At 41.1% G+C, this 562,654-nt stretch overlaps 44 protein-coding genes across 71 annotated transcripts in view; 24 read left to right on the forward strand and 20 right to left on the reverse strand.

Annotated features, from left to right (window-relative positions):
* Positions 1 to 5,104: 5,104 nt before the first annotated feature.
* Positions 5,105 to 16,342, reverse strand: mvk (mevalonate kinase). The gene is made up of 10 exons (XM_033618907.2): positions 15,964 to 16,342; positions 15,520 to 15,667; positions 14,973 to 15,117; positions 12,706 to 12,861; positions 10,672 to 10,775; positions 10,481 to 10,526; positions 10,211 to 10,301; positions 9,656 to 9,775; positions 8,810 to 8,963; positions 5,105 to 6,262 (listed from the first exon to the last, which is right to left on the reverse strand). The coding sequence occupies exons 1-10, from the start codon at positions 16,039 to 16,041 to the stop codon at positions 6,111 to 6,113; spliced, it is 1,194 nt and encodes a 397-aa protein (XP_033474798.1). The 5' UTR covers positions 16,042 to 16,342; the 3' UTR covers positions 5,105 to 6,110.
* A 160-nt stretch (positions 16,343 to 16,502) lies between these two features.
* On the forward strand, positions 16,503 to 18,948 carry mmab (metabolism of cobalamin associated B). 2 transcript variants are annotated; one of them, XM_033619517.2, is made up of 9 exons: positions 16,505 to 16,671; positions 16,975 to 17,033; positions 17,760 to 17,853; positions 17,949 to 18,006; positions 18,100 to 18,172; positions 18,271 to 18,368; positions 18,459 to 18,523; positions 18,627 to 18,686; positions 18,769 to 18,948. In XM_033619517.2, exons 1-9 carry the CDS (start codon positions 16,568 to 16,570, stop codon positions 18,851 to 18,853), a joined length of 696 nt encoding a protein of 231 aa, XP_033475408.1. In that variant the 5' UTR covers positions 16,505 to 16,567; the 3' UTR covers positions 18,854 to 18,948. The 2 variants fall into 2 exon arrangements, with proteins under 2 accessions (XP_033475409.1, XP_033475408.1); XM_033619518.2 differs by lacking the exon at positions 18,271 to 18,368 and having other exon boundaries at positions 16,503 to 16,671; positions 18,418 to 18,523.
* A 276-nt stretch (positions 18,949 to 19,224) lies between these two features.
* Positions 19,225 to 24,566, reverse strand: aldh3b4 (aldehyde dehydrogenase 3 family, member B4). Of its 2 annotated transcripts, none has more exons than XM_033619516.2 (10): positions 24,272 to 24,566; positions 22,832 to 23,027; positions 22,633 to 22,743; positions 22,212 to 22,332; positions 22,034 to 22,119; positions 20,605 to 20,686; positions 20,138 to 20,527; positions 19,875 to 20,041; positions 19,675 to 19,774; positions 19,225 to 19,579 (listed from the first exon to the last, which is right to left on the reverse strand). In XM_033619516.2, exons 1-10 carry the CDS (start codon positions 24,322 to 24,324, stop codon positions 19,380 to 19,382), a joined length of 1,506 nt encoding a protein of 501 aa, XP_033475407.1. In that variant the 5' UTR covers positions 24,325 to 24,566; the 3' UTR covers positions 19,225 to 19,379. The 2 variants fall into 2 exon arrangements, with proteins under 2 accessions (XP_033475407.1, XP_078026878.1); XM_078170752.1 differs by lacking the exon at positions 24,272 to 24,566 and adding an exon at positions 23,112 to 23,220.
* Positions 24,567 to 24,837: 271 nt separating this feature from the next.
* Positions 24,838 to 36,926, reverse strand: ube3b (ubiquitin protein ligase E3B). The gene is made up of 27 exons (XM_033619515.2): positions 36,392 to 36,926; positions 36,060 to 36,228; positions 34,710 to 34,827; positions 34,117 to 34,176; positions 33,921 to 34,025; positions 33,738 to 33,834; positions 33,545 to 33,627; positions 33,339 to 33,421; positions 33,071 to 33,176; positions 32,847 to 32,967; positions 32,542 to 32,719; positions 31,477 to 31,643; positions 31,208 to 31,375; positions 30,932 to 31,103; positions 30,721 to 30,839; positions 30,517 to 30,631; positions 30,306 to 30,405; positions 29,591 to 29,710; positions 29,319 to 29,495; positions 29,112 to 29,222; positions 28,876 to 29,013; positions 28,714 to 28,779; positions 28,572 to 28,630; positions 28,270 to 28,452; positions 27,929 to 28,040; positions 27,724 to 27,816; positions 24,838 to 27,099 (listed from the first exon to the last, which is right to left on the reverse strand). Exons 2-27 carry the CDS (start codon positions 36,218 to 36,220, stop codon positions 26,908 to 26,910), a joined length of 3,204 nt encoding a protein of 1,067 aa, XP_033475406.1. The 5' UTR covers positions 36,221 to 36,228; positions 36,392 to 36,926; the 3' UTR covers positions 24,838 to 26,907.
* A 277-nt stretch (positions 36,927 to 37,203) lies between these two features.
* Positions 37,204 to 41,610, forward strand: kctd10 (potassium channel tetramerization domain containing 10). Its single transcript, XM_033618719.2, has 7 exons — positions 37,204 to 37,280; positions 38,480 to 38,693; positions 38,797 to 38,966; positions 39,640 to 39,726; positions 39,852 to 39,904; positions 40,011 to 40,206; positions 40,327 to 41,610. Exons 1-7 carry the CDS (start codon positions 37,278 to 37,280, stop codon positions 40,543 to 40,545), a joined length of 942 nt encoding a protein of 313 aa, XP_033474610.1. The 5' UTR covers positions 37,204 to 37,277; the 3' UTR covers positions 40,546 to 41,610.
* A 2-nt stretch (positions 41,611 to 41,612) lies between these two features.
* On the reverse strand, positions 41,613 to 56,720 carry myo1ha (myosin IHa). The gene is made up of 32 exons (XM_033619959.2): positions 56,401 to 56,720; positions 52,315 to 52,449; positions 52,107 to 52,222; positions 51,821 to 52,019; positions 51,643 to 51,723; positions 50,962 to 51,141; positions 50,771 to 50,869; positions 50,576 to 50,692; positions 50,418 to 50,489; positions 50,186 to 50,305; positions 50,045 to 50,112; positions 49,745 to 49,850; positions 49,561 to 49,641; positions 49,389 to 49,480; positions 48,898 to 48,992; positions 48,758 to 48,804; positions 47,434 to 47,514; positions 46,942 to 47,047; positions 46,734 to 46,851; positions 46,507 to 46,620; positions 46,344 to 46,420; positions 46,196 to 46,264; positions 46,031 to 46,115; positions 45,783 to 45,945; positions 45,610 to 45,693; positions 44,452 to 44,545; positions 43,638 to 43,693; positions 43,418 to 43,553; positions 43,263 to 43,333; positions 42,375 to 42,472; positions 42,192 to 42,291; positions 41,613 to 42,088 (listed from the first exon to the last, which is right to left on the reverse strand). Exons 1-32 carry the CDS (start codon positions 56,404 to 56,406, stop codon positions 42,062 to 42,064), a joined length of 3,093 nt encoding a protein of 1,030 aa, XP_033475850.1. The 5' UTR covers positions 56,407 to 56,720; the 3' UTR covers positions 41,613 to 42,061.
* A 9,155-nt stretch (positions 56,721 to 65,875) lies between these two features.
* Positions 65,876 to 74,383, forward strand: foxn4 (forkhead box N4). Its single transcript, XM_033620102.2, has 10 exons — positions 65,876 to 66,716; positions 67,294 to 67,394; positions 69,692 to 69,858; positions 71,258 to 71,373; positions 71,469 to 71,579; positions 71,733 to 71,860; positions 71,992 to 72,088; positions 72,185 to 72,392; positions 72,507 to 72,899; positions 73,435 to 74,383. The coding sequence occupies exons 2-10, from the start codon at positions 67,315 to 67,317 to the stop codon at positions 73,683 to 73,685; spliced, it is 1,551 nt and encodes a 516-aa protein (XP_033475993.1). The 5' UTR covers positions 65,876 to 66,716; positions 67,294 to 67,314; the 3' UTR covers positions 73,686 to 74,383.
* A 4-nt stretch (positions 74,384 to 74,387) lies between these two features.
* On the reverse strand, positions 74,388 to 104,342 carry acacb (acetyl-CoA carboxylase beta). 4 transcript variants are annotated; one of them, XM_033620096.2, is made up of 54 exons: positions 104,070 to 104,342; positions 101,501 to 102,071; positions 98,229 to 98,361; positions 96,219 to 96,357; positions 95,960 to 96,069; positions 95,750 to 95,831; positions 95,569 to 95,667; positions 94,702 to 94,811; positions 94,467 to 94,577; positions 93,380 to 93,589; positions 93,113 to 93,283; positions 92,867 to 93,028; positions 92,608 to 92,771; positions 91,633 to 91,783; positions 91,078 to 91,181; positions 90,903 to 90,984; positions 90,675 to 90,820; positions 90,441 to 90,591; positions 89,893 to 90,027; positions 88,383 to 88,529; positions 88,113 to 88,301; positions 87,913 to 88,013; positions 87,727 to 87,815; positions 87,503 to 87,627; positions 87,299 to 87,412; positions 86,220 to 86,333; positions 86,044 to 86,133; positions 85,839 to 85,957; positions 85,286 to 85,309; positions 83,542 to 83,682; positions 83,325 to 83,424; positions 83,118 to 83,225; positions 82,963 to 83,019; positions 82,320 to 82,361; positions 81,991 to 82,206; positions 81,701 to 81,856; positions 81,394 to 81,597; positions 80,839 to 80,994; positions 80,636 to 80,758; positions 80,280 to 80,549; positions 80,072 to 80,169; positions 79,825 to 79,945; positions 79,632 to 79,742; positions 78,593 to 78,736; positions 78,374 to 78,494; positions 78,185 to 78,281; positions 77,999 to 78,095; positions 77,775 to 77,910; positions 77,506 to 77,683; positions 77,272 to 77,384; positions 76,986 to 77,140; positions 76,696 to 76,866; positions 75,745 to 75,881; positions 74,388 to 75,572 (listed from the first exon to the last, which is right to left on the reverse strand). In XM_033620096.2, exons 2-54 carry the CDS (start codon positions 102,049 to 102,051, stop codon positions 75,446 to 75,448), a joined length of 7,302 nt encoding a protein of 2,433 aa, XP_033475987.2. In that variant the 5' UTR covers positions 102,052 to 102,071; positions 104,070 to 104,342; the 3' UTR covers positions 74,388 to 75,445. The 4 variants fall into 4 exon arrangements, with proteins under 4 accessions (XP_033475987.2, XP_033475988.2, XP_033475989.2 ...); XM_033620097.2 differs by lacking the exon at positions 85,286 to 85,309; XM_033620098.2 differs by lacking the exons at positions 101,501 to 102,071; positions 104,070 to 104,342 and adding an exon at positions 100,402 to 100,522.
* Positions 104,343 to 106,715: 2,373 nt separating this feature from the next.
* pole (polymerase (DNA directed), epsilon) lies at positions 106,716 to 127,335 on the forward strand. The gene is made up of 48 exons (XM_033618450.2): positions 106,716 to 106,955; positions 107,080 to 107,215; positions 107,304 to 107,384; positions 107,481 to 107,525; positions 107,608 to 107,700; positions 108,248 to 108,402; positions 108,476 to 108,620; positions 108,703 to 108,783; positions 108,887 to 108,994; positions 109,391 to 109,501; positions 109,640 to 109,725; positions 109,828 to 109,947; positions 110,556 to 110,688; positions 110,789 to 110,902; positions 110,993 to 111,205; positions 111,295 to 111,402; positions 111,485 to 111,613; positions 111,698 to 111,800; positions 111,918 to 112,064; positions 112,172 to 112,317; positions 113,684 to 113,832; positions 113,959 to 114,051; positions 114,420 to 114,722; positions 114,865 to 115,060; positions 115,216 to 115,430; positions 116,035 to 116,137; positions 116,238 to 116,318; positions 116,405 to 116,527; positions 117,897 to 118,106; positions 118,287 to 118,499; positions 118,610 to 118,753; positions 118,853 to 118,993; positions 119,095 to 119,248; positions 120,228 to 120,334; positions 120,523 to 120,699; positions 120,807 to 121,030; positions 121,146 to 121,366; positions 121,470 to 121,674; positions 121,796 to 121,969; positions 122,321 to 122,446; positions 123,610 to 123,742; positions 124,486 to 124,693; positions 124,853 to 124,984; positions 125,177 to 125,370; positions 125,465 to 125,665; positions 126,158 to 126,283; positions 126,751 to 126,840; positions 126,952 to 127,335. Exons 1-48 carry the CDS (start codon positions 106,888 to 106,890, stop codon positions 127,072 to 127,074), a joined length of 6,888 nt encoding a protein of 2,295 aa, XP_033474341.2. The 5' UTR covers positions 106,716 to 106,887; the 3' UTR covers positions 127,075 to 127,335.
* Positions 127,336 to 129,338: 2,003 nt separating this feature from the next.
* p2rx2 (purinergic receptor P2X, ligand-gated ion channel, 2) lies at positions 129,339 to 135,636 on the reverse strand. Its single transcript, XM_033620354.2, has 12 exons — positions 135,363 to 135,636; positions 134,606 to 134,741; positions 134,401 to 134,472; positions 134,241 to 134,316; positions 134,059 to 134,155; positions 133,036 to 133,116; positions 132,771 to 132,924; positions 132,534 to 132,664; positions 132,328 to 132,418; positions 132,184 to 132,249; positions 132,009 to 132,086; positions 129,339 to 129,917 (listed from the first exon to the last, which is right to left on the reverse strand). Exons 1-12 carry the CDS (start codon positions 135,527 to 135,529, stop codon positions 129,819 to 129,821), a joined length of 1,248 nt encoding a protein of 415 aa, XP_033476245.1. The 5' UTR covers positions 135,530 to 135,636; the 3' UTR covers positions 129,339 to 129,818.
* A 535-nt stretch (positions 135,637 to 136,171) lies between these two features.
* On the forward strand, positions 136,172 to 147,317 carry pes (pescadillo). The gene is made up of 15 exons (XM_033618803.2): positions 136,172 to 136,330; positions 136,562 to 136,641; positions 139,562 to 139,715; positions 139,958 to 140,067; positions 140,334 to 140,505; positions 140,641 to 140,730; positions 141,015 to 141,131; positions 141,512 to 141,589; positions 142,703 to 142,792; positions 143,419 to 143,549; positions 143,680 to 143,805; positions 144,202 to 144,386; positions 146,265 to 146,419; positions 146,518 to 146,685; positions 146,921 to 147,317. The coding sequence occupies exons 1-15, from the start codon at positions 136,307 to 136,309 to the stop codon at positions 146,993 to 146,995; spliced, it is 1,755 nt and encodes a 584-aa protein (XP_033474694.1). The 5' UTR covers positions 136,172 to 136,306; the 3' UTR covers positions 146,996 to 147,317.
* A 2,589-nt stretch (positions 147,318 to 149,906) lies between these two features.
* Positions 149,907 to 155,533, forward strand: gal3st1a (galactose-3-O-sulfotransferase 1a). The gene is made up of 3 exons (XM_033618965.2): positions 149,907 to 150,333; positions 153,372 to 153,522; positions 154,059 to 155,533. The coding sequence occupies exons 2-3, from the start codon at positions 153,395 to 153,397 to the stop codon at positions 155,206 to 155,208; spliced, it is 1,278 nt and encodes a 425-aa protein (XP_033474856.1). The 5' UTR covers positions 149,907 to 150,333; positions 153,372 to 153,394; the 3' UTR covers positions 155,209 to 155,533.
* A 3,558-nt stretch (positions 155,534 to 159,091) lies between these two features.
* On the forward strand, positions 159,092 to 168,201 carry lztr1 (leucine zipper like post translational regulator 1). 3 transcript variants are annotated; one of them, XM_033620516.2, is made up of 20 exons: positions 159,098 to 159,438; positions 159,548 to 159,743; positions 159,828 to 159,890; positions 159,979 to 160,035; positions 160,134 to 160,213; positions 160,320 to 160,428; positions 160,793 to 160,876; positions 160,963 to 161,020; positions 161,130 to 161,269; positions 161,360 to 161,561; positions 161,826 to 161,936; positions 162,100 to 162,192; positions 162,299 to 162,394; positions 163,039 to 163,213; positions 163,321 to 163,490; positions 164,473 to 164,756; positions 165,036 to 165,185; positions 166,533 to 166,638; positions 166,762 to 166,842; positions 167,272 to 168,201. In XM_033620516.2, exons 2-20 carry the CDS (start codon positions 159,592 to 159,594, stop codon positions 167,386 to 167,388), a joined length of 2,328 nt encoding a protein of 775 aa, XP_033476407.1. In that variant the 5' UTR covers positions 159,098 to 159,438; positions 159,548 to 159,591; the 3' UTR covers positions 167,389 to 168,201. The 3 variants fall into 3 exon arrangements, with proteins under 3 accessions (XP_078026879.1, XP_033476407.1, XP_078026880.1); XM_078170754.1 differs by having other exon boundaries at positions 163,042 to 163,213; XM_078170753.1 differs by having other exon boundaries at positions 159,092 to 159,743.
* Positions 168,202 to 171,719: 3,518 nt separating this feature from the next.
* On the forward strand, positions 171,720 to 173,439 carry cldn26 (claudin 26). The gene has a single exon (XM_033620498.2). It carries the CDS (start codon positions 171,744 to 171,746, stop codon positions 172,398 to 172,400), a length of 657 nt encoding a protein of 218 aa, XP_033476389.2. The 5' UTR covers positions 171,720 to 171,743; the 3' UTR covers positions 172,401 to 173,439.
* A 3,537-nt stretch (positions 173,440 to 176,976) lies between these two features.
* On the forward strand, positions 176,977 to 204,896 carry aifm3 (AIF family member 3). Of its 2 annotated transcripts, XM_078170755.1 has the most exons (21): positions 176,977 to 177,542; positions 183,762 to 183,971; positions 191,112 to 191,325; positions 192,610 to 192,719; positions 192,797 to 192,906; positions 193,010 to 193,054; positions 193,145 to 193,241; positions 193,345 to 193,457; positions 193,805 to 193,891; positions 194,015 to 194,106; positions 194,206 to 194,336; positions 196,012 to 196,127; positions 196,314 to 196,385; positions 197,439 to 197,502; positions 199,088 to 199,164; positions 199,238 to 199,355; positions 199,454 to 199,552; positions 199,765 to 199,840; positions 199,986 to 200,090; positions 202,567 to 202,587; positions 202,723 to 204,896. In XM_078170755.1, exons 2-21 carry the CDS (start codon positions 183,941 to 183,943, stop codon positions 202,763 to 202,765), a joined length of 1,821 nt encoding a protein of 606 aa, XP_078026881.1. In that variant the 5' UTR covers positions 176,977 to 177,542; positions 183,762 to 183,940; the 3' UTR covers positions 202,766 to 204,896. The 2 variants fall into 2 exon arrangements, with proteins under 2 accessions (XP_078026881.1, XP_033475027.2); XM_033619136.2 differs by lacking the exon at positions 202,567 to 202,587.
* A 99-nt stretch (positions 204,897 to 204,995) lies between these two features.
* LOC117252932 (uncharacterized) lies at positions 204,996 to 222,973 on the reverse strand. Its single transcript, XM_033620217.2, has 12 exons — positions 222,809 to 222,973; positions 221,493 to 221,604; positions 218,472 to 218,565; positions 217,629 to 217,683; positions 214,351 to 214,491; positions 214,100 to 214,260; positions 213,911 to 214,009; positions 211,771 to 211,916; positions 211,418 to 211,589; positions 211,171 to 211,283; positions 208,098 to 208,185; positions 204,996 to 206,615 (listed from the first exon to the last, which is right to left on the reverse strand). Exons 1-12 carry the CDS (start codon positions 222,918 to 222,920, stop codon positions 206,562 to 206,564), a joined length of 1,347 nt encoding a protein of 448 aa, XP_033476108.1. The 5' UTR covers positions 222,921 to 222,973; the 3' UTR covers positions 204,996 to 206,561.
* Positions 222,974 to 225,404: 2,431 nt separating this feature from the next.
* slc2a11b (solute carrier family 2 member 11b) lies at positions 225,405 to 232,483 on the forward strand. 3 transcript variants are annotated; one of them, XM_078171092.1, is made up of 13 exons: positions 225,447 to 225,539; positions 227,387 to 227,553; positions 227,675 to 227,773; positions 227,966 to 228,126; positions 228,228 to 228,352; positions 228,458 to 228,587; positions 228,919 to 229,067; positions 229,379 to 229,566; positions 230,485 to 230,595; positions 231,407 to 231,508; positions 231,608 to 231,683; positions 231,787 to 231,914; positions 232,033 to 232,483. In XM_078171092.1, exons 2-13 carry the CDS (start codon positions 227,482 to 227,484, stop codon positions 232,225 to 232,227), a joined length of 1,536 nt encoding a protein of 511 aa, XP_078027218.1. In that variant the 5' UTR covers positions 225,447 to 225,539; positions 227,387 to 227,481; the 3' UTR covers positions 232,228 to 232,483. The 3 variants fall into 3 exon arrangements, with proteins under 3 accessions (XP_033476131.1, XP_078027218.1, XP_078027217.1); XM_033620240.2 differs by lacking the exon at positions 227,387 to 227,553 and having other exon boundaries at positions 225,405 to 225,539; XM_078171091.1 differs by lacking the exon at positions 225,447 to 225,539 and having other exon boundaries at positions 227,245 to 227,553.
* A 1,835-nt stretch (positions 232,484 to 234,318) lies between these two features.
* Positions 234,319 to 241,982, forward strand: rbm19 (RNA binding motif protein 19). Its single transcript, XM_033619784.2, has 24 exons — positions 234,319 to 234,466; positions 234,557 to 234,739; positions 234,823 to 234,936; positions 235,166 to 235,207; positions 235,682 to 235,925; positions 236,534 to 236,799; positions 236,893 to 236,952; positions 237,061 to 237,139; positions 237,252 to 237,323; positions 237,485 to 237,694; positions 237,777 to 237,907; positions 238,045 to 238,172; positions 238,318 to 238,414; positions 239,288 to 239,398; positions 239,528 to 239,728; positions 239,819 to 239,888; positions 239,997 to 240,142; positions 240,241 to 240,301; positions 240,535 to 240,614; positions 240,713 to 240,768; positions 240,984 to 241,100; positions 241,202 to 241,307; positions 241,424 to 241,544; positions 241,640 to 241,982. The coding sequence occupies exons 1-24, from the start codon at positions 234,431 to 234,433 to the stop codon at positions 241,720 to 241,722; spliced, it is 2,814 nt and encodes a 937-aa protein (XP_033475675.1). The 5' UTR covers positions 234,319 to 234,430; the 3' UTR covers positions 241,723 to 241,982.
* A 110-nt stretch (positions 241,983 to 242,092) lies between these two features.
* Positions 242,093 to 250,800, forward strand: plbd2 (phospholipase B domain containing 2). Its single transcript, XM_033619785.2, has 12 exons — positions 242,093 to 242,340; positions 244,125 to 244,218; positions 244,326 to 244,484; positions 244,580 to 244,680; positions 244,787 to 245,001; positions 246,160 to 246,254; positions 246,400 to 246,560; positions 246,903 to 246,998; positions 247,104 to 247,175; positions 249,696 to 249,848; positions 249,934 to 250,096; positions 250,231 to 250,800. The coding sequence occupies exons 1-12, from the start codon at positions 242,120 to 242,122 to the stop codon at positions 250,399 to 250,401; spliced, it is 1,701 nt and encodes a 566-aa protein (XP_033475676.1). The 5' UTR covers positions 242,093 to 242,119; the 3' UTR covers positions 250,402 to 250,800.
* Positions 250,801 to 252,490: 1,690 nt separating this feature from the next.
* On the forward strand, positions 252,491 to 256,207 carry LOC117253081 (THAP domain-containing protein 6-like). The gene is made up of 4 exons (XM_033620428.2): positions 252,491 to 252,915; positions 253,269 to 253,461; positions 253,596 to 253,694; positions 253,815 to 256,207. Exons 1-4 carry the CDS (start codon positions 252,836 to 252,838, stop codon positions 254,163 to 254,165), a joined length of 723 nt encoding a protein of 240 aa, XP_033476319.2. The 5' UTR covers positions 252,491 to 252,835; the 3' UTR covers positions 254,166 to 256,207.
* A 232-nt stretch (positions 256,208 to 256,439) lies between these two features.
* LOC117253225 (transmembrane protein 248) lies at positions 256,440 to 261,597 on the forward strand. 2 transcript variants are annotated; one of them, XM_033620622.2, is made up of 7 exons: positions 256,440 to 256,580; positions 257,129 to 257,316; positions 257,490 to 257,745; positions 257,841 to 257,940; positions 259,317 to 259,458; positions 259,553 to 259,693; positions 259,842 to 261,597. In XM_033620622.2, the coding sequence occupies exons 2-7, from the start codon at positions 257,143 to 257,145 to the stop codon at positions 259,860 to 259,862; spliced, it is 834 nt and encodes a 277-aa protein (XP_033476513.1). In that variant the 5' UTR covers positions 256,440 to 256,580; positions 257,129 to 257,142; the 3' UTR covers positions 259,863 to 261,597. The 2 variants fall into 2 exon arrangements, with proteins under 2 accessions (XP_033476513.1, XP_033476514.1); XM_033620623.2 differs by having other exon boundaries at positions 256,502 to 256,672.
* A 177-nt stretch (positions 261,598 to 261,774) lies between these two features.
* On the forward strand, positions 261,775 to 276,730 carry morc2 (MORC family CW-type zinc finger 2). Of its 2 annotated transcripts, XM_033620046.2 has the most exons (28): positions 261,775 to 261,895; positions 262,503 to 262,661; positions 264,496 to 264,549; positions 264,675 to 264,709; positions 264,815 to 264,883; positions 265,291 to 265,381; positions 265,484 to 265,592; positions 267,132 to 267,291; positions 267,569 to 267,680; positions 267,825 to 267,950; positions 268,032 to 268,111; positions 268,209 to 268,291; positions 268,486 to 268,571; positions 269,139 to 269,279; positions 269,359 to 269,513; positions 269,953 to 270,081; positions 270,180 to 270,285; positions 270,412 to 270,544; positions 270,631 to 270,714; positions 271,078 to 271,338; positions 271,486 to 271,737; positions 272,837 to 272,944; positions 273,285 to 273,342; positions 273,439 to 273,577; positions 273,675 to 273,842; positions 275,110 to 275,203; positions 275,448 to 275,636; positions 275,775 to 276,730. In XM_033620046.2, the coding sequence occupies exons 2-28, from the start codon at positions 262,594 to 262,596 to the stop codon at positions 275,841 to 275,843; spliced, it is 3,159 nt and encodes a 1,052-aa protein (XP_033475937.1). In that variant the 5' UTR covers positions 261,775 to 261,895; positions 262,503 to 262,593; the 3' UTR covers positions 275,844 to 276,730. The 2 variants fall into 2 exon arrangements, with proteins under 2 accessions (XP_033475937.1, XP_033475938.1); XM_033620047.2 differs by lacking the exon at positions 272,837 to 272,944.
* A 432-nt stretch (positions 276,731 to 277,162) lies between these two features.
* LOC117251993 (acyl-CoA dehydrogenase family member 11) lies at positions 277,163 to 284,115 on the forward strand. 2 transcript variants are annotated; one of them, XM_033618611.2, is made up of 15 exons: positions 277,163 to 277,229; positions 278,333 to 278,669; positions 279,833 to 280,056; positions 280,193 to 280,292; positions 280,734 to 280,851; positions 281,229 to 281,371; positions 281,469 to 281,621; positions 282,126 to 282,220; positions 282,363 to 282,462; positions 282,551 to 282,691; positions 282,772 to 282,864; positions 282,943 to 283,050; positions 283,151 to 283,322; positions 283,657 to 283,723; positions 283,805 to 284,115. In XM_033618611.2, exons 2-15 carry the CDS (start codon positions 278,391 to 278,393, stop codon positions 283,917 to 283,919), a joined length of 1,908 nt encoding a protein of 635 aa, XP_033474502.2. In that variant the 5' UTR covers positions 277,163 to 277,229; positions 278,333 to 278,390; the 3' UTR covers positions 283,920 to 284,115. The 2 variants fall into 2 exon arrangements, with proteins under 2 accessions (XP_033474502.2, XP_033474503.2); XM_033618612.2 differs by lacking the exon at positions 277,163 to 277,229 and adding an exon at positions 277,406 to 277,506.
* A 2,679-nt stretch (positions 284,116 to 286,794) lies between these two features.
* On the forward strand, positions 286,795 to 294,598 carry slc8b1 (solute carrier family 8 member B1). Of its 2 annotated transcripts, none has more exons than XM_033619545.2 (15): positions 286,795 to 287,210; positions 288,259 to 288,411; positions 288,941 to 288,993; positions 289,416 to 289,473; positions 289,668 to 289,773; positions 289,882 to 290,049; positions 290,734 to 290,847; positions 290,938 to 291,012; positions 291,104 to 291,234; positions 291,357 to 291,498; positions 291,616 to 291,737; positions 292,981 to 293,134; positions 293,870 to 293,950; positions 294,039 to 294,103; positions 294,225 to 294,598. In XM_033619545.2, exons 1-15 carry the CDS (start codon positions 287,052 to 287,054, stop codon positions 294,414 to 294,416), a joined length of 1,773 nt encoding a protein of 590 aa, XP_033475436.1. In that variant the 5' UTR covers positions 286,795 to 287,051; the 3' UTR covers positions 294,417 to 294,598. The 2 variants fall into 2 exon arrangements, with proteins under 2 accessions (XP_033475436.1, XP_033475437.1); XM_033619546.2 differs by having other exon boundaries at positions 290,941 to 291,012.
* On the reverse strand, positions 294,591 to 311,543 carry tpcn1 (two pore segment channel 1). 2 transcript variants are annotated; one of them, XM_033619543.2, is made up of 26 exons: positions 310,847 to 311,543; positions 307,186 to 307,322; positions 304,767 to 304,943; positions 304,571 to 304,684; positions 304,254 to 304,384; positions 303,164 to 303,252; positions 302,719 to 302,753; positions 302,551 to 302,609; positions 302,268 to 302,367; positions 302,041 to 302,157; positions 301,802 to 301,926; positions 301,445 to 301,493; positions 301,288 to 301,351; positions 301,011 to 301,055; positions 300,857 to 300,913; positions 300,718 to 300,771; positions 300,536 to 300,608; positions 299,126 to 299,233; positions 298,867 to 299,028; positions 298,203 to 298,318; positions 297,596 to 297,642; positions 297,429 to 297,497; positions 297,236 to 297,332; positions 296,876 to 297,015; positions 295,738 to 295,818; positions 294,591 to 295,651 (listed from the first exon to the last, which is right to left on the reverse strand). In XM_033619543.2, exons 1-26 carry the CDS (start codon positions 310,935 to 310,937, stop codon positions 295,505 to 295,507), a joined length of 2,484 nt encoding a protein of 827 aa, XP_033475434.2. In that variant the 5' UTR covers positions 310,938 to 311,543; the 3' UTR covers positions 294,591 to 295,504. The 2 variants fall into 2 exon arrangements, with proteins under 2 accessions (XP_033475434.2, XP_033475433.2); XM_033619542.2 differs by lacking the exon at positions 310,847 to 311,543 and adding an exon at positions 307,502 to 309,022.
* On the forward strand, positions 309,043 to 316,583 carry drc10 (dynein regulatory complex subunit 10). Of its 2 annotated transcripts, none has more exons than XM_078170757.1 (5): positions 309,043 to 309,495; positions 314,821 to 315,463; positions 315,611 to 315,832; positions 315,930 to 316,001; positions 316,301 to 316,583. In XM_078170757.1, the coding sequence occupies exons 1-5, from the start codon at positions 309,323 to 309,325 to the stop codon at positions 316,580 to 316,582; spliced, it is 1,392 nt and encodes a 463-aa protein (XP_078026883.1). In that variant the 5' UTR covers positions 309,043 to 309,322; the 3' UTR covers position 316,583. The 2 variants fall into 2 exon arrangements, with proteins under 2 accessions (XP_078026883.1, XP_033475438.2); XM_033619547.2 differs by lacking the exon at positions 309,043 to 309,495 and adding an exon at positions 314,239 to 314,325.
* Positions 316,584 to 318,886: 2,303 nt separating this feature from the next.
* On the forward strand, positions 318,887 to 326,105 carry cfap73 (cilia and flagella associated protein 73). The gene is made up of 7 exons (XM_033620384.2): positions 318,887 to 319,012; positions 319,122 to 319,260; positions 323,624 to 323,716; positions 323,830 to 324,012; positions 325,219 to 325,440; positions 325,560 to 325,718; positions 325,808 to 326,105. The coding sequence occupies exons 1-7, from the start codon at positions 318,975 to 318,977 to the stop codon at positions 325,919 to 325,921; spliced, it is 948 nt and encodes a 315-aa protein (XP_033476275.2). The 5' UTR covers positions 318,887 to 318,974; the 3' UTR covers positions 325,922 to 326,105.
* Positions 326,106 to 338,425: 12,320 nt separating this feature from the next.
* Positions 338,426 to 351,487, reverse strand: tbx5b (T-box transcription factor 5b). The gene is made up of 9 exons (XM_033618650.2): positions 351,041 to 351,487; positions 350,041 to 350,214; positions 349,623 to 349,717; positions 349,193 to 349,312; positions 347,364 to 347,511; positions 345,684 to 345,836; positions 343,753 to 343,844; positions 342,546 to 342,799; positions 338,426 to 340,683 (listed from the first exon to the last, which is right to left on the reverse strand). The coding sequence occupies exons 2-9, from the start codon at positions 350,206 to 350,208 to the stop codon at positions 340,106 to 340,108; spliced, it is 1,608 nt and encodes a 535-aa protein (XP_033474541.1). The 5' UTR covers positions 350,209 to 350,214; positions 351,041 to 351,487; the 3' UTR covers positions 338,426 to 340,105.
* Positions 351,488 to 359,141: 7,654 nt separating this feature from the next.
* On the reverse strand, positions 359,142 to 381,836 carry plekha2 (pleckstrin homology domain containing A2). Its single transcript, XM_033620621.2, has 12 exons — positions 381,697 to 381,836; positions 374,289 to 374,449; positions 374,103 to 374,159; positions 373,009 to 373,057; positions 372,772 to 372,869; positions 367,446 to 367,577; positions 367,099 to 367,188; positions 366,937 to 367,005; positions 366,764 to 366,834; positions 364,211 to 364,274; positions 362,551 to 362,628; positions 359,142 to 361,676 (listed from the first exon to the last, which is right to left on the reverse strand). The coding sequence occupies exons 2-12, from the start codon at positions 374,427 to 374,429 to the stop codon at positions 361,224 to 361,226; spliced, it is 1,302 nt and encodes a 433-aa protein (XP_033476512.1). The 5' UTR covers positions 374,430 to 374,449; positions 381,697 to 381,836; the 3' UTR covers positions 359,142 to 361,223.
* A 5,299-nt stretch (positions 381,837 to 387,135) lies between these two features.
* On the reverse strand, positions 387,136 to 388,749 carry LOC117252054 (uncharacterized). Its single transcript, XM_033618717.2, has 3 exons — positions 388,681 to 388,749; positions 388,172 to 388,285; positions 387,136 to 387,522 (listed from the first exon to the last, which is right to left on the reverse strand). The coding sequence occupies exons 1-3, from the start codon at positions 388,727 to 388,729 to the stop codon at positions 387,308 to 387,310; spliced, it is 378 nt and encodes a 125-aa protein (XP_033474608.1). The 5' UTR covers positions 388,730 to 388,749; the 3' UTR covers positions 387,136 to 387,307.
* A 788-nt stretch (positions 388,750 to 389,537) lies between these two features.
* LOC117252949 (transforming acidic coiled-coil-containing protein 1-like) lies at positions 389,538 to 416,446 on the reverse strand. Of its 5 annotated transcripts, none has more exons than XM_033620250.2 (13): positions 416,260 to 416,446; positions 403,935 to 404,020; positions 398,843 to 399,272; positions 397,169 to 397,223; positions 396,986 to 397,067; positions 395,562 to 395,614; positions 393,947 to 394,081; positions 393,738 to 393,814; positions 393,560 to 393,603; positions 393,068 to 393,228; positions 392,617 to 392,723; positions 392,417 to 392,537; positions 389,538 to 391,430 (listed from the first exon to the last, which is right to left on the reverse strand). In XM_033620250.2, the coding sequence occupies exons 1-13, from the start codon at positions 416,322 to 416,324 to the stop codon at positions 391,362 to 391,364; spliced, it is 1,485 nt and encodes a 494-aa protein (XP_033476141.1). In that variant the 5' UTR covers positions 416,325 to 416,446; the 3' UTR covers positions 389,538 to 391,361. The 5 variants fall into 5 exon arrangements, with proteins under 5 accessions (XP_033476141.1, XP_033476140.1, XP_078026885.1 ...); XM_033620249.2 differs by lacking the exon at positions 416,260 to 416,446 and adding an exon at positions 405,697 to 406,173 and having other exon boundaries at positions 393,947 to 394,078; XM_078170759.1 differs by lacking the exon at positions 416,260 to 416,446 and adding an exon at positions 405,697 to 406,170 and having other exon boundaries at positions 393,947 to 394,078; positions 395,562 to 395,608.
* A 4,071-nt stretch (positions 416,447 to 420,517) lies between these two features.
* Positions 420,518 to 433,659, reverse strand: ddhd2 (DDHD domain containing 2). Of its 5 annotated transcripts, XM_033620125.2 has the most exons (20): positions 433,524 to 433,659; positions 432,767 to 432,955; positions 430,044 to 430,236; positions 428,340 to 428,536; positions 428,122 to 428,211; positions 427,871 to 427,991; positions 427,198 to 427,287; positions 426,966 to 427,107; positions 426,635 to 426,843; positions 426,485 to 426,546; positions 426,248 to 426,367; positions 426,062 to 426,157; positions 425,675 to 425,851; positions 425,538 to 425,564; positions 424,900 to 425,055; positions 424,636 to 424,738; positions 424,369 to 424,530; positions 424,060 to 424,164; positions 421,379 to 421,547; positions 420,518 to 421,221 (listed from the first exon to the last, which is right to left on the reverse strand). In XM_033620125.2, exons 2-20 carry the CDS (start codon positions 432,884 to 432,886, stop codon positions 421,140 to 421,142), a joined length of 2,421 nt encoding a protein of 806 aa, XP_033476016.1. In that variant the 5' UTR covers positions 432,887 to 432,955; positions 433,524 to 433,659; the 3' UTR covers positions 420,518 to 421,139. The 5 variants fall into 5 exon arrangements, with proteins under 5 accessions (XP_033476016.1, XP_033476017.1, XP_033476019.1 ...); XM_033620126.2 differs by lacking the exon at positions 425,538 to 425,564; XM_033620128.2 differs by lacking the exon at positions 424,060 to 424,164 and having other exon boundaries at positions 421,379 to 421,544.
* On the forward strand, positions 432,485 to 450,513 carry LOC117253104 (clustered mitochondria protein homolog). The gene is made up of 29 exons (XM_033620450.2): positions 432,485 to 432,622; positions 435,150 to 435,293; positions 436,807 to 436,916; positions 437,080 to 437,251; positions 438,646 to 438,783; positions 438,883 to 439,037; positions 439,131 to 439,285; positions 440,085 to 440,207; positions 440,545 to 440,677; positions 440,772 to 440,864; positions 440,993 to 441,159; positions 442,425 to 442,604; positions 442,718 to 443,155; positions 443,242 to 443,315; positions 443,411 to 443,515; positions 443,797 to 443,897; positions 443,992 to 444,144; positions 445,052 to 445,114; positions 445,254 to 445,486; positions 445,586 to 445,670; positions 445,802 to 445,955; positions 446,053 to 446,192; positions 446,493 to 446,573; positions 447,463 to 447,588; positions 447,701 to 447,810; positions 447,928 to 448,021; positions 448,105 to 448,230; positions 448,336 to 448,409; positions 449,626 to 450,513. The coding sequence occupies exons 2-29, from the start codon at positions 435,245 to 435,247 to the stop codon at positions 450,290 to 450,292; spliced, it is 4,299 nt and encodes a 1,432-aa protein (XP_033476341.2). The 5' UTR covers positions 432,485 to 432,622; positions 435,150 to 435,244; the 3' UTR covers positions 450,293 to 450,513.
* Positions 450,514 to 452,329: 1,816 nt separating this feature from the next.
* On the reverse strand, positions 452,330 to 453,953 carry srrd (SRR1 domain containing). The gene is made up of 6 exons (XM_033620306.2): positions 453,666 to 453,953; positions 453,537 to 453,577; positions 453,242 to 453,450; positions 453,065 to 453,163; positions 452,746 to 452,897; positions 452,330 to 452,657 (listed from the first exon to the last, which is right to left on the reverse strand). The coding sequence occupies exons 1-6, from the start codon at positions 453,812 to 453,814 to the stop codon at positions 452,417 to 452,419; spliced, it is 891 nt and encodes a 296-aa protein (XP_033476197.1). The 5' UTR covers positions 453,815 to 453,953; the 3' UTR covers positions 452,330 to 452,416.
* A 602-nt stretch (positions 453,954 to 454,555) lies between these two features.
* On the forward strand, positions 454,556 to 460,177 carry tfip11 (tuftelin interacting protein 11). Its single transcript, XM_033620305.2, has 15 exons — positions 454,556 to 454,695; positions 455,241 to 455,448; positions 455,733 to 455,904; positions 455,992 to 456,148; positions 456,264 to 456,391; positions 456,519 to 456,680; positions 456,888 to 457,079; positions 457,217 to 457,396; positions 457,522 to 457,656; positions 457,757 to 457,860; positions 458,000 to 458,168; positions 458,305 to 458,548; positions 458,676 to 458,818; positions 458,948 to 459,113; positions 459,253 to 460,177. Exons 2-15 carry the CDS (start codon positions 455,243 to 455,245, stop codon positions 459,597 to 459,599), a joined length of 2,505 nt encoding a protein of 834 aa, XP_033476196.1. The 5' UTR covers positions 454,556 to 454,695; positions 455,241 to 455,242; the 3' UTR covers positions 459,600 to 460,177.
* Positions 460,178 to 460,282: 105 nt separating this feature from the next.
* thoc5 (THO complex 5) lies at positions 460,283 to 469,800 on the forward strand. The gene is made up of 20 exons (XM_033618664.2): positions 460,283 to 460,418; positions 460,673 to 460,777; positions 461,395 to 461,538; positions 461,801 to 461,914; positions 462,311 to 462,408; positions 462,932 to 463,078; positions 463,164 to 463,278; positions 463,963 to 464,095; positions 464,194 to 464,271; positions 464,424 to 464,467; positions 465,675 to 465,774; positions 466,525 to 466,633; positions 467,368 to 467,469; positions 467,572 to 467,668; positions 467,759 to 467,870; positions 467,960 to 468,063; positions 468,160 to 468,247; positions 468,348 to 468,463; positions 469,312 to 469,502; positions 469,599 to 469,800. Exons 2-20 carry the CDS (start codon positions 460,679 to 460,681, stop codon positions 469,660 to 469,662), a joined length of 2,055 nt encoding a protein of 684 aa, XP_033474555.2. The 5' UTR covers positions 460,283 to 460,418; positions 460,673 to 460,678; the 3' UTR covers positions 469,663 to 469,800.
* Positions 469,801 to 471,424: 1,624 nt separating this feature from the next.
* On the reverse strand, positions 471,425 to 476,049 carry LOC117252092 (neurofilament medium polypeptide-like). The gene is made up of 4 exons (XM_033618773.2): positions 475,264 to 476,049; positions 473,627 to 473,826; positions 473,390 to 473,514; positions 471,425 to 473,292 (listed from the first exon to the last, which is right to left on the reverse strand). Exons 1-4 carry the CDS (start codon positions 476,012 to 476,014, stop codon positions 472,083 to 472,085), a joined length of 2,286 nt encoding a protein of 761 aa, XP_033474664.2. The 5' UTR covers positions 476,015 to 476,049; the 3' UTR covers positions 471,425 to 472,082.
* A 3,394-nt stretch (positions 476,050 to 479,443) lies between these two features.
* Positions 479,444 to 489,017, forward strand: fancg (FA complementation group G). Of its 3 annotated transcripts, none has more exons than XM_033619265.2 (14): positions 479,448 to 479,690; positions 481,861 to 481,957; positions 482,073 to 482,198; positions 482,876 to 483,048; positions 483,665 to 483,818; positions 484,492 to 484,622; positions 484,727 to 484,873; positions 485,116 to 485,273; positions 485,412 to 485,478; positions 485,650 to 485,933; positions 486,018 to 486,058; positions 486,162 to 486,335; positions 487,910 to 488,024; positions 488,479 to 489,017. In XM_033619265.2, exons 1-14 carry the CDS (start codon positions 479,622 to 479,624, stop codon positions 488,573 to 488,575), a joined length of 1,833 nt encoding a protein of 610 aa, XP_033475156.2. In that variant the 5' UTR covers positions 479,448 to 479,621; the 3' UTR covers positions 488,576 to 489,017. The 3 variants fall into 3 exon arrangements, with proteins under 3 accessions (XP_033475158.2, XP_033475156.2, XP_033475155.2); XM_033619264.2 differs by having other exon boundaries at positions 479,453 to 479,690; positions 481,858 to 481,957; XM_033619267.2 differs by lacking the exon at positions 487,910 to 488,024 and having other exon boundaries at positions 479,444 to 479,690; positions 481,858 to 481,957.
* A 283-nt stretch (positions 489,018 to 489,300) lies between these two features.
* On the forward strand, positions 489,301 to 499,462 carry vcp (valosin containing protein). Its single transcript, XM_033619262.2, has 17 exons — positions 489,301 to 489,472; positions 491,250 to 491,361; positions 491,477 to 491,649; positions 491,744 to 491,886; positions 492,066 to 492,196; positions 492,284 to 492,415; positions 492,878 to 492,980; positions 493,745 to 493,878; positions 494,136 to 494,271; positions 495,760 to 495,872; positions 496,341 to 496,505; positions 496,613 to 496,735; positions 496,841 to 497,053; positions 497,194 to 497,502; positions 498,218 to 498,373; positions 498,494 to 498,648; positions 498,902 to 499,462. Exons 1-17 carry the CDS (start codon positions 489,456 to 489,458, stop codon positions 499,005 to 499,007), a joined length of 2,421 nt encoding a protein of 806 aa, XP_033475153.1. The 5' UTR covers positions 489,301 to 489,455; the 3' UTR covers positions 499,008 to 499,462.
* akr1a1a (aldo-keto reductase family 1, member A1a (aldehyde reductase)) lies at positions 499,460 to 505,137 on the reverse strand. The gene is made up of 9 exons (XM_033619268.2): positions 505,065 to 505,137; positions 503,003 to 503,100; positions 502,785 to 502,904; positions 502,302 to 502,453; positions 501,992 to 502,187; positions 501,820 to 501,869; positions 501,546 to 501,695; positions 501,282 to 501,441; positions 499,460 to 500,974 (listed from the first exon to the last, which is right to left on the reverse strand). Exons 1-9 carry the CDS (start codon positions 505,114 to 505,116, stop codon positions 500,909 to 500,911), a joined length of 1,044 nt encoding a protein of 347 aa, XP_033475159.2. The 5' UTR covers positions 505,117 to 505,137; the 3' UTR covers positions 499,460 to 500,908.
* A 1,840-nt stretch (positions 505,138 to 506,977) lies between these two features.
* On the reverse strand, positions 506,978 to 517,183 carry dnajb5 (DnaJ heat shock protein family (Hsp40) member B5). 2 transcript variants are annotated; one of them, XM_033620505.2, is made up of 5 exons: positions 516,709 to 517,183; positions 516,210 to 516,362; positions 515,122 to 515,400; positions 513,705 to 514,360; positions 506,978 to 509,099 (listed from the first exon to the last, which is right to left on the reverse strand). In XM_033620505.2, the coding sequence occupies exons 3-5, from the start codon at positions 515,330 to 515,332 to the stop codon at positions 508,866 to 508,868; spliced, it is 1,101 nt and encodes a 366-aa protein (XP_033476396.2). In that variant the 5' UTR covers positions 515,333 to 515,400; positions 516,210 to 516,362; positions 516,709 to 517,183; the 3' UTR covers positions 506,978 to 508,865. The 2 variants fall into 2 exon arrangements, with proteins under 2 accessions (XP_033476396.2, XP_078026886.1); XM_078170760.1 differs by having other exon boundaries at positions 516,210 to 516,468.
* Positions 517,184 to 522,165: 4,982 nt separating this feature from the next.
* Positions 522,166 to 548,834, reverse strand: epg5 (ectopic P-granules autophagy protein 5 homolog (C. elegans)). Its single transcript, XM_033619466.2, has 45 exons — positions 548,198 to 548,834; positions 547,193 to 547,843; positions 545,788 to 546,048; positions 545,489 to 545,687; positions 545,253 to 545,389; positions 545,043 to 545,150; positions 544,882 to 544,955; positions 544,644 to 544,752; positions 542,835 to 542,949; positions 542,602 to 542,752; positions 542,354 to 542,509; positions 542,106 to 542,263; positions 541,668 to 541,819; positions 541,231 to 541,371; positions 540,605 to 540,766; positions 540,398 to 540,520; positions 540,045 to 540,307; positions 539,404 to 539,544; positions 539,142 to 539,286; positions 538,507 to 538,704; positions 537,972 to 538,079; positions 537,754 to 537,876; positions 536,224 to 536,390; positions 535,884 to 536,120; positions 535,659 to 535,782; positions 535,388 to 535,532; positions 533,782 to 533,953; positions 533,186 to 533,348; positions 532,940 to 533,082; positions 532,662 to 532,818; positions 532,188 to 532,382; positions 531,884 to 532,097; positions 531,059 to 531,246; positions 530,602 to 530,809; positions 530,418 to 530,493; positions 529,140 to 529,243; positions 528,873 to 529,048; positions 528,193 to 528,411; positions 527,885 to 528,094; positions 526,338 to 526,482; positions 525,994 to 526,236; positions 524,715 to 524,928; positions 524,406 to 524,624; positions 524,173 to 524,287; positions 522,166 to 524,076 (listed from the first exon to the last, which is right to left on the reverse strand). The coding sequence occupies exons 1-45, from the start codon at positions 548,249 to 548,251 to the stop codon at positions 523,894 to 523,896; spliced, it is 7,746 nt and encodes a 2,581-aa protein (XP_033475357.2). The 5' UTR covers positions 548,252 to 548,834; the 3' UTR covers positions 522,166 to 523,893.
* A 1,483-nt stretch (positions 548,835 to 550,317) lies between these two features.
* LOC117252305 (protein limb expression 1-like) lies at positions 550,318 to 558,458 on the reverse strand. The gene is made up of 6 exons (XM_033619090.2): positions 558,216 to 558,458; positions 557,448 to 557,653; positions 555,733 to 555,873; positions 553,914 to 554,009; positions 552,791 to 552,868; positions 550,318 to 552,677 (listed from the first exon to the last, which is right to left on the reverse strand). Exons 1-6 carry the CDS (start codon positions 558,295 to 558,297, stop codon positions 552,267 to 552,269), a joined length of 1,014 nt encoding a protein of 337 aa, XP_033474981.1. The 5' UTR covers positions 558,298 to 558,458; the 3' UTR covers positions 550,318 to 552,266.
* Positions 558,459 to 559,537: 1,079 nt separating this feature from the next.
* riok2 (RIO kinase 2 (yeast)) overlaps positions 559,538 to 562,654 on the reverse strand; it is a 7,185-nt gene continuing 4,068 nt past the window's right edge. The window contains exons 5-10 of the mRNA XM_033618895.2: positions 562,528 to 562,616; positions 562,215 to 562,406; positions 562,018 to 562,110; positions 561,285 to 561,707; positions 560,856 to 560,955; positions 559,538 to 560,046 (exon numbers count right to left, since the gene is read on the reverse strand). Of these exons, the coding sequence (XP_033474786.2) occupies positions 559,885 to 560,046; positions 560,856 to 560,955; positions 561,285 to 561,707; positions 562,018 to 562,110; positions 562,215 to 562,406; positions 562,528 to 562,616 (1,059 nt within the window). The 3' untranslated portion in view covers positions 559,538 to 559,884. The remainder of the gene's footprint in view (positions 560,047 to 560,855; positions 560,956 to 561,284; positions 561,708 to 562,017; positions 562,111 to 562,214; positions 562,407 to 562,527; positions 562,617 to 562,654) is intronic.

The following is a 562,654-nucleotide window of genomic DNA, read 5'->3' on the forward strand; positions in this document are numbered from 1 at the left end:
AAGAGCGCTCCTGGCACTGAGGGATGACAGAGTATGTTGCAGGTGCCCTCGACTTTACAGAATCAATTACAGGATCAATACAATGACATGATACAATTCCATGATGGAAAATGGGACATGGACTGGGAGTCGCTCTGCGTCATGTGTTTCAGATGTTTACAATAATACAGCTCGAGCAAGTCTATACACTGTGGGCCCACTACATAAACATGAGTAAAGCCCAGTTCTAGCCCAAACAGATCCTGCGGGTGGAAACTTCAGTTGAAATATTTTGTCTAAGGGAAAGAGTTAAGGTGAGGTTCCCAATCTGGAGGTCAGGAGCCCCACAAAGGGTCACAAAAAAACAAATTGAAGGGTCATAAGATACCTAACAGGACAGGAAAGTAGAAGAAATGAACATGTCACAAAATCAGGCTTATTTTTTGAACCCTCTCTAATATTTGTTTAATTGGTCCAGACTGAAATATCTCAACAACCATTTGTTGGGTAACTGTGAAATGTTCCCAGAGGATGGAACTAAAGTACAGTACAGGCCAAAAGTCTGGACACACCTTCTCATTCAATGCGTTTTCTTTATTTTCATGACTATTTACATTGTAGATTCTCACTGAAGGCATCAAAACTATGAATGAACACATGTGGAGTTATGTACTTAACAAAAAAAGGTGAAATAACTGAAAACATGTTTTATATTCTAGTTTCTTCAAAATAGCCACCCTTTGCTCTGATTACTGCTTTGCACACTCTTGGCATTCTCTCGATGAGCTTCAAGAGGTAGTCACCTGAAATGGTTTCCACTTCACAGGTGTGCCTTATCAGGGTTAATTAGTGGAATTTCTTGCTTTATCAATGGGGTTGGGACCATCAGTTGTGTTGTGCAGAAGTCAGGTTAATACACAGCCGACAGCCCTATTGGACAACTGTTAAAATTCATATTATGGCAAGAACCAATCAGCTAACTAAAGAAAAACGAGTGGCCATCATTACTTTAAGAAATGAAGGTCAGTCAGTCCGGAAAATTGCAAAAACTTTAAATGTGTCCCCAAGTGGAGTCGCAAAAACCATCAAGCGCTACAACGAAACTGGCACACATGAGGACCGACCCAGGAAAGGAAGACCAAGAGTCACCTCTGCTTCTGAGGATAAGTTCATCCGAGTCACCACCCTCAGAAATCGCAAGTTAACAGCAGCTCAGATCAGAGACCAGATGAATGCCACACAGAGTTCTAGCAGCAGACCCATCTCTAGAACAACTGTTAAGAGGAGACTGCGCGAATCAGGCCTTCATGGTCAAATAGCTGCTAGGAAACCACTGCTAAGGAGAGGCAACAAGCAGAAGAGATTTGTTTGGACCAAGAAACACAAGGAATGGACATTAGACCAGTGGAAATCTGTGCTTTGGTCTGATGAGTCCAAATTTGAGATCTTTGGTTCCAACCGCCGTGTCTTTGTGAGACGCAGAAAAGGTGAACGGATGGATTCCATATGCCTGGTTCCCACTGTGAAGCATGGAGGAGGAGGTGTGATGGTGTGGGGGTGTTTTGCTGGTGACACTGTTGGGGATTTATTCAAAATTGAAGGCACACTGAACCAGCATGGCTACCACAGCATCCTGCAGCGACATGCCATCCCATCCGGTTTGCGTTTAGTTGGACGATCATTTATTTTTCAACAGGACAATGACCCCAAACACACCTCCAGGCTGTGTAAGGGCTATTTGACCAAGAAGGAGAGTGATGGAGTGCTGCGGCAGATGACCTGGCCTCCACAGTCACCGGACCTGAACCCAATCGAGATGGTTTGGGGTGAGCTGGACCGCAGAGTGAAGGCAAAGGGGCCAACAAGTGCTAAACACCTCTGGGAACCCCTCCAAGACTGTTGGAAAACCATTTCAGGTGACTACCTCTTGAAGCTCATCGAGAGAATGCCAAGAGTGTGCAAAGCAGTAATCAGAGCAAAGGGTGGCTATTTTGAAGAAACTAGAATATAAAACATGTTTTCAGTTATTTCACCTTTTTTGTTAAGTACATAACTCCACATGTGTTCATTCATAGTTTTGATGCCTTCAGTGAGAATCTACAATGTAAATAGTCATGAAAATAAAGAAAAAGCACTGAATGAGAAGGTGTGTCCAAACTTTTGGCCTGTACTGTACCTCCCCTGACTTTTCTTTTTAGCACCCCCTAGGGTTCAGCATTTCTGGTTTGAGTGAAATGTCTCAACAACTATTGCCATAAAATTTTGCACAGACATAGATGTGCTCCTCAGGGTGAACTGTGATCGTTTTTTTTTTTTTAACTTTTCCTCTACGACAATCCTCAGGTTAAAACACTTTAATTTAATACCTAAAAGACCAAGCAGCACCCTCCAGGGCTGAAACATTAAGTCAATTCACACGTGCCGAAAACTGCAGTTCTCTGAATGGCCACTTGAGGCTGGCTCCAGTAGCGAGCCAATCCCCATAGACCCCCATGTTAAAATGCCAAACTTTACAGCTGAAATAAACATGTTTACGGCCTGGTACCATAAATGTTTTTGATCTCTATAGCTTATTTTCTCAATCCTGAGAACTGTACATGAGTGAATTTTTCATAAACTCCCCCGTTTACATTTTATCAAGGCTTAAATTTGCACAGGTGGGTTTGCTTTGCGGAAGACCTGTCTACGCAGCATCAGATCAGGCTCTCCGTCAAATCCATCCCTCGTTCCACCACAACTCCACCCTCTCATCCAAATATGGTCACCTCTGGCTCCAAAAAATCCAAGATGGCGACAGCCAAAATGCCAAATTTGAGGCTTCAAAACAGTCCACAAACCAATGGAAGACATCACAGTGGCTACAGTCATTATTTTATACAGTGTATGTTTAAAACTTTAAAACATTCCCATCAGCCTCAGCTGTACTTTGTGTTTTGTGCTAATTAGCAAATGTTAGCATGCTAACATGCTAAACTAACATGGAAGACATTATACCTTCTACATCAGCATTCTAATTGTGAGCACTGGCATTTAGCTGAAAGGACAGCCTGACAAATACACTAGTTTGTCTTGTGAATACATGAATTTCTGCATAATTTCACCATTTTCTTCACAACTGGTAACTATACAAATCTAATAATGGAAAGGTTCCAATTAGACAATGCTTTGTTTTAGGGTCCAGATGCTAAAACCTGCGTATTTTAAGGAGAGCTTATCCTTTACATTGGATAAAAAAAATGAATTATAAGGAGCTGAGACTAAAGGAACAATTCAATGTTCCTCCCTAAAACCACATCCTCAGAGTTCTTTGGCCGTGCCCTTGTACCGTGCTGTCTTAATTGGACCCCTGCTACTAACACCGTCCGCCTCCCCCCACTTACCGAAAGGGCAAACACCCCCAGGAGGATCATACAGCCCATCATGACTGAGAGGAGCTCATGATGTTGATGTTGCCTCTGTCAGCATGCCGATATGAATGCTGGGAGAGGACGGTCACACAAATCTTCCCCGCTGTGGCCAAATGCACATCCCCTTTCGACACAAATATCATGACATAAATTATAATATACGCACAAGTAACAACCGACACCATACTGTGATCCAGAGGCCTCTATATGTTAATGCAAATGCTCACTATAGGAAGTCATGCACTGACTCCCTGTTAGTAAAACCAGTGGCCAGCAGCAACATGATATCTTGTCAGTCAGGTCTAATTCTGTGTTCAAACTTAATGGCTCCTGACAAGCATTTCACCAGTCGACTGAGGGACCAGAGGGAACGTGCCACAGTGAGCATGACCACTCAGCAAATTCACATTTAACATTTCATTCCTCCTGCTTGGACAAAATGAATTATACATCCTTGATTCTCCCACATTGATCCATCCAGACAAAACTCCCTAAACGTTAAATGTTAAATGATTTGTTCGTCTCCTTCCTCGCTGCTGGGACAGCATCTCTCTCATTCTGACATTCTCCCTCTATCCTTGACCCCCTTTCCTCACTCCCTCTGTTATCTGAAATAATCTCAGGGCCTCTTTAGATTCTATTCATCAGAGCAGAAAGAAGCAGGCGCTGACATTGATAAAAAAAATACCATCTGTGCCTTGCAGGGGTAAAAGGAGTGAGAGAGAATGAGACAGAAAAGAAAGAGAGGGGCTTCAAATGAAACAGGCTCTGTTGTCTCCCTCTTGTCCCCCCTCGTCAATGCCATTTCAATTGAAAAGCGCAGTGGTAATTAAATTCCAGCAGGGGTTAGGGGCAACTGTGCAGCGCACTGACGGGGGGCTGCCCTGACATAAAGATGACACAATTCAAGAGGACAGAGGGGGCGCCAGGCGGAAAAGGAGGGAGGGTGACAAATGTTGTGTATTCACGTACGCTGCCAGATTCATACTGCTCAATCTTCATGACATTTAAAAAATGGAATATGAAATGGATATTCAAACTCAACTGAATCCCACTATGACCTTTTCTCCAAATCAGGGATATTCTAAACAGATCCTTCCTCTGTATCTGCAGCATTTGCAGAATATTTCGTAATGCTTAGGAGGATGAGCAATTAGGTGGAGGAGAATTTGGGAAAGCTGGTGTCTGTGTGTGTGTGTGCATATGTGTCAGCACAAATGTGTGACTCACAGAAGGACGCTGGTTGTTGTTGATTCACATTATAGTGGCGCTAATCCAGAGGCTCCAGAGAGGCCACACACTCCTGCTGTCCCCCTCTCCCCATCCTCTATTAGCAAAACAAAACAGCCAGTCGGTCTGTGACTGCAGAAACGAACAGCATGTGGCATGCATTTTTTGAAATAATTTTTTTTTTACCAAACCGTAACAGATATTTCATATTACATATTATCTTCTTTGAGAGATTTTGATTAAATAAACCACAGAACATTCTTTGGTTTCAGCATTATTTTGCATTTAAACACTATGTTGAAAGCAGAACATAATAAAAAACGTTGGTTGGATCACCATCCAACCAACGTTTTTTTATTATGTTCTGCTTAATATTAGGGCTACAACTAGTGATTACTTTCATTGTTGGTTAATCTGTCAGTTATTTCCTTGATTAATCGATTAGTTGCTCGGTCTATAGAATATCACAAAATGGTGAAAAATGACAATCAGTTTTTTTTTTTTAATGTCCAAGATGACGTCCTCAAATGTCTTGCTTTGTCCACAATCCAAAGATATTCAGTTTAGTGTCATAGAGGAGTAAAGAAACAAGAAAATATTCACATTTCAGAAGCTGGAATCACAAAATTCTGACATTTGTTGCTTAAAAAAATTATTCAAACCGATTCACTGATTATTAAACTCACTGGCAATTAATTTAATAATTGACAACTATTCGATTAATCGTTGCAGCTCTATTCAGCATACATCTGTCTTTGTAATAATTTAAGTTTTAGTTTTATATTATATGCAGACAGTCCTCAGAACATATTTATGACATTTATTTTTTCCTGGTCTCAATATTGTAGTGATAGAGAAATATCCAAGCATGATCACTTTGATAAAACTGTTTGTAGAACTGTGGAGACTAAAGAAAACAGTCTCTGGATTTTGTTAAAGAACCAAAAACAATTTCATTTCTCAAACTTGCTCTTCATCATCTTCTGTAAAATGACCACCTTCATTCTAGCAGTTATACAACATCATTACATGTTACAGTGCCAAGAGTGAGCAATTAATTACTACAAACGTCTAATCCCATAAGATGTGTTGACCCTTCTGCATTTAGATGAAACTATAAATTAATTCTGCTAGCGCTTCACTTACACATTAATCAATTTATCAAAGCCTCTCACCATAAATCCTGCTTCATAAAAAGCATTTGTGCAACTCTGCTGCCATCTAGTGGACAAAGCCTTCAGAACATGTAATTGCACCCTTGAGGCTCAGTTATTTTTCCCACAGTCCAACATGAATATCAGTAATTTGTTAGATACACAGTTGCCTTGTTGTTAGTTTCAAAACAATAAGATTGTTTTTTAGTCGGTCCAGCTCCGCACAGTGGGAAATTTTCCTTGGTCCATTCGTCTCACTTCATTAGCTGACCATACCTCAGGTCTTGAGGTACAAACAAGAAGACAATCAAGTCGTTTTTCCTCTTGTTCAGCCAGAGTTTCAGTAACGGTTTAAAATCTCCAGAACTTCCTCCTTAACAGAGAGATGAGAGTGCTGCTGGACACCCGGCCCACCAATACTTGTTTCCCAGCAGTCAAAGCCACAGTCTTTCAAGTCTTGCACTGTCGTCTGGACAACGAAGGAGTCCGTTTCTACAAAAAAAAACAAAAAAAACAAAAAAGGTCATATTAAAGTCATGTCAAAAAAAATTATGTCAGGGCGGGTTCAAATAAAAGGAAATGGATTACAAGCTAACCAGACAGCTGCTGTTGAATGTTAAGACTATAATTTAGCTACAGTGGTGCTTCCACAGATGAACCTGCAAAGGGTCTGTCACTGACAGCAAGCGGACAACACTGGAGCCACACAAAAACCACGTCACTTCAATCAGTGGTCTAACAGATGCAGAAAAATAAGGACTCTGTAATTGGTGGGATCCCACCAAATGGCTGACACTTCCCTGCGGTTAGTTGCAAAGGACATGGTCTAAAGCCCACTTCAGCTGCAGCTGCACAGTAATACTAATGCTAACCACATGTGCAGCTTTATTTTAAAGCTTCAAAAACAAGAGCAGCTTTTAATGCAATCATATAATAACTTAATGCTCGCTTGCTTCCTTCATTCACTCAAAGAGCTTTAATACAAGGACAGACAAGAGAAGACACACAGCAGACGATCTATTTGAAAAATAGCTGTGATGCACACAGATGGAAATGCTTGCAAGGAAAACAAATAAAGATCATTTGGAAGTTTTGGAGGATTTTAACCATATGAAATTTCAGTATGCTGCAGGCTGCAGGCGTAAACAGAGACTGAACTCGCAGGTTTTGTGATTGTTTGTTTTGTCAAAGAGAGGATGATACAAAGTTTCCTTATAACAAATTTCACAGTAGTACCCACACACCGAAAGACCCTTCTTATGCAGCCGTCTCATCATTTCCTGCCACTCAAATCTCTGTTTCAGAGAGGAAGAGTGAGGGGAAAACACAACATTTGTTGTCAGCAGGAGTCTGACAGTTTGGCTCATCAAACTTCCCTCATCAAATACAATTCATTATAAGACAAATCCATCCGAGGATGCAGTTTAGCCTCGACAAAATGAACAATTAATTTCTATCGAGTGCATCGTTTAAACTACACAGGTTATTACAAAATCAGGAAAAGTAGGGCTTTACATTTAATTAAAACATCACAGCCAAAGTGTTTCGGCCCAAGGCATGAACAGTGTTAACAGCAAATACCTCATACAAAAGACAATCAGGGCAGTCACATAATTCAATACAGGTGTACAGCACACCACACCACACCCAAAGGGGGTGTTGACACTCAGTAGTATAGTGAACAGGAATATAAGAATACAACTGTGGTATCATGCATCAAAGAATCCAAAGTAAGACAAACACTGAAGCCTCAAACCACAGTGTTTTCGACTATGACTACCTCTGATGAGGCTCGTCATTTTAAGGCCAATGAACCACAGAGAGGATGGTCTATGTGAAAAAGTATTTTTGTGCCACATGGCATCACATGCCGGTCGTAACTGGCCACCGTTTGGCCACTACAAAATCTGGCTTCAAAGCCTGGTGCACTTCCTGGGGCCTGGTTAATGGATGTTTTAAGCTCTTACAATTGCAACTAATATTGCATTGTGCACCATGTCCACATCTAGAGTTATGTTTCAGACCATCTATAACAGAACAGAGGAGGCTGTATAGAGATCTCCTGATGCACAGACTCAGCGCACAGGATGTGCCAAAGCTTCCTGATAATGTGTCTAATTTCTGCAGAGCGGTGATTAATGTCAGTGACAAAACATTCCTGCGGTTCATTTTGTGTCTTTGTGTTTTGCATGGAGCAAATCTCCTCTTACGTTATCTTGGCACACTGAAAGGGATCAATCACCTTCCAGGTGTACCCACTATTTGTTATCTGTTCACACAAATCATCTGTTTAGACATTAATAATAATATTAAGTCAGGAGAAGATGAGAAATTTGATGTAATCTCAAAAACCGGCCTGTGGGAAAATTGTTCTTTGTGTGTTTTGGATGATTACTGGTTGCATGTAGATGGGTATTAAGGTCAGTTGATATACAATAGAAGTGTGTCTCGTGTTATCATCTCGCTTAAAAATAGTCGTGATTTGCTGTTAACTCTATTCAGGCTCTGAGGCGATGATATTTTCAGAAAATGTAAAGCTCTTCTGGCATTGTTTGCTGTGATGGTGTGCCATTTTTCCTACTTTTCAGCAGATAAAGTATGTTCCTTTGAAAATAAAAGACAAACATTTGACCTGACCCTTTATATAAAAATGTAAAATGCACACTGTTGTGCTATTATATGTGAGCGACAGAAATGTGATAGGAAACGGCGATTCTTGAAGGATACGTTACTAACATTATGACATATAATTGATAACTGTATGATGATGATGATGATGATGTTTGCTCAATAAGGTGTTTTCGGTATCAGGGATGGTTACACTTATTTACATATTAGGGGTAGCAATGTAATGTGATGTTTGCCCTATGTGTCATTACTACTGGATATGTGAATAGTAGCTATGATGAGTAGTACTGGCCGTGGTTGTTACTATCATTGCAATACAGGAGTAATTATTATATTTACCATGTGTATTATTGTTACAGTGGTACGTGAGTGATAGCAGTATGATGGATAGGAACATTTGGCCTACAGTACCTGGTCTCAGCAGGGTGATGCCGCAGCCTCCTCCCCCTGCACCGGTTAGCTTGCTGTGGAGCCCTTTGGTCATCGTGACCTGGCACAGTGTGTCCAGGGCAGGGTGTCCCACACCCATCACATTCAGGTGGTGCTGGTTGATGTCAATGAGCTCCTATAAATGATATGATGCAGCTGCTGTTAAAACCTGATGCTACTGGCAGTTCCATTAGTCATGTGGATGTGAATATGGGCTCTCTGGTTTAGGACATTTTACCTTAAAAAAGGAACATGCTATTGTATTTTAAAGCCCCTTCATCACATGCACGGCAAACCTGAAACTATTGAGACATTATCCGGAGGAGCTTTTTGTGAGAACGCAAATGTCCAAATCAGTTAGCCCGCACTTTATACAGACTTTAAGCTGCTAGCTCCCGACAAAGTCTGTGTGGCCATGTGTGAATAGAACTAGGTGTGTTAATAATGTTTCTGTCTTGCCGCTTGTGCAAAACCAGAAGAAAACAAACATCCAAGGGTGAAGAAGAGGGGTCATTTACGCAGATAGGGAAACGGTAATGTCTAACTGGAGAGAGGACAAGATTCAGAAACTTCTGTTGGTAAGGGCCGACGCTGCAATTGTCAAAGTTGTCTCAAATTAGACAAATTATGAACCAGCTACATGACCGGGTGTAATTCGCATCATGTCCTGCCTCCTGCACACTCTACCTGGACGCCACCCTTCGCCAAAACGTCAATGTCTGGACCTTATTCTCCAGACATTGTTCATATGACAAAATGGCTAAAGTGTTGCAAAAATTTGGTGTAACGTCTCAATGTTTTGATGCAACAACCTACAATATTTTGTACCTCTAGAATATTGTAGTGCTCTCCAGTGATGGGCTCACAGGTCATCTCTGAGAGGACTCTCTCACAAGTGCAGGAAATGGCATCAACTGAGTCAAGCACTGGGGTCATGATAGAGGGAAACTACAGCAGAGGGAAACAAAAACAAAGGAAATCAACATCTCCAACATCACTTGTGCACAGCATTTCAACACAAAAGCCTCACTACGGTTTAAATGAAAAAAACAACAAGTGTCTTTGTGCCTATGTTTTAAAAAACAGTTTGATACAAATACAGATTGTAAAATGGCAGGTTTGATTTTTGGTTGTGCCCCAGCCCGATCACAACACTTCCACAACACCATTCAGACCGATCCGTGTCTGAGGTAGAGAACTGCACACCTGCTGGTGTCACCAGGGCAACAGCACACAGGGGCGCTCGCTAAGAGTTTAATTTCAATATTTTATGAAGGCACTCAACGGCAGGCTCTGGAGTATCTGCCATGCAAAAGCACCGCCTATTATATTAATTACAGTGTCGGCAAGTAACACACGGGGGAGGAAGAAACCATTTAGTACCTTGTTAATCTTGTCCTTCACCCTGGCAACAAGTACCTTGGTGCTACGTGGTACTTTGGTGTTAGTGAGGAGGATTCTTAATAACGGCACCCTGGAAGTAAAACAGACAGATCAGAGAGTTCATGCAGACGTATTATTCTGGTGCTTTCATTTCACTATATTAATATTTTTTTTCTGTAAGAAAAAAAAAAGCCACTATGATTTCTATTAATTCACTGTGTACTATTTTTAAATGAAATCAAATTAAAAATTGCTAATCAGTGTCATTACCTGCTCAGTGGTATTATCTTCCCGGCCAGGAATCTCAGCATGCCACCTAGAAAGAGGGAAATTAAAATCATTAAATAGATAATCATCAAACGATAATGAACAGTAGTGGTTCCATTAAAGTGTCCACGGAGACAAGGGAGATATTAACACCATATGCACGGCACCGTATGCCAGATAATATCAGGCCTCACCCCATGTTCCTACAGCGTTGTCTACTCCTGAAGGATTACCATGGATGATCATCTCCCCTTGGAAAGCCCAGCTGTTGATCCGCTCCAGGTCCTCCTGACACCACCTGCAATTATTTGTAAATTAAGGAGAACTTTGTATCCCAGCAGACCCTTACAGACCTAAACTACTTCTTCATCTCTAAAGCAAACACTGGTATGTACAGTAGGTGTGGATGTTCAACGAATCATTATAAAGATGCTATTTGTGATGAATGTACCGACGGGCCCTGACACACCAAGCTGTCGATGAGTGTCTGTTGCCCAAGTTTTGTGGGTGTGTCCCGCACCATCGGCCCTTGTCAGCTTTTTTTTTTGTTGATTCAGTATGTTGAATCGGTGTCAGACCTAGTGGAGCCTGTCAGTGAGTGTAATCGCTCTGATTGGCAGTTCAACTCAGCGCAACGGAAGTGAGAAAAGTGGGGAAACAACTTAAGTCAAGAGGTCATGAGATCATAACAAATTTGTTATATTAGATGAAATTATATTTTTTAGCCAGTGAGCTCTTTAGCAGAAACAATTTGTAATTGTTTGTTTTACTGTTCATAACACACACAAAAAAATATAATTTGTGCTTTAAAAAAAATGGTATGCTGTTAATGTACAACCTGGCTAACTTGCGTCTTGAATCTGTCCTGTTGGTCTTCCACTTTCCTTTTTCAAATGACGAATACAAACTGCACACAATGTACGTGGTAGTTGGCCATTGGCTGTAGTCTCTGCAGCGTAAACATATGCAAATTTTGGCAGAGACACAGGCAAGGTAAGACAATGCGACACTCGGCCTCTGTCGCCACTAGTTCTTTGAAGCTGGTTTGTCGTGTTTGGGCCTTAACATTGAACATTTGGGTAGGTTCAAAACACTATCTACACCTTAGGCAGTCTCACATAAAAGCACCACAAACTATGAACTCAAAAATTACAAACAGTTTAGATACTACTGCTGTCAGGACTCCCCTCTCTCGTCAGTTTCTGCAACTGTCTTTTGAAATGACAACTAGTAAATTAAATTGTATGCCATGGCCTTTGAGACTACATCCACGCATGCGCAGACCTTTGAAGTCCCAAGAAGATGAATCCACGAGGCTCAGATAACCTCCTGACTTTTAATCTAGCACCATGTTAAAATATACTTGCAGCTGATCACAGGACTCCTCTAACTGTATTAACCAAACTGCATGCATTGTCAGGTCCTCTATTAGTGGCACTGTTCCACTCTCAATGTTAGCATTCATCAAAAACTACCGTCCATACTTGAGTTGCATTGTGGATAATGTAGGTGTCAGATTTTGAAAAGGAAGAAGAATTTTTGGGGTATAAAAGACTAAATTTCTGATTGTGCTGCATCGATTTTTATACTTTTTTCCCCTTCATTAAAGAGCATTCACGTGGACGGCTCCATGTACTTGAAATCAGCTCCAAAAAATGTATTTCAAGTGAACACTATATTATGGACAGTTTAAGGATTGAAATTTGAAGGTGCAGTATTTTAGTATAAATTTAATATTTCTAAGAATTGTTTTGCGTCTAATTTTTCTGTAGGTTGTTTTGTGTGGCATAATGTTGCAGTCATTTGGCCACAACAGTTGAAAAACCAATCTAGTTCAAATAAAGGCAAATTTATGAAAAAGAGTTAACACATTCAGCAAAAATATAACATCATGAGCTTCTCAAAAAATGTATTCATTGCATTGCAGGGTACTGTTTTAGACTGCATTATTCTCCACAGGCATTCATGCTATAGTGCTGACCCCAAAGCATGTTTTTCTATTTAAGAAGTATAACTTTGTGATTTAAGGTCTTTTTTCTAAACTTCCAACCACATAACTTTTGGTGAGACTGGACAGTGTGAGACATGAAAGACATAAAACCACCTCTGTGTTCCGTTTTAGTGCACATTCATCAGGCCTAGAATTCTGTCTATGCACACCAGTGGTGTACACAACCTGTACACACACAGCTCATAAAAGAGACATTTCTTTAACATGATGTCGTTACCTGGCAGTGTGATCCCACTCCCTGAGAGGAGCGGGGATGGCTCCGCTTGCACAGAGCAGAGCTGCAGCTAAACACACAGAGTAGGCGGCACTTGACCCCAGCCCTGCTCCAGTCGGCAGCTCCGACCACACAGACACAGTCAAGCTGGGCAGCTCACTGCGGAAATAAACAGTAAATCTGAGATTCTGATTGTAAAGAAAACTTTTAAATATTGTATCTTTGATTTACTTTTTGTTACCAAAAAATCAAGTAGTAGGTAAATAATGTACCATATCCCCATATAAACTTTACTTAACCCTATTACTGGTACAGTTATAGTATAGACATAACTATAAGGGGTGTGTAATGTTAAGTAATCCATACACTACGATATGCAACAGAGACTTGTTTGACATTGCTGTCAGTGTCTGTCAGAGAAGCTGCTTTTGGGCAGACAGGAGAATACTCTAAACTAATTGTCCAGCTCTTCTCTCGAGGGAAAAACACATCCAGACTTGTTAGGCTGTAGTGTGGCCCAGTGCCAGACTCTCATTAGTGGCCATCCTGTCAGAACCCATCACCTCTCTCAGACACGGCAGCACCGTGTCAGCACCGATTAAACCTCTCAACAACCTGCAGCTCTAATGTTCCTGAGCATCTTCCGTGCTCGCAGGTGCTGGAGTCGCTAAAACTAACATTCGGCCTTTCTGTCTGTCTCTCTTTACTATCTTCATTTGAAGGTGGAGGTAATTTTTTCAGCTGCAGGGAAAATTACCCTTAACTCCCTGAACAACCTGTCATATTGTGCCAGTTTTGTTTACAGCATTTAGCTGAGAGAGAGCTGAACATCATTTCATTTCAACAAAAGCATCAAAACGTATGCATGTGCCATAGTCACAACGCAACATGTAATAAGCAAGTTAGACAAACAATGATTTAGGGATGCACGATAATATCGGCACACCATCGGTATCGGCCGATATCAGCTTTAAGATGATCAGAATCGGCCAACATGCACAATAAATGAATATCATATGCATTGAAAAGCACTTTATTTCATGTCTCCATCTGCTGGTGGGCCATCACGATAAGAGTATGCATTCATAATACAATGTTAATTCCACTACATAATAGATTTGATGACAACGTAAAATTAGGTGGGGAAAAAAGTGGATATATCAGATATATCGGCCAAAAAAGTTGATATATACCAGCATATCTAATAACAGTAAAAAATTCAATGTTGTGCATCCCTACAATGATACACTACAGGACATGATACATAACATAATGCAGGCCAATTTAATTGAATTTGAACGGCTATGTGTTTCATACACATACTCACAAACTCAGGTGCAGCTGGCTGTAAATATTCCACAATGCAGGTGCCATTATAGGATTAGTTACAGGATTAGTTTTCGACTTTGCCACTGCAATTTTAACAGTTGCGTCACCCCAGGGCAATAAGTGTTACAGCTGCAGTTTTTTGCCTTTTATTACAACTTTATTTTTTAGTGTGTATTTCTGAGGTTTAACATTTAACACTTGCGCCACCTATTAGCTAAAATAAAATAATGAATATTAATACATCATTATGTAGAGCTATCCCTTAGAAAACATTTAATACTAACAAAAACATTGTTCAGTTTCTGTTTGTAAAACACCAAATGTAAGCTGGTGAAGTTGTAAATCTATTTCTTCATTACTTCCCTTCCGAAACAAAGTTTTTTTCCTGGGACTTAATCATTGGATAAGTGAGTCTCAAATCTGGTGAGGAGCCCATCCCCCCATTCCCAAAGCACACAATCCTGGAGAGCAGAGGACTCATGATGACATGAGCTGAGTGCACACTTCCAAGTATTCAGCAGAAAATGCTGCTCCTCAAAGTCTATCTCTCTCTCCATCTCTCCTTCTACTCTCTCCCCCTCACATACACACAATCAGTAGCTATTAAAAAAGAGATGCAGCTGCAACACTCATCGCCTACAGGTGAAAAGTGCCAAATCTGCAAGTCCAGATTTGGGCTGACACGATTGTTTTCAATATTGATTTCGATCTACATCTGCGGTTTTTAGCGGTTGCTGCTGTTACTTTTCTTGCCAAAGGTGCCCTAGATTGGCCTAAAACAACTGGTGCTATAGCTCTGCAATTGGATATTTGCTGAGCCCAGTCTCAGGTTTTCCATCATATCAAAAATATCTGTAAGATGTAATGTGATTTCTGTGGCCATATGAGCCAACTAGCTAGAATGATAAAATGAAAGAAAATGCAGAGAATTTCTGTCTCACCCTGATCCAAACAGTGAGAGGTAGATGTAGAGGAAGGCTAGGGTGGCCATGTTGCAAGTATCCAAGTTTCCATTGGTGACACCAACGAATTCACGCAGTCTCCTCACAAGTTCAGCATCCAGAAGTTTCACCTCCTCCCTCGTATCTGTTAACATGAGTTACAGAGCACAGCAATCATCAGCATCACTTGAGTAATATCACAACAACACACACTTTAATCTGTGGGTGTATGAAAAACATACATAAAAGATAGTGTCTATAATGAGAAATACTAACTGCAGTAAAGCACACAATATTCATCTGGCCAAAGGTAAGTTATCCAAGTTAACAGTATGTCCAAAGATGGACACCATAACAAACTAATCTGATAATTAGATGTCATTGGTGTTAATGTTTATCAATAGAAACTGTTTTGGACACTGGAAAAAGTCTCAGTACTAAAATGTCCTGGCGTGTACTGGAGTATGAGATGCATGACACAGGTCCAACAGTAATAATTACAGTGTATGTGGGTGTAAATGGTCCCCAGTGCTGCACCACTCCTTACCACGGGAATAAGAAATAAGCCGCTTCAGCTCAGACAGGTCCCAGCAGAGGAATGTGTCAATATTTGGGAGGTTGATGCAAACTTTGCCAGATGTGGTGGCTTTCAGCCGTAAGTATGTTCTCAGATTTAAACTCACAGCAAGAGCTACCTGGAACAGAGCAGAGAACGCAGGGTGATTAACTTGTCAGACTTTTAGCCCATTTAATGCACATCATTTCAAGTGATATCCAAAACTAAACCACAGTTTGCTGTCTGCTGGATCTGTTTTTTTCTACCTTCCGGGTAATTACTGGTTTCCCTTTCTTTAGGGAACAGTAGGAAAATCAGCTTGCAAAGATGTACTTGTATCATATCACATTTAAAAATGCATGTACTTAAGTTTTCGTTCAAGACTGGCTAGACACGCAACTTATAAAAACTCTGTTAGCTGTACTTTCAGGTTACCTTTCCGTGCACCACCGCATGCTCTCCGTGGAGGATCGCCTTCCCTGGAGCAGACACGAACAATTCCCTGACTTGCATTTCTGTCACAGTTTCCAGAGAGCAAATATCTCACCAGAACTGGGAAGCTTCAAGTTCAACTTGTCACCGACACTGATATTATAAGCTAGCTTAGCCACCTTTAGCTAATGTTAATCCTCTGAAGCCCCGACAAGCAACTGACAACTCTGTCTCACAGCTCTGCGTTTTTCATGAAGACTCGACGAATATAGGAAGTTTAACAAAACATTTTTCTTTTTGGTCAAAGTACTGCAAGTTGCTCTGACCACAGACCCTCTTCAAGGTAGCGTGACAAAACCATGTTAAAAACACTACTGACACACAGGAGGAGGGACCAAGATAGGTTTGGCTTCTATTATCCAATCAGTGCCGCAGATAGTCGGACACATATTACTATATCCAATCAGCGTCCCGCGCTCTACCACCACACGGTGAGTTGACCAATCGTGCGATGAAAACGAAACGCCCATGAACTACGGACATCACAGAGGGTCAAAATACGTTTCCCAACATTGTTAACCTTTAGCAGTCAGCTTCTAACTCTAACATGGCATCGTTTATTATCAAACCTGCTCACCTCCGGTGTGTTGTAAGGACAGCGAGGCTCGTAAGCGAGCATCGGAATAGGAGCGCATTGTGTTCATACAGAAGGTGAAGGCAAAGTGTGGAGCTCCTGTTTATGTCGCTGATGTAATGTTAACTCTATGTAACATAGCAAAGTGCTAGCTAGGTAGCTACTACACAGTGTACTCTCTGAAATGAAGGCAATTTTAGCACATTAGCTAAAGTTTATCTGTCAAACTGGAGCATTGTTTGAATATTTTAAGACCAAGTGAAACAAAAATGCATTTTCATAATGTGTTCACGCGTTATTTGTTGTGTTATCTATTAGTATTTATCAAATAAGTCAAAAATAATTGTTTTTCTCTGTCATCTTTCTTTTTTTCCAAACAGTTATGCCACTGAAGGAGACAGCAGAGTACCCAAAATATACACCAAAACTGGAGACAAAGGTTGTGTTTCAAAATACCTAGGCTTGTGGTTTCCAACCTTATTTCTTAAAGTGACCCACTGTTTTATGTTATTGAGCAAACTGATGGCCCTTGACTAAGTGGCATATTTTATGGATATTTCATAATATATTCAACTCATAACAACAGTATAGAACAACTCATTAACTACAATTAACCCAAATAGTGAATGCAAACTGTGTAAAAGGAGATTTGGATACATTTTGAGCAGATTTTATCCTGTGAGTTTTGCACTAGAGATGAGTTTTCCTGATATTGTTAGGGACTTTTATTAGATTCTCTGTCACTATCATACATACCTATCACACTTTTCTGTTTTTTACAAATTCATTGTGCATTTGTTTGTCTTCCTGACGTGTAGCCATTGTTCTACAAGCTCTTTGGTTTTTAACTTTGCACCTTTCTAATAGGCATAAAGCTTGCTGTGAGATTTTTTTTTTTTAAGTTTATATCTTGAATTATAATGTACACTTAAATATTAAATTCATTTCTTTTTCTCCACATAAATTAATGAAATGCTGAAATATAGGCCTACTGTATATTTAAAAAACTAAAAAGATCTTATGCTCCTTAATATCAAGAAGGCCTTGCAACCCCTAATGGGTCAGGACCCCCAGGTTGGGAACCAGTGACCGAACATGTTACAGCACTGTTACCATAGGTGGTGCTTACAAAGGCTGACTCAGTTCTTTCTGTGTCTCCTAAAAGGTTTTTCAAGCACATTTACAGGAGAAAGGAGGCCAAAGGAAGATCATATTTTTGAAGCCTTGGGAAATACAGATGAGCTGTCGTCAGCTATAGGGTAAAATTTTCATGACTCAACCATCACAGTTCACTTTAAAACTTTATCTATAATCTGCCTCACTTTAAGTGACCGTGTTGAATTGTACTTTACAGGTTGGCCAGAGAATTTTGCCTTGACAAAGGTCACACATTCACATATCAGCTGGACAAGGTTTGTTTTTCATATTGTATTTATTATCGTTCTTCAATGCAGATCTATATATGCATGTATGTTTCTGACAGTATTTTGCTTTTTACATTTCAGATACAGTGCATTTTACAAGACGTGGGCTCCAATATTGCCACCCCTCGATCATCTGCAAGAGAAAGTCACATAAGTATGCACTTGCTGGCTTGGTCTAATGCAGTCAAATATTGAGTCTTGTGTGCTTGTTGATCTGTTGGATTCATTTTTTTTCTGTCGTGTTTTTTTAAGAGAGAACAAAATTTACTGCACAGCCAATTGCAGACCTGGAAACTTGGATTGATACATTTACAGAAGAACTCCCTCCACTGACCAACTTCATTTTACCAGTAAGCACATTTGTGGATCTGTAAGACAAAATTTCTTTTGACATTTCAGGTTTTGCTTTTGCACTGATACATATGCTTGGTGCTCCACAGTCTGGAGGGAAGGGCAGCGCGGCTTTGCACTTGGCTCGGACAGTGTGCCGGAGAGCTGAACGCAGGTCAGTTGCAGCATGTTCCTCGCCATCTATGACGTAGAATTCACCCCCTTTGTGTTGCTTTTCCAGCTCAGTAGGTCCTGACAGATCTTTGTTCTTGTTACAGTGTTGCTCCAATTGTGCGGTCAGGCGAGGCAGATCCAGATGTTGCCAAGTATTTGAACAGGTCAGTCCAGTGTTTTGAAATTAATATGAGAACATGGTTCCTCTGTTACACATCTGATAAAAGTCCCAACATTTTCATTCAGATTGAGCGACTACCTGTTCACTGCAGCCAGATATGCAGCCATGAAAGAAGGGAACGAGGAGAAAATCTACACAAGACCTGAATGACCAGATTCTCACATGAGGAATAAGACAAAGAGTGGTTGATGTTGCAGAGATTTCACTTTTATTTTAAATATATCAATAAATATGAATGAGGACTAGAATTATTGTCTTATTTTGATGCAACTTTCTTCTTAGCATAATGTGAGAATATCGGTGGTAATATACTTCAGTGTTGCTAAATCTTAAACCATTCAGCCGATAAATGTACATCCTGGTTATTTAATTTTGCACAACTAATGTTTCATTGAACACATATGTAGTTGAGGTGGTATACAGTTATTGTGCTGCAGCAGAGAAATTTAAAATACTGAAGAGTATCTCTTGTTCTTGTTGGTTTTACAGTTGTCATCACCCAGGGTTGATATATACCCCCCCCCCCCCCCCCCTTTAATTAGATGTGGCTGTACCCCAGTTGTTTTTGTTCTCATCTATTTTTAATACACGAACAATACATCTGCATGTCACAACTATTCAGGACTTAGGGTGCACCCGGCTTTCTTCCAACATGGCTCCGTTGACCCTCCCACCGTCACAGGATCTGGCACCAGCCCTGGCTCCTCTGGGACAGGGTACTGGCCCATGTCATTAGAGACAGATTGCGGTCCTCATAGGGCGGATAACGGAGATAAGTTACACACTCAAAACGTGTGCCTCTTAGCAGGCATGATTTCCTGTGAGAGAAGGTATCAAAGCTGTAGCGTCCATGGTAGGAGCCCATTCCACTGGCACCTGTAAAAAAAGTGTCAAGAGAATTTATATATCATAGTTAAAATTATCCCTCCACTATGTTCAGTTTAATTTGCGCACTGCTGCCACTGACTTACCAACTCCTCCAAAAGGCAGAGCCACCATCAGACTTTGCAAGACGCTGTCATTGGAGCAAAAGCTTCCACTAGAGGTCTCACTCATTAGCCTTGAGATGACCTGCATTGTCAGAAAGGCCAACACATGATCAGAATGCACATCAGCTGCACCAGGCTTGTATAATGAATACAGAGTGTCTTAACTTGAGCCTGTCACATACTTTGCTGTTGCTGGAATATGCATACACACAGAGGGGTTTCTCTTGCTTATTAATGAAGGCAATTGCTTCATCCACATTGTTCACAGTCAGAACAGGAAGGACTGGGCCAGAAATGTCCTGTTGCATAATGGGATCTGATTCTACTACCTCTGTCAAGATTGTTGGAGCTTCAGACATAATAAAGAAGTTAATAACAATATAAAACTTAATGCATATGACACAGTTAGCTTTCTTTCATTGAATCCCACACAGAAGATGCTTACCAATATATTTTTCTGCTTCAATCACTTGCCCACCCACAGCCACCTTGCCTGATCTCCACAGCATTTCTCTCGTACGGTTGAAGACTTCTAGATTGACCATGCGGCCGTAACTGCGGGATTCTCTGGGATCCGAACCGTAGAACTGCATCAGGCAGCACTTCAGGGCCTGCACCAGCCGTACTTGGACATCAGTGTGGCAAAGGATGTAGTCAGGAGCCACCAAGCTCTGTCCAACATTGTGAAAACGTGCCCAGGTGATGCGCTGTGCGGTGGTGGCAATGTCACAGTGTTGGTCCACATAACATGGGTTCTTGCCTCCCAAAATCAGTGTGATGGGTGTGAGTGTGCGAGCTGCAGCCTGAGCAATTCTGCTTCCCTCCTCCCTGTTGCCTACGGATTGAAAGACATCTTTAAGAATAATTCAATAAATAATCACAAAATGGTTTTATAGCCGAGGTTATCTTTACCTGTAAAGAAGACATGGTCAAATTTAAGTTCCACAACTTCAGGCAAGTCATGTGTGCCTGCAAGAATCACATGGAAGCATTCCTTGAGGAAAACAAGAATTTTAGATCATTACATTTTAATGTAGCACTGTAGGTCCTTACTGTCAATCAATACACAGAATACAACTGCGGAGTCATAGTCTGTGAGCAAACATTTGAGTTGGTCTTGGGATAACAACAGATTATATTTCATACTCACAGACTTGACCCAGTCTAACCTCTTTAAAGTTCCCATGTGTAGGATTTAGGGAGATCTATTGGTAGAAACTTAATATAATAGCCATAATTTTCCTTTCATGTATGTATAATTACCTGAAAGTAAGAATCATTGTGGTTTCATTAGCTTAGAATGAGCACTTAATGTCTGCATAGGGACCAGAGTCCTGCATCCAGTTGGGCAACTTAGGTACCTTTTTTGCGGGGTACTTGGTGGGTGCGTTGCAAAAAAGGTGATTTGCGGTTGGTATTTTGTCTCAATTTTATTTTGCCGGCTCAGTTCTGGTACAAATAATAACACAGGCCAGATCACTGGTGTCAGATGATGTATTAAAATAAAATGAGAAGAAGAATAAATTTATATTTTAACACTTTAATCCTGCTGCTGACGTGTGTCGGCTCGGTCTTTTGCGCCAACCAGAATATGAAAGCATCTTACCTTCATTTTAAAATATCTTAGTTTCACATATATTTTTTGGGGATTTGCACTTTCTGGTCAGGCTGAAGATCTTCTGTCATCAAGTTAGGTTGGGTTGCGGAATTAATTGGTAATTTGTGATGATGGTGAAGTGGTGTGTTATTGGTCTTTGCATTTCTAGGTTAGCAGTGGGTCTTGAAAATTTGAACCACTGTCCTCTTCCACAGAGCCCATCTCCTGGGAGAAGTTTGCAGAAGGGCTTTCTTTGTTAAGGTTAAATAAATATATATCTTTGTTTGGATTAGAATGAATAATTATCTGGCTGAAAGGCCTCCAGGCAAACCTCTCCCATATGCTCATGTGCCAAAGCCCACCATGTTGCACCACCATGTTTCAAGTAGTCCTGATTGGACAAACCAAACACTTGTTCTAGGGAAGAATTTTCAAGGGTTGTTTTTTTTTTTTTTTACATCATCTAAAGGCCACAGTATTCTCTCTACACGTCCAGAAATGGAGAATCGAGGGAAGGGGTATTCAGTTGGTTGCAATCTGCAACCTCTCCACTAGATGCCACACTTCGTCGAGAGCAGTTTCATACAAATGAGTCATTAAGGCCCGAAATGAGTAGATATAGCAATTAGTCAACCTCTCAATATTTGAGTGAAAAAAAGTCAGCTTTTGTGATACTTCTATACTGAAAAGGTTTGTTGAAACAAAATGATAATCATCTATCCTCACTGCTGTGTAATTACTCACATTGTCCAAGTAAAAGGGGATGAGACGATGAAGAAGCTCTGCTGTGTGAGTGGTGTACTCATGGGGGCTGATGATTGCACAGTTTCCTATCCAAAGTAATGACATAATCAGTAAGCTTGTGTGAGGATAAATAAGACCAGAATTAAATTGATTAAATGAGTGTCTTGAGTCTCTGCACCTGCTGCGATGACCCCTACCAGCGGCACCAGACATGTTTGGACAGGACTGCACCAGGTCGCCATGATGAACACCACCCCCAGTGGCTCACTGACCATCAGACACTCATCCAACGTGGTGGACTAAACCAGTCAGATGAGCTCAAAAATAGGTTACAAGTGACACAGAACCATTATGAGTGAAAAAGGGCAGAGTTTATTAGTGTGCAGGTTGACTAACAGAAAGAAATGGACCTTGGCTGAATTCATTCTTACAAAAAGGGCAAGGCAACATAAGTTTTAATCTGCTTTGGTGGGTCCGGCACAATACTTTTCTTTGTTGCAGTGAGACAGAATAAGCTCTCCAGAAAGGTTGTGTAAACCCTGAATAATCCCATTATTATTATGAAGATGTTATTGAATAACAGGGGACAATTGTCTCACCAGGTTTCTTTCCACATGCTGAGGCTGCATCCACTTCTTAAGGTTGTTGATAGCATGAAGTGCCTCATTCTTGACAAGAATCAGTTCTGACACAACTGTCTCAAACCTTGGCTGGTTAAAACAGAGAGAAATCACCAATCAGATTATGTCAGTTCTCATTACAAGCACAGCCATTGTAGGTGACCACTTCACTCCTCACCATATGAAGGTCCCTTCCAAGAGTATCCACAAAGTCACACTCATGTTCCTCCAGCATCCGCACCACAGCCTCCAGCTGAGCCAGTCTGAAGCCCTCCTTGAGGGTGCGTCCAGCTTGAAAAGCAACTCTTGCCCTCTTCAGCAGATCCTCATACTCCAGAGGGTATGTCCTCAAACAGGGCTCCCCCAGCCTGGTCCTGAAACAGCAGCCATGTCACCAGTTTTTAACACCATAAGACAATAAAAAGACATCCTTGATCCATAGCTTAAACCGTCTGTACCTTCTGCATGTTAAGCGGCCATTCCTTTGACAAGCATAGCATGCCCTTATTTTTCCACTCATGTTTATTCTCCACTGCTGGACCTTTTCTGAGTGGCGTTAGTGTGCAGTTAAGCCAATGCACCAGCTATGTAAAAGCCCCACTGGCAGGGAGAATAGTGAAAATCCTAACAAATCCAGCCAATCAGGTGATGTAGGCTACACAAACTAAGGCTAGAGTCACTGCAGCCATTCCAAGGCACTGGTGGCGGGGTGGGGGGTTTCTCTCAAATGCCCCTAATAGTTTAGGTTTTTCACCTAAAGAAATTTAATATATTTAGGTAAGTGTTTTTTTCTTCTGTCAGTGTTGGAGATCCTGGATTTACAGTTAGAGCACCCCAAATGATTATGGCATAGATTCAAATGCAGCAGATCTGTCAGCTAAACATTCATTCTGTGAACTTTACACTCGAGAACAGTATCACAAAAATAGGTTTCAAGATTAGTGATGCTGTTCAAATGCCCAATCCCCTACCCTACTATGTTATGTAACATTTTGAATCATGCTTTTTATTGTGTTCTTAAGAACAATATGTCAAAACCATGGCAATCAGAGTAACTTGTTCATATAATAACACAAGAAAATAGTTAGATATATTAAATGAATTGATGAAAAACAAGGAAGAAAGAATATATGATTAAATACATACATTTCCAGGCATGTCATGTCATGTAATTTAAAAATGGTAGCCTTACAGAAGACAATTTTTGCCTCTTTTTAGGAGGCAGGTGTGAATCCTCAGCATAAATATATGTAGTGATATAGTTTCAGAATGATGAAGACAGTTGGAGAACAATTAACTACAAAACAAGATATAAGCTCTACAGGAGGATTTATTTCCCTTGGCAGCTGTAATGTTTTTTCCAAATGATGTGCAGATTTTTAGGCATGCTATCATCTCAAACGGCTTGAAAAAAGTGTGCCCTAAATGGGGGGAAAAATCTGCAAGGGGGAGCATGACCCCGGCCCCCTTAGGTTTGGGCTGAGCCCTGAATATTTACAGGCTCAGCTCCTGAGAGGTATGTCATCAATGGACAGAACTTACACACATTAAAACATTAAGATCGCATGTTGTCTTATCACCAAACATGTACATAGTGTAAATTAAAATATAACATTACCTTCGCAGCGCTTTGAACCATCGGGCTGGAGAAGGGCTTGGCGGACTGTTCATGGTTATTGTGCAGGTTCCTCCTGTTCACCTTTCATGAAGAGACGCGCAGTGCAGGGACGGAGCACAACGAGACTTGTGCATTTACACCATAATCCGCCATGCACACTATTCAGGAAAACAAGAAACTGCGGTGTAATGAAATCCCACAGCCTGCTGTTAATGTTTAAAACAAAGCTTGCTGTCAATCATCAGCCTGTCACTGCTTCAGTCCCATGCTCAGATCCACTGTGGTGTTGCTCCAGACTCAGCAGGTGTTTGCAATAAACCAATTAATTCAATGTAAAGAGCTGAAACACTGTCAGTCAGTGCTTTAAGAAGGAAAAACACTGATTTGAAGAGATGATTTAAAGAAATGATTTATATTATACTGGTGTACATGAGTTAACATTACAGGGGGAAAAGTATCTTACACATGGACAAATCTTACATCTGTTTTAACAACAACACGCTCCATACTGTAGTGCAGCCAGTCTCAAAGACACTTTAAAAAGAGATGAAAACTTTCACAGGAATGGTGGAAACATTTCCAGAATCGTTTTTATTTTATTTTTTTTTTTGTACTAAAAGAGCGGATAGTCAAAGGTCAGCATCAGCAGTCCACTGGTACACTTTAAGTCTAGCCTACTCTTGACATCATTTTTAAACAGATGAGTGACCTCATCACGAGACAGACAAGCTTGTGAGGTATCTTTCATCTCTCTCGCACACCAACACAGACTTGGGTGTAAAGCATGTCGTGCGCATCCATTTGCAGTGTTTCCACTTGTTGCTGGAACAGATTAAAAGGTGGAGAATGGAGCAAGATCCTCATGACTGATTTGTCAGATCTGAAAATATTTTAATCTCATTAGTTTACTGCGAGTAAATTTAGTACAACCGGTGTTATATATAATTATAATCACTTTTTTTTGTTGTTTTCACACAAGTTAACGGCCATGACGATACTAGTTAGAAACATGGCAATAATGACCAGTATTTTCTATAGCTTGTGTTACTTATTAACAAGTATCCATACTCATTCATGACAAGAAAACATTTTTTGCATAATAAAGAACTTAGTAAAGATTTGATAGTTTCTTTGAAAGCTGCAGTCCTCTTTCTGGTAAACTTCCTTAACTTTATGATGTAATGAAACCCTGTGTAAAGTTAGGCTGATAAGGTGACATTCACCCTCATGTCCCTTCTCCCTCCACCAACAGCCACAAACAGCAGAAAGGTGTGCAACATTTCCATCCAAGGGAACATCAAATCAAGCACAGTCACATTTGGTTGACGAACCAGTCCATGACATCATGTTGAGAGGTTTTCAAACCTCTAATTCTTTTTCGACATGGCTTAAAACGTCCACAGAGCTCAGAGGGCATTGCAGTGAAACCCTCCTCGGTCGTTGCTGTTGTTGTAGTAGAGTGTTTGGATTTCAGATTTTTTTTTGTTAGTCGGAGCAGAGAATAAGTCCAGGTACGTAGCCCCCATATCTATGGCTTGTTTCCGATACACGTGGTTACTGGTTACTATTGGAGTACTGTCAGACATATGAGAGCGGGGGGGTGGTGTTATATGAGGCACTGAGCGTTATTCAAAGGTGTAGTGAGAAATCTTCAGTTTCACTAGTATTAAGTACAAAGACTTACACCATCATTAGCTTTACTCGTTTTTTCAGAGTGGAGGTCAAGCACAGATGTGTGAACAGCGGTGTCTCCTTTACTAGACGGATATAAATAGTGCCCAAACAATTTCAGCTTCTTTTTTACTCAAAAGGTAAATGTTACAGCACGGACATCTTTTCTAAATCAAACAGCAGGATTCTGCTGCTTCACCAAAACTGAAGCAGGAGTTCCATTTTCAATGCTAAAAATCAGAGGGCCAACATCTCTCTCAGGTGACTGCAGTGTCTTGTAGTGGGGACACATGTAGTGCGGTCAAAAGATTTTCCTTGAAATGGGACGTAATGTAATCAACACAGGATCGCTGCTGTGAGCTGCTCCTTCTCCACGAAGGTTGAACACAGACATTGATTTGACTTCCATTTATAAAAGATGCATTATGTTCAGCAAAACATTTTAAGACTCATCCAATATCAGCTAAAAGTTGCTTGGGTAATGGAGTCCAAGCTTGTACGTGTATTAACAATGCTTGGTTCCACTTGAGTGAGTCGACCACGTGTCTAATGGCTTGCATTGCATCTGTATTGCTTTCCAGTTCGTTTAAAATGGGAGCGTTAGATCTGAGCGTGATTCTGTTAAGCCTGAGAAACAGAGATCTAGCCACTGTGTATCCGTCTTTCATCAAGTTAAATACATGACATATTGAATTTTGAGAGTGGCAAAGGGAGATGCTAAAAATTGGATTGTGCTGCAGAGACAGCATCCCCTTTGATGTGAGGGAGTGGACTGAAGTAGAGCAGAGCTCATCCAGTTTGAAAAAGAGACAAAAGGAGAGTTTGTAGGTCCTTCATGACACCCCCTTTTGTTTATGTGATGGCCTGTTGACTTGACAGGCTCCAGTCCATGTAAGCCGAACCTCTTGCTCGGCTCAGGCTGCTTAACACAACCCCCTTGTGAAGATTGTCTTGGTGCAACACAGTTAGGAGAGCTCAAAGCCTGTGTTCATACTGATAGCATAGCGCAGCTTGTCGCGCAAGATGCTCTTCTTGCTGTAATTGGGCAACTTGAGCAGGTTGAAGCACGTTGACGAAGTGGGAAGTCGACCACCAGGCTCCTTCTTGCGGATAGTGAAAAAGCCCCTAAGAACACTGCCGAGGGTGTCTCCGGTGTCCTGGACAAAGGAAATACTCTGTTAGTACAAACAGACCCACACTAGCACTCGTCAGCCCCTGTCTGCTTTTTGTCAGCCGATTTACCACGTTGAATCCCTTTGATAAACAGTTTAGCTGCACGACAAAGTTTAAGTGCACAAGAAAAGAAACAGAAGTGAGGAAAGCAAACAAACAGCCAAAGTCAAGAGATGAGACCGAAATAAACTTGTTGTAGAAGGTAAAATTATTTTTTTAAGCAATTAAGCTCTTTCTCAGAAACGACTCAGAATTATTTGTGTTATTTTCCCTAGTGTTCAGTAGATATCCTTTGTTCTTTAACAAAGTGCTAATGTGTTAACTAGCGTCTTGAATACGTCCTGTTGGTCTTTCGGATTCCCTTTTTCAATGAAGAGTACAGACTACCACTCTCTGCTGTTGGAGAGTTATATCCTCACATACAGGTGCAGAACATACGTGAGAGTTGGCCATTGGCTGTCGTCTTTGTGGTGTGTTCAACTTTTTGGCTGAGACACAGTTGACATGAGGTGACGCAACTATCGGCCTTTGTCGCCACTATTTCTTTGATGTCAGTTTGGCGTGTCTGGGCCTTTAGATGCATCATTATTCTCATTTTTTATTCTTACCTGATCATCTGAAACTTCCACACAACGGATGGAGAAAGGTGGTTTGAGGTAGGCAAAACCTAGAAGAGGCGGCCTGGAGCAGCTGGTAACAAACTGTGGAAACAAACACAAAGAATACACGAGATGACAGAAAACCATTTGGTGTAAAAATTAGCTACTTTTGGCTGTGACAGTTAAAGTAGACAGAACCAAAATAACAATTTACTTTAAGGAACATAGCCCTCTCTTCAGCAGTGAAGTCACTGGACAGGATGTCCCACAGCCAGATGATAACACGATGGCTGCTGTGAAAACCTCCATAGTAGACCGTGTGTTTCCTGAGAAAGAGAAGAAGACAAGGATGAGCATCTCTGTGCACAGGGAGCATAGATGAAGGAAAAGGGCTGTTGCATCTCTAATTGAGTGTTTTGGTTGAGGGGAAAATTCCTGCTAGATTTGGGACACATTTACTGAAGAAGCATTACAGTGAGTAAAACTGTTGCAGTGGCACAGCAAGAATAGAAGAAGAATTGTCTGCTAATTAAACATGTCTGAAATGTCACATACTTGAGGTCATCGAGATCAATCTCAGCATTATCTCCCGAGACAAGACGCTGAACCTCAGGCGTGGAAAACATGTGCAACCACTCTGGGTTAATGATGCTGCGGAAGCCCCGAATGAAAGCCGCCGTTTGCTCCTTAATCTGCGTGTGCATCCGGAAGTGAGCCATGAGGTGGATGTAGCTGATCCTGCGGGACATCGTGTTAGGTCACAGTTAGAAAATGATTTCTGTTAAGTAGACAACCATCAGAAAAAGGACATTTTGCATTTAAAGAGGGTCAGTGCCATTGAATATGAATTTACATACTTGTTTTCATTGGTGACTGGCATGGTTTTGCCCCCGGGTATCAACTCATGACAGACAAGCTATACGGAAAGGGAAAAAGTAGCTTTGAATTTGTGAATTTCATGTATTTAACTATTATATCTTTCACACTTTCCGTTCTTACCTGCCCCATAACATCCTCATCATAGGATAACGTCAGTCCTAGATCTCCTACATCTCCATCATAGCGCTGAAAAAATAAAAAACAAAATGAAAGATGTGAGATGGAGAATAAAATGGGATAAATTACTGAAAAACAAACTGTCCAAGTGTAATCCCAGCCGACCTTGATGGAAGTGAGGTTCTTATAAAACTCAGAGTCCAGCGAGGGCAGCTCATCAATGGAGCTGTAGAAAGTGCTGTGGTGGTGACCCAAGACTTGACTGAGGAAGAACGAGGCAAAAGGGACATCCACAACAATGCCCTGAGCATACAGAAATCATAATTACACATTCACTGAAATCACCTAAAACATTATTCAGAGGGAGATTAACAATAAGGGCATGTTTTCAGAAGGCATACCTCATATATGGCTTTCCCGAGCATCTTCCCCACAAACTCAAACAGCTGCAGATGGTTCTCATGGATGTAAGACGTGGGTGAAGGATACAGCCTTTCGTTTCCACTTGTAGTCTACAGAAAATAAAAATTATATCACACAAAATCGTAAAATCAATATCAGCGGCAGTGTTGTGAAGAAAAAAATGGCTTTCTATCTGCCCGACTTACTTTGAACAGGTTGAGAGCAGGATTGAACACTTTCTTAATGATCTCCTCTAGAAACTCTTTGAACACACCATCCTGATCAATACCAGCCTCGTCTACTCCCAGATCATTGACAAACTTCACACGAATTACGCCTTTTATGGAATTTGCCGGCAATCTGCGGAGCTGGTCGTATCCATCCTTAGGACAGGGAAACGGGTTATTATGAACAACTGACATATACATTTGTGCTCTCTTTAAAAAAAAAAGATCTATCAGATCTGTTGACTCCTTACCTCCAGCATCCGTGAGCGACGAATGGTTATGTGGGTGACATGAGGTGAAGCTGAGCTTGTTTCCACCAGTCCTAAACTTTCTTTTTCTTTTGTAACAATGTTTCTGAACAGCAGCACCCTCTGAAATGAGAGGGAAAGAAATTACACAACTGAAAATGAAATGACACTGTCTTAAAGGGACAATTCACCCCAAAATCAAGAACACATATTTTTCCTCTTACCTATAGTGCTATTTATCAATCTAGATTGTTTTGGTGTGAGTTGCAGAGTGTTGGAGATATCAGCTGTAGAGATGTCTGCCTTCTCTTGAATGTAATGGAGCTAGATGGCACTCAGCTTGTGGCATTCAAAGCGCCAAATCATGACCCAGTTACTCAAGATAATCCACAGCACTTGTTGTGAGCAGTTTCATGTCAGAACTATTTTCTGTCTACAGAACTACACCTGCCAAACCTATCAATGTGCATAGGGCAGTGCACATCTACTCATGGACAAGAGACTCATGCTCATGACAGTGTCAGATGAAACATTAATGGCATCCTCCTTGGCTGAGCTGTAATGCTGTAATACTCAGCAGTGCTAGGTGAGCTAGCAATCGATATCTTCAATACTTGGAAATTCACACCAAAACCATCTTGATTCATAAATAGCACTACAGGTAAGAGGAAAGTGAAATATGTATCCTTTATCCTTCATATGGATCCTTCTTACTCACATTTTTATGTGGGATGACATGTGGGATGTACTGCAGTAAAAGCTGAGCTCTTTTCTTGCCTTTCTCCAGCTCTTGAAACAACAGGCTGGGCTTCAGGTCCCTGAACGCAACACACAAAGATGTAAAGATGAACTTTAAAATGAAATCACAAAGCAGAAACAGAGGGCCGATGTGTTTAGGATATTAACAGCAATTAAGTGTTTGTATTTACTTGCGAAGCCAGTGGTCATCAGGGGTGAATCTTCGCCTGCAGTCGCGCTCATAAAGCACCATCAACCAGCCATGAACACTGTGGAACAACTCCAGTTTCTCTCCTTTAGCGTTTTCTATGAAATACAAAACAGCTTTATCAGTAAAAGTGTATCTGTTCAATCAGGTCATCATCATTTGTGTCAAGTTTCAGTCACACACGCACCTAATATGCCATCCCATATCATCTTGTACACAAATGTGTTCAGAAATGAGGAGATAGTGATGAGTTCCTCTATCTTGAAAGATGTTTGTTCTTCATAGACTTCAATGTCATCTAAAATTCTGTAACACATAAACAGTGTGTCATAATATGTTGCTGCTACATTGGGCATCCTATGCACATGAAGGTAACGAAAAAATTTCAGTAAAATTACGTGATGAGGTGCCGTGAGCAGTCACAAAAGAGCATGAGCATAGCCAGGAGCTGCTTGGACTCTTCAGTGTCATTGTTTAGACATTCCATGAAGAGTTTGAGGCCTCCCTGTGGACCGAGCTCACAGATAAAGGCCCAGAGTTTAGGCAAAAGGTCATCAAGATGTGTCAGACCTGCAGATAATGCACAGTGAAATACTCAGTGGTAAACTTTTCAGTATGTTTCCAAAATACTGTGTGTTTGTATGACATTAAAAAAGTAAGATTCTGGTACTGACCGGTGAGTATCTGGAGTCGTATCTGTGTTAGCGTAGACAGAGCAGTCTGGTAGAGCACACAGATGCTGCACACCTTCTGAACTTCAGCTGAGTCGACTCGCTTCCCTCCGACAGGTTTCAGGATGTTCCGCACTGAAGCCGACTTCTGAAATGCCCGCTTGAAAAGGTCTGTCAAAAACACAGACACAACACCAGGGATGCAGAGAAGAACCTTTAAGGACAGAGTGTGCTTATCTTGAAAGGTTGGAATAGCTTTGTTTATAACTCACTCTTAACTGGTAGATTGTTTTGTGATGTGCTAGGCTGCGGGGGCGGGGGAGTGGGCTCCTGACTCTCCAGCTTTTTAGACAGGACATCACTGAAGAGCGTCCGAATGACAGAAACACCCCACAGGTACTGAAGCTGTTTAGTGACCAGCGGCATTGACTCATTTAGACTGCAGGAAACAGGAAAGAGGAGGAGGCAGAGGCGAGATGAAGTCAAGTCACATATCTGGCATTCGCTTTTTAACAAAGTAAAAGTGAGACACTACTTAAAGGAATACTTCCCAACATATCAGTGTATATCAATGTCTCACCGCATGTTACGTTGAATTTGGAGAGAAAATTTGGGTCTTCTCACATGCTTCCAGTGAATAAGAAATCCAAAAAGGAGAATTTCTTGATGAACTAACAACAACAAAACTATATCAAACAAGTTGTGTGAGAGTTTACAAACTCTCACACAACTCAAGCAGTATAAATTAAGTCTCATTTATCCAATCATATACCCGGTATTTCCCAAACACCTGCATTGTTGCTAAAACCTTTCTATTCAAAACCCACATAAACTCACACAAGGACCAGTAGTGCGCCTCAGCAACTCAATGGATTGCACAAGCAGAGTTCAAACTTGTGCACTTACCCATGCACCTGAGTTTTCCTCATAGATTTAACGTAACACGTGGAAAGTAATTGATATTCAAATGGTCGTTTTGTGGTTTGAGTATTCCTTTAAATAAAAGTCAATCTGTAATTTGCAGAAAGTACAAACACAGTTATGCTTTAAACACGTACAACACATGATGTCTTGACAGACCACCAAAAAAGCACTTTCCCAGGAGAAAGCAGGCAGCCTGAGTATGTCTATCAAGGGATCTCTGTGTGTTCTTTGTCTTTACAGCACAACTGTCTTTTTTGTGCTATATAACACATTAAAATGTTAACTTTTGCATTTAAAGAGCCTCACACCTTTCCTCTCTTTATATATTCTGGGTCTCCTGGAAACCCATTTTCTGTGCAGTTTTCTTGTGAATATTTGGATCCATTCAAGCGAATATAAAGTATTTCACTGACCCGTAATCTACAGTCTGGGAGAACCAGCCCAGGACAGGATGCCAGTGGGTAAGGTTGGACTTCTTTTGGGACACATATCTCTGGCAATAGGACAGCATGTCTGTCAGGTCCTTCACAAAATGGTTGGCCTCCTCTTCAAGGACTTTCTCATTCAGGTAGCCCAAATGAATCAGGTTGCCTATCAAACATGAGAAAAATGCAGTCACAGCAGTACAATCAATAGTCCACAGAACACAAAATAATTCTCTCATCCATCCACAACCAGATTGCATCAGTGAAGCACATATTTATCTGTAATACTATACCAAGTAAGCAGAGAGTGTGGCTCCCCTCGAGACACACACAGATGTCCAAACACTGTTCTTCTCGGCTGAGAAACAGAATGAACTTCCGAAGCAGGTCATGCGTCTGGATGGATGCCATACACTGTTAAGACATTAGGAGATTTTATAACCTACTCTCTTATTGTTCAAATTATGACATACAGTACCGCTTTGCAACAACATGTGATATGTGACAGGGCCTTTACCTCTGGGGTAAGCACACTGAGGTGAGATACGACAGCTGGGACTGACATGATGTGAAGGAGGAAGGATCTTAGCAGGTTATCCGAAAAGTGAGCAGCAACGACTGGCCTGAAAAATATTTGATTTAGTCAAAAGGACAGCCTGCAAATAAAACCACAAAACACAAAGCTAACTGGATATAACATGTCTCCACCACTTGTATTAAAACTGGAGTATTATCTTATTTTTGAACAGCAGTTACATCCATCAAATAAGCAGCACACAGCTCACCGTAATGACAAAGAGAAGATAGCTGTTAGAGTGCCTTTGGAGAGAGACGGTTTAGAACGAGCCAAGCCATTGGTCAGCAAGATCTATACAAGAGAAGTGATGTACAATGTGCATTTATATTACTGGCACTGAGGAAGAAAATATGTGTCACACTACTTCACTGAATCTCATGGTAAGACTGAAAAGTACGAGCTGTAATACTGAACCTGAAGTATTGAATAGAATCCCTTTTGATTCAGATGGCCCATTATATTTTCACAAATCCTTGTCAAAGCAGGTCTGAGAGCTTCTGTTAAAATAATGAGAGGAAGGTGTTGTGTTTTTTGGCAAAAAGCATGTCCTGCAAAAACAAATTGGATGTTTATAATAATAACAATGCCACCTTGGCCAGAGACTCACCCTTCCCTCTGACTATCCGCCAGGTTGAAGTGTCCGTGAAGGTCACCAGCATGGTGAGGTACAGCGTTACCAATTTATTGTCCTGAAGTATGTCAGGCTGCATATGACAAAACAGTGATACATACAATTAAAGTCATACAATGAATATCAAAACACATTTCCCAGCGTCAAATCAAGACTAACCTTTAAATTTTTAAGTAGTTGACAGCAAGTCCATAGCACGTCTTTTATCTGTTTGAGCCAGGGGATGGTGAGGTCTTTGGAGAGAGCCAAGGAAACATACCAGACCTGAGGGCCAAATGTGAGAACAGTCACTCAGACAAAAATCCCATTTAAAAATTGTTTGATACGTGGATGGTCTAAGCATATGCACACTCACTTTAGAGTCATTTTCAACCTCCATGCTGGCAAGGATTGCACGACAGAGCTTCTCGAACCTCTGTGTAATGTACAAAATTACAGTCATTTGAGTCACAAAGTAAGCATTAACAGGTTCTTATCACTGATCCACCATAACGTTATGCTGTTACTTGTTTTGCCCACTCACTTATTTCTGTACATACTCCTCATTAATGCACATTTGTGTCTACGTGTACGTGTATATGTATACATGTGTGTCAGTATGTGTTTGCTTGTTTTATGTATTGCATCATTTGTGTGGATGTGTATGGATGTGTGTATGTATTGTATGTGTGTTTATGTTATGGTACTTGTTTGGGGGACTTAGCACGCCAATAATGAGTCTGGTTTGGTGGCCAGGGGAAGTTTTACCCATGACTACTTGACCCCCAGATATGTATCTGCAGGGTGTTGTCATATGTTGTGTATGTTATTTGTCTTAATTAAAAAAAGGATTAACAGGTAACCGAAACAACATTATTATGATGACAGTGAACTAACTTATGCTACTTAAAGATGCTCACTAAAGATTGCTATTACATATTTGCCTAAACAGCATAGCTGGCAACTCACCATCTTATCCTCTGGGCGATATACAAATAGTAATTTCCGAGCTATTTTGAAAATTGAAAGTGCATTTCTTTTTGTTGTCCCAGTTTCAGAGGCTTGAAAATAGTCATCAACCTCTTTCCTGATGAGACACAGACAAAAATTATTGACATAAGGATACGTGAACATGAAACCAAATATTTGCTATTTTACTAACAATGTTCTTTTTTTTAAAAAAATAGTTTGTTTACTTAGTTTTCGGTTTTATAATGCCAAAATATATTGAAAGGACAAACAAAACAATACAAAGGAAAATGGAACACAAAGAGAACAAAATGAAAAGGGTGCCAGACAGTATACAAAAATATGTAAATCATCTTCCAAAGATGTTGTCAAAATAGTATCATCTCAGGAGAAAGGTAAAGTAACACTCATGTAGCCAAGCAGGGTCCTTGTGGATGCCACTGTGCAAAGAAAGGCCCCCAAATCCATTCAGATCTATGCAGTCTTTCCACTTGTATAATACATAACATGTCCTTGAGCCAATGTGCATAGCAGAATAGAGCAGTAGACTTACGCATGAGGAGAATAAGTCTTTTAGCAACCACCATTCTTAAGTGTAGAGTAAACTGCATGTTGTACAGCAGCTCAAAAGCCTCCGCAGAGCAACCAAAGATGGCAATGTCGTGGTTGGGCTGAATGTCTCTGGAATAAGCTTTTAAAAGCCACTGAAACTGCAGTCCAAAAGCTGTGCTAGTGATCCTTCAGCAGAGCTGCACTTGTCGCATTTGAAAGACACTGATGGGAAGATGTGGCTCAGTTTTGTCTTGGGGTAATGCAGCCTATGCATCAGCTTGTAAAGGATTAATCAAAATTGACAACATAAACATCATAAATGGGTATTTCCTGATTGAAATACAAGGAACCTATAAATATGGGAACCTTAAATTCTTGTTGGGATGTTTTGCAGTGTATGTAAATGACATCAGCTGACAGGAAGTAAAGAAGGATTGCCTTGCAATGCCATAACAGTACAAAGTTCGTGAGTTAAGTGAACAACAATGAAACCAAGACACTGAATCTTCCCAGAACTCTGCCAATATCTCTGAATTCAAGTCACTGGCCCAGACTTCCCTAACAAGATCTAAAGAAACTGAAGTAGTACAACAGTTCACAAACTTTGATACTCGCTTCATGGAATCTGGAAGGAGCAAGAGATTTTCAAGAAAGGGATGGATCTTGAAGTGTGGGCACCTTTCCTTAAGGTAGTTCCTAACATGATTATTAATGATGTTGGTGGCACACACATTAAGCTCAATGCTCTTCAAATTACAGGTGACTAGTAAATCTGCAATAAATAAAAGTGGAGACTACCGTATTTGCTTCTGGAGTCGGCAGCGACAGAGAAATCTTCTAACCAGGGCTTGGATGTGGATTGCTGCTTTCTCCTTGTCCTTCTGTCCTTTCCTTTCCTCCCTGGCCTGCCTGGCTTTATCCAGGAACTCGGACTTGGAGCTTTGAGGTACACTAAACATCGTGCACCCTGGAAAAGAAGACTCACTTATATTTTGATCATCCGCATGCTTGTATCGAGTACATTTTGACAATGGGTGCAGATCACATATCTGCGCTTTATGAACACTGTGACTGTGATAACACAGCATTCCGACAACTGCACATTATCACACTGTTGTGAGTGAACTCACCTGTGATATTGCTCAAACGAAGATTTTGTCTGGCCTTCAGGCTCACCTGGCGCTATACCTCCTCAGTCATTTGGGTGTCCTTGAGATCCGAGCGGGAGGAAAGCCAAACAAAAGGTGAAGACTAACTTGCCATCTCTGGAGCAGCGGGCGACACAGGAAAGATGGAGCTGGGATAGTTAGCACACAGGGCTAGTTCGCCGCTGGTCGACTTGTACTGTCTCACGGATAATCTTTTCACACTCATTTAGCTATATTTGTCTTCATTGCGGGGTTAGGTTTGATCCTGTGTCAGTGACTGCCTCAAAAACACCAACAACATACCGTTTCGAAATGTAAACAATGAGAGGAGATCCGTACATTGACTGCAGCCATTAATCCCCTGTGTCGCACTAAATGATTCCGGGTAGTGTTTGTCCAAATGTATAATTTGTTTTATGAGAGTTTTTTATCGACAGCAGGCCCCATATATGCCAAACTGTCTTCAGTCTGTTGTAACAACAGCGACTTTTTATTTCTGCTGGCGGATAAAGCTGTCGTCCTGTGTGTAGGGTGGGTGGCGAGGGGGGGACTGTTATCACTGTTACTCCTTCAGCAGCGGAAATGTGCAGGGGGCTAATGAAATTAAAGCTATGTTCTTCAATATGTGAAATAAAAGTAGTAGGACAAAAAGCTGGTTGAAGTGAAGAGCTGAATTATCACTCATGTCTCATTTCACCCCATCTTGGACACTCAGCAACGTTTAACAAACTCATGTTATCTGTCTCTTTAAACAGAGCAGGGCAACGTTGACGTCATTTTTCTATCTGCGCAGCGTTGCACCGGAAGGAAGTGGGTGTTAGCTGACTGACGTTAGCAAGCTACAATTAAAAAGTCTGCTGCGGGTTCTATGGTAAATATATTTATGTTTTATCAAAAACCAGTTACAAAGACGCTAATAACGTCATGTAGAGAAAGTTGTTTTAATAGTCAACGTCATAATATGTGTATCTTTTGCCAAATTTGTGACAGTATAGGTAACTTTAAGTAATGCTAACTAGCTAGCTCATTAGCGGTGCTGGCTAAAATCAAATTACTATGAAACGTAACTGGATTGAGGGATGCGGTGCGGTGTTTCACCCTACACAGAGTTAAAACAAATACTGTGATCAATCGTAATAACATAAAAACGCTTATTTTTAGTGTTAGGAAAACGTAAAGCAGTCCCACAGTAACGTTAAAAGCCCGTAGTACTGTCTTTGAATTGTCTCTGCCATGTTAGAGCTTTGTCGTAGCTCTGTCATGACAGTCTCATCATGACTAATGGAAAGAGCTATTTCTTCTAAAATGTTTTTAATACTTTGTAAGACTCCAGGCCATAGACAGTTCATTTTGTTTCTCATATTGCGAATACAATTCTGTGAGCGGAGAATATAAGTTTTACTATAGCTCTTATGTAGAAAACTCGTTATTTTATTATATAACACAATTTCCTTCGCTTTAATGATTTTTATGGCTTTGTGCAGTATCGGGAATGTTTTTGTAAAGCCCTACAGTATCAGAGTCCAACATCAGAAATAAATCGCAAGGGTCACTACATTTATTGTAGTCATTTTGCACATTTAAAAGATTAGGATGGTTATATTCTATACTTTTCCTTTTTGTCAACAAATCTTGTAACAATACTAACAATGAATTCATTTTAATAACTGTGTAGCAAAAGCCTGCTATAGCTTATTGTCAATACATATACCCAACATCTTCCTTTGTCACAATGAACATGGACACATTTATTCTGAGTTGATCCCACATACACTGTCCTGCTGCCATTATAGATTGCACCATTTCAAATGAAACTATATTTGTGGCCTGATTAAAAGTCATTCTTTCGTCAGCTTTAGTTACAACAAAGGGGCTTGGGGCGGAGTGCCACAGTTGGGTGGGTGGATTGCCGGATATTGTCATTGTTTAAAAAAAAGAGCTATCTGCATAAACATAGACCTTTGTGGTAATAATGTATTTTTTTCCACCCAGTGCCCTAAACAAAAGTAATCCACTGACATACCAGCCTGGATCCAGGTGTCATGCTATGTTTTACCTTTTCTCCTCCAGGAAGAGATGTCAGGAGAGAGTGTGGTGAGCTCGGCAGTGCCAGCAGCTACAACCCGGACTACATCCTTCAAGGGTTCCAGCCCCAGCTCTAAATATGTGAAGTTAAATGTGGGTGGGGCACTGTACTACACTACAATGCAGACACTAACCAAACAGGACACAATGCTCAAAGCCATGTTCAGTGGCAGGATGGAGGTCCTCACAGACAGTGAAGGTGAGCTGTCGGTGAAAATGTTTAAATTATGTGCAGAGTTTATCAGCCCTGCACTGGCCATGATCTTTCACTTACTAATGTCTCACCATTTTCATATCCATAGGTTGGATCTTGATTGATCGTTGTGGAAAACATTTTGGAACAATCCTTAACTACCTTAGAGACGGGGCAGTGCCACTCCCAGACAGCCGACGGGAGACTGAGGAACTGCTCGCTGAGGCCAAGTATTACCTTGTCCAAGGCCTCGCTGATGAATGCACAGCTGCCTTGCAGGTACCGTCACAGTAGAGGGCTGTCAGATTGCAGGGCAATATATTAATACTTCAGCTGTTATCAAATCATCTGAATTTTTGTTAAATGAACTCCACAAAAGTCATATTCCTTGGAATCATTTCTTAAATTCATCAGCATTCCACCTAAAATTAGAGTTTTAAATTAAGTTCTGATTAAATGATAACGTTTCAAAGTTTTATTTTCAGTGGACTTTGTTGTATATCAGACCAATGTGGTCTTGTTTTTTTTTATAACCATACTATATTTCCCACCCTACCACTCATAATGAATAGGTCTCATTTTTTTTACTTTTTCTGTTAATTTGCTTTCTTAAAAACATTTAAAAATCCAACATATCTGTTCATTTTGAATAAAAAAAAATGATTCATGGGTAAGAAAATCAAATGTATAAAAATTCAGGTAAAAATCTCGCTCAAACTTTTTTTTTATTTTCAACTACTATTAGGGGCATAAAATCTGATTGAAAATAATTTGAAACCAATCCACTTAAAAAGTCTAAAGATTAATGAGCTATTTTGGGGTAGGGTTGCATATCCTTTACCCTCCTTGCTTCTGTGTTCCACCAGGTGGCATCCTTCCCATAATAATTTGAATGTTTCAGTTTTGTAGGTGGAACTTTTTTAATAGAAAACTTTTTTTTTTTCTCATCCAGAACAAAGAAACTTATGAACCCCTTTGTAAAGTGCCTCTGATGACATCATCCAAGGAAGAGCAGAAGCTTATTGCAACCTCAAATAAGGTGGGTTATGTTGGATTTTTTTTAATTTTTTTTTTTTTTTACATATTTACCTGGATTTCTAATGTTCAATATCAAATTGTTGTTTAGATTTTTGTTTTAAAGTACAAACTTATGTGTCTTCACAGCCTACTGTCAAACTGCTGTATAACCGAAGCAACAACAAATATTCATATACCAGGTGAGTCCTCTTCAACTGAAGTAAAGAAGGAACATAATGTGGTAAAATCATAAAAATTGCCTTAATAAATGAAATGACTGTCCTGTAACTCTTTTTTTAACTCCAGCAATTCTGATGACAACATGCTGAAAAATATTGAGCTGTTTGACAAGCTGTCATTGCGGTTCAATGGTCGGGTACTCTTCATCAAAGATGTGATTGGGGATGAGATCTGTTGTTGGTCATTTTATGGCCAGGGGCGTAAGATTGCTGAAGTGTGCTGCACCTCCATTGTTTATGCCACAGAAAAGAAGCAGACAAAGGTAAATGCGCATTTGTAATATGCCCACTCTGAAGAGTTCTTTGCTCTTTTGTAAGCATAGAGCTACAATATGTTGTTTAATGTCTCTAATCTGTTGTGTAACACTCTACTTCTCTGCTAGGTTGAATTCCCTGAGGCACGAATCTATGAGGAGACCCTCAACATCCTCCTGTATGAGTCCCATGATGGGAGGGGTCCAGACAACGCCCTGCTGGAGGCTACTGGGGGCGCTGCAGGACGATCTCATCATCTGGATGAGGACGAGGAGCGAGAACGAATTGAGCGAGTTCGTAGGATTCATATCAAACGACCCGATGACCGCACACACCACCACCAGTGACCTTTTCTCCTTCGACCCGTCGGCCTGTGTCTCTGACCCTGGACAGTCTTAGCACCACGCTTGTGCCTTACATCACCCAGCGCCTCTCTCTCACCTCCACTCTTAGTTTACCAGCTTTTTCTCCAGGAGACTACTACGAGATGAGTGTTATACAACAGTGTGTAGTGGTGAAGTGATTTTGTGTTTTTTGTGCGTCATCTTTGTTGTGCGTTTTGACAGGCTGTTGTGTTTTGTTCTTTGTGTGTTTGTGATATAACTTCTATCACTGTTCTCTAGCCCATAGACATGGGTGTTTGCATTGAGCACTGCAGGTGACCACAGTTTCACCTGTGTGTGTGAAAACAAAAAAAAAAAAGTATTGTTGGTATACATCTGTTATTTGAGGTCCTATCTGCATTACATGCAGGAGAACAAAAATTATATCATGCAAGCAGCTAAAGATTAATGTACATAATTTTTGCTTCTCCTTAATGGTTCTGACGGGTCCACTGTAAGGCCATCAGTGGATTAACCAGGTGTTGTACACAATGGGGCCACATGGTGGCACTATTTTCCTCTTAGAAGATGTTACCAAGGCTATTTTGTAGCCTGTGGTTAATAGCAATTAAACCTTTTTAAATTTTATTAATTTTTGATACATTTAAGATATGACAGGCGGATGCAACATTTCACTGTAGTGCTTCTGCCATATTTAGTTTTAACATTTACGCATTTTCCCTTCACTCCACTTAACAATCATTATTTTCAGTGGAGGGAACTTGAGCTGTGACCTGAGGTGTTAAATGTACTGGGGTGATTGAATGATGGATGCTGAGGTTGAAGTGAATGACTGTAACCAGAGATCTCCCTGGCAGGAAGGGAATCCTGTCTACAAGCTTTTAACAGGGAGAGAAATTAGACCTATCCTTCATCGCCACATTCATCGGAGAATGTACTGTTTGCACACGATAGGTTTTAGTTGAAATATGTCTAACAATCACAGTACTTGTAGGTCTGTTGTACAGAACATATATGTATGTTTTATATTTATACATACTTTATCACAAATAAATTTCTACAAACACTCTTCCGTTCTTTTTTTAATTTGCATATTCCCATCATCAGTGAACATACAAAATTATCATACATATGGCTTCATTTTGAGAATCAGAATTACATATTATTTGAAGCAGTTTATGAGTGTTTTCTACATTAATAGTTTTGTAGATTTAAAAGTGGGAGTCACAGTCCAGTGTCAGGATTTTGCTTTGAATTTAAATGCTCAAAACAGCAGAAACAAAAACTTAAAGCACAGAATGATGTTAAAATTTTAACCTCATGTGAGTTTAATATTCTTTGGAAATTAATCATCGACTAATGTGTATAGATGAGAACCGTGTCACTGTATAACAAAGCCAGCTCATCAAGTGATTCTAAAGTGCTCAGGTGTGTTTCTCCAGACATGTTGATCTCCCCTCAGGGGTCTCCTGATGAAATATGCAGGGGCTTCTTGTGTGTCGTCTCAACCCCACACACACTACCGTGTCCTAGCCCGAGTGGCAACCTGCGGTGACAAACAGCTTGATTCGTGTTGTGTCCTTTAGTTTGCAGATTCATTTCAGAGCAGAGAATCATATAACACTTCATCATAACAGCACGCATCTCACCACCATGAGGTGTCCGTTCTTGGCCTTGTACACCATGGGTTCCTGTCCAGTGCTGAAGTCCACCCCACTCTCTTTACCTGCCTGGATTTCAATCTTGATGCTGAGAATCAATACATAAGTGTTTTAGATTGAAGCACAAATTAAATTCAACCTCTCTTGATTGTTTCATAAACACAGACTCACCTGCCCTGAACCACTTTGATTGCATTCTCTTTTTTAGCAATGACACTGAGTTTGGTCAGAAACTCAAACAAGTGGTCACACTGCATTACAAGGTCCCCCTGAAGCAATCACAAAACATTACACAATCAGACGAGTGGAACCTACATTACATAATGTTATTTTTTAATGTGTCAAGAAACTTCTACCTGACAATCTTCTGTGTAAATGAGCTGCATGATTCAACAGTTTACTCAGCATCTTCTTTTATAAGGAGTGGCTTCCTTTCAATAATATTAGGGAGAGTAAAGCTGCTTTAAAAGAACACCCCCCACCCCTCTGTTTTTCTTGAATTCCTCCATGATGAACTAAGAATATATAAAAGGCAAACTTTCTTTCTGCAATTACTACATTTAACAACAGCAAAACTGTATCAAAACATCCAGTTACAAAGTCTAACACAACTCGTGCAGTAAAATCCAGGTCTCATTTATCCAGTGTTTGTCCATATTTATGGCCCAAGTGAAAAGGAGGCAGTGTTGACAAGCTCAAATATCTCCTACCTGCTACATCTTTTTAATCATTATTTCCTGTTAGCCAATACCTTGGGCCATCATAAGCTGATAACAAGCAACCCCATCTCAATGCCGTTTGGTCATTTCCCGGGGCTTGCTGCCATTCTACTTTAAAATATTGCCTGCGACATCCCAAAAAAGGCCAAAAAATACTGTCTGCTAGATACACTCTCATTAGCTTAATGCTAAATGTCACTTCCTCACTTGTATATAGAAAACCCAAGTTCATAAGCTTCAAGTTGAGCCCTCTATCTTGAAAATTACACTTTCTGTGGCCTAAATACTTCACTGTAACTCAAATCAGATAAAACAGAACTTTAAGCCTTGAGCCACGTACCTTCTGTTTGGGGTCCTCACACGTTATGTGGAGCACAATGATGCTATCACTCAAGTTACTGACCGAAATACCTGCAATGAGTAAATGAAAGACCCTTTTAGCCCAACATAAAAACATCCCTAATGGTAAAATATGTATTATCAGATTGTTCTGACCTTTCAGAGAGGTGTAGAGCACTCTCTGTTTGATCTTGGCGTCCTCTATCACATAGGCAGCTGTCTGGGTGAGGATGAGCTGTCGTGGTCTCGGTTTGAAACCATTCCTATCATATTTGATCACAGGGACGCTGTACTACAGAAACACAGAACACACCACAGTGAGCTGTGCTTGATGTGAGGCTGTATGTCCTCTGGGTCTATAATGGCAGTTTATTACCTTAATGCGCTCATTGTGAATCATCTGGAGAACCCTCGTGTTTATGTCCTGTTCACCTAAAGATACAAAATTATGTTAATATGATCAAAAGAATGCATGTGAAATTATTGGCTACTTACCAAAGGTGGGATCAAGTCATTGTTTTCCAAGTCCCAATAAGTCCCAGGTCAAGACAGTTAAGTCTAGAGTCTAGTACCAAATCCTAAACGTGCGAAAAAGTTGTAGTGCACTCTCCACCAAATGTAATGCCATTTTAAGAACAGAGTAATAATACATTCAATTTACAAAAAAAAAAATCAGAAATGATTTTCAGATTTCTAGCTATTTGTTAAAAGAAGTTTGTTGAGATTTGTCTCCGTCTGCATATTTTGCATTCTGCAATTTGTTTTTTTGTTGATCACAGCATAGTTTTTGTGCGTGAATGTCATTATGTTTGGTATCATTTTTTTCCAACTGATGCTCAGTAACGTAACATTGTTCGCAGTTTCAGGTTCAAACTAGGTGGATCTGGGAAATCAAGTGTCAATTTACTGGAAGTGAATTGCGATGGATGAAGAAATGAAGGGAAATTAACTGATTCATGGCTCACTTTTTAAATAACTTTTCAGTCTTTGGGCATTGGGGAAGGCATCAAGTATTTTAAAGTCAAAAGGCTCAAGTTCAATTAAAGTCACCAGTCACTGGTGTTAAAGTCCAAGTCAAGTTGCGAGTCTTCTTTAATTCTGTCAAGTTCAGTCTAACGTAATTGAATTTTTGACTCAAGTCTGGCTCAAGTCCAAGTCATGTGACTCGATTCCACACCTCTGATACTTACTGATTCTGGTGTCCACAAAAGGCGGAGCAACACTCTGTGGATAACTGTCCTTTTTGCCCTTGAAGATGGAGCTGGTAATTAGCTTTAGTTGAAGCTAAAGAGGGACAAAAGTATGAAGTTGATCACTGCAAAAAGAACATATGAAGATTCAGCCTTTCATAATGAGTGGGTCAGCATTGCTCACGAAATCAAGACAATCATTCATTTTGTCATGAAAGCACCAAATTCAATACATACATAGCTTAACATATCTAGAGGACATCTGAATATCGGGGCACCACAGATTGGTATTCTGATGACCATGGTGGCAAAATCCAATGAGGCCACTATAGCTTTTGAACCAGATGAGCTACAAATGCAAGCTTGGTGTCTATTTTATGTTTTTTGACCATAAGAAACACATTGGAGTGCTTATTTTTATGACTGGATGCATCTGGACCCCTAAGTCGCAAATTTACAAGATGGTTGCCACCTAAAATAAGTTTGTCTTTTTTAACTCTTTTGGAAAACTTGGTGTCTGTTTCATATTTTTAAGAATTATAATCACACTGGAAAACTCACATTTAAGATTTATTTTTAAATCATTTCATATTTTATTAATGCTCTCTAATTGGCATATTACCAATATGGCCGTTGTCCCAAAAATGTAGTTTACACACACATTTTCACCCAGATTGAGAGTTGTAGGAATGAGCTTTTTCCATGTTGTGATTCCATGTCCAGAGTGATATTGTATGCCCACTTCATCCACAATCAAGTTCATATGAATTATGAATCCTGGGTAATACTCCTCTAACCATGAGCACACATTCACACACAAGCATAAACGTAGCATAAACGTAGCATAAACGTAGCCGGCCAATCAGAACATGCCTACCCGGATACGTGCAGACCCCACAGTATATTAGGAGGCAGATTCCCATGTCCAACATCCTATACTCTTTTCATTGAGCGGCATAGGAGCAACGGGGCCCCTAGTGAGAGAGCTCCACCTGTGCTAATACAGCTAGGGTTACAATACTGTAACCTTCAATCTATCTCACACAGGCTCCGCCCTGTACTGGACTCCTTGGCTACAGTGGGTGGAGCCCAATGTCGTGACATAACATCAACCAAGCCACACTGACCCTGACCTAAATGTACTGACAAGTGTGTTACCTGAGCTTTTTTCTGGGGTGTGATTCCTCTCACGTACTTCCGCACCATCAGACGGTAGTGAAGCTTACGCAGCAACTCTGATGTCTGACAGGAGCAAAAACATGCACAGAATCACAACAAAAGCTAAGTTTGTATTTAATCTGTTTTACAATGAAGTTGGTTAATCACTGCACCTCTTCCAGCACAACTGGTGGAGTCTGCCAGGTGGTTTTATCCAAAACTGTCTTTGGCAGATTGGCTTTGAGTCTGTTCAAGTAATTCTGTCTCACAAAGGCCAGGTACTCTGAGTTATCTGTGCTTTTTGCCTGCCCTCTGGTCATGTAACCTTTGATGAATCTAAAAATGTCAAATAATGTATCAGTGAAAATGTGATAGTAAGCTTGAGAGGAGCTGTGTAACGACACTTCATCTTCTCTCTCACTTCTTGATGACTTTTACAGCCCAGGCCCTCTTCTCTCTCTCCTTCCTGGCCTGCACTCCTCTCCAGCAGGTTTCAATCTTCGTGGCTGAGGATACAAAAAAGTAATTGATGGCGTGTCATTTTCCTTTACTCACATACCAGAACATCATACACTGTGGCATTTACCAGCTTCTTTCTGTTTTTTGAATTCTCCCTTTGCTCTGTAGCCTTTGTATTTGGCCTGGAGCCTCGTTGCTGCAAATTCAGAGCATAACAATAAATCACTGTGCAACTAGTAATGACTGAAAATGAATCATAGTAGATCTGCACTCACCCAGTTCATGTTTACATTTCTCATAAGCATCCTCTGTGGCATAAAGTGTCCTCGGATGACGGATGAATATTTTGGTACTATAACAAAAGGAAAGCATATAAATGTTTTTTGTTACCCCTTAAATTGTGTTCCCTCTGTTGTATTTAGGGAATGCTGTCCTCACCGGCCCATTTTGTACTCATTTGGCAGGTAGCCCAGATGTTGAACCAGCACTTCCACTCCATCAGCTGGCATTCCTCTCCAGTGAGGCCAGGTGGCTGGGCACAGGGGTTTATATCTGCAAGATGCAGCCAACAACCCTCTCAGCATGTTTTAAATGCACTGGAAAGGAACGAAGGGTTTTAATTGATAAAATCAAGCATGAGCTCCATGCTCTTTGGTCCTTCATACCTCTTTAAGAAGACCTCATATCTGCGTCTGTATGCAAATCCAGCTCGTCTGACTCTGAGGTGCTCCATCAGGCCCAGGTACTTCACCTGGTGCCTGATCAGCGCTTCGTCAAACTGACCTGTGTTTGTGCGGAGAGTCAAGAATCACATCCAAACATCTCCATGTTGTTAACAAAATAGATTCACGTGCCTTCTATTAATTAAATTACCTGGCTGCTTGGACTCATTGGATTTTAGGCAGCGTATGTACCAGGCCTCTTTAGCCATCAGGATCTCTGTCAGCTTCAGCAGGCTGCTCTTAAACTGGGTTGCCACCTACAGACACGACAGGAGGGTCATAATCCTTAACAGTTCACCTGTCACATACATATGGCTTAATGATGACACAGTCAGACTGCCACTGACAGAGAAATGATGACCTGTCTTTGTCTCGGCGGCCACCCTAATGAGACCGCTTACTCATTTGTTTCCTCTCATTGTTTATGTTTGCAAAAAAATTACAATTGTGTATATTATATGCCCTGTATGGACTACAATCCTTTTGTAATTCCAGTTTTTTTATGTGCAAAGTAAAAAGAAAATATATGTGATTCTTGTGGTATATATGACTTGTAGTACTGAGGATAGTACCACTGATATTATATAGCTTCATTAGTGATACAGTTAAATAATGTGGAGGGTCCATCATGGTTAGCACTCACTGTTTCTGGTCTTCGCCTGCTGTCTGAATCCATTGTGGAGAAGCACTCTCTGACTATGGCATTTTTAGACTGACAAATCAGCTATGAGAAGGAGGGATAACACACACAGATTATAATATAACGCACCAATTTACCATAATGTTCGGTACTTAAACATTGTCTGCCAAATAGCCTGCATTGCTCGCTGATATGATTTTCTCAACAGACATTTTTACTTGTCAAATGCAGGTGTAACTAATAACACTGTTAACTGCTGCACTGTAATAACTGAGGGAATGTTGTCATCATTAAAGCTGGGGTATGCAGTTTTCTGGGAAGGGGAAAAAACAGAATTTGAAAATACACCCTTTTTTTTCAGTTCCCCCTTCGCTGTCCTAAGACCCAGGCATACACACCTGCTTCACATAGTTTAGTCTTATTTCATCGTAGAGCTCAGGGCAGGCAGCAACTCCAGGGACACAACTTCACTCGGCTGTAGCAACTCAAGTTCAGCAGTAAAAGCAGAGTGGTGGCCAGCGGCAGCACTGAGTCTACACTCTAGACCTGGCTGAGTTTGAGTTGCTGCAGCTGCTAGCTGGGATCAGTCTCCAGGGCTGCTGCCTGCTCTTGTCACAACGAGGTGGTCTGTAGCATAGGGGAGTGGAGCAGAGGACACACTGTTATTTGAGGCTTTAGCTAGCTACATAAATATAAACTTGAATTAGCCACTGCTGTGAGGCTTTGGCTCAGGTTAGCAGAGGGCTATTAGCATCCTTTTTTCTCAGTTTCTTAAATGCTTCACAGATACTTACATTTTTTTATTTTATTTACTATCAGACTCCCTTTTATGGGTTGCTTTGCAGTGTACACAGTTGTTTCCAATGCCAGAATTGCAACTTTTTTTAATCAGGATTTCCCCATCTAAAGGGACGTGCACGTGCATCTGCAGTTGCAGAACAGCCAATAGGCACGCCCTCTCTCTGAAATGACCTGTGGCTGGTCAAAAGTTTCCCATCATGAGGTAGATTTTTTAAAGCTGACAAACAGAGCCAAGACTAGCGTGACGCCAAAATAAAACTGCCTACACTAGCTTTAATGTGATTAGGTACACCTGTGCAGTTTCTACTTTGACAGGTCAAAATATCTGCTGTTAAAAGGTCTATGAATATGATTTATTTGAGAACAAGAGAGAAACAAGAGTGAACTGATCTTCGGAAAGCAAGTTTGGGAACCACTGATTTACCATAGAGCTACATTATTGTTAATATCTGAGGTATTAATAAAAAGACTTCTGTAGCACCACTTCTTGTCGCACACAATATAAAAAGTTAATTTGCAGACTTACATCTTTTATGTTCCTATATAAAAGGTCATTGTTTTTGTCCAGGAAACCTAAAATGTGATGAAAAAAAAGAAGGTGTTAGTCAGCTGATAAAAAGGTTCAGATGTTTGAGTAACAGGGCCTGACATTCTGGTTTCTTTTACCCACAACGCAGTAGGTGACCTCCCCGGCATAATGCAAGAGACGGAAATCTCCCCTCTCCAGAGTCTTACGTGTCATTTTGTCAGCCAGTTTGTGTCTGCAGTCAAAGAGGTGGAGAGAGACAGAGGAATGAAGAGTGAGAGGCTTTACGGACCAATCCTAATCCTCCATCTCTATCGGCTCACTGTCGGCTCGCTCACAGGACACCGGTCAGCAGAATCTTTGATGAATGGGGTTAGACTTTAGTGTTGAGGAGAAGCTTTGAATCACACAATACCGTTTAGATGGAGTTCATATTTAATTGAAACAAATGGTTATTTAATCAAACGTGCAACTCCAAAACACTGATCATGTAAACCTCCCTACTTGTAAAACATCATGTAGGTGTGTGTGCTATGTTAAGGTTATGTTTTAAAGAAATTCAATGTAACACGGCATGACTAATTGATTTACAAATGTTCATATAGGAGGGTGAAGTATTGCTTTAACTCACGTGACAAAGTGGGGATGATTTCCCATCTTGTCCTCCAGTCTCTCCAGGAAAGTGAGATCTGTGGCATCTCCTGGCCTGAGACACTCCTCATCCTGCAGGATTATCATCAACACAATATGTCACCTTCAGTGTTGATGGCTCAGTAAATTATTCTTTTCTAGTAAATACACACCAATATTGATATGATCCCTCTGTGTTTCTCCTCAACCAGATCACAGATAATCTTGTTGTTGAAGAATTGAACTGGCTCCCACTGGAGGAAATGTTAAAAACAGACTGTGAAATCTATTCAACACCAGTCACTGTAAATACACTCTAGTCACTGGTTCATTAGTGCACATTGGTTTCAGGTTTACCTCAATATCCTCTGCTTCATATTCCTCCTGCTCAGCCTTGAGTGTCAGCTGGATAAAAAGCTGCTGCAGCTTCTCGTTGCAGTAGTTTATACAGAACTGCTCAAAACTGAGGACATAGATCATGATAAACAGGTCACACTCAGTAAGAAATCATCATCACAGAATCACTTGTGAAAGTGCAGTTTTCCAATTGCACTTCATGAAGTTTTCCATGCACATTTGAGCTGTTTCTAGTATAGTAAGGTTGGCACATAATCAAAGCAGTGCCACAATATTAGAAAAGCAAAGATTTTTGCCTACCTGTTTACATAGAAAACTTCAAATCCGTAAATGTCCAAAAGCCCTATTACAGTCTTCCTTGAAGGGTCCTGGCAAAAACAAAGAAAACATAAAGTTAGTAAATAAGTCTAGGATCTGTCATTCACACACCCTTCTCCTCACCTTGTTCTCCATGGACTCATTGATCCTGTTGACCAGCCAGGTGAAGGTCTGTCCATAGATGGCTTTGGCCAGAGCATCTCTGGCATAGATGGCATGATCAGTTGTGAATGGGCTGAGGACCTTTTCAGTGAGACAAAATCATGGCTAGATTTCAAACACTGGTGGGATTAGTTTAAATAGGAACACAACTTTATCATAAATAAAACTAAAGGACATTTTAACATGCGTGCACCTGATCTTTACTGGCTTCAATCTTCCTGTATGTGAGTGCCTCCTGGAGACGGTGGGCATCAACTCCTAGTAGCTGCAGGTAAAAATAACAAGTTAGTTTATTCTTTTTTATTCACTTTTTGTGACAATCCTATATATCTCAAGACATTTCTTTCTTACATTGGAGACCCAGCGCAGCTCTGCTTTGTTGTTGTTCAGGAGGGCATGGCCTTTACTGTCAGAGTCAAACTGAACATTCCCCAAGTGGAGGACGCTCGCAACGATCCCAAACAAGTGCTGCACAAAATGAAAATTTGTAAGTCAATGCAAAACCAGCAGGGAAATGTGAGAGGTTTAAATCAGCGTCCAACTTACACTAGTGTTAATGTCATCAATGTTGATGATCTGTAGTGCATTTTTGACCGTTTTCCAGTCATTTCTGTCATTAATGGAAGACACAATGGCACACTCTCCCTGTCAGAAACAGCAACAGATTGCCACAGTCACAATCTAGCATTGTCTTATGAATCTGTTTAATTAAACCAGGTTCACCGACTTATACATACTTGGGTCAGGTAGTTGTAATGCTGGCAGTCTCTCTCCAGGCCCAGCTGGTGCAGTAGGTTGTCCTCTCCTCCCTCCACTAGCTGGTAGAAGATGTGGAAGTTTCTCTCCCCATGATTCTGATGCACGACCCTCGACTTCTCCAGCAGGTAGTTCAGGATATGGCCTCCAACAGCATCCCCCTATGGCAATCATGATCCTAAAGACAGCAGCTCTACAACTTTCAGAAAAAACAGAGCCTATGGTCCAGTGGACAGATTTTTAAAAATCCTTGTAGGATAAAGTATCTTCTTCTCGAGAGTTTTTTTTTGTTTTTTTCAGTCTTATGAAAGGGATGTTGACTTTTTAATGTACTTTCATGTTTTTGGATGAACACTCTTTTTGGGCTTCTAATCTATTTTACAATTTAATAAAGCATTTAAACAAAACACTTTATGGTTAAAATTAGATCGTCATATTTATTTCATATATTTTATACACCTTGTATATGCACCTTGAGCATTTTTTCCCCCTAATTGTTGGATGATAGTGCAATAGGTTGCATTGGAGTAATGCTGATAATAAAATAAGGGAACTAAGCTTACAGGACTTCTCATACACTTCCTGATTTTTTTCTTTCTTTATTATAATTTATTAATATATTTCTTGGAAGCCCTTATGTGAATCTGTCCCTTGATTCTTACCTCACTGTTAAACTGAATGTCCATATACTTCCCGAAGCGACTTGAGTTGTCATTTTTCAGTGTTTTGGCATTGCCGAAAGCCTGTAGGGAAACACCACACCACAAGGAATAATTAACTTTAGCATGGCTTGCTGTTTGGTATACAATTAGCATGAAATATCACATGTAGCCATCAGACCTCCAGGACAGGGTTGGACATGAGCATTTTGTCCCTGACAGTGTTTAGCAGAGTGGTGCTCGGACAGCTGACAGCATAATACTGCAGAATCTTCTTGGAGGCCTCCGTCTTCCCTGCTCCGCTCTCTCCAGAGATGAGTATGAAGTGATTGTTATACTCTGTCAGCATGGTATGATAGGCATTGTCTGCCAAGGCGTAGCTGTAGGGATGCAGAGCGATCAGGACATTGCACAGACACACATATATATGCAAATATTTACAGTTCCCGTGCAGATTATACACTCACATGTGCGGTGGGAGCTCAAAAAAGTTGACACCCATGTAGAGATCCATCTGTTTACTATTGTACAGGTCCAGGTCTTTGTAGGGATTCACAGACACTAGCAGTGTGCCAATGTAGGTCTACAAGATTGAGTTTGAAAATGATCATATTAATTGTTAATATGCATACATGCTTGACAGCAGGCTTTTAAAAAGTCCTTTTCAAGACTCACATAGATGAGATCTTTGCTGAAGCGTTTCTTGAGGTTGCTGAGGAAGGCCGCCTCTGTGGTTTCATCCAGGAGGACAAAATCCTGGATTCCAACCCGATCCCTGGCAGTCAGGGCGCCCTCCATGTCCAGCTGACCCTGTGCAACAAGTTGGATCAACCATAAGGCAGCCAAATGCACAGTGGGAATGACTTTGAAAAGCCAAATTTCTGGTGTTAAGCATCATACGCTGAGGATTTCTCTATTTCTAAAACATATTACACATTCAGTGCTTCACAGTACTTAATGAACAACTTTATGAATTATTCTCTTTATTAGTTAAATTAATTCTAAACTTTAGCGGACACAAACTCTGCCAAAATAACAATAACAAGTGTAACACATTTTACATGCATAACAATGATATTCAAAATTCTCAGCCATGTATTTTGACAAATGCGGCTGGATGAATGCATGTTTGTATAAATGGCTCCACAGGGGAGGATGGAGCTGAAAAAAAAGCACCAGAAAAAAGCACAAACATGGTCCCTGTTAGTTCTATTGAAATAAGAGGTCTAGAGGTCCTATGTGTCTTTGAAGCAAAGCTCTGTGATTGTGCAGACGAACAGACAGAAGCTAATGATCGCTACACAGCACACAGGGACCTTGGCTGGCAGCCCGTAGTTCACTAGAGCTGACACACACCAACCAAACACAACACACTGTGCAAATGGAGTTGGGGAGCCCAAAACAGCGGCACATTTAAGAGGCATAGTGGGAAAAATTCCACCAATCTGTTTTGCATTCTCAGCACCAACACTTAGACCAAAGGTTTTCACAGCTTTTGTTGGTTTTGTATTTTTTCTCTCTCTCCTTTGGAAGCAGAAGTCCTTTGATTCTCAACTCTCTCTGTAAAAACATTAAAAAAGATAATCCATTGGATCTAATTGACACAAAGCCCTCCGTCCCCCCTCCTCCCCCCTGCCTCTATCCTCCGCCTATGGCCCTCATTTCTTCTGAGAAAGGCCAAGTGTTTTTGTCCTGTAAATACCACGGAGCAGAGACAAAAAAGACGTCTTTAAAATGCAGTCTACAATCCATTACACATATTCCCCCTGCATATCCATTCAGTAATTATTCATTAGAAAACATTTAACGTCACAGTGAATTTCACACTAGGCAGTCGAAACACAATGGAGGAGATTTGGCCTATTTTGGGGTGAGGAGTTGGGGAGGGGTTGGCTGTACAGAGGAAGGGTGAAGGCGAAGGAGGGGGGAGGAGGGGAGCAGTATTTGTCTGATCTGAGAACCTCTGAAACGGGGCCGTCTTGAGACAACGGGACAGACTAAATAGTGCAGTAACGGTCTGTGCCCCGCTGCTTGCTGTGACACTCATTTAGTGTGCCCTGAGGGCGAACAATAGAGGCTTGTTCTTAGCAATCCTATGCTGTAATTTGGACTTCATTACTTTGCTCACACGGGGCCCCATAGAAGGATAGAGGAGGCTAGTCAAATGAGAGTGTTTTTTTCCACCTGTCAGCCCTGCACCCCCAAATGCTCTCACCCCTCTCCTCAACAATACCCCTCACCCCGTGTCCCCACCAATAACCCTCACCCGACCCCCTTCCCATAGCCTCCCCCCACCAGCCACCCACTTTAAGCCAATGAGACAGGTGAACAATATCATTGAAGGAGCCCTTTTTTGGACGTCAGAATCAATCTGGCGATGTGATGGTAGTGGTGCTGGTGTGGGGTATCTGTGACACCCCCTTTCTTCATGGGAACAAACTTCTCTCAGGGCAGCACAAGCAGACAATATGCTGGGACAGCGTGACTTAGGGATCTGCCATACAGTATTACAAGTAATAACATGAACAGATAAGCTCCTGTCAAGAGGAGGATTAATGAATTCAGGCGGTGATGATAATGCTAATGTTTTAGGCTTTCATTCAGAGCACTGACAAAATCTAAAGGCTTGTTGTTTTCCATTCAGGTTTCCTTTGGTGTCCTGCAGGTATTTCTTTTTAAGAAAGCTGTCTGCAGCATGCACAAGTGTTTCTAATGGCACTGTGCTAGAAAGGCTGAACATTTAATGGGCGTTCTCAGTGCAGGAGGACAAGAAAGAAAGGGTTGAAGAAAGCACCTGACCAAAGAAAAAAAGTTCTCCTCTTGCATGTGTTATTTGTAGCTTTATATAATACAAAGTGCACTGGGTTGTAGCTATAATTAAACAACTGACGGCCCAATCACGTGCACGGCGGAAAGAATGATTATGTAATGAATCCACTAAGCCATTGTCAGATCAGGTGAATTGCCTTGCTACCTCAGAGCACAACCAATTGTATTTTAATTAAGAGATGGTCCCTCATCTTGGTCTAGAGTGTCAGTGTTGCCTGAGACAGAGTGACCTCATCTAAGTGAGAAGTAGCTTTAGACGAGAGAGGGAGGGAGGGTGGAGGGAGTTGCTGCTTAGACACAGCAATTACCAACTAAGTAACAGGAAAGTTTATCTTCCTCTTAAAGAGGATTCTGTCTAAGTGTCTCATGCGTTTGTATTTTTTTTTCACTAAAGAGAAAGAGACTAAAAGACTGTATTTAGTATTCTTCAGCTCAGGTTACACTGATCAGAGCCTTGTATCCAAAAAGCATCTTACAACAACAGTTCCACATTTTAGGAAGTACATTAATTCACTTTCTGGTGACCACTGGCCATCAATAAATGGCCATCAATAGAGTGGTGCAGCAGTGAGTCCTAAAACCCGGGAATAAGTTGGCATTTTAGTTCTTGTTTCCTTGTCTTGAAGTCAATGGGTTTTTTGAATGGGTTTTTGGTGAGATGCCTGAAATAAGGCCTGTGGTTCACACTTAGACTTTCAGGTTTTGTTCTACAACATAAAATAGGTCAGTAAATATCCCACGTGTGAATTTTGAAGCTTTTACGTGTCTTAAAATTTGCAGTTGCTAATAAGTGGCTAAATGTGAGAGAAGAGTGTCATCACACTGTGCACAGCCTTTTTTCGATGGAACAAGGGCGATATTAACTTCGACCTTGGCCTACAAATAAACATCCTCCCTGCAGCACTCTATTGTGAAGCCTCTGTCAGCACCTGGTTAGTGTACCTTAGCACAAAGACTGGAAACAAAGAAATTGCTGTTTTTACACTTTAGTTTATGTACAGATCACACAAATGAGATTAAAAAAAAGTGCTAATCAGTAAGTGTTAGAGGTTCCTATGTAGGCAGATTTTGTCACTTTCAAACTGATCCAGACATGCTGTTTCCCCATTTTTCCAGTCTTTGTGCTAAGCTAAGTGAAGTTGCTACTGACTGTAGCTTTAGATTTAACTGAGTATGACAGTGGTATTGATTTTCTAACTCTCTGCCAGAGAGTGAATTTTCCGAAATGTCGGAACTCTTTGTTTGAGGTGATGATCAATAATTTTAAAGTGCACACATTTTCAAAATACATACATGTTATTCGTGTGGTCTACGACAGTACAAAATATTAATATACATGGAAAAACTCCTTCCCAAATCAAAACCATAGAGCTCTAAAACTGATGTCATTGAGTATACAGAGCTGAGCTCCAGTGACAATGCAGTGAATGGGGGAACATGTTACAGATGACACTGAGAGCTCCCAGGGGAATGTTCTGGGTATGTGGGTACATTTTCTTTTTCAGAACTGAGAATACTACAATAGAATAAAGCTCATTTGGGTATTTAAAGGAAAACAAACATTCTGTGGGTCCACAAAATCAGTCTCCCATTCACTGTCTATGGAGCAGCTCCAGACTTCATATTGATGGCATCACAAGGGGCCTCTAAGGAGTCTTAGGGGCCTAATTCTCTGGTTTCTGACTTTGAGAGAGTAGCTCATGTTGACAAATATTGATTGCACTTCAGGTGGTGTTCCACTTAAACCCATACACTCACAATGGGACCACGATCATCTTAGCCTTTAGATGCCTCACACCACTCACAGAACTAAATTCACACTGAACTGTACCTTTGAAATTCTTTGACAACACCTGATACAATGACCCAATATGTAAACTACAGCAAGTTCTTTGAAATGCAACAAATTACAACACAAAAGAAAGTTCAAACCTGCATTTCCGAAGTTGTATTGTTCTGCTGTCAGATGCAGAATCTCAATGAGGATCCAAACTGTAAAAAAATCTCGTCAGTGAAGCCAGACAAGAATAGCGTGTCCTCCTGTATCTGCTTGCATGGAGACAATCAGTGAACCTGTAAACACTGGATTGTTGACAGTTAGTTGGCAAAAGTCCAGTTTCCACAATACTAATAAAAAAACACATTTACTGTCCTCTCCCCTGGTTTGTGTAGTAGCTCATTCATCTAGAGTGCAGTAGTGGTAGTGTTGGTGATGCTGCATGGAGGCCTATGTGCACATATGCTCCTCCACATCATCCTGACCCAGGCTCATGGCACTGTGGGCTGGGTGCTTAATGATTCATGTCGTGGGAGGTGGAGGGACATGGAGATCTTACTCAGTGCTTACCTGGGTATCCACTGCTCTGCTGAGTGTAACATAACGATACAGAAACAGGATCCAAACCACACCAATGCAACCATCCCCCTGTCCCTCTCTCTCCGTCTTCTCTGTGTCTGAGCTCCATTACATCACGACCAACAGCTTAAAAGCCCCCAGTCTCCTTCTCCCTGACGGTACAGTCTAGATCTGGTTACTGATCTTTGATTAGATGGATACATTACAGCCTAATCACTAACTGATTTATTACTCAGTATAACAATGCTGGACAGGGGAGCACCATTGTTTTGAAGGGTAGTCTGAGCTGCCAGTGCTTAATGCTTCTTTACAGTGCCACCAGGTTGATGGCCAAATGCAATTACCTCACTCTTTGCTTGGGTGAAAACAATTATTAGATAACAGCACCTTTAATTGAAGCTCCTTCAATAACATTCAAAAGTCAGACGACTGAATATTTTGTGGGCATCTGATGCTTATAGAGAGTTGACAGTGTGGAGTTGACAGGTATAAGGAGAAAGAGAGATGGGGATTTACAGGTAATAAAGGTCCCTGAACTGGCTTGAACCAGAGACTGGAATTTGTGGTCAGCACCTTATACCCAAAGGCCACCAAGTCTATAATCAGCCCCTCTGCTTCAACTTTGACTTAATTGTAATTATGATGGAATTTGGCTTGCAGCCAGGTGAAACACAACACATGTAAATTTAAACATAAAACATAAAATCCAAAAAATATATCAAGGAAATTATGTAAAACACAAGCTGCAACCCACCAGACAAGCTCATGTAAAACATTGTACATCCTATTAAAACCATTATAGCAGGGGTAGGCCGAAAGTACACCTTCCTCCTGCAGCTCCCCTCTCTTCTCTGTAATTTGTGACCCATCTACGACCCAAGCCTAATGTTTAATGGACCACTTGAGATTGCTCTCTTCTTCACTTCCATCAGGACACTGGTCACGTGAGCACAGCCTTCCAAAATTATGCACAAATTACTGGCTCATGATTACGTGGGATGTGTTAGTATTTTGATGCATTACTTTCGTAGGAAAATTCCCATACACTGACACCTTTTTTCACATTGGAGTTGCACACAGCTCATTCGCTCAGCCCCACCTTGTCCTTGCCCCTCCTCTCTGCTTACCAGATCACAAATGAAACAAGAATTAGCTCGCTAGCCATCCCATGGTCTCTTGGCCTCGCTCCTCGACATTATGGCTACTGTCACAGTGGGCTGGTAGCCAGCAGCAGTGCTGGCAACTTCCTCTGCAGGTTTCTCTGCCGTTGAATCAGGCTTTCACCGCATCTGCATTTGTAGATCAGTCAATAGGAACGCCCTCTCTCTGAAATGACCTGTAATTTGCCAAAGTCTCCTGTCATGGGCTACATTTTCTACAGCCTGAAAACAGAGCCAAGAGGATGTTCCATCAAAAGTACAATATGTTCAAAGTTCTATTATGGAACATTAGCCCAAAGACAGCAACAAAAAAACTGCCCACACCAGCTTTAACAATGCATGTATAAACTGGAAGAAGGCAAGTGGAATGTAATACTTCATCATCATTTTGGGCCACATGTGCGTCTCTAAATATATCCCAATATTTTTTTTTCCGTATATAAAGACACAGATCAGAATTGTAAGGACATCACATGATGTATCCACCCTGTTTCCTCTCACTGTGACCCAGGCCCGTCTTCTGACCCAGCTGACATCAGAGCGTTAGACCAGAGGGATGTCAGTGAGATTAATGGGTTATCAATGTATGTTGAGTCTGAAGTCAGAGTTCTCAGTGTCCCAAAGGTGGCACTCTTTTAACCTGGCTAGATCACCATGGCAACTAATGCTGTGGGCCGAACCTGGTCCGAACCAGTTCAGTTTTGGATTGAAATCTGCCAAAAAGCACCTTTCACTTCTTTGGGAAAAATGTTCTCCATCTAAGTATAGCCCACATTTAATAGTGGGTGCCAGACAAAAATGTCATTAGTTTAGCATGAATTTTCTGATAAATTAAATGGCAAAGCATCCAATAGTTGTTGAGTCATAAAACCACAAATGTCAACCTCATGGTTAGAGCAGGGGTGTCAACATCATTTTAGTTTGTGGGCCACATACAGCCCAGTTGATCTCAAGTAAAAAAATAAGTGCAATGTCAAAAATATGTCTGTTACTTGCTGTCAATACATGTACATTTCCACTCCTGTGTGGTAATGCTGATATCACCACACCAAACTAAAGTGGAAGCTAATGAGTAAGCAGGTTGAGTTATCCCCTGCCTAACAAGCCATTCACAAATCAAAAGTTTTGGCAGTAGCTTGGCAATAGGGTTCCATCAATACTGTTTAAAGACATAAGTCTAATACAGATTATTTTGGACTGAAGCTGCTAAGTGATAATATTTTACACAATGTTTGATATATTTAGATGAGACCACAATAAGTCATTACTGTTATGTCAGAGAACTGTATTCTGGTCAGGCTGTAAAGCCTCTGCAGCTGCTTATTACAAGACTCCTTACTCTGAAACCTGGCATGTCATAGCCTTCACAGCTGCATCAATATTAGGTGTGTGAATTTATCCAGTGGTCCAGATTGGACCTGGTTCTGGCCAGCAGGACATATGTTTAACATCCCTGCTCTACAGGAAAAGTCAGGGGATCACCAAAGTCATTAGGATTTATCCTCTGGGGACCATGTAAATCTGTACAGTAGTTGTTAAGATATTTCAGTCTGGCCCACAGGCAACATTGTCAGCTCTAGAGCCACACTGCTCACATGGCTAAGAGTTAAGCTGGTGCAAAGGTACAAAAGGAATAAAACGGTGTGGGTCTGTCCTTTACATTAGCTTACGTCGGCTAGTTTGAACATTTTAGTCATGGCTTTCATCTAGATGCTTAATTATTGCTGACTCACTCACTTAAATGCAGAGTCTAGACTTTGTTTTCAAGCTACTCATATCTATAAACAATAAGACATAAATGGATATACTGTTAAACTGAAAGATTTGATAGATCTCTTGGGAAGCTTTCTTTTGTGTACAAAAATGACGAGGCCATAAAGTAGCTGCATGTTGTTTAGAAAGGCTGGGTGGGAGTAAAACTGTGTTTACTGCTGTTACCTGGCAACCACCATTAAACACACATCCTCCAAGGTAACACAGGTGTCTGTTTTTTCTGCTCTGATGACCTAAATGTGAAAAAAGATCAGGTTTCACCCAGTTTATGGATTGATTAACATTTGGAAAGCTCTCAGTCAATTGATGGGAGACCAGTTGAGTGTTCAGCACATTTGAATTATTTACTCTCCCCTCCAGAAAAGTTGTCAAGGTTACCTCTGCCGTCGCCCCACCTCTCCCCCTGGCCCAGCGGCCCAGCAATGCTTGTCCAATCTTAACAAGCTTTGTGCTACCCACTGGGCTCTGATTCAGCACGAGACCCGGCAAATCCAATTACACAGGAGTCAGAGAGGTTGATTTTCCCATTATAGATTCCATGCTGAGAATGAGAGCTGATGATAACACTCACATCGCACCACTACTGCCCCCTCTCTCTCTTCTCTCCATCTCATTTTGTCTCCATTTCACTGTTACCCTCCTTTTATTCCATCCTCTCTTCCTATCTAATTCCTCTTTTCCCAAAGACCCTCTTTCTTCCCCTGTCCCTTTCTTTGGATCTCTCCTTCTTTCATAGTCCATTATTCTAATTTTTCAGAGCAGCGTAACGAAGCCCGGGCCCCGTCATCGTTTCAGTCCCAAAATGCTGGGTCAGTGGGGTTACTTCATACCTCACATTGGATATTTTTGAACCTAGATATTATTTCTGTCTTGTTGAAGAGACAAGAATGATATATAACATCATTATGTCGCTCTTCTGATTGTGATTTCATATTCTGTCCTTTTTCATGTACTGTACCTTTTAATATTGCATCGCATTATGCTCAGTTGGCCATTTTCTTCACCCAATACCCACTCACACACCAGGAATTAAATATTTGTCAGTTTGGATAACATCTTAAAGGTCACTGCAAAAACTAAATGCACAGTCATTTGGACAGCTTGACTTAGGGGTGTCAAAGTGCCATCCTTAGGGGACATCATATCCCTGCTGTGACACATAAAAAAGTTAGCGAGACCTCTTTTCGAAACGAGGCTCTTTTGCACTCAGTCGGATGTTGAAAAAGAAGAAGACTTTTGCTCCATCTTTACCCTTTAGGGCACTGAAAAGGACTGACCTCGCTTCAGAACGGAGGCTTTGGTGTTGACACAGGTCACTCAAAGGTCAACACCATTGACCTCTCTAAACCTTCAAGAAATGTTTTTCTGTGATCCTGCAGGACAAAAGGATTGTGAAGTCCTGCAGTCTGTCCAGAGAAGTCGCCTGCCATGGAGGAAAGAGATCGGCGTGATGGGACCTACTGGGGCATTTTTGTTTGACCAATCCTCTGAAAATGCATGGCTTTGAAGTCTGGCAGTGGATAAAGTAATATTTAGGTTTGTTATATTTGTGCAGTAATTCATAGTGTGTATTTTTCTATCATTCATAGTGTGTGTGTGTGCGTGTGTGTGTGTGTGTGTTCTTTAAATAAAGTGTTTGTCTTCTGATTTATGCTGCTCTTTAAATTGCCTTTCTTTGCCTTTTTTTAAACAAAGCTTTTTTAAGAGATAAGCACAAGAATCGAAGCGTAACTATATACTTTCCTGTGCAAATGTCAAAGAATGAATCTAATGTAATATTGCAATGAGACACAGTGAAAATATTCAGTTAAAAGCAAAAACCCTGCATTGAAAATATTACCTAAGCAAAAGTACAAAACAGTTCATAGCAAAACATACCTAGAGCATCAATAACAGAAGTATTCATAATGCAAAAAAATGTCCCCTGTAAATGTAATACAAATATAAAGGATAAATAACTTTGTCAAATGTAATTTTGTAATGTGTTGAGCACTACACGTTCACCTCTGTTGTACATGTATTAAGTAGCAATGCCATGACATAAGTGTAAACTGCACTGAATCATCTGAAAACGTCACCAAATAAAACTAAAAATGCCCATATGGCTAAATGCTGCTAGCTAGGGATTATATATTATCTCATTTGTGTGCTATTTGGGTGAACTTTCCCTTTAATACAAGCTTATATCATAACTACAACAGTGTTGAGCTGCACTGAAATGATTTGATTGTTCACTTTTAAACTTCTATTATTATAATATAGAAAAACTGCAATTCTCTATTGGCTATAAAGATGTAAAGGGTACATATAAATCAACATGTGATGCAATATTAAGTGATTAATGTTGCTGTTGTTGTGAAATTTAATCATTGTTTTGTCATGTCTTCCCTGTGTGAAGGTGTAAGTACTCCGAAACGTGTTGTAAGTCGTCTCTGACTACCTGACCTTTGACAGGGCAACCTGAGGCCTGACAGTCTGGACACCCTGCTCTGTCCAGGTTGAAGCTTCACCGAGAACACAAAGTCTTTAGCAGGACACTGATGCTGCACTTCAGCTAAGCATGGCTGACAGCAGCTTCCTCTGTGTGGCCAGAGGGTCACCCTGGGTGACATGTTGTTCTGGGGGGACACTGTGTCTCTGCCTGCAGAGGAGATTAGAGGGAGCGAGCTGACCTCGTTCTCAGAGGGGCTGATGTGTTTTGAGTAAACACTTGGTGCAAAAGTACAAAAACACAGGCTACAAACACAGGCCAACCCTCAGGCGGTGATCCCATTGTTTCCCCATTACTCCTAAACAGGCATGAGTGAGGAGGGCCATCACTGTGTGCTCCTGAGCTGCAGGGAGTCCTCATGCTCTTTCCTGAGTGCATCACACACGGCTGGACAGGCTCTTACAGTCATTGCCATGAACATGTCACTAACTAACCATATATAAATATTTTATCATATAAATGGGACAACTGTGGCCCAGGAGAGGAGCAGACTGTCCACTAATCACAGGGGTGGTGTCTTAAACCCTGGCTCCTCCTGTCCACATGTTGAAGTGTCCTTGGGCAAGACACTGAGCCCCGAGTTACTCCTGATAGTCAGGCCAGCACCAGTAGCTTACTTTAGTTGTGTTAAAGTGCTTTTTACAATTTAATATAACCATTATGCTGACATTTACGTAAAGCATGCAAAGCTACACAGGGACAGAATTGAATAACAAAAATACATTACAATTGAGCAATTACAATCATTTTTAAAAGCTCATAATGTTGCTTTTCCATTGCATAAGAAATGTAATGCATTAAAGAGAAGACTCAAAATAAATTCACTGACAAAGAGAAACAACAGACACAGGTACAGTAAATCTCCATTAACATTAACTGCAGGACCCTTGCAAACAATAAATATTTGCTTACCGACACCAGCTGCAGCTGCTGAAATGACCACTGACCTGATGAAGCATCTCTGGGACTTTTTCCTCATTTAAGGTCTCTTTTTTTCCTTTTTTATCAGGTGTTTGTGTGATTGTGTCCCACCAGTTGTGCACACCTGCAGTAAATGTCAGCATTGTTACAGCATGATTACAGAATTATCAAGAAATGTATTCATGGGCAGATATTTGTATTTTAGAAATGCCACCACCACTACAGCTGCAATTGAGATGTTATTGAGTAGATATCCAGTTAAAAGTCTTGTTGATGTCAGTGTACTTGTGACCACAGTTTTTTTTTCTTGTTTTTCTCCATATACTGTTGTGATTTTTGTCTTTTCCTTTACTACATTACATATTTTTGACTGAACTTAAAGACCAAGGCACCAACAATTCAAGATGTAAAGTGTGAAATACAAATACACACACAGCCACACAACAGCGTCCTATGAAGTTAGAAATTAATTAGCACTAAGTGTGGGTTCAAATGTACAGTAGGTCTGACAATTAGCATTTTTATGGGTGAGTATTTGAGGCAATGTTACATGACAAGGTCGGACACAGTTCAGACAAAATTGCTGCCTGAACTAAGTGGTGCATCACTTGCAAAACATTGCAGAACTGGTGTGGAGTTAAGCCTGATATCTAATTCAGTAAAGAGCAGGTGAATAATAATAATGATACAATAGAAACACACCTGACCAAAAATATGCAATAGGGCCGGGCAATATATTGATATTATATCAATATTGTGATATGAGACTATATCATTTTAGATTTTGGATATCGTAATATTATAAGTCTTGTCTTTTCCTGGTTTTAAAGGCTGAATTACAGTGAAATGATGCAGTTTTCTGAACTTAAATCTCATTGTGTAAATATTTTGTGTAGTCAACACTACACTATTGTTACCATATCTATATAAAGGTATTTGTTCAAAAATATTGTGATATTTGTTTTCTTTTTCCATATCTCCCAGCCCTGTTATGTACATTATATTTACTTAACAACACTTAACAACAAAAATAGCAATCAAGTGGAATGAAAATCCCCTAAATATCTCTACAAAACAGACAGTAAATACTAAATTGGTTCTGATTGCAGTGCTGCTACATTGTATTTCCCAGAGGGCTCCAATGATCAATCCTCCAAATATTTTCTCCATCAGTCAATTAATTGTTTTTAAAGGACATTACTTCCTAAAGTCTGAGGTGATGTCATCAAACTGCTTGTTTTTTTCAGACCAACACTCAACCCAAAGATCTTCACTTCACCAGCACATAAGACAAATAAAAACAGTCAAAAAGATGATCCAACTATGGGAATGTTTTGCATTTTTTGCTAGTGACATTACTAATCAGAGCTGCTGCTGATTATTTTTTTCTGTTGAGTACGTGCATCAGCTCTAATAAGATGCTTCTGGTTTTCTTGTCCAACCCCTGCAGCTGGCACTTTAAGTAATTTAGTAATCAACTACTGAAAGTCACTTTGGCTGATGTGAGCCTGTGGCATTTACATGCAGTGTACATCCTTCTACCCAGATTATATCATCATCATCATCATCAGGTCTCAACCTACAGTAGCTCACACAGTATGAGCACACTCTGCCCCACACTGTTTCCAGATCATAACCCCGCGGGCTTTAGGACCTTCAGGATCTGCTCTTTGAGGATGGTCTTGTTTTTGTCCGTTACGTTCATGCATGTAATCATTGATTGTGCCTATTGTGACAGGCCGATTTACCATCTGTAGGGTCCCATGGGGCTGATACTGCTGCTGTCACTGCAGTCTCCCTACAGACTTTAAGGAATTCCCCTTTAATTTCCGGCCGCAAATTTTAATCTCCAACAGGTTTCACATTTGAGTCTGCTATTAAAAGACCATATACCTGCTGGTGTTATCTCAATCAGCGACTCAGACTTTTTCCACCCATATCATGGATAGATGTCTGTACATCTTGATGTCCTATTGGATCATGAAACAATTAAAAGTTTGATATTTAATTTGGAAGACAACCTATTAAATGTGTCGCGAATCAAACAATGGAAAATGTAACTTTTCCTTTGTTGGAGACCCCCTGGAGTCCCCATAAGGACCCCTGGGGTTCATGAATGCCGGCGATCAGATAGCCTACTAATGTGGGGCTGTTTTTAAAGGGTATTTTTCTTAGAAATTGTGGGAAAAATAATTAAACTGCTAGAGCTGCAAGAACTCTTTTTTGCTGCTTTGCCCTTTTTAGACAGAGTTAGAAATGAATCCTATCAGACCTTCAACCACCAGAAGTTTATTAGACTTTCCAGAAAAATCAGAAACGTTCACCAATTTCTTCAATAAAGGTAAAGATACTGTTTTGGGTTTTTTTTTCATGTGTAATATAAATGAATTTCCAGTGCGCATACAAGTCAGTGGCATGCTTATTTATAATGAAAATCGGCTGCTGGAACTGCAGTTACTTGTTTTCTTACACTTAATCTTAAGCGTGGAGGTGGCAACAGAGCAATTTCTTATTACCAGGATTGCTAAGTGTTCTGCAATGCGTTGCCAACCCAACAGTTTCATGCCACCGTTTTTTATTCTGAGGGAGACCTGCTCTCTAGACGAGTGTGTGCCTTTACCGCCTCCTGCAGCAGCCCACCCGGCCCCCGACCCTCCCTACGCGCCTCCCCGGCTCTTTTTCCCACTGCTGAGAGGAGCAGGACGCGGCCACAGCGGCGGGAAGCAAATTATCTACAAGCACTTCCTTAAAAAAAAAAACTTCACACTCACATACACAGATGCCACCACAAGTAGAGACTCACATCGTCTTAGACCTGATGGAGGGAGCTCACTGGGAATAACCTGACAGGAGGATATAGTGGCGCAAAATGGATATTTAATGTTTATTCTTCTATTTTTTTTTTTAACTCGGGTGTTTTTTCTGTTGCCTCTGTTGCGCTTAATCTGATTCAGCTGTTTTAACATACTAAACATTTTTAATAGTGTTAATAACGTCAACAGGATTTAGGCCTGAACTTGTGTATTTTGCGTTTTGCTAAGACGCACCTGTGCGCCACTGGAGGAACAAGCGCACATGACGTTGTAAGACAAACAGGCAACTTCCTGTAAATATATCATCTTATCTCCTAAATGCTCATCTAATAAGAGGACTACAATGTCTGGACGGAGTATGACCTGACTTTTAACGCAACAAACTGCTGAGGTGGAGGAGTGCACCACGACCGCACTGTGACACGAAGTCCCCCCAAAACTGAGAGAAAAATAAAATCACATCATCGCCACTTCTGCATTGCTGTTGGAAGTGTGGATGCTGCTGGGACTGTTAACAGGCACTGCATGAACAGCAGCTGTCAAACTCATGGGACCCTCCTGCCCCCCGGGCGACTGGGAGCTCTGCTGAAGTCCCCACTGCGCATGTCAGAGCGCTGGACAGCTCCAGAGAGGGAAATTTAAAAACGGTTTTTGGAGAATCAAGTGCAACACAGAGAAATACAGTACAGGGGCTCGCGACCGGCTCACACATTCTTCAATATCATCCAAAACAGGTGATTGTTTACTATTTCTCTCTCTTAGCATCATAGTCTTTGTCGGATTGTTGGTTTTGATGAGATTACTGACAATTTAATGACTTTTAGACTTTAACCTTTATTTCTCTGAAGGCAGGATGAGAAACGTGAGCTAATGTGACCCAACTGTTATGTAAACATTTGAACTGAAGAGGCCTACATATTAAATACAAGATATATTATTCTATGTATTTTTATGCAATTTAATCAGGGAGAGTAAGGGGAACAAAAAGCATTCAGACTGTAAAATGAGCTGTGGCTTCAACAAAGCCACACTGATACCACATAGAATTTTTATATTCAACTGTTAATTTATTTTTAAATATGTTTATTCTTGTGTTAAATGTTCATTGAACCTTAATGTTGAGTTTAAAATCTTTGCTTTTTGTGGAGCAATGTTATATTTTCAGAAATGTGTTTCCACCATGTTTATTTACTGAAGGAGACACAATTTGAAGCAATATCATTATATCGTGATAATGTCTTCTACATAGCTTGTTTATCTCGGTTTGAAGACTCAACCTAAAGTGTGCTCATTTTATTTATTGCATTGCAGTGGTACCACATATCCCAGGAAATGATAGAAGGTGGAATTACATCCAGGATGTCGGGAATCATTGAAAATGCTGGGCATCATCCGTCTCCACAGGACTACAGGTAAGAATTAAAATATGTTCTGTCATATGAGGACCCTAGTTACAGATTCTTCTACCACTAAACAATGTCTTATTTTTGATGCATATTGTCAAAAACACTCAGAATCAAATCCGTGACACCTCAATAGATAAAAGGCATATTTTTATGAATCAAAGCCTTTAAGGTGTTTCCCAACTGGTCATGGAACAAACTGTCTAACCCCACTATGTTTAATCTAAAGGTAGATGGACAGCTCTTTTTGTGCATGGGTGGGGGGGGTTCATGAAAAAGGAGAAAGAGGAAAAAAAATCCTGAAGAATAAATGATTTTCAGTCTGAATGGATCTGTCAGAAACCATCAGCTCTGTTTACACTCCCGCTGTCGGCACACGGAGAGCCTGAGCCTCTTGGCCTGCCGGCTCAGGGGGAAACGGGCGCACTGGGTCACCAGTATGCACAAGTGGCTCCCAATTAGAAAAGGAGGGAGGAAGGGAGGGAGGCAGGGGAGGAGGAGGTGCAATATTTAGTGTTGTTGAACCTCTGGGAAGGCTCGGATGATACATGGAGACACCAGCTCAACATGTTTTGCATCAGTGAACAATTTCTATGCTGCTGGTGGAGAGAGGAGGGGAGGTGGGAATACCCCCCATGTGTCATCTATTCTGTAGTTTTATCAGTTTGTACTGGGCACTCATAATGCAAAATTGCAACCCTGAATAAATTTGTAAGACAAAAGTTAGAAGACCAGCTATAGAAAATATTGTACATACTTTTGATTCACTTTGAGTGCTCTTTTTAAATACAGAACAAAAAGAAAAAAAATCCTCTTGAACATTCAGTCAGACTTTCCTCATTTTGTCAGCAGCAAAGCAAAGAAAAAGAAAAGAGAAAAAACATTCAGCCAGTACACAAAAGGTACACTAAACATCAAAGCTCTAGCTGAGATATTGTGACGCTTCACAGAGTGTTAAACTTCACAATGTCACCTGCTGCAAAAGGACCATCACTCTAAATCTAATTTAGTGGCACATGCAAGGTGTTTCAGGACGTGTGCTGCTGATTCCTGGCTGCAATGATGTCACTTATTCAGACGGCAGACACAGAGCCCTGACCTCAAACTACATTTGCACCCTCTCTGGCCCCGAGGCTCCGTTGATTTCCCCATTTAGGGAGGGGGTTGGGGGGTGGCAGTGAGGATAGAGGCTGGAAAGGGACAGGGAAGCAGATGGCATCCTATTTGTCCTCTTATGTGAGGGCTGTCATTCCAACAGATTAATGCAAGGGGCTGTGTAAAGAAAAGAAACGACAGAGACAATCAAGGAAGGGTCTGGGGAAGACAATAGAGCCACGTGCCACTGGGCAGATTTGTCGTTTGGGACACAATAGGTGATCATTTTTCAATAGACAAGGCCAACTGTTGCAGGCAACATGTGCTGCTGTCCCATGTTTCAAACGATCTCATGCGTTGTTTACTTATGATTCAGCCAATGGTGTAAGGCGAGACCGTGGTCACCTGACACAGGGTTGATTTTTTTATTAGGAGATTTGGTGTGTGTGTGTGTGTGTGTGTGTGTGTGTGTGTGTGTGTGTATGTGCATGGGGGGGCGGGGGGGGTACCCCTACACTGTCCGCAGACCCTAACTGAATAGTGCGTGTTGTCATAGCGACCCCAATTACTAAACCCTTGCACAGTAAGTGCGTGTGTGCAGAGAAGACTGGAGAGGATTCAAGAGGATTCCTCTCTTTTCTTTTCTTTCTCTTTGAGACTCGCCACATAAAAGATGTAATGACTGAAAGCTGATTGGTACTGGCAGTGCACTGGTTAAACAGAAATCCTAATTTAATCCATATTATAGGACAGAATTTATAAAATTAGGGGTTGAGAAAATATTCTTAGGTTAGACATAAAATACTACAAGAAATTTTGCGTCTATTTTATTTAAAAAATTGTTTAGATCAACATCAAAAAAGCAGACAAGTATTAACTATGAGAAAAACAAAGATCAGCGTGCCACTCCCAGAAAAAAATAAACAGATCATTTACTCTGAATGGAAAGCTTGTTTAACTTCCTCATTGTTGATTAAAACTGTCACCGCTAAATAACACTTGTAGTTAATCTACTTATGGTAAATCCTGGATGGCATGGCAAACACACGGCCTCGCTGAGCAGCTTTCATCTCTGTTTGCCCACATCCAGACTCATTACAGTGGTCCTGACTTTGAAGGGCAAAATGTTCTATCAAGTGTTTAGATTTAAATTCCACTTGTGTGCGTCTGAGCCGACAGCCGTGTTAACCCCCCCTCCTGCTCTCTTGAAGGCTTCTGACCACGGACCCCTCCCAGCTGAGGGAGGAGGACCTCCCTGGGGACCTGCAGTCTCTGTCATGGCTCACCTCTGTCGATGTGCCCCGACTACAGCAGATGGCTGATAGCCGAGGCCACAGTAACGGGCCCTCCCATGGCAGCTTGTTGGAGCAACAGACAGGTGAGGTGACAGGGAGGGGACAGTGCAACATTCAAAAACTGAATCATCTCTGTGATTGGATAAATAAGGACTGCTGGATTCTTCTGAACTTTTTGGCCTCTGCAGGTATAAACATAGTTTTATAAAACTATCCTGAAAGACAAATGAAAATACAAGATTTTTGTTTTTGCCATTGGAAATTGTTCTACATAAATAGGCATGGGCAATATATATTTTTTCATACCTTCATACCTTCCTAAAATTTCACCAGGGTATTTGGTATATGACGGCATTTGTGTACCGCATTAACTACCCACCCACAACCTGCGCATTTGCTACGTTCCGCGAGTTCTCTTAGTTTTCTCTATCTAATAAAAAACAATATAAACTCACACAATGTCAAGAAAGGTACACTCATCTTCCTTATTGAACAGAAAAATACAACCGTACACCTTCTGAATTTAAGTTTCTCTCTTTCACCAAACTAAGACCACCTTAATTGCATTATTAACTGTTAACAGTGTAAAACTTAAACTTGGCAGAAAATATAAAGTCTCACTGGTCATTTAGTTAATTAGTCCATTGTTCCAACAACCGCCAACTCTGGTTTGGTCGAAATAAACCTTTAAACCGCAGAGTTAAACGTAAAAATAATGCGCCATTATCCCAACCACCCTCAGTCACCATCATTCTCAGCTCAACTGCCTGTTCTAACAGTAGAGACTGACCTCTGGTGGCGCGTGATGTGCACTGCATACTGTACATCTTCAATACAGCACCTCCGTATGAGTTTGATAGAAAGAGGAGCATCTGTATTTTTGACAGTATTGAAATTCATACCAACTCTAAACTGTATGTGAACGTAAGAAGGAATGGTTGTCTGTCTCTGTGTGTCAACCCTGTGATGGTTGGGCGACCTGTCCAGAGTGTTTCCTGCCTCTGGCCCAAAGTCAGCTGGGATAGGTTTCAGCCCCCCCACGACCCTGTAACAGGATAAATAAGTTAAAACCATACTGTCAAGTTTTCTAAATACCCTGGTATACTGTAGTACCATGATATCGCCCAAGCTTAGACTAAAAATATAAGGAACCTCAGAGATTAATCCATTTGGAAAGTTTTGACCTTTTCTTGCCTTAAAGTTGTTATCAACAGGTCAAAGTGTAAACAATTACACTTGAAAAAAAATATATTGAACAGTTAAATTAAAACTTTTAAGTCTGTAAATGTCTATAAGTAGAAGCTTCTTATGTATTTGTTGGTGCAATGAGCATTACAAACGAACTACCATTATGTCTGACCCTACTGTAATTGTTAACATTGCCAAACCCCAGAAAGTAGATTAGACCTATATGGATCAAGAAAATAGTTTTCTGTGAACTTTCCTTTAATCTAATATGAGTTTGGCTGCTCCCTCTCACAGCTCAGCTGAGCAATATGACTGCGATGACAGCAGGTCAAGGTTCCATGCTCCACCTCCAGAGCAACATGCAGCACAGCCCTCTGGGAATCAGCATCATCAACACCCACAGCGGAAGTGTGAGTTTTAATTACCATTGCAAAAAAAAAAAAAAAAAAAAAGTATCATATTTTAAAGGATTGAATGTCAAATAGCCTCGTTATCTACTCCACAGATGTCTCCATTCTCCATGAATGGGCTGCCCTCTCCAGGATACCAGTGCCCTACCTCAGTCTACCAGCCTGCCCCCCAGCAGGTGTACTCTCTAACCCAAACTGGACAACAGGTACTATAAGCTAATAAGTTCAGTACTAGTTTTGGTTTTCTTGTGCTTCTTGTGTGAATTGCCTTCAAGGACCTCTTCATAAAAACAAAATTGGTCACAGTGAATAAATGTAAATGATGAAGTTCCTCATTAATGTCTTCCTATTCCTCGCAGTGTTCAACTGGTGGGCTTTATAGCAATGTCTCTTTCAACAACCAAAGTTTATTTACACAACCTCGCCTGGCTCCACAAGAACAGGAGCTGCAGCCCAAGTCTTTCCCCAAGCCAATCTACTCCTACAGGTCAGACCTATTTTATTTACCTAAATTATAATAATATCCACCACATCTCCTGATTTTTTTTTTGTGTATTTCACCTCTCTGCTATGAGCTTCATTCAAATAAAGATTTTTTCCTGGTGATTGTTTTTTCAGCTGTTTGATTGCCATGGCTCTGAAGAACAGCAAAACTGGCAGCCTCCCAGTCAGTGAGATCTATAGCTTTATGAAAGAACACTTTCCTTATTTCAAGGTATGACAGCTCATAAATATTACAGAAGAGGACTAAAAGAGAAGGCGCATGTAGATAAGGAAAGTGACTCATTATACAACACATCTCTCCCTGCAGACTGCACCTGATGGATGGAAGAATTCAGTCAGACACAACCTGTCCTTAAACAAATGCTTTGAGAAAGTGGAGAACAAGACAAGCAGCTCATCCCGTAAGGGCTGTCTGTGGGCGTTGAACCCTGCCAAAATTGACAAGATGGAGGAAGAGATGCAGAAGTGGAAACGCAAGGACCTCCCAGCCATTCGCCGCAGCATGGCTAACCCTGGTTAGAAGTTTATTTTGTTAAATGTAAAAGGTCTACTGCTCAAAAAGGCAATAAGTCATCAAAATCTTATGTCATGCTGTCACATAGTCTGATAATCATTGTTTCTCCCTGCAGATGAGTTGGACAAACTGATCACAGACCGCCCGGAGAACTGCAGACGTAAGGCTTTAGAGCCTGGCATGACCCGTCTGCCCGGCTGCCCAACTGGCCTCCCACTGCCCGTCCCAGCCCAGATGCAGCCTCAGCCAATAGTCACACTGTCCCTGCCCTGTTTACCCATGCACCAACACCACCAGCTTCAGGCCCAGCTCCACGCTCAGGCTCGCCTGGCCCCCATGTCCCCTGCTCCGGCCCAGACACCTCCCCTGCACACGGTCCCTGACCTTTCCCACAGTCCACTCACCCAGCATCCAAGCAAGCCACCTGATGATTTCTACAGCGTGCACGGTGATACGCACACAGAGGTGGATGCACTGGATCCCAGCATCATGGACTTTGCCCTTCAAGGTAAAGATGTTTTTAAAGTGTCCGCCATGCACGATAATTGAAGAGATAATGCACCGGTTCACTAACGTCCAGTGATAAGTAACAAAAATTAAGTATATATAGTAGTTGAAATAAGCTCCACCTTTACCAGCTGCAATGTTAAAGTGATGAACGCTTTAATAAATCAATAATTATAATGCAATAATATAATGCATATCAGAATATCATGGGTTATTCTGCAAAATGAGTACTTATGTTTTTTAGTATTTATTTACTTAAAGGTCCAGTGGGTAGAATTTAGGGCCACCAATTCGCAGAAATGTTATCTAAAATTCATAAGGACATTTTCTTCAATGTATAATCACCTGAAAGTAAGAATTGTGTTTTCGTTGCCTTAGAATGAGCCTTTTATATCTGCTTACGGAGATGGATACAGGAGAAGTTTCAGTTCAGCAACACTACCTCTAGATGCCACTAAATCCTACACACTGGAGCTTTAAGTAAAAGATCTGAGTACTTCTTCTGCCACTCCTAACTTCTCTTTTTATCTGCTCAGGTAATCTCTGGGAGGAAATGAAGGACGACAGCTTTAACCTGGATGCTTTGGGTACCTTCAGTAACTCACCCCTGCGACTATCAGACTGTGACTTGGGAACAGCCAACCTGACACCTGTCTCCACTGGAGCGAACCTGCCATTGTCAGACGTGCAAGTAACGGGCCTCTACACCTCCTACACTTCCCAGGATCCCCTGTCTTCCCAGTACATGGGTGCCCCAGCCAACAGCAAGCCCATTGCCCTGTTATAAAGCAGCTGATCTGTCCCCAGCAGAGTCGACCTGATTCATTCAGCTGTCTGTGGACGTCTGTGGACGCCAACTGTAGAAGACTGAGGTCAAAGTCTGATACAAACCACGCTGCTTTCCTGCAGTCAGCTGGGAACTTCTCGGAGAAGGATGTGGAAATCATTTAACTTACAGTCCACATGAAAACTGCTCATTAAGAACTAAAACTGCTGATAAAAAAAGAAGTGGCTGTAAGAAAAAGTATGTAAGACTTAAAATATCTAGCTTTGCCAAGCAAAGACTCAAAGCCTGTATGGGTACAAAGACTCTGTGTGGAGATGTAAGTTAGCATCCGCCAGTTTTCCTACTGTTCACTCTGCGTTTTAAAGCCCCACCATACTGTAGCTCCCTGTCTCTTGTCTGTTGTATTGTGCTAGACATAATTGCTGTGATGTTTTATTTATATTTATAAAAAAAAGGCAGCTGGAGAAGGTGATGACTCTATCAATCTTTTGCTGTATATATTTGAATGTTCGCAACAGAAAAGCTTTCTTTCGACTGTATTTACCCACTTCATTCCAAAATGCTGACGTGTGCCAACACTTGAGTAATCCAGACTTTACACATTATTCTTTTACACAATGTGATTAACATGTCTCAAAGTCAGATGTATATTATGTTCAATAACTTGATCATAATAAAAATCAAATGGGTGAATAAAAGAAGTTTGTTTTGCCAAAAAAATATCAATGACATTTATTAACAAACAGTCTGTGGCAGAGCACAAGACACAGGACGGAGTTTATATTAATACATTTAAATGAAATGTCATGGCTGATATTTCAAACAATTGTGAGGCAATTTAAGTCTCACCTGTGGGACCACTTTAGCGATTACTGTCAAACCTGAGTTTTAAGAATTACTGCATTATATTAAAGATATTCCCACATAAATGACAGAAAAGCTTAGAAGTATCACATACAGTGTTGCAACATCTCCTATCATTCCTACCATTGTCTTGGCACACAAAAGACTACAGCAGAGATACACAATAGCGACAAAAGAATGAAATGAAAAGACGTCGTAGTACTACTTGTTACAAAAAAAAAACATATTCTGCGTCTTAATTTGCATTTCTGCATTACAATTCTGGTAAAAATGTCATATTTTTACTCTGTGTAGAAATGAAACAGAATTAAACAATTTCATCATTTTCTGGTTCAGAAATTAGATTTTTTTTTTTCTTAAATTGATCAAAGAATTGATCAGTTGTACGAGCTACATATCAAAATTAACACAAACTCTCTACTTAATATCCTTAACAGCCAGAACCTGAATATGAAGTCTTTGACTTCATGAATCTTGTATGACGGTGGCCTCAATAGACTGTGCAGAGCCTACTGAGGCAAATTTAACACTGACACACTATTATGTGCAAATACAGCTCAGTGAAATGTGCATTACAGTTGTAGTTTATGAAAAGGGTCCTGGACGGAGTGGCTGAAAATGACTGACGGCTTACCTCACAAATGTGAAACTTTCTGCCTGTCAGTCAAAAGTGGAACGGATTACGACGTCCCTGCAAAGATGCCATTTAACAGCAATGTTTATAACAGACAGAGCGCTCTAGTGGTTTGGTGATCACCGTTGAGTAAGTCACTTTGTGCATGTGAGCGTTACTGCAAAGAATTGCCCCAACTTTAATCCTCTTTACCTGTACAGTACCATTAACTTATACAGAGCTTTTTGTTCTTTTAAATAGCATAACCTGATAAAGATTTAGCTCAACTGGTGCTGGTGCTGTCCATAGTTGCGAATAGATGGGAGAGGTTGGCCCTTTGGGATGGAGTGATGTTTTGGCTCATTTGGATGATGCAGTCCATGGCTATGTCCGGGTTGGCCTGCACAAGGCTGGAACACAAGAGGAAAATTAGTAGTGTATAAGCATACATTTCACAGCTAAAATTATTTTAAGATTTACTAATATGCGACACGTGGCTTTTTGACATTGATAAGCTGATGGCGATGAAAATAACCAACCACATTAATAGGTCACAGAATTTGTGTAAGTGTGTCTGCATACCTGCGGATGTGTTTCAAAGTGTTCTCTCTTTTCAGGTACTTGATGTTTTCTCGAATGCCTGATCGAGTTCCATCCTCGTTAGTCAAATGCTTCTCAAGCCACTCAACTACTGCTTGGTTATTATCCCAGAGGTAGGCCTGGACAAGCAGACAGGAGCACATGCAAGCAGATATACAACAACCAGGTATTAGCTTTTAAGATTTAGTATGCTAGTGTTGATAGTGTTCACAGTAATTAACAGGGGTAAATCATCCCTCTATATGTCTCACAAGTATTCTCCCATGCCTATAAAATTAAAGGAATACTTAAACCCCCAAATTACCTTTCGTATATCAATTACCCACCCTGTGTTATTTTGGATATGTTTAAAAAAAAAAAAAGAAAAAAAAAGAGTGACTTATAATGAGATATTTGTTAAATGTCTTATGGATGTCCTTGACTAGTTATCATAAACTAGAGGTTGAGTGATAGGGCTTATAATGCATTATGAATACCTGTAGTCACCTAAACACACCTCAACAGTCAACTGTAGTAACGCAGTATCATAAGGTATCACTGTATGTGTTAAGTGGCGTACATATTGATGCATCTATAATAATGCATGCTTCATCATAATGTTTCATTGTTGGTGCTAAGAGTGATGTATTTTCATGAATCTAAAAGAATCTCTGCTGCATCATAAGTGATTAATGCTTATCATTCACTAGAAAACTTTGAATCTGCTTTTAAAAGACTGAAGTCCGACACCATCTCACATACAAAAAGCAATGTGTTACTGTGAAGGCATGTGAGAAAACACTTTCTTAAGGAATTCAACTCAGCACAGGGTGAGTAATTGATACTCAAATGGTCATCTGGGGGGTGAAGCATTCCTTTAAAAAACTAAAATGGTTTTTGGCATAATTTGAGCCCTACTTCAAGTGCCAGTAATCTCTGACAGTCATGACATACCTTGACTGTTCCCTCTGTTTCAACAAACCAGCGTCGCAGCATGGACTGCATGTGTCCGTCACTGAGGTCCTTGTTGGCCTGCAGAATCTCATACTTCACCACCTGCTCCAACAGGAGCCGACGCAGACGCCAGTAGAAAAAGGTCCGCACATTCTTCCAATCCAAGATATCCTGTCAGGAGTATCAAAGCAAAATAAAGTTTAAAAACATTAATTGTTTCTAAATACAAATTTACTTTTTGCTTCTGATGCCAGACACAACATCAGAGTGTTGTTAATGTGCACACTCACAGTGATGACACCCTTTTCCTGCATCCTCCCCGGGGTGTCGTGGAGATCGACAAACTGCACTGCCACCTGGTGGTAAATGGGCGCTAGGAATTCCTCCCTGGCTTTGAGCTTTGACTCCAGCTCTTTGCACTGTTTGTCAGACAGCTCTGGGGAAGCTGATGAAAACAGAAGTCCTGTGAGTGACTCGAAGACTTGCCAGTAAGGTTGTGAATATCCCAGTCATATGGTGATTAAACAGAAAATAAAAGGAAGTGGTTTGATGAGTTGAGAAAGAAATGGCCTTTACCAAGCAGCTCAACCAGACTGGCATAGACTGAATCTAGTCTTTTCATGGCCTTCAGCAGGTCCTTCCTCCTGAATTTGATCTCCACTGTACCCTCAGCCTCCAGCACACCACCTCTGGACACAGAAAGCAGGGACACAACACAAAAGAAATGAGCTTATTATTGTTACACACACCTGTTGCTTAAGTTTGGAACACCATCGAGCACCCATTAACAAACATCATGCCTCCATGTACCTGCTCTCCCTGTCTGCATAGAGCTCCATACACAGTGGGTTGATGGTGGGGTCTATCACCACCCATGACCCTCCTCTGAGCTCAGCGTGTGGTGGGATGTACACGAGCACTGGCTGATTGAAACCACGCAGGGCATCCACAATGTAGGCCCCAAACTTAAGTATCTGGTCATACATATCTGAAAAAAAAAACAGGCAATAACAGATTTTTTGTCTCTTAACAAAAACTCTAATTCAGTGTCTCTGCAAAGTTTAGTATTTATTCTCTACCTTTCATTCCACCAGAGAAGCCCCTCCAGTTTGCAAACACCATGAGAGGCAGGCGTTCACGGTTGAAGTCAGAAATGGCCTGAGCTGTTTTAAAGGCTGAATCTGGGAACCACACCTGGCCAGCCTGCTGCAGCACCTGACATAAACACACATAAACATGGGCAGAGGTGACATACTGCCATACAGTATGTTTAAACATAAACACATGGTGACACATTACTCACTTTAGATTCTGAATCCAGGTTTGCTGGATCTGCTGGGACTGTGAGCTCAACTGTGCGTGTTTCAACGGCAATGACACCAAGGGGAATTCCTCCTAATCTGTTGTCATTTGACAGAGTTGTTGAGTGTAAGGTTTCAGGCATACAATACATTTCATGTGTGTGTACATTGAGTGTTAACAGATTTACCGTGCCCTGCCCACTACCACTGTCTGAGCCCAAGACTCCATGATCTCCATGAAAGAGCCGTGGTCGAAGAATCCACTCTGCCAGGCACCTTTCACCGCTAATGACACAAATGCAGACATAAAGGAAATTAAAAAGGTTGATCACTGATATAAAACGCTTTCAGAGTTTATATTGCATCTTGACAATCACTGGGATGAGGTCTTCCAGCCAGCAGCCAGCGAGGGTCATATGGTGCTTTTGTAGGGGTGAATTCTATCTCTCTGTCTACTGGGTCTTTAGTTGACATGACCGGCACGGGTGAGTGTTTGTTCTGTGAAGAGAGAAAGAACTTTAGTTAGTAATTTGAAGGGTTCAGTTATTTCATAGAGCCTGAAGCCACACTACATGAACTTTCCCACATTCAGTGACCTTTGGCATATAGGAGAGCCACTGGAGGATGGTGAAGACGCCCTCAAAGTCATCCGTCACAGTGGTGTGCGTGACTCCATTATTGTGCATGATCTGGATCCCTCCCAGCTGGTTGTTGGAGGTATAGACCTCTCTGCCCAAAACCTGCACAGAAACAGAAACTTCATGACGAATGACTACAAAATGGTAAAGTTTATATCAGCCCGAAACATTTCATTTAACACTGTGTTAAGTGTTATAGGGACAAATACAGATATAGTATAGTTTGTCCGGTCCTCCTCACTCTCCCTCTCAGGTGTTCTCCATCCTAGGTTCCTCAAGTTGCTATCTTAAAACAACCCCTAACCTGAAGTCACCTGTATCCATTAAGCCCACAGCAGATGTTAAAGGTGTTTAAGGGGACGAACAAAGTAATTGCTCTTTTTGGCTTTGTTGACAGCAAATTTAGTCTAATCATTCCTCAAATTAATCTACTTTTTGCCTTATGTTTTTCTGTTTTTCTCTGTTTTGTTCGCCATTATTTTAGGGCTGCACACTTTTTTGTTGTTGTTCAACCTGCATGACAAACACATCTAGAAAAACTGCAATATTGCACTTTGAATATAGTACCAACTTATTAATTACCCTCTATCTGTAGGCTCTGTTTTGTCTGATACGCACCATGCTGTTAACTCTCCGGCCAATCAGACAGAGAACTTGCTGTTAGTTATCCTCTGATTGGTCTGAATCTGCCTGCATGCGAGTGGGGTTTATAAGACAAGTGCTGCTGTACTACTCTGCATGGTTGAAGGAAAAAAGCCTGACGAGATGAGTGCAGACGGAAGTGTGAACGCCAGAGGAAAAAAACAAACATGTCAGCCATCTGGCAATATTTTGGATACAGCAGATATGACTTCTTTTTTTTCACAAATACCATCATATACCATTTACTCCAGTGAAATGTCAGGATGGTATGAAGGTATGAAAAAATATATAGCACCCAAGCCTACTTTGAATATTTTCTATTCATCCATAACTGGCATTTGTTAAACCAACAAACCTTGTTAAGAGCTCCTGCTCCAGTCAGGATAATGTGAGAGTTTTCCACCTGAATCACTCTCTGTCCCAAACGCACCAGATAGGCTCCGATTCCAATAGCACGACATGTCACCTGCAAGAGCATAAAAAATGACTCAGGAAAACATCCCAGAGAATCACATGGGCTTCTCTTACTCACAGAAATCAGGTCTCACCATGCTAATTGTAATAATCTCCTCATAGGCCTGAGAGGATTCTCCAGCAATGGTGCCAGAACCTCGCAGGTTCTCAACCCCGAGACCTTCATCCTGCCCGATGATGTCAGTGATGATGTACCTGTAACCGATGATTAAGACCAAGAAGGATCAAATCTCTATTATGCCACAGACACACGTTAAGGTTTCAAATATTTAAATCAGCTGCATTTGCCACTTTATGAGGACAACTTATGACTTGATGTACCTTGACTCTCCACCTTCCTCTACATGGTGACAGTGAACAGAGTTGGTGGAGCTGATACGTGTGTAGTCCTGTGGTGTCAGGTAAAGGTACTTGAAACCCTACAGAGGAATTGAAGTAACTGTCAAACTGCACATACAGTATTCGCTATGCTCATATCCTTGACTACTATATAGTGAAAATAATAGGAAAAACACATTTCAGCGGTCACCTTATAGGGGTCAGCGAGGTCAATCCAGGCCACCTGGAACATGTGTTTGATCTCTTCAGCGAGGCCAATGCGTGCCCCACTGTTGGCTGCTATGTAAATGCGGGGGATGCCCTCAGCACGAGCCAATTCAGACGCCTTGAGGAACAGCTCATCCTCTTGAGGACCAAATGAACCGATCATGTGAGTGATGTCATTACAGATGACGATGATGTCTCTGCCCTCTGGGTACTCTGGAGTCTTCATCTTCATCCTGAAGGCAACCATTCCCACCTGGTCAAGAGTGGGTCATAGTGATTATCAGTCATCATAATAATAAGGAGCACAAACTGATATAAATGCTTTATAAAGAGTCCTACATCATTGTCTCCAGGCAGGCGGTTCATCTGCACAAGTCGACCTTGAGGGTCCAGAACCAGCTCGGTGCACATCAGCACGTCTTTAGGGCATTTGTCCCCTGGACCCCAGAGCTTAAACAGTGCCTACAGGAAAGTGTTCAGTATGAGCCAGACATCTATAGAACCACAAAAAACAAACTATATATCCAGTGAGTTAGAAGTACCTGTCTGAACATCTCAGGGAAATCAAAGACGTATGTGGTCCCCAGAGTTTGAGCCTGAAAGCGCTTGGCCTGCAGCAGGTCTTTGGTCACATATGGAGTGTTGATCAGCATGCCCTGCAAAGGACCCTGCTTATCGCCATATGACTGGAACAAGATCTGAAAAGGGAAATTAGTAGAGTTATGAAGATTCTCCAAATCTATGATTCAATTTGAAAATCAATTTTAAGGTCAGGATTAGATTCAGTTTTCAATTTCAGCTTGTTTCTTAGCACTGATGGCTACGCCATTGTTAGACTATTGAGTCTTGGTTTGTTAGAATCAACAGATCATAGGTTTCATGCCCAACTGCATAACTGTCATTTACATTTTCAAATTCATCTTTAAAAAGATAGGCTACATTAGAATTGAAACCATGACAACCCTAGAAATGAGTGATTCATTTGACCATGAAAATGCGACACCCTCACAAAACAAAACCTTTTGCCAGGGACCACATATTTTGGTTCACATTGCATTTCACAAAGTGCACGAAGCACCTCAGTGCACTGTCCTTACCTGTCCAGAATTTGGGTTAGTGACCTCCTTGTACAGGCTGATGTCCAAGTAATAGCCAGACTCATTAGTGAGAAACAGGCGGATGGGAATGGCATTCCCAGTTGGAGTCAGACGGATGTTGATCTTCAACTCAGCCTGCAGGACCCGCAGCTTCCAAAGCCGGCTGCCGTAGCGCATCACCATGGAGCGAACAGACTCCTCTATCTGACCGTCCCAAGAAGAGGAAAAGGATGTTAAAAGACCAAAGTAAAAGATATTAACACTTGTAATACAGAACTATGATGGCATATACATAATGTCCACTAACTTTAGAGGGATCCATAATGACAGTGGGGACAAAGTTGAGGAAGATGTGGTTGCAGTCTGTGCGAACAGAGGTGTTACTGAAGGCAACCTCCAGCTCATCCATGGCTTCCAACAGAAGACGCTCTCCCTCATTTTGAAGGTATTCAAATGAGGCTTCCTGTCGTATACAAAAAGAGTGTTACAAAGATTTCTTTAACCATAAGCCTTTCATCTTGGGAAAAAACATTTCTATGAAAAATACATAACAATTACCAATGATGTTATTTTTAAGAATCAATGAGCTGAACTTACCTTTGTAATGAGGTCTGAGTGGCGGATAATAGCTCGGATGAAGAAGCGGTAGTCTGTGACTTCAGCGCCCTCCTGAACACGAGCAGCACCCAGGTACAGGTGCATCTTGTGGTTGGCACAGGGAACGGCTGTCAGGTCAAAGTTCCTCATGCGGTTGAGCTCCAGTTGGAACGCTAAGGCTGGCTCCAGATTACGGTAAATACGATCCTCATGGAACTGGGGACAGGCACAGATTGGAGAGGTAGCATATCAACTCATTAACTAACTGCAATCTAATTAGCAGTTCTACAATTACAGGTTCTTATTAAGTTCTATCAGGAAAAACGTACCCCATCTCTGGCTCTGAAAGTGAAGAACTTGGGGAATTCTCTCTGTTGAAAGGATATGTCAAAATAATAATAATAATCAGATACAATGCAGGGGGATTTTCAGAGTAAATGTGTACTTGTCCAAAGCTGCTATACTAACAACATTAGTGTGGCTACAGTGAGGCAGGAACTTCATCATATTTTAGTCTAAAATAGTATGAATTGCCACACTACACTGTGTTACCTGTAGCTTAAAGGTATACTGTGCAGGATTGTTGGTTAATCTACATTATCATGTTAGATACTGCATTCAGTTTTTATTAAAAGAGAAGCCAAGCAGAATTATAAATGTAATGGAGGTAACATCATATAGAACGGAAAAAATAATAATTTTAAGTATTAAATATGAACATTATTCACTTATTTGCGTCTTCACACCATTCATCAATGAATCAGCTGCCAATTTTAGCACAGTAATGGGTAAGTTGTGTGCATTTATCTATCATCTTTGACAGAAAGTCGAACTTGTTGGTCAACAACTGCAAAGAGTCAAGAACCATTTATGCCATATGCAGCACTAAAATAATAGTATATATGAATATATACAAATTATAAAGCTGGCCCAATAAAAATAGTGAACTTGCTGAGACTGGTGTTGAATTACCTTCTGTGCAATCAAAAATGTGATTCTCCTGATTCCATACTCAAAGAGGACAGCTCTCTGTAAAAAAAACCCAAAACAACACATCACCATTTTCAATATCACAAAAAAACTGAAACAATATCTCACATCAGTCATGTGTTAAGAGGCTATCTGACCTTTAACTGGGTGAAAGCAGTGAAGGCTGTAACCAAGGCGTCGTCATCTTCTGTGTCTGCTGTTTTTATGGACACATTGATGATGTGGATTGGGTTCTCCCTCGTGTTCTGTAGGGGATGGAGGAGAAATTGGTGGCCATTGACATACAGATGAAAACAGCCTTTTTATTGATGAACCAGGGACTCTTAAACACCCACAGCGCTCACCTTGAAATTGTCCTCCTCATAGAGACTGGAGCAAGAGTCTGAGTACGGAGCACACTCCAAGAGTAGTTCTGCAAAACTGGAGAGAACTTCATCAAAATCCCTGAAAAACAAACAGAAACACATCAGAATGTGATAACTTGCTTTCACTTTGAGCTACATACCTTTATCATAAATAAATAGAAGGGAAAATGAATATTATCATTCAGTTAAAAGTGACCTTTTAAAGTCGTCAAAACACTGGAAAGCCACCATGGCTCCCATTCGCTGGCAGGGTGGAGACAACGTTCCCTCCAGGCAGAGGTCACTGCTCGGCCGCCTCATTTTAAAAGGGCTCGATCCACTGACTGGCACAGGAACCCTGAAAAAGAGACATACACAGACAGTGACAGAGAGACAGAACCACTGCATGATTACATAGAGAGGTATGCTTTAGCGAAAAACACTAAACAGCCAGGAGTACAAATATTGTACAAAGAGCAATTAAAGCAAGTCTGGATGTTCTCATTTATGTGACAAAAGCAGGTATGATCACCCTCATATCCAATTATAATTACATAGAGTTGGCAGGTACATTTAACGTACTGAATTCTAAAGTGATTATGAATTGTTGTTATCAAGAGCAATTACCATATCTAATTGAGAGCAAATCAGGAGTCAAAGTTTGATGCTGGAGAATACAGGCTCCCCGTTTGGTAGCAGTCAACAAAATCCCAGGCTTGAGGTTTTTAGGAGGAACATGGAATTAATAATGTACCACTTAAAAAGCTCAGTATTGCTTTGCAGATTCAGAGAAGCAAACATACACTCACCTGCCACTTTATTAGGTACACCTGTTCAACTGCTAATCAGCCAATCACAGTGCAGCAACTCAATGCATTTAGGCATGTAGACATGGTCAATATGACCTGCTGAAGTTCAAACCGAGCTTCAGAATGGGGAAGAAAGGTGATTTAAGTGACTTTGAATGTGGCATGGTTGTTGGTGCCAGGCAAGCTGGTCTGAGTATTTCACAAAGTGCTGATCTACTGGGATTTTTACGCACAACCATCTCTGGGGTTTACAAAGGATGGTCCGAGAAAGTGAGCGGCAGTTCTCTGGGTGAAAATGCCTTGTTGAGGTCAGAGGTCAGAGGAGAATGGCCGGACTGGTTCAAGGTGATAGACAGACAGCAGTAATAGTAACATAACCACTTGTTACAACCAAGGTATGTCAAACCATGAAGCAGATGGGCTACAGCAGCAGAATGCCACACACTTTGCACAAGCTTACCAAAATTGGACAATAGAAGATTGGAAAAACTTGGTCTGATAAGTCTTGATTTCTGCAGATGGTAGGGTCAGAATTTGGTGTAAACAACATGAAAGCATGGATCCACCCTGCCTTGTATCAGCGGTTCAGACTGCTGGTGATGGTGTAATGGTGTGGGGGATATTTTCTTGGCACACTTTGGGCCCCTTAGTACCAACTGAGCATGGTTTAAACACCACAGCCTACCTGAGTATTGCTGCTGACCGTGTCCGTCCCTTTATGACCACAGTGTACCCATCTTCTGATGGCTACTTCCAGCAGGATAACGCACCATGTCACAAAGCTCAAATCATCTCAAACTGGTTTCTTGAACATGACAATGAGTTCACTGTACCAAAACCTCTGAGGAATGTTTCCAGCTCCTTGTTGAGTCTATGCCACGAAGAATTAAGGCAGTTCTGAAAGCAAAAGGGGGGTCCAACACAATAATTGCAAGGTGTGCCTAATAAAGTGGCTGGTAAGTGTATCGTGAATGTATAGAGAAGCTCAGCTAAAAAGTGAATTAAGAAGGACTTGTTAGAGGAGTCCTGCGGCAGATATTTCTGGTTTCATAGGACAGAAGGAAAGAAGCAACACAGTGCATTCTGCATGCGTTGCTGTAAGACATGCACATGATCAGGTGGTTTGGCTGGTTGGGAGGAGCTGTACACTACCTGTTCAGAGTAGGGTTGCTCCCTCTGAAATCAGATGATTGACATGTGAATATCAGCAGTGGATGATCAAACTCTACCTCAAGGTGTTATAATTAGATTAAAGCACTTAACAAGACATGGTGCACAATCACATTAATGTTCAGTGGGTAAAAGCATTCTGCATTCAGTGTTAGCCATAAGCAGTTACAGCAGCAGCTTATAGGCTCTCCACCTGCACCACTGGGTACAGGATATCTATTTTATAGAGTTATGCTTATTGATCTATAAGATCAATGTCATAAAGAAGACTAGTGAAGGCTGGGAGAAACTTAAAGGATGTTTCGTAAAGCCTGGATTTGTTCAGAAACAGCCACAAAATGAGGTATTTTTCTATGAAAACATTTTTATTTGGTTTGAGGAAATCCTGCTCGATCAGTGGAAGACAACATGACAGCCAACATTACTGTCTTGAGGCAATACCTGTACAATTCTGGAAGTGGTGGTGATTAAACAGTAATTCAAGTAACAATGTGTTATTTCTTCTCAGCGGAGCTTAGTGAAGGAAACCTGTTACCTGTTCGGATGTGATGTTGGCAGCATAAACTGGAAGTCTACGGCACATGTTCCATCCTGCAGCTGATGATGCTGGATGCTATTCAGCTCATAGGCGATGTAAGCTCTGCGCACATACACCTAAAAGTGAAAACCAGAACAAGTGATTATTGCTAATTATGGAATAGAAATGCATGAGAAAGAAGGTGCAAATCTACTGACCATACCTCCAAAGCAGCCATGCAGACAACTTGATTGGTGTGATAGAAGAAATTGGGCAAAACATCAAAAATGGAAGTTTCAGAGAGAATGAGTTTCTGTGCCAAAGAAAAAAAAAATTCATTCAATATTACAGCAGTTAAAAAACGATGATTATAATGAAATTTCTCCACAAAAGGCTAACCTTCAAGTTTTCTGGACAAAACTGGTGGCCGTACATGTCGATGGCTGACAGAAAGATGGACTCCACCTGGTTGTGTCTCAGTTCGTATGATGGTAAATGGGAGGCAATCAAGACCTGTGACACATTTGTTAACATAATATCATGTCTATATATATGAAATAACCTGATTGTAAAAAAAAAGGGTGCCTTATTTCCTGACATTTTAGGCATTTTAGACATGACTATGGAAGCCCTGAGGGGAAGTGAATAGGAAAATTCTAGTCATCCATCTCCTAAGTCTGATCTAAACTGTTTTCTCTCCTGTGTTTATGACTTTAAAGCAGGTGAAAAGGTTCCATTAAAATTTTTGGATCAGTTTTGGTTCATGTTTTTGTCCTGTCTGTTGTAGCAAATGTTTTAGGAGATTTAAGGTCCTGTTTTTCATGGTGGTAAAAGTCTTAGTACCACTATCTAGAACAACAATGTTCTTGACATCTTTCTGTCCAACAAAATCAAAGTCATGGGAATATTTACAGCCACTGAATGTAAACGTTTTCATCTTCCGAGCTAGCTTGCTGCTTTGTGACTTACATGCACGATAATCACGAAAATGAATTCAAGGATGTGATTCATCATTGAATTTCAAATCAGTGGGGGGTGACAACAAAAGTAAGCGTGTAACGAGTTATTTATTTTGGGGGGAACTGTAATCTTATTACTGAAATCTTATTAGTAATTCATTACAAAACTTGTTACTGGTAAAAATAATATTATTACTATAACGCCTTACTGGCCAACACTGATTATATCTAACAACTATGTTCTTGAAGATAGTGAAATATTTTTTTACCTGGCAAAACCTTTTTCCACCCGTTTTTATGTGACAAATACAGGAAGGAAACCAATTTATATCGGACTTAGAAAATGGATCACCAGACTCTCTCTCTCACTGTCTCTCAGGGCTTCTGAACAAAACTGATGGTCACAAAAAATATATATATCTTGACCCGAACTTATTCTCTCTGCCAGATTACCTTGATTAAATATATTCAGATACAATAGTGTTTAACTGACACGTAACAGGCAGTCTTAGATGTTACCTGTCTGGCTCTCAAGGCCACCTTCGAGTTCTCCATCTTGCTCAGCTGCGTGAGCTCATTCAGAATGGCCATCAGCTCATCTGCTAGCGTGGGATCCCTTCCACACAGTTGGTCCTACACAGAGTACAAAGTGTCATTCACTAAAACATTCACTAAGACTGTTTGAATCACACATGCCAGTGTTGAGGTTGATGAATGCCTTACTATGAGCATTGTGACTAGGATGTTCTTCTTGGAGACCTGTGCATGAGAGAAGATGTAGTCCAGTACAGGACTCATGTCAGGTTTGTGCTGCTCTCTCAGGTGGATAACACACTTGTCATAGTGAGCTGTTGGTGAGAACGAGAGTAAAATGATGTTAGCTGTGACAAACAAACCACAGCTCTTGAGGGAAATGCCTCATCTAGAGTTTAGTGCATCAATGTCACCTTGCTGAAACTGCATCTCTACTTGCAGGTATCGCTTCAGCAGATCGAGAACCACAGACTTCATGTAACCACGGATTCCACTGCGGTACCTGGACCAGACAATGTGTCAATCAATGCAATATTCCATTCCATTCCTAGTATTACTGCTAGTCAATCTGCATCTGACAAAAAAGGGAAAAGACTGACCTCTGTACCAACTGAACAATACTCTGAGTGTTCATGAAGAACACCTCTCGATCAGCCTTCCTCTGCAGGGTTGCTGCATGGCTGTCTAGGATATTTGCGATCTGGAATTAACAAAGAGAAACATTTGATTATATTGACAAGAGTGATCATTTATATTGAAAGAACATGCACACCTGAAACCAGCAGTATGCATCTCTCACCCTTTGGCTCGGGAACTGGCAGAGGACAGATGTGATGTTGCTCGCGTACTGGGCCATGACTTTACGGATATCTTTCTCCACGCTGGGAGGAATGCGACCTGCCACACTCGTCATGATCTCCTGGAGTTCCAACAGTGGCAGCGAGGGGTCCCTTAAGGTCTTCATCAGTGTAGCCACCCACTGTTTCAGCTGCAGATGTGAACACGCACACATATAATTCATTGAACTGTTGATATAATTCTCTGTTGTGGCAGGAAGCCTGCTGTGTACCTTGCTGCTGAAAAAGGGCTCTTCGAGGCAGTAGCCGTCCATGACTTTAACCAAGTTTTCCAGCACACAGTGAAACACCTGGTGAAGCTTTTCCCCAACAATGGGCAGTGGTTGCTGGGGTGGCAGTATGGCTGTGTTAAGCTCCACCTATGACAGGAGGTGAAAGCAGAGAAGAACAAATCAAAAAATTAAAACATGGTACACAGAAATCAATCACCCCAAAATCAAAAATACATATTTTTCCCCTTACCTGTAGTGTTATTTATCAGTCTAGATTGTTTTGGTGTGAGTTGCCAAGGGTATTGTGTTGCATGTGGTGCTCAAAGTGCCAAAAAATACATTTGAAATTCTCAAAAGCAATGTCTTTTCCTGTAAATCATGACCTGGTTATGCAAGATAATCCACAGACCTTGTTGTGAGCAGTTTCATGTAGGAACTGTTTTCTTTCTACTGAACTACACCTGCCAACCATATCAACGCACAGAAAAAAACATGCATCTACTGCTCGCTCACCTTGCACCTCTTCACTTTCTTTTCTGAAGGTCTCAGTCTTGTCTCGAACTCAACCACATTTTTACTTCTTTTCTCGATCTCTGACAAAGAGGACTCAGAATTTTATTTGAAGACCAGTAAAGACCACAGCTGTGGGGATATCACTAAATTGCCTGTGCGAAAAAGGAGTGTTAAATAAAAGTGGTTAAGTAGATGTCAGCTGTTTAGTGTTTGTTTGTGTTTGCTCATAGAAAACAAGGAAAATTCTGATACATAAAATTAATCTCTGAAAAAGAAAAAAGAGATCTGTTATCAGGGTGTTTTTATGGGAATATGGATCTTTCAGATCAGTTTGAGGAGTGCCTATGGTTTGCATTTTTCATATTTTATCGTAGGCGTGTGGGATTAGCACTGGTCTGATCTTGGTCTTGAGTACAACACTGACTGAGCTAGCTAATGTTACGCCTCAGCTGAGGAGGACGCCGTTAATGTATACATCTTGTGCTGTCATGAGTACGAACCTCTCGTCCATGAGTAGTTGCATGCTTCATTGCACAGAAGGAAGTTCAGTAGAAAGAAAATAGTTTCTACATTAAACTGTTCAAAACAAAGTGTGAAGATTATCTTGAGTAACCAGGACATGATTTCTGGAAAGAGACATTGCTGTTGAGTTTTTCAAATGTTTTTATTTGGCACTTTGAGCACCACAAGCTGAGTGCCATCTAGTTAAATTATATTCAAGAGAAGGCAGACATCTCTACGGCTGATATCTCCAACACTCAGCAACTCACACCAAACCATAAGGTAAGAGGAAAAATATGTATTTTGATTATGGGGTGAACTGTCCCTTTAAACAACCAACACTTAACACTTTCAATATACCATTTTAATGAGTAAATCTTGACATACTCAACCCAAAATGGCTTGAACATCAGAATACTGTTGGTATAAATGATAAGGCACAATTAAGAGAACAATTCATGCGCTGTCTATAAGTATTCCATTTTCATTAATTTACCCGAAGTATACTGCTGGGGTCATCCAGGGCCATACGTGCCATCACGCAGCCAGGCTCCAGAACAGCTCCAGGTCTCTTTATAAAGTGGACGCAACCTGACTGCTGCACACTCAATGTCATCACCATCTTCATCACCTGAAACCATAGTGCAAACAGCCAGTCAGCTTCAGCTTTGTTGTCCCTGAGGGGAAATTTGTCTTGCCGCCAGACAAAAATTAGAGAACACACAGAGACATAGGCACACATACTCAGGAGCAAAAACATAAAAAAAAAAACATGAATACATCAAGTGACAACAGGAAACCTACAGTAGAATATCTTCAGTCCGTAGTAGTTAAATGGGAATTATTGAGCCTGTTGGATCAGGCCTTTGGCAGTCTAAATCTCCATCCAGTGGGTAGGAATTCAAATTTTCATTTTTAGAGCGTCCTCTAAAAATTATGAAGGTATGCACACAAGAAAGACACCTGCTTTCAGTTGCTACAGGACCAGCGGTCATTGACAACATGTCTCTGGAATAAATTTCTACCAAAATCTGTCACACTCACCTCAATCTCTGCAAAGGTCTCTCCTGCACAAATATGGCCCGCATCATCAATCAGGTACTGCAGCAGTTTACCAGCAGAGGGCGACCTCAGCACTGTGGGATCCTTCTCCTTCTCAAATACACAGGTCTTGTTGCCAACAGTGATGCGGTAGCTGTGTGGATAAAGTAATTCAGAAAAAAATAAGTAAAACTAACAAACAAATTAATCCAGATTTACAGATTCAAGAGCTCTTACCTGTCCACTTCCTCCTTCATGTAGGTGGTGTGGCTGCTGCCGTTATAGGACAGCAGGAGGCCACCGTCACTCAGCCTGTGGACATCTATCTCAACATTGGAGCCGTTCATCATGATGACATAAGTTGTTGGGGACTGGCGAGCAACCTTGAGGCAGCAGAAGAGATCACTTATTGATTGAAAAAGTTAAAAGTCAAACAGGGAACAAGTGAAGGGAATAAGCAGGTACCTTAAGGCAATACTTGACTCCTTCATATATTAAGTCCACGCTGACAGAGTTGAGGAGACTGGCTGCAGGAAGTACCTGGCCTCTGTAGACGCAGTCGTTTTTTAGTCAATTATATAAAGATACACTAAGAATTCTAGTGAGAAGTTCATAATAAAAGTATAATGCATCTACTGACCTCTCCAGTGAATGTAGGAAGTCAGACATGCTCTTTCGGAAACTAGCATCAGCAACATGCAAAGCCCCACAAACAATACCCAGCATGGTATCTGGTCTCTCCGCCTGTAGGTGGTGGATATGAAACAGTATGAAAATTTTGTATCACTATTAGAGTGAGCAAAATGAATGGGTATCAGTGATATCATGGTATCAATAAATGTGTTGAAAACACAAAAGTACTGACACACACACACTGAAACAACTTCACCATGTTTTATATTTTTATGTGCACTGTTGACGGGTGAGTGTTGCTAACTTTAGTTGATGCTGAACAGTATGTGCCATGAGTATTTCAAAGCACAGCAATCAAACACAGTTTTAGTGATAAGTAAAATCTGAAGCCATAGTACTATACGACAGGGAATTTTACCGTGGTTTATTGTAAAACCGGTCACCATTTCATCCTTAGTAAAAAGAGCATGTGGCTTCATGACACAAAGAAACTACACACAAATTCAGTGACCGAGTACCCAGTCAAGTACTGATTTACAGCACAACGTCTTCAGTCACCAACCTGCACTTTCTCTGCAATGAGATGATCCAGCCAGCCAGTGTCGATGTCATTATTTCTGAAGCTTTCTGTCTCCAGTAACTTAATGAGGTATTCAACTGTAGTCCTGAAGTCACCTCTGATGCTCAGCTCCTTCATAGCCACCACCATGTTCCTAAGGCACATGAAATATGACACCCAATAAACACATGTATCCTATGTGATTTTTAATTTCTTATGTTTTAACATCATGTATTAGTACATTCAGTAAGCGGTTTGTTAACATTTATCAGGGGGAGTGGAAAGAATGAATGAACATGTAAGAGTCTGCCCATTCTTGATTGAAGCTCTGTTTTCAACACGCCAAATTACTTTTCTCTGACTCTCATTTCTTAGACTGCTGTCTCTCGTCTCGCCTTTCCTGTGTGTGTGTGTATATCTCACTCAATCAAGTTGCAATGCTTACTGGAATGCACACATTTGTTAGCTTAGTAGCATCACATATGACTTTTTAATGCAAGCTACTGGTCTGTTTCCTGGTCTGCCAAATTAGTGCTGGAAATGCTGTGCTGTTTAAAATAGAGACTCTCTATCAAAATTTTATAATTGTCAATAATTTATTGGTTAAATGCCAGGGGAATTGATAGGGATGGCAGGTTAACAAGTGAGAGGCATTTTGGTTATTTTGCTAAGAAGTGGGATGGTGATTCCCCCTCAAATCACCTACTGATTATATTATACATTTTGCATTGTGAAAGAAGTCCACCAGGATTTGCTCTAAAGCATTAGTTGCAGAAGTACACAACTGCCTCCTAGGACTTTAATTTTGATTGGCAGGTCATTGCATTTTCCACATTGTTTTATTACATCATGGACAGTTACAGCATTAGGCCAGACATTACATAACTGGCTGTTGACTTGGAGCAGACACCTGGTAGTCTTTAATTACTAAAGATCAGATATCACTGCATCATAAAGACAACAAAAGAAGAGTCTTACGAAATGGCTTCTTCGCGGTTCTCGCCCCAGGAGAAACAGTGTCCAAACTGGGAGTCTGCAAATTCATGCAGGCCCCCAGTCGCCCCCACGCTGAAATAACCCCAGACGTTTTTACTGCTGCGGAAGTTCAGCTCCTGCACAGTGCCAGAACTCGGCTTGAACCCCTGAGAGAGAGCACAAGGACGTCATGTCAGTGGTGCAAATTCAAAACAGTGGAACAAAACAGTGTGATTTTGAATGTGATGAAACTGAGCTCTACCTCATCAGGGTTCTCACTTGTGATGCGAGCAGCTATGACGTGCCCTCTTGGACTTGGCATACACTCTGGAGACTCAAAGTTAATGACGGTGTCACCCCACGGAGCTTCTCCGTAAAGTAAGCGGATGTCCTTTATTCTATGAAGAGGGATCCCCATCGCAATCTATCAGAGAAGAAACACTGAAAGGGTTGGATCTCTGGCAATAGTGTTATTTGTATTTTGTATTAATTTTTCTTCTTCTTTCACCTGAAGCTGAGCAGCTGGCAGGTTTACATCTCCAATCATCTCTGTACAGGGATGTTCCACCTGCAAGCGAGGATTCAGCTCCAGGAAATGGAAACTTCCATCTTCAGAGAAGAGATATTCCACAGTACCTGCACTCACATAGCCCACCATCTTGGCCAATCGCACAGCATACTGGACCAGAAGGAGGAGACAAGATGTCAAGTCTCAACCAGAGAAGCTTATTTAACAAGGGAGGAAAAATGAATACATGCAGTGACGTAAACTGACCCGCTCCATTTGCTCGAATGTTGAGGGAGGAGCTATAGTGGCAGGAGCCTCCTCTATGATCTTCTGGTGCCTTCTCTGGATGGAGCAGTCTCGTCCAAAAAGAGAGATGGCGTTTCCATACTCATCAGCCAGTATCTGGACCTCAAGGTGTCTCGCATGCTGAGCCAGCTGCATGATGAAGATAGGCGAGCCGGGTACCTCCGTCTGAACCTGCAATCAAAAAACAAACATTTTAGCTGCATGAGTTACACTTAAAATGTAACTGTATAAAATGGGGTCTAAATAACAAAGAAATCAAGCATTATAGGAATACTTCACTCACAATACTTTTTCACCTGCTTCTATGGTGAACGAAGAATCCAAAAATTGAGAAAATTCTTGATGAATTGAAGTCATAATCCCAGTCTCATTTATCTGGTCTATACTCAGTAGTTCCCAAACACACAGCCCTTTCCAACAGGGAACTGAACTAAAAGTGAAATTTGTCTATGCTCTCTTTAAAGCCAGACTCCATTAACAAATGCAGTAATTTTACCTCGCTGAACACGGGAGCTGCTGGTCCACCACTGCCTCGATCAGTTAGTTTATTTGTGTTGTGTGACTTTGCTGAATCCAAACTAATCCTTTAAAACACCAAAGTCACAATAACACAAATAAACTAACGGATGGAGGCAGTGGTAGACCAGCAACTTACATGTTCAATGAGTTAAAATGACTGTTTCTGTCGATAAAGTCTGACTTTAAACAGAGTACAGATACATTTCACTTTCAGTTCAGCTTCCTGTCAGAAAGGGCCTTCTGTTTGGGAATTACTGTGCATAGGACTAGATAAATGAGATTTGAATTATACTGCACAATGTGTGTTAGAGTTTGTAATGGATGATTGATATAGTTTTACTGTTGTTAAACGTGGCCCCCTATGACTTCAATTCATCAAGAATTTTATCCATTTTTGGATTCTTCATTTAGTGTGGACACATGCGAGAAAAACAAAGTTTCTTCACTAATTCAACGTAACACAGGGTCAGTAACTGATATACAAACAACCCTTTGGGGGGGTGACACTATAAAATGTAATAACACAAACCTGTCTAAACAGACTTGGGAAATCCTCAGAACTTTCTACTTTCCGGATACCCTTCCCACCTCCACCCTCAGAGGCCTTGATAACAACTGGATAACCAATCCTCTCAGCGCCCTGCAAAGAAAACACCAAACAGAACATAACTTAGCAAAATACACTTCCCTGAGAGGACTCATTCTGGGGGAAAAAGAAGCAAATGTGAAGATATTATTATGATGAATTTCCTATATATGCTTACTGCCAGCCCGTCATCTACATCGAGAACACAGCCTTTTGTGTACATCTCTGAAGGAACGCTGATTACATTGCCCAGCATTTGGTCCTCCTCATCCCAGCCCACTCTCAGACCTGGAGCACCATGAAACACAGGGATAGAACATTAAAACAAACACTGCAATGGGCATTTAAATGAATATAAATATGAACTTAAACATTAACCACATCACAGAGTACAGCTTGTGTTACTATACATTAAGGCTCACAAATTCAACTTTTTGGGCCCCTGAGCTTCCATAGTAATTAACGGTGCTCAAACATGACTCAAGGACTCTGCCAAACCTTTTCGTTCTCAGCTAAGCGCTGCAACACGTCTTTTGATTTAATAAAAGGCATTAATTTTTAGGGGTTCAATTATTCTACAGCATTGTTGTTTGTATTGTTATTTGCTGATAAAAGCATTATCATAATGTAGTCCAGAGGGCTTTGGTTGAACAATGTCCTATCTAAGCACTTTTTGTGACATAATAGCAGCTTATGAAAATGTTTCTCATCATGGATAAATTATAGACCTCCATACAAGCTCAGATAATAGACTCAGAATCTGAGTCAACCCCTGACACAGTGCTGTTTAAACAGAAGCACAAACAGCATATGAGTTTCATTTCTCAGTACTCAGACATTGACACACATTGAAACATTGTCCTCTGTATTTTACCTATCCTGTACACTACATACTGTACACACACACACAGTCACCAGTCAAGTTGCAGTTACAGTTCACATCTTTGTGTGTCCAGACTCATATGTGGCCATGACAATAGACTTCAGATATGGATATTGCTGCAAAGAAGCTACAAAGTCTACAACGTGGATGCTAAACCCTCACCTGATCCACTCCATGGTAGAGTGGGAATGTCAGCACTCTGAGCCACAATGGAAGAAGCCACCTTGTCCCCGAGGGCCCACATGGCCTTACTGGATGGCCCTGAGAGAAAATACATCACTTCACAATGAAATCCGACACAGGTGTGAATAAACGAGATAAAATAAACAATGAACATTCTCACCTAAGAATGATATTCCTGCTTTGTCCAGCAGCTCAGGCAGTTTGGGATTTTCTGAGGCATGACCCCAACCAGCCCACACAGCCTGTTGATGGTGATACACACAGACAGGTAATGATTTATCACGACAGAGAGAAAAGGTCAAACAAGAGAAGGTTTAATTCAGAGGCCAGACAGAGCAGTGTTGCTCAGATAAACAATGAAGGAGAGTACCTGCACTGGGATTCTTTTAGCAATGTCCACTATCAGCTCTACATTGGCGTAGTTGTTATTGTTGGGCCCACCGGGTACAGGCACATAATGGTCTGCCATTTTAATGTATTCTGTGAAGGAAAACAGCAACATATAACAAGCGATAATTAATTCTGACAATTAATTATTCAGTGCAGGCATTCAAGGAGTCCCTCTCTACAACACAGCTGACTCAACAAGATAACTGCTGGGTAATAAAAAGTATGAAGTTCACACTGACCTGCATTAGCTTTCAAGTCTTCAGGGGTTACCATGACGACAAAACGGATGGTCCTTTCATTGCGAAACATTTCGTAGGACCAGCGACGGATAGAACGCATACATTTGACTGCAGCTATGCCGTTGTTAGCGATCAGCACCTGTAACAGAAACAGAGACAGCATGTGTAGCCTTAACAAAGACAGAAACGCTGCAATGAAAACAGTCATAGTCATTTTGCTTCACGTCTTCTTTCAGACTAGATTTCTGTTCTGGAAATGTATGCAAAAAGTGCATTTTTAATTAGATAATGCCTCATTTGCATACATGTAACACAGAAAAAAATGAGTTAATGTAAGAAATCAACTTGGGAAGTTTCAGTGTGATATCTATTAGTTAAAATGTTTACCCTATTCAGCTGTCATGTTTTATTGATGTTCTCAAAATTAATGTTTTTCTCATTGTCTGAGCCAAATATCTCCACTTCAGTAGCACTTACACACACCAAACTTTTCAGTTTTATATCCTATCTATATTCTGAAGGTTTTTACTGAAGGGTTTGTTAATATATCATGCACTGCCTTATTTATTTATATGACATTTCATTCCGACAAACATGACAAAAATTTATTTTTTTATGGCTTTTGAGAGTTTTCTGATTTATATATATATATATATATATATATATATATATATGATAGATACAAAGAGATATCCAAAATTCCCCCTGTAAAGTCCTTTGACTCTGATGTGTAAATGAACCTGACTTTATCCAATGTTCAGATTTCTGTTCTGTAAATGTATGCAATTTAGAGCATATTTATTTAGATACCGCCTTATTTGCATATTTAAAACACACAGCTTTAGGAGGTTTGCAATATAAGAAAAATTGTCTTAATGTAAGTGATCAACTGGGGAAGTTTCATGGTGAAATCTATTAAGTAATGGTTTTGCCCAGTGGTGTAGTGGTAGCTGATGAGGGGGATGTACTACTTGGTAGATGGGTAGGTTACAGAGGAAGAAGTGGGCATACTCTGCTATATAGTCTAATGGCTTTTGGCCTGATAGGTGGGTATGCTGTAAATGGCCATAAAAAGATGTGGGTATACCCCGTATACCTGCGTATACCCTCCACTACACCACTGGTTTTGCCCAATTTACCTGTAGTGTCTCTCCTAAAGCAAGGAAAAGTACAGATTCAAGTAATTTCAAGTCTATACAGGGAACTTGAGCAGGTTAAAATAGTAAGAACCACCTGCATTAAAAAAATGGGGGAGGGAAACTAATAGTTATATCCCAGATCTTAACAAAATATTGTCATTTTTAATGGAGGATATCAAGCTTGACTGTACTAAGAGCATTCAGCTGGAAGAGTCTTAGTAGGTATTTTATTACACCTGCTCAGAAGTCTCACCACTGAGGCTCGTCCAGCTGCTGTGGAGGAATTGTGGCACCACTACCACTTGTTTTTGCCTGACCAACAGTAAATGCTTTTTGGCAAGAGATTTATACAGAATTGGTGATTATATTTGGGATGAAAGTTATGGGATGTACTCCTGTTTGGTCTTTTACTTTTCACATACAAATATTGAAACAAAATACTGATTTAGAGCACTGAGTGTAGCTGCTAAAGAAGCAATTACAAAGAAATGGCTTAAGCCAGACACCCCATCTGCAGACAACTGGGATGATAATGTTTATCAAATTGTTGTTGTGGAAGTAATTTCCTTCTCAATGAGGCTTCAGGAACTCAAGCTTGAGGAAGAAAATGTCAGTTTCCCCAAAACGCCCTTCATTTGTTTGAATTTGTTTATTCGACTTCCTAATTTTTTTATTTCTATTAATTTATCTTAAATGGAAAAACACCCCATGTTCTATGTTTGTGTTTTAATACTAAATTGCAAAAATCTGCAAAAAGAATGGTTTGCTCTGTAAAAGTACCTAACTAAAGATGAATGTGTGAATGTTGTGAAACCAAATAAAGAAAGAAAAAGTAGAGTTTCAAAAATACAGGATGGACTTTCATACTTACTTTTTCAATTACACGGTTGCCACCAAATCTGGTGACAAACTCAGCAGGAGAGGCCACGGTGAAGTCCCTCTGCAGATCCATCTTTCTGTGTTCACGTCCTTTTTTCACCAAGTGAAGACCAGACATGCTAGGCCTACAGCAGAGAGCTTGTGGTTAGTTAGATGTCTTTTCCAATAACACAGCAAATCTCAATTACAGAGATGTATTCTGTCCTGTATTACAGCTCAAACATATGTTAAATAATCCAGGGAGCTGCAGGCTGCATATCATCCTTCATGTCAGCAGGTAAACAAAAACAACAGACTACAGTCCTCCTCTGCAGCTGTGGTGATAAACAGCTCCCTAACAGTGTGAGTCGGGGGCTGTGAACAAACCACATAATAAGAACAATAAGAGAGCAACAGCACTGAAAATCAAGTCAAAGTTCAGTCTCTCCCCTCAACAGCCCATTTATTTCTGACCTTATCTTCAAAATGACATAACTTAACAACTGCTCTTCATAGAAAACAACCCATGGAAAGAGCGCAATCTAAAAAAAAATATTTGCTGCAGAAAACAAGCCCACGCTATCGCTCCCGGTGTCCTTTTTTTTATCAGATGTACAGTGATTATCAGGGACAATAAAAGGGTAAATGTGTTGTCAGCCCGATGCATTCATACAGACTGTACCTTTAGCCCTGTCAGGTGTGCAAGGCTGTTTCCAACCATTACAGCAACACTAACAATGGATGAAACACATATTCAAAAACATTTAAAATGTACTAGCCATGTGAGGTTTAGTGACACCTGGTAGCAATTTAGTTAGTATGCTGACAGAAACAAGAGATTCAATCTTGCTCCATACTCATTATCAGTCTATACAGTAGCTGTCTGATTATTTGTGATCAACATTGTGAAACCAAAACTCAGATTTAATTTGAGATTATTTTCATATATGTGGGACTCACTACTACTAATTATATTCATGAAGTAGTGATAATAAATATTCATTAATAGTCTGCAGGTCTTTCCTTCCTCTAACAATCAATAACGTGTGATCAATGACAGGAGCCACAGAGCTGTCTGGCTGTCAAAGTCAATGTAGTCATCTAATCACATATTAAAGCAGCTGAAGCAGTTGGCGAGTTTGGTTTTAGCATCACAAGCTACAATTTGATGTTATAAAAGTGGATCATCTCATGTGGTTTATTGTTTGACTGCAGATTCTTGCAAGATTAAAAAGGCAAAAGCAGTAAAATTGATTTCACAGTTCGAAATACTTAATATATATTTAACAATTTACACACAGTAAATTAGTTTCTTATTACACAGTACTTAAACACAGGATAAGACACATTTTAAACACTGTTCACATTAAGACAACAGAAGCAAAGAAACTTCTTCGTGTATTTCAATACACAATATGAATAAATACTGCAGTAACTGTGGATAATTTCACGTACCATGATTATCAGCTGTCTCGTACCTTGTTCATTCCAAAGTCACGTTGCAACTGCACCACAAGTGGCTTTATGGAAGTCTTCCCCATGTTAAGATATCATTGAGAAACGCCTGTGTTGCATCAGTGAACTATGTTGTGAAGTTTGTCTGAGCTGCTGTGAACTTTAAACTTCACTCACTGTACTGTTCACGCAGGATATACCGGTTGCACTCTGTTGCTGAGCTGTTTTTTTGATAACCTCTTCCAACCCGGTGTCACACACTTCTGATCCACTTTGGGATCTTTTTCCAGGACAACAGGCAGGGGTTCATTCACTTTACTGAACAAACAATGGGTTTCTATTTACAGTCACGACTTAGGGAATAAGTACAAGTAGAATGGGTTAGCTCATTACTGTAGTGCTTTATAAGGGCAGAGTTTTCCTGGTCTGTCCGACACTTCCCTCCTCCAAAGGGTTGGAGTTTTTTTTTAATTTCCTCATTCTTACATTTGCCAAGACAAGCTCTGCACAGTTATGTAACAACACCGTGGCCACACGTGTGATTCTCCCTTTTCACAAACATGTCTGTAGAAGTTCCTACAGTGTTTATTCTACTTCTGTGCAAAGTAATGTGCATGTTCTCATTATTTCTGCAGCTGTACCATAAGGCATGTGTTGACGTCTACACTGTAAACACTGCAGCTAAAGTATCAAATTACAAAGACCGGTATCCAGCTTTTAATAGCGCTTACCTTTGGAAGGGTATATATGGGAACAAGTTGAGACCCTGACAGTCATTTTCCCCCATTATGGGGCCTAATTTGCTGCTCTTTGGCAGTGAAACTAGATTTGAGAGACCAAAACAAAGAAACCTCCCCAAAATCCCTCCTCTCATGTGCCTCCTCCCTTCTCCCCTCCCACATCTGCAGCAAAATTATCAGCAGATCCCTTGTGACAGATCACAGGCTGTATCTTTTAAATATGCAAAGAGACAAGGCTGCCACCAGGACTGAAGTGTTCGTTATGCTTCATTTATGAAAGAAAGCAACTAGTATCCAGGCTTTTGGGCATGGAAAGGCTGAAACTAACTTCACAAATAAAGTTAGTTTCCATCAAATATTTTTAAAAAGTGCATCTCCTCCTGCTGTAAAACTTTTCCTTCACACTGCAGGAAGATGATTCAATGTGCTGTAGAGAAAAGTCTCTTACCTTTCACCCCTCCATGATGTTTCCCATAAGTCCTGCTAGCACACATAGCTTTATCCATTTGGATAGGTCAGTCCAACTAAGTATGTTAAGTTCATATAGGTGGGTACACCAAACAACCCCTCCGACCCACAATCATATGATATGATTCATATCATATATCATCGCTGGGTGTAAAAATAACTCTCCACTATGCAGACTATTAAAATTAAAGTTAAAAATAAACATTTTAATGGAGGATTTGAATGTGTTTTTGTTTGCTGTGTTGTGACCTAGAGTCACACCACAGCTTTCAAAGTCATTTGGTCAGGGCTCTTGTTCCAATAATAGAGCCGGGGGTGTTTGGCATGCGACAATAACACAGGTCAGCTCCCCGCGGTCAGGTGATAAGATACAGACTGTGGAGCTGTAGGAGCATAACGGCACATCAGTGTGGCCACGTGTTTTACCCACACATTTTGAGAAAATGCTTTATCTCAAAACTAACCCAGTATTTATGAGTTCTTCAGACTAATATTTGAACTGTATGTCAGAGTTCCACCCCAGGCTTTTCACCTGTGTGTGGTCACATGATGGAGTGATAAAAACGTACCAGACCCTGAGCTGCTAACATTAAATTCACTTAAACAGAAAACGAAGTCTTACTTAATGCTTGAGGAGCTGGAGTGTGACGCTGCGGAGGACGCCCGCGGGGGAGTGGATTTCTGGGTGGAGGTCTGTGTTTGAGATGCACCACTTGGAGGTTTGGTGACCAGAGGTTCCTCGTCTGAAGAGTTATCCTCCGATGCTCCAAGAATGAACTTGAGGCGTTCCCTCCCCTCAGGCCCCGAGCTGAGCATTGGTGCTTTTGAAGGTCTCTGGGGTGTCTTTTGCAGTGATGGCTTTCCTGACTTTACCTCAGAGGACGCCTGCAGAGCCTCAGTGTCCACTGCATTAAATTCAGGACCAGACGCAGAGGCACTGGCGGCCTTAGTAGTGTTATCCTCATTGTGTGTTGAGGTAGCAGGAGCTGTTGACTGAGAATGTTTGCCTGGATGAGAGGATTTTGTAGCAGGCACATCCTTCTTTGCTGCAGGCAGACCACAGCCAGAAGAGGATTCCTCTCCTTTCACGGGCATCGCTGCCGTCTTCTTATTAATCCTCCACAGTAGCAACGATATCCATAGGATAATTCCCAAAACTGCAAATGGGAGCATTCACAGACATTCTCCTGAGCCTGCAACAAGAGCAGAGAGGACATTATGAGTCATACAACAGATAACAGTAACATCTACACATCATAAGTGAGCCAGCTTAAATAGCTCATCATGGGAAATCTGTCACCCCATCATCATAATAGCTGTTGTAGCATTAAAATGCAGTATTGATTAGGGATGAACCTAACAGCTAATTTCCCTGATGTTTAAACAGAATTTGAAACTGAGACTAGTCAACAATTCTAAAAGTATCAAAACAGTCAGGACTTCATCAATTTAATGTATGAAGGTAGACACTGTCCAGAAAAAAAATGTTTATATTAAAAGAGCCATTTGAAATCATTAATCACATTTTTCAATAACCAAATCCTACTTAAAAAAACTGCTGAAATCTGTGTCATTTTGCACTATGTGTTACAAACATTTCATATTATCCTACAAAACATGACGACAACTCACTTAATAATAGTTACAACATTTAATGAAAACAATATTCTCTCGGAAAATAAATCTTCAGGAAACATGCCTGATGATTATAACAACATTTTCACTGGGTGAACGCAATCATATAATGTAATAATAGTTTAATTATAAGTTTAACTGACTAGTATTCCTGGTGCTGGTCAGTGAAAGCAGCAGCGTTCACTCGACTAGTCGATTAATCACACACGTACCTAAGATTTACTGACTAATAAATCTAAAGTTGATTTTTCAACAGTAAAATGTGTCACTCAGTACACATCTTTATCAAATTTCCATAACCACTCTATTTAAGGGATCCTTCTCATAAATGTTTGTTGTTGTTTGTGCCAATGTATAATCTATCAGCCTCAAATAAGCAGTATCAGTTGCACAATAAGTAAGAGACATTCAGTCCTCTGTCAAAAGGACATAAAGAAAAGCTCTGTAGCATTGCTGTCTGTGTACTATTCTAGTCTTAGGACATTTCTCCTGCAGTGATAGGAGGTCAAAAGCCCTCTCAGGTCAGGGGCATGCTGGGTAATTTGAGATAGGATCTATAGGTGAGACTCAACTTTGAAAGACGTACACAAAACAAGTAGAAAGGGTCCTTTTCATACCAGCTCCACCCTTTAAGCCCGATAAATCAATGAATTAAGGTAGCTGTGCAGTTTAACTGTGCCAGCAAGGCCTCGCAGGCTCCGTTTCCCAGCCAGTGTCCCATAAACAGCGTGTCTGTGACAGCTGCCATGAGAGCCAAGTGCTTCATATGGGGTAAAGGTCAGCACCAAGGGAATGAATAGTGAGGAGGAGGAGGAGGAGGCACAACCATCCATACAAACAGCATTAATGAGCGTTTAAAGGCATCCAAATACATAAAATGAAAAAGGGTATATTAATATGAAATCTGTGTGAGACAGTATGGCTTTCTCGTGTCAGCTTGAGTCTGTAAAATGCAAAAGAGGCATTTGATGACAGACACAAGGAGGCATTTCTCCTCTGGAGCCACTTTGACTTTGACAGAAATGAAGGGATGGCTGAGCCGTCACTTACAAAATTAGGCACAGTATTCAAGAGTATATCTTTAGCAAACAAGGGTAATCAATTAATTTATTAATATTATTACTATTATTAACAACAACAATAATGATAATAATAATAATAATACGAATAGATAAATAGATAATAATGAATAATTAATATCAGTAAAAATATAAATAAACAAATAAATAATCACTTTTTTTATTGCATGTATCTTTTTTTTTTTTTTTTAAAACACTTTCATTTTTCCTCAGGAAACATGAGTACAGTCACTCCCACTACTGATAATTTTATTTAACACTTAACTGTTCCATTAAATAATAAAAACAGGGCAAAGGTAGTTATAGTGTGATCAGCTGCATACATGCTGACCCTAATCGACCCATCAGGAAAATGCACCTGCCTCATGAGATCCAACATGAAGTCCACTTGTGTCACAGCGATGAGCATCAGGTGTAAATGACTAAAATAAACTTTTAAAAGCGGTATTTTGCTGTAAAAACACAGTTTACACTCACCACTGCAGATGAGGGACAACACTGCTCAGTCGTTGTTGTTATTGCTGCACCAGGCTAACCAGTTAGCTCCCACACCACTGGTTAGTCTTCATAACTTTAAGCAACTTTCTTTAATTAAACTGCATTTTTCACCGGCTGGTTGTGTCCTCCGAGAACTCTTACTGTGGGCACCACCGCTGTTACTGGTTTAACGGTTAAAACATGCAGCAGCAGAAGGAAATGTCACCACTACCAACCACCAGTCCAGCCCCCCTACTATCTTCCGCTACCCCCTCTGCTCTGAATAGTAAACATGTGCAGGGGGGGGGGGGGGGGACGACGACGACGACGACGACTTAAGCTCCGCCCAGGAAGGAGGAAAGCCTCCGAAGATCGTCTATATACAACAATGTCATGTACTGCAAAAATTGACTTCTGCTGCGTTCATGTAAAATGGGATGAATGGGGGAGGGGACATTGCCACACAATTCAAGACATTGATCTGACTCCAAGGTGTATTATCAGTATAAAAAAAATATCCATTAATTTATACAGTGCATCAACATTCTGTATGTCCACTAAAAGTGCTTTTTTTTTTGCCACTGACAGGCACAGATTGTTATAATTAGTGTCTGACAACATTATGGAAAGGATCTTACAGAAACATAAAACATTTTCTGTACCTTTTGCTCAATCTGGTCTGTTTGTCATTGTCTTCCTACAACAACTCAACTCACAAGACTTTTAACAATGAAACTTGGGAGAGAGTAACTGCCTCAAGTGAGGGAGCTCAAGTATGTTGGGGTCTTATTTACAAGTGAAGTTAGAATGGAGTGTGAGATGGATCGGTGGTTTGGTGCAGCATCTGCAGTGATGCAGGTGCTGCTTTGGAGGGTTAGGGCTAACCCTAGTCTCTATACAGACTCTACATTCAATGAATGAAGAGTCTGTAGGCAAACCCTGGAGATTTTGCCTCTGGAAGAAGAACGGAAGAGCCCTGGTTTCCGGTTGTGGGCTGTTTGTAGTCCGTGTGATATTGACCAAGCATGTTTGAGCCGGCTGCAGTTGTTGCCAGGTTAAATGCCCCATGCGGTGAACTAACGAGGCGGATCATAATTGGCGTCACTGCAAACTCTGAATCCATTGCAATGGTTCAGCATATTTACTTATATATAAACAGAAGTCAGAAACAGAAATTCGCCTACTCTGGGGCGTCAGTGGCTTAGTGGTAGAGCAGGCGCCCCATGTACAAGGCTGTTGCCGCAGCGGCCCAGGTTTGACTCTAGCCTGTGGCCCTTTGCTGCATGTCACTCCCTCTCTCTCTCCCCCTTTCACACTTGACTTCCCTATACATTAAAGGCTAAAAGCCCCAAAAAATATCTTTAAAAAAAAAAAAAAAAAAGGAATTTGCCTACTCTGCCCAAATCAAACCGGAATGACAAAAAATCGGGGGTCTGCCCCCAGAGGCTGTATCGCTGTCTGCCTGAAGTCAGACACTGAATACAGCCAATGGGATCCGAGAATGGGGCTAACCCTAACCCTGAGCATAGCCCTAACCCTAACCCTGAGCTGGAAGGTGAAGCTTTCAATTTACTGGTCCATCTGCATCCCAACCCTTACCTATGGTCATGAGCCCTGGGTAGTGACCGAAAGGGTGTCAAGGCTCAGCCTTAGAGAGTAAGGATAAGGAGGGAGCTCAGTGTTGCAATGAAAGGGGTCAGTTGAGGTGGTTCGGGCATCTGATCAGGAAGCCTCCCGTTCCACACGTCCCACTGGTAGGAGGCCCTGTGGTAGACCCAGAACACACTGGAGGAATTACACATCTCACGTGGCCTAGAAATGGGTCCTCCAGGAGGAGCTGGAAAGTGTTGCTGGGGAGAGGGACATCTGGGGTGCTGTGCTTGGCCTGCTGCCCCCACAAACTGGCCCTGGATAAGTGAATGAAAATGGATGGATGGATGGATGGATGGACACAATAACAAACAGACTGAATCAAGTAAAAGGTAATGAAAAACATTTTATTTTTGAACACACAAATAATAACAACTAAACCTGTCAGTGGCAAAAAAACAAGGACTTTTGTGGACATACACTGACTGTGCCCTGAAGGATTAGACTTGATTGTAACCTATTTTGCTGCAGTGTTCTTGCTCAATAGCCTACTGGACCAATATCTAAATTCCTATGGGTCACTTTGACAAAAAAAAAAAAAAAAATTTGGAATATAGAAAAACAGGGTCCAGGTTGAAATAAACTAAAGCTTGGGGTGCCCTGTAGCTCGGTGGGAAAAGCAGGTACCCATGTATGAAGGCAGTATCCTTGCCACAGTGGCCATTAGTTAAACTTTGGCCCATGGCCCTTTGCTGCATGTTGTCCCCCCTCTCTCTCCCCCTCCCAAGCCTGCAACTGTCCTGTCATTAAAGTAAAAAAAAAAAAACGAAAATTATCTTTTAAGAAAAAGAAAAATATCAAATTTTCCCTTTAACCTTAGAAACTAGTAATTACAGTAACACCCAGATAGCATGAATGTATGAATGTAGCGTTTAGGTTCCCACAGACGTAAAAGCAGTGCGGATTTTTCGGTCTGAGTGATTCATCTTTTTAATAAACGATCTTCGTTCTTCTTCCGCTCAGCGCTGCTCTCGCGGGAACTGCAGGAACGCGCCAAAATAAGAAAACACAGGCACCGTCAGTGACAGCGACAGAGGAAAGCAGAGGACAAAACTTTGAAACAACATTAAAAGTCCGTTTCAAATGCGGCTTTACCGACAGACGAGTACAGACCGAGCGGGAATTTAATCTGTTTCGCCGTGTTGAAGCCGACAGACGGGGATAGAACATGGTTCTGCAGAACAGTGGACGGTACAGAGCAGACCGGGGACAAAGTGGAGGAGACCAGGAAAACCAGTGAGCTCAAAGAAAGACTGCATGCTTCCAATAAAATGACTCTACATACCCCAGTATACTGTACATGATAGATAACAGAAGTAAAGCATGAACTTAATGTGGCTGTTATGTGTGTTTGTATCAGGGACGATGGATCCGCCATGTCCGCCCTCAAGCGGCTGGAGCGCAGCCAGTTCACCGACGAGATGGACGCTCGCTTCGGCTTCGACAGGATGAAGGAGCCGGGGGAGAAAACAGGCTGGCTGATCAACATGCATCCTGTAAGTCTGTACACAGAAAACCATCTGGCCTTTGTGATTGTCTCTAGGAGAAAAGGTGATAATAAATGTGACGTTGTACCACTTCTAGACTGAGATCCTGGATGATGACAAGAGGATGATCAGTGCTGTGGACTACTATTTCATACAGGAGGATGGAAGCAGGTTCAAGGTGTGTTGTGGGGAGGATTAATTTTGTAATAACATAATAATAACATGTGCATCCACTGCTGTGACATATCCCTGCTGACATATATCCTGTCTGTAGGTGGCCCTCCCATTCAAGCCATATTTTTACATCGCCACTAAAAAGGTAAGTCAGTGTCTGTCGTGTAGTTGTTAAGCTCTGTAAACATATTCAAAAACTCTTTGCTTAAAGACAATTTCATTTTCAGAACTGCGAGAGAGAAGTCATCTCATACTTGTCGAGGAAGTTTCAAGGAAAAGTTGCAAAGCTTGAAGTAATCCCCAAAGAGGACCTGGACCTGGTGAGAGTTTTGTTTTTAAGTGTCCTTTGACAGCATTAAAGGTCCAGTGTGTAGGATTTAGGGGGCTATACAGGCAGAAATGGAGTATGATTTAGTTTATATTCCCCTGAAAATAAAGGAACGAAAATGAAAACTAGATCTTAAGTTGTTGAGAAAAAAGGAGACCAGAAATTAGCAGGTGCTGGGCAAGCGGCCTGTCTGAGATCAGCTGAAACAACATCACAGAAACACTGATTTGTAACATGAAACTGCTTTATTCAGTGTTTTACCAGTCTAACTTTTTGGGGTGGGAGAGGTAAAGACATCTGCACCTAATGCAGCTCCTGGTAAAAAACTTCCTGAACAATATGCAGTGAAGGAATTAAGCAAGAGAAGTTAGTCTGCAATCCTTGCTACCCGATGCCACTAAATCCTTCACGCTGTTCCTTGAAGTTTTTCATATTGAATAACAAGAATAAAAGCAGCTAGAAAAGACGATTTCAACACAACAGCCACTTTGAAAAATACATTACTGTACTATTTTAGTGACAAACATTGTCCTCCTCAGCCGAACCATCTAGTCGGACTGAAGCGAAGCTACGTCAAGCTGTCATTCAACACTGTGGACGACCTTATCAAAGTCAAGCGTGAGGTCTCCCCAGCAGTGCGCAAGAACAGAGAGAGGGAGCAGTCCAATGACACCTACACCTCAATGCTATCAAGGTACCATCAGTCCCATTAGTTTCTAATAAGGTTCCAGTTTAATATTCTGCTGACACCTTTGTTTGTTTCACAGTGCCTTATCAGGTGGTAATGTGACGTCAGCAGATGAAGAGGGGATGGCAAAGAGTATCTCAGACCAGTTGGACAACATAGTGGACATGAGAGAGTACGATGTGCCTTATCATGTGCGGTTGTCCATTGACCTCAAGATCCATGTGGTGAGGATTGATCCTGGCGTCCTAATGTTTTTAAAACATACATGTGCTAGCTGTTCTGATCTTTACTGTGTTTATCTCTCAGGCTCACTGGTATAATGTTCGATTCAGAGGCAGTGCTTACCCACCAGAGATTGTACGGAGGGACGATCTTGTGGAGCGACCAGTATGAGGACTTTATTAATTATGTTGCAATGTTTGCAATATGTGTTTATTCAGGCTCATATCTCCTGTGACTTTAGTAAATCATTGTTTCTTGTTCTTTTTAGGACCCTGTTGTTTTGGCTTTCGACATAGAGACCACCAAACTGCCGCTGAAGTTCCCAGACGCACAGAGCGATCAGATAATGATGATCTCCTACATGATTGATGGACAGGTGAGTTTAAGGTTCCAATGGGTCCTTGAAATCTTGAAAGTTTTTAAATGTAGACACAAATAGAAATGGGTCATTTAAAGTGCTTGAATTTCTATGTTTTGAGCAAGAATTCACGCACAGACTTGACTCTGTTACAGTCATGTTTTTTCGGGTTCCATCCTTCTGATATGACGGTTTTAGTTTGTTTAAATGCTTAGTGTTGTATAAGTAACATCTTTATCCATGTCTAAAACTATGCCTTAAATTTGAGGGAATTGGGCCTGTAAAGTCTTTGAAAAGGCCTTGGATTTGATGCTTAAGAAGGTGCGGGAACCTTAAGAGTTGTATTTATATTTTGTACTATTCTGTTTTTCATATATGTGTCAGTTTTACTTACTTTTTTATTTCCTTTTAAAGGGCTTTTTAATCACAAACAGAGAGATCGTCTCTGAGAACATTGAAGATTTTGAGTTCACTCCCAAACCTGAGTACGAGGGGCCTTTCACTGTTTTTAATGAGGATGATGAGGTACAAAGCTGCGTAAAAGCAGATATACTACAGTGCAAATAAAGATTGAAGTGCTTGGAAATATTTTTTGATATATAAATATAATGCTCTGTGGTTGCATCAGTGTCATAACATGTGGTAACATGACTTTGGCTTCAGGCGGCTCTCATTCAGAGGTGGTTTGATCACGTTCAAGAAACCAAGCCAAATATCTTTGTAACCTACAACGGAGACTTCTTTGACTGGTGAGCTGTTTTTTTGCTGACTCTGTAAAGTTATTACATTAAGTACTTATACACTATGATGTTCACCTTTAATCTTTCTCTTTTTGTTTCCACTCTTTCAAGGCCTTTTGTTGAGACTCGGGCCGCCTTGCATGGACTGAGCATGCACAGAGAGATCGGTTTCCAGAAGGATAGCCAGGGAGAGTATAAGTCAAGTCAAGCCATCCACATGGACTGTTTGAGGTTTGCACGCCTTTTGGTTTACTAGACATACACATAGAGGGAAGGGTTCATTTAGGATTAAGGCCTTGTCCAGCTGGTCACAGGTATTTTTCAAAACATAGCTTTTTCCATGTGTTTTGGCCTTTGGTCCACATGCGCACTGAAAACAGATCTTTCGTAAAACTCAGTATAGGCAGAAGACTTTCAGAAACTCAGTTTGACGTTTAGAGATTTTGGTTTGTAATGGCAGAATGTGTGTCATTACTCCCTTTGTGAGATGTCACAAATGAGGCGATATTTTGTGCAATGGCAGACGTGACCACCAGCTTTTTATATGTTTACACAAAAATGAACAGTTACTTTCCCAATATATTGAGGAGCAGAGGTGTCAGAGTGCGCTACATTGTTCACTGCACCAGGTAGCCCTCTGGTAATACCTTTTTCTTCCAGGCCTTTGAGTGGACAACATCTTCTTCTTCTTTGCGTGGCTTAGGGTTACATTTATTTTGCTGCCTGTTTGTTTGGCATGCTCTTGACAGCTCTTCAATTGTGTTTTACATTTTTTTTTATTTGGACTTTTTGGGATTGGCATTTTTTAATCTTTCCAACCCGTTACTCCTCTCTGTCAGGTGGGTAAAGAGAGACAGCTACCTGCCGGTAGGAAGTCATAATCTGAAGGCTGCCGCGAAGGCTAAACTGGGCTATGACCCGGTGGAGCTGGACCCAGAGGAGATGTGCCGCATGGCAACTGAGGAGCCACAGGTATAGTAATGGACATCAGTTTTTACAGCTCAGAAAATAAAGAATTAAATGTTTTGAAAGTTGCAATTTCATTGACTTTTTCCTTCTACTTCTCTGTCAGACTTTAGCCACCTACTCTGTGTCAGATGCCGTGGCCACGTATTACCTGTACATGAAATATGTTCACCCCTTTATCTTCGCTCTGTGCACCATCATCCCCATGGAGCCTGATGAGGTTTGTATATTGTGTATGTGTAAAAGAAGACTGAAATACCCCTAAAACGCAACATGCTTTTTTTTAAAATATTCATGTCCTTTCTTCCAGGTGCTGCGTAAAGGTTCTGGGACTCTGTGTGAAGCTCTGCTCATGGTGCAGGCCTTCCACGCGAACATCATCTTTCCCAACAAGCAGGAGCAGGTCTTCAACAAACTCACAGACGACGGCCACGTCATGGACTCAGAGACCTACGTGGGCGGGCATGTGGAGGCGCTGGAGTCTGGAGTGTTTCGAAGTGACATCCCCTGTCGTTTCAAGATGGTACATCTCAGTTCAAATTACATCTGGTTGTTTGCTTTACAACTTTTTGTATGTTTTTAGTGTGACAGTTTGGTCTGGTGTGTTGACAGAACCCAGCTGCGTTTGACTTCCTGTTGCAAAGAGTTGAGAAGACGATGCGACATGCCATTGAGGAAGAGGAGAAGATTCCTTTAGAGCAAATCACAAATTTCAATGAGGTTTGCTGGCTTTTCTCTTTATTCAGTTAAAATATTATTATTACTAAAATATTAAGTTTAAAAATGTGTTGTTTTTTTACAGGTGTGTGAGGAGATCAAAAAGAAGCTGATTTCTCTAAAGGAGGTCCCGAACAGGATTGAATGCCCCCTTATCTACCATCTGGACGTTGGGGCAATGTACCCCAACATCATCCTCACCAACCGCCTGCAGGTTAGAAAAATCAAAAGAACTAGGCACAGGATAAAACATATAGAAAAATTATGAAATTCAATGCTTTATTTTGTACTTTTACAGCCATCCGCCATGGTTGATGAGGCCACTTGTGCTGCCTGTGACTTTAACAAGCCTGGTGCCTCCTGCCAGAGGAGGATGACCTGGCAATGGAGAGGGGAGATCAGTGAGTTAATTTGAATAATTGTGTTGTGATGTGACTCAAAACCTGCCAACATTGCCTCTGCAGGGTTCATGTGGGGTTGAATGCTGCAAAAGCTGAATCTTTCCCCTCTGTGTGCAGTGCCTGCCAGCCGCAGTGAGTTCCATCGCATCCAGCAGCAACTTGAGTCTGAAAAGTTCCCGCCGTTTTTCCCCAACGGTCCACCTCGGGCCTTTCATACTCTCAACAGGGAGGAGCAGGCCAAACATGAGAAGAAACGTCTGGCAGGTACTTGATGTTTTTTGTTGTTGTTCTGGCTCCTTAGATTTTGGTTAAAAGCACTGTAAATTACTGGCTGCCACAGCATCATTTGACCTGTCTTGTGTTCGTCTCAGACTACTGTAAGAGAGCCTATAAGAAGACACACATCACCAGGCTGGAGGAGCGAGTCACCACCATCTGCCAGAGAGAAAACTCCTTCTATGTCGACACTGTGAGAGCTTTCAGAGATCGGCGGTACGAGTTCAAAGGACTCCACAAGGTGAGTTTTTGTATATACAGCAATTAAAAAAACACACCATGCCTTTTTAGTACACTATTTTCAGTTCGTTACATATTTCTATATATTTGCTTCCTTATGTTTTTTCTTAAAGCTGTTTGACCATATAACTTACCGTTAGTTTGCACTGAAATTCATTTTGATCCTTCAGCAGCTCCATTCAAGAAATTTACACAGCGGTTGAACATACAGTTACACATGTGACATTTTTTATAGATGCACAGAACACATCAAACAGTCATGACAATTATACATATAACATTATAGAGATACTGCCTCAAGTTGGGGAATTCAAGTGTCTCGGGGTCTTGTTCAGGAGTGAGGCTAGAATGGAGCGTGAGATGGATCGGCGGTTTGGTGCGGCGTCTGCAGTGATAGGGGTGCTGCACCGGACCGTTGTGGTGAAGAGGGAGCTGAGCCGGAAAGCGAAGCTTCGTTTTACTGGTCCACCTACGTCCCAACCCTCACCTATGGTCATGAGCTCTGGGTAGTGACCGAAAGAATAAGATCTCTGATACAAGCGGCCAAATTGAGTTTCCTCTGTGGGGTGCCTGGCCTCAGCCTTAGAGATAGGGTAAGGAGCTCAGACATCTGGAGGGAGCTTGGAGTAGAGCTGCTGCTCCTTGGTGTTGATAGGAGTCAGTTGAGATGGTTCAGGCATCTGATCAGGATAACTCCAAATGGTAGGAGGCCCAGGGTAGACCCAGGACACGCTGGAGGGATTACATATCTCATCTGGCTTGAGAAAACCGTGGGGTTCGCCAGGAGGAGCTGGAAAGTGCTGCTGGGCAGAGAGATGTCTGGGGTGCTTTGCCTGGCATGCTGCCCCTGCGACCCGGCCCTGCATAAGAGGATGAAAATGGATTGATGGATTAGCTGCACACTGATTTTGGTTTAGACTGATGTATATAAGAATTCTTAAGCCTGTTGTGTTTTAAAGGACAGACTATAACTCACTTGACTATGACTCACTATAACTAGTTAGTATTCTCCATTTAAAACATGCAAGGAGTCAGAAGAGATACTGTTAGTGATACTGAGTGTGCTCTTCTTGTGAGCTATTTGAAAGGGGTGTACAAATTTGGAGTTAATTATATAAAGCTTAGCTTAAATTACTAAACTTAGTAATAAATTTCACCAATAGGCTTCCAAGCCAGGCCGTACTGCAGTACAGCATGACACTCTGAATCAATAATTTAAAAAACAGCAAAATAATCTGGTTACTGGCTCCACAAGCTCTGAGTCTATGAATGCCGTAAATGTGCTGCTGTAGCCTACTTGAGATTCCTCTTGCATATCAAAATGACTTGCTGTAAAGTACTTGCTTTCTGTGCTACCTTTGCTTTAGGTGTGGAAGAAGAAACTATCGGCAGCTCAGGACAGTGGAGACGCTGCCGAGATGAAGCGCTGCAAAAACATGGAGATCCTGTACGATTCTCTCCAGTTGGCTCACAAGTGTATTCTCAACTCTTTTTACGGCTACGTCATGAGGAAAGGGTAGGAGTCAACTACTGTTGTCATCATTCAATCCTCATAATCTAACTGTTGCTGCTGCTGAGTAGTGATTACCGTTACTCTGCTGCGGACCTGATGTCGCCTGTGCTGCCTTTGTGTTTCCATCAGGGCGCGCTGGTACTCCATGGAGATGGCTGGCATTGTGTGCTACACAGGAGCCAACATAATCACTCAGGCCAGAGAGCTCATCGAACAAATAGGGTGAGTGTCATATCGATAATGAGATACCTCATCACAGGAATTACCTTTCTGGTCAGTGCCAGGTCATCTCCAAGTCAGGAGAAATGGAGCTGGACGTGATCCATTATCTTGTTTAACAACGTTTCATCAGCAGATTCTTGCCAATGTTTGGGCTTGTTTCCAGCTCCTGCAGCATTGTTTTGATCTTACTTTCATTTTTTTTCTACCCCTTGTATTTTAGTCGCAATTATTGTTTACGTTGCAGGTCGGAGTAATAGTTACACAACTGAAGATTTGAACAGCAGCGTGTTATGTAAACCGAAAAACACCGCAATAAATTTCCATTTCACACATGTCACATCTTAAACGTCTACTTTTCTGCGACTCAGGAGGCCCCTTGAGTTGGACACTGATGGTATCTGGTGTGTCCTCCCCAACACCTTCCCTGAGAACTTTGTGGTGAAAACCAGCAATGAGAAGAAGCCCAAGGTGACCATCTCTTACCCAGGGGCCATGCTGAACATCATGGTGAAGGAGGGCTTCACCAACGATCAGTACCACGAGCTGGTCGACCCAGCAACCATCACGTACAACATCAGGTCAGAGAACAGCATCTTCTTTGAGGTGGATGGACCGTACCTGGCCATGATCCTGCCCGCCTCCAAGGAGGAAGGGAAGAAACTGAAGAAAAGGTACAGCAATAGAGGATTTTGTTTTTCTGTGATAAAATGTGGTATTGGACAGATTTGTTACCAACATTAGTAAATGGGCAAGGTTCAAATTAAAATGTGAGGGGATTGTGATGATGACTTGGACGTTCCATGTTCGTTTTAGGTACGCTGTGTTCAATGAGGATGGCTCTCTGGCTGAGCTGAAGGGTTTTGAAGTGAAGAGAAGAGGAGAGCTCCAGCTCATTAAGATTTTTCAGTCGTCAGTGTTTGAGGCTTTTCTCAAAGGTACCTCTCTTGAGGAGGTGTATGCCTCTGTGGCCAAAGTGGCTGACTACTGGCTGGATGTTCTGTACAGCAAGGTAAAAATCTGTGATCAAACAGTTTTAAATTAAATTCTGGTATGACAAGATATTTACATCATACTTTCAGACGTGATTTGATACTATCATTTGCAGAGAATGCTCAGTGATCTTCTTTACAAAGCGTTCATTGATTTATTTCACTGGTTTTCCAGGCTGCCAACATGCCAGATACGGAGCTGTTCGAACTGATTTCGGAAAATCGTTCGATGTCCAGAAAACTGGAGGACTACGGAGAGCAGAAGTCAACTTCTATCAGCACGGCTAAGAGACTGGCTGAGTTCCTGGGAGACCAAATGGTGAAAGATGCTGGTCTGAGCTGTCGCTACGTCATTTCCAGAAAACCTGAGGGTTCACCTGTCACAGAGAGGTAGGACAACATCTCTGAAAATAAACTTTTATAAGTGGGACAGTGGAGGAGTCAGATCTGGCCTGTTCCAATTTGCCCCGAGTTTACAAGTAGGAACTCTGACCTTTAGTGGCATTTCACTGTGTCAAGTTCCGAGCCACGTGGGGTGCAGAATATAAGACATGAAAGTGACATTGATGATATGACAATGATGCAACGACTTACACTTGCTTTAATCAGGCTTCAATAAGTTGCTATCTGGTTGTACAAGAGCAATTTTGTTGCAGAGAGAACTACTTCTGAGGCTTTTTTGTGTGCAAACAACAGCAGCACTATGAATGTGCCTGAGAGAATATAATTCGATAGTACGCGTTGTTATCCTCATTTGCATGATTTATCGCACCCTTCCCCTCTTTATGACAGCACCAATAAAAAAACAACAAAGACAACATACTGCCATGATGATAGATGCTTTAGATTTTCTGATAGTGGCAGGACCAAAATAAAGTGATGTCAGAGTTGCTTTTCCAGTGTTAAATGATTGTGGAGAACAAGCACTTTGTAATATTATCGGAAGTAAAAGCTTTGAGCTTGACAATGATTGATTTGTATCTCTGTCCATCAGAGCCATTCCTCTGGCTATCTTCCAGGCCGAGCCCAGTGTGAAGAAACACTTCCTTCGTAAGTGGTTGAAGATGCCCAGCCTGCATGACTTGGACATCCGCTCTGTGAGTTTTTATACACACATTTTATGTGCATGGATACTTCTGGCTGTATGTGTGAATTTCTCCTTCTGACATTAAAATTTCCATTGCTGGGCCTTTCTAGATCCTTGACTGGAGTTATTACATAGAGAGGTTGGGCAGCGCCATCCAGAAAATCATCACCATCCCTGCAGCTCTTCAGCAGGTAAAATAACACACATTTCATTGGTCTCTCAGTCTGTTTCAGCCTGATACACAGACAGAATTTTAATTGTTTCTGTGTATCATCAGGTTAAGAATCCAGTGCCCAGAGTGAGGCACCCTGACTGGCTTCACAAGAAACTCCTGGAGAAAAATGATATCTACAAGCAAAAGAAAATCAGTGAGCTGTTCACCAGCGAGGGCAAGAGACAGGTTTGTTTACCTCACAGCGAAATGTCTGATCAATCTGTCAACTCAGTCCTCTGCCCCCATCGGTGGGTTCATCATGCATTTTAGGGTGCTTTCAGACCTAGAGTTGCCTTGCTTTGGTTGGAATCAGGGACTAATGTTACAAAGCTGCATAATTGAGTTGGTTCGTGTTCTCACGGCAGCATTTACAAGTTGACCAGATAAAATGCCTTGCGCGAGAAAGCTGCTCTTGATTGGTCAGAATTTCCATACGGGAAAGATCCAGGAAGTAAACCAAATGTTGAAGAAGAGTACACTTGCAAGATAAATGCGACACTTTCTAATGTCACAATGGAGGGACAACTACGCAGGTTGATTTTAGCGCTGGTCATCGTGGACTATATTGCTGTCATTGTTCATTTTAGTCAAACCATACAGTTTCAAAACGAGGCATGGCTCCAACTAGAAAACAATGTTTTGATGCATTGGATGAGCCAAATGTGCATATTAAGGCAGTACAGGAGGAGGTGCACATTAATACATAAACATACTCATGTTTAACCCAAACAGTGTGTAATGTGACTGCAGCTGGTTTGGATCAAGGTTGGAACATGTTTTCAGCTCAAATGAACCGCACCAGGGTGTTTGTAACCAGATTGATACCACCCAGGTGTGATTGCTGTGTTCACACCTGCCCAAACAAACCACATTCAGGGGGCAAACGAACTTGAGTTTGATTGAACTGAACCAAACAGGGCAGGTGTGAAAGCACCTCTAGAGACTGACTGCTTTTTGATTGATAGACTGGTAGATGAAAAAAATCTACCGGCCAGGCATTTTTTTTATTTATTTATTTATTTATTTATTTTTTCCAGCTTAAGTGATAAGTTGACTTTTTGTGTCATATATGCATTTGTTTCAGTATATTACATTGAGATGGATGATGGACTCATTTTACCTACTTGAACTCATCACCACAGCCTCAGCATCATACTGTAGTCAGCCTCTCTCAAGTCTTATCTCCCAGGGTTTCCCACACATTGATTAAAATGTGGCGGGCCACCACAATTAAAACATCTGCCTCCACATTTTTATTTTCTATTTTCGGAGCTGGACCATTCATTAGATGCGCTTCTAAAATATACATATATCAGTTATTATTTGCTCCATAGACGGAGGGCCCAAAAGAAGTGAAAGTGAAACCGTCAGTGCGCTGAGTCTAAAAGTTTGCCTTCACTCACAAACAGCTGCTCCTCTCATCCGTCAATCTCATGAGATCCACTGATCAATTATCTACCTCGTGACTCAAAACTCAAAAAACTGCTGCCAAAGGGAAAAAAGTTCTGCCTGCGCTGCATTCAAGGGTCTTTTCTAACGACCTCTTCTCTCTCAGGTGGCCCATCAGCCTCTTGAAGCAGGCCAAGCTGCAGACATAGAGGACTTTGGTATGCCAGCCAGACCTCTGCAGCCAGCCATTCCCATCACTACCAAACGGAAGCGGGCCTCTCAGGGAGAGGACAGCCAGGTGGAGTCTCAGGATGTTGCGCTCACTCAGTCCTGGAGAGAGATCCTGGGGCCGCCCCCACCTACGGGAAAAACACGGGTAAGCTCGCAGCAACAAGCACAAAGTGTTGCCTCTTGTGTCTTTTCAGACTGTTGTGTTTCTAATGCCTTCTGAATATGTTGGAAATTACACAGATATTATGTGCGGATACAGCATTCCCAGAGGTATTTTACTTGAGATATCACAAAACTTTTGAGAAAAAACTGTGTCTGTGCACAGGAGGAGCGTCTAGTGTGGCTGCGTTACCACAAGAAGAAGTGGGAGCTGCAGCTGAGGCAGAGGAAGGAGAGGAAGAAGAGGAGGAGGCTGCTGGATGGTGAAGCTCAACCCGTAGGGGGAGGAGTGATCAGAGATGGCCCCACCACCGGCCTGGGAAGCTTCCTCCGCAGAACTGCACGCAGCATCCTGGACATGCCATGGCAAATTGTGCAGGTGGGGAAAAGTCACCCTGTTAGCATCCTTGAGTCGGTTTAGCAAATATCAAAATCCAAAGAAAATCCTCGAATCTTCTCTCATGTGTTGTCCTGTTTCCTGCCTCTCAGATTGCAGAGACTAGTCACCCCGGTCTGTACAAGTTATGGGCTGTAATTGGACACGACCTCCACTGTATGAAGCTCAACATCCCACGTGTCTTCTATGTCAACCAGAAAGTCCCAAAACAGGAGGAGGGAGCCACATACAAAAAGGCATGCATTAAGAAAATGCAGTAAAATGCATTGGAGTTATTTTAAATATTAAATGTGGCTTAATAAGTTGACCAAATATATGTATTTTTTTTGCTTCAGGTGAACCGCATGCTGCCTCGCTCCAACATCGTGTACTACCTTTATGAGTACTGTGTACCAGAAGACATGTACCAGGAGCACATCAATGAGATCAACGCTGACCTGTCGGCCCCAGACATTGAAGGAGTTTATGAAACACAGGTATCAGATACACACCTCCACTCATGATGCTCTTTGTGTGTACAGTGTGTCTGTGAGTTCCGTTTGTAAAAAGGATGACGCATTAACACAATGTCTTTCAGGTCCCGTTGCTGTTTCGTGCACTGGTGCAGCTCGGATGTGTTTGTATGGTCAATAAACATGTTGTGAGGGATATGGCCGGCAGGGAGGCCGACACTTTTGACCTGGAGCACCTGGAGATGAGGTCTCTGGCTCAGTTCAGCTACCTGGAGCCTGGTAAGACCCACCTCACACTACTTGCCTTAAATTGATATCAAAATGATCTTATAGGGATTATTGTTTTTGTATATATATTTTTTTATGTACTGTTTGCTCTCCCTCCAACCTAATATTTGGCCTTATATCATGGGATCATGTTCATGAACTTTATAATAACAAGTTTTCATTACTCACTACATTTACATGCGCAAAATATTCCAGTACTTAAGCTGTTAACTTGGCTAATGAATGTGAGTATTCCACTCATAGTCATGTTTACATGCAGGCATGCATTCTCCGATTAACATGCCCTAACACGTCTTTGTCATGTCAAAATATGGAAAAGTGAAACAGCTAGAGCCACTTGTGCCTTTTGCTTGTTTGCATTAAAAAAGGATTTTTCCAAGGTTTTCCACTGGCGGCAGACTTGTTTGACCATGCAAACACAGCCTTCCTTTTTCATTTGTTCAGCCACATTCTTGAAAAGGTTGGTGTTGCAATATTTGCGCATATCCAACAACCTGTTGATATCCAAGTCTTTTATAAAAGTTTAAAGTCAGTGTGTTTCTTTCTTCTTCTTTTTTTTTCAGCCAAAAATTTGAGCTTTTCTTTTAGGCAGGCATTTCTGCCTCAGCCTTGCAAACTGTTGGGGAGTTGGTTTGTGTACATCGTACATGACAACCCACAGAGCTGACTGTAAACAGGCAAGAGGCCATGGTCACAGATTGCAGCTAAAAAACCCATTTGAGGGGTGTTTTCTGCATGTGCATGTAAAGACTGCTCATAAATCCGAATAATATCGGCATATCCCACATGTCTTAATAGAAAAGTGCTACTTTTGGAAAAGGCCTCATTTGGAATATCTGAACATAATATGCTGTTTACATGGCACGTATTAAATTCATGTATGAATATGACTATTGGAATATTTGAATTATTAGTGAAACGTTACTGTGCATGTAAACTTAGTCACTTATTATGTTTTCTCTCCTCTCAGGGAGCGTTCGCCACATGTACCTGTATCATCACAGTCAGGGTCACAAGGCTCTTTTTGGCCTGTTCATCCCCTCTCAGCGCAAAGCCAGCATCTTTGTCCTGGACACAGTAAGAACAATACACTTTATTTCTTCCTCTGTCATTGTGTTGGTGTTTTGACTCGTATCTTGTCGAGTGAGGTTCCTCCAGTGCCAGCAAATGCACTGCAGCTCTTTTGAAAGGCTGAGGTCACTGATGCCCCTCTCAGCTGGCAAAAAACACAACCCTCAAGGGCCATCCTTATTTTATCTCCTAAGGTCAGAAGCAATCAGATGCCCAACCTGACTAACCTCTACACAACTGAACGCACTGCTCTCCTGGAGAAGACGACCGAGGAGCTTCTGCCTCCAGAGAAACACAACTTTGAGGTCCGAGCTGAAAACGATGCAAAGGCTATTTACCGTGCACTGCAGCGCATACTCCTGAACTACAAGGTAAAATACATTGGAGCTGTACTTCTATTGATCACCAACACAGATGTTACTTGTTAAGGTCATGTGATTAAATTGGTGTATAATCAAGTATCTGTCGCTGTATACAGGAGGAGCGCCGTGGGCCAACCCTCATTGCTGTGCAGTCAAACTGGGAGCTGCGGCGGTTGGCAGCAGGGATGCCGGTGCTTGAGGAGTTTCCAGTTGTTCCAGTGCATGTGGTTGATGAGATCAGCTATAATGTGCTGGACTGGCAACGCCATGGCGCCCGACGCATGATCCGCCACTACCTCAACCTGGACAGCTGCCTGTCGCAGGCTTTCGACATGGCCAGGTACGACCTACATATTCCCACTACAGAGGAGACCGGCCCAGAGAAGATGGGGTGGACAGTTTCTTAATTTTATTTATTCTTGTATCACTTCTCTCTCATCATCTCTCTCTTTCAGGTATTACCACTTACCTGTTGGGAACTTGCCTCAGGATGTGTCCATCTTTGGCTCAGACTTGTTCCTGGCACGACATCTACGGAAACACAACCACCTGCTGTGGCTCTCACCCACAGCCAGACCCGACCTGGGAGGAAAAGAGGCTGATGACAGTCGTCTTGTCATGGAAAGTGATGACAGGGGCTCCGTGGAGATCAATGCTCAAGGATGTTATTCCACAGGTACTCACTTAATCTGTGTCCAAGAAAAGCAAATATTCATTATGGTACATTTTGTAGCATATTTTTCTTCATTTACAGACAATCTTGTTTCTGTTTCTTTCAGTGTGTGTGGAGTTGGACCTGCAGAGCCTGGCAGTGAACACCATCCTCCAATCACAGCATGTCAATGACATGGAAGGTGGAGCTAGTCTGGGTGTCAGCTTTGATGTGATCCAGCAGGCCTCGTTGGAGGACATGATGTCAGGGAACCAGGGAGCCAGCGCTGTCGCTAGCTACGATGAGACCGCTCTCTGCTCCAACACCTTCAGGTGTGCAAACATCTGTAGTGTGAGATTATCTAAAACCCACATGCATATGGCAAGGAAGCATGTCACGTTTTATTTGTTGCGTTTTGCTCACCTTAGTGTGTGCTCTGTGATGTATGAGCAGGATCTTGAAGAGCATGGTGGTTGGTTGGGTCAGAGAGATCACGCAGTACCACAACGTGTATGCAGACAACCAGGTGATGCACTTCTACCGCTGGCTGCGCTCCCCCAGCTCTCTGCTCTATGACCCTGCACTGCACCGCACCCTGCACAACATGATGAAGAAGGTGTTCCTACAGTGAGTGTCACGTCGACCTCTCTACTGCAGAAACAAACTATATTTTAAAATGATGGTAAAATCTTTAGTAGACAAAATGTCAGGCACCTGCTCATGTCAGAGAGCATTTAGGGTCTCTAGTGAAGACAAAGCTATTAATTGCTATAAATCTCCTTGGGTTATATATTATTGATGTCTGGTTATGAATTGGATTAAAAGTATGATGCCTGTTGGAAAACTTTACAGGATGCTGTGAGCTCTGATTCTCATCCTGATACTTTTTCCTCGCATTGATAACTCCCCACCTTTTAAATGCACAACAGCAAACGGTGTCATTGTCTGTCATTAATCATTCTTTGATTCTGCCGTCAGGTTGGTGTCAGAGTTCAAACGTCTCGGCTCCACTGTGGTGTATGGAAACTTCAACAGGATCATGTTGTGCACAAAGAAACGGAGGATAGATGATGCCATTGGCTATGTGGAGTACATCACCAACAGGTCAGACATTAACATACCTGCAGGTCACACCTCTGGAGAGTGTGTCTGTGCATTGCAAGGGCATGTTATCAGTCAATTTGTGCAATAAATATTGTCATGTATACATCCAAAATGATTGACAAACATACACTCAGACCCACAGTTCATCCATATATAAAACATGTAAACAAATGTAACTGTATTTAAAGAAAGAACTACTGTATTTGTATCTGTTTGTCCTCAGAAGTCTGAAATAAAAGCAACACTAAAATCAGAAGGGAAAAAAACATAATTGTCCATTAGAAGAGTTAGTTGTTTGTCCGAGATGGTGTTGCGGTCTCCATCACGGGAAATGATTTCTATAAAGCAAACACTGTAGGGAAGAACCGGCCATTAGACTAATGGAGAAAACCATTATTAGTGAAGTTAGGCCAATATATCATAATAAAATCAATATTGTAACACGAAACAAAATATCTTAGGGGTTTTTTGTTATTATAATATTGCTATGGTTAACATCAAATGCTTTTCTTGCCTTCGATGCAGCATTACAGCAGCATTTCTGAACTCATCTGTGGCAAACAGACAAACAAATGCTTTTAAGTGTTTGGTCAGTGCTGCCCATGATCATTTCTGCACATCTTCCTGTGTTTGAATGCCTTTTGAAAGTACAGTAGTAATATCACCTTAAAGTTACAATGTGGAAGATCTTGGTTTTGTTCTCTTTGGCGTCACCGGTGGCAATAAGTGGTAACTGCAGGTGTTTTGTGCACTTGTATCTGAAGTTTCATCGTCCCTTGTCATCGCTCTATTTTGTTTGTTTGGCCGTAGTAACAGTTTACTTTCAAACCAAGAAAAAAATAAAACATCACACGCAAGTAAGTTGAAGAGCAGGTCTGTTGCGTTACCTCTACCTACCCTCTTTGGTGCACCAACAACTGCTTGGTGATTGAAAAACGCATCACTTAATGTGCGTCACTTGTGATTTTATCCAGGAATGTTCCCACAGACACCCATTTCATAATACTGCAAATCCGAGGGCTTTCATCAGTGAGCAATGGGCTTAGTCACCATTGCTACCTACTTGGCAATAGCTAGTGACTTAAAAGACATTTATTTAATTTTATTTAAAAAAGGAGACGTCTTCTATCATAAAATCACTTCTCTCACTATCTGTCTTTCAGCATCCACTCCAGAGAAATTTTCCACTCTTTGTCCATCTCCTTCTCCCGATGCTGGGAGTTCCTGCTGTGGATGGATCCGGCCAACTATGGCGGTGTGAAGGGTAAACTGCCCTCCAGCGTCATGTATGGAGAGGTAATTCAAACTGTGATTTCTGCCTTAAAATATATTTGCATTGATTAAAGAGACAGTTAGCCCCAAAATCAAAAATACATATTTTTCCTCCTACCTGTTGTGTTCTTTATGAATCGAGATTGTTTTGGTGTGAGTTGCTGTGCTGGAGATATCAGCTGTAGACATGTCTGCCTTCTCTCCAGTATAATGGAACTAGATGGCACATTTGAAAACAACAGCAATGTCTAGCGCCAGAAATCATGACCAGTTACTCGAGGTAATCTACAGACCTTGTTGTGAGCAGTTTCATGTAGGAGCCATTTTTTTCTACCAAACTAAACCTGACAACCGTATCATTACACAGAAGGAAGTGTGCATCGTGCTCTAGGCCGCACAGGATGTAAACATAAACTGTGTCCTCCTCAGCTGAGTTGTTACATTAGCTAGCTCAGTGGAGCAAGGTGAGGTGAAACCAGGTCATGATTTCTGGAAAGCAACATTGCTGTTGAGTTCTTCATTTCTTTTTTTATGCTTTGAGCACCACAAGCTGAGTGCCATCTAGTTCCATTATACTGAAAAGAAGGCAGACATCTCTACAGACAGTATCTCCAACACTCAGCAAACTCACACCAAAACAATCTAGACTGATAAACAGCAGGTACAGGTAAGAGGAAAAATGTGGCTTTTTAATTTTGGGGTGAACTGTTCCTTAAAAGTACTGTAGCAGAACATAGAACTCATGCCTCCTCCTTTGTCCTCTTTAGGATGGAGCCAAACAAAAGAAAAAGAGTGGCGAAGAGGGAGATGAGGAGGGCAGTGAGGATGAAGATGAGGATAGAGCTGATGTTGAGGAAGATGATGGTGATGGAGAGACAGATGAGGTGGAGGAGCTGATTGAGAGCAACTGGAACATCATGCAGTATCTGCCCCAAACTGCCTCCTGTCAAAAATACTTCCTCATGATCGTCTCTGGTAAAAAAAAAAAAAATTAAAAAAAAATATATATATATACATATATATATATATACACACACACACAATAGATATTTTTTTTTCTTTTTTTTTTTTTTTCTTTTTTTTTTTTCAATCTACCAACTCTCACACGCTCTCAACACAAACTTTCCACACCAGCCTACATTGCAGCTGTCTACCACAGCATGAAAGAGGAGCTGAGACGTAACGCTCCTGGAGCAACACCAATCAAGAGACGTGGAGGCAGCCAGGCTTCCCAGCAGGCCGTGGGGGATTTGAGCGCTCTTCCTGGTAAGATGCGTCTTTGGAAGCTAATTTAGTTACTAAGAGTTCCCTTGTGTTTTTAAAGAACTTTACATTACACTCATTAGAGTCGCCGCAGACTAGTTTCTGTTACACTTAAACCTGTGAAGGTGAGCTTTTAATTGTATTTATATGGATTTCCTCACAGATGTGATGTTTTTTTAAAACTCTCCCCCACAGGAATGATCTCCTTCTCCCAGGAATATGTGTCCAGCGAGCTGACACAGAACTTTTTCACCATCACTCAAAAAATCCAAAAGAAGGTGACGGGTACCAGGAGTGTCAACCAGCCCTCGGAAATGTTCCCCGTCCTGCCTGGATCCCACCTGCCGCTCAACAACCCAGCACTGGAGTTTATCAAATATGTCTGCCAGGTATGTTACTAACTACACCAGTTTACAGAGCTCTTTTTATGTGCTGCATTATTTTCATCTCATCACATGGCACATCCATCTTTTCTTTGCTCAGGTCCTGTCACTGGATGCCAACATAGTGAACCAGGTGAACAAGCTGAAGAGAGACCTCCTGCGTCTGGTGGACGTTGGAGAGTTTTCAGCAGATGCTCAGTTCTGTGACCCCTGTAACTCCTACATCCTGCCAGAGGTCATCTGCCACCACTGCAATTTCTGTCGTGACCTTGACCTCTGCAAGGACCCATCTGTGGCGCAAGTGAGTGGAGGAGCTATAGGCATGATATTTACAGGTTCCTACGGTCATGGGAAACCAGGAAAGTTACAAAATTTCACAATCATATTTTCCAGGCCTGGAAAGGTCATGGAATTTGCAAAAATCATTGAAAGTTTTTTAAAAGTAATGGAATTTTGTTGTTTGTAATGAAATTATACAGTAATCGTAATTTATTTTCGGTAGCTGTTGATGTAACGTGGCTTTAATATGTGTCGAAGTGCAATGTTCTGTTTACTATTATGAAGGTGTACATTTTCTTCACATTCTTTCCCGTCATGTACACCAGCTTGCTGAAATTATGTTTGATCAGAGTATGAATCTGACATGTTATAAAAACACCTGGCAAGTAGAGCAAAGGTTATTATTATTATTAAAGGTTTTGAAATTTTGTCCATGACTATGTGTGGGACCCTGTATTTAAGGCTGTTATTGCTCCTAATTCCAGTTGGATAATTTGCGTTTTCTTCTCCTCAGGATGGATCAGTGTTGCCTCAGTGGTTCTGCTCCAACTGCCAGGCGCAGTATGAGACTGAGTCTATTGAGATGGCTCTGGTGGAAGCTTTGCAGAAGAAACTGATGAGCTACACGCTGCAAGACCTGGTGAGTGAAAATGCAGATTATTTTTACTGTATACATACAACATCCTAACAGTTTTAGGAGTGTCCGTTGTCCTAGTGGTTAGGACATATACCTAGGGTGTCTGAAGGTCCTTAAAAAGTCTTAAAATGTCTTCAGTTTAATTTGATAAAAAAAAAAATCAGGCCTTAAAAGTAATTTAATAGCCTTACATTTGAATTTGTGGGGAAAAAAACACATTGTATTGTTTGATATAAGTTTCTATGTCATCTCCCACCTGCACCCCCTTCCCATCACAATTAATCAATTAATTACATGTTAATGTTACCAATGATTGATTAAGAAAACACTTATAGTTGCAACCCTTCTCTTCATAAATTAACCTACGAAATATTGAAAGCAGAGAATTCTTTAATGGTCTGCATCTGTTTTACAACACCTACTAATTTTCCCAAAGCTGTCTCACTGCTAAAAACTGTCTGTGATTTTAGGTGTGTACAAAATGTAAAGGAGTGAAGGAAGCAAACATGCCGCTGTACTGCAGCTGTGCCGGAGACTTTGACCTCACTTTCCCAGCCAAGGTATCTACTCTCAAATACATTACATCATTCAATTTAGTGACGAAAGCATTCAGTTGTTCCCACTTGACATTGTTCTTACAGTATGTCTTTCCCCCTCTTGTCTATTTTAAGAGCTTCTCTGAGCAGATCACAGTGTTTCGGAACATCGCGTCCCACTACAACATGAGCTTCCTGGAGGAGACCATTGACTGGTTGCTTGTAATGAGCCCACACATCAGCCAGAGCGCTCACTGAATGTGATGTCTGCCACAGAGGTCCAACACTCCCTCGGCTGCAGCCGTAGCAACGACTTCTCAATCTGGGAATTCTGAAATTTTTCCAGTTTATGCACTTGTTTGTCAGCTTTGATGTGTGATGGTGTGTAATAAGGACACTGGTGAGGCAGGTTGGAGGGGAAATGTGTGGACTGTAGATATGTTTGAATAGTGCCATAATAAAGTGATGTAGGTTTGTGAATTTCATTTTATGACTGTTAATAAATGTAAAGTGTTTTAACTGTGAGCCTGAATGTTTTTACTGCTGTTATTTTACTCAGTGTTGTAGAAAAGGACTGCAGTTCTGCCTCAGAGGAAAAAGCATAAACATCCTGAGTGCCATCTACTCTGAGGACCGTCATTAATCAGCAGTCCCACGTCGTCTGAGCTTCCTCCTCACTTGGCTGCTAATGTGACTTTTATGGCTTGTGACCTCAACTGCTCCGACTTCACCCACGTTTAATCTGTCATCTTTCAGTGAAACACTTAAGACGTGTCTGATGCTTCTTTAGTCAGGGTTCCTACAGATCCATTAAAAAGTCTGAAAAGACAATGAATGAATTTATCAAAAAATAAAGTCTTAATTTGTATAAAATGTCTTAAATCAATATTTCGAAAGTCTTTAAAATGCTAGGATTTTTTTTCCATTACATGCAGTGTGAAATCTCTAAATAACTTACAATCCTTTTTTGTATTTTTTTATTTTCTTATTTACCAAATGCTTCTCACATTTACATCATGCAGATCAGGATAGTGGAACCAACAGCACTCAAACTTTGTTTTTGCCCAGAGTAGAGGATCCACTGTCTGCCAGCTGGCTGTCACTGTATCCTGGGCGACATGGGGAAGTGCAAATTCAACTAAAATTGCCTATTTAACCAAGATGTCGCAGCATGGCTGAAACCAGAACGAGGCAATGCATACGAGGCTCGGTGTATTTTATGCAAAACATTTGTCAAACTTGGCACAGTGGGAATCAAGGCAGTGGAATCCAACATGCAGATAAACATAAAATTGCCCCAAAAAATCCTACCAACAAACACCATGTATTTGCCAGTCCTCTTCAGCCCTTATCTTCACCACAAGACAACAAAAGTTTTATGTTACTATAAACATTTTGGCAAAACTGTCCCTAACCTTAAGTAATTGATGAAGGTTAATGTTTTTTGTTTCCTTCAATTTTGTTTTTTGGGTAAGGGAGATCGTACCTTTGCAGTTGCTGCTCCAAAGCTTTGGAGTAGCCTTCCACACTCAATCAAATGCTCCCACTTCATTGGCACTTTTCAGCTGCTGTGATTTCATAAATTATTGGGCGACTGTCAAGGTTTGTCAAGAATGGGCAAGTCGTCATAGAGTCTTCAAAATGTATTCATTTATTTATTCATTTTCAGGTTTAGCCATTTTCACTGATGATATGAAAAGATCCGGTGTTTCAGGTTGGTTATAATTTAATTTTTTTTAGTATTATTGAATGAAAATAATTTGGTGCTGAGTGATTACTGTGAGCTAGTCATGTTCACAATGATCTTAACCCCTGCACTTCCATCACTTTAACCTCATTGCTCCACAGATGACTCACTTTGCCTGCTGATAGGTGTCTCCCAGACAAGCAATCACATTTCAGACTATTATCTGAGGCACAATTAGATTGGCTCCATAGGCCTCCTCACTGACTCATGCTGTGCATGTAGGTTGACAGATGAAGGAGCGCCCAGAGGGCCTGCAACTACATTCTTTACATTTTCAATTGTTGATCAAAACAGCAATTGTTGAGCTTAGTAGTGAAATGGATACAAAAACCACAACCATTTAAGATCATAACAATAATGAGGTTTTAGCACTTTAAATGTCATAAACACACAATTTCCAAACTGACATGTGCTCCTCCATCCATCATGGCAGGTATTGATCCATCAGACGTTAATCTTAAATTATTTCTCACCACTGACATTTGTATTGCTCTCAGGCATCCAGATGGATTCACACTTCGCCACAATCTTATTAGAGAAACCCTTTTATGGGAAATGTCAGTGTTATTTGATTACTGCTCATCGCTCTCCCTGTTCGTCTGCTGACTGTTTCCTCCTCTATCTCTTGTTATGCTGAACACATCAGGAATAAAGACAAAGGAAAGGAATCAGAATATTTAGATTCTGCAAATATGACAGAGTTTTATGTTTGTAATAAAGCAGATTAATAAGAACAGAGGTCGATGTTCCGTGATACACTGATCTATAAAAACTTAAGTTGATAGAAGACATTTATTGCACTGATTGTCTACAATACATTGATAGAAATGGGCAGAGTTTGCAATGTTTCTCATTATGTGTACTCAAATATTTTATTTTAGTTTCTTTTCATATTTAGAAAATAAACACATTTTCTGAGTGGTGTTACTGCAAGTCATGTCAAGTGAAAGAGAAACAATTAATTGCATTGCTGCACACAGTTGGGGTCCATCGAGGCTTGAGACGATATATGAAGCTGAATCCACTGCACAGGCTGAGACTTGAAGACAATCAGCTGTCCTCCAGAGGATGACCTCTGTCACTGGTTCTCTGTCAGTTTGTTCCCACTAACGACAGCATGGTGGGCGCTGGCAGCCCATAACTGAGCTGTTCAGACATCTGAGGAACCACTCAGAGTTTCTGTTGTTGCCACAGTCAGCTGACGGAGGAGAGTCCACACTCTTGGCCTGTGAGGACTGAGGCAACTGTGATGACATCACAGCGGGACACCATCTGACAGGTCTGAATGGTTTGAGCCGTAGCTGTGGATGTAGCTGAGCTCTGTGGGCATGGGCACCGTGGGCTCCTTGATAACCTGCGGAGGACAGATATCCTTCACTTAGTAAGCAGGCACGCCCAGGACGAGGTCCCTGAACCTGCTGCAGCTAAATGCAGTTCAGCCATTTATAATTTTACTATTTATTTCTGTGAAGCAGACAAATACAGTAATCAGTACTTGAGAATCCTGTCCTGCATTATCACTCCAGTAAAAACTCAGAGGCTACTCATCAGTTTGTTTAGATGACACGTTCCTTAAATAAGCACATATGTTAAAACTTTATTTTTCCTTACATGGGCACCAAAACCATTTTTCGTTTGTTTGCTTGTTTGCTTTGTTTTGTTTTGTTTTTTTTACTTTTAGTACTTTTAGTAGTATTTTATTTATTTACCAGTAACTACTATGATACTGGGTCACTATATTAGTGACTACTGTGAGAGATATAATAAAGGGACGAGTTGCTGCATTGTCCAATGTAGCCTATAGTCCTTAATTCAGTTATTCAGGAAATGACCAAATGCCTCGATATTGATATTGTGACAATATTGTAGGTTTACTATTGGTGCTTTCACAAAATATTTACACAGTGAGATTTTTTGATAGATCATCATCCGTGGATATAATGACTACATGGGTAAAGACAAATAGTAGAACAGCTAGAGCAGTCTGTTAAATTCAGAAATTACATCAATTTACTGCAATGCAGCCTTTAAAACCAGGACAAGACAACACTTTCGATATTACAATATCCATAATGTAATACGATATCTAGTCTCATAACATGATATCGATATCAGTATCGTAGCTGTTCCTAGGACTGTACTCTTCTGGACAGAGACGTCAGATGCTGTACCTGGAATCTGCTGGAGCCACTCTCCCAGCCCTGAGTGCTCCGATTACCACTGGCACCACTGTTGCCTTTGCTCCCCACATCTTTTCTATCTCCTCTTTCAGCCCTTGGTATTTTTCAAACTTCTCGTGTTCCTTCTTCCTGATGTTGCTGTCACTTGGGATTGCTGTCACCACTGACTACGTCTGTTGTTTGTTGATCAACACAATGACCGCTTGGTTAGCCATCACCAGTTTGTCAGTCTGGATCTAGAAGTCCCACAGGATCTTAGCTCGGCCATCCTCAACCACCTCAGGAGGTGTTTTCCATTCTGACCTCGGGACTTCCAGCCCATACTCAGTGCACATGTTCCTGTGCACTATGCCAAAGACTTATACAGAGAGACTTGTGTTTTTGATCAGCGATATCGTGTTATTTTGAGGGGGCTTTATGCATTACTGAAATGAAATATTATTAGATTTGGGGGGGGGGGCTTTGTGTGTTTATTATTAGAACGTTTCTTATTTTTGAAACATACATGTCCAACATTATACGATATCATCTAATGAGACTAGATAGCATCTTAGATTATGAATATTGTAATACTGTAAGGTATAGATATAAATATAGATATATTACTGGGTAGTTTAATCTATAATATTACATCATTATTTATTAGTTGGTTATATTTTGTATTTTTAATCTGAGTCTTCAAAGTAACTAAAGCAGAAAAATAAATGTAATGGAGTAAAACTTACAATATTTCACTCTGAGATGTAGTGAAGTAAAAGTATAAAGTAGCATAAAATGGAGGTACTCAAGTACAAGCACCTCAAACTTCTCTCAATTTTATTGATAGAAGTATTTTGTCTCTACTTAATACTGGTTAGTAACAACTTCTAATATTTTTATTAAGTCACAATTTGTATTTAATCTGGGGGGAAAATGTTTTTAAGGGTAAATAAGATGCCAGAGTACATAAAAAAGCATCAAGATAGAGCTTGTTTATCAAATAATTTCCCAGGAGAGGATCCTCTCGGACCCCTCTACAGAGGACCAGGCTATGTACCCTACGTCCTCAAATTCTAGAAACACCCCTGTCAGTCAGATTACTTGGTGGTTCTGTGGTAACTACTATAAATCTGTATATCACAGTGCACAGAATTACGTACTTAAATACATCTGTATGTATTCTTAATCATATTGTTGAGAATCTTTGAAAATCATCTCATGACCTATTCTTTGTGAGATAAAACCTTTAATAATCACAATTTAACTATATAATGCCTTTCACTTACCTCATCAAACTTCCTCTCACTGTAGACTTCGTTCTTATCGATGAAAGTCAACATGATCCAGTCACAAATAATGGTGCACTAGAGGGGTGAAATGAAAAGAGAAAAAACACAGATTGTGGTGCAAAGAGCCGTAGCTGTTAGATAATAAGAAAACAAATTAACGTTAAGTACTCACAATCCCAACTGAAGTCATAGCAGTCACTGTACTGATGATGGTTGGGATGGGACTGAATTTACCAGCCTGAAAGAAATGATAGCAAATAATATAATTACAGCCACAGTGAGCTAAAACTGTAGTGATGATGCAGTATCCACTTACATGCCCGTGAACTATGACATCCAGACGGATGCCGTAGGCCTTAATGAGTGTCCGGGACTCTTCCCCATCCTTACTGTAATATTTGGCAAACCTGGACAGTTACACAGAAGTCACAGGAGTTCACATTGGTAAAGTCACCACAAGCCAAAGTGACAAACAGTTTGAAATACTGAACAGAAAAGACAGTGTAGGGTGTTGGAGCTCACCTGTAATAGTAACCAGAGCTGGCCTGGTCCTTTCGGAGATCAAGACGACGGAAGGAATATGTTGGTTTACAGTGAGAAGGATCCAGGTCCAGGTTACACTTCCAGTTGATGAAAACACCTATCACTCCTCCCTGAGCAAAAACAGCACTGTAAGCAATGCTACACTATCACAAAGCAGGTAATTTTAAACACATACATCTTTGAATATTATAGAGACAGTATGTGTTGTTTAATCACAGTCTTGCAGAGCTCAGTGAAGTTCTCCCTGGCTTGATCTGCGATGTAGCCCAGGCGGAAGTTTGGACAGTAGGGCTCCTTCTCCTCGTGATAATGACACTTATTGAGGTATTTCTGCATGTCACGCTTGTTTGAAGCATCTTTGATATTTCCCCTGCCAAAGACAAGGACAGGAAGTCTTCTGAATCTCTTCAGCTCTCTGACTTCAGTGTGTGTGTGTGTGTGTGTGTGTGTGTGTGTGTGTGAATGTGTGTGTGTACTCTACCTCAGCACTTTAAATCTGGGGAAGTGGATAGAGTTCCTGATGAACACCGTGAAATTGATGGCCTCCACTAACGCTGGTTCTCTGTTGAAGACACCAAATCAGAGTAATCATATTTCTTCCACCATCAGTTTGTTTACTTTCTAAAAAATGTTTTAAACTGATCTCAATATCCATCAGTGGGTCTAATTATAATTAATGGTGGTGACTCCTAAACTTCTTTGCTTGTGATCCCTTAAAACAAAGCTGTGTCTGCTTGTGACCCCTCGTCATAGGTTGTATTTGGTGGTGATTTTTCAAGATTCAATAACATCCAGTACTCCTAAGCAGAGAGACTGGAAACAAGTTTGAGAAAAATATATACTTTTGATTAGCAGAATTATGTTTCTTCTAAATGTACTAGGCCTACTCTGTTGATTGTCTTGTGGCTCTTTGTTTGAGAACCAAAGGTTTATGGGAGCCTATTAATCTTTTTCTGATTTGTAATCACTATCATTTCAATTGTTGTCCAAAACAGTTTTCACAGTTTTACAATTATTTCCAGTCCTAAGGCTGCTGTGAAACTACACCTGCTTAGGGCAACAAAAAAAGTTAATCTTGGTTGGTACAACAGACGATCAAGAGAGGATGGTAGAAGAACTACTTGCACACCAATTCAACTGAGCTGGACAGCCACAAAAGATTCACAGGCTGAGATCAATGCCAAAAAAATGTAAATTTATTTTTTAATTTAAGATTGCTCAAAGTGTAAAAAATAATAATAAAAAGTGATAAAAACAGCAGTAAATGTTTCAGTCCTTGACTATCCCTGATGATAGTCAAAGACTTGTGCACTTTGCGCACTCTCAGCTCAGTTGAATTGGTGTGCGGGTATTTCTTCTACCCTCCTCTCACAATTATTTCCAGTAAATCTTCAAAGGCCAAGGTCTTAAACTTAACAGCTTCTGTCCTTTTCTTTTGGATTATCAAAAAAAAAAAATGTGACTTTGACCAACCAACTTGGAGATTATCCATCGTCTGCCTTACCGTACTGCAGCAAACTCCTCAATCGGACACCAGGATTCAATCTCGCAGGTTTTGAAGGTGTAGTTGTAGTACTGAACACACTTTCCAGTCCTTCTGCCTGAAAGAAAGTGTTTCAAACAGATTCAGGCAAATACAGACCAACCAAGAGTGACTTAATATTTTGTGAGGAATGAAAACAGTACCATGGCCATCAAAGTCAACCTCTCCCTCGACACAGTCAGAGTGTTTCGTGCAGTTGGCTTTGGCAACTTTGAAATTCTGACGTGAAATAAGACAGATTATGGCATTGTCTTTTCTTACTATTAGATGTTATTGTTGAGAAAGATTTCATTGACCTCTCACCTCAGCGCAGGTTCCGTGCTTCTGATCATAGGTAACGTCTCGTCTCAATATTGTGCTTATTACATCACCACCCTGTGAGGAAAATACCACAAAAATATCATTCATCAGCTGGCAGCATGATATAATGATGCTTTCATCATTATTGATAATTATTACAGGAAGTCTGACTTCCTTGATAACATTGCAGCATTTGTTCTGGACTCACCTCTGAAGGTCGAGCATACTCCACTGTGTCCAAGATATGATCTCCATGATCTGCTGTGCCTTTCATGAGCGTGTATACTGAGCTCTCTGGACGAGTTTCACTCTCTTGGTAGGCTTTCTGGCTGATGAAGACGTACCTTTAGGATGACAGAACAACAGACAGATGCAATATCACATTTTCTGTCATGACGTCAATTTATATTGGAGGTATCAGATTACCCTGGATCTGCTCAGCCCTGTTTGCTGAAGCCAAGAGAAGAAGAAAAGATGACGCAGTTAATCTGTTAAACTCAAGACATCTATTCTAAGTAATTTTTTAAGATTTGAAACAATAAGATGAATAATAAGATCAAATTGAAAGTCTGTGAAAACTGCTCTCCTTACATGTCTAATAATGGACTAAAAGACTCCAAAAAGACCTTTTTTCACATCAGTTATGTCTCCATCAATTATGCTTTTGCTTCCATTTAATTTCAAAAGAGAGACATTTGCTTACCACAAAACTGCAGCTGATGGGAAACAGACTTTAAAGTCACAGTGCTTTTTTTTATCCTTATACACTCTTTTTACACACAAAAGCAAATTAGTGGCAAACAAACGAGTTAATAATTTACTGCAACACCTAAAAGAAGCATTAAAAGTAACACACAATACATCTGATCACATTTTTAGAAAAATCAAAATGATGAATTTAGTGAAGCCTTTAATAGATTGTCCCCTTAAGCAAATACATGCAAGCACACAAAGATGAAGCTTACCAGATGAAATAGGTGATCACAAGGAACTGGACGCTTCTGTATATGACTCCAAGAGTCCTGTTTTTGACCACCATCACCTTAGGTGTCTCATAGTCCCAGAAAGAAAGAAAATACTCCTTTATAAAGTCACGTAGCCCCATGGTGAACGCATTCAATATTTCACACATTCTCTGAGAGGTCCTTTAGAAGTCTTATTTCTCTATGATTGTGACTCTCTGTATCTAGCTTTTTATTTCACTCACTGATTTTCTTTCTCACTCCCTGCTCATGTCCAGCTCCGGTCTGCATCTCTCTCAAGCATCCCTGATGCCCACCAGAGAGAGGCAGAGGAGAAGGGGGTGGGGTTGTGGTTGAGTCATGCATTTTATTTCAGTGCAATTTATTCTGTTGAGTGTACAGCTTATAATGGTGTTTGTTGATCACTTGTTGATGGCTTAAAATCTGAATAACGTGCTTGCAGTTCTGCGAATTAACTTATTTTGTAGACACTGTAAAACCTTTACCTCTGTTTTTTAATGGATGAAAATATTGTATGACATTGTTCCCTGCCTTTTCTACATTGTTTTAAAATTGCAACCAAAAATGAACTTATTTTCGAGGAATGTGTGCAAACAAACTAAATGTATATGCTATTGATACACATGCCAAGTCAAACTTAATGAGACACAAAAAGCTGGTGTGCGTGTGAATTAATATGCAACAGCTTAAACAGCAAAAGCGCAACAGTGTGTGTGCGTGTTTTTTGCTTTGGTTTCTATACAGGCGGATAAACAGCCGACCCCTCTTCTGGGTCCTAGCTACTGCTTGCTCCTCCGCGCATGTCAAACAACACGTGCATCGGCTGCGGGTTTTGGCACCGACTGCTGTGTCCGTCTGCTAACTGCTAAATTTGTTGATAATTACATTTACCTAAACTTGTGTGGAGGGTCACTTATCATTTGTAAATGGGAGGTCTTCAGAAGAAAAAGGTAAGAGTTGACGTTGAGCTAATGTCACGCTTAGACACTTTAATTCCCATAGCAACCTGGCTAGCTAAGTTACCTAGCTAACGCAGCTAGCTGAAGTTTGTTTTTCTGAAGCAGTAGATTCTGTTGGGTGCCAATTAGCGTTTTAGGCCAAAGCATCCACTTTACCCGAGCATGATTAAATGTTATATGCCTTGTGGGAATTTAATGTGACCGTCTCACCTTGTTTTCCAGTTTGAGAGGGGCTCTGCCACCAACTACATCACCAGAAACAAAGCTCGCAAGAAGTTGCAGCTGAGCCTCCCGGACTTCAGGTAACCTAACGATTATACTGTGGTTGCGCGGTATGGATACAAACTTGTATAAAGGTGTATGTGATGTTAAGTTGTTATGCACACACCTGCCACTTTTTTGCTGAGCACTGTATGACGTTACATGACTCCAAGAGTTCTGCTTTACATCTTACCTTTATGAAGGTTATAATAACAGACAGAGGCGTTGATTCATTGTGATGCCGCTAATACATTCTATTGCATTATACTGAGATGGTTATAATGTTTTGTCCATCCCATTTAGATCAATATATTAGAAACACCTGTCAATTTAACGCAATACAAGTCAGCAGAGCCCCAAATGGCCAAAAGTTAAAGGCAAATCAAGGCAAGTTTATTTTATAGCACATTTCGGCAGAAATACCCAACACGCATTATAAAAGGACATTTAAATGCAGTTAAAATGGAATTAAAATTAGGAAATAAAAACAAACAGAAAAAGCAGGTACAGTACAGGCCAAAAGTTTGGACACACCTTCTCATCCAATGCGTTTTCTTTATTTTCATGACTATTTACATTGTAGATTCTCACTGAAGGCATCAAAACTATGAATGAACACGTGGAGTTATGTACTTAACAAAAAAAGGTGAAATAACTGAAAACATGTTTTATATTCTAGTTTCTTCAAAATAGCCACCCTTTGCTCTGATTACTGCTTTGCACACTCTTGGCATTCTCTCGATGAGCTTCAAGAGGTAGTTACCTGAAATGGTTTACACTTCACAGGTGTGCCTTATCAGGGTTAATTAGTGGAATTCCTTGCTTTATCAATGGGGTTGGGACCATCAGTTGTGTTGTGCAGAAGTCAGGTTAATACACAGCCGACGGCCCTATTGGACAACTGTTAAAATTCATATTATGGCAAGAACCAATCAGCTAACTAAAGAAAAACGAGTGGCCATCATTACTTTAAGAAATGAAGGTCAGTCAGTCCGGAAAATTGCAAAAACTTTAAATGTGTCCCCAAGTGGAGTCGCAAAAACCATCAAGCGCTACAACGAAACTGGCACACATGAGGACCGACCCAGGAAAGGAAGACCAAGAGTCACCTCTGCTTCTGAGGATAAGTTCATCCGAGTCACCAGCCTCAGAAATCGCAAGTTAACAGCAGCTCAGATCAGAGACCAGATGAATGCCACACAGAGTTCTAGCAGCAGACCCATCTCTAGAACAACTGTTAAGAGGAGACTGCGCGAATCAGGCCTTCATGGTCAAATAGCTGCTAGGAAACCACTGCTAAGGAGAGGCAACAAGCAGAAGAGATTTGTTTGGGCCAAGAAACACAAGGAATGGACATTAGACCAGTGGAAATCTGTGCTTTGGTCTGATGAGTCCAAATTTGAGATCTTTGGTTCCAACCGCCGTGTCTTTGTGAGACGCAGAAAAGGTGAACGGATGGATTCCACGTGCCTGGTTCCCACTGTGAAGCATGGAGGAGGAGGTGTGATGGTGTGGGGGTGTTTTGCTGGTGACACTGTTGGGGATTTATTCAAAATTGAAGGCACACTGAACCAGCATGGCTACCACAGCATCCTGCAGCGACATGCCATCCCATCCAGTTTGCGTTTAGTTGGACAATCATTTATTTTTCAACAGGACAATGACCCCAAACACACCTCCAGGCTGTGTAAGGGCTATTTGACCAAGAAGGAGAGTGATGGAGTGCTGCGGCAGATGACCTGGCCTCCACAGTCACCGGACCTGAACCCAATCGAGATGGTTTGGGGTGAGCTGGACTGCAGAGTGAAGGCAAAGGGGCCAACAAGTGCTAAACACCTCTGGGAACCCCTCCAAGACTGTTGGGAAACCATTTCAGGTGACTACCTCTTGAAGCTCATGGAGAGAATGCCAAGAGTGTGCAAAGCAGTAATCAGAGCAAAGGGTGGCTATTTTGAAGAAACTAGAATATAAAACATGTTTTCAGTTATTTCACCTTTTTTTGTTAAGTACATAACTCCACATGTGTTCATTCATAGTTTTGATGCCTTCAGTGAGAATCTACAATGTAAATAGTCATGAAAATAAAGAAAACGCATTGAATGAGAAGGTGTGTCCAAACTTTTGGCCTGTGCTGTATATAATATAAGAATAAAAGTAACAATGCAGTGTAAGGAATGACTAAATATTTGATTTAATGAAAGGCAGCAGCAAACAGAAAAGTCTTCAGCCTTGACTTTGAGTTGCAGCAGACTTGTCGTTTTCTGGGAGTTTGTTTCAGATATATGGTGCATGAAAAACTAAACACTGTTTCCCCATATTTAGTCTTGACTCTGGGGACACGAAGCAGACCTGTCACAGATGACCTGAGAGGTCTCGATTGTTCATAAAGCAGTAGCAGAAGTAGCAGAAGGTCAAATGTATTTTGGCCTTAAACCATTTAGTGTTTTATAAACCAACAGTAATATTTTGAAATCAGTCCTCTGAGACAGCAAGTGTGAAAACCTCAGAAGTGAAGTAATGTGGTCCACTTTCTTTGGCTAAGTAAGGACTTGAGCAGCAGCGTTCTGAATCAGCTGCAGGGAAACACCGTTACAGTAGTCAACTGCTAGTCTGAAATATTGACAAACACATATCTCAGTGTTACTGACCCTAAAATGGTGTGTTCAAATTGCCTGTTTTATTTGTTTGTTTGACATAGAGAAAAGCATCAGATCCTCACATTTCAGCCAGTGTTTAGATTTGTTAAATATTGACTTAATGACTAATAAATCCTAAAAATTGTCAGCCCTTACTTATCTATCATTAAACACTCAGCACTACATGATATACATCACAACACCTCACCCTACTCCTAAGCAAATAAAATTATTAAGAATCAGTTCCATATCAGGATGCCTGACTGGTAAGATGCATCCAAACATGTCACTAACAAATAATTCCTCATCTCTCTCTAATTTTCAGGCGACTGTGCATCCTTAAAGGCATCTACCCTCATGAGCCCAAGCACAAGAAGAAGGTGAACAAGGGCTCTACCGCCCCGAGGACCTTCTACCTGCTCAAAGACATCCGCTTTCTGCTGCACGAGCCAATCGTTGGCAAGTTCAGAGACTACAAGGTATCACAGGCATTTTGAGTTCAGCAGCATTATATGAACATAAGCAGGAGTTTATTTAGAAAAGGATTTCTGTTGTGACTAAATGACACCCTCGCTTAAAAAGAAAGTACATGATTTTCTAAAGTTTTGCTTTGTGTAAACGCAATTTGTTGTTTCTCTGGGGACATTTTCTACAGTAATGGTATTAAATGTGGTCATTGTCTTACTGTCTTTTTTTTCTTCTTTCTTTTTAATCATAACAGATATTTGTACGCAAACTTAAGAAGGCTTACGGAAAAACAGAATGGTCTGCTGTGGAGAGACTGAAGGAGAACAAGCCGACCTACAAATTGGACCACATCATCAAAGAAAGGTGAGACCGTGTTATTCTCTACGCTCAACATAGGAGGGCAATGTTGAGCTTTACTGGTGTTAATTCAAATCAGAGTGCATCAGCAGAAACGACTTGGCAGCTGCACAATATGAGAAGTTCTGTTTGTAATGAAAAGAAGCATATGGACAGATTTTAAGAGCTTTTAAAATACTAATGAACTACTTTTTAGTGTGCTTTTTTGTGGAAGATAAAAAATATTTTTTAGGTTTTTGCCTCACTTGTGCTTCTGTTTTTTTTTTTGACAGATACCCCTCCTTCATCGATGCTCTCCGTGATATCGATGATGCCCTCTGTATGTGCTTCCTCTTCTCCACCTTCGCCCGAACAGGAAAATGCCACGTTCAGACGATCCAGCTGTGCAGGCGTCTCACTGTGGAGTGGATGAACTATGTGATCACATCTCGTGCTCTCAGAAAGGTGCCACTGTACATTGCAGAGCAACCATCTTTATTTGTTTGACATATAAGTATAATGTTGGAGGGTATAGTGATATATCTTGAGTTCATTGACCTGTGCTATGTAATGAACTTAACACTTGTCTGTTCTTGACAGGTTTTCATCTCCATCAAGGGAATATATTACCAAGCTGAGGTGATGGGACAGCTCATTACATGGCTGGTGCCATATCAGTTCTCCCATGATGTAAGTGAATGATGAAATGCAGTCCACAGTGATTATGCTGACAATAAGCAGTGACTTAATAAATACAGGATTATATTGAAAGTTGACACAGCTGTCAGCAGGCAGTTTTGGCTCATGGAGTGAAATTACTCTTTTGTGTAAGTGGGGGGTGTAAAAAGTAGTTCACTGACTGCCCCGAGGTGTTTGTGTGCTACAGGGATAAGAAATTACGATTAATGTTTGCACTCATGTTTATTGATTTTACTACTTGAACTTCTTTAAACTTTGTCTTTTTTACTTTTTAGCACCCAACAGATGTCGACTACAGAGTAATGGCAACTTTCACAGAGATGTACACCACTCTTCTGGGGTTCATAAACTTTAGGCTTTACCATTCCCTCAACCTGCTCTACCCACCAAAGGTACCTCTGACTTGATATTTATCACAAAGGCTTTTCTCTATATACTGTATGTATGTATGTATTACTTTTAAAGCCATATTCATCTGACAGTTGATTGTGAGTGGTCAGTAGAGATGAAATTTATATTGCAAAAATCTTTTTTTTTTAACTCAAAAATGAATTCAAAGTTCACATTGATTCAAATGGCTATATTGTATTTTAGACTTTCCAAAAATATTCTCCATCTAAAATCTCTTATTGTGACGGATTTCAGTAAGATTCAACTTGTGATAAAATGGAGTTTTAAACAGTTTTGCTGCATGATTACAATGAGGATTAATTGCTATTTGGTCACCTGATAGCAAACCTGTACTGTGTTAATGTCATCCTTCTTTTTGCAGCTGGACGTTCAAGCAGAGTCGGGGCTGAAGGAAGAGAATGAGGAAGACTATGCCATGGACTCAGAAAGCTATTTAGAGGTGAGCCTCTTTATCTTGAACCATTTTTTGGGGGTTCTGTGTGAAATTTTGAGCATTTAAGTTGTCTGGACACGGTTCACGTAGGTGGCTCAGCTAGCAGCTAATGGTGCTAACTCCATAAACAGTACTTAACAGCAGCAACAGTGCTGACAGAGCTAACTGTGTTAACCAGATGGTGGGCACTACAGTTCTGCAACAACACTGTCCTGTTATCAGCAGTAACTACGTATGAGCGCAGTGCAAAGCGGTGGCAATGAGCTAGCCGGTGGGATACATACATGCACGCACAGCTGGACTGGTTTTCCACCACAAACCACAGACACACTTGGACTAAAACACACACAGAAGTGGCATGACTTCATTCTCTGCTCGGGACATCATGACTCCACTATATATTTACATAAACAGTGGTTTGCTGCTATATTAATGTTTTAAATGCCGCATTCAGAATCTTTAAAGGATCCGTTTAACTACTCTTGCGTCTAGACAATGTAGTGTGCACACAACATAATGAGGCTGCTGAATGAGGGAGGCATCCACAGTACACAGAAACAGCTCACAAACATATTGAAGGCACTGAAAAAGCAGTACATCTGAAGTAATCATAATATTATATTACCTGCCAAACCTAAATATGATGTATCATGATGATGTGGCCTCATTAAAATAAATAAGCATTGTTTTTTGTGCAGTGGAAATGTCCGTTGAACATCCATTGTATTTCCAGTGACATCTAGTGGTTTGATTAGGTTCTTGTGCAAGATAGGACATCCATAGAACCTGATCCAAAGCATTGTGTCCACATACAAAAAGCCATTGTTAGATGTATTTTTCTATGTTGCTATTAACTATGCATTAATTAACTCCTTTCAGTTTTCCCACTTTTAATTTGAAGTGATGATGAGATATTTATATGGAGGGTACCACACATCCTTCTATCCCTCTGGACATTATCAAACCATTATGTAAACTTGTGATACTACAAACTATGTTGTTTCTTAAACTGAATTTGCACTTTTTTTATCTGGTTTTCACAGCAATAATGAGTGAGTGCCCATGTAAATAACAAAATTAGGGATTGTTGTTCTAACCTCATGGTTTTTGGTTGTGCAGAAACTGTCAGCTCTCAGTGCCAGTCTGGCACGTGTGGTTTCCACAGCAGAGGAGGAGGAGGCTCAGTTGGACCAGTTTCCCATTGAAGGGGTAAGAAAACCAGTTCACAAAGTATGATTTGCTTATCCGTTTTATCTGTTTTGAATATGCAGAGAATAAAACATTGGCATCATTGTAATGATACTGAGAAATTTCATCAGAACATGCAGAAAAACAAGAGCTGATAAGGTAATTGGTCTCTGAAGGTGGAGGTGACAGTTCACATACCTGTCAGAGGAGTCGAAGCTTTAAGAGGTGTGAGACTGGGGATTACACCTTTTTGCTTGGTTGCTAACAACGAGATGTTTCTCACATTGGAAAGGTTTTTTGTGCCTAGCTGGTTTCTCAATTAGTGGCCCCTTTCAACCACAGGGTCTCCCCAGGAACCCAGAAACCCTTTCTCAGAACTCAAAAACTTTACCTGCATTTCAACAGCATGAGTCCATACTCCACTTCCCAACAGACCAGAAAAAATGATGGAGTTTGCAGTGCTGATCTTTTTTTGTGGGTCAGACGCAACCCTTTAAAACTGCAGCAACTTGTGTTAATCATTCTTTCAGACATTTTGCAACAGTGAATTTAAAGAACTTCTCAGTGACAAACCAAAACAGTGGCTTTTTAATCCTCCAACATTTACAAAAATATCTACAAATGTTTTCCTATGTTTTTTTCTGCAGGAGGACATGGAAAACATGGAGGCCAGGGAAAGGGAACAGAAACAACAAGAGGCTCAGAAAAAGCTTTTTGAGGGGCTCAAGTTCTTCCTCAACAGAGAGGTGCCCCGGGAGTCGCTGGCTTTTGTCATCAGGTGGGTGGGAGCTGCTGCAGTGAAACTCGTAGGACATTTTTACAGTGAGAAATAAATAAACCATCAGAATAGACCTCAGACTGCTTCAAAGCCCCTTATCTATGTGTTGTGTGTTGCTGCTACCTTCCAGGTGTTTTGGCGGTCAGGTGGCCTGGGACAAGTCTGTGTGTATCGGCAGCATGTATGAGGTGACAGATGAGACCATAACGCATCAAATTGTTGACAGACCCAACATAGACAAACAGTACATCAACAGGTAGGAATGTTTGACATTTTCTCGATTTTCCAAACATGTCGAGCACATCACATCTTTTTATACAATTGATTAGATAAAGGGTATATTTCTGAATCCTAAATACAGGAAGTCTGCTGATTAATTGTGGTCCTCTCTCCTTGTACATTATCATATCCCCTACAATGCCCCCTTTCACAGTCGTCTTTCCGCTCTCTTTCCTCAAAGCAACCCTGTTCTTCATCATGTTTGACAGACCCTGTCCTCTTTATTTATCCCACTCTGCATTTTCAAAGGGTCACGTCACTTCCATCATGCTTGCCAACTCCCTCATATTTTTCTATAGCGGAGAGGAAACATTTTCAACATACATAACAATGAGATATGTACTGTTTTACTATGATACTATTTGCTTTTTAGGTACTACATCCAGCCCCAGTGGGTGTATGATTGTGTGAATGCCAAAATCCTTCTCCCTGTGGAGGACTACTTCCTTGGAGTGACTCTGCCCCCCCATCTCTCTCCCTTCGTTGAGGAGAAGGACGGAGACTACGTGCCGCCCGAAAAACTAAAGATCATGGCCTTACAACGAGGAGAAAAGCCTGGTATGAACATCTCGTTTTTCATACGATACTTATGAAAACTTTATACCATTTTATTGTTTTACAACATTAAATCACGGTGATTATATTTGGGATGTGTATTTAGCCTACATGAAGCTTTCTGCAGTAGTTGGTGTTACCAGTGTTATACGATGTGTCGGCATACACTGATTACATTACTTGCCCACTGCCTTCTCTCTCGTTTTGCTTTTTTGAAACAATGCTTAGTCAGACGATTGATGTCACAGCACAGAGCAGCAGGTCAGATTTTCCTTTCATGCAATGAAAGTGGGGAGAGTTGACCAACTAGACGATGGCACATGATTTGGTGTCAGTGAAAAGCAAAAGCCCATATCTGGCAGTATTTCATGGGTACTAGGGATGCACTGAAATGAAAATTTGTGGCTGAAGCCGAATAATATTAAACGCTTGGCCGAATACCGAGTACCAAATATTGTTGTTTAGTTTTTCATTAGTTTTTGCAGATGAACCCCCTCCAGATTAGTGTTGTCACGGTACCAATATTGGGACCCACTGTACGATACCAATGAAAACATCATGGTTCTAAGTAGTATCAGGATACCACAGCGAAAATGAGGCAGATGTGCCTTTTGTCAGTTATAAAAAGATAAATCACTTTTCTATAATACATCAATGATATTTCAATGGAATAAATTACTTATTGACTTATCCATACTTCAAAAACAGCATCAATCAGTGATTAACATGAGGGGGGGGAATCAACCAGCCACCCTCCTCCCCTGACAAGTAAAGAACAGTCCCTAAAGTGCAGTGAGGTTTGTGGGCCGTGAACGGCTCGTTTCTCCTCTGACACGTCACATACCTGTGTTCGGCTGGCTCGGCTGTTCAGGTACTTTTGGGCAGTCATGACGCCAAGAAGAGGATATTATTGGAGCCGACGTCGCCGGCAAGCCGATGGCTGCCGTATTTGACAGGAATAGCCTACATGTGTCCATGACCCCTGTTCAACCCACAATCGGTGGGATTCGCCTTTCGTTTCTGCTGCTGGTTGAAATCTATAGGCTGCTCGCACAGCGTGCTAAATGATTTAAGCCTATTTTGCTCGCTCGAAACTATTTTTAGTCGCAAATGCGAGCGCCGTGACGGGCGGATCACCACACTGCCGACATTTTACTCTGCCCATCACGGCACGCTGTTTGATTGTGTTATCAAAACACGCCACTATTATTCGGCCTTGCTTTTAACTTATTCCACCGAATACCGAATGTGTGTTTTTTTGCAATATTCGGCCGAATATATTCGGTTACCAAATATTCGGTGCATCCCTAATGGGTACTCTTTGTTCCAGTGCTCCTTGCAATAATTTATGTTTTGTATATGTACGCATTGCATTTCTAAGGACTACTTCTTAACATAAGTCAACCCATGTTTCGCCAGTTAAATATTTTTAATGTGAAGCTGCAGCTGTAGGAAGTGTTGGGTTTGCATTAGCAGTAACTAAAGATAGCGTTATATTTAGCGTCATCACAAATTTCTTCTTGTAAAATGTGCTGTGTAGTCAGGAAAATTTCCTCACCATGGCATCCTCAGCCTTCTATCAATGGTTACACCGTGATTACACACAGATGATGTGACTTCTAAGGACAATTGGCTGCACCAGTGATATATTATGTGCATCATATTAGGTTAACACGTGAAATCAGTTATGTTGTGTTTATTTGTGATAATTATTTTAACATTTATAGAGATTTGATACATTATTGTTGGTTATTGGTCAGAGCCAGAAATCTTTTTTGATATTCATTGTGAGTAGATGTTGTAAAAAACTGAGCCTTTATAGTGCACATAATAACTCAGAGACCATGGACATATTATTTACATAATTTATTTCCATCATAGCCCAAGAAGAGGAGCAAGAGGATGAGGAGGGTGAGGATGAAGAGGAGGAAGATGACGAAGAAGAAGAGGAGGAGGAGGAGGAGGAAGAAGATGATGATGAAGAGGCAGAGGAGAAGAATCTGAAAGAGATGGAAGAACAAAGATCCCAGGGCAAGGTAAGAGACATTTGATCCCCTTTCCTTACCATCTGTGACCTTCCTGTTTTTACAGACTAATGGAGCCTTTCATCAACTCCTCTCTCTCCTCCTTTTAGTCTCTGCCAGTCAAAGTGACGCCTGGGAAAGTGAAAGTAGAAAATGCAGCACGCTTGGAGCAGGAGGAGAAGGCAGAGGAGAAGCGTCTGGCCATCATGATGATGAAGAAAAAGGAAAAGTACCTCTACGACAAGATCATGTTCGGAAAGAAGAGAAAAGTCAGAGAGGTATGTTCCATTCTCTTATTGATTTTAGTATGGATTCACATGAAGATAAGACTGTTTGTACAGATAACATTCTTACATTTTTAACAACGGATCCTTTGTTGTCAGTATCCAACATCTTATCTTGTTTAACAGTATTCTATAGCTGCTGTGTGTAGAGTACATTCAAGCCCAGTGATGACCCCCAGAGTTCACTGACCTCTAAAATGCCTCAACTACCTTCGTTCTCCTTTTACAGGCGAACAAGCTGACTGCCAAGAGGAAGGCCCACGATGATGCTGAAAAATTAAAGAAGAAAAAGGCCAAAAAATGATTCAACTAATGATGTATTTGTCACACTGACTTTATGTATTTAAGGTGGAGTGTATTACAGGTTGATGTGTCATGAAACCTGTAAGTGCATTGGAGAGCTCTGTGAGTGAGTTACATGCACCATAGCGGTGCATCAACCTCTGCATAACTTCAAGCTGAAATGCAGGATGTGACATATGGTATTTGTGTAATTATTGATGTAAAATTGACTGTTTGCCTTTGTTGTTTGTATGAACTATTCTACATTACACAAAATATTTCATCCAGTTATTTTAAAGTCTGTACTTGAAACGGTATTATAAAGTAAAAACACAAAGTATTAAGCCTGTTTCTTGTGATCTTGCAACAATAATCAAATCTTACTTTTGCTTAGCTACTGTATATTTCTTCAAACGGCATAGTCAAGGACTAGGTATGTTACAAGCACGCAGTTAAGCCCTGTTTCCACCAAGTAGTACGGTACAGTTCAGTTTGGTACACTTTTTTTTTCCATTTTCACAGTGAAAAGTCTTGGATTGTACCAATAGTACCATTCCTAACCATCCCCATTTTTGGTCCCCCCTCTTTTGGGGTACCTAGCACACAGATCTGGTACTAAAAGGTGGAGCTGTGAACACTGCAGTCCATAGATCGGTCAACAGCAGATGGTCACTCTGCTCTGAGTTGAGGCTGGTTTTGAGGCTCATGTAACCACTGTTGATATTCTGAAGAGTTTATTAGTAAACTGTAACTACAAAATGAAAGGTTGTCTTGCTGCCTCTCGCAGCAGCTGCAGTCGTGGTAAAAAAAATAACTTAATTCACTAGGTGACAGGTGGAAAGTTTACTTGTAAATGTCAACGCATGACGTGAAAATGTGAATCAGTCAACACACTTTAAATATTTTACATGACAACTTTGACCATTATTTGAAGTTTTTATATGACATACACTTTTATAATGGGTGGATCTTCAAGCACTTATATATATTAATTTCGGCTGGGTTATGTAAACTGCATATATCCTCATCCTCACTCAGAGGAAAAAAAACAGCATTGTGGAGCGTCTTTCCTGTGGGCTAAGGCAACATTAAACCCCTGAGCTTCACTTAGAAGGACTAAATGCACAAACCCGCTATTTTTAAATATCCCATGGAGAGACTCTTACTGCAGCCTTTCCTATTTTGTTCTGAAAAAATGCTGGCGTGCAACCCTGTTCTATGGAAAATAAACGAGATGCAGACTCACTGGTAATGAGGAAATGCAGTGAGTGCTGGAGGGAGCAGTGAGTGACAACAACCCAGCCCACATTTTAGGGTATTGTTTGCAGTGGAAACGCTAGGGTCTAGGTACCATGTCTGAAGGGTACCATTGGTTCCAAAGGTACTATACTGAAAAGTATTTGATGGAAACGGGGCTTTGGTCTTAAAGTAGCAATTGAGTTACCCTCGGGTTTCTGCACGTGTGTGTGAATCAGAAGAGACACTCTAGCAGTGAGAACTGCAGATTGCAACCAGCTGAAACTTCTCCCATGTGCCAATCATGAAACCGGATTAGAAAAATTAAAAAAAAAACATCTATATTGTTAGGCACATCACGAAGGTGTTCCTAACTGACAGATGATGTTAAACGCAGATGGGCCGGTCTAGAGCCATTGTTTGGTTTGTCTGTTCTGGGGTACTGAAAAAACGTAGCAGTGTACCGGAGTGGACTTCATAGATGAGAATCCCTTTATGTGAAGATAATAATGGCTTGTTCTAAGGTAACGAAAATACAATGCTTATTTTCAGGATATTATGCACTAAAGACAACATACTCAATGCATTCCATTATTGCCAATATAACCTCCTCTAAATCCCACACACTGGGCCTTTAAAATACACGATGTCCCATAAGACCCAAGAGTCCACAACTGCAATGGGCAGGGGCTGAGGTCACTGTGCTGTCGGTGGGTCGTCTTGAGTGATTTGTCCGCACATGGGCAGTGGGTGTTGATGACGAAGGACCACAAGCCCCTCTGCCCTCTGGAGATGCTGCTGTGATCTTGGTGGGCCAAAGGCCAGGCCAGTCATGCCCCGCTCTCCTCAATCTCCCCATTCAGTTTGTGACACTCCCTGCCCCCTCTCACCCTGATCTGCATTCCACGCATGCTCGCCCAGTCCGGGTCTCAGCCTGGCACTCTGGGTGCCTGCAGGCAAAGGCTCGTCCAGCTCAACAAAAGCAGCAGTGTCGTGCCTGAGCGGGACGAGTGTGGGATGAGCAGCACGAATCCTGTGCGCCCAGTGTGGAGAGAGGTCACACAAGCACTGTAATAGATGAAGCGTTATGACCACATATTGCTACGTCCTGCCTAACAGAGCCAAATAGACTTGTTACTCGTGGTTGAATGCTCATTTCATTCTCTATTGAAATGTCTGTGCTGTCCTGGACAAGAGATTGTATTGAGAGTGGCACTTTCCAAAGCATAAGATACCATGTTTACTGTAACTTGCACTTAAAATATTGATAGCATGTAACGCATAAATTGCAGAAAAAGATTCCAGAGGGGGCAAAAGTTCTTTATAAATGAAGACATGCAATTTCAAGCATATACAGTGTTGTCGCGTGTCAGTTCAGGCTGTGTAGGATGCACAGTTTGTGTAGATAATTGTCTAATCTGGTTTTAATAAGTGTTCTGTGTACATTCCTCCTATAGCATGTGTAGACATAGCTGGCTCAATAAGCATTTCAAACAATACAGACACAAAGTGGTCTTGATCAAGTGGTACAAACAGAGCCTTTGTGCTTTCTGTATTTGTTCTTTTTATGCTGTTTTCCACCCCACCTATCAGCTTGCAGCTCAGACTCCAGTGTCTACACTCAATAGCCCTCTGTATGGAGACACAGAGTAGGGACTATACAGCCTCTCTCCTCCCTGCCTTTCTCCCTCCCCTCCTTTTTTTTTTACACTCACTGACAAGTGCACGTCCCCTGACAGAGACCCTGACGTCACAGGTGGCAAGATGAGCCTCCCTGCAGAGCTTTATTCAGCGAGATCAGTTTTTGGAATTGAAAGTTGAGGGGGGGGAGGCGGCAGGTGGCCCGAGGCATCAGGTGTGCATGCAGAGAGGCAGGGAGAAAGAGGAGAAGAGGAGCAGGCAGCAACCAGATGAATGAGCTCCATAGCACTGGGCATGTGATAAGGGGAGCGCAGGACTGTGCTGGGTCTATAACAGTATGTGTATGTCAAGATCAGACATAAGAGCGGCTGCAGGAGGGAGCTCAACTTTTATTAGTTACCTGGAACTGGATGCAAAGGATGATGGCAATGCAGCTGGACGAGAAACACTTTCAATAGTTTCTCTTTGGATTTATGCATGAGGGTAAGAGATCTTTCTCCAGTCTTTTGTTTGAATTAAACCTTATCTTCAAACCTATTTTGTGCTTTATAATATTTATAATGGCCTTTATCATTCAGAAAAACAAGAATACACTTACCAACACTTCAGCTATGTAATCACATGAAATGCAGACAATGAAAACTGTTGAACATAATCCCAAATTTACTCTTTATGTTTACTCTTTAAACAATATTGCTCTTGACCTGGAGTACCTATTGTCCCAGAACATTAAATAAATCTGTGGGTGGGGTGTGCAGCCACACAAAGCTCTGGGTAAATGTTGACTGTACAATTTCCTGTAGGAAGTTTTAATGCTAAATAGGTGAGAGAACATTTCAAGATACTTGATAAAGTTCTGAAATACCTCCTACAGGGAAACACATTAAGGTTACATGGCACTTTGTGGGGGATAACTTAAGCAAACAATGATACACGGATATCAAAATTTACACTGCCATTTATTTGTCCAATTGTATCTCAGGTTTGAAGGTTATTGCAGGCATATCCTTGAAGCAGGGGTGAAAATAATGTCGCTTAAAATCCACTACATTTGCAGGCTGAATGGTTCCACCTGAAACTAGCCTTGTCCTCAAATGTTTCCCAACAGAGTGGCTTCTGATGGCGGAGAGAAAGAGCTCTCACATGCCTCCATAATAGCCTCTTCATGGAGTCTGGACAAAGAGCAGAAATGGCCCTTTTAGCTGTGTTTGGAGAATAATGTTTGTGCAATGCTTGTATGATAAGACTGAACCTAAAATCTACAGTTCATAGACCAAGGTGCACACAGTAACTCAAAGCTAGAGGCTTAAGACGTCCACCTCCAGCCATGACCCAAAGCTGGAACGAATCCAAAAATGAATAATAAATGACACACTGGACACCAAATAACGGACACCACACTTAAGACTAGGGTGGGATGACGTCTGGACTTTCCAAATGTTAAAACGGCTGTCATAGTTACAATCAACATGAATTCATGTAAACTCTGGTGTGATTCACAAACATGATCAAGGACAAAAGTCAATGACAGACAAGGAGGGGAAATGCCATAAACACCATCACCATCAGGTGGTGGGCACTCAGCTCCAAACACAGACTGACAAAGAAATTCAAGAAAACCTTGCACAGGGTTTAATTTGAATTCTCTATCTTCCCCATTATTCATCTCACAACCACTCAGATTTATCCGGTGACCCTTTGGAGGGCCCCAACCCCCAGTTTGGGACCCACTGGACTAAACTACTGATCTGTAGTATTTAAAATTAGCTCCACCTCCAGCAGCCAAAGCAGTAATAATATATACAGTAAGTCACAGCGGCTATTTTACTGCAGGAGGAGCGACGTTTTTGTATTGCAGTATTTTTATTTTATTTTATTTTATTTTATTTTATTTTATTTTATTTTGTTTTATTTTTATTTGGGGACAAATCCTGCATACATAGAGAACTGCACAATCATTATTCAATAAAATATATCAAAGCATTTATTAACACTGCCAAATGTTAAACCTAATCCCCATTAATATTTATCTATTATTATTCTGAATGCACAAATTAATGGAACCAAGCTTGCATTTTATAGAAATCAGATTTTATGATTTCACAAATAAATTGATTGATTGACTGATTGATTGATTTTCATGTGGTGCTTTTATTTAAAAGGATCTGAATACTCCTTCCACCACTGGTTGTACCTTATAACAAGTCCTCCAACCTAAACAACAAATAGGTAACAAAGATCACAGTGATCATGATCCTCTCATGGTGAGAGCAGCTCTGAATGTGTTTCTGCTTATAGAAAATCAACTGAGCTACTAGAAAAATAAAGAATGAAAAAATTATTACATGTGAAACGATTTCAAACCAAATATTTACATACCTGATAAAAAAATAATACTGATAAATTCTTAACTCAGCAATAAAAGCTGAAAACAACTTTGCCCTACATATCTGAACAACAGTGCACCTCGTCGGACTCTGCTCTGTATTAGGGTCACATTCGGTCACATAATGCTGCAAATTCCAGGTGGTCAGTGTCATTTTGTTACCTGTGCAGCTGAGTCAGCAGGTGGCTCGTCTTACGGCAGTCAGCAGGGGGGAATGCAATATCACTTTCCGCAGCAATGCATTATTTATTTTATGGGGCAGCTGAGGAATATAGGGTTGGTCATTCCAAGTGGCATGTATGTCATGTTGTAGTTCACCATAGAATTGTGTACCCAGTGTTTAACATGTTCATGAAGTGAACAGCCAAGTGAGATGAGGCGAACTGTGATTCTATGTGATGTCTGTGCTAGGTGAGTGTCTGTGTGTGTGTGTGTGTGTGTGTGTGTATGTGTGTGTGAATATTCATGAGGACCTTGAATTATGGTTCATCTAATTACAGTAATGTAGGTCTACTGTATAACAGAATACTTAAATCACCATATAGTTAAAATGACACCTCACTGTTATATTACATTACATTTTAGGCAGTTGTATTGAACTGCTTTCTTACCTCCACCAAGGAGTTCATGTTTTTGGTTTTGTTTGCCTGCCAGCAGGATTATGAAAAACTACTGCCCCAATTTTCATGGAAGCATGGGTTTCATTAGAACCGATTCAGTTTAGGAGCAGACCCGAATCATGAGGCAGATACACAAATTACTTTTCACTTTTATAGTGACACAGGGCATTTGGTCTTGGCAGAGGTCTGTGCTCTCCAAGTGCCATTCTAGTATTTTAATAGTGTTCATGTTATTGTGTCCACTCCAGCAGAAACCAGAGAACAAAGATTGTAATCTATAGGGGTACTTTACACTTTAATTTATTTCCAAGCCACCATCTGAATAAATGATTCAAAGTGGTGTCATTTTTTCCCCAAAGCTTTGCCTCTTAATAGCAGAGAACATTCGAGACTGATTCAAAACAGACACAACGTAATACAAAGAGGTTTCCTTGTGCCTGTCTTTAAAATAACACAAATGTTAGCTTGTAGAAAATGTTTCCCGTGATGATGAGATGATACTCTGTGTTTTTAAGGTAATCCTTGATTCTGCTGGACCATGGCTGTCAAGCAAGGGAGGCAGTGGAGGTCCATGTGCAAAGGCCTGGTCCTGGGTACCCTCCTGACCAGCTGCATGATCCTGCTTTACTGCCTCTCCACTCCACAGATCCACCTCAGTCTGCCTGAGTAAGAGTCACCACACTGACATCCATTCTGTAGAAAACATGATGATAAACATTTTCCCTCAGCAATTACTGTATTTTGAGCCAAAACGTTTAGTTCATGAACAGATTATGAGACAATGACCCAGAGGCACAGATATGCAAAGGGCCCCACCACACAGTGTTTCTGTTTTTGTATCTTTTTTGGTCATTTTGTGTCTCCTTGTGGTTGTTTTGCCCATTTTTGTAGTTATTTTGTGTGTCTTTGCAGTTCCTTTGCTTCTCTATGGTCTTTTTCTGTCTCTTCCTGGTTAGTATGTGTTAATTTGAGTGACACTTTGCAGATGAGGGCTGGGAGAGGGTCCCTGATACTTCAGGCCCGTGGGCTTGTGCTCACTAGGGCCGCTCAGTAATCACTCAGTTGATCAACAAACAAATATTAATATTAACCATTTTTTGGGCTCCAGCGTCTCATATTTGATGATTTGCTGCTTTTCTTTATTTTGTGTGAGAGTACATTTCATAAGCACATTTATCACTTGATTGTTTTCCTCTCTGTAGGGTTCCAGTGCCTTACTCCTGTGCCCACCGTCCATCCCAGCTCCACCCAAGATCAACCACAAACAGCTCACAACAAACCCACGGCCAGACCTGCACTCCTAAAGTGGACGTCATGTTCATGAAGACACACAAAACGGCCAGCAGCACCTTCCTCAACATCCTTTTCCGCTTTGGGGAGAAGCACCGGCTCAAATTTGCCTTCCCTGACAGCAGAAACGACTTCTTCTATCCGTCCCCTTTCCAGCGCTCCCAGGTTAAAGACTACAGACCTGGAATGTGCTTCAACATTATCTGTAATCACATGCGCTTCAATGCACCTGAGGTGGCCAAGTTACTACCAATGGACACTTCCTATATCACTATTCTGCGAGACCCTGCAGAGCTTTTTGAGTCATCCTTCCATTACTTTGGCCGCCTGGTGCCTTTTACTTGGAAGATACCAGGTGATGACAAGCTGACTGAGTTTTTACGTGACCCCCATAACTACTTTGATCCAGAGGGCTTCAACTCTTTCTACCTCAAGAATCTGCTGTTCTTTGACTTTGGACAGGACAACACTCTGGAGCTGGATGACCCGCGGGTAGAAGAGGGAATCAGATTTATCACTGACCGCTTTCAGCTGGTCATGTTGGTGGAGTACTTTGAAGAATCACTCATCCTACTTAAGGATGCCCTCTGCTGGGAGATGGACGACGTGCTCTTCTTCAAGCTCAACGCCCGTAAGGGATCCACTGTGTCCAAACTCACCACTGAGCTGAGAGCAAGGGCTCTTGAGTGGAACGCTATTGACTGGAAGCTGTACCAGCATTTCAACCAGACTTTTTGGAAGAAAGTAGATGCATATGGACGACAGCGTATGGCTGAGGATGTGGCAGAGCTTAGGAGAAGGAACGCAGAGATGGCATCCATCTGTATCGAGGGGGGAAGAGCTGTCGAAGCTGGCAGCATCCAAGAGACAGCCATGCAGCCCTGGCAGCCCATTGGAGAGAAGTCCATCATGGGCTATAACCTGAAGAAGAACGTGGACAAGGTGCATCGGAAATTGTGCCGAAAGATGTTGATGCCGGAGCTTCAGTACTTAACAGAACTTGGTGTTAACCTGTGGATCACCAGGCTGTGGGGCCATGTCCGAGATATCATTAACTGGTGACTAGATGTGTGAACAAGAGGGGCCAATTCAACAAAGACTGTATTAGAAAAAGAGGAATCTGACCGTGTGGCTGAGTGAAAGAGTGAAAGGTTAAAGGTTTCTGTCACATTTCAATCTTATGGCCTGTCTCATTTTGTTGAAATGTCTCCACGTTGACTTGATTGTGCGCTGTAATGTATCTGATGGGTGCTTGATTTAAAAAAAAAAAAATACTGTAGACCTCACAATCTACAAATACTGAACCAGTTTACTACATGCAGATAAGACCTAGTATTGTTATCTATGTTTGTTAGTCAATTTTCAATAATGTAAATATTCCACTCTCAGATGTGAGCTTGTTGTAATGGAGATGAGTGAACAATGAAGTTCACAACAAGTTTCATAAGCCCTTTAATGGTTGCCTGGGTCATGACCATTGAATCCGTCCACTCCATTGTGTCTGAGTTGACTAATTCGTCTGGCATTGTGGCATGAAACAGCGGTTTCTTGGTTAAAATAAATGAATTACCAATGTGGCCGTGGGGGGACTCAGTTAGCCAATCAGTGCCATGGGCAGGACTAACATTATCTGGCGTTGTCAAGCATTGCAGAGGAACAAATGAGGAGTAATAATGACAATGGTGAGCACTAAAGACAAGATAGATGCTGCTACTGCTAATATCGCCCAACATCATAGTTTGCTTTACTTTGCTCTGCAGATGTGCTGGTCTTTAGTGATTGGTTAAGGAATATCGTAACCCCCCTCACCCACGGAAATCAGTTTGAGTGGATGCAATGTCAGACTGAAGATGAAAACGGAGTGAAATGAGTTGACAATGCTGTCTGATATCAGGCAACTTAAATGGAATAAAGACAAAACTGTTGCCATCCCTGCCAATTTTTTTAGGTTGTTGAGCACATGGAAAGAACGGTTCTTCACGTTGAGCTAAATATTGTTAAAACTCTTTGTTGTTCATCCCCTTTAAGTGTAAACATTTAAGTTCTAAGAGACTGAGAGCCCGGTGCTAAAGCACAGTTGTGAAAAAAAGTGAATGTCAGTACAGTATTACATCCCTCTTTACTGTCTGTATGGAGGACAAAATCAGCCATCTTTTTTTTTTTTAAAAAAAAGGGTGAGCAAATACAGACTTTTCCAATGGCGGACATTTTCATGTCATAACAGGGAAAGCACGTGCGCAACTAGTAACATTAACATTTGCTCCTGAATCAATTGTAACCATTGTTATTGTTACTAATTACACCTTTGCTTTTGCTGCAGCGACATGTGAAAATGTCTGTCATGTAAAAGGTCTGATAAATAATATGCAAAAAAATCTAGGTATAAATCAAAACCGAGTACAGCCCTGTGCAATCAAGATGAAAAACAGTTTTCGCATTCATTTACTTTTCTTATACGTTTTCATAGCACAGTATATGGTTTATTATATGTTGAGTTATTTTGCTGCATTATATAACATTTTCACTTCTTTGGGGCAATTTGCAGTTGTAGCCAGTCCTCCTCTTTCTCCTGATATCACAATGTTAATCCTAAAAGCATTTGCCATTACCAGATGCAGGTACATTGATGATGCAATGGGCCTTTGTTTGCATAGTGAGCCAAAAGAAAATTAATTGTCAGTTGAGTAAAGTGAATCCTTTCTAAAAAGGCATTATGACAATGACTAACAGTGTTGAACACCACTTACATGTGTTTACACAGCCTCGTAAATTAAATGAAGAAATACCTAGATGTTTTTCCTGTCAATGCACTGTATTACTCATTTATTTCTTAATTTATGTTCATATACATTATATGAACCATTCAATTGCTATTCTGTTGCTAGGTTAACAGCTTTGATCGGTGTTTACTTCCTGTCAGCTACTGCATTAACAAACATACCAACAGGGACCAATTAAGTATGTTTACGTTGTCAAGTTTAAACACAACGTATGTATTCTGTGCTTTTGTTCATTTAATATTTTGTTTATTGTGTTTTGTATTTAACATGGATTCGGTTATGTATTCATTATCTGTAAATTACTGATTTTGTCCTCCATACACCTCTTATTCTTAGCAGTTTTCTAAGAGTATATGATAATCTTTATATCCTCAAAATAAAGTGAAAATTACATGTAATATTGCATGTATTAAATGTTCTGTCTGATTCATAAAATTGACTGCTTCCTCTCTATCTGTGACTGTGTCATCATTAATACTGTCTGGCAAGATTGTTCTTGGTTTATTGTGTGTAAATGTATATGACATCCCAACATCTTTGAATATGTTGAAAATATCTCATAGAAAATATGGACCAAAATAAACCACCAGTTCTCAAGTAAGTAAACCACTGTTGGCTGGGGCCACTGGGAATAAACAAACATAACAGGATTGTCTTATAAAATTAGTTTGAGATGCAGATAAGACACCGAACTGGCAAAGACAGATTAATGAATCAGCAAAACAAAACATAAAAAAGCCCACGGAGGATTATTCTTTATTAAAAACTGTATAATCACAACAATTAACCACTGCTTGGATACAGGGATATACTATTCCATATTCTTTTATTATATTATTTACTGTTATTTCTGATTCTGATTCTGTTATATCAATATGACAGGTGGGCCTGTTCACTGAGCAACTTCTCTAAAAGGTTGGTAGAATTTTAGGGGACAAACTGGGATTCAGTGTTACAGGATTATGTGGCTGGCTTGATGAGCCAAGTCATTCATACAGTAAAAATACCAAGAAGATATGTGCAGAAGATGGCCATACAGCAGCAATGAAGTTCTATGAAGGTCTGAAAATAGCTTTTTTCTGCAGCCGACACTTTGACTTGTCATAATAGACAAAAAGCAAAGGCGTTATTAAAAACATTATTATGGTTTTGTTCTATTCCCATGTCCCAGTAAGCCATGACAGTCTCCGCCATCATTAATTTTCATCGTTAATTTTAGTATTTACATCTTGGCTTTTCCTTTTGTGACAGGTCACAATGTCTTCTGTAAAAAATGCAAATGGTGTTTCAGCAGACATTTTGACTTGTCATACTGCAAGAGGAAGAGCAAATGTGGCACTAATAATGTTAGCGATGGCTACATTATTTTATTATTTATGAAGTCAGTTCACTAAGACAGCATGCACTTAATTGCATACAGACATTAGTAATGTTATGAATTACACCTGTGCTCCTGGTGCAAAGCCCAACCTGATTCTACAAAGGTTCACATATCTCCCAGATGTGTGCTCATACATCAAGATATATGTCTGTCACACACACACACACAAATTGTATGCTTTGTCCCTGAATGAAAAGCTGATCAGAAGATTGGTTACAATATATATTCCAAAAATAGAATATTCATTACCACTTCCAAATAAAACAGCCTTTATTAAGAGTCTATTACTTGTAACTCATGCTGTTACCAGTGGTTAATAAATTACAATTACCTGCTAGTGCTTCACAGAGCAGTTATATGATATTATTAAGAATGACATTTGGGCAAAATCCCTCTGGCTAGACCAAAAGCCATGCAATAGTAGCCTATACAAAAATTTACATCAGCAGACTTTATAAATTATTGTAAAAACCCTTTGTTAGTGACTCACATCAAAATTCCAGATAATCTAAGTTTGTCTAATGGCCTAGCTTGTTGGAAAATTAAAACAAAAACATGACTCTAGATATCTTTTATTAATATTTACAACTGCTGACCTCATGGCTTATTGGAAAATGGTAACTTTATTATAAATGCCTCACTGACAAGTGATGTCCCATGATGTTTAAATGTCCTCATGTTTTGTACATTACAAGGAAACCATAAAAGATGAATAACATTATTTATCATCTATCTGGTACAGTTTCATTGAGACATTACAGGAAGTGAAGCACTCACCAGTCTCGCGCTCGGGGGCGTGGCTGGCTGACTGTGGTCTTTAATGAAACCACTCTTCTTTTACTAGTTTAACGTTAGCGTTTGTGGCTAGTACCGTGGAAAGTTATTCACTTCGTTTGCATAGTAGCTGAAGTATTGAGCCGGATAAAACAGACATTTCAGTATATCGTTGGTAGCTATTCGTTAACTTTTCATTCGCTGTTGCTTGTTTTGCAGCTTAGCACAAAGCTAGCTTGCTAGCCAGGGCTCGCTATGCGGCTAATGTTAGTTTTTAGCATCGCGAGGAGCTAACTGTTAGCCGTAAGTCCATAATCCTCTAACGTAAATACAGCTGTCTTCAGTGTCATCTTAAAGGTAATAACAGTGTCAAACAGCTTAGTTAGTAGCGGCACAACCATTAAGCTAGCTCTCACGCTGTATGGCTGACTTTTAACGATGGCGTGAACTGTGGACGTCCCTGCAGATGAGTGGCCCTGAGAAGTGATTCAGCTGGATGAGTTAGCAACAATGTCCTGTAAATCAACCAAAGTGGCCCCGAGTGTTGATTTCGACCACAGTTGCTCTGACAGCGTGGAATATCTGACGCTCAATTTCGGCCCATTTGAGACTGTTCATCGCTGGAGAAGACTCCCTCCGTGTGATGAGTTTGTCGGTGCAAGGTAACATGTTGACAGATGAGTAGATGGCTCAGTTTGCAGATTTGCAGCCAATCATTCACCCTGAACTTCATTTTCTCTATTCAGGCGCAGCAAGCATACTGTTGTGGCATACAGGGATGCCATTTACGTGTTTGGGGGAGACAATGGGTGAGTAGCAAAGGGTAGTGACAGGGATTTTTCCTTTGCACATTTTGCCACTTAAACACATTCGTCTATATTTTGTGTCACCAAATAGGAAGAACATGCTGAATGACTTGCTTCGCTTTGATGTGAAGGACTGTTCATGGTGTCGGTAAGATTGCAACAATGCACCACCCCACCTTTAATTAATAATTTAAAGAATTACAGACTGAAATATGATTTATTGCCTGTGTATGAAATTCACTACAGAGCCTTCACCACTGGAACTCCACCTGCTCCCAGATATCATCACTCAGCTGTTGTTTATGGCAGCAGCATGTTTGTTTTTGGTAACTTTTTTTAAGCTTATGCTCCTCACAATAACATACCATTCATCCTGCCCATTTCAAGCTCAAGTAATAGTGATGCTAAAATGTTTGACTTGATATTTTTCAGGGGGCTACACTGGAGACATCTACTCAAACTCAAACCTCAAAAACAAAAATGACCTTTTTGAGTACAAGTTTGCAACCGGGCAGTGGACTGAATGGAAAGTGGAGGGGAGGTAATGTGTTTCAGCTTTTCCTAAAACAAGTCTGGAATTAATTGGTGTATTTTCCAAACATGGTCAACTTGTGGGGAATTTAATTAATGGGCACATAACCAGCAGTGAACTGTATATTTCCCCCCCATGTATCTGTTTTTCAGTTTCTATAATTGAGGCTTATTGTGAGCTGTCCTCGTTACAAGATGACCTTGTTCACTTTAAACTGCAGGGAAGAGTGTCTTCTTACATCTGAAAGCACATCTATTTTTGGATGGATGGGGGTGTAAATTCTACGTGGAAATCAGTTTTAATCAACCTGTCAATCAAAAATCCTAAAACTCGTATCAGAATTCAGCCTTACTGTCCTTCGTCTCTGTTTCAGCTTGCCAGTGGCTCGGTCTGCACATGGGGCCACGGTCTATAGTGATAAACTGTGGATATTTGCTGGCTATGATGGGAATGCCAGGTGTGTTTGACATTTTTTTTTTTTTTATCACAATTGAAACATTGTTTTTTGAATATAATATTGACCGATATTCCCTCCTTGTGCAGGCTGAATGACATGTGGACCATCAGTCTGCAAGATCGAGAACATGCGTGTTGGGAGGAGGCCAGTATAATAATTAAAATATGCCACAAGAATGACATTGAGAATACAAAGCTCACCAACACTGTACTTTATGTGTTCACATGTCTGTCTCTGCCTTTGTGTCCATCAGATTGACCAGAGTGGTGAGATTCCTCCATCTTGCTGCAACTTTCCTGTCGCTGTATGCAGGGACAAGATGTTTGTATTTTCTGGTCAGAGTGGAGCTAAGATAACCAACAACCTCTTCCAGTTTGAGTTCAAGGGCCACATGTGAGTACACCCTTTGCTTGTGCCTATGACTTCCCTCAGTCACTCATTTTGTAGTGTTACATGGGAATGATAATTACTTTATCTTCTCAGGTGGACGCGCATCCCGACCGAACACTTACTGCGAGGCTCCCCACCACCTCCCCAAAGACGTTATGGCCACACTATGGTTGCTTTTGACCGCCACCTGTATGTATTTGGAGGTGCGGCTGACAACACTCTGCCCAACGAACTGCACTGCTACGATGTGGACTCCCAGAGCTGGGAGGTGATCCATCCCAGCATGGACAGTGAGGTATGAACCATATGGATTTGAAAAACAAACTGTGTCAGTAGACGATGGAAATGGGTGAATTTGTATGTGACAGGCTGAATTATAAAACAAGAACATGTTGGTACTTACTTACTTACCACCCCCACTGACTATCCCTTATTTTATGTGACTGCAGCTGTTAAGTTGGATTAGTTGTGTGTGTAAATACCATATTTAAAAATGAACAAATTTTAAGGCAGCCTTTATGAACAATCTCCTTGACTTTCTCTCTCCCTGCCCCTTCAGATGCCCAGTGGGAGACTCTTCCATGCTGCTGCTGTGATTCAAGATGCCATGTACATCTTTGGAGGAACAGTAGACAACAATGTACGCAGTGGGGAGATGTACAGATTCCAGGTTCGTGTCAAACAAATGCATTATTAAAATATACAAGCACTGTCTCTAAATATTTTATATCATTTGGACACTCTGGTCAAAAGCAGTAGTTGCAAAAGTGTGATTGTAGAGTAACTTTAATAGTTATGCACCTCTTGAGAATATTATTTTCTTCTTCTTGCAGTTCTCCTGCTACCCAAAGTGTACACTCCATGAGGACTACGGCAAACTGTGGGAGAATCGTCAGTTCTGTGATGTGGAGTTTATTTTGGGCGAGGTGAGTTTGTGATGTTAAGAGGCTATGACTCTAAACTGCTGATTAAAATTATCCAACTAAGATTATTTTTTTCCATCCATTTGACTCCTTGTTTTGTCGTTTACAGAGGGAGGAGAGAGTCTTGGGGCATATTGCTCTAGTGACTGCAAGATGTCAGTGGCTGCGGAAAAAAATCCTGCAGGCTTGGGATAGGCAGCGACAGGTCAGAGTCATGCAGCTTCATTTCCTCTGAGACAAGACTATTAGTGTTGCCAGAAGATATTTATACACATAAAACATTTGATAAGAAAAGCAGGCAGAAGCATTTGCACTTTATTTCACTCAACTATCACACAGAGCAGGAAAACAGTGTCACAGTGTCATCACAATAGTGATACTTTATTGACATAACTTCCAGCTCCTGTCTCATCATTAAGATGTCAAACAGCCATAAACTAAGGAAAGTTTGAACAGACAGAAAGCAGAATAGTTTAAGGAAGGATGATGAAAGATTAAGGAAAATATTATTGCTATATTGATTGTTTCTCCCATCACTACTGAGTGCACACATAAGGGGACATCAAGGGATCAGTATCAAAGCCACATTCTAAGAAAATGAGCCGACTCAGTGCTGACTTTATGCACACATTTTTTTGCATTAAATTGGTAAAACACTTTTGCCTTAAACTACTTTTACCCTGAGTTACCATGAACTTCAAGGAGGTTTTCTGCATAGAAAAAGCTATTTTTTTTAATCAAGTGCAGTTGTAACATTAAGAGGTCACAGTTACAGAGGAACCTCAGCTGGAATGTTAAACAGAGTGTTACATGTTAAAGTGTTGCATAATCTGCTGTCTTTGTGTGCAGAAGACTAAACAGGACAGCAGCGAGGAGAGTGACGAAGGGGCAGCTGGAGGCCCGAGGGATATCCCAGCAGGCAACAGGCCGATGCTAGAAGTATTCATCAGGGAAGCTGAGGCCCAGCCTTTTGAAGTCTTAATGCAGTTCCTCTACACAGACAAGATCCAGTACCCACGCAGAGGTATCTCTCCTCATGATTACCCTGTTCATCAGTCTTTATATTGTAACTGCAGTAATACTCAAGAGAGACAATAAAAACTCATAATTTGCCCTTTCTTTGCTTCATAGGTCATGTCCAGGATGTTCTCCTAATTATGGATGTTTACAAACTGGCCCTTAGTTTTAAGCTTTCCCGCCTCGAGCAGCTGTGTGTGCAGTACATTGAGGCATCTGTCGATCTGCAGAACGTTCTCAGTGTTTGTGAAAATGCCAACAAGCTGCAGCTTGACCAGCTCAAGGTATGTCTGGGTAACTGTTGAGAGCCCCGTTTTCACCAAACACTTTCGGTATCGTACCTCTGGAACCAAAAGTAACCCTTCAGACATGGTACCTAGACCCTAGCGTTTCCACTGCAAACAGTACCTTTAAATGTGGGCGGAGCTGTTGTCACTCACTGCTCTGTCCAGCGCTCACTGTATTTTCTCATTACTGGAGAGTTTGCGCCTCATTTATTGTTCGCAGAACGTGGTTGCACACAGGCTCAGAACAAAATGGAACAGGCTGCAGTGGGAGTCTCTCTCCATGGGATATTTAAAAATAGCAGCTTTGTGCATTTAGTCCTTCTCAGGCAAGCTCAGGGGTTTAGGGTTGCCCATGAGAATGCTGCCCCATGACTCTGTTTTTTTTCTCCAAGTGGGGATTAGAAAAAAATGCAGTTCACATAACCTGGGTGAAATGAATATATATAAACGCTTGAAGATCCACTCATTACCACTAAAAGATTATGTCATATAAAAACTAAATTAGTGGTCAGAGTAGTTGCAGTGAGGTGTATTGATATAGTTTATAGTCTACTAATAACACTCTCCAGAACAGTGGTAACATGAGCTTCAAAACTAGCCACAGCTCAGCCAAGAGCAGAGTGCCCGTCTGCTATTGACCAATCAACAGACCGCAGTGTTCACAGCTCCACCTTTTAGTACCTGTTCTATGTGCTAGGTAACCCAACAGAAGGGGTACCAGAAATAGGGACGGTACGGACCGGTTCCATTGGTACTGTCCACAACTTTTCACAGTGGAAACAGAGAAAAAGTGTTCAGAACTGAACTGAACCGAACCGTACTGCTCCGTGGAAACGGGGCTAAAGACTAATTTAACACCAGCTGTAAATTTCATTTTTACTGCCCTCCAGTGGTTGAACCTGAGACTATGTTGTCAATCAGAAGGGTCCTTAAAATAATCATCCATTCTAACATATATACCAAATATCTCTTCCTCTAGGAGCATTGCCTTAACTTTGTGGTGAAAGAGTCGCACTTCAACCAGGTGATCATGACAAAGGAGTTTGAACATCTGTCCACACCACTGATTGTGGAGATAGTGCGACGAAAGCAGCATCCTCCTCCCAGGTTGTACTCAGACCAGCCTGTGGACATTGGGACCTCTCTTGTCCAGGACATGAAGGCTTACCTGGAGGGAGGCGGCCTGGAGTTCTGCGACATTATCTTGCTGTTAGACGGACACCCACGACCTGCTCATAAAGCCATACTGGCAGCCAGATCCAGGTAGAGTCAATACAGGTTTTATGATCTGCTTTGTGCCCATATAGCAGCTAGAGCAAATTGACTTTTTGTACATTTTAGTGTAATGATGGTAAGCTCAGAATAATTGCTCAACAACTGAATGTGCTGAGAAGCTGACTCTTACTGTCAAATGTAATGTGTAATGTATAAATATATGTTGTTTTTTGTTGCAATGAAGAAGTAGAGGGTTAGACAGTAAACCAGTGACCAACAAGAAATGTATTCTGTACTCATAACACTGTGCTCATTTTTACTCCTTAGTTACTTTGAGGCAATGTTTCGCTCCTTCATGCCTGTGGATGGTCAGGTTAATATCTCCATCGGCGAGATGGTTCCAAGTAAGCAGGCCTTCGAGTCCATGCTGCGTTATATCTACTACGGTGATGTGAACATGCCTCCAGAGGATTCCCTGTATCCTTCTCAAATTCAGACTGCTTTACTGAAATGGGAACTGTGGTGCAGTCAAGGTGGGGTGAGAAAGTTATGGCCACATACCTGAGTGTAATAAGCTTAGAGACCTGTCAACGAAAGCAAACACACCTAAAACATACTGCTCTTATAGATTGATACCTTCTCTTCTGTTGAGACCATAACTTAGTGCATAACAAAAGGTACTGACTTCAGTTTCTACAGAGAAGTTGAGGAATTTTGTACAGTCAAATTCTTTGTACAGCCAATATCTGTGAGTGGCCCATCAAACCAGAAGTATGGGTTTAAGCATACGATTAAAAACAAGTTTGTTATCTTTAGGTAGACCCCTTGAGATATATAGTTTGGATCTGTTGAAGTGGGATTGTATTAGCTACTTATCCAGAGTCAGCATATTGCATACAATAGAGGTCGGTCGGCACACCCCAGTACCACCAAGGAAGTTAAACAATGTTCTGCAGTAGACAGAGGCAACAGAAGAACATATTTTAGCAACCTAAAAATGTCCGAACTTTAACAAAAATCCACAACAGTGTAAGTGTATGCTGTATTTTTACCACCTTGCTTCAGATAGCCCATCCTGACAGGGAGGCCTTTAACGGCTTCCTTTCCCCACCCATGCTCTCGTCAAAGCCACAAGACTCCATTTGGCTCACTGAACACAGGAGCTGCTGGCCTAACGCTGCCTTGATCAGATAGTTTGTGTGACTTTGGTGAATTCGAACTAACCCTTTTTAAATGTTAAAGTAACACAATAACACAAACTAACTGATCAAGGCAGCAGTAGATTAGCAGCTCCTGTATTCAGTGTTAAATTACTGTTTTTCAGTCTTGCTTTTTAGAGAGCGATGTAAGTGTTGTAGTTCCAGTCAGAAATTGCTGTCTGACAGCAAGGTAAAGCTGTGAAAATATTCTAAATATAGCGTACACTTACTCTTATGTACACTTAAGCTTCTCCAAACTGGGGACGTGCTGACTGCTATCTAGTGTATGTAATGCGCTGACCATAGATAAGAACCTCATACAACCCCACTTCAAAAGATCCGAACTATCCTTCTAAGCTAAAAATAATTTTATTGGGATCTATAAAAACACTACAGTCAGCATCTGTTGGCCATAATAGGAACTGCACTTGTGTGTTTGACATTGACATCATAATTTTCTTTTGCTGTGTTCATGTCAAGTGTTGAAGTTGCCTTTGGGTATAATCTGCAAATACTCTGTTCTCTAATACACCTAAAGGTTCTGTGTGAAATCAAAATCATAAACTTTTTCAGTGGAATGTAGAGAAAATGTTTCCTTCCCATTTCCTTAACCTGTGATAAACAGCTATCTGTTTGCTGCGCCATATTACTACGGGTTTTCAAACAACAGGCTGCAAGCTTACTGCAAGCAGAATCTGGAGATGAACGTCACTGTGGAGAACGTTTTGCAGGTATTTATGTTTTCCCTCGAGGGGGGAGCAGTGACCTAATTTGACAGTGTTGTCCAGTACGTGAAGATATTTTCTGATGCAGAGTGAATCATTTACTCACTGGCTTCTCCCTTAATACTTCAGATTCTGGAGGCAGCTGATAAGACCCAGGCTCTGGACATGAAGAAGCACTGCCTGCACATTATTGTCCATCAGTTCATTAAGGTGGGTGGGCTTGTATCCGGAGCCCTGGGGGTTTGCTGCCCACTCACTGCAGCTGAGCTAACCCTGTAGGCTCATCTTCTTTGCTGGAGACTGACACCTTTGGCCTCCTAGTGGATCACCCTCCATCTTCTACGTAGAGAGGAGACTGTTTACAGCCCAGCCGGCTGTACAAGCACCTCATCACACAGCGATGAGGGTCAAAGTGCCACACTGATTATTGTTTGTTATTCAAAGAAGCACTCGATCGTCACCCTGCCTCACTGTAGTGTTTGCTCTGTTGTTAATGTTTCTGCTTCTTTCTGTTTATCTTCATTTTTATGCATGAGCAATCAAGTGCTGCTTATTCCTCATTTTACTCTGTTGGACTCATTGTCTTGTCTTAATTTATGAATCATTTTTTTCATTTTTTGCTCTCCTCCCCTCCCAAAGGTATCCAAGCTCCCCAACCTGCGGTCTCTCAGCCAGCTGCTGCTGTTGGACATCATTGAGTCCCTAGCTACACACATATCAGACAAACAGTGTGCAGAGATGGGCTCCGACATTTAGGATGACGCGGAAAGCTGGGCTCTTTTCTCCTCTCACAGAAGCCATACATCTCCGCTCCACCTACTTTTAGTCATTCCCTCCTCCCCAACACGCAGTACTTTTCTTTATGTTGTCCCTCGCATGTCTCGACCCACATACAGTAGAGATGCCCTTCTATCCACGCGGTGTCAAGTTGTTTCTCACTCTGCGTCTCGATTAGGAGTTAAAGCAGTGAGGAAACCAGATTCTAGCTCAGTTACAATTTGTTAAATTGTATAAAATATCCCCTTTATGTTTATTTATTTTGATTACAGAAGGAAACATTTGCAAGGTTTCTCTCTGTTCAGTATTGCTGCTGCATTTTTTTAAAAATAGATATGCAGTGGACTGTAAAAATTTATATTTGTGACACTATAGAAAGCTTCAGGTGTTGCCCTCAGCTGTTATCTGCTCAGATACATCCTCAGCCATTTAAATGCAACGTGATCAAAGTATACCATTAAATGGATTATCTATGAACCTGTATTCATCACTTGTATTATCCTCCGCTCTGACACAGTTTAAAAAGCCAGGATTAAATGTTATAAGGAATCAAAATCATATGAAAATAATTATAATGTATGTCTGTCTTGAAGCAATTTGTTTTGTTTAATGTTTTTGTCATTGGCACACATCTTTGTGATACTAATCACCTCTTAGCATTACTAACAGACAAGCTGTCTCTGTCCATTCAATATAGCAATGTGTATTTAGTAACATCAGTATGCTGTTATTAAACATTTACCCACATGGGTTTCATGTATTTAAAGCCTTAATAAATCTTATAAAAAATGACCTATGTTGTACGGAGTCTCTGTGGTGCTGCGGCACTCTGAACTCTTGTGAAACACACCCTCACAAAAGTCTCATTTTCTTAGAGCTCACAATGTGCCTCTTAAACTGTCTGTTACAAGTAAACTACCCTATTACTAACTGCAGTCAGTAAGGCTGCCGTCATAAATCTTCTGGACCCCTGGCAGGCGACACCATTATGTAGTCCCGACGTGACTTACCTTTACTTTCCTTTGAGCTACCTTAGAAGGGACAGTTCACACCTAACAAAAGTACGTATTTTCCCAAGGGGTACACCATCTTCCTTGTTAGCAAAACGCCCCTTGTTAACCTGTCATCCCTGGGCATCTGGGTCTGGACCCAGACACTGGGGAAAAAGGAGATTCATAGCTCTCTAATAATTTAAGTACTGTTATTTTGCTCCAATTATTGAGCAAAATACGACACATTACGTCATGACTATCACCGAGCCATGGTTTTGAGATAAAAGCCTTTAAGGTTTGTAGTATGATGGCCGTAAAGACACATGACAGAACCATTTTGCCACCTAAATGGGGAGGGCATACTGTATGATGGAGGTTGTCCTTAAGTGAAAAATACACAGAAAAGCTGGGGGAAACTTATTTTGTAGCTAACGAGGTAAACAAAACTAGCATACCCAGAACACTGTGCAGGAAGATGACAAAATATGTCGGAAGAACTGCAGTCGCTCTGACAAACAAAGTAAGCATACATACCGAGCTAGCATAAACAATTAGCAATGGACTTCATATGAAAATATTCACAACTTAGATACATTTTGTTATAAAAAACCCTTCTGATTCTTTGATAGGTGGACCCTCACTGACGAAAGGAATGTAAATAATCAAGGAATGGACACTTTTGGACTACACGACCACTCACACTGACACGAGCATGAGCCTCCTCCAACGTGGAAGTGCCAAAAACTACAGTTCCTTGAATGGCCAATTGAGACTTGCTCCAGAAGTGAGTCAACTTCCACAGACGCTCATGTTAAAATGCCCAAATTTTATGTCAGAAATGAATATGTTTACATTAGGGCTGCACAATATGCAAACACAAATCATATTGTGATTATTCTGACAGTGAGTTTGCGACATGAGTCGGGATTTTAGTCAAATTTCTGCAATTAACTTACACTGCAAAATTTCACATAAATGATGATACTGTTATTTTTGCTGGGGTCTGTATCAAACATGCATGTTCCCATATGTCTGGAATATGATTAGTAGGTCAGGACATCTTCCTAGCACCACAAGGCTTTGTTTATAATGGTATGTTGTGACACATTTAACATTTATTTCTAATGCTGCTCCTGCGACTTGTATACTGCCATATTATGATTTCAGTAACATTGTGATTAATTGTCCGGCCCTAATTCAATTCAGTGTTACAGCCTAGTTGACAGTTAACAAAAAAAAGGTTCTGGTCTCTATAGCTAAATTCCCTATTCATGACAACCTTACAGTGAGTGAATATTTATAGTTCTCACCCATTTACATTTTATTAAGGCTTTAAGTTACATGTTATTAAGGGCGGGCCATTTTGAGCGACAGGCTGTCTGAAAGGGATCACCACAGTCCACCCTTCATTCCTCCACAGCTCCAGACTCTCGTTCAAATATAGTCACTTCTGGCTCCAAAAAACCAAGATGGTGACAGCCAAAGTGCAAGACACAATGCACTCAAGCCTTCAAAACCACTGGGTGACATCAAGGACATGCTTTCTTCTCAAGGTGATATGGTTTGTATGCGTAGTTTGGTAGAAAGTTCCTACATGAAACTGCTCACAACAAGGTGTGTGGATTATCTTGAGTAACTGGGTCATGATTTCTGGAAAGAGACATTGCTGCTGAGTTTTCTAATGTATTTATTTTTGGCCTTTTGAGCACCATAAGCCGAGTGCCACCTACTTCCATTATATTCAAGAGAAGGCATACATCTCTGCAGCTGATATCTCCAACACTTGGCAACTCACATCCAAACAATGTAGACTCATATAGCACTGCAGGTAAGAGGAAAAATATATTTTTAATAGAGGTGAACTGTCCCTTTAAATCCAACACTCACCCAACCAAAGAGCAGATACTTTGCATCATTTCCAGGCCCTACATATACACTGTATCTGCTGAGGCTAAACTTCCCCACAGACTTGACAGGCAGTTTTATCTGAACTACATGGTCCACTCACCAGTCCAGACATCTACCCTGCTTTGTGATATTAATGATAGTTTTGATTAAAACCAGTTTTCTCAAAGTAAGCAACTTGAGATATAAATATGAACTCATACAGTTTCTTTCAGAAGTCTCACAAATATTAGTTTAATACTGGCACATATCTGAAATCCTTAGACAGACCTTCGCCATGAACTAAAGCCATTGTAACCTACACACTATATGTGAAAAAGCTGAAGGTTAATCCTTGACCTTTCATCAAATTAGCCACATCCTTCAGGGGTTTCAGTTTCCACAGATCTATGGATGATAAGGTCAGACAATGCTCTTTGGTCTGAGAGGCTGAATTCCTTCAGCTTTTGAGAGGTTTTGCACTTGCAAGTGAGCTAAATTAAAATTTAATAGGTCAATCTGATTTAACAAAATTGCAATGTCTTTTCAAGATACTTGTCCTTTTACAGTAGTCAAGACAAACAGGCCAACCCTAAACATTCAGACTAGCTTGCATTACAGATTCTAAGAAAATGTTGCATGTTGCAAATGAAAGACACTTTTTGACCATTTCAATTTGAAGTTAAATGCAAAATTTTGCTCATGGGATTGAGAAAAAAAGGTTGACCTAAATGCTAAGGCAGTAGATTTAATTTTCTGTTAGCTCCCAGTTGTGCTGCACAATCTGTAAAGATCCTCAGTGGAATTCACAAAGTGTTGGACTCTTTTGGACTCTGTTGTAAGTACCATTGCAGTGAGCACAAAGTGCTATTCATGGTCCAGATACTTGAGACACTTGGCAAATCAAAAGCTCCTCCTTTGATTTCCCTAGAGCGTAAATGTCTTAACTAAAATATATGCCCAAACCTCATCAGTGACATTAGTAGAATAACTCATCTGAAATGATTACAACTTAAAAAGGGGGACTGAGTTTCACAGAAACAGGCCGTTATAGTCACGCCTGGGTTAGCTTTTAATTCTTCTTCTTTCTTGTGTGTACCTCCCTTGCCCAGCTTGCTCATGTTTCATTCATTTAAGTCCACTTGTGCGCGCACACAGCCCAGAATCCCGCTGGACATATTTGGTTTCATCTAAAAACAGAGTTCATTGTTCACTGTGATGATATTGAACACTGAAACATAACAGTATGTCTGTTGTCATGCCACAGTCCCAGATTATCTCCCATTTATCAGGTGCATTTTATTAAGGAGGCTGAATAGGTGGGCTGGCCCAGTTGGTCCTGCTGCCTCAGCAGGTGGGATGGGCCAAAGAGCCACTCTGGATCTCACAACCTGCCACATAGACCTGCACACTTGAGCAAGAATCACAGCACAGACTGTGTATGTGCAGGATCAGAAGATGGTATTTCTGACAACTAAAGTAATGCAAAGGACTGCGCTCTTTGTGACATTTGGAAGTTGGGTGACTTCTCTGATCACCGCCTTCCTTCCACTGTGGAAGACAATGAACTCTGACCTGAACGAAGTGGAGAACTGGTTCTCTGGTCTGTGGCTCACCTGCCTCTACACCGAAGAGGTAGGAATTCAGTGTAAAGCCTATGACTCCATCATGGGGCTGCCAATGGACCTGCAGATCTCCAGGGTGCTCATGTCAGTGTCTATAGGCACAGGTGGTTTAGCTCTGCTGGCTGCTTTCCCAGGACTGGAGGGGGTTGGAATGTGTGTGGGGCAGCCTGGCCTCAAGCGACGGCTCATCATCTTCGCGGGAGTGATGACCTGGGTGTCGGGGCTCACTACTCTCGCTCCTGTCTCTCTTGTTGCCTACACAACTGTGGTGGACTTCTGGGATGAGGGTTTTCCTGATGTGATGCCACGCTGGGAGTATGGAGAGGCGATGTTCTCTGGGTGGTTTGGAGGTTTGGGTCTGGTCATCGGAGGGACCCTCTTCTTTGTAGCTGTGTGCATGTGGGACTACGACCAGAAGCCACCAAGTGTGCCAAACAGCCCTCAGGCAAAGCACAGGACAAAGAACTACCTGAAGACGGAGGTTTTATAGAGTCATCTGCACATTTATATACTTCATATGAAAGCCTGTCAGCTTTTGAGTGATGACGCAATGAAAATACTTGGGAAACACTTCACTAGCTCTATTTGTGTGACAATGACAAGAATATTTCTGACTGAAGTGACATGAAAGCTACATATGTTTAATTTGTTTAGCTCTAAGTATAAGTGTGCACTTTTATGTAATCTGTTTCTGGTTGATTATGTGATAATCCTAGTTTTCACAAAATATTAAAGTAGAGTGACTTAATAAGCGACTGCAGTAGTTTGTAGTCCTTAAAGCAGGGATACTCAACTTGTTTTGCCCAGGGGACACTTTTCCAAAATGGCAGGAGACAAGAGTTTGCCGTCCTCACTCATCTTTGCCAAGAGGCATCCAGTTGCAGCAGCCCTGCAAAGCCATTCGTAGCAGCGCAGCACAGGTCAGGTATACACAGGGGCGTTTCTAGGTTTTAAGGACATTCTGGGCTCAGCCTGGACCTCTGTCAGGGGGGTCCAGGGCACTTTTTTTTCATAAACAAGATTTTTTTTTTTATTTAACTACTTTGCTTTTGCTTTAACATTCAAAGCACCAAAATTCAGATTTAGCCCATGTGCCGTAAGTTGAGTATCATCGCTTTAAAGTCTACAGAGTCTGAACAAATAGGTTAGGAAGGCATTTTTTTTACCAGTAGACATGAACCTGAAGTACATTAAACTTTCTTGAAATAATATTTTTTAATCCTTAGTTAAAACTAGTGCAGCTTTGGTGCAGTGTCAGCGTATTTCAGACCTAGGAAGCATGCCATGTATATGTCCTTCGTTGAAGGTATGATCTGTGATGCAAACAAAAGGACAAACTTCAGAATCCCAGCTGAGAATTTATCAGGTTATGAGTGAATGAAGTGAAATGGCATCTGTAGGAGCCAAGTATATATTTATATTATGTTGTTTATTGCTTATCTCACCTGTTACGTATAGCATGATGTGAATTAGACTTGGAAAAATAATTATTTTTGTTTGGGTTCTCCCATTTTCTGTTGATTGCGAATCTCACAGCATCTACATTCACCTTTGCACATGTTAACTTCATGTACCAGATTTTGTTCGTTTTCTTACTTTGAGATGGACAATAAATCCTTAAATGCATATCAATAAGTGCAACTAAGTTATTTAAGCTGTGCATCATAACAGGTGTTGACTGCTCCCTGTCTCAGCGTCTCAGCAGCTTGTGATTGTAACAAGAAGTCGCCGCAGTGTCTGATTATCAGGACAGTGCCTCTCATATTGATTGACAAGTCTTTTAATTTAAGAAGTACTGGCATTAGACAAAATCAGAGTAACTATATTTTTGATGCTTTTACAAGTCAGTAGTCTTTGCAGTTACACATATGTGCATATTTGTGATTTAGAGCTATGTTTGTACTGATGTCTTTCTGTTGATTTTGATTTCAGAGGTTACTTAAATTAATAAACTTTAATCATTATAGATTCTAAATAAATGTGCTAGATGAAGACATTAGGGTCATGAGTACCAAATCCTAAGGAAAATAAAATAAAGAGCAGTAAACATAGTGAATAGCTTCTCTCCAGCTCCATGCATGAGTCAGTATGATACTCAGGAACCCTGGTCATCAGGGTCTCTGAGTGCACCACAAGGGTGATTGAACAGTTTAACAGGAGTAGCAGCAGTGCTGCAGTTCCTCTGTGTTTAATGTTGTTTCGGGCAGGGGGGGATTTGGCACCACCAGCTCCTCTTAGTTGCTAATACACTATTTGGCTTTAGTGTACTGCTGTACATTTCAATGATTAGAACTGATTTCAACACATTTTGTCAGCTTTATGGACATTACAAAAAAATCACAAAATGGTACAAAAAAAATGCTGAGATCACTTTTTATAATATAAAGCAATATGTTGTTTTTATCAAGGCCATTTGCTTAATAGACACAGTTTAGATTTAAGTAATAGCCAGGGTGAATCTGGCCCAATAGCTGCTGACAACGTTTTGGCAGACTATGATTTTTATTTTAGTCTATGAATGTTTCTTTTCACTTCTCTGGCCTCTCTTAATCTGGGATTTTGGATGCTGCAGCCCTCTGCAGTCCCTGCAGAAGAGAGTCCCCCTGCAATTCAATTACACTGAGTGATATATTCTCCCTATGAGAACCTGATCAATCATCTTATTGTACATTTGCACACCACTCGCCCTGGCTTCCACTCTGTGGAATCAAATAAGGGTCATTAACAGTGTTGGAAAGGTTTTGAATAAGTAATAGGTTACAAATTACTAGTTACTCTGTTAAACTTGTAATATGCAATGTAACTATTACTTCATCAAAGTAATCTAACTCATGACATTTGATAACTTTCCTAAGAAATGTTTTCAAATGGGCAATAAAGTTGAAAAGTTCGACAGAATATAAACTTTTAACTGAAAATAAAATATTCAGTAAACGTCTCCTCCACAGATAGCCTTCCTCTTTGGTTCTTTGGCTTCTTTGGCAACTTCACCTGTCAAAGTTCACCAAGTTGAACTCCATGTGATGTGCAGATGCTAATTTGCTTTGCCTGCTCTATACTCACACAACACGTGTAGGCACGGTAGCGCGGGCCCTCTGTAGATGGCGCATGGGCTGCAGGTATGCACAGAGCCAGTAATGCTCAATGCATTGTTGGTTGCAAAATGCTCTGAAATATGAAGAAATGTACAAACAAAATATTCTGTGGATAATCAAGAAGTCAACAAGTGTTACCAGATGAACATTAACGGAAAGGCTGCCCGGCAATAGTAGTAAACACCAAAACATTGCGATTGTTACTTATCACTGCTGCTTACCTCCAAGGCAAAAGATTATTGTGTACCATTTTATCTCCCCCCACTCTTTCTATGACACCTTTTATTTAGCTTTTACAGCCACCTCTCATGTTCTTGTACACTCTGCAGCAAAGAGCTTCTTGTTTCCCCGGTAGGGCTATTTCTTCTCAAGACTTTAAGCTTTGACTTTCCCCGTGGTCTCTCAATGAAGAGTTGTAGATAGATAGATAGATAGATAGATAGATAGATAGATAGATATGTCTGTGCAGGCCTTCTCAGCCAGTCGTCCATGCTAAAGTGAAAAGCACAGTGGCCGCCTAATATATTACAAAACCAACATAGTGCATTTATTTTGAAACAGACTGTATGTAAACGTTAAATTTCCTGTGAAAACGGAAGCGTATTTTGAAAGAAGACAAAGCATGTAACAGGCAGAACTTGACGCGGTGTCCCAGAACGTCAACAACCAACATACCCAGGGAACCTTTCACGTTGTAGGTAGACGTGGATCATCCATGACAAAGTACGTCAATATGTGATGACGAATTAGTATGTGTTGGCTAACAGTATTACTGCATACATTTTAATTACACATATAAAAAATGCAGGTTAGGTTAATTGGTGACTCTAAATTGCCAGTAGGTGTGAATGTGAGTGTGAATGGTTGTCTGTCTCTATGTGTCAGCCCTGTGATAGTCTGACAAACTGTCCAGGGTGTACCCTGCCTCTCGCCCAATGTCAGCTGGGATAGGCTCCAGCCCCCCTGCGACCCCCAACAGGATAAGCGGTTATGGAAAATGAATGAATGAATGAATGAATGAATGAATATAAAAAATATTTCTACTGCCACAAAAAGTTATATGTTTGTGTGCACAAAACATTTTACACATTTACGAGCTTGAATTTGTAAGTAAAATAATTTGTAGCATCATTTCACAAGCTCAAAATATTATTGACCCTTATTTGATTCCATATCACTCCATTGTTTTTACATGTGCTTGAACACATGCTGAGATCAACACAAACATACTGACACTGGAGCACACGTGCAAGTGTCAGCTGTCAGCACACTGTGGAAACACAATCACTCCATGTGGCCGGTAGAAATCTCTTTCATCTTAAAAATCTCAGTTGTTTTATTATTGTTTTTCCTTTCATTTGAACACATTAGGAAACAATATAAGGGTTGTTAATGCTGCATCCGAATCATTATCTCGTGTCCATGAAAAATGAGAAATGAATCTGAGATTATCAAGTGAATGACCTTGTCCCAGCAGTTATTTGAAAGGGAGGCACAGTTTCTCCTACAGTGAAAGCATAAGGAATGGAAATATGTTAGGAGCTCATTTCTATAAGACTCAGTATACCTTTTTAATCCTGCTCCACCCTACCCCCCCTCCCTGACTAAAACTGGGATTTGCTGCACCAACTGCACTTTAACTCTTTCTCCCTCTGCTGCTACACACTGAAACAAGTGCCGCACACACACACTGTAAGAGCTGCTATGGTGTTTTATAGCATGTAGCAGTCTGAAGAGTAGTTTTTTATCTGTCCTGGTGGGCAGTATGAACACAATAAATGTCACTCTGGCAAGTTTTAACAATAGCTGATACTCCTGCAGCATGCAGCACAATGCATGCACAGTAAGCTTGCAGTGTAATAAGTGGGCTGTCAGATCAGGCAGTGCAGTGGGGAGGGCAGCAAGTCTTTGATCAGGCTTAACTGGCAAGTCAGGTCTTTGACATCTGAAGGCGAGGCTGAAAGGGTCTGAACAGAAAAGCAAGCAGGAGAGGGTGAGCGTGTGTGTGTGTGTGAGTGTGTGTATGTGTTTGGAAAAGAGAGAGGAGGGGCGAGAGGAGGACGAGAGCAAGGAACGGTGAGAATTCATGCTGTGTTAGCATCCCCTCAGCAACTCCATCAATACTGCATACAGCTGAGAAACTGGCAAAGGTCCTCCGTACTGCATTTGCAGGCTCGGCCAGGAAAAGAGAGCAACTCCCACGACTGGTCTGTTCAGTCTGCTGCTGGAGGGGGGCTCTGTGAGGGGCAGAGCACGCACACACACACACACACACACACACACACACACACACACACACACACACACACACATACACTCACACACTCACTAGAGCCTCTGCTGCATCGAGAGGCAGAAGAGTGGAGGAGGGTACGGAGGGACGCATTGACTGGGAATACTCCAGTGGACAGAGCCAATCCCGGAGAGGGACAGGATTTTTTGGAGACTCATGTGCTAATATGCTACCGTGCTCTGCAGGGGAAGCTGAGCACCAGGGAGTTTGACAGGATCTCAGTGCACCTGCTCCATGCACACTGGTAAGCTTTAATTTTTTCTTTTACAGTTAGAGAAATGTGGCTCTGTTTTTATAAGTTCCCAATATGATGTAATTATGTGATGCTCCCTGTATAGTCAGAGTTATTTTGCCTGTGTACAGTAGGCTACTTGTATAGAAGTTATTCCAGATCTTCCCTTGAGAACCATATACCATAGTACACTACATGACACTGAAATCACACTACCAGAACAATTTAATTCATGGATGAGTTTTGTTACACACATTTAAAATAAAACCATCTACAGGGCTTGTTACGTTTTTAGTTAGTTTTTAGTTTTTATAGTTGGCACATCAGTGACTCTTTAGATAACTGGGATAAAATGAAACATCACACATCATCTCACATTTGATTTGTTTCTATTGACTTGACATGCGTGTTTTTGTTTGTGTGTGCGCATGCTGAGAAACTGGTCAATAGCAGAATTGTTATAAGGAAAGCACAGCTCCTCTGTGGGGGTGTACACCCCTCTGTAAACCACATTTCTAGTTTTCCATGACATCATGGAGAGGTTATCACTCAGAGCAGCAACAAAATTACCTGATGGACGTCAGTGGTGCCATTCTTAACCAGCTCAAGCTTTACCAAAGAATATGTAAAGTTTAGGTCAACTTTTTGAAGAAAAACTGGATAAAGTAATGCAATTTTTTTCTCCTTAGTGAACTCCTTTGAGAGCAACAACAATGCTGAATGACTGTATAATCTTTGTTTTCTGAAGCCACGTGGCAGCTATGTGTTATACAGTGCTAGACACTAAAGGTTTGTTTTTGAATTCCATTAAAGGCTTAACTATATGACCTCTGTAGCCTGTTTAAACAAGGGTCAGACTTAAGAAATAATTTTCGATCCTTTTCAGTTTTTATACACACACTTTAGATGCTGTTAAGAACGTTCAGAAGCTGTTGTCGGTTCTCATGATCTTGCCTGTAACATGGCAATATCACGAACACTACAAACATTTGTAGAAACTCAGTCAAGAATGGTGTAAATGAACTTCCTCACAATGTGTGATTGTGCCACGTACTAGAGCTTCTTAATGGGGATTGTGGTTATCTGTAATCCACTCTTTATTCTTTTATAGTTAAGACACGTAGGCGATGGAGTAAATAGAAATTAATCAAAAGCTCCTTGGCATTTTGGGGGGGACATGCTGGTGACAAGGGCGATGAGGGTGCACAAATCTATCTTAAAAAATGTGTGCTGGAACAACTGTGTCTCATTCAATTGTGAACAAGCAAAATAAGAAGTGCAGAAATAATATCCTAATGGCATTTCAAAGAGTGACAACCCACTTATCCCCTACACTGAATGCTTCCTTAAAGGAATACTTGACCCACAAAATGATTGTTTGCCAATCAATTAGTCATGTCAGTCAGCCATTAATCGTGTTACCTTGAAATTTAAAGAACTTGAAACCTTACTATTTAACTGAAAGAGTAACTTATCTTTGCTCTCTTCAAAACCAGACTCAAATGCTGAGGGTTTTTTGCGAAAATGCATGTGTTTAGGAAATGCTGAGTATAAGACAGGATAAATGAGACTTTGATTATACTGCACGTGTTCTGTGAGAGTTTGTAAACTGATGTTTCCATATTTTTCTGTTGTTAAATGTGGTCCCCAATCAATCAATCAATCAATCAATCAATCAATCAATCAATCAATATATTCTCTGATTTCAGTGAGGGCATGTGAGAAAAAAAGTTTTCCTCAGGAATTCAAAGAAACATGACATGACCAATTTTGTGGGTGAAGTATTCCTTTAAGCTGGTGGTAAACAGAATAGATAACCACTAAGGGTCAATCAGGGGATGATTCCACGGGCTTATCTTTGTATTTCACAAACCAGGAAAACGTGCAAACTGTGAGTGAGGCAAAGAGGTGTGGTCAAATATTAAGAGTGCAGGTCAATTGTTGTCCTTTATCAGCTGAGGATCAGAGAGCCCTAATCGTTAACTACAGCCTAACATACCTGTCCAGCAAGTCCACCAGTTTAGATGGCTGAAGGTGAATGAGCCACAGGACCAGCAGCTCTTCTTTTATTCAAGTTCTGCTGCAAGTCAAGTGTATATTGGTGGATCAGGTTTGTCACTGGTTGGCAGTGTTGTGGTGGTTGAGCTCGGTCTTTTTCTTGAGACTTGCCTCAAGACCACTTTTTGAAGGTCTTGATTTTATCTCGGAGTCGACCGCATTTTTACTCAAGCTTGTCTTGTTCTCAGACATAGAGGACTTGGGAATTTCTTTTAAGACCAATCAACCTAACTGTGGGGATATCACAGGATATCAATTGCCTGTGCAAAAACGAAATGTTGAATAAAGATGATTAAGTTGATTTCACCTCCTTTGTGCATTGGTTTTTGTTTACCCACTTACATAGAATTCACCTCTGCAATGCCTTTTTCATCAAGCCATTGCTCATGGTACACTTACATGTACATATATACAATATGGCGATACAGAGGAAAATGAAGAGGAATCTTCATTTGTTTTCTGTGTGTGTTTTATGGGAATGTGGATCTTGTTCTACATTTTATCATAAGTGTGTCATGTAGTGTGGGACTCACACTGGTCTGGTCTTGGTCTTGACTCGACCTCACCCTTCCTTGGCCATACTCATGTCTCGGTCTTCATACACTTTGGTCGCGGTCATGACCTAGTCTTGGTCTAGGCGGTCCTGATCACACACTGGTGGGAGGAATATGGGATATTTGCTGTATACCCTAGCGAAGTTCAGCTGCGAGCTTTTTTCTGAAGGCTGAGTCCAGTTTTGATGTGACTTTGGTGCTCCACATGCCTGCGTTTGTGAGTCACAGTCAGTTTATAGACTGACCTCTTCACCACCAACCAGGAACTGCGTTTTGCTAATTCTCCTTTCCAACATTCCAGTAACAGGTATTACATTTGTAGGAAAGTGAATGAAACTGACAGCTTGTTTGCAGGCAGGATTATTAGCACTGCTTGGGGACGGGCCCAACAGTGAGAGCGCGAGATCTGCGTCATATGTTGTGAGGACCAAATCTGCTTAACCTACTTTAGTTTTGCACAAAATATCTTGGTGCTTGCTGGAACTCCAGGATGGCAGCTCTTTGCGATCCAATTTGTCATTCATCAAATTTTCAGTGGTGACAAATTATTAAAGTGGTAACATGTGAGACTGAAGACTTCTCTCTCTGGGAAGTGATTAGATATGGTGCTCTCTGTCTTTTGTGAAACACACAATATCAAAGGCTTTGTACTCAGGAAAATATCAGTGCTTGGCAATGATATTTGGATGTATATCTAGAGTACAGACCAAAAAGACTCTTCTGGGAGATGCCAGATCTGACATGATCAGAGCCCAGTATCATCATTAGCTTTGATTTATTTGTTGACTTTACATTTCTTCCATCAACAACTTGTTCAGTGACTTATGTCTCTAGAGATAAGATCCTTACTTGTGTAAAAGTACAAACAAAACAATGGAAAATACTGCACCAAAACTAAAAGACCTGGATTCAAAATGGAAAAAGAATATTTCATCCCCCAAATGACCATTTGCATATCGATTACTCACCCCATGTTTTTCTCACAAGCCTTCATGGTGAAAAAAGAACCCAAAAATGGAGATAATTCTTGATAAATTCAAGTAAGGGGGTCTGAGTTTATCAACAGCAAAACTGCATCAAAACATCTGTTTACAAACTCTCAAACAGCTTGTGCAGTATAATCCATGTCTCATATGTCCAGTCGTATACTCAGTGCTTTCCAAACAGACATCCCTTTCAGACAAAGAGCTTAAGGAGAAGTAAAACTTTATCTATGCTCTCTTCAAAGCCAGACTCCATTGATAAAAACAGTAATTTTACCTTGCTGAACACAGGAGCTGTTGGTCTACCACTGCCTTGATCAGTTAGTTTGTTTGTGTTATTGTGTGATTGAGTGTGCTGAATCCAAACTAACCCTCCAAAGTTAATTAATACACAAATGGTCGTGTAGGCGGTGAAGTGTTACATTAAAGTTTTTTTTACAGCAGTCACCTCTACTGTGATATTCCTTGTTTGCAGGTGCGTCGTTGATGTGGAAGTGTTTTAAATGATAAGGTTTCAGCAAAAATGCATGTGCAAAATGCTTAAGTAATAGATATACAAATGGCCATTTTGCAATCAAGTATTCCTTTAATTAGATGAACAGAAGTATAAGCAGCAAAATATATTGAGTAAGTATTTGTTCTGCAGAAAAACATTAAATTGTTGATACTGATGCATCAGTTTTACTCAGTTAGGGTGGAGATAGATTTAGATACAGTCAGGTAGTTCAGTCCAGTTTCCTCAAGGGGTCAACATCAGTGTGTGGGGTCATGAGATGACTGACGACAAGAGAGAAGAAAAAACATAGACCACTGTGATGTCACAAGTGGCCCCAGTTACACACAGCTTTATGTAAGAGGCCAAAAAGTTTGGGAATCACTGATTTCATTTTTGATATTGTGGTGAAAGTGTATTCATTTGCAAAGTCAAGTAACTAAAGCTGGCAAATAAATGTAGTTGTGTAATAATCAATATTTTCCTTTAAAATTTGGTGGAGGAGAAGTACAAAAGTGGCAAGAAGTAAACTTACATACAGCTTGAGTGGCTGTGCAAAGCTACTCTCACCCACTATAAACAAACACATGGTTTAGACACAACAACTCAATCTCAGCTGCAGAGTTGTGTCCAGTCAGAGATCTTTCCATTTCTCATTTGTTCTCAGGAACGTTCTCTAAGCAGCGCTCCATTCAACGCTGCACACTTTTTTTTCTGAAGTTCAAGGACATTAAGATGTGCTCAGAATATCAAGCAGTCCTTTTGGTTGTACCTCAAAAGGATAATTTGGTGATGGATTGCACCATGTTGAGCCATACACCTGCCATCCCGGGTCCTCTCAGCTTCATAGTAGCCAGCGCTCTGTGAGTAACTAACTACTGTATGTGTGGGTGAAATACCAGAGCTGGCAGAAATGTGAGGGCAACGTGGCAACAAAACAAGGGGGATTTTGAAACTCAAGGGGCCCCTGCTTCCCTTTAAAGAGCAGTGTGACGAGAAAGTTAATAGGTGTCGGAGTGCTGTTAATATTTAACGGTTTCCCATGCAATATGCATGAACAAAGGTAACAATGTGTGTGGAAATGTTCCTAATTAACACAATTGCTTCCTTTTTACAAGCACTAACATGTTATGTAGACAAACACACACACAGAAAATAATCTGGCAGTCTAATCCTGACTCTTAACACAAACACAGTCGTGGCTATGACTGATCAGAAGCCCCAGGACTATAAAAATGTATGGATAGAAATGGGGTCAAATGTTTTGTCAATTTAAAAGACAAAATTGTAAATGAAAAGTTAAAATTTGAACTTAAAAAATGGAGGTCCCACATACGGCTTTGCATGAACCCATTTAAAATCAATATAGAATAAAAACCAGAATAGCTCAAGCATTGATTCTTTAGCAGCAGAAAGCTAAGGCTTCTGTTGTCATGTCAATACCTTATGTTACCTTACCTTACATTACAGTGCAGTGACAATGCACAGTGATGCAGGCTGCAGGAGATCATTGTATGCATTACCCTGTATCAACCTAAAATAAAAGCCATGATAGCTAGAGGATTAATTCTTTTTGTAGCAGAAAGCTAAGGCTTTTGTCTTCTGTGTAATCATGTTGTATGCTCACGATGACGTCATTAAGTTGCGTTACATGTGGTGCAAAACCATGTCAAAATGTACCATAGCGTTAAAGGAATGATTGATAAAACTATCAAAATGCTTTTGCATTCTACTCATAACAATGTGCATATATATTGAATATGGTCCCGTGTTTAGGCTGTTTTATAAAATATAATGAAAAAATGTCCGATTTTTTGTCTTTTTTAAAATGTATTAAACAATTTTATTACATTTATCATTTTTTCTGGTTTATTGACTTACATAACCTTTTGGCTTTGTACAGATTTTAGGAATATGAAGCATTTGACGATACTCAAACAAATGACATCACAATAAGCAAAAATACCAATGTAGGCACTAGCAGTTCATCTCTATTGCAGTTTTCCAAAGAGCAGTCAGAAAAGCCTTATAAAACTTTTGCATGATAACAGCATATCACAGATATCATCAGTATATCACCAGAGACACTAAGACCTGTCTGGTGTGAGTGTTGTTGACGATGTTGCTCCCTCTCTCCGTGCAGATTATGTGGAGGAGCTGACGTGTGCGATGGCCAGCTTGGACCTGCAGGTTCTCATACACACAGTACTGTGTTATCGTTACCTCCCGACCAAGCAGCCCAGCCCGAGGATCTGACCGCACCTCCCCTCCCTCTCCCCCCTCCCTCCCTCTCCCTGGGCGTTCCTCAATCCTGGGCCCACCATGGGAGGATGCTTCTCCAAACCCAAACCAGGTAACCAGCATGTTTCCCATCTCAGTCAGGGACAGGTTAGTTTAGTTTGAAATAAAATGAAAAAGGTGTTGAAACACGTCCATGGTAGATTTTTTGGGCTGTTGTTGAACAGGATTGTGTAATATCGTAAGATGTTCATGTTATTTTGTCCACCTCTGTAGCTGCTACCCTGCTTTCAAAATGATAAATGAATACAATATTAGCAATGATATTTCCACTTATTGATATGGAAATGGCAGCAAAATCGCTTTACGTACACCTCTGTAACAACACTGTGCCACCACTGTGGGTCATGAGTGTGGATGTGGCAGAGTGGGCAGTATCTTTGCCTGGCACCTGAGAGTTAGACAAAAGTTCAGTAGCACATCAAGCTGAAACAGTTCAACCTACTTTGGTATAAAATTACCTGGATCTTCCTCATCATTGGGCCCATAGAGCAAGCACACTGGAGACTTTGCCAACTGAGTGGCTAACCTCTGCCAGCTACTTTAGCTTTAGCCCCCTGCTAACTTGAATGGGAATGAAAGGGATCAATCGTGCAGCTCTTCTGGACCTTAGAAACGTTATTGGACTAAATGGATCAAATCCCGATAGTGAATTGGGTCATTTTTGGGGACTGTGATGTTTAAAAAATGTATCCACTAATTTACAGATTTCTTTTTCCCAATGTAAGTATATGGGAAAAAGTCTTTTGTAGTTGTAGTTGTAGTTGTAGTTATGCAGTTTATGCCGCTATGTCAAATTGGCTTCAAAGTCTGGTGCCCTCCTTGGGGGCGTGTTCATGGCAGCATTATCAATAGTACCTGCTGTATGAGCGCAGTGCAGAGCACATATTTTAGTGTACAGTTAAGCTGTAAAATTAGAAAGTTTGTGACCTCGGCTGCATTGTTGGAAATAGTCAACTGAAGTACCAAGCAATGCCTACTGGCTTATGTTTCTGAAAACACTGGGACGAGAAATAGTCAAAGCAGAATCTTTATTTATAATTAATCAGCTCAGCCTAGTTTGACAGTTTGACCACAGTTCACGAGCAGTGACATGTTTGACAGCTGCTCCTCAGCTCTAATTGGTTGTTCGTAATGTCATTAGAGGCTCTACAAGACAATACAGTAGGCAGAGAAATATGTTTGTTTGTTTTTTTACAGATTATCTCTCATTTAGTGCTGTGTGAATATGGTAATGACATCAGTAAAAGTTACCAGCTACAGCTTTAATGTGAAATATGGAGAATGTTGGGAATTCAGTGTTACACAGTTGGGCTATTAATGTATCTTAATGAAAGGGTTGACAACATGATGGTGCATGTAGTAGTTTTAGAAATGAGGTTCAGGAAAGTATTGGTATAATACAGTGATTTATGTATTTTGCTTATGATGCCAAATGAAATTATTTATTGTTAATACAGGAAAGTCAGTAAATCTAGCATTAGATGCCTGAATAATGTACGGTTTCCATGGAGAGACCAGTAAATTATTTATTTTTTAAAAAGATATATTTAGAGACAGTATGTTCAGATTGAATCATGTTAAAGCTACCTACCGCCTCCAAATCCTGTTATACATGTCATCTCATATCCAGGCTCCTTTGTTTGCACTGTAGTGTTTTGTGTGGGAGGAATTTTAATGCTCTCTGTGGCATCTTTGGTCAAAAGATTTGCAGAATATCAAAATATGACACTGCGTGTGTGTGTGTGTGTGTGTGTGTGTGTTTATCCATATCAGTGTTAACATGGCTTAGATATGAGCGATCATGCTTTATTGCAGTCGTGCAGGTGATAATAGCATACTGTAGTTCCCACTCAGGTGTTTGGAGACACAAAAGCTCTGAGATCAGATCATCTGTTCAGTGCATCACGTGTCACTGAGTGAGAATGATGAGGGACGACAGTGGTTAACTGTATGCAATGATTAAACTGACTCCGCAAACTGTAATCAATTAGCCTGTGTTTACTGTCTACCAACAATCGATAACAAATCAAATGTAACTGGAATATCACATAAAAATATCTTTCACACAGTAAGTTTTAGACAGCTCTACGGTTATGTCTTCCTATTTAATGGGTACACAGCCAAAGTTAGTTTTGAGGAGACAGTGAAAGCTTGTTTGGTTTACCCTCACAGAAAACAATGCTATACCATCATTTCTAAAGGGGCTGCCATCAGCAGAATGTAGACAGTCTTCACTGATGAGAAAATAAAACATAAATCACACCTTATGATTTATGTTCGGAGAGAATACTCAATGTCAGTTCTTAGAGGTTGTTAAACCAAACTGACAAATGTTAAACTATTTTTTTGCCAATCATATGAAAACTATACAAAAGGGTCAGATAATACAGAGTTACAGGGAGTTACAGATGTCCAAAGTGGAGCAGAATGTATATATGAAAGAAGATATCTCTTTTGTTTTATAATTTCTCTAGGTTTTGTCTGACTTATGATAACTTGGGTGAAAGAGGACATGGCACAGCAGCTCAGTGCTTTATGACTCTGATCACTGATAATTTAATGGTATCCAAGTTAGTGTCTAATGAAGTCTAACCTCTGTGTTATGGTATATTTTAAGTCTCATAAGGTTCAGCTGTGACATATGTTTAGTGTGAGTGTCCTCGCCATTAGAGTATCAAACTAAAACAGTTGTCATGATGCATGTTACCATCTACAGGTATCTGAGGAGAGAGATTCACTGGTCAGTACTGGTTAAGCTTGTTAATGAACCAATAATAGAAATAGAATAAATAGAGAGGACAATGAGCCACTTGCTGTAGTCATTTGACCTGTAGGCTACAGAATCAAAACAGCAATTGTTGTTAGTTGTTATGGTGACAACACATGTCAGTGGGGCCCTAAAATCTGTTGTTTGAGAACTCTGTTTTGGCCTATTCTTACATCCAATTTACTTAATAAACAGAAAAATACAACTGTACACCAAACAACGAAACTAAGACTAATGTTAGCTTAATTGCCTTGTTAACTGATCACAAAACACGCTTCATTTCAGCTCGACAGAAATAAAATAAAACTCACCAAAGCCTTCTTATTTAGAGGTCATTTTTTTCTGAATACTTGTGGATGCGTGTCACCTTTAAAATGGCTTCTCATTGTGATCTGTTGCTGTCACCCACCTGCATTCACTTATCAATCAGGATTGGGTGACACCCCCTGCCAAGTTTATAAAATGTTTTCTTGACTCCTGTCCACCTCTTGCACCCTGATGAAGACAATGGAAGCAGCCGTGTTCTTTGAATAAAGGCTTTTTAACTTCATTCAAGTGCATTTGTTCCTGCTATACGCATAAGTGTCTAAAGTTTCTCCCCATGCGCTGACCCTTTTCTTCAAGAGCACCTGTGTTTTTTCTTGAATTTCATATGATAAAAACAGTCCTTGAGCACACCATTACCTCATTCTCCATCTTAGTCATTCTTGTTAGCCATCTAGTTAGTTCACTGTTCCAACAATCACCAACACTGGTTTGGGCAAAGTAAAACCCTAATGCACTGAGTCAGATGTAAAAATATGCTGATCTGCATGCTGTTTATCCCCGTGGTCTCGCTCTGCCTCTCAGCTGTCCACTGAGCAGCAGCTCTCACTTGTTCTTCAGAGGCAGCTACAGTAATGTTACACAATGGCTCAACAAACATATAATTAATGGCATCAAAAGGAACAGGGAAATATCTGTTATGGTAATATTTTTAAAGTAATGGATTGTTTATTTGAGAACGCACCACTTCACTGCTCATTTGGTCTTTACTGTAAAACCTCACCTCAGTGAGTTTGCAACTTCCTGCAAGTTGTTTTGTTAATAAGGAAGTTAGGAAGTTAAGGAGGTTAGCCCCCTACAATGAATGCAGTGGCAGCAATACACATAAAAATGACCATCCTGACCACGCTGATTTGAATGGGAATGTCCAATCTACTCTCATTTGATTTCTATGGAACTAACTATCCAGCTGAAAATGTTCCTCAAATGTCTACAACAAAAGAGTCCAGAGTCCACGACTGAAGCTACTTGAAGGTTAAAATCAAATAATTAGACTGATAAAATTAGACTAATAATAGGTAATATTTTTATTTTCCAGAAAAAAAATATAAAAGTAGCCTATTCTGACACCTGTATCTACAGGTGTATAAAGGTACAAAGGATAAGGTCACTTGAACGCAGTAAATGTAGAGTTATACCTTTAAGTGTGAGTGGGAGTAAATTGGCACCATGACAGGATGTACGAGGGAGGGAGAGCTTGTAAACATGGCTCACCGCTGTCCTCGTTTGCATCAAAATGTGAAGAAATACAGAAAGGTTACGAACACTGTGAAAAAATAAGGATCTAAACACCTTCTGCTCACTCACGGCTAAATAAAATGTCCTTGCTGAAGTTCAAAACACTAAAAAGATCAAAATAAAAGCAATACAGAAAATATTTAGGTACACACTCCACACCAGATAACTTTATAGTACTGATCAAATGAAGCATCAGTGTGGTGATGTCCCGTTTAGCAGCAGATATTACAGCAGCATCTAAAGATTCTCTTCAGCTGTGGAAAGCTTTCTCTTTCTGCTGCTCACTATTATGATTTTCCATTGATTTTAATTAAGACTTGCTCAGCAGGAGAAAATTCCAGCCAGATTACTGTGTAAGAACCGGATGATCAGCACATTTTTCCAGCCGAACAGATAAAGCCTGCTGCAGTGAAAAAAGAGTTACACAACCGCTTCTTAATGTTCAGTAATATAAATCCAGCAGCAGCGCATCTGATGTCCTGAAAGAAAAGTTAATGTCTCCTGATTAATTTACTCCACTCTGTTATAGTCTGTTTTCTTAAAGCAGCAAAAACAAAACACTGGCAGTATTTTGTGTGTGCGTGTTTGTGTTTATGTCCATTTCCTCCATGGAAAGCTCGCTATTTAAAGCATTGTTATCCTGTCACAATCATATAGTTTAACCCTTATTAAGTTAAGTGTACATATAGACAGAGTGAGAGGTGAATGAGTAATGTGTAATTTGTTTTAGGGTGGAAATAGAGTTGTTTTTTTAGCTCTGAAGAAGCATTTTACTGCTGGAGAGATGGTCTTTTCATAAAACTTTTCTGTTTTTATGATAGAAAGTTGCAAATACTTTTGAAATTGTTGCTACAGAGAAACAGGGAATAAAGTGCTGTGGCATTCATTTTTGCACCGGAGACAGAAAACCTACAACTACCAGAATGCAATGCACCACACTGGACCAATAAATGTTCTGTTGGGTGACTTAAATAGAGTTTGTCTGTTTTGACACAGGAAACAATATGGCAGCCGGCTGGTAACAAACAATCTAGTTTTACAGTTAAAAAGTAAGCTCTCTGAAATACCATAAAAGTTAAATTAATAGCCGAGTCCCAGTTAAGCACCCAGTCCCTTTTACTAGGCTAATGTGGCTACACATTTTGACAAATAAACATATGTTTTAATTAGATGCCTGGTCTGGTTGCCAAGCAGTTAATTTTTTTAATAAAAGTTATCCAGATGTAATAAAGCAGATTGTTGGCTTCCCTCAAATGATGTGTCCATTCCTCGATTACCCTGTAAGTTATTCATATTCCATCAGTTCATAAGAGTCCTTAGATCAAAAGAATCAAAAGGGGTTTTCATAAAAATTAATGCAAGTTGTAAATATGTTTAAATAAACGATTTGACTGTATTTCCTGATCTTTGCTGAGCAACAGTTTTGTGTGAAAGGAATTAAAGGCCTGTCCCATATATAGGCCCATTGAGTTCAGTGATTTAAGCAAATAAAAGCCTGGGCTACTAATTGAAGTTTTATGGTAGGCAAAACAGCAACAGAGTCTTGTTCATATTTTATCAACACAGCTTAGTTTTACAGTTTGATTGTAGTTTGTTCTGAGTTTGAGAGAGAGGGAGAGGGGTGGGTCTCTCTGTTTATCCTCTTCTTTACTCTTTCTGTCTGCTGTGGTAGGCATACGAGAATGTGTAAAAGTACAATCTGTTGTTCAAGTAAGGGCCCTAGAGCTGGTGGTAGTCCGCCAGATGACACAGATTTGAGCTGAGAGATGAGCAGGGAGATCTGGGCGCTGGTTAGATGGAGGGAAGTTTATCACAATTCATTTAAAAATACTTCCCACACTGTTACAATACAAAGTTGGTTAAAAATAAGCAAAGTATAATTTTGACTTTTTATTGTGATGTAAATGTTCATTGCAAAATATAAAATAATGAGACCACTGGTATTTTCTCTGTTTCACTATAAGCCTTGTTTTCACTGTCCTACTCTGTCTGCCACAGAGTACAATCTTCAACCAAAACAAGAAGAGGATAGCACTTTTATTTTCCTTGGTAGTTATCAGTAGCTATCCCCTCTTACCAAAGAGTATTCTTTGCAGTTACTATCCCCAGTAGTGGAAATAGTGGAGGGTGGAACAACCGTAATAACTGTAGAAACAGAGGCCTGTTCAACTTCTACACCGGTTGTCTTTGTGCCAGTAGTGCCAACAGTAACACCACTAGTAACAACTTGTCTGTCTGTTTCCACTTTAAATTTAGTGGCAAATTGTTACCTGTCTCATTTTTTGTGGACTTTCCACACCATACCACTGGTAGATCTGGTATTAATAGCAACAGTTTTTTAGTGTGGTTGGCTCTGCTCCGCATGAGACCATTCTTGTGCATGACTCATTTCCGGCTGTTTAGAAGTTAAAGTGTTTTGTAATTTAGTAGTAATTAGAAAATCTGGATTTATATTGCATCTTGATGACTGTAATAATGCTACCCACTAAGAGTAGAAAGGAAAAGAAAAAGAAGTCAGGGTCGCTCTCACACACGTCTCCCTTCACCTGCTTCCTGCTTTCATTTGTTTCACTTGTTGAGATGTCAGATTCAATTTGTCCCAAAGCTGTAGACGTCTCTCCTTGCTGAAAGTCAAATTACTCTTCCAAAGAAATGCTGAAGGGTAGTAATAAAATAACAGTGGACAGGCATACAGGAATAATAGCACAATCCACTGGTTATTGGTGGCATGATTAATCTGCCAATATGACTTAAATAACTGTCTAACAGCATCATTTTACTGCAGTCACTGTGATTGCTCTGCTCACGTTCAGTCATGCATCTTCAGTCATTTTCTAAGTGAGACGTGTCTGTGTTGTGCAGTTGAAGTTAAAGTGGAACTCTCTCTCCTGGAAAAAGAAAAAGAGGTGGACGGGCTGTCACCTAATGGCAAAGCGAGTCCCTTTGCTGACTGCAGACCGAACGGGGCTCTGGGACACGGCTCTGATGACGACTCCACCCCGCTGCCACTCTACCACAAACCACGGGACTATGTGGAGGCCTCCGTCTGTCATGTTAAAGATCTGGAAAACGGACAGTAAGAAAATGAAAAATACAACTTTTTTTGCTCAGTACACAAACACACTCATGACATGCACTGTATGTGGAGGTAAATAAGCTGTTATGTGCTATAATGATAATATAATTTTGCGGGCTGGTTCTGGCCCACGGGCCGTATGTTTGACACCCCTGACATAATAATCACGAAACAGCAAAGTAATCCCATGTTGACCAACATTTATCTGTTAATTTATCTGTCTATTTTTGAAAGATCTAACTAAAGGAGCCCTCACTACATCCTCTTGAAGCTTGTCCCATGCCTTTACTGCTCAAAGTGCAAAGTTTTTTCTTTATTTTTTCAAAGAAACACTTCAGTGGGAATAATTTTAAGGAGTATTATTCTTAAATCACATCAGTTTTTCCAAAAGTGAATGACAGGCTCAATTGTAATATCAAATTTTAACCAGATCATCATCACATCAGGCTTACAGCAGACATTTCGGATAGACGCAAGGTAATTGATTTTAATTATGGAGAGATGAAAAATCAAAAACTTGTCTCCCTTAGTTGTTTAGTTGTTTAGTTGACATTTGAAGATATATACTAAACACGATGGGCCAGCCTATCTGATGTTTCTGCTGTGCTTGTTTATGTACTGTGTTGATTTGCTAGCATCTTTCACCACCATAGCTGAGCAATGTACTGCTGTGCACAGCTGCTGCAGCAAAACATATTTTAGCCACCTAAAAAAATCAATATAAGTGTGAGTGCATGCTATATTTGGAATATTTTCTCTGCTTTACCTTAAACACTAATAGATCAGTGCAGCAGTAGACCAGCAGTGTTCTGCAAAGTTGAAATGTAGTTTTTGTCAGTGGAGTCTGGTGGCTTTGAGATAACAGCTTCAGTTCCTTACTGATGAAGGCTGTCTAATGGCAGGGAAAGCAGCAAGAGTATTCTAAATATAGATCCTCCTCTGTGTCTCCTGTATACTGGAGTTGGTAAATGTCATTTTCTCAACCTCTCCACATATGACATCTCCTTCAGACCTGGAATTAGTCAATGTCTTTGTGTGAACTGTTCCTTTACTGTATTTGGCTCATTGTGGCTACCGGAGCATTGCTTAGATAGATGTAGGTAAACTGTACCCGTAACTGTTGTAGTCGTAATGCGTCCTTGCTCTGTAAAACCTTTCTCCCAGGTTGTTTTTCAACTGTCAGTGTCAGGATGGCCTTGGTATGTTTCCTTGGAAGTTGGAAGGATTTAATCATTAAACAGTTATGAATGCACACACGCATATTTGTTTTTGTGTGTGTGACAGGATGCGAGAGGTGGACTTGGGAAGTGGCAGAGCTTTGTTGATCAAAGAACATGGGGAGTTCTCCGCCATGGCCCACAAGTGTCCACACTATGGAGCACCGCTGGTCAAAGGTGAGTAATGTGTGTTATGATTTTAACATTTGTAATAAAATATGTTATCATATACTTGACATTTTGTTTTCTTCCAGGTGTGTTGTCAAAAGGACACGTGCGCTGTCCGTGGCACGGTGCGTGCTTCAACATTGCAACAGGAGACCTGGAGGATTTCCCTGGGCTGGACAGCCTGCCTACCTTCCAGGTGACCTTCCCCGCTGGTGCCGTCTCTTAACACATTCCTTGCCTTATCATGTCTCTAAGCACCATCAAAAAGTGTACACATCGCTCATGTCTGTTTGCTTCAGGTCAGAGTTGAAAAGGACAAGGTGATCATTCATGCAAACAAGCAGGTAACAAGAGAAAGAATGTGAAGAATTTATGCAGGAACATAAACGAGCACCTCATTGATCTGAGATGCCTCTTCTAAAAAACATCTCCAGGCTCTTCAGTCACAGAAAAGGTCAAAGCCGATGGCCCGATGCTCAGCAGTCATTAACTCCAGCACGGGCTTTAGCCATGTTCTCATCATTGGCTCAGGTCAGTGTGTTTCTACCCCTCGAATAACAAAATGCAGTTACATCTGACTCTTGTTGGCAGCATCCCCCTTTATTTTCCTCTTATATGGTGAATGTATCCACAGGTCCAGCAGGTTTGGTGTGTGCAGAGACACTGAGGCAAGAGGGCTTCACCGACCGCATCGTCATGTGCACCATGGACAGACATCCTCCATATGACAGGCCAAAACTGAGTAAGGTTTGTACACAGTCCCTGAACACATAAACTGAGAGAGAACTGAACTTTGCCAAGAAAGTTATGTAACAGACTGCAGAGGAGCTGAAGCAGGAGCTCTTTGGGGAACAGCTACAAATTCACAGCAACAAAGATGTAAAGAAATTTGACTTGTGCAAAAAGTAAACAGACATAACTGACTCAAAAACTGTGACTTTCCATTACCAGGAAAAGCTTGAAATGAATTAGTATTAATTGGCTGCATACACTTGTCCACCTTTTGGAAATTTTGCTTTTTGATTCAGGGATTTTTGTTTAATTTAATTGAATTATTTTATCAATGCATTCAGCACTAACTTGCTGGCCCTTAGTCCTTAGACAGCACAGCAGAGCAGCTGAGACTGCGCTCCATGGAGTTCCTACAGGATCATGACATCGAGCTGCTCACAGAGAAAGAGGTGAGAGCTGGTGACCACAGATCAATGAATGAATCAATTAGATCTAGATCTAATTGGCAGTTTGGCAGTTTCCACAAAAATCCAACACATGAACCTGTATGACCCTTCTGTGTGTGCTCATAGGCTGTGGCGGTTGATGTGAAAACACGATCTGTGACCTTTGAAGACGGCTTGAGGATGGAGTACAGGAAACTCTTTATTGCTACAGGAAGCAAGTAAGGAAACAACTTTTATTTCATATGATAATGAAGCAGCTGAGATTATAAATTGATGAATAAACTGACATCTGATTGCTTCCACTTCCTGCTTGAAAGACCCAAACCAATGATCTACAAAGGCAAGGACATCAGGAACGTGTTTCACCTCAGGACACCTGAGGACGCCAACAGCATAGCGAGGCTAGCCAACAACAAGAACGCTGTAATTGTGGGAACATCATTCGTTGGTGAGAAAAAGGCACATTTTTCTTATTTGTGCTGATTAAGATAAGTGAAAATGAAGTGAAAAATCACCAGAAACTAAGTTAATAAAGTATCACCATGAGATTAGCGCTTGTGTTTATCAAACCTACAAATTTACACTTCAGAAAAGGGGCAACTTAAAGGTAATAAAGCTCTTCTCTGAGTATTAGAAATAACACACATTTATCAAGTGATCCAACCTCCAACAAAGTACACAAGTAACTTCTGAGAACACCTCTTAAGTGATCACATGATTAATCACATGTATTACCCGCCAATCAAAACAGCCAATCAGAGAAAAGGTTTCACCCAACATCAGCTATATTGCTTCCTTGCATTTTACTTAGTGTTAAAAAAAAACTGGACCAATATATAATTCACATTTACAACCAACATTTTCAGTGGCAATTAGCATGTGGAATTAACAGCAGTCTAGTGTACAGTTCAGTATGATATATGAATATACAGATTGGGTCTCAATAAACTGAAACTGGCTGAAATGGAAACAAAAAAACTCTGCTTCTTTACTGCAGCTATCTAGGATCTACTTCCTCTGTAGCTCTCTTAAGTTTAATTTAATAGCTCTCATAAATTTAATTTAATTTCAAATTAGATAAAAAGCTTTCATTCTTTTAGTCCCCTTTCCTTCGTTTTATTATGTTTATGTTTCCTAAATTGTCTGAATTTGATTATTGTGACTTATATCTGTGCAAAGTTTGCCATTGGAGAGGCGTTTTCACATGCCTCTTCTGAACGAGATGATGTCTGTGCATTTCCCTAAAATCTGAGAATCAAACGTACTCCAAACTGGACTGGATTCATCACTAATCTGAAAGCCAGTCACTGTCTGATGTGGGAAACTAATATCGACAGGGGCACAGACTTTGTTACGACACCAGCAAAGAAGCCTAAAATCCTCCAGCTCAGAGTGGACTTGTCAGTACAGAGAGTTTGCATTAGCATTGTGAACGTTTTGACAGTAAACATGGTAAAGTTTGCAGTCCTTAGGTGTAAACTTGATCATGGGAGAACACATTTTAACATTGTTGCAGATAATATTGTATGTTTCACAACCACTAACGCTGTGTCAGCCACTGCCACTTACAAGCTAACAAGCTGACAAACAACATCAACAAGATGCTAAATACACATAACCATTCTTTGGTGTACAACAGAGTCCTCATCTGAGTCTGGGTCTGACTGAAGCTCAAACATACGGCTGAATCTCTAACACTTGCGTTAGCCATTTTGATTAGCACTTTCATTGGTCAACCTTGCGCCAGTCTCCTATAGTCAGACCTATCTCCACACTTCATCTAAGCAGCAAGCGGTGGTGGTGAGTGGTGCAGAGGCCAGATCCACAATTTCTCAGTGAGGTAGAAACAGTAGATCTGCTTCCAGCCCCCTCTCAGAGTCATCGTAGAATATTTTTCCATACTTTAAAACATGTCTCAAGGGGAACTTTAACTTTTGCAAATAGTGTACTTACTTTCACTTACATTCAGAATTCACTTTGATAAATAAAAGCTCTGGTGACTTTGAAAGCCATAACATATGATTCATTAATTCAGGTTTCTCTCTCTTTTTTCTATTTTATTTTTGCATTAAGTACTACATACTGTATATTAACTGTATGCTGTTCATTTGTTGTGTTGGCAGGTATGGAGGTGGCTGCAGCTCTAACAGACAAGGCTCACTCAGTGTCTGTCATCGGGATCGAGTCAGTCCCCTTTAAAACAGCTCTCGGGGAGAAAGTAGGGAAAGCCATGATGAAGGTAGGGACACGGCCATCATTACTCTCTAGAGGACAGGGGGAAAATCCCTTTAGTTAAAATGCAAATCACATTTTTCTGGTCAATACCACAGTAACCACAAGAGACAGCTTAAATCTTCTCATGCAAATTCAACTCTTGCTGTTTCCACATGGTGACGATGTCTGTGGTGTGTTTTGTGTTCTGCAGCTGTTCGAGGTAAACAGGGTGAAGTTCTACATGCTGAACGAGGTGTCAGAGATGATTGGCCATCATGGACAGGTATCCAGAAAGTGAGAGAAACAGCATGACATGATGCTCAACAGAACACCCCTCTCTTGTTTAATCCATGATGAAGATGAGAAGAGACGATTAACTAAAATAAAAAGCTCTTTGGTGTGTGCCAACTTTAAAGCCTCTGGAAATGTGGTGTAAAAGTATTTTTCTAAAACATTGATCAGACTCAGAAATACTTAATTGATACCCAAATGTAATGGGATTGTTACAGTTGCTCTTAAAGCACAGAAAAAATATAAGCAAAATACAAAAAACTGAAAAATAAGAACTATGTAAAAATACTGCATGTGCATTGTGCTACAATATATAAAGCAATATATAGAAATTAAATAGAAATATAATAAGTATGTACAAATATGTGAATTATACTTCATTATAGAATCAGTGTAAATAAAACACGTGACTTTTTTAAAATAAATAATTGACGAAAAGAGCAATTAAACTTAAGATAAGAGGGATATTTTATGATAAATGTAAGACAAGATAAGAGATATTTACATGTTACGGCAGCTAAAGAGTCAAAAGCAAGAATAAAAGGGAGAAAAAGTGAATGGGTGATGAATAAGGAAATAGATATGACTAAAGTACATAAAATAAAAATAAAATGATATTAAATCTAAATACACTTAATGCAGCTTTCACTTATATAGATACTGTATGGTCATGATTTATGGTTGTACAGGATAATTGTAATACACAGATGGTGTCTAGTAGTAAGAGTTTAACAGTCAACAGGTTTGCTTCATCTGGAGTGAGTGCAAAAAAATCCCATAAATTATTTATAGATTTTAATTCAGACTCTTCTGTTCTCAAAGGCTGTGTTTGAAATCAATCCCTATTACAAATAATAGAATTAACAATTAGCAGCTCTAACTTTGGCAGAAAATTGTTTACTGTATGTATGACCCAGTCACTCAAAGTCAGAGATGGTAAGGAAAAAGGTTTGTGGGAGTAACCTCCTGAATAGAAATGTCAAGACTGTAACATTGTGCACATTTATGACATGTCCTGGACTTTTTGTTTTCCCTGTTTACACAGCTGAAAGAGGTGGTACTGAAGAGTGGGAAAGTCCTGCGGGCAGACGTGTGTGTCATCGGAGCAGGTGATGTCAAAGATGATGCAAAATGCACCTTCCTTCGAATCTGTCCTCGTTAACTGCAGTGACCTTTAGAGGTGCAGTTCACCCCAAAATCAAAAATATATATTTTTTCTCTTAGCTGTAGTGCTATTCACCGGTCTAGATTGTTTTGGTGTGAGTTTCAGAGTGTTGGAGATATCGGCGGTAGAGATCTCTGCCTTCTCTCTGATATAATGGAGCTAGATAGCACTCGGTTAGTGGTGCTCAAACCACCAAATAATACATTTGAAAAATTCAACAGCAATGTCTCTTAACAGAAAGCATGACTGTGTTACTAAAGATTATCCACAGACCTTGTTGTGAGCAGTTTCATGTAGGAACAATTTTCTTTCTACCGAACTGCACCCTCAGACCATATCTCTGCGCAGTTCCACTGAGCTAGCTACAGCAACATCATCACATCAAGTCATTAGGCCCCCATCTCACAGAAAGCGTTGCAGGTTGAAAAAGCATACCGCACTGCCTTTTTCTTTTTTAATTGAATGCCAATGGTTAAAAAAAAAAACTTGCTACATCTTTTTATTGTTGCCAGGCAACCAACCCACCACGTCCTTACACTCACCTTCCCATGTAATCAATGTGATTTTAATTTTTTATTTTTTACCACAGTAATCAGTATCTAGTTCCTAAAATGTCTAAGCAGAGGGTACTTGCTGTAGCTCTGGTGAGAGGCTGTCAGCAAATAGTTTGTTGGGCAAAGGGAAATGACAATCTGTGTGGATACATGAGACCCTAAAAAAAATGGTTGACCACGGGGAGTACCACCAGTTGTACCAGGAGCTTCGCCTCCATGATTGCCATCTCCAGGCATATTTTAGGATGACTCGGGGCAGTTTCACAACCTGTTGTCTATCATCGGCCATAAAGCTCTGGGTATCCAGCAACCGCTACCACCAGTTTCTCCTCCATTGTTTACCAACTGTAAACTTGTTGTTGTGACCACAACAGAAGGCCCGCCTCTCACATTGTCTGACTGGACAATGGGAAAAAAAAGACGAGAAAAGAGATGACGTGAAGCGCTTTACCGCTCTGAGTTGAAGTTTTTTAACTCAAGGAATTCAGAGCTCTGGCAAAAACCTGAGGCACCTAGAGCGCAGAAATATTAGGTGCATCACAACAGAAAAAACGTGAGCAAAAAGTTTCATTTTCACTAAAAGCAATTACAAAAAGCTGCCCCCAGCTGCTAAAATGCTTTCTGTGTGATCAGGGCCTTAATGTTTACATCTTCCACTGTCAAAAAAACATGAGCCTGTCGTCCATGAGTAGATGCATGCTTCCTTCTGCGAGCTGATACAGTTGGCAGATGTAATTTGGTAGAAAGAAAATAGTTCCTACATGAAACTGTGGATTATCTTGACTAAGTAGGTCATGATTTCTGCAACTTACACCTAAACAATTTAGATAGTTAAACAGCACTACATGTGTGGGGAACAATACAGACTTTTTATTTTGGGGTGAACTGTCCCTTTAATCAGAGCAGATAATGAGACTCTCTTTTAATAATTTATAGTAGATACATATTTAACCTGTTTTCTCATATGTGCCTCAGGAAGTGTTCCTGCAACAGGCTTCCTGAAACAGAGCGGCATCCACATGGACTCTAAGGGCTTCATCACTGTCAATAAGGTATTTTTGCAAAAGCCTGCAGCCTGAGTGAAACTGTTTTGTCCCAAATTTACTCCTCTAAACTTTGTCCCAGATGATGCAGACAAATGCTGACGGGGTCTTTGCTGGAGGAGATGTGGTGGTGTTTCCTTTCCCACCACGCAACAACAAGAAGGTGAACATCCCTCACTGGCAAATGGCTCATGTACACGGTGAGTGTGTCACCATGACTGCATCTCTGCTTCACTGTGATGATGATTTACTTGCTTAAAGACCAGCGTGTCATTGTTGTTTTCTGCCTTACTGACAGGAAGGGTGGCAGCTCTCAGCATGATGGGCAGAGCCACTGAGATCAAAACTGTGCCTTACTTCTGGTCAGCAATGTTTGGGAAGACCATACGCTATGCAGGTAGATATCTATCTCTAATTTCAACAGTGTTATTATAAGGCGGACATGCTGTAAGAGGAAGATCAGAGGCTGACACACAGTTGCATCAAGTGTAGTTACCACACTGCCATCTAGCTGTAATGATAAAATAATAATAAAGACATAGAACTGACAGGCTGAATTTGACTGTTTGTCTTTTTGCTGTTGATAAATATACATATATTTTTGTGAAGGTTATGGTGATGGATTTGATGATGTCATTATACAAGGAGATCTGGATGAACTGAGGTTTGTGGCGTTTTACACCAGGTACGTTTTATTTTAATAACAGTCTTAAATAAACCAAAATGATGGCGAATATTTGGTCTTAATTTGTGTTTATGAGCTTATTTAAGTCTTCAATTATGACTCCTAGTCTATTTTCTAATTGTTTCCTCCTCTGGTCCATCTATAGGAGTGAGGAGGTGGTTGCTGTTGCCAGCATGAACTATGATCCCATTGTATCCCGAGTGGCAGAGGTCTTAGGGTCCGGAAAGACGATTAAGAAACGAGATGTAGAGTAAGTCTCCTTCCAAGTCTTAAATCGGGTCCTGGTTACAATAGTTGTTATGTTCTTTAGGTTTCTCAGGTTTTACTGTGAAGAAAAACATGACACAAGTTATCACTCTGACAGTAAACAGTTGTGGAGCTTGTGACTTTAATCACATGGAAAGTATTATAAGACTATGGCTTATTGAAGCTGCAGGTCAGAGTGCTACAGAAAAATAACACCACTTGTTATTTTGCTTAATTAATACAGTGACGCTTCATTTTACATGTTGTGTAATTTTATAATGATTCCTGTGGATATTTGCTGGGGGAAAAAATCTTTGTCATGTAGTATTAATTATTGGTAAAATAGTACACAATAGAATAAGCAAAGTTCTGAAACTGTATTTTAGGTACAATAAATGTAAATGTATTTGCATTTTTATGAAAGAACCAGGGAATTATATAGTTACATAGTTGATCTTAAAGTCAGTTATTAATATATAGAGGAATTGCTGGTAACAATTTACATTAACCACCCCATCAAGTATTTATAAGCGTATATAAACACATAATAAATTCTTTATAACACACTAAAATGTTCTCATACACAGATATTAAAAACATTTTAAAGGCACAGATCACCCAAAAATCAAAAATACATATTTGTCCTCTATTTATCAGTCTAAATTGTTTTGGTGTGAGTTGCAGAGTGCTAGGTATATCAGCCATAGAGATGTCTGTCTTCTGTCTGATATAATGGAACTAGATGGCACTTAGCTTGTGGTGCTCAAAGGAACAAAAAATACATTGTTAAACTCAACAGCAATGTCTCTTTCCAGAAATCATGACCTGGTCACTCAAGATAATCCTTACATTTTGTTTGTACAGTTTCATGTAGGAACTTTTTTCTTTCTACTGAACTACACCAGCCAACAGTATCACTACACTGAATGGCTCACTTAGCACCACTGAGCTAGCTAACGTTACAGCCCTCTCATCCAAAAATTTGCATATATTTGTATGTCTGGCTCCAGAAATCTAAGATAGCGATGGCCAAAATGCCAAACTCGAGGCTGCAAAACAGCAGTCCACAAACCAATGGGTGACATCACGGCGGCTATGTCCATTATTTTTATAGTCTATGGCAGGGGTCTGCAACATTTGCCATTAAAAGAGCCATTTTTGACCAAGAATAATTTGAAAAAATCTGTGGAGCTGCAAAACATGTTTGAGCCTTATACTCAAGGTAAATAGCCTATTAAGTCTAAATTAGCATATACTTACGGTCTAAATAAGCATTTGTTAATATGTTTTACCACAAGGTGGACACTGTGCAGGGCACTATTTATGATTATTTGGTACTTAAATTTTGCAGAGCTGGCAGTGAGAGCAAACAAATCCGTCCACGCACTACTACATTCTCTATTTTATTCAATTTACTTTTTTGGATTTGGCATCCATAGCTAACCAGCCACTGCTATCGAGGTTCAGCAACATTTGGATTCATAGAATGAATTTCCATAGACTTCTTTTCTCAAAGGCTCAAGAAGCCACTGGACAGGGGCTAAAGAGCCACATGTGGCTCCGGAGCCACAGGTTGCCTATCCCTGGTCTATGGTTACAGCTCAGCCAAGGAGGACATACATCTTGTGCTGTCACGAGCATGACCCCTCATACATAAGTAGACATGCTTCCTTCTGTACATTGATAGGTTTGGAGGGTGTAGTTCGGTAGAAAGAAAGTAGTTCCTACATGGAACTGCTCACAACAAGGTGTGTGGATTATCTTGAGTAACCAGGTCATGATTTCTGGAAAGAGAAATTGCTGTTGAGTTTAACAATGTATTTTTTGGCACTTTGAGCAGTGCCATCTAGTTCTATTATATTTAAGAGAAGGCAGACATCTCTGTGGCCAATATCTTCAACACTTCGCAACTCACACCAACACAATCTAGAATGATGAACAGCACTACAGGTAAGACTTCAGGGTAAACTGTTTCATTAAGTGTTTATTAATGTGTTTGTTAACCAATGCGTTAATAAAAACTTAAAAATGTCTTTATATTGGCTCACAACTATTATAGTATGTTTTAGTGTGTTGTAAACTATTACTTGTTAATATGATGCTGATAAATTGGGAAGGAGGATTAAAATAAAGTTTGTGTGAAAATTAATTTCTTGTTCAGCTGACTCTGCATTGACTAGAAGACTCAAGGTTGCACTACGAAAAAAAAACCAAGTAATTAATTTTCCCTAGTCCTCCCCAGAAACACTTCACGTCTGCAGCTTTATAATTCTTCATTATTAAATTTCTGTATTATTAGCAAACAGGACCTGTGACATAAAGTGTGACCACACTGATATCATGTTGCTGTACTTGTATTACTTTATTGTTACTGCGTACAGTTCTGCCTGTTGTGTCTTTGTTTCTGTCTAATTTAACTGTAGTGTTCCTCATGTCTCCTGTGTCTTTTATTTCTAATAATGCAAACTCAAAATGTGAAGGATGTTAGCACGGCTTGGCAAGTACGGACAAATATGAGCCTTTTCTACTTTCCATTTCACTCATATGGACCATGTGTAGGGAGCAATCGACTGGATAATCATGTACACGTGTTTGTGTCTGTGTCTCATATAGCAGTTTTTTTTTGTGGTTCACAGGACTGGAGATATTTCTTGGTTGATTGACAAAGGCTCTCAATGACTTCCCATCTGATGGACAGACCCAAAGTCCACTGGACACCTCAATATGGACACTTATGGTGCTGAGACACTGAGCAGCTATCCTGGTCTGGACACACACTTATAGACACACACACTGGGGACAGGACTGTGGCTGTTGGAGACACACCTACCCGAGGACAACACTGAAACTTGCTTCTGTTCACGAGAGACACTTTAACGTGACAAAGCGTCACAAACAAAGCAATATTGGATTCAGCCTCTGTGCTGCTGCAAGATGTATCTACCTGTACACTTTGTTTATAAGAAGCCAGGGATGGGCATTGGCATTTTTTTGTACAAATAACATTGTATATACCTATAATCCTGAATGCACTGTAACTAAATAAGAATATACAATTTGAACTGAATTTTTCTAAGTTTTAACAGCTTTGGTTGTATGCTCACATACAGGCCTTAGATCTGCATGCTATTAATTAACTTTAACGGGAGTTAAAAATAAGCCCCTTAACAGAGAGTTTTCAATCTAGATGCATCAGCAAACAAAGCTTAAATCTGCTAAAACAAACTGCAGCAGAACCCTGAATGCAGCTTTAACAGACTCACTAACACATGCGCAGCTTTAATTCAAAATAAATGACAATTTCTAGGATTAAAACATCTTTGTATTGGTTGCCTTGCTACTGTAGTAGATTGCACAAATGAAATCCAAATCATACTTTGATCTAACACTAGTGCTTGCACAATAGATTCATGTATTTCCTAAGAAGTAGATAGCACCCCTTTAGAAAAATCCCATAGTAGTTTGAAAGAGGACTTCACCCCCCCCCCCAAAATAACCATTTCTATATCAATTACTCACCTGTGTTATGTTGAATTTGTGAAGAAAACTTTATCTGAAACATCAAAACATCTGTTTACAAACCCTTACACAACCTGTGCAGTATAATGCAAGATTCATTTATCCCATTGTATGTTCAGTACTTCCCAAACATACAGCTCTTTTCAATGGGGAACCCAAGTAAAACTTAAATATGCTCCTTTCAGAACCAGGCTCCATTGACAAAACAGTAATTTTACCTCAACAAACACAGGAGCTACTGGTCTACCATTGCCTCCATCAGTTAGTGTGTTTGTGTTTTTGTGTGCTGAATCTGAACTAACCCCGTAAAACAGTTAAGTCACACAATAACACAAACTAACTGATTGAGGCAGTGGTAGACCAGCAGCTCCCGTGTTCAGTGACATAAAACTTTAGGTTACTTGCGTAACCCCGGTTCTCAGAGTAGCATGCGTGAGATGTCTCACTATGGGATACGCCTTCTTGCATATTCCTCAGAAGCATTTATCTCATTACGCCAATCATGGTGATTACGACGTCAGTGTCAGGTGGAAATTTCGAGTATCACAAACTGTTTGAGGCAGTGGTAGAGCAGCAGCACCCACGTTCAGCGAGGTTTAATTACTGTTTTTGTCAATGGAGTCTGGCTTTGAAGAAAGCATAGATACGTTTTACTTTTGTCAGAAAGAGCTGTCTGTTTGGGAAGTACTGAGCATACAATTGGGTAAATGAGACTAGGAATATACTGCACAGGTTGTGTGCGAGTTTGTAAACAGATGTATTGATATAGTTTTGTTGTTGTCATACACAGCAACCCTTTAACTTCAATTCATCATTAATTTTTTTTGGATTCTTTGTTTACTGTGGGGGCATGTAAGACAAAGTTTTCTTTATGAATTCAACGCAACACAGGTTGAGTAATTGATATGCAAATAGTCATTTAGGGGGTGAAGTATTTCTTTTAAGGGTGTTTTTTTGTTTGTTTTATAGCGGTCACCTCCATTGGGATATTCTTTGTTACTAACTCAGGGAACTGAGGTTTGTCGTCTGGGCTCACAGGCAAAATAAGCAGAAATGAATTTGTTGCTTTAATATTTTTTTCCCAGTTATTTTAATTTCAACAGTTCTCTCATGTTCATTCAGAACTGCTTGTAATGGGTATAAAGCGGATGCTTGATTACATCCTGGTGTGCTGATGTAATCATGGCACAAAAGTCAACTCAGCATTTTAAAAAGCATCGTTCTTCCTACAGAGAAGCCTGGAACGGCATTTTTATAACTAAACTTTGAAATAAAAGTCTTCCAACAATAACTAGTCTCTGCTTTATGTGTCACCTCATTCTCCATGTTGCTCCACCTGCTGTTCATGTGTGCATTCATCACTTCATTAAAACAGTCAGTAGAGTCAAAGTCAGTAGAAAATGTTTAATAACTCCAGGAAGTGACAGAGCATAGTTTGAAGGTTTAAAAGTTTCATTTTTGGATTACTAAAAAAAACATTCTAGTCAAATTTGGAAAAATGACAATAGATAAAGTCACACGCAAGTTTCACAAATTTATAAATGACTTATCCCAGAAAAACAAGATTTTTCCTGAACAAGGAGGAGTACACACACAATACAACAGTGTTCACAATGATATTGCAAACAGCCCGTAGAGGTTTTTCTACATTATTTGGGTAAAAAGCACCTTGAAGATGAATAAATATATCTACAAACATTGGAGTGAAGGCATTACATGGTGTTGTCGTACAGTCACACAGATCAATAAACAACATGAAGGGTTCAGCGCTCTTTAACAACTAGGACAGTGATTCCCAACTGGTGGGTCACAGGTCCATTTCGAATGGACCAAAAGTGACTTGCAAATGTGTTAAGTTTGTAAAAAGCACTTAATTATGAAGTACAGGGAATTTCCGCACAGAGTTTTTATTCTGAAGTGCTGTTTCCTGTTGTAGAGTGAGTGACTAACGAACAACTATTTGACAGAGACAGCAACTAGCTCAATGACATGGCCAAACGCAAGTATGTTGCTGAATGTAATAAACTGTGTGGACCTTGAAGTGATGACTAAGGAGAAATCTGGACCCTGTGGCTGGACCAGTTGGGAACCATTGAACTGGGAGATACCATCAGTGCAGTGACATCACTACTCACCAGTTTTAGTATACTGCTCTCATACCACAGGCTCTGACTATGGTTTATGTAAAATACTATCACATGATAATGAATCATTTATAAAAATATCTGATGTCTGGACAAATCCCACAACAGAACAAACGTCTAACAGTTGGGCAGTCAAAAGCTTTGGAGGCAGGAGAAAGCTTGCAGCTTTACTGGTATGAAACTAGTTGATAAAATGTGCGACCATAATGCCCAAGAGTTATCACAGCAATGGTTATTGCTAACAGTGAAACATAACTGTAGGACATTCTGGGACCTTATAGAGACGACATGACAGATTTCAGGACAGTGCTGTGAGAGTTGAGCACTACATGAGAACACTGAGAACAGGCTTTACAGAGGACATCATGAAAACATTTTTTGCTGGTAGGAGGCAGCTGCAAATTACTTATAACAAAATTGAGAAAAATTTGTAAACACTTCATTCTGACATTAATTTTTATGTAGTACAAAAACTGAGAAAAATGAATTCACATTATGAGATGTGCTTTCATCGAACGATTATAATCACAGACTCTCCTGCACTGACTTATAAAGGCACTTCATATTAATCTTTAATTGAAGCTCTTGAGATGATGCATGCTGGCAGTGATAGCTGCTGCATTGAGACGTTATACTAGCCTGACTGAAATTAGAAAAACCTGATCATTTGGTGGATGATAATCTGCTTAAAAAAGTCCCACTGATTCCTTTATGAACACTAAATGATGCCCCGTGGCAGACGCGCCAATTTTCACAAAAATCTTGTAGCAATATGCCGACACGTGTGAAATCCGTCTTCAGCTGGCCCGAGGTCAGAGGTCATATTCTGCGGCGCACTGCTGAAGGTACCATTCATACAATTTACCCTGTCGAGTAAAATTAACTGTGTGAGATTCTGATGGTTCAAATTTGACAAATGAAATTGAGTTCATTAAAACATGCAGTGAAGCTGTGATATATACATGAAATTCTGGGACTGGTTCTGGTCTGCTTTCTTTTTTTTCCTGCAACAATCATTTAATTTAATCACATTCTGTATTGACCTTTCTATATTGTAGATTTCATTGCTAATGAGTTTGCCATTCCTGTGCTGGGTTTAATTTGCCTTTCACAAGGGACTGACAATAAATAGTGCAGCATGCAATCCAACATAAAAAAAAAATGATACCAGCTGACACATTAGCGCTTTATATAGTTGTTGTGGTGAAGTGTTAGCAGTGCAGCTGTGGGCTGTAAATTCAAAACAATTGACTAAGAGAAGCAAAAAAATCTCTCTAGCGCTGCAAAATTAGGTAATAATTTTTTCTGTGTGTTATTAAGGACACTGTCTACATTATACACAGTAATTACTATGGCTGAGATAATATGCTTATCTCCTGAAACTTGGGCGCTGATACTATATGAAGTGCAATTTTATGTATTGTGATTTGATATTACTTTTTATTGCGCTTTATGTTTGCTTTTTTAACCTACCCAACAGGAAAGGTTGAATCATTTACTGTATATCATGAGGCATATTTCCAAAAACAGTGTATATCACATGTCAGTCAGTCTTTCTGACTTTTATTTCAGCAGCAGCTATGATGCTATATGAAAGTGGTGAATAAAAAAATTTGAAGTTAACTACTACATTTAGCTGTTTCTGCACACGAGCTAATGCCTTAAGAAAATAATAAATAAAATTAAATATCGGGCTAAAGTGAATAGAGCCCATGAAAACTACACACAGCACAAATATGCACCCTTAAATTAACATCCTTCACATATGAAACTGAATTTTAAAACTGCCCTTTCAAAAACCCAGTCTTGACTAAAAGTCACAGATTTTTTTTTTTTTTTTTTTTTTTTTTAGAAAATATAAATATATATACTGCGTATGTGCTACCCTCTTCTGGCATGCAATTTCTCCATCTAGTGGTTGCTATATTTTTAAACCCAGTGGGAAATTTGAATTTGACTTTGACCCTTTGTGGGTGCTGTAGCTGCTCAGTGGAGTGTTTCAGCAGAGTAGAAGATTGGGTTAGAAATGTGAAGTCAGCAGCTATCAGGTCATTTCCACAGAGCACAGGAAATATGTGTCTGTAAGTATGAGCACACATGTCGTATGTTAAGCGTGTGCAGTAAAAGGGATTGTTTGATGAGATAATATTATGGCGAGCACAATGTTAATTTGTGTGTTATTGACAATCCCCATTATGTTTTAGCATTGAGCTAACAGACCAAGCACTAGTTTAATTTAAAAATGAATATCAAAAAAATCATTTCAAAAATTCAGGAATAAAAAAATTGATTCAGGAATCACAAAAAAAAACCTTTTGTACTAGACACGGCACAAAACAGAATCTTACCTTCTTTGCTTTGACGATATCCTGGATATAGTCACTGTATTCAGCCATTGTCCTCTTCTCCTTCTTTGTCAACGTCTTATTCCCTCGGCTGAGAATAAAGAACAGCACGACAATGTATGCTCAGAATTTCAATAATCACTTCCTGTGTTTGTGCGTCTGTGTGTATGTGTGTGAGATTGTGTATATGTTTAATGCATTCTCGGAACCCATCGGCTGTATTCGGCGTCTGACTTCCGGCAGACAGCGATACAGCCTCTGGGGGCAGACCCCCGATTTTTTGGCATTCCGGTTTGATTTGGGCGGAGGAGGCGAATTTCCATTTCCGACTTCCGTTTATATATAAGTAAATATGCTGAACTATTGCGATGGATTCAGAGTTTGCAGTGACACCAATTATGTTCCACCTCGTTAGTTCACCGCACAGACCGTTTAACCTGGCAACAACTGCAGCTGACTCAAACATGATGGGTCAATATCACGCGGACTACAAACAATCTACAGCCGGAAACCAGGACTCTTCCGCTCTTCTTCCGGAGGCAAGATCTCTGGGGTTTGCCTACAGTCTGTATATAGAGAATATGTTTAATGTAAATCTATTTCAACATAAAACACGCACCTCCCATGACAAAACAGAAAGGATTCTACTTCATTTAGACATATCTCTGAAGGTTAATGTTATTTAGGTTAAAGGAGCAATAAGCGAAATTCATCATTTCTAGACTGAAGGAATTAAAAAATTGCTATGTGAAGAACTAGAGGTGTAATTTCATCTAGAGTATAGCATGACCTCACACACCCTCTCTCTGTGTTGATCTCCAGCCCATTGTTTACAAGCTGGTCTGGCTGCGCGTTCATGTACGTTCATGTGAATCCCCCCCCCCCCCTCGGAGCCCTTGGCCCTCCCTCCCTATAAAAGGCTACAGCCAGTGAGCAATGGCAGTGTGTATTTTCGAAATGAAATGAACGTAACGTCTACCTGAAGACGACCAGGATCTGACATTACCTCTAAAGAAACAACAGTTGTTGGCGAAGAAGTTGTCGGATAAAGAAAGGGACAGAACTTGGATTAACATTGGCCTTGCATTTCCAAGGTGGAGAGCACTGTGAGAGCTAAAGGGGCTACAATCTGACTCGGAGCTAGCTCTTCTTCTCCTGGACAGGTACAACATAAAGTCAAATGTCTGTTTTAATTAGTGTTACAGTAACGTTAAGCACATGTCGCTATGTCGATTCAATTAAATTTAATGTTACAATCGTAGCATGGGTTAATGTCCGGAGCTTGAGTTATTAGTGGCTCGGTCCCAGCAATGGGTCAGGCGTTTCGGTTGTGTTAGGTGAGTAGCCCGGCAGCCCAGCTAACATTTGCAATTAGCATTGTAAAATGTAGCCTGGCGGGCAGCCTGGCGGCTGTGTTTAGCTATTCCCCTGCGTACTTCAATGATGATGGTACCTGTAATAAACGTAATATATTTGCTGAAATGGAGGCGAGGCTCAGTGACTAGAAGAGCTGGTAGAAGCGCTCCATAGCCGCAAGCTACTCCAGTAGCTGTAGTAGCTCTAGTGCTAGCTCTGGGAGCTAACGCTAACATTCCTCTCTTCTGGGCTCACGGAGAAGAGTTGGAACGTTAGCATGGCAGCCGACTAGTGCTAACGCTAACATCCCCATGCTTAAACAGGCTCCCGGAATGTTAGCATGGCAGCCGACTGGTGCTAACGCTAACGTCCCCACGCTAGAGCTCGCCGGAGCCGAGAAGCAGGCTCCCGGAACGTTAGCATGGCAGCCAACTAGAGCTAACGCTAACGTCCCCACGCTTCTTGGCTCCGACTCACTGAGCCTGGCGGAGAAGCGTGGGGACGTTAGCGCTAATGGGCTGCCATGCTAACGTTCCAACTCTTCTCCGTGAGACCATGAGCCCGGCTCCCGGCTCAGTTGGAGTTGGAGCGTTAGCGTGGCAGCCGAGTAGTGCTAACGCTAACAGGAAAGCAGGGAAATAGCTAAACACAGCAGAGACCGAGAGTGAGTGAAAGACATTGCTAACTGCTAAACTAAGTTGGCTGTTTAGGTTTTATTTCCTCGCCCCTGTGGCGAGTGAATCTGCCTGCAGTGAAAGTGGGGGCTAACCGGTGCTTCCTCCTCATGCTCCACTTCACTCAGCTGCTAACACAGCCAGTTAGCCTCTGCTAGCTTCCCAGCTTGCGGCTCTCCATTTGGATCCAACCGGAGCACCGAGCCCTGGTTTGTTACTCAGGTTAATGTGGGAAGAAGCAGCGGGTATATTGGGCATCTGAGTGAAGCTGAGTGAAGCTGAGTGAAGCGGAGCCTGCGGAAGAAACACCGGGACTGTCTGGATGTGATAGTCTGTGGAGATGCTGTGGTACTCGCCGGCACAGACGAGGCGAGTGGGGGGGGGGTGGGGGATGTTGGAGAGCAGAGGTAGAGGGAGGAGTGGCTCATTACACACTTTGTTTTGCTCTACAGGCAGTGCACAACAGCGAACCTAGCGGTGAAACGATTTCGCTTATTGGTCCTTTAATCGTTTGTTCCAAAAAATATCAGAAAATAGTGAACAATGTCCATCAGAACTTCCTAAACCCCAAAATGGCGTCTTTGAGTTTATTGTTTTGCCCAATGAACAGTTCAAAACTTAAATAAATTTAGTTTCTCACCATTGAGAAGATGAAATCAGTTCATTTTGGGCCCTTTAATCACTTAATCAATTTATCAATCAAGATAGATGCAGATAAAGTTTCTGTTGACAGACTAATTAATTAATTAATGAGATTTGTGCTTGGGATGTTTATAGGTGTGTACCCCCACAGCGCTCAAGTGATGTCGAGGCTTAACAAAAAGGTAGACCATAGGCAGCCAAAAAAAAAAAAAAAAGGTAAAAAAAAAAAGTATAGCGCGGTGAAACGTCAACGAGTGTGAATCTGGGGTTGGCTTTTACTTTCAGTTTTGCTGGCCCATGTTTTCAAACAGTAATCAACAATCCTGCATAGTACGCCTTTGTAACTGTTTCAGGTCTACATGTGTGTATACAGTGTGTTTGTAATGTGTATTTGTAACACTCACCCTGCAAAATGCTTTGCTAGGTAAAGCAGGAGGTAACAAAAAGCTCCAAAAATGATGACAACCACAACTTGTCCATCTTCTGGTATCCAGTCCCATAAATACATCACTATTCCCTGTTGGACACACGTTGAAAAGACACTCAGATAAACATGTATGCCTTGAGAACAATGTGCAAAATATGGAATTAAATTATATTTTAGTTCAGTTTTATTGTTCAAATATCACCAGCATGATTCTCAAGTCTTACTGTGAAGATGGAGAGCGTCCGGGCCACCCCTTCACCCAACAGCTCATCCAGCTGCTCTTTGGAGAGGGTGTGCACGACGAAACTGAGGATGAAGAGGACAGGAAGGAAAATACCCAGAGCGCCACACAAGAACGAGTGAAGACGGACGCTTTTGTTGTGAGTCACATCAGCCCTGCGTGCACACAGAGAAAATCTGGTTTTAATATCACATTTTCTGCAGCAGATAATAATATTGGGTGACTCTTATCTCTTCCGTATTCACATGACAAGGTTTATTTGCTCTGAGATGCCACCTTTTGCATCAGGGTAAATTAAATTTAACACATGGTGTGCTGTAGGGTGAGAGGTCGAACCTGTCCTTCTCCAGTCTGCTGCTGATGGTGGAACAAATAAGGTCACAGTCTTTCTCCAGCTGATCCAAAGTCTTCTGAACGGCCTGGTTGATAGTTTTCTCGATGGTCTGACACACCCCATCGATCTGGTTCTCACAGCGGCTCGGCTAAACAACACAGAGGCTCGTTATTGCATCTGCTTTTGAATAATTGTACAAAAGTGTTACAGCTGTGCATCTCAAAGACGGAAGGTCTGTACAACGAATCCTGGGAGTATTCTGACAGACAGCCATGTGCACTTAGCAGGAAGTGAAGCTACACTTGCTCAGCAAAAATAAATTGGAGGTGGGGAGGTGCGCACAAATCTCTGGTACAGAGTGGAGCTTTGTGGTTGTAGATCACAAGATGGTGCAGCAGTAACTCAGGACTCGAGCCGCCATTGTCAAAGGTGGCTGATCAAAGACCATGGTTTACAACCCCTGTCCCTCTACCCTCCCCCAAGAGTGGATAACTCTCTCAGTCATTATATCGCAAAATGAATCATCCTGTTCCAGCCATCAAGGGCCACCAGGAAACCAGGAGTGGAAAATTTACATTCAAGGATAATCAATGACTGTTCAACCCCCATGGATTGCAGGGAGCTTTAAATCCTGACCAAAGATCGGACCTGATCTGAGATCTGTTAAAGAAAAACACCAGAGACAGTTCCATTCTGGTGAGGGGGGACACAGCAAGATTAAAGACCCAGTGAAATGAAATATACATTTTCCCAGCTTTAATTCTGAATCCCTGTATTCATCAATTATCTTTAATTATATGCCAAAAAATCTGTATTTTTACATCAGAATCCCTGTCTTTCCTCGTCCAATTTCATATGCCTGATGACTCATCCTGCATTCAGGGGCGCTAACAAAAGTACATCCAATCAAACAAAACTTTGGGTGAATAACTAGCCACACCGGTCATAAAATAGCACTTCAATGTGTGTGGGTCGTAGCAAACTGTGTCTGGTTGGTTGTAGTGGCTAAAAGAGCAATGTGGAGAGGAAGAGAGAGAGATGTGTGTTTGGATATCAGTGGGCAAAATCTTTGTTTTCATTTCCAATGTAGCAAAGGTCTAATTCATCTCTCCTTCACCCTCCTCCTGATCTGTATCTCAATAATATGCTTGACTCTGAGCCTGCCCACTTTTTAGTGGTCCAATCAGTTGCTATGGATTTGAATCCCTCTTGTAACTGTACACTGCTAAAGATGCTCTATAACAAAATATAACACATTACAAGCTTTACCAATGGTATTAAAAGGTACACATCTCAGTCTCCTAAGTGAGTGTGGTCTCCTCTCCCCTTCATCCATCCACCTCGTTTGGAAGCGTTGTAAATGTTGTGTAAATGGATGAAAGCAGATTCAAAACAATACAGCACAGTACAAATTTCATGTTTGCTCCTTATTTATCTGCTGCTTCCTATCTGAAATTAACCCAGAATTAGATCATCTAATAATGTTCTCTGTTCCCCCTCTGAAAACAGTTAAATAGTACGTATTATTATAAATCTATTTATATTTATATTTCTCCGGTTGGAAGGTGATGACAGCAGCAGCACAGTGAAACCAGACAGTTTAGCCCCAACAGGGAGAAGATATTCTGTGGTGCTAGATCTTGTGAGAGTGTGACATGTCTCGAACAAAGTTAATTTTCTCCTGATATGTCTTTCTAAAATATGCCATTTTAGTTCTGGAGATATGTGGCTTGTGAAAACTGGGTCCAATGTTTACTTTGATGAGTACGTGATTAAAAAAAATAATAATTTGTGCTCAGATTCACTTTTCCCATTAAAATTAATGGACTCAAGACCGCTCCTAGTCTACTAAAGGGGCGGGGCAGTGATGAAACCCATGTGACACAGGTTCATGAAATAAAGGTAAAGTGAGCTGTCTCAGTTCATCAATGGTCTCTGACACCGTTCAAATATTCTGTTTCACCGGGAAATATGTCACACTTTGAGGAGAAGTGTCAGATGGTTATTGTTGTTTTCACTTTGTAAAATTAAAAGCTGAAACTAAAATCATGTAGATTTTGACTTAAGTTTTTAAAAAATGTTAAAATGACAATGTTAACTGGCAGAGAACATACAGGACATGCAGCTAGCAAACAGTCTTACCCTTTGTGGGTTGGGGATGTATATTGTAGGCATCTCAAAACCACATTTGTTGAGACCTGGACGACGGCACAGCTCCTGGACTATCTGCATCATCACCCTCTGCAGAAAGAAGCAAATTTATTAGATTTAAGTTGACTTCCTTGAGATCAAATCAGTCATAAACCTTCTAAAAGCCATAAGTAAACTCACCTGTCTGTCTGTTTCCCTCCCAGCTTCATCGGCCTTGCTGAGGTAGAACAACAGTTTGTCTCCACATTTCTCACTCAGCTTCTCCACAATGTTGAGTGTGCGTTTGCAGAGCGCCTGGCCCATCGGGTCGAAGAACACAAATATAAGATCGGCCTGTTCTCCTGCACACACACACAAACAATAAAAACATCCATTAGAGAATCCCAGCAGCTTTACAGTGGGTAGTAAACCTTACAGCTGCGAAGACATACCCATCCAGGTGATGGCGCTGTTGACATCAAAAGGGTAGACCATGTCTCCGTCCACCAAACCAGGTGTGTCCACAAATGTCACCAGACTGAACTTCTTCTGCTTGGAAGTGGAGATCTCAGCACACAGATAGTCCGTAACACCTGGAATAAACAAACGCAGTGTGTGTACAGGTGCTTCCTTCAGGATAATTTCATAGTAACAAAGACGATAAATAAAAAGTGGAGTCCCTGCAGGAAGCTGTCACCTCTAATGACTATATTATTATGTATTGGTGGAAGCCGCAGTGCGGTCAATACTTGGAAACCTGAGGGAGGCCAGCAGTGACACAAAAGATCAAGAAGCAGTCAACTTCTGGTGCTTGCAGGTTTGCATTAGCAAGAAATGTGCATTTGTAATTGAACTGCAAAAAGGTACAGGGCGATCTGGATACAGATGTTAGCTGTAAACATGCATCAACACAATCTGAGAGAAACAAACATCAATAAATTCAGGGTCGAACTCAAAACAGCGGCCACACCCTCGGGGGTCAAACTTCAATTTTAACACAAGAAAACATTCGTTAGGTCTCAGTTTTCTCTCCGTCCCCTCTGCAGAGCGGTCTGTTGTCATGGTTACACACAACAGCTCTTCAACTGGCAGCTTTAGTGTGGGGCGTGGGACATAAAGCTAGCCAGTGAAGAACGACTGTGAGGCAACGCGCTGTGAGGTTACGATACTCCACAACCACCACACGAGTCGCCCTTTAAACCCCGACCCTGAGCACCAGAACAGGATCACTATTTAGACACTATTGACAAAATAAAGCCCACCCACACCCAGCACCCCATCCTCCCTCTACACACACACACACAGAGGCCTGGGATGATACTGAGGCTGTTTCATAGGAAGAGGCAGGTGTTAACAGCCAGTACAAATCCCATCCTTGTGCTGCAGCGAGCAGGGCCACTGCTGCTGTGGCACATTAGCATTCCCTTATGTTTCTCTTACATCAGCATGGCCACAGTATCAATGCATCTGCCTCCTATCACACGTCTTAGAAGAGTATTCCCACAGCCTCGCTATATTGAGCCATTATTGTCGCGGACAAGGTGACAGGATGACTGCTGCTCTCACAAGAAAAACATCATATACATGCAGATACTATCAAGTAGCTTTACTTTAGATCTCTGTAAGGCTGCTGGTCTATACTTCCCTTACACATGCATACACCTTTCCATTACTACAACGACAAAAACAGAAATTATTAAAGTAAGAATAAGTGAATCAAATAGCCTTGATGCAGATATATCCATCCACTCCAGCTGAAGAAAGTCCTCTGAGTCTGTTGAAAGGTGAAAAGGAAATGAGGGCAATACTCGCCGATGGGTGCTAAGTTCCTCAAGTGACTGTAACTGAGAAGGCTACACTGGAGATCCTGTGCACGAGGAAAAGGGCAAAGGCTGCAATAATGCTGCATCAACCAAGACTAAAAAAGAACTTGTTGGACTAAACAGGTCAAACAAGACGCAGTGCAAATATATCTTAAGAAAATGAGTAAACAACACGGACAAAAATCTAACAATATAGAACCATCTGACGTGTGACGAAAACAGTCCCATGCAGTATTTTAAACTCTTGACAACAGGTTGATAAGACAAAGACAGAAAGACAGAGTTAAACATCCTTTATGTAGGTCTAAAACAACATCGAGAAGTATCTCTAAGCACACCCCAAAGGACAGCAAACTGTATAACCAGCAGCTACTCCCACATAAGGATATATGGTGCTTTTCTGATGAGTCATCCTCAGTCGCTGTGACAGGTAAACAAATGCCTGATATAGTGTATTTCCAGAGGCAGCAGTGAAGTTCAAATAAAAAGCCTGCTTGTATTCCAGCAGCAGATCGTTGGTGTTGCTCGGGGCCTGCGGAGTGGAGCTGCTGCTGCTGCTGGGGCTGTGCCGTCTCTAATGGCTGTGACATTTCTCAGCAGCTCCTCCTGACTCCGCTGCACTGCTGTCGATGGGGCGTGTGACTCACAAGCCATACCGTGAGCGCTCTGGTCCGCACCCAGTGAACCCTCACTCTCCACGCACTCACTATCAAACGCATGCACATACATTACCACCCTCCCCCACCACCACCCTCCGCACTGATGCTCCCACTCAGACAGCAGGCACACCCTGACTTTCTGCATGACCACCTCAACATCCAGAGACCACTACTGACGCACACAGAGCTGAGTCCGATTGTCTCAAAACAATATGCCACTAATTACGTCTCTTTCTTCAGTGTGAGTGTAATCTCGACTCCCATATCTCAGAAACAAACTGCACAAATGTAATGAGAGGGGGGAAAGGAGTGTGGACTGATTTATAAAGAAAACTTAATACGTCAAAGATATGACTCAGCGTTGAGTCATCAAGGTGAAGCACCTCAACTCAAATCACCAGAATCTACCATGTGGAAACCAGAAACATGTTAGCAACACAGTTAAATTTCATGAGCAACACACAGGATTAAACAGCCAGAATTTTAGTGGATGAAATGTTTTAATGTTTCAAAACTCAACTTTTGAACTTGAGTCCAGTCTATAACATACGCTTAGATTAACTTTCCAGTAAGAAATATTCATGGGCCACACAGCAGAGCGCTATCTTAAACCTCAAAGGAGCCAATCTCTGGCTGCAGCTCCTAATTACATTCATCTCCTGCTCACTATTCCTACTGCTGTTCCAGTAAATGTTAACACTTCATCCTCTCTGTTCGCTCTCTCATGTTTTCCATCGTGATGTCAGCCAAGGAAAAAAAAAAACAGATCAATAAAAAGACACAATCATATGTATTTCTGCCCTGCACACACTACAAAGGTGATGACATTAATTTAAATTTCAGGCATCACACTCAAAGTTAATGAGCATGTGTTGTGCACCACGACTGCAGTGCTGATCTTATCATCGCACATTTTACGCTAGTTTCAGTATCAAAGGCGGAGAGATGCAACGCCACAAGATTTAAGAGATTATCCTCACAAGGAACACATAAAACATTAACTAAACTGTTAACATTATGCATGATATTTAGAAATATCTCCGTTACATGATGCATCTCATTAAAAACAGTGCAGGATTTAAACATAATGGTTTATTTAAGAACATATAAATGGATATCAGTGAAGGATTAGCACAGTGGAGAGGCATGTTGCTATTTTAGGTACAACAATGTGAAATACTTAAAATAGTGCACTTTTTAGACACCCTTTATGACTTACTGGTGCTAAAACAAGAAGAAAAGGCTTACCTTTGAACTCCAGGAGTGGACGAAAGTGAGGGTAGAGATGTAGCGTTGCATTCCCCTGTGAAAGAGTTAAAAGCACAACGTGAGAAATAACCTGATCAGACAAATATTGATCTGCATTTCGTCTGAGCTTCAGACCAGCTACAACAGAGTCCTCTCTCTTCTTGGTACTTCGCACTCAGTCTTTTTTCACCAGCCGCTGCAGCTCGGCACGCTTGCTTTAAGCTTTTTCTGTACATAGGAGATAATCCTTCCACTCTGCAGTCCTGCGCTGCAAATATATTATTCATCTTCATCACCTTCACCACAGCAGGATGTGAGCAGAGAGGCAAAGGATGAGAGAAGACGGAAAGACAGGTGTCTCCCGAGCCTGTTTATATGCTGCAAAGAGGCATCCTCTGTGTGTGTGTGTGTGTGTGTGTGTGTGTCTTTACAACAAAGCCCCTCATTGGAGCAGCATACAGAATGAGAAATCACCACTGACTAAAGGAGTGCCCCTCCGTACAAGCTGACATCAAATGTATCACTTCATCAACCTTTATGAGCAGCTGCAGCTTCAGCTCCCATAACTAAAGTTAGAAATCCCTCACCCACAGAACTGTACTGTCTGATTATGAAACGCTGTTAATTAAAAAGTAAGTACTGTTAAATACTTTTAATTAACAAACACCAATAAGACCTAGAAATAAATTATAAAAGCATTAAAATGAAGCATGCAGCACAAAGTTGGTTGAATTTATTATGGTTCTCTTTTCAAGCATTAGTTGGTACCTTCCACCAGAGTTTATATACATTAAATTCTTCTGCAGGAGCGCTGTAAATTTTTGTCTTCATGCCTGTTCTTACCGTCAATGATTCTCTTTTGCGACCACTTGTGATGAACGTAAATCCCTGCGTTTCAATGGCAACGCCTGTTTTCTGGATGTGCTCTTCGACATACCTGTAATGACAAAAATGGACATTGAATTCATCAAAAAAAAAAAAGAAATCTTATTTTTGATTTTGCATTTATCAATGCACAGGACCGACAACACTTTATACTGTATGATAGCTGCAGCTACTTAACAAGTAGTATATCTTTTTTCTTTTATTCTTTCTTTTTTTTTTATTTTTTTTTTTTTACAATGCATCAATTTTAAATGTCAGAAAATGTCCATCCATCCATCTTCTAACCGCTTCATCCTCTTGAGGGTCGCAGGGGGGCTGGAGCCTATCCCGGGTGACATTGGGCGAGAGGCAGGGTACACCCTGGACAGGTCGCCAGACTATCGCAGGGCTGACACATAGAGACAGACAACCATTCACGCTCACTTTCACACCTACGGATTTAGAGTTATCAATTAACCTAGTCCCCAATCTGCATGTCTTTGGACTGTGGGAGGAAGCCGGAGTGCCCGGAGAGAACCCACGCTGACTCGGGAAGAACATGCAGGCTCCCACACCCGGGATTGAACCAGGAACCCTCTTGCTGTGAGGCGACAGTGCTAACCACCACACCACCGTGACGCCCGTCAGAAAATGTCATGTTATTTATTTTGTCTAATGAACAGATACAATTTAAAAATATTTAATTTACATTATCCAAAGCAGGTAAAGTTGCAAATACTCAAATTAAAGAGGCTGGGACAAGTGAGTGTGTTGGGCATTTTGTCAATTTATTTTCTGTCTATCATCTGATCAGTTAATTGTTTGATCGTTTCAACATAAACTAGCCTGGTCCCTATATAAAAGGGCAGTTTACATGTTAGAGGACTGTAGGAGGTGGGATGTGAACCTGTCATCAGTGTTGTTGTTATGAATTAACACCTCAGGAGGTTAGACGATAAACTACACAATGTAAAAAAGGATACGGCTCATTAAAATGTGCAGACAAGCTGATAAAACTTCCTCTTATACTCTAATGCTTTAAAATCCAACAGTTCTTCCTATTAATAATAAATGTGAGAACTATTAAGATTAAATCTGTAATATTTGCATAAAGTCAGAGAGCAACACGCTTTTTTTAACCTCATGCACATATTACAGATGTTAATCATAACAGTGAAAACTGTTGCTTCCAGCCAGGACGAATCCCCAAATGACTGCTTAAACCAATCTAACAGCAGCTCTGTAAATGACATAATGTTACATCAATGGGCACAGAGAGTCTGCTGTAACTTATCTAATATTGCCATTGCTGTTAACTCTCACCCTTAAACACACATTAGCTAAAAACACCAACAGACCTAAGAGAGCCCCCCGCCCCCCATGCCAAAACATGTGAGGTCAGCGAGCATTAGCATGATTGACAGCTGCGCTCTTCACAACACATTCCTGAATTAGCTGAGGGGAACATTTCAGCTGTAACAGAGTTTTCAGACCCTCACATAGACACTACAGTAGGGCTCTAAGATGTCACAATTTTTAAACAGAACAATTTAATCATCTGGATGGAGAGTTAATTGGCAACATTTTTTTAAATGATTAGTTGTTTCAATTATTTTTCCAGCAAAAATGCCAAACGTGCTGCTTCTTTTGTCACGTATGGAATAACTTAAGGTTTTAGATAGTTTATTAAACTAAAAAAGCTATATGGAAGATGTCACCTTGAGCTCTGGGAACATGTGAAGGTGATTTTTTCACTATTCTCTGATATTTTATAGGCGGAATTATTAAATGAGAACATTAAGGCAAAATTTATTGATAAAGAAAATAAACTTTGCACCCTGATCTAAAAGATCATTGGTATTATATGGCATTAAAGGGAAACTACGACTATTTTCAAAATTCATACATGTTATTCCTATGGTCTAAAATAGTCCAAAAAAGTTACTGAACATGAACAACTCTCTCCCAAATCCAAAATCTAGAGTGCTAAACCTCAAATTTGTGATGTCATCAGGTATAAAGACTGGCGCTGCTCCACAGACAATGAATTGGGAAAGATGTTATAGATGACACTGAGAGCACTCAGGGGATTGTTCTGAGTATATGGGTACATTTTCTGTCTCAGAGATGGGCACACTACAATAGAAAAAAGATCAGTTGGGTATTAAAAAAAACCAACATACATTCTGTGGGCCCTATTCATCGTCTATGGAGAAGCTCCAGACTTTACACTTAATGACATCACAGGTTTCTGGCTTTGAGAGAGAGCAGCTCATGTTCACAAATATTGATTTAACTTTCTACGGCCATGGAAATAACACACTGGAATTCGTAGTTCAGGTGGTGTTCTCCTTTATTAACAGGGGAGTGGTCCATATACCCACAATTCTTAAGTTTTATTAGGCTATTGTGGGAAATATTACTATCAATTAGTGATCAATGAGCAGGACTGTTTGGTGGAAATATTGAATTTACAGCATGTTAAGATTAATGTGGGGAAGTACCTGGATTTTTCAGTTGTATTAGCCAGAAATATAAATTTGGAACAAATGGGTATCTACAGTTTCTAAAAACATTTTCTTATAATAACAGTATATATGGTTATGAAGACATCGAATTATATGAAAGAGAATTTTTATCCATCTCTTTTATCCAATTTGCTGAAAATGGTAAAAAAAAAAAAAAAAGAAAAAAAAAAAAAAAGAGTTAAACCAGGGAAGTAAGCTCATTATTTTCTCCCGTTTTCTTTTCCATAGCTTCATTCTGTCAGAAGTTTTTACCCAACTGGAAAACAAACTAAACTCTGCTGTCACTGTTAATTCTGTAAATCCAACAAATCCACATTTCCCGTGGCAAAACTGGCAAACAGCATTCACACCATAAAGTCATGTGAGATGATATTTCTGTGTCGCTCGTCACCAAACTCTTCATTCACACATGGAGCACATCGTGTGAAGCCAAACTGTTCTGTAAGATCCCATCAACAATAAGACATATTACCAGTTAATGAAGGAGCTCTTTCCTGCAGAGTGGTTCCCCATTATCATCACAATGATCTTCTTTCTGGGAGGTAGAAGCCGCACTCCAAGGCTGCTGGCAATCTTCACCAGGCCTGAAAACACACAGACACATGTACACACACACAGAGTACGCAGGGCATGTGGCAATTACAGTGGCATCACAACTGAACGTGTGGAGTTGGAAGTTGGAAATCTGACTTTGGTGGTATTCCAGTTGAAATTTCCCACTGGGAACTTGGAAATTCTGACCTCTGAGTTCAAATGGAACACTCCAATTGTTGAGATCAAAATGGAGCCAGAGTTTTAAGTTGTGTGCCGTCCAAGAGAGGGGGGCCATTTGCCTTTTAATTGGTACCAAATTACTTAATTCCTTCCAAGAAACTTCCTCAGAAATTATTGAGCAATTCAGTGTTAACAACTGCATAAATTGAGCTCAGGACCAAAAGTTAAAATTTACTGTCTACTCTTATTTTGACTGTTTAATACTGATGCACAGTCCCTCATTATTCCGACTTCCCAATTCAAATGGAAAGCACCAATAACTGAGCTCAAAATGAAGGCTGAGTTTAAAGATGGGTACGGTCCAAGCAAGGGTGTAAGAAGTAGGGAGTAGAGAAGGTATGGGGCCATTTGCCCCCTCACTTGACCCATGCTCAAGTTGTGGATTGCTGTGTCATGGCTGGAATGATCCCATCACAAGATGGTCTCTGGTTCTCTGTAAATCTATAACAAGTTAGTGAAGTGAACCAGTTCCTGTTTCTGTCTCCTCTATTATAACAGAAATACCAATTATACTGTAATAATTCAGACAGGCCACAATAGCTTTCACATGAAGTATGAATAAGAGAAAAGTCTGCACAGCTTAGCTACACAGTGCAACAGGATTATATGGGCAACACAGTTCTCCAGATATTTACCAGGACCACTCCCTCTGTGCAGAGCAGCTCATTATACAGTGTATTACAGTAGGCTGTGTTAAAGTGCGCTGTCCTCATGTTTAAAACACAAATGTAACAGTGTACGTGATGAGTCCCGACAGGTTATTGGCTGAAAGGCGCTGCAGAGGAGCCTCACCAGTGTTCAATGTCATGTGTGACACTGACAGATAGCTGCTGCACACCACACACACTTTACACACTCACCGAGCAGCGTTTTAGTTTTAACCTCACTACAAACTTCAGTCCCGCTAAACACAAAGTTACATAACATCACAACTGTGCCTGCTTGTCTCTGCTCTTACGGTCCTAACTTGGCTGCACCGTTGACTCGTATTAATTCAGGTTATTGATTATTTACCGTTTTCGCTGTCGACATATAAACCGTGGCATTCTTTCAGTATCTTCTCGCTCGGTGTGGTGATGGCAGACTCCAGTGGGTTTGCCACAGACCGGGGCTTTCTGCCCGACATTATGGACACTGACACCAACCTGCCGCCTCTCTGCTGTTTCCTACACCGCCAGGGGAAGGCTTTTAGTGTTGCACACGGAGTCTCCTGTGCGGATGAAGTGCCCTCCTATGGCCAGACACTGACATGACACCCAGGACAGGTTCAGTGTGAAGAGGGGTGCATACTTTGTCTTTTTACTTATAGTAGGTACTGCAGCTGCCTTTAAAAAGTATGTACTGCTGTTGATTTTTAGAGTCTAGATTCATATCAGAGGACTAAACACTTACATATCTTTCAGTAACCAATTAAAACAATGGATGATTAATACATACACATGCAAGCACTGAACTCTTTTCTGCTGCTGCTGGTGTTGCAATATTGTTCTATATGGAAACATGTCACTACTGTCTTTAGTGCTTTTAAAAATTGTATTTTCTTTTATATTGTGTCGACTTTACCTCAAGTTTTAGCACTGAATCACAAATTTCACGATCATTCCATTCTTGTTACTAAAAATCATGTGAAAATCATGTCTTGTTGATGTGTTCAAGGTCTTTTATAATGTATGTCCTGTTTTCTTTTTTCTCTCTCACTTTTTCTTGTTTTGTGTGTGTTGTTTTTGTTTTGTGGTTTGTTGTATTTTAGGTAGCCTTGTGTAACATCTTGGCCAAGGGACTACAGATGAAATATAGTCTTTTGGCTAATTCTGGCATTTTTATACCATATGTATTCATTAATTTGCACTGTCCCTTCTTAAATAACTAAACTAAACTAAACATATTATATTTGTGACAGTAACATTACACAGGCTATAATTTTTCTCTGTCATTGCTATTTAATACTTATGGCCTTTTGCTGTTGTTTATATTATAATTATTTTATTCAATTAAACAATCTATATTCCTATTATTACTAATCGACGGGTCATCAGTCACCTTAATGCGCTGTCGTTCATCGTTGAGGCATCTGACAGCTGATTCTTTGTATTGTCAGCTGCACAGAGGCCAGAAAAGCATGCTGGCTTGCATACTGCAAAATCTAACTGGATGTAGTAGAACATCCTGGTATTTTTGGCATACTGCATTTGACATACTATTTATTTGGACATACTAAATATTTTTCTGGCACACTATATAGTATGGTAGTATGGGGATTGGAACGCACTGTTGACCCTTTGACCTGCATCAAAAATTTCTGGCTGGATTACCCTCAAGGGCCCCACAGGACCCCAGTGATCTGTGTATTATGCCATTCAACTAATTAGGGCTCAAACCCAAGGAAACTATAAAAATGTGACAGTTTCCTTGTTGAGGTAGAATCTTATACTATCTATCAATCTATGTCCATCTTGAAACTGTGCTGATTGTGTAGATCTTCTGTCCTGCCGGGTTGCAGATGTGTGTGACGCATCCATGTTTTAGAATTTGTAGCTTCATGGCTTCAAATGGGTCTGGACAGACAATGAAAACTGTAAACTGTAAATGCAACTTGACTGGTTCGCAGAGGCATACAGGCACAAGACAGTTATTCTAGTTAGACAGTATGTTAGTAAGTGTATTATAAAGTCAATATACTGAGTCTGGTTGCTCAAATATTTTTTGTACATTACACCCAAATGAGTTTTATTTGAACTGAGGGCTTCTAGCTGTGAATCACACAGTGTTCCTGGAGCTGCTACAGTCACATGAGTGTTTCTTTTATCTGGTGTCTGTGGAGCAGCTCATTGCCACACACTGCCTGCTGCCCACAAAACTTAACTGAGCATTTTTCAGGGGGACAACAGAAGTGGGAATGGGGAATAATGTGTTAACTCTATTTTGGGGTGGATTTTTACTTTAAAGCTCAAATGGCCAGGTGCTGGCATGACCACATTTTCAACGGCTCTTGCAGGATTAAAAGTTTTTGGCTGGTAGACTACTCCATTCTTGGGGTCATGCATGCAGAACGGCATGCCCTCAAAAACCCTGATAGTGCTTATGGGGTGATATTGGCAGAAATTGATGCTGAAAATATAAACTGTAGTTTTTCTTTATAAGACCTAAAGTTACTCAACATGATTTGATGATTTGGTGATTTCTTATAGTATTTTTCTATGACTTGACAATAACTATGATGGGAAAGCACTTAAAACAGGATATTTATATGGTCATACATGTATTTTTAAATATGATAATAACTTGTTATTGTAGTTCCTCTTTCAGTAATCACAATATATTCAACAGAATATTATTTTAAACTACTGAAAATGCTCTTTCTAGACAGCTGTATGAATCAAAGGTGCTCTTTCAGTCTCCAGTGCTCTACTGATCACAGTCTTTAGGCATATGAATGCAGAACTCTTTGGGGTCATGCCTATATGTAGAGTAAGAACTGGGTACATCAAGTGTCCCATTCATTTTATTTAGACAACAAAGGGTGAATAATATTTCTGTATTTGGGTCAGCAATCCCCCCCTTTAGCCTCAGCATGAGGCAGGAATGTGCTTTAAGGAGTTAATGAGTCCCCCCCCACAATAGGCTGCAGTTATGTAAGTGCTTCGGCTGAAGTGGAACATCCATTATAAACGCTTCATGCAAACATTATTTTACAGCAGCTTCCAAAATGAACTTCAGTGAGGAGCCTGCACAATCAAAGAGAAAGGTGAGTTCAAATCAACCCTCTGTGCAAATTTTCGTAACACCATGTTGTCTTTGTGGAGCAGAGTGTGCCTGGAAAGCCATCTGCCCAACAGATGTTGGGGTTTATTTCTTATTTGTTTATTGTTATACTCATTGCATGATGCTTAAATTAATAATGAGCAGTGCACAAATCAGAGTGAAGAAATGTAAATGTAATCAAATGTAGTCCATATATCATTAAAGGCACTCTTTATAAAGGGGTTAAAAGTGTAACAAATGGTTTATTAATTGTTAATAAATCTTTTCAATATGAAATGATAAAACAATATATTTCATGCTTTGCAGATCAAGAACAAGTTTTGGGTTGCCAGATTGTGAAAACTCTCTGGTTGCTGCTGATCCTTTGTGCTGTGCTTTGTATTAAGGCAGTTGTGAATACAAGTAATCCGTTAACACATATAGGTTTCTCACATAGCCTACAATCAATCGTGTCTTAGATAGTGATGCCAAAATATAGCCTGCAATAAAAATGATCCATGCCCTTAATATTTGACTATAACAACATTAAGATGTAACCTTTAAGCAGAGAAACCTCTGTCCAGTTTATCCATTAACCTTTTTAAATGATCATTCAGACAGAATGTAGCTGCTGTAAATGTTCACATCACTTCACTGAGTGCTCCTCTGAAGTATGAAGCACAGGGGGAGTCAACACTTTGTTTACTGCTGATTGTAGCCTATATTATCAAATTATTACAGTACATAAATTCTTATACTCTCAGCCTTTTTACATCTGCACATCTTCCAGGCCCATGTTGATTCACAGATATAGCCTATTTAGGGACTGCTCTTTACTTATCAGAAGATGGGGTGCTGCAGTGTGACTTTGTTTTTATAAGCTACAAATATTTTTCCTTGAGCATCACTGAGTGACTGGCAGAAAATGCATGACCCTTCCTCCACCACAAATTAGTTATTAGATTTTGAAAGTGTATCCTTTGATGTGTGACAGTTAAACATTGAAGACAAAATTCTGGAGTTTGGTTTTTAACTCTTGTGGTGTTTGCTGGTTAGTGCTGGTTTATTTTTGGCCAATTTTTAAGAGAGACATGTGTGATTTTGATGAAAAATCATTATATTAAGCTCAGATTTGGCTATGTGTTTTTTTCTAACTGAAGTGTTCGTAGCACATGATGCGTCCAAGGACCGCTGGAAAATTTGAAAATCCAAGTATTTCTGTTTTTACAATTTCTTGTTATAAAAGTTGTAATTTGGGTGATTTTTACAGACAACATGCCTTCAAACCTGGCATGTTTTCTTTAAAAATCTGGAATCTGTGGTGCAAAAACAAAAGAAAATGCAAAATACAACTATTTAAATTAGTTTGGTCCTCCCAAAATAAATAACACACAAGTCCCTCTCCTGTGTTTAACAGTGCTCTAGGGCTGCAATACAATCATGTGTAGCATCCTCACATACATCATGGCATGTAGACTAAATGTGTGGGGAAAAGAACAAAATATTTTTAAAATATTGTTACTGGAGAAAACAAAACAAAACCCAAAAAACTCAGGTTTTTGTGAGACTCGTGCTTTTACTCCCCATAGATCTCATAAGATACTGAATGAGGTCTGCACCACTGTTTGTCTCTCAGCAGCCAGTTTAGACCAATTTTGCGCACCAGCTTGTCTTCAATTGGTTAAATGTGCTCTTCTTCTGTCCTTTGGAGAAATAAAAGCGAGGTGGAGTTCACGTCTTGGTGCATTTGCGATCCGATGCCGTGAAATATTGATAAACACGGAATATTAAAGCGGATTGTCCTCAACTCGCGGTCACTTCATGACCACACATCACTTGTGTCATCCTCAGGAAAAGCTCATCCTCCCGTCGTGATTTAAGATTCCTGCTGAGAGGAAACGTTACGTGAAGGACTCTGTTATTTTGAGCAAAACTTGAGGGCCAAAATGCCGACAGAATTCACGGATGAATATCAGCCTTTGCTTATAAAAGAAATCAAAGATAAAAAGCAACCAAAGGTATGTGTATAATGATGAAGTAAGAGTTTAAGATTTAAAAAAGAGGATCTGTTGGTGCGATGGGATGCAGATTTTTATCCATGATTGAGTAAATATTTGTTTTGTATCTGTTTTATTGCAGTTTCCAAACAGAACACTTGTGCTGGCTGCGTGTGCTGCGTGTATTGGGGGGACCTTTCAGTATGGATATAATGTGTCTGTCATCAATGCACCCACAATGGTAATAATCCTACTATCTGTCACTGCATTGTTAATTGTGTACTCATGTTAGTTATTGCACATTAATGACACAATATACAGCACACATCCTGACACACTGATGTCTAATATGCATGCTCAAATATATCTTTTAAATACAGTAGATCAGGGATCAGTCATTTTTATTTCACCTGTTATATATGCATGTCTCCAGCATGTGCACAGTTTCATCAACCAAACCTGGAGGGAGCGTTACCAAACTGACATATCAGCAGATGTTCTCACCCTGCTTTGGTCCACCATTGTGTCCATATTCACCATTGGGGGACTAATAGGAGCAACAGTCGGTGGGACGTTGTCTGTGAAGCTGGGGAGGTATGGACAAGAAAATACTGTGACGTATTATTCTCCAAATGATCCTATTTTCTCAGATTATATCTCAGTTGTGAAGTTCTAATGTGATATTGCTGTTCCAGGAAAGGGGCACTGTTGGCCAGTAATGTGTTTGCATTACTGGCTGCTCTCCTGATGGGTCTGAGTTACCCTACTGGATCATTTGAGTTACTCATCATTGGACGTCTTCTCACAGGATTGAATGCAGGTAAATACTTTTTTAAATGCATTTAAAGAGTGTATTCCTACATCCCAGTGATTGTTGCATGTCAAGCTTCTTAAATGTAGCTTTAATTGTGTTTTATTCTCACAGGCATTGGCCTTTGTGTTCAGCCTCTGTATTTGGGGGAAATAGCTCCGACTGCATTTCGTGGTGCCATGGGAATGGGAACCTCTATTTTCCTCACTGCTGGGATCTTGGCAGGACAAGTGATCGGCCTCAAGTGAGTGAATGTTTGGCATTTTATAATCTGTAACCACTTATCCTATATAGGGTCGCGTAGGGTGTAGCTGGAGCCTATCCCAGCTCAAATTGGGGGCGTACTACGCTCTGGACAGGTCACCAGACTATCGCAGGGCTGACACATAGAGACAGGCAACCATTCACACAGAAATGGCCCCAGGGTTTGAACCCTGAACCCTCTTGCTGCGAGGCAACTAACCACCACTGTACATTGATTTTCACTCAAAATTAACCTATCCGCAGCATCTGTGTTCACAAGATTGAATTTCTATTTTGTGATTTTGTTTAGACATGTCTGTGTGATTTCACAGAGAGCTCCTGGGCAAAGCAGAGCACTGGCCCATCCTGCTCTCCACCACATGTATCCCAGCGATCCTGCAGCTCCTCATCCTGCCCTGGTTCCCTGAGAGCCCGCGTTACCTGCTCATTGACAAAGGAGATGATGAGGGATGTAAGAAAGGTAAACTAACTGCAACTACAAAGTTACTTCCTTTTCGAAATCTGTACGATTTTATTTTTTGCCTACAAAGACTGTGCACATGACAGTGTGGTTTAAAAGGCTGTGGACTTCTGTTGTCAGGAGTTAACAGAGTTACATTTGTCCTCATGGCAGTGAGTTTAAGCATGTGATGAACATTCTGCTAACACAATAATAATGTGAGATGGTTTTACGCAGGAAACCTTTTGATCAGATTCTCAGTGGACCAATGAATAGTGCATGTGAAGAAAACTACAATCACCACGCTTGTCATGTGTTTTCCCTGTCTGCAGCTCTGAAGCAGCTGCATGGTGCAGTTGGCTGTGAAGGTGGATGGGAGGATATTGAGAAGGAGAGGAATAATTTAGCCAATTTCAAGGCCAAGAAGCCCTGGGAGCTCTTCACTGATCGCAGTGTCCGCTGGCAGCTTCTCACCATCATGCTGCTCAACATGGCACAACAGCTGAATGGCATCAATGCTGTACGTACATGATGATACATGACTGTTGTCTTCCAGTTAGGCATGGGACAATATTAAGATTAAAGCCAGGCCTTTTTACGATTTGGAATGGCATCATATCTTTGATAAGAAATATGCTGATGCTTGATCAAGATATTTTGTTCTTTTTGTGGCTGGTTCGTTTGCAGTCTGTTTTTGCAGAGTCCCTTTTTATTGTTGGTTGCCCAGCAGTCTCTTTGTGTGCTGCTGGACATGATATTCACGATTATGCCAATAATGAAAATGTTGAATAGTAAAGAGAGAACGGGACCCAAAAGTGCAACTCAGACAGCTGTTCAGCTGGAAACAGGTTGGCAGGCTGGAGTGGCAGGCAAACAGGTGACCAGTGAGTGTGGATCTGACGCGCAGAGAAACAAGGTTTAAGCAAAAAAAAAAAAAAAAAAAACACAAGGAAAAAAGCAATAAGCAACAAGTAGGCCATCGTTAGTACCTCAAGGTAGACTGAACAATCCGGCGGAGACTGGACTGGACTTTCATGTGAGCAGGCAGATTGGCAGCAGGACTGATGAGTGCCATGCCCAGATACATAGACATAGAGAGACAAGCAAGCAACTAGAAGAAACAAAGGGGAGGGAAAAAACAGCTGACACATGAGGATGAAGGAAATGCGCAGACTGTGACAGAAAATTCACCACACTCAGCTTATAGTGAATGCTTTCTATCATAAACCAGGATAAAATTTTTATATCGTCCCATCCCTACGTCCAATATCCTCTGTCCAGCTGTTTATTACAACATTGAATTTATTCATCAGTGCCTGTATTGCCAAAGAACACCACCAAAGATTACTAAAAGATGATTGTGATTGATTGAGTGGATGATTTAAGGCAAAAGCTCTAATTTATTTGTATATGTTCTTTTTGTCTTTTTTTCTTGAAGATTTACTTCTATGCAGGTTACTTGTTCAGACAGGCTGGTATTCCTGCTGATAAAATACCATATGTGACCGTTGGCACTGGGGCCTGTGAATGCATCACAGCTTTAACATGTGTAAGTATGAGTTTTATATTTTAGCTGCAACCAGCAGCTCTATAGCTTGCTCTGTTGGTCCACAACAATTTCCTCACTGTTTGGCATCCACAGTTTTTGTAGGAGGCTGAAATAGAGATCATGTCTGTGTTCATGCCAACTGGCTTACAGGAGGTGTGATAATGAGATTGGCCTAACGTAAAGAGGGGCATCATTTCCAAAGGGATTCACAGCTGAGGATTTTGTGCAAAGATTGGTCATAAGCCAGAGGACAGCCAATTATTTTTTCGTGCCACTGGCAAAAAGGGGCAACATGTAGATGCCATGTATTGTTTAAGGAGAGGTGGATGCATAGGTGTAGGTTTCAGGGTGGACGTAGGGGACACGTCTCCCTCAGTAGTTTGAACGTGTGCATTTGTCCCCCAATAAAAGCATTAATGTAGCAGAGGACTTTTATTTTGACAAAATCAAAGACATAAATACCATAAATCGATGCAGCAAAGGCACAATATGGTGCATAAAATTCACCAGAATGCAGGAAGTTATGTATTTGATGCTCAAATTTTCTGGCTCTGCAATCCCCAGCTTCATTGAAACAATACCTACGCCCCTGGGTGGATTCATGAGTGTATGTAGGAGCTTGTTTTTATGCTCATTACTTTTGCACAATTCTGATTCTTCATGCTAGAGAAAAAAGAAAAAATAAGGATAGCTGCACGACAACAGGATTTGCAAGAACAAAAACTGACAATACCCCATGAAAGGTCAAAGTAAAATAAAGAGTTTGCCTGGAGAGTGTTTTTGGTCTTGTGACATGCTGTGTGTCTCACAGGGTATGCTCATCGACCGTCTGGGAAGGAAAGTGCTCATCACGGGAGGATACACACTGATGAGCATCTGCTGCATTTTATTCACACTGACACTCTCTTTTCAGGTATTTAACCTCAAGACCAGACAGTGTAAAAAACAGATCTTTAAACCATAGTTTATACTTTGTGCTAACACTCTTTTTGTGTGATTTTCTGTCTCTCAGGATGCCAGCCCGATAGTTCCATACTTGAGCCTGGTGTGTGTATTTGCCTTTATCCTCAGTTTTGGCTTAGGCCCAGGTAACTCACTTTATCCTTCCACTGAAGTCTTTCTTTGAGAGCTGCTGTTGCACAGTGATTGTAACTAACAGTGATTTCTTTTGTTGTTTCTTCTTCTGTGAAGGTGGCATAACCAACATCTTGACCACTGAGCTGTTCACGCAGACCACAAGGCCTGCAGCGTACATGATCGCAGGGTTTTTGAACTGGTTCAGTTTCTTCTTCATCGGCCTGGTCTTCCCTTTTATCGTGGTAGGTGTCCAAAAAGTGTATCTTCATTTTGGTACATTTCAGATCAGGTAACTAAAAATTGTGGATGTTTGAGGGAGAGTTGGACTCACTTGTGTTATATTTTAATGTGTTTGCACAGATCGGGCTGCAGCAGTACTGTTTCCTGGTGTTTTTGGCCGTCTGCTCCTTGATGGCGATCTACATTTTCTTTGTTGTTCCTGAAACCAAGAACAAAACGTTTGTCGAAATCCACAATGAGTTCCACTCATCCAACAACAGAAAGGCTCGCAGTGCTGACGGAGCAGGGACGACACTGTTATCTACTTCAGTATGAAGTATAACCCATAACTCAGGGGTCGAGCATTTGTTATTTATTTTATGTCTCACAACATTTATGTTACAAAGATGAGCATCTGCCATGAGGATTTTAGTCCACAGATCACTGTAGAAAATGTGACATGTTACCTGTAAACTCTGGTGCCTGGCTTGAATTGCCTTGAGATGTATAAACACATCTCTAAAGTTCACTTACAGAAATAAGTCTTAATATGTAAAATTTTGGTACAATAAAAATCTGTTTGTATAACTTTTATAAAGAGTGTCCCATTGAGATTTTTCAGTAAAGATCAATTCATGAAAAAATGATGCCTAATCAGTGTGAAGAAGCCTAAAGTGAACTTTTTGTGCCATTTAGGCTGTCGGATATTTCTGTTTACTGACTTTTCAGTGTGGCATGTGACCTGAAGAACAAAGGGTTCAAATGTGTCTCATGCATGTATTTGCAGGGCTGGAAGGAGTCTCAGAAGTATTGATATGCCCTAAATATGACTCAAACAGCCAAAATATTACATGTATGAAAAACTAAAAGAAAAAACTGTGAAAGAGCTCATGTGCCCTCTTAACTATTTCAGTATGAATACATGTGGCAACCAATCCCTCTAAGTAAACCAAAAGTTAAAGATGTTGACACACACTTACCTGCACTAATTGCACCGCAACAGCATAAAACTGTTGTTTCATTGTTGCCTGTTTCAAAAATAGCATCATGTTTAATCAAATGATTGTTTGTCTGAGTACCTGTCGTAAGTATTTGGCTCAAATTCCCAACTCTTATAATAGGATTAAAACAAAGCACGGTAGCCACGACTGGAGGAACGTGGGATAAGAATAGATTTCTTTCTTTTGCTGAAATTCCTTTCTTTGCCAGAAGAACATCCCTAATTTCAGGAAATATGCTTTGTGATGTGAAAAATCAACTGAGAAGAATAATGTGAACTGGTGCTTAAACTGGAACTGGAATTATAATGGCCCATTATAATCTTCTTATTTATGTTTTTCTGAGACATAAATTACCAAAAAAAGGCACCAGCTCACACATTTGCAACATAAACAACAATAAAAAAAAAGGTGTTAAAATAAAGTTTTGACACAGGCCCCCTGAACAGGACAAGGCCTCAAGATAAGGACTTGCCTTAAAGCTGCTTATCTCTTCAGATGATGTTGATCCTTAGCGTTGCATATACTCAACTAGTCAATAAAATAACCACAAAAGTTGACCTGCATTTAACCTGGGATGCCCTCAGCAGTTCAGCCTTGTGTATGTGCACTCAGTACCCACTTTACACCGTCAATGGCCAGTCAGACTTGATTGCAGCCTGCAGGGTCTGCACACACCTTCTAGCTCCTGTAGGTCTTACAATAAGGCTCTTATGCTGAGTACTTATATTTGCAGGGACACATAGATCTAGAATCCTTTAATTCGTTAGGATGATAAATGTCGCTTTAGTAAAACTTTCTGTCCAAAATTAAAGATACATTAATCAAATTATTTTTAGAATTTGCTTTTGAGGTTTATTTAAAATTCAAATGACTGCATAGGGCTCTGGATTACTTTTGTTTTGCCAGTTATCCAGGTGCATCCGGTCATGGACAGCAATGAACGGCAATATTGCAGCATAAAAAACACTCTGTTACAATTAGAAGTCATGTTTGGAAAATAAAACAAAGTAATGTTTATTTTTGTTGTTTTAATATGTAGGCTAAAAGTGAATATTTTGATTCAAGATAAAATGTGGTTATCTGTGCTTATATATATATAGGATGAACAAGATAATTGCTGCCCTCCATGGGCCCCTGTGGTGGCTTGGCCCCAGAAAGGTCCTCCTTATGAGCGGCCCTGTGAGCTTGGGCTAAAAATAGGCTACTCAAGTAGAGTACAAGTAAGCCTTCTTTTAAATGTACAGCTGTAACACTATTTACGTGAATGCACTTCTATATTCACCTCTGATCAAGGACAGTAGTAATTACAGTAATTAACAGGGGCAGAGGGAGGTTGAGAGATGATAGCCCTTCACCCTCCTGTCCAGCAGGTGGCGATGATGCGACGGTTGGAACGCAGCAGATCTTAAACCAGAGAAGAAGAAGAAAGCTCCTCCCACTCAACATGGCGTCCTAGAGGAGAGTCCATGCTCGTTTGTTGACATATATTTAAAACACGTAGCTTATGCTGTATTTGTGGATTTACAACAACTATAACTATGTCGAGACTCATCGTTAAAAACCTCCCTAATGGGGTAAGTGACCCGCCCGGACCTGAGCAGACATTTTGTGTAGTTTCAGCCTCGCTGAAGATGTAACTGTGTACCTGTGTGTCTTGTGTGCAGATGAAGGAGGAGAGGTTCAGGTCGATGTTTGCTGGCTTTGGCACCGTGACAGACTGCTCTCTGAAGTTTACCAAGGACGGCAAGTTCCGCAAGTTTGGCTTCGTGGGTTTTAAAGCGGAGGGAGATGCGAACAGAGCTCTGAAACATTTCGACAAGAGCTTCGTGGACACGTCCAGAGTGACGGTATGGCTGCAATCACGAGCCTTGTTTACGGTATTGGTATGTTTTCCACCTGTGAACGCCATGTTTAACGTCATGTATTCCAGGTGGAGATGTGTAAGGCCTTTGGAGACCCCACTAAAGCAAAAGCCTGGAGCAAACACAGCCAGAGCTCAGCCCCGGAGAAACCCTCCACTCCTGCTGACACTGACAGCAAAAAGGTACCTGCACACTCTAAATGACAGGAGAGAAGTTACAGGAGAGCCTCTGCATGATCACCATAAAGCAACAATATTGTACAGTCATATCCACCATGTCCAACTTTGTCCTACTATAATATTTTCTATGTTACTGTCTGGATAACCACAATACACTGAGTTGTCTTAATGGAGGTAATTTAAGTTCTGCAGCGGTGTCACCTCTATAACCTCTATTTTTTCCTTCCTTTAGAAAAAGAAACAGAAAAAGGAAACCAACAGCACACTTGGAAATGTGAGTAAATGTGTCAGTCAGCAACAATGTTTGTCTGCTGTTAAATGTTTGCTATATATGATCTGTACATGGATAAGATGGAGCCAACTCAGCACTGCTTATTAGACATCAATATTTTCTTGTACCAACAAAAATTATATTGAAGAAATTTTGCTGAAATTTACCCAGCTCTAAATCAGCCTGACTAAAATGTGTTAGATATGGACATTATTTGCACGTTCATTTCACAGATTTGTCAGGCCATCAGTTTATTTTATTCAATACTGTCTTCTCTACATCATTCTTGTCCTGATCTACATTAAGATACTATAGATGACTTGGTATACTTAGTCAATACTTACATAATTTTGTTGTGTATTTAAAACCTTCAACTTTGTCATTGACTGCCTGTGATACTTGATTATTCTTTTTCCTATTAAATGTTATAACATTGACATTTCTTATTATCCTGTGTCCACTTGTTGCATGTCTCAGCTGGAAGAGGACCAGGGATTCAAGGAGTTTCTGTCAGTACATCAGAATCGAAGCCAAGCACCAACCTGGGCAAATGACACTATGCAGCAAACAACTGAACCTGACAGTGGACAGGTGAAAACCCAGGGCAAGAAGAAACCTGCTTTGGATGATTACCTCAACTTTGATTCAGATGAGTCAGAGGATGAGAATGCGGATGAGGAGGAGGAGGAGGAAGAAGAAGAAGGAGATGATGAAGATGAAGGTTGGTAATGGTGGTGTTTGTGTAGGTAGATGAATGTTTCCCAGTTTAGGGGCTGTTCCTCTGAAGTTTTGATTTACATTGTCTTTAATTTATATTTTATCATAAACCAGTTACTGTCAGTTATCCATCATGTGTTAATAACTTCTTCACGATACCCAGTTTATTAGCGGTATTTACGCATTTTGTGGCATTTTAGGACAATTTTCAATTCTAAACCTGGAAATGTTTGACTTGATGGTCTCGTGTAGAGCAGTTGGTCCAGTCTGACCTCCAGGACTTTTTAAGGGTCCATGTTTGTGGGCCATGTCCTTTGGAGTGTGCAGCCCCTAAAATGGGACACAATTGGTGGTTATGAATTAAAACAAATCTTGACTTACAAATTTTTTGTCACCAACATCCTCAATTTACACAGTCAAATAGATAAATACATACCAGGAAAAGTGTGGTATACTGATTACAGTGTTCCAAATTATGAGAAATGAATACATTTATGACTGTATTACAGATGCTTCTCAATACAAGCTCAGAAATATACCCTATGAATGGAAAAGCAAAGAAAGAAAAAAGTGCGTGCATGATTGATGGTGTATGTATTGTGTTGCTTTCAGGTGCCACTAAAGAAGCAATGAAGTCTGGCTTATCAGATATGGAGTACCTGCGCTCAAAGGTGGCAAAAACAGATGACACCATGGAGGAGAGTGGAGAAGAGGATGATGATGATGAGGGTGGGGATGAAGATGAAGATCATGGCCCTGTGCAGCACAGCGACAGCGCCTATGAGAGTGGCGACAGAGAAAACATGTCAAAGGTTAAAACCTCATTTTTGCCTGAGGATAAGAAGCAGAGCAAAGTGAAGAAAACCGCCAAGCAAGAGGTGACTGTTTAAACAAATCTATTAGTTAAATATCACTGTTCAATACAGCACAGTATTTGTTTTCTGGTTTACACCCACACCTTTTTGTTGCAGATGGAGCCAACAACAGAGTTCACAGTGAAGCTGAGAGGAGTCCCGTTCAATGTGAAGGAGGTGAGTAAATAAGAGCCTCCTGGTTTCAGAGGTGCAGTGACGATATTCTACATCATATATTTTAATGTTCAGCATCTATGACACAAACATATTTTTTATTATCAATAGCAACAAATCCGAGAGTTCATGACGCCGCTTAAGCCTGCAGCAGTCAGGATCGGGAGGAACGAAAGCGGAAATAGAACAGGTTTGTAATTGAAAGTATAATAATGTACTCTGACAATATTTTCATCTATTTATGTTTATGTTGACTGTATACAGGCCCATGTATCAACACAGGTGTCACATGTGTGTTTCAGGTTATGTGTATGTGGACTTGCACTCTGAAGAACAGGTGGAAAAGGCCTTGAAGAAGAATAAAGACTACATAGGTAACTTCTCCTGCATGATGTCCAAGCTTTTTTGGATTCTCTCTGTCTCTTTTTTATATACATATACGTGCAAATAAACTTAAAAAGATATATCCACACCCTGTGTTTGTGACGATGACTGTTCTGGCCAGCAATGACAAACTTTCTGTCTGTGTTTTAAGGTGGACGTTACATTGAGGTTTTCCGTGTGGATGCCTCTGGGGGTAAGGGCAAGAGAGACAGAAAGGGAAAAGAAATCGACAGAAACTTTACCAGGAAGCTTAAGGAGGATGAGGAGGAGGAAGATGTTGCAGAGTCAGGTCGACTCTTCATCAGGAACCTTCCTTACACCTGCACTGAGGAGGAGATCAAAGAACTGTTTGCTAAACATGGTAAATTAGAAAAAAATGTCACTCAAGTTAACACAGACTTCCACTCTTATCCTTAATGATGATAGTGTTTCAATCTTTGCAGGTCCTATATCTGAGATTGTCTTTCCTATTGACAATCTAACCAAGAGACCTAAAGGATTCGCTTTCATAACGTACATGATACCAGAGAATGCTGTGACAGCGCTGGCTCAGCTGGATGGACACATATTTCAGGTATTCCATCTCCAGCAGATGTTTGAGATATTTCTCTACTCCACAGGACCTGTAATGGCTCCTGGATTTGATCTTACAGCTTGCATTTCAAATCATGTTGAGATCAGATAGAAACATCTATTCTCTGGTACTTTTAGGGAAGGATGCTTCACCTGCTTCCCTCCACACTGAAGAAGGAAAAGGCTGACTCTTCAGATGCTGGTGGTCCTGGCTCTTCATCTTACAAACGGCAGAGAGATGCTAAAAATAAAGCTTCAAGTACCAGGTATATTTTTAATTACATCAACCCTCTGCCTCTGTGTCTCTGGCTTCTTTAACTGTACTCACAAGGATGAATCATTTTATTTTTGTGTCAAGTAAATACATGAGCTGTTCCCCATCCCACTTCCTGATTTAATGTTTCCTTCCAGCTCCCACAACTGGAACACCTTGTTTCTGGGCACAAGTGCAGTGGCAGATGCCATTGCTGAAAAATACAACACCACAAAAAGCCAAGTTTTGGACCATGTGAGTAGCGCTTCATGCTCTTCTACATGAATGTTCCCCATAACACGTTCCTCAACTCCAGCATTAATGAGTGTTCAGTGTTTGAAAACATCCCTGCATTAAAACAATGCTGTGGGAAATGCAAACCAGTAAACCAGTGAGAGGATGAAGTACGCTCCAAATCCAGTTTGACTAACTGATCTATGAGTTGGAAGCCTTATCAGATGCCAAAACACTGCATATGGATTTTTTTTTTTTTTTATTAAAGGGACAGTTCAACCCAAAATCAAAAATGTGTATTGTTACCTTACCTGTAGTGCTGTTCATCAGTAGAGGTTGTTTTGGTGTGAGTTGCAGAATGTTGGGAGGTATCAGCTGTAGATATGTCTGCCTTATGATGAATATAATGGAACTAGATGGCAATCAGTTTGTGATGCTCAAAGTACCAAAAAATACATTTGAAAAACTCCATAACAATGTCTCTTTCCAGAAATCATAACCCTGTAACTTAATCCACACATCTACTGCTAGCTTACCTAGTACCACTGAGCTCAATAACATAACAGCCCAGCCAAGGAAGACGCCATTAATGTTTACTGTCACGCACTGTCACAAGCCTCTTGTCCATGAGTAGATGCATGCCTTCTGTGCGCTGATACAGTTGGTGGGTGTATTTCTGTAGAAAGAAAATAGTTCCTCTGTGTAACTGCTCACAACAAGCTCTGTGGGTCTGTGACTTTGTGTGTTTGTTTTTGCTTCTGATTCAAATATAAAGGAGGGCTGGTGGCTGTGTGAACTTTTTCCCATCACATCAACATGTGAATCCTTAAGCACACTGAGCTGTGCACATTTAAAGTTTCTGTATACCTCTCTGGTCCTTGCCCTACTCTGTAGGAGTCAAAGGGAAGTCTTGCAGTGAGGATGGCTCTGGGTGAGACACAGATTGTTCAGGAGACTCGGCAGTTTCTTCTAGACAACGGTGTCAGTCTGGATTCCTTCAGTCAGGTAGGTTTAATACAAACTCTCATTTTCAACAATTTGTTGCAAAATTGCCTTCAAACAATAACCGTGCCTGGAATCCACTTACTTTGGTTAAGGTTGTTTCCTGTGCGTGTCGTTTCCTTTGACACACAGGCGGCAGCAGCGAGGAGTACAACTGTGATCCTGGTGAAGAACCTTCCAGCTGGAGTGACGGCATCAGAGTTGGAGGAGCTTTTCTCACCTCATGGCTCTTTGGGCCGGGTGGTGCTGCCGCCCTCAGGCCTCACCGCCATCATCGAGTTCCTCGAGCCTACTGAGGCGAAACGAGCCTTCACTCGGTTGGCCTACAGCAAGGTATGTATAGCTTTATAGTAGCAAAGCCTGCATGTGTATCATATTTTTTAAAAGCTTGTCCTGTACTGACTGTATCTTTGAAAACCGTAGTTCCATCATGTTCCATTATATTTGGAGTGGGCACCTGTGGGGGTGTTTGTGGCAGCCAAACCAGAACCAGGTAAAATCCCTCAAACACATTCCTAAAAATACAATACTAGACAATTTAAGTACAAGTTAGTAAGTGCTAATTGGAATAACCAAACTATCTTTTGATCTATCCACTAAGTATTAGAAAAAGAGCAGGTAAAGAAAGAGGAGAAGAAGGATGGAGAGGAAGAAGAAGAGGAGGAGGAGGAGGAGGAAGCTGCTCCTGGTTCCACACTTTTCATTAAGAATCTTAATTTCAGCACGACAGAGGAGAAACTACAGGAGGTGGGTCAATTCATAAATTTAACCCTCAGTTACTTTTCATAACACTGAGTAAGGAATTATCAGAGGATGACTAAAGTTGTTTTCTTCATTTGTTGCAGACATTCTCCAAATGTGGCAAGATCACGTCCTGCACCATCTCCAAGAAAAAAGATAAAACAGGTATTTAACATTTAAAGTAGGTTCTCCCACATACATAAATAAAACATTCACCAGCGCTGTATATCTTGATTTAGGAAAAAATGTTGATTTATGAATGTAATAAAAGTTGAACACACAGGATTCTAGTAGAAGAAAACATCTGTATTCTGTGTGTCCTCCCAGGGTTTACAAGAGCATATGATAACATTTATATTCTTTAAACAGCCACCTCACAGTGTTGCTTTGATTTCCAGGCAAGACGTTATCCATGGGCTATGGTTTTGTCCAGTATCAGACAGCAGAGGCAGCACAGAAAGCCCTGAGGCAACTGCAGGTACCATTACCACCCTTTCTCTTGTGGAAACTTTAAAAGCCTTTTGCTACAGCTTGGTTTTTGGCTGAAGTGTGTTCTTTGTCTCAACCCTTCACTAGCACTGTTCTGTGGATGATCACCAGTTAGAGCTGAAGATTTCTGAGAGAGCCATAAGGTAAGATGTGCATCAGAAGGCTTTAGTGAACTGCAGCCAGTCTTAAAATATTAGTATCTCTATCAACTGAAATATGCATTATAATATCACTTGTTGGTAAGTTTTTCAACATTTCAAATGTTGACTGTAAACATCTGTGGGGTAGGATTTGGCTTGCAGTCTGACATGCAAACCTCACTTCTGTTGTCAGCACTTAGTTTTTTCCCTGTGTGCAGAGCTACTGAGGTGTCACGCAAGAAGAGGCAAGACGAGAAGAAACAGACAGGATCCAAGATCCTTGTGAGGAACGTCCCCTTCCAAGCCTCTGTCAGGGAAATTCGGGAACTCTTCTGGTAGCCGTCACACACACACAACTGATTTTTATTCTCACAAAGTGTGGAGAAAGTTGGAGCAAGGTGATTTAATAATACTATGATTTATTTCCTTTTGTCAGTACTTTTGGAGAGCTGAAGACAGTCCGTCTTCCAAAGAAAGCAGCTGGTTCAGGGAATCATAGAGGCTTTGGCTTTGTTGACTTCCTCACCAAACAGGACGCTAAGGTTTGTGCATTATGTAAGCTTTGAGACATATATTTAGGAAATCTACTGTCCTCAAGTGCTACATTAAAGTGAACATTACTATGGTCATAAATGCTATGCCCCTCTCTTCTATATAGAAAGCATTTGCTGCACTGTGCCACAGCACCCATCTTTACGGGAGACGCCTTGTGCTGGAGTGGGCTGATGCTGAGGACACAGTAGAGACACTGAGACGGAAAACAGCCGAACATTTTCACGGTAAACCCACAACCTGTTTAAATAACAAACAGAAATCAAAGCAGCTGCACTGTTTATTCATTTCTTTCGTCCATGTTGTTAATCCTCCCTGTCAGTGGCCACCAAGAAGAAGAGGAAAGCAGAAGTTATGGAGGGCATTCTGGAGACGATGGAAACTGGTGGAGACGGAGACAACTGAGTTCCCTGAACGCTGCTGCCTCTGTCAAAATCTCTGCCCAGTGTTTCTGTTTTTTGTCTGTATAAATACAACTGAACAACAAAAGGACCTGAGTGGCGTGGGCAGAATAAGCAATTGTTCTGAGTTTATCAGCTGGTGGAAGTTTTGTGGAAAACCAATGGATTTATTAAATTACACCTGTTTTGTACAGAATGATACCTCAGAGAAATATGACTAGACTGATGTTTGTTTTATATAAAATTTTATTTCATGCTTTACAAGTTTTATGTCTCATGTTGTGTGTTTGTGTAAGCCACTGACATATTGAGTAAAAAACATGGGTATTTTATTTTGAAACCCTCCCTGGCTGTCAGGTGACCAGTCACCCAATGTTATCATGTGACTTCTTCATGTGAACATGGCGTCCAGACCAAACAGGACGTCTGCTGGTGGACGTTATAAAATATTTTTAAACGTTTTAGCTCTTTTATCCGGGTTGTGTTTCATGTGTGAGTCTGTTGGAGCTGAAATACGAACCGCTGTGATTGACAAACAAAGCGGACAGCTGTCGGTCATTGAGGGATACCGAGCAGATTTTGTGGCCTGGGCGATCTTTACTGATGACATAGAAACGTCAGGGTGAGTTGAATGCAGGTCTTCATCATGTAGGTCCTTTTATCTGGGTGGACTGTAAAGCGGATGGATTTTGTTTAGGTCAAAATATATATATATATAAAAAATCCTTTTATCTTTTACGGCCTGTGAATCTCTGCCAGCTAAACCAGCTCATATGACAGACAAAGCAACTGCAGCATATTAGATACTTAAACTTTTCAATTTGTGCACGAAATGTAATTTCGTAAATGTAATTCAACATGCATGTGAAATAGTGATCGTGCCATATAGCCTACTAAGACCTAATGGGGGTGTGCCATGTCATCTCCTTCACAATATTACCGGTTTGTTTTAATTTGGGAGCTTTTTAAATGTGTAATTTGTGGTAGATTTTATATTGTTGAACTTTTAATATTGTATACAGAATCTGAATATCACTCTGAGTTACTGTTGTTGTATACAGACCAATGAAATGATGTAATTATTTTTATTTTTTACTGAATTTTGAAGGCAAACTGAAATGTTAAACTATATCATTTATTTTTGTTCCTTAAATTAATAATAATTTTTTCCCCCCGAATTTGTCATAAAGTCAAGACTTTTGTTATCGCAGAAATACCCTGAAATATGGGGATATTATTTTAGGGCCATATTGCCCACCCCTAAAACCTATTATAACATATCAACATATCATTGGTAGTAAAACATAATAAAAATATGTGTGCACACACACACACACATATATATATATATATATATATATATATATGTGTGTGTGTGTGTGTGTGTGTGTGTGTGTGTGTGTGTGTATATATGAATAATGACACAAGTAAATGCATACTAGAACGATTTTTTTTTTTTTTTTTTTTTTTCATATTTAATTTTTACCTCTAAAACAACATTACATACACAAACTGACCAACAATCATACTGGACCATCATACTGAAAAAATAATGACACACACACGTAAATACATACTAAATATTACAATACCAAGAGAGGATATTCATCCAAAAAAAGGCCATTAAAATGTTTTAAATCAATTAAATTACAATAGAAGGGCACAAACAAGCTGAGCCATATTAAAATCAACATACAAAGTGAATGCTCCAGACATAAAGCAGTGAAAACACAGCATCTGGTTATTACATCTCCAGTGCATGGTCCTCTGTTGTCTTTTTACTTATGTACATAATATACAAATTTTCATTATTTTATAAGTGATACCTTGTCTAATCTATAACATAATGAAAATGTTTCAATCAGTAGAACCTAAAGTGAACTCTTCATGTGAGTGTTTTATCCAACCAACCCAAAAAATATTAAATTTACAATGATATAACAATCAGTCATTTGCCTTTGATAAATGAGCTACATTATTTTAACCTGCTGACCATTAAAATAATTGCCAGCTTAAGTTCTGTTGTTGACTGAACAAACAGCTAATTCTTTCAGCTCTAAATTTTATTCTAATCTGTTTTGTGCTTCTACAAATAGCATAAAAACAAGTAACAGTAAACTGTGACAGGAGAGGTTAAGATAACCATACGCCTATAACGGCCTCTGTGCAAATTAATAGTGGTAAAAATCAATAAATGCATCAGTTGGTTAAATAAAAACAGACACTGGACACAAGGACATAGAGAAAATAAGCTGCATAACACAGAATAGGCAACGCTGATCAGCTGACAATCATTTGAAAAAGAAAATAAGACTTGAGTATTGGAAATTACAACAACAGAGGGTGTAACAACAGAATGATAGATGAGTAATTAAACATCAGTGTTCACATGTTCTCTTTTTTCAGCTGGTCCTTCCTGGAGATCACTACCAGCAGTCAGTACAATGACAGTATCCAGGCTTATGCTGCTGGCGCAGTGGAGGCTGCTCTCACTTCTCAGGTCAGTCCTCAGGCCTGTTTGTGCTCTACTTACCAAGCAGCCAGAATGTTGTATTTACTTATTCTATGTTTGATTTAATCTAAAGACCTGGTGTATGTTTGTTTTAGCTCATCTATAAGCACTGGATGAACACTCTCGTGAATTACTGTGGGCCCTTCACGTCTGAGTCTGCTTACTGCCAGCGCCTTAAGGCTTTCATCACAACCAATCTGCAGTGGGTTCAGGAGCAAATAGAGAAGCAGCCAAGCTCTCCCTACTGGTACCAGGTACGTTATGAGCATTTGTAGGATGAATAAAATCCCTTGCATCGATACAGAAAGGCCTGAAATAACATGTTTCATAATCTGTTTCTGCTCCTTAGGTGCGTCTGGCACTGCTGCAGCTAAAAGGTCTCGAGGATAGCTACAATGACGAGCTGTCGTTTCCAATAGGGTCATTCTCCCTCAACCCATTTGGCTTCCTGTAAGTGGCTATCTCCATTTGTAATCAATCAAACATGTTTCTTCACAGTTCTTGAGATCATAATTGTTGTTGTCTCACACTCTTTACTGCTACTCTTCACAACCAGACTTTTCCAGTTGGGTGGAGATCTGGAGGACTTGGAATCGGCTCTCAACAAATCCAGCCAAACTCGACCTCTTGGATCTGGCTCCTGTTCTGCTCTCATTAAGCTGCTGCCGAACAATAAGGAACTGCTGGTGTCACATGACACCTGGAACAACTACCAGGCCATGCTGCGCATCATGAAGAAATACATGTTTGCCTTCAGAGTTTCTCCTTCAGGTAGACTACTGATGCAAGTGTGTCTCCTGATCATCCTTACTTCCTTTCCTGAGTCCCTCATTACTTACATTAAATGAAGAGTTCACCATTATAGGAAAATTTGCTTATTTGCTTTCTTCACACAAGTTACATGAAAATATCAATGCCAGTCCTGTTCTTGTACAGTAACCAGGACATAACCAGGACATATTATTTCGTCAAAACATTGAGCTTTGAACTATGACCCTCCTGCTCATATATCTGTTATCTTGTAGATAAAACGAAATACCATTTGCTGAGCTCGCCAGAGACAGAGGTCAAATCAAAGAGCTCTGCTGTTGTTACTTTGCTATGTATATAGTTTATGTAGTTTTAACTTTAAAGATATAAGACTCTAACATATTCACAACAGAAAATTACCTGTATTTCTCTGTTATTGTATTTTTATAGTTATGTCCTTTGTTTGTTGGTGGTCTTCATGGTTTTTTGTTCATTTAAACAATTAATATTCCTGCTATTACTATTCATCTGGTCATCAGTCACCTGAATGCACTGTTATCCATCACTGCAGTTTCTGCCAGCTGTCAACAAGCTGTCATCTGTTTGTGGCTCAGTCGTTGTGATGTATCTTCTGCTGTGCAGAGGATTGTGGGTCAGAATAGCTGACAAGCATGCAGCCTTGCCCTCTGCAAAATGCGGCCGGATGCAGTAGGACATCCTGGTGTTTTTGGCATACTGCATTTGTCATATTATGTATTGGGACACACAAAGTCTCATCGTGGCATACTTAATAGTATGGTAGTACAGGTATTGGAAGGCACAGACCATCTTGACTTTTAAGAGACCTCAGTTGGTTGCTTGGCTAACTCATCGTGACAAGATTCAGGAAAAAGTCCAGCGCATAAAACCGCAACTCTATTATCTGTTATGTGTTTATTAGTGAGCTACAAAGGTGCTGGCTGTAACTGTTAGCCAGGCTAGCTGCTCCCTGCCCCGTTTCCAGTCTTTTTGCTATGCTAAGCTAAATGGCTTCTGGCTCTTGCTTGATATTCAGGGCCTCTTTTTAAAAATCCGAATTTGTAACCAAGTTTGAAGCTGCGGTAATGAACTTGCAGTGTTGTTGCTGTCTGTAACATGTATTCAGATTACTCTGTGCTTGATTTTTTTTTTTTTTTCCAGATGAGGATCTTATACCTGGAGGAACTCAGGCCTTCTCATCTTATCCTGGATCGATCTTCTCTGGAGACGACTTTTATATCATCAGCAGTGGTTTGGTGAGATCTAGCTGTACTTGGCGTAACAGACTTGAGTGTTAAGAACAAACTACAGGATTTAAATGTGTTCATTATTTTACTTTTGGTTACAAATTCAGTAATGCTAGAAAGAGTTTCTTGTTCTTTATCTGTCTTGTGTCTCCAGGTTACTTTGGAAACCACCATCGGGAACAGTAACCCTGCTCTGTGGAAGTTCGTTCAGCCCACGGGAACTGTCATGGAGTGGCTGAGGAACATTGTGGCTAACCGACTGGCTGCTACAGGCAAGGAGTGGGCCGACCTATTCAGGAAGTACAACAGTGGAACGTGAGTTTTACACATCAGGAAGAAACTGGCTCTCATGACTTTTTAACCTTCATTATCACTACTTTGTTTTAATGTAATCCAGTTTCTGTTGTCTGCTGCCTTTTGTCCTGTGTTCAATATTCCTGTTGATGACAAAATTACATATGATTTTCTGTGACTCTACTGCAGTGTGGATTGATTTGAGTAAAGGAAGCAGAAAAACACTTTATATTCAGGAGTCGCATGAAAAGTCAGTTGACTGCTGTGAAATGCTGAATCAGCTGCATACAGTTAACTGAAATGTTAGTAGGTTAAAGGTTGTGTGCTCACTTTTGACTGTGTTTGTGTTTGTGGGCTTTGTAGGTATAACAACCAGTGGATGATTGTGGACTATAAGCACTTCACTCCAGGGAAGACTGACATTAAAGAGGACCTCTTTGTTGTGCTGGAGCAGATTCCGTAAGTCTTTGCATCCAATCTTTAATCAGAACACAAGATTATTTCAGTATTTATATTTCTGACTTCTAAACCTGTCACTTAAAATAAGCCTTTCTAATGCTGCAGGGGACTAGTTGTTTACAGTGATAAAACTCAGGAACTGCTGGAGAAAGGTTACTGGGCAAGCTTCAACATACCGTAAGTATCCAGTTTAAAAGATTCATGTTAACGTATATTATAGATTACTTGTAGTCTGATTCTGGTATATGTAAAACTGTCTTTTTTTCATACAGTACAGGCCAAAAGTTTGGACACACCTTCTCATTCAATGCGTTTTCTTTATTTTCATGACTATTTACATTGTAGATTCTCACTGAAGGCATCAAAACTATGAATGAACACATGTGGAGTTATGTACTTAACAAAAAAAGGTGAAATAACTGAAAACATGTTTTATATTCTAGTTTCTTCAAAATAGCCACCCTTTGCTCTGATTACTGCTTTGCACACTCTTGGCATTCTCTCCATGAGCTTCAAGAGGTAGTCACCTGAAATGGTTTCCACTTCACAGGTGTGCCTTATCAGGGTTAATTAGTGGAATTTCTTGCTTTATCAATGGGGTTGGGACCATCAGTTGTGTTGTGCAGAAGTCAGGTTAATACACAGCCGACAGCCCTATTGGACAACTGTTAAAATTCATATTATGGCAAGAACCAATCAGCTAACTAAAGAAAAACGAGTGGCCATCATTACTTTAAGAAATGAAGGTCAGTCAGTCCGGAAAATTGCAAAAACTTTAAATGTGTCTCCAAGTGGAGTCGCAAAAACCATCAAGCGCTACAACGAAACTGGCACACATGGGGACCGACCCAGGAAAGGAAGACCAAGAGTCACCTCTGCTTCTGAGGATAAGTTCATCCGAGTCACCAGCCTCAGAAATCGCAAGTTAACAGCAGCTCAGATCAGAGACCAGATGAATGCCACACAGAGTTCTAGCAGCAGACCCATCTCTAGAACAACTGTTAAGAGGAGACTGCACGAATCAGGCCTTCATGGTCAAATAGCTGCTAGGAACCCACTGCTAAGGAGAGGCAACAAGCAGAAGAGATTTGTTTGGGCCAAGAAACACAAGGAATGGACATTAGACCAGTGGAAATCTGTGCTTTGGTCTGATGAGTCCAAATTTGAGATCTTTGGTTCCAACCGCTGTGTCTTTGTGAGACACAGAAAAGGTGAACGGATGGATTCCACATGCCTGGTTCCCACTGTGAAGCATGGAGGAGGAGGTGTGATGGTGTGGGGGTGTTTTGCTGGTGACAATGTTGGGGATTTATTCAAAATTGAAGGCACACTGAACCAGCATGGCTACCACAGCATCCTGCAGCGACATGCCATCCCATCTGGTTTGCGTTTAGTTGGACGATCATTTATTTTTCAACAGGACAATGACCCCAAACACACCTCCAGGCTGTGTAAGGGCTATTTGACCAAGAAGGAGAGTGATGGAGTGCTGCGGCAGATGACCTGGCCTCCACAGTCACCGGACCTGAACCCAATCGAGATGGTTTGGGGTGAGCTGGACCGCAGAGTGAAGGCAAAGGGGCCAACAAGTGCTAAACACCTCTGGGAACTCCTTCAAGACTGTTGGAAAACCATTTCAGGTGACTACCTCTTGAAGCTCATCGAGAGAATGTCAAGAGTGTGCAAAGCAGTAATCAGAGCAAAGGGTGGCTATTTTGAAGAAACTAGAATATAAAACATGTTTTCAGTTATTTCACCTTTTTTTGTTAAGTACATAACTCCACATGTGTTCATTCATAGTTTTGATGCCTTCAGTGAGAATCTACAATGTAAATAGTCATGAAAATAAAGAAAACGCATTGAATGAGAAGGTGTGTCCAAACTTTTGGCCTGTACTGTATATCTATTTAATGTTTATTTGTATATGAAACAAGTGTCATGAAACAATGCCACACACTACAGCATGGGCCTTTAAAATACATAACACTCTATTTTAAGACCCTGCGCAAGGAAAATACAAGAATACAAGACTGATGTGCTGGAGATAATATGGCTCAGTGGAAGCATATCACTTTTATATATTTTCAGTCTGTCCCAAACTGAGATTATACTGGAGGGGCATCCAGGAATCATTAAGCACATTGTTTAAAACTCAAATACCCCATGAACTTGGAGATTCTTTTTTTGGGCTATGTTTTGTTTTTGAAACAGAGGAGGGATACAAAGCTGCCACAGCCCCTTTTGGCAACAAGTAAAAAATCAATCAATAGAAGGTGGCCAAACCTAGTACCACCTACTTTGGTATGGAATAATTTTAGAACTACTTGTATTTAATTTGAGAAGTTGACTTTCTTTTTGAGGATCCAGAAGAACAAAGTCTGGAATAAATGGATCGAATTTATAGCCCCATAATGAACAGACTTTGTATGACACCATTAATGTGTAACTTCCTTTCCTCTTCTCGATAAGAAAAGTGGAAATGTAAATTGCCTTTGTTCTAATGTAAATAATTAAGTTTATTTACGGTGTATGTGATGGGTGGATGTTTTGGACAAGACACAGACTATAATATAACAAAACACCATAAAACAGTAAGTACCAGATTATTAATTCATGACTAGACTGGATCCTGACTGGGGTCATTTTAAACTCAAACTGAAACAAGTTTTAAAGAGGAATCAATGTGCTCATATGCAGGTACTATGAGGAAATATTCAATGCCAGTGGCTGCAATGAGCTGGTTGAGAAGTTCGGCCCGTGGTTCTCTCTGGACCAGAATCCTCGGGCTCAGATATTCAGGAGAAACCAGACAGCTGTCACGGATGTGGACTCAATGGTCCGCCTTATGAGGTACAAATAAACTTAGTCAATAGATTTAATTTTTTTATATGCTAATGACGAACATGTATTTATGAGATGCTGTGTCTCTTCTCAGGTATAATAACTTTAAGGAAGACCCTCTGTCAAAGTGTGAAGGCTGTGATCCACCTGGGAATGGAGAGAATGCAATCTCAGCCCGTTCAGACTTGAACCCAGCTAATGGAACATATCCATTTGGCGCTTTAAAGCAGAGGTCACATGGAGGAACAGACATGAAGGTTTTGATGTTTCTCATTTAATTTCCTGCCATCTCTCTCAAATCTTTTCTGTGTGTTTGTCTCAAATGAAACTGACTGTGATATGTTAAAGAGATGTTTGCTAAATCTGATGCACTGTGTGTGTTCCTGCGCAGATGACCTCCTTTGGGATGTTTCGGGACTATGGTATGCTGGCAGTGAGCGGGCCAACATGGGACCAGGTGCCACCCTTCCAGTGGAGTACTTCACCTTACAAAGACCTGATACACATGGGCCAACCTGATACTTGGGCATTCAAGCCCATAAAAGTCACATGGACTCCTTAATTGTTAATATGCTGTATATAAAAGTGACATAATCAGTGTAAATTCTGCCAGCTGTTTGAAGTTTTGACAAAGGGAAATTATATTTTAATGCAGCGGGACATGACTTTTATGAGCACAATAGTCATTTTATGGATTCTTGCAATAATATTCATAAAGTATTGCAATATAACAGTATTGCACTATTTGCATAATTAAAGCACATAATGTTTAACAGAGCTTTTAATGTGAGGCAATATGAACAATAACTTTACAATCTTGCTGTTGTAAAGAAGAAGCTTCTGCATTAGATTATCTGATTTTAGGTTTTTGCAGATAAATATGTGAAAATGTAAATTCCACTTTTTTCAATTTTGATTTCTCATTGAGTTATTGGCATTAAAATGTTGCTACAGGACACCACTTTTCTTTGGAGAGATCACTGAGTATGATTATTGATACAGATGCTGTAATTTAATGTCACTGTGAAAGCAAATGTCTTAATCATGACTTAAATAATTTGGGTCATTCCATGCTAACTGTTTTACTTTTTTTACTTTACTTTTTAGTAATCAAATACATTTTTTTTCTTTAGTTCTCAAAAAATTAATATCTCCACTAGTTTTTACTTAGTGCAAACAAATTTGGATTCTGTTTAGTGTTAATGTATTTCCATCACATCAGTCAATTTGTATGCATAAAAACTGAGTGCCACAGATCTGGCTAAATATAGCTTCAGAGCTAAAAAAAAATAAAATAAACCACACTTTATAAGATATTTTGAGATGAGATATCTTTCCCCAGAATGGTTATTTTCATTTCCCTGAAACTTGTTAATAATTATTGCATAACATTAACAATTTAAAGATGTTATATGACTCCATGATTTAATCATTTTTTCATGGTTTTCACCTGCTATAATACTACAGTCAGTGGTTTTACCTCCATAGGTAGATATTTGTACTATGTTGACTTCAGGGTTTTCTACCTCTGTGTGATACCTAATGGGTCTGTTTTTCATTGGGTTTAGGACATTTCCAAATTACAGCTTGTAATGGCTTGGTTCAGCATGGTTTAGCTCTAAGGTCCAATTTTAAAGAATAAATAACTTTTTTAAAAAAGTATTTGGAATGGAGGATTTTGCAAGGTTCCATTAATTTAATAGAAGTTTTCACTTTTTTTTCTCAATAAAATCCATAACATAAACAGGAAGTCCTATGTGAGTTGATATGGAATGACCCATTTTTAATAATTTTTAAATCATGCATTGTTTGTGAAATATTTTCTAAATAAACAGTGCCCAGATTATTGGGTTTCTTAAAAATCGATTTCTGTCATTTCTCGATCATGTTTCCATGAAATTGCACCATCTGGTTCTGTTAAAAACATAAAGAAATCTTATACCATTAATAAATAAAAAAGTGCTACTTTGCGATGAGAAAGTCACAGCATAAGCATATTGTTGCAAAAACACAATAAATATAATTTATGTGGGCCTAATGATCTTATGTTTTAATGGATATGTGTACAAAATTATTGATAATATGCCTGTGGATATTCTCATTCATCCAGGTCATAGTTATCTCAAGGCAATTGAATCGAACGCAACTGGACTTGGTTTTGTCTTAGAATACGTTTCACCTCTTATCCAAGAGGCTTTATCAGTTCATGTTTGTCTGACTAGGCTGGCACTAGTCTGACAAACTGGTGTGGAAACAACCCAGGTATTTAACCTCTGGGGAGGTCAAGAAGCCTCTTGGATAAGAGGTGAAACGTCTTATAAGACAAAACCAAGTCCAGTTGCGTTCGATTCAATTGCTTGAGATATCGATAATATGACATTAATTGATAAGAAAAGGCTTCCGGTACCAGAGGCCGTTTACACGTTGCCGGCTATTTTCATAAACGGACATTTCACCGTCTCCGTTTTCAAAAAGATCTTCGTTTACACTTACCCGTGTATATATACACAAGAGCATGCCAAACCTGTAGGTGGCAATGTAACGAGAAGCTCAAGCCTTCCATGTATCCATTGTCACCATAGCAACATAGGTCGCACTTTTTACACAGGCGCAAGTTCCGGCGCATACTGTGACGTGGGCTGCCTATAAATCCGTTTATCTGCGTTTATCTCAGTTTACATGCAAACGCGCAACCGGAGTTTTCCAAAATCTCCACTCTGGCCGGAGTTTTTAGAAAGACTCGTTTTCAGAGGAGAAATCTCCGTTTGCGTGTAAACGAAGGGCACAAACGAAGGAAGATGTCTCCGTTTATCAAAATCACCGTGTACGTGTAAACGGCCTCCCAGTGTGATCTTAGTCAGTCATGTGACCCGCGTCACGGCCGTCGTCATGGTCGTCATAGCCCATGCCGCACCCTGGCTTGTGGCTGCGTCAATACCGCCGCCATCTTGCCTAGGTGCTTTGACTGGTTCAGATCCGTGTCAGATTCTGCAAAAATGCCACATTTTTGCTCTGCATTTGGGTGTACGAACGAGAGAAGTGTTAAAACCAAGCAGAAGGGAATAACATTCCACAGGTAAGAAGTTGTTTTACAATATTTTACTGTTACGAACATGTTTAATGGGATATATCAAAAAGTGATCCTTCTTATAAGCTAATCAAGTAAAGTAACTGTCCTGATCTGGTCCTAATGCCAAATTAAGCTAACGCTATGTCACACAACTTGAAGAAAAAGGTTAACATTTGTATAATATAAAATTACGATGCTTTGTCAAACAGCTATGTCGGTGTATGTGTTATTCCAACTATCTGTTTCATGGCACCAACGTGACATAACGCAGTATAATGTTAGTAGTTAACTTGTGGCCTGAATTGTAACTACAAATTATGTGGAACTGCGTTTTTCTGACACACTTATTTTGTGTGTAGTTTCCCAAAAAACACAGATAGGAGACGGGCATGGGTAGCAGCAGTGAGGAGAAAGGACTTTGTTCCAAGTGACTCCTCAGTCATCTGCAGCTGTCACTTCAGACCTGAGGACTTCGACAGGACTGGGCAGACTGTCCGTTTAAGGGACGGAGTGACTCCCTCTGTATTCAATTTTCCCGAGTATCACTGCAAAGTTAGTATTGAAATAGTTTCTGTATAAATAATGACATAATCTAACACATGTAATGCCCACTAAACTTAACAATAGAAACACAGTTTGATATTGTTCCTCTTGACTTACTGGTAAACAATTAACTTTATCTCCAGGTGCCCAGTACATCCAGGTCAACCAGGACATCCCAAGCTGCTCTACAAAGTCCTGATGTTCAGGTTCAGCCACCAGACAACCAGGAGGAGTCAACCTCAGTGAGTGAAACAGTTTGTAGTTAAACACCTTTGCGGGAAGCTGGGCTTCTGTTACAGTGACAATACATTTAAATTAATTATTTAAATATATGATTATATAATTACATTCATATTTTTCAGGATCATCAGTATGCCCTTGACCTGATTGATGTTAAACGGAAGTTAACTGAGGCACAGGAGAGGGTGGATGAATTGCAGAGAAAATTGCGAAATGCCAAGGATCGAGAAAGAAGGCACACTAAAACAGTGAAATCCCTGCTCCAGGATTTAAAAGAGAAAAAGCTGCTTACAGAGGAACTGCAGCACACTTCTTCTAGGACCTCTCAAAGCTCCTCTATGACCTCTAAAAGCTGCTGTATGACCCCTAAAACTTCCTCCAGGACCCATAAAACGTCCTCCAGGACCTCTAAATCATCCTCTAGGACCTCTAAACATCTTCTAGGAACCCTGAAACTCTCTCACATCCTCTAAAACCTTCTCCAGGACTCCTAAAAATAATACTACTGTACACTGTATATATTTTTTGTAAATATGACCTAATAATGTAAACAGTTCTGTGTCCAGGCTCCCATGAGCACTGTGGTGTTATACACTGCCTGGCCAAAAAAAAAGTCACCACCAAAAAAAAGGTCATACACTCTAATATTTCATTGGACCGCCTTTAGCTTTGATTACGGCACGCATTCGCTGTGGCATTGTTTCGATAAGCTTCTGCAATGTCACAAGATTTATTTCCATCCAGTGTTGCATTAATTTTTCACCAAGATCTTGCATTGATGATGGTAGAGTCTGACCGCTGCGCAAAGCCTTCTCCAGCACATCCCAAAGATTCTCAATGGGGTTAAGGTCTGGACTCTGTGGTGGCCAATCCATGTGTGAAAATGATGTCTCATGCTCCCTGAACCAGTCTTTCACAATTTGAGCCCGATGAATCCTGGCATTGTCATCTTGGAATATGCCCGTGCCATCAGGGAAGAAAAAATCCATTGATGGAATAACCTGGTCATTCAGTATATTCAGGTAGTCAGCTGACCTCATTCTTTGAGCACATACTGTTGCTGAACCTAGACCTGACCAACTGCAGCAACCCCAGATCATAACACTGCCCCCACAGGCTTGTACAGTAGGCACTAGGCATGATGGGTGCATCACTTCATCTGCCTCTCTTCTTACCCTGATGCGCCCATCACTCTGGAACAGGGTAAATCTGGACTCATCAGACCACATGACCTTCTTCCATTGCTCCAGAGTCCAATCTTTATGCTCCCTAGCAAATTGAAGCCTTTTTTTCCAGTTAGCCTCACTGATTAGTGGTTTTCTTAAGGCTACACAGCTGTTCAGTCCCAATCCCTTTAGTTCCCTTCGCATTGTGCATGTGGAAATGCTCTTACTTTCACTATTAAACATAGCCCTGAGTTCTACTGTTGTTTTTCTTCGATTTGATCTCACCGAATGTTTAAGTGATCGCCGATCACGATCATTGAGGATTTTTTTCCGGCCACATTTCTTCCTTGAAGACAATGGGTCCCCACTATCCTTCCAGTTTTTAATAATGCGTTGGACAGTTCTTAACCCAATTTTAGTAGTTTCTGCAATCTCCTTAGATGTTTTCTCTGCTTGATGCATGCCAATGATTTGACCCTTCTCAAACAGACTAACATCTTTTCCACGACCACGGGATGTGTCTTTCGACATGGTTGTTTAGGAAATGAGAAGCAACTCATTGCACCAGTTGGGGTTAAATAACTTGTTGCCAGCTGAAAGATAATCGCCCATGCAGTAATTATCCAATAGGAGGCTCGTACCTATTTGCTTAGTTAAATCCAGGTGGCGACTTTTTTTTGGCCAGGCAGTGTACATATGAGATTAAAGCAAACTTTTGTGTAAACATGCAGCTCTAAGTCATTTATTTTCACTTGTACAAAACCAACATTTGTTAATCAGAATGTATAACTACACTGCAGCTCGGCACAACCCTGCTGATACACTATTTTTTGCACATTGTGTGACTTAAAATGTGAATAAACATTTATAATCAAAATTAATAATTAAATGACATCATGGTGGGCATTGTACATCTAGTAAGAAAAAAGAATATTATATGGGGAAAGTTTAGTTTAAATGTGTTGTAGAACTATTACTGTTACTTTGTTGACATAAGATCAAATATTTTGGTATGAAAAGCTGCATTTTTTATTTAACTAAGTATCCTGTATCATAACTACATGTCTGACGATTGTAACAAACCAAACCGCATGAAAATCGGTTGAGAATTCAGCGAGTGATGATTTTAATCATAAATAGTCTCCTGCCTCAATAGACATACATGCATTAGGCAACTTAAAATCTGTATTTGAACACAGTTTATGTGGTGCTGGATTGTGATATGATGCTTGATCTGATGCTTGGAGTGACTGCTGGACTTTGGTCTGAATATGCCTTGAATACTTGTTTTTCCTTTTATTTTCTATTTTCTTTCTTTTTTTAAAAAAAAAATCCTTTCTGTGTCATGACCCCCTGGCTTATTTTGTTGAATGCATTCTGAATTTGCACGATGGCTACTATGTGCATTTGTAAATGATGTGTAACATGTTTAATAAAAAATAAATAAAAATACATGCAGCGCGGCTCCACCTGGGCAAGATGGCGGCCGCGTTGACGTAGCCGTTTGAATGCGGCATCTACGTATATGCGTCATGGCCAGTGAGCTGTCGTAAAGTGACGCAGCTGTCGTGATACGCTTGTGCTGCTTTGACTGAACTTAAAACAAGTTAAATGTCGAAGTCCTGTTTACTTAACGTCAAGACAGTTGAGTATCACTGTTTTTTTTTTTTTTTTTAACAAAACTGGCGACGTAATCATCAGCGAAGATTGTTCCAGTTCAAGGTATGAAGTTATCTTTCAGCTAGTTGGTTGGCAACGTTACACTGACAGTAACCTAACGCAGCGGTACTTCATCAGTGGAGCTGACTGATAAGGTAGACACGTTACACGTATCCTGTTGACTTTCTGGATTCGCTAAACGTATGTTACCTGTCGTACTGTAACCATCAGTGGAAAGGCGGTTTTCCACGTCAGTAACTATAGATAAGCTCCGTTAGTGCCTTATTTTTGGATATCTACAAAGTCTCAAGACATATGGCAACTTAAAGCTAAAACCAACAGTGTGTTTAATCTTTTTCTTGCTCTCACTATACTGAAAAAGAGGTACATTCACTTAAAGAAATGTCTGAAAGATGTGGGGATCGTTGAGTCCTGAATTACAAATGATAAGTGCCTTAATGAAACTGTCCTCAACATCTAGCTTTAGGTTTAACAGATGTGTAACTTAGACCCTGTTACAACTGACCACAGTCCCACTAGCACTACCACAGTCTCTGTGGACAAAAGCCGTAATAACTTTAATAACTTAAGTGACTGACTTCTGTTTACAGCTTGGCAGGGGTGTATGTGGAGTCTGATGATGGGTTTCTGGCAGCCGGTGACCAACCTTAGAGATTATATATCCCACAATCCTCCAGGGGCTACATTTTTCCTGTGTCTGTTGACCTTGGCTATCTCCTTCATCTGCCTCAGCTCCTATAGCTTCACTCACACTCTGCCTAACCCTGACATAGAAAAGGTAAAGACTCACCTTTTTTCAATTCATGTTGGAGAATGGAAGTTGTCTGATGGCCTACCATGCAGTTTTAATAATCCAATTTCCTGTGTGCAAATAAAACATAATGTGCAGGCTGTGACTGTATGCATGAACTCACACTGATGTGTAAATCACACACTGTATTCTTCTTTTAGGACTGGAACCATCTGCTGTCATCCTTATCTCAGTTTCAACTGTGTGTGAAAGCTAATACAAATACATCTGAGCTTGTAATGCCAGTCCCCTCTCCTGTGATGGATAGAAACGCTTTAGTTAACCCCTCAAAGACACCTTCTCTCACCACTTTGCGTCTCAAGGTTCCCCTGACTGTGACTGCAGACTCAAACAGTGGCTCTCTGAGTGATCTTAGTTTGCACACTGCCTTGAACGCAAGTCAGTTAAATCTTGGAGGTTGGTATTGCAGCGCATTGGTTTTGTTTTGAAAAGTTTGTGTGTATGTGTTTAACAGTTAATTCTAATGTATGATCTGTTGCTTTATTCCCCAGGCAATGAGGTTGTTAAAGTAACTCTAGAGTTTTTGTCTGGAAATGATACCTACACTTGCCTCACCATAAGTGCCCCAACACACCACCTGCCTATGAGTCTGTAAGTACCTTCTCCCTCTGAAGTGTGCGTTTCTAAGCTTCCTGAATTTAAAGGTCCTGTGTATAGGATTTAGGGGAATATATTGGCAAAAATGGAATATATTATAACAACTATGTTTTCTTTAGCGTTAAATCAGCTGAAAATAAAAATTGTTGTGTTTTTGTTAACTTAAAGCGAGTCATTTATGTATACATAAGGAGCGGATCATTGTCCACCATGTTGCACGGCCATGTTGCATGTCTGGCTCCAAGACAGAGCCATTTGCGTTTTCCATGACAAGCATCGTCAGAAAAGCACATATTTTTATTGATGTGAAACTGCTTTATTCAGTGTTTTTACTGCTTTAAATCCTCAGGTCCATTTGTTTTGTACGGGAAGAGACCTTTGCTCATAATTCAGCACCTGGTAAAAACCTCCTGAACAATGAGCACTAAAGAAATTCTGACTGAGATAAGTTTCAGCTGATTGGAATTTGCCGTCCTCACTGCTAGATGCCACTAAATCCCCCCAAATCTTACAAACTGCTTCTTTAAATCACCAGTAATAGATGGCTCCAGGGAGGACATTTTTCTTGGCTGACATGAGAGTTGGCATTGCCCTGGTTCTCATGTCAAAAAGCCCATGGGATTTTTTACTCCGGCAGAAAATAAGCACTGGTAAACAAAAGTTTATGATACTTACATATTTTGTTTGGCAAGATAATCTTTACAAGTGAACAGCACTTTTGTGATTTTTGAAGCGTAAATGCAATCACCAGACGTAAAAAACTAAGGTTAGGCTATAAACAAACTACACCATTGTCACATGTCATAATGTCACCACTACTACAAGGCTGTTCAGTGTGATGATGTTCTGCAGTCTTGTTCAGCCACTTGTTAGCAGCAGCCTTTTTTTATTACACATAAAAGCTTCAGAATTCATAAGTGGGGTTTTTAGTGATGTATTTTATTTCGTAGAACAAAACTTGAAAGTCTCTTAAGCTCATGTTAACCACAGACATTATTTCAGACATCCCACCAAATACCAATTCAGAAAATCTATTGACTTTGAGACGAGGGAACTGGGAGTGCTAAAATGTTGACTCATTTCCTGGTTTCAGGACTCATTTCTGGGGCACTCTATTCAGGTATATAAAGAGAATGTCTGTAAAGGATGATATGTGTTATGATGTTTAGTCTTGTCCTGTGTATTCTGTAATGTTATGTGTTGATGTAAGTTCTTACGGTGGCATTGTCACTATTTTAAATCTGTTTTGTGGAACCCAGGAAGAATAGCTGCAGCAATGCTATAACTAATGAGGATCATACTAATTAAAACTTAACTCACGAATGGGTATTTTTTGTGTTTTCTTGCATACACTGTGTACTTTAATGAAGACTTCCACCAGAGTGCCCAGCATCTGAGACAAACATTTCACCCATCCATGTAGAAGCGAGCAACAAGCCGTCGACAGCATCACAAACCTGCTACAGTCTACAATCCAAGAATGATCCAACACTCACAGTCATGTTAACACAGGTACAGTGTGTCACACATGAACAGCATAACTTGTTCAGCCCTACCACAGACACTGTTCTCATCCTGGCGGTCATTTTCTGTTTTAATTCTGTAGGAGGAGCAGAGCATTGCTGTGCGACATCAGCTGGAAGTCAGTGTGTGTCTGCTCGGAGTTTGTTTGATACTCTGTGTAGCTGTGAGTCTGACGCATTCAGTCACACGCCGCTCCCACTGGAATGGTCTGGATCTACAAAATGTAACAGTCTTTTCTCATATTACCATATTACTCTGTTTTTGTATCCCTGACTATGATAACAATTAGTAATTTTGATTGAACAGCTACATATCCTACTCTCTGCAGATACTCTTTTCATCTGACCCTATTGTTTTTACTTTATTTGCAGGAGTCCTTGATTGGCACCTGAACATTTTTCATCCTCTGCATCCTAAAGAAATCAGTTGATGGTGGTGGTCAAGAGAGAGGAGCGATATGTGTCACTATCTTTTAAAGGGACATCTCGCAGATTTTACAAGAAAAACCAGTTTGCACATCATGCCGAGTACGACTTGGCCTGTGAAAACAGTTGTTTGATGTCCTCTGTGGCTCTGAAGGGAGCTTGTTAAAGCCTGAAGGTTATCTCCACTTGTGTTTGGAGAATAGATATTTATGTTGCATCCAGCAAAGTGAATATATTTAAGCTAACATTTTGAATCCGTCTCTTACAAGTTTCCCAACTTTGTGAAAGTGCAATTCTTTATCAGAGCATTCCTGTTATAGGAGATTGAAATATTTTACAGTATCCAAGTGAGAAACATGGTTGTGATAAAGAAGGAGTATATTTTGTCATGGGACCACGGTGTAATGGGAACAACTCTTCAATGACTGGTTATACATTTACTATTCAGTACGGTTTGTGCAGTACATGTCATGTTAATTTCAGTTCCCACATTTCCCACATTTATTGGTTGTATTCAGCCGTGTGAGAGCTGAACATGTTAACTGTTTCTTCCATTCAAAACGGTGATTTTTTTTTTTTTTTTTTTTTTTACTGTGAAGGTAGTGGTATTATATACTGTTTCCATGTCAGCAGGTGTGTTTGCTTTTTATCTTTTACTGAATTTAAGTTATATGAGCATACTGGGCTACTTTTAATTTACATGTCTGACATTGAAAGTTAATTGAATCCAGATGCCAAATCAACAGACCCACCTGTACTCTTGCATCCTCCTACAATGTGTTACATCACTTGCATAGCAGCAGAAACTTTTAAAAGTGTGTTTAAGAAACACCCAAATGCCTCTTGCTTGAATTTCAAAGCAACCAAAAGTGTTTATGTGAGGAGAAGAAGAAGAGGGATGTAACATCTGCTGCTATGATACAAGCCATTTGTAATGTCGGTTTAATGACAAAGAGTATTAGGACACTAAGCACAGTAAAGTGAGTCTATGTCCAATAGATTCTCTGAGTCTAGGAGCTCATGATTGCATCCTGCTTTCCAAACACTATTTTCCTAGTTTTAGCTAGATGGAAAATTTTTATAGTGACTGGGAAGTTATGGAACTCTACACCGAGTGTCTTTTGTGTAAGTAACGAACACTGGTTAAATTTGTGGTTCTGCCAAATGAAGGAAAGCTTGTGATGTAAGCCTTTAGGCTTGGCTTGATGCACTCACACAAAATAATGGTATTAACTAACTTTTGCAGTTACTCGTCTAAATGACAATGAACTTAAAAAAAAAAAAAACTAACAACCTTGGCTACACTACTAAATTTCCTCTCTGGGGATCAACAAAGCTTTATCTTTATCATATTCGTACGTTTTTCTTGGAGCCCAAGACCAGCAAAGGAAGAGGGGCATCAAATTTAGAGCTATGACTTTTGAGTTTTAGTTTTAATGTTTCTCTAAAGAGACCAGAAAATGTTAGGTATACCATGCCTTACATTACTGTTAAGCATTTTTTATATTGTTGATTATTTACCCACAGAGACTTTTAAAATGTCTTTAAATCTCTTACTGTAAACATTATGCCTGTTTCATCAATGTCAAAATTACCTCATTGTGTAGAAATAAGGAAAAGGGAGAGGACACACTGCCAAAAATGTCTGTAATGTCAATTATTATCAGGTGACAAATACACAATAAAACATTTTCTCCTGTAAATCAAAGTTGTCAGTGATAAATATGATCATACCTGTCATCTGCTGCTGAGAAATCACCTCAGTGAGAGTCACCACTGATGTACTGGTATGCTACCTCGTCTACGTAGCAAAGCTTCTCCTCCAATAATCGTTGAGAATCTTTACAAGACGCCTTCCTATTGGTTGAGTATAGAAAAATAGAGGCGGGATTTCTGCAGACTACAGGCAACCCAAGTAACCAACGTCGTCGAAGTGGTTGGATTGTTCGCGGCCTGGCGGATTGTTTTAAGTCAGGGAAAAGGAAACGTGACGTTACAAAGTATGTATTCCTCTTTGGAGAGATTACTGCACTCGCACGAAGCCGTTATGAAGTTGCGAGCGGTCTGCAAAGTCCGTGAAAATTACTTGATATGGCTAACGTCTGCTAACATGTTTCCACAGTGTGAAGCTAGCTAGCTAGCTAGCTAGCGTTATCTCATAAACTCTGTGTAGAACACGCAAATGTCCGTTAGCTATGTATGCTAGCCTGACATTAAACGTTAGTGGCAGTTGGTGCATAACGTCTAAAACGTTTATATCATATGCTTTTCACTTAACCCGATTTGGTCTTTCTAACGTCACACCGCAGCCTAGCTAGACCAATAACTGACTTCTGCATGAACAGGAATGTCTTCATAGCTAATGCTGTGCCCAAAGGCGGTCTTTGCCACAATATTTTGTTGTTCAAGCAAGCGGGCCTCCCACGTGGTCCCCCTCACAGGGGGGCAGGCTTTCATCAAGGTGTGGGTGTTAACTTTACCCCTTATGACTTGTTGTAAAGCGTCCATATCAACTACTTTCAGGTCATGCCCATGGTGTGAATTAATGGAGTAAGGAATATTCTAGGTGAATACCCAAGACCTGTGGTATTTTAATTCCCTCTTCAGGATGATATCTCTGGACTAACTTAGTGCTCGGTTGGAGAGGGAGAAGACAAACAGGAAATCAGGAAGGAAACAGGAATAATTGTGCGTGGCCATGGCCTACTCCAACTACAGCAACCTGAGCAGGGCTCAGCTCACCTTTGAGTACCTGCACACAAATTCGTAAGTACCTTCCTGCTGGAAATTAATATATGCTTATGATCTTGGTACTACACATAAGTATGATAGTGAATAATATAGATCACCATCTAGATAGATATGCATAATATTATATCAGGTTATCCATGTGAATATTATTTTGCAAGTTCAACACATGGCGGAGAGGGTTACAACAGATCAACGCCCAACATTGTTTGGACAGATACACCTCTACGCTTGATTTGTCTCTTACACCAACACTGTGCCAACCTAAAAATGTTAATTGTGTAGATGATCAAGTTAAATCCTGTTAAACCTGATCATCTATTAAAGGAAGAGGAGAAGAATGTGCTCTCATTCCATTACATGTTTGTTTGCACTTAATATGAATTAGGCTTCCATCAAAAATAGTTTCTAAATTCTGCATTGATCTTTTAATGTCATGTCATGTTATGTCATGCTATATATGATGAATGTGAGCCAACATTTACTAAATTTAACACTGTCAGTGTGTTTTATGTACAGAATAAAAAAACACATAGTTCTGACTTGCAACATAAATTGCTCCTGCAGATTAAACCCTTAAATGTATGGGTTTCTTTTGAAATATTCCTAATCATATTTTTTGTAAGCACATTATTAAAAAATAACAAACACAAAATATATTTACATTTGTCATTTATGCGATTTTTACATGCATTACGTTTATAGATACTTTTAGGATGGTATCTTGACTGTTGTCTCTTTCAGGGCTCATGTCATCTGAGCTAGCGTCATCATTCTTGTGCTCCAGTTTTGCTTTATGATCTGATTTATAAGTGGCACAAAAGCAAATTACTCATAATCAGTAGCCTCACATACATCTTAATTTCCAGCTACTGTCTGGAAGCCTCCGATATCAGCTCATATCTGAGTGTATAAAACTTTGCGTTATTGCTTTTCAGTCAAAGGTATATTTGTAAGTGATAGACTTACAACACTACATTCACTGAATAGAAGTCATAGTTGCTCTGACAAAAACATAGTTACCCATGGAGTGACGTGGTTCACTATATTCCCTGTCATGGATTTAAGAGGCAGTTGCATTTTTGTCTGTGCGCTGCAGAGGTAAAGAGGGAAATAGTGTTCCTTGCTACAACAAGTAGACCTCAACTACTTCTTGCAATGAAGCCTGACTGAAAAACTCGGTCCATGTTTTATATGTTGTGGCGCACCAGTCAACACATTTAGAAACACAGATAATATCACAACCTTGGCTCATTTTCAAATCTCTGCCAAGGGATTATGCACAGATCCAGGAAGGGTTTAACCACAAGAGTAGGACTAAAACAATTAGTGCTTGTTAGTAGAACTAAAAATAGCTGGTGAGCTTGTGGTGGGCATTTGTCATTACATGTGGCACTCCATGTGGTAAATGATAGAATACTTGATATAGGTGTTATTTAATTGAAATGAGACAGTGCCAGTCTTCATTGTTGTTTTGTCACAGAATGTCATCAGAAAGTGGTACTTAGTACAACCTAAGAGGCTCTGTACTATATGAATAAGGGCTTAAACAGATGTTAGGATCATGCATTTTTGAGAAGATGTGAATGGTGAACCTGTTAATACATTAATTGACAATCCTCTATTCTGTTTGCACTGTCACATACAATATCTGTCAATAGACTTGAGGAAATACAGGTTGTACAACTGAATAACAATCCAGTGTAGAATATGTAGAGATCAGATCTTTGCAGCAAGTATCTCCTATGTATCCTCTTTGTCTGACCAGCTTGCCCTGTTAAGTTAAGTTAAGTTAAGTCCCTCTTAACATTTAAAGTATATTGAATTAATGAAATGAGTGTTCTATTTTCAGGACAACCCACGAGTTTTTATTTGGAGCCTTGGCAGAGCTTGTGGACAATTCAAGGTACTTATAATGACTTGCAACAGAGCATAAAATTGTTGACAGATTATGCAGGCTGGAAAACTTCTTTTAGTCTGATGTATTTCACAGTATTTCAAAGTCTCACAGTTGGTTTATTTCTTTCACAGAGATGCCAATGCCACACGAATAGATATCTACTCAGGTACACCTCAGAGTAACTCAACTAGTTTCAGACTCTGAAGCATGCACATTCAGTCTCAGTCATTGCTCCTAACATGTCTTGTTAACTATCCTGTTTTGATGACAGAAAAAAGGCCAGAGCTGCGGGGCGGCTACATGCTCTGTTTTCTGGATGACGGTATTGGAATGGACCCTCGTAAGTGCACCTTATTAAATCACTTAAAGGTCCTGTGTTTCGGCTTTAGAAGGATCTGTTGGTAGAAATGTAATATAATAATACGTCTAGTTTCATTAGTGTATAATCCCCTTGAGACTAACAATCATTATGGTGTTGTGAGCTTACAATGAGTCCTTCATATCTATATAAGGAGTGGATCCTTGATAATGGAGTCCGCCATTTTGCGCAGCTATGTTTCTACAGTAGCCCAGAACAGACAAACCAAACACTGGCTCTAGAGAGAGCCTTTTGTAGTTTTCATTACCTAGGTTCGTAGTTTTTATTTCACGATTAAAGGTGCTTTGTGTTTGTCCATTGTGAGGTTTTTGGGATTACATATGTATGTTGTGTGTGAAACATAAATCTGAGCACCTTTCTTTTACTAGATGAGGCAACTCATGTCATTCAGTTTGGAAAGTCAAGCAAACGGTCCCCTGAGTCCACACAGATCGGCCAGTATGGAAATGGACTGAAATCGTAAGACCTTCATTAATTCTTGTGTGACTATAACATTGTGTATTTAGGACGCTTGTGTTTGAATCATTTCACATGTCATTAAAAGTGTGTTTTTGTTCACAGCGGCTCTATGCGTATTGGGAAAGACTTCATCTTGTTCACAAAAAAGGGCAACACGCTGACCTGCCTTTTCCTGTCAAGGACTTTCCACGAAGAGGAGGGACTGGATGAGGTCAGAGTCAACTGTTGGATTGAGCTGTTGAATAGAGGATGTCATTGTTATTAGGGTTGTGTACAAATAACTTGATAGTGAAATTAATTGTGTCTAACTGAAGGATTTTCTGATTAGTAGGGGCTTGACACACACCAAAGAAACTCAAAATTAATTCAAAAATAAAAATGTATTTAACCAGTTTCTGCAAGAGGAAGAGTGAGCAGTGGAGTTTCATATCTGCTTCATCAGGGTCTTTTTTCTTTTTACAGATAGTTGACAGCTTTGTGTAACTTGTGAATTCAGATGAGCATCATCAGTCAACAACAACAGATTAGGTTTACATTTATTTGTCCTAGAGGGATGTTTGTTTTCACAGTCAGTGCAAGCCCATTGCAACATGCAGATACACAGGTTGACCTGTATACACATAGGGAAATACAGATAGCAACATGTACACATGACAGTGTATGGAAAAAGACAGTACAAAAAACCTTCATGTATACTATGTTTCTAAGATCCCAGTTCACAACAGTATCAGCAAGACAGATAGTTTAGAGTTGCTGTAGCCAAAGGAACAAAACTCCAGCCATAGCGACCTCCTTTCCCATTTAAGAGTCCTATATATCCAATCAGATGGGAGTAATGTGTTGGTTTTGGGGCTAATCTGTGTCACTTGATATTGTGAGTGCTACATGTGTGGTGGCTCTGAGGTTCATGTCTGATTGACTGGGTTTGGGAAAGCAAATGATTTTGGAGGCTGTGTATGTGATGCTCCTAAGTTTGGAGGTGGTTAACATGGTAAAGACACAGGCAGAACAGTCACAGCAGGATGAGTTGGATTATGCAACATTTCACATATTTGCATTGTTAACACGAAGTCACAAAATCAGCAAACTTGGTGTGCAATGACACAGATGGCCAATTCAGTAAAAAGTGATATCTCTGTATACTGTGGGTCAGATGCTGCTGTTTCTATTTTCAAAAGACTTTATCCAGATTGTCATTTTTTTTCTAAACAAAATCAAATGGATTTATTAAAATGGGTCTTTTAAATGTTTTTAGTTTCAGTATCAGTGAGGCAGCTGCTACTGAACTTGGTGTAGTGTGCTGCATTACTTTGCCAGGGTCAGCTATAAGAGATTTACCTGATGCTATTTTCATACACTTTTTACAAGCAGTGAGGGTTGTTTTTTCCCCTCATTCATCATATTTTTTAAACTTTATTGAATGGGAAAAAATGGTATGTTAATGTTTTTTTATGTGTTCATACATTTTTTTGCCACACAGCTAAGGCAATGTTCTTAAACTAAATTTCTTACTCATGCAGTTATCCAGTCAGTAAACAAGTACATTTTGCCGTTACTTGATTGATGAAGCAACGGGAAATCACAATCATTAAGTTTTGTAGCTTTGTATGGTTGCCCAGGTTTTTGCGTAATCTTTAATGTTTGTGAATTTACCTGATGCTGATGAGATTTATTTGGCTACCCATTTTAATTTTGTCAGACTTGAAGCCTCTTAAACATCTCTAAACTTGTAACGCCCCTCTCTCCTCAGGTGATAGTACCCCTCCCCTCCTGGGATCTAAAGACCAAGGAGCCGCTGACCTCTGATCCAGAGAAGTACGCCATCGAGACAGAGCTGATCTTCAAATACTCACCTTTTAAGAATGAACAGCAGCTGATGGAGCAGTTCAACAAAATAGAAAGTAGCAGTGGTAAGCATATTGATGTGTGTCCCTGTGCAAAGGGTTTAAATTTGCGTTCACCAGTAAGATGAGTTCATAGCCACTTTGTCAGACTTTATGTTGGTTGTATATCACTGTAAAAATTCTCTCCGACATCACGTGAGAGTGATGCTCCAAATCTCTGTGGATAAAGTTATTTCTGTTGTGTTAATCACATTTTTAACACTTATTTTGTTTCTGTCATCTTTAGTGTCGTGGAACGGTTGATATTCTGATGTTTAATTTCATGGTTGTATTTTGTTGAAAGGCACTCTTGTGATCATCTATAATCTGAAGCTGATGGACAACAGAGAACCAGAGCTGGATGTAGAGACAGATCACCAGGACATACTGATGGCTGGGACATCTGTTGAAGGAGTGTAAGTGACTCTGTTAAACCATTTAACCATGGGATTACTATGATGAAAGGCATTATATTTTGTACATTAACTTTATTTGATGTTGATTTGTATTGATCAGACATAATGTGAATGTTGATGGTTGCACCCTTCCCTCTCTCACAGGAAGCCAGAGAGGAGGTCTTTCAGGGCGTACGCTGCTGTTTTGTACATCGACCCACGCATGAGGATTTTTATCCAGGGACATAAAGTCAGGACCAAGAGACTGTCTTGCTGTTTATATAAACCAAGGTAAGATGATAACTCACTTATGCTGTGTTTGTAACTGCTGTAGTCCAGTGACAAGACTTTAAATACCGTTCTTCTTAACAGGGTTTATAAATACACATCGACTCGTTTCAAAACTCGTGCTGAGCAAGAAGTGAAGAAAGCAGACCACCTGGCTAAGATAGGTGAGTCTATGGGGAAATTAGTGTCTTTGTTTACATTTTGCTTAATGTTGTGACTCCTTGATGCTCATCAGTTAACAATTTGGTTGTCTTATTTCAGCGGAAGAAAAGGCCAGAGAGGCAGAGAGTAAGCAGATGGCTTTGGAGGCCAGATTAGGAGAGGACCTGTCAAAAGATTCACGGGTAAGATGAGGAGGATATTTGGGTTAATTTGTCAAAAGCAAATATGGTTTGGTCCATATCAGCAAGTTTTTAATCTGAAACAGGCGCAACATTTTTTTCTTAAAAACTTGATTATAATTAGAATCCCCTACTGTAATTTAAAACTTTTATAATGTTTGAACTGATGTCTCCCTCCACCCTCTCTCTTCCTGTAGGCGATTCTGAGGAAGGTTCAAGATTCAGCCATGATGCTTAGACGGGATTGTGACATGAAGAAAAGGATTCTCGAAGCCAAACAAAAGTATGATAGACAACACTGTAAAATCTTATGTCTCATATTTTATAGATTTACAAATGGTTTCACGCACACATTGATGTGAAAGGCGCCTCCAAATAAAATGTATTATTATAACTATTATTATTAAAGGTCCAGTGTGTGTGATGTCGGGGCATCTCCAAGCAGAAATGATATATGAGCCATTTACATCTACATACGCAGTGGGTCTTCTTCCACAGAGTCTGCAATGTTGTTTCTACAGTAGCCCAGAACGGACAAACCAAACACTTACTTGAGATGGGGCCATTCACATTTTCACGTCTGCCACAGTAGTTCTCCTACAAGCTTGGCACATGAGAGACATTTCTGTTCTGTGATCTCACCACTAGATACCACTGAATTCTACACACTGGTCCCTTAAAATTATGATAATATAGAATAGTAATTTGGAAAGATACTCCAGCACAAGATAAGACTTTATTGTTCCAAAGGAAATTTATCTTTGTCATATACAGTATCTGCTGATTAGAAACACTTTAAAGCATTTTTTCCTGGGCTTTGCCAGTCTCTTAACATTGTCTTGATCCTCAGAGCCCTTAAGGAGCCCAAGGAGTTGAATTTTATATTCGGAGTGAACATTGAACAGAGGGACCTGGATGGGATGTTTGTGTACAACTGCTCTCGTCTCATCAAGATGTACGAGAAAACAGGGCCCCAGCTGGAGGGCGGCATGTAAGTAATATATGCACAGAGATAAAAATGGCAATGATTAAGAAAACTATTTTACGGTTACTTGATTTGTGTGTTTTAGGGCCTGTGGAGGTGTGGTTGGAGTAGTGGATGTCCCATATTTAATTCTAGAGCCTACTCACAACAAACAGGACTTTGCAGATGCTAAGGAGTATCGACATTTACTGAAATCCATGGGGGAACATTTAGCTCAGTACTGGAAGGACACTAACATTGGTAAGTTTCTTTTAATTGCTGGGGTTTCCATTTGTTGCCAACAACCTATCTGCACAGTTCAAAAAAGAAAAAAAAACATAATTAATCAGGTTTGTCACTACTTGACAAGTTGTCAAATGACTCTGCTCCAGTTGCTAGAATAAGGTTCTAGTTGAAGCCCTTCTTTGAATAAAATAATGTGTCTTATTTTAAAAACAATGGCACACATTGGCCACACTTGAAGACGGGTTGCAAAGCCTGCCGTCATAGCCTCCTGGCTGCATTTCACTGCCCTCCCAATCACTCTCCAGTGTGCATACATTTACACAGCTGCGAGAAGGAACAAGGAGGGAAGTGTTCACTTGCCCACTTAAAATATTTACTTGAATTTTTTTTTTTTTTTTATTTTAAAATGACTTACTGCTGTGTGAAATACTGAGAGTCCCTGTCTGTTTTGCAGCTCAGAAAGGCATAGTTAAGTTCTGGGATGAGTTTGGATATCTGTCTGCCAGCTGGTCTGCACCTCCATCAACAGAACAGAGATACAAGAGACGACGAGCCATGGAAATACCACTTACTATTCAGTGTGGTAAGTTACAGATCCACACACACCACACACAGGCTGTATGTTGACAAACTAACTTCTGCCACATACTTACACCAACTCTCTTCTGTGATTAATTTCAGATAAATGTTTAAAGTGGAGAACGCTGCCATTCCAGATGGATGCTGTGGACAAACGCTACCCGGACAGTTGGGTGTGTCTCATGAACCCTGACAGCACCCAGGACAGGTACACATGGAATGGTTTTGCAGTATTTTCATGTAACACATATACTGCATGCCAATTTTGTCATGTGTCACTATATTGCAGAAGTGTTCCTACATACTATAGATAGTGTGTATTTTGTGTTTTCAGGTGTGATGCTCCTGAACAGAAACAGAATTTGCCATGTGGTATTCTGAAGAAAGACAAGCAGACAGCTGAGGACAAACAGAAAGAGCTGGCTGAGAAAATCAAACAGCAACAGGAGAAACTAGAGGCCTTGCAGGTACCTCATCATTCTCTCTCTCTCTCTATCGTCAATCTGTGTTTTGAGTACATCAGGACATAATCAGTTGTATTTTCTCTTAAAAGAAAACCAGCACCATTAAATCTGCAGCAGATGTAAAGAAGTTACCACTGGATGTCAGCATGAAACCAACAGAGAGCTCCTCTCAGGTACAAGCTCCACATTCTCTGCTTGTTGTAGCTTCCTAGTTTACTTTTTTTATTATTATTATTCCCCTGTCAAATTTTTCTCAGTTGCTATTTAGCTCTTTAACGATTAGCATCTTTTAATACGTAGATTTTTATCGTGTTGCAAATTTATAGCACATAGCACAATAAAGTGGATCAGACTCACTGTTCAAAGTTTCTGTGTGTAACGATATTCATTGGCAGACAGATTTAAAAAAACGCATGAAAAATATGGACTTGGTGAGCAAAGGCCTTAGCACTGCCTCTTGTAGTATTCTTGTTTTTCATTCTGTATCTCACTGAAATGTCCGTTTGTTGTCTCTTTTTTACATGTTGTCGCTTCAGGCAACAAGGTCTTCTGAAAGGTCCATAACACGCCCCCGCTCCCCACCACTCCCAGCTCACCTAAAAAGCCCCCTTCCATCTCGTACAGCCTCTCAGCGCCCCACCCGAACACCTGCTCCTCCGCCTCCACCAGCCAAAGTCGAACCATCTAGGTCAAGAGGTGCAGCAAAGCCTCCTCCACCTGCAGCAAAGCCTTCTCCTGCAGCAAAGCCTGCACCCAAAGCTACTGCCAAAACACCCCCACCCAGCCGCAGTTCACGGGTAAGTTACAGGTTTTAGGAAGTATCCCACCAATACCACAAAATATTTATGGCAAGTTTTGCTGTTGCAAATATTTAATATGGCTGCATGTGCAAGTTAAACCCTCAGAAAACATCGTGAAATAGTGACATGTGTCTTCTTGTGTAGACACCTGCCAAAGCATTATCAGCCAAAACAGCTGCTCCTGGACAACGCAAGAGAATCATAGAACAGGAGGACAGTGAGGAGGAGGAGGACGAGGAGGAAGAAGAGGAAGAGGAGAAGGACAGTGAAGATGACAGTGAGGAGAGTGAAGAGGAAGAACCACAGACAAAGAAATCCAAAATGGCTGCAGCAGCTGGTAACCGTGGGAAAGTGGTAGAGAAGGCCTCACCTCCCAAACGTGTCAAGATGGACGAGGTAAACACACAGCAGAACACAGAGGTTAGAGGAGACTTTCCATGGCATCAAGTCAGAGAGATTGTAGTTCAAATGTTTAGTTGTACAACTTTATAAATATATCGATGGTGGAAAATATACATGTTCAGTATGAAATGAAATGGCAGCATGAGCAATACTGCACAATTGTGAATCAGCCTGTGCGCATCAGTCTGGGTGCGCAGTGCTTTATGTTATGCTTTGAGGACTGAGCTGTAATGTTGTGTGCTGCTGTCTGGCTTCTGCTGCTTATTGCCTTTCCTCCTTCATCACTACTTGTCTCTCACAAAGGATTCACCTCTAGGAAGCAAGTAAATGAAGGGGACAAAGTGACTGAGAAGGAACAGAAGTGAACAGAGATAGGGCAGTTGTTTGCTTACAGCACTATAAAAGTCTTGATCTATTTTAGAGGAATTGCCATAAACTGAATTCCAAAAGTTTATCAGGAAAAAATGTTACAAAGGTTTTTATTAGAGGACTTGAACTACAGCTGGACTGAATAGTACAAAGCGTTGTTCATAATGTGACACTCGTTAGTATTGTACTTTACAATGAAGACTCGGTTAACCCGATGAGGATTTTGTTTGAGATTTATTTATTTATTTATTAAGGGCGATGATGACATAATAAAATATGATGACAGACGTTTGAAGCTCTCAATAGAGGTACAGTCCTACTGTGATCCAGACCACAGCGAGCTCTGAGTAATTAGCTTCAAACAGTATTTGGATGGCTGGCAAGGTGGTGACACTGAACTTAATTTTAGGCTTACGTAGTGAAGAAGGAAATGCCGGCATTCCTGGATGTGAATTTGTGAATCCTATGAAAGGGACAGAATGGCCCACCTGACTCTACCTCTGATTGGCTTACCCTGGCATTCTTACCCTAACCCTAACCAATCCCACTCCTCCTGCCTAAACCTAACCAATCCAACCAATGATAGCAACAAGTACTAGCCAATCATAGGGAACGAAGTGTGGACTCATTCCTTCACTATCCCAGGATTCACAAGTTTGCTTCCTGGATGGCTGAGTAGGTTACTGAACCTCCAATCCGAGCCCCTCTGCTCTTGACCTTGCAGGTTAATACCCAGAAGAAAGGAGTTTTTACTCCTATTCGGCAGACACCAACTACACCAACTCCTATCCCTAAATCCATTTCCATGCAACAGCATGGGGCTAAAGCAAAGGTAGTTTTATACGGTTCACCTCTCTACTACCCTCAAGTAACGCCGGGCTGCATCCTCTCTCACAACCTCGAACAACCATGACAAATTAACCTTTCATCCAATCTGGGTGTATCATCAGATTATCATTCTCTCCATTAACAATACTCTCTTGAAACTGAAGTTGTCTTGTTCTTTTAACAAATAAAGCATGATATTCTCACTCAATGCCTGAGATCACACTGGGACTTTCGCCTCTTTCGTTAACAGGGATGCAAATCAGTTCTTTCAACCTCACTCTGTCTTTTCAGTAAACAGTGATTCTCACACTGCAGTGGGGGTAATGATTGTTTGGCTTTTGCAGATATCTGAGAAGCCCCAACAGGAGGAGCCCGAGATTGATACTAAAACTGCTCAGAAAGGTGAGACGATGGAAAGCTTTACACTAAAATGTATCACACATATAACTGGAACACAAAAGCTCTAATGGAAATTTCTACCTGTGCATTTTTATACAGATAAAGGTCTGCTGGTTGAAGTGCGTGTCAACAAGGAGTGGTACACAGGCAAAGTTGTTGCCGTGGAGGCAAATAAAAAGAGTGTTCGCTGGAAAGTGAAGTTCGACTATGTACCTAGATCTACCCCTAAAGACAGATGGTAAGACGCTGTGTCTGCATTGCTGCATTCAGGACACATTTGTTGTTGACTTTGTCAGGTTTTAATATCGTACACATGTATGTGTGTGTTTGTGAAGGGTGTTTAAGGGTAGTGATGAAGTTCGGTTGATGCGGCCACCGTCTCCAATCTCTCAGACACCTGACACCCAACAGGAGACTGAGAAAGGGCCAGCACCCATGGAGCCCGACACTACTCAACCAGGGACCAGTCGAGAGGTGACCGACAGTCTGGTCACCATGTTGAGGTGAGCTGATAGTTAACTGCGGGGTGTACCATGAAGCAAGTCCAACAGAGCCATACTTACTTTGCTTTAGCTGGCTCGACAAACCATAAAGCCCCAGTCAGAGATAATGGGTTCCAAGAACGTGGTTATCACCTTGCTCTGTTAGCCCAGGTTTTCTTTTTCAGGCTCTGTGTGAGTCAAATGAAGTGGTCAGCACATTATTTGACTCCTTTTGGATTGCGTGCCACCTACTTCCACCTTTTTGAAGGCAATAAAAAATGTATTACACTAAAAAGCAACACTGTCCTATAATGAAGGATACAGAGATATCACTTGTAAGATTTTGACAAATCAAAGTCAAATCAATGTCATTGATTGAAAATTATCTGTGATTAATATCAGAAGACTAATCAATTTTCTAATCAATGTTCTATTAGCTGTAATATACCAGCAGTGTAAAACAGACTTTAGCAAATCAGGACCAAATATAAAAACACAATACCGCATTTCATAATCAAGTAAACATCATCCTGATTTGACTATGTATGTATAACCCTACCTGTGATTTTATTAAAGGCTTCTTTTAAAGCCAGCTTGAGCAAACAGACCACAGAACTCTACAAACACATTCAGTAGTTCAGTAAGAGCAAGAACAACCATGCAAATAAAATAAAACACTTCTTGCTCAGATTTTCTCCATCACAGATATAATTGCCAAAAGTCGCCAAAAACACAAACAAAAATATAATGTGATACATACAGTAAGCACTACTGTAATTGCACTGCTCCAGTCAGTGAGTGGCATTACTAATGTAACCTTACGGCTCAACGTGTTGGATTAACTGCATTTATAACTTATTACCCACCGCTTAGAATCTGTATCCCTCATAGATTGATCATTCAATATAGAATGATCCTATTCCCAAAGGAGTTGATCAGTGAAAGGCATTTTTTTTTACCTGTGGTTTGCCTGATCTAGTTACAGGCTCAATAATTTTATTTCTTTCAGACAGTGTGTCCAAGGTTGTCTGCAAACTGAAGCCAAAACTCTGAACATAATCTGGCCCTGATCAGTTTAGGTCTGCAGCAGAAGCCACTATGGCGATTTAGCCAGGTTAAGAGAGCCATCTTTGTGATACGGAAAACCCCCGGCTTTAGGCTCAACATACCTCGCTAACCCACTAATCTTGCTTTGTGTTACACCCCTCTGGTGTTTGTGCATTATGACATCCAGGGCACACAGTTTCATAACACTGTGGTTTGTTCACTGTACTGTTTGTGTTCTCAGGACAATGCTGCGTTACTTCTTCCCTCCTGCTTTTCGGATCCAAAAGGAAGATGTTAATAGCATGACGGCTGAGGAGCTGGTGGCCTTTCCTTTGGTGAGATTTAAAATGGATGGTTAAATTTATTGATCCTTAGGCTAGAAAATTAAAAAAAAAAAATTGTAGTTTTACATAGAAAGCAATAAAATTATTTGAGAATGCAGAACTGTGTTTGCTGGGAAGCAGGTTGTGTCCAGCAATATTACACATGAATAATACATAACGCATTTAGGAGTGTGTTTACTATTGTGTTTTTTTTATTGTCTGGAGTATTGAGACCCTATGTGTTCCTCCATTTCAGAAAGAGTATTTCCAACAGTATGAATCAGGTCTCCAGTCGTTGTGTAACTCGTACCAGAGCAGAGCTGATGCCAGGGCAAAAGCTGTGGAAGAGAAGAGCAACATCAATGAGGTGAAACTGAAGGAGGCAGACGAGAAACTACAGAAACTACGAACAAACATTGTGGCACTGCTGCAAAAAGTACAAGAGGTAAGACTGCTTCATCCAACAAACAGGACATCTTCAGTGTGACAAAATACACTGCTCCCTCTTAGCTGTCTATCAAGTGGAATCTGTTATATAATTGTCGTTTGCAGTAAGTGACATTGCTTTTTTTTACACTTCTAGGACATTGACATAAACACAGATGACGAGCTTGACGCCTACATAGAGGACCTCCTTACCAAGGGTGATTAAAGAAGACAGAAAAGAGAAGAGTACATGCACATAAACAGACTGGCAGTGTTCATTCCAGCCATTATTTGCTGACGACTCCACAAAGACTTAGCTTATATGCAGAGTTGGCTGTTGATGAGTTTGTCTTGAGTTCTGTCTTGAATTTTGATCGTTCAGTCAGCAGCAGTTTGGTCTCTGAGTTTGGGCAGGTTCTCTGGTGTTTCTACATTGTTGGGTAGCCTGTAGTTTTCTCTTTAGTCCTTTTTATATTCCTGCTTATATATGTTAATCTATGTTTAAGCCATCTTATCCCAATTGACCTCTGAAATACTTTGTGTAGGTTTAATACATTTATGCTCCCTTTATATAGTCAGCTAACGCTATGACATCCTGCAGACTACATTTGTTTCCTGTTTTGGTCCATCGTCAGGTGAGATTTGGACGCACCGACTGACTGGACTGTGCTCTGCATTGCAGCCTGTACTTAAACATTAACTTTTATTTTTGTACACTAAAAACACGTCAGTGTTGCCCCTTTCCTTCCTCCATCCTGGTCTGTCGAAAAAACCAGGTTAATATTTTATGGTGGGGTGGTGTACCACGCCCACAAACAAGAACTACTTACTGGGTTTTATCAGTATGATTATTCCCTTATATCCCTCCTGCGTTAAAGCTATGACTGTTCAGTGTTTTATTTTGGAAGAAAAAAAAACTCATTTAAATGCAAACCTTATGTGTTCATAATTATTCAGTGCCTGTGTCCTTCCTTTTGAACAGATTTTTAACATGTCATGGAAATGTTTTATTAAACGGTGCATGCTTCCCGTCTTTATGTTCTGATTGGAACAAAGGATTCTGTATTTTTGACAAATCTTTACTTCAAACAATAAAACAGGTTCAGCAACACACTTTGATGAATGCATTCCTGTTATTTATTTATGTTTGTGTATGCTAAGTAATAAAAAATTAGATTTTGGGAAATTTACATTTACATTTTAGATTTGAGTAAAAGTTAAAAAGAAATCTATTAAGCATTAGTTTCCATAAATACAACTCTGAAAGGGTCCAATCACCAAAGGATTTGATTTCATCTGGGTAAAATATAAGTGAATGGATTTTTGTTAGGTGCTCAGAGCACTGAAACATATAATTTAGTTGTTCAATTAAACAGTAATGTGTATTTTTTGTTTTTTTGTTTTTTTAAAAAAAATGAAATTCCATTGACCTAAAATGTGGAGGCAGAACTCCAAGAAAGATATCTTAAAATCTGGGGAAATGAAAACTACCGGAATATCTCTTTATTGTGTCATATGTAATTTGAGTATAGTGACCCTTTAACTGGACTTTTACTTTGAAGGCGATAGTTTGCCGCTGTGGTCAATGTAAACAGTGCTGGGCCAACTTCCGGTAAGGTTGCCAGTATTTCTCTTATATTTGTGAAGCTTATATGTTTACTATGCTGATAAATCCATTTTATTAAAGCAATTACAAATGGAAACTAAGTACTTATCAATGTAAACTGGGCAAAAGCGCCATTAACACGGATATATAAAAGCTTCGTAACTGTTAGTTAACGTTAGCTCACCGGCTGTTGATACTGTTGCAGAGCTCGGGTTATCAGGTTGCAGACAGAGTGGACACAACACTGCGCAGTTTGAGAAAGAAAGTCTAAGCTAACATTCAGGTTGGCAAAGTGTTGCCCGCATTAACTATTAGACTGTAATTAAAGTAAAATGAAATTACTGAGAAGCTAATATCTGCTCAAAAAAAGACAGCGGAGTAAAATGAACTTTGACCCATTTTGGTGATGTAGTTTGGCATGTGTCAGGTTGTTTTCAGTGTAATGGTGCTGGACATTTTTTAATGAATATCAATCAACTATACATAATGTGCGTTTATTTGGTGCCAGTAGATAACACTTTAACCCGGTGATGCTGATATTCGTTTGTCTGCTTTTGTGTGTTTGAAGGTATGGACTGAACTAGGTAGAAAGTACTGCCAACACTGATGCTTATCGAGGAGTGTGTGCTATCAAACTGCATTTTATTTACATTTTATTTTACAAGGGTATATTTGGTGGACATTTTAGCACTGTTTTAAATGTACAATATGTAAAAATATTGCTTCACAAGAGCCAGCAAGTCACCACTGCACTGTGCTTTCTCTGACAGTGGCTCATTCAGTAGTCCTTTACAGATGTTCACATGAGTTCCATGTTGGTTTGTGGTTTTCCATCAGTGTTTATGGTGACTGACTGATTTTAGGGGTGTGATAGTTTTGAATTATTATAATTATTGGAAGAAATGTCTATGTTGAAAATATTTTATTGTAGAAAAGTATTACTTAAATGTTACCTACTTCTAGGTAAAATCATTTGCATATGAACAAAGACATGCTGTATGTTTGTTTATATGTAAGTGTTGCATTAAATGTTATATCTTGGTTTAGATAATCCTCTAAATTGCAAAATGATGTAAAACTAACATTTCTCTCTCCCTGCCATCACACAGTTGAATACTTTATCAGCTGGTGCTCTGCTGACTCCTCCACCTCTGCAAGCCTTGAGCCATGTCAGTGAGCTCACTTCTGCTGAACCGCCGTGCAGCTGCGGGCTGCTGCAGGGTGTTGTGTGGTGCTTCTCGACCACTTGTCCACGTTAGATTGGCCAGTGTAGCTGAGCCAGGCACAAGAAGATCCGAAGAAGAACAACTATGGGAGGCAGCAGGCTCTCTGCCGTTCTCCAGAGCCAAGATAGGATTTTTCTTTCAGGAGAGGCCAGTGCTGAAGAACCCATTTCTAGAGGATGCCTTGCTCAGGGGATACCTGAGGAGACACCTCCCCCAGGAGGTGAGGAGGGAGCAGCTATGCCTTTAGCTGCTGGTTGAAGTATACTAGACAAAAATTACCTAACGTTGTGTTGCATTTTGAGCCTTAGTAATGACATATTAGTTGTTAAGTGAGAAAGAGCATTTAAGTTCAAAGTCCTGTGTGTAGGATTTGGGGAATCTATTGACAGAAGTTCTATATAACATTCATAATTGTGTTTTCATTAGTCTATAATCAACTAAAAATAAGAATCATATTTTTGTTACTTTAGAGTTAGCCGTTTATATCTACATACAAAACGTGTCCTCTCCCACAAGGTCTGACATGTTTTTCTACAGTAGTCCAGACAAATCAAACACTGGCTCAAGATGGGGCCTTTCGCATTTTCATGTTGGCCACTGTAGTTCTCCTACATGCTACACTGGGTCCCCAGGAAGTGCGATGGGCTTTGAAGCCAATTTTCATAGTGGCCAGACAGTGGCATTACAACTTCCAGGTCCGTCATGTGATGCCATTGGGCCCAAAGAGACTTTTCCCATAGACTTACATTGTGAAAGAGATGTCTGTGAATCAGTGGATACATTTTTTTTGAGTGTCACAACCCCTGTGAAGTGAGGATTTGATCCACTCTCTCTGATAACATTTTAAAAGTCTAGAAGAGCTGCATGATAAAATCATTTTATCCCTATTCAGGTTCATGGAGGGCTTTATAAGAAGTTAGACACTCGGCTCGCAAAACTCTGCAGTGTGCTTGCTCTTCGGGCCAAACAAACAGTAGATTGAGGTTCATTTATACTCGGGAAGTCAACCTTTTTTGGCTTCATGTGCCACTGAGCAACATTCCTAGGACTGAAGCACTTGACACCATAACCAGTTCTCTTAGTACATCCATGCTTGGCACACAGGAGAAGTTTCAGTTCTGCAACTTCACCGCCAGATGCCACTGAATCCAACACACTGGACCTTTCAGTAATGATGTATGTATGTATAAGATACATATTATATTATAATATTACGTTTTGCTCCATAATCCATGTTACTAATATTTCTAAATTCCAACCAAAAGAACATGATTTGGTGATAGCTTGAGCCAACAACTGGACAAGATCTGTCTTGTCAGACATAAATAAGATGAGTTCTTGTTCATAATCTGTGTGACTGTATGTATATAAATCTGTTCACAGGCAGCTTTCTCAGAACTGTGTGCATTTGGAGAGCGAGTGGCAAATGAGGTGGACGAGTGGGGCCGAGAGTGTGAGGTTTCTCCTCCACGGTTGGTGCAGTTTGACCCCTGGGGTCGCAGAGTGGACCACATTGTGACCTCCCCAGCTTGGAAACGTATGAAAGACCTGTCAGCACAGGAAGGACTGGTTGCCATTGGCTATGAAAAGTCATTCAGAGAGTGGAGGTCAGGAGACTGGTGTACTTCCTCTTTCAGTTTAGCTCACCTGGCATATTTCAGTTTCATACACATTTCTTGTCAGTTTCAAATAGGAAGGTTTTGTTTCTAAATTAGGAACTAAGAGAACTTGTGTGTGTTCCAGTCGTGTGTACCAAATGAGCAAGCTGTACATCTTCTCCCCCTCCTCTGGGCTCTACACCTGTCCTCTGGCTATGACCGATGGAGCTGCTAAAGTCATCCAGGTGTGTCAGAAAAGGAAATTAACTAACATCGTGTACTGTATGTCATAAACCATCACCATCATTATATTGGTGGAGAAACTTGGATAATCTGTTTGGGTTAGTTTAACAGTAGCTGTGTTTACATGCACGCCAGTAACCAGATTATCACTTGGTTTCTGTAGCCTTTTAATATACATTTCTTAAAACCAATGTAAACAAACCTAATCCTTTTTTAAACAAGAGCACATGTGCATCTAAGAGGCAGTAACATTGCAAGGCTGCTGCAAGATGAAATGAAAGATCCTTTGTTGTAGCTTTATGCAAAATTCAATCCAGAATTAGAAATAAATAAGTTGTAAGCCTGCATTTCCACAGCTGAACAGTACAATGTATGTTAAGGTCCCAATAACCTCATTTTGAGCTTGTAAACATGTGAGTGATATTCTGGCTGTGTATGTGAAGTCCATAGGTGTTTCGTGGCCAGTAGATGAAGCCTACAGTCGTTTGACCACCCGTCAGCCTGAACGTTTCTGGACGTCTGGACAGTGGATGACAGAAAGACAAGGAGGATCTGACGTAGGTCAGTAGTTTATATTATTTATTTCATTTTTATTTTCCTTTATTTAGCCAGAAAGGCCCCACTGAGATACAGGATCTCTTCTTCCAAGGAGTCCTGGTCAAGATGGCAGCACAATCAACATAATCAGTGACACAGTCGTCTTACATGAAGCAGTATCAGCTTCAGCCCACATATAAAAGGCTACAGTACAACAACTGTCTGTATTTGACGGAGCCTTTGACAGTTGTTTAGATTTCATCAAGAAAAACTCCAGAAAATGTTAATAAATGTTATAGTGCGCACTGACTATATGTACCAGGAAATTTAATTTGACACACAGTTTATGCTGTGCAGAACAAGACTTAAATGTTGCCTCTCCATGTCTTGTATCTCCTCAGCCAGCGGAACAGAGACGGTGGCTGTTCCCCAGACAGATGGTTCATACAAACTACACGGCTTCAAGTGGTTCACCTCAGCTACAGACGCAGACATGACTCTCACGCTGGCCAGAGTGCAGGACAGAACAGGAGCAACCACACCGGTACTGCTTACATCCTCAGACATCAGTCCTCACTCTTCTTGACTGACTTAGAAAGTAATCTCACTGCACTGTATGTGTGCTTGTCTCTGTCCCACAGGGCAGCAGAGGTTTGTCTTTGTTTTACGCAGAGGTGAGTAGAGACGAGGATGGCCGGCTGAAAGGTATTGAGGTTCAGAGATTGAAGGACAAGCTGGGCACAAGACAGATGCCGACTGCTGAGCTGCTGCTGGACGGCTTGCCGGCACACAGGGTCAGTTACAGGTCATAATTTATTGCAGTAATGATAAACTTTAGATTCCTTGTCTGGTCCATGTAGATATGATCAATGCCCTCTGTTACAGCGAAGCCACACTTTTTAATATGTTTGAAAAGTGTGGCTACTTTTGCTGATTCATTATATTCCAAATAAATTAAGTTCCTTTAATAGACTGCTGTGCATAATAACACTGTTTTTAAAAAATAAATATATATTATGCTAGCCTGAGTTTTTTGGATTTGAATTTCCTTCAGCTTCAGCTCAAAATATTCTCAGTTAAAAAAAAAAAAAGGAGTCTAAAAACAATTTGCAAACAAGCAAAAAAAATACCTGTAGGCCTACCTTGCCCACAACATTTTAATTACAGCATGCTGCTGACTTGAAATCAAATAATTTCCATTTGCCATCGGCTGTTTCTCCACAAATATGTCAGACTTCAAAAGATTTTCCTGTTAAAAAAACTGTAATTACAGTAATTACAATTCTTTATGTTTTCAGCTCTCAGAGGAAGGTAGAGGTGTGGCCTCCATAGCAAACATGTTGACAATAACCCGGATCCACAACAGCATCTCTGCTGCAGCTGCAATGAGAAGGCAGGAAAATACTCATACTACTGCACTGAGTCCTGCGCTGATGTCCAAAAACATGCTGTAAATAAGCTGATTAATGATGTGTGTGTATGTGTGTGTGTGTGTGTGTGTGTGTGTGTGTGTGTGTGTGTGTGTGTGTTCACAGGGTGGTCCAGTTAGCTCGTGACTATGCCACCCGTCGCGCTGCCTTTGGAAAGCTTCTTAAAGACCACCCGCTGCACATGCAGACTCTGGCCAGGATGGAGGTGAGCTGGCAGGGCCTGAACAAACTACACAAACTCTATTCAAAGTTTCCCATCATGCCTCACTCATGCTTGCCTCTGACGTGGACAGGTGGAGACTCGTGGAGCGTTCCTCCTGGTGATGGATGTGTGTCGTCTGTTGGGCCGAGAGGAAAGCGGCATGGCGACGCAGCTTGATGCACACCTGCTGCGTCTGCTCACTCCTGTGGTCAAACTGTACACTGGGAAGCAGGTGCGTTGCTCTTACAAGTGTGATAATAAACCTGCTGTTTTCATAGAAACCCTCACTGTTTTTCTTGTGCTGTGTCTCAGGCTGTGGCTGTGGTGTCGGAGGGTTTGGAAAGCTTCGGTGGACAAGGCTACATCGAGGATACCGGGTTGCCTGGTCTACTTCGTGATGCACAGGTGAGGTCAATACATAAAAATCAACAGTATTTTAGAGTTTTTGCAATCTTGAACTTAACCTGTCTCTTTCCTTCTCAGGTGTTGAGTATATGGGAAGGTACCACAAATGTTCTGTCACTGGATGTGCTGCGCTGTGTGGCACGTAGCTCAGGAATGGTTCTTCATGCATACTTCAGCCATGTGAAGGTATGCGGTCAGGGATTGTTCCTGTCAAACAAGTTCAGGGACACATCTATGACGGAGTTGAACAGGAATGTAATGTGCACTTGTTTTCTTCTCTTTGCAGTCCCTGCTTGCAGGTGCATCAAGTGTTTCCTCGGTGGCCCCGGCTGTGAAAGCAATAAATGGTGCTCTCTCTGAGCTGGAGGACTTTATTCAGTTAGCAGCTACAAAATCACCTAGTTACCTGGAACTAGCAGCGAGAGACCTGGCATACAGCCTGGCTCGCACTTACACAGGTAAGAACCACAATCACACATTCCCTCCTCTCCCTTAAAAAAGTACATCACTGATTTAACGTTTGACTGCTATAATATTGGCTATGTCAACATTACAAGGCTCAAAGCTCAATTGCGAGTTTTTCCCCAAGTCTTATCTTTCTACACTGCTCACATTCATGTTTGAAGTGACCCATATCTGACGTGGGAACAAACCTCTGCACTGAAATGCCTCACATGCAACCAATAATGTCACACACACATGCGTTGGAACATCAACAAAAAAAACGCCACATTTGTAAAACAAGCATTCTGGGAAAAAAAATCAATAACATAGTGTTCTGTACATTAACAGGTGCCCTTCTCATCGACCATGCATGTTGGAAAGGATCCTCTTCATCTGACACCTATGCAGCTCTCAGGTAAAAAATAAATAGATAAATAAAAGAATGTTAGATTTATAATTCTTTTATTAAAAGCAGATTTTTATTTTCCTTCATCAGGTGGTGTGAACAAGACTTGTGTCCTGTGGCAACTAAACAGGCGAGGGGCTGCTATGAACCCAGCACAGCACCACTTGATGCTGCGCTGGTGTATGACCGACCTATCCAAGACTGAACTGTTCATAACGGAGATGACTAAGACTATGTTTTATAAAAAGTGAAACACAGAAATCAAACTGCAAATCGAGTTTCTAATACAATGTAGTTCCGTCAATGTGAAGCATTCATGTAATATGGTATTTATTATATTTCTAAGTCTACAATCAATCAATAGTTTTGTCTACAATAAATATGAAACTATAGATGCACAATTTTTGTAGCATTATAGTGATTTTTTAGAGGCCTGGATGAGTGAAAAAAAGTGAAGTGGATAAATAAAACATCAACCTAGGCTTTTTACAGCCATGAATACTTCAAACCACAACAGAAATACAAACCACATAATCACTGGTGCACAAATAGTGTTGGGAAGGTTACTTTTGAAATGTAAGGTGTAAATGCTAATAAATGTAATCACTAGTTACCCTGTTAAAAATGTATAAAGTAATGTCACTATTTTAATAACTTTCTCAAAGTGATGTAACTTATCTCTCATTTGAGTACTTTTCTAACAAGAGCGATAAAGCTGAAAAAATGCCCTGAAAAGTTCATGTCAAAAGACGCCATTCCTGCACAGCGAAAAGATGCAAAGCAACAGAATGAATGTTATATTCTACATATACAGTACAGGCCAAAAGTTTGGACACACCTTCTCATTCAATGCGTTTTCTTTATTTTCATGACTATTTACATTGTAGATTCTCACTGAAGGCATCAAAACTATGAATGAACACATGTGGAGTTATGTACTTAACAAAAAAAGGTGAAATAACTGAAAACATGTTTTATATTCTAGTTTCTTCAAAATAGCCACCCTTTGCTCTGATTACTGCTTTGCACACTCTTGGCATTCTCTCCATGAGCTTCAAGAGGTAGTCACCTGAAATGGTTTTCCAACAGTCTTGAAGGAGTTCCCAGAGGTGTTTAGCACTTGTTGGCCCCTTTGCCTTCACTCTGCGGTCCAGCTCACCCCAAACCATCTCGATTGGGTTCAGGTCCGGTGACTGTGGAGGCCAGGTCATCTGCCGCAGCACTCCATCACTCTCCTTCTTGGTCAAATAGCCCTTACACAGCCTGGAGGTGTGTTTGGGGTCATTGTCCTGTTGAAAAATAAATGATCGTCCAACTAAACTCAAACCGGATGGGATGGCATGTCGCTGCAGGATGCTGTGGTAGCCATGCTGGTTCAGTGTGCCTTCAATTTTGAATAAATCCCCAACAGTGTCACCAGCAAAACACCCCCACACCATCACACCTCCTCCTCCATGCTTCACAGTGGGAACCAGGCATGTAGAATCCATCCGTTCACCTTTTCTGCATCTCACAAAGACACGGCGGTTGGAACCAAAGATCTCAAATTTGGACTCATCAGACCAAAGCACAGATTTCCACTGGTCTAATGTCCATTCCTTGTGTTTCTTGGCCCAAACAAATCTCTTCTGCTTGTTGCCTCTCCTTAGCAGTGGTTTCCTAGCAGCTATTTGACCATGAAGGCCTGATTCGCGCAGTCTCCTCTTAACAGTTGTTCTAGAGATGGGTCTGCTGCTAGAACTCTGTGTGGCATTCATCTGGTCTCTGATCTGAGCTGCTGTTAACTTGCGATTTCTGAGGCTGGTGACTCGGATGAACTTATCCTCAGAAGCAGAGGTGACTCTTGGTCTTCCTTTCCTGGGTCAGTCCTCATGTGTGCCAGTTTCATTGTAGCGCTTGATGGTTTTTGCGACTCCGCTTGGGGACACATTTAAAGTTTTTGCAATTTTCCGGACTGACTGACCTTCATTTCTTAAAGTAATGATGGTCACTCATTTTTCTTTAGTTAGCTGATTGGTTCTTGCCATAATATGAATTTTAACAGTTGTCCAATAGGGCTGTCAGCTGTGTATTAACCTGACTTCTGCACAACACAACTGATGATCCCAACCCCATTGATAAAGCAAGAAATTCCACTAATTAACCCTGATAAGGCACACCTGTGAAGTGGAAACCATTTCAGGTGACTACCTCTTGAAGCTCATGGAGAGAATGCCAAGAGTGTGCAAAGCAGTAATCAGAGCAAAGGGTGGCTATTTTGAAGAAACTAGAATATAAAACATGTTTTCAGTTATTTCACCTTTTTTTGTTAAGTACATAACTCCACATGTGTTCATTCATAGTTTTGATGCCTTCAGTGAGAATCTACAATGTAAATAGTCATGAAAATAAAGAAAACTCATTGAATGAGAAGGTGTGTCCAAACTTTTGGCCTGTACTGTAAACTTACCGAAAAAATTATATTCCAATGTAACCCCTTTGTAGTCGGCAACATTTTGATTAGTAACTGTAATTTCATTTCTTTCTTTTTTCTGCAGTATATGTAATTTATTTCATCTATTTTGTAATTTAGTTACATGTAACTAGTTACATTTAACTTGTGTGAAGTCTACATGATACTTAGCACAACAAGTCAGAGGCATTTGGAGCAGGAGGGGCTGAGTACATGCTGCCTTCCTGGCTGTGGGAGAAAATGCATGCGTAAGCTCCAAACTGTGAAAAACGTGAACTTTGCAATTTAATTTTTACAATTCTGTTGAACTGTACTTTTTATTTTTTTTATTAATTATTTTGTGTCTTTACTCTGTTTTATTGCGCCAAACTGTATATCTGAAATTAAATGAGTACCAAGCATGCTAACGATACTACTAAATGATTAAATGGTGTACAGCATTTGTTCGAAAATAAATTAATAAAGAATGTGTACGCCCGCTTAAAGTTTTTCCACTTCTCTATATGTTTTTTTTTAATCATTATTATTTTGTATTTCGGTATCCCTTTTTTTTTTTATTTGTTTCTTTGTTTGCTTGTGCAAATTCAGATTTTTCGCGGTGTCCCTGAAGGCAGCACACGTCTGGTTGGGAAAACAGTAGGTGGGGTTTCAGGCGAAGGTGTACACAGTGTACACGTACCTGGAACATGAGTAGTGCTTAAAAAAAGACCTGAAGAAAATAATCAGAAATATTAAAGTGAAGCTAAGGCTACGACAACAGCAGCGACGTTTATTTGAATCCGTTTTCTGGCTTTATTTAGGCTAAAACGTGCGGATTGTAGGAGTGAAACAACCCACCACAGTCCTGTCCAGCAGAATGGACGCAGCTCCAGGATAAAGTAAACCATGTCTCCTACTGTTTACCTGTCTCTGCTGCTGGTGTTATTGTGTCACCAGCGGGTCACCTCGGGGTCACATGTCCTCAGGAACCAGCCTGGTGTCGGAATTGCCGGGCGGTCTTCAAACTCAACACTAGTCACGATGTATCACAGCAGCAGCGATGAGGTGAGTGAGATTTATTAACCACCAAATCAACATGTTCACTTGCATTCATGTGAAATGTAGCTGCCACGTGTATGTGTGTTTGTGCTGGTTGTTTACTGGTAAACATCTGTGCGCAGTTTGATTTACAGCTGACAGGTTGTCAGCAGGTTTTTCCAGCTGTCACATGATTAGTGTGATGTCATGAATGAAGTTTAACAGCTCTGGTAAATGTGACACGTGCGTGTTCACATCAGGGCAGATGTCATGTCCTCCAGATACAGGTGGTTAGATATATCTAGATATGGTCTCTGTGTAGTCTACACTGAGGGACAGTGTACAGTGTGATAGTGTGGCTGAAGATAACTATTTCCTACTTTACTCCCATTCAAATGAAGGCCTGTGTATGTTTGTCTTTTCAAAATAAAACCAGCATTGATTAAGAAATAATAAGAAATCCCATCACAATTAAAGAGACCTCATCAAGACTGGGTTACCAACCAGGCAATGCTGACCCCAGATACTCAGGGTGCCCATAGGACCCAGGTCCACTGTGTATCAGTCTGTGGTCATTTGTTTTGGGGAATATGCACCACTAAAGCACAATATAGGAAGAAATGGGAAAAAATTAGGCCGCTGTATGCAATGCTACATAACAATGAGCAGGACTGCTTTTATATATTTTGCAACAATGCAATGAAGCTCTTTTCTGTCAAGCATTTAATCTGCTGGAATAGTTTCTATTTTATCCTTAGTGCCCACTCTGAATTGATATTATGTCTACCTGCTGCATATCCCTCAATAATTTTGTGTTTGATTAAATTACATCAACTGGTTGTCTGCTAAGCAAAATATTACAAAGTTTCTACATGTTGTTTGGAGTGTGTGGTGTATCTGATGGGTACTTGACACAACAAAATACACACACAATGAGATAAGGGGAAAATGGGGACCCACTGATCAATTTGAGATGTTAAAAATGTATATTATGAATGAATATATATAGTTTGAGGTGTTTAGATAAATAAGTAGGAAACTGATGTCTGTCTTTTCTTCTTGTTTGTTTGTTCAGTGTGACCATGTGATGAACGTCAGCGCTGCAGACCGCTGTGCATTTGTGAAGAGTACACCAGACTGTAACATGGAGGATAGCTTCATCAACTACCTTAATGTGGCTTTCTGTCTGCTTCGGCCCAACCTCACACCTCTCACCATCACTCTCTGTGTAAGACCAGTGTGTGTGTATGTATGTGTTAGGGTGAGGACAGTTTGAAACTCTGCTGCTCAGCACCAGCTGATCTTTTGAGGAAGATGACTTTGCTGTGGGAGAACCAGGAATTTTAAAACTTCTGATTTACCGCAATCAGTCATTTCTCTCTTTGCTAAATCATGGATTTTTGTAAGAAAGTAAAAACTTCCTGATTTGCCCTCTTTGCATCACAACAATTCAAACTGTCATTCTGAAAACAGCATTAAGTACATTGTCTGGGGGAAGAACAGACAAGGGAGATTTTGCTAAATCTACCAGGGAAAATCTGTCAGTGTAGTAAATAATTAGTCCACACTGCAGTTTAGGAACAATAGGATCAGTGTGGTCAAACAAGGCCATGTTTTTAGAGGGTCAACTTGTTCAACCTGGTTCTTGTTTGTAGAGCATTTATCTGAGAGTGACAGACTCAAGCAGCACTTCTGTCCTCTCTGAGTGTGTGTTAAGAAACCGTATCAGACCTTTACTTTCCTCTGCTTCTCCACAGATTATTTGGCTAATCTTTTTGTTCGTCATTCTCGGGCTCACGGCATCTAAGTTGTAAGTGTCTCTCATGTTGCCAGTGTCAATATTTGCATCCCACAAGTTCCCCTTTGCAAGACAGCAAGCTGAGATCTTTCATTTTCATTGATTCGTTTCAGTCATGGCGAGTATTACGCCATGTTTACCAGCCCACATGTGCAGACTACACACACATTCATGCCCACAGTGCGGTCAGCTTAAAAGTCACATGAAGAAGAGTCACATGACTGTGGAGAGTTTTTCATCAGTTTCACTTGAGTTGTGAGATTTCCTCAAAGGAAGCACAGTTTGTTATGCCTTTCATACCACCCACCCCCACTTCACACACTGAAAGCACGTGCCCTACAGTGGCTCAATGACAGAGAAGCAGCTATATGTTTGATGTAAAATGAATTTCTCATGAGCATAATCATTTATTCTTTGTCACTGTTTCTCCCCAGTTTCTGTCCCAACCTGTCAGCCATCTCCACCAGCCTGCACCTCACTCACAATGTGGCTGTATCCTTTTTCTGCATACACTATACTTCCCTCAGAAGTTCTCACTTTGTTATATTTATATACAGTCAGCACAGCCAACACAGTTCCTCTCAGTATGATTTTTGTGTTTTCTCCGTCTACTTTCTCGATTTCTGTCCATGCTGTCAAATGATATTTAGTGAAGAATATTTTCCTTGACTGCTGTTTGTGCTGAGGGTGTGACGTTTCTGGCTCTTGGTAATGGAGCTCCTGACATCTTCAGTGCCATGGCAGCTTTCTCCCGCCCACACACCGCCGGGCTGGCTGTCGGAGCCTTATTTGGTAGGTGCAGCCTCACACACCATAAACAACTCAAGCTTTTCATTATGAAAACCTGGTTTGCCTCATTGTAATCATGCTCGATCTCTGTCTTCCTCCCTTTGTACACAGGAGCTGGTATATTTGTCACCACAGTAGTTGCAGGCAGCGTGGCGCTGGTCAAGCCTTTCGCTGTGGCCTCCCGTCCATTTCTGCGTGACGTCATCTTCTACATGGTGGCGGTGTTTTGGACTTTTGTCATGTTGTACAGAGGAACCACAACACTAGGAGAAACACTAGGTATACACACACACACTCTCTTTCTAGTGTTTTTTTTTTTTTTTTTTGCCTTATTGGTCCATTGTAAGAGGCAGTTTTAATCGAACGTCAGTGAAATATTTGCATTGTATGTTGGTTAATTTGTACATTTAAGATTTATTCTTTTGGATAATAAAATTCCACATTTAACACACTTAAATGGTTTTGATTACCTTTACAGCTTCAACACTTCACCCCTGCATCAGGGTCATTTCTTTGTTTTAGTTAACAGTTAACAGATGGTTTCAATGAGTTTATTTGAAGGTTAGGCCACAAGCCTTAGATTTTTACAGTAACTGTAAAAATCTAAAGTCTTCTGGGACGTATCTTTTTATTTTCCATCTAAACAAGTTTATTTACTTACACATGTAGAGGATTTTGCAGCCTCACAGGGTGGTGTGTGTGCTCACTTGTTCTGGTGCCAACATCTACAGCCTCAGACTGCAATCTCAGCTATCTTCTGACCGAAAACATTCCCAGCGTGCAGTTCCAAAAGTCGCCCAGCCATACTTTTCTGTGAATCGCCTACTCTCTGGTGGCACATACCCATTTTTAGATATTTCCACACAAACAGCAAACTATATAGAGAATATGTTGTGTATGCATAAAGTGATTTCTCACACTGTGACATTTTTAGCTTCACTTAGCTCCATTTCCTTTTTCTAGGGTACATTGGCCTCTATGTGGTGTATGTGTTGACTGTTATCATCAGCGCCTACATCTACAACAGGCAGAAACATTCAGTGAACTCCAGTGTGCGGAGTACTGCACATGTTCCAGGTTAGAAACCCAAATACATAAACACAAAGACAAATAAAAAATATATGGTTTTCCACAATTGCCACTGATATGTTTTTTTTTTCTTTGCAGCAGAGTTTCACTCATCCAACTCATCTGATGATGATGTTCCCTGCCTGACTGGAGGAACCATCCAACAGGAGTATGGTAGGAATTCTTTAAGACACATTATGAGAAGATACACTAGGATTTTTCTGCATGACCAGGACAATAACGTGTATGTGTATGTGTGTTTCAGAGTCAGAGTACAGGCCGCTTTTGCCTTACTCAGAGTCCACAACTCAGATCCTGCTGCGCTCTCTGAACCCGGTGGACCTCAGGAAGTGGCGGAGGAAATCGTGGAGCTGGAGAGTCCTCAAAGTACTGAAGGTGTGTGTGAGGGTAGACAGATACAAGGGGGAAGTGGAACAAACCCAATGTCTGAATGAATCTGGTTGGTACACCAAGTGAAAGGAGTGAAAAGCTATTTAAAACTGTCCTCCACCAATCAGACACCACTGGAGGTCCTGCTGTTGCTCTGCATCCCGGTGGTCGACCCCGATAAAGAAGACAGGAACTGGAATCGTCCACTGAACTGCCTTCATCTGATCACCACTCCTCTGGTGTGTGTGCTCACCTTCCAGTCTGGGATATGTAAGTGCAGCATGACATACTGTAGCAGCATAATCTTAATTAGGTATATAGTTAAATCATCACCCAGCTATTTTTTAAATTCTTTTTTAAATCTTTTTTTCTTTAACTAATGTCTAGATGGAGGCTATATGATCCATGGAGAGTTTCCCCTCTGGCTGCTGGTGCTTCTTCTGGGACTCTTCCTGTCTGCTATTGTCTTCTGCACCACCACTAACGACTGTCCTCCCCGATACCATCCAGTAAGTCTTTGTGGAGATTAAAAAGGAACAAATATTATCCAGAAAATGTACACTTTTTGGAGGTGGGGTGGGCAGGGGTTGCAGATTATCACCCTCAGTTCTTTTACACATCAGACATACACATCAGAGGATATAATCATCACCCTCATTGATTGGCACTTGTGCTCAGGGGAATCCCCACTGCTGATTAAGTGTTTTTTATTTGTCTAAAACCACAATGCATTGCAGGTATGCATTTGGTGCAAGAAAATACATCCCTAGTTAGGTGGCAGTGATGTGGGTACAACTCCAGTTGCTTATCACCGAAGAAGGAGAAGATGAGTAACTTTGGAAATAGATAGAATAATAAAGTTGACGTTTTTCTAATAGTATATCTTGTAGGTCTGTATAGATGGGCTTGCATGTGTATAGGTCCACTAGTTACGAAATAATTATAAAAAATCTCACTGATAGCTTGATATTTTACTGAAAAAATGGCATTTAACTACATTTTAATTGCAGTTAATATTTACACAGATTGCTGTAGCTACTTTTCAGCTTGTGTGATTTTTTTTAAAACATTTTCTGTAAAAATTCTGTAAAAAACCTGTAGGAATAACAGTTAAGATAATCATGATACAGATCACAAACAGAAATTTCTAAATCAAAAACCGATGAAGCTAAATACCAAGTGCCGGCATATTGCAATCATTGGCAGAAGATGCCTTCGCCTTGTTCAAATAAGTCTACAGGTGTTTCTGACTATTTGTTACAAGAACTAATAGTGCTACACTCACAACTGGCGGTCAATCCACGATAGTTTGGGCTTAAAGTGAACAAGAGCAGGTGCGTTCCGTTTCTATCCTCCACTCCTCCCCCACCCACTTTCCCTCTGCTCTTTATTTGGCCCCTGTATGATATAAGGTGTTATGTCATACTAAGGGCTGAGGGTATATTTAATAAGGGGAAGTGGAACTTATTATGAAATGCAGAGTTGGGCATAAAACAAAGCACTGGACAAACAAAAAACGTGACCCGATAGTGGCGCTAGATGAAAAGTCAGGGGATCACCAAAATAAGCTTGATACGTCTTTGCAAGATAGTATATATTCATCATAGTTCATTCATTCTTAAAAATCAAAGCTCTTAAAATATCTTTGTTACCAGACTGGGTGAGTGTAGTGTGTCATTCATGCTGTTATGGTGAAATATGCTCTGTTGCTTGTGTGTATGTGATTATAAGTTTGCCTTTGTCCCTCTCCAGCTGTTTGCTCTGTTGGGCTTCATAGTGAGTGCAGGGTTGATCAGCGCAGCAGCCTCTGAAGTGGTCAGTCTTCTGCACATGCTTGGTGTGGTGCTGACTCTCAGCAACACTGTCCTGGGGCTGACTCTGTTGGCCTGGGGCAACAGCATAGGAGGTGATATTTGTGAACCTACTTCTTTTTTTCTCCAAATATATACAAATGTGCATCAATCAGCCAAAATCTTAAAACCACTGTCAGGTGAAGTGAATAACATTAATCATCCTGTTACAATGAAATATTCTGCTGGTAAACCCTGGGTCCTGGCATTCATGTGGATGCTACTCAACACGCTCCACCCACACAAACACTTTTGCAGACCAAGCACACCCCCCATAGTAATGGCACTTCCTGGTGACAGTGTACCCTGCCACACCCTAAAAACTGCTTGGGAATGGCTGGGGGGACGTGGCCTCCAAATTTCCCAGATCTCAATCTGATCAGCATCAGACATGCTGGTACTCCAGAATGTCCATGTTCTGTGTCCATTGAGTCCCTTGGGTTGCGAGATGGGGTACCAGCATGTGCCACAGATGCTCGATCAGATTGGGATCTGAGGAATTCGGAGGCCAGGTTGAAGTCTTGAGCTCTTTGTCAAGCTCCACCAGCCATTCCTGAACAGCTTTTGCGGTGTGACATAGTGCATTGTCCAACTGCCATCAGTGAGTCCCGTTGCCATGAGGGGGGTCACTTTGTCTGTGACGGTGTTTGGGTGGGAGGAGCGCATCTAGTGGCATCCCCATGAATGCAAGGACTCAAGCACACTATACTATAGCATTGTAACGAGATTTTCAATCTTTGATTAGTGAATGTTTGTGCTTAAAATCTTACACCTGTGTTAATCTTTTTCAGACTGTTTTTCTGACATCACCATCGCCAGACAAGGTTATCCACGGATGGCCATATCTGCCTGCTTTGGAGGCATCATTTTCAGTATCCTTACTTTAATAATAGTGTGTCTGTATAAAAACATAACTTATATAACAGTGACTGTTGCCGTCCTTGACTGTATTTCCTTTAGACATGCTGTTTGGAGTGGGTTTAGGATGTCTGGTACAGATGGTTAAAACACACTCTTATGTGCAGGTAATCTCCTCAAACATACAATTAAGAGTTTCTAATTATTTTTAAATGCACAATTGCAAAATACATGAGACTGTTTTGAACCCATTAATGTGTTACACCTTTGTCTCTTTCTCCTCCTCAGTTTGAAGTAGAGGGTTTGCTGACGTGGATTCTTGCAGGATCTCTGGGTTTGTCTTTGGTCCTGTCCTTCATCATTGTTCCACTGTGCCGGTTCCACTTGGGTCGGACATACGGGATCTTTCTCCTCCTCTTCTACACCATCTTCCTTCTCATTGCATTGCTAACAGAGTTTGGCAAGATCCACATGGTGTAGATCTGACTCTCAGGCCAGTCTGAAATGAGGGACGTCCTCCTGCAGTGCAACATGACACACTGGAACAGAATGACACCATCTTCTGCACATAATATTAATGCACTATTTATACAAGAGTCATCTGTACACTTTGTGCTCTGACAAATGAATGACAATGTTCTGCTCAGGGAGAGCTGAAACTGATCACACTGTGCCTTTATTCAACTTATCGTTTGTGCTGGAACTGTGACGGCACTTTGTGAGTCCAGAGGGAAAATACAGGATGTAGAAATTTATACTTTAAACATTGTGAATTAACTAAAAAGTACTGTAAATCAAAATGTTAAAATGAACCTGTACAAAGCTTCTTTTGGGGCATTAAATAATTTTGTTTTGGTATTTGTTTTTACAGGTCCTAGTAAGGTTATGCTGGTGTGTGTTAAATTATACATTATCAGTAAATAAGCCTGCAGCTTGATATACAGCAAAAATACATAAATGCCCATGACAATTCGAACAGTTTATTAAAATCCCTTCTTAACTAACTCAAATACATTACAGAATAAGAAGTTATATAAAAGTAAAATACTTTGAGTCTGTTGAGACATTAGTCAGGAGATACAGCGTAATTGTTTTGTTGGGTTTAGCTTAAAGGAGTGTTTATACTTTTGGTCTTAGATGTAGTGTCTGTTAATACTGATCAGTTGAGCCATTTAACTAAGGCATCAGGTTTAAGTACTACAGGAATTACAAGAGGTCACAAAAGGCCTACAGCAGTATACATACACAACGTACTGTAGGAGTACAGGCTCCCTGGTAATATTGGCTGCAGTCTTTGAAAAGGCCAAAAGAGGGCAATGCTCCCGCTTTACTGGTCGGGCAACAGACCTGCTCTGCCGTCTGTCTGTCTTTCTGTGGTGACGCCTCCCTCAAGGAATCGTCATTAACTCATCTCACTCTGACATCAGTCCAAAAAGGCCCCAGACTTGTTTCCCACTGTGACAAACGGGGAGTGTGGGGGAACTGGAGAAGACCTGGAGTGACAGGGGTATCTTTGCATTTAAAAACGCTGAGATGGTGCTGTGTATTTACGGCTTGCGAGCTGTGCATTAGTTGACGCTGTGAGGTCTAGTCTGTGAGTTAAGCTGAGGCTCTGGGAAGGAAGACGGGACAGAGACGGGACTGTCCAGTTCCCGCTCCACGCTTTGGTCTTGCTCAGGCAGGTTTTCCCTTGAATACTCTGCATACCACTCGTGCTGGAATGAGATGTAGAGACAGTGAGGAGATAACAACAGACCACCGACTGTCACGGTATTCAAGACTTTTTTTCTCAGTTTCTTACCTGTATCTCCTCCTCATACATTTTCATGCTGAGGTCACTCTTTGTCCTAGATCTGCGACCGAGGTACACCAGAGACAAGTGCTGTACACACCAAAGCAGGAGGAAAAGCTAGTTAATGGGACTTTGTTTGAAGGGCAGAGGACTAAGGCTTTATTGACACTGAAATGTTTTTGTTTTAAAATATAGAATTACCGCTGCGTTTACGTCTAGCATCCACACTACTGCAGGGTTTTAGAACCCCTAAAACAGACCTTTGAAAATGCTGTTGACCCCGTTTTGGTTTGTAAACTCTGGGGTTGTATTTTAGTCTGGATGCTCGAAAATGGAGGCTTTAAAAACAGTGACAGAGATACCCACTTTTCCTTCCCAATAAGGTCTCACCAGTCACGACTGGGACTGGGTATCAGTGCTTGATAGCTTTGCGCAATCCCCTGAAATAACCCAGCACCAAGGAGTAACAAAACTCCCACAAAGATCTAGGAAAAATGACTATTTGTATGGTATTGCTCACAGGCAATCACTGCAAGCCTTCTTCGATTTAATGCACTGTGTGATTGACCCACTTCCACAGTGGCTACAACACTTACAGTTTCTGGTGTAGTGAAATCAGGCGCAGGGTATGTGACGGAGTTGGCAGTTCAGCATGCCGAGATGCCACCAAAACATTCAAAGGTATGGCTATACTACACACCTCTGGGATCTGGTGGCATTCTATGCAACTGAGTGCTTCTATTCACATGGTATTGAGTGAAGTAAAAAACAAAAGGTGTGGAATGAAGTACTCTTTTGGTATCAGTATCACTTTAAGGGTACTGGTATCGTCATTTTTTAAACACTTAGGACGTTGCAAACTTTCCTTTTGCCACCTGCGTGGTATTTTCTGTAACTAAGTAACCAACAGCAGAGAAGACAATCCGCTTCCTGTTCCCACTGGCACATGCATGCTCAGTGTACGTGAATGGTCATGATATGCATTTTCAGGCGTGTTACTATGGACAGAGATTATTCCTGAAACGTTTCTAAAAACACGTGTGAACCGAAATGGTTTTCATTTTAAAATGCAGTTTTAAATGAAAAGGTTCAAGTGTGATTGTGGCCTAAAAGTTTCTTTAGTGTGTGTGTATGTGTGTTTTCTTACCCCTCCCCTGTCCATAGTCTGGAGGACTCCCTGTAGAGAGCTGAGGGAGGACAGTCCTGGGCAAGTCTGTTTGTACAGCTCCAGAGTGGCCAGCGCTTCATCACGACTCACCTCTACTTCAAAAACTATTCCGTTCTCATCTGGAGTGTGCACACACACACACACATTAAAATGACTCACTGAACGCTAATTCACACTTCAAACCATCCTGGCAGCTAAATATTAATCAAATAGGCATTTTATCCGTTTATCTGTTCAGTGAATGCTGCAAATATTCAAGATTTGTTTGAGATGCTGTGCGTTCAGTAAATGTATACACAATATCCACACACGCACACACACACACACACACTGTCTCACCCTCTGGGTTTTCCACTGGTTCCCGGTTCTTGCGGCTGTAGTTCATGCGGAACACAAATGCATCCAAAATGAACGCCACAATGATGGTCATCACCACCTGGATAGATGAAATATCACACACATGCACATTAACAGCATTAGGGCAAATATGCAGCGCAGACAACACAAACACATAATACTACACAGGCCTCACCATGGTAACTATGTAAAAGGTCATGAAGTAGAGCCGGCTCCAGTGGGTGGTCATTGAGGTTACTCCTTCCTGTGGGGGAGTAAACACGACAGCAGTGATGCAGTGAAACAGTGACACCCACTGACCAGTGACTGATGGAAGACCACAGATAAATGACTTGAACCTACCATGGTAATGTACCAGTTATTGACCACAGTCAGTTCAAACAGAGTCACTGGAGAAAAACAAAAAAAGGAAAGAATACACAAATTAAAAAACAGTAAAATAGTCCTCAACAAATATATGATTTACTACTGTTTGAGTAACGTTTTGTAAAACCTGCAGTGCCCAGCTGTTTTAGGAAATCATTCAGACTTTTAAAGACAATATATTCAATACAATATTTCCATCTTCAGTAGAAACAAATAGGACGTTCAGAGCCACATACAAGCTGGGGAAGACAGAAAGCGATGGATTGGAAGGCCATCCACAACTGATGAATGATCATGTTCTGTCAACAGTGGCACCAAGCGCACGCTGCAGCTTTGGAAAATGCTATCCTATCATTCAGCAAGTCGCTCATAAAGTGATTCTAACAGTATCATTGGCCACCGTCTTTAGAGTTGTGCCATGGACTCCCCCATCCACTGGAGTTAGTACAATTTCTATAGTTAGTGTTCTTAGTGTGGATGGCACTTTACACATGATTGGTTTTGGTTGTTTAACGGATTTGTTGACAATAATAAAAATACAGAATATTGCCAGTCTTATCCTTTAAAAAACGAGAGGAGTTACCGAAGCTGCTGAGGATGTTGTTGAAGTTATTGAGATAATAGTAGCCTTCTTCCAACACTGTTCTGTTGCCATCGGTGACGTTCTTCAGTCTGTAGGACTCTGCCACTGTGCTGGTGCTGAGGGGACAAAAAAATCAATGGAGTGAAGTAAACATAAGAAAATGCAGGAGACCAGAGTTGAAGTGGAAACAGGCAACTTTTCCACTTCCCTCTCGTTGGCGCTGCTGTCACAAATACAACCAGATCACTTTCCTTTTCAGCAACTACCACCAACACAGGACAGATTGCATTTTGTTTTCCAGAGTTACTTTGGTTGTTCCACTGTCCACCATGTCCGCTACTGGGAACAGCAACTGCAAAGAACCTACACTGATTCGGTAAGTGGGGATAGCTACCGATAGCTAACAGGGAAAACAAAAGCATTACCTGCTTCCTGTTTTGGATGCGCAATGGTTGACGCACTTCCTTTGTACCGTAAATCGAGCCTTTTCTTTCTCAGACAGATCATACCCAGTGGCAAACAGAATTGTATAGTGAAAGTGAGGCTTATGGGGAACCATATTCTATAGCTGATACATTGTGCAATCAACATTTACTTCACAATGATAAGTTAAAGCAAAAATCTTGTCGATTTCCACTTTAATGAAAATACATCCTTGACTCACTTGCAGCAGTTGGGGTAAACCACATCTGCAAAGAACTCCATCCCAACAATTGCAAAGGAGTAGTAGAAGATGATCAAGGTCAGCCCCAGACTTGCCATCCTGGGGAAGAGCTCAAACATGGTGTCCAACACATTACGATACCTCTGCTTTATCTTAAACAACCTGTCAAAGACAAGAGACCGACATTTTAACATTAAAGACAATATATGATAAAAGCAGATGTACATTATGCTCTTTAGAGTACTAAATAAAAGCGTACCGGAGCAGCTGAAGTGGTCTAAGAACTACAATAAAGTAAAAAGGCTCCATATCGAAGGCAAGAGCGATCAGGCCCAGGAAGGCAAACACTGTCACTGAGAAGTCAAACCTGGACAGATGAGCACACCAAAAACACAGAGCCAGTGTTTGAGAACATGCTGAAATAAAATTTAGTTGTGTTTGCACAAAACAGCACATACTTTAAAATCACTTAAGCTTTGATGAGAGTACTGAATCCAAATGCACAGACTTGTTTAGGGCTGAACTGAAATTTTTGTTCTTACATTTGAAGCTTTTATTGAGGTTTTTGAGTGAAGCTTCTAATATCTTATTTTATGATGTCATCACCCTTTTTTTAATCCTCCAACAAAATCCTCAATTTAAATAAAGTGATTCATCGGATTAAACAAGTTAGTCTTTTTTATTAAATCAACTTGCTTTAAAGGTCTAGTATGTAGGATTTAGTGGCATCTAGCCACCAACTGAAACTCCTCCCGTGTGCCAAGCAGGTAGAAGAGCTACAGTAGCTGGACCGAAAATGCAAAAATGCTAAAACACAGTGTTTGGTCTGTCCTTTCTGGGCTACTAGAGAAACCTCTGTAGATATAAATGTCTCATCCTAAAGTAACAAAGACACAACGATTGTTTTTTTCTGGTGATTATACCCTAATGAAAACATTCTTATTACATTTAATTCCAGGGCATCCAGTAGCTCAGTGGGTAGAGCAGGCATCCCATGTACAAAGGCAATGTCCTCGCTGCAGGGGCTGTGGGTTTGATTCCAGCCTGCAGCCCTTGGTGCGAGTCATCCTTCCTTTCTCCCCCCCCTATACAGTAACACTTAATACTATCCTATCTATTAACAGCAAAAGGGCAAAAAAAATCATTATAACTTTAATTCCATTTCTGCCAATATATCCCTCCAAATCCTACACACTGGACCTTTAATAAATAAGTGTAATTTATGGTGATGTCAGACTGCCCCATAAATACAGATGTGTGCCTAACTTTGTGTGCAGAAAGCAGGAGAACAAACTTTTTTTTTGACCGCAGTGAAAATGCTGCTTTTGAAAGTCTAAACGCCAACAAATGTGGATTGAAGCACGATATTTCATCAGATAAAAACTGTTGTGGATTAGCCTCTTGCAACTGTGCAGAAATACCAAGTTTGAAGAGAATAAACAGACATTAAAAAAGGGGCATTATTCGAATATTGATTTAGAATTTGAATGTTATAAATGAGGCTTCAAATTATTTGGTACAGCCCTAGACTCAAACAGTGTCAATGACTTTATGCAGTCTTCATTCTCACTGTGGTGCTTGGTATAACCCGTCTACAAGTGTGAAGTTTCGGATTCAGTACTCTTTCAATATGTGAATCAATCGGCCGAGGATCCAAATTATTACTCACAGATTCCACCCAGAGCTGAAATAAGCCATTGGCCCCAAACCAGTTATTTTCAATAACACCTCTACACCATAAACTAAAAGTGAAAGGACAGAGGCAGAGTCAATACTGTTATTAGTGCATGTAAAAACCATTAATTCTTGACACCCTCTATTTTTTGCAGCACATGATGATTTTCTACTCACTGGTCAGAAAAACAATGTAACTCCAGGGAACCAATCTGGACCAGGAAAATCCACCTGCATGAGGACAGTAAGGTGAGAGATCTGTAGTGTAAAACACTACTTCAGTCACATGTGTTTATGTCATCAGGAGAGATCTTACTATTGTACGTGTACGTCTCCACGAGGATCCACACACCGTTTATGGCCACCACCGCATCTGCAGCCACGAGAAAAGGTTAAAATAGTTTACGATTGAGAGACTTTCCTTCTGTATCTCCAGGGACAGCTGGGAGAATGTAAAGGATTGCACTTACACATGGCATACTGGAAGGCCTTTGACTTCACAAGCAGGTTGATGCCTGTTAAAGTAGAAAGAAAGCGCTGAGAATAAGGACTGGGTAGATGGGTTTGTTTGATCCAGGGTGCCTACAGCTTAAAGCAAGTAGATTTAAGACTCTCAAAGACTTTTTGATGCCACTTGGAATTAAATTTCAGACTAATTCTACAAAAACCAAAACTTTCATGACTTTTTATAGATCCACGAGAACCCTGTTAGTCTAATGAACAGAAGAACAGAAAAAGAGAACTTGCCCTTGAAAATGAGGAAGGTCGTGTGGGGAAGGTCATCAAACCAATGTTCTCCACTGCGTCTTGCCTAAACAGCACACACATGTGCAGTATATGTACATTAAAAGGACACAAAATAGAGGGGATCATAACTACAGAGTACAAATGTAAGGCTACTTACCTTCCATTTAAGGCCAGTGACTTCATAGAACTTATAAAAGTCCTGCAGACTGTTGGAGAGCAGACGGAAAATGTAACGATGCAATTAAATGCAGAAGGATTATAACTTAAGAAGGTGTGTGTTGGGGCGTCGGTGGCTTAGTGGTAGAGCAGGCACCCCATGTACAAGGAGAGAGAGAGGGAGTGACATGCAGCAAAGGGCCACAGGCTGGAGTTGAACCCGGGCCGCTGTGGCCCTTTGCTGCATGTCACTCCCTCTCTCTCTCCCCCTTTCACACTTGTCTGTCCTATCAAATAAAGTTAAAAATGCCCCAAAAAATATCTTTAAAAAAAAAGAAGGTGTGTGTTAGGCAGTTACCTGAGCATCGGAGCCCCTGAGGTGTTAAGAGCTTTATATGTGAGGAAGCGGTCTCTTGCAGACATCCGTGGTCTGTAAAATCGCATCAGACCATCAAACTGTTTCAGCGACACGCCCATCGGCCTCTGGAGACAAGACAACAGCAACACAGACAAAACACAGTGGCCGTGAGCGCTTAATATCAGATAAATAATTTGTACCAAATATATATTACACTGGATCAAACTGTGAGGTCGTACCTGTCGGCTGACTAACAGCTGAAAGGCGTGGTCAATAGCAGAGCGTTTATGAAGTAAAAGAGATTTAAACTTCATCTTTTCGACGTCATTAAACGTGTCAAACACCACTGCCAGGAGCTGGAGGGGGAAAGAGAAGTGAAGCTGATGAGTGACCAAGTAAAAGTAAGTCATGTCTATTTTTAATAAGACTGAAATGTTAGAAGTGGTGGAAACAAGGTTGCCTGTACCAGGTTCATGATGAAGTAGAGCTCTATGGAGAGGTAAACAATGAAGAAAACACAGGACCAGCGGTTCTTGGAGTATGATGGCATCATCACATCAGGGAAACTACAAGAAAGAACAAAGCAAAATATACACAAGTCATGAGATACACACTAGAAACTGTGCAATCAACCTGAACACACATGTCGTTGAGGGAACTCTACTGCAAGTAGGAAGTACTGCTTGCATGACATGTGTGTGCAGATGAAACGGAAAGCTCAACAGTACTATGTGTACCGCTGTACTTACTTTGCTGTGGTCAGCAGCACAAACAGACTGACAAGGCTGTTCTCCAGAGTGCTGAAGTACTGCGGTGAGAGGAGACAGGAATCAGGAAATCTGACCACTACAGACACAAAAATCCCACAAACTTATATAACTTGCAAACAGATGTCTGTCACTAAAGAGTCGACGTACCGGGTCAGCAGTGTTCGGAGAGAAGAGGCAGAAACCTGGGACGAGACAACAGGATAGTCAAGCACACAGAGTACCAGAAACCCTGTTCCATCTAAAGACAGCAGATGATTTACCTCGGGGTATTTTATAATTTTACATAGAGGGCAGAAAAGAAATAATAGCCTTTAAAGGGATAGTTCGGATTTTTTATAGTAGGGTTGAATGAGGTAGTTATCTATAGTCAGTGTATTACATACACTAGATGTCAGTTGGCACACCCCCATCCACAGCGGCACATTGCTTAGCTGCCATGGTGGCACTCCTGCCGCTTTTCCAGTCTGGGGGCACGCTGACCGACATCTACTATATGTAATACACAAACTAATGATAAGTACCTCATACAACCCAACTTCAATTAATCTAAACTATCCCTTTGATATACAATAAAAATAATAAGACTTCTTACCCAAGATAGCAAATATAACCATGAAGAAGAGCAGCAGTAGGAGGATGTCAATAAAAGGCGGGAGGGACTGGAAGATCTGACGCAAGTTTCTGATTGGATGAGAGAATCACTTTCAGTGATGACTGCGTTTAACAGTTAAATCAGTGGTACATTAACTTTGAAGTAATAAATCCACAAAGTAGCTACATTCAACGAACCATCAGTGAGCAGTAAATGTCATCTCTGAAAGATCTTTTACAATTACTTTTTTTCTTTTCATTCAGACTCTAGTACTCTGAGACGCTGTCAGAGACATCACAATGGATGTTTTCAAAGGGAGCACAAATCTAACTGAGCTTGCAAGACTTTGTTTGGCTTTGCAAGTGTCACTGTTTTTCTTTTATATGAAACTAATTACATTTGGAGTCTGAGAACTTCAGGAATGCTCTGTATGGTCCTTCCCCTTTTTTCTCTCTTGTGTTTTCCACTTTATAAACAGCATTTGGTATGGGTTGTTATGAAAACTTTTCAATTAAGGAGGCTGGAAATTCTATTTGACCATGACACTGACCTAACTGAATCTGTGAGACTGTTTAACATGCCTCTTGGGTGATCTGATCACAGGCTGTCTGTCCACACCTGGTATTAGAATGCATCTCCAAATGCGTTGCTTGTGATCAGATCTCACTTCCCTGCTCTACATGCAAATGAACATGTAAATCCTTATCGTTTGCAAAGACTGAATGCACTGTTGTTTTTAACAAGCAGAAAGTTTGCTGTGCTACAGTCACGCTCGAGTGCCAACTTATTCATTTGCCCTAAGGTAACAGAGTGCAAGAGATTGTGGATTTCTCGTGAACTCACACACACTAAGCAGAGAATGTCAGCGGCCCTTCAGTGTGGCCCAGGACACATTAGCGTACACACTGCTGAAAGAATGTGCAGCCCAGACCACTTGCAAATGTGCTCTGAACGATCAGCTCTAAAAGGACTCATTGGGTGCACTCAAACCTGTACTTGATCTGTCTACTTGTGATTCAATCACCCAGGAGGCTTGTTAATACCAGGTGTAAACAGGGGTCTGTGTGTGTTTGTTTAGGTCAGTATGTACCTGCGCACAGCACCACAGTATCTACAGTCCACCAGGAATATTGGTCTGAGAGCTCTGGTCACTCTCACATGAGACGTCTGTCTTATCAGAACCACTATGGCCTCCACAAACTGTAGCAGCAACACACACGTCTGGACAAGGAGAAGAGAGACATGAACAATTTGCAGTAACAGAAACTAAACCCAGCCTATGACATGGCACCTGCAAACAGCAGGGTGACAGCCTTCCCTCAGTGGACCAGACCCTATGCGAGCGAGCATCCAGCATGCTGAAGTGACTATTATGCCATCAGAAAGTACCCATCATAGGTCAGTTACCTTCACCATGGTCCTCTTGTGTCGTATGAAGGTGTGGAACCCTAACCAGCGGAGTTTCATGCATAGCTCAAATGCCACCATAACCAAAGCCAGCAGCTCCAGAGTGGCATGGACCTGCAAAGGTATCAAATACACAGGTGCTTTTACAGGAATCTGTGTGTTTTAAACTTATGTTTGTGTGTGTACGTTCGCTCACATAGACATCCAGGCGCAGCGAGGGCACAGCGGGAGCTTCACACAGCGACAGCATCATCAGCAGCAGGCCTGTAAGCAGCTCCATCATGTAGAACAAGTGGTTGTGTGCAAAAAGGTAAGCTGCCAGCGCCTTTGGGTTTCGAGGATGGGTGAAGAACTTATCATTGTTCTCTCCTTCCTGCATGAGAACACATACAAATCACAGTGTAAGCCTTTATAAACCAAGATTCTGTTACTGTGCTGCCTATTTCTCACCTTTAAATGTTTTCAGAAACTTATCTTAGCTTACTGTTTGACTGTAAAATGAATATTGAAAAGTCCTTAAATAAAGACCATAAACAGATGCTTTCTATATCAGCACACTCTATTGTATATTGGCCACTATCATTCCAGCACACCCAAACAGTTCTGTCTGGCCGAGGACACCCTAAGAGGCTAAAACTAGAGCACCCTAAGAGCACCTGAGCAGACACTGTCCTGTTATGTGTAGCGCTGTGTGCTGTAACCCTCAAACATCTCAGCTCCAGTTACACTGCGCATGTGTCATACCCCATAACTCCCATGTGGTCAAAGAGCGTGTCACAGCCTTTATTAATTAGCCTTGTTTTCTCTGGTCATGTAGCATCACTTTCAAAAGTACTTTTGTCTTTTTACTGCATGGACAGCCCACTTTGATGAAGAGACCGTCTTTCCAGCAGTGAAATACTTCTTTAAGTGCGCTAAATGTTATCTGTCTACAAAGTTATACCTTTTTCTACCCTGTGGAATTTTTCACCGAAAGTAGCTCTCAATGAGCCCCCATTTTGTTTTCATCATGCACAAACACAGGGACACACATGTATGTACACAAGAATGTCAGCGGCACAAACATTTCTGCTGCCAGTTCCATGCTATGCCACTGATCTCCAGTTGGTAGAGGTAATGTGCAAAGGAGGATAGTGCTGCGCCAACAAAGGCAGTGAGGAACAATACGGAAAGCTTGCAAACATGACAATGCTCAATTTATAGTCTTTTTAAAAATAGGCTTTGCACATGAGGAAGGAAATGCATTCAACACATCATCAGCCTTAACCAAGTATTTCACTGCTGGAAAGATGGTCTTTATTAAAACTAGGGTGTCTATGCAGTAGAAAGATGCAAATACTTTTAACATTGGTGCTACATGACCTGAGAAAACAGAAAAAAGGGCTGTGGCATTGCAAACTCGTCCGTTTGACACACTAGTGGCTGGCTGGTAACAAACAGTCTCGTATTACAGTTTAACAGTAAGCTACAACATCTTTGTGAGAGCGTTTGGGGTGAGAAATAGGCAGCACAGTAAAAGAATCTTGGTTTACATTTGATCAGTGCTGCTTAGTTTTAATATTTGAACTCATTTTTTCAGCCTCCACTTTAAAATGCAGGACACAGTATGGCACCCACTGTTCACAAACTCTCACTATTACAGCTTAACAAGGCAATAAATATGTTTCTTTTTTTTAATGATTATCTTTTGGGTGGTTTTAGCCTTTACTGATATTACAGCTGAAGATGGACAGGAAAGGTGGGAGAGAGAAGGCAATGACATGCAGCAAAGAGCCAAAGGTTAGAACTGAATTCAGGCCACTGCAAAGAACTCAGGCTATATAGGGCAAACACTGCAGGGTGAGGTAAGAGGTCACCCCCTAAAATATGTTTCTAAAAAACATTTTAGATGAGAAACAGGCAGTACAGTCACATGATTTTGGTTTAGATTTGATCAGGGCTGCCTATCCTGTTTGATCAGAGTTAGGTTTTAGTTAGTTTTAAAGAGAAAGCAAGGCAGATCTGTCTTTTGATCCACTTCTTTAGTCTTTGTGTACGTGGTGGCAGGCAAAAAGAAAACATAGACGTTCAGCCTGTAGTTTGAGGAACTACCTAACAGGGAAAGCAAAACTTCACTGGATAACACATTTTGTGTCATCTGGCGGAGTTTTGGTGTGAGTAGAGCTGGGAGATCTATGGAGGGAAGTTTATCACAGTTTATTAACACATACTACCCCATGTTGTTACAATACAAAGCTAGTTGAAAATCAGCCAAATACACAATGCGTTTTGGTAAGAAAAAATTAATGTAGAATAAAAAATACAAACACCTTTAACATCATTACACAAGAACTGTGCAACTAAGTGCTCTTGTATTATCAATAAGCAGATAACGACTGATTATCAACCAATAAATTCCATATGTGCATCATTTTCTTGTATCATATCTGATTTATTACTTCCAGTAGCTGTTCATGACGTAAATATAGACCCACTGAAAGAGCACAAAGTTTAACCACCTACAGGTAATTATACAGTGTAGAGGGTGTAATAAAAACCATCATATGACCATGTTAACTCAGCTGCCCTGTACGCTCAGTAACTAACACATGCCACAATCCATTGTCTGTGAGTACCTGCAGGTAGATGGCTGCCTCTTGGTAGTTCATCTCCCAGCTCTGCCGTAAGGACACATTTTGGACTCTGTGGTTTTGTGGTCCAGGTGTTGAGATCACAGCGTTGTTCACTATGTCATAATTACCTCCTCCTCCATCTGGAAGAAAACATGCAGGTGTCAATGTATTAATACAGCCCATATGTGGAAAAGAACAACTTACTGCTGTCCGTTTAATTTCCACTTTTATCTATACGTATACGAGTCAAACACACACACACACACACACACACACACACACACACACCCACACCATACATAGAGGGGTATGGGCCTACCAGTGCAGTCTAGTTCTAACTGTAAGGCATAGGAGGAGATCACAACCGGACTCCCGTTGTGAATCGGATCTTCATGGGATCCAGCTGCCTGTACACATATGCACTCCATTGATCAGTTTGGATTTTGTGTGCTCCAGCTGTGGGAATGAATCAAGATCCCTGACGTCCACAGCACAAGTGTGTGTATGTGTGAGTGAGTCATTCACAGTGTGCTGGTCTTGCTCCAGCATCCACACACATCTGGAGGTACAGACGGCCAAACATTCCACTCTGGCCTGATGCAAACTCCAGAAACACAGTCCGGATGCGAGTCCTTACAGATCCAGGAATATTCAGGCCAAGCTCGGGGATCAAAGTGACACTGGAGACAGAACACCATTCAAAACTATTTGCAATGCTTAAGAAGCTCAGCGCTTCTTTGACAGTCAATTGTTTATTTTGGCAAAAAAGCGTCTCTAATGGTCACCCTGATGGGAGATACTGTGACCAGTGACAGTGACTTAAACACTTGCACACATTAGCCTCCTGCCTTTGCCGAGGAGTTTGAACTTTAAACCCAGTCAGTGAGAAAGTGCCGTGTTTGCACTGATGTCACATCGTCTATTACTTCTCCTTCCTGCCACAGACAGGATACAGACATGAGACCAATAAAATTAAATCCCATCACTACAAGACGGAGAGTGACTAACTTCAAAAGACAGGGACAACATCTAGATATCTAATAACACTAAGAATGCAGTATACCATTATAGGACATACTACAGAGTTAGGTAATAACTTTCTTTTAAATGACACAGATGGTGCAGGTTTAAGAAAAAAGTACTTTCCTCAAAATGAACTTAAAAGTACAACTGATAAAGATGAAATCCAGATTAACTCTCAAGTCAAGTATTCTCTAATAACCTGGTATTACGGTTTCAAGCAGGACCCTTCATAAATGTAAATCACAGTTTTTGTCTTGAATAAGTAGTCCCTCTATGTGTTTTTCAGCAGCTGCATAGTTGAGCATATCTGGGCGCTCTTCCCACGTACTGTACATCACATGGTTCTGCTTCAGGCTGACTCCTCGGAATAAAATGCAGTGGAGACCATATGAGTCTCTGAGACGCAGTCACACACTGTTCCTGTCCACCGTGACAGCAGCAGATTGAGCTGAAGGGTGAAGATCAAATTCCAGTCCAGCGGCAGCCTGGCTGTTATCCTGACAGGAGTACGCTCTGTGTCTGCCGTGCGCCACTCCAACCCCTCATTTGTTTCAGCACAATAACATGTTCAGAGCTCCCACTCAAAAACACAGTGGGGTCAGGCTCACAGAAACATAAACAGGCTCAGCACCCATGACCGTTTCTCACAGGACGAATAAAATCTGCTTTTGAAGTGATCTGAAGGGTCCTGACCACCAGCAGCAAAACTGGACTCCACACTTCAATCCAAGCATGTGATTCGTCACTGAGGTGATACAATGCAGCCTTCTTTCCCAGTGTCCAGGTTCAAACTCCCTGTCTTTCCAGAAAGTCCCAACAGTAATCAGCAAGAACAGTGTGATACTTCCTCCTTGTCTACCACTCCCAAATATCCTGAGGGAAAAAAACTCCTCTTCTCTTCCTGTTCACCTCCAGAGCCAGAGAAAATGACCCTGTACTCTCACACACTCAGACACACGTACACACGGGCTGCAGACATTCACACACACAACACACACATGCGGCCCATGAGCAGCAGGGAGGGGCTGAGGGGTGCACTGGTCTGCTGAGGCAGCAGTTTCTCAGACGGGTCATTTTGTAGCTTATATGTGAGGGATACAAAGGCAGCAGGATTACTATGTTGAGTGGATGCATGGATAACCATAGGTTCTGTGCACACACACACGTGATCTCAGAGCCTGGTGGACAATCTCTGCTCTCCATTAAAGCAGTGTGGCCTGGACGTGCAGCATGTATGCAGCTGACTGTCAACAACATTCAGTGGCTTCAGACTGCGCATACGCACATCTGGTAAGTAGAAGAGCATTAACTTAATATCACAAAATATACGGCTGTAATAATATATACAAACGCTCTATGGAATTTTCTATAATAACACTGTACAATACTATAAATATTTATTTAAAGCAATACATCATGGAGCCACAAACGGATGATCACTACTCGTGTAAGAAAAACTTAAAAAACAAACCTTTCTGTGAGCTACAGCATGACTTAATGAGAATTTACATCTCTGTCTTCCTGTGCACTGAATCAACCAGGCTACATTCAGTTTCCAGTGTATTTGGTACTCCTAAGCTGTTTTAAGGAAGTGCTGATTCAATTTAATTCAATTGTAGGGGCTGTAGTTGGCTGTGATGCTGAATATAATATCTTGTCCACCTCATTTACAAGGGCGCAGGTTTCATTTCAACATTTGAGGGTCACGTATGAAAGAAAATTGGAAAATGTGAAAAGAGAGAGAAAATAATTGGAAAATATGAAAGTAGGGGCCCTTTGTCCGAAAATTCTGAGCATCAAACACTTAATTTCCTGTATACTGGTGAATTTTTATGCACCAAATTTGTGCCTTGTCTGCATCACTTGTCTGGTGTAAATGTCTTTAATTTTGCCAAAGTAAATGTCCTCTGCTACTTTCATGTATTTATTGAGGGGTACAAATGCACATGTTCTAAATACTAAGGTGAAAAAGGTTAGAAACACCTATCAGAAGAACACAATGCAACAACAGCACCACAAACTACATCCTCTAATTTGACTTTAACATATTTAACACATTTATTGCAAGGCTGTTAAAGAGGAACTACGCCCATTTTCAAAATTCATACATGTTACTCCTGTGGTCTAAGACAGTCCAAATATGAGTAAACATGATCAACCTTTCTCCCAAATCCAAAACTAGAGTGCTAAAACTCAAACTTGTGATGTCATCAAGTAAAAAGTCTGGAGCTGCTACAATGAATTGAGAAAGATGTTATAGATGACACTGATAGCACCCAGGGGACTGATCTGTGTATTTGTACTTGACTTTGTACTTGATGACATCAAAGGGTTTGAGACTTACTTCTCTGGTTTCAAGCTTTGACAGAGAGTAGCTTATATTTATAAATACATATTGAACTTTCCTAGGCCATGGAAATAACATATTGGATTTCTTAATTTAGGTGGTGTTACCCAGACTGCATTAGCTTGAGTTATATTCAACTGTGTGTATTTGCTCACGTGGATTTTTGCTTTAATTGTACAGAGCACAAACTTCTTGTGTTTATCTGAATGCTTCAATGCATAGGCCTAGACATACATGCACAGTTTCCATAACTCCATTATGGCTGAGTGTGAATATGTGACAGCATGAACTTACTTTCGTCTCCTCTCTCAGTCTCCTCGTTGAGCAGACCGCTATTTGCTTCGTCCCAGGTTAAGATGAGAGGCACATCGTCGTCAGACTCCATACTACTACTGACAGATAAACAGGCTGCAACCAGCCTTGATTAGCTAACGTTCAATTACACTTAATCCTAGCTACACACTTGCTAAATAAGTCCGCGGATTGTTCCGCAAACCGTGAGACAACTGCACATCTTCGGTGCTCGCAGTTAACGCCAGTTGTTAGCAAACAAACCGAGTACTTTTGGTGCTGCGCTAACTGAGATGAGATGAGCGCTAACTACGAGGTTAAATGTCTCCTGTGAGACATGCAAACAGGAACTAGCGGCTTTCTAGTTGTGCGTAGCGGTCGGGGCCTGTCGGTTGTAGACTTGGTCTTTGTCCTGTCACAGACGGCATCTGTCACCGAAATCAACTGGTTCACTGTCAGTCAGGCTAACAGGCTGAGACTGTCCCTCCGTGTCCATCTGTGTCCATCACGGCATCTTCACCGCACACAAGGCTCTCCGCTGGATAACAGATGTTGTGCGTGCTCTGATAACATTTAACCAACAACCAAGAACATCAGTTCTCTATCTAGATTAACATTTGTGTAAGCAACAGTGCCTGATACTTGATAACGGTACTACAAAAGCTCTGCAGAATACAGCTGCATCAACAAACATTTGCGACACTGGAGCGACTGACGGCAGGCCGAGTAACGGTGACAGATTTTCAAAATAAAAGCACATGTTCAAGTTAATGCTGTAGTGTAAAACTCATTAATTGAAGGCTGTCTCGTTTATTGTTTATTTATATTTGTATACTTATGAAATATTTAAATGAATTAGTAACTTTTCCATCTATCTATCTATCTATCTATCTATCTATCTATCTACAGTCAGGTCCATAATTATTTGGACAATGATACAGTTGTCATCATTTTGGCTCTGTACACCACCACAATGGGTTTTAAATGAAACAATGAATACCTGCTTAAAGTGCAGACTCTCAGCTTTCATTTAAGGCTTTTTTCAAAAATGTAGTATGAACCATGTAGGAATGACAACCATTTCTTCACACAGTCCCCCAACTTTAAGGGCTCATAAATATTTGGACAAACTAACATAATCATCAATTAAACAGTCAGTTTTAATACTTGGTTGCAAATCCTTTACAGTCAATGACTGCCTGAAGTGTTGGACACATAGGCATCACCAGATGCTGGGTTTCTTCCCTGGTGATGCTCTGCCAGCCCTTTACTGCAGCCGTCTGCACTTCCTGCTTGTGTTTTGGGTGTTTTGCCCTCAGTTTTGGCTTCAGCAAGAGAAACGCATGCTCAATTGGATTCAGGTCAGATGATATGACTTGACCATTACAGAACATTCCACTTCTTTGCCTTAAAAATGTCTTTGGTTGCTTTTGCAATATGCTTCAGGTCAATGTCCATCTGCACTGTGAAGCATCGTCCAATGAGTTTTGAAGCATTTGGTTGAATCTGAGCAGATAATGTAGCCCCAAACACTTCAGCTTTCATCCTGCTGCTCTTGTAAGCAAGACAAGACTTCACTAGAATAAATACAGAGGGTTTATCACAAGATGTAAACCATTGGTTAGCCTTAAAAATGGAAGGCCAGATTAGAGTTTGTCAAAAACCATCTAAAAAGCCTGTACAGTTGTGGAACAGCATACTATGGACAGATAAAACAAAGATCAACTACCAGAATGATGGGAAGACAAGAGAAGGAAGAAGGGAAGGAATTGCTCATGATCCAAAGCACAACACCTCATCAGTGAAGCATGGTGGAGGTACTGTTATGTCATGGCCATGTATGGCTGCCAGTGGAACTGGTTCTCTTGTATTTATTGATGATGTGACTGCTGACAAGAGCAGCAGGATGAAAGCTGAAGTGTTTGGGGCTACATCATCTGCTCAGATTCAACCAAATGCTTCAAAACTCATTGGACAATGCTTCACAGTGCAGTTGGACAATGACCTGAAGCATATTGCAAAAGCAACCAAAGACATTTTTAAGGCAAAGAAGTGGAATGTTCTGTAATGGCCAAGTCATATCATCTGACCTGAATCCAATTGAGCATGTGTTTCTCTTGCTGAAGCCAAAACTGAGGGCAAAACACCCAAAACACAAGCAGGAAGTGCAGACGGCTGCAGTAAAGGGCTGGCAGAGCATCACCAGGGAAGAAACCCAGCATCTGATGATGTCTATGGGTCCAACACTTCAGGTAGTCATTGACTGTAAAGGATTTGCAACCAAGTATTAAAACTGACTGTTTAATTGATGATTATGTTAGTTTGTCCAAATACTTATGAGCCCTTAAAGTTGGGGGACTGTGTGAAGAAATGGTTGTCATTCCTACATGGTTCATACTACATTTTTGAAAAAAGCCTTAAATGAAAGCTGAGAGTCTGCACTTTAAGCAGGTATTCATTGTTTCATTTAAAACCCATTGTGGTGGTGTACAGAGCCAAAATGATGACAACTGTATCATTGTCCAAATAATTATGGACCTGACTGTATCTGCATTATGTGATACTGTCACCCGCTCACACTACAGTTTGGCAAAATAGGAATGATTGGCTAAGTATTAAAATAGGAAATATCACACCATTTGACGCATACCAAAGTCTTATTTACAAAAATAATCTCATCAGCTGTTCAACATCATCATAATCATGGGTAAAAATTACATTTATTCATGTATTCATTTATTCATGTATGTATTCATTCACTAACTTGGTTAAGAAATAAAATAAAGATTTTTTTCTTCTTCACAAATATCAGTTTATACATAATCTCTCAAGACAGATTCTGCAATCTACATTGTAGAAGAATTTTTTTTTTTTTTTTAAATTTATTTATTTATTTATTTATTTTACCGATGGATTAGTCTCGCCACCAGACAATCAGACTTGTGAGTCTACCGATGAATTTCCAGATTGACTTATACAAGAATGCAAAAAGTCTGTCAAACTATGCCACAGTTTCTGGTATTTTGACCAAGATGAAAGGTTTGTAGAGTGTTTATTCACTGGGTTGGCTCTGCTGTCATATGGGTTTAGTGTGTGAATTGTTGAAGGGGTCTTATAAATACATTTATTTTCACCAGTACATGTATGATTGTTTTATTTATAATATTAATTAAATAAATTTCTAATTTTTAATTATTGTAAATATACCCTTACCGTTTTTATTTATTTATTTTTTATCTCTTTTTGTGCGTTTATTGTTTGGGAATAATGCAAGTTCAATATTCCTACGAGAATTTGTAATGTTCAATTGTTGTAAATAAAGTTTAAAAAAAAAAAAGACTGTCGCCCGCTGTGGTGGTCTCTTAGCAACGGAGTCAAAGAACAAAAACACTATCTTCTGCTTGACAACCCACGAGTCGATACGCTAACTTAAAAGTATAAAAATATAACTTAGGCCTACACCTAAACCAATACAAGCTAAAGTAAGTAGATCTACTGCCATCCTCCTAAAAAATCTAGAAACCAATTTAATAAACTGTAAGAATAAAAAAAAACTAAGCAACTTAGTGTAATGACTTATGTTGTCTAGTTAATTTAACACATGCGAACTGCTAATGCTCACTTAATTAACATTACATAACCTAGCGTTGACTGCTAACACTGTCATGGATAGTTAACTAACTAATGACCAATGTAGTTAATGTGCCAATGTATAGTTACCAGAGTTGTGAAATGTAGATGCTAATGCTATGGACCAATGACCTGAGGCTAACATTAGCCTGTATTACATAGTTTTACTTTTTCAGGCTATAGTGGTTCATGAAAAGGCACCTAGAAGCATTTGTATGAAACTAAACTACAAGGCATACTGGAAACCGAGTAAAGTATGAGGATATTGTAAGAGAAACACTGTATGTTAAAGTAAACATTTGACAACACTAATTTTCTGTTATGGTAATTGTGTTCTTACCATCCAGTGTCAGTATGTCTACAAAGGGAGCAACACTGCTGGCAAAGACTCAATCAAAAGACGCTCTACAGAACCATGAGCTGTCACTGAAGAAGCTGCTCTCTCCTGAGGCTCAACGCATCTCAAACATATTGGAAAACTGCATCAGACAAGCTGAGATTGCAGCCACTCTGCCTGCTGTCCTTCTAAACAGTACGTCCAGTGTTATGGATAAGGAGCTGACTAGGGCGCTTGAAAAGCACCGAATATTAAGTGAAAGACTGGAGACACTAGTAGGTCTCAAGCAGGAGTCAGATGGGGAACAGGGAGAGGGAGTTGGGGAAGCAAGGGTGAGATTAAAAGCTCAGCTTCATAGGGACATCAAGAACTCTGTCAGGGATCTGCTCAGGCTTTTCCGAGACTATCCAGATGCAATTTCTGGCCTGAGGTCAGAGCCAGGTGTGGAAGTAGGGGAGGGTGAGGTCATACTAATTAGAGGGCTTGAGAAGTTTCACAGCCATGTGGTGGAAAAGTTGCTGACCAGTACGCAAAAAGAGGTGCTACAGCTGATTTCCCACGAGCAGGTGTCTTCATTCCCTGCCCAGGATCTGGCACACGTGATTTTACTGGAAGAAGAAGGCACTGCAGCCATAAAGAAAATAGATGCAGAGGTGAGGCACTAAATAGGATGTTGAAAAAGAGACCCTCACTTACAAGAGTCCAGTTTCCCTTATAATTAGAAGCAGCCAGAAAAAAACAAGGATTTGAAATTTAAGCCAATATATCTCACCTCTCCTTTTTTTCTGTTTGTATCCCAGATTTCTCAGACAAATGCTGAAATCGAAAAATTGCAGAGTGCTCTGAGAGAGAATAACAGACAAGAAGCGGATATATCACTTCTTGCTGACAAGCAGTGCCAGGCACATATCAAGTCAGCGAAGATGAAGCACGCCAGTATACAACAGGAGATCGATCAACTGAACAGTCAGCTCAACAGTTTGACCCTTGAAGACGGGCAGGCAGAGAGAGTAATCCAAGAGGTAAGTTTAATGTATCTAACATTTCACAGTAAATGTACCAACACATTTAAGTTTCATTAAAACCCATATCACTGTTGCTGTTTTTTTCCCTTGGCAGGAAATTGAAAAGGTGGTGACAGAAATTGAATACTTGCTCCAGACTTTTGACAGTAAAATACAAGAAGTCCAGGTACAAACTCAGACAAACACAAAATGCCAAAAAGTATTAGTAAAATTAGTACAAGTAATTAATACAATTTTAAAGTCAAAAAGATTACATTATAAAGTCATAGTTATAGCTGAAACAAGAAAATTTGCCATTTTTGTTTGATTAAACAACTGTAATGATGAATCAGTTATCAAAGTAGTTGCCAATTATTTCTTATTTGTCTTCACTACTTTTAACTATCCACTACCGTCTCTGTCTCTCTCTCTCTTCTCCATCCTTTCACCCCTCAACACCATTACTGCCACCATCACCTGTCTCAGGCCAACCTGGAGTCAAATGAAATGGAGCAGGAAAGGGAGATGGAGGAGCTGAGGGAGCTGGAGAAACCCTTCACTGTCCTAGAAGTGGAGCACAACCAGATCCAGGAGAAGCGTCGTCTGGCAGAGGAGAAGAGGAGGGAGGAGATGGTGGAGCTGGAGCTCAAGACCAAAGCTGCTATTTTGGCCCAAGCCTGGTGGAGAGGCTACAGTACTCGAAAAGCCTTAAAGAACAAGGGCAAAAGCAAGAAGGCCAAAAAAGGCAAAGGCAAAAAGACTAAATAAACCATTGACTGGTTTCACTGTCTGTTGAGTATAAATGTTTTTAGATGTTTTATTTGCTAATTAAAAGGAGCCTGTTGTGCAAATACCATTATACTCCATATTCAGTGTGTTTTATCATTTGTACGTTTTTTTAAATAAAGTATTTTATTAAATATTTGGATACTGCAACAGAACAAAACTAAATGTTGAAATGGCAGCAGGTGATAAAACATTTTTTTATTAATGAACATCCACACAAATGTTCAGTGGTTTAAAGGTCTTGACATCTCTGTGAAATGTGAGCTTTGTTGCACATGTTTTGGGTGAACACCTTTATCATCTTATTAGTAAGGGTAGGGTGGGTACTGTATAGGCAGGTATACTGTGGTTTGCCATCTCTTTTTATGGCTACTGACAGTATATCCATCTAACGGCCAAAATGGCTGTTGGAATATATGGGACAGTATCTCCACTTCCTCCTGGTAGCCTACCCGTCTACCTAGTAGCACATTTTCAGCACAGCTCTCCTCATCTTTCATCTGAAAACAGGTCTCATCAGCTAAAATAGGTTACTCCAGGTCAGATTCAGGGTGTACCAGTTGTTGTTTTCCTGTATGCCCACAGGGTGGCAGTATAGGACCTTTTGTTCTGAATGATCTATTATCTACATTACATTTCATTCATACAGACAAGAGGAGCCGGGACTGAAGAACAGACAGTAAGTTATCTCATATTACTTCTTGATAGACAGTAGCCTATTTATTCAGTTAAAACAAGTCGACTTAAAATGTAGACTATCTACAGCCAGAACCATTTAAGAACTTACAATCAAGGCATGTTTGTTACGAGAGGCTGACTGACTGTTTCCAAAACCCTGGATGAGCTGTCTCTACAGACACACAAAATACTACAGGACACTACAACAACAGCCTATATAAAACATTCAGAGCAAAAAGCTGTGATAATTCAGGATGTATAATATCCAATCAACAGCAGAGCTACTCAGCAGTCAGACATTTGAATTGCTTTACTAATTTTAATGTTGGTTTACACGCAGACTAGTAGAGGCATTCAGTTTCCTGAGCATATATTGTGCTGCTGTATCAAGTAAGAAAAATGAACAAAAACATGATGAAAATGTATAGTATGTTGTTGCAGTAGTTAGTCACTTGATATAATCCTGACTCAGCCCTTTGACGTAAATGTGTACCAGAGCCATGGTCATGAGCTATATAATCCAGTATGGAGCTATGATGTTAGGACTTTAGCTAACAGTTATTAGTTTATTCATGCCTTGAGACATGCACGGGCAGTATCTTTGATGAACTGACTCGAAAAGTTGCTTGGCAATTAATTTTCCAACAGTGTAGCCCACTAATTGATTAATCAACGTTTCAGTTATGATTGGTTTATTGTAAGAGATTTGTTTATTAGATTAAATTAAAATGAAGATCTTGTTTTTAAAGTTTTGGTGTGGCTTTGATTTTTGTTTTCTATATAAAGACACACTTAGATATATGTGTTTAGGTAGTCTTCTTTCCCCTGAATTGTGTTGTATTTCTTTGTTTTTATTGGACAGTTGTTCACTGATTGGTCAGTTTTTCTGCTCAGTGTCTGCTGAATTAGGTCATGTTAGTTTAATTTACTTTTGGTATTGTTAGGCTATATACAAATACAAATGAAAATTAGACAGTACAACAATAGTTCGTAAATAGTACATCCCATCAAACAATTTCAAAAAGCCAACAAGCGACTAGAAAGCAAGAACTGAAAACTAAACAAACAAGCAAAAAGAAAAACCGAATAGATAAAATGAATATTTCAGAACATAGGCTAATAAAAACATAAGAAAAATAAGATTAATGTTACAGGTCGTAAACATACTATCTTACTGTAAGAATTGGATAAATGTGCATAAGTCTAGTATATACTTTTTTTTGTTTGTTTGTTAAGGGGATGCCCTGCGGATTCTTTATCTGTCCTGACATTTCTTTTTCAACGTTTGCGCTATTACTTTTTTCTTTCCTTTAAAAAAAGAATCTGAGCTTTATGTAGTTTTATATGTGAAAAAAAATCAGAATTCTAGTTGTTGATTCATTTTCTGATAATGGCCCAAACCTTTCAGTTCTCATAGAGTTTGGCTCAGATAAAATAAAAATAAAAATAAAAATTGAAACTGAAATTGACATTAGAATTAAAACTAAAATTAAAATGTTTTGAAAGTAGTTTCTCTTTACACTGAAATGGCGGACTGTGCCTTTAAAAGTTCCTGGTTTGTGTTACCATGGAAACGGCCGGGAGGAACGCTGGAGGGTAGCGCTGGTAGAAAGTTTGAAAACTAATCACCGACAGTACGAGGAGGAAGGAGAGCGGTTTAAAACCCGAAGATATCGTTAAAACCTCCAAAGACAACATGAGCAGGAGGAGCGGCCGTGAGCAGCGGTCCTCACAGTGAGTTTACCCACAGTGAGTTCATACTGAGCTGGTGGAGCGTGTGAAGCTCAGCCAGGATCAATCCCAACAGTCAATGTTAATAACTTTCTTCTATTTGTGTGAACAGGAGGTCGGCTGAGGGCGCAGGCGGTGTAGTGACAGAAAGAGCTTTAACGTTACATGATAATAGCTTTGCCATCACTGATCTACTGAGGAAACGCCGGGAGGAGATAGAGCTGGAGACAAAGCTCAAGGAGCGCCAACAGGTATGAATAGGTCATCATACACTCAGCCATATTGCGGTGAAGATGCGTTCAGGGGTAGCCTACCTTAAGGTTTTTACCTTACTTTGGTTGCTAAGATCTTCTGTGCAACGGTTTAATGAACTTTAAGAATGTCCTTCAGTATAAGACCAAGATAAGAAAACATTAAGGAAACCTAAGGAGAAGACTTAAATGGGCCTATTTTTTGTGCAACTTGTTTTATTTAAAGGAAAATCTTAACTTAAGGTGCTTTGTTCTTTAGGCCTACTTATCAGAGGAGGTGGCTGGAGTGTGACTTCGTTTTTGTTGTTGTTGTTTAATTATTTTGTCCCTCCCCAAAGTTACAAATATTTTTTCTTGGGCCTCTCTGTGTGACTGAAAATGCATGATCCTCCCTCCACCATAAATTAGTTATTGGATTTTTTTAAAACGTACCTTTGATGTTTGAAAGTTAAAAGTTGAAGTTCCCTCTTTATTTTTGGCCAAATTTCAAATGAGACTAGACATAGTTATTTTGTTGAAATATCACTGTTTTAAGTTCATATTTGGTTTTGATTTTTTTTCTGATGGAAGGGTCTGTGGCACATGATATGTCCAAGGTCAGAAATGTGAGAATCCTAAAAAAAATTTGAACCTATAGTTTCTGGCTATGATAAATGGTGTAATTTGGGCAATTTTTTTAAAGAAAACATGCTGTCCGTCCAAACCTTGGAAGGCATGGCAGTAAAATAAATACAAAATACCACCATTTAAATTTGTATCCCCTTCCCCTATGCCAAAATAAAAACATAAGCTCCTCCCCAATGCTTAAAAAATGTTTGTACTGGCCCCCCCAGTTTGTTCCATGCCCTCCCCCCTTTTGTTACATAACTAACACACATTCCCTAAGGGTTAGCCATCACATGTCTAGCAGCTTTGAGGAGATCAGGGTTGGTTAGCTACAGTTGGTGCACAGCTTTTTTCCTCATCATTTTAAGGGTTCAGAAAAAATGTACAGTACAGGCCAAAAGTTTGGACACACCTTCTCATTCAATGCGTTTTCTTTATTTTCATGACTATTTACATTGTAGATTCTCACTGAAGGCATCAAAACTATGAATGAACACATGTGGAGTTATGTACTTAACAAAAAAAGGTGAAATAACTGAGAACATGTTTTATATTCTAGTTTCTTCAAAATAGCCACCCTTTGCTCTGATTACTGCTTTGCACACTCTTGGCATTCTCTCCATGAGCTTCAAGAGGTAGTCACCTGAAATGGTTTTCCAACAGTCTTGAAGGAGTTCCCAGAGGTGTTTAGCACTTGTTGGCCCCTTTGCCTTCACTCTGCGGTCCAGCTCACCCCAAACCAGCCTCGATTGGGTTCAGGTCTGGTGACTGTGGAGGCCAGGTCATCTGCCGCAGCACTCCATCACTCTCCTTCTTGGTCAAATAGCCCTTACACAGCCTGGAGGTGTGTTTGGGGTCATTGTCCTGTTGAAAAATAAATGATCGTCCAACTAAACGCAAACCGGATGGGATGGCATGTCGCTGCAGGATGCTGTGGTAGCCATGCTGGTTCAGTGTGCCTTCAATTTTGAATAAATCCCCAACAGTGTCACCAGCAAAACACCCCCACACCATCACACCTCCTCCTCCATGCTTCACAGTGGGAACCAGGCATGTGGAATCCATCCGTTCACCTTTTCTGCGTCTCACAAAGACACGGCGGTTGGAACCAAAGATCTCAAATTTGGACTCATCAGACCAAAGCACAGATTTCCACTGGTCTAATGTCCATTCCTTGTGTTTCTTGGCCCAAACAAATCTCTTCTGCTTGTTGCCTCTCCTTAGCAGTGCTTTCCTAGCAGCTATTTGACCATGAAGGCCTGATTCGCGCAGTCTCCTCTTAACAGTTGTTCTAGAGATGGGTCTGCTGCTAGAACTCTGTGTGGCATTCATCTGGTCTCTGATCTGAGCTGCTGTTAACTTGCGATTTCCGAGGCTGGTGACTCGGATGAACTTATCCCCAGAAGCAGAGGTGACTCTTGGTCTTCCTTTCCTGGGTCGGTCCTCATGTGTGCCAGTTTCGTTGTAGCGCTTGATGGTTTTTGCGACTCCACTTGGGGACACATTTAAAGTTTTTGCAATTTTCCAGACTGACTGACCTTCATTTCTTAAAGTAATGATGGCCACTCGTTTTTCTTTAGTTAGCTGATTGGTTCTTGCCATAATATGAATTTTAACAGTTGTCCAATAGGGCTGTCGGCTGTGTATTAACCTGACTTCTGCACAACACAACTGATGATCCCAACCCCATTGATAAAGCAAGAAATTCCACTAATTAACCCTGATAAGGCACACCTGTGAAGTGGAAACCATTTCAGGTGACTACCTCTTGAAGCTCATGGAGAGAATGCCAAGAGTGTGCAAAGCAGTAATCAGAGCAAAGGGTGGCTATTTTGAAGAAACTAGAATATAAAACATGTTTTCAGTTATTTCACCTTTTTTTGTTAAGTACATAACTCCACATGTGTTCATTCATAGTTTTGATGCCTTCAGTGAGAATCTACAATGTAAATAGTCATGAAAATAAAGAAAACGCATTGAATGAGAAGGTGTGTCCAAACTTTTGGCCTGTACTGTATTGTCAAAATGTTTGTTTTCTTGACCTGTCAAAACATCTGAAAGTCACTATATTTTTTGGTGAGGTTGACTTATCAGTTTTATGGTATCGAAAGTAAAAAGAAAGTGGTCTGTCCCAGAGGAAAGGAAAATTCAAAATAAAATCTCTTCTGAGTCCAACCAATTTCTCCTAGACATATCTGAGCTCATATGGGATTTTAACCATTTTCTCATACTTCTTAAATTCAGCTCCTGAGAATAGCCTTCCTCTTGTCTTAGCCTGATCCAAATTTAAGATCTTAAAATGCTCATTTTCCTCTCTCACTGCAGTCATCTTTATTTGTCTGAAATAATAAGATCCAATGGAAAACCTGATTTGCCTGTACAATTTCAGAAATTTGTCTCACAGTTGCAACCATAACTGTATTTTTAGAGACTACTTTGAAAGTTTAAAAACAACATTTATAATTTTGATTAATTATTATTATTTTTATTGGTAAATGGCAAAAGTAATAAGACATTCCTGATGATGAATTGCTTAAAAATGTTGTTGGAGGCAGTGCAGAGCTTTAAGTACCTTGGCATCATCCTGGACAATAGACAGAGCTTTAATCACCACACCACAGACATACATACATACATACATACAACGCTGCCAGCAAAGACTCTCTGCCATGCTCTTTCAGTCAAACCCTACCTCATGCTCCTTCTCTATCGTAGTATCATTGAACTCATCCTCCTGTGCTGTGTATTTCACCATGCTTACTCTCACCAACGGAAACAAGCTACTGAAAATCACCACTAGATTAAATAATTGGCCTCCCCACCCCAAACCTGCCAGCCCTCACTAACAGTGCCGGTACCATCAGAGCACTGACCATAGCACACAACCCCTGCCACCCCGTCAAACCATGCTTCATCCTCCTCCCCTCTGGGCACACATACAGACAGCCACTCTGCAAGAAAGCCCGCTTTTGGAGGAGTTTAGTACCCATTGCCATTACTCTTTTATATAGCTGTGGCATATTGTAACAGATGTGTGCTGTGTGTTTATTGTGATGTTCTTGTCTGTTTGTCTGTCTTGTCCGGTCGGTTACCTGCTCTGAGTGTTTTTTTTTACGACTGTGAGAACAAATTTTCTCCATAGAGGACATTAAAGTATGAATCTGGATCTGAAATGTGTAGATATTCAATTAAATGTACATTTTCTTGTTGTTGATTGAATTAAATGTTGAAATTGTTTCTACTGTTTGCTTAACATGTGCCAACCAACCCCAGGATGGGGCAGGTTGGCACAGATGCACAGCATGACTTTAATCACAAATCTCCTAATTTTAGAAAACGTGGTACATTAAAACATATTTATTTATAGCTGAGACCTTAGCCTTTCAATTACTACTGGTTCTAACCAGGGAAGTATAGCAGAGAGTGAAAAGTGTGCCTACCAATCCCCATCTTCCCTACCCCACCGGCAACATCTGTGGCTCAGGAGGTAGAGCAGATCGTCTGGTAATCAAAAAATTCCTGGCTCCTTAGTCCGCATGCTGAAGTATCTTTGGGCAAGATACTAAACCCCACAGTGCTGTGTGTGTGGCCACCTGTGTATGAATGTGTATGTGAATGGGTGAAAGTGACATGTACTGTAAAAGTAATGCAATCCATTTACCATTTTATTATCTGTCTTAATGCTCACTGTCCCGATTGACCATGCTACATAAATATTCCTCAGTAATTTTTGCCTGCTGTGTGTCTTTTCATGTAGAGGTTGGCGATCTTGGAACAGAACACAGATGAGTTGCAGGGGGAGTTTAAGAAAGTGAAGGAGTTACACAAAACCTATGATAAGTTTCTAAAGGTACAGTAGAGAACTATTTCACTCACCACTCCTGTGCTAGACTCACTGTAGCTATTCCTTATTGGATTTCAATTTCACTAAACCTCACTGAATCCCTATCACCCTCCCTGCAGGAGAAAGTAGTGTATCCAGCTGCTGAGGAGGAGAGCGAAGACTTGCTTCAACTTGAAGCTAATAAAGAGAGGCTTGAGGTGGAGTATGTTGAAGTGATGGGGAGGAAGCAGGAGCTACAGCGTCAGGTGCAGAGACACTCTTTGTATCAGGACTACATGGAGCGCATGGTCAAAATGACTAAGGTACTGCAAGGATTTTTACACGGCAGAGAAACGTGTGACTCAATATAAATTTCATCAATCATAAAAAGATCCATTAAGTACTAAACCATCTGTCAATTGAAACGCACAGGACCACCAAACATATCAAGTCCTGTACATCCCAAATAATATTAGAATATTATATAATACTGCAGATAAATACCTAACTGTTTAGTCATGATGGTAAACCTCCCTAAATCTTGACTCACCTTGTCTCTCGATTATGGCCTCGCATCATTCGACCAGGGTGTCTGCAGGTCTTTAAAAAGTCTTACAATGTCTTTGTAAATATTAGCTCTTAAAGTAATTGAATAGTCTTAAATTTCAATTTGTGAGGTATTAAAGGTTCAGTATGTACAATTTAGGAGCTTATTTGCAGAAATTATATACAATAAAATGAATAAATATGTTTCCAGTAGTTTATAACTGGCTGAAAATAAGAATCATTGTGTTTTTGTTACCTCAGAATGAGCTGTTTTATCTACATACAAAGTGGGTCCTCTCTCATGCTGTCCGCCATTTTGTTTCTACAGTGGCCCAGAACGTCCAGAGCAAACACTGGCTCTAGATAGGGCCATTTGTGTTTTCATATATTCGCGTCGGCCACTGTAGTTCTACATGCTTGGCACACGGGAGAGGTTTCATCACAGTTAAATCCTATACCCTGGACCTTAAATTGCCACAAACGTTTGATCTAATTTCATTTATCCATTTTTTTAATTTCTTTTGGTCAAAATGAGTCAAGCTCTTCTGCGGGAAAGTCCACATTTCTGGTGTTACAAATCTTTAAACTTACCACTGAGTCTAATACGTCTTTGTCTTTTTACTTTGTTACCTGTTGGCAAAATGTAGATTGATTTAACTCACTCTGATAATCCTAATCTTACATAAAACCTACCTCTGCATGGGACCACATATATACTACTAACCTGCAGTGCTTGAATAAGAAAACAATGATCTGTCCAAAAATCATTAAACATAAGTGTCTGATACCTGTCGACACCCTGCATTGACTATGCATATATACCCTTACTGTGGGTGAGGTAGTTTTTTCCTACAGATTTATTTTTTTATTTTAAAAAAAGTGCAGTAATTTGTATGATGCTTGCAGGTGTGTTCATGTGCATGTTTTGAGTAGTTAATGAAGATCAGTTTTGGTTCTACACCTTTAATGTGTGTGTGTTACAGTTTAATAGTGTGAAGGAGCTCATCGGTCATTTAGAGAACTGTGTCCACTTCAGGGACCATCTCTATCAGAAATATATTGAGGTGCAGGAGCAGATCGACCAGCAGAAAAAAACACTGCAGACACTGGAGGACCAGCATCACTTTATTCGGCTGCAGAAGAACAGCCAGCTGTACCAGCTCCAGGGAGAGCTAGAGAAGACGCACTCCGAGGCTCTCATATTGGTACTAGACATGACCCCCCCGTTAAAGCCCAGGATCAGAGCTAACAACAAATCAAAAGTTGCTTCAAAATTCAACTACAGTCCTCAGTGTGAAGTTCACGTGTCCCTGTCATCACACAGGAAAGGGAGTGGAATCACTTTCTGGAAAGAGCAGCAAAGAAGACAATAACACTCGGAAGGATTAAGATGGCAACCCTCAACCTCTACGAGATGACAGATGACAAGATAGAAGGGAGGGAAGCTGTGGATATGAATGACACGGAGAAACAGCTGGACAAGGTACGTACCCTGACAGAGCAGAGATGGAGACAAACAGCCAGAGCAACAGAAAACAGTTGACTCATTATTTCCTTCTGTCTTCCTCTTAGATCAAGGAGTACATTAAGGACCAGGAGGACCTCATGAAACAATATCAGGTTATCTCACAGAGACGTAATGCACAGGAAAAAGGCAAGCCAAAAAATGCACCTAACACAGCGTAAAAAACTTGCTTCAAATTAACTGTAAACAGAAGTTTCCCTGTTGCTTTAAAACTGACTTCACTGAACTAGTGGAATAGTTCATTTAAAGTTTGTTTATTAGTCATAATGTAAAACTCTGTGAGTGAACTGTAACTGTAAACTTGAAGACAATGAACTTCAATAAACTTATGGCACAAATGATTCATCATTTTGACAAGGAGTCCCAGTTTGTTCTGATCTGCAGTCACTGCATGTTTATGAATTATGGTTTGAGCTGTTTTTGTTTAAAATGTAAAAAATAGATCTTTGTGACAAATCAAATAAAAAAAAATCAAAACACAAGACTACTATGAGAAACACGGCTCAGCTTGCGGTGGGCTTTTATCTTATGTGTGCCCAGGGGCCCATTGTCTCCTAGTTGGTCTATTTAAACCACCCATACATGATTGAAAAACAACTGAAAATGTGTATACAGCACAGACCTCAGTGTTGTGACCACTGAAACATGAGTTTCAGACATTTGATTGACAGGTGTTACCACAGGGAGATGTGTGATTTTTTCACTTTAAGCACAAAAATCACACTTAATGTCACACCTTTCCACTGCTGACGCTTTGAATGATGCTGGACAGTGCGCGCAAAGCACGCCACCACACGCCACGCTCTTCACCTTACTCTAGACTGACAGACGTGGGCACACATGATGACACTGAACTGTAAACAAGTCAGAAACAAGATCAGTTGTGTGAAATTTTTGAGGCTACTTTGGATTGAAAGATGTGGGCCGAATTTATGTAAGGATTTGTTGGAGTCTGACAATGACCCTAAAAATGTGGGAGGAGGAAAAGATGACATGCAACAAATATCCATAGCCTCAATTAAACCAGTGACACCACACAACATAGCATATATCGTAAACCACTAGACCACAAGTGCTACCAAAACCTTCAAAAATGTATTTTAAATTATATTTGAGAAACCCTCAATTTATAGATATCAAATACATCTGGGAAAAATGTGAATAAAATGAGACAGAAGACTTCTAGAATATTTCTATTCAGAGTCTTGGGTATTAGATGATGACATTTGATCAGTAAATACAATTGGGAAACTTAATGTTAAGGCTTTTAAAAGGTTCTTCTGTATAAGTGACTAACGAGAACAACAATTTTTTAAATTCATCCGGTATTGATAGAGACGTAGCTGCAGCAGTGAAATAGGCAGCAATATAATCCCTACAGGCAATAGCGTACCATCAATTAATGTCCATTAAAAGTGCTAGTTTTTAGACCCTACAGAGAAATAAAACGTTTTTCTGTACCTTTCTGGTGCGTTTGTTAGTCTGTGTAACAAGTATGAAATGATTGCAGTCTCGTATTGAAATCTGCAGACTTTTCCACATTGTCAAAATCAGCTAAATATTCAGCCATGACACTGAAAATCTTTTTACACTAAGCTACGCTTTCTGTATTCCAACAGAACTAACTCTTCCTGGCACTTCTGTCTCTATCTCTCACTAATGTATCCACCGTTGGTTTTCTTGCAACAAGTCACCTATCCTGAAGTTTTAGATCGAGACTTCTCCTTGAGCGAGACTTGGTCACAGTAGTAAAAAGACCAACAAAAGGTAAAGAAAACATTTAATTTCTCTGTAGGGTCCTTTCTGTAATGTTGTCAGACACTTACAATAACAGTCTGAGCCTGCCAGTGGGAAAAAATAGCACTTTTAATGCATGTAAATTGATGGAGCCCAATTGCCCATAGGGATTACACTGCAGCTTGTTTTGCACTGTTGCTGCAGAGGTCTCGCTCAATACTGGACTAATTTCAAAAACTGTTGTCTCCATTACTCACTTAGTAACAACAAAATAGGAAAATAGGGTCCAGGATAAATAACACAGAAATTTTCCTTTAAGTGCCACTTACTTCGTAGGCCTTGTCAGAGGCCAGATAGCAAAATGTGCATCCTCTCAACACTCCAGTAATAACTGTATATGTTTATCTGGTGTGGTGTAGTGTAGCAAGTTAGGGCCACAATCTTTGACTCATTTATGATACACATTAGGGCAATGAGTATAAATGAAAATATGAAATGGTTGTGCGCTTTACAAAAGTCAGTTACTGATCTTGAGAAGTCAGGTTCAAAGGGTTATTCTTGACATTGGATGCAGTAGCTGACCTCAATGATCTCAATCAAAAGCTCTAGAGCAGCTAGTCAATGGACCTTGTGGTGGTATTGGGGTTCTGTGACAAACTCAGAAACTCAGTTTTTAAGACAGCATGGATGAGAGGTCCTCGAAGTGCTCAGAAACATCTACAGTTCCACCTGCTGAGGAAGCTCCAAAACAGCTGCCAAAATAGACTTTGTGGTGTGGTGAGATTGAAAAGTCAGGCAGTAGTAGTCACTGTCACCTACAGTAATGTTCATCACGAAATGATGAATATATCCAGGACATTCATGGTTTAGTTCACACCTAAAATATCTTTAAAGACTTGTCACCTTTACAGTAAGTAGGAGCCATATGTAATTGAGTTCATGCTAATTTGACATTACATGTTCATACTGTGAGCACAGAGCAAGGTGGCATTAGCACGCCTAATGGAAATGCTGTGTGCTGTTATTTTTGCATAATAGTTGCCAGGTGTGGCGAAGATGGCGATGCTGACAGTGAAAGCAGCAAAACCAGAAAAATGCATCTGATGTTAATGTGTGTCACGTGCACACACACACACACACACACACACACACACACAACACAAATGGGAGGGAAAGGAAGGCAAAAGGCAGTGGAGGGGAAAAACAACAACACAGATAGCTGCAGGCAGAGATGCCGCTGTATCCATTTTTGATGAATGGATGGCTTGCTGCCCACACACACACACACACACACAGTACTTTATTAATACTAATGGAATGATGCTATTACAATAAAAGCATGTTGTGTCAGGTGACACAGGTCACAGTGTGAGGCTGAGGAGATGGAGACGTAACACCCATGTAAACACCAGCAGACCTTTTAACAGCTGAGGAAGACAAGGAGAAAAAGATTGGTTAGATTGGTTAGAATCTATAATGGCAGGCACGAAGTCCACAAGGACAATAAAGAATCTTGGTAGCATTGTTCATTTTTATTAATTGTGATGTTACCCCTTAAATGTCCTCTTAAGTTGCACATTTATTGTTTCACTGTGTCACAAAAGCTAAATAACCCTCTCCTAAGTGACATATTCAATCCAAATAATAAACGATGTGCCATTGATTAAATGGAAAATAATATTGTCCTTCTGTATTATTTGTACACATTTCTCTGTGCTTTAGTGCTCATATTTGAGATATTTGGAGACCACTGGATCTTGGATAGTATCCAAATGTTGTGGGTTTGATAACAGGTTATCTGTTAATCAGCTCCTCCCTTGCCCCTAAAGGGCAGTGATACACACCATGCTTTGCCCAGGGACCACTTTTGCAAATGACAAGAGGCCAGGAGCCATTTAATAACAATTATGAATAATATTTATCAGTCAAAAGTAATAAACGAAGCAAATCCAGTTGCAGCAGCCCAGCACAGGTCACGTGTACGTCAGGGTGTTTATAGGATTTGAGGACATAGGGCTCAGCCCAGACCTCTGTCAGGGGGGTCAGTCCTTCAACTGGCATTTTTTTTGATAAACAAGCTCTGTTTCCAGAGCTAGCCCAACACAGAAGCACACTTAGCAGCTGTCTAGGGCCCTGTGGCCAGCACAGGGCGCCCAAGGGCGCTTGAAACTGTCACACCTCGCCTTGTTAGTTAAGTTACTTTTTGTTTCTCACATTTATCTTTGTTTTTATGTTGAAACTCACCTGTTGTCTCATTTCAGGTCCTTCACTTCCTGCCCTCGTGTTTTCCCACCTGTGTGATTACCTGCTCCGCCCCTAATGTGTTGCACCTGTGTCTCATTGTCTCCCCTCCCTGTAGAGTATTTAGAGGCCGTTTACACGTTGCCGACTATTTTCATAAACGGACATTTCACCGTCTCCGTTTTCAAAAAGATCTTCGTTTACACTTACCCGTGTATATATACACAAGAGCATGCCAAACCTGTAGGTGGCAGTGTAACGAGAAGCTCAAGCCTTCCATGTATCCATTGTCACCATAGCAACATAGGTCGCACTTTTTACACAGGCGCAAGTTCCGGCGCATACTGTGACGTGGGCTGCCTATAAATCCGTTTATCTGCGTTTATCTCAGTTTACATGCAAACGCGCAACTGGAGTTTTCCAAAATCTCCACTCTGGCCGGAGTTTTTAGAAAGACTCGTTTTCAGAGGAGAAATCTCCGTTTGCGTGTAAACGAAGGGCACAAACGAAGGAAGATGTCTCCGTTTATCAAAATCACCGTGTATGTGTAAACGGCCTCTTAGTCTGCTTGTTTTCTCCCCTCTGTGCCAGTTCGTCTTGTTCCTTTGTGACAGCGTTCCAGCGTTTTTTCCTTGTGAGTCTTCAGTGTTTTTTGACCAGTTGCTACCCTTTTTTGACCCTGCTTTTTGCCTGCTGTCTCTGTACCTTTGCCTCCGCTGTTTGACCTCCTGTGTACCGACTTTGGCAAGATTAAAGGACAAGTTTGTGTATTCCACTGTGCACGAGTCTGCTTTTGAGCCCCCGCGTACGTCAGTCTTTACAGAAACGTCCCACAAACAGAGCCATGCAGCCCTATGCTCACTAAATTGTGTAGGCTCCACAACTTACACAAGCCACAAAATAAAACACACAGTAAAATGATTGAAATAACAATAATAATTTATAAACTAAAATTTGAAAATAAAATCTGATTTTTTTTGTCAAGTTATTTACATTGCAATTCCTCTTTCATTTTCAAATGTTGAATTACATGATGTACACATGACATGTATTGGATATGACTGATAAATACAATATGTATGAAATTGTTGATTATCGTTGACTGTTGTAGTAAAGTACCCTGCAGTGTGTTTCTTTGTGAATGATGTGATGTTTTATGTGTAGTTCTCTGGTTTCCTTATCATTTAGATAGGATGGCAGCATTTGTGACTGAAGCATCTTCATTGGCTGTTTGGTGTTTCTTTGAAACTCTGTCAGTTGCCTAATGATGAAATAATTAAATTCATTCATTCATTTTCCGGAACTGCTTATCCCGTTGGGGTCATGGGGGTGCTGGAGCCTATCCCAGCTGACATTGGACGAGAGGCAGGGTACACCCTGGACAGGTCACCAGATTATCACAGGGCTGACACATAGAGACAGACAACCATTCATGTGCACATTCACACCAACGGGCAATTTAGAGTCACCAATTAACCTGCGTGGCTTGGGATTGTGGAGTACCCAGAGAAAACCCACGCTGACACGTGGAGAACATGCAAATTCCACACAGAAGGCAACAGAAGGAACTCTCTTGCTGTGAGGCGACAGGGCTAACCACTACACCACCATGCTGCCTCAATTCAATTCAATAGGACTTTATTTATCCTGAAAAATATTCTTGTGCCAGAAAATGCTTCAAATTACAGTAACACTAAGTACAGTAAACACAGTTTTTGCAATTCACAACCAGTCCCAACCAGACAAACAGTGGGTTCCCTGGGTCAGGGTCACTCATTGGGCCCAGTTTTAGAACAATAGAATATTGAATATCTGGTGAAATATACAAATATACAAGACATAAATGTTTTCAAGAAGCAAAAGCAAAAACCAGTGCCTAATAGAGTAATAACAGGAGTATGATAAGTTATATTGAATATGATATATCAATGAGAAGTAGCCTTCTCCCTGCATAATCTGCTCAACTTCTTTGCCTCTGATTTGTAGTTCCTCCTCAGCACGTTAATCAGAAGAGTGTTTTCATGATATGATTTTTATTTAAAATAGTAATATATGGGATGAAGTGTTATTCTGTTCTTGGTCTCATTGAAGCCTCTATTTAAACTCTTAAAATGCGAAAATGAAAAAGCATGACTGAATACTGAAACCTATAAAGCCTCCACTTTCACTGTAGCTTGCACACAGACACACACACACACACACACACACACACACACACACACACACACACACAAACACAGTTGAGTGCACAGGTAACAAACATTTAGACATCCATAATTAAAGGTCAACAGTGTGGTGCAAACAGATACTGAGAGGAAGTCTGTGTTTATGCTAATGCCTTGTCAGACAGAGAGGCCAGCGACTCTCTGACACCATCTATTAATAATGAGACACGATCACAGAAATGCACTGAGTACGAACCAAATAATGCTGCAGCTGGCAAACCGTGGCATCTGACAGCAGGCTGAGCAAGTGCTTTGGAATTGGGCTGCGTGTGCACACAGTGTTTGGAGGGAGTGGGGTGTGTGAATGGATTTGTTTGTTTATTGATGTTTGTGTTTTGTGTTTGTCTCCCAGCAGTGGTCTTGTCTGGGCTGTTTGCAAACATGCTTGTACACAAGTGTCGACAAGCCTGCAGGAAGGCTCAGGGCAGTCCAAATGCAGGCCGAGAGGGAGGCCTGCTGGGGAATGTTGAGGCACGTGGGACCTTTAAAAAAGTCAAATCCAAGCATATAATCTCTGAATACAACACCATGTGTTGTTAGATATATGTTTTATAGATTTTATAACTAGTCTTTCAGTTATTAATGAAATAGCGGTTCCCAATCTAAGGTCAGGACAGCTTGAGGGATCCTAAGAACAATTTGCCAGATACAACTGATGGACAAAATTATGTCTTTTCTTTCTGACTGAGTCAAATCTTTGCATTTTTCATATGAAACACTATATAGTAATACTTCTTTGGGCCACTACAAAAATTTTTTATGAAACCAAGAAGGGCAATCACTTTTTTGGTTGAACTCCGCACTATAAGGGCATAGAATGTCAAAAGGTTGGGAACCACGTGAATAAGGTATAGCTACCAAAATAACTACGCATTATGGCGACGGAGACCTTCTCTCTATTTTTGGAAGCTGAAACAATTTCCCTCAGTGGAAACAAAGCTTTTATTTAGTTTAACTTCACAGATAGGAAACAGTAAATTGTGCGACAATAAAGACTCCACAGAATAGCATTTTAAATCTTGTGGGATTTATCCTTTGCTGATTTATACTTTGGGATTTATCCTGGCTTCATCTGAGCAGAGGAAATCTCCTCTGGTTGCTAGGCTAATTCATACAATATAAATGCCACAGGCCTGTGCTAATAACGTTAGCATGTTATATTTGTTTGTAAAATGTGTTTAGTATAAGACAGATGTTATATTGGTGAACCTAGTGAGTTGTAATGGAGCCAAATTTTATAACATTACCTTTGTTAAATGTTGCTGTTGTCCCTGGTTTCATATGAGTAGAGAAAAGTCTACAAGCTACTAGGCTAATTTATACAATGTAAAATGCCATAGGCCTGTGCTAAAAACATTAGCATGTTGTATTTGTGGGGAAAATGTAAATGGACCTGCACTTGAGTCACATTCACCCATTCACACACATTCATACACTGGTGCCACCTGCAACTCAGTTTTTAACACAGTCACACACCGATGGAACAGCCATTAGGAGCAATTTGGGGTTCAGTATCTTGCTCAAAGATACTTCAACATGTGGGCTGGAGAACTGCCGATCTTCCAATTGGTGGACGACCCTCTCTGCTGCGAGTTATAGTGATGCCATTTTGTGTGTTTGTGTTTGAAATTGTCTCTATTAAGCCATGTTCAAAGTGTGTTTTGGGTGTGTTTTGAATCAACTACTCTTTATAGCACCTCACAGAAACCCCACCGCTGACTAGTGTTTTGGTGGTGTAGCTGCAGAGTGACACAGACAAACCACTGCACAGGTATAAATGCTCACAACAGTAGGCTACTTATGCAGGCCATGTGCGTAGCCTAAAGTGTAGGCTCTGCATAGAGCTGACGCACAAGTATAAATCCCACATACCTTGGTCTGTCTGCAGTTTGGTGCTAAGTAGGTTGTGTCCTACAGAGCGATGAGAGTGAACCAAAACAGTAAAGCTGGGGGCCAGACAGATTACCGATAAGCTATAACTCGCTATAAAGCTCAGGGGAGCTGCAGATTCAGGTCCTAATTTTATATAGTTTCATCTCTACAAGTTACACCTTTCACATTGTTTTCACTTTGTCATTTTATACATTGTAGTTCTAAAGATACTGATTACACACACAGTAATTAATGATAAACCTGAGAAAATAGGAAAGTTTTGAATTGTTAAAAGATCATTCAAACAATATAAAGCAAGAAAAAAACAATCCAGAATTTTATTCCTGAAACTGTGGACAAGAATTTTTAGGAAATTAAAAATCAAATTAAAAAACTGAGACTTCCTTTGTGAAAGTCAAACAGAATTTAGGAGACGGGGGTTGCATTGCAAGAACGTGGACTCATGACTTGAGTATTATTTAAAATTTTGGCTACAGGCCCAGGCACATGCACCATAATGAGCTGACAACGTTCCTTTATCCAAAGACTGTGAGGGGCCACAGCCGGTCTGTACAGTGAGCAAACAAAAGAGCGGCAATGTGAAGTCCTGCTGGTAGTGATATCATTATGCTATGTGTCCTGTCTGGCCAAGGGGACTGCAGTGAGGTTAGGGGGAATGGGGTGTAATCTCTTGACTGAATAGGTGTGTCAGTATGTGTGTGTGTGTGTGTGTGTGTGTGTGTACATGTCTGTCCGTCTTGCTGGTTCTGTGTCTGTCTCAAAGAGAGTGTTTTTGTGTATCTTTATTTGTGTGTGTGTGTGTGTGTGTGTGTGTGTGTGTGTGTGTGTGTGGAGGACTAGCGTGCCTCTTCAGTCTTCTGGCTGTAATCAGACGGGACATTGGCTCCATGACGTCCCACAACCCCCACCACCTCCCACTGCGGGAGCGCCTCTATCCCTTTCACCCTGTCATGTGTGTTTGGCTGCCGGTCTTGGGACCACGGCGGTATGTTAGGAGTTAAAACAATTATTCTTGCTCACATCACAGTGTCCTTTTTAAAAACTTTGCTTCCACTGGGGAGAGTGACAGGAAAAGCAGGGATCCTGGGACGTGATGGCCAGGCATGGCCAACAAGATATCCTGCATCTGATTTTTCATGTTTGCATCCATATGTTTTTTCAGTAGGTTCAGCTTTTCTTCAAAACTGGCACTGAGTTGTTGATCTGGGAAAAGCGAGAGTCCAGCATTAGGGGAACGGATCAGGCAGCTCCATCACGGTTAGGTTCGGGGTGGCCAGATAAACAGCCAACACTGATCAGGTTAGTCTGAGCCCTCTGACCCTGGACTGGCCTGGCTGCTGTTGGTTTGACCCTTAACCTCTCCCTTCGTCTTTCAGACGCAACATGCAGGACAACCCAAGCACCCCACCCCCTCCATCCACCCCACACAAACACACACACACTCCTACTCGGCCTCTTATCCTTGACAGCCCTTATGTTCATATTAAGATCTACTTCAGTGACTTCAGGGCTGTTTCAGCCATAAACTCTCATTTAGGGGGAAATTAGCTTCGAGTCTCTGTCTTGTTTCGATACTGTGCTTAACAGCATTAGACCATTCTTGTGGCTTTTAAATAACAAGGATGGATAGTATCATTCAAATAAACCTCCACCATCCTACTTTGTTGCACCACATGTAATGGCCAAACATTCATTGTTTTGCATTATTGTACTGCCATTGTGCTGTCCTCTTAGTGCCATACATTGCTTACTGGTTCCAATTACAGATACTTATGGAATAGTGTATTAACATACACTGAAAAAGATTAGCTTGATACATCCATCAACCCATTGTACAAAGATACTCTCCCAACTTTCAAATCCCACTCAGTCTGATGAAGCTATAAGAACACCAGAATAAGCCTTGGTAAGATTTCTTTCTCAAAGAGACAGTTCACCTCCAATTAAAAAACAAATATTTTTCCTCTTACCTGTGGTGCTATTTAATAATCCAGTTTATTTTGGTGTGAGTTGCAGAGCGTTGAGTGTTGCAGGTCATGGCTCTTTGCAGAAGTCATGACCTGGTTATTCACAGACCTTGTTGTGAGCAGTTTCATGTGGAACTATTTTCTTTCTACACCAGCTAACCAAATCACCACACAGAAGGAAATGTGAATCTGCTCATGGACCAGAGGCTTCAGGTGAGATGTAAACACTCAGCTGAGCTGTATGATTAGCTAGCTCAGTGGTGCTAGGTGAGCTAGCAGATGCACACAAGCTTCTGCGCTGTGGTACGATTGGCAGGTGTAGTTTGGTAGAAAGAAAATTGTTCCAACATGCTCACAACAAGCTCTGTGGATTATCTTGAGTAAACGGGTCATGATTCCTGGAGGGAGACATTGCTGTTGAGTTTTTCAAATGTTTTTTCTTCCAGTCCTATGAGCACCACAAGGATAGTACCATCTAATTTGACTGAAAAAGGATTCTCCATGCATCATTGCGCAGCATGTGGCCAAATCAGGTGCCTCTCAACTCTTCTAGTTCCATTACATTTGAGAGAGGGCAAACATCTCTACAGCCAATATCACAAGCACTCAGCAACTCAAACCAAAACTATCTAGACTGATAAATAATAATAAAGGTAAGGGGAAAAACATGTATTTTTGGCTAAACTTGCTTCAAGTTTTTGGAAAGCCATTAAGCAAAGAAAAAATAAAAGGTAATATTTACTTTCAAACTTCTGAAACATCAAATTGCATAGAACCAAATCTTCTCTATTTTCTGCTGCATTCCAGTGTACCAGCTGTTTAACTTGCACCATGATGGTCAGGAGTTACTGAGCTGTCGCCCTTTACTGCCACAGAGACGGAGCACCATCAGACCCATAGAGACGAACCATAATCAACTTTACCAATTACACTCCATTTCAGTCCACTTATTCCACACAAAATGGCATCACTAATGCCAGACATCACACAAATGCCTCTCAGTGTCCTGCAAGAGACTCCAGATACACATTTATAGATTCAAACCAATAGTTCAGACTGTAATGAAATAAGCCTTAAATAAGTCTTTGATGCCTTTTAAAAAGCCTTACTTTGCAGGAGGAATTACTCCCTGTAGCCGAGCAGCAGCTTGGACAAACAATACAGCAGAAACATAAGCCCTCCTCAGCAACCCTCCCAGTTTAGTTGCCATACAAAAATATAGGTCTGCAGGCCAAATGTGTGACATTTAAAAATGTCAGTCTTTCTCTGTTTTGACATGTAGTGTCTCATCTGTGGACACAACAAAAAAAGATGTGTGTATATGTGGTTGTTTGTGCTCTGTGTCTGTTAGAAACCATTGTGGAGTAGCAAATTTGGATAAGGATGAGAAAAGGAGAATATGTAGAGAGGGCAGTCGGAGGGGTTAGTGGTGTGTATGTGTGTGTGTGTGTGTGTGTGTGTGTGTGTGTTGAGGGGGACGGCCGGGAGATAACGATAAGCACCACTTAGGCTCTTTGATCGCAAAGGTTCATCAATCTACTGTCTAACCAGTGTGTCTGAGAAAGTCCTCCACAGATGGATTAAGGTCCTTCACACACACACACACACACGCACACTTTCTATGTTTAATATTACTTTACCACTTTACCCAAAGCTTTATTCTCCCAGCCCACTTCCAGCCATACAGAAGTCATCACAGCGCTCTCTTACTGTACAAGCAAACATGAAGCGATGCAATCCATCTTCAGAGTCAGAGGCCCTTGCATGGGACTACTCCTCCCCCCTCCTCTCCCCCTCTCCTCATCCTGGCTGGAGTTTGTCTGGAGACAAAGGGTTAAGGAGGAACAGACCCTCTGAAGAGCTGCCTGCTTAACCTCCGACCTTATGGTGTGCAAGAGGGAGAGAAAGGAAGAAAGAGAAGAAGAGAGGAGAGAGAGGGAGGTTTGACAACTGACATATAACCATGCAATTAAATGTAAATACACCCGGTTAGAAGTTTAATGATTTAGCAGCCTTCTCTAAATAAATCTCTGCACGTCACGTCCATTTGTTCTTTCAAAATAAGTGCGTTGTAAACTCTGAGCAGGTGTAAGGTGGAAGAGGTTAACTTTGCTGTGAGAGGAGACGGGAAGGGAAGGGGGGACCATAGGCGCACCCCCACCTTTCTTTGTCTTGCATCCCAGCAGACCCCACCCCTCTCTGGGCATCAGTGAGGGGGTCCAGCTGGTGGAGACTGGAGATGCCAAACAAACCGTCAAAGATAAGAGGAGGCGGACAAGGTATGCACGGCACCCCAGGACCCACACCACTCTGGGGGGGTTTGTTGTTGAGTGTAAGAGTTGGAGACACTGGGGTCCCTTATGCTTGATAAGACAACTTGCTGTTTCAACAATACTCTCTACAGTGTTGAATCAGATTGTTGGACACTTTTGGACACAGACTGCTGTTGTTATCAGCTCCTTCATATTGATACATGCATCGAAGCTGATAAACTGCACTGCACTTAAAAGAGTTTCCACTGCTGAGGAGCTGAACGTACTTTAAATAACCCGCTGGGAATGTTGATAGTTTGTCTCTGCACAAAGAAGAACACTACAACCACTTGACTTACGCAAAATTCTCTAAAATTTATTTCTGTATATAAATCTCTTTATTTCCATAGAACAGAAAATTTTGTTTGTTTATCACAACTATTTATCACCACTTGGAGATGGAGGGTGAAACCAGAAACAAACCTTCAAAGAGAAACAAATATCTCTGAACAAAAAACCTTTTGTTTCACAAGTTAACAACAAACTAATCTTTACAAATCTAGAGTAATAAATACTATTAGCAGGAACGAGGCTATAAAAAATCTCATTGTAACACACATACTCTGTCTCTCACACACACAAACACACACAAATCAAATACATATCAAGGAATGATGAGGATCTGCTCTCTGAATACGGATGGTTTGTGATGTCAGAGCACCTCACATGTTACTGCATGTAAAACACCTGGGCAGAAATATGAAAACTGCTTCATTACACAGAAATCAACCAAAATCTCTGCTTGCACAGTGGATGCGACAAATGTTTCTTTACATTTAGCTAAAAAGAGGGACGTAATGCTGCTCAAATCTGCAGGGAAATGTATTTAATCCCATCTTGTCGAAGCAATTAATGAACAAATGCTGTCTGGACATGACAGGGAGTGACTGAAAAGAATATTTGGACGAGTTGTTGCATCAACATTATCCCGCTTACAGCACTGTGATTCTTTATGTTTGCTGAGCAATCCTCGCATGTCAAGGATCAACGCTGGACTCATGAATAATTCAGAAACAAATAAAAATGGGCCAACACACACACGCACATGAAAAATGCTGCGCTCCTGCTCTGACTGGTCAGCTGGGGAAAAAAGAGAGGCTCGTGCCCATTGGCCGGCTCCCAGGGAACAGGGACAGCTGATTGGTCAGCTTGGGGTGACTGAGAGGACAATGGTGACAGCTGCATGACGCTGAGTTGTGCATTTACCCAGAATGCAGTGGAAACAGTGTTTACAGGTCCTTCAGCCTGTAGCATGGTCTAAACAAACTGTTTATTTCTATGGTGCAGCGCCTGCAGCTACTACTGCCTGTCTCATTGGAAATTAACTCATAGCATCCTTGAGCTGAGCTGACATAGGCTTTACATACAAACACACACACACACACACACACACACACACACACACACACACACACACACACAGACAACTCATGCCTTTTCTCCTTCACTGAGACTGAGCATGGAGCTGTGCTTTGCTCCACTAAAGACAAAAAACATCTCCCTCAGGCTCTGCTGTGAGAGCTGAGATTATTTTGGTCAGAAAATGTTACTGCCTGTCTGACAGTGGGTCACAATTAACATCCTTCACAATGGAGAGAGTGGGAGTCATTGAGAGGAACACAGCCTAGTGCTGCTCATGGTCCGGCCTTAACGGGGCTCACAGTGCAAACAGTTGGATGACACCAGTCTTTGGGTTACGGAGAGACGATAAAGTACAACTTTGTGCTGGTCAGACTCTTTTTTTTTAAGCTTTGTGGATGTCCAAGTCCAGTCTTTAACAATCCACAGCTCCATCCAGCACAGGGGAGAAACATGACGAACAGATGAGACCTCTTCACACAATACAAAATCACACTTTTCACAATTATTTTACAAAGGTAATACCATATTTAGTCTGTATGTAACGCAGCATCCTTCAGAAGGGAATCTCTGTTCACTGATCAGTCTTTCAGGTTTGTCCTCTGGTTCAGTTAGGAGGCTGCACTCCATTCTGCGACACCACACCTAATGTGTGTGTGCGTCTCGAGTGTGTGGTAGAGAGGGGGAGACAGGTTGGGCGTGTAGCGAGGATACTCTCTGAGAGGAGGGCTGAGCTGCCTGCTGTGAATGTTTTGTGAGCTCTGAGATGGAGGTCCAGAGCTCTGGCTCTGATAGGGGTCGTGGGTGATGTGTTCTCCCAGCGGAGGAGAGCTCTGGTGGGCTATGGCGCTGAGTCGAGAGCCCTGAGGACTGGAGCTGTAAGGAGGGTGAGGGGTGTAAGGTGGGTAGGGCTCCATGGGGGTCATGGCAGAGGGGAGCGGGCAGGTGTACGACCAGGATGCACAGTTGAGTTCATCCAGTCTGGGCTCTGAGCCAGCAAACATGCACGCCTGGCGCTGTCCCATGTCTGAGCTGTAGGGGGAGTCAGTGAGTGGGTTGTTGGATAGACCGGGTGGAGGAGGAGGATAGGAGGAGGGGTGGTAGTAGGACTCGCCCTCACTTGGAGAGGAACCGGTGAAGGGTTTCTTGTATGGGTGCTGGCGGTTTCCTGATGAGCAGTTCTCCTCCACTAAACAGAGAGACAGACAGAGAGAAGACATTGTGTTGAATTTACATTTGACATTTAAGACATGTGAGAACTGGGCCAGTTTCAGATCAGAATTTCAGACTTCCTACATCAAACAGTTCAAGAAGCTGAGGCGAGAACAAAATGTACACATGAGAAAAAATTTAACTAGTTTGGCAGTTTTTGAGTATGTATGACATTAACTTAAAACAAACATGATGCCAGAAGAAAAAGATCTCATGTTTTATTCCATTAACTATAAGGTACCTGTCGAAATGTGTCAAGTTTACTTATTCTTTGATCAGATGGTTTCTGTTTCTGGTTTAAATCAGAATTTTACCAATAATGGACTGTATTGTATTTGGACAAACTGCTTATATAGACCCTTTAATTTAGACAGCGTTTATTATTTAAGAACTTTGGCTTCTTAATTAATCAATTAATTAATTTAATTAATTTTAAAATATATATATATAGCATAAATCAGTCTTTATGCTATTTTATTTTTGTGAGGTAAAAATATGAAGGACCCTGATTATTAATTTGCATCCTAAAATATAAAACAATAGATGTTTGCTTTTGGCCCGTGTATCCCTATTAAGTTTCAATTTTGGCCCTCAAATAAAAAGAAGTTTGAGCACCCCTAGCATAGGCCGTACTTATCGTCAGTGCAGACCAATCTGTAAAGTATCATAGTTCAGAATCAAAAAATTTGAGATCTATTTTTTTTCATCAAGCAGCAGCCTGAAAGCACAGATTACTCGTCACCCATGATTAGTTATCACTTAAATGTAACATAAATTATGTCTCTCAGGTTGTATTTAGTTGCAGCCTTACAAAATCCTCTGGAATCTATTTAGTATTTTCAGCCTCATTGCATTTATTCTGTTGATTAAAATGTCTGAATGAACCCATGCACGCATGTGTAACTGACCAGACATGAAAATTATGTAGTTATTCATTCAGCTGCTGCCTCAGTAAATCTGACACTAGTTACACACAGTTTGCAAACACAGAATACCAGTCACAGCACAAATTAATGTGTGAATCTGCTTTTTAAGTTAATTTAGTTTTTTTCCAAGCAGGATTTCCATTAATTTCAGTTGACTTACTTAAAATTTTAGGACTTTTGTAGTAAAAAAAAAAAGGTCAACATTCTTTGTAAGTTATATTTTACCTGTGGTAGTAACATAATCCTTATTACGTTGTAGTTGGCTGACAAATATCATAATTTTTAAACCTTATAAATACATGATATGTGGCAGTCACCTCTGAGTTTTCAAAATTGTCCTCGTAGCTGTGACTTGGCTGTAACTTAAATGGTAAAAATAAAGATAACCAAATAGCATTTCAATTCTCTGACTTTAATACTGGCTGCCTGAAAGTCAGGAAATCAATCTTAAAACATGTAAAATCACTGGAATGGTCCTTGAGCTTTCACATTTTGCAGGTAACCACAAACAGAATCTTAATTACTATAACATTTACACAAAGCTGTTGCCAGGCACAAACCTATGCCAGGCACAGTGTTGGGGAGTAACTAGTTACATGTAATCAAATTACAAAATAAATGTAATTACTGAGAAAAATATGTTATTAAATTATAGTAAATAATCAAAATGCTGTTGGTTAAAGGAGTTACATCCAAATATATTCTTTTCAGTTAGATGTTTATGTGTAGAATATAGCATTCATTCTGGTGCTTTGCATCTGATTTTAGTAATCTGTAACCAATTACTTATCAAAAGTAACCTTCCCAACACCAGTCAGGCAGTTAACTAATGAAATCTCTACTTGTTTTTTCAGCTTGAGATAAACAGTAATTTTCTTTCACACAGTGTACTGAGGGCTCTGCTTCCTCCTACCTTTCCTCTTGGCACAGTGGTAGACCTGCGGCTGCTGGCCATGCTGCAGGTGAGGATGAGGCAGGGTATAGTGTGCAGGGGGGGCCCTCAGCAGCTCCTGAGGACTGCCGCTGCTCAAGCCGTTCTCACAGCTGTAGGGGGACCCGACAGCGTCAGGGGAACCCCTCAGACCCCGACCCTCCCCACTGAAAGGACTCCCGGTGGAGCAGGCTCTCTGACGGACAGTACTGCGAGGAACCACAGGGTAGTCCTTACTGAAACAGAGAGAAAGAAGAGGGTTGAGAATTATGTTTGAAGAAAAAGTTGGCATTTAATGTTGTTGTGGCCTCAGGTGTGCTGCACAAAACCACCTCTCCTGACTCTGTACGAGTATTTCTGTTACATTAAATTCTGCCCGGCTGTACTACCAGTGGTCTTATTTTTTTTCCTTTCCTTTCTTTCAAGTCTACTTTGCTGTTCTCCATCCTTTCAGCTCTGATCTCTTTCTGTACACACTGCCCTCTTGGTGAACTCTGTGGTATGTAGGGGACAGCAGGCCACATCTCCCTGACCCTCGCTGAGAGAGTGACACACACTCGTGCATGCACGCACACACAGTCAGTCCTGTTGTGAGATAATACGGCGCTCTAAAAATAAACATCCATCCGTGTGTCACTTCAGATAGACTCTCCTCTCCTCTGCTCTTGTCTGGCCTCCACCAACCACAGCAACACAATAACACAGGGGTGCTGCATCTAATACCACCCTCTCCTCTCTGTCCTCCCCCTCCCCACAGTAACAGCCTCTCCCATTGGCTTGTTAAAATCTCTAAACTGCCTGCCACAACAGGGCTTGAACGGAGATTAGATCAACACGCAAACAGACACCATGTACCCAGGGCCATCAGCTGATCAGCAGTGACAGTCTAATAGACCAGCAGCAACGTGATATCATCTATCTATCAATGCAGGGGCTGACGCTCGGTGTGTCGTGTTTGTGCTGCACGCTCTGTTTGAGGTTTGAGGCTAAGATCAACCTTCAGGTGACAATGGCCCACACACGCACATGCGCACACACACACACACACACACACACACACACATTCACAGACACACTCTTGTCTTAGAACATATGTACCCCATCATAACTACCCTCAGAGAAAGTAGATTTTGTTTCCTATGACTGCTCACACACACACGCACACACACACCATCATAGCTGGACTCACCCTTGTAGCTTGGCCATGCGATGCAGCTCATTGTCATCACTGCCTCTGAAGCCCTTTGCAAAAGGATTATTCTCGATCTTCAGCTGTGTAATCTAAGCACAAAACATAGAAAATCTTTAGCTCAGACACATAGGCATTACACCACAGAGCAAACTGCACAACACAGGCCTAAACAAACACATTGTTTCATGCAAGTACAGACACACAAAGCCACATTCAGTTTTCAAACCCTTCTTTTCATTGACTGTAAGTCAATAGTTTACTATTAGTGAGAGGCCCCTGCAGATGTTAAAAGCAGCCCCGCTGCAGCTCTGCACGGCCAACATTCCTCAGCCACTGACGTTTCCAATGGAGCGGACAGTGTCCTCGCCAGCTGACACAGAATAAACTGTTTACCTAAACAGTCGCCAGGTTTAAGGATTTCAGGCCAAAGCTTTTAGAGGTCCAAAGCTGCTAGCTTTGATGTTTAAGTCTTCAAACTTTTCTCAGTGATGTCATGGAGGGAAACCTTCGCGCAGTGTGTCCATCACACAGCAGGCAAGTGGACTGGAGATCTGACACAAACTGGGGTCCAAACAAACTTTGAAGTGCCGATAATACAGATAGCCTTCACCAAACCTCTGGCTCGACAGCTCTAATTTCATACTCGAATGTTGGAATTTACAGTGTGATATCAATAGTATTTATTATTGCGTGTATGATGGAAATACAAAGTTTAAGGTTTTTGTTTGTTTTTTTTACACACATTTGATCACACAAATTAATAGCTCAGAAAGGTGAAAACTTTTTTATACTCAAAATCAATTCAGTGGTTAAGTTTAAAATACATATATTTATTGCATTACATCTGAGTATTAATATACATTAAGACATTTTATAAAATAGACAGTTACAACAATTATATTTAATCATTATTATACATAAACTACAATGCTAAGGCTGGTCAGTATGAGTAAAATAATAAATAAAATAAATAAATAATGAGGTATAAACTTTTTAAACCAAAAACTATATTTACTATTCTAAATTAATTCATGCAAATTATTGGATTAAACATTTGTTGCAAATCTATTTTTTGAGCCTTGCACCTGTTTGTTGTTTTTAATATACAATAAATAATATAACACCACTTTGAAACTGTGGATTAATGTGCAGAACTCCGGCCTCTATCTTTTAAGTGCTGACTAAAAATTGTAGTTGAAATTCATCCATTTATATTATGAATGTTTTGTTATGAAATGTGATCAAATTGAAGCTATCTTGTGAAAACTTAACCATCAGAGCGGCTTAAAGCTGCAGCAATCTGTCTTTCTAGTAGACGCTGAGAAAACTGAATCAGCCAAGATCAAGGGAAAGAAACAGGTCATTACAGACCAACACTCACACACACTCTCTCTCTCGCTCTCTCTCTCTCTCTCACACACACACACACAACTTATTTTTGGACATATTTACAAACATTGAGTAAGGCCACATAAACAAAGAAGATGCAAATTGACTTTCTGGATACAAAATACAGACAGTAATACAAACAAAGATGAAGTGTGCTTGTGAGTGTGTGTGAATGTGCTTGAGACACTGAAGTTTGAATGTGGCTGGTGACCAAAGGCAAATCATACCCATATCTAAAGGGTCACAAATATGACAGTAGACCAGATCTGATTTGCACACATAAGACTTTGAGATTCATTTCCATAATTGATATGAGGTAGCCTATAGCTTCAGCCTGTGAAATAGCAGAACGCTTCATATTCACACACCAAGTGCTGTTTAAATGTCGCTTTGTGTAGTGGATTCCATTTTTTAAAACCTCAAATAAAGATTAGTTTTATCCATAAACTTGGGACTTGGGTTGCCCCTTTCCAAAGACAAAGTGAGGTTTTAGTTCCTGTATTTTAGTGGTGGTCCACTGTGTCTTGTGTAAAGCGTACCTTGTGGTTCTGGTAGGATGTCACGGCGATGAAGGCCGTCTCAGAGAAGACGTGGGTGCAGAAAGCTGTGTTTTTTGAGCCAAAGCCATTGTTCTCGTCCGCCTTGACAATATGGAGGCGAGGCTGGTATTTGTGCATGGAGTTGAGTATTATCTGCACAGGGGAGAGATTGAGGAGGTGAGATTGACAGACCTGTCATGTTTCCCACCAGCAGATGCTGAGACCCAGACTAGGCTGGGGTCCAGGTGGAGGTTAAACCCAACTTTGAAGTTACCTAAATTTCTTGGATGACATGAACCTTTAAAACAGGTATCCGTTCAGATTAGTCGGCTGAAACTGATGTAAGCCAAGAGGAAGGGAACCAAATCTGTATTTTGTTTTACAAGGCTGTAGCCAGGATACTTGTGTCATATATCCTGCATGGATGTAAGAATTTCTACCTGATTCAATTGACATATGTCATGTAGGCTATTTGTTCTTTTCTAAAGGTCTTATTTTCATGTCAACGTACAAAAGAATTTAATGTGTGGGACCAAAGCTAGCTGCCACCTTAAAACAAATTAATTAAGCATAGGTCTATTATACACAGTTAATTAAATTTAATCTGGGACCATTTCCTCTCAACCACAACTAAATAAAACATGGTTATTATATAAGACAATTAGACTCAATGTGATCTGACATATTGGAAACAAGGCCTAAATTTCAAAACATAATTCAATGTTATCACTGATCATTAACCTGGCAGACTATGTCTGGAGAAACTCAGAGTTACTTATTGGGAGTTGTGTAAGGTTTGTGCACTTGGTGACCACTTACTAACGTTTTTCATTCATCAAAGGGTTGCTAAATTTGGCTTGAAGATACCAGCATTAACAGCTCCGTACATTCAGCCCACAGTCTTCACTATTTCCCACGACACTGGCAACTCCACAAGTGTTTTTTTAATTGGATCACGGCCCTGTGTGTATGCGCACGCATGGGCGCGAGCACATTTGTTTATCCAGGGGGGCTCAGTTTAATCGCAGTGACGTGTCCGCCGGTGACATACATTAGCTAATGGGCTTTAGAGTCACTGTTATCATTACCTCTAATTTAACAAGCCTGAATAGATTCTGTTTCTATTTGTTTCTGCTCTGCGTGCGCACCCACGCACCAAGACGCGCGCGTAAAAACAATATGTGCTCACCTGCTTACAGCTCACTGCCTGACGAGGTGCAGTGTGTATGGCCTCTGAGTGTTACTGTGGGACAGCTGGGGCAATGAAAGCTGGGCATGGCGGGAATGAGTGTCTCTGTTGAGTCTAAAGTGTGGCCGCTCTGCCCTCGTGCTGATTTGTGTTGTGTTGTGATGTCTGCTGAGTTATACAGGCTAAAACAAGTGAGCTATTGTGGTGATGCCTGTCTGCCTGACTGGAGCACTGGCTGTACTTCGTGTAGTCATTCTTCTGCAATCAGAAACATCACTCAGGGTTGATTATTTAAAATGTATATTATGGCTCTGTGATGGCGACAGACCATTTTCACTGGGTATTGTTCATGAATTATATCCTGTAGTGTTTCATACAGTCTCAAAACTAAAGGCCCATAACAAATTCAAAGGGCAAAAATATGTTCAAATAAATTCAAGTAAACACAGACCAGGACAGGCAGTCAAACGCTATTAAGAAGACAGACTCACATGTCCAAAGGGGTCCAGGTGGTTGTTGGTGAGCTTGAGCTTCTGAAAAGAGACGAGCTGGCGGCTCCAGTGGGCCCCTGTGGCCGGAGAGTCCGGATGCACGTAGAGCCTCCCGGGCATCGCCGGCTCTGCCTTCCCCGTTATTGACCTTTACAGCAGAGAAAATGCAGCAGATCAGAAAACGGTCAGACACTGACGCTCAGTAGTTTGCCTGACCGGCAGTGCACCGCTCTGCTCGGCGCCCCGTGGCGCAGGAGGCCTGCTCTGCCGCCGGCTGCAGAGGGGCCTATCTGGTGCTTTAATTAGTCCGACATGAAATGCACCGTGTTTTGCAGAAGCTTACACAGATAGCCACATCTGGACTTTAGCCGACCCAAATTAACTCGGTCTCCTCAAAAGTTGCTGTAGCTTCAGTCTTTTTGTGCCAGAGAGGTGCCGAGCAAGACGCCTGAAACCAAGGACGCAGGTCTGGTGTCAGTATTAAAGGGGTCACAAATGAAACCGGGTTTGGGGTCGTCTGCTAGAAAATCTTAAGCATCAAACACTTGATTTCCTACATTCTGGTGAATTTTTATGCATCAATTTGCGCATTATTTTATGGTGTAAATGTTTTTAATTTTGTCAAAATAAAAGTCCTCATGTTCTTGCTGGAGGGGAACAAATGCACGTGTGTCCCTCCTCACGATAAAACCAGGAACACAAACGCCTATTGTCGAGGAACAGACCCTAAAGACCTGTTTGAGAGCGGGGGGGGGGGGGGGGCACTAGGCTTTAACACTTCCAGGTGAGCATCTCCTTACATCTGACGTTTTACAGGTCACACACAAAAACTAGGGCCGAAAATAATTAAAGGGGATGTGATCTAATAATCAGTAGAGTCAAATAATACAGGCCTCGAAGAAATATTAACCATTGTGTTAGAAAAAGTGCTGCATGCAGTCTGGCCTGTGAGCCTGCAATAGGCCTAAAGGTCAAATATCGTGACCTAGAATAAATAAATAAATAAATATGAATTAAAAATACAAGACAAAAAAACATAAATTTGGAAAGAAATTTGCAGTCTGCTATAGTCGAGGGGATCAACCCCCCACCCAAACAGAAAAACTTAAAAAATGCCTGAAGGCCAGCACCGACTTGTCTCTGTAAACACCGCTCGCCTCCATTACGCACTGAGCCAGGGCTGTATAGGCTACTTTCCTGTTTCCAGCCCGTTATACCGAGTGTGTGATGCTCTGAAGAGACAGAGCATTGACGGATCTCACTGCAGAGTCCGTGCCCTGTTCGGATTTCCCCCTCAGCACAACAAACATTTGAATGGGAGCCTTTAATCCGGTCTGTGCCGTCTGTCCGCCCGGTGAACCCTTCATACTGATTTAACCGGCGGGCAGACACGGGGGGAAACACGGGGAATTAGGCCAACACAGTCTGCAAGAGGGACCCGACGACCTTTAGAGGCAGAGATGGAGAGGAGGGCACAACAACATGGTTCGCAAAGATTTCTTCTTGCAGAGGCTGAGATTTCTAGTGCAAAATTTACAGTGGCCACAAATAGCCTACCAAAAACAGAGGGGGGGGGGGGGGGGGAATAGGCTGCTATCTATCTATCTATCTATCTATTTATGCATCATTCGCTCCATAAACGGTGTTTAAAGGGTTAGGCCATATCATAAATAAAAAATTGGGTGTGTCATGGGAGAGCTGACCTGCGCACTCGTGCACTATGATGGATGCATATTTCATTATCTTAGCCTACATCGCTCAGAGGTTTTGAGGAGTAATCTAAGTTTGGATTTTGTCCATTACTCATGTATAAGATTTGATAAACCAACCATTTGTTGTCTGCAAATTTGTAGCGATGGTCGTCCCCGGGCACAATGTCCATCAGGAGTATGTACTTTGTTTTTGGGTTGAGTCCTGTGACCTTCACCTTGTAACTGGGGAACATCCTCCTACAGGGGGCACATTCAGGAAAAATATTAATATTCTCTTATTAATCACTAATCACAGTCAGATTTAAATGATGAAATTCATGAAGTTAGGTAATAAAATAAATATCCAGCCTTCTGTGAGACAAAGGTCCCCTGAGGCCTGGCGACATTCACATAGTACAGTTTGTCCCAGATGTATTGTTGGGACAGACATGCGGTTCATAAAAAAAGGCTGTCTCGTTCATTCAACTCTGTCGCTTTTAGTAAACATGATGAATTAAATATGCCCACTGACAAAACAGATAGCTATTTTTATCTTGTAAGCTTTTACCTTCCAGCCTTGGTGATGATCATTTCAGTTCCTACTTCATCAAACTTCGTCCAGAGTTCCCTGTCGTGGAGGAAAACTTTGATTCCCTCCATCCCCTGCAGCAAAATATAAACAGTGCTCACAGCAACTGAAGAGGACGTCTATTGGAAGTTAAATCAGAGCAAGACACAGGGCTCAAAAATGAAACACAGTTTAATTTTTGAAAATGTAATCTATAATATATACATATAATAACTGTATTGAAATTAGAATTTCCTGGTTAATAATATAAAACTAAACTCGCATCATTTAATAAATACTGAGTTGAATATTTCAGGTTCAGGGTGCATCAATATTTTTTTTACTTGAGCGAAAACCGCAGCAACTTTTGGATTAAATTAGGCCAATCTGAAATCAATAATTAATGATCAATGTTTACATTCTGGTCCGCGGTACAGGCCGGTAGCTGTTGGCTGGATGCTGTCTGTGGTGACGCTGGTGAGTTCAAGGTGTAGCTGGGATTTTCATGTTTGGTGTCTTTTGGCGAATCCATGCAGTCCGAGTCCGGGCGCTCTGCAAGGCCGAACTGGTCCCCGCCGTTTGCCATGTCCCACTGACACACACACACACACACACACACACACACACACACACACACACACACCCACAGGTAAGTATTTTTATTGTGAACAGGGTTTGTCATGACTCATAACACACGCAGCTGTCTGATAGAGTGGGTGGATGTCATTGGAAATTTCCTCTCTATCCTACAATTAATAAAATTCGAAGCATGTCTATTAAGGTAACTTAAAGTTAGTCTCAACTAAATTCAGATCTATATACAATATATTCTCTAGCCTATTATACTTTTGCAGCCATCAGGACAAAACACCAATGCCCTAACTAAAAACTATGAAGGCTGATGCAACACAAACAAGCTGGTGAGGACACACAGAGAGGCGGTCAACTCTGGCCTCTATTACAAACACACTGTGGTGAAAAACAACTCTCTTTGCAAAATAAAGACAATGATTATATTGCATTACACTGATTTACACTGTAACTGATTCAATAACCTCATCACAGGCTTCAACTTAGTGAACTTGGTGAAGGGACACAGCTTGCTATTGATCATGCAAAATTAACAATCATGTCAGACTGTATTATGGCTACAGTAGTAGCATAACGTGCCTTGATATTCATATGTTGTGTGTCAACCTTACTACATGACAATAAGGTGATGTTGGAGTTCACAGTGTGTTAACAGCTGAATTGCGTTAACTACACCCTAACCTACATGCTGTGTAAAAATAGAAGCAGCTCTGAAAGTGCATATCACTAACATCAAATAAGCTAACCACAGTCTGTCTGACCCTTGTGTGTTTGTGTGTGTGTGTGTGTGTGTGTGTGTTTTGGATGGTCTCCCTGAGGGCCTTTACCTCAAACGCACTGCTCTGCTCTCCCTGCAGAAAACACGCTCATCCTGCTACTGCGCGCTCCGCAGCCTGCTCGTGTTTTGTTATTTTAGCTCGCTTTGATTTCCACGAAATTATTATTGTTTCTTAAAAATCCAACTGTCCAAATGTTGTGGTGTCGCCTCTTAAAAATCCACCACGCTCCCCGTGCAGCAGCTCCGAAACATCATCGTGTTGTTTCTCGCTCCGTTGTCCGTGTCCCTGCGCGCAGACCGCGGCTCCTCCGCTCCGCTGCCTCTCCGTCACCGCCGGCTGCAGACGCACAGATCCGTTCAAAGCGGATGTAATTTCCTCCTCATTTATATCGTTCCTCTTTCTTTATTGCCTTCGCGGACTCAGTGGCAGCCCCGTTCTGAACCCCCGCTCATCAGATCCTTCATTACAAATGGAGTCAAGTTCGCCTCAGACACTCTGCCCTCCCCCTTCTGTCGTCCCTGCGCTCCCATAGGTCTGCACGGTGCATCGGTATCTGCAACCCAAATCACGACTGTGACACTGGCCAATCACACACACACATACACGCACACGCATTCACACATAGACATGGACCTAGATGCACGCACGCGCACTTGGTATTGACTGATTTGTTTTTTAAAGCATTTTTATTAATTCTCACAGTGTCTGCTTGTCGCTGTGAGAATACATCATCTATCACATCATCCTATTTTGGTGTTAACATCTCACACACACACACACACACACACACACACCTCAAAATAACTGTTGACTCCTTTTCTGCCTGGAAAAAAATCTGGATTGACCATTTTATCCATTTACCTGCCCTGACTGATCAGATCCTGACTGATTAGATAAACCTGTTACTGTATAGTCCAAGTCCAACCATCTAACCATTAATGTGAGATGACTACAGTTCACATCAGGATGAAAATGAAAGAGCTATTTCTAACCTAAATGTTGAGGTAATTCATCCCCAATCCCACATTCTAATAGAATAAATCCTAAAACGAATAACAGGGTGTATTTTACCCGGTAGCACAGGTTACTAAAAACCAATAATAATTCATGTCAGCGCCCTACACTGCTGAATAAAACACAAGTGTAACTCGTTATTAGTTACAACACACCCAAATGAAACTAGGGTTTGGTTTGTGCATTTCCTGCAATGATTAAAAAAAACACACAGGTCTAATCTCACTAGAAACACACACACGTTATCTCATAGTAGACTGCAGATAGGCCTATAGCAGCTGCAGCAGCAGCAGCAGTAGCAGCGGGTTCACGCGAGCGCGCATCACTTTGATTGGATTACTGTAGATCCTGATAACTGGAGGCATCCAGAGTTGAAAGTTGAGGGGGTCACCGCGAGGTCAGCATGCTGGCTCTCCATTTCTACCGATTTCTACCGCTCTGACCTCGCGTTTCCTCCTCCCCTCTATTCACCCTGACCACAGTCTGCTTATTCAGAGTGTGTGTGGACAGATCTGACCATCATTTGACCATTCTCTGGCTCATTTGTATTTAATTCACACGATAGGTCTGTGGTGTTGACTTTATCTCTACTATAACGGCATGTGTCGAGATTTATGGCGGGTACATGATGTGAAGCCACCTACTGAAGAAATACTGTTGCCTATCCATACAATGATTTTCAATTTATATAAAATCAGAACTATGCTACAACATAAGTACTTAAAATATTGAAACAAATACTGCATCAAAATGAAATTAAATATTACAGCCCGTTGGGAAATCTCGTGCGTTATTGTGCGGCGTTTTTGCGCATATGCATGTGCCTATCTTTTTCGTAAAAATGCATTACGTAACAGCTGCAGCTCTTACCGTGTTTAAATATCAAAATCCCCGGTGACGGACCTCCGGTTACCGGCAGTTCGGTGCACAGCCTCTCCTGCACAAGCGGGTGCTGCAACTGAAAGAGACTGGATCCGTGCCCTGTGTGTGTGTGTGTGTGTGTGTGTGTGTGTGTGTGTGTGTGTGTGTGTGAAGTTTCCGATCTGCTCTGATACATATAAACCTATCAATTTGTACACGGTTACGCGCACTTTTTAAGATGATGTCGTCAGCTCACACACTCCGCGTGTGAAAGTACAAAGCACGGTTCAAAAAAATTATTCACTGATCTTGTATTGATTATGAGTTTATAATAATACAGTCGCAAAGACAGAAGACTTTAAGCAACACACAAAAAAATCTTGGCTTTACTGAAACGAGTTTTTATGATTTTTTTATTATACACTATTAAGTAGGCTATAATAGCCTATATAAATAGCCTACATATATATTAGTAATTCTAAAAAGCACTTCAGAGAACATGCAGCAGCTTATTTAACTAATGTCGATAAGACTATAGCTGCACATTTACCCTGAAATATATTAATCACAGTCATTATTTTTGTTAACAGTGGAGTTTGGTTTGAGCCCTTTTATAACCCACAGGTTATTATTTAACTTCGCAACTGTAGCAAGAAATAAACGCATGTGGAGTATCTAAATGTAGTCTTAATTCTCTGTTATATTAAAGAAATACTTCTTTGCATTAAAAAATATAATTATATGAAAACGCAAATTAAACAGATCAAGGATTATTGATAATTATCAAACATTTGTCAGAACGAGCTTTTTTAAAGTTACATCCTGAAAACGCTCAAATGTTGACTCATATTAGCCTCTACATTTTTAATAATATTTAACAGGCCACAGACACTGATGTTCACTTATCAGAACGGTGCCATAGGGTATTTACTGTATACTTTAAAAAAAAAAAAAAAAAAAACAATTTGTGAGGAAACAAGATATTATTAAGGAAAAAATATCTGACGTAAGCACGCTGCGCCTCCAAATAAGCCACGACTACCAGTCATAATTAATGATTTGGCAACACTCACTCGTTTGTTTTTTGAGCCTTCAAGCACAAAAGAGTAGATCCATGAAATCCGTTCATTTATTTTGAAAATCAAAATTATTTTATATGTTCCTGAAATATATATATAAATAATAATAGCTTCATCAAATAAAACACTACCAAAAAAGTTCTGTAAAACTTATTTCGCTGCATGGTACAAATACACAATCGAATAATAATAACAATAATAGGCCTAATAATAAACAATGAAATATAATCCGTGCTATGGACTGAAAGCCACACGGCTGGACTGACTTATTCTGTCGTTGTTTAACGCTATTTTTTAATTTGGGTATCAAAAACAAACAAACAAGCAAAAAAATCCTCAAAGTGATTTTTTGGGGTTAAAACTTTTCGAATTATGTCAAAAAATTGCTTCTGTTTAATAGTAACTAAAACATAATGATGAAAATAGCGAATTAATTTAGGAAAAAAACAGCTTTAATTAGCTACCATAAGCACGTGGGATATAGCAAACAATCAACCTAGTGTTCATAAATCTCACACACTTTAAATGAAGTTGAATTAATTCTCCATAAAATTTTAATAATTTACTTATGCATCAAAAACCTGATCTTTAATGTTTTATTACCTTATATATAAATGCATGGGTTTGTCCTTAAATTATATGGAAATCACTTTTTCAAAATGAAATATTTACTTTTAAAAAACATTTATACAGTACAAGCACCCTAATATTGTTCATCCTAACTGTTAATTAATGTTATTGTTACATTTACTTAACACCAAGTGTGTTATTTAAATCTTAAATAACAGAGCCATGTAATTTTTAAACTGGGCATTGCTTTTTGGACTATAAGTCTTCATTCGGTCTGATATCCCTTAGTTGGTTGGTCTATGCAGAGGAAAAGTGAAAGGCGAAGGTTTCAATAATACCTGAAATGAGGTGATGGTGGTGGCTGGACTGCTCATTATTGTCCCATCCTGGCTTCAGCTGACTGGATCCTCTGTTCTCTGTCTGGAGGAAGTGGTGACGGGGTCCCAGACCTCCTGCACTCAGCAGGTCTGTCTCACACACCTCCAGCCCGGCCAGAGCGAGTGTGTGTGTGTGTGTGTGGCATTAGAGGGCAAGGTCAACCCATTTCTCTGCAAACAATCACATCACACAGGGCAAAATACATTCCAACCCCCCCTTAGCCTCCAGTTTGTAAGGTGGTCTGATGTGGGAAAAGAGGAGGGTGGGGGTTTGGCAGCGGTCCAGACCGGGCCTCAGAGTCCAGATGAAGGAAAACCTGGTCCACATTAATATGACTTCATATTACAGATGTTGGGGAGACTCTGCTTTCTGCACAGGCTTAGTTAAATGTTATGCTCTGCTTTACAGTCAGTTAGTGTAAGCTGACTTGTTGTAAATGTGTCTTCAGATCAGATCACTTAGTGGTTAAGAGGAAAGTAAAGAGCTTTACATGTAATCAGCGGCCAGTGCGGCTCAAATGTTAGCGACCTCTGAAAAACCAACATACACTGAAAAGATCTAAATTACTTATCTTTAGTCAGTAGCCTGTTGCCTCTGTCAGTTTAAAGGTCCAGTGTGTAGGATTTAGAGGCATCTATCGGCAGAAATTGAAGGCTATGTAATATTCATAACTATGTTTTCGTTGGTTTATAATCACCTGAAACTAAGAATCTTTGTGTTTTCGTCACCTAAGAAAAGGCAGCTAGTCCTCTCCCATGGAGTCCACCATGTTGTTCTACAGTAGTCAGGGATGGTCAAACTACCGCCCACAGGCCAATGGCAGCACACTGCCTGTTTTTAGATGACCCGCAACCATTTGTTTTAAAATAAACATGAATATGGCTTGTGCATATTTCTAATGAATTGCACTGTATGTACAGCCTAGGTTAATGTTACAATGTCACTGTTGTCTTAAACAACTCGGCTACTCCTCAAGCCATGCCATTGCACTTCTTAATTTGAACACAAGATGTCACTAATTCACCCACAATGCTTGTTTACTAAACAAACTGATTAAAACTTTTACCTCAGAAAGCATGATGATGGACCTGAAAAGACAGAAGACAGAGAAATGTTTGTAATATGTGGGCACAATAATAAACAACTGTAATGTCAAACATTAAATTGTTAAGTGGTGTTGTGTTGTAATTTTGATAGAAAATTCATTTTCTACGGCAAATGGGCTTCACCTGGTCTGGAGAAAACTGATTTTCCTGTTGTGTAAGTGGTTGAAAACTGTGCATTCACTGTTGTTTGGCCCATGACTCCCTATGTATTTTTTTATATATGGCCCACAGTCAAAACAGTTTGACCACCCCTTACAGAAGCCTATAACGGACAAACCAATCACTGGGTCCAGACATGTGCCATTCGCATTATCACGTCAGCCATCATAGTTCTCCTCCACTTAGTGGCCAAGAACTGGACTTTAATAAGTTGTGTGTTGTGTTTTAAAATCATGAGTAATATTCTTCCTAACAATCACCACACTGCCCAAATCCATTTCATCATATCAGCTTATTGGCATGCATGGGTGAACCCTCTAGTAACTTTGAAAAACTCTTGAAAAGTTCAGTCACCATTTTAGCTCCAATCACAGCCCTTTTGTCTGATCGGAAAAGAAGCCACCCAAAATATAAATACAGCTCAAAATCTTTCTCCCATAATCTTCCTTTTCCACAAATATTTACAGTGTCTGTAGTAACCATTATGCTGGCATCTTCTTACAACAAATTTTTAATGGTCACACAGAAATAAAAAGCAATGACTGTCCCAGCTGAGTGAGTGTGGGCTGGCAGTCTAAAAAGACATCTGAGGCATCTGATTATGGTTAAAAATCCTTTATTCACATGGACAGACCAACGTGCCTTGCCTTAAGACAGTCTACATGAGGGTACCCATGTGAATAAAGGACTTTTAACCACAATCAGAGTGCCTCAGATGCCTTTTTAGACTGCCAGCCCACACCATGGACCTCTACACTGAATACGCTGGGACAGCCATTGCTTTTTATTCCTATGTGACCATTTGCCCTGTCCTTGAGATTTATTTTTTCTTCATTATTAGAATCTTGTAATGATTTTACAATGCATGACACTAATTTTCTAGACTACCAAATAGCCCCAAATAATGTAGCTCAATAGCTGGTGACTATTTCATTATGAAACTTTTGTCAACTGATAAAACTCTCTCTTTGTAGCTAACTATGTACACCTTTTTGGTTCAATATACAATAAAGACATAGTTATGTATATATATATATATATATATATATATATATATATATATATATATATATGTTTAGTCAACAGTGTTTATTCTGATATAACAAAGTGAATCCATATTTATCTGTTCAGCACTTTTTTCCCCAAGTAGGCTGTGTTATGATCTGAGTCCTCGTTTTTAATATTATCTGGGCTTTTATTTTGAAGGGAAGAAGTCTAGTTAAGCACAAACACAAGACTCTGTTGTACTTTGTGGTTGTTAAGCAGCCTGATTGTCATCCTCGATTCATAATTCTTGCCATGGTTTTGCATTGTGAGTGATATTGAAAGGTATTATGGCCTCTATGAATAATTTTAGTTAAATGTTTGAAAGCGAGCAGGAGAGTTGGATGAGCTCAAAGCATCATCAGCAGCATGTGAGCTCACACACCAGACACTGTGGTGAATAAAGTGTGTTGCAGCTCCCTCTAGTGGCTTTGTTTCGCAAACAGGGAAATAACACTGGAACAGTGGAAAACAAAGGAAATCAATGCGACAAAGTCCAAAAGAAACAAACAAAACTCACCATCTATTTGTTTTCATGACATTTGTATTACCTGCCTGAACTCAAACCATTGAAGTAGCAACAAAGCATAACCATCCAGCTACAGGAACAGGCCTATATTTAGCAGCAGAAATCACCAGAGTGTAATGGCATCAGAGAGAGGCAGGGAGAGAGGGCAGTCTGGTGCAGAGTCATCCATGTGGGAACATTAACATTTAGGGGAGCAGTCTGCCCTCAGAGCTGCCTGTCACTCACAGGCGTCGAACTGAAGTGCTGCATGACCTTTACATTATGTTTGTGCACACACACAGAAGAGAAATTCAACCTCGGAGGCGTATTGTGTGTTGTCCTTTTCTCAGACCTTTATCTCTTTATTGTCTCTCAACCTGTTTGCACACAAAGGCTGTGAAACAGTATTTATGGAAAGATGTGAAGCTCAGCAGAGGAGATGATTTGATTGGTGGGAGGTTTTAGATCAGTGTGTCAAAGCATCAGAATTTAGAAGGTTTTCAAAGGACCGAAAGTATGGGATGTGAAATTTGTTTGACATAGGTGTAGATTTTGGGAGTGATGCAGGGGATACCTCAGTATCTAGGAAATGTGCGTTTGGACTTTTACATTGACAAAATTAAAGACATTTACACCATAAAGTGATGCAAAACATGAAAAATGGTGCATTAAAATCACCAAAATGCAGGAATTTAAGTGTCTGATGTTGATAGGACCCCCCCCTTTCGTGTGTCTCCTCTAATAATGAAGCTAAACCTACACCCTTGCCTCAACAAGCTAATCCCCTGATTCCCATCATTTCTTTCCTTTATCTTTCATCACCACTGGTCAGGCCACATGTTTCTGCTTGGCTTTCTCTCAGTACCTGGAGGAGCTCTGTCTTTAACAGACTGAAAACTCATTTTAACACAGCTGACATTTCACAGGCACTCAGGGCCTTTTTTTTCTTTTTTACCTACGACACAATTTAAACTGTTCAGTGGAGACATTTTACTCTGCTCGGTCCTGCAGCCACGCAGCTGCACTGGGAGACAGAGAGGAAAGTGGACGGAGGTCAGGACAGAGTTTTAGGCGTTTTACCTAATGGACCTTTGCACTGGACGTGTGAAACACTTCACTTAACACAGCCTCTGGGTGCTATATTGGCATGTGTATGGCGTACGTGCTTGTTTGTGTCTGCATGGTGTGCATGTGTTTAAGGTGATGGCATTAAAGGTCAGATATGTCAGTCTTGACCCTCTGCATGTCTGGCAGTTGGGACATTTTTTGCACTTGGGAGAGAAAGCAAAAAAAGGTCAAAGTTAGTTTGTGCTATATTTTGGTGTAAAATGTGAATTGACCCCAGTAGCCACTAGATGGCAGAGTGTGAAAAGTCAAGGTGAAACAAACTGAACTTTGGAGTTGATCAAAAACAACCCAAACAAGACAAATAAAAAGCATCATTTAATGTACAAGAAAGAAAATTAACATGACACGCAGGCAGATGAGTGCACACAGCTTCAGAAAACGGAAACAGGTGTGAACATGGTACCACATCAATGAAGTCTTGAGGTGAACCTGAGAAGGGCTGAGACTATTGGTGTAACAACGTAACGTATCTGAGGCATCATCTCAGAGGAAGCTGTAATATCCGCTGTGAAAGCTAAAAAAAAAATAACATAAGTAAATATGAGAAAAGCAAAGTGCAGAATTACGATTAAATTACCAGAAGTAGTGGCACATTTTCCCACATAATGCTGGAATAATAAGAAAATCACATTTACAGAGCTGTCAACCAGCTGATGAGCTGTACTTTGATGTTGGCAGTACATTCTACGACAAGTACCATCTAAAACACTGCTGTATTATCACGGTACCCTGTTAAAATGCTAAGAGGGGAGTCACAGTTTACTGACACGAATGGATTACTTCTGAACGGGCCTAATGGGCACAGACCCAGGGGCCCAAAGTGTCAGGGGGCACCCTTGCTTTCACTTGAAGAGACATGTACCAACCTGGGAGAGACTAAAAATGAAAACAAAGAGGTTCAAAACGACTACAAAGAGATGCAAAATGGGGGGCTCACAAAGACTACAAAAAAGGGGAAAACCAGAGAAAATGACAACAAAGAGACACAACATGACTAAAGCAACTACAAAGCGACTCAAAATGGCCACTAAGATACACAAAACAACTACAGAGAGATGCGAAACAGCTGCAGAGACACAAACTGACTCATAAAGACTAAAACAAGGGGAATAAACACAGAGAAAGTGACAAAAAGAGATTCAAAATGACTGCTAAGGAACACAAAATGACTACAAAGAGTGCAGAGAAACTACAAAGAGACTCAAAACGACTTCTAAGAGACACAAAACAACTACAAAGAGATGCAATACAGCTGCAGAGACACAAACTGACTCATACACAAAGAAAAGGGGAATAAACACAGAGAAAATGAGAAGAGACTCAAAATGACTACAAAGAGACTCAAAATGACCATTAAGGGACACAAAATTACTACAAAGATACAAACAGCTGCAAAGAGAAACATAGAGACTTATACAGACTACAAAAAGGGGAATAAGCACAAAGAGAAAATGACGAGAGACTCAAAATGACAACAAAGAGACACAAAGCAACTGCAAAGAGATGCAAAGCGACAACAAAAAGAGGCTGAACGACTCTGAGTTTCTTGCTCCTGTGTAGGAGAGGTGGTGGGGCAGTCTACATGTCTGTGCCCAGAGGCCCACTGTTTCATAATCCGCATATGTTTACTGATGATTTATCTTTAGGCCGAGTATTAAAAGCTCCTGTTTTAAAACATAGTGCAAACACATAAAAGCTGCTGCTGACATCAGAAGAGCCCCCAGTCAGTTAGCATGTGAGTGCATGTACCATTTTTATGAGACGTACACTTACACTTTCCCCCAGACACCTGATTAGATGTTAGTAATAAAATGCTTGTTAATTATTAATGAAGGTAACATAATGTGTGTCTCAGGAGGAAAGAGGGAAAAACACTGCCGGGCTCAAAAGACACTAAATAGACTAATTATTTTGAAGTACTTTAAGAACATAAGCTTGAATATAAAAATTATTGATACTCCTGTGTTTAAATGCCTTTAAACACTTGTTGAATACTTCCAGCAGGGGTGAAAACACGTTCTTGATGTTGTATCTCCGAGGGGAGCCAAGTGCAACAGATTGAAAGCATGTGCCATAACTTGTAAGTCTGCAAGAACAATTAACTACAAGATCATTCAAGTTTTCAGAGGAAGTTGCACTAAAAATACTCCATCGTACTTCTTCACAGTCCTGTCAACAACAAACACTGCGCCTGTTGGTCCCCTTCCAGCTGGGTGCATCCTTCATCTGTAATACAACTACATGTCCAGCAGGAGGCCCCGTTGAGGCAGATGGTCACAGTGTCACTTCATTAGCAGGGAATACTATTATTACCAGTCACATTCATTTTAAAGCAGGTACCAACACACAAGTCCACACAGGAGTCTAAACAGACTCTGGTGAACCTATACATCTGTGGTGCGGATGCTGTCGTCGTCCAGGCTGAAGGGAAAGCTGCAGCCGCTGTGAGGCTGAGGCTGCGAGCGGTGCCTCCGACGCCCGCTGGCCACATCTCCTGATGCTGTGAGGATCCCCAGTCCACTGGTTGAAGCTGCTGGAGGTGCACTGGGGCAAGGGTTTGGGGCAGAGAGGGAGTTGGAGGAGGAGGAGGTGGAGGAGGAAGTGGAGGAGGAGGAGAGAGAAGGTAAGGTGGTCACAGAGCTGAAGGCGCTGTCATCATCCTCTGTATCCAGGATGGAGGGCTCACCCGGAGGGACAGGCGTCCAGGGCTGCCAGCCCGGTGCCACAGAGCAGGACTTGACCAGTGTAGGTCTGCGCTCATCGTTCTGTTGACCCCGAGACGCCGAGGAGGCGTTGTGACTTCGATAGAGAGAGGATGCACGTTTAAATGAAAAACCCTGCAATGAGAAAGACAAAAGCATCATCAGTGCATGTAGCCAGCATGACATCAGCCAGCGATGAGCGTCTGTTGCTTAAGTTTTTGTGGTGTGCGGTTGGCACCAGTCAGCCTCTGATGCCTGTTTTTTTTGGCCGATTCAGCATGTTGAATCAGCATCGGAGCCATCAGAGGCTGCAAAGCCATCGGTGAGTGAAATATCTCTGATTGGCAGTTCAGTTCAGCTCCGTGTGGGAGAAGAGAAAAAGAAGTGAGTAAGGCAAAGAAATGGCTACAGTGAAGAGGGTGTGAGATCAAAACAAACTTGTTATATAACATAAGATTATGTTTTTAGCCACTGAACTCTTTAGCAGAAACAGCTCATAATCGTTTGAGTTGTTGTTCGCTAGTGCACAGTAAATATGATTTTGTTCTTTCATCATCGTGTTGTGTTGTTAATGTGCCAACTAGGTAACTAGAGCCTTGAATCCATCCTTTTGGTCTTCCAGTTTCCCTTTTTAAATGAGGAATACAGACCACCGCCACCTGCTGGTATGAAGAGATATTTCCTCTCATGCAGGCGCAGAACATACGTGCTAGCTGGCTGTTGGCTGTAATGTTTGTAGTGTGTTCAACTGCAACTTATGACCTTTGTTGACACTAGTTCGCAGATGCCCATTTGCTGTGTCTGAGCCTTTACATACAATTGGACTTGTGTTTTCAAGCCCCCTGCTGGTCATTAGAAAGAATGCAGGTTTAAGGCACTTAAATTGGCATTAAACCACCTCATTGATGTCATAATACCCAATAGTTTTTACTTCTCTACCAAGACAATATAGCGAGAAAGGATTGTAGATTTTTGTTGTGTGTGTGTCAAGGAGAAAAACAACAGTTACCTTAGGGGGACCTCTGAAGTCCTGGATCTTCATCTCAATGTCCCTAATCCAGCCATGCATCTCCTCTGGAGAATCTGTCTGTAGGAAAACATCACGAGAAGATAAAGCCTTGCAGAGCTGCACATATGCATATAATTTCACACTAGCTACTGTAGTGGTTTGTCCTATTGTGTTATATCACTGGCAAGCTTACTTGCCTGATTATTCAAAAATGAAAATAATAAGCAGTTGAAGAGGCCCTAGTTTATGAGGGCTGATGTGGTTAACATGAACATCAGCAGATATATAGCTATTGGGTTTTTTGGGGTTGTTTTTTTCAAATATCAGTAACCAGCTCTGATTATTCTAGTTTTTTTTTTTAAACTTAATTATTATTTAGTACTCATCATCAGCAATGCAGTGTACACATTTCCCTTTTTCACAGCAGTATATACCATTTATACACATTATATTCATAAATTACCTAAAAATGAAAGAAAACAGTATAGATATCCACTCTGAAGTCTTAACCCATTGGTTAGAAAAAGCAAAACTTAGATAAAAAAAAGTAATAATTGTCCATTTCACATTGCAATCACACAGATAAAGCCCAGGTGCAAAATCTGTTCTACAGACGATGATGTATAGTGTGTGTATATGATATGTGCATCAGGGGAATATAAAAGTCTGGCAAAGCACTACTGAATGATAAAACTCACTGTATTAATAAAGTCATGACAGAACTCCATCGTTAAGTAAAGACGGATATTTGTCATCTTAATGACTACATAATTTGTTCCATCTGATGGTTACGCACTTTAAGGCTGCTGTAAGGTATATATGTCAGAGGTATTTCTTATCCCTCACATTCAGACTTCCATGGATGACACCCAGTAGTACTACTGTGCTGTAATATCTTCGCATAGCATCAAATACCTCTCTTCAGTTCAAACCTAACTTTGGACATTGTCAAAATAGGTGGGTGTGATTGGCAGTGCATGTTCCACAGTTACTCCAACATGAGCTGGGATGTGTTGGGTCCATTTTAGATACTATTTCTGATGTTCTGACAAATCTAATTATTTTTTCCATTTAAATTCCCTCCATGCATTGGCATTAGTAAAGACTGTTCTAGTTCAAGATGATTTCTCACTTTGGTGTCTGCACTTCCACTATGATAACGGTCTCTGTATGATCTATTTTTGATTATGTGTTGGGTTTTTTTTTTCAGTTTACTAAATGTTCGTCATGCTTCCTTTTTCTTTTGGCACAGTCAAAAATAAAAGCGCTCATGCTTGCAACCTCTCTCTGTCTCTCTCTCTCCCAGCACTTCCCATCTGATCCGACCCCCACCGGCTCAGTCAGCTGTTCTCCCAGGAGAGAACGACAGGATGTTATTGTTGTTATCAAAACAGATGGCTTTGCCCATTTCACAAAAACAAACATTTTATGCTCCTAAAATAAGTGAACGTGCCACACATCAGCAGCAGAGCATTTAGAGAAAACAACTCAAAACATCAGGACAGATACACCTGCCAACATCGACCCTCTGTGCTCTGACTACAAAGTAACTTGGATCTAATAAATGCTTTCACCCAGAGCCAGAGAGCACCCAACAGATTTTAAACTAGTGAGGAACAAAGCCTCTGATTGGCTGGTATAACAGGAAGTGGGATTGTACCTGAATATAGAAGGTTCGGGAGCCGGTGATGATCTCAAACAGGTTATCTCTCAGCAGAAGATCCCTGATGGACACACAGAGAGGAGAATTATTATGCTGAATAATACAGTGGCTACAAGGAGGGCTAAATACTAGCGGTGTAGCGCAAATCTACAATATGAATCAGTGTTTTTATTTTTCTGTATTCGTATCTATATTCAGACATAAACAGAAAGTGTCCAGGTGTTAACCGCACATTGTTAGAAATTATCAAGACAACCACCATCTTCTTCAGCTTGTCATTTTCTAATGTTATTTATTCGCCTCATACTGATATGTGTAAGTTTAGCTGTTCACAAAATACACAAAATAACCTAAATTAATCAAATGGTAAAGCATTATTTTACTAGCCTGGAAATCCAGACCCAAATCTAGAAAGATTTAGGGTCTGGCTATGAGTAATGCAAATGGCCCAACTCAAGGGGCGGCACCAAGCGTGCATTTGTAAATATCACGACCAATCAGAACAATACACAGGGTGATGTATCCAGAGTGCTACCAGCAGAGCTAACTGGTAGATTAGACTCTTGCTGTATCCGGTCGGCAAAACAGCAAAAACGTCCTTCTTGCAAAGGAAAGACTCGAGCGCCGTCTTCTGTTCCTCTTTTAGAGAAAAAGCCAAGTCTAACTCGTTCATTGTAGCGGCCAAATCCGTTTCAAACAACTGGTGTTCATCCGTAGCCATCTTGCAATGTTTACTGACTGATTCCGGACTTCGTCGTCGCAGCGCTGTCGTCATCTGTTTAGCTCGCCTCTGGCCCGCCTATATCAGATACACCGATGTGATTGGTGCAGCTCAGCTCCAAGGGCATGGGTAATGAACATCATTACGGATTGCCAGAGTGACTTGCTGAGCAAATTCAAATTGTACTCTAGCGAGAACTCTGGATTTCCAGGGTATTATTTTAGATTATTTTAAAAAGAAAACTGTCTAAACTGAGTCTGTAACTGTATAAGAGTCCACTCAGCCCAAAATCAAAAATATGTGTTTGTCCTTCTACCTGTAGTTCTATTTATCAGTCTAGATTGTTTTGATGTGAGGTGTCAAACGACGAAGATACTACAACAAACTACACCCATCAAACTTATCACCGTGCATAAGGAAGCATGCATTTACTCACGGATGAAAAGCATGTGCTTGTGACAGTGTGAGATGTAAACATTAATGTTGTCCTCCTTGGCTGAGCTGTAACATTAGCTAGCTCAATGGTGCCAAGTGAATTAGCAGTAGCGCAGGCTTTCTTCTGCGCAGTGATAGGGTTGACGAGTGTAGTTCGGTGGAAAGAAAAAAGTTCCTACATGAAACTGCTCATAACAAGGTCTGTGGATTATCTTGAATAACTGGGTCATGATTTCTGTAAAGAGACATTGCTGTTGAGTTTTTCAAATATATAATTTTTTGGCGCTTTGAGCACCACAATCCGAGTGCCATCTAGTTCCATTATGTTAAAGAGAAGACGGACATCTCTACGGCTGATATCTCCAACACTCTGCAACTCACGCCCAAAGAATCTAGATGGATAGATAGCATGACATGTACGAGGAAAAATATGTATTTTTGATTTTGGTGGAAATAAATAGTGGAAACACAATGTGAGTTTTTAACAGTGGGAAAATACAAGTCAGAATCACATTGGGTTGTATTGTGTGATTTCGCTTTAAAAAGTAGAGGTTATGTATTTATAAAAGAGAAGGAAGTGTCTGTGATAAAAAAAAGAGAGAGACCAAAATAAAATGAGCCATAATCACTTTTTTTTTAAAAGACACTTATGCACGCAATATGAGACGGTCCAGATAAAAATAATTTATATGAAGAGTTATTAAAAAAATGAGAGGGACATTTCTTAAAAAAAAACTTAAAACCTCTCTTGGCAATTGTGCATGCACTTTTGAGATGGTCCCTAACTTCAGCTCTTCAGTTTTCATTTACTGTCAAGTCGTAAAACAACACCTGTGCAACTTCAGTCAAGCCTGATCCTGCACTGAGCAACACACCTGGAGAAAACCGATGAAATGATATTCAGGATAAACCTCTTTGAGTGTCTGAATATGAAACTTGACTTACTGACACCTCAATGTTAACCTGTTGTTTGTTTATACACTACATAAGTTTTGATGGTGTTCGTGTCTGTTCAAAGTGTAATTTGTTCTTACAGGGTTCTCACACCTTTTTAAACACCAAATTTAAGGACTTTCCTGGGACTTTCCAGGCCCAATATCCTCAAAGAACCCAACACAGCAAAAAGAGCCTCTTTACTAACGCTAAGTAAAGAACATATCAAAAGCACTTCAATTTATATTCCTGCACAAAATATATAAATTCAAGTAGATTAAATGACCTCTGTCTGTTTGTCTTTTTTTCAAAACCATACAAGGCATTGATTTTCCCCCTCACAACCCTTCAAGGATTTCAAGTATGTGTGAAAATCCCATCATATTCACCAGAGAGACAGACACACAGAGAGAAAGTAGACTGGTGGGAGAATTTGACTGCGTGATTCACATTTGACTCACCCTGACTTGACGAGACATTCATGGACCTTCTGAATGTCTCTCAGCTGAATAGCTCGGAGAGGCTCCTTATCCTGGGACATAAGTAAACACAATTCAGACATGGGCAGACAAAGACCACAGTCACACAAAAACATCAACATGTCAGAGGAAAAACAAAAAATCTGGCTCCTCACCGTCTCAGACTTGTAGTAACTGACTGCATTGTCATCCAGGGTGAAAAACCTCCTCTTCCAGCTCTTCCTCTGAAACACATACACACCACCGCATTGCAGTTTCCACATGCAGCATTTTATTTAAACACAAAGTTTATCAGGTTTAAGTGGCTGGGTACTCACCACATTTCCTTGTTTGACACAGTAACCGCACCTCAGCACGCCTGGCCTGCTGCCCTTCCTCTCTCTCCCTTCTGTCTCTTCGCTCTCGTTCTGAAACATTTCACCATAAACCATCTTCAGTATCATTACAACAATCGTGGTCATGATGACCACCATCTTCAGAACACATCAGATTACACACAGCGTGGTTTTGGAGGCCGAGAGCGAGCTGTACTCTGCTCTGCTTAAAAATAAATGCAGCAGACAAACACAATGCTCGTTAACGCTAATTCTGGCTCCCAGCATTATCAGTGTCTCCTTTAATATTGTCGTAGTAACCACATTGGTTTTAGCTTCCTGTTCATTACCTGGATGGGAGTGTGCACCACCACGCCACCGATGATCTCGGCCTTGTAGGCCTGCTGTCTCTTCCCTCCCTGAGTGTCGCTGATTACTGCGGCCACCACGGACCGCGGAGGAGCAGGGCCAGGCTTAGGAACCTGTCAGCACAGCAGCAGTTAGGATGATATTAACGAACATGGGATTAACAAGTGGAGCTTAGTGGGTAAAGCTTGCTACCAATTGCCATGGGTTAGTGGTTTAATTTCCACTGGGAGTCTCCATGCTGCAACACTGCAACTGTAATATGTTCTGCATGAAAACCTCCAACACTCTATAGGGTTGTTTGAATTTTATCATTCTTTACCAAGAGCTAGACACAAACCAGTGAACAGATCTCACACGGCTGAAAGACAAAGACAGGTTATGGTACAATCTATTAACTTTGTTTGGAAAAAGCAATGCCACTGTGTTAAAAAAAGAGGGAAAACTATCCCATTTTGTGTCAAGAAGTCAGATAAAATGGGTAAAAATGGAAGAACAACCATTAGGCTCTATCTCATATTATGGACTGCTCAGTAGCTTGGCTACTATCAAAGTCTGCAAAGTGTAATCTTACATTATTTATCACACTCAACATATTCCATTCAATATGTAGGTTGCTGCCCAAAAAGCACATATCTACTGATACTAGCATGGTGTGGATGTCATGTTATTCCACTGCACATGGCCACTGGGATACACGCTGTTACGCACATAGCAACAGAGCCTTTGATTTATGGACAGACTAAACCCATGGCAACATGGGTGCCCCCAACATGGACATTTATTACTGGATTTAAAAGTTTTACAAAGTCTCTAAAATGTTCCATGCTGGATTATAATGCTTCTGAAAGGGAGAATACAACAGTGACAAAGTGGAGACCATTTTAAAGTATGTGTCTAGACCGCAGCATCTATCTATGAATAGTAAATAGAGTATTTTGATGTCATACACAGCATCAATGACCTTGTTATTTAAATGTATTAATAATTATGTGGTATCAGATCGGTGAATAGACACTACTAGAGATGACACAATGCTGATTAAGCCGATCGGCTCCTCTAACAACTCGTGCTATTTTTCAATATCATTTTTAGTTTGTGTGTTAACCAGCGACATTCCCGCACTGGCGCACAGAAAATGCTTCCTCACAACAAGAAGGGAGGGGGAGGAAGAGCGGAGAGTCTCATAGCAAGAGGTAGAGCGCAGGTAGAAAGAGAAAGCAACATGGCGGAGAAGCAGCCGAGACACGGTTCAGAAGTGGATCCTACTACAAAGAAAAAGCCTGGACGTTCGGCTGAAGGCAAAGAAGGAAAGTGACCGACGGAGAAGGCAAACAAGGATTTGTATTGGCGTCGCTTTTCCTCGGTGGAGAGCCCTGAAGGAAGAAATTGGGCTGAGGACAGACACGGATGTTGCCTTGCTGCTGTTGGATAAGTAAGTGACTTGGTTTATCAATCAATCAATCAATCAATTTTATTTATAAAGCCCAATATCACAAATCACAATTTGCCTCACAGGGCTTTACAGCATACAACATCCCTCTGTCCTTATGACCCTCGCAGCGGATAAGGAAAAACTCCCCAAAAAAAACCCTTTACCGGGGGAAAAAAAAACGGTAGAAACCTCAGGAAGAGCAACTGAGGAGGGATCCCTCTTCCAGGACGGACAGACGTGCAATAGATGTTGTACCGAACAGATCAGCATAATAAATTAACAGTAATCCGCATGACACAATGAGACAGAGAGAGAGACAGAGAGAGAGAGAGAGATGCAGGTAATGACAGTAGGTTACAACAACATTATTGAAAGTAATAATATTATAGTTATAGTTCTGGCTACTGTGGTACAATATGTTGAAAGTATGTATTAATATCTGGCAGTATACATGTGTGACAATAGTCATATGTGTATAATAACAGTAGAAGTATGACTAATGACTAATGATGGCAGCAGCAGCAGGAGGCATCTGGCAGGACCACGGCAGCAGCACAACCACACACGTCACGCTGTCCAGGCACCGCTGCGATATGAGTTAATCTGAGAGACAGTGGAGCACAAAGGCTCCGGAGAAGAAGCCGAGTTAGTGACATCCAGAATGGCCGAGTTAGCAAGATGCAGTAATAGAATACAAGAGAGAAGGAGAGAAGGTGCCCGGTGTATTATAGGGGGGTCCTCCGGCAGACTAGGCCTAAGTCAGCCTAACTAGGGGCTGGTACAGGGCAAGCCTGAGCCAGCCCTAACTATAAGCTTTATCAAAGAGGAAAGTCTTAAGTCTAGTCTTAAATGTGGAGACGGTGTCTGCCTCCCGGACCGTAACAGGAAGATGATTCCACAGGAGAGGAGCCTGATAGCTGAAGGCTCTAGCTCCTGATCTACTTTTGGAGACTTTAGGGACCACGAGTAACCCTGCGTTCTCAGAGCGCAGTGTTCTGGTGGGATAATATGGCACTATGAGCTCACTAAGATATGATGGAGCTTGACCATTTAGAGCTTTATAAGTTAACAGTAGGATTTTAAATTCAATTCTGGATTTTACAGGGAGCCAGTGCAGAGAAGCTAAAACAGGAGAAATATGATCTTGTTTCTTAGTTCCTGTTAGTACACGTGCTGCTGCATTCTGAATTAGCTGGAGAGTTTTTAAGGACTTACTAGAGAGAGAGAGTTTATAATTATATAATGAGTAGTATGTGTTGCTGTTACATGTACTGGACCTAGTACTTAATTATTTTCTTGGAAATGGTGCTATGAACGTAATGTAATGTTAGCAGCCTGGTGTTCGCCACGTTGTGTAGCGTTGTGTACATGGTGTGAAGCGAGTGTTACTCTGTGTACACGGTGTGTGGCAAGTGTTACTCTGTGTACATGGAAGTGCCGGCTTATTTGTTGTAATAACGCATTATCCGCTGGGGGGCGACAGAAGTTACGCACTATAGCTTTAAACACGAAAGATGAGGAGGGGTCACATTACACTACTTCAACCAAAGATAAATGCAGTGAAACACAGAAGTAACTTCATAGTCACAGCAATCTAGTGAAAGGGTTCTGGGAAACAACTGGAGAGGCTATTCTTAAAACAAGCCAGCAAAAGTCTGTAGATGTTCGCTACAGTATGGATGTTCAAACAAATTTTGATTTCTTTCTTGATGTTTTACTGTCAGTTTATCATGATGGGTGAAACAGTGACATTGCAGTCATTTCAGTGACTGTATGTGATGTAAGTGTAAACATGTGTTTATTACCTCTGCCAAGGAGGTTATGTTTTCGCTGGCGTCTGTTTGTCTGTTTGTTTGTCTGCAAAATAACTCAAAAAGTTCTGAACGGCTTTTGATGAAATCGGTCGAAGCGAAGTGGATAAAATAATGAAATGGCGGGAAATCCGAGCTGCTTGGTGGAGGTCTGCGCTCCCAGAGTGCTTTTCTAGTTTTATATGTTCTGACAATGACATCTAACAAGGATCCAAATAAACAACCAACAGTTCACTACTTTTAGCTGAAAAAAAGTCACAAGCTAGCTAATGAGTTTTTAAAAAAAAAGAAAAAAAAAAAGCCACTGTCGCACATTAGCAGCGGGCAGCTGTGGCTTAGATGTAGAGCAGGCTGTCCACCAATTAGAAGATTGGCGGTTCAATCCCCAGCTCCTCCAGTCTGAATGTCGAAGTTTCCTTGAGCAAAATACTGAACCCCAAATTGCTCCTGATGGCTATTGAGTGTTAAAAACTGAGTAGCAGGTGGCACTTTGCATGGTAGCCTCAGCCACCAGTGCGTGAATGTGACTCGTAGTGTAAAAAGCGCTTTGAGTGGACGGATGACTAGAAAGGCACAACACAAGTGCAGGTCCAGGGGGTGGCCTGAGACTGCATCGACTCTGGTTTGATTCCGGTCAAAGACCAAGTTTTACGTTAAACCCTCCTCACTCTCTCTCCTTTTATTTCCTGTCTGTTTTCACTATAAGCTACCACATTAAGACAAAATGGCCTCAAAAATCTTAACAAATAATCCAATTTCCCTACAAAGTATAAGACAAACATATTAACAAAATATATACTCTTCCACCCCTTGATGTGTCTGGAGAAGACAAATCACAGAAATATCATGTGAAGGGTTTCATTTTGACCGTTCTATCATTTGTAAATCACTAAATTCTTCAGTTCTTTACTTTCATTCCTGCATTAACATAAGGTCCATTCTGGTTTAGGAAGTATTTTTTAGTTTTCATTGAGGTCAAGGAGGGTGAGAAAAGGCGGCAGAGAAGCCCTCCCGTCAAAGGGGAAGTGAAAGAGAGAGTGAGCGGCGCTGCTTCCTGTGTCAGCATGCAGGTGAGAGAAAAAGAGAACCGCTCGTCTCTGTCATCTGGATGTCACCAGTCAAAAATGCGCCGGTCATCTCGTTAAACACAGACAAATATTATGCAAATGTGCAACCTGAATGTGACACACACAGTGGTGTTTTGACACCTCCACCACAGTGACGTCTGTGTGTTATCGCTCATATTCATGCACATTCACAATTTCCTCTGTCAATAAGTGTGTGAGAGGGTATCTGTGGGCTGCGTGCCAGCATTGCACCCCCTCGGGCCAAACTGGTTTCAGTTACATCACCACAAACTGTAGCTTCCTGTGCTCAGGTGGAAATCCCTTATCAATAACTGATTGTTCAGCCTCTTTCTAAACACACATCAGACAAATACATTTGGCCATAACATTGTGTGTGTGTGTGTGTGTGTGTGTGTGTGTGGGTGTGTGTGGGTGTCATGCTTACAAAGCTCTGTATATTGCTCGTCATGATCACATTGTCGATCTAATATCTGAGGCTGTGCAAAAAGCTTTACCATCAAGCGCTGCAATGTATAAAAACTTGAGAGTGTTGCCAGGTTGGTTTGACCTGGATTATGACATCTTTGCCAACATCCCCAATACACCTGACATTGTTTTTGTTGATAGTCGCCACATGGAGGTCCTGATTTTGGAAGTAGGCTGTGTGTTTGACCTGTACATGGACCAGGCTTTCCATGACAAATATTCAAAATATCAACCATTACTCCAAATCATAACAAGTCTTGGTTACAAATGCAGATTCTCCGTACTCATATTTGGAAGCCTGGGCCATGTGTATAAATATACCATTTTGCTCTGTTTCTGCTGTTATAGGCAGCTTGGCTGTATGGAGGAGAAGATGCTATGTATTTCCATGAGTGACCAGTATTGTCTTCTTGACCCCTTTTGTATTTGATTCCCTGCCATATTTAATGTAATTGGTGGAATCAAATAAAGAATTCAAATGTGTGTGCAGGTGTGTGTGTGTTGCACTCACAGTGATCTTGCTGGCCTTGTTAAGAGCTTCCACCCAGTCCCTCATGTCAGTCACATCGTTGGCTTGGAGGAAATACCTCCGGGAAACTGCGTTGATGACTACAGAAATAGACATGAATTCCATGAATATCCACAATCATCTCATTATATCATTTTATCACATGTGTGAATAAAATTAATGTCATTGTGCACTTCTGCACAAGCATGACTCAGTGTTTCCCCGAAAAAAGAAACTCACCAAAGCAGAACTCTGTCTTGGGCTTTTGCTTTGCTGCAGCTTCACTCACCTGAAGAGAGAGGGAGACAGAAGGAAAGGGAAGCAGACCGTAGGAGGGGAGACGAGACAAAAGGAGAGAAGAGACAGGAGGAAAGGAAAGGAGACCAGACAAAAGGAGAGGGGAGAAGAGAAAGGAGGAAAGGGAAGGAGGCCAAAGGAGAGGAGATGAGACAAAAGGAGAGAAGATGACAGACAGAAGGAAAGGGAACGAGACAAAAGGAGAGAAGATGATAAACAGAAGGAAAGAAAAGGACACAAAAGGAGAGGATAGACAGAAGGAAAGGGAAGGAGACCAAAGGAGAGGAAAGGAGAGGCGACAATGGTAGAGGAGAGAGGAGAGTGAAGGAAAGGAAAAGAGACAAAGGGAAAAAAGGTGACATACCGAAGGACAAGGAAGGAGACAAAAGGAGAGAAGAGGATAGCCCAGGGGAAAGGGAAACAGAAAAAAGGAGCAGAGAGGACAGACGGAGGGGAAGAAAAGGAGGCAAAAGGAGAGGAAAGTAGAGGAGACAAAAGGAGAGGAATGGATAGACAGGAGACGATTAACAGAAGGAAAGGGAAAGAGACCAAAGGAGAGGAGACAACGGTAGAGGAGAGAGGAGACAGAAGGAAATGGAAGGAGAGGAGAGGAGAGGAGAGGGAAAGGAAAGGAGACCAAAGGAGAGGAGAGGAGAGACAGAAAGAAAGGAGAGGAGACAAAAGGGGAGGAAAGGAGACAAAAGGGGAGGAAGGGAGAGAAGTGAGGAGAAGAAACATTTCATATCTTTGCCGTCTATTTGACTCAGAGTGTCCAGGGAGGAGTTGTCAGCGCTACAGTGCAGTGCACCCAGATGTCATTATCTCTGGTTAGCTCAGCGAGTGCTCTGACATCTGGAAAACTTCACAAAGTCTGCGTCTGCATGTGACTACAGATAACTCCGATGTGGCGTATCTGTGCACCCCATTTACATGTTCGTATCTGTGTGTATTGCTGTGTCTGTCACACTGCTCAGATGTCTCCTCTGCTGCACATGTATGTAAGTTACTACAACCCACAGCAAAGTGAGATGGTTTACCTTAGAGATGTAGGTTAGTTTCAGGCTGCCAACAAAGCTAGCTCCACTGGGCAGGTTCTGCATGCAAACACAAACACACAGACTCGTCATTGGCTCAGAGTCCAAGGTTACACAGCTCTTATTGGTCAATTTCACTTCCTCTTGCTGTTTGTGCAAGCGTGTGTCATGCATATATGTGTGGAGCACCTGAGGGTTGTCCATATACCACAGCAGAGCATTTTCCTGCGTGTCGAGGATGAAGTATCGCCTCTGGAAGCGGCAGCTGTTCTCCTTCTCCTCGATGTCCAGGAAGCCACATACACGGTTCAGCCGGTCAAAGTACGGCATGCTGCTGCTATCACATGTCACTGAGACGGACAGACGGACAGATAGAAAGACAAATACTCAAATCAGATGGACAATGAGAGGCAAAATATGTAAAGGGAGCAACAGAAGGAGATGGACTTGTAGAACAGAAAGGCAGAAACAGGCAGATGTGGAGGATAAACCATCTTTCATTTACTGTTCACACACACACACTCACACACACACAGGAAGAAAGAGACCCACTCGCACTCAGCAGTTTTTCATGTGACGTGATTGAGGCTGAGCAGCAAACCCTGAAGCCCGAGGCTGAGCTGAGGCCCTCCACCACAGCCAAAAATTACAGACTGCACTCAAGATCTGCACACACGCACATTTCCACTGGCCATGGAAGAGAGAGGGAGGGAGGAAAGGGAAAAAGAGGAGAGGCAGGGGGAGAGAGCTGGTGAGATGTATTCATTAGGATGATGCCATGCATGTGAATCACTGAGCTCACTATCACTAAATCACGACCCATTCAGCTCAGACACTCCAGGTATGCTGATGAAATTTCAACAATGTTTGCTTTCCAGGAGAATCTTATCCACGGCAGACATCTACACATGAGAGTGCTTTTTCATTTGTTGGAGGAGTCAGACGACTTCTGGCATGGCGAGAGCTCTATTTTATAATCTCGGCCTCTTTATTGCTGAGGGAACTTTCAGTCCCTTTGCTGCTGTTTCTTGTGCATCTCTGCAGACTAAACACGAAGTAATCACATGACATACTGTGCACAGTCGCCTCAGATGCACTGGATCAAAAGATGCAAAGCAGATTTTCTGCACATTGTCATTTTCATAAGTCCTTACACTTCCCCCATACTTGAATGTACTGAAAAGACTTCAGTGTAAATTGGTCACAAGGGCAGTGCTGGAAGAAGCACACAAATGTTTTTTTTTCTTTAAGATAATGTTTTGGGCATATTGCCTTTATCTTTTATTACTTTTTTTAATACATTTTTTAGTTTAACAAACTCATGAACTATTCAACATCAACAACAGAACGAAAAAGAAGGAAACAAACAAAAAAACCTATGCACAACAAAAAAATCCCACCACAAATCAACAACAGACGCTGCAATATATAAAGAATTAAAAGAAAGAGAGAAAACAGAAATATTATAGCATAGCACATACGGATGAAACACTCAGCCGTTGCCTATTAAGGACAGTCAAGTCAAAGTCTCTGTAGGAATGGAAAGGTTTCCAACAGGGCCGTAAATAAAGACAGTGCAGGCTGTGCGGTTACACTGGGGCCAATGGGATGGGGATGGGGGGCCCATAGAAAGTTGAGAGAAGAACAAACACTTGCAACTGATTCAGACTGCCACCTCAGAAATACGACTGTAATCAAATAAGAACTCACAGTAAACTGATAGTAGTGCCATTTGCTATTTATGCATCAAAAGGGTATGGTTTCCTATTTCTTTGTTTGGTTGTTGTTTTTTCGGTAAAACAGTCAGTAGCAACAAAATTATATGCTTATTAAATAAATTATAAAACACGTCTCCCATTGGTTTGTGGACTCCTGTTTTGAAGCCTTGAGCTCAGTATTTTGGCCATGGCCATCTTGATTTTTGAAGCCAGAAATGACCATATTTGCACAAGAGGCTAAAGCTGTGGAGGAGTGAGGGGTCATTTTAACATGGGGCTATATGGGGATTGACTCGCTCTTGGAGCAGGCCTCAAGTGGCCACTGGAGGAACTGCAGTTTTTGGCACTTCTCCATTGACGTCATTGTTCCGCTTGGTGCACATATGCAAAGATCCTAGCTGGGTAATATGCATGTTGATGCTGTCCAGAGTAAAGTCTCTATTTGACTATGTAATGAGATGATATGATATACAGTGGCTTGTTTTAGCTGCAAAATCTGGAACTAGGGCCTGTAAAAATTGCATGCACTGGGGCCCGTCGTCACTACCTTACGCCACTGGGCTCCAAAGTCTCCAATATGTGTCTGATGTATGATTGAGATCATGAGTCAGTTTCTCCAGAGGTATAAGAGCCAATACCTGTGATATCCACATACTGACCGTGGGAACCTGCAGAACAGACCACCGTAGCAACATATACTTTTTTAGTCAGAAACAGGAGGATTATTAGCAGAGATCTAGTGTCCATATCAAAAACATCTTCTGGAGTATGGTTTTAAAGGTAAAATGAGGAAGACAGTGTAAACTGTTTACCAGTGATCTCCTGAATCACAAAATAAACCTCTTTCCAGAATGTCTGGCTATTGCCTTTATTGATAGGACAGCTGTAGGTAGACAGGAAAGGTGGGAGACAGAGAGGAGATGACACACAGCAAAGGGCCGCGGGTCGGGTTGAACCTGGACCGCTACAAATGACTCAGCCTATGGGACGTACACTCTACCAGGTGGGTTGGAGATCGCCCCAGAACTACTCAAATCTTTTACTTGAGTAAAAGAAAAAAAAATGTATAAAAGTATAAGCATAAAAAAAACTTTAATTACTAAAAGTAAAAGTAGTCATTACACAGAGTGGCCCATATCAGAATAATGTATATGATATTATTGGATTATAATTATTAATGCATTCCTGTGTTCATCACTTTAATGTTGCAGCTGGTGAAGGCAGAGCACATTTAAATTAGTTTATATACCTCCAGGCAGGTAGCTTGTGAATTTGCCCCAGGGATGAAGGTAGTTTTCCCCTTTTCTTAACCTGTAATAATACATCATCATTTATATGTTGATTATATGTATCATTAACCTTAATCTAAAAATTTAACTAGTAATCACAGAGTTGTGGACTCCAGTCACATGACTTTGACTTGACTCAGACTCGAGTCATAACTTTGATGACTTCAGACACGACAAAATCCAAAAAGACTTGCAACTCGACTTGGACTTTAACACCAATGACTCATGACTTCACTTCGACTTGAACTTTTTGACTCAAGAATCAATTAAATTCTCTTTCCTTTAATGAATCAACTAACATTACCACTATTCATTCCCAGCAAGTCAACACTTAAATCACGAGCTCCACTTTGTTTGAGCCAATCCAAAAGCATTAAGTCAAGATGCAGGAGAGAAACATGAAGAACTAACGTTACGTTACTGAGCTTTATTAAGATACCAAAGATAATTTCATTTGCACACAGAAACTATGCAATGGTCAACAAAAAAACAATTTAAAGTATGCAAAATATGCAGGCTGAAAATTACAGATTGAGACACCACAACTTCAAATTTTGGTAAATATTTGAAGTGGCACAAAAAAACAGTAAGTTGAGGGAAATATGAATGTGGTGAGCTAATGCTTAACTAACATAGTTACATTGTTATTAAAATGGTGTTACATTTGGTGAAACGCAAATTATGTAAACTCAAAAAATTAGGACTTCTGACTTTACTCGGGACTTGCCTGTCTTGACTTGGGACATGAGTGCTAAGACTTGAGACTAACTTGTGACTTGCAAAACAATGCCTAAATAAAGTTATCAAATAAATGTGGTGGAGTAAAAGGTACAAAATTTGCCTATGAAGTGTAGTGCAATAAAGCATAAAGGTGCAGAAAATGGAAATACTCAAGTACATGTACCTCAAAGTTGTACTCTTGCACAGAACTTGACTAAATGTACTTAGTTACTTTCCACCCCTGCACAAAAGTAAAATGATGGCTAACTAGGCCACATCTGTGACTGATTTTATTTTTTTTTATCGGAACAAAAAGTATAACGTGACAGTCATATAAAATATATAATCAGGACTGAATGTCTGAGCCCTTTGCCAATACTTTTACAGGACTGTCCTAAATTTCCATAAACATTTCCATGAAAAGACACTGCACATATGACCCAACAACGCACAGACAAACATAGACACAGAGGAACAACACACAGGCTGCATCTTCACTGTGCTGGTGGATCTCCTGTGAAACTATTCTTAAGCCGAAAGTCAGAAAAATGCTTCATTTTGAAACTGCTTTGAAAAATTAGTGGGCTGTGTGTATGACGTGTCGGTTGTGTTACATTCATTTCTTTTGCCATTAAAATAGGTCAAAGATTCAAACCATTCAAAGGCCTTTTGCAGAGACTCTGGGTGTAATGGAAAAAAATAATGCCACAGAGGTCACACAGACACCAACGCTGAGGCTGAGACTGAGACTGACACACCCACACACACACACAAACGCACACCCGTGCATGCACGTATATAAACCATTTTGGGTATTGGAAAACATCAGGCTAACCATTACAGGGCGAAGCAGCAGTGAGGTTGTGGCATCTTTGGCAAACTTTACTAATAAATATAATTGAGACAGTCTTTAGCAGATTTCTATGAAACTTAAGTACTTTGGCTTTGAAATGTAACAGGATACACATCAGTTAATGTTAATACAGTCTGTGTGTGTGTGTGTGAAGGCAAGACACAGTGTACAGATCACAACAGTGATATCAGTGTTATTGTCTTTAACCACATCCAGGGCAGCAACGTGAAACCCACCTACACTCAGTTTACACATCTGCTTTACTTGTGGACAAGTTCAACTTCTTTTCTGAAACAGAAACTGAATCAAAATGGTATCAGTCACTCTAGAAATTTTGTAATGTGCGTCTATGAAGTTCAAAAGAATCAGTAAAATCAGGGCAGAACAGGCCACAACATCTCGACTTAAAGTGAAGCTCCACAAATGCTCAATCTTACACTTCCCTGAATGCAACTCAGTGGTCAAACCAAGATAGCACGTGGCAGATTTGCTCTGATTTGCTACAGTTCGCTCCAGAGTCACACAAGACAATATACAACTGATTTTAAACGCTTTAAGGCCCAGAGTGCAGGATTGATGGGCAACTATGAATTCATTAGTTTATCATCACTTGAAAATAAAAATCATTGATTTTTCTTTACCTTAGAATGAGCCATTTAAATCTACATACTGAGCGGGTTACGAGTTGTATGTACAAATCACATACTCACTCCAGGTAGGGCCATTTCCTTTTTTTTTGTTTTTGCATCGTCAGCCACCGTAGTTCTCCTACGCACGTGGCACATACTTTCATCACTAGGTGGCACTAATTGTGCATTCAGAATATCAGCGAAAATTTTGGCACGAGTTGCCGAGGTGACATCATTATGCAGAAACATAGTGGGTGAAAATAAATGTTCAGCTGATGGTAATATGCTTTTATTAATTCACAAATTTCATGTTAATTTTTTGCTCACATGTTATTTGTATTATGATGTAAGTTGTAACTGTTAGTTGCCGTCCATGTAAAGTGAACTAGATTAGTTAGAAAAGTCACTAACTAGCAATAGTGAGGTAAAGCAATATTTCAGTAGTTTTAGGGGATGTACTGCTGCAGCAACAATTCTGGGACAATATCACTTTATAATATAAAGCTTCAAACTGTTACTTGAATGCTCTGAGCAATAAAATACAACACATCTTCTTTGTGGTGTCCATGTTGTTTCCACATTACTAGCTCATGAACAAACCAAAGCTGGAAGAACGACTTCCAAACTCAGGAATTGGGACCATCCAAAGAGCACACAAACGCAGCATAAATCCTACACACTGGACCTTTAAGTTGTCTAACTGACTTTGACATGTGAATCAGTGGAGCACCCCTTTAACTTGCTGATTCGATTAGCCGATCATCTGAAAATTAACTGGCAACTAATCTAAGAATTCTGTAACACTTCCAAATTCAAGATTCCCATCTGTGAGGCTGACAGTGTTGGAATAATATTGATACTATTGATGCATTAATGTAAGAGCAATACGTCATTGTTGTAGGTGGTTGAGGTGAAGCTAATTTTAACAGTTTAATACACTTTCTATAACATGGCCTCATATTTTTAGGGACTGTCCAGAAATTACTGTTTTGAGGGTTTTGCAGTATTTTCTAAGTTAAGTGCAGCTACAACAGTTAATCGGTATATATTTGTCAGCAATCAAATAAATTGCCACGTAATTTGATAACTGATTATTGGTTTGAGTCATTTTTGTAAGAAAAAAAAATCAAATTTCTCATATTCCAGCTGCTTTAGTGTTAATATTTTCGGCTTTCTTTCCTCCTAGATGACAATAAACTGAATATCTTTGGGTTGAGGATAAAACAAGACTTTTGAGGATGTCATCTTGGACTTTGGGAAACACTAATCGATGTTGTTCACCATTTCTTGACATTCTATAGACCAAACAAGTAATCCTATAATCGAGACAATAATCGGCAGATTAATCAGAAATGAAAATAATCGTTAGTTGCACCCCTAAAGTCAAGGAGAGGGTCTATTGAAAATATTAATAAAGCTGGAGAGGGCCTCATCAGCCCCCTCACCACCCCAATCATTTTCATACAGTCATTATATGCATTCACAGTAGATTCCAGTCCCTTTTACAAGCCTGGCATGGCTACACATTTTGACAAATGAAAGTCTGCCACAATTAGACGCCTGGTCTAGTTGCCAAGCAGTTCATTTTTTTTGATAGAAGCTATTTGAATGTAGTTGTGTGTTGTTAGGAACCTAAAGTTATGTGTCCATTCCTCAATTACTCTGTAAGTTATTCATATTCCAATAGTCTGTAGGGGAATCAAAAGGGTTTGAAAGGAAAGGCCTGTCTCATACAGATGCCTATCCCAAACATAGGCCTTGTGATTTCAATGATTTGAGCAAATTATAAAGTGGTAACTAAAGCTGTAAAAATACAAGATTTCCCCCTAAAATGTGGTGGAGTAAAAATATTAAGCTACATAAAGTGGAAATGAAACAGCTCAAAATAGGCCTATTTAGAAGTTTTGGGCTGCTGGTTGGACAGAACAAGCTATTTGAGGACCTTGGGCTCTGGGAAGTTGTGACAGGCATGTTTCAATAGTGTCTGTCATTTTAGGGACCGGCACATTAATCACTTGCTTTCCTATGACAGCTGGATGTTCACAGTAATGATCACAGAGTGCAGACACAAGCTTCACGCCACCAAATGACCAATCTGGAGACCGTGAGCGCGTGCACGTCCCCCTATAACGTGATTATGAGCGTGCAATAAAAAGTTTAAGAGGCAGAGTTACTCAGCAACACCTGACAGACGTTACATTAGTTCAGCTCAGATGACCTGCACTGACTCACCAGATCCAACAACGATTTAACGGCCTGCCACACCTACAGCATTGTACCATCCGCGCGCATATAGCACACTCACACACACACAGGCAATGAGGCAACACACACATACACACACACACCCAGAGACTTATAAAGTGCCCCTGTCGGCTGACTACTTACCCACTGTGGAGAGTCAGTGTGCGCCACAGCCAGCGCCCAGCACGGCTCCGGAGCTCAGAGGACAGACCCGAGTTGGGTAAATAACGAGCATGTTACACAAAGTTTAAATAAGTTTTACAAACAGCCCCTATATGAACAAAGCCGGCGTGCACCAGGTTCCCACACTGTCGTCTGTTTGTTTGTGTGATCGGATTACAGAACAGTTGTCTTTTTTTCCGGGTTGGTCGTTTCGTTATTAGAATAAACCAGCCCCGGATGTGATCTATGCGTCCTGTGAGCCCAGGCCGGGCCCTCCTCCTCCTCCTCCTCTTCTCTGCCGCTAAGTGAGCTCACAGAAGAGGAACTAAACAGCCCAACAGCCTTTTATCTATTTGATTTTTTAACACCATAAGCGATGCGGATCCCTCTTCCCTACATTTGGTTTGATGCTTTTATTCATACAATACATAAAACATGCACAGTATCTTTCTTTCTGTTGCTGCATGCATTTGTTGCCTCTCAGGTGGCAACTGGAAAAGTGGGTCAAACACACACGCACACACACACACACACACTGAGCTGAATCAGTTGGTTCATATAAATGAGCAGCTATAAAAGAAGGGAGTGTAAACCTGGCTAAACAGGTACAGAGTGAAGAATGGTGTCATTCATCTACTGTGGGACATGAGAGTGTGACAGGTGCTGTGCAAGGCGCAGGGTCATGTGCCAAAAGCAGTGCCTATAACAACATAGACTCCATGTACTTTTACATTTGTAAAAGCAACAACAGGACTACTGAAAGCAATCATGTTCTCCTCAAAGCAGGGCTAATGAGTCCAAATTTTCCCAGCACCCCACCTCCATCATTATTACTATCATTATTATTATTAGTGTTATGTTGCAGTGTATATTGCCCCTAAATATCGTTCCAAGTCCTTCTCTACATTGTCAAGTGTTTCTGGTAAGGAAATACTAATCCCTTTTGCTTCAGTCTATTGTAGTTTAATGCCAAAAAACAATCAATATTAAAATTATCTGAACTAAAGAAAATACAACCAGCCTTAAAAACCCAATATATGTAATCTGTGAGTTACTGTAGAGTGTAACCTTGGTGTCCTCGGCAGTAGTTGTTGCAGCCCTGAACAAAAGTATAGCATTAATTTTGGTTAAGATGGGACATCTAGAGAGGTCAGTTTCCCTTATACCATATTCCATATATTATTAACAAAAAAAAAAAACAAAAAAAAAAACACTTTAAAAATTTTTTAGAAATAGGCCTAATAGAAAACCCCCAAAATTTACCGACTCGTCTTTGCACAAATATTTTTGTGGAAGAAATTCCAGTAGCCTGAAGGAGCTGAGTGTTGTCATTGAAAGCTGTCGGAGGAAATTCAGGGGTTGCTGATGCAGAATGGTCCTTTTTACAGACTTACAGTTCTGACAGAATAATATGTACATGTAATTTAACTAGTATTCTATACATGTTTTGCTGTAGCTTGCTGGTAGGTCAACTAAATATGTATTTGCATAGAGATTCAAATAGTTAAATCACTTTTTTTCACATTTTTTGTGCAATTAACCACTAAAACTAGAAACAATATGGGGCCATGAGAAGAAAGAAATTATTTTTTAATTTTTATTTTACCATTGCTTCTTCACTGTTATTGAATCCCCTCTGACCAGCCTCGCTACTTTTTTCCTTTCATCCTGACCACTGTAAAGATACATGCATTGGTCAGGCAGCCACCACAACACATTTGACCTTTCACCTTTGTATAGTGCATGTACAAAAGAGCAGGTGTTGCAGTGCTCACTGCTCACTTAGACTCAGCGTCATCATGGTTAAACCTCCCGAATCTCAGTATAAAGAGAATCACCATGATCATACTCAAGCAAATCCCTCTCAAGCATCTTCTGGGTCCAGCCCGGGGCCTCCTATCTAGATAACGCCTTGGGGTCTCCCAGGAGGAGCTGGAAAGCGTTGCTGCGGAGAGGGATGTCTGCGTACTTTGCTTGGCCTGCTGCCCCCATGACCCAGCCCCAGATAAGCAGATGAAAATGGATGGATTGATGGATACTCAAGCAAATACACGACACTGACAACCTCAACTGAAAAAACATACATTTATATTAACAAATGTTCAGAGAAGTTGTTGCATGCTATTTTAGAAGTTAGCTGAGTAATCCTGCTTGGTGCCTGTGAACAAGTGGAAACTTTTTGCAGTAAACTCATTTGAGTTGCTTTTTTTTTCTAGCTTGTGTGGTTTTTATATCTTATTTTGTTATAATTTGGTGTGTCATGTAAATTGTAGTTTGATTGTTAAGTTACAAAGTAGTTTGAAATACTTTTTCTGAGTAGCTTTAGTTATCCAAACTAGATTTCTCCCTGCAGTAGCTTTGCTGTAGATCAGCTTATTCCAGTGTGAAGTAACTGGCAGTTTGCAAAGTAGCTTCCCCAACACTACATGTAACAATGTTATCCGCCATTTTGATTGTTTTGAAGAACACATTTTTGACGTCCTCTCTTAAACTGTAGGTTTGATTTGTACCAAATTTTCTGTGGATCATCACTGGACCACTCTTACAACAAATAGCAAAAGCTTGTTGATGTCTATTTTGTTTTGAAGACAGTGACCAATGAACTTTACAGGGGGTGTGGCTCAGCACATAAATGGACCTAACTCCATAACTGTTGAGCCAATTGTCACAAAACCCATAGAAAATGTCTATTAAAGTACTAGACACATAATCTGACAGTTTCATTCAAATTGTCCTCTAGAGGCGCCACATATGCAAAAACTGGGCACAGCAGAACACAAATCAGAAATTGTTTATCCAATTTATTCAAAACTTGCAGGATATGTTCCATAATAATGTTGAACCCTGTGTGTAAAATTATTTTGAAACCACTCAATAGGGGGCGCCTCCAGCTCCACACAAGTGCATCGGCCTTTTTGCAAAAGTTGTCCATAAATCAATGACAGTTTGTCCAAACATCACCAAACTCTGTGAATAATATTAATGAAGCATTTGAAGTATGTTCCCAAAGTGTTTCTGCACTTGACCAATAGGAAGTGACAGTGTTGTGAAAGAAGAGTGTGGCCCAGCAGAGATGTGGATGTAAATGAGTGAGCATCTGTCTAATCGCCATTGAACCTGATGTTTATCTTTAATGCAGACTGTCAAAGGTCTTGATCCTAGGCAGCTTTCAAGTTTTAAAGGTCCGTGCTGTCTTGAACCCCAGAATCGCCCCTTGTGGCCATATTATCTTCTGTGTTTTTGTAAAATCTTAATCTGCAAAGTAGCAACTTGAACATCAGGCGACTGTTGTGGTGTAACAAGCACAGCTGTACTTAATTACAGTACTTCAGTATTTCTTCACTGTTTTACCACCTTTACACCAAGGTGACCACAGTTTGAGTCCTGTGATGAAACTCCAGAGAGACAGTATGAGAGCTCAGAGGATGAACTGAGCTGACCTCCTTGCTTAAACACAGAATCTGGGTTTGGCACACATTTACATCGTCCTCGGTGCTGAGACTGCAACCTTTGTAAGTGCTGAAATAACACATATCTGCATTTACAAGACTGACTCTGTATTCTTTTTTTCTTTCTTTGGGTTAATTTGTGTCCTCTTGTTTAGAGGAAGTGGTTGCACGTCATATGACCTGCCTGAGGAGGGAAATCTACCTCACTGATTTCATTTCCTGTGGCGACTGCACAGGATTCAAGTTACACAGTTGCAGAAGGAAGTCCTGACATTTCCACAGATCCTAATTTTTCTGCTGAATATCACATACTGTTTTCTCTTGACTGTACGCATGCTTTCACATTGGGGACACTAGATGCATATCAAGGTGATCTTACCCATACACAAACACACAATGTACACACACACAAAAATAAAGGTGTGGTTGTATCTTTATTCAGATATGCCTGCATGCACAAAAAGTGAATGACTCAAGCAATAACGGCACCATTATAAAAGTATTTGTATTTATTTATTAATTTATTTAACATGTTTTCAATATTGTCATGTTAAAATACTTTCCTTTCTGGTTCCCATGGCAATGACACAGTTAAATAATGTGGTTCCATGGCGTCAAGCGAGCTGCACACTAGCTACCCACCGAGGCACCCCAGCACCTACCCAAACCACACGAGTCCCTATAACAAAAACCATGGGTACGTGTACTTCACTTTGTACACACTTATTCACCACAAACACTCTCAGGTTCACAAGTTGCTTTGCAGCTTAACATCACCTGAACGTGAACACACCACTATAGATAATCAAGTTACTATTCAAGTATTTAAATAATGATTAAAACAAAATACAACACAATCAAAGGCGCTGAAGCTGGTATATGGGAAAGACCACCTTCACTGCACCAACGCAGTCATCGGAAAAATGCTTTGTTTGTTTTTGAACAACCTGAAACTCTCACAGCTATGGAAGCCACTTCACACCAGTGTGATGAAAATGAAGATTGTGTGAGTCAGTATCATGTAGTCATTATTAGGTAGCTCAAATTAAGGAGACAGGCTCTCAAATTACTGAGTTAGTAGCCCAAATAATGACATAGTATCTCAAAATAATGACTTAATGTCACAAAGTAACAACTTAGTATCTCAAAATGACTTAGTGACTCGAAGTAATGACTTAGTAGCTCAAAATAATGACTTAGTATCTCAAAATAATGACTTGGTGACTCAAATTAAAGACATAGTATCTCAAAATAATGACTTAGTGACTCGAAGTAATGACTTAGTAGCTCAAAATAATGACTTAGTATCTCAAAATAATGACTTGGTGACTCAAATTAAAGACATAGTATCTCAAAATAATGACTAAGTGACTCGAAGCAATGACTTAGTATCTCAAAATGACTTAGTGACTCGAAGTAATGACTTAGTATCTCAAAATAATGACTTAGTAACTCAAAATAAAGACATAGTATCTCAAAATAATGACTAAGTGACTCGAAGCAATGACTTAGTATCTCAAAATAATGACTTAGTAACTCAAAATAAAGACATAGTATCTCAAAATAATGACTAAGTGACTCGAAGCAATGACTTAGTATCTCAAAATAATGACTTAGTGACTCGAAGCAATGACTTTGTATCTCAAAATAATGACTTAGTGTCACAAAGTAATGAGAAAGGCTCTCAAAATACTCAGTATCTCAAAATAATGACTTAGTGTCTCAAATTTATGAAAAACTTTCTCAAAATAATAACTTAACTCAGAATAATGACTTTGTAGACTACCTATAAATGAGAGACTTTCAACTAATATAATGACTATATTGCAAAATAATGAGAAAGTTTTACAATAATGACTTGTCTTTAAGTAATAACTTGGAATGATACTAACTCATTGTTTTGAGATACTAAGTCGTAATTTTGAGAAAGTTTCTCATCATAATGACTTACCAGATTTTTATTTTCATCACATTGGCAGACATGGGCCTTTGTACAAATCATTTTCGAAAACTTCGATTAAAAATCTCTGAGGGGCAGAGTGACAAAGACAAAAGGGTGGGTGGATGGATGGACAACATAGCAAATGATTAAACAGACAAGGAACACATGATGAATCACTGGAGGAAAAGAAAAGTTGAAGTGTTCACAGCTGACTGGCGGCCACGCGCAGCAGCAGGGCCGTGATCAGCAGGATGGGGCTGGAGGCCAGAGCTCCTGCACTGCTGTGGTGACCGTGGCTGTGGCTCCGGTGGGGCCCGTTACAGTCGTCGCCAAAACAGCATTCCATCTTGGCTCCGGAGCCGGCGCCGTTAGCCTTTTCGCAAAATGCTTTGTACGAGCACGACTTCATCACAGTGTCTGTTGAGAAAGAATGGGACGGAGAGAGGGACGTGTGACGCCGACAAACGTGCACAGTTTAATTGTTTTGAAGTGACTGAAGGTTGACCAGTTATGTTAGTTCAGTATGACGCTGTGAACTCGGTGAACTCCCTCCCACACTCTCACACACACACACACACACACACACACAGACACACACAGATGTAGGCATACAGAGGTTTGTGGTTATCATAAACTGCTGGGATGACATCCAGCAACCTCAAATGATGAGAGGCTGGCTTTATGATCACACATGCACGCACGCGTGCACACACACACACACACACACACACACACACACACACACACACAAACACAACAGAAGCAGACAAAGTATTGACTCAGTAATGAAGACGCCATTTATCTACAAAGCATTCAGCCACTCTATATGACTGGTTCCAGCTTTATGGGTTTTAACACTGAGTTCAAACTTCTTCTTTGTCAATGGAAGCAGCACGAGCATGATTTTTAAGCTCTACTGACTTCCTTAAAATGCTTCCTCACAGAAGCAGTTGGTTGTCAGTGTCATGCTGACCTCTAGTGAGACTTAAACAATACTTTATTCAACCAAATCATACTTGTGTTGCATGTTTTCCTCGTGTGTTTGTAGGTGTGTGTGTTAACTCACTGGGTCCTGTGATGGTGGAGCAGGCGTCAGCATACTGAGGGCAGGAGGTGGAGCCCTGTCGGTTGCAGTCGTCCTCATTGGACGCCACGCATTGGTGACATTTGAGGGCGTGGCCTTTGCAGACAGAGCAGGAGAGAACACCTGACTTGACACTTAGCATGTATGTTCACACGAGCGTAAACATGCAGACAACCATGTTATTGATGGTCCATTCACCCCAGTATGCATCCATACACACACACACACACACACACAGGCACCCATTCGCTTACAGGTACAGGTTTAAATCTGTGACCCATTTATTGAGAAAATGCCCCAAATTGTGCAGACCTCAAGCTCAAACTGCTTTGCCACTGTGTAAATTAACAATCTGCAGCTACAGTCTGCTTTTAAGACACAAAAATCCTGGATCCTCCAGCAATTATTCTGCCAGCAGCTAATGAACTCAGTTCTCACCCACTTTTGAAACCCCAGAATCCAGTGTTGATATCAGTGCGGTAGAAACTTACTGTGGCAGACCAGAGAGATGAGCAGCAGCAGGGCCAGAGCAGTCTTCATGGCAGCTGGCCGACTGTGTCTTCCAGAGTCCAGAGCAAGAGTGGATGAGCTCAGAGGAGTGTGTGATGGACGGGACACCAGGGGGTTTGAGGCCAGGAAGGTGTCTGAGGGCATTAAGTTCTTATCTCTATAATCTCCATCTATGCTGCACAGCCAGCAGCCTCTGGTAATGGACTTAACCGGGCAAGCTTTAACAGTGAGACACCGTTACAGCTCAGTGTTATGAACATGATTTTGAGGTCATTTTTTGAGTATCTATAATACTGTTTTTGTAACTACTGAGAAGTGTTCAAAGTGTAGAGTGATGCTGAGGCTACACAATAACCTCAAGGTCACCTTGTCACTGCTTCAGCTGGGACATGTAGGAGTGTGTTTGTTTGAGTATGTTGGGAAGTAAACACTGTGCATCACTACCAGTAATGAGGCTGAAGCTGAGGTCACGACACCAAAGGCCTAGGTATTGTTTCAGCATTTGGGGGGGCTCATCTTCACTTAATTTCCTGCAGTCTGGTAAATATTTATGCACCAATTAATGGTAGCAATGTGATGTTTCTTCCTGATACAACTGTGCATACTTGATTATTATTCTTTCCATTATATGGCAAATGCAACCTTCACGTTACGCAGTTGCCCACGGCCAAATGTGTTGAAGGGGGCTTGTCCTCTGCGTCCACCCATGACACGCCTACTGACAAACATAACAACACACACTGAGGATTCATACTTTTCTGCTTGAGTCTACACTAAAGGTAACAACTGTACAAAGAGCAACTGTAAAAAAGGGTTAAAAAAACAAGAAAAACTTGAAGTAGAACAAATTATATTTATGTTTATTCAGGCAAACGTACACGCACTCACGCTGTTAGTCTTCAATGTGTCAACAGAGTGTGAGATCGCCATTTCTATTTTACAAATACATGTACAAACAATTATTCCAGAGAGGGGCTAAAGTGACAAAACATTACTTTGTGAAGCACAGACAAACCAGCTGAGTAACGAGAGGTAACATGACATTAGAATGGCATTAAATGTAAACTGTGGCACATCATGTAGATTTACGTGGTGGTGAAGAGTCTGAGTATCATTATGGACATTTCAGCTTTTTTAATAGTGACTGACTCCTCAGAAATTAATATTAAAAACTGTAATGTACCAAATATTTCAGATTTTTAGTCTTGTTTCACTTTCTTTTACTACATATATACTGATTTAAATCATAGTTATACCTTTCTTAAACATCAATGTTGCATCAGAACCAATGCTCAGATATGATATTGGCACCAGTTCTGAAGTATTTCCACTGATACCCAGTTACTAACTCACAGTCCCCAAATTCATCACAACACAACTAGTTTTACTGATGTGTTACGAAAACAATCTGCACTCTGAGAAAAAAAGCTATGAAAATAATCATGCAAAGAAACAGATATATCTGTTGCTGTGTAAACCGGTGCAGTGCTGTAAATACAGGCATGAGAGCTCACATCTTCATTACACTAAAGAAACTTCTTACAATGCTGTCAAACTTAGTTTCCTTCATGGTAGGAGGTAAATGTGATTAGTGGACACTCAATCTGTGACACAGTGTTGGTTTAAAAAGAAAAATAATGTTGACATATTGCAACACTTGCTACTCTTATAATAGTTTTAAATATCTTCAACAAAAATAGAGTCATTTTGTTTAAAGTTTTCCAGTTGTTCAGGATTCTTGACACGGGATCATTTAGTGGTGGAGTTCATTTAAGTTTTCCATTTTAGCGACTTTATGGATCAGAGAAGATAATTCCACAAAGTTTATATAATCAAAGGAAAGTCTATGATTGTCAGGTTGTGTTACTTCTCTGTGACTGATAAACACTGTGTCCAGAATCCAGGTAAAGTAAATGCTGTGAATTATTTGCAGCACTAGTTTCACTGACATGTGGTCCAGATTCTTTCTGTCTTCAGTGTCACTCCTGAACAAACCAAGGCCTCTGAGGACTACCGTATGTCCTCAAACAATCCTACATCCTTTCCTCCAGTTCTTGTGCAGCCTGATTTTAACCCTGACCTCATTCTGCCCCACACAATACCCCTGAGCTTTGCTCTTTCAGAGAAAATCCTTGTTTACTTTATACAAAAATACATTTCACAGATTGTTGCTTTAACATAAAACAATCCTTGTCAAAGCCCGTCAAAATATTCTGTGCGCCTAAATGTAACTCCAAAACAACCCCCGCCTGCATGATGTCATCCTGTTGGAGGAGCTGCTGGGAATTTAGATGTTAAGCTGATGGGAATTTAAGTTGAGTCACAAGCGGGTGTTTGCTCACTGGCATGATGGGCTGAAGCACAAGAGGTCCAGATGGCATCATGATGGGCAAAAATGCAAACAAAACAATGTGACCACATACATATAACACAGTCCGAGATTAAACTATAATTAGCATGTACAGAACCTTCTTGATTCAGGTCACAAGTAGTGCAATTTTAGTATATAGAAAGTTACTTTAGACATCTTTACATAGACAGTCTATGTGACGCAAGGCTGGCAGAGGGTACGAGAGCTGCTTCTCGGCTGGGGACATGCACAGGGCGTCACTGTTAGGCAGGACCGCAGGGACGGCAGTGGCCAATTCACAGGGAGTGTCTCTCAGTCTATTTTTCCCATTTTGGCAATCAGCTCATCACAGATCTTGGTGAGTTCCTCTATTTCTTGATTCTATAACAACACAACAAAGGATAAATAAGTACAATTAATACACCTCTGTATGGTAAGATCCTGCACTAAAATACATCTTAAAAGTACAGTCACACATGAGTGACTGTAGGTGAGTGACCATCGCTCGTTGAGGCGATATTAGGGCTGAATGTGGGCAGTGCTGGATTTGACACACACAGAAAGCTAGCTTGCTAGCTAATATTAGCTAGTTTGCTAACAAATACAGCGAAATATGATGTTATTCTTACATTCCATCGCTGTCTTACTTTCTGCCAGACAGCATCTCTCATGTGGCAGTCTGTAGTTTTCATGGTCAATATCACAAAATATTGTCTTGCTGGACAAGGCAACAATCACTGTCTCCTCCACACGTCTTTGTTATTGATTGAGGTGGAAGCAAATGTTTTATTCACCTCTTCATTTACAATGAATTGAAATGAACAAGAGGCATTTATTTGCCAATGTTTATTTCCTGTATGTGTGACCGTGCCCCAAAGGTATTCTATGCAGGATTGTCGGTTACTGTTTGTAAACACTCTCGCCAGTGACAGTGAAAGTAAAAGCCAACCCCAGATTCACTCTCATCTGGCGTTTCGCCTGGCTAGATGTGCGTTTTCTTGGCACTGTGTCTCTTGGATGCCTGCTGCTAACAGTCTGGCTGGCACCTGGTTACTACCTTTTCATAAAGCCTGACCTCTCCTGAGTGCTGTGGAGGTACACGCCCATGAATGTCTCAAACATGGAAAATAGGAAGAAATTAAGAAAACAGAGGGCAGAGTCTCCGCAGAAAATCACAGTACCACACACGTCTAGTTGGTCATAAGTGATGATTGAGAATAATTACTTCTGCATAAGTCTGTACAATGTTTTTTGAGATTTTGCATCGTGTATCTGTAAACACAGGTTAAATATGTTGTATTGTGTATTTTTGCAAGTCTCATGTTTCATCTAGAATAAGGATGCAGAAAAATGAGAATGCTTGTTACCTTCTGCAGCAGCGCTTGCTCTAGAGACTCGTTCCTCATCTGCTCCTTCCTCAAACTGGCGGTCAATGCCATGTTCTCTGAGCTTGCCTTTGCACGCACCTGAGCGATCTCCTCATTGGCCCTGAGACATGGAGTAAGGTAAATTAACACCATCTCAAACCCATAAAAGTATTTAATTTCTTATAATCGACTTGACATACTTGTCTAGTTTCTCCTCAGCGTGGACTTTAAGAGTCTGGTATCGCTGCTCCTCCTGCTTGACTCTGGCCAAATACTCCTGAGCACACTTCTTCAGCACCTCTTCATTCTGTGGGCAGAAAGAAAAAACAACCATAGTGTTATTGCCACTTTAAACCAGCTGCAGGCTTGAAATTTGGGGGTAAACATCTTTAATTGTGGGGTTTAATTCTGTGGCAGTTGTTGAGTGAGACAACAGTATGTTATTCATTAAATGGTGACCTTCAGTGTAAACCCCTGCTGCTCTCACCTCTAGAAGACCACCACCCCTAATCACAATCTACCGTCCATTCTGACCTTAATTCTCTTACAGCCCTCCAACTTGTGCAACTATCAGCTGATCATCTCAGCACTTAAAAGTGACACTTTCCTTGAGCAACTGTCTAGACATGAACTTGTCCTATGACCCCTTACTTTTTTAAAGCCGTCCAGCGTGCTCTTCATATTTTCATAACGCCGAAACACGTCAGAGAGAGAGCGCTCCACTGAGTTCAGGTCTGCCAGGGCTGCGTCTTTCTCCATTGTCACAGCGTGCAAAGCCTTCTGGGCACTTGAGTTGTTGCGCTGCTCGTCCTCTGAGAGAAGCAAAGACGGAGGCATTATTGTGGAGTGCTAAATAACATGCAGTCTTATAACAGTGATTATATTAACCACATAATCAAGGATATGTAAAAAAAAAAATAAAGAGAAAAGACCTGAGTGAAATGTATGCTTTCTTAATTGCCACCTTATCTCTCCTGATACAAGACAATGTGGACCAATGTTACTGCGTCTAAGTCAGTGTAGCAGGACACTCACAGTACAAGATGACACAAACACACAGTGGCACTAAAATCACAACAGCAACCAGTGATTTATATGGTTACATGAAAAACAGGAGCCTGTTCTTCTGACATTTCCACTCACCGATCATCTGAGCGATTGTCTTCTCATATTCTGCAACAATCTTCCTGTAAAGAGACAAAACAAATATACTTAAATTTATGACAAACTGTGGACAGAATGTTTCAAGCTCACAGGACCCCCTCTGACATCAATCAGTGATGGCCATGAGTAAAAAGCATACAGCAACATGTTTTCTAACCTCATCTCAGTGACTTCTTGTTTGCTGTCCTCAAACTTTTTCTTCCAGTCACTGGCTTCCACCTCCTTAGTGATGATCTGAAAAGAGATGTCTACTGTGTGAGCTTAATTGAGCATTCAAAAGAAAAAACACTCTCACGATCCATTAAGGCGAACACAAACACACTGATGGCATATTTCATGTGGGATGAGTGTGATAAAAGTGTGTACCTCCTCTTTAATGAGGCTGAGAACGGCCTGTTTTTCTGCCTCACTGATGCAGATGGAATCCAGGACCTGACTTCCTGTTTTCTGCATCTCACTTCCCTCCGACTTCTTCTTCAGCTTGCATGGGTCATCGAACTGCTGAAGGGAGAGGGAAATCAGTTATGTTGACATTTGTTTTTTATTGTGCATTCAGTATTATGATGGGAGGTAAGCCCCATGAGGTATTTATGACTAAAACAGAAGTAGCAGATTCAATTATACTGCCATAAAACTATACCTTTTACACAAGCCCCCCCTTTTTCCTAGTGTTTCCTCATTTGTTTGTTGTTTAATATTGTGTCTTCTTATTTTTTCTTTCATTAGTTTAAAATGCATTTTCTGTGCTACAAATGATTTTTTCTAAGAAACCCATTATACTCTGGTGCTCAGGAAAGCCAATACAAGTGTTGTCATGTTACTAGCTATAGTTTATATCACCAGTTAGTTACAGTGTACCAATGAATGGGAGACACAAACATTTATTTCTGTAATAAACTGCAAATTATGACTCCATTCTCTCAATCCTCTCTCATTCTCATTTTTACCCCATACCCCTCTTGCCTCTCAGTTTGCACACTCCAATCCTTCCTCTTCTACTCCCCGTCTCTCCTCTCTCATTTTGTCCTTCCCTGGATTATGACCGTCATATTCTAATCTCCTGGGTAATAATCTAAATCCATCTGTCACCTGAGAACATGAACATGGTGGCAGACACTAAGTACCTCCTGCTGTCAGCAGCACAGTGCCGTCATCATATCAGACAGACGATCAGACTGTAGCTTTAGATAACAACGCAGGTGGCTCCAAACACAAAACTGGCGGTCTATTAGATCGTAATGTCACAATACACTTTACTTGCACACAGGGTATCTGACACAATTTAATGCTTCTTAAGACATTTTCAGATAATTCCTCATCAAATTTAAGACTGAATCATCTTTTATTCAAGTACTGCAGGTAAGAACACAGGTAAGTAGTGTGTGGTCCCAAGCAGAGGTAGGTTTTTTAGGAATATGGTTATTACAGTGAGTTAGGATAATCTACGTTTTGTAAGTGCAAGTATAAAGACAATTTCAGTGGTAGGTCAGATCAGAAATGTGGACTTTAATACAGAAGAACTTGACTCATTTTGAGAAAAAGAAATTAAAAGATGGATAAATCAAATAAGAAAAAATGTGTGTGGCAATAGTGACTTAAGAAATTAAAATTTAAGACTGTTTAATGACACAGTTTTTCATATTTTGTGTAACTCTCACCATTTCACATCAAATAAAAGTACAAAGAGCTGAACACAATGTCCCAGTGTGACCAATACAATGACAAGTGAAATGTAATGCTGGGGCAAGTCTAGACTTGTTTATATCTTCTCTACAACTGATGGTGGGAGTTTAGTTTCACTGGTAAAAGAGTGCGTCACCCCCACTCAGTGGTCACTGATGGTATCACATAACAGTCGCTATTGCTTCTTCCATGAAAAATGTCCTATGCATGAGAGTGTTGGGCGATGAGGATAAATAAATAGCTTGTATGAGGGCCTGACACAGCACATGTAGGATGATCAATTGTGGTATTTACTTACCACAGAGCAGCAGTCAGAGTCCTTAGGTTTTGAATTCACATGGCAGTCTTGAACTGAAAGAAAGTGATACACATGTTAACAAGAATTCGGGGTGAGAGATGTTGTGGCTGGTAATGTAATATAGTTCATCATCATGGCCAGCAGGTGGCAGTACATTAGAACATTTCTCCCACTATTGCCACCAGATGTGCTCATAGTCACTGAAAAAGAAATAAAAACTAAAATAAAATAAAAGTATTCTCAGTAGTATTCTCATGACTTATGCAACATTACCTTTTAAATGCACAGTTGCACGTTTTTAAGTCTTGTCTTGAAATAAACACCACTGGCAGTTTGCTTCCACTTTAGTGATGAATCAAAAGGAGCCATAATGACTTGTTTTACTTGGCTTGACATTTGTCGCAGCATTTTATCTTCATCACTTCCTCTTGCAATGACAGATTTCTGTGAGAAAGGGTGTTGTATTTAACTGAAACTAAACCTAAAACTAAAACTAAGTGTGAAACGTTATTTTAGTTCACTGAAATAAAAACTTAAAACTAGAATTTAGAAAAAAAAGAAGAGAAGACTGAAACGATCTTGTGTATTTACACTACTAACTAAAGAAAATAAAAATATACATAAGAAGTCTTCAGTTTTAGTCTGTGTTAGTGTAGTCAAATTTGTAAACACATCAAGCATGAGAAGGCTTTGATGCATTTGTTCATTGAGACTAGGATGTCAACATGACTGCTATGTATTGTAATAAGTATTCTGAACTTCTGAAATCTTGCACCTGACAAACACCCCCCATGTTATAAAATACTAAATACAAAACTATGATAACTTTGTGAGTTACTGTTTGTTCATGTTTCAAACTCATAAAAAATTGTTTCTGCATTGAAATCTGCCTGTTCACAGTAAAAATAAAAAAAATATATATACCTTTTGAAATCACAGGCTACTGCACCTGATTCAGTGATGTACTCTTATGTAACACCTGTAACAGTGTGTGCGGCCTGCTCAGATCAGAACAGCCAGTAACTAAAGCTGTGTCACAAGCAGCCTGAAGGCACCTGCTGCTGTGTGATCGTTCAATCTGAATGTGTTTTCACACCAAAACAACAGAGCAAACAGACTACACAGCTGCTCTAAACAAATGTACCATCACAGTGCTCATGACCTACACAGTCACAAGCTTCAATGATAAATGATGTGTAAAGTAAATGATTAATGTGCGTGTCTGTAACAGTGAGGTAAAGATGACCTTCTCACTGTTCAGTATCGATTGAGCAAAGCTGAAGAATGCTTTCTAACATCCAGTTATCTGATCTCTGCACAGTAGAGTCCCTCACTGATAACTGAACTATTCACTACTGTATCAGTGTGAGCTGTAACTGGGTGGCGCAACATTAAAATCAATCTTCATTGATCCGTTTACTCACTGCTTTGGTCCTTGTCTGGTTTGACACCGACACTGCTCGCCAACTTCTCCTCGTCTGTGGCGTGGTCTCCATGATGGTCATCCTGTAATAACAGCAAATATAATCAACTACACTGACTGTATGAAGCTTTTTAAATGCTAATCGCACCATGTGATAGGAAGCAGAAACATTATGTGCTCTTACCTGTCCGCTGAAGTCCTTTTGCATCAGCTGGTTCTGCTTTGCTTTACAGGAGTTCCTGAGGATAAAGGTTCAATAACAACATCAGTGTCAACACCAACCTGTTCATATCTCTGCACATGTGTGTACATGTGGGCAGGCATGATGATGAAAGGAGGAAGCAGGAGAGACAGAAAGCCTTACAGCCAGACCTCATTGCTCTGCTCTGTGTGTGAGTTGTGTTCACATGCTCTGCTAAAAGTGCTGAATTAAGTGGGAGAGAAAAAGTAGATTAATGAAGGATTGTTTCCAAATTGAAATAAGAGCAAGAACAGTTGCTCAGAGCATTAGAGGGAATTACACTAACACCCTCTCTCCTCTACTTCCTAAATCTACTCCTACTGCTTTTTTTCACCTTCACTTTGTGATTTAAGGACAATTTGGGTCAAGTGGAGGACCTGGACTTGGACTTACATTTAAGAACAGCAAGGGGACTGAGGTTACAAACACACACACGTCTGTACACACAGATATACAGTACTTACAACAGAACACAGAGGAAATGGACTTGCTCAGCAGTCCTGATGCCACACAGAGAGAAGGGAAACAGAATGACAGGTTTGGAAGGAAAAAGGAAGGGAAGACACAGGAGAGGACGGGACAGGGATGCAGGGTTATTATAGTTTAGTAAATTAAAAAAACAAGACTGAGCGTTAACATGTGAGAGTTTTCATTAAACTACAAATTAAAACCTTGCTGAAAACAAAATATTGAAATCAAAGTGAAATTAAAATATCCCAAAACTCCTTAGCCAACTTAAGTAATATAATGAAAGATAAATTGGCAATAAAAGTATTTTCCTGGCTCTTCCTTTAAACTCTTTTATGAGATAAGGAGGGTGTTTGGAATAAACAGGAAGTTGACTGTATAATTGCCTGCACGATGCAACTCATCACATATGTAATTCAAAGGCCCTGTTTCTGTACAAGTATTGTGTTTCCCATGTCAAACCACTCATTCAGCTTGAAAAAAAATCAACAAACTAAATAACATCATTTGAACCAACTTCTAATAGCATATCTGGTCATCTGTGCACACAAAGAGATCAGGGATTACAATATATACTGTAATAGAGATGTGAATTGTGATTCTTCTTTGGCAGGAAACTAACAGACATACACCACAAGAGGGCAACGTTTGACACTTTAACGTCTCTTTACCTTTCAAACTTCATTTTCTGTCAGCAAACTCAAAATGGTTCTTAAAAATACTTCATCCAGCTATGGACACTGAAAATTGACCTAAATCTGCATCTGAAAGCAAATTAAAAACAAATCATCCTAAAAACGGACTTAAAAGATAAAGTGAACTGAAATTATTAAATAAAATGATAACTAAAAGCAATAACAAAACTATAATAAACCATAATAATGCTGATGAGAAATGAATGGATGTGAAGGAGAGAAACAACAGTTGATAGAATTTTTGAGGATACGCTACAAGCAACCACAGCTGGTTAAAATGGGAACACTTTGGTCCCTTCAGGTAGCCTACATTGTGCACAGCAGAGATTCACTTTTGTTCCCCACGACCATTAAAGAAAGAACATTGTTCTGCTAGAAAACCTATTGAATCACATTAGTTCAGCTACTGACTGATGGCTGAAGAAGCCTGTGGATATGTTTGAGTTTTACTCACGTGATAATTGCGCCGTTGCTCTCACAGGTCAGTTTTGTGTTTGGTGAGTTGGAGTTCATGTTGCCATTAAGCAAGTCAGGATCCACACAAATGTCATGACTGGGGATCAAGTTTGAATCCGGGCTGGAGTCAGACGTCACCGGAGCCTCGTCGTCCACCTCTGAGGGATCGGGCTTGTTTAGTGGGGAGAGGACGGACAGTGTTGGCGGCCTGAGGGCTTGAGGCAGAGGGCTGGATGGTGAGAGGCCCTCTCCAGGGCTGGATTTGCTACTGCTGAGGGTCAGGTTGAGGTTCTGGTCCAAACCAAAGCTGCGGTCGTTAGGTAAGCAGCCAGTGAGGTTGTTCAGGGAATCAACGTCTTGGGATGAAACTGGGCTGACATCCTGGTTGGAGTTCTTGTCCAGAATGTGGTTTGTAACATCAGGAAGAACTGTGAAGAGGGAAGAAAAGAAACAAAACTAAGTTATAAAGGACCTTGTAAAAAAACAGAATATCACAAAGTGCCTCTTAATAAAAAATGAGGCAACAGACACGTAATACAGACTTAGAAGGAACAGAAAGAGTAGAAACAACATGAATAGAAATAACTACAAACTAAAGAGGTGGATGTTTTGAAGTTGTTTTATAAAGGTGTCCACAAATCACAACCTCAAAGACAATGTCCCCTTGTTTTGAGTCTGCGGTAGGTATCTGATGTAGGCTGGTGCCTGACCCTTAAGAGCTGTAAAGGTCATCACAAGAATCTTGAATTCAAATCTGAGTGTAAAGAAATAAACACTGGTGCAAAATAAGACCTTTTAGAGGGACCAACTGAAAACAATCCAGGGATGTTTTGTTTCTGTAGGTGAAATGGGACTTACAATAGTTGCACCAAGTCTCACTTATGACACAATGGAGCTGAGTGTTGCAATGTTTTTTGGCAAGAAAAAAACAGTTTGAATGAAACACTTAAAGGGATACTTTGCAGCCTTAAATGTCTTCAGAAACATAATTTAGTGCAGTTTGGCTTTAAAATGAGAATTAGTGAACAAGAACAGAGTCCATACTGTTTTATTATTATTTATTGTATTGGATCAAACTGTAAAACTAAGCAGTGCTGATCAAATATGAGCCATGATTCTGTTACTGCATCATCTATTTCTCACCTGAAATATTTTCAGAAACATACGCATATTAGCTTACTGTTAAACTGTAATTTGAGATTGTTTGTACAGTCTGCCTCCATTGTTTGTTTTTTTTTCAGATGAGCAACTCGCATTATGTCACCCACTAGCGGGAGCATTTATTGATCTGTTGCAGCACACTGAGAGTCATAGGTTTCTACCTCTTGAGCAAAAGCAAATGCTACAGCCCTTTTTATCTGTTTTTTTTTCTGGTCATGAGGCACCAATTTCAATGTTTGCTATCTAGGGTCTGCAAAAAATGTTGTTGCACATTCCCGATCTGTCGTTAGCTTGTTTACTATATTACGTAAATGTCACTGTTATAATAAAAGTCCCGCTGAACCCCATACAAACTTTAAAGCTTTATTTACGAAAAAAAATCATTGAATATTCATACCAAATAGCCAAATCTGATTCAACTGCCATAATTCTGAGTCGGGTACTGTAGGGCTCTGTAAAACAAAAGGAGGGCTGCAGATTTGGATGATAATTTTCTCTGGGTTCATCACTATGAGTGATCCCTTTCATATTGGCACCTTGTTTTCACATTGTCAATTGTTAACATTAAAATATTGACTACAGATGCTTTAAGACAACAGGAGGGTTAAAGGGAATGAATAATTCAATATCATCTGCATATCTGTGACAGGAGCTACCTTTTGAAATGACTTACTATCTGGTCAAGGAAAGTTTATATGCACAGTATATATACAAGAGGATCCAGGACAGAACCTTGGTGCACACCACAATACAGAGTTTCAGATGAGGACATATTTACCAACAGCAACAGAGAAACTCGAGTCAGAAAGGCAGAAGGAGAAACACTGCAGGGCTGACCCAGAGGGAAGCAGATCTTAATTCTTCCTTCAACATCTCTTTCCCAAAACATTAAAACATCCCCCATTCTATCGCTACTTAATGATTTAATCTGTCACTCAGACATATAAACTTCAAATGACGGCCTCTCCTTCTCCTGTTAGAGCACTTAAAATGGCTGCAGGCTTCCTTTCAGAGCACTTCACATCCTGTGTCCTCACATATCCCATTAACAGCTAGCTAACCACCACAGCAGCGGGCCGGTCCCCGTTGAGTCACACTGCTGCTGAAACACAGGACTCTCTGTTACTGAAAAATACTCCACTCATACTGTAAAACTCACACAACTACACAGAACAATAAAACTGAAATAAACTCCTCTATATTTCTTCTCCACTTGCACACACCATGAATGAAGTCATTGTGGTTTCACCTTGGGCGGGTAACAGCTTCTCGCATCGTTTGTCATGACTGAAGGCTGATGATTTGACTTATTACATCATGCATTCAATTAATGCAAGTTTATGTAAGCTTCTGCTGAAAATATGGGTACTTTCAGAACACACACACACACACACGCCCTTTGGAGAAAGGGAACAGATGTAGAGGAACCGCACCCAGTCATGCAGAGTACACACCACCACGTGGCCTAGCAACTAAAACAACATCAGGCTTTATTGCAGTTTCACAACTCTACGAAAAAGCGGAAAAGGAGACAGAAAAGGAAGTGGTTGAGAGACAGACAGACAGTATTCAGGTAGACACAAAAGCTGTCTAAGGTTTCAGTTATGTCCTGGTTCAACAGTATATACAGTTTGAATGTGGCGTGTGGCTGTTCCCATGAAAAGACTGTGATTCCACCCTGAGCCATCTAATTATAGTGAACCAGAATATTGGTTTCACCACACAGCCGATCTTTTATTCATGAAACTAACCTAGATTTTGCACAGAGCATGTGACTGGTTTAGCATGAAAGGGAGACTGTTATTGTCTGCAAACTAGACTCAATAATAAACACATTAATCTCTCTCTAATTATCTAGCACAGTGTCCCATACGCTGTGGTCCAAACAGATCTAATTTCAACTAGCTGAGCCATCCAAAACATGCAGACCAAATTTATCCTGTGTAGTACATGTCAAAATTAATCACTTAAATTAAAATTGATGAAGATGGAGGAGAGGAATTTGCAGACATCAGTGATATGATAGCATTTGTTTCAGCACAGAAGATGTACTCCAGACTATCTATTACCATGGTAATGTGTGGTACACGAGTGTGTGTGGGTGAAAAGAGGACAGAGGGAGGGGAGGGATGAGGAGGGGGCTGTGGATTGGACAGCAGCAGGCTTCTCTGGCAGCTTCAAACAGACTGTATTCATCCACTACCCATTTATCAGCCAATTTAATAGTCTGGGCCTTACAGGAGAGAGTGCATTTACACCTAAAGGTCCAGTGTGGACGACTTTGGAGGATATATTGGCAGAAATGGAATATAATATTCATAACTATGTTTTCATTAGTTTATAATTATCTGAAAATAAGAAGCGATGAGGTGGGGTTTTTTTGCCTTGGCATAAGCTGTTTATATCTACATATGGAGCTGGCCTCTGCTATGAATTCCACCATGTTTCTAAGGTCAGGTAAGATAGGGTCGTTAATGTTTTCGCATTGGCCACCATAGTTCTCCTACACACATATGGGGAAAGCTCAGTTGGCTGCAATCTACCACTAAATCCCACACACTAGATCTTCAACTTTCATACACACTGACAACTGATCTAAGATTTGTGTGATCAGCAGAAGCAGGCAAGTTGACTCTGCAGCTGACACAGTGGACATAAGAACAACATAGTGACACAAAGGAACAGTGCACATACAGTAATGTAGTCTCAAGACATTAGTGTCATTATGCTGATATTAAAGCTTCACTTCACACAAAATACCTGACCCTAAGCCTAATCTCAAAGCCAAATATCTCAAAAACTGCACAAGTATCGTTATGAGCGGGTATGACTGGAGGTCAGTGAGAAAATACTTTTGTTTGTAATTTGCATGAACCAATACTTTAATGTAAGCCTGCCAAAGTCTGCTTGATTGCTTTACAGCGTGAAGGACTTAGAGCTTTTTTGCATCAATGGAATGGCACAAAGTTCGATGAGAACAATCACTTCCAACCTGTTGATAATCATCACAGTTTTAGAACAAATGACGTCCATGGGCAGAAAGGTACTGATTTAAAATACTGATAATACCACTGGTGTTATGGTAAGATGCATGAGGTAAACATTTCACAGCGGGCACCTTCACAGTTTCGCTACCCAGTATTCTTTGAAATGTTTTAATACTATTGCTGATAGGGCTGCCCCCTAATTGCCGACCAAAGGTTAATGACCAGAAACGTCATTAGTTGGCATGATCTCACTGGTCACTTAGTCGCTGGAAAAAAACAAAAACAAAATGTGAAACTCTATGAGGAGCTGTGCCTGGTCAAAATAAATCAAATCCTATATGACTGGACCATGTGGGAGTTCAGTTTGAAAGGACACACACAGGAAGTAGCCAAACTCAGCAGTCAGACAGGAGTCATGTTAATTAACAGGGCTGGTACCTGCGGTAATTACACAGGCTAGTTAATAACATGTCGGGCTGGAAATCCAAAGTGTGGGATCATTTTAAGAAGATAAAGGATGAACCCAAGGTGATCTGTAAACGCTGCAGGCAAACATTTGCATTTCTGACATTCCTCGACCTCAAACATAATGTAAAATGTAAGAAGCTACATGCCCATTAGCCACTTAGCACAATCATTACTGCTTTGCCGACATCGTCATTAACAGGCGGCTCGCTCAGTGTGTGATGTGCACTTGTAGATAAAATATAGGCCTATATTAATGAAGGTTCATTAGTACAGGTTTATATTTCTGCGTAATGTAGCACAGTGTTAACAATGTTACTGATACTATTCTTTCTCAGACCTTGAATCACTAGAGGCCAAACCATTGTGTTGCTGACACTGAGCCCTGCCTGAGAATATAAAATTTCATTGTTAAGGTGTGACAAAGTTCAACCAGTATTAGAGCGCTTGGTTAGCTGAATAGCTGAGCCATCTCACCTTTGTGGTTGTCCAGTTGGCTCAGCAGCTTCACCACACCTGGAGATTCTGCCTCTGGAGTCTCAAAGGTCCCCTCTGAGTCTGAACTGTGGAGAGGAAGAGAGAGGAAGATCTTAACAGAACATTCGTTCAAAAAAAGATAGACAAAGATAGAAACATACAAAGAGATGGCCAGAGAGAGGTCGGAGCCTCAACTATGTGTTGCAAGTTATCTGGCACTAAACATCAAATATTCAGTTTGTCATTGAAAATACGCATAAGCTGACAAATATGATGCATAAAACAAAATGATCATGAACAGACTGAGAGCATGTGATGAAAAAAATCCCATTGCCTGGTTTACAGCTAAAGGAACAGCAGTCTTCTGTCTTTGAGAACAATGAAGCATTGAAAATGTTCATCAGTCTAAATAACTACATATATACACAGCTACTAAATGATGTAAATATAACAGTGAACGCCTCAACTGTGTGTTGCAGTGTGAGAGCCTTTCTAACAAATAAGTATTGGCTTTCTAACATCAATCTGCTGTTTTCTTAAGGTGACATAAAAACAATAGATTTCAGAGTTCAAAGCAGTTCAAAATAAACAAGCTGCTTTTATTTTAAAGGAAGTCGCAGGAAGGGAGAGGAGAGGAAGTGAAGTCCTGCAAGGCCACCTGCATCCTTTGCCCCTCAAAAAGGACACACTGTGTCCCATCACACGTACACACACACACACACATACACACAAAACACACAGAGTCTTTTGGTCTGCTGTGTCAGCTGCCTAGACACCCAGCCCAAATTTATTTTCAAACTGTGGAGACACAAAAAGGAAGGGAGAGACAGGGAGAGCGAGAGTTTGTGTGGTTTTGTGTGTGTGTGCCTGTCCGTTCCCAGCCACTTAAACACACATCAAAACGTCTGCGCTCTAATGAAAAACAGGACGAGAGGGAGCAGAGCTCTCAGTGCCAATACCCGACCACACTCCATCTATGATACCGGTTCACACAAACACATTCACACACTCTGGAGCCAGAGCTAATCCTAATATACATACCCACCCCCTCCACTATGCACACACACACATACACACACTGCATCACGTCCCAGTGATGGCCCCAGCGGACGCAATTTTGGATGGTTACTTAGAAACTAGAAATGGACAGAGAAAGAATCAAAAGATTTGGAAACTGTGGCTTTTTTCCCTTCCCCCAACTTCTAGCAACTGTTCCCCGACTGCCAAACAGCCTACACACACACACACACACACACACACACACACACATACACACACTCAGACACATAAAAACAAGCCTAGACAGTCATATCCTCAGCGTTTGGTGCCTCATTAAGAAACAGGATGGCGCACACAAAGCGGGGACTCACAAAACACCAGTTTGTGTGTCTGTATTTTGACTGAGAATCTGTTTTTAGCCAGTGACAGCATGACCCAGCCTCTGTGGGATCCACAGCATAGGAAAGAATCTGAGATTATACCACAGCATCAGTCAGTTTGTGTGTGTGTGTGTGTGTGTGTGTGTGTTGCTCTCTTTGTGTGTATATATCCACCACCTGTCAGTATGACTCAGGGGAATCTGCAGTCGTCACACAAACACAATCAATCTAGTGCTGTTTAAACTGAAGCAAGTAGAGGCAATCACTACTTCCTTATTAGATATTCTCTGGTTTTACATCTCACACAGATGCAATTATAAACCAGCTCCCTTTCTTCACTCTCTCTCACAGCACACACAAACACTGTGGCCTAGCCCTCTTACTTGTCCTCTTCGCCATCCTTGGATCTGGGCTGCCCCTCGTCCCCCGCAACCCCAGTCACTGCTGACCATGTCCATTTGGCCCACTGGACCGGAGACAACCAGGACATCCCTGCACCACGACAAGTCTTGAACCTGCTGCCACCTCAAAGATTTAATGGTAAACTTCCTCTTCCTCTGGATTTGTTTAGATTGTCACGGCTGTCAGTCAGGTTCAGTGATATTCCACAGTCCTTTCTGCTCTAAAAAGGAGACTTTTAAAAAGGAGCTGTCGATCTGTCTTCTTGCCTCTCTCCCTTCTAATGTCAGCTTCTACCCCTCTTGCTTTCTATATGGCTTGCTCACTTCCTCCTCTTGCTCAGCCGCTCTGCTTTCCCATCCTGCTCTTCTGCTCTGTTGGCGCTTGTGAGAGGAAAACGTGTCTCACGCTGCTGCTGCTGTTTCTGTTGCTGCTTTGCTCTCCACAGCACTGACTCACACTGTGCAGATTACTGGAGCATCAGTAGTCACTCCTCTCTCTGCTCCCCTCCCCTCCCCTCTCTGTCTGGGTGGACGATCAGCTGGTGAACAGATATCGGCTCGCCCTGCTCCTGCATGTTTGCTAACTCGCTCTCAGGAGTTGGCCTCCCCCTCTCCCTGCGATTCTTTCAGGGTTTGCCAATTGTGAGGGAAGAGAGGGGGGGGGGGGGGGGGGGGGGAGGCAATGCTTCCTGTTTTAAGAGGCAAAGAAGCGTCTGGTTTCTCAGGGGCAGACAGACTACCAGACGTTTGTGTCTTTAAGAGAGAGGAGATGAAAAAAAGAGCAGGGGAGGACATGATAAGGCAAAGAGTTCATTTTAAAAATGTAAGGACATGAGTTTGTATTGGATTTACGGCTCATAGCATATCCTGAACTCATAACATTGCACCATCCTAACTTTCTGAAAATCTTCCCTCTGTAAAACCCATCTCACTGAAATTACACCCTCTATAATTACCCACAACTATAAAGCAAATTAAGTAAAGCCCTAAAGATCAACATATGACTTGCTGGCATGTATGGGCGGCCAAAAACTGAGTTTGAAAGGTAATTTGAGTTGTTAATGGTTTGTTTACTTGGCAGCTCCCAGCAGAGACCATGTGACTGTGACACAAAGCTTTGCAGAAAAAGAGCAATTATGCCTGTTGTCCCTGAGTGAATAAAGGAAGACGTGGAAAGAAGTGATGTGTTTTTTAACAAGGACAAAGAATGCTCCTTGTATGATTACTGTAATACACCAGGAATTTCTCACTTTAATACCTTGAAAAATATTGATATTTAATACCATTTTCGATACCACTGGGGAAAAAATGACATTGAAGGCATAGAATTTAAAATTTCTAATAAAAGATAAATATAAAAAGGCTATAACATGACAACGATGACTATTCTTTCCTTGGTTAGCAGAGAACAGCAAGTGTCAGTGGTAAACATTAAAGGGATACTTTGCAATTTTTAACCAGCTTTGTATCACAACAAAGTTAGTAGATATGTAAATGAACTGTAATCAACTGCTCTCCGTGAAACCAGTGCCTAGATCTTCCTGCTACCCTCTGAGTGAAACTCTGCCCAATGACACAAATTATGCAAAACGCGTCACCCGGTGGAGTTTTGCTGGCTCTCCTGGGCTGTTGCTCGTAATACAGGCTATACTTCCGAATTTTGGTATTGCCTAGAAGCATATCAAGAGACAGACCTGCACCTTTCTCTCTCAAACTTGGACCAAAATCCGATCAAACAGTAAAACAAGGCAGAGCTGATCAAATATAAATCAAGATTATATTATTGCACTGCCTATCACTCACATAAAATTACTTTAGAAACATATTTTAGTGCCCTGTTTAGCTGTTGTAGCAAGAGTTTGTGAACAGGAAGTGGACGGCATACTGCTTTCTGCTTTGTGAAAATGGAGGCTGGAAAAACTGAGATCGAACGATAAAACTAAGCAGCGCTGATCAAATTTAAACCAATTTTCTGTTACTGTGCTGCCTTACTCTTGCCTCAAATTTTCTCAGAAACATGTAGCTTACTATTTCACTGTCATATGAGATTGTTTGTTACCAGCAGGTCGCTATTGTGTCAAACGGATGAGTTCACATTGCAACCCCTACCAGCAGTAGCATTTATTGGCCCGATGCGACAAAGTGCATTGTGTTAGTTGTAGGTTGTTTACATCTTGAGCAAAAGCATATGCCACAGTCCTTTTTCTGCGTTTTCTCGGGTCATGTAGCACCAATGTAAAAAGTATTTGCATCTTTCTACAGCACAGACAGCCAAGTTTTATGAAAAGACCATTTTTCAAGCAATGAAATACTTCTTTAACAAAAGGATAGTGAGATACTGGTGTATTGATACTGCAGAAAATGAGAATTAAAACCATTTCAGATATTCAGAATCAATATGTATTGATACATCCATATCCACACAAACAGATACAATCTGAACTGTAACTTTGACCGTCAATTCCATGATGTGTGACCAAACCTACAGAGGATCTATTGTTCACTGAAAACATCCAGACCAGACAGCAAACAAATCAATACGCCAAACCTAGATTCAGCGGTAATGGTGCAACTACCCTTCAGACTGACAGAAAAGTCATTTGGATGAGAGCTCTGATCGGTGCTCACACACATGTTCACTCACGCAGCCTCCGAGGCTGTTCATGGATGGCTTACATAACTCTAAGTCCAGGCTTTCGCATTTATACATCTCTCTTTCTCTCTCACACACACAGATGCACACACAAACACATCTAGGCCAAATGAGATGGGTTCTTTGAAAAAACGTGGACCATGACTAATCTGATAAAAGGAGGATGGTTTAGCCACTGTGAAAAAGGTGAGCAGGGAGAGAAAAGAGGAGCAGCCGAGATGCTTTCCTTGCTATTTGTACTTTTAGGTTCCTCTCCTGCTGTTTACTGCTCACATGTGGCAGACATGAAAAGAAAGACAGAAGCTCTAACACTGATGACACTGAGCTGGTCCACAGGAGACAGGCAGGCCCCATGCACAAACACACTCAAAAATAATGTCACACACTGGTGAACACAGAGAATGAGTCTCTGTCCAATCCTGTGATAGCTGGACTGAAAAATGGAGCAAATTAGAGGCACGGCAGATGGAAAACAGCATTAATTAAAAATGAAGAATGAGAGACGGAGAGAAAACAAGGATGAGAATATAGGATGTGAGCGCTTCAGCAGGATGGGAACCTGAAATGCTCTCTGTCGTTGTTCGTAAACATTCCTGACATTGTCTCCTTTCTCTGTACTACTTAGTTTACTTATCTCTCAGTCAGTGCAGCTGAGAGGACAAACCTGTCTGTCTTGCAGTGGACACATTCTGCCGAAAGCAAACTAAAATCCCTCAAGCAAGAGACATCCTGTGCTGCACAAACTCTTTACAACACCTTAAAGTTGTAAACTCATCTCTGGACATACAACAACACACAGAAAACACGTCTTTAGGCAGAGAGGGAGACAACATGCAGAAGTGGGAATATCCCTGACTCTCTCCCTGGCAGAGACCACAGACAGAGAAGAAGGAAAACACAGAGAGGGAAAAAGAATCAGCTCTTATGTAATACCCTGAAACCACAAATAGCACACAGTGCAACAGTGGCAAACCCACACACAGTGCATCCATATGTGATCTAAAGTTGCAGGAGTGGACATATTACACCATACACACACACCATCCCTGCTATTCGGTGTGTCTGTCATCGGTTAATCCAGCAGGAATGCACATCCTTAATCATCAATTATATTTTGACTGATGGCAGCATGTGTGGTTATGAGCTAAGAATAAATCAGAAATGATAAACATGCCTGTGAGTCGCAACAGAGGTGGTGTGATACTGAATGAGATAACTAGTTATGTGTGTGTGCGCACACTGAGAGGGAATTAGAGAAGCTTCTCAACTATCACAGACTGTTTATCTCCGTGCTCAATCCCCTTTATTTTGACAGAAGGTCACCAATCTGACATTTTGTATAGGTCTGCTGGAACATATTTCAGGAGTCGAATATAAATCAAATAACTGAAATATTTAATCTAAGGCTGAAATTACTATTCAAATGTATATGTTTTTTTTTTTTTTTTAGTTTTCATTCTTTTTCAAAAAACACTTGTTATATTTTACATACAATATGTAGGAGTGTCCCAAATACCATTTTACAGTCTTCAAAGCATCAGTGTAATTATCCTCTAATATTCAAAGCTTTGATGGGGAATAGTAATCAATCATATATACTAATAAACCACCTGCACCTGAGCCGACTTTAGGATTTAGCCCCGCTATGCAGGTGTGAGAGAAAGAGAGTAATAGAGAGGGGGGAGAAAAGGTGGAAGGTGGACTATTGCAAACAAAGTTTCAATCTGTCAGATATAAATAATTCAGAGCACTGCGAGTCAGACCCCATCACTAGATACAAAAGCAAGTGCTTCACTACAGTTTGCAGCAGAGAATAATCATCCGCAGTTCGTCTAACCTGTTTCCTTTTCCTCATCGGACTACCAATTAAACGCCTGAGGCAGGGTCCATGACTGCACTGACAACACTGGCCTCATTTGTGTCTGACATTTGCCATTTCCTTCCTTCTGATTTGCACGTCGATTACCGTGACAACGATTGAAGCTTTGTAGAATTTGAGTCACCCTTATAATATGTATATAGAACATTTATTATAAATGTGTTGGCTAACGATAGCGAATCTCAACCTTCTCGCCTCGGCCTACCCACATGTGAAAATGAAGTGCTTTTGTCAGGTCTTATGAACAATACAGTTTTGAATCACAATGTCACATTCCAAATGCTTATGTTAACCTCGAAAATTACAATATCAGAAATGGTAGAGAGCGATGTACCAATGGAGGCTATCACTCCTGACAATTTAAGAAGTAATGTGAGATTGAAAATGTCCAAAGTTGACAAGTTAGCATTACTTATCTTGTGCCTAAGCCTAATTATTACTTAGCCAGAAAGCTACTACCTGTCGGTAATTCCAGATGTTTGTTGATAATGTTGTAATGCATATATTCAGTGTACAAGTACATGAAAATATTACTTATAGGCTAAATTTGAGCATTACTTATGCAATGATAACCTAATGGTTGGATTTGTATGGACATTATTACTGAGCACAGTCAAGCCCCCAGGAGGGTGAGACTATTTAGATTTTTAAAATCCTCACAGTCTTCCTTATGAGCACCATCGTGAAGACAAATTTTACATTTATATGCCAGCACAGTTAAGAATAACAGAGTCATCAGTATGTTGTTTGTCCAACATTTTCATATTGCGGCATGTAATTGCAGCTTCCACTCTTTTAATTTTAGACTTGCTCACTAACCATACAGTACAGGCCAAAAGTTTGGACACACCTTCTCATTCAATGCGTTTTCTTTATTTTCATGACTATTTACATTGTAGATTCTCACTGAAGGCATCAAAACTATGAATGAACACATGTGGAGTTATGTACTTAACAAAAAAAGGTGAAATAACTGAAAACATGTTTTATATTCTAGTTTCTTCAAAATAGCCACCCTTTGCTCTGATTACTGCTTTGCACACTCTTGGCATTCTCTCCATGAGCTTCAAGAGGTAGTCACCTGAAATGGTTTCCACTTCACAGGTGTGCCTTATCAGGGTTAATTAGTGGAATTTCTTGCTTTATCAGTGGGGTTGGGACCATCAGTTGTGTTGTGCAGAAGTCAGGTTAATACACATATTATGGCAAGAACCAATCAGCTAACTAAAGAAAAACGAGTGGCCATCATTACTTTAAGAAATGAAGGTCAGTCAGTCTGGAAAATTGCAAAAACTTTAAATGTGTCCCCAAGTGGAGTCGCAAAAACCATCAAGCGCTACAACGAAACTGGCACACATGAGGACCGACCCAGGAAAGGAAGACCAAGAGTCACCTCTGCTTCTGAGGATAAGTTCATCCGAGTCACCAGCCTCGGAAATCGCAAGTTAACAGCAGCTCAGATCAGAGACCAGATGAATGCCACACAGAGTTCTAGCAGCAGACCCATCTCTAGAACAACTGTTAAGAGGAGACTGCGCGAATCAGGCCTTCATGGTCAAATAGCTGCTAGGAAACCACTGCTAAGGAGAGGCAACAAGCAGAAGAGATTTGTTTGGGCCAAGAAACACAAGGAATGGACATTAGACCAGTGGAAATCTGTGCTTTGGTCTGATGAGTCCAAATTTGAGATCTTTGGTTCCAACCGCCGTGTCTTTGTGAGACGCAGAAAAGGTGAACGGATGGATTCCACATGCCTGGTTCCCACTGTGAAGCATGGAGGAGGAGGTGTGATGGTGTGGGGGTGTTTTGCTGGTGACACTGTTGGGGATTTATTCAAAATTGAAGGCACACTGAACCAGCATGGCTACCACAGCATCCTGCAGCGACATGCCATCCCATCCGGTTTGCGTTTAGTTGGATGATCATTTATTTTTCAACAGGACAATGACCCCAAACACACCTCCAGGCTGTGTAAGGGCTATTTGACCAAGAAGGAGAGTGATGGAGTGCTGCGGCAGATGACCTGGCCTCCACAGTCACCGGACCTGAGCCCAATCGAGATGATTTGGGGTGAGCTGGACCGCAGAGTGAAGGCAAAGGGGCCAACAAGTGCTAAACACCTCTGGGAACTCCTTCAAGACTGTTGGAAAACCATTTCAGGTGACTACCTCTTGAAGCTCATGGAGAGAATGCCAAGAGTGTGCAAAGCAGTAATCAGAGCAAAGGGTGGCTATTTTGAAGAAACTAGAATATAAAACATGTTTTCAGTTATTTCACCTTTTTTTGTTAAGTACATAACTCCACATGTGTTCATTCATAGTTTTGATGCCTTCAGTGAGAATCTACAATGTAAATAGTCATGAAAATAAAGAAAACGCATTGAATGAGAAGGTGTGTCCAAACTTTTGGCCTGTACTGTATTTCAATTACTAGTTACATACAAAGATAGTAGAATGTGGTCTGTAAATGTCTCTACTTTGATCAACATTTACACAGCGCAAATGTCAAACAGCAAACTTGCAATGTAATAAACATGTCAGTGTCAGTATTTACAACATCAGTGCTCCTCCTGGTCATGTGTTTAAACTCGAATAGCTGTTAAGGAAGCATAACAGCCCAGCTGACGTAGGTTATTATAGGACACTGTAAAAAACAAGTCCCTCTATTCCAAAACTGAATGCAATACACATCAGAGCTGTGATCCTCTCTGAAATTATTCAGAGATTGTATATGCAATCTTTTTGAACTTCAACTTTGAAAGCTACAATCTCTACATTAGACCTTTAAAACGAACAACTGTATGTCATTATTTTTGAAGTGAAAGCATCCATTTTGCCATGCAATAGCTTGACTAAGTGACAACCTGCCAGATGAGTGTTTTCTGTGATGGCAACATAGGCATCTGGTGAAAAAGGGGTCTTTATGTTGTCAGTCAGGCATCTGCACTGGAGGACGAATCAGTCTAACAATGTCATACTTGATAGTGGCTTCTTTTATATTTCACTAAGTTACTCCTATTTATCGCAAACAAGGTTTTGTGGGGAGGATACAGCTGAAAAACAGACGGTTAGAGGATGAGTCAGTATGATTTGGTTTCAATAGAAAGCAGTACAAAAGATATTTATAATAAAAGGAAGTTGCAAGTGGATAATGTTCCGGCACATGCTCTGCTGCGACTACACAGTCTGCCATCTAAAAGTATGTGACCATGTGAATGTAAGGAACTGTGGGGATACGAGTACAGGCAGAAATATATGAGTGTATGACCATATGTCAACTGATTGTTTTGCAGTGGCCTTCCATGTCAGACATGAACATGAATGCAAATGTAAAAAAAAATAAAAAATAGTCCCTCCAGTAATGGACAGATGGATAGACCTACTGACTGACTGTCTAACAGTATCTAAACTGAACAGAATAATATTGCTAGATCATACTTGTTGGCTTGTTCTGTGATATGGCTCCATCTGGTGGTCATTATTAGACTCTCACCCAGATTCTCCACATTAATAAAGCAAAACATAAAACACAAAAGCATCAAATTCAGCCAGGATGAAAGAGTGAAGAAGACAAAAGGAGCTTAGGGAAGAACACATGAGAGAGAGAAAGCGGGAGAGATACATAACCAGTCTGGAGTCACCTTTGGGATCTTAAACAGAGTTGACGGGATCTCGGGTTTCACCATGGCAACCACTTGGGAAAGGGTCTCAAGTGTATTATACTATGAAAACATGCATATAGACACCATGCACACACAGACAGAAGGCAACACTGCTGATGATATTTACTTTATACCGTAGATTTTTATACTGTGATGCAGCTCGGCATTATCCAGACCACAGCAGGCTCTTAGAGATTAAATATACAGAGACGGAGATGCTCCAGAGTCTTTGATAGGCTTCTCAGAAGCACAGCTGCTTCTACATCCCTGACTTCTCTGCATCTTTAATAGAGAACACCCAATTAGTTGCAATCAGAGCGGAACACGAGCACAGGATGAACAGAGTTAGACTAAATGGAGCCACAGCACTCACAGTGCTACTAGAACATTTTAACTGATACAGGCATGATAAAACAAAAGAGGAGAAAGAATGAGGGAGAAAGAGAGGAGGGGTTCACCCGAGAGGAGTCATGTTCAGACACCAGCTGAGCTATTGTTCCTGACTGTAACAGGGACAAAAGAGCACACAATTCCCAGACAACAGTGCATGTACATTGTACACACATGCACGCACAGGGCAGGGAGATAACATACCCCCTACTGTTCTACTTTATGGTGTTTCCATTCATTTTCTTTGCTTGTTAAATCAGTTACAACTAAATTTAATCTCCCTTTAAAATGGCATATAAAACTGCTTTCATTTCACTATAATGTATCAACATTGTCTACAACAATACAGGGCAAGTGAGGGTTTTCAGGCATCATTGTCAACATGATTCAGCAATGAGTTTCACTTTCATCCTGGCAAGCGTAGTCAGTGCAAGCTTATGCATAATTAAAATGTACATCTTCACATTTTGTGCCTGTCTCTTCATGTATTCACAATGTGTGTGTCTCTCTATAGACGAGCAAAGTTTTCAGCTTGGCCTGAATTCATACCACTGCAGCGAGAAATGAGCTCCAAATGCAGGTCAGCCTCTTCCCAAATGAGGGACTGTGAGGATGTTCAGGGGTTTTGGAGAACAGGAAGTCAACTGTACATCCAAGACTGCTCCAGTTAGGACATAAAACGGATGATTAAGCCAACTAAAATTAGATCAGAAGCTGAAAGCTGAGATCCCACGGCACTCCTTTGCTTCCCAGTGTTCCCACAGGGAGGACCGCAACCCCCACCTACCCTAACACAAACACAGATGCAGAGGACTACAGTATGCTTTTGTGATCAGTGAGATTAAAACGAAGAACACTGAAATAACAATGAGCATTGCTTTAACATGGCTTGTCTCAGTGTCAGTCTCTCTGTGCGCTTACATCCTTCTCTTTCTGTCATTTGCTGTGTTTCCCTGCCATCTCTAAAACATCTGCTTCAGTACATGGCGCCACTGCTTCTCATATATATAACCGCTGTGAACACAGTGACATTTAAGAAAAGACTGTCTGAATATGCCTATACATTTACGCATGTTGAAAGTGTTCCGCTTCAAGGAGCTTTATAGGAGCTTTACAGCATCACAGGGATCAGCTGGGAGGACAAAGTGAAAGGACTCACTCTCTGTTACAAAGGATTAAAGGAAAAAAAATAGAGGAAGCATGGTGCTTAAGTGCTTTTAAGCCCTGACAAATGCCTCAGCAACAACATCTCCATTCCCTTTCTCTTCATTTTGACGTAAAGCTCTAGACAGCTGCGGTTCATACATCACACAGCACTTTAAGGATGTCAAACACACTGCATGAACAGAACAAGAAGCTGTGCTACCTGCTTGGACAGAAATAAACAGTAGCCAGCCCCTTGTATGATTAAAATACCACTTAAGAATTAAGGTCACAGCTGCATAATTAATAGCTGGAAGCAGCATTATCTCCTCTGCAGTTGTAACTATAAAAGCTGCTGCTAAAATGTCAAAACCAATGTCACTTGGAGTTGGCTTCGATGCTGCTTTAATATCAGGAGCATGGTCAGCTCACGCTCATCAAATTACCCGCTCTACTAATGTCATCAGCCGCACCACTCTGGCTCTTCCCCCTTTTCTTAGATTTGAATACCAAAATAGCATTCAAAATAGCATGACAGGAGAGGAGGCTGAGTGCGGTGCAGTCTGACTTGCTTTCAGTCCAGCAACCATGACTCTACAGAAAGCATCAAGGTCTCAGCACTGCCCTTCAACCCCTCATCTCCAACTCCTCTTCCCCTCCCCGATACAGAAGTATCGAGTTTACATACGGCAGACAACACAAGTACCAAAGGGTGAAATTGATCTGCTGTCCTTGACCAAGTGCACCCACTCTGCCTGTCCGAGTTACCTTTCCTTATCAAGAACTTGCACACACAAACAACAAAGCATCTCATCTTACATGCTGCTCTTCTTCCGAGGAGAGCTGACGGAGCCCTTCCTGCTCTGGCTGAGGGAGCCCCCCATGGCAACAGCCGAGTCTGTGTTTGTTTCAGGTTTATCACAGATGCTCCGTATACGTCCCTCCACTTCTCCTGCAAAGGTTCACCTCTGCCTCTCCTCCACACAGCCTGGCTCAACGTCAGAGGCGCACAAAGCACTGCTTCTCATGACTGACTTGTTATTATTTAACCAGCCAGCCTCTCCTGTCCTCGTCCTTTCTCTTCCACTGTTGATGCTGTACAGTCTATACTCAGGAGTACTACTGATCACACACAAAATGCTGACAGTCCCGCCTCCTCACTCTGCTTCTCCTCAACCCCCCATATCTCTCTCTCTCTCTCTCACACACACACACACGGGCAGATTACATTCACTTGTCAGGCAGGCAGTGCATAGCTTTTAGAAAAAGAAAGACAGAGAGGTGGTGTGTGTGTGTGTGTGTGTGTGTGAGATAGGGTTGGTTTAAAGCCCACTAAGTCCAAGGAGTTGGAGGGGGTAGATGGAGTGTGTGTGTGTGTGTGTGTCAGCGTGTCATGGGGGTATCTGGCAGGGTTGAGAGTATTGTTCAAGCGTGAAAGAGTCTCTTCTATTGTTAGTCAGCTGAATACCAGATCTGAGATCCAGGGGGAGGGATGGAAGATGATGGAGGGAGAGTTGGCGGCATAAAACACTGCCCCACTTGTTGTGCCACATTCCCACTACCTGCTGTGACCCCGTAGCCCACCACCCCTGCAGCCCCTTTGAGTTTTAGCATGACAATACACACACACACACACACACACACACGCCATTTACCCATGCAATTACCCTGATATAAAACAAAGAGTCTGATCAAACAATGCAATCACTGTGACCAAATAGGCTTTATATATTGAGAAGTAGGTTACTATAAACATGTGAAAAGCTAGTTACACATTTTTTAACTAGTGTAAGAGAAGCCATTGGTCATTCCAGCCTGGTATTGATTAAAAAAGGAAATCATACCTTCTGATTCAAGCCTGTCCCTTCCTGATAGCCTCTTGGGATGAAATGAAAATGGCTAAACCCCTCAGAGAGCCCTGGTGGGTGCCCAGTACAGACCCGCCTTTGAGAATAACTGAGAGGCTTTAGTGCATAACTTCCTCCCACTGAAATGAGTCACATGAGGCTCACTATGGAGGTCTTGATTTGTGAATGACTTCATCACATCTCATTCACACACCGCACACAATTTAGCATTTAGCATAAACAGGTATTTACTATGACTGACGATATTAACTTTTTACTCACTACAGCCTCATGACCATTACTATGACCACTTGTTAGGTTGTAACTTGTTAACGCCATAAATTACGACATGAACACACGAACAACTTTAAAATATGGCCAATATAAATGACGGGAAGCTTGAAAACAAACGTCAAAAAGACTTGTACCTGACTCATGGTTGTTATCCAAGGGTGCCAGTCAACTCAACCGCTGCAAGTGATGCTGTGTCCCTCAGACTGCGCATGCTCGAGTCAGGAGGAGTGATGTGTTCACGGTATGTATGGCAGAAGATGTAAGATTGATGTTCAACATTATATCAGAAAGAAAACTGGGCAAGCACAAGCTCTGTCACAGGATGAAGATATTTTATGTGTTTTAAAAGTAATAAGGTAGAAAAATATGTTTTTTTTTTTGTTTGTTTCAATTAGGAAAATTCCACTTTCACAAGAAGAAATGGGTGGACTCCAAACCAGATTTTGGACTTCTCTATCAATAACTTAAGCAATATGACACCACAATATGAGGACTTGCAAGAAGGCAATTAGAACTAAGTATGTGTTTGATATATTTCACATGATCCGATTATACATTAGGCCTACTGATCTTTTTTTTTTCTCATTAATCTTTCTCCTCTGTATATATCTACCTCTGGACCTATGGTCAGTTTTGCTTGTATGTCAATGTACTTTTGTTTCCTAAATACAAAAGTTTAAAAAAGGAGGAGTGATGTTCTTCCTGTAACTCCCCCTTCCTGTTAATTATTTAGGTTTTTAATGCTGTCAATGATGTCCTGTGTCAACATGATAGAAATCTTTAGGAAAAAAAAAGTTTTCAAATCCTGAATAAACATGCCATGCTTCAGTGAAATCCAAAGAACACAACAAGACACTTGTAATGTTTTATTATGGCACACACAACATGTAACCATAGTCATAGGGTATGTATTTAGAAAGGAGAACATTAGTTTTTTTGGTATGTTTAAACATTTTAGTGTCAAGTGCAGAAACAGTTGTTGTGGTGAGGAAGACGAGGCAGGGAGCATTAAAGGAATACCTCACTCCCCAAATGATCATTTGTATATCAATTACTCACTCTGTGTTGCACTGAATTTGTAAAGAAAATGTTTTTCTTGCATACCTCGGATAAATGAAGAATCCAAAACCAGAGAAAAGTCTTGATGAACAGAAGTCACGGAGGCCGTGATGAACCACAGCAAAACTACATCAAAACATCTGTTCACAAACTCTCTTACAGTGCACGTCCACTGCAAATCCTGTGCATTTTTTGTTAAAACCTTAGTATTTAAAACTGGACTGAAAGTGAAACTTATTTATGCTCTCTTCAAAGTCAGTCTCCATGCAAGAAAAACAAAGTTTTCCTCATAGCAAGGAGGAGTAATTGATATACAAATGGTCATCTGTGGGGTGAAGTATTTCTTTAAAGTCCTGTTTTACTGTTTAGACACTAAAAATAACAGAAATAGAGATGGAGGTAATGTTCAAGAAAACAGTAACGTTATCATTTAGTATTCAGTGCATTTAAAGTAAGAAAAACAAACAACCCCATTAGATTAATTTATGTATTGTGCAATTGTTACACCCAGAGTGCTGAAATATAGGGCAGAGCTTTGGTGGCAGGGGCTGTGGTGCCCAGTGACATTTGTAAAGTAAAATCACTCTAACACAGGAATTTCTCAGCTTTGTGAACTGGACCCCATGTTACATGATATGAAGGTGCAGATTTGGTGATATCTATAACACTGATATATTGATATTTATTATGTATATTTTTATATAAAATAAACTGATTGTAATTTGAAACATAATTTCCTATATAATCTATGTCTCATGCTTGTTAATTCAAAATGTATATGATTTCAATGTGACAACTCTCTTATTGCTGGATCCATGAGAATTATCAACAGGACAATCAGGTCAAGCTTAGAAAATGTTCAGAAAATGTGCTCTAACATAATGAAGAATAGCATGCAATACAGAAAATTAAAATATGTTGACACATGAATAGATGAGAGAAACATACCATTTGGCCCTTCCATTATACAAAAGTTAGGACTGTGTATGTGAGATGCCACTCTGTACTGGAATCAACCATATTTTAGGATAAAGAATATTATGCTGTTAGGAATTACAGAAACATACATTTCGAATCAAAAGTGGTAAAAGAGGAATGAATGGCACAGACCATGGGATGATAAAGTGGAACTGGCCTCTCTGTACAGTTTATAACAAACACACACACACACACACACACACACACACACACACACACACACACACAATACATACATACACACACTATGGAAAAATAATCAGCTTATCCTTTAAAGCACCTGCATGTCTCTATGTAATATCTGAAACAAATCATCTGAATCACTTCTTTTAGATCCTTCAAATTAAAGTACATGCAAGTGAAATAAAAATTATGATTAGAAGGCAAGATGAACTCTTTTTTTTTTTTTTATCAAGGATAGTGTCAGTGCGGGACTACATCTGTGAAACAACAAAATGGAGTGACATCAACATTATTGTGACATTGCACACATGTAGGAGTAGCAGCTTTGGGTTTCAAGTGGCCTTAAAGTTAACAGAAAGGAAATATAGCTGCCAGAAGACAAAATATTAACCTTCATTTTCCCAATTAGAAGCTAAACAGTTTAAAGTCAACTAAATTAAACAACCAGACCAGCTTATTTTTCCAGGTAAGGTCTTATGTTAGACTAAGGGAGAGCTTTGTGGGTCATAACAGCTTTAAGTTTAAAGGGTCATACAGAGACGCCCTGTGGAACACTCGTATAGTTAATTATTCATTCATTCGTTAATTTTCCGCTTATCCTGTTAGGGGTCGTGGGGGGGCTGGAGTCTATCCCAGCTGAAATTAAGCGAGAAGCGGGGTACACCCTGGACAGGTCGCCAGACTATCACAGGGCTGTAGTTAGTTATATTTCTACATTTCTTATTTTTTGTAGGCTGTACATGGGTCTGGGAATTACATAAAATAGTATAGATTTTAATCTATTATTTAATTATATACTGGTATATTTAAATGTATTAGTTTTTAAATGTTTTGGATTTAATCCAATGTGATAAACATTATACTTACATTATGTTTCCATATTTAAACATGTACTGTGTGGGTCATCTTCATATTTCTTTCTTTCAATATCATTCTGCTGCAGCTGTACGCATGATATGTCAACAACTGTTGTAAAGTGAAAATGCAAAGTAAAGACTGACTCAAAGAAAAGACAGAAAAGTGCGACCAGGAGCATGACAGTGATGTTTGGGTGGATTTGAAATAACTATCAGACACCAAACCCAGTCCTGCAGTGTGAGTCAAGGCAACACCAAGAAGCCACCGCTACCTTAGATGAAAGATGACTGGCATATCTGAACCAAGATCACCTGACTGCCGCCAAACAGTCTCCATTGTCGGGGCAGTCAGGTAACACCCAGACGGTAAGGCATTCTGAAGGAGGATTGTGTGGCCTCTGGTTCCGACAGCTGTCCTTCATTTTCTCACTTTCAGAGTACTGTCGTGTTAAATAAGCAAGTCTACATTCGTTAAACTTTATCACTGCTGTGGCTGGTCAAAGGCCACACCTAGCTTGTCGTAGATCTCCTTCAGCAGCAGGAGAGCTGTATCCTCAGATTCCCTAAAAAACAGAGAGAGGAAAATATCATTTATTTGAAGCAAAAAAATCTAAATCAGGGAAGTAAAATGGGATGCAACAAAGAGACAATATCAGGAACAGTAAATACAAAAGAGCACAATTACTGTGGTCCACCCAGCCACAGGTATGCATGACTCACCAGTAACACAGATGAGACTGGATGGCAAACAGGTACTCGTTGAAGCTCTCGATGGGTTTTTCCTGAAGTACATAGTCAATCCTTCGTCCTCCATTCAACATCCCCACTTTAATCTCAGGCTGCTCTGTCTGCTCTGCGGACACTGAGGACTCTGCCTCCTCACTCGCTGCTGCGGGGAAACAAGTAAAAAAGATGAGTCTGTACAGGCAGACAATAGCCAGCAGTAATCTGTTTTGACTCATACTTTTTGGTAAAACCAGAACAGATCAGATAATAGAAAGAAAATAAAGGAAAGAAGAGAGTGGCTGCTGTCTGCAGCAAGAAACGTTCAAACCAAAAGCAAAGGAGTTTATGAAAGTAGGCAGGTTAAATGTGGAACAGTGCAGTTTAATTTACCAATGGAGGTGAGCATAACTCATATTAATCTACAACCTTAAGTCCCTCATCTCCTTCCTCATCCATAGGTGCAAGTATGACGTGTAAATGCCAGTAAGGTGGGTCAGTTTTGTGACGCGTGAATGATGTGTTTGTCGGTATGTTACAAACGTGGTGTTGTCTTAAGAGTGATCGCATAAGGGCTCTCCACAAAGAAGTAATGCACTGCTGATTAACCCTACACTGCCACCTGCTCACATCTCTAATGACTATGACAATCTACCTTTGCATTTACTGGCTTGTAATGCTGACATTAAATTCAATTCAAATAAACACAAGAAGTTTGAGCTAAATTAAGTTGTACTATGACCTAAAGAGTCTCCTGTTTGGGATCTTGCACCACAGTATTCGATACAACAAATGTGGGTTGTGTAACTGATAAGAGTGACAATGACAAGTACGACAAGCACAATATTGTTTAATTAAGTTGTACAGTCTGTTCTAACAGCAGCTGTCTTCTCTGTTACCCATTAAATGAACTGACAGACTAAGTACTTGAGGTGCTGTAGAAAAGAGCAGGACATGTACCTGCATGTAGCTCCTGTTGGAGACCTACTGCTAATGAATGACATCACCTGCTGGTTGAATTACTCGTTAAAAAAAAACAACTGAGATCACTACTATTCAACTTGTCCTATTTGTTCTGCACATACAAAAGTGCACCATGGGCCGGTTATTCAACTGGCCTCTGATGTTGACGACCAGTGAAGGAGTCAATAAGTTTAACCAATCATAACTGGAGAGGGAGGAAAGGACCTAAAGGGGGTGTCAGTAAATGTAACGTTGAGCTCAAGATTAGATGTATAGCAGTAGTGATGCAGGTAGGCATGGGGGAAGGAGAGGCAGAGCAGGAGTGAGAGCTTGCGGCAAAAATGACATTCACTGCATAACATTTGCTCTTTGTGAGGGAACTGATGTGCCAAAGCTGACCGCAGTAATTGAGTACCACCACTTTTTTTAATATAAATTCTGCAGGTACTGCAGCACAGTTTTAACCATTAAAACTGGTAATGAAAGTATTTAGTTGTGCCTCTTTTGTGCACATTCATTTTCCAGATTCAAACCAGGGAAGTGAAATGGAAAATGCAGAATCAAAGACAAGTTTATATAGAGTTATACAGGGTTCCTACACATTTCCATTTTAAAATTGCATACTTTTCCAGACTCAAATTTCCCCAACTTAATAACAGATTTTTATACCATATTTCACAACTGAGTACAAACAGCTAGATGTTAATTATGTAAATACACTGTTTTAAAATCAAACTGTTAATGTGTATGCCCCATTCTGACTATCTATTATATTTCCAAATAATTGCCAGCAGATTGAAGCTAGGCACTGAAGTTCATACAAATCAATTAACACCAAATCTAGACAAGTTCAGTGCAAAACAGAGGATGCTGTGACAAGACAACAGTGCTTTTGCCCTTGCATATAGCTTATATTTGCCGCCTCCCTGATGATGAAGATGTTGACCAAATTATCAAAGTTTGCATCTAGCTTCTTTTCCCCACTGGAATACTGGTGATACCTACTCTCAAATTATCTTCCCTTAACATTTTGACCTAATAATATATTGTTGTTCATGCCCTATTTTTAAATCTCTTTAATAAATAACAACTGAAAATAAGCTGAAAAATTTAAATCATTTTAACAGCGCCTGCACATACTTGTTTATTCACTTTGTCCATGAAAACGGTGATGAACGCACCCAAAAAGGTTTCCCTACACAGAAAAGATTGTCAGTTTACTTTTCTGATAACTACATTACTGTATAACTCTGTATAACTAAATGTTCAGACAAGCTTGACATTTGATAATCTGTGATGCTATGCACATACAGTACAGCTATAAGGTATTTGCTGGGCTGTGCTGCAGGCTTCAACCTACAGGCATAGAGCCAGCTCTGCATAGAAGTGTGCATTCAGTTGCATGCCATACTTCTTGCCTTCTTGCATAATGTTTCAGATCAATACATTTTTAGAAATTCTGAATTTAATATTTTAGAAGAAAAAAAATAGGGGCAATAGTCTGGAAACACAAATATTTTTCCACACTTCATTTTTTTTCCATACTTATCCAGATCTGAACATTACTAAAATCAAATTCTATACTTTACTATACTGCGTAGGAACCCTGCTACTAGGTTTGCACTTCATGGAGGAAAACCAGTTTCCAAGCTACAGGTAAGCTGGCTTTACTCGTTTTTCTCATGTATTCTCGCCAAGTGACTATCCTGGCTTACCTTGGAAGTAATGCTTATGAAGGGCCCTGGGCCACTCCAGTATTTTAGTCCAAAAATCAGCACTTTTCTCTTCCCTCTTAGCAGAAGCAGTGACTGCAGCTGAGGCTGAGTAAAGTGGTAAGGGGTGAGGGAAGCAGGAGCAACCACCACCAGAGCAGAGGAGGGGAAGGGAGGGTGGTGACATGCAGAGAGGGGTGAGAGGGGTATAAGGAGACTGGGTTAGACAAACTATTTTGCACGCTCACACACACACACACACACACACACACACACACACACACACAAGGCAAATAGAAGTGCTGTTTCTACCCTGGGTCTCTTGACGGTCTCTCTCTATCGTAGTTTCTCCTTCATCCACCGGGGGCAGTGCAGCAACTGGTAATCTGGAAAAGGACTGCCATGCCGTCCGTAAGGACCCTAAAACGTTGTTCTTCAAATCCATGCTCATTCGGGTCAAGCTGTCCTTTAGTTCTATTAGACAAAGAGGAACAGAGATTACCATTAAGCTAATGAAACAAAAGCTCACACCACAATATTTCCTCACACAGAGAAGGAGAGAGAAACGGACAGCCATACCTAGGTGCATTCTCTTGCGGCCTTTATGGTGAGGGATCAGCATAGGCTCCAGATCCACCTCTGTTACAATCATGGGCTCTATCCGATAGGCCACAGGATCATACTACACAGCAATAAAGGAAAAGAGATGAATGCAAGTTTTAATAGATGATCTCTTTTGTCAGGTAAGAGGAGGAAGACATGGCTTGTTTTTCTATTTTCTACAAAGAATTCTCTGAGATGTGCGCCTATATGGGCAGATGCAGTAAATATGGGATCACTCACCGGGTGGTAGATGTTGTAAAAGCTCTTGCAGGTTGGAAAGCAGTAGTTGGGATCGATGTGTTTAAGTCCACGGACGGTCAGGAACATTCCAATAGGAGAGCCAAAGGCAAAAAATGTTTGAGGATGGAAAGCAAGCTGTGGGTAATCAATGGATACCTGTGGAGAGAGGGTGGGGTTGAAACGTGTACTGCTGAGAAAACAAAAAAGATTTAAACCTCACTTTGTTCTAAGAAGGCATAGCTATTTAGACAGATGGAAACACTCCTCTCATGCACAATGGTGTCTACATTAAACATTAAAACTACACTCCATGACATAAAGACAACAGCCAGGGAGTATGACAGCAGGTAAAGTGAAGACAGGGAGCTGACTACTCATGCAGCATTTGATGAGCATAGACACAGAGTGTGATATTTGGTTGTACGACTCAATGGGACAAAGATGGTAAGCTCAGTCAGAGCACAATGTGACTGAGCCCTGGAAACCCTACTGCTCATAAAACAGGCACTATAACTCAAGTCGCCTTGAGATTTCACTGACTGGACCAGATTGTATGTGAAAAGAACCTGCAGGCACAGTGAGATCAAGGGGAGCTAATGGCAACGCCTCAGAGCATGGGGACACTATGTGAGACACACCTGTCCCTTGGCTATGCCTCCATTGGTCTGTCCAGGCAAGCGGGGGGGAGGAAAAAAGCAGGAGGGTGATGCATCAAAGCTCTTATCTACAGGTGCTCCCAAGCACAAATTAGTAAGTCTGTGTTCATGTGTAGTACCTGTCCGATGCCCACGTCAAAGTATTCATAGTCGACAGCACTGGTGACAGACTGTGCCCTGTGGAACTGGGACTGCTGCATCGCCAGTCCTGAAGACTTGTTACCATCGTGATCGTTGGTCACTTGAGGTGCAACTTGCAAACCTGGTGGCAGACGTACTATCCTTGCCTTACAGTCCTATTTAGGTTGAGAAATATATAAAGTTATTTCAACAAAAACTGAACCGTAGATACTTTATAGAGTTAGTTAGTAAATTAGCCGCATCAAACAGCATGCTTCTCACTGTTGTCTGTGTAAACTAGTTGCCTTGAGTAGTTCCAACATGTCTCTGGAATGTTAAAATAATTAAAACTAGAAAATCCAGTACAGTTCCAGGTTATGTCTGACCTCTGGAATCCATTTCCTCCTGACATAGTTTAAGATCTTCTTCCGAGGTCCAAGAGGAATTCCTAAATCTTTGAGATCACTGTCTTGGCAAAGAGCCTAAGAAAGGGAGATCCATATTTAACTATGCATCACATTGGAATTTGTAAGTCCATTGTATGTCTGTGTGCGCGTGTATGTGTGTATTACCAGTGATTCCAGGTCTAGGTTTTCTGCCTGTAGAGTATCCAGGTATTGCTGCAGGCCCAGTCTGGTCAGGGTCTGCTCCAGGGTGTCACAGTTCAGATGAAATGGCTCATCAGACGGCACCTAAAGCACCAGGAGGCAGAGAAAGGGAAGGGAATTTTCTTATCTATATATGCAGAGCAATATGCAATCTCTTTATATGTATACTGATGTTATCCTTTATTATGAATGTCACTGTACCCCCTCTCTGGCTTCTGATCCAGTCCTCTGATTGGTCAGCAGGTCAAAAAGGATCAGCGAACCTGAGGAGCAAGAGTCAAAGGAAAAAAGTTGGTATTCAGGATTTTAATGACTTTGCACTGTGTGTATTTGCATTTGGTAAAGTCTTACCCAGGCTATGACCCACTACAGAGACTGCCCCATTGAAGTCTGAGTGTCTCTGTTTAAAGAGGGTGTGGAGCTTGTTGATCTCTGAGGCCACTGTGTCCACTATGGTCTGGCAATAGGTGGGGCTATTATAGAAAAACAGGTCCAGCAGAGTGTCGTTAGTGAAATGCCTCAGCCTGCTGATGCTGGGTAAAGTGATCCTCTGGATGTCCCTAGAAAGTGGGGGGAGTCAGGAAAGACAGTTTGACAATATTCTGCAAGTATTCGAGACACAGTAGTATTGTACAAGAGAGGAATCTTGTTTTGTCCACTCTCTATCTTTTTCCATACTTACTCGTCCACACCAGTGGCATCCCCGTGTAGAGCGCTGTGCCAGTTGACTGGGAGGAACTCCACTCTTCCTATCTGGCCATCCTGCTGAGCACGCTTATAATGAGAGGCCAGGAGGGACAGGGAAGCACTCCTGAAGTCATTTACTGGGGAGAGACACAAAGAAAAGGGAGTCACACATACACATACACATATCAGTATATACATGGTACACACATATACCAAGTCACACTTACCACATTGTATGATGGATCGGAAGCGCAAGTCACATGCAGGGCCAATGCCATGAACCATGAAGACAAGGTGGTCCACCTTTTCTGGTTCACCTGAGAATTCGCACAGAAAAAGGCATCATCTGTGGGTAATATTTTGTTACATGAGCTTACCGTAATACTTATATTAATAGCCCTGGCTTTTATTTGCTTCAGTCACTGAGCTCTAACAGTGTACATCCTTGGGGACTAAAGTAATATAAATAATCCATGAATGGACACATTTACCATGCCAATAAATCTGAGTGAATTCTATTTTGGTGCTCATGGTTTCCATAAAATGAAGTGAATGACTGAATTATGGAGAATATAACCAAGCAAACAATGTGTAGTATGTCCATATTGACAAAAATCTTAAGCATTTACATTTGTATGCGCACTCTAAGCAGCTTAGAACTAGCTAAAGTGGGCCAAAAACCAGTGGGCTTTAAAAGGTTTTACATATCCAAAGAACTTCTATAAAAATTAACAGCTTTGCAGCCTCAATAGCAACCAAACCCAGCATTTAAATTGAGACCTGCGTTTATTTGTCAGAATGTGTAGCCACACCTGGCTTGTAAAATGGATTGTTGTTTATTTGGGGCTTTAAATGAAGTTTATTCTGGTATATTTTCTTCTGGTGCACACAGACACATACCATCAGGTATTTCTACAGAGATGTTGTCCACTCCCCTCTTGACTGTTCGAGGCCGGGCCTGCTCCGAGGGGGAGGACACCCACTCATCCTGTAATCCTATTGGCTGATACTGCATTATCAGCTGAGAGAGGAGCAGGGAAATGAAGGAGAGGAGGTTGATTAGAAAATAAAACCATGTACCTAATTTGATATGTGCTCAGAAAAGCCATGGTGTGGCTTTGATGGGATGATATTTCAACAGTAGGCCTTACCTTGGGATTGTGTAAGATGACTGTCTCTCCGGTGGGAAACTCCAGTTTCCTTTTCCATTCATCCAAGGTCACTGCTATCATATAGGCCTCCTGGAAATTGGAGGATGGTAGGGGAAGGAGTCAAGGACCAGCAGATATGAAAAGAGTAAGTGATGAACAGGCAAAGTTAGGAAGAGAATACAGTTGTAGGAATGAGCAGTGTGATGGTGTGAGACTACCTCCAGACTCTTGCTGAAGTCCTCAGGGTAAGGCATGAACCTGGTGTCTTTATCTCCTTTATAGAACCAGGTACAGCGACGGACTTCAGTGGGACCTTGCTCCCAGTAAACAGCATAACGCTTCCTCTCCTTAACACGTATGTCATATCGCTCTCCATCCACAGCTACCACAACCTCATCCTCCTCCTCATCTCCTACTGCACAGTGAACACACACATACACAAGCAGATATAAATAAGGCTTATGAGACAATCTCCGAAAAATAGATTCTAAGCAAAGGTTCTCTGAGGACATGCAAGAACAGTATGCTATAGCTGTGCTTTAGCTCTGGGTTTGCAAGAGAACATGTTCCCTGATGTTCCATATATTCGTGTTAAATGCACGGAGGGGAAAAAGCATGATATCATTGTTTATGGGGATATCAGAGGCTACAGTGATTCTGGAAGAAGGTTTGTGTATGTACAAGACATGTTTGATAAAGATCGAGTCTGTTGACTCAGACTTTACTCACAAGACTATAACACTACTTTGCAGTAATCATTAATGCTCAGTGACTCAGGAGTTCTGCAGCAGCAGCATTACGAGGAGGATAAGTGCATTCTACTGGAATAACACTGACATACCTTCTATAGGAATGTGGGCAAAGAAACTTCCATCATGTCTCACTTTGTAGAGACTTATATTGTCAAATGGAAAGACAAGAACTTTGCTTGTTTACAGAGCCCTTATACAAAATGTGTAGAGATTCATACTTTTGCATAATTTGGAAATTATAAACATCAGGTTTTTTTTTGTTGTTTTATATCTTTCCTTTGGGAGGGGTGTGTGTGATTATCAATGTAGAGTTGATATTCAATTTCCCCTCACATAAACCCCTATAAAACCACAACATGTATTTTTTTATGTTTTGAACAAAATGTTTATTCAAATTCAAATTATACATTGCTACTATATCAGGAAATAAAATAAAATAAAATAATATAAATTTAAAAGAAGTCAATATGAGTTTTGGCAAAATTCACAATTACATCAGTACAGTACCTTGGTACCTGCCTATCTTTACGTGGAGTTTTGCTGTTATTTTTCCCATTGAGTACACTTTGGCCACCAATAAAAGAATATGCAACAAGTAAGCCTTTCTCTTATTCACTGCTCCATCATGGAGCTTAAATGATTTCAAAATTTGTCCTTTACACATTTGGTCTATCTATTGTAATAAGGCCTTTCTCTGCCCACTCCTTAAACCCAGTGTCTAATTTACTTGGCAGAAAATCCACATTCTTTGCAATCTTCAAGGCTCTTGATATTGTTACAGTTGCTTCCATTCTTTTTCTAACATGCCATTCTACACAAGAGATCTCTAAAACTTAAAATGTGAATATCATGTATGTCAACGGTGAATAAATACAACTAAGGTATTAGTGTTAATCATAATGAGGCTCACCTTAATCCAGCCTGAAACTGAACTACCTGAAACTCACTGTTAAACTGCTTGTAACTGTGAGCATGTCCTGTCAGGAGAGTAAAGTGTCCTACTGGGCACCAGGCCAGTGCTGGCAATGGTAATGTTTTGACATTTTATCTTCTCACAGCTGTTTATAGCTAAACTCACTACTTTCTTTCTTTTTACATACATAATTACACACACCTTTATACATAATGTACAATATATAATGTGCATGGGAAGTAAATATACATGCTTACCAGTGTTGTAGGCGTTCTCTAGTTTGTCAGAGTCTTCTCTGCTGAAAGGGAGCCAGGAGGTGTTGTCATCAGCCCGTCGACAGAAGAACCAGTGAGGCTGGACTTCTTGATAAGGAGCTGGGACCGACTCCATGTCAAGCATCTCAAAGGAGGAGGTGGAAGAGGGAGAGGCCTCATCCACTGCAGGCGACAGCTGATGAAAAACGTTGCTCAATCAGTATATCAATCAGTGGCTCAGCTACAAAGTAAAATGCAATTGCTTGCTATATACACCTATGTAAACACCTTTCAGCTCTGTAGCTTGTAGAATAGGTAAATATAGATGTCTGAGCTAAGTCTGTGCCCTTCCATTAAGCTCCTACTGAGGAACCTGAGACCACGAGACAAAGCAAAGGACAGTCGGACAGGAAAGCATCAGGCCTCCCTGTCGCCAGACGCACAAAGCCCTGTTTTATTCTTTCCTCCTCTACAAGCTGCCTCTTGTCTCTTCTTCTTTCCACAACTGATACAGCTACAGCTTGTAAACAACCTTTTTTCTACTGAATCTCTAACATTCACAAACAATGCTGTCAGCAACACATTTGGTACTCCACCGCTCCTGTTTCAGCGTGTTGAAAGAGAGAGCCTGCCACTGCTTGACACGACAACAAACACCCACATTAAACACAGCTGCCAAATCAGCAATCCAATTTGCAGTATAATGTGCACACGGCACGTGCACAGATTTGAAACAAGAGCGAGAATAAACTGTGAATGGAACACCCTTCCTGAAAATTAAATCTAAATCTCCTTGCACGTTATTACATCCTGTGCGTGCACTGCTTTCCAGGCTCACAACTACAGACTAAATGCTGCATATTTGGCTGAATGTCCTGCAACACCGTCCTTAAGCAACCTTTATGGAAATTATTCAAAATACTCCATCCAGGTCTGGTTTTATTGTCTCCTATGGACCTCATGCTGTGTCTTTAAGTGTACATAACTTTAAATGGGACACTATATGACTTCCATCTCAAGCATTTCCACAAGACCACCATTTTCACTTTGCCCTACTATCATTCAGCAGGGGAAAATCAATTCAACAGCCACTTCATTTACTAAGTAGTAATCAGTTTTATAAAGCCTTTGTTAAAGGCACAATACAATTCCTCATATGGTAACTGCATTTTGTTGCTACAGGAGTCAGCCTAGTTAAAGATCAGTACTTGCACTTTGTCACTTGAGAGGGGCTAATTCTATTTCTAACACTACTGTTGGGACAGAGTATTTCAACACAGGCATGCCCTTGAAATTGTACAAAGTGTCATGGTTTGTTGCATAGCAGTACAATGCTGCTTCTGATCAAATTTTCTCTGCCAGCCTAAACCTCTTAGGGTTTCCCCGATCACAGATCAACCACGTCCGGGACTGAAATAGACCTTATTGGAGATAACACACTGGGAGTGTACTTTAATCCACAACTAGGACCCAAGCAGCCTTCTGTGGCCCTGCTGCTGATCAATGAGAAGTGATAACAGGTCTGAAAATAATCATTCCTGTAGATAACCTATTCACAGTGTACAGCAAAATGATAATAACTCTAAGAGGTCAGACTGGGTCTTTGTTCTGTACAGCAATGTGCATTTTAAAATTCTTCTTGAGACAATAAACGTCAATGATTTTTTTTCAGTTTCTCATTATAACTCTCACATGAATGTTACTTGTCATTACAACATTTTTTGTAATAGAAAAAGGCCATACGACTCTGCAAAATATGCACAAGGTCTGTGTGTTTGTATTTAAGTCTGCTTCCAAACAATGCGTGTTTCTCCTTACCTTAATTTTAAACCAAACCTAATCCCAGCCAGTCATATCTGGAATGCTTAGGATAACTTAAAGGAATTCTTTGCACCCCAAATGACATTTCAATTGCTCAGTCCATGATTTGTTGAATTCACGAGGACTTTGTTTTTCTTGCATGCCTCCATTGTATATTATATATATATATTATATCCTTTGATGAAGGACAGAGAGATACAGAAGATCCTATATACCAACAGCCATCAGGCTTTATAATTCTTTGACATATAATAAATGAGCTGACAGATAATTGAATTTCCCCTTGGGGATGAATAAAGTTATTCTTATTCTTATTGAATAAAGAATCCAATAACTAGGAAAATTCTTGATGAATTTTAGGGGATGCATTCAACAACAGCAAAAAAAAGTCAAAACGTCTGTGTGATATCTGTAGTGTGACCCCAGTCTCATATTTCCAGTTGTATGCTCAGTGCTTTGCAAACAGACAGCCCTTTATGATGGGGAACTTCACTCAAAATGAAACTTAAAGACTCCATTGACATGACAGTAATTTTATCTCTTGAAAAATAGGAACTGCTGGTCTACCACTGCCTAGATTCGTTATTTCATTTGTGTTATTTTGTGATTTTGCTAAATCCAAACTAATCCTCTGAAGCACCAAATACACACAATAACAAACAGTTTTTAAATGCGGACCCCTGTGACTTCAATTCATCAAGGATTTCTCTATTTTTGGATTCTTTACTCAAGCAAGAAACACAAACTCAACGGAACACAGGGTGAGTAACTGATATACAGATCGTCATTAGGGGGAAACGTATTCATTTAACCTAAATCCTCTCCCCAATCATGCAGCTACAGGAGACAGACTCTGACAAACAACACTGAACATCCATACACGAAACTCACACATGCACCCTCACCTGATCTGCAGGCGTGTTCCCTGTTACCACAGTCTGAGTGGGGTTGTCAAACTGGTCTTGGGTGTTGACGTTTGGGGCAGCCTGAGACAGACCCCCCTCTTCACCAGGACTGTTTGACATTAGCCCACTACCTGACCCCAACCCTCAGCTCTGACCTGAGGGGGGCAGGGGGCCACACAAACACGGGACCTGGAACAACCCAAATGCACAGAGACTGAGAGCAGACAGGGGAGCTTAAAAAGACCATCACAACTATTGCATAACATGTTACAGCCTGTCTAACTTGCAAGGGATTAACCGGTGGTACATGCACCAAACTGCTGTTGAGCGGTTTAACATTACACTAGTATCTATTCCCAGCTCTCAGAATGTCTCATCAACTGCTGTTCAGCAACACACAGCAACTAAATGTAAAATATAGGTTAATGTGATAGCTAACAGTCAAGTCACATGACAGATGCAAGTTGTTATGAGTTATGTTGTAACGTTATGTAGCGTTGGCAGTTCTGAATTTCTCGACGTCTTGAACAGAGCTAGCTAATGCTAACGGTTATGTCTCGTGTTATTTATGTATTTTTAGGAATGCTACAAACACATCATAGAGGCCAACGGTTGTTAACGTATGTTGAGGATCATGCTAGCTGAGTTACGCTACGATGGATGGACTGGACGCTAGTGTCAAGTGTCCGTTTGGACGTATTGTAGTCGTGTCGGATGTTATTTCACTACTAAGAGACAGCTGTTAACTTAAACTCACCAACAACTTCATACACAGTCAATGCAGAAGGTTTGTTTTCGTTGTTTAGCTCGCTCAAGCTAGCCCGGCTAGCCAAGGACAGCCTCCTGTCAAACGCTACCTGGTCACAGTGTCGTCGGAAATATGACGATTACGAGACTGACGTTCACGAACGACGACACTAACAGCCAAATAACGGGTTGAAACAACGGCGTTAATACAGAGCGGTTTCTGTGATTCCAGAGTTTTCGTAATGTGACGATTAGACGACGCAGAAACATGAACACAACGCCCAATGCTAATAGAAATAATATTTCTTCATAAATTAACAAAATTCTGCATTTTCTCTTGGGCAATGTTCCGCTGTATTGCAGTTATTATGAGTCTATTAATTCTAAACCAAAAAGTCTCCGACAGCATCACTTAAAGGTGCAGAAGAACGCAACCTTCCTGCATAAAATTTAAATTTACGAGGAGCACCTGAAGGCGACATGAAACGACACAGCACCGCCAGGCCACCGCCCCCAAATATTGAGTTGACGTCACGAATTTGCAAGGAGTTTGGTCATTGTTTTTCTGCAGTGAAGAGTAGAGGCGTTCAAAGTTCAGTTTTCACCAGTTTAGTGAAAGGTAAACATGACTTAACACATGTTTATAACTCCATCTGATATATTTAGTAATTGTAAATGGAACGGGTGCTTTGGTTATGCGCGAGTTACATTGTTATAAGCCTAAATATATTTTCATGCAGGTGGTGGTCGAAATGAGGATTTTGTATATATTTTTTTCCACTGCAATACTCACATCATATTGAACACTTACAGGTATAATTAGGTGAATTTTTCCAACAGATGCATGTCTAACAGTGTAGGTATTAGATGTATTGTCAATCAATACAGCATGGCATTCTAGCAATAACACACAGGTCACCTGCATAGCCTAACCCAGATATCTCACTGTTTGGTTTGGACTGAGATATGTCCAGGTATGTGTGACATGTGAATGTAGTAGGTGTTGGCATAGGCGTAGGTAGGTGTAGTGAGAGAGAAACCACATCTTGGGACCTAGTCACACCCATTTCTGCCAAATTAACTGGCTTGTGGTTGTATTTTCAGTAAACTGACTTCACTATCATGAGTATGATATGACATCACTTTCACTTCACTCTCTTGACCTTAGATTAGAGGAATAAGTTTTTCTGTTTCCATTAAAGCACACAGATTCACTAAACGAACCATAACATTTGTAACTTGAAGTACTTTATATAAAAAGTGCCATTGTTGATCAGCTCAGGTCAAACCACTACCAAACATACTGTGTGCTTATTCCCACCTCCCCTCCAGGGCTTGTGGAGTTAGGGAGGGAGGAGTGAAACATGCCAGGGGAAGGAAGAGTGAGTAGAGCTAGACACACCCAGTCCAACAAAGTGTGAGAGACATGCACAGTAATGAGCCTGTGTGGAGCAATAAGAGGGTGTGGCTTTTTTTTTTATACAAGGAGAACAGATAAGCTGAGTTTGCCTTGTAGAGAGGGGCAGGAGTCACAATCCTGAACAGACAGCAGCTTACTTTCACTCTGCTGCGCTCTCTTTAACAATCCAGCTGCACGTTTCCACTCACCCTCTCCGTCTCTCGTGTGTTCTTCCAGCAGTTTGAAGCAAGACTTTGAGGGGGGAGCAGCTTCCAGCACAGAGAAGAAGAAACACAAGTGGACAGCTCAAGAAAAAACTGCAACACGCAGCCATGAAGGACAAAGTGAGGAGAGGTGGAGGTAGAAATCAGGCCAAGGCTGGTAAGAAATCCCTGCGATGTGTTTTTCTCTCTGTCTCTGTCTCTCTCTGTCTTGTTTGTACTTTCCTCTTCCTTCTTTTTTCCTATGGTGCCTCCCTCACTGAAGAATGTGAGGAGGGTGGGAGTTTTAGCACTGCACTGCTGCTCTGAACATGGCTGATGCTATTCTGTGCTTTCACCAACTTTTTAACCACTGGGAAGATCTGCTCTGCACTTTTACCTTGTGAATTCTCAGCTATAGTCCTTTGAGGGCAAAGAAGAATAGCTTTTATTCTAATCTCCATGCACAGCTGTTTATCTAAAATCAAGAACCTACCACCTTTTTCAAAGCTCCAGCTTTATCTACCTTGTAATCCCTTTGCCACACTCTCTAGTAGGCCTTTCAGCTTCTTTGAATCTTTGCCACTCCCCTTCACAAAAGAGAATGATAGGATTAAAAAAGAGTGTGCATTTGCACATCTTCAGTTGAGGTAACTCTGGGGTGTCTATACCCTCCTCAAAAGCGCAATCGATCTGTGGGCACAGCATTATGATTGGCAGGTTCATTCATTTCAAAGTAAACCTACTATGTGACATATAAGGAAGGAAACCTACTGGCTTGTTTAGTTTTAGGTACAAGCCAACCTCAGAAATCGGTGCCAAGATAAACTCGTCAGGGCTGCAAACAATGCTGTCTTATGTAGTAGTAAGGCACCAGTAGAAAAGAGGTTGATGGCTTCATGCCTGCAGAGAGGAGGGACCTTGTTTCAGCGAATCACAAACACAGAAGCTATTTTTTGGGCGCTCTCCAATGGTAAAGTAGTCCCAGATTGACAGCAAGAGCTGGGGATTTACAGTACAATGAATTACAATCTTCAGAGATGAGTGCAAAGTGAATTTTCTGCTTTGCCGTGCACATGCCAAAGGTGTTATATATACAATATGTGCACGCATGCATGAATGCAGGCATGCTGTACTGCCAGGCTGTAAGTTTGTTAGTTTATGTGTTTTAACATTCTGCTGCCTCCACATGCCGGCGCTGGGTGTGGTTGTCCCTTCACCCTGAGATGACATGAAGGCCAGCAGGCAAATTCAACAGGTTTAGTCACACTGCAGGTTGAGAAACACGCTGAGTCCTGCTCTCCCTCTGGTTCTCCCTTCTGTGTAAAAAGGCAGACACACCCCACTTTCCCTTTCTTTGACAGTTTCTTGCATAAATTCACTCTCACCCTGAGGCACTGTGACAAACACACACTCACTTTTCAATCCAGCTCACAGCCATTTTATGGTAAATGAGTGTTCTTGTTTGATTCAGACAATGACATCTGAACTTGATAAGGCACGATTATGAATCATTCATTCTCTCATTCATTTCTTCATGCCTTTTCTAAAGCATTGTCTTCTCTGTGTGGTAGTGAGCTGGAAACTAGCCCAGCATGTAATGAGCGGAAGGCAGGGAAACAACCTAAACTACTTGCCTTTCCAGTGCGGTGCTCTGTGATTATCCTCACTTATTTTTTGTCTCTTTTAAACAGAGGGAATGAGCCTGACTGGTGAAAAGGGTGCCGCTGGTATCAGGCAACATGAGGAAACATCGTTCCCTGTGAAGATTCAGGGAGCAGGAGTGGAGCCATTTGAGCTGCAGGTATAAAACCAGACTGTTGTTTCCTCTCTGTTCCTTCTAGTTCTCTCTTTTGTTAATAATAAGATGGAAACCAACGATCCCGCAGAGACTGGATAACTAATGTTTTTATATAATAAACAGATTAATAATCTATATTTGGGCATTACTTGCTGTGTCTTTGTAGGTTCATGGATTCTGGCTCGTTCAAGACGCAGTAATGACTCTGCTTTCGAGGGATGAGGTGTGTCCACGTTCCAACCTATCACTGGCGCTCGCTGGTACCACTCTGGATCCCCTCGCAGAACTGCAAAGCCTCAAGGGGCTTAAACCAGGAGCCATCCTCCGCCTGGTGGAAGGTAGGATTGTTTTTTTCTCTTTCCTTTTTTTTCAAGAACCTTCCCTTTTAGTTGAGCTTAATAATAGTCAAATGGTCCAAAGGCTTATTTTAAGGTACATTGAGAAACTGCTTTTCTTACGCCTGTTTTCAAAATTCATACATGTTATTCCTATGGTCTAAGGCAGTACAAAAATATAGTAAGCATAACAACTCTCCTAAATAGAAAAACTAGAGTGCTAAAACCTGAATTTGTGATGTTATCAAGTATAAAGTCTGGAGCTATTCCATAGACAATTAATGGGGAAAGATGTTCTGGATTACACTAGGAGCATTTTCTGAGTATGGGTGCATTTTCTGTTTCAGGGCTGAGAATACTACAGCAGAATAAAGCTCATTTGGGTATAAAAAAGAAAGCAAACATATGAGACATTTGTTGGAGATTTACCTCTCTGGTTTCTGGCTTTGAGAGAGAGTAATTCATGTTCACAAATATTGACTGAACTTCCCTAGGTCACTATATTGAAATTCTTCATTAGGTGGCGAAGCTATACTTTATGAACTGTGCAAGGGGAAATTCAATTTTTCACTCTGTTGTTACAGTCTCACACACACACACACACACACACACACACACAGGTCTGACATACACACATACACAAACTAGACCTATACACATACAGAGGTGTCAGAGCAAGGGGGCTGCCTCACAGGATGATGGCCTAATAAAGCAGTTAGGCGGCACCTCTGCAATGCCTGCACCTCTTCAGCTACTAGTCCACACTGTATTTGTTCTGTGCAGGGACTTGTGGTTTTGGTTACAGTATTCTGTTCTGTATTGCATTAAATTGTTGTCAGGCCTTTTAACAGTATAACTTCTACTTTCTTACATGTCCATTTCTGTATCTACATATCGAAGGGTTATTAATGGTGTAATGACTGATTACAGAATCACAATATAGGACCAGAAAATCCTGTCAATAATTTCAGCACATCCATCACCCTTTCCCTTTCACACACACTTAAGTCTCTCTCACCTTAATGCAAGTTGCTGACTCACCTTTTACTGAGTCATCAACACAAGGTATGTAGTTGCAGAGATTACAAGTGTGTGCAAACCAATTTGTCCGTCTCTCACCAGCTAGCTGTTGAAATACTGTAACAAACTATCATGCAGGCCACCTGTTATTCTGTACAGTATATATATTCAGAGAATATGCATCATTGATTAACTGGCACTCAGTGTGCTTTTTAAATTCAAATATAACATCAGTATAAATACTCCTTAATAAATTCATCATGAATATATCACGATATCCATGACTATTTGTCCTGCACATTCTGGCTGTTTAAAAAGAGTCCACAGTTTTATAAATGTCACTGGAACCTTTTTATTACTGCTGTGTTTCTTTCCAGAACCCTACACTGCCCGCTCAGCCAGGATCCATCTGGCTCGTGTGCTGGAGCTGCTGAGAGCGTCTGGACCTCAGGATGCACTGAGAGAAGGACGCTCACCAAGCGTACTGGAGACACTCACACATGCACAAACACCAGGTACACACACACACAGTGCACTTACACAAAAGGTTAATACAAAGATACAAAAGTAACATGCAAGCTCATGCTGAGAATCTTCTTTTATTACCTCTGCAGACTCTAGCTTACCGAATGGAAAAAGCCTGAAGCGCTCTTTAAGCAACACAAAAACAGAAACAACCAACCAGGATGGAGCTCCTCCCGAGTACCTCCTGCCTGGATCCTCAGAGAGACCACTCATGGCCCTGCTACCACACAGCTCCCAACCAGAGGTACATCAATATCCAGGATCTGGTTTTATACTCGGCCAGCCCTCATTCACCCAGACACACTAACTCTTTGTGGCTTTATATTTGTCTCATCAGGCCCCCAGCTACTTGAGGGACTTGTCTCTTAGCTGCTGGAACCCGGTTCCAGGACACAGGAAGATACAGGGTGACTTCCTGTACATCACTGCAGTGACAATTGAGGGACGACGGTGTGAAATTACATCCTGTCCCAAAGGTTTCTTTCTCAATAGGTAAAGAAATATTTTAATGATAATTAAGAAAGACTTCACCCACAAAATGACCATTTCTATATCAATGTGTCAAACCGTGTCATGTTGGATTTGTGAAGAGAACTTTGATTTTCTCATGTGCCTCCACAATGAATCCAAAAACAGAGAAAGGTCTTGATGGATTGAAGTCATAGGCGACTGCAGCAAAACTATATCAAAACATCTGTTTACAGGTTTCACAAAACTCGTGCAGTATAATCCAAGTCTCATTTGTCCAGGCGCATTCTCAGTACTTCCCAAACAGACAGCCCTTTCTGACGGGGAACTGAGCTGAAAGTGAAACTTAAGCTCTCCTCAAAGCCAGACTCCATTGACGAAACAGTAATTTTTTCCTCACTGAACACAGGCGGCTGCTGCTCTACCACTGCCTTGACTGGTAATTTGTTATTTTGTAACTTTAGTGAATCCAAATGAACAAAGTCTGATTGAGGTTAGTTATTGATTGGTCCAGACTGATCTGCTAACTGCTAACTGATCGATCATTTTTGGAATCTTTGGTCACCAGAGGCATGCAAGAAAAATTAACTTTCTTCACAAAGTCAGTGTGATACAGGGTGAGTAATTGTTTACCAACTGTTTATAGCTGAAATAAATTACTGTAGAAAATGTATAGAAGGCCAATGATGTACCCAGCAGTCTTATTTCCTTTCTATCTGAGTAATCTACATTTAGACTTCTGTATACATGTAAATATAAATAATTGAACTTTAATATTTAAGTATAATTTCTAGTTATTTCTCTTTTCCCTTCTTTATCTCAGGTCTACAGAAGAAATGTTTGATCCTCGTCCTACACAGTCTTCCCCAGTTTGTCACAGTCTCACCGACCTGCTCTGTAACATCAGCCCTGCCTTTAAACAAGCTATGACCACACTCAGAAACAGGTAACATTACCACCTAGGCATAATGAAAGCATGGATACTACAGTATTTTAAGATAAGAGATAAGCTAAGATAATTCTTTTTTTCATCCCACCTCGGGGAAGTTTGCAACATTACAGCAGCAGAGGGATAGTGCCAACAGGAAGCTCAGTAAAAAAAAAAAATAAAAAAGCAATATATAAGTACATAAAATAAGTAAACTGTACAAAAACAAAGAGCAGAGAGCAATATATTAAGCAAATTTGCCAGAATCAGAACAGTGTGATTTTGGAGATGTGTCTGTTCCCATTTCATGTCAATGATCATAATAACTTATACTGTAAACTGTTTCTTCCTTTAGGTCTCAGTTACCTCCAGTGGAGGTGATGCCTACTCCCTACCACACCCTGAGCTGGCTTGGGCCTCCCTGCACCTCCCGCACTCACAAAAACACCTTCAGCAGACTGGGAGTGGAAGAACAGCCAGCAACGCAGGTATTTTACAAGACCGCACAATGGCTTGTTGCTATTTATTGAGTAGCATTCTGCTGGCTTTGATATTAAGTGTAACTATGTGTGTTATGTGTAGCCTCCAGATTGGAATGAGGAGTTGCAAGTTGCCAGAAATCTTCCACAAGGCAGCCTGGAGGAGAGGCTGCAGAGAGAGAGAGCTCTGCTTCAGGTGACATGAAAAGCTGTAATTTAACTAAAAACAACAGCAGGAAAGCTCAGGACTCCTAGGGCATGTTTTTTTTCTTTGTTTGCTTAACACCTCGTCCGCTTACCTTTATTTGTACCTTTTTTTTCCAGGTGAACAGTGCATTTGTTAGGGCAGTGATGCAGGGTGCTGAATCTGTTGTAGATGGCTTTGTGGAGCCAGTGAATGGAAACCCTGAGGACCCAGCTTTCCTGTGGGGTGGCCTGTTTATGAGCCAGGGGGCAGCAAGCACAATGTTTGGTGGAGACAGGGGTCGCAGGTGAGAGCAAACCAAAAGGTCACTGGCATGATCCTATTGATGGAAAGCCATTTATTCCGAAGTGTGTACATAGTCTCATAGCTGTTAAAGAAGTATTTCAATTCTGGAAAGATGGTCTTTTTATAAAACTGGGTTGTTTATGCAGTAGAGAGACACAAATACTTTTAACATTGGTGCTACATGATCAGAGAAAACATAGGAAAAGGGCTGTGGTAAACCTACAACTACCAGAATGCACTTAGCTGCACCAGACCAACAAACGCTGGTGGGAGATGTAATGCAAGATTGTCCCAAGCCCCCAGAAATAGCATGGGCTTTGAGGCCAATTTTACACAATGGCCAAATGTGGAATTACAAATTCCTGATCTGTCACTTGATGCCATGGGGCCCAAAAAGACTTTTTCCTGTAGACTTACATTGTGAAAGAGATGACTGTAAATCATGGCTAAACCAGAATTTAGCTGCTCAGCCAGCAGAAGCTAGCCACTTGGCCATGTTTGGCCACTATAAGTCTCTAGTGCGCTTACTCTATGGACACCACAATGCCATTGAATCTGAGCTTGTTTGGCTTTAGTGCCACTGAGGAACTTCCATAGGAATAAATGGGGGCCTGCCTTCAACACTGTTTCCATTTCTCTTTATACATCCATGGCTTGTCCGTTTTAACAAACAACAACATGGCAGCCAATTGGTAACAAACAATCTTGTATTACAGTTAAACGGTAAGCTAAAATATGTTTTGGAAATAATTTTAGGTGAGAATTAGGCAACGCAGTAACAGATTCTTGGTTCATATTTGATCAGCAATGCCTAGTTTTACTGTTTAATCTCAGCCTCTATTTTAACATTACAGAAAACAGTATGGCGCCCATATCTTGTTTACAAATTCTCACATTACAGCCAAACAGTGCACTAAACTTTGGTCCGTGATGGCAGGCATACGAAAATGCCAAAGTATAATCTTGAGCAACGGCTCAAGATCCAGCAAAAATCCACCAGTTTTGAGTAGAGAGATGAGCAGGCAGATCTGGGTGCTGGTAAGATGGAAGAAGGTTTATCACAGTTCATCTACATATACTACCCACATTGTTATGATACAAAGCTGGTTGAAAAACAACAAAAAAATCCCTTTCAGGATTAAGGACGTACACTGTGGCCTCCTGCATGTGTCTGATAAGAGTATTAGAAAAAAGGTTTTGTTTCACTTCTAGGATGTCATTGATTTGGCACTGACTATGGAAATGTTTCCGCCTCTCAACTTGCAGGGCTGCTCAGAGGCTGGAGCTTCAAGGAGTGCAGGCCTACAATGACATCGAGGGGCTGCAGGGGCTGCACACTCTCCCTACAGCCATTGTAGACTACAGAGGAGTGCGACTGTCTGCTCAGGGTCTGGCCCCTGGGTTGGAAGGCTCAGAGCAGGAACAGGCTGCTTCTCCTGCCGCAAGGTAGTGGATCCATTATTCAGCAGTCCTCTGTGGTGATGGTGGTGTCACTTTGTAAGGCAGACATTTGTTTTTGTCTTTTTTCTGCTAATGGTCTTACTTCTTTTGCTCTACAGAGGCTTGCTGTACGGGGTAAATGCAGGACACCAAGAGTCCCCCCAACGCAGACGGCTGCTAGAGCTCTTGGCTCTGTCTGCCAAATCACTTTCTCTCCAGAAACATGTTGTCGTGTCACCCAACGGTCACAAGGTACCACTGTTCACTTCACTGGATGCTCAAGGACTGTTGGGGGCTGATGGGAGGTTCTACGTACTGGATGTGTTCAGGACCTTCCCTGCTGATGCCAACTTCTGCCCAGAGGTGGAGATGGAAGGTCAGTCACTCACTGGAGAAGAAGAGAGTAGCAAAAGCTGTGAAGAGGACAAGGAGAAGAAGGACTGTGTTAAAGAAGGTTGGCCGGAGAATTATCACACGGACACGGGGCTTCCAAAGAGCTTCCCTCATGGACTCTGTAGACTGAGACCAGAGCTGATGCAAGCCTTCATCCAGCACAAGTGAGTTCTACTTTAAATAAAATACTTTTAAACTCAGTTTTTAAGTTTTTCCACAAAGTTGAAGTTTTGTTCTTTGTTTCTTTTAGACATTGCCAGTTCACTCAGCATGTCAGGGAGACTTTGGACGAGAATGGAGGCTTTGAAGAATGTGCAACAGCTTGTAAGAAGTGTTTTTGTAGATCTAAATGAATGGAGACCTCAAATAAAGTGAAACTTGGGCTATTTTATACTTGACAAATGTTTGTTCACTTGCAGGTGACTCTCGAGCAACGCAGGCAGTACGAGCTGCTTGTAAAGAAGTGGGCTCAGTCAGCGACATCATCTTTGAGATGCGCTTTAGCCCAAGTGTCTTCTCTTCAGGTACCAGGAGAAACTACACACATTTAAGGTCCAATGTGTAAGATTTAGGGTTTGCTATAATGGCAGAAATGGAATATAATAAGCATAACAATTTTTCCATTGGTTCATAATCACGTAAAAATAAGAATAATTATGCTTGGCACATGGGAGAACTTTCAGTTGGTTGCAATCTGCAACCCTCACCGCTAGATGCCAATAAATCTTACACACTAGACCTGTAACACTCAGTCAGATCTTTTGCTAGAACACAATGTGACAGGCTTCTTGTGCTTTGTGTCCAGGAGCAACCTTCCCCTCTGGTGAAAGTAAGTCAACGATGCTTCAGGAGAGGTTACTGAGGGAAGCTGCAGCTTTCATCATCACACATCAGATACCGGCCTTTGTAAGTGGATCCATTGTTTACATACTATAATAAGCCCATCTACTGCAAACATGAAACCAGCTCATTATATGCATGTGTGTTTGTGTTTGTGCAGGTGGAGTATTGCTTACAAAGCAATGAGGCACCAATGGATGGAGCTTCTCTAAAACGGGCGCTACACCAGAAAGGCATCAACCTCCGGTATCTGGGCCATGTGATCAAGAACATCAGCCAGTCGGAACACAAGGAGTGTCTGAGGCATATAACGGTGTGTTTGATTAACAAAAAAGTCAAACTTAAAGGGACAGTTCACTCCAAGATTAAAAACACACATTTTTCCTCTTACCTTTTGTGTTATTTATCAGTCTGGATTGTTTTGGTGTGAGTTGCAGAGTGTTGGAGATATCGGCCATAGAGATGTCTGCCTTCTCTTGAATATAATGGAACTAGATGGCACTTGGCTTGTGGTGCTTTAAGTGCCAAAAAACTACATTTACAAAAATATCATCAGCAATATCTACAGTATTTCCAGAAATCATGACCTAGTTACTCAAGATAATCCACAGACCTTGTTATAAGCAGTTTTAATATAGACAGTCACCAATCATATCATTGTGTTGAAGAGACTGTGCATTTACTCTTAGACGGGTGGCTTATGCTCCTTACAGCATGACATGTAATCCTTATTGGCGTCCTTTTGGGCTGAGCTGTATTGTTAGCTTGCTAGAGGTGCTAGATGAGCTAGCAGTAGATGCATGCTTTCTTCTGTGCAGTGATACGGTTGGCAGGTGTAGTTTGGTAGACAGAAAATAGTTCCTACATGTTCCAACTGCTCACAGCAAGGTCTGTGATTATCTTGAGTAACTGGGTCATGATTTATGTACAGAGACATTGTTGTTGAGTTGTTCAAATGTAATTTTGTGCCACTTTGAGCACTATAAGCCGAGTGCCATCTAGTTCCATTATACTCAAGAGAAAGCAGACATTGATATGACTGGTATCTCCGACATTCAACAACTGACACCAAAACAATCTAGACTGATAAATAGCACGAAAGGTAAGGGGAAGAATGTGTATTTTTGATTTTAGGGTGAACTGTCCCTTTAAACTATTCCTGATGATGTACTTACTCTACTAAATGTGTTTTCTAATGTCCCTCTTTCCGTCTTTAACAGAGATCAGTCATAGGTGAAATTTTCATCCGTTCAACAAGAAGAGTGTTCAACAATTTCCTCCAGGTACTTCACAGTATTCTGTCTGAGCATTCCTACCCATTTTTGTGTTGCACACCTCAAAGTGAGGTGGTGATGTAACAGCACGTGAGGGGCCACACACTCCAGAACAAGTTAACTGCAGCCTCTGGTTATGTCTGTGCAGGGTGTGGACATGCCTAGTCTCTCTGCAGCTGTCAGTCACTTCCTCTGCTGCCTGTTGGTTCCCCACTTCACTCCCACTCCTGTGGGGGAGGAGACTAAAAAGAAGTCAAGGCGGCGTGGCCGAGGGGCTGGGGCCTCTGAAAGCACGCCCTGGAGCACGCTCACGGGGGCTGAGCTGTGGAACCAGGTCTGCCAGGATGCTGCTGAAACATATAACATCCCTGACAGCCTTGGGTGAGGACACAGTCTTTGTTTGTTCTCCCCTCATGTTTGTTTACCTATGCAGTGGCTTAGCGTCAGTTTTAGAACAACTGTCATTTTTCTCTGTAACAGTTCTGGTCCAAACCATCTGGTGGAGCACTATGGCCTGCAGAAGCTCTCTTTGCTCAGAGAGTTCTGTTTAAAGACTGGAGTACAGGTAACGACACCTGTCACCACATCATCTGAAACACATACATATTAGTTATTAGTATATTAGTAATAAAAACTTAAAGAGACACTGTATAATTAAAGAGGAAAATATGTTTGTTAATTCTGTGTCCACACTAGTTGAGACTGAGAGACTACGTCCTCGACAACCAAAATAAAGCTCCCATTGGTCCAGACGATGTCCTCAACATCCTCCCTGTTGTCAAGCACATTCATATGCCGACTGTGGATGCTACAAAAGCACACCGAGCTGCACAGAGCTTCATTCAGAAGGGTGAGTCAATAATCCCCTGCGCTGTGGATTAATGTATCTGTTATCTTTATGCTCTGTGTGTGTTTTTGAACAAAATGATTGTGTTTCCCAACTGCAGGTCTGCTGGATCAGGCCCATGAACACCTGAAAGAAGCAACCTACCTGTTTGGTAGGGTGTGTGATGACCTGCACCCCGAGGCCTGTTACTGCCACAGCCTGATGGCCAAGGTGGCATTTGTGCAGGGAAAGGCAGCAGAGGTAGGTTCAGTGCTCCACAACTTCTTACAGCTACATAAACACATTTCCTCAAATACCTTACATAAGTATATTTAGAGGTACTTTAGAACTCGTCCAAAATGTTTGAGAGGGAATTATTGTACATTTTACTCTGGTACATTTATCTGACAACTTAGTGACTTTGCAGAAGATTTAACAGAGTGTAACACACTGCAAAGTGTCTGTGTCAGTTTTATGAGATACTGAAGTGATTGTATTTCTTTATATACATGAAACTGGCCATTAATTCTTGTCATAACTATCGCTGTCTCTGTTCTCAAGGCTCGCAGTGTCCAGCTCAAAGCAGTGACCATCAGTGAGAGAGTGCTTGGCTTTGACCATCCAAACACCATCCTGCAATATGTGAGTATTAGAGTTGTTCAGATACCAATACCAGTGTTGGAAATGCCTCTGATACTGCCTAAAATTCTGGACGAGGTATCAGGCGAATATGCAAATCTATATACTGATCTAATACCACGTCATTTATGTATTAGCTTTAAAGTAGTGTCACACCTGGAAAATATGCTAGTTTTCCTGAAAATGATTTCTTCTTTGAAGGTCTAAAACAGTGGCCTACACAGCAAGTTGCACTGTGCAGCCACTGGCAACTGATGTTTTAGAGCGCCATAGAAGAATTGATTTGTGTTAAATAATGTAACATTACCTGTCAACAAAATTTCCGCACTTGGGCAATGTTTTAAACAGGAAATCCCACCAGTAAAAAGGCAACGTGTAAAATATGCAAGGCAGTAGTTTGAGAGTGTGGCAATAGTGCTGCCAATTTCAACAGCGGCAATGTTATAAACCATTTAAAGATGCATCACACACAAGAGTATGACAAGTTCACCAAAGCAAAGGAGAAAAAAGCAGGACAAACTGCAGCAGCAAGCAATGGGAACTGTATTCCAACAATGAAAGAAATTTGAGAGGCAGCTGGCAAATTTGTTGAATTTATTGTTCTGAATGACCAACATGTTGGTCATCAAAAATGTGGGATTTTGCTGCTCAGTATCGGTTGATACGCAAGTTCAGGTATCAGAATCAGTACAGGAAAAGGAAAGGATAGTATCGAACATCTGTAGTGAGTGTAGCTACACATGTCCACCAGAGGTACTATTACTGTAAATTGAACTGGTGGTCACCATGGAGACAGATATAAACTGTACCCCTTGGTCCATGACTACACATTTCATATGCACTGTGTCATGTGTGTAGAGTGTGATTGTAATAATTTTGTTGTCAAATGTAGGCCCTCTTGGGTGTGTATGTGTTCGCTGGAGGAGAGATTGCCCTGGCCCAGAAGTGTTTCCTCAGAGCTCGTCTGCTAATGCTAACCGTCCATGGAGAGGACCATCCCTACACTGCAACACTGGATGTAGGTTACAACACCTTTGTGTTCACCTCAAGCACATAAGAAGTCTATTTTTTTTAATCTGTGTAAACAATTTTTACTTTACGACAATGGCAATCCTCTTGTTTTCTTGCAGAGCTGTCTTGGGTTGGTGCTGACTGGAGATCAGAGAGGGCAGTTCTTAAAGAACGCCCTCAGACTCAACACCTCCTTCTTTGGCCCCTCAGGTCTGCACACTGCTCTCAGGTAAGATGCCACTTACAGCTTGCACTCATATTTTGTATAAAAAGTGATTAATTTGAGTTATTTTGTCCCCTTTTTAACATCATTACAACTTCTCTCCCTGGTTTCTTGTCTGTGCAGCCATCACCTGTTGGCCCAGTGGATGTGCAGCAAAGGTGACTACAGAGGTGCCATGACCCACGAGAAAGAAGCCCTCACTGCTTACACCGCCATGGTCAGTACTATCTGCATGTGAGACTGTGCAAGAGAGCAGTTGGTTGTATGTGCATGTCATTTGATGGTTATTTTCTTTCTCAGTTCGGAGAGGATCACACTCAGACACGCTGCAGCAAAGAGTTTCTGTGCACCATAACCAAGCAGGCAGTGAAGGTGGAGCGCTCTCTCAGACAGGCAGGAGCTGACAGCACGGAGCAGGCAGTGGAGGTATGCCCAGGAGCTCATGTGGGCTCTGATAACAATAACCTGTTTGAATTCTACAAAGTATAAGCAGAGTGTGTTTATTTATCTGCCTGTCCTCTCTGTCCTCAGTGTCTAACCTCCTCAACTGACACTGTGCTGGAGCAATTGGTTCTGGTGACAGGCATCAAGAGCATCACACACAGGTAAATATTCACTGCAATACATATGATATGCTCAAAGATATATCATGCAGGATTTTCCTAATAACTATGTATATAGACTTGTACAGAGGAAATCCCTCTTAATCATCACCTATGACCCTAGAAGTTAAGGCAGTGTATTTTTCTGCACAGCCTCAGCTCTGTGCCTGTATTTTCTCATTGTCTTCTTATTTTCTCTGTTTGGGATGTTTATGGGCGTGTTTCCTCCACAACGCCCAGGTGAGGTCAGGGCTTTATCAAAAATATCATCCAAGAGACACAGTACAGGAAAAAAGTGCAAATATAGTGTTTCGAATATTTTTAATAAGGATCCATTAAATTTGATTATTTACATGATTTTTACTAGGATATATGCTGAACATTTTGCTGTGAAAATAAAACTGATGAATTCAGTATCAGTGATACTGTTTCTGATGTATTTTGTCATTTCTTTTTGACTTATCAGTCAGGAAGTACGCATATACTGTTATATCTGTGATGTGGCAGCATTCCCCATGATTAATATGATACAATAGATGATATTATAACACTTTGAAAAGGGCCATTCATTTAATTGCTTTACTAAGAATTCTGCTTTTAATAGCAAAAAAATTATAACAATTTTCTGGTTGAATCTGGAGCCCCCCAGCATAATGGAAAGACAGAGTTAAAAAAAAAAGTTTTTAATTATGGAAAGAATGACAACATGATCACAGCTGAGAACAAATGATTTTTCTTCTTCCGTTTCTTATTTCTGTTTATTTAATTGTATTTATTTTTATTCTTAGTTTTATTCCTATTAAACTTGTTATTACCATTGAAGTATTAACAGTGTTCAACGTGGATATGAGAAGACTTAAGTTAAATAAGTGCTTCTCCTCTGTGTTGTATGTTTTAAGTATAAAGAATAAAAAAATAAGTTAACAAAAAACCTGTAATGATGCATAACTTTTCTCTACAGCTTTAAAATGCTGAAGACATTTTAAAATAGACCATCTGAATACTTACCATCTGCTACTGCTGTTACAAAAATGTAAGAAATGCATTTTTAAAGGTAATTCATATTATAAGAACCTGGAAACTCTAAAGAACTGTACATAGAGTAAAATAAATTTCAAATCACCTTTTCAAACACAACTGGCTCCAGCTGCATGCACATGTATTACAATTATTTGTCGTAAGACAGGAAGTCACTTATGAATTCATTGTGTTTTCGCAGAGACGGGCTCCAGGAGTACAGGAGGAAACACAACGAACTAAAGGAAGCAGTGAGAAAAGAACTGGGACTCACAGTGTCTAACGGGCGCATCATCATAGAGACTGTAATTGGAGAGGAGAAGAACTCCAATCAAGAAACAGGAAGCGGGAAGGAAGCTGAGGATGGAGGAAGCCCAGCAGTGGAGAAAACCAGCGAGAGCCAACAGGAGCAGCCAGTGGAAGAGAACGTGGCGGTGGAGAGTGCTGCCGTAGTTTCAGCTAATGGTGATGTGGTGGAGCCAGCTGAAGAGAGCCAGCAGGAGGAGAAAACAGATGTAGGTGGAAAAGACAGTGACAGAGCAGCCGCAGATGCTGAGGTCAAGGTAGTGAATGGGGAGTCAGAGGTCAGGGCTGCAGGAGAGGAAACTGACACCAGTGCACCAAATGAAGTAAACACCAGCACAGCCAATGGGGAGGTCAAATCTGATGTAACAGCTGATGAGATGAAGTCAGAGTCAGGTGAGGTTAATGGTGAAATTAATGGAGCCTCTGACGCTGCTGTGAGCCCGACATTCCTTAAGAGTAAAGGCACCTGGGCAGATGTGGTTTCAAAGGCCAGTGGAGCAGGAAACACAGCAGTCAATGGAGTAGCAGGTAGTGCCACTGCTAACGGAGAAGCTGAGGAGTAAAGACATATCATAACAGAAAAACAGTGTTGTAGTCGAGTTTTTCCACGTCACTGCTGTAAGATAAAACTCTCCCAGGATCCAAGATGTATTTTAGTCCAGTGAACATGAAGCAGGTAACAGAGATGATGAATATTACTTTGAGTTGGAGATGTTATTGCTGATGCTGGGAGAGGGCTGTACTGAGTGCCATTTTTTTTCCAACAATAAACTTTTTATTCTGGTTTACCACTTACGTTGTTGACTTTTTTGGCATATACATACATAGTATATGCATGTGAACGTGGTGTGTGAAGGTATGATTCTGTTAAACCACCTGTGAGACAAACAACTGATAGGCCCAGAACACCACAACTGGAGTATCAATGTAAAAAGACTACACCTGTGTTCTTTCCTCCATTTACATTTATATACACTACTACCACTTTATAAAACATACCATAGTGTTTTCATACCTCCACGCTGGTGACAGCTATAGCTGGAGGTACTGTGTTTTTGGGTTGTCTGTCCCATTCTCGTAAACACAACGTTTCAAGATTGCCCTGAGGGAATTTCTTTTAACTTGGTGCAAACATTTCCTTGGATTCAAGTATGAACTGATTCGATTTCAGTTGTCAAAGGTCGAAGGTCAAGTCTGTCTAATTCTTGTAAACCCAGTATCTCAAGAACACCTTGAGGGAATTCCTTCAGACTTGGCTAATTATGACAAAATTTTACACAGATGTCTATTAGGATAAAAAGATTAAGTGATAGCCTTGTATATCCAAAAGGTCAACTTTACTTTGACATCAAAATGGTCTGCAAACACACTTTAATATCCATTATTATAACTCAGGAACAAAAGGGGAGACATTTGGTCAGATGCTAAATTGGTGACACTACTCTTGACACTGTGCTGATTGCATAGATCTACTAAGCTGCCAGGGGGAAGATGTGTGTGAATAATCCATGTTTTGGATGTCTGTCTTTGCAGCAACATCCACATTTTAAGCATTGTAAACTGTCATGGCTACACATGAGTCTGGACAGACATAGATGTAAGCTGCAACTTGACTGGTGTGCGGAGGCATACAACTGCAATGTGGTAATACTAGTTTGTTTTTATCTTCCAGACAGCAGCTGATATAGTTCATGGTAAAAAAGTTAATCTGTAGAAATCAGTCTGCACAGCCACGTAACTTGCTTAAGAAACAACTTTTTTCCCCACATAAAAGTTACATTATTACAGCAGGGGGTTTTTTCCCAAAAAAGGAACACATCATTTCAAAAACAGGTAAGTTCCCACAATGAAAAAGTGTTAGGTATTCAGAAAGGCTCATGCTAAGCAAAAGGGAGCCACACCAAGCCGCACCCAAAATCACTGAAGGGTGTGGTCAGAAATGTGCTTTGATTTACCTGTAACCGTACCCAACAGTGATGTCATGTTGTCCTGGAGTAAACCTAAACATCCCTGCAGCAAGGTGAGAAATAAACCACAAGATCAGCAAAAACACAAAAGAAGGTCATCATGTGGTGTTAGGAACTGGTCCAGGTTGCTAAACAGACCAGTACCCCCATTACTTTTTTTCACAAACCCTTCAAAATGCCATATTTGTAAAGAAAACTTAGGGAGCCTGTGTCAGTATCAGAGCTAATAACTAATAAAATGTTGCTTAAAGATTCAACTAACATCTTTAGTGTGAAATTCAGATGTTCCTGTCTTCACATGAGAAAGTGGAAGTGGAACCACACTCTGGAAATAGCAACAAATAAAACACTGATACTCAGAAAGTTGAGGAGAGCTATACTGGGAATATGCTAAGGTCATTAAATTCTGTGTACTAAGGAAAATGATAGAGGTGTTCACCCAAAACAGGTGCAACAAAGCTCACAGAGTCACAAAGACGTCAACCAAGTGGGTCATTGCACTCCCATACGGTCCAGAGAAGACGTCTAAGCTGCCAAACATTTGTGTGGATATCCATTATTAAAAATGTTTCATTATCTGCTGCTATTTCAACATGTATGACTAGTTTGATATGATAATGTTGCAAGATTCAGTTCTCAGTTTAAAGCATGATTCATTTATTAAAAAACTGCCTATAAAAAAAAACATACAGCATGTCCATTTCTTGCTGATCTCCTGCCTCAGCTCTTTGTTTCCCTCAGAATAATCTCCAAATCAGGGCAGTGTTGGTACTGTGGTTCAGGTGGCTCTGCCCAAGTGGATTGTGGGAGTATGTTAAGGCTGCTGGTTGGAAAGGTGATAACTGCCGTGTCACTGAAGACATCAATCAGACGGGACGGACACGGCAGCTGTCTCTCCTCACACGCAGGCACAGCCTGTGCGATGTAGCTGTAGTCCCGCTGGAACTCTCTCTCGATTGTTCTGTTGGGACGACAGACAGCAGACAGGAAACATCACCTCTCCTCCAATGTCTTTAACATCACCTCACTCATTCATGTCCTGTACTAACCTGTCCCTTATGCCATTAAAGCTGTTTCCAATGATTATCATCTGAGGTAGACATTGTGTACTCCAGTTCTTCCATAGGAGGTTGTTGTACAGGGCCTTCCCACAATGCATCAGGTAAAAGAGTGTGGGCTTAGTCACCAGACGCTTCCCCTCCTGCACAATACAGTGAGAGAGAATACTGTTGTTTATGCGATGGCTTTCTACTCTCCCAGGAAGTCAGTAAGCATTAAAATCAGCTTGCAGGGACCTTGACATAGGTCGTCTTATTTGATTTTTCACTTGTCTGACTGGATAAAAAACACGAGTGGCCATCAACTGACCTCATTTTCTGTGAGTACATTCAGACCCAGCTCTCTCAAGACATCCCTCTCTCCAGAGGAGAATGCCGGGTCGTAAACAGAGCAGTCCTCCAGTGAGATCTAAAGAGAAAGGATCAGGGATGAACATGGTTTCAATTAGACTGTTTGTGTTCTCATTGGATAAACACATCCTCTTACCTGTCCTACATCCAGCAGCAGCAGCAACATTGCAAGCTGGTAACGAGCGGAGACACAGGAGGAGAAGGAGCCAAGGCCATAACACACACACACCAGCTGCTGACACAGTCTGCCATCTCTGCTGCTCCCCAGCTGGTCAGTGGGGTGCTCTGTGGTTTGGTTCTCTGGAGCTTTTGAGAAGGATGCTGATCCTGCCACCAGCAGCTGATCTGCAAACAAGAGTCCTGAAAGCGTCACTAAGCTGCACAGATAAACAAAATATTTTGTGCTGACTCAACTTGTCAAGCTTACTCACTTTTCCACTCTTGCCAAAACTCCTCGCATCTTAGCTCAGACCTACAGAGAGGAGGATACACACAGTTACTGGACCCCACCTAAACATGAATCATATTCCATGAGTCTGTTGCATAACTTGATTTCTTACACTGTGTCTCTGATTCGTTTAATAGTTTTCGCGATGTCCAGCTGATCCTGGCAGCATGTTGAATTCAAAGGCACCTGAGGAGATTTTGATTTCCGCGCTGCGCCTTTTCGTCGCCGGGCAACCTGCCACTCCTCCCCGGTGTCAGACATGTACGCTAAATTACCGGTGCCCCACGTTCACATACACGGACATGGGATACAAACATTTACTTCATTGTAAGTTAAGTGCTGGCTGGAGTCGGTCACTCAGCGGTGTGAAGGAAATGGGAATATTTTGAGTGTAACACACACATTTCTCCTTCCGGTGTTAAGGCAAATTTTGTATTCCGCACTTGGCGGTGCGCCGTCGTGTTTGTCAAAATACCGGTGATTCGTGGATAATAAACAGGCAATAGACGAGTAATTTAAACTCAGCGTAGTGGTGAAGGAAACTAAGGTGTGTCACGCGCTGGATCACTACGAAGCAACTGTGTCGAAAATGGTTCACTGTTTCAAATCGTGTCATACAAAAAAAAAAAAAAAAAATGGTGACACCTGTTGGCCAAACCGATGGGAGATATGACATGTATGACATGGCCTAAATGTTAGATCATGTTAAAATCACATGGTTTAAACAGTGAGAATAGCAGAGGTTTCTCCTGCTATCATCTTGAAAGAAATCAGTTGACATATGTAATTTGAGAAAGGCTAACAAGCCTGTCAAACGCTACTATTACACGCCGAAATGTTTTTTAAGTATTGTTTTCCACCTAAACTGCCATGAATGACTAAAGTCAATAGAGGGAAATATCTTCTAAATAACTTGTTTTTTCTTGTAGAATTGAGATATTTTTAACGTGAACAAGTGCATCCTTTCGGGGTACAGAGTTTGATGCAACACCTGCAGTTTCCGGCGCCTACCGGAAGTACTTGTATTTTCGTGTGTGAAACGAATAAAATAACCGGAGCTATTTAGCTGGATTAACTTTAGCATAATTACTGCCTCTATGGTATACAAAATTACCGGCTAGAGGGAATAACAATCGTTTCAGGTAAGTCATAGAAGACTATTTTTTTCATTATGTCGCAGCACGCATTTTTTGGGGGTAAAGCGAACAGTTTACATTCGCTAACGTTAGCCTTTGCTAGTAAATCTTAGCTTGTCTTCACGTTGTGTTCTCCTCACATGGGCTAGATATATGTAGAGCCATGTAACGTTAGTTATTCAGAAATGCTAATCAAGAGTAATGGTGCTACATAACTAGCTAGCTATTTGAGATAATGCAGCTATAATTTCCTTTGAGCTGACATGCTACTGTGCTACTGTTAGCCTAACTAAATTGCTGTTGATCCCATACCAGGACAATAGTAACTACAAAAGCATAACTACATAGAATTCAACATAAACAAAACGCACTGGATTAACGCCAAACTTACTTACTAGATTTCCTCGCGAGCTTTCAGCCATCTCTCGTAGCTTTCATTTGCAGACAGATTTTGCTCGGTGGTTATGTAGATGGTTCTTCTGTGTAGTTTATAATGTGATGTTTTTCCACTACTAAAACCATCTTGGTAATTTGTTTATTGTGACAAACAGCCATGTCCATGTCCCATCTGTATGGGAAGAGAAATGAGGAGGAGGAAGGCGTGGAGATAGAGAGCTTTGAGGTGACAGAATGGGACCTGGCCAATGAGTTCAACCCAGACCGCCGCAGGCACAGGCAGACCAAGGAACAGGCCACCTATGGCATCTGGGCTGACAGGGACTCAGACGAGGATGAGAGGCCCAGCTTTGGAGGCAAGAAGTAAGACATGGGTTTATTTTTGTTGATGCCCCAGTGCCCCTGTTGTGCAGAAGTCTGGTTCCATGTCGATATGTGTTTTCCCTCCCCATAACCTGCACCCAGCTATATCCCTTACCCAAGTCACTCATCTCCTCTATGTATAACCCCATTCAGAGGGAAAAGACCTTGACACAAGACCCCATCATTAGTCACCCCAAGAGGAATAGTCCAGAGAAATGCTGCTTTTTTTTTCTCTCTCTCCCCAGTCGTTTAGGAAATTAATAAATTTGTTGTGTTTTATCCAGGTCTAAAGATTACACTGTTCCAGTGAGCTTTGTGAGTGGTGGTCTTCGTAAGTCTGCAGCTGAGGAAAAACAGCACCAACAAAAAGAGGAAGGAGGCTCTGATGACTCTGAAGATGATGGTCCTTCAGCACCTCCCCCTCCTCGTGGCATTGCACCCAAAAAACTCCAGATGGTAAGTTTTGTTGTGTGTATCTTATTTACTCATTGCATTGTATTCCGTAACAATGCTCTGTCAAAGTCTTTTTTTTCCTATTCCTAGGGTAACTTCCGGGGGAACCAGTCACAAAGGTTTGCAGGTGGCATACAGTCTGGTAAAGGCATCGGTAGCTGGGAGAAGCACACAAAGGGCATTGGCCAGAAACTTCTGCAGAAAATGGGTTATCAACCTGGCAAAGGCCTGGGCAAGAACGCTCAAGGTGGGTAGGCCTAAGGAGGCTATGTTATTTAGATATTAAATAATACTGTATGTTTTTCAGGAGCAATAAAGTAGAGTCTGTATACTCTTGACTTTGCACCCTCTTATTGCTGCAGGTATTATTAATCCCATTGAGGCAAAGGTTCGTAAAGGCAAGGGAGCAGTGGGTGCTTATGGCAATGAGCGAACCCAGCAGAGTCTTCAGGATTTCCCCGTGGTCGACTCAGAGGAGGAGGAGGAAAAGGTAGAATATTGCTTCTTTTTCCAGCCACACCCACTCTTAGATTGTATTGTTAGAGTGTACAGCAGAAGTGATACTGTAGAGTCAGTCAACATTATTTTAACATTATTCTCAATATCTTTCTGTGTAGGAGTTTCAGAAGGAGCTAGGCCAGTGGCGTAAGGATCCTGCAGGTTCTGTAGGGAAGAAGAAGCCCAAGTATTCCTACAGAACTGTGGATGAGCTAAAGGCTAAAGGCAAGGTGGCAGGGCGCAGCACAGCAGCATCTGCTGGAGAGTTGGCACAGGTTAAGGTATGTTTGAAAAGACTGACTGTAATACTTCTTTGTGTCTGTCTCACAGGAATGTTATCCGGACACTGCTGAATTAGGCTAATGTTATAATAGGCATCAGGAACTGAGGTTAATTGTACACTCAGTACAAGCTCTTGTGGATGACAAGTGGTCTGCTGCCTTTCTGTGTCTGAATCTCATTTACCTCACATCTGTTCCAATCTCTAGGTAATAGATATGACTGGGCGAGAACAAAAGGTATATTACAGCTATAGCCAGATGTCCAACAAGCACAGTGTTCCAGATGAAGGTCCGCCAAGCTTGTCCACACAGGATCAGAAGGGATCAGGCTTTGCTCTCCCTGAACTTGAACATAATCTGCAGCTACTGATAGACCTCACAGAACAGGACATATTACAGGTATGAGGAAACCAAAGTTATCTGCCAAATATCTACAGCTATGAGTTTCTGCAGCTTTCCTCTTTACCACTCAGCTAATTCTGCTTCAGCCTCATACTGACACACTTTTTTTCTTTCTTATTTCCCACCTCCTGTAGTCCGCCAGACGTCTGCAGCATGAGAAAGATGTAGTTGTGTCCCTGAGCCACGAGTCACGAGCACTGCAGAGCAGACTGGATGCAGAGCAAGATGCCATCTCCAGAATGGAGGCTGTTCTGGCATTGGTGGAGCGTTTTCCCTCTGGGGAGATGGCCCCTGGGGAGGGGCCCACCCTGCAGGTGCATATACAGTGAACACACAAAGACTAACAGCTACAGTTATGAGGCTATTTCAGTTTATTCGTCCTTGCTGTGTTACCACACACATAGGTCAGTGTTTTTGTGCCTTTCCTCTCTTTCTTCAGGAGTGTGCCCGGATCTTTGAGACTTTACAAACAGACTATTATGAAGAATACAAGACAATGGGATTGGCAGACCTGGCTGTAGCTGTTGTCCAGCCGTTACTCAAAGAAAAACTTCGGTCTTGGGACCCTCTGAAGGTATGCTCATGCAGTCATCTTCTTTTGAGGTCACTACATACTTTAATCAGTAGTAATTAATAAAGATACCAATTCACACACTGTTTTCTGATTATTTCAGGATAGCTCTTATTGTCTGGAAGACATCGGTCAGTGGAGAGCAATCCTTGAATCCAGAGACCTCCATACCAGTGCCCCAGATTCAAACATGGACCCTTACCACAGGTCATTTTAAACACACAAACATATATTAAGCTGTGCTCAACTATTTACATTAATGGATTCTGCAGGATAGGAGTTAAAGCCTGTTTTTGACTACACAGTATATGTTTCTGAAATGCTTGTCCTGTCTGTGTTTGTCCAGACTGTTGTGGGAAGTGTGGATCCCAGTGATGCGACCTTGTGTGTCAGGCTGGCAGCCTCGTATAGTAGTGCCGATGGTGGACTGTGTGGAAGTGTGGGCTCCTCTTCTCCCAATATGGATCCTGGAACACCTGATGGAGCAGCTGATCTTACCTCGGCTACAGCGAGAGGCAAGACACACACACACTATCTCTAGTTAACGACATTCTTGCTCAGATGTAGAGAGACTCCCATGGTTTTGATTATTTCATTATAATTGCCTTCAACATAACAAGCTGATTTTTTTTCCCTCTCCTGCTTTGATAGGTAGATAACTGGAACCCTTTAACTGACACAGTGCCCATCCACTCCTGGATCCATCCGTGGCTGCCTCTGCTTCAATCACGTCTAGAGCCTCTCTACCCACCTATCCGGAGCAAGCTATCCAATGCCTTGCAGCGATGGCATCCAAGTGACGCCTCGGCCCGCCTCATCCTACAGCCATGGAAAGATGTTTTCACACCAGGTGCATGGGAAGCCTTCATGGTGAAAAACATCATCCCTAAACTAGGTATGTCTACATCAGTGGCAGCCTTAAGCAGGTTACCAGTGAGGACAATGTATTTCTCTACAGTCTTATCCCTGTCCCTCTTATTCCCACTGGTTTATCTTCTTCATGTGTCTGTGCCCCTCCACAGCTCTGTGTCTGGAAGAGCTGGTTATCAACCCTCACCAGCAGCAGATGGATCCATTTAACTGGGTGATGGATTGGGAGGGCATGTTGTCCCCCTCCAGCCTGGTGTCCCTGCTGGACAAAAACTTTTTTACGAAGTGGTTGCAGGTCAGTAAATTAACTTAAGCAGAACAGAAAGTTATTAAGATGCACTTAGTTGCAATGAATTATTGAATTTTGTTAAATGTTTAATTCTTTGGGACTTAATTATGTCTGTCTCTGTTTTGGTGATTAAAGGTCCTGTGTTCATGGCTGAGCAACAGTCCTAACTATGAGGAAATCACTAAATGGTACCTGGGCTGGAAGAGCATGTTTAGTGACGTCTTGTTGTCACAGCCGCTCATTAAAGAGAAATTTAATGAAGCTTTGGACATCATGAACCGAGCAGTGTCTTCAGGCATGGGTTAGTAGTGCACACCTTTTCAGGAGATAAACAGATATGAAAACAATTACACATCAATCCTTTATGAAATTATGACAATTCAGCCCTTTTTTTTCTTCTGCAACCGAGCTACAACACTCACTTTTTTTCATATTCACAGGTGGATATATGCAACCTGGTGCAAGGGAGAACATTGCATATCTAACACAGACAGAGAGACGAAAAGACTTCCAGTATGAAGCGATGCAGGAGCGCAGAGATGCCGAGAGCGTGGCTCACAGGGGCATCAGTGCTGGTGTGCCGACTAACTTCAAAGATCTCATCCAGACCAAGGCAGAGGAGAACAACATTGTCTTCATGCCCTTAGTGGCCAAACGGCACGAGGGCAAACAGCTGTACACATTTGGGCGTATTGTCATTTACATAGACAGAGGGGTTGTGTTTGTGCAGGGAGAGAAGACTTGGGTCCCCACGTCTTTGCAGAGTCTGATAGATATGGCCAAGTGAGGGTGGACGGACTGATTCCTTGGTCTACTATGTGTAAAAGAGAATAAGTAGAGCAAATGTTTGCCTTTTGTGTAACTGCTGATCTTTGTCATATGTGTCTTTGTACATTTTTAGTGTCACTAGAGCTGTGAATAAATCATTTTTGATTGTATGTGGCTGATTTTTTTTTTTGATCAGATGTGAAATATAAATAGGTACATTATGTTCAAGTACTGCATTTATACAGTATAGTACATTGAGGCATATGCATGATGGTTTTTCAGGAGATATTGTGTTGCAACGTAGGAAGGGCAATTTTCTATATCGCTTATTTCATGAAACTTTTCATTAAAATACTGCTTCCAAGGTAGTATCAGATTATTTTGACATGTTTTTTTACATGCACAAAAAAATCTACTCATCATTGACGTTTACAGTATGAACATTAATTTTCAAAAGATGTCTCGACTGGTGCTGCTTATTTTACTGTACCTTTATATATATATTCACCATTGGTGTTTTAATATTTTTTCTTTGTGTATGGGATAACAATTGAACAATATAAGGTTAAGAAATAAAGTAACTTATATAATCTAAAGTATCTTTAGAGTAGTTGTCTTTTTAAATGACGGGCACTACCACTATCGATATATCCTATAGGTGGCAGTATAGCCGTTGGTTCCTCCTTTGGCTAGCCGGTGTGAGTATTTTGGCACGTCAAGCCTTCCGTCCGTCTGTGGCGCTTTACGGGTAAACCCACGGTCTAGCTAAACAAAGTATCCTGTACGTGTGCATTTGCCCTCGATTTATTAATTTCAGCCGTATTTCTGCACCAAGGAGGTATGTGGCTATTTATGTATATCACATTAAACACACAATATATCAACGGTTTGATATCTGTGATTGAAAATCTGCCTTTATGAGCTGACAAGCTAACGGTTGTTAGCCAAAAAGCTAGTCAGCCACAGCCATTGCAAAGATACAGTGCTAGCATTAGCTAGCTTACTAATGCATAAATAGTAGTGGGAAAAGTTTTCACTGCTTATCTCTGTCTAATTGTATTTTTTCTATGTATTTCCAATATTCGTATCCAGTTAACCATGTCGTCGGACGCCTTAAAGAAGCGAAAGTCGAAGGTTCTCCGCAGTGAAGGAGGAACCCCAGAGACGAAGCGAGGTCGCGGGGAGGGGGACCAGCAGGTAACTTTGGGACACCGCCGGGAGGAGTAGCAGGGTGCTTTAATGTGTGGGGTCAGGGTGCTCTGATAACAGCAAAAATACGCATCGACAAGGTTTCACTGGGCATTGTAATCCAGATAGGAAGTTCATAACAGTCAAGCTCGTTTGTCTTCAGATAAATAATAGACACTGAGATACTGAATACTTTGACCATCATAGCAAACTTAAGAGTTAATTTTTGCACATCTTTCATGGCGGTAAGTATCACAGAAAAGATATCACATGATTAAATCCACTGCCTCATGTGATTGAAAAACAAAATCATTGTTGATCAAAGGACTGTTGGTGCACACTAGCTTGGATGTACATGTCTGTTTAAGCACTATATTGTCACCAAGATAACCAGCTGCTAATGTAGCATAGTGAACATTTGAGTTCTCAGTATTTAAGTTTGAGTCAAGTTCAGAGTCTTTAAATTTGGCACCTGTTTGATCACCTGTGTAAATCCCCGCTAGTGGTGTTGTGATGGATTCAGCACTGTGATTTCTTACAGCACCAAGAAGAGTGGGCTCAAGTTACTAGGTGACCAACAGTGGTGTGATTTATTATATTAATGATGTTGTTTTTTAATGTTACAGGATGCGCGTGTGTATAGTGAGGAGATAGAGCTGGATGGCAGGGACCCTGAGCAGGACTTCCTGCAGTACAAAGAGTCATGTGAGAGTTTGGCCACACTCATGAGTGAGATCCAGGAGCTTAAAGCCAGTGGAGCCAAGGAGGGGGTAAGAATCAGACTTAAGATATACATCCAAACATACTCATTATATACTGATTCCATTGCCAGCTTTTGGTTCAGTCATAATTTAGTGACAATACAGTCTTGTTAAACAAGTACTACATTCTCAAACAGCAGAAATGTTTTACATACACTTCGTAATCCTGGTAAACCTAATACACCACAACATTGTATATATGATCTCAGACAAAGCTGATTCTATGTTTTCACCACAATAATAAAGTCTAACAAGTTGTGCCTGTCCTCAGTGTGCTGAGATCGAGCAGAGACGTATGCAATGCTGCATTCACTTCATGAATCTGAAAAAACTCAATCGTCTGGCTCATATGCGACTGAAGAAAGGCAGAGACCAGACGCACGAGGTAATTCCCACACAACTCTCAAATGCTGTCCAATGTTCATGAGACATAAGAAATACCAGCTTGGTTTAAGTTCACTCGATTCCATTCATTTGCTGTAAAAGTGCTGCCTCAGCTCCCTTTTGTGCTGATCAGGAAAGGCAAGTCGAACACCAAGCACTTTGTTTCTACTTTTAACACCTAACTGCAGTAGCTGCCGCTGTCAGCAAAGAAAGCTTTACACCCTTAGGTTGGTTTTCTCTTAGAATTTATTGATCCAGTTTCAGATCCTGTGTATTGATCTTCATTCTTACTGAATCTTGGTTGTGATTTTCAGCATATTGTTTGGCATGTATGGTTTTCCAGGGTTACCTAGTTTGTGTTTGCAAACCAGCCTTAACCCCAGATTTTCCCCCTCAGGCAAAGCAGAGAGTGGATGTGCTGCACCTTCAGTTACAGAACCTGCTGTATGAAGTTATGCATCTTCAGAAGGAGATCAGCAAGTGTCTGGAGTTCAAGTTAGTACAAAATAATATATATGTCAACTTAAACATCTTTTACTTTGAACACACTTGAGACTAAGCACAATGACAATGAACAGTCACTATGAACAAGAGAGCTTAACGGCAGACCTTGTTAATGTCTACATTTGTATGTGAATATACAAATTGCTTTCTAAAAAAATATGCATCACATAAAGCCCTAGAAATGAAGACATGCCATTTCTCTCTGACAGATATAGATTTATATTTATAGTATGTACTCAAGAGGGAAAAAATAATTACTTATGTAAGAGATAGTCAAAATGTATAGCTAGTTATATAACAAGTTGCTCAGGTGGAGTAAAACTTGTAAATATGACTTGTGACTTCCACTGTTGATAGTTCATGTCCATATTTTAAAGAACACATGCTTTCACGGTGGTGATAATGATAATACACTTTATTTACTTAGTAACTTTAACACACACACACACACACACACACACACACACAAAACGCAACTCAAAATGCTGAGTTAACGTACCTTTCCCTGATCCAGGTCTAAGCACGAGGAGATAGACTTGGTGTCCGAAGAAGAGTTTTACCAGGGGGCGCCACAGGATATTTCCAGACCTCAACTCACAAAAAATGATCCTCACCAACTCACGCTGGCACGGCTAGACTGGGAACTTGAACAGAGGAAGAGGTATATAAACTTGCACACAGCATAGTGCATTAGCAGCCTGCTGGGGAGCACAGAGCAGCTGTTAAAAGTTTGTGCTTGGATACAGGTTGGCAGAGAAATATAAGGAGTCACAAGCAACAAAGGAGAAGATCCAGAAGAGCATTGAGGTGAAGAAGGAGCATCTGACAAGCTTGCAGCCAGGACTCAATGCCATCATGCAGGTATAACAGCATTTTGGGTGCTATATTGTAAATGTTTTATGCTTTAAGGGACCTTTTTTATTGGCACTTCTAAGTTCAGGCCAGAAGTGCACCCCAACGCCTCCGAGTGGGTAGCAGCGACATCTTGCTGACAGCAGCCAACTGCTGACAACCCCTCTTCTCCCCCTCAAACAAGTATATGTTGCAAGACTCAACTCCCATCTGTGCAGAAGACCAGAGAGAAAGATGTTTTTTTTCAAAAGTCCCTGTGTGTTCAGCTGTTGGTGCTTTTGTAGCTTCTAACTGAATAACTGAATATGTGGTATACAGTTTAGTTTCTCTCTTGTGTCCTGTTTGTACTTCCAGATATCTGCTTTACTTTACCGTTTCATGTTTGCTTTGAGCCGTATAGGAGCCGTGTTATACCCAATATTTCTGTATTTGGCTGCTAAAAACTGGTACATAACAAAATATCTAGGAACTTTTATTGTGAAGAATTTATAGGAAATGAAATGTGTTAATCACTGAATTAGCAGAACTTTTCTAGCTGAGCTGTGCATGTTTTGAAAATGTGTTGTTCATTTATTATTTATAATATCGACTGCTTAGTTAAATTTCTTCACATTTTTTCTTTATTGAGGTGAAGGTCTTACCACCATGTATGTAGCCCCTGAATAACAATATGATTTCTGCTCTCTTTCACAGGCCTCTCTCCCGGTGCAGGAGTACCTGTCCATGCCTTTTGAACAGACTCAGATACAGACAGAGGTTGCTCGCCACCTGCCGCCACCTCTCTACGTCCTATTTGTTCAAGCCAATGCTTATGGCCAGGCCTGTGGTGAGTAGTCATTTGAGAATATGCTGCGTTAATGTTGAGTTTGTCTATATGGGAAAGAAGACCCGATTCTCAACTATCTATTTTTGTTTCCATGTCAGACAAGAACCTGAGTGTCTCAATCAGTGGTGATGTGGATGAAGCCAAGGCCCTGTCCAAACCTCCAGAAGATTCCCAGGGTACAAACGCTACTTTACATGCCTGCCATCACACAGACACTTAACTTTGTTGTGCAGTTCATCTAAATATTTCAAGATGTTATATTTCTGAGAAGTGCACAACCCCAAAAAACAGAAAAACCATAAAAAATACATGTTCTCTTTTCATTCAGATGATGAGAGTGACTCAGATGCAGAGGAGGAGCAAGAGAAAACGGTGAGTCACACTAACACCCTCAGGTCACTGGGTTCAACGATTTCTTAATATACCTGTCTTTGCAACTGACACACAAAAGATCCCTGAGGCTCTAGCTGTCACACATTGTGGTCTGGCGGGTTGGGGAGCGGCAGCTATCGATCGCTTCCTGCATCCGGACAATGCCAGCTGGAGGATTCTGGGAAATATTTATCAAGAATGGCTAGGTGACTGTAACCTGAGCCCACCTCGGGCTTGCACTCTCAGCACCAAACCTGTGCTTTCTGTCGGGATGTTTCTCTAGTGAAATAGATATCTATTTTCTTAAGTACTGTTTTGGGAATACATTTTTTTGTATTGTGTTGCAGCTTTTGTCTGGCATATCTGCATATAAGGGGCAGTGCCCACCAAAGTGTTTTTTTTCCTTAGGCCAGTGAATTGTTTTAATTCCTTGCAGTGGGTGCGCTGCGTATTTACGTTATGCTACAAACGCCAGAAGCATGACGAGGCACTGAGTGTCTGTTTTGTGCTTAGAATTGTGTTTGTTTTTTTTCCCCGAGTTCAGAGAGTTGAAAAACTCTTCTTCAACTTTGCATAAAATGCTGTGCAGTTTAATCACAGTGGAGGAGGTACAAATACCATGAAGACCAATTGTCACATCTTAGATGTACAAGTGCCAAACAACAACAACAGTAGAGGAGAAGTGTGTTATATGCAGTACATATATTAATATCTGTTTCCTCTTGTGAACCCACATAACCAGGCGGGTTTGTCCTCTTTCCTTATATGCTTATGCTTCAGTCTTCCTTTTGTCCAGAGCAAGTATTCTACCTTGTGCCAGCATTTCTCCTTCCTAGGTTAATCCATATTATAGCAACCACACACAACCAAAACGCCTCACCTAAAAAACAACAAAACTGCGCCTTCAAAGTGTTGGGGAAAAAAACTCTTAGGTGGACATTGGGCCTAGCAGCTCACCTGAAACACCCCTTGTTTTTTTAATCTTTTACTACTTTGAACCTTCCTTTGAACTGCCGCTTCCACCTTTTATCTGTAACAGTATAGGGCTAAAATGCTACAGATGCTAAGTCATTTTCATGTTTCACCTGGAATCAGATGGAATTTGAAGCGAATTGTTTTTCTAACTCATTTGATATGCCACAATGTCAAACATTCACTTTGTCTTGCTTTTGTTCTCTTCATCTCTTGTTTCCATCACTGTTGACAGAAGAGGAGAAGGCCAACTACAGGCGGCCAGCTGGATGAGAAAAGACGGGAGATGCTGAAAAGGCACCCTCTGTCCCTCCTCTTAGACCTCAAGTGTAAAGGTAACTCATAATGCATCCTTATTGATTTCAAATTTTAGCATCTGCACCAAACAAGTCTGTGCATTTTGTGAATTTGTTTGTTTACAAGTCATCTGTAATGTATCAATAGCTATTGTAGTAACTGTATACGTACCAGATAGTGAGTGAAACAAAGTAAGCGTGACCCAGTCTGCTATGATGTCATGACACCATTTGACCCTTGTGTTCCCTCTGCTGGCAATAAAAGGAATAGTGACAGATTATAGGGAGATCTGCATTGCAGGCGTAACTTTACCTAAAGTGGGAAGGGGGGGGGGGGAGACGCTTGCAGCATCGTGGGTCTGCAGCACCTACAACAAGCTGTAAGCATATTTTCCCATCACCAGTCTTTTTCTAACCACTGCTCGTATTTCTAGTGCCTTCCCTCTCCCCAGTTATCTTCATTGCTGCCAGCTGCAGCAGTCAGTTTACTGCAGCAAAAGCAAAAAGAGAGCAGCGTAGGTGTCACTGAGTGAAAGAGTGTCACAGGGTTCACGGTGACTGCAGAGAGGGGACTGTGAAAGATGACCATCAGCATAGTATGTGTCCCGTGGGTGCTGCTAGCTACCATCGTGACCACACCCTGTTATTGCTTTCTGATGCGCTGCAGTGTAATGTAATCCCAGGGGGGCCTTCACTGGGAGGATTAATGAAAAGAGACGGGTAGAGAGAGAGTATTGAGCTAGTAATGGATTAGTTAATCACCATGTGTTATCTGTCTTCTCTCCACAGATGGCAGCATCCTTCATCTCTACTTCTATTACCTGATGAATCTCAACATCATGACAGTCAAGACCAAGGTCTCCACCTCCACAGACCTTAACACAGCCATCAGCGCAGGGTGTGTATGTGTGTGTGTAGATGTAGGCCCAGATCAGACAGAGCGTGTTTTGCAGGCTGCAAAAAGGTGAGCCGCACTGCCCTGCTTTTTTTGTTGAAGCCTGCCCCAATCAGACAGAGTGCTTTTTGCAGCTGGCTGCATTTTATGTTAATTGTTGCTAGGCAACCACCAAATCACCTGTCTTTTGCTGTGGTAAGTAAACTCAGATCTGTACCTTAAAATCTGCATTAAAAATGGGCAGGGGGAGGGCACATGGGAACTGGAGATCCATGTGGGTACTTGAGACCCTCAGAAAGAGTGCCACCAGCTGGTCTAGGAGCTTTGCTTGCAAGTTGGTTTGTTCAAGGCTAATTTAAGGATGATACAAGGATGCGCCAAATTATGATTGGTAAAATTTTAGAAAGTACTACTTGCTACAACTTATTGTAAAGGCCACTATAAAAGGCCTACCTCTCAGTTTATCTGATTGGATAATGGGGAAAAAAAGCACCAGTGACTTTGAGCGCTTTTGCACTCCGAGTTGAAGTTTTTCAACTCAATGTATTCAGGACACTCCTGCAAAAATGTAAGGTGCGTAGAGCAGAAAAGCAGCAAGCAAAATGCTTTACTCTTATTGAAAACAATTACAGAAGGCTGCCCCAGGCTGCTTAAACACACTGTCTAATCGGAGCCTTCAGCGTCCGTCTTCTTCTCTGTGTCACTCAAAACAAAGTCTAATAATGTCTTGTTTGCAGGGACCTGCTGAAGTCAGACACTCTCCTCAGCTGTCTCTACACCAGCGACCAGGGACGTGAAACACCCAATCCAGCTAATCGCTACCAGTTTGATAAAGTCGGGTGAGGATGTCAAGCAATTTAATGAAATAAGAAGACGTAGAGCAAATCCCACTGCTGAATTTATTGAAATTCAGGCAGAATTAACCCATCATTTCTTTTTAGGATTTTTTCCTTTGCTGATTATGTGGACGAGCTGGGCCATCCCTACATGTGGGTGCAGAGTCTAGGAGGACTACATTTTCCCAAAGATTCTTCAGAGGTGCATGTTGAAATCAAGTGTTTTACTAATTGAGCACAGTTTCTGTGTGTTACAGCCTCGTCATGTTGGTACACGCTTATATTTTTCCAGGGTGTACGTGTGGGCAGTTCTCTGAGTGCCAGCCACATGGAGAGCACCATGAAGCTGCTGAGGGGACGACTCCAGTCCCGCCTGGCTTTACACAAACAGTTTGCCTCTTTAGGTACATCATATGTTAACAACCACATGTTATATACTTTGAAAGAGGAAATAAGACATTTTGACTGAGACTGTTTGTGCTCCTGTCCTCAGAGCACAGCATCATCCCTGTCTCCAGTGAGTGTCAGCACCTCTTCCCTGCCAAGATCATCTCCCGTTTAGCTCGCTGGATCACTATCACTCACCAGGAGTACCTGGTATACACATATAATCACATATGTGCAGATATTTGAAATCATCTGTTTTAAAAAATGCAACATATGTCTTACTGTGGTATTTCTCTTTCATGGTAGGATCTGCCATATACTCGTCATGTGACTGATGCTGGGCTGGCAAAGGAGACTGATCTATACTTCATGGCTGTGGTGGAAAGGGGCACAGGTAAAATACGAGCCCTCATGACAGAATTTCCCGATGTTGATTTTTTTTTTTGTTGTTGTCTTTCTTATAACCCACCTGCCTTAATCTCCTCCTTCCTCAGCTCGTCTCCAAGCCGCTGTGGTGCTGAGTCCCCGTTACCCAGAAATCTCTCCTCTCTTCTCCCTGTCCCTCAGCTGGAAGGGAGAGCGCAGTGGACGCACTGATGACAACCTTCGAGTATGAGCTTTTTTTCAATATTGATTTCTTATGTTCCATTAGCTCGTTTAACGTCTAGATATTTAATGCTCCACGGCTTTGTTCACATTATAAGCAAATGTGGCCCAAGTCCAGTTTTTTTGTTTTTTTTTTTATTTGGCTGATGTCACAGGGGTGTGGACACAGAACTCTGCTGAATTTTTCTTTTCAAAATGGATCTGATCTGATCACTGGCCATACGACCACCCTGAGCACAGTCATGTCGGAAGTCTTGTGTGTTTTACCCATGCATCGTCACTGTGCATCGCAGATCACTCACCATACATGGTCGTAATGATCTGTTGAAACTACAGAAGGCTGCTGCAGCCGTACCGCTGCTGCAATAGGCTGCTCCAGTCGCCAGCTGATAGAGCCCGACTGCATAACGCTTTGTGACAAGGATAGCTTGCCTGCATAAGTGCTGCTGTGACAGCATTGACATGAGGCACCGATGGAGATACTGTAATGAAGCCTCGGACATCCGCAAGTTTTGGAGGCGCTGTCCCTCTATGAAACCCTCCATATTCTGGCCCCACCACTCCTGAATCCGCTCCTAGCCGCACCCACACCTCTCTCCTCACAGAGCTACCAGCAATAGCTGCTAATAAAGCTATAGTGTTGTCATCTGAAAGTCAACGTGTAACATTATTGGTTGCATGTGAGACTTTTCAGGGCAGGGATCCTTTCACACTGATGTCAGATATGGGTCACTTTAAACATGAATGTCAACAGTCTAGACAGAAAAATCAGATCTGGGGGGGATATTGGAATTGAGCATTAGTCCCTGTAATGTGAGTGCAGCCTCACTGACTCATCTTTTCCCTTTTTAGGCCATGGAGAGTGAGGTCAATGTGTTCAAAAATGAGCTACAGGGGCCACGTCCAGGACACCAGCTCTTGACCAATCAGCTTTCCCGCCTGTGTGTCTGCCTGGATGTATATTTGGAGACTGAAGGACAAGATGACAGCGTGGAGGGACCACGAGAGTTTCCCAGAGAAAAGATGTGCCTGCGCACTGTCAGGTACACAGTCACAGGAAGTAAACAAAATGTGGTCAAAGACAGTTTAGTATCTGAGTAAGTTCACAGTATCTCTGACATCTCACCTCTCTTTCTCAGGGGTCCAAATCGTCTGAAGCCATTCAAGTACAACCACCCGCAGGGCTTCTTCAGTCACCGCTAGATCTGTCCATGTGATTCTTCTTGCTGTACTTTACAACTCTAACTCCCTCAAGCTTGCCATCATGGCTCTTTGACACAGTATCCGTTTTTTAAAAAGCCTTTTTACCTGAAAATAAAAGAACACCGTTATTTTCCTGAATGAGTGTGTATCTGGTCTATCTGGCTCAGTTGCAGCTATGCTTTGTTGTGCTCTCCAAATTTCCCTGTTTCATCCCTCTGCCTTTCTCTCCACCCTCACCTCTCTGTGCTGCTCTATTTATAGGCCTCGTCTGCGCTAGCTGATTACTATGCCATTGTGGTTCAGAGCTACAGCGAGCTGAGTCATTTCCTCAGAGAATCACGTCCACAGAATATGATATCTGGTGTATTTTACAGTCAGAGCTTAGCCTTTGACCTTTCATTTATCACTCTGGAAGCTTTAATTGATGAAGAACAGGTTATTATTATTCAGGAAACTGATGCCAGTTCTGTCAAGGCTTACTGTCATTTGATGGTTAGCTTGCAGCAGTCTGCAGAAATGTTTGACAAAATATGACTCTTACTTTCTTGCATATTGTAGTGCAGGATTTAACTGAATCCAGACATTAATGCGTCATAGATTTATGGATGCATGTAATTAGAAGAAGATGTGAACACTGGTATTGACTTATTTAATACGTGCGTGTGGAATCTCAACAGAGAAAAATGTATTGTAAACAGGGAGTTTAAGTCATATGTGCACCTAAATCTTGCTTTTTTTAAATAAACTATTCAGGGTCAGATTTACTTCTATGAAAAGATCTTTAAACATTTGATTCTTTAGGGATAAAATTCTTGTAATTTGAAAAATTATCAGAAAGTGCACAAACAAAATGGAACCAGATGGCTTGTATTTGACTCCTCAAGCGTTTTGTTCCCAAAGACCTGCTGAGAGTCAGATGTATTTCAGGAAAACAAGTTCACAAAGTATGAGAGTGAAATCAAAAGTGACATCCAGGTGCAACGACGAGAAAAAATGCATTTGCACCATCCACCTGTTGTGTTCTATGACGTGATCGCTGATCCCATTATTACAAAGCCATCGTTCAGATGCAAAGAGATTGGATGTGAAGGGAACACTAAAATCATGCCAGAAGAGAAATTCTTCCAATGTCAGCCAAAGTCCAATGTCAGAAATGTATCCACTAAGAAAAAGACCAGTAGCTATAGTCACCAGCTGCTGCACTCAGTGAATCCTATTAAAAGTGTAGCCACACCTCTCTGTGGAAGATTATAGAAATGTATGAATAGCTGGAGTACTACTAATTTGTATTTCCTCATACATTATGTGTGGATTCAGAGGTGAAGGCGTGTTCTGTGTTCATCTTAAACCTACTCATGATACTCCACCTATGACATCACTGATGTTTAGGGTCATAATGAGTCAGCTGTAATGAATTATGAAACCACTGCATCCTTGTGTGAACTTTCTTCTTTGCAGTGAGGCACAGCCGAGAAATAAAAGGCAGAAATCTGAGTGTTGCGTGCGAGCGAGCAGCACCGCTCCTGATTAATACATGAGCATGGTCTCTGGAACGTGAGGAAGGGTGCAGTGGCTGCTTTGGGTGGGTACAGCTCCCCCCCTCCTTAGCCGCAATGCAGTGCAGTTACTCGCAGCGTTTACCTTCCAGGCCTCACACCTTGTATGATTACTCATGACACCTCTCCTTCATACATCTTCACTCGAGGTCGACATGCTATTGATTTTTTCAGCAGTGTAAACACATTAAGAAATCTCCCAAGTCTTTTTTGTGTTTGATTTTTTTTTCATCCTTTATTTATCTGTTTCGTATTGCATATTCTCAGCAGTTAATACATAACACATAGTCATCATTGCAGACCAGAAGAGTGAGACGCTACAGCTCGTCTTTCAGGAGAAGCTGCGTTATGGTCCACAACAAGCAAAAATTCAAGTAACTTTCTTCTATCTGTAAATATAATATAGACATTTGTATCTCCTTAAATATACTTTTTTTATATATTCAATATCTGTCACAATCTTTAGCTTGACATTGTTTTGACATCTCTGCCCTTGAAGGCTCGTGTAGGTACAGCAGGCCCCTGCGGTCCCCGTCAGCGTGATTCGGTTTTAATGCACTTGTTATTTATTAAGGGCAGTTGTCACATTCAGATAAAGAGTTTAAAGCATTCTGCATTCACTACAGTCATACATCAGAAGCATCAGGGGTGTGTAATGGCCATACTTAGGGAGCAGGGGGTTATTTGCTACAGAAATCACTATTGCTTACATACCATCACCTGCTTTGCTTTGGACATTAAAGCGCCCATCTGAACTGCTGGGTGCATCCAGCCTCTTTTCTCCTGCCCTTTACTCTCCCTTCCTCGTTGTTCTTTGGCATCTCCTCCTCCTCTCCTCGTGCCTTGAATCACAGCGCGTCACTCTTACTTCTTGGCCTTCTCCTCCTGCTTGCTCTCTTTTGATTCTGTGCCAGAAGATTTCTCCACTTTCCCTCCCTCCTTCACGTCCTTACTCTCTTCTTTACTGGTTTCCTTTTTCGCCTCTGGCTTCTTCTCATCTTTCTTGCTCTCTGTCTTCTCGGGTTCAGCTTTAGGTGCGGGCTTTTCCTCTGGCTTCTTCTCCTCCTTCTTGGCTTCTGTCTTCTCGGGCTCTGCTTTAGAGGCGGGCTTTGCCTCCGGCTCGGCCTTCTCTGATTTAGGAGCAGCGGGTTTCTCCTCCTTGGTGGGGGGAGCGCTCTCTTTAGGCTCAGGCTTGGGAGCAGGCTTGTCCTCAGTAGGCTTGCTGGGAGCGGCAGGTTTAGAAGTGTCATCTGCCTTGCTGTCTTGCTTTGTATCAGCTTTGTCGGCCTTCTCTGGCTCCTTCTCCTTGGGCTTTTCCTTCGTCTCCTCCTTTACAGGTTCTTCCTTCTCCTTCTTCTCCTCCTTGACAGGCTGAGGCTTCTCCTCTTTTTTCTCCTCTTTAGGGGTGTCTTTGGCGGCGGCAGGCTCGGCCTTCTCTTTTTCCGGAGACTTGGATTCTGGGGTCTTGGGGCGGGGAGATTTAGATTCAGGGGATTTGCTGGGTGGGGATTTTGACACAGGTGACTTTGACTCATCTCCTGCAGGGGATTTGACTGTGGGCGACTTAGCGGGTGATTTGGGCATTGGGGATTTGGGTGCTGGTGATTTAGATTCTGGTGATTTTTGTGGGGATTTAGATTCCGGTGATTTGACAGCGGGAGATTTGGGCTGAGGGGACGCAGCCTTTTCTGGAGATTTGGACTTCTCTTCCTCCTCACCTGCCTCCTCTTTCTCTCCCTTCTCCCCATCCTTTTCCTCCTCACCCTCTCCTTCCTCCCCCTTCTCTTCTTCTCCCTCTCCTTCCTCCTCCTTGTCTTCTCCTTCCTCACCTCCTTCCTCCTCTTCTTTGGTTTCCTCGCCTTCTTCTTCCTCTCCTTTCTCTCCCTCTTCTTCCTCCTCATCTGCCTCCTCTGTCACCTCTGTGACCTGGGTCTCATCTGTCTGTTCCTCCACGATGACTGTGTCGGAGATCTCTTCTCCTTTCACTTTCAAATGGGAAGAGATTCTGCTTTCCAGGTAAGAGTACGCACCTCCTCCTGAACCAAAGCGAGTCTCCTCTCCCTCCAGTAATTTCCTGTTTTAAAGACACACAGTCAGTGAAAAGGACAATAACTTTTGATATTTAGAAGTCAAAGAACCATTTAATTGTGTGGGTTTGAACCCTGACCAACCTATAAGCAGCAATCTCAATATCTAAAGCCATCTTCACGTTCAGCAGCTCCTGGTAGTCCTTCAGCTGGGTGGCCATCTCCCATTTGGTGGTTTTCAGTTCGTTGTCCAGCTGATTGATGGTCTCCTGCAAAATAAAAACATGTAGCCTCACAGTTAAATATTATACAAATGGCAATGTGTAGTGAATGTGGTTTTCCCTGTGTGGTATAGGTGACATGTTTGTGTTGATTTCCTGCCTGTAGTGAGTTGAGGTCATCGTGGTGTCTGTCTTCACATTCCATACGCTGCCTCTCCAGCGACTCCTTGGTTCCCCGAAGAGTCTCGAGCTCAATAGTGCGGCTCTGGAGCTGACGACGGTACTCTGAGATCTCCTCCTGGCTTCCACGGATTGCATCCTGGTTGGAACGAGCAGCTTCAGACAGGCGCTCCATACGCACTGCAGAAATTGCATACAAAAGAATGCATTCAGAAATCATATTTGCTGTGTCATACCACTGACTGGCTTATATCCAAAAACAGTTTGACATGACCTTTTGAAATTCAGCATTCTTATTTACTCCACAGGCATGCATTGTTTTTTTTTTTATCTTGGTCCGGAGACATTTGACCTGTCCTTAGAGACGCTCTGCTGGGAGCCTGAGTAACCTTGACACTGTCCATCTGTCAGTCAGTAGTCTGACTCAGCTACCTCCCTCCACCAAGGATGAATGAGCCACACTGCTGCAGTCAGCTGGACACCACACAGGGAAGGTCATTCTGTTTGCATCTTTCACTGCTTATATCAAGTCAGTATGTATGTACAGCACGACTCAATCTATAGATCATCAAGTTCAGTAACATGCAGTTCAGATAAAACCCTCCTTGGCCTTTAAAGTTGTCGATTGTGTATTTGCACAGCACCATAAAGGTCAGAAGTGTTGTTTGCATCCGATGTTGCAACTACTTGCAGTATAATTAAGAGGACTGTATGATCTATCCATCATATCTAGCTACATGTAGCCTATAGCTGACATCCAGGTCCTTAGTGAGTCACGAGTCATGACATCAGAACGAGGACTGCAAGAGTGATGAAGCATTATCTGGACTGTCTGCCACCCACAAACAGTGACCTTGAAACAATAATTCTATTTGTAGAGGTCCAGGTTCAGGGTAAGAGACACAGACAGTGCACATGGGGCAAATGCAAGAACACACCCACTGTTACTCACGGTGAGAGTGCAAATGAATCATAATAGTCTCTGTGTGCCATCTCACTCCTGCAGTGCCTCCCTTAAGTAAAAATGATCATTCTGCGGCAGCGATGCACCCGCAGAAAGACGCACCATTTAAACCGGAGGTCATACTTTTCAAGTCTGTCTGCATTATATATTCATGATATCTGCATTAACTCACTTAATTTGCCTGTAATTGGTTACTTATCGTCCTTTGTTTAGTTGAAGTTTGCGATCTGTCAGGCTGGTGGGTATTTTTTTGTATATAGACCATTGTCTGTTTTAATGTGGTACGCTTTGGACCTCCCTCTGTGCGTCCTTAATAAAGTCATTATTAAATTATAAAGACAGGATCTGTTAATGTGCAGATTCATAAGGCAGCATGCTTAACAGTTCCAGTGCTGATGGTCGTATTAAAAAGTAGGCGACTCCTGCAATCCTCGAGCACATTCACCTTAAATAACCTTATGCATTACAACAAGGCTACAATTGATCTACAGGCTGATTCAAACCCTGATTGCAGGGATGTGACTTTAGGTTTCAGCACCACGGACAGAGAACAGCCACTATGCTGCACACTGAGAAGCGCGCGCCAAAGTTTATCTGATTTAAAAACTCAGATCAGGTCATTTTTAAATCTTTCTTATTTTGACCCAACTCACCTTTGAACCATTCCTCTGCGTGCGTTGAGCACTTGGATGCGTGACCATCCAGCTGCGCGCGGATCTCTCGCAGTGCGCCGGTGACGTCCGCCTTGAGCGTGTCTCTCATGTCAAAGCTCACCTGGGCACCGTGAATCTGCTCGAGGAGCTCCGCGACTTCTTCCTCGTGGTTCTTCTTCAGGAAGGCGGCCTCCTCCTCCAGGGCGCGGAGCTTCTTGTCCAGCTCCATCCGCGCCATCCTGCACTCCTCTACATACTTTTTCATGGTGCGCGCAGCAGCTTCCAGCTCTTCCCGGTTCCGCGCCTCGTCTTCCAGCCTGACCCGCAGGTGCTGGATGTCCTCCTCCAGGTGCTCATGCTCCAGAGCTGCGCGGGCCTTCTCCCCGGTCAGCTGCTGCAGGAGACCCCTCAGGTCGCCCAGCTCTCTTTCGTAGTGCTCCCCAACGGAGGCGCGCCCGGCCTGGCTCTGCCGCAGCGCTGCCGCTTCCGCCTCCAAGTTGCGGTTGTGCATCTCCAAGTTGCGCACCTTGTCGATGTAGCCGGCGAACCTGTCGTTCAGGGTCTGCAGAATCTCCTTTTCGTTCCTCCGCGTCATGTCGCCGTTGAAGGTTTCCAAGCTGTCCACGGAGGATGGCTGGCTGTAGGTGAAGCGGCGGCGCTGGGAGTGAAAGCCGCTGGAGGACACGGACGCAGGCCGAGCCTTGCGGTACGAGGTCGGGCCGAAGAGGTGGTGCTCTACCGTGAAACTCATGTTGGCTGAGCCGGATGAGAACTGACTGCAGCAGGAGGGGGGGCGCTGGCCTTATATAGGAGGGAGGGAAAACTCACTAGTCAGCATCAGGACACACACATTTAAAGAGATATCTGTTCTTCAGGCAAGTACTGCCTGCGCAGGAATATTCACCATGTGTAGCACCTTGTAGATGAGTTGTATTTTTACTGAAGGTGTTAATAGGGTGTAATTTATATAAAAACAACAAATCTAAAAAACAATATTGGTTTAATGGCGTGTGAAGTGTTTTTAAGCATCACTGTCCACTATCTTAAGATGTTTAATGCATGGTAACATTTGGGGAAAATGTAGTCAGTGGGTTAAATGATTTGGACATGAGTAATTTTAGGTCTGCTTGCATCTGGCATGGCTTTATATAGCCATGTCTGATAAATTATTAATTTTGCCAGATTTTACACATTTGAAGACATATTTATTTTTTTGCTGTGGCAAAAGTCTGAGAACTGATTGTGTCGGTGTGCAGTGTGTTCTGCTGATGCTCTCTGTAGCTGTACTGCTGCAGTGTGAGTTTGCAGATCCACGCAACTCCCCTGAGACTCAACTCAACTGCTGGGCCATTGACAGACTCTCTCTCTCTCTCTCTTACTACATGCAAACACAAAAAGGTTTGCCTCTCTATCCCCTTATAGTTATCCCCATGTTACTTTTCATCTCTTAGTTTCTGCTTCTTTTTGTCACTGAGGAGTTAATAGTCTCCAGATGTGCACATGTGGTTGCAGTCCAAATATGACATGTGACAACACTGACATATTAAAACCATAAACAGCAGCAGCACCATGCACATGAGGATGTGCACTGAGCTACGATGATACAGCACTCAGACAAAAACTGAGCTGCCTCTGCTGATCCAAAGGGATGCTCTGAGAGGAGGACAGTTCTGAGGAGCACGTACAGCACCTATTGATTTCTCAAACTCTGGGTGAGTGGGTTTACACTGCATGCCTTAAAGGAGAAGGCAGAACTGTGCCTTTTCCTTTGAGATGTATGCTAAAGAAAAGATGGTTCAGCACACATTCATTTCTCTGTATCAGCCATTCTTCGTCCCTGTGAACGTGTGTGTTGTCACCTCAATGACACCCAGAGGACTGTGTGACACCCAAGGCCCTCAGTCTGTCCTCCAGCAATCATGTCTTTTTATGGTCCTTAAATCTTATTTTCAAAGGCTAAAAACAAATTAGTTTGCAGTCTTTTTTTCTAGAATATTGGAACATGTTTGCATTTCTGAAACACATAGTCACAGCATGTTCAGCACCATAGCTCACATGTTCAGGGGGCCGAGGGCCACCCAGGACAGAGATAACATGCATCACATCCCCTCCCTCCACTAGATTTATGTTTTATAGATGAGGACAATAGAGCAGAGTAAGCAGAATGCAGTTGTGATGTTATGAGGATCTCATGTTCAATATAGCTCATATTCCCCAATTACCTTGTTATTTGAACCAACTGCAAGCAGCTGAAGTCTACAGAAAAAGACTTTCTACCAGCCATGACAACACTGCGACAGCTGGTATTGTTTTCCATTTGTTGTTTTCCATCTGTGGAGCATGAGGTCCTGGAGACACATATTATAGTGGGAACCACCACAGAAGCTGTTTTAAGTATTCTACCAGGTGTCTAAATTGTATGTCTGTCTGTCTGTGGACAGATTTTGTCAGTGCAATAGCATCACAACCGTGCAACACACAGTCATCAAACTTTACAGGTGTTTAGTTGTGATCAAAATGACGGCCATGTTCTTAGATGGGTGTTGTCTGAGCAAGGGGGCTTGAAGTAAGTGGTATAAGAAGTAGGGAAGGTGCCATTGCCCCCATGCTTTATGCCCTGGGCCCATTAACTTTACAGTGTGTAGTTGAGATCACAGTGAAGGCCAAGTTCGGAGATGGGTGTGGTCAAAGGAAGGAAGGATGCTGGAGGTAGGGAGTAGGAATTAGGGAAGGGGTGATTGGCCCCTTCGCTTCTCTCCCAGTCAGTAGAAATATAAAGTAGATGATTGCTGTATTGTGGCTGGAGTGATCCTATCACAAGATGGTCTCTGATTCTCACTCTGTGATAGAATATACTTGCTGAAAAATCATTACACATATTAGGGCGTAGGTTTTGTTTCATCATTTGGGAGGGACACATGAAGCAGGGACATTGGGGGTCCCCTGCCAGGAAATTTTGAGCATCAAAGACTTCATTTCCTGCATTCTGGTGAATCTTTCTGCACCAATGTGTGTCTTTTCTGCATTTATTTGTGGTGGAAAGTTATTTATTTTCATTATTTAACATCTTTATTAGGGGGCAATGTAAGCCTATGCAAACATGGACACACTTTGGGTTTAATCACCAGTGATAGTCGGTGACAATATTTGTAATCCGAACAGTGTTAAGCTACACTGGTGGGGAGCTGTTAAATCCAACCATACAGATTTAGTTGGTTTCTTAAATCTGCTTTTTAACGCTGCTGTGGGTTGATTCGTCACACTGACATTCAATTACAAACCTTTTTAATGGAAGTTTGAAGTCTTGCCATGTGAATGACATTGGCAGAAGGACAGCAGGAAAAGGAGGTAGGAGGTTCCTGCCATATAATGACCTTGTCCTTGAAGGGATGGATGGAGACGGGAGACAGTGAGACAGAGAGAGATGGAAAATAGCAGGATCGATGCAGACGAAAATGTCACAAAAAGTGTAACCCATCCTATAGGAGAAAAGAAGACAGGATGATCTGGAATGAAAGACGTGTTTGTGTATGTTTGTGTGTGAATGCAGCTGCATGTGTGTGCATATATATGTTGTGGAGCAGTGGATATCAGGAGTTTCCCCTTGTTTTTCCATGGTGATATATTTAGTGCTTTCTGTGATTTGAGACAATGAAAGAAAGGAGGAGCTGGGGGGGCTGTGATGGAGGCAGACAATGGTGGTTACAGACAACAGGGAACAAAATGATGCACTGATGGGGGGATGACAGAGGGATGAGATGAGAGGAGAGTGGAACTGGGTGAGAAAAGAGGGAGTCACCTTGGGAGGGACAACTAGGAAAAATGGCTGTCCTGGCAGTCTCAAGGATGACTCAGCTGCAATACAATTATGGCCTTGGCTTGTGTTTACTTGCATTATACCTGTGTGTGTATGTGTGTGTGTGTGTGTGTATGTGATTATAGGAGGATGCTTCTGCTAATGCTAATTTTTTTAAGGAGTGGACAGAGAGTCAAACTGAATACATTAAGGCTCTGCACTTATGAATGTGTCTGTAGGTTTGTTTGAAGGGTTATAAAGTAATGACCAAATACAAAAAACACAGAAGCTTCACAGTTTGATGGCTGTAAAAAATAAGCAAAATAAAATCCTATAACTGAACTTTCCAGAACACAACTGAACTCAAAGGTTTGTCACAGCACCACCCGCTGGACAGTTAGCATACTGTCGGTGTCACTTCCTGGTTTGTCCACAGGGGGCAGCACTGCAATGAACTCACTCATGTTTACTTCCGGTGTTAGCGCCCCTTTGACAAACGAGGGAAAGTTCAAACAAAGCAGCACTTACTTTTTTACAAAACAGTGATTTAATATCTAGTGTAATGTATAAACCACTTTCTTTATTAGATAGATGGATCCAAGAAAACAACGCGCTGGTAAACAAATGGAAGGTAGGAAGTTAGCGGTTAAGTGTCTCGTCTTCTTAGCTGTTGACGTTAGCCTCTAACATGTTAGTTAACTAAATGCTAAAATGCTCCGTTAATATTAGGTTTTGTAACGTTAAACCAGTTTATGCTTGAGACTCGATTAAGACTAATTCTTGCTAGCGTTAAATTTGTACTTCTGGTATCTACTAACAAAATGCAGATCTTTTATGTGTTGTTTCCATAAACAGTGTTTCACTACTGTGTTTGAAGTATTCATTATTTCAGCTAGACAGCAACATGTTTTATTATCACCACAGGTAGAGGAAGCATGCATGTCTTTTAATGTCACTTGTGTAGTCACTAGTGTTGGGGAGTAACTAGTTACATGTAGTTCAATGACACACTAAATGTAATTATAATCAATTACAGTTACTGAGGGAAAAAAACATAATTGAATTACAGTTACTAATCAAAATGTTGCTTATTACAAAGGCACGTATTTTTTCTAATATGGAGGTGGACTCCAGTACATAAAGAAAAATTAACAAATAAGTGTAGAAAGAAAGAGAAGAAAACAAACTCACAAACAAAAAATGTCACATATATGTCGTCATACATCACTCCACAGGGTCACACAATCACAGAGTAAGTTCATAATTATGTAGGCTTATCTTCCATTTTAATATGTGTCCATAATGGGTCCCAAAGGAGATACTCATTTCTCCTGATCGCCATTTATTCTACTGAGCATACATTCATAAGATGCTATTTCCACCATTGCATTAACCCATTCTTTCAATTGCGGGCCTTTTATTGTCTTGCAGTGTCTTAGAATAACTCAACACGTATTAGACCCACAATTATAACAGAAAATGCACACTTGGATATGTTTGGTATTTGCGATTGAACCCCTGTCTACACTCTGGACTTAAAGGGATTTTCTGAACTAAACCAACAACTTACAATTTCTAATACTCTAATCCAGAGTGGTCTAATGAAACCTTGATTTGCCTGTCTTGGGGTAAGACATGACAGTGTACGCTGATGCTTCAGCAGCTTAAGCAGTCATTCACTCGGCTCTAGCAGCGTTTAGAGATGAATCCAAATGCAGGGTCTGACAAAGCCATTTTTATACCTTTAAGGAGTGAGAGGAACCTCACAGTACTACTATTTTTTTAATACAAAGTCTAGTCTTTTAACCACTATATTCAACAAGTTTTAATTTAGTTGCAGCACTAGTTTGAAAAAAAAAAAATGCAAATAAAACCAAACTTTTCATCCCAGGCTTTTCGTCCTCTGTTGAAAACAGGAAACACTGATTATTTGATTGAGGACAGGGTCAGCAACAGCAAAAGTATATCAAAACATCCGTTCACAAACTTTCACACAACTCATGCAGTATAATCTAAGCCACCTCCCAAAGACATGAATTTTCACAAAAAAAACCCTCAGTATTGGAGTCTAGCTTTGTAGGGAGTATAGATGGGTTTCACTTTCAATCCAGTTTTAAATAGTATGGTTTTAATGAAAATGCCTGTGTTTGGAAAATGCTGAGCATAAATGAGACTTTTTTTTTTTAAGATATTTTTTGGGGCTTTTTAGCCTTTAATAGATAGGACAGATAAGCTTGAAAGGGGGAGAGAGAGGGGGGGAGTGACATGCAGCAAGGGGCCACAGGCTGGAGTTGAACCTGGGCCGCTGCGGCAACAGCCTTGTACATGGGGCGCCTGCTCTACCACTAAACCACCGGCGCCCCCATAAATGAGACTTGATAAAACGTGCTCCTAAATGTGGTCCAGAATCGATCAATAGATCAGTATGTCAGCTGTTTTCCGTGGAGGGATGCAAGAAAAATTCTGCATGAATTCAGGGTAACACGGAATCACTAATTGATTTACAAATGGTCATTTTGTAGGTGAAGTACTCCTTTAATGTAGACGGTTGGGCATCTGGATCCACTTTGTAAAACTCATCATTATGTTTTGTATGAAAAATCTCTTGAAAGATAACTCATTACTATATCTTACAGAAGTCAGGAAGTAAAAGGACCATACTCTCCTTCAAATTATAGTATAGTATTAATGTGAAGTAGCATAAGATGTAAATACTCAAGTTAAGTATGAGTGCCTATAAATTATACATATGTGCAGTGCCTGTATTTACTTTCCTGTTTGCTTTCACTTTGTTTCAGCAGCAAGAAAGAGGAGGAGATGCCTCGAGCCGAGACCAGAGCCAGACCCATCTGAGATTGTGTTCCTCTGAGTTTCACAAACTTTTAATGAAAATCCAAGGTGCTCCGTCTCCTTCATAATACAAAGGCCTAATATGTTAAGGTGGAAACCTCAGCTGTTATCTTTATGTGTCTTCTGTCTCCCTCCTTTCCTTCCCCATGCCCTTCTTCTGCAGGTATCCCTCCTCTTGCAGATCACACACAGTTGGAGCTGACAGTGGTGTACAATGCCTGTGTGTGTTCTGTAGCTCAGTCTCACTTCTCAGAGGCTGAGCTGTTGCTCACACGAGCCACAGAGAGAGGTAGGCCTGCACTGTAAAAAAAATTGGAGCTTCTGTTGACGTTTATGAATAAAGCTTTAAATGTCTGCCACCATGTTTTATGATGACGTCACCATAGAATTTTAATTATATTCTCAAGCAGTTTCCTCAAATTGAATAAAGCATTTAATTGAATTAAATGAGATTTCTTTAATGAATTAATGTAGTTCAAGGTGCTGCTAGACCGCCCCCATTAAGACATGTGTGTTCCTCCCTTTGTGTGTGGCAAGTGGGAGAGCAAACTTTTTTTTTTTTTTAACCACAAATGTTTTTTTTAAGGGCTAAATGGCAATAACTATAGATTGAAGCAGATTATTTCAAAAGATTAAAAACATGTTGTGAATTTTGGAAACAATTACATCTGTCTTTTTCCAATAAATTTTGACCTTTGGACTTTACAGCCCTCTGGAGTAATTGGAAACGTTTTGATCACATGACTTGAAAACAATCCTACACAGCCATCAGTGGAATCTAATTCTACAAATAGTATAATGCTAATGATATTAGTTAAGCCTGATGCAGACATACGGGGTTTAACAGAATAAGTAGACTGAAGAAGAATGAAGCTCCACACTATTTGTTACAGCCCTAAAGCCCATACCACTAATGCTACTTATCCGTGTCTCTTGACTTTAACAGCCTGCTCTTGCCCCTTACAGTTCTCCAGATGTCAGGAGTTGACTTTGTTGCTTCAGACCCTTCTGTGTTTTGGAGAACAGTTCTCAAATCAGAGGGAAACACCGCTTTGAATCGCTTTGTACTATACCTCCTCTGTCTGCAGTGGGCAATTTGGCTGTCAACTTGTCAGCTGAAAACTATACAGGTTTTTCAGGTAAGATCCTGTTTTTAAGCTGTGTTCCCACCTCGCTTGTTTGGTGTAGTTTAAGGAACTCTGCTCCATCTCCCCTTTTAGTCTAGTTTGCTTAGACTAATTAGGTGGATGTCATTAAGCCTCTGGTGTGTGTGGGGACCAAACCACTACACTGAGTCCTCCTAAAGCAATGGGTCTCAGTTAGCGTCCAAGAGACAAAACCATGTGTGATGTAACCAAGGCTATGTGATATAGAAATGTGCCATATATATCTATTAATTTTAAAGCTTACCTGCTCATTATGCTGGTTTTGAGGTTATGTTGTCTCCTTCCTCTTCATCTCATGGCCCTCTATAATTGTTGGATTTGTACTCTTGTCCCAAAGAGAAATTAAATATGATGTTTGTTTGCTTGCTTGTTTGAAGAGAAGAAAGAAAGAAATAAAAGCTTTCTTCAAGATAATTCAAATGCAGTTTCCCCCACTCTCTTCTTTTTTAATTACATGTCACTGGAATTATATCTTTTATAATTCCTGTTTCTGCCAGCAAAAACAAATATTTGCCAGCATGCTACAGCATCCAGTCCCGAACTGTGGGGGATACTGTAAAACTATACTGTATTTTTTCCTGTAATGCAGGATGAGCTGTTCTCTGCGTTTGAGAGACTCTCTGCTGGAGTTCCTGATGATGGGAAGAGCGAGCCAAAGGGAAAGTCCTCTGATTTTCCACTGCTGGTGATGGACCCAAGAATTCTTATTGAATTATTGCAGATCTGCACTTTGATTGCCCAAGGTCAGCAACCCTCAGGTTTTTGGTTAATGCATATTAAAGGACCAGATACAATTTGTTGTAACCAGAGTGCTGAATCTTAAGCATTGAATATATTTGTTTGTTTTTTTTTAATTTCTAAATATATATTTCACCTCGGTATAATCTGTATACTTTTTTTGCACAGGTGCAACCAAAACAGTAGATGGGCAGAGAAACTCAGTAGTAATACAAGCAAAACATTATCTGAATGCAAAGTGATGTGTTGGGGTTTATATTTTGTGATTTGTTAGTGTTTGTGTTAGTGTTACGGTAGAGCTGTGTATTAAGGAGAAAATCAGATATCACAATATTTTAGACCAAGTACTTCAATGTTGATATTGCAGCGTTATTGTAGGGTTGACTATTGGTGCTTTTACAAAACATCTACACAATGAGAATTTTGATATGTAATCATAAGTAATGTGGATAAAATGACTATGTGTGTAAAGGCAAATAATAGAACAGTCTGGTAAGTTCAGAAAATTGCATCACTTTACTGCAATGCAGCCTCTAAAACCAGGAAAAGACAACACTTACAATATGATATCCAAGATGATATCTGGCATCACAGTGTCAATATAATATCAATACACTGCCCTTGTGTCTGTAGTACTGAGTAATTAATCCTGTGTTTTGCTCTCCATATTTCATGAAGGTGCAGAAAGCTTGAGTGAGGGCCGGAGTTCAGAGGCGCTGTCTGGTCTGCAGATAGCTTCCTCCCTGCCTGCTCCCAGAACTCTAGTAGCGTACACACACCTCCTCTCAGGCCTTTGCCTCGCCCATATGGTACACATGCAGACAGAATCCACACATACAAATGAAAAATGGGCATAACAGGTGTGAGCATTTGTATGCAGTGAGTGTGTGTGTGTGTTTGGTTTTGTCTCCAGAGCCGCCCTCAGATGGCGTTGCAGTGTTACAGGAAAGCACTGGAGACAGACTCCCGGTGTGTGTGTGCTCTGTACCAGAGCATGCTCATCTACAGACAGCTTGGCAACACACAGGCTGAGATACAAGCTCTTCATTTGCTGCACTCAGTGAGTAGCTCAAGTTATAAATACAAGCAAAAAAAAAACAGCCAAGTGCCTGTACAATGTTTCTAAATGTTTGTCTTGTAGTACCAGATGAATTATTTGTATTGTTAAAAAATATTTTCTGCTTTTGTCTTAGTAGAGTAGCACCTTAACAGGTGAGCCAGACAGTTTATCTGGGGCACTGACACATATTCCTGGAGGTGTAGGCCTGCATACTGAAACATGAAGCCTCTCGTGTCCCACAGACTTTGATGTTGCCCTCTGCCACAGAGCCTGCTCCGGCTGGTGCTCATCTCTCTCCGTCCCTACTGCTGCACAGCCAATCACTGAGCAGCCTGCTCTCAGTTCCCTCTGCCCTCTCTGTCCTTCACAGCCTAGCCTTGAAGTGTGTGCTCCATGGCAGGTGAGAAGACCAGTGAAGAGTCTCTGTTATTGTCTTTTACTGGCACCTAACAACAGCTAAAAACCAGAAAATGTAGATGGAGATTTGTATAGTTGATGCACTGTAGTTGTTAAATGGGTCTTGTTGCTGTTCTTTCAGGGTGTCAGAGGGTGTAGAATATTATTTGGACCTGCTGGCTGCTCTTCACTCAGAAGATCAACATGGAGTAAGACTGAAAATACTGACAGACACCCAAGATAATTTAAGAAACAGCTTTGGATATGTTTTTGTGCATGCTGTGAGCTTATATGTGAGAAGTCATAATTTATTTTCCTCAGTGAAGGATGCTCTCTTAACATGTTAATTGACATCTGTTTGCTGTTTGTCTCCATCTCAGATGCATGCTGAGGGCCCTCCCCTCCCAAGGTTGCCCGAGCTTTACCTGCAGGCTGGCGCTGCCTTGCTCACGGCCCAGCGGCCAGCTGATTGCATGGCACTGTGCGATGAAGTCATCACTACAACACTGGACCTGCTGCCAGAGAAGCTGGTGTTGGAAGAGCCAGAAGAAAAGTGTGAGGATAGGGTGGCGACGGTGCTCTGGGCGGGGGCTGCCTACATGCTCCAGGGTCACTGTCATGCTCACCTGAAGGACTGGAAACAAGCTGTGACTCACTATACAAGGCATGTGAGATGAAATTGGCTTCACTTCTGTCATCAGGTTTGGGGATTATAAATTAACACTTAAGACTGTACTCTGCATTACAGATGTGTGAACCTGCTGGGGAAAGTGTGCTTTAAAAAGAGAGGTGAGTACTTTTCTGACTTTTTTGACATTTTGGAGAGAAACTGTCCTTTTTACACACCCAACAGCTACTTTTACATTTTATATTGTTGATTGGTCCATGACAGGTTTCCAACCACAGATTCCCGCTGCAGATATGGTTGGCAAGCAGGGGATAGATCTGTGTGTCCTGCAGAGGCTGAAGGGGCTCTCACTAGCTGGCAGGGGCATCAGCTTCATTCAGACAGACCAACTTAGAGAGGCACTGAGAGACCTCCAGCTCAGCATGCATGCATTCCCAGGTATACACACCACAGCTGTAACTTAAAGGGGACTTATTATGCTCTTCCTTATTGTCATGATTTCTTATACAGTTATCTGCCTCAGGCACACTACTGCAAATGTTTACAATACATAGGCTACACTGCTGCAGGCTACATGTAGCTCCACGCTAACATCAGGGAAACATGCAATTATATTAATAATTTCTCCTCAATTTCAGACCATATTCCTGATGGAACATGTCATTGTGAAGATTTTTGTTTAGAAGCTGATGTTGGTGTTTTTCACAGCAGACAGTGCCGCAGTACTACATTACAGTCACTCTCCTGGCAATCTTGTAATCCAACATCTATCAGTCTGATGAGGATAAAGCCTCAGAGGGCAAGGGCCAATATTTCTGGAGCTCCAATGTAACCCAACAATTAAAGACTAGGACAGCACTCTTTTTCAAATGGCCAGAGGACACTTAGGGCAAGACACCCTTCTTCATCATGTATTCTAGTGATTTTACAAACAATAAACAGAGGTAAGGTTAATCATAGGCGACTGCAACCAGCAGAGCCAACACAAGAAGACCCTTGTGGGGGGAGGCGCAACCTTTCCTAGCACAGGGAGCTCTGTTGTAGCCAGCAGATATCCAGGCCAATACTTCCTTTTCCATGCATTGCTCATTGTTTAGTTTGATTAACAACTTGAGACAGGTCCAGAAAACATTTGGCAAATCTTTATAAAGAGATATCTGCATATAATTGCAGTAAAATTAGAAAAGAGTCAGCTTTTAGCTGTCAGCTAATAGCCGATGGGTTCCAAGATTGCATTTCAGCCAATGCTTTCCACATTGTTTGATTGTGCTCAGATGTGATTTGTCAATACTACTCGGACTACGAACAGAAACCAGTATGCTTCAGAAATCAGAATCTCGTACCATTGCCTACAGATTTGTCATACATATGCAGAATCTGTTTATAGAGATTATATTCCTGATTGCAATGATGATGCATAGACGCAAAGAGGTGGAAGACCCAGAAATGCTGACCAAATAGAGCAGACTGGGCACAAAAATTGAGTATCTCTGACAGGGGGTGAATACAGGTGTTCCAGCACAGACAGTATGAGGGAAATAAAGTGTTATGGAAGTATGTAAACATGTTTTTGTAGGAAAAAAAACTTACAAGTATGAACCTTAATAATATATACAGCAAAGGTTGACACTGTTTCTGACACAGGAGTAACACCAAAGCACCACAGCATATGCACTTTAGGCCTGTAGTTTGAACTGCAATTATAATAGTGTTTGTACAATGTCTCGATGACAGTACAACAAGAGGGTCTGAATAAGAGTAAAACTCATTTTCCACAAATCCTCTCTGTTCTTTAATGAGGAGCAGATCGTTAATCGATGTGAAAACTAAACTTTAACATTGATCTTCATATCTTACATATGAGCTTTTCACACACAGCAGCTACAGTCCCATTCATGTGTGTGCCAAGAATTGTATCAGTTTGACACAAACGGATCATAGAACTGTGATGAATCTACTTGAGTTGTGTGGTCCTTTGTTAGAGCATGTAATCATGCTGTATGCTGTCTCAGAGTGTGTGGGTGCAGGGCTCTGGTGTGGTGAGGTGCTGTGGAGGCTTGGCAGGCGACGGGAGGCCGCAGCTTGTTGGGAAAATACCTGGAGCCTCCCCACACAAATCTCAGAGGAGTAAGACACTGACATTCTTATATACAATGTCTTTGCTAAGTTTGTAGTTTGTAGTGTGCATTATGTCATATAGTATGTTCACACTTCGTACTCAAATTCATCTTGAGTGCCCAGGTTACACATGTACAGCTTTAAATATATGTGACTTTTACTTAGCTTACACTTTCAATTAAGGACTTTTACTTGTAACAGAGTATTTTTCACCATGTGATGTTTGTACTTTTACTTCAGTTAAGGAGCTGTATACTTCCTCCACCACTGTTCTTATGCCACATATTGAGATACAATGTGATAATGTTCTGATTCAGTGTATTAGGTATGAAAAAGATATTTTTCATAGAAAGTATTTAAGTCCCCAGTAGTTTATTCAGTCTCTTGTTACTTTAGGCAGAACACATTACATATGCTGTTTTGTTACTCTTCTTCTAACAGGTGTATCTGTTCTGTGTTGCAGAAGTCTTTCTGTGTACCTACAGGAACCCCAGTCTGGCCCTATGTTGGACTCCACAGAGCTGCACCAGCGAATACAGGAACTCGGTCCTTCTTTTTAGCCTAGAGAGACAAAAGAAGAATACCCTATCACTTACTGAACAGGATCAACTTTCTCTGGCCTGTGAACTGAAACCCATATGAACAACAAACACACATCTACTGGGTCTACAAAATAAAGAATCTTGAAAGGGCTTACAGTGTTTGAAAGTGAGCGCATGGTGTGGATGGTGAACCTGGCAGGTGGTCTATGCATGAAATGAAGATTACCTGACAAACTGTTGTTTGGTCACTGAAGGTCTGAACTGGCTTTTAGGAAATAAAATATGTACTTTGACCACGCAAGCGTAATCAATACTGTTACTTAAAAGATATATTATGCTCTGATAAAGCACAATACATACCACTTTAAAAGACACACACTATAAAATGTTGCTACTGTAAAATGTCTATTTGTACAGATTTTTGTATGGATTGTATCTACAAATAAAACGCACAAATCAATGTACACTTTTATTTACACCATTTGCGGCTGTTAACAAGAGTAAAAGACCAATTTTATGTTTGTACGGTTCCTCAATAACAACGCGGTGGAAATCAATTGGATGACATAAGTTTGGTGACAGGCTTAAACGACAAATGAGAGGAAAGTTGGTGAAAATAGGAACAGCCCACCTGTTTGTAACTGGCCAGATTTCCACAATATTCTTGGTGACGTCAGACTTCAGGTACTGTCATTGGTTGCTGAAGCTGATGAGTAGCCTCCAGCCAATCAGAATACCAGATGCGTCCAGCTCACGGTATAATTGTAAAGAGGAGCACGGAAACGGCTGCTCTTTCGTGTGAAATCACAGAGAACGTTGAGTAACGAGAACCGGTTAAGCCTCTTAAACATTTAGCTAGAATTTCTTTATTTATTAATAGTAATCCAGGTGGACGACCATGGCCTCGGGAGGGGAGTAAGTAAAAATATCTTTCTGTCCTTTTGCGGTTTTCTGAACAATGGCTATTAGCAAATGTCTTTAAAATCAGCTAACACCAGCTCAGAATACGTTAGTTTATTAAAGTTAGCTCGATTGCTAATACATTACCGAGTTTGCTAGCAAGAGAGCTAATGGGGTCAGTTATTTCAGCCTCCGCACTTTTGTCCATTGCTCGAATAACCTAACATTGCAAATCCAGTGACAGTTGGTTATTACCCCGACGAAACGTTGACAGTTGTCATCCAAACGGGTGTCGTTGGCCAGTTAACTGTATGAAATTAGCCAGCTGTGTGACAGCGACTTGACAAAGCGCAGTCATCGCTGTCGTGTTTGAATGCTAACGTTAGCTTAGCAACGGTGTCAAGGCCAAAGCCATCCACCATCACGCCGACAAGTTGGCCTACCAGCCGGTTTATATCCTGTCTTGATAATTAGTTTAACATTTTCAGTGGGACGCTTATAAAGCTAATGAGCAAAAGGCACAGACCAAGCTAACGGGCCAGCGGTTACACGAAAGAAAACGCCGACGTTTACGCTAGTCATCCGGATGGCTAACTTCATGACGAGCTGTCTGGCGATAGCCACTCTGTACAGTGCACCAAAGCTAGCCGGCTAACAGGGTTAGGCTATTCATTCTAAAAGATCGACAATTTACACGGGGTCTATTTCGCTGTTAGCTTAACCGTTATGAAATAACACATTTGCTCATCTCGGTAGCTCACGCACATGTCGACACTTAATGTATTTAAAATCACGATAAAGCTGTAACGTTGGTCTTTCTGTGGAGGAACCGAGCTAACGTTAGCTAACAAAGTTTTTTTTTTCTATTTCTTTTGCTGTGTCATCTGGGCTCGCTTGCTCGCCAGTCAGTTAGCTAAAGGCTAGCATTAGCATGCTAACAACATGAAAGAGAAACTACAAAAAGCGATCATAGACTTTTCTGGAAACTTGTTGCCATTTTAACCTTAATAATGACCTTAATAATGGTCAATTTTAAACTGTTGTTGGTTGAATGCACGCACGATAGTGCATATTACCCGGTTAGTCGTGGTAGTTGGCGAGTTGTGTATACGTCCTGTTTACAGCAATAAATGGTTATTTATTCTTAGAGTTACTGTTGTTGTTAATAATGTAGGCACATAAACACTAAATTATAAGGTTACTAGAATTGACGAAAACCTCATACCATTTATATTGTAATCTAATGTGCATTTCGTATTCCTATATGGCCTCATAAATAGGTACAGAGGCATTACAGTAAAAATACGTTTACAACTTGCAATACAAAACACAAACAATCAATAGTGAAAGTACTCATGCCTGAGTACTAAGTATGGCTGACCTCTGTTAAGACATTGTTTGATTTATTTTTAAAATGATCTGTCACAATTCATTCAGAGTTCAGTTGGTAAGGAGTTCACTGAGCACAGAACACTGTCCACCAAAGGACCTTTAGTGAAGGGGTGTTTTCCATATCCCCATAGACGTACCCGAGAAACTAAATCAGAAACTCTGAGAGGTTTCACTGTCACAGGGCACCTTATGAGCCAGCTTGTTTTTTATAGATGTATTATCACACTTGACATTCACTTGTTGTGGAATAATAAGATGTTGATGGTTTCCTGTAGACTATTACTTAGTAACTTTGCAGCTTGATTGTTGTAGGACCTTCAGAAGATCTGGAAGGTGCTCCACAAGAGTTTTTTTTTTTTTGGTTCAATCCATTACTGGTTTCATCTGTTCCTCTTCATAGATCCAAAAATGATGATCTAGCCACTGCGATTCTGAAACAGAAGAACAGACCCAACAGACTGATTGTTGATGAATCCATCAATGAAGACAACAGTGTGGTCTCTCTTTCTCAGGTAGGCTAAAACCCTGTGATTTGTTGTAATAGCTCAAATGTTAAGTTACATCTTGATATTTTAAATTTAAAAACACTGAGATGCACTAAATAACTTTTGTTAAATGTCTTTTAAGACCAAAATGGACGAGCTGCAGCTCTTCCGTGGAGACACAGTGCTGATGAAAGGAAAGAAGAGGCGGGAGACTGTGTGCATTGTGCTGTCTGACGACACCTGCTCCGATGAAAAGGTTCGCATGAACAGGGTGGTCCGCAACAATCTGAGGGTCCGGCTGGGTGATGTCATCAGGTGGGGAAAAACACACTAGTCTTAATTTTTTTTTATTTTTTTGAAGGGCTGTGAAAAGAATTTAAGTGGTGTTAAAGTCTGATATCTCCCTCAGCATTCAGCCATGTCCTGATGTGAAGTACGGAAAGAGGATCCACGTCCTCCCAATAGACGACACAGTAGAAGGAATTACTGGAAACCTGTTTGAAGTCTACCTGAAGCCATACTTTCTTGAGGCTTACAGGCCAATCCGCAAAGGTGAGAACAAAGAACCATTATTATTATTATTATAGTTGTTGTTGTTGTTGTTATTATTATTATTATTATTATTATTATTATTATTATTATTATTATTATTATTATTAATATTTTGCCTGATGGATCAGATGTTTCTGTAGAGAGGTAAAACTAACGTGATTTTCTTTTACCACGTAAAGGTGATATTTTCCTGGTCAGAGGAGGCATGCGTGCTGTGGAGTTCAAAGTGGTAGAGACCGACCCCTCTCCCTACTGTATCGTTGCTCCTGATACGGTCATTCACTGTGAAGGAGAGCCTATCAGGAGAGAGGTGGGTAGCAGATGCACACACAGTGCATGGGTTAACATTTATCAAAAAAATGTATTGAAATTTGAATATCTTTGATTTAACATGCAGGATGAGGAAGAGTCCTTGAATGAGGTGGGCTACGATGACATTGGAGGAGTGAGGAAGCAGTTAGCTCAGATCAAAGAGATGGTGGAGCTGCCTCTGAGACACCCTGCACTGTTCAAGGCCATAGGAGTCAAGGTGAAACACCCTTTTAATCTGCACTGAGGAACAAGTGAACACATTTGGCCCTCATTGTAGATTTTGAATTTTAAAGGATAGCACTTGTTCTCATACAAAGGTATAGTTGCTATCTATCTATGACACAAGATGCATCCATCCTTAATTTTAAAACACACAGGTTGAGCTACAGTCATACTTGTGCAGGAATGACAGTAGTAAACATCGACTAGTTTTAGCCAGATATTGCTGTGTAACTGACATCATTGAGTCACTTAAGGAGTCTATGCTTGGTATGTCTAATGTACAGTACATTTCAAGTGTACACAAGCGTAAACCTCATGACATGTATGTTTGCTGCTTTTGGTTTTGTTTGACTTACTTTGAGCGTAATGTGTAATTCACTCTGCCATTATTTATCTTGCAAATGTTTTTAATTTAAGAATAAGCTCTGATTTTAAAGACTGCTTTTCCCGTTTTCAGCCCCCACGTGGAATCTTGCTATATGGACCCCCTGGAACTGGAAAGACCTTGATCGCCAGAGCTGTAGCCAATGAAACTGGAGCTTTCTTCTTCCTGATCAATGGTGTGAACACATATCTGTATTTATCCTCTATAGACACTTATTGCCAGTCTTGGCCATTTTATAATAATACTGAGTGTACCCTCGACAGTGTTGCCTCGTAGTTGCTTGAGGTTTTTAATCAGAATCCTAACAGTGGTTGCTTGACTATACAATGAGAAGCAACATTTAACTTGTGCATCATTTTAGATCAGTTTTTCTTTTGCATTCATCTCTTCAGAACAATTGCAAAATTGGCTGAGCTTTATAAAAGAGGACATAAATTATTAGCTAGCTGCAGGGAGTGCAACTCACCTTTGTAAACTTGTAAACTGTTGTAAAATAGATGTCTCATCTCCCAGTAAGAGGGATGGAATAAATGTGTATATATTGAACATGGACTGCATTTATATAGCGCTTTTATAGTCCTAGCGACCACTCAAAGCACTTTACAACACAAGCACCACTAAACCATTTACACGTACATTCTTACACCGGTGGCCGAGGCTACCATGCAAGGTGCCAGTCTGCTCTTCAGAAACATTCATGCACAAATTTGTATTTCGCCCAAGGACACTTCAGCAAGTAGATAGCAGGGGCCAGGGATCAAACACTGACCTTCTGATTAGTAGACAACCATTTTACTTCTAGAGCAGCAGTCGTTTATCTATCACTAGAATGTGTAGTTGGTACAGGGTTCATCTCGTGTTTCATGCATATTATTTGAATGTAGTACATGCTGTGAAGATTCCTCTAAAATCAAAATGTTCTTTGGCTTTCTGTTTAAGGTCCTGAGATCATGAGTAAGCTGGCAGGAGAGAGCGAGAGTAACCTGAGAAAGGCCTTTGAGGAAGCAGAGAAGAATGCTCCTGCCATCATCTTTATTGATGAGCTTGACGCAATTGCCCCTAAAAGAGAGAAGGTGAGTGGGAGGAGAGGAAAACTAAATGTGTCGCTGAATAACAGTGTTTTGAGCGAGTGTTTTGAAATAATGGCTCATTGTCCAGACCTTGAAAAGACTAAATGTAGCTTGTTTTTGTATAGTTTCTTTTCATGTTTTGGTATTTTGCTTGGAATGTAATTCCTTCCCACACTCATTTAAAATATAGCTGTAGGGGCTTTGTGATATTAAAGTGTTTTTATGTGTATAGTAACAATTCATGTTGTGTTTCTTTGTAGACTCACGGAGAGGTGGAGAGGCGCATTGTTTCCCAGCTGCTGACTCTAATGGACGGCCTGAAACAGAGAGCTCATGTCATCGTCATGGCTGCCACCAACAGACCCAACAGCATTGACCCAGCCCTCAGGAGATTTGGTAAATTATCTGTTTTAAGCATGTGTTGAGTTACTGCAGTATCTTAACAACTAGAAGAACCATCCAACACAGGCCTGTGCATAAAGGTGTGAATATCAGTAGTAATTTAGTTCTTACAACCCCAGGTCTCATTGTTATGGCATCGTTCCTATTGGTTATGTGAACTCATCAAATATTAGGGATCATTGTTGGGCTCATTATTCAAATTAATTTAATTTATTTTGCTGTTACACCTTTGAGAGGTAATCATATTACTTATTACTCCCTGCCAAACAGTTGTTCATAACACTTGTTACATTACCTTCCTGTTACATCCCACAAAATTGGTAGTTAACATTAAGTCCTTTCTCCTCAAAATTTAGACCTTGCATGTGCACTTTTCTGTGAGTGTCAGGGTAATCTCTGTTTAGCACAAAAGTTTTTTTTACCAAGAGGTCTTCTCTTGCCTGTACCTGGTATTTTCCCAAAAATCTGTCTGAAAGACGGAGAGTCAGTTGTGGAGACCGGCAACATTTCATCCACGACATATCTAGTCAGATCCAGTTTTGGTTGTCTAGCCAGCCATCCTCCGTGACTGAGGAGAGCTCACCTTTGGTAGGGTGTGTTTCCACATGCTCCATGTTGCAGTGCTGCCAGTCGTAGTAGGCGTTTAAGGAGGTTTGACTTGTCATCTTACCTCTTGACAAAATCAAAGTAATGTGAATATTTAGTCGCTAATGTAAGCATTTCCCTCTTCTAAGCTAGCTTGCTGTTTTGTGACGTGCATGTGACAAATACGAAAATAAAACCTTAAATATGATTGATTGTTGGAGGTGAAGGGGTTAACAACAAACGTAAGATTGTAATGAGTTATTTGTTTTAGGGGTTACTGTAATATCATTACTAAAATGTTATCAGTAATTTGCTGCACTTCTTGTTACCTGGGAAAAATATTATAACTGTAGGGCCCACTGTTAGCACTGTTAGTGATGTATCAATCATGTAATTTTCACCAACAGCATCACCTTAGTGGAGTTGTGCACCCTGAGAAATGTCGCTACAACAGACCCCAAGTTACTGTGTTTTGTTTTATATAACCTGGAGCTGCTCTGTGCGCATGGCTCACCAAAAGCATGTTATATCACAGATTACAACTGCTGGCTGCTGTTTATTTTGTGGGCTCTGCAGTTCAGTTTTGGGTCAGTTTCTCACAACACTGTGCAGTCCAACAGTTTGTGACATATGTGAAAGTGTTTGACAGGATGTTTCTGACGGCCCTGACAGAGAACTGGAATTGGATCTTGCTTATTCATCAAATACTGTTACTTTATAAAATGTAGATGGTTCCTTTAACAGCTTGTAATGTTGTTGTTGTAATGTTACTTTTGCTGCTAAACCATTAGAGAGGAGACAGAAAGTAAAAGTAATTCCTGCAGACTGGCTTATTGCTCCAAGCCTGTTTCAGTTGAAACTAATAAGTGTGTGTGTTTGAACTTTCCCCACCTCCAGGGCGTTTTGATAGGGAAGTGGACATTGGCATCCCTGACGCCACAGGCAGACTGGAGATCCTCCAGATTCACACCAAGAACATGAAACTGGCTGACGATGTCGACTTAGAACAGGTCTGTACACATTGTTATTTTCCTGCAGTCAGGTGACACCACACCACACACTGCTTCTCTGAGGAGAGGTAGAGTCATGTGGTTGTCATTATTGCCCGTATGTTCCAAGTAAAACTACATAGGAAACTGCATCTAATGCCAAATTGTTTACTGACATAGAATATGACAGAATGTAACTATTAAATGTGGCTTGAAGAATCTTGGTTGTTTGAGGGTTTTCCGAGCGATGATTTAAAATCTTTGTCCTAGTCCTAGCTTTTACTTTTACTTTCAGTATTAACAAACAGTAACCACAATCCTGCATAGTACACCTTTTTAACAAAAAACAGTAAATCAATAAATATAATCCATCATCATATTTAGACTTACTGCACTGCAGTAGTAGTGTTCGTGGTTGTACTTAATAAGGTATATTGGGTATGGTACTGGACAGGAAAGTAATATTGTGCTCTTTGTATCTTAATATAGGTAGCCAATGAAACCCATGGACACGTCGGTGCAGATCTGGCTGCGCTTTGCTCTGAGGCTGCCCTGCAGGCCATCAGGAAGAAGATGGACCTGATCGACCTTGAGGACGAGACAATTGATGCTGAAGTCATGAACTCACTTGCTGTCACTATGGATGACTTCAAGGTAAGAGTTGTGTTATGGTCTTTGGTATATGGTGAAAGTGAAATGTTTTCAATTGGCTTATATTGGCCCTCTGAGCTCGTACTAACATGCTTGATGCTGTCCTGCAGTGGGCCTTGAGCCAGAGCAACCCATCTGCACTGAGGGAGACGGTTGTCGAGGTTCCAAACATCACCTGGGAGGACATCGGAGGTCTGGATGATGTCAAGAGGGAGCTGCAGGAGTTGGTGCAGGTATGAACCGCCTCCAGACGTTAAGAGTGTCTGAAATGGATGTATCACAAACCATTATATTAGAATGTTTTATCTCACTGTTTATCTCCCTCTCCTTAAATTCAGTACCCAGTGGAGCACCCAGACAAGTTCCTCAAGTTTGGCATGACCCCATCCAAGGGTGTGCTGTTCTATGGCCCCCCTGGTTGTGGTAAGACTCTGCTGGCCAAAGCCATCGCCAATGAGTGCCAGGCAAATTTCATCTCCATCAAAGGACCTGAGCTGCTCACCATGTGGTTTGGAGAGTCTGAGGCCAATGTCAGAGAGATCTTTGACAAGGTAACAATTATGTTTTGGTGTCTGTCATTAAAAAAATAAATTTTGAATGTGTGCATTTATTCTGCAGCACCACAAGCTTCAATTTCAACCTACAGAATTCATTTTTATATTGTGTTGTGTTATCTGTGTGATATTTCCAGGCTCGTCAAGCAGCCCCATGCGTTCTCTTCTTTGATGAGCTGGACTCCATAGCCAAGGCCCGTGGCGGCAACGTGGGAGATGGTGGTGGAGCAGCTGACCGTGTCATCAACCAGATCCTGACTGAGATGGATGGAATGTCCAGCAAGAAGAACGTTTTCATCATCGGAGCCACAAACAGACCAGACATCATCGACCCTGCCATCCTGAGACCCGGCCGTCTGGATCAGCTCATCTACATCCCACTGCCCGACGAGAAGAGCAGGATGAGCATCCTGAAAGCCAACCTCCGCAAGAGCCCCATCAGCAAGGTGACAGTGCTAGCACTCATAGTTTCTCTTTTATTATTTGTTTGTGTGCAGACGTTTTTATTTTCAGTCTGTCAAATACAGTCTTAGAAGTGATTTTATTTCTGTGCTGTTCTTATAATACTCCCACTTTGTTAGAAAATATCAGCTTTTATTCATGATACTAGAAGATCCCCTGTAGGAGCATGACACAAAGAAAAGAAAATTATTTTGATGCAGCAAATCCAATCAGTGAGTCGCAAGAGAATTAAAATTTATTTAAGTATGGCTTGATAGCGTTAAAAAACTGCTATACCAGTACCCTTAAAGTGATACCGATACCAATAGAGTACCTCATTTGACATTACCATCCCATATCGTTTGCATTCATTTTTACAACTCTATCAATAAATTGCACTCAGTCACCACACCAGGCTGTATGGCTTGTAGCTGCTTCAGTAGTGAACCAATCGCATGTTGCATAAAAGCAAAGAATGCTTGCGGTGATTGCCTGTGAGCAAAACCATACAATGAGTCAATTTGTTCCAGAAAGGGGTTCAAAAATGATCAAATGCAGGTTTTGTTTGACTGGGGAAGTTTGATACTACTTGGGACTGGGCTATTTCACTGTATACCTTTGTTTTTTTTTTTAAAAAGGTATCGAGCACTGATACCTAGTTCTAATGATACATTTTCTGAACCTGAGCCTTTTTTTAAAATGTTTGTACTTTGTTGATAGGATGTGGACTTGGACTTCCTGGCAAAGATGACCAATGGCTTCTCTGGAGCAGATCTGACAGAGATCTGCCAGCGGGCGTGTAAGCTGGCCATCAGAGAGAGCATCGAGAATGAGATTCGCAGAGAGAGGGAGAGGCAGACCAACCCATCAGCTATGGTCAGTGCTTGTTCCTGTTCCCTCAGTCGCTTTTTCACATCTGAGTGAGCCTCTGTGCATTACCGCTTCAGATGTCTTGCCTGTCATCACCACTCCGTGTCTTTTTTTCCCCCCCTATAGGAGGTGGAAGAGGATGATCCTGTGCCAGAGATTAGGAAGGACCACTTCGAGGAGGCAATGCGATTCGCCCGTCGCTCCGTCAGTGACAATGACATTCGCAAATACGAGATGTTCGCTCAGACACTGCAGCAGAGCCGTGGTTTTGGCAGCTTCAGGTACGTTTTCTGACATTTTGTATTAGCATGAGTGCAGGTAGCTGTGTATTTAAGTCTTCCTCTGTCTGAACAGATATTAGTCATATTGTGTTTTTAAAAATGATTGTGAAAAGCTTTATCATATTAGTCATGGCATTTTCCTAGAATCACGGACTACATAAGATAGTTATTAGTTCATACCTGCCAGAAATACTATTCACCATATCAGGTCAGTCACTATAAAAAGGGCAAATGACTCTTGTTTATCTTTCAGGTTTCCCTCCAGTGCTGCAGGAGGCAGTGGTCCCAGTCATGGCACAGGAGGAACTGGCAGCAATCCAGTGTTCAACGAAGACAACGACGATGACCTTTATGGATAAATGTACACTGCCCCACAGTGGTCAGTATCGGGATCACACCTGTACAAATTCTCACCAGATTCCACATTTTTAGGACTTTGTGCTTCTTTCATGTGTTCCCTTTTTTTGTATGACTTCCCTTGGAGAAAGCATGTAGCCGCTTGGTTTACCCTGGCTTTGATGTGGGTGGGGGTAAGGGGATGTTGGAAATGGAAGGTGAGTGACTGATGCTGATTGGGGAGGGGGGGACCGGGGTGGGGGGTGGGGTATTATTGAGTGGCCTCATTCTCCATATATCACAACCAACATGAATGGCTTTAGTGACGGGATTCTATGCTAGACTATAAGAAAGAAAAGAAAAAACATATTGCTTATGACTTCCTCTTTTTTTTTTAAATAAACAGTAGCATATAATGTATTACAGATTTGTCAAGGTTATGTTGTTGAAAATAAAATCTCACAAAATGGAAGTGTTATCAGTGTCCGTTTGAAACTTATTTATTGGTAGTTTACGTGCATTCTGTCTGATGAGGGTATCTGTACTCAATTTAAGGCTCGTACGTATCTTCTATATAAAGATAGACAGTAGAAACCTCTTACAGTGATCACACTCGGGCTAAATTGATCACTAAACAGATTGTTTTTATTTCTGTCTTTATATCATGCAGATAACCATCTAATTAACATTTTTATATTGATTACATGAATGCAAAGTAATGGTGGGCATCACGTGGACAAGCACAGGTGTTTTCTCTATGCGCATTTGTTTTCTGTCTCCATCAGCAGCAGCTATAACCATTGTCACTGTTTGAGTAGACTAGAAAATGGTAACCTGAGGAACACCAAGTTTCGTTGCAGCATCTCATTGCCTCATTTTTGGCAGTTTGTCTTCCTGTCATGATTTCAGTGTGCACACAGCAGCAGCCTCAGTATCATGGGAGTAAAGTATAAATAATATGTCATTTAAGAAAAGACTCAAACATTGTAAGGAGACTACTTGAATACTATCAGCAAATTACTTTAACAGCATTTATCCAGGAATGATTCTCCTCCTTTTAAGCAGTTTGTCACTGTAACATGATCACTATAAGATGTTTCCACTGTAGTTATAGAAAATTAAGATGGTGAATTTCATTTCATTGGGGAAATTTTATTGAGATTTTTTGTTTGGTGAGCCAGGAAGCATCAACAGGGAGAGGGATGAATGGATTTTCACAGCAGTTGTGCATTTAATTTTTTACCTGACATTGAAAAGGATAATTAATTGTTCATCAGTTGTGTTCAGCGCAACATGATTGAAAGTGTGATCTCTCAGAGCGGTGCTGCTGCAATGACTCAGTGATGATTTAACCTTGAAAAAGTCTTCACTGTGTGAGACATGCAGGCGATCGAAGCCATTGTTCTCAACTGCTTTTGTGTCAAGCTAACCCAAACTGATAAACATTAGGTCATGGACACCCATTTAATAAGAATTTGCTTCAGGGAGCTTGATCTGAAAAGACTGTGGTTGATAGATATTAATTGTATAGTTATCAACCACTACTTATACTCACATTGGGCTCACTTTTATAGTGAGTTAAATAGTGAAAATTATTTCCCCATTTTCTGGCGACCCCTCTGGAGCTCCCCTGGTTGAGAAACACTGATCAAAGCCATTGTCACCTGGCAGAGAGGCAGTTCTGTTACTGACCACATAGTGTCACTCTGGCAGTGGAAGAAAAGCCAGTTTTCTTCACTGCAATCTCAATAAAGATAAGACTGGGGAAAACATGTTTTAAAGACTTTCTTCTACAAATTTAGTCATTTAACTATTTTTATTATGTCAATGACATTCTTCCCAAAGAGCAAAAGCTAATTTAATTTTGATTATATTTTCATTTAATGTAGAAATTTCAAAAACACAACATTCCTTGTGTGTAGACTCAGTAAGGATCATTGAAGGGGAAATGAGGATGTTCTCCATCTCTCCACACTCTCTTGCCGTCTCTCTGTGAAAAAAGACAATACATTAGTTAAGATCACATTATAGCTACATATATGGGTTGATTACAACAGAAATCTTCAGGAGTCAGGACGTTTGACCCAGATTCCTACAGTCTGGCTCATCAGAGACTCGTAGATCTAAAACAGGCTGATGTGTCAGCCATGTGGCGTCATCTGTGAGTCCAAGCTTTAAGTTAATTTTGGACTAAGACGGCTGTCGCATGTATATAAACACAAGTCATAGGTCTATATGGGCTCTGCTTGAGACGTCCTGTTAAAATCTTGCGAGGCATCATAACATCAGTGACTCACCTCGACTGTTGGGACGATGAAGCGCTCGTTGCGGTTGAAGGATTCAATCAGCTTCATGTCGTCTTCTGACAGAGAAAAGTCAAACACCTGCAAGTTCTGCTTGATCCTGGAGGGTGTCACACTCTTAGGGATACACATGACACCCCTCTGAACATGCCACCTGCCAAAAGGGCACCATATATTAAAAGCTAAAGAGGTTTGGTCCTGGTTGTTGGTATCTGCTACATCTGAGCTTAACTTTGAAGTTGAAGCTTTGGTTCTTACCTGAGTATGACCTGGGCAGGTGTTCTCTGGTATCTCTGGGCGATAGCTCCCAGTCGAGGATCCTGCAGCAGACTGGGTTCATCAGGAGAGGCCCAGGGTCTGTCCCCGCTGCCCAGAGGACTGTAGGCTGTCACACAAACTGCCACTGACCTGAGGCCAAGGGACATGCACCGTTACTGACACACTGTTACTGACACAGTAGGAACAATATTTGATGAAAGTGATCTTGAAGAAAATACATTTTGATGTCATGTTAAACTGCAGGTAGACTGACCGACAGTGAGACAGGAGATCTACTTGAGACAAATAAGGATGGCACTCCACCTGTGACACAATGAGACACACCATCTGACAGTTTTCAGCCTATTTCTGAATGACACCTTCTCTGTTGTTTATCAAACTTAATCAAATGTATTTATTTTGGCCTATGAGAAAGAACACTGTACCTGGTTGACCACAGGTGTGTGTCTGGCCATGTTGATGATGTCATCAACCTGTCTGGAGTTGAAGTTGGACAGTCCTATGGCTTTGACCAGACCTTTGTCCACTAGGCTCTCCATGGCTGCCCAAGTATCTCTATAATGTGTGTCGGAGTAACAAATACTTCCATCTTCGTGTCGAGGCATCAGCTCCTTCCCCCGCCTTAAACATCCACATACACAACTTCAGCTAATGTGACACTGTATCATTTCACACTGATTCACACAAGAACAACTATACAGAGATAAAACCAGTTCACTGTGTGCAGTCGCTCACTGAAATGCCATGGGCCAGTGCATGAGGTACAGGTCCAAATAGGAGAGACCCAGGTGGGCCAGACTGGTCCTGCACGCTTCCTCAACATCCTGCGGGTCATGTTTGGTGTTCCACAGTTTGGATGTGACAAACAGCTCCTCACGACGCAGAGCCTTGAGGGAAAGGATATACAAACATTTGCTGTACAATACAGTGAAAATACCTGATAGCTGAAGGTAGTTTGAGGTACATGATGAATCGGAGAGAGGGCATGAAAATGTTTCACACTTGCTCTGATATTGATAATCAGTCTATCATCAAAAGTTTATTAGTAGACAGGTAATAAAGGGTCAACCAACACCTGAAACCGTGTGATATGGTTGAAACCACAACAACAGGTAAGAGGATCTTGAGCAGAGATTGTTTTGTCAACTGCTGCTTCCAAGGTCAAGAAATGAACCGTCAAATTCAATATCTGATTCAAGCTGAACTAGAGTCTCTCACCTTACCAGGGCCGACCCTGACAGCCAGAGCCTCTCCCACCTCCTGTTCATTGCTGTATGCAGCAGCACAGTCAATGTGTCTGTACCCACAGTCTAAGGCTGCCAGCACTGCCTGCTTCACCTGAAAACACATGGACACAGACACAGTCCAACAATACTTCATCCTGTTTAAAAATGTACAGAAATATGGTTGGTCTTAACAAACAAAGTCTGCTCCACCTGTCCTGGAGCGCTCTTCCATGTGCCAAGTCCGACCACAGGCATCCTCTGCCCTGTGGAGAGAGTCACGAAGGTGCTCATGTTTTGACCCTGAGGACCTGACAGAGGAAAGACAATGACAGAGACGAGTGTGAGGTTTTCTCATGTGGACTGGACCCAGTCATCGTGACTAAGTCCTTATACTTAGTTACTGATTATCACTCACATCTGAATTCATTAACTCCCACACTACAGCACTCTGTGTGTGTGTGTGTGTGTGTGTGTGTGTGTGTGTACATACATTCAAGACTTTCATAAAGCAGTAGTCAGTGCACATGTAGACAAAAATTCAGCCTACAAAGCAGCAAAAATAGCCTACCATTCAGTGACCTGCTTCTTGTTATTCGTTTTTCATTCACTCAGTGTTTCAGTGGAAATATAAACCCTCTGCGAACCCAGCCTTATTGCTAGAAATAGCTGATACAGGTATATGGCATTAGTCACAGTGTGGTGTTACTGCAGCACATCCCAGAGCCTTTCCATGGTTCACTAATTGTCTGCTATATCCTTACCATGTGATGCACACACACACACACACACACACACACACACACACACTTGAGTCGTGTTTTCATCACTTCAGAGGACATTACATTGACTTACATTCATTTCCAGGAGACTAACCCTATACCCTGACCTTAACTCAAGTCTTCACCCTAAAACTTAATGACTCATGTTGTGGGAACTTGTGTTTCATCCTCAAGTTCAAATAAATACAAGAAATTTGTGCTCTAGAGAAAGGATCAGCACTCAGTGAATAACCTCCTAAGCCCTATGATAAGCTGTTATGGCAAGGCTTAACTATACAGACCAGTGAGCAGTGATAACTAACATGTCTTTGGGGTCATCAGGTGGGAACCTCCTGTCACCAGTGTTTTGTCTAGTTGGTCCCACGACACCTCTAGGAGGCTAGACAGTGATCTCTGGCGTCCCAGAGACACTCCCCTAAAGCCAGCTCTCACTGCTCCCCGCACTGCACTCAAAAGGAAGTCAAGTCCCCACAGTGTGACTGTGTGAACAGATTCATGTCCCCACAACATGAGTAATAGTAGTGGAAAATGTATTCACATCCTTTACTGAAGTAAAAGTGCTAATACCACACTGTGAAAATACTCCACTATTGCATTCAAAGCGTTGCTGACTCAGAAGTATTTTTTTTCCCAGCAAAATATACTTTAAGTATCAAAAGTAAAAGTGCTCATTGTGCAGTAGAATGTTTTACTATTATATGATGTGTTTGGAATAATATTACCACTGCATTCATTTGTATGTTGCATTTACCGCCATAGATGTTTAAGTCTGTGTTCATTTAAACCCCTTTATATACTGTTTGGTAATTTAATCTACAGCCATGTGTCATATCCTATAAGATCATTATATGTTTCTGAGGTCCTCATGGTTGTCTTGTGAGAACTACATTCCCCTAAAAATTCAGCTTTTCATGGTGTCAGAAAAACAGCCCTGTTTTCAGCTTTGTAATGATGCATTTTCCAGCTAATCCAGGAGGGTTTTTAAGAGTTTACTGATCTTAAGAAGCTGGAGAATTTTCTCAACGCGTGAAGGAACACTTCATCCTTCGGTTTATCACAAACATTCAAAATCAACACATCTGGAGATACATGGTTGTCACCAGACAGGAAGGGGATGAAAAACTTTCATTTGAAAAGTAATTAAAGCTGTCAGACAAATGTGGTGCAGTAAGAAGTATAATATTTGTCGCTAAGATGTAGTGAAGTAAATGTTAAGTTGCATAAAATGGAAATATTCAAGTAAAGTACAAGTAGCTCAAAGTACTTAAGTACAGTATTTGAGTAAATGTGCTTAGTTACATTCTTGTAAGTACACACTGACACAGCACACCACACATGATCAGAGTCTCTTCACACAGATCATCTGCCCTGACTGCCTCCTGACCCAGCAGCAGAACAGAGCATGTAATCCACAAATGCTCTAACATGATACAGAGATCAAACATAAAGTGAAGTGAGTCTCTTTGTTTTTCAGTCGAGACTTTGGTTCCTACCTGGAGTTGCTCTGGTAGATGGAACAGTGATCAGCTGAGGGTAGCTGTCCATCTGGATTTTAACAGACTGAGGTCAAAGTCTGACTTCATTTGTTTATCTTAACTCATACTGTTGGAAAATGTCCAAACTCCACTCACAGAAACGCCACAGAGTTTAACATATATTGCAAATGTTTAATCGGACAGGATTCTTCTTACTTCCTTCTGGTGGTTCTAGGACCTGATGGCAGAGCAGTTAGTTTGTTTACATGCACTTCATCTTAGTTTGAGTCTTGTAAAATGGGTCATTTATATCCCTGTATGCATGATCATAATGGTATCCAGGATTCCGATCATCTTCTTTCCTCAGCATCTCAGTAATCACTACTTATATGCTTTATTAAAATAATAGTTCCAATACAACAAGAAAAAATTGCATTTAATGCGACTCCAAAATGTACTTAAAGTTTTAAAAGTTAAAGGCTCTGCAGAAAAATGTCCCTTGTGACTGATATGTGACATTACTAGATTTAATGCTGATGCATGCATGTGTAAGCAGCATTTTACTGTCATAGCTGGTGGAGGTGGTGCTTGTTTTAAATGCTGCTTATACAGTTCACTTGTTTGGTCCACTGGTTCTCAACCGGGGGGCGCCCCTCTCAAGGGCCACAAGATAAATCTGAGGAGTTGTGAGATGATTAATGAGGCAGGAAAGAGGAAAAAAAAAGTTCTGCTTCACAAATTTTTCTTTTAAACTTTTCTTATAGGGTCTCAGTTATTCAAACGAAACCATGTTAGCAATCTAGAGGGAAAATCTCTCATTAGTGAAACTGCTAAATTATGCTATTTTCTGATAGTATTTCTTTGAGATAATCAATCATTTTTCTCCTTGTCTGTAGAATACAATATAGTTCCTCACAGGACCCCTTAGAAGACAAGAGAGTTAGGCCTATAGGAGAAACATTTACAAAAAGACTCGGTGGGTTCAAGATTAAACCCTTGAAATATGAAAGGGCTCTCTGAATTTCATAGAATTTGGGGAAAACTGAATCGAGTACATATTGCACAAATCTTTGAAATTTTATATAACTTGTTTGCATGTGTTGTGCATAAGGGGAGGAGGAAAAGGACAGAGATTATTTTTGTGGCGGTTTTATTATCTCATTTTTATTTTTTTGTTGTCTTTTTTCCTTTGTTTTCTTTTCTTTCTTCCCTGTTCTATCTGAACTGACTGATTGAAGAGGTGTCATGATCTGAATTAGTGGTTAAGTCCTCATTTCATTACTGCATGTTGGGGTTTAGGTGCTTTTGTATGGTACGTTTTCCTTATTGTGCTTTGGTCTTATGGTGATGTCACTGTCTTGCTAATTGTGCTTGTGTGCTGTTGTCCCTGCGTATGTGCTTTGTTTTGTGCTCTTGTGTTGTTTGTGGCTATGTGCTTTGGTCTATGTTGTGTTTTATGTTGTACTTTTGTTTTAGGTTATATAGTTAGGTCATTGTTTCACTAATAGTGCTTATGTCTGGTTGTGCCTTGTTATGTGCTTTTGTCTATGGTTATATGTTTGCTCTGTGCTCATGTGCCCTTCTATGGACATGCCATGAATCCATTTTTATCTGTGCTTATGTGTTTCAGTGCTTTTGTATGTTCTTTTGCCTATTTCTTATTATTTTCTTACATACACTTATTTATACACTTTTGGTCAAAATGCTCTTCAAAATGATCATAGAGGGCTCTAGGAGGAACCCTTTTACAGATGTTTGTATAACCCTTTTTTTTCGGGCTCTAGATCGAATGCTCTTAAAAGTTTCCAGGTGGAAACTTCATAAAAGGTTCTGTTGGGAACAAAAAAGGGTTCTAGTTAGCACCTTTATCTCTAAGAGTGTGCTCATGTTGCTGATAATTCTTGAAAGATTAACTGGAATGACAGACACTGTTAAGTTCACGCATTTGGTTTATTTGTTGGCATTTTGAAAAGATCATAAATATTGTCAAATGCTCATAAGCAGTGACAGTGTCTCTCAGCAGCAGCAGCGCTTGTGCATTCAGGTCGTAGCCACAGTCCAGCGTCCCTGAAGGCTCTGAGAGGCAGGACGCTCACACACTCAGGCAAGTCATTCAAGTCTCTCCCATCATCTCATAATTACTGCAGTATCTTCTTTGACATAAAAGTGCATTTATCAACAGGTTGCATTCAAACATTTTCCCATACACATGATCTAAATGACCTACTAGTGCTGCCTGCACAAACCATGCTCACACATACATCTTATCATTGCTGCAAACTACAGTAGGAAGAGCTGAAGATGGCTTTCAGAGCCCCCTGCAGCTGAGACAGAGAACAGCTGCTGCAATATTACAAAACCTGTTTCCTAAACAGGGTTTTCTACTTGAAAAAACAGATGTAAAGTTTGATGTACACATGTTACAGAGGACAGAAGCACTTATCAAATCACAAACTGAAACCATGAAACCAATAATTAGACACCAAGGGTGTCTATTTTTGGCACTGCTCACAGTAGCACCGAGACATGGCCTTCAAATGGCACAAGAGAAAGCAGAATATACACAACAAAGCTGAGTTTCCCAGAGAAATCTCAACTACTTACTAATTCAGATTAATTGAATGTTTTCACTCCTCTGGGAAATCCAACCTGTACTTGTACGGCACTTTACAGGGATGCACTGGCAAAATTCATCAGTTTTGTATCAAATCTCTTCCTAAAAATGTCCTTGCTTACATACAGTACATTATGGGGATCAACTTCACATTGCTTATGGACTGTGTTTTCACCAGCTCCCGATGGCAATGTCTAACACAGCATAGGGCATCGTCTGTTGTGCACTTAACATGGCTGGTTGTGTATATTACAGTGTGACCTGTGTGTGTGTGTTCACATGTGTGGCATGACACCGGGCTAAGGCACCTAAATGTCCCTCATATAGCGAGCCAGGCTATTCAGTTCAGAAGGGAAAGCACCCATATCATGTACAGATTGTATTATCCAAGCTTACACTGCTGTTACAGTATGTGATTGTCATTCCCAGATTTTCCACTGCAGCTGAGATACGCTAATATTTCTTGGAGTAACGCAGGACTTTAAGTGCGCTGTGGCATTGCACGCATCAGGATACAACAGATTTTAGGAGAGACAGATCTTACTAAACGGCCTACAGACTTAAAGCACAATGCTTCATCAGACTGAAAGCATGGGAAAGCAGGTGGCGAGTGGGGGAAGGGGTTATGTTAAAACTGGGGTTTGCACTGAACACACTTAAGCTGCTGGAACACTCAAGGTAAAAATAAATAATCCTATCTGAAACTTCCTTTGGAAAAGAAAAACCTGGAAAAAATGTTTCTTTTTAAAAAATATCTCACGCTTCATCCTATCACAAAAAGACGAGGATCAGAGTTGGACAGCATATAAAACCACTGATAAATCCGTAAAAAACAGAGTTAAGAAAAGACCAGTAAAAGCCACGGTTGTGCTGAGCCCATCCTCAGCACTGCTCCACTGTTTGGGTGCCTGTGTGTGTATGTGTGTGTGTGTGTGTGTGTTGTATGTTTGAGCCAAAAGACAAAACAAACAAATAATCACATCCTGATACTGCCATTCGTCTCGGCATTCTTCCTTCATCCTCCCACTGTGAAGTCCCTACAAACTACAGTGTCTGTTTAATGCTGCATGCATTATCTCAGGACTTGGGGACTGGAGGTGGGAACTATGCTGAGGGTCGAACCTGGAGAATTAAGTGTTGGTTTTCTGGGTTTGGGTAATTTAGTTTGGAGTGTTTGGTGGTGGAGGAGCTGAAGGTGAGTCTTCCTAAGACTGGGGGAGGTGTTGTCTGATAATCTCTCTGGACTGAGGGGGGATCCTGTCGGGAAATCGGACAGAAAACTCCACGATGAGATCACCACGCTGTGACGGGTTCTTGGGGAAAGGCAGACCTTCTCCTCTGAGCCGCTTCACCGTCCCTGGCTTGATGATGTCATGACAGGGGAGCGAGATGATGCGGTTTTCCAGCGTGGGAATGCTAACTGTACAGCCACACAACGCCTGGAGGAGAAGAGAGGAGAGGGGCATGAGAGGGTTAATATCTTAATAAGGAATGAAATGCCAAAGCTGTGAATATCTCGATGACTTCATGTTTCCATGAACTAAAAAACTTTAGTTTATCTTGCCTGAGTACGTCATCCTAACAAGTCAAACTTCCACGTGTTTTCTGTGTGTGTTCATCGTCTGTGTGTGTGTGTGTGTGTGTGTGTGTGTGTGTGTGTGTGAGATAGAGAAAGTAGGCCTCACTGATAAATCCTTTTAACATCGTCTGCAGAACTGTGGGGTCTAAAGAACAGCGTTTGGAACAGGAGCATTTGGAAAACATGACTTGGCAGTGGAAAAGTTTTCCGCTCTTTGTGTCTGTGTGTGTAGGTGGAAGAGGTGTGTGTGTTTGTGTAAGTGTGTTGGAGGGGCTACACATTGCACAGGGGACTAATTTTAGCAATGGTCTCATAGCCGGGGCTAATGAAGTGAGGCAGGAATCGGCTGAGCTCGTAAATAGTTGGAGGGCTTGTCAGATGGGCTGGCAGGACGAGGGGAGAGAACACACACACACACACACACACACATGCACACACACACTAAGCCTCACCTCCTTATCACAATGCCTCATGAATCCAGTCAGAGCATAGAGAGCGCTAAACTAAACATGGGGACCTGTGGTTATCACGACTTCACAGGCTTTCCAGAGAGCATCACTCGCCAGATTTGTGCTGAATAAAGAGAACTATTTAAATCCACAACTCTGTGAATGAACATCCTGATGAATAAAAACTTTTCTTATGTAACGCATTTTGAGCAACTGTTACAAAACTATTTACTACACAAAATAAGGCCAGTGAATAAATACCACAGAGGTGTGGAGGGAGGAAGAAGGAGAGCCATTGTGGTCAAATTCTAATCCACTAGCCTTGAAAGGGTTTAAATCATGTAGTTATGAAAGAGAATAATAGAACAATAACTCAGAGACTTAACAAGGGACATTGAAAGTAGGTATTCTCAATGATGATACTGGGGTGTCCTGGTTTAGACACTGGTCATACGCTTATAACGAAAAACAACGATTCTTAGTTTGAGTTGATGATACACAAAGAAAAACATAGCTAGTGCAATTATATTCAATTTCTGCCAATATATCCTCCTGAATCCTACACTCTGGACCTTTAACCATCATGATGCAGGATGTCAACATGCTGACATTTGCCAGTTAGCAGTAAACAGTAAGTACAACTGAGGCTGATGAAATGTCATTAGTTGTTCAGATGTTTGGTCATAAATCAAAGTATCGGACAAATTAAAATTCAGACCTGACTATGGCACTCGATGAAAAGTCAGGGGACCAGAGAAGCTGTTGCAGTTCATCCCGAGGGGAACATTAATGTGAGTACTGAATGTCTTGGCAGCCTATCCAATAGTCATTAGGACATTTCACTCAAAAAGACAAATGTGAAAGTCATGGTGACACTAGATGAAAATTTAGGGATCAGTAAAGTCATAGTAGTCATCTGGGAACCATGAATGTCTGCCATTTTTTGTGTGAAGATAAATCAGTTTGGACCAAAGTAGTGGACCAATCGACCAACATACCAAATGACTGACATTGCCATGTCTAATGTCGAACTGCTAGTGTTTTTTCAGGGGAGAAGTTATATAATGGCATGTGTGTGAGTTATAGGAACACATACCAAGAGTTAGCCAGCAAATGATGCAATTAAGTATTTGTGTGGTACCAAGGACTATTAAAACACTTCGAAATAGGCTCATTAAGACTTGAAAACTCTTTTAAAGATGGAATTCATGCTGAGAACCAGTGCTTAGCAGTGTCTTAGATAAATTCTTCAAGCTATATCCTACTCGGGGCAACCTTTTTGATGTAAAGGAGAGTACTGGCAGTTCAAGTTCCCCTCATCGTTTTCCTCACCAATCATCTTGAGGCAACCATCCCCTTGTGATGTAATAGTGATTACCAGCATTGGCACATGCTTAACCTTTAACACCCCGTCCATGTCATTATGTGGCCAATGTTGTATCAAGACTGCTGGAGGATTTGTGTGTCTCGACTTGTGCTTTTGGATGGGATGGACACGCAGACAGTTGTAGTTCATTCAACCAGAGCAGCTGCTTCAGAGGACAGACAGAGTTTTCCAGCCATGACATCAGCCTCCTTTTACCCCCTACATACATTAGAAGGTGATTTAGCCTATGACCGTGATGGAGACTAGTGCTCATCCTCCTGTTATGGACAGTCCCATTCACTAACAGGAGTCTTACACACAGAGACAGGTTGCCATGACGCTCGGCACACACTGCCAGCTGATCTGAGGACCCACTGATTGCGTAAGCCTCAGCTCAGACAACATAGCTGTAGACACTGACACAAACGCACACATGTACACTTTGATTTTATTATATTTATGAATATGGTCTGTAGATTCATCCCCTAGGTCCATATCCTAACGCTGACCATCACTTGTGCATGCTTAACCTGACTGTTATGATCAGCTATTTTTGGCTAAAAAAGTGTCTTCACAATACAATGTGTCCTCACAAGATTGCCCCTTACTACACTGATGTTCTTAAAACTGGTTGCTATTGTTGTCTTTCATTTGACTGACAGGACTGAAAACAAAGAGTTGCTAAAAAAATGCACATGATGTCTTACTCCCACTGATTTAACGTCTCCTACCACTGTGGATAAACACTTGTCTTTCTAATTGATATTTTAGAAGTGGAGCTGTAAAGAGCTGTCCACCTTGCCTTTAGAGCCCAACAGCTACAGTTAGCACCTACGTGTGTTTGGACGTGGGTTTTGCTGCTGAGCTGAGTGCAGTGGTGACAGGAGCTAGAAATGCATTGCCACAGATGATACCAGCACACTGCAGAGGCATCGTTAACGCCATAATGAGCCAGGCTATAGATCCAGATATAGGTTGGTTTCAGGGAAATCAATGTGTCATATTCCTGCTAAGCTTGCTAACTGCTTCTAACTGCTGTCACAGTGAAGACATCGCAGGGGTGGAAGTTGCCTCAAGCAGACTTTCCCTGGAGTTTACAGGTTGGTCAAACAAGCTTGGCGGCACTAAATGAAGCTGCCCATTGGGGCATGCTTCAGGCAGTAAACAAAACCGAGCAGTCAAATAGCAGGGGAATCATACAGCAGTTGATATAAGACAAATGATAGACTACATCTGCTTCCTCTACCTTTTCTTTAGAATGAGCATTTATTACAAACAATCGCCCTGTTAGCTCGGTTATATTATCTACTGGTGCAAGACATTTGCAACATTATATGTTGCAGCTTTTCTGGTGTGCACCATGTAGCTGGTGTTGTGTTTTCACTGCAGCATTTAGCATCACATCTTCAGGGAAGCAGCACAGAGTGGAGCAGTGGAATATGAGCTCTTATTTGCTTTGGATACTGAATCATCTGACCCACTTCCCTAATATTCCCCAGATACCCCCCCCTCCACCATCACCACCACCCCCATCCACATCTCCCCTTCTCTCCCCCATCCCGTTAGCTGCATCAGACTTAAGTCTCTTATCTGGCTGCTGTGAGGGCAGAGGACTTAGCTGTGGGTGTTCTGCAGTGCAAATTTAATCGTAGTGCAGGTTTGATCAAGCACCATCTCCTACTTAATGCGACTTAATAAACTCCAATGTGCTCTCATTAACCAGGCTGTCTTCATAGATGTGGTATGTGTGTGTGCAGGTATTCTTGTTTACCGGTGAATTACTTCTGTAGAGTCGCTGCTGCTTTTAGAGGACAACTGTTCAAAATTGGCTTGAGTGGAGTACAAACAACTCCCCTGACATCTCCAACTCTTTGAGAACACCTGCTATTAAGCCAACCATGTGGAACGCAGGCCAGTGAGTGGCAGTGCTATTAGAAACATTAAAGCTTGTGTAATTCACAGACGGAGCAGAGCTGTGCTGGACCCGTTGCCCTCGTAGGAGCGGCTAATTAAATGTCCTGCCAGTCACAGTAATAGCAGCCTGGATTGTCACCACCATCATACTACAATCCATCTTTAACTGAGTGTGTTTGCAAATATGCTGGAAGATGCAGGAGTGTGTGCGCCTGCGTGCATGTTTATTTCTGTGTGCCTGCTTGCATGTGTGTGTAGTGATATATATTCATGCAGCAGTGCAGAACAACTGAGGACGATGGGACGATGCAGGTCACACAAGGACACAACATTCCTGCTGCTTCTCTCGCACTGCAGCGACAGAGACTCTGCTGTTCACTGATCCTTCCCTCCAGCAACACACACACACTCACCTCTCGGTGTGTTTCATATATGACCACCCACCCAGGACATAATCCTACCCTTAAAATTACAACTACACCTCTTCACCTCATCCACAGTTTGCCCAGGTTGAGTGACAAGAATAATACAAAGTGTGCCATTTTTGGATATTCATTCAAGCCATTGCAGCTCCATGAATGCATTAAATTTCTGCCTGGTTTGCTCCACTGGGAATCAAACTCCCAACCTCAGCAGCATTTCATCTACATGCAGACAGAGAAAGAGCTGAGGAGAGAAATGAAAACAGATAGCAAGACAGAAGACAGAAAGGTTAGATGAACAGGGACGGACGCACCTCTTTTAGACTGATCTTGCAGTTAAAAATGATATTGGAACCGTCTCTCTTGAAGTGGACGTGTCCTTTGTCTTTAAGTACAAAGGCTATGTCGGCAGGAATGTTCTCCGGGGTCTCGTCCCCCTCCTTTGGGAAGGTGATCTTGGTCCCCTCCTTCCAGCCCTTCTTGATGATAATGTTGAGGATCTTGTCCTCTGTCCTCATGCTGCGCCCATCCGGGTTCAGCCTGCGGCGGGTGATCTTCATGCGCTTGGTGCAGCCGTGGAAGATCTCTTCCAGCGAGACCTTCAACTCGTGGACCACCGGAGGGTCCTGGTGCTTTCGCCCGGTACCCAGGCGCTCTGACGGCACACCCCTCCTCCTGCGGCCCTCCCCTGGGAAGCCATTGTTCATCCCTGTCGGAAAGCCGAACTGTCTCCCGATATGAGCGAAGGGGTCATCCTCATCCATATCCATGTCCTGCTCTGCATCATGGTCATTGTGGAAGGAGAAACCGTTGGAGCGGCTGTGGCTACGGTTGGAGCCAAAAAACATGTCGAAGGGGTTGGAGCCGCCAAAGAAAGAGGCAAAAGTGGCGTGGGGGTCTCCATGGAAGGTGTAGTGGTACGTCGAGCTGCCAGGAGCACCTGAAGAGCTGCTGCCTCCTGTTCTCAAACCTGAGGGAGAGAGAGGAGAGAGAAGAATGTGAGACATCACATGCACACTGAAACGCCCACCACGCTGAAAAACACACATCAATGCGAACTCAGATACCAGACACAGGGCAATGTTCAGAAAAGACGGCATGTGGGTAACAGTACAGAGAAGAACAGAGCCCACGTGGGCGGGAAAAATCCCACAGCATCACTGATCTTCCAACAGCGCTGGTGGTGGAAGAACTCATGAAATACCAGGTCACTCCGTCCAACATGCTCACACAAATACACACCGTGACGCACACACCTTTTTCAACAGAGACACATGCACAAAACACCCACAAACGCAAACTACAGCAGCCACAGCTATTCATATCTCAACCACGTAATGATCTTAAGCCATCTGTCTGTCAGCTAACACACACAGACACACACACACACACACACACACACTACACTAACAGCTGAGGTAGACTATAAGGTATTAGAGCTAGTAAGTGTTGTTGACATTAAAGATAACAATAGCAAATCACACACATTTCTGCACATATACACACACAAGAAAACATGGAAGCGACACAGTATTATTACTTCAGTGACTGAAGCCCACCAAAGCCTTCCACTGTGATATTAGATGCTCTTCTTGAGCTATTTTAATAACAACCTAATACTTCATAACGCCTGTTTAACAACGCCTGCACTCTCTGACCGCTTTCACTCAATCATCCCACACAGACACAGACAGACAGGATAAAACCCAGACATGGGCCCCTCCTCCTAACCTTCCTCTCCTAGCTGATCATACACCACCCTCTTCTTGGGGTCGCTGAGCACCTCATAGGCCTCTGCAATCTCCTTGAACTTCTCCTCAGCGTTGGGATCCTTGTTCTTGTCAGGGTGGAAGCGCAGTGCCATGCGCCGATAGGCCTTTTTGATCTCCTCCTCATTGGAGCCCTTGGGGATGCCCAGGGTCTTGTAGTAGTCTTTCCCCATAGCTGCACACACGCATACACTCTCGAGATTGGGACCCCCGCCTCTTCAGCTCAGGCCGTGGTCAGTCACTGTTGAGATACAAAACTACTGTTATGACACTCATCGTGGGTGTATGCTGGACAGACCAACAGACTATATATGACCTGGCAGAGGTGCAGAGTACACTCAGTGCTCTTTCTATTTAGTGATGGTTGGAAATGGGCACACAGAGTGCTGGTTTTACTAACTGTTGCTATGGGGATGTGGCAGCTGTGTTGATGTGGAGTCAGGTAGAGTGTGGAGGAATCCCCTGCATCTGCTTAATCAAGGGGCTTCTCCCTATCTGCAGCAGGTATGGACAACACTGGGAATCATTCCTTTCAAAATGCACTTTTGCTTAAGTGTGATATAAATAGCCTAACATTGTCTTGGCTGTTGGCTGATGATGTGCTGTTTAACCAGCTGGAGACACACAGCATGTCAGACAACAGAAACCCCTTCACTGAAACACTGCGGTGCTGCTGAGCTGCACACAGTGATCATCGAGTTGACCAAGACAGAAGAAAGTCGATAAAAAAGCCTTTTACATTTAACATTATAATAACGCCTCGATATTCTGCTTATAATAATCTCTTGAAGACAAAGAGATGCCGGCTCGCATTACATCATGGAGCCCCAAATCCTACAGCCCGACAATTTAAACCAGTAATTTACCAACTACTGGATTACACCGACCGATAAACCACACATATTTTCCATATTGGCCCATACAATAAAAATGAAATATTAAGTGTCGGAAAGCAAGGTTCAAAAGCATGACACGAGAGCGGGGGAGCGCTTATTAATAGGGAGATAATCAAAAAGACCGGACATGAAAATGAAACACAGATATTCCTACCAGAATGCTCAGCAGGATATGGAGAATATCAGATCAGCATGGTCCGGTTCCTCTCTCTGTCTTCCTTCAGCCCTTGTTATCTGCCAGCCGCCCCGGCACTGCTGGGTCCTTATGAATTGACGTCAGGACGCCGGGCCGGGAGGATCACAGTCTCTGAAATAACCGGTGACCAAACACTGAACTGCATCTGACGTTTCACTGGAAAACCTCGGACAACTGCCCATCCATCCAGCCTGCCATCAAACCTACACAACCCCCACTGTGAGACGGGCTGGGATCACTAACAGCGGCAACACAAAGCTTAATAAAAGTCATAATTATTTAAAAATTAATTAACTTATTATAGGAGGCAGTGATGCGAGGTTAAAGCAACTCTAATCATGGTTGGTAAATCTGTCTACTCCCCATCTATCATCATGATCTTCTTCAGTCCTCTGCAGTGTAACAAATCTGCATTAATCTAAGCAGCCTAACATCCATTAAAAAACCATTTCCTTACCGAGCCCGCTGCCTCGTGTCCGATCCTGGTCCTGGCTGTGTCTAAAGGATCCGCTCGCAGTGTGGAGAGCAAACCCAGCCCTCCCTACCAGCAGCCAGCACGGCTCTTTGTTCAGGGTCTGCTCACAAACACGCTCAGCACTCACACTGAGGTACATTTAGGGTGAAGTTTGACTGACAGCATTGCTTTAATTCTCTCTTTTTGCAAGATTTAGCAGTGTGAGCAGAGCAGGCATGTCTCAGGCTGTGGTTCACTGTGCAGGGAGACACAGGGGAGAAATAGAGAGAGGGAGAGAGAGGGAGTCCTGAGAGATGATAGAAAGACAATCACCTGATAATATGTGCGTGATCGTGTAGTCGTGCCTGGGTTCAGTTTGTACAAACACTGACTGCTGAGTCATGTGATGACTCCATACACACACGCATTTTTATCTTCTATCTATAAAAAATAATGAAGATGCATTCAGAGTCACACACCTTGCTTTACACAACACCAAACCCTAGAATCAAACCCCAGCTATGACCCTGATTCACACAGTGCCCCCACATAACCCACCCTGTCCTCACATTGTCTTGACCCTTAAAGAGACAGTCCACCCCCTCAAAAATATATTTTTTCTCTTCTTAGTGCTATTTATCAATCAGATTATTTTGGTGTTGAGTGAGATATCAGCAGCAGACATGCCAACCCTCTCTCGAAATGAAAGTAGACTGAACTTATGGTGCTTAAAACATCTAGATTTATAAAGATCACTACAGGTAAGAGGAAAAATATGTAGGGGACATCGGGGATAGTTGGGGCATGACATAGTTGCAAAACCGCCTCCAATCAGGAACAAGTTATGAATCACCTGATTCACCCTGCACATGCTCAGTTTCTCCTTATGCCTCATGCAGTGGCATAAAGTAGTTATGATGGCCCCAGTGTAGCTACCCTGCACATATTGTCTCGTCACATGATCAGACACTTTATATTGGATAACATCAACATACAGATTACCCAGCAATCATCACTACATATCTGTACATAACAAAAAATTACAAAAGTTACTGGCTCAAGCGGGGGAGTTCAAATATCTCGGGGTCTTGTTCAGGAGTGAGGATAGAATTGAGTGTGAGATGGATAGGCGGTTCGGTGCGGCCAGAGGGTGAAGCTTTAGATTTACTGGCCCATCTGCTTCCCAACCCTCACCTATGGTCATGAGCTCTGGGTAGTAACCGAAAGAATGAGATTTCGATTGAAAGTGGCTGAAATGAGTTTCCTCCATGGAGTGCCTGGGCTCAGCCTTAGAGATAGGGTAAGGAGCTTGGACATCCGGAGGGAGCTCAAAGTAGAGCTGCTGCTCCTTCACATCGAAAGGGGTCATTTGAGGTGGTTCGGGCATCTGATCAGGATGACTCCTAAGCGCCTCCCACTGGAGGTGTTTCGGGCACGTCCCACTGGTAAGAGGCCCTGGGGTAGACCCAGGACATGTAGAGGGATTACATCTCATCTGGCCTGGGAATGCCTTGGGGTTCGCCAGGAGGAGCTGGAAAGAGTTGCTGGGGAGAGGGACGTCTGGGGTGCTTTGCTTGGCCTGCTTCCCCTGCGACCCGGCCCTGGATAAGTGGATGAAAATGGATAGATGGATGGATACATCAAAAATACCAATGAAAAAAAGGAATTAAGAAATTATTAATTTAACATTTTCAGTAGTTGAATAAACATGACAGAGATGGCTTTACCTCTTTCAAGGGAATATATGGCAAACGGAACTGCTTTTAATTTAATGATAGTTCTTCTTTGAACACAGGCATATTTTGAAGGTGGCATCACTTATAAGGGCCCATTCTCCACTCAACACATTGTTGGAGGGCCTACTCTCCCTATGAGGCCTCCATCTCACGGGCCCCAGTGCAACCGCAATGCTTGCACTGTCTATATTTATGCCCCTGGCCTCATGTGAGGAGTTAGCAACCCATGGCAGACCATGGATGTATTAAGCGACCTGGATACAGCATTGGCACAGAGGCCCTGTTTATTCCTATCAAAGATGCTCAGTGGTGAATGAAACCAAAAACCTCTATTTCCGCAGCATGAAATTACCTAGATGATCAGTGCTGCTTCTGCATCATTGGGCCACACTAGAGACTTATGGCTGCCGAGTAAGGCTGAGTATGGCTGGGCAGCCAACTTCTGCTGGCCGAGCGGCTGACTTCTGGTTTAGCGCTGCACTAACTTGAATGGGGATAAAATAATTTAATCTTGCAGCACTTTTAGACTTTAAAAATGTTATCCGACCAGATGGATTAAATCTTGATAGTGGAGTCATTTCAAGGGTTGTGACGCTCACAAATATTTATCCACTGATTTACAGATGTGTCTTTCCTCATGTAAGTCACTGGGAAAAAGTCTTACTGAGCCCAATGGTGTCATGTAAGGGACCCTGGAAATTGCAGTACCACTGTTTGGCCACTACCTAAATTGGCATCAAAGCTGGCACGCTTGTCTGATTTGTAGTTATATTCATCAAACTTAAATGATGTTTATTATGTGTCTATATAGACATCTTTCATGCATGTTGTTAGGGCTAATGTATTAGCTGCTAGCTGTAAGGTAAGATAGTTCAAGAGTTTGAGTTAGTTGTAACATAATGTAAGAAAATGTTTCAACCTTCCCCAAGCAAAATTTAACACTGTGACTGACTGACACACATGTTAAAGTCAATTAAGTGTTGAATAAAAAGCTTTTAATATCTTAATTTTTCATTATGATCCTTATTTCATAATCTGACATTTTATCCCAAGCTATGTTACAAATAACGTGGACATTAGGGTGATTTGTAACATTTCACTATTTGAGTCTGGCCCTCACCAATACACCCTTCCTACCCAAGGGGCGGCACTAACTGAGGCATATTAAATGCCGCCGCACGCAGTTGGATAGCACGATAGCCAATCAGAGAAAAAACAAGGTGACGTATTCATTGCACTAAGCCCCATTTGTTTGCCGAACAGTGGGGCTAACTGATATATAATGCTTTTGCCGTATCCCGTCGGCAAAATGGCAAAAGCTTCCTTCTTGGAAACGAAGGCTTCTAGGGCAGTCTTCTTTTCCTCTCTCAAGAAAAAAGACAAGTGTAGTTGGCTTAGCGTTTCTTCCACAGCTAAATTGAATGGACGCGGTCCTTCGGCAGCTGCCATCTTGGCTGTTTACTTTTCGACTCCTACGGTGCAGCGCTGTCTTCATCATGTTACGCCTGCCCAGAGCCCGTCTCTGTCAGATAGACTGATCTGATTGGTCCGATGGCGATTCACCGCGCTCTGCTTGTCGGGGCCAGATCCCTGTGCAGTGCAAATTCGAATTTGCTGGGGGCGGGGCATCTGAATTTCCAGGTTAACATTTTACTTCTTGTGTTCGAGACTAAACCATGCATTTCCTGTTAGTGTTGCAGAGATAGCAGCTACACCATAAAAAACAGACTCAAATAACTAGTTTGTATCACATTTTGAACACAATGTTACCAGCCTCTTCTATTTTTGATTTTGGGGTGAACTGTCCCTTTAATGCTGGACCTCTCCACAGCTGAATGTTCTGGTACAAATCATCCCTTTGAAACATCCCACTCCCTTAACTCTAAACCATAAAACTGATCTCAACATTAACCCTTTTCACAGCTCCACCTTAGCACATATGTCAGTTCAGTTGATATTAACCCCTTAGTAGTGCTTATTCCTAAATAAATATTTGATAAAAATATTAGTTGTTGGAGCCACTGGGCCCCTGGTGCTCTGACAACCTTGGGGCAGTTGCCCACGTTGACTTGTTGGTAATTCAGCCCTGCTTTGCCCCTAGTTTGACCTTATTTGAACTATACTTTGAACAGTAACCCCGACCTCTTCATCAGTCACACAACCAGATAAAACATTAACTTGTTCAAAATGTGCTCAGGTTTTATCCGTCCTTCATTGTGAGATTTTGTTCTTGCAACAAACTACACACACACACACACTCACACACGCAGTGTCTCTTGAAGGCCAAACATTGCTCCCTGACTTCACAACTGTTATCAGGCCAGGGCAGATCAACAAGCAGCCTACCCAGCTTTCTAAAAATCACACATATTACAACACCGGCGGAGGTCTGAGTCATTATTGATGACTTTTACCGTTAAGTAGGTACTCTCAGCGGGGCGAGGCGCTTCTGCTCTGTTGGGTCAAAGTCAGAGACAAAGAGAGAAATAAAGACTCATTTAAGTTTGACTCATCGCTCCCCACTGGACTGGCGAGGAGGTGAGAGAAAAGTGGGTGTCTAATTTGGAGGAGCCTGTCTGACATACACAAATACACACTTGCTGTCACACACATGCATGTAGTCACACACACTAAACATTCAAAACAAGGCGAGCACACAGAGAGAGAGAGAGAGGCATTCCTGTGTGTCCAGCTGAGTGTGTGTTTTGGCAGCAGGGAGTGACTTCAGGCCAGCGCAGCTGTCCCTGAAGAGCAACTGGTCACGGTGGAGTGCTATTCACGCTCGGCCCTCTGTTCAGCCTGTGACGGACACTGGGACATGTTGAAATCAGCTGCAATGCGCTGATGGAAACCTGCACCCGACTGCGCCAAGCATACACACAGGTTACACAACAAACATACTCATTACTGTCAGCAGGTCTTGCATAACTTGTCAGACTTCAGAGAATATAATCACATTTCTGCACACCACACAGTGTTTGTTTTATGTCTGAAGCTGCCAATGATGACCGAGGGGAGCCGATCCACCACGTGCTGCTCTGATTGCTGAGCGTGCACTCAAACAGTCTGGGAACAACTATTCCTGACCTGATGCTGGGTTTCCATGGTGACACGGGAATCTGCCAGACAGTGATGTGTCTGTCAGGAATACTCTGTCTCAGCAATGGTCCTATGAGCACGTGTATAGGTATATGTGAGTGTGTGTGTGTGTGTGTGAGAGAGAGAGAAAGAGTGAACATGGGATACCGTTTGAGAACAAGCTGTCACAGAAATACCGACTGCTTCCGTGTACTCCACCACCTGAGCTGAGAGACACAAGAAGACAAGGTCGATTAGATGGCGAGAGGCAACAGACGAGGGTTTCACATAATACACCGGAGGTCGTTTTGGAGTTTGAAAAGAAGGCAGCAGTGAGCGTCTGCAAGCATCTCCCACCTCCTCTCTCTCAGCCACAGAACACCCCGTCCTTTCCACCTCCTCTCTCACTTCTACCCTTCCTGTAACCATAGAGACCACCATTGCCTGAAGAGAGGTTTTCTCCCAGACAGACGCGGTGGTGTTAAATGGGGATACTGGATGTATGTGTGCACGCATGCACACAAAAGCACACAGCTCAATTTACAGACCCCCTTCCTGAACAATCTTCTTTCAGCTGGGGACATGTAGCTCCGCACAGAAAGAACAACAGGACGCGAAGACAATTAAATTACAAAGACACAGTACACACTTGTCATAACAGGCTTCTTAGACAAGGAAGCTTTAATTTCAGTTTGACCATCTGCAGCGCTATGCATGGAGAATGCAGATTACAGGCCAGTTTTGTTGTAGAGGTTGGACAAGTATTGCTGTCTGGGTCTCTTTGTCTCTCTCACTTGTTCTTCACAGCTTGATTTATTAAGCAGTTATGCGTCCCTCCACGTGACCTGTCCAGGGAGTAAACATCAGTCTTCCTGCTCTCAGAGGCTTCATGTACTACATATGGTCCCCGATCACAGAGTTGAATTGGTAAATACAAGCTGTGAGACATTCAGTTCCCTTTATTGAACATAGTCCTGTCTCCTTTGTGCAGCTCCCTCCTCCAGCAGCCCCACAGACCCATTCCTGATCACTGACTCATATAAAAGAAATGCTTTTGACATTAACAGTCACCACATAACACAGGCAATAAGGTGAGCTTCAGGCTGCAGAAGTGCAGCACGATTATTATTAAGATGGCACAGAGCAACAGAAGTGGTGAGCCGGCTAGGGTGATTAAAATGTGAAAACGGCCTTGGATGTACAGTACAGTGTGGAGGTCTGATAAATCTGAATCATAATCTGCCTTTGTCCTTACGTGAACCAACACGTTTTTGAATATAAATCCTGTTATACACCAGCTTCAACAACTTAACAGCCCTGCTCTCTTTGAAATACCAACAGCATCAGTAGCTTGAGTGCACTCGCTACTTTATAAGGAAGCCAAGTGGTGTGGGACATTGTGAGTGGTACTCTGTGTATCTTGTACTGCATGTGCACATTCAGTCTGCAGTTTTTGTACCCAACAGAGACAGACAAAAACAACCGGAGTTCATGGTTAAGAAGGTTTTAAGTAGCTGAGCAAATAAAAATAACATGTCTTTGGCAGAAACAAGGAAAGCACTTTTGGCTGGACATAAACATAATACTGGCAAATGTTCTGTTACTTGACATGGTCACTTCATACAGGCAGTCACTGTCTTCATCTGCATGTGCACAGCATCTAGGATTGATTTCAGATTGTAGCTTCTGATTAGATGCTAGCATTAACAGCTGACTTTAGGGAGTTGTACCAGCCATCAAACCCTGCTGCCCAGCTTTCCTGGTATGTCCCCCACCCCATTCTAAGAAGGTGCTACTAAACTTATAGGCCCTATTAGATCTGTCCTTCAGCTTCCTTCAAATAATCCATGGACCCTTCAACTTTTTTCTGTTAGATTCCACATGCAGGTGCGAAATTTGCACCTAAAGCCCAGCGTTGATTCATGACTTCTGCTTAAATAAATACGTGCAACTTCCTCTCAAATCAAGAATAGAACAGGTTGTGGTGAAAACCAACAGGCAAGTTATATAAAAAGCAACAAGGCATAAACATGAGAGAAGAAAGCAAAGTGCAAGTTAAAGATTAGAGGTTAGCACATAACATTTCTTATGCTTCTGACTGGGTTTATGACTCCTCATTGAACATTAGCAGTCAAAAAGTATTTTTCACAAATGCACAGCGAGCTCTGATGAACAGTCAGCGTCTGTCCCACAAAGTCCTCTCTGATGAGATACGTAGCTCCTGCTGATATAACAGCAACAGCAATTCAGTACCAGTGTCATTACTAGAAAACTTTGTGCTCCAGTAAGATTTTCTCTGTGCAGAACAGAGGTTTGCTGTCAGTGTATTTGCGTCCTCTCGGATCTCCAGCATGAGTGTCAGGTTCAGCCATGGCTAACGGATAATGTGCAGGTATCTGAGGTCAGGGTATAGGAGGTTGGCTAGCAGGGCCAGCAGCCGGGGTCCATCTCTCAGACAGTGTCCTGGGTAACGGATGAACTGGACAGCTTTATTCACAGAGTCCTCTAACTCCGCGTACTGCTTATTGCTGGGCATGGCCTCCAACACCCCCAACGTCTGCATCCACAGAGAAGACGAGAAACTCAAGTTATTTTTAGGAGATAATTGCAGACTAGAAAATAAAAACAACATACTTGCAGTTTTGTTGCATACTTGCTGTGCTTTCGCAGAGAGCTGCAAGTCACTGGTGGGTTGGAGACGAAGCTCGGTCTCTGATGTCACCTGGATTGACAGGAACGCTGCCAGACTGCGTACTACCACCCTGAACCTGGATGTACAGTGGGCATGCATTGACAGGTGGTTTATCAACAATGATGAGCTCATATTTTCCCCTATCCGGTTCCTCTAAGTGTTTTCATTACTTAATAAAATACATATGAGCTTACCTATTAGAAACAGGAGACCTCCTACCCAGGCCGATAGCTCCTAAAAGCCCAGAGTTCAGTCTTTCTTCTCCCAGCTGAGCCAACCTGGTTTGTAACCTCAGCAGACCCATGATGACCCCTGTCACCTCTGTCTGACCTGCCTGCAGCTTCAGCTGCTCCGCTGACAGACTCAGTGTTTTGTGCCACCAAAGAAACAGCTTGGCTTCATCACCTGGACCACTGGATACACAAAAGCACACATGCTGACGTGCTACATTGACTTTTAAAAGCCACTAACAAGCAACCAAATGAGAGAACGAGGGGTCAAACCTGGGAAAGACCTGACTGGTCCATGTGTTAATTAGAGCCAGAGTCCTCCTCTCCTCAGCTGCTGTGCGTTCTGAGTTGAGGCGCTGCAGGATGAAGGCATAGAGCGTCAGGAAGCTGCCTCCTGATTGGCTCTCAGACAGGAAGTCATCCACTGTGAGCTCAGGCACTTGCAGCGCTGCCAACACAGGACCCCAACCTACGGACTCCTCCTCAGCTGAAACACACGCAGTGGAAAAACAAATGTGAATCCTTGACATCACATTAAACTATCCTTACTACAGGGAGAAATTTAAAGGACTAGACTAACTTTTTGGGAAAATTGGTCAACTTACACATAAGGAGAGGACTGGCAGTAAATGAATCAAACAAAAACTGTGGACTTTAAAGAGCTGCATGTAACATCGAGAGGATATCTATGATCCAGAGTCTTAGCTGGGATTGCCTGCACACGGCTCTCAACATGGCTGATCTGGTGCTAGCAGCTAACAGTGCTAACAGTGTGAACAGTGCTGACAATGGCAACAGACTGGAGGGTGAGCCCGACGCTTCTGTGACAACGTCAGGGGTTGGGATGCCGTAATCCGTGGTAACTCCCGTATGAGCAGAGTGGTGGAGATTAGCTAGCCAGTAGGATACACACAGAGGGACTCAAATGCACTAACATCCGCGTGCAGCCAGACCAGCTACCACAACAAATAAACAGAGAGGCTCGGATTACAACATACACAGAGGTAGTGTGACTTCATTCTCTGCTGAGGACACCATTACTCCACCATGTCTTTACAAAGCAAGTAGTGATATACTGCTATACTAATGCTCTGAATGCTGCATACAGCTCCTTCGAATGTCCATCTTATGTAAGACAGTCTTATGTAAGTTTATGTACAGCACACTAACATGTGCGTGGTTGCATGTGCACAGGTTAGAGGTATCTACAAGAGAAGAACGCTTAATGCTTCTATGTCTATTTTTGTCTTATGTTTTGGTTTAGCCCTTCACACTGAATTGCCTTGTTGGCCTGTTTTATGTCCATTCCATCTATTTTTATGTGAAGCACTCAGTGCAGGTAATTGCCTTACTGTGAGGCACTTTAGTGCTAAATTTCTTGTATGAAAGGTACTGTAGAAATAATGTTTATTATTATTATTATATTATTATTACTAAGCACTTCCCTCTCACTATAACAGTGAGCGGTAAACTGAACAAGCTTTCTCAAAAAAGAAGTTTCAATCCTTAGTAATTTAAAACAAAAAAACTCCCAAACTGTTGCTTTCATTACCATGGTTGAAGTATGCTGTGATGCACGCCTCCATGATCCGTGTCATGTGCCGTACCGATGCAAGACAGCGGGAGCAAGCCGTGAGAAGAGGCAGAATAGGGAAGCCTCTCCCCTTCCTGTCCAGCCAGGTAATGACATGAGCAGCAAGTGCCTCGCCTGTTGAGACACCAACTCCATTCAGCAAAGCCAGAGCATCACTGAACAGACCGCAGAATGCCATGTGCCTCTGCTCCGGCCCCGTCTCTGTAGAGGAGAAAAGGAGGAAGTGGTGAGATTGGGGTGATGAAAGAATTTATTACTAATGGTTGATTATGTTGTCGAGGAAGGCGGTGAGGACGACTCACCTGGTGGGTTGAATGTGACGACGCTCTCCAGCAGTGACTCCAGCTGAGCCTCTAGGCTGCTGAGGCTGATGCTGCCCCCTTGTTCCAGGGTCACCAAAGACTGCACACACCAGCACACATACGCTCCAGCTTTCAGCGTCTCCTCCTGACACATAGAAAGTGACACAAATTTTTTTTGTTTGGATTAATGCTCTACAGAAATAGATACATGAATATATGCATCACTTTGTCATTTTGAATACATCGTACACATTATATAAGTATGTGTCCCCAAACTAAGAGCTCCTGTCCCATAAAGCAGTTAAAATCAAGGTAAAATGCAGGCATTATTTGGATTCTTTCAAATAATATTTAAGCATTACATCATTTATTAATTATTACTGCTTTATATGCAGTTTATCTTATCCAGAAAGACTTTTTAAAGTGAAAAAGAAAGATGAAATCTGACTCTTGAGGTAAAATATGTCAACCTTACCAAAGGTAAATGCCTTAATTAATTTCAGATATCTGCAGTTAGTTTCAGTTAGTACGCATCTAATTTCCACATATTTTCATGCATATAATTTCTGGTGTAATAAGTAGTACAAATGTTTGGCAGCATGTTTTAGGAGTGGAGTTGATAAAATTAAAGCGAGAATACATTTCTGGATCTTAGAGTGTTTCTGTGTACAGTAAAGCCTGGAAGTATATTTTGCCAAAATCCATCTACTTTGGAGCATTATCAAGTGGTGTATGAAACTGCCTTCTGCTGCTCTACGTCAACAGCAACTGTAAGGATTCAAGTGTTACATTTATGTAATTTGGTGATACAGAGCTGGCAAAGGAAACTGAATTCTTTAAGTCTAAATTTAATATGGATGTTCCAAGCCTCCCACTTTTACACAGGATGTATCTGCCCGGGGCAGAGTAGTTGCAGATATAGGAAGCGCATTAATTCTTATATTCTTCAACCTTAGGACTCCTCTGCATCATACAGTTATTCAATGAGAGTTATACTGTGACTAGTATCTCCATTCAACCAAGAAGTTGACTCACAAGAAATCTTAGCATTAGTTTTCATTCATTTATTCATGCACTTATGAATTATTGATTGACCAGTTTAAAAATGTCCAATATACTGCATGTACATTATAAGTGAGTATTTTCTTTATACATTTACGGGTTTTAACCCTTGACTCGGCTGCCACCTACAACGAACAGAGCTTAAATTTGGGAGATGAAACCCACTTGAATGTACTGCAGCTAGAACTCAATTTAGAACTTAAAGGGACAGTTCACCCCAAAATCAAAACCACATATTTTTCCTTTTGTAGTGCTGTTTATCAGTCTAGATTGTTTAGGTGTGAGTTGCTGTGAGAAGGCAGACATCTCTACAGCTGATATCTCCAACACTCGGCAATTCAAACCGATCAAAATCAATCTAGGCTGATAAACAGCACAACTGATAAGAGGAAAAATATGTATTTTAGATTTTGGGGTGAACTGTCCCTTGGCTTTACTAAACTTGGGATTTGACCTGTAAAACAAACATGTCTATATTGTCTCACCATGTGTGGAGCTTCATTAGGGCGGGGGTGGAGACCAGCAGCGCTACGCAGTGATTTCAGCAGCAGCTGAGGTGCAGAATCAGTACTGAGCAGCAGGGAGGGAGGGTAGTGGGTGCTGACATATCCCAGAATGCCCTGGTATGAGGACAGGTCCAGTTGGTGCCAGGGCAGAGAGGTGGATTGGACCAAAAGACTAAGTAGAGGGGAGTCCTGGAGGTGGAGGATGAAAAAAACAAACAAAAACAGAATAAATGAAGAAGGAACAGAAAGTCTGGCCTTCATGAGAAACTAAAATATTCTGGACTCACCTGTTGACTCAGGATTTGATCCTCCTTTGCCAGAAAAACTAGCATGTATAATAGATAAACTAACATGGTGTGTGACTCCTTCTGAGTGTCTGGTAGAGTCGGATATGTTGTTGAGGTGGGGGGTGTTTGTAAGTGGTCACTCAGGACGCTGAGCCAGTTGACTTCACACAACACTTCTCCTAGAAAAAGAAAGCAGCTCTTGGGGCTTCCTCTCTCCACCTGCAGACACAGAAAGGAGAGAAAATTAACAGAAATCCTCTCCGTCAAAACACAGAACTACAAACACAACAAATATCCTGGGTCTCAACCGACTGTACTCAAAACATGTATGATATCTGACTATATGTTTGACTCCTACTTAAGTAAGATGCACATTCATTGCTAAATTTATAATCCACTTATCTTGAAAGTATTAAGAATATCCTAATTATAAATCTGTTGTAATGTATCTCTGTTAATTAAGATGACTTATTTATCTGTGCAGCTTGTTTATAGCAGCCTCGAGAGAGTCTTGAAAGACAGGAGCTTGATTCCAGGAACAGAGAAGTCAGACTAATAATAGGAACTCAAGGCCAAGGACTGACTTCTATAATAAACAGGCTCCCCTGTGTTATGCATGTCTAGATCAGTGTGCAGTGTCTGCGGTCGGAGGTTAAGAATCGGAGGGCAGAGTGTCTCACATTGAAGAGCTGCTCCATTATCTGAGTGTCGGGGTGAAGGTGTCTCCAGGGCAGGCTGCGGAGGTGTGTGTGGTACAGGTACAGAAGGTACTCGGGTGTACGGGGAGAGGTGCAGCTCTGACAGTACTGCATCATACACAGCCACAATGCGCCTCTCTGGCCAGGGACCAAGCGATCTGCAACACACACACACACACACACACACACACAGAAAGTTTAACAGTACACACTCATGCATGTGTGAACACAGGACTGCTAGGAACCCACCTCTGAACTTGTGATGCAGTGTGTCGGTGAGTTGAGCGTACAGGCCAACCAGACATCCTGCCGCACTCGCGTCTGTCTCCAGCCAGGGGTAACACTTCAGGTTACTGAGACACAGAGACACAGAGACATAGATATTGACATCCTCTTTGTTTTTCATTTGCCTTACCCTGGAAAGCACTAAACCGCTCTCTTTGCATCGACCCGGAGAATCACTACACATCTCAGGCCACACGAGAGATTTTATTGTGACTTAAAACTCAGAAGTAAACATCTAATGTGGTCTTTTCTCTCTGAGCAGCGTTGTGTTTGTGGTTTATTTTGTGATGTGTATAGCAATCTTCAGAGATTTAAAGGGGACCTAATATGCTTTTCCTTATTTTCTGTCATACATATAGTGTATCCATGTTGAATGTCCGTATTAAACATGGCCAAAAATTTAAATAATGAGGTAAATGTATGGAAAAGTAATCCCTCTGAGCTTCAGTCTGTTCTAAATACTCTTTTTGATATTTTCTTTCTGCTTCAAGACAAGCTGATGTCAGCTTGTGACAGATTTCTTTATATGGTCAGCTGCTCCAGGCACGCTACTGCAAGAGTTTACATTATTTAGCCTACACTGGTACATGTAGCTACAAGCTAATGCCAAGGAAAGAAGTAATTCTGGTTGGCAATGTTGTTAAGTGTTCCTAATTTTAGATTGTAATTGTGTTGGAACATGTCCAGAAATGAAGATTTAGGTTTAGAAGCTGTAGAAAGTGCCGCCATTCTTCACTGCAATCATTCTCCCGGCTGCAGAGACGCCAGGATATGGAAGATTAGGAAATGCTGACCAATTAGAGAAGACTGTTCTTTTTCCGTAAGGGACTTAAAGAGATGGGCACTAAAATGGAGTGTCTCAGACAGAGGATTAATACAGGTGTTCCAGCACAGACAGTATGAGGATTTTTTTTAAACATTATAGTATGTAAACATGTTTTAATAGAGACCCAAAACACAAGTATGAACCTGAAAATGAGCATAAAAGATCCCCTTTAAAAAAAACAAAACAAAACACTGCTCGTTCACTAAGCTAACGACTGCGACGACAACATAATCATCTGCTATCTGCTCACAAAGAGGCAAAGATTACATCTGTAAAAACCTGTGGAATGTTAATATTTTTGGTCTGTAGCCCTCTCTGGATTTGGCTCTGTCTGTGCTCACATCTGTGTCACATCTGCCTCTCTGACAACATCTAACCCACCATCTGCACGAGATCTGAGGGTGTGCCATGCTTACCCGCCATCATCAGTGTCCAGAGGAAAGATCCACGGCTTAAATAACTTCACAATCTTGCTGTGAAGGTCCTGCAGAGCTGTGAGAGTGCAAGACACATTTGACATTGATAACACTAAATCTGTTGAAGTGTATTTATGATCTCAAGTATTACTGTCCTCAACATGTGCTGACATTTAGCAGTTACCTTTCATTATCTTGCCGCTGCCCACTGACTCTCTGGTACAGCTGCTGAGGTGCATGCTGATTAGACAGCCAATCAAGTGGTCCCAGAAGGAAACAACATCACCGATGTAGGGAGTCCAGGCTGAGTAGAGGCCGAAACTGCGAAGGTCTGGCTTATTGAGGCGACTCCGCAGGAAGTAATCACTCAGCCACTCAACTGTCTCATCCACCTTTTGGAAAGCAATGAAATCACGCAGCGTGGCTGGATTAGCAATGAATGTTAGGCATCATTCAATTCAACCTATTAGGCTTGTATTTTGCATTTTGTAGTGTTACAATGAGTCTTTAATAATGAGGTAAACATATGTAGAAGTAGTACAAGTATGACTCTGAAAATGAGTATAATAGTTCCTCTTTAATGAGACAGATAGAATGATACTTTGTAAGAATCTGTGAACAGCAACACCAACATGAGTTACCTGCTGAGGGGAGAGGCTGATGGGGGATCTGTAGGGAGAAGCCGGGGGTCCGACAGCACGGCCGGAGACATCAGTGGCACTGAGCGTTTGTTCCGCTTTGCTCTTGGTATTGCGGGACGGAGGTAAGCAGCCCAGCACTCGCAGAGTGACCTTCCAGCACTCTGGACTCAGCAACTGGTCTGAGGAGCCTGGTGAGGTTAGGAAATGCTTTGATTGTTGGAGACAATCAAACATCTGAATCAAAAATTCTTCGTCTGATATCTGATTTCAAATCTGTGCCTTCATTTGCAATCATTTTATCTCATGGGGACTTAAATTCTGTCTTGATAAAACCCTCAACTAGACACACACTTCTGGAGACGGATTTTCAGCTTGATGGAATGATTCAGCTAACTTTAATTTTCTTAAATTAATTAATTTTATCTTTTGTTGGTGGGAAGATGAGTAGGAGGCATTCTTTCAGAAGGATGAATGTGTTTTGATGAATCACTTGAATGAGCAACAGCAGGACTAAAACAGCATTTGCTTTTAAGTGCATTTCCAGGCAATGTGTAATATAACAGGAAAAAAACCCTGCTGTTCATGCAAGTCTTTGATAGTTGATTTTCATTCTGTACTATTGTGCAGTCTAATGTGGTCTAACCTTTCATTATGTGATGTTCTATAGGCAATTATTCAAGGAGGAGATTGAAAAATAGTTTCTAATGGTTTGAGTAAATGATGATTCACGTTGTGGCTTAATGAGTTAATAATGATATGAATCATCAGATTTAGTTGGGCAGTCTTTACACAAAGACACACACACACACAGACACACACACTTACTGGTCATAAGCAGACGCAGACAGTCACTGTAATGATCAGGGAAATGGTGGCGTAAAAGCCAGGTCCAGTGTTTAGTGAAAAGGTGAAAAGGCGTGAGAAGTTCAGGCTCAGGGTCTCTGCCGCAGACACAGAGAGCTCCGTGGACCAACTCCAGCAAACGGGTCCTCTCCGAAAACACAGGGTGGGCTTCGTTCAGCCACTGGGACAAGTCAAACTACAGGGGGAGAGACAAAGGTGGGTTACTATAACGGCTTTAGATAGACATCATATTCCCTCACTGGGTTGCATTTGTGTCTACGCCAACCTTTGTGAGTAGCATGAAGATGACATCGGCGCTGTCAAGGTGTAAAGATGTCACCACGTCTTGGTAGAGAAAGACGAGCTGATTGGGTGCTGAATTGGGGGTGAAGAAAGGTGAAATGAGTGGGCAGAGACGCCTCTGCTCCAGGATTGTCTTCAGAACACGACTACATTCCTCTGGATTGCCCTGGATAAACACCTGGACATAAAACACAAGTACAATGCCAGTCAATTCAAGCAAATCTTACTCATTTACAGAGAGTGTAATGAGAGAGCTAACCTGCTCTTTTTAATCAATTGGTGGTCATGAGGTGAGTAAAGGTGAGTCATTTTGGGGGTGAATCCTTTCACAAATCCTACTAATGCATATTTGCTCCTTTAGCCTATTAGGGCATGCTACTTTAAAGCTAGACAATGCTTGAAATAGGCCTTGTACTGCTATGTGTGTGTGTGTGTGTGTGTGTATATGTACGCGTACCTGTCCCAGTATCTCCACACAGGAGGAGAGGTACTGGCGTGTTGGGGGATGTCGCAGTGTGTCTTCACACACAAAGGAGACCACCTGGTAGAAGGCTGACACGCCAACATGCTGCACGGCAGGTGACTTCTGTCCCTTATACATATTCACCAAAGCCCTGAGCACATTAAAATGCATTAGTTACAACAGATGTCTGTTTATTACCAAACTCATATTTATTGTGATGATGTTCTTGCTTTTTTTTTTTCCTCTCAGTAGAACAAAACGTTAATACTGACGTGATAAAGTTCTCAGTGTGGACAGCAGCCTGGGCCAGGCCTTGAGGTGGAGGAGCCATGGCGTCGGCTTGAAGCTTCTTGACGTCCCTGCGCAGTGACGTTATCTGTGTCTGCACTGCCTCTTGTCTCTGGACCCGCTCACACTATGCAGTGACAGAGACCACACACAAACACATAAATATTTCACAGATAAGAAACGATAAAATGTACTAAACTGCTGCCACTGTGTGGTTTTAGTGGTCGTACTGTGACACTGATGTTTGCAGGTCCCTGACACGGCTGCCCGCCCTTTCCTTTACACTCCAGGGTCATGGTGACCTGCTCCGGTGTGTTCTTATACAGCAGAGGAAGGCTCTCCAGCAGCTCCTGCTCCATCGCCACCTGCTGGGCTTCACGTGCCACTGCAATCCTGACACCAAGGTGAACAAATATTTCATAATTAGTGCTTAGCTTTGTGATTTTTGGTCTGATGTGTGGTGTTTGAGTCTGAACTATTCAGCACATTTCTTCGTATGTATGTTTGCACTCTGTAAAAGGGTTCATACATAAATTACAAAATGATATTTAAGGACCCTTAAGTACTTCTTCAAGCACTATTTTTTCATTTTCTTGAAGAAAATAGTTTATTTTCAAAACTAATTTTTGATTTAATACAAATAAATGTGATCTATTCAGTGAAGGGTTACTTGACGCACAGGACGGGCAATGTCCCACACATCATAGTTTATTTTTACTTCACTCTAGTATTCCGCTATTTGAATTTTCCCCCTCACAACTCTAGCATTTCAAACACCTTGTGCAAACCCCGCACTGTTGATGTGGAAATGTCGTAATGTTTGTACCTGGCCTGGTCCTGCAGGATGCTGAGGTCCTGCCGCAGCAGTTCAGCAGCAGCTTTAGAGTCAGTGAGGCAGGTGGTGGGGACTTCAGCTACTGGAGGCTTCTGCTGCTGCAGCTCTGGAGCTGGACGGGGAACTGGATGCTTCTGCAGGTTGGACAGGATACGCTCCCTTGCTGCACGTACACAAAGCACAACATCAAAACTAGTAACTACCAACAAAACTCATTATCAGACATTATGTTTGTTCACTTTTACATTTACCACTGCATGTCTGCAGAGGTTTTCATAATATTTTGGATCTAGACTGTCAATTTTGGCACTGTACCATTTCTTTTTGTTTGTTTTATACTTTTTATGTCCCAACATTTTTCACATTTCAAGGACAGTACATGAAAAGCAAAAAACAACAACAATTAAAAAAAAACAAACAAATGTGTAATGATGGGATGATCAGTACATCAATGCAAATTTACCTAATCTAAAATAAAATAATGTGCTTGGTATGTACGATAATCATGAAAAATCTGTCTCATTGGTTAAATAAACACACAATTTTTCCACAGATTTTTTGGAGTTGTATGGAGTAGTCCAGGGGTGTCATACTCATTTTAGTTCAGGGGCCACATACAGTCCAGTTTGATCTCCACTCTCCAGTGGGTGATCAGCACAACCATTACATAATAACCTATAAATAACGACCCCTTCAAATGTTTCCCTTTTTTAGTGTAAAGATTCTGAAAACCTTCATTCATTTACAAAACAGATGATGAACAGCCCATGATATCCTCAGTCAGTCTGCTACTCATTTTGATTACATGGGCATCTCTTTCATAATTTCCCACTAAAGTAGAAGCTGTTGAAGAAGCACGTTAAGTCATCCCCTGCCTTACAAACTGTTTACAGAAGTTTTGTCAGTGCCTCAGCAGCAGGGTGCCACCCATATTGTTTTAAGATAGAAGTTTGGTACAGATTCTTTTGTACTGAAGCTGCTGGTTGACCATATTTTGCACAATGTTCAGTATCTTTAAAAATGACTACAGTAAGTATTCACTGATAATTTAGAGAGCTGTATTCTGGTCAGGGCAGAAAAGCCTATGAGGCTACATGAAGTATCTACTCACTGTTAAAACCTAACACCTCTTAGCCTTCACAAGTGCATCAGTATGAGGTGTGCAAAGTCATCCAGTGGGCCGGATTGTGCCCTTTGGTGGGCTGGTTCTGGCCCCTGGGCCATATGTTTGACACCCCTGCTCTAGAAGATGTAGATGTTTAACACTATTGACATAGAGGCCTGCAGAGGGGCAGTATTCCTGGAGCCAGTATTTAATGATGACATTTTTACTTGCTAACAGCAAGGTCTTTAAGAAGTAGACTCCGTCTTTACTTGGCCTGTCAGGCATATGTCCGAGATAGAGGGATGTGAATGAGATACTAAAACCCAGATGACTGTTTCTACTTCCCTCCAGTAAGTCTGATAAAAGGACAAGACCAAAAAACATGAGCATGATCGACCACGATTTCTGCACATTGCCTCCAGCAGCATAGCTGAGTTTGTTTAGACTTCTGTTTGGGAGTGATAAAAAGCAAATCAAATTTTGGCTCTGTACCATTGTTGAGGCTGGTGTAGTCAGTGAAGCCGGGGTTTTGGGCCTGTAAGAAGATTGGCTCACTCTGAACCTTTTCCCACAGAGAGAGAACCTCTCTCTCATCATACTGCAGACGCTCCTGGTCAATAAACTCCAGCCACAGTTCCTACAACAAAACATGACAACACACATACAAATGTAATGATGCAAGACTCCACAATAAGATTTAACTAACCTCTTGTACAACATGATTTTCATTCATAAATGTAAACACATATTACGCCAAACCCACCTGCTGCCGCTGCATCACCTGTGCCAGTCTGTGTGGTTCATACTCCGGAGGAAGAGAGGGAAGGTATACTTCCTGCTTCTGCAGAGTCTCATCATCCAGCCATACGGCAAATACACCAAACAACCTGTAGGCAACCAATTAGCTGAGATCTGAGAGCCTGTAATTGCTCTAATGGCTACTACTACCTGCCGAACAACAGGAAGGAATGTACTTGAGTGCACCTACCTGACCAGCTCTGTGTGTAGCTGAGGTGAAGTGAGGTAAGGGGGACGGGGATTGTCAGGGCTTTCGTCGCCTTGGCTGTCTGATGAAGGTGTGTGTGGTGGGGGCACCCTGAGGGCCTGGCTGGCAGCATGGTGGAAATCTGAGACCTCCTGTAGTCTCTGTCTCAAGTCTCTGAGTAAAGCGGCCTGAGAAGAGGCCTGGAAGAACCTTCGACCAATACATCCACCTGCAGCCAGCCTGGTGGACGACACATACAGAAAAAGACATGGTACCTTCACTTGGGTTTGGTCTAATTCTTGGTGTCTTGAGCTAAAGATACTACTGCGTGTGTGCACCGTACCCATACTCCGGTCCTGGCTGTCTGAGGTAGAGCTGTAGGAACTTCTGCCAGACCAAGGGAAGGAGGGGGTGGTCAGGGGGTGTGGCTAAAGCCTGACATGCCCAGCGGTACACCTGCAGCCGCTGCAGAGATGGTGCTACGGGCAGCTTCAGCCTCTGCTGCGCCTTCTGGCTCAGACACAAACACACTGTTAACCATATCTTCATACAGCATTCAGGATTATGAATCAGCACTACATCTGGGGCCTCATCACAGACACTTCCTAAGTCTGAAATCCTATCTTATCTCAGCTTATGACATTTCGTTTTTTCCCCCCGCTATTATAGAAACAGGTTTCCTCACTGCTTTTAGGAGAAAATCCCATCTTTTCTTTGGACAGGAATTTATTCATCACAGAACAGCCCTAACTTAGGGATTCCCTAAATGAGGAATCTTATATTAGGATGTCAAAGACCCTGTTCTAAATTCAAAATATCTGGAAAAAAAAGCAGCAGCACTGTTGTTAGGTCTGGACAAATCCACGTGCAGGGGCTTTCTAAACCAACACCATTATGGGATGAGAGAGCCGCCACTATTTTTTAATACCCAGTTCAGTCTTTCAATATATTGATTTAGCCAATTTTAATTTAGTTATAGCACTCACTACTTAGAAATTAAAAAAATGCAAAAAAAAAAAAAACCTCCAAAACTTTTCATTCCTACTTCCATCTCTACAATCATCATCTACATTATTGTTATTAAAAAACATCTGAAAATGACTCTAGTTTGCAAAGATTTTAACACTTAATTGATTCATTTGTAATTAGGTTGTTGTTTTTGTAAATTGGGCATCTCTAACAATTTTGTTTTACTTCTTAGTCAGGAACTCTTGTTTAATTATGCAATCTTCACTTTTCTCTTTTTCATTTTATGTAGGATGGTTGTTATTTAATAGGGGAGGTGTCTTCATCAGCCATTTTTGGCTTCTAACCTCTCCTGCACAATGTTTGAACTCTTAATTTATTTTTTCCTGTATTTTCTATAGATGCATGTGCAAATAAGCTAAACTAAACTAAACTTAACTCTCCATTCAAGGCTTTTTGAGCACCCCCCTTAGTTCTATTGCGGACGAGTGCCGATTAAGGAATCAGACTTGCAGTTACAGTGAAGATGCCTTAAATTAAGACAAGGTGAGAGATCTGAGGTAGACACAGCAATGAGTCATAGGAAGACAGGATTTTCCCACCTTTAGACCTTAAGTTAAGATAGGACAAGCAGTTAGGATATTTTCCCTAATGAGGCCTTACACTGCAAAATACTCCCAACCCTGTCACTGCCCTTTGACCTTGCAAACACTCTGTTTATGTTTAGTCAAATGTCATACAGAGGAAAGTTGTGCAACATTCTCTCCTCCACTGACTGTGTCCTGTATTGGGTATCGTCTTGTTAATTCTCTGTGCCAAGTGATACTGAACACTTGCTATAAATAACAATAATGCTGATATTTCCACTGTAACAAATAAATATATTTTTGGGTGTGTATCGGAATACCTTTAAGGCTTGTTCTGGGGAAATGTTGGGCTCTGACAGGAGCTCATGTTCAACACAGCGTCTCAGCTGAGAGTCTTCCTCAAACACACCCTCCATATTCAGCACCAGCCAGGCGAACCAAACCTACAAACACACAGACAACACCTGTCAGGACTGGGAACTTTACTAATGTGATCAAGAGTACTTGCACGTACTGTCGATGCAGAAGGGACCCTTACCTCCGCACTCAGGGACTGGCCCTCTATGAATGAGGGCGTGGCATTTCCAGCGATCCAGCCAACCAGAGAGGAGAGCAGACCCCGATCTCCATGGTAACCCAAGGCATTCTGCATGAGGTATGAAAACAGGAAAATTTTCAGCTATTGTTGGTGTCGCTGAGCCTGTTCAGCCTTATTCAGTCAGTGGTCGCTGAAGTTTTCTAATGAGGCATTTTACTGGTGACTCACAGTTGGCATGCTTGTTTATAATTTTGGAATATAAATGATACCAGATCAGTTTTATCAAAGCGTGAATGAACCAGATGCTGCCTGCACAACAGTAAACATCAAAGCTTAATGGATTAAAGGCAATTGTTCAACATCCCTCACCACCAGCCTCTTGCTTCTATGGCAATGTATGAAACCTTAATGTTAATATAATATTTATCTTTCTAATATTGCCGAAGGCAGTTTGCAGTGCTAAATTCAGTATCTGCACCTGTGAGACACAAAGAGTCCCTAAATAATGCAAACCTCCAACACAACTGATTAATACCTTATGCTGCTGGTACAGAAGTTTCTGCACACATTCCTCCTGATGGCGTGTGAATGCTGCACAGCAGATCTGATCCATGAGGAACAGGACTGTCTTGTCCCGATACCACATGTTCTGCTGAGTCAAAATCCCCACCCAAAACTCCAGCACTGCTGCAGCACCAACACGACCGGGCTGTGAGCTCTCTATCACATGACTCTGGAAGATTAAAACACATTTGTTCATGTCCTCTTTTGTTTGAAGAGATGTAGGGGTTAAAACAACTTACACTAATTTCGAAAAATGCTTTTGCTGAACAATTTGAGCCATCTTTTTTGTATTTTTACCAAATCTTCGGGAAATGTTGAGAGATTAAAACCTATATCAAAGGTGCAAATAAGCCTCATGCAGTTTATTTTGTGTACAAGATACCAGCAATTTTTCCGAGTAAAATTTCAATGATTTTCCTCCTGACTACTGGCTCATGATATTACTGACACTTGCATACAAACACAGAGTAAATACAGTGTAGTCTGTTTCTACATTCATTCCAAACCTAAAAATATTTATGGTAATTTTCCATCTTTTTCAAAACCATTATAGAAGATCTGAAGATCTGTAAGACATCTTTACCATTAAAGCTTGTTGTGACGAACCTGAATGACACTGTTAAGCAGTCGGACATTGTCTCCATAGGTGGTTCCTGTGAGGAGTGGCGCGACTCGGTGAGTGACTTGCTGTGTCACACCTTGAGGACACACACTGTCATACTGTAGGAACAACTGGATACAGCTTACAAACCTGACATAAACAGAGAGATGACAATAGAGGCAAAAGTACATTTAAGTATTGGAGATACAATAGCTGCTGCAATAGATATCTTTTATGGGCTGTTGGTGAAGCTTGCATCTTTCTCACTGAGCGTTGTTGAGCAGGTAGAAGCTGAGAGGGTAGGTTGGGGGTAGGATGTTGTCAAGTAGATGCACAGCAGCTCTCAGGTGGCGAGATTGAATGAGACTCTTCAACAATCCAACTCCATCGGTACAAAAGTGTTCCAGACTGGAAAGGAAAAAAAGAAAATCCACAGGAGATTCAATTCTAATTATGTGTATGAATGAACCACACGCATGAGGCATTGTGTGAGTGAGTACAAACGATAGACTGAATATAAAGATGGATGACATGACGGCTCCCCAGAAGTGAAGCCAAAACCTCTTGATCACCCCCTAGTGGCTAGCTGCAGTATAGGTCATAAACTCTGCCTCCTCCATGTTGGTGGTTGGGGCACGGGCCAAACTAAAAGATCAGTACAAAGTACATGCAAATAAACTTTTCCCAAAATAGTTTTTATCGTGCTGATACTTGTCCAAGTCTTTGCCTTTTTTACGTTTGTTTTTAATTAGTTAATTGACGGTATAAAAAGGGGTTTGACGTCATGAATGACAGCTGGGTGTGTCAAGATGGCAGCTGCTGTATTTGAGATATTTTGGCTTCATTTTTGTAAGGGGAAGGAAATGAAGACGCATCATCCATTTTTTTATACAGTCACTGGTACAAACCTATGTCCAACTGCTGTCATGGCGATGGACAGGTAGCATCCAATAGGAATGCCTGCTTTTATAGCCCTGATAACAGAGTGCATGCTGGGACTGTGTGTAAGCTCTGGAGGTGGGTTGGACGCCAAAGCAGGGACCGACCAGGCTCCTTTAGGGTTCTGTGAATTGCCATGGAGCTTCAGCCTTAGTAACAGTTGCCATGCCCACTGACTAAAAGACGCTTCAGGCGATACCCCCAAACGAAGGACACTGGCAAGGTAAGACACCTGAAGGGAAGATGAAAGAGAGAGAAAGATGAGAAAACAACACGTGGCAGTTTACACTGAGCGTCTGTGAGCAGAGAGTGGCTGTGTCACCTGTTTGATTCCCTCTGATATGAGGCCACTGTATGGTTTGTCAGTAAGGTACTTCTGATAGGCTTCAGCCACCAGAAGAGCCACTTCACTGTGGAGAGATGAACGCAAGGCCAAGGAGCCGTCCTGCAAGAGGAAACAGGATTAACTTCAAACTCACTATCAGGGCATGATATCTGGGCATGCCATTTTTTATGAATCAGTGACTACCTGTGTGTAACCCCAGTTGAGACCCTCCAGTATGACGCACGCCAGCCGGTTCTCCACAGCAGACAGAGGATGCTGAAGCAACCAGGCTCCGATCACACATATCTCCTCTGGACGTGGCTGCCACAGACTCAGAGGCAGCTCTTTGCACAAGTACAAAGCCACCTACCAAAACACACAGACAAAACAAAAACTCATGAGTTCGAGCTGAGTGTCAAATTAGATATTTTTTCCTCTGAATGTTCTCAACTACATGCACTTCAAGGTCCAGTGTGTAGGATTTAGTAGCAGCTAGTGTTGAGGTTGCAGAACTAATACTCTTCCTATGTGCCAGACGTGTAGGAGAACTATGGTGGCTGACGCAAAGATGCAAACAGCCTGATCTAGAGGCAGCGTTTGGTTTGTCCCACCTGGGCTACAACAAGGCTGACTCCTTGGAAAAGGACCTGCTCCATATGTAGATCTAAACGGCTCATTCTAAGGAAATTTAAATGCAATGATTCTTTATTTCAGGTGATTATACACTGATGAAAACATAGTTTTGAATATTATATAACAATTTCTAACAATAGATGCCCCTAAATCCTACACAGTGGACCTTTAAGTCTCAGTACAATAACAATACCAACCATTCCCACAGTTTGGATGGTCTCTCTCAGTCTCTCCAGGAGCACAGAGATAACGTAGGGATGGGCTGTTGCTATGGCAGCCAGCAACTCCCTCCCAACTTTAGAGTAAGTTTCTCTGGTAGACACACTCACATAAGACACCTGGAGTGAAAACAATAAAAGAGATGTCAAGAAAACAAGACAGGTACTATATGTTTTTCAACCGAGGGTCCAGAGTGATAAATCTTTAACCAGTGTTATATCCTTCAAACTTTATGTTTTCTTTATGCTACCTTAATATTTTCATATTGATTACCTTGGGTACTCTACATTAAATACACGGTGTCCTAATTCATGTAGTCTATGTATAATATTTAAGTAATACATCAACATTATTCTGCTTCTTTGTTTTACACAGGTCTCTTCTGGTATTTTCTCTCTGTATCTCTTTGTCATACCTGATACATGAGCAGAGTTATGGTTGTGATGAATGCGGGGTCAGAGTGCTGAGTCGGTGTGGCCATGTGTGCCAGTGCGGTGAGGAGGGAGATGCCGTCAGAGCTGTTCACTTCGCACAGCCAGTGCTCAAACCTCTCCTGGTGCTCTGGGTCTGTAACAGACACATTAAATAAAATATGATGGCGGAAAATGTCAACATCAGACTGAGAAGAAGAACACAACCCATGTTTAAGAACCTGGTTTTAAAATACTTGTGAAATAGATATCAGGGTGTCTACAGACATGTCTGTGGCACTTTAAACCTCACAGATTCAAATCTAAGACTATTTTATGACATTTAAGGCCTAACATTTATAAATTTGAATTTAAGACATTTCAAGACTTTTGTAGGATTTAAAAGTTGATATTCTGTGCAGGTTAAGAATGTATACTGGTACCTCTAAGAGCCTGAATGCATGAGCGTGTGTCACTAGAAGCGCCAAGTGTCTCCAGTCCTGCTGTTTCTGCACACTGCATAGCATAAAGTACCCTCCACAGCATAGAGCTGGACAGAGTCCCATACGGCATCTCGGACATAAACAGCCAAATGCCCAACCTGTAAGAGAGGACCACAAAAAAATAAGTGTGAAGCCCATAAAATAAAATAAAAAATCCAGGTGATAAAAACTTGAGGCCAGTTCCTCACCTTTTGTTCCTGAGTACATGTAAAACAGCTCTGAGGAAGAGATTGTCATATTCCAGCTGCAGTTTGTCCAAAGACAGAGAGTGTCCATGAGATCCATCAGCACCAGTTACACTCACATACTGGGCCCAGTGATCGCTGACATAACACACTGTCATTCTGAGGTAAAAGAGAAAAGACAACATTTTGCATATTTGATGTTACATACTGCATATATGTATAATTCTACTGTATATTGCTGGTGCACTGACCGTATGATGTGTCCTATTCGTTTAACTAGCTGTCTGTATCGTGCCCTGTTGTAGGTTTGTAGTCCAAGAGCAAGAATTTCAATGAGCGAGGAGGCAAAAGCAAAAACACGCATCATCTTCTGACTGGAACAGGCCTGGGGTTCATACACACCTGGAAGGACAGTGGTGTGTCAGCTCATTCAGTTCATGAGTGATACAAACCAACAGACAGAAGGACAGATACACTCCTTTACCCTGCTTGCTCATCCCCAGCATGTGTGAATAGAGCTGCTGGAATGGGAACTGGGTCAGCAGGGAGATCAGATCCTCCTCACAGAGCAACAACCAGCTGCTGTCTGGGTCCTCATCCTAAACACAGAAGAGAGGGCAATGCAGTTAGAAGGTAAGTGACCAAATAATGCAGTGTTTAAAGAAAATAAATCATGACAGTCTCTATTTTACACTTGTTTAAATGGGTCCCTGATCTGGGCAAGGCCCTCTAGCTCCTTTTTGATCAGTTAATTAGGTTTTACTCTCAAGGCACAGCCAGAGGGAGGAGAGTGTCCAATTTGGGGACCTCAGAAATCCACCTCTGCTCTTGGCAGATGTCGTGGTTCTGTTGGCTTTCTCACAACATGACCTCCAGCATGCATCGGGGCTGTTCAGCCAAGTATGATGCTGTCAGGATGAGAGTCAGTACCTCCAAGTCTGAGGCCATAGTTCTCTGCTTCTCTGTCTTGGTGGGTTGCTCCCTCTGGGTTGGGAGAGAGTTACTGGCCCAAGCAAAGGAGTTCAGGTATCTCAGGTTCTTGTTCACAAGTCAGGGTAAAATGGAGCGTGAAATGGACAGGTGGTTTAATGCTGTGTCAGCAGTGATGCAGACACAGCAGCCGGACTGTTGGGGTGCTGAGGGAGATGGGCTCTAAAGCGAAGCTCTTGATTTACCGGTCCATCTATTTTCCTATTCTCACTCATGAGCTTTGGATAGTGACGGAAAGAATGAGATTGCAGATGCAAGTGGCCAAAATCAGCTTCCTCCGCAGGGTGGCTGGGCTCAGTCTTAGAGATAGGGTGAGGAGCTCAGACAACTGGAGGGAGCTGGAGCAGAGCCACAGGCACCTTTGCTGGAGGGATTCCCAAGCAGGTGCTGGAAAGCACTGCTTGGGAGAGGAACATCTGGAGTACTTTGCTCAGCCTGCTGCCCTTGCGACTTGACTCTGGATAAGCGGATTAAAATGGATAGATGGATTAAAAGGGTTCTATCACGTTGTTCCTTATTTTTGATCATATATTCAATATTTCAATCTCAAATATTCATATTACACATGGCCAAAGTTTCAATTAATGAGGTAATCTTAATACATTAAATGTAAACGTAAACATGTTTTAGTAGAAACCCAAAATACAAGCATGATCCTGAAAATGAGCTCCTTTAAGCCAACTGATTTTTTTAAGGCAGGAAGCAAATGTGGGGGCACTTATGAAAGTTTAAAAAATACACAGTGTCTTAAAATGTTACTATTTTGCAAAATATTATGTTCCTTGGAGGCTCTCAAAACAGCAACAACACATTAGTACTGGCAGCCGACGTTGTTTTAAGGCAGCAGACTGATATTTAAACAGCCAAAGGTGCTCATTTGGCACCTTTTTCACAACAGCCTTGTCGTGACTCAACAGAACAGAACAAATTCATCAGACACAAACCTCAGACATATCACTTTTTCTTGAGAGACACAGACTGGACACTTTTTTAACACAACAACATCACAAACAGAGATAGAAAACAAAAACAGGTACTGTTTTTACCAGAAAAATAATACTTGCTTAATAAAGTTGTCAACTTATTTTTCCACGCAACTGAGTAGAAAAAACATAGATTGATCATTTGTGTTTCATTTTTACTGACAAATTTAATTTTTATTATCATCATCCCATACATACACACCCCTGAAATTGTCCAACGTAAGAACTTAGCCCCATTTTTTAGGATTATTCTTTGTTTTCGAACTCTGCTGTGTTTTGTTTCTTTTGTCAAAATGCAGTCACTGGCTCCTTACACATACCTCCTCTCCCCCTTCATCCACTAGCGTCCAGTTGCCAGACTCAGGTCCAGAAGCTGCTGAGCTCTGGCTCTCACATGGCTTCAGATGTCCCAGAAACTCTGCACGGTGTCTGAGTCAAAACAAAGAAAACACTTCTTAGAGATGTAAGATTGTTAGACCCTGAAAGGATGACCTGGACCACCCAAAGACATAGTCAGTGGGGGAGAAAGACTGATTACTGAAGGGCTCTGATATTTACCTGGCAGGCGACATTAGAATGGCCAGAGCTTGCATAAAGTGCTGCACTCCACTGGTGTTTCCCCAAACTTGGATCTGAGGCAGATATTGGCAAGAAAACTCCAGTCAGTATGTACAACCACTGGCATTGCAACAATCAAAGAAAAACCGTCCCTAACTAACCTGAAGGAAGGGTGCAGCCCACTTGCCAACCCCCGCGGGACAGCACAAAAGATGGCACAGCAGGTACAGATGCTCTCCTGACCCTCCAACATGCAGCAGGACCGCCACCTGGAGAGTGGACCAGAACCATGAGGAGAAACACAACAACAAAACACCTCATCCAATGGCACATGGAGTGAGAAAAGTGGTTCAGTGTTTGTGTGTGTGTACCAATCTTTCCAGCCAGTGATGGATGTCTGTCTGGAACTGTGTGTCATCCAAGACTCTGCGAGTGAAGCTAAACAGGACACTGACGGCCTCTTTCAAGGGCTGGAGAGAACAAGGCTGCGTTTGACTGCCAGAACAATCTGATAACAAAAACAAACACAAAGCTGTTGTCTGGTTTGAACTTAACATCAGAGGCGTGTTTTAACGGGCACTTAAAGTAGAATTTACAAGTCTTTCACCTTTTAGCAGACGATACAAGTAAGATTCCACCTGGAGGCGTGACAGAAGAGCTGTGTAGGCATGTAGCGCCACTTTCTGATGAAGCAGCTCACTGCGAGCTTCAAACAGTCTCCTCAGCTCAGCCAGCACACTCTGACTGAACTCTGCCTGCTGGAAGCGGTGGTACCCACACACCTTAGACTGATCTGCACACACACCCTGTAGGGAAGAAACATTACAGTGTCATTTCAGCAGAATACCATTGGTTTATATCCTTCTCTTCACATGATAGTTCTGCTTTCTGTTTTAACTACCACACCTGAAGTGTGAGCTGTTCATCTCTGAAGCTCCAGAGACGATTCTGAGTGCTCTTGCAGTCAGAGGACTGTGTATGTAGCTGCGTGTGTGACTGGGTCAGCTGTCTGCGGCAGCGCCAGTAGTTCTGCAGCAGTTCAGTCAGTTCATGGTTCTCCTGACGGGCCAGAGCACAGAACTGGGCCGCGCACACTTCAACACCCTCTAGCCAAGCTCGCAAACCTCCGCCGGGCTCCCACACACTCAGCTGCTCGAGTGAGAACGGCTACAGAGGAAAAACATGAAGTGACAGAGGTTATTTCACATGTCAAGGCATGTGTTTATGTGAGGATGCAATAAATTTAGTCACTTAATAACTATGTTATTATCTGGGTCTGGGCAATATTGACAAATCAAATATCACAATATTTTGAATGAATACTTTAATATTTATATAGTGTTGGTGGATGATGATTTTTTTCTTTTCTTTTTTCTTTTTTTTTTAAAAATGAAATCACACCAGAACAGTCTAACAAGTCACAGTCACTTTAAAAACATAAATTCAACTTATATCATCACAATGCAATATGGCTAGATATGATAAGCACTTTTGGTGGATAAAACATTATGCCAGAAATATCTGCAATGAATGATATTATTGTCATTTTCGAACCATTTTATGCCACTGACATAATGATAATATAATAGCATAATCCTGCAAGTGGACTAAGAGCAATGGACTTTTACTTGTTAAGAATATTCAAACACTGTAACTGCAAAGTTAAAAGAATGTCAAAATATCCTCAATAACTAAAATGCAAATAAATGGCATGGCTAAGCATGATTTCTTTATGCTCTTTATGCTTTTGGCTTAGGCACTATGCCAAAGTCTTATAATGGCAAGAAAAACCCTGCTGTTTACTCTGGCATCAGGTTGGCTAAACTTTTGGCGATATTCTTATGTAAACAAGCACAAATGTAAACTCAAGGGCAATATTTTACGATAGATGGACATATCCTCCATAATTTATGTTCACCTCAATAAATTGGTAACTTTAGGGCTGTCACAAATTATTGTGACAGGTCTAAATGCAATAACCATAAAACTATTAGCTGTTCTGTTGATATTGTGTGAAACTGCAGACTGAATGTGCAGACAGATTGAAAAATCTCCTGAAATGGTGAAGTCATGTGCAACTAGACAACAATTACATACTTAATCTGCTTGTGATGGCTTGTAAACGCTATTGTGCCATCACCATTACATTCTAAATCTTTCAGAAACACCAAGAGTCAAATTATTATGCACAGACTCTTAAATGCTGTCTTAAACAAACTGACTCGTGTGAAATAAATACTGTGTTTAAACCCACTCAGTCTTTATCCAACTGTACTCCTTATCTAAGTTATTGTTATGCGTCTGAGATTACCTGAATTTCTGGAGCTGTTTTGGGTAACTCTGGGTAGAGTTTGCTTCTGAAAAGGTCAGCTACAGACTCCACAGGCTGCAAACTTGGAGGGGAAGATTCCTGCTCAGGAAGTGCCAACACTGCAGGCCCCTTTTCTCTGTTCTGCACAGCCTCCTCACAGAGCTGCATCATGGGGCCTTCTTCTAATGTTGGGAGAGAAGGGTAGAGTGCGGGGGCACTTGGAGCATTTGAGATCTGAAACTGAGTTGAAACACAAGGCTGATTCCATGACTGTGTGTCTTTTTCCAATTCAGTAGTCGGTGCTGCAAATTTAAGCTCGGCCCCCTGAGCTGCCACTCCACTATCCTCTTCCTCCTCCTTTTTTGACTCTGTCAGATGCACTGTAACCTGTGATGTCGACTCTAAAGTCTTAGGTAGCACTAATGTGGGTAACGTTTGTGATGAAGAGGTCTGTTGTTTCTCAGAGGACAGATCAGAGGGCTGTGCTGTGGTTTCAGGGGGCTGAACAGGGTCCCGTTGCTCCTCCACTGGCTCCTGATACGGCAGGCTGAGGGGGATGTCGGTGAAGCCAGAGGTGGAGGCCTCATCACTGACAGCTGAGGGAGCTGTGGCTCTTTTGTCTTCCTCTGCCTGTTTCTGCTTCCTGACCGTCTGAAACGCAAAACAACAAACAAAGCGATAAAATCAATTTTTCATAGTTAACAGCTCAGCCTGTGCCGTAGTGTTTTCCATGTGACAAAGGCCTCATGACTAAAGAGAAAACATAGATATTTTTTGGTTTTGGACATGGTCCTTTGTGTGAAGTTTCCCAGTTTGTTCCCACTTACAATATATAATATATTGTATCATATTTATAATATACAATACATAATACTAAGTTGGCCACTAAAAAGCTCATAGTTGCGAAAAGGAGTGTGTTTATAACTGCCTCAAGATCAGTACTTGTTGTCAGACCGTCCACCTGTAACCTCAAAAGAAGTGACTATAAAGGATTTGTTTATTCACCTGAGATTTTCCACTGGTTTTTGTCTTGGTCTTCCTTGGTCTTACAGCCTCCATCTTTAGTGTCTGCTCAGATCACACTGACATACAGCTCATCAAGATGTCACCTGGTGGAAACGAGGCTGACCAGCTGACCACGAGCACTCCTCATACGTACACTGGATCCACACAAACAGCAACCATTAGCTGGAATAGCTAGCGAAGTCTATCCTCTGATAAGCAGCTAGTGGGTGGCTGTGCTGTCAAGATAAACACTTGTCACGGATTGTAAACAAAACACTCTTGCATGGCCCGTTGAGAAAAGTCTCTGTCGGAGGACAGCAAGGTAACACCTAGCATGTCTCTTAGCGTGGACAGAGAGGACATTTTTGGAAAACAAAACCAGTCCTTGTTGATTAAACTCCACCGAGCTACACAACTGAAGACGCTTTACCAAGGCTAAGCTAAGCTAACGCGTAGCTACTAGCTCGTTACGCTGTCTTACTCCTCTATAATCTGTTCACCAGCGACCTTGAGGTCTCCACATTGTTGTTCACATTATCAAAACAAGATTTCAACACGTCGAGCCGAGTGACAGGCGGAGGTAGCCCCGTCCGGTGGTCAGCTGTCATTTGTTTTGTCTGTTCCAGGAACTCCGCAATCACAATCTTTGATCACGTGACTACTCCACCTCTGTACGGAAAGCCAGAGAGGCCAAACTACATTTTCCGTAAACACACCCAAGTCACACTGGCAGTTTTCTGGAATGTACTGATGTCACAGATGATTTCCACTCATTAACTGCTGCATATAATATGATTCAGGAAGTCATACGCATTCATGAATAAACAGATTTTATAAAAAAAAAATACAAAACAAACAAAAACAAATACAGTCTTCCCTAGTTCAGAGTTGGTATAATGAACCTAAAAAAAACCTTTGATCTGGTGTCAGAGTTGTTCACTCTGCTTTCAACTATGGTAATTATGCAAGAAAAATAGGCTAACCCACAACTCCAAAAGTAATCTGATTACATTGCAATTAATAATTTATCAATCATGTAAGGGTGAAGTCAGGTAATGTGGGACACTTTTGGGTAGATTACCAACTACCAATTAAGACTACCTTAAGTTTTACTTTTAAAAGTTGTTATGTACCTCTGTTATATATCTGTAAAGAAAATATGTTACCATGTAAAATAATTTAGAAACTTTGGACCTTAAAAGACATCAAGAACCTCTACCTCACTGCGATGATATGTTCAGGTGAAAGGGGACATCTGATAAGGTAAAATGGGACAGATATGTTTGTATATATGATTAAATCAATGTATCAGTTCAGTCATTAATTCAATAAATCATCAACTATTTATTAAAAAAGATTGTCCAACTTTTCTGCCACATTTTCCCTGTTCTTTCGCTGCCTGTGTCCTTGGTGCTGTATTGTCTACAATGGACATGCGTGTGTGTGTCGCTTGCATGTAACATTGATGGGTGACATGGACTTACTTTATCATCTTTAATATTTTTAAGTGACAGAAATAGGCTACTAAAAATGTCGCCCGAAAATGGTAGCCTAAAAACACGCTGGTTTCACTTAAGAAAAATGTCCTATTTTACCTGAATGCATTAACTCCTCACTCAAAACCCTCTCCAATAAAATGTTAAGTATATTGTAAAAAAAGGTTTCCATTATAAGTAAAACAACTAATAAAATGCAGCATCCTACAAACATTGTTGTTGTTGTAATTTTACTGTTTTAACTGCAGCATTCTTGCAGAAAATCGAACCAGAAACAGAAAATCAACATCCCACATGGCTTTCCTGGCAAGTTCTGGGACCAGTAATTTTTTGACTCTTTGCTCTGCCTTATCTCAAAGCAATAAAAATTGTTTCATGAAAAGGACATTTGTTGAAACAATGTAATAATATATTCAGCGACTTACTGCTAATATTTAAAGAGCCCAAGATGTACAACCTTATTTGTCCCATTTTAACTGATATCTCAAATAACCTGACTTTACTCTAGCTTAATAAGTTGCACTTTTAAAAGTTTCTTACCATTTCCAGAAGTGTTCTCAATGCATGCACAGGCAGGCCATGATTCACAGAAAAATATTTATTTACAAATGTATATTACAGTGATCTTAAAAAAAATCTTCCCTTTAAAATGCATTTACTGGCACCTCTCAACTAGACACCAAAACGATAATCAAATGCTTTATCCTGTTTGCATTTTATGACGAGGAACACAGTAAGTGCTGGTTCATTGCTGCAGTTGGTGTTACCAGCCATCTCCTATCTGACATTATCAAATGAATGTGTGTCACAATCACAACAGACTCTCTGTCTCATAGCATCCAGCCAACACGTCATCACACATGTCACACAGTCAGTCAGTGAGTAAATCGCCCTGACAAGTCAGTTCTATTTAGGAACTGGAGACACCAGATGACATGCTAGACAGAGAGGGAGAAAGAGAAAGAGAGAGAGAGTGAGGCATGGAGAAGTACTGAGTCCTCTGGTAGATGACACAGCTCACTGGCTAAATATAGCTTCTTAAAACCTCTGTATTTTAAGTTACAGGTGAAATTGTGTATCATAACACTTTTATAATGCACAACATAATTGAACATATACATAAGCTAAGGCAGTGATGTAGGGAGCTCTTCATACAAAAATAATCAACTACATTTTCTACAAATGGATTTAAAGTATCACTTCACCCACAAAATCCTCAGCTGTATCTCAGTAAGTCATGCTGTGTTGAATTTGTGAAGAAGACTTTGTTTTTCTCTTATGCCTCCATGGAAAAAGGCGAACATATTGATTTATTGGGGACCACATTAAACAACAGCAAAACTATATCAAAACATCTGATTACAAACTCTCACATAACTCGTGCAGTATAATCCTCAACCAGTCTTATGCTCAGTATTTCCCAAACACAATTTGTGAACTGCACTTAACTGAAAGTGAAATTTATTTATCCTGCCTTTAAATCCAGACTCCAATACTAAGGTACTGAGCACACACCTGGATAAATAAGATGTGGGCCCCTTTTAATCTGAGATCTTGCTCTAAGGCAACATCCCTTCTTTACGCTGCCTTGTTTTTTCCCCCACAATAACAGTGGCATAACATGGCAATAGGAATCATTTACTGTCCCTGTTATATGGTGACTGATCTCTTTCTCTGCTCGGAGGGTGAGGGGCTCCTGGACCTCTTTGTCTCCCCAATTTGAGGTCATTTTTGGCTGCTGTTCTTCTTCTTTACGTCAGCTGCTAAACGGCTGCTAGCTGCTTTTTAAATCTCCCCTGGCAGTGGGTCATGAACATATCACATTGTCCAAACGTCGCACCTGTGCCATCCATTGTCCCATCCTGCCAGCTGTCCTTTTTACAGAGATGTAGAATAGGTGCTGTTTCTACCTCTATTGCCGGCTTAAAGGTGAGGCATCTCTGTCTTCTCATTCTGCGGCCATACTTTTTATAGAAAAACAGTGAGGCAGAATAACGGCGCAACATTCTTTCCTCGAAAAGGCAGTGTAAAAGGTGCTTTGGATTATACTGCTCGAGTTGGGTGAGAGTTTGTTACCTAGTTGATAAAGTTTTGCTGTTGTTAAACATGGTCCCTTGTCAATCAGTAAATCAAAAGTTTTCCGTGGAGGCATGTGAGAAAAACAATGTTTTTTTCATGCATTCAAGGTAACAGGGCATGACTGATTTACAAATGGTCATTTTGTGGGTGAAGTCTTCCTTTAAATCATTTGAAAGCTGTATTGCTTGTGGTTAAAGTTGTAAATACATTACACATACAGTACCTTTAAGGCTTATTCATATAGACACAAACCATGTTAATAAAGTTAGATCATAATTACTACACAATATTTGTAACTCTCATGATGACTCTGATGTCTACGGACAACCTAAAGACCATGTCTATGATATGCTCTGTTCTCCCAGGCAGATGTCAGATCTCCAGTTTAAGCTCATTAAAAGAGTCAATTGATGTCCATCCTCTACCTTCTGCTTCAGTCTATTCAAAGCCATTTAAAAGGCACATAAGTCTGCTGAGAGCACGGTGAAGGAATGTTAGGAGGGCATATATTTACCAGAGGTTTGACACACTGTTTGTTTTGTGCTTTTATGGGGGGTTGCTGATGGACTGCAGGGTGGGGTTATCTGGACTCCTGTGTTCTGGCTGTAAAATGTGTGTAAAGGAAGTTGTTCTTGCTTGTATGTGTGACTTGGCGCCTCGCTGAAGGCCTCAGGTGTGTGGTGAATGTATGCCTGACTCAGGGCCAAGCTGAGGATCTCTGTCTTTTCCTTGTAGAAGCGCAGCTCAATGCCTCGACGGCGGGCCAACACCAGCTCCCTCTGCGCCACCTGCAGCTCCTCCCCGAGTAGCCCTGGTGACCTCTGCTCCCGTCCAAGCCAATCCAGAGCCATGCTGCTGCGCATGTACTCATCGAGTCCTCGCTGAGAGTAATAGGAAATCACACTCTGAGGGGAAGGGAAGAACATAAGCAGTCATCAGTATGTAGCAGCTGATGTACTGAAGCTCTGAAAAGTTAGCTGAAGCCAGAGATGAAATATGCTCCGGGCAAAACCTGTACCTGCCGAGAGCACTGCCTTTCCCTCAAAGCCTTCAGAGTCCCGTTCCACTGCAACAACTGGAAAATTGTCATCATCTCCTACAGGGAAAGAGAGGGGAGAAAGTGGGTGAGAATGAGACACACATACACAGAAAAAGTCTTGTGCAACTCCTTGAGTAATGACTTGAATAACAAACCCAAACATCCAGCTCTGTGTACGTAGGTTTGACAAAGATAACATATTATTTCTTGAACCAACACCTAAACTGTGGATGATTGGTTTGAAAAGATATTGTAAATCGTCATGCACCAGGTAGGTTTCACCCTGATTATTAAAACACTGTCTGGCTGAACAGCTGCCATGTGTTAAGAGCTAGTGACATTAGTGTTAAACAGAGAAAGTCTATACATTAACTGAGATTGACCTAATGAGACACAGATGGAAAATATGACACGTAAGTTGTCCAGGGTTAAAGTCCATAAAATGTGCATCTGCCCTGTGCTACTTGTTTAAGCTTCTGCATGACTAAACTATCCAACACCTCCAGCATGGACTGCAATGTATAAATGATCCTAAGCCGTGACAGCTGCACACCTCCTGGTTGATGCTGTGTGCGCAGAGATTTGAAAGCAAGTGTGTGAATACATTTAATTATCTGTGCATGTACATGTGCGAACGTATGGACTTGTGTGTATTACTTGGAAGCTCTTGATCTCTAAGAGCCGGGGAATGATAATGAACCCATTTCCTGCTGCTAATAACCCTCTGTCTGCAGACGTCTGCTTATTTACACAAAGGTAGAAATATTAGGTGTTTCATACCGTGAGTCCTGTCTGACTGAGAGCGAGATGAAAAGGGAATAAATTAGCAAAAACATACTAGAGTGGTAGTGATAGCAAAGGGGGGTGAAATTACCACCCAGTGGTTATGAGTCTTGTTATATTTGGCATAATAATTCCTAATTATGTATAAATGATAATGCTCTAATTTGTGGTTCAGTTATAAATGCATTATTTAAGATCACTTAGCAGACGAGTACCCCTTTACAATCCCTGAATCCTTTGAAGTAAATCTTTCACACATCTACTGCATGATTTATGATCCCAGCTACAAGAAAAATACACTTTGCAAAATACACGTTACCTGGAACTCCAGCATGGTCCTTCCTATGTAGGAGTGGAGCAGCAAACTGTAGGTTCCTATACTGGTGCTTGAGTCACAGGCATCTTCTATAGAGACCTACAAAAAAGCACATGTATTAATTTTTATCGCAAAAGCTTTAGTGGGTAAGTTACTACAGTAAATTTCCAGTTTACCGACATATTACTCCAGTAGCTATAACCCTAGGTCATCAGAAAGAAATCTCCTCATGGTCCCAGCCACCTGAACACTCTGCCTTTTCCTTTCATGCACCATTAACTTGGAATGAGATGAAAAGTATACTAAATATGGAAACTTTACCTGCTCTTGAAACGGTTGAAAGTATTTTTAAATCAACTTTTACGGAACAATGTTACTACTTTTAATAAATGTCATTATTTGCCACAATTCTTTTTAGCCCCTGATCCCTAAACATTTTGTATCTGTTGTTGTGTTTTGGTATGTTTTTTGTTATGTTATCTGTCTCATTTTGTAATTAAAACATTTAATGTTGCTGCCCATCTTGACCAGGACTCCCTGGCAGAGAAGATACTGCATCTCAATGGGACCTTTCTGCAGTGGTGGAGGGAGTTTCAGTTACTTTACTTAACGATTTGAAACCTGGTGTGACATCACTTTTCTTGTGCTGCTAAACCTTTAAACCCTGAGCAAACTGGTGGGATTTCTTTCAAAAAACATGGGGGAAAAAAGGCAAGGAGCAGCTTGGTAAGAAATGTCCCATAAATTGCAAACAAATAATTTTGTATGGCTATGTATAATTATGATTATTATTAAATATTTAAAATTATGTTACAGAATTATTATAATTTTAAGCACCTTTTTCAGGTCATTTCCTTGTTTCTTTATTTTTAACTTTATTTCTCTCTCTCTCTCTCTCTCTCTCTCTCTCTCTCTCTTTTTTTTTTTTTTTTTTTTTTTACTAATTTTCTCATTTTTAATTTTCTGTTTTTCCTAATGTTTTGCAATTTTTTTCTGGGCCATTTCTTCTTTTGTTGCTCATTGTCTTCTTCCCATGTTTTTGAAAAAAATCAAGCCAATTTGCTCAGGTTTCAAAGGGTTAAGTAAAAGTACTTATACCCCATTGTGGAAATACTCTGTTACAAGTAGAAGTGCTGCATTGAAAATGTTACTTAAGTAAAAGTAAGTAAGTATAACCAGTAAAATGTACTTAAAGTATTAAAATAAAAGTACCCAATACAGAAAAATCTATAAATAAATAATTAAATACAAATAAAAACCAACACACTCAAAATTATTTAAAAAAGATAATAAAAAAAAATATAAAATGACTTAAACGTTTATAAAAATAGTTGCCAATTGATTTTCTGTCAGTTGGTTAATTTATTAATTGATGAATCTTTATAAATGCACATGTATTAAGTGTTGGGTAGTTCACTTTCTAACAAAACATCATATTGTAGCCTATAAACTTTTCTGTCTTTTTTTTTATGCAAAAATCTTAATTCCTAAATTAACTACTAACTAAAGTCTTCAGAAAAATGCAGTGAATCAAAAAGACATGAAAAATAAATCCCTCTGAAATGTCACATAGGAAAAGTAGAAGGTGGCATTTAAAAAGAAAAGACTCAAGTAAAGTAAAAGTACCTTATAGTTGTACTTAATTAGAGTACTTGAGTAAATGCACATAGTTACATTCCACCCCTGCCTTTCTAGTTCTAGACAGGATAAATAAAATACAAATAAATAAAATACATAGACAACAGTGCAGTCAACATTAATATTGAGGCTAAATTCTTGTAATGAGATGCAACACTGTGTGTTTGCACTGGCTCACACTCACAGCACTGTCTGTGGCTGCCTGCTGCAAACTCTGAGTGATGAACTGAGGGTTGATGCGTCGACACGGCAGCTCATTCACAAGTGAGTTCATCAGGGCCACGCGAGCTGCATCCCTCCGAGCCTCTGCCTGGGTGTCACACACCTGTGGATGATGGGATGAAGAACATGAAGGGTTAAAAATGTCAAGAAGAGTTCAAACAGAGAGGGGACAAAATGTCAAAATGTGTCACGTCAAATAAAAGTTTCTGAGCTGGCTGATGTGTGTGAGCCTAGGATCAACTAAACTTGAGTCAGTGGGTCTCGTGTGTAAATGCACATCCACTCTAAGTTACATTATGATGATTTTACACTTCATTACAGCTAATCATGGGATCAGAACTCAACATCACCAGTGAGATTAGAACATTAGAGGCATTCACAGATAACCAATCACATGCCTTCTCTGAGCTTGGGGCTGCTGTCTGGGTCACAATGAGCCCATTGAGAGGCATTGTTTGATTTAAACTGAACGACATTGATTTAAAAAAAATCTTCAAAGTGTGTATGACTGTGTGTTTATACCCACTGAGGGAAATATATGCTTGTAAGTACTTTCCTCTGAATAAAAACTAATTTGATACAATGGTTATATTTGGTCAGAAAAATAACAGTTTGTAAGAAAACTTGATTTTGGGGCTGTTTTACTTTTTAATTTATTTGAAATCTATTGTGTGCTGCTGCAGTTGCCTGGGTTCAGACCTTGGAATCTGCCCACACCACCGAGTTGACTGACAGTCGAAAAGGAGTGTTGACACATTGACAGCTCTGTCTGATATCAGGCAACTGCTGCAGCAAAATAAAGAGAAGCATTTAGATTAAAAAGTATCATTACTATATATGTGTAGTTAAGTTAATTTGAAACAGCCATACTAGTCATTTACATAGGATAACAGCTGATGTTCTCTGCAGCTGCACTGTCAAGCAGAAACATCACCCGCATCATCTACCTCCAACTTTGTCAGCTTGCCAAACCCTATGGGGGAAGACTGGAGTCATGTTAGGGTTTGAGGAGTAAATATGACCTGCAACAGCCTAATTTGTTTCTGCTAAAAACATGCAGCTAAATGCAATTTAGAAATTGTCATGCACATATGTTTTGGAAATGTGCAGAGATACAAATATTTTAGGGAGATGTGAAAGATGTAGTTGTTGCCTAAATAGGATTTGATTTAGAGCTTCAATGTATTCTGGCAGCCACAGAGGACAATGCAAGGAACAGTCATAACGCGAAGTTGATTGGAATACTCTTACATATAGCAAGGACTGTTCTCATATTTTGGATTTCTAAGGACATCCCTGAAATGGACGACTGGTATACGGAGGTACAGAGAAGAGAATACTCTCTCTGGAAAAGCCGACCTACACCCTTCATGACAATGTTGAGGGATTTATCAAGATATGGAAACCAGTCTTGGACACGGGGGATCCTTCTGGACTGGACTGGTTACACGTAATTAGTAACATTGGAACTTACTACAGCATATCCCAGTGATTTGAATGTATTAGTTCACCATGAGGTGTGTGTGTGTGTGTGTGTGTGTGTGTGTGTGTGTTTAATTGTATTGTGTCAAGTGTACGCCCAACTTCACATGAAGGACAGCTAGTGTCTCACTGACACAGCACAGTCATGTCAGATGAACTGTAGTGTAGCTGCAGCTCAGTTGATGATAAACATACCTTATAGTTACCAAAGCAGCTTCCTCCGGGCAGAGTGACATAGCAGACATACGGAGGACCGGGGGACGGTGCAGACTCATACAGCAGCAGGCTCTCTGTCTGGATGGCGGCATCCCCAACAGAACCATCTGATTCACTGGAGGAACCATTCAACTGAGCTGTCTGCCTCTGCTCCCAGAAGTGATGGAGCATGGCAACCACATTCACTGCACACATGTAATGAAGACAGGTCAAAAATGAAACATTAACTAACATTAACATTAACTAAACTGTTGGAGGGTATATCAACACATTTTACCAATCATGATTATGTAAATAATTTCTGCATTGCCATCAGACGTTTCTTTTAGTCTCACTCTGAGTAAGCCTGTCAGGATATGTGTGAATGTTAACATAAATATTCAAGCCAGGCTTCTTTAAGTCAGCATTCCCAGACAGTGTTTATTTAAGTAAAATTAGGAGCTGTAAGTGGCACCCCATAACTTATACATATGTAACCCTTTGAGCTTTTTCTGACCCTGAGACAGGTTTAAAAGTTTCCTGTGTCCTTCGCTGTGTGCCAAACTACTCACTGCAGCTCAGCCTCTGGCAGCAGGGATACTTAGGAGGAATACTTTGCAAGAAATGTGATAAAGTTTTAAGAAATAAATGAATTGCTTGCCTGTTTTTGTATATTTAACATCAGTGGTAGTTTGATTCTGATATCTAAAACAAAGATGTGTCTATGTCATCTTGAAACATTGAGTTTATCACAAAGCATTTACTCACAGTCTGTGGGGCTAGTGTCAATCTCGCTCTGCGACAGGTATGACATGATGCTCTCCTCCACTTCCGCTTTACTCATCCTCATTCAGTGTTTTCTTCCAGAGCTGCCTCACACACAATCTGTTTACTTTTCTCATCAGAACAATCCATCAAAACAGCACTCATGACCCTAGAAATAACCAGCCAGGACGGGAGACATCATGAGGAATAAACTCAAAGTCTGGGAGCCCCTCCACTCTCCCTTTCTCCCCTCCTCCTCCTCTCCTGTGTGAACACCCCACTAGGGTTTCTCTTTTGAAGCAGACCACCTTTGTTACCCTCTCTGCCAATTAGCTCAGAGGGCCCCTCACTCTTTCTACACATACATGCACACACACACACACACACACAGAGGTGCAGAGCTGGAATGCTGAGCCCCTCCCTTCGGGGCGTGCAGCTGGCTAATCCCTGAACAGAGTCGGACAGTTGAAGACCTGCACAAAGTTGCCAAGTTGAGCCAAAAATGGCACAATTACCACCTTGAGCCACAAGATAATATGACTTGTTCTGTGGAAAGGTATATTACTGGATGCTTCTTTTAGTATTAAACACCCTCAGTGCCCAGCTTGTCAGGGACCCAACATGTAGTGTCTTATGATGTGTGGGGGTGGGATACTTTTGACTTCACACTCTAATTCAAGCCCACCGAGCCCAGGGTCTGAGCTCCATTCACCCTCTTCAATATGAATGCCCTTTGTTCAAGTCTGAATTCACCCGCTCGCTCTCTGAAAGCCTCTTACACATAAATGAAGCAAATTCTGAGAACGTTTCTTCGCTCCAAACTCCTCTGCTTTCTCATCTTTTATATGTCATGCCTCACTTGAGTCGTGTTAGCGTGACGAAGCAAAGAGGTCTATTTTATGTTCAAAGTGTTGATGCGTTCTGGAGCATTCTTGTGTCAGTCTCTACTTCTTTTTTGATTGGCTGCTGGGATGGTGGAGGTAGCAATCTATTCAAACTACCATAATAGTTGGGAGACCTTGGAACCATGGGAGTTTAGCATAAAGAAAAGCTCTTCGTGAACTCTGTTTGAATCTTAAATTCACATTAGTCACCCTGTCAGCAGTATGCTCACACCTAGCATGAACTTGAAACCACAATATCAAAAGTTACTCAATAGCTTTCAGTCTTTTGTAGCCATCATGGATGCTGATATGAGTATCAGCTAAAAAGAATGTGCTCAGAGTTGACTAGAGAGCATGTTTGACACAGGTGCATATGATGTCCTGACAGAAAAACATTAATTTTAGATCTGTTAAACTTTTCTTTTGAATAAATCACTCACCTTAGGGTGTTTAAATGGTTTAATAGTCAATCATATTGCTTCATTATGAATAATTGATATTTACATTAGACTGTGCGTTAAACACGATAGGTTACTACAGGTCAAATAGAAAAATAAACATTGTCTTCTTGACAGTGTCATTTGCTGAATACAAAGTTTATTTTCATTTTTCTCTCCCAGAACGGAGCAGTTCAGTTGTTGCAGAAACTCTCTTGTTGAGTTTTTCCATCAGCTATCATGTGTTTTCAGTTCTTCAGATTTAGGAGCAGAGGAACCATGAAGCACGCATGTTAACCAAACAACAGGCATGCTGTCATGAATCCTGTCTGTCCATCTCTGCAGTCCCATTTATCCCCAGAAGGAGGCACCCTCCAAACTAGACTTGATGTTACTTTGGTTCTCTCTCCTAGATTTGGTCACCAAATTGGCTTCTCCCTTCTGCAGACGTCTCCTCTGTGCTGCCTTCTGCTGTTTGGTGAGCTGCCTCCGCACCTTCTGACGGACTATCTCCTGCAGGACACACAAAAACAGCAACAGCAGGTTACTACAGACAAATGGACGCTCTGGCTGTCTCTGCAAGGCAGACACAACATTATGAGGACATGTCTCTGCTACAAGTCACCCTTCACATTCTTTGACGGCTCCATGTGGAAGCTCTTTAGCAACACCTACAGGACATTTCAGTTTTTACCAAAAGTGTATATCAGGATTGCTTCAATGTCTGGTGAAATTTTCAAGTCATCAACTCAGTCAGAATATTTGTATTTTTTAATGGTACTGTATTAGTGTCCCTCACTCTCAACTTGACACTTGCACTACGGTTTAATCCTGGGAAACAGGACTCCTGGGAGGACACATCCAAACAATTTCCTGTTTCTTGGAAAATATAAAAAACTAGTCAAACTAGTCACGTTCTAAGTGTAAACCAAACAGGCTGGTATGTACAAAACATACGTATCACTACAGAAATACTAAGTTCTTTACCTTAGTCCTTTAAGTCCTCCTGTGTGGATGCAATGCCCAGAGTCGGCAGAGATATAAAACTCAGTAGCAAAAAAAAAGCTAGCAAAAGTCTTTTTGGCCCACCAAATTTATTTATTATAGGCTAAGTGAATCAACCACAAGAACCCTACCTTGCTGTTGCTTGGAATATAACCAACGAGTTTTGACTGTAGCTGATGTTATCTTGAAAACAAGTCAATGCCCCTGTATCCCCAGGATAGTGGGCTTCTCTCTTGTCTCATCTTTTAGGAAAAATATTTATCTCTACCTTGTATAATAAACTTAACTGCAGACTCTTGTGTCTGTGTTTTACTCACTGGTGGTATTGTAGAGCAGCTGCCTATGCTGCCCATTGTACCCTCACTGTCTGTCCTCGTCCTCCTGTGTTCTGCCACATGTAGAAGACTGTCCGAGTCTCTGCAGGAGAAAACACACAGAAAAAAAAAATGTTAATATGGCACATTTCACAACAAAAACACTAACGGAAATCCACTGTTGGGATGTAATGTGCATGTTTCTAACAACACTGCTTAATTTGACACAAATGATGATTTATTTAAGTCAAATGTCTCTGAAATGTATTGACTTTTTCTCAAGTTGTCAGGCATTTGTACTGTATCAACACACCTAAAGTCATTTGTTGGCTCTGTACCACAGCTGCAGGTTGAAACTGATTCAGACTTATCATCCAAACTAATGTGCTTCATTTTGGATACTGGATTATGTTAACTTTCCATTATGTTTACCTGAAGGGTTTGAAGTCTTTGTTGGAGGTAGAGAGGTCTGCCAGCTCTGGACACTCATCCTCTGCCTCATTCAGCTCTTCCTCTAAGTCGTTCTTTGGCTCTTCATCACTGTTAGGAGCAGGCGCTGTCTCAGTCTCTTTTTGTTCTTCCACTTTTTCACTCTCGTTCTCCTCTTCTTGTATGTCTGCATACGAGTCGCTGACTTTCAGACCTTCCAGTTCCAGCATTGCATGCTTATATTCCTCCATGTCCACACTCTCTTCTTCTTCCACCCCCCCGTCTGTTGTCTCTTCGTCATCATCCTCCTCTTCATTGTCATCATTTTCTCCCTCTGGTCCAGCTGGGTGTAGCAATGCACCATCCCTCTCCATATCTTTGGTAAAGCCGCTGGCTGAGACTTCAACATCGAGAGAGTAAGACCGCCTGCAGGAATGAACAGTGACAACAAAAGATCATGTAAAACTTCACCTCCAAATCACATTCTTAACTACATGTAGAAAATACAATTAATATGTATTTTTTCTACATTTTAGATGTGTTCAAATGTTGAACAATGTACAAGCTAATAAATCAAGGTGTTTAATTTTCTAACACAGGGCAGACAAAAAGTGGCGATTTTTCATGGTCACAATAAAAAAAAGTTTATGTTACACATCTAAAAATAGAACCAACACAATTTTTATGGTCTTGCAGGAGCTTTATTGAAACTGAAACTTTAAATATGAGCACTTACCTGATGTCTTTGAAGGTTGGGAAGAGCTCACTCTCATAATTGTATCGTTTGGCAAAGAAATCTCTGATACATTTGACATCCCTGTCAAAATACCTATAAACAAAGTTAGGAAAAGTGAACAATGGATAAATCTTTTTGTTAGTTTTTATTAATTTAAAGTGTTCATTAATTTTCAATTTTATAACAGAAACACCAACCATTCAGCATTAGGATGTGAGGTGGACACCATTTGAGGGAAGTCAATCAGAGTTATGTGGTCCTGGTCATCCAGCATGAGGTTGAACTCGTTGAAGTCTCCATGAATCAGGCCGTGATTGGCCAGTTTGACTATAAGCTCCATGAACTCATTGTACAGGGCTGGTGGATCCTGCAGCTCATGCACCTGACACCTGAAAGACATCACAAACAATATACACAAACTATTTAAGAAACAGAGAGTAGGAAGAGTGTGCTTTTACTATCACTAATGCAATATATAAATCAAGAAGGAAGAATGGCTTGTTTACTTACAGTGGATATCCATTGATGAGCTCCATCACTACAGCATGTCTGTTGTAGTCCACAGGTTTGGGAACAGGAAAGCCCCGATCATACAATGCCTGAAAAATCAGAAGATGATTTAATGATGCACCAAACA

Source organism: Epinephelus lanceolatus, chromosome 9 (genome assembly GCF_041903045.1).
Source record: "Epinephelus lanceolatus isolate andai-2023 chromosome 9, ASM4190304v1, whole genome shotgun sequence".
NCBI classification, from domain to species: Eukaryota; Metazoa; Chordata; class Actinopteri; order Perciformes; family Serranidae; genus Epinephelus; species Epinephelus lanceolatus.

Excerpts from the sequence above, each read along its gene's own strand:
- gal3st1a (XM_033618965.2), top strand. The coding sequence starts at position 153,395 with ATGGCTGTCAAGCAAGGGAGGCAGTGGAGGTCCATGTGCAAAGGCCTG. Across the intron at positions 153,523-154,058 it reads ATCCACCTCAGTCTGCCTGA|GGTTCCAGTGCCTTACTCCT; the intron begins GTAAGAGTCACC and ends TCCTCTCTGTAG.
- epg5 (XM_033619466.2), bottom strand. The coding sequence starts at position 548,251 with ATGGAGGCTGTAAGACCAAGGAAGACCAAGACAAAAACCAGTGGAAAA. Across the intron at positions 547,844-548,197 it reads AAACCAGTGGAAAATCTCAG|ACGGTCAGGAAGCAGAAACA; the intron begins GTGAATAAACAA and ends TTTGCGTTTCAG. Across the intron at positions 532,098-532,187 it reads TCTTCATGCTACTCACAAAG|TTTGACTTGTCCCAGTGGCT; the intron begins GTTGGCGTAGAC and ends CTCCCCCTGTAG.
- p2rx2 (XM_033620354.2), bottom strand. The coding sequence starts at position 135,529 with ATGTGTGAAATATTGAATGCGTTCACCATGGGGCTACGTGACTTTATA. Across the intron at positions 134,317-134,400 it reads AGCACGGAACCTGCGCTGAG|AATTTCAAAGTTGCCAAAGC; the intron begins GTGAGAGGTCAA and ends ATTTCACGTCAG. Across the intron at positions 132,087-132,183 it reads CTATGACTTCAGTTGGGATT|TGCACCATTATTTGTGACTG; the intron begins GTGAGTACTTAA and ends TCACCCCTCTAG.
- LOC117252054 (XM_033618717.2), bottom strand. The coding sequence starts at position 388,729 with ATGAAGACTGCTCTGGCCCTGCTGCTGCTCATCTCTCTGGTCTGCCAC. Across the intron at positions 388,286-388,680 it reads CATCTCTCTGGTCTGCCACA|GCCACGCCCTCAAATGTCAC; the intron begins GTAAGTTTCTAC and ends CTGTCTGCAAAG. Across the intron at positions 387,523-388,171 it reads CTCCACCATCACAGGACCCA|ACACTGTGATGAAGTCGTGC; the intron begins GTGAGTTAACAC and ends CTTTCTCAACAG.
- LOC117253225 (XM_033620622.2), top strand. The coding sequence starts at position 257,143 with ATGTGGAGTCTGATGATGGGTTTCTGGCAGCCGGTGACCAACCTTAGA. Across the intron at positions 257,941-259,316 it reads CACCACCTGCCTATGAGTCT|ACTTCCACCAGAGTGCCCAG; the intron begins GTAAGTACCTTC and ends ACTTTAATGAAG. Across the intron at positions 259,459-259,552 it reads TCACAGTCATGTTAACACAG|GAGGAGCAGAGCATTGCTGT; the intron begins GTACAGTGTGTC and ends TTAATTCTGTAG.
- pes (XM_033618803.2), top strand. The coding sequence starts at position 136,307 with ATGGGAGGTCTTCAGAAGAAAAAG. Across the intron at positions 143,550-143,679 it reads TCGCTGGCTTTTGTCATCAG|GTGTTTTGGCGGTCAGGTGG; the intron begins GTGGGTGGGAGC and ends GCTACCTTCCAG. Across the intron at positions 144,387-146,264 it reads ACAACGAGGAGAAAAGCCTG|CCCAAGAAGAGGAGCAAGAG; the intron begins GTATGAACATCT and ends TTTCCATCATAG.
- mvk (XM_033618907.2), bottom strand. The coding sequence starts at position 16,041 with ATGCAAGTCAGGGAATTGTTCGTGTCTGCTCCAGGGAAGGCGATCCTC. Across the intron at positions 10,302-10,480 it reads AAGATAATACCACTGAGCAG|GGTGCCGTTATTAAGAATCC; the intron begins GTAATGACACTG and ends TTTTACTTCCAG. Across the intron at positions 9,776-10,210 it reads TGAAGGACAAGATTAACAAG|TTTCCCTCTATCATGACCCC; the intron begins GTACTAAATGGT and ends CCTCTGCTGTAG.
- plbd2 (XM_033619785.2), top strand. The coding sequence starts at position 242,120 with ATGGCGTCCAGACCAAACAGGACGTCTGCTGGTGGACGTTATAAAATA. Across the intron at positions 244,485-244,579 it reads GCTCTCCCTACTGGTACCAG|GTGCGTCTGGCACTGCTGCA; the intron begins GTACGTTATGAG and ends TCTGCTCCTTAG. Across the intron at positions 246,999-247,103 it reads GTTGTGCTGGAGCAGATTCC|GGGACTAGTTGTTTACAGTG; the intron begins GTAAGTCTTTGC and ends CTAATGCTGCAG.
- slc8b1 (XM_033619545.2), top strand. The coding sequence starts at position 287,052 with ATGTCTCCTACTGTTTACCTGTCTCTGCTGCTGGTGTTATTGTGTCAC. Across the intron at positions 288,994-289,415 it reads GGGCTCACGGCATCTAAGTT|TTTCTGTCCCAACCTGTCAG; the intron begins GTAAGTGTCTCT and ends GTTTCTCCCCAG. Across the intron at positions 290,848-290,937 it reads GAGTACTGCACATGTTCCAG|CAGAGTTTCACTCATCCAAC; the intron begins GTTAGAAACCCA and ends TTTTCTTTGCAG.
- aldh3b4 (XM_078170752.1), bottom strand. The coding sequence starts at position 23,173 with ATGAGTGGAAAAATAAGGGCATGCTATGCTTGTCAAAGGAATGGCCGC. Across the intron at positions 23,028-23,111 it reads GGCCGCTTAACATGCAGAAG|GACCAGGCTGGGGGAGCCCT; the intron begins GTACAGACGGTT and ends CTGCTGTTTCAG. Across the intron at positions 20,042-20,137 it reads TGAAGCAGAAAAATATATTG|CTCCAACAATCTTGACAGAG; the intron begins GTAAGCATCTTC and ends TTATGTCTGAAG.
- slc2a11b (XM_078171092.1), top strand. The coding sequence starts at position 227,482 with ATGCCGACAGAATTCACGGATGAATATCAGCCTTTGCTTATAAAAGAA. Across the intron at positions 227,774-227,965 it reads TCATCAATGCACCCACAATG|CATGTGCACAGTTTCATCAA; the intron begins GTAATAATCCTA and ends GCATGTCTCCAG. Across the intron at positions 228,353-228,457 it reads TCTCACAGGATTGAATGCAG|GCATTGGCCTTTGTGTTCAG; the intron begins GTAAATACTTTT and ends TTATTCTCACAG.
- drc10 (XM_078170757.1), top strand. The coding sequence starts at position 309,323 with ATGTTGAGTGGATGCATGGATAACCATAGGTTCTGTGCACACACACAC. Across the intron at positions 309,496-314,820 it reads ACTGCGCATACGCACATCTG|TGTCAGTATGTCTACAAAGG; the intron begins GTAAGTAGAAGA and ends CTTACCATCCAG. Across the intron at positions 315,464-315,610 it reads TAAAGAAAATAGATGCAGAG|ATTTCTCAGACAAATGCTGA; the intron begins GTGAGGCACTAA and ends TTTGTATCCCAG.
- LOC117252305 (XM_033619090.2), bottom strand. The coding sequence starts at position 558,297 with ATGAGGATGAGTAAAGCGGAAGTGGAGGAGAGCATCATGTCATACCTG. Across the intron at positions 557,654-558,215 it reads TGACACTAGCCCCACAGACT|TGAATGTGGTTGCCATGCTC; the intron begins GTGAGTAAATGC and ends ACATGTGTGCAG. Across the intron at positions 552,869-553,913 it reads GGACCATGCTGGAGTTCCAG|GAGATGATGACAATTTTCCA; the intron begins GTAACGTGTATT and ends CTTTCCCTGTAG.
- tbx5b (XM_033618650.2), bottom strand. The coding sequence starts at position 350,208 with ATGGCAAACGGCGGGGACCAGTTCGGCCTTGCAGAGCGCCCGGACTCG. Across the intron at positions 347,512-349,192 it reads AAATTTGCAGACAACAAATG|GTCAATAACGGGGAAGGCAG; the intron begins GTTGGTTTATCA and ends TCTGCTGTAAAG. Across the intron at positions 343,845-345,683 it reads CATCCTACCAGAACCACAAG|ATTACACAGCTGAAGATCGA; the intron begins GTACGCTTTACA and ends TTTTGTGCTTAG.
- vcp (XM_033619262.2), top strand. Across the intron at positions 492,981-493,744 it reads TTTCTTCTTCCTGATCAATG|GTCCTGAGATCATGAGTAAG; the intron begins GTGTGAACACAT and ends TTTCTGTTTAAG. Across the intron at positions 496,506-496,612 it reads TCACTATGGATGACTTCAAG|TGGGCCTTGAGCCAGAGCAA; the intron begins GTAAGAGTTGTG and ends GCTGTCCTGCAG.
- mmab (XM_033619517.2), top strand. The coding sequence starts at position 16,568 with ATGGCATCGTTTATTATCAAACCTGCTCACCTCCGGTGTGTTGTAAGG. Across the intron at positions 17,034-17,759 it reads CACCAAAACTGGAGACAAAG|GTTTTTCAAGCACATTTACA; the intron begins GTTGTGTTTCAA and ends GTCTCCTAAAAG. Across the intron at positions 18,524-18,626 it reads TGCCGGAGAGCTGAACGCAG|TGTTGCTCCAATTGTGCGGT; the intron begins GTCAGTTGCAGC and ends TTCTTGTTACAG.
- LOC117252932 (XM_033620217.2), bottom strand. The coding sequence starts at position 222,920 with ATGTCGGGCAGAAAGCCCCGGTCTGTGGCAAACCCACTGGAGTCTGCC. Across the intron at positions 218,566-221,492 it reads AAGAGCTCCTTCATTAACTG|GTATGTCGAAGAGCACATCC; the intron begins GTAATATGTCTT and ends TTGTCATTACAG. Across the intron at positions 211,590-211,770 it reads AGCAGACTGGAGAAGGACAG|GGCTGATGTGACTCACAACA; the intron begins GTTCGACCTCTC and ends GTGTGCACGCAG.
- rbm19 (XM_033619784.2), top strand. The coding sequence starts at position 234,431 with ATGTCGAGACTCATCGTTAAAAACCTCCCTAATGGG. Across the intron at positions 237,140-237,251 it reads CGAAAGCGGAAATAGAACAG|GTTATGTGTATGTGGACTTG; the intron begins GTTTGTAATTGA and ends TGTGTGTTTCAG. Across the intron at positions 240,769-240,983 it reads ATTTCTGAGAGAGCCATAAG|AGCTACTGAGGTGTCACGCA; the intron begins GTAAGATGTGCA and ends CCCTGTGTGCAG.
- cldn26 (XM_033620498.2), top strand. The coding sequence starts at position 171,744 with ATGGTATTTCTGACAACTAAAGTAATGCAAAGGACTGCGCTCTTTGTG.
- acacb (XM_033620096.2), bottom strand. The coding sequence starts at position 102,051 with ATGCTCCCATTTGCAGTTTTGGGAATTATCCTATGGATATCGTTGCTA. Across the intron at positions 90,592-90,674 it reads ATGAAGGAGGAAGTGGACAG|CTACCGCATCACTGTTGGCA; the intron begins GTAAGAGCTCTT and ends TTATCCACACAG. Across the intron at positions 78,096-78,184 it reads GTGGTAGTGGGCAGGGCACG|ATTAGGAGGAATTCCCCTTG; the intron begins GTAAATCTGTTA and ends AAATGACAACAG.
- myo1ha (XM_033619959.2), bottom strand. Across the intron at positions 50,870-50,961 it reads ATTACAACTACCTGACCCAA|GGAGAGTGTGCCATTGTGTC; the intron begins GTATGTATAAGT and ends TGTTTCTGACAG. Across the intron at positions 46,421-46,506 it reads AATGAGTACAAAATGGGCCG|TACCAAAATATTCATCCGTC; the intron begins GTGAGGACAGCA and ends CTTTTGTTATAG.
- cfap73 (XM_033620384.2), top strand. The coding sequence starts at position 318,975 with ATGAGCAGGAGGAGCGGCCGTGAGCAGCGGTCCTCACA. Across the intron at positions 324,013-325,218 it reads GCATGGTCAAAATGACTAAG|TTTAATAGTGTGAAGGAGCT; the intron begins GTACTGCAAGGA and ends TGTGTGTTACAG. Across the intron at positions 325,441-325,559 it reads ACTCCGAGGCTCTCATATTG|GAAAGGGAGTGGAATCACTT; the intron begins GTACTAGACATG and ends GTCATCACACAG.
- lztr1 (XM_078170753.1), top strand. The coding sequence starts at position 159,592 with ATGTCCTGTAAATCAACCAAAGTGGCCCCGAGTGTTGATTTCGACCAC. Across the intron at positions 161,562-161,825 it reads ATCCCAGCATGGACAGTGAG|ATGCCCAGTGGGAGACTCTT; the intron begins GTATGAACCATA and ends CTGCCCCTTCAG. Across the intron at positions 166,843-167,271 it reads TTGTCCATCAGTTCATTAAG|GTATCCAAGCTCCCCAACCT; the intron begins GTGGGTGGGCTT and ends CCCCTCCCAAAG.
- LOC117253104 (XM_033620450.2), top strand. The coding sequence starts at position 435,245 with ATGAAGGACAAAGTGAGGAGAGGTGGAGGTAGAAATCAGGCCAAGGCT. Across the intron at positions 439,286-440,084 it reads AAAGGTTTCTTTCTCAATAG|GTCTACAGAAGAAATGTTTG; the intron begins GTAAAGAAATAT and ends TCTTTATCTCAG. Across the intron at positions 448,410-449,625 it reads ATCAAGAGCATCACACACAG|AGACGGGCTCCAGGAGTACA; the intron begins GTAAATATTCAC and ends GTGTTTTCGCAG.
- plekha2 (XM_033620621.2), bottom strand. The coding sequence starts at position 374,429 with ATGCCGTACTTTGACCGGCTGAACCGTGTATGTGGCTTCCTGGACATC. Across the intron at positions 374,160-374,288 it reads GGTATATGGACAACCCTCAG|AACCTGCCCAGTGGAGCTAG; the intron begins GTGCTCCACACA and ends GTTTGCATGCAG. Across the intron at positions 366,835-366,936 it reads GTTACTACAAGTCTGAGACG|GATAAGGAGCCTCTCCGAGC; the intron begins GTGAGGAGCCAG and ends CTTATGTCCCAG.
- tfip11 (XM_033620305.2), top strand. The coding sequence starts at position 455,243 with ATGTCCATGTCCCATCTGTATGGGAAGAGAAATGAGGAGGAGGAAGGC. Across the intron at positions 457,657-457,756 it reads GGTCTTGGGACCCTCTGAAG|GATAGCTCTTATTGTCTGGA; the intron begins GTATGCTCATGC and ends TGATTATTTCAG. Across the intron at positions 458,169-458,304 it reads TACCTCGGCTACAGCGAGAG|GTAGATAACTGGAACCCTTT; the intron begins GCAAGACACACA and ends CTGCTTTGATAG.
- LOC117252092 (XM_033618773.2), bottom strand. The coding sequence starts at position 476,014 with ATGAGTTTCACGGTAGAGCACCACCTCTTCGGCCCGACCTCGTACCGC. Across the intron at positions 473,827-475,263 it reads CGCAGAGGAATGGTTCAAAG|TGCGTATGGAGCGCCTGTCT; the intron begins GTGAGTTGGGTC and ends CAATTTCTGCAG. Across the intron at positions 473,293-473,389 it reads ATTGAGATTGCTGCTTATAG|GAAATTACTGGAGGGAGAGG; the intron begins GTTGGTCAGGGT and ends TCTTTAAAACAG.
- tpcn1 (XM_033619542.2), bottom strand. The coding sequence starts at position 307,610 with ATGGAGTGCATATGTGTACAGGCAGCTGGATCCCATGAAGATCCGATT. Across the intron at positions 301,056-301,287 it reads GACCTTCCTCATTTTCAAGG|GCATCAACCTGCTTGTGAAG; the intron begins GCAAGTTCTCTT and ends CTACTTTAACAG. Across the intron at positions 297,498-297,595 it reads ATAACTGGTACATTACCATG|GAAGGAGTAACCTCAATGAC; the intron begins GTAGGTTCAAGT and ends ACTCCCCCACAG.
- pole (XM_033618450.2), top strand. The coding sequence starts at position 106,888 with ATGGTTCTGCAGAACAGTGGACGGTACAGAGCAGACCGGGGACAAAGT. Across the intron at positions 114,723-114,864 it reads GGGAAGAAACTGAAGAAAAG|GTACGCTGTGTTCAATGAGG; the intron begins GTACAGCAATAG and ends TGTTCGTTTTAG. Across the intron at positions 124,694-124,852 it reads CTTCCTCATGATCGTCTCTG|CCTACATTGCAGCTGTCTAC; the intron begins GTAAAAAAAAAA and ends TTTCCACACCAG.
- akr1a1a (XM_033619268.2), bottom strand. The coding sequence starts at position 505,116 with ATGGACAGCTACCCTCAGCTGATCACTGTTCCATCTACCAGAGCAACT. Across the intron at positions 502,454-502,784 it reads TCAGGGTCGGCCCTGGTAAG|GCTCTGCGTCGTGAGGAGCT; the intron begins GTGAGAGACTCT and ends CTTTCCCTCAAG. Across the intron at positions 500,975-501,281 it reads TCATCGTCCCAACAGTCGAG|AGAGACGGCAAGAGAGTGTG; the intron begins GTGAGTCACTGA and ends CTTTTTTCACAG.
- ube3b (XM_033619515.2), bottom strand. The coding sequence starts at position 36,220 with ATGTTTAGTGTACCTCAAAGCTCCAAGTCCGAGTTCCTGGATAAAGCC. Across the intron at positions 32,968-33,070 it reads TCAGTGTGCTTACCCCAGAG|TGTATGGCATCCATCCAGAC; the intron begins GTAAAGGCCCTG and ends ATGTCTTAACAG. Across the intron at positions 28,780-28,875 it reads AGAACCTCACTTCCATCAAG|CGCTATGATGGAGATGTAGG; the intron begins GTCGGCTGGGAT and ends TTATTTTTTCAG.
- aifm3 (XM_078170755.1), top strand. The coding sequence starts at position 183,941 with ATGGGAGGATGCTTCTCCAAACCCAAACCAG. Across the intron at positions 192,907-193,009 it reads ACAGCCTGCCTACCTTCCAG|GTCAGAGTTGAAAAGGACAA; the intron begins GTGACCTTCCCC and ends TGTTTGCTTCAG. Across the intron at positions 193,242-193,344 it reads TGTTCTCATCATTGGCTCAG|GTCCAGCAGGTTTGGTGTGT; the intron begins GTCAGTGTGTTT and ends ATGTATCCACAG.
- LOC117252949 (XM_033620248.2), bottom strand. The coding sequence starts at position 405,803 with ATGTCCTGGTTGTCTCCGGTCCAGTGGGCCAAATGGACATGGTCAGCA. Across the intron at positions 392,724-393,067 it reads CGCTGGACGGCTTTAAAAAA|AATGAAGAGGTGCTGAAGAA; the intron begins GTAAGGGGTCAT and ends TTCTGCCCACAG. Across the intron at positions 392,538-392,616 it reads GCTGAGGAGAAACTAGACAA|GGCCAATGAGGAGATCGCTC; the intron begins GTATGTCAAGTC and ends TCCATGTCTCAG.
- ddhd2 (XM_033620125.2), bottom strand. The coding sequence starts at position 432,886 with ATGTCAAACAGTCCTGGTGAAGAGGGGGGTCTGTCTCAGGCTGCCCCA. Across the intron at positions 427,992-428,121 it reads TCATCTTACACAATCCCAAG|CTGATAATGCAGTATCAGCC; the intron begins GTAAGGCCTACT and ends CTCCTCTCTCAG. Across the intron at positions 426,368-426,484 it reads GATCAGAAGCCAGAGAGGGG|GTGCCGTCTGATGAGCCATT; the intron begins GTACAGTGACAT and ends CTGGTGCTTTAG.
- dnajb5 (XM_033620505.2), bottom strand. The coding sequence starts at position 515,332 with ATGGGGAAAGACTACTACAAGACCCTGGGCATCCCCAAGGGCTCCAAT. Across the intron at positions 514,361-515,121 it reads TGATCAGCTAGGAGAGGAAG|GTTTGAGAACAGGAGGCAGC; the intron begins GTTAGGAGGAGG and ends TCTCTCCCTCAG. Across the intron at positions 509,100-513,704 it reads GCAAGATCAGTCTAAAAGAG|GCGTTGTGTGGCTGTACAGT; the intron begins GTGCGTCCGTCC and ends CTTCTCCTCCAG.
- fancg (XM_033619264.2), top strand. The coding sequence starts at position 479,622 with ATGTATAAACCACTTTCTTTATTAGATAGATGGATCCAAGAAAACAAC. Across the intron at positions 479,691-481,857 it reads CGCTGGTAAACAAATGGAAG|CAGCAAGAAAGAGGAGGAGA; the intron begins GTAGGAAGTTAG and ends ACTTTGTTTCAG. Across the intron at positions 485,934-486,017 it reads GCTGTGACTCACTATACAAG|ATGTGTGAACCTGCTGGGGA; the intron begins GCATGTGAGATG and ends TCTGCATTACAG.
- foxn4 (XM_033620102.2), top strand. The coding sequence starts at position 67,315 with ATGATAGAAGGTGGAATTACATCCAGGATGTCGGGAATCATTGAAAAT. Across the intron at positions 67,395-69,691 it reads CCGTCTCCACAGGACTACAG|GCTTCTGACCACGGACCCCT; the intron begins GTAAGAATTAAA and ends GCTCTCTTGAAG. Across the intron at positions 69,859-71,257 it reads CTTGTTGGAGCAACAGACAG|CTCAGCTGAGCAATATGACT; the intron begins GTGAGGTGACAG and ends TCCCTCTCACAG.
- kctd10 (XM_033618719.2), top strand. Across the intron at positions 39,727-39,851 it reads TTATTGCAACCTCAAATAAG|CCTACTGTCAAACTGCTGTA; the intron begins GTGGGTTATGTT and ends GTGTCTTCACAG. Across the intron at positions 39,905-40,010 it reads AACAAATATTCATATACCAG|CAATTCTGATGACAACATGC; the intron begins GTGAGTCCTCTT and ends TTTTAACTCCAG.
- LOC117253081 (XM_033620428.2), top strand. The coding sequence starts at position 252,836 with ATGCCACATTTTTGCTCTGCATTTGGGTGTACGAACGAGAGAAGTGTT. Across the intron at positions 252,916-253,268 it reads AAGGGAATAACATTCCACAG|TTTCCCAAAAAACACAGATA; the intron begins GTAAGAAGTTGT and ends TTTTGTGTGTAG. Across the intron at positions 253,695-253,814 it reads ACCAGGAGGAGTCAACCTCA|GATCATCAGTATGCCCTTGA; the intron begins GTGAGTGAAACA and ends CATATTTTTCAG.
- morc2 (XM_033620046.2), top strand. The coding sequence starts at position 262,594 with ATGGCCTACTCCAACTACAGCAACCTGAGCAGGGCTCAGCTCACCTTT. Across the intron at positions 268,112-268,208 it reads AGACCACCTGGCTAAGATAG|CGGAAGAAAAGGCCAGAGAG; the intron begins GTGAGTCTATGG and ends GTCTTATTTCAG. Across the intron at positions 270,545-270,630 it reads AGAAACTAGAGGCCTTGCAG|AAAACCAGCACCATTAAATC; the intron begins GTACCTCATCAT and ends TTCTCTTAAAAG.
- srrd (XM_033620306.2), bottom strand. The coding sequence starts at position 453,814 with ATGTCTGACACCGGGGAGGAGTGGCAGGTTGCCCGGCGACGAAAAGGC. Across the intron at positions 453,451-453,536 it reads GTTTTGGCAAGAGTGGAAAA|ATCAGCTGCTGGTGGCAGGA; the intron begins GTGAGTAAGCTT and ends TCTTGTTTGCAG. Across the intron at positions 452,658-452,745 it reads TTTAATGGCATAAGGGACAG|AACAATCGAGAGAGAGTTCC; the intron begins GTTAGTACAGGA and ends TCGTCCCAACAG.
- thoc5 (XM_033618664.2), top strand. The coding sequence starts at position 460,679 with ATGTCGTCGGACGCCTTAAAGAAGCGAAAGTCGAAGGTTCTCCGCAGT. Across the intron at positions 464,096-464,193 it reads TGCTTATGGCCAGGCCTGTG|ACAAGAACCTGAGTGTCTCA; the intron begins GTGAGTAGTCAT and ends TTTCCATGTCAG. Across the intron at positions 468,248-468,347 it reads TGTGGTGGAAAGGGGCACAG|CTCGTCTCCAAGCCGCTGTG; the intron begins GTAAAATACGAG and ends CTCCTTCCTCAG.
- LOC117251993 (XM_033618611.2), top strand. The coding sequence starts at position 278,391 with ATGTCAGTGAGCTCACTTCTGCTGAACCGCCGTGCAGCTGCGGGCTGC. Across the intron at positions 281,372-281,468 it reads GAACAGGAGCAACCACACCG|GGCAGCAGAGGTTTGTCTTT; the intron begins GTACTGCTTACA and ends TCTGTCCCACAG. Across the intron at positions 283,323-283,656 it reads CCTGGCTCGCACTTACACAG|GTGCCCTTCTCATCGACCAT; the intron begins GTAAGAACCACA and ends GTACATTAACAG.